The 520329-nt window shown below is 40.6% G+C and overlaps 25 protein-coding genes and 5 long non-coding RNA genes across 48 annotated transcripts; 12 read left to right on the forward strand and 18 right to left on the reverse strand.

Moving 5' to 3' along the window:
• Positions 1–75: 75 nt before the first annotated feature.
• Positions 76–19447, reverse strand: nkx2.1 (NK2 homeobox 1). Of its 2 annotated transcripts, XM_077731747.1 has the most exons (5): positions 18982–19447; positions 11653–11708; positions 4129–4249; positions 2424–3314; positions 76–911 (listed from the first exon to the last, which is right to left on the reverse strand). In XM_077731747.1, exons 4-5 carry the CDS (start codon positions 2860–2862, stop codon positions 85–87), a joined length of 1266 nt encoding a protein of 421 aa, XP_077587873.1. In that variant the 5' UTR covers positions 2863–3314; positions 4129–4249; positions 11653–11708; positions 18982–19447; the 3' UTR covers positions 76–84. The 2 variants fall into 2 exon arrangements, with proteins under 2 accessions (XP_077587873.1, XP_077587874.1); XM_077731748.1 differs by lacking the exon at positions 11653–11708.
• Positions 7044–8672, reverse strand: nkx2.9 (NK2 transcription factor related, locus 9 (Drosophila)). The gene is made up of 2 exons (XM_077731750.1): positions 8501–8672; positions 7044–7886 (listed from the first exon to the last, which is right to left on the reverse strand). The coding sequence occupies exons 1-2, from the start codon at positions 8670–8672 to the stop codon at positions 7333–7335; spliced, it is 726 nt and encodes a 241-aa protein (XP_077587876.1). The 3' UTR covers positions 7044–7332.
• Positions 14191–19991, forward strand: pax9 (paired box 9). Its single transcript, XM_077731749.1, has 3 exons — positions 14191–14329; positions 15781–16425; positions 19072–19991. The coding sequence occupies exons 1-3, from the start codon at positions 14326–14328 to the stop codon at positions 19260–19262; spliced, it is 840 nt and encodes a 279-aa protein (XP_077587875.1). The 5' UTR covers positions 14191–14325; the 3' UTR covers positions 19263–19991.
• Positions 19992–21922: 1931 nt separating this feature from the next.
• slc25a21 (solute carrier family 25 member 21) lies at positions 21923–74669 on the reverse strand. Of its 2 annotated transcripts, XM_077732007.1 has the most exons (11): positions 74325–74669; positions 74090–74194; positions 40745–40793; positions 31532–31615; positions 28611–28677; positions 27984–28043; positions 25899–26006; positions 25659–25823; positions 23689–23870; positions 22776–22828; positions 21923–22710 (listed from the first exon to the last, which is right to left on the reverse strand). In XM_077732007.1, the coding sequence occupies exons 2-11, from the start codon at positions 74163–74165 to the stop codon at positions 22649–22651; spliced, it is 906 nt and encodes a 301-aa protein (XP_077588133.1). In that variant the 5' UTR covers positions 74166–74194; positions 74325–74669; the 3' UTR covers positions 21923–22648. The 2 variants fall into 2 exon arrangements, with proteins under 2 accessions (XP_077588133.1, XP_077588135.1); XM_077732009.1 differs by lacking the exon at positions 74325–74669 and having other exon boundaries at positions 74090–74290.
• Positions 74670–75357: 688 nt separating this feature from the next.
• On the reverse strand, positions 75358–90520 carry plekhh1 (pleckstrin homology domain containing, family H (with MyTH4 domain) member 1). Its single transcript, XM_077731195.1, has 30 exons — positions 90364–90520; positions 85862–86011; positions 84803–84865; positions 84577–84726; positions 84323–84406; positions 84171–84252; positions 83924–84100; positions 83138–83847; positions 82977–83055; positions 81433–81512; positions 81146–81296; positions 80949–81085; positions 80458–80568; positions 80297–80383; positions 80044–80205; positions 79879–79959; positions 79200–79382; positions 79026–79137; positions 78512–78624; positions 78272–78448; positions 78077–78174; positions 77838–78015; positions 77595–77750; positions 77310–77407; positions 76972–77113; positions 76741–76859; positions 76351–76480; positions 76193–76279; positions 75999–76127; positions 75358–75910 (listed from the first exon to the last, which is right to left on the reverse strand). The coding sequence occupies exons 2-30, from the start codon at positions 86006–86008 to the stop codon at positions 75758–75760; spliced, it is 4176 nt and encodes a 1391-aa protein (XP_077587321.1). The 5' UTR covers positions 86009–86011; positions 90364–90520; the 3' UTR covers positions 75358–75757.
• Positions 90521–124684: 34164 nt separating this feature from the next.
• On the forward strand, positions 124685–129460 carry zfp36l1a (zinc finger protein 36, C3H type-like 1a). Its single transcript, XM_077731508.1, has 2 exons — positions 124685–124904; positions 126948–129460. The coding sequence occupies exons 1-2, from the start codon at positions 124854–124856 to the stop codon at positions 127974–127976; spliced, it is 1080 nt and encodes a 359-aa protein (XP_077587634.1). The 5' UTR covers positions 124685–124853; the 3' UTR covers positions 127977–129460.
• A 1794-nt stretch (positions 129461–131254) lies between these two features.
• On the reverse strand, positions 131255–144436 carry LOC144206871 (uncharacterized). The gene is made up of 3 exons (XR_013328462.1): positions 144313–144436; positions 135785–135896; positions 131255–131505 (listed from the first exon to the last, which is right to left on the reverse strand). It is a non-coding gene; the product is annotated as an uncharacterized LOC144206871 (long non-coding RNA).
• Positions 144437–158661: 14225 nt separating this feature from the next.
• tmem229b (transmembrane protein 229B) lies at positions 158662–159877 on the reverse strand. 2 transcript variants are annotated; one of them, XM_077731408.1, is made up of 2 exons: positions 159712–159877; positions 158662–159368 (listed from the first exon to the last, which is right to left on the reverse strand). In XM_077731408.1, the coding sequence occupies exons 1-2, from the start codon at positions 159731–159733 to the stop codon at positions 158770–158772; spliced, it is 621 nt and encodes a 206-aa protein (XP_077587534.1). In that variant the 5' UTR covers positions 159734–159877; the 3' UTR covers positions 158662–158769. The 2 variants fall into 2 exon arrangements, with proteins under 2 accessions (XP_077587534.1, XP_077587533.1); XM_077731407.1 differs by having other exon boundaries at positions 159631–159792.
• Positions 159878–160595: 718 nt separating this feature from the next.
• Positions 160596–173757, reverse strand: mta1 (metastasis associated 1). Of its 2 annotated transcripts, none has more exons than XM_077731405.1 (18): positions 173581–173757; positions 170259–170326; positions 169188–169281; positions 166286–166412; positions 165779–165842; positions 165563–165680; positions 164760–164862; positions 164575–164674; positions 164312–164500; positions 164024–164098; positions 163762–163820; positions 163353–163507; positions 163108–163259; positions 162853–163042; positions 162663–162755; positions 162225–162380; positions 161278–161428; positions 160596–161203 (listed from the first exon to the last, which is right to left on the reverse strand). In XM_077731405.1, the coding sequence occupies exons 1-17, from the start codon at positions 173606–173608 to the stop codon at positions 161319–161321; spliced, it is 1881 nt and encodes a 626-aa protein (XP_077587531.1). In that variant the 5' UTR covers positions 173609–173757; the 3' UTR covers positions 160596–161203; positions 161278–161318. The 2 variants fall into 2 exon arrangements, with proteins under 2 accessions (XP_077587531.1, XP_077587532.1); XM_077731406.1 differs by having other exon boundaries at positions 161274–161428.
• Positions 173758–178509: 4752 nt separating this feature from the next.
• crip2 (cysteine-rich protein 2) lies at positions 178510–189785 on the forward strand. The gene is made up of 8 exons (XM_077731471.1): positions 178510–178679; positions 185565–185659; positions 187381–187438; positions 187512–187649; positions 188180–188248; positions 188326–188420; positions 188494–188551; positions 189036–189785. Exons 1-8 carry the CDS (start codon positions 178541–178543, stop codon positions 189083–189085), a joined length of 702 nt encoding a protein of 233 aa, XP_077587597.1. The 5' UTR covers positions 178510–178540; the 3' UTR covers positions 189086–189785.
• Positions 189786–192603: 2818 nt separating this feature from the next.
• crip1 (cysteine-rich protein 1) lies at positions 192604–194347 on the forward strand. Its single transcript, XM_077731232.1, has 4 exons — positions 192604–192772; positions 193712–193806; positions 193952–194009; positions 194110–194347. The coding sequence occupies exons 1-4, from the start codon at positions 192733–192735 to the stop codon at positions 194145–194147; spliced, it is 231 nt and encodes a 76-aa protein (XP_077587358.1). The 5' UTR covers positions 192604–192732; the 3' UTR covers positions 194148–194347.
• A 1044-nt stretch (positions 194348–195391) lies between these two features.
• On the reverse strand, positions 195392–210068 carry mideasb (mitotic deacetylase associated SANT domain protein b). Of its 3 annotated transcripts, XM_077731259.1 has the most exons (14): positions 209710–210068; positions 208329–208520; positions 203251–204657; positions 202038–202313; positions 200369–200681; positions 200079–200145; positions 199205–199347; positions 199020–199123; positions 198107–198182; positions 197925–198013; positions 197499–197642; positions 197312–197422; positions 196473–196615; positions 195392–196364 (listed from the first exon to the last, which is right to left on the reverse strand). In XM_077731259.1, exons 3-14 carry the CDS (start codon positions 204511–204513, stop codon positions 196148–196150), a joined length of 2946 nt encoding a protein of 981 aa, XP_077587385.1. In that variant the 5' UTR covers positions 204514–204657; positions 208329–208520; positions 209710–210068; the 3' UTR covers positions 195392–196147. The 3 variants fall into 3 exon arrangements, with proteins under 3 accessions (XP_077587385.1, XP_077587386.1, XP_077587384.1); XM_077731260.1 differs by lacking the exon at positions 208329–208520; XM_077731258.1 differs by lacking the exon at positions 209710–210068 and having other exon boundaries at positions 208329–208670.
• Positions 208748–212743, forward strand: ptgr2 (prostaglandin reductase 2). Of its 2 annotated transcripts, none has more exons than XM_077731261.1 (9): positions 208748–208953; positions 210318–210370; positions 210440–210558; positions 210761–210952; positions 211208–211404; positions 211618–211801; positions 211907–212116; positions 212333–212372; positions 212645–212743. In XM_077731261.1, exons 2-9 carry the CDS (start codon positions 210334–210336, stop codon positions 212707–212709), a joined length of 1044 nt encoding a protein of 347 aa, XP_077587387.1. In that variant the 5' UTR covers positions 208748–208953; positions 210318–210333; the 3' UTR covers positions 212710–212743. The 2 variants fall into 2 exon arrangements, with proteins under 2 accessions (XP_077587387.1, XP_077587389.1); XM_077731263.1 differs by lacking the exon at positions 208748–208953 and adding an exon at positions 209648–209912.
• Positions 212744–214704: 1961 nt separating this feature from the next.
• Positions 214705–221299, reverse strand: tmem62 (transmembrane protein 62). Its single transcript, XM_077731794.1, has 13 exons — positions 220414–221299; positions 219682–219793; positions 219480–219617; positions 218605–218650; positions 218345–218486; positions 217877–218001; positions 217684–217806; positions 217443–217598; positions 217213–217372; positions 216625–216829; positions 216452–216550; positions 215967–216085; positions 214705–215882 (listed from the first exon to the last, which is right to left on the reverse strand). Exons 1-13 carry the CDS (start codon positions 220603–220605, stop codon positions 215544–215546), a joined length of 1956 nt encoding a protein of 651 aa, XP_077587920.1. The 5' UTR covers positions 220606–221299; the 3' UTR covers positions 214705–215543.
• Positions 216079–219629, forward strand: LOC144206692 (uncharacterized). The gene is made up of 6 exons (XR_013328413.1): positions 216079–217552; positions 217653–217790; positions 218869–218990; positions 219082–219189; positions 219309–219374; positions 219468–219629. It is a non-coding gene; the product is annotated as an uncharacterized LOC144206692 (long non-coding RNA).
• Positions 221300–221809: 510 nt separating the features above from the next.
• ttbk2a (tau tubulin kinase 2a) lies at positions 221810–237351 on the forward strand. Of its 2 annotated transcripts, XM_077731227.1 has the most exons (17): positions 221810–222127; positions 223669–223844; positions 225140–225287; positions 226428–226501; positions 226613–226753; positions 226912–227016; positions 227101–227166; positions 227333–227425; positions 227512–227637; positions 227708–227865; positions 228046–228256; positions 228368–228570; positions 228663–229206; positions 230291–230614; positions 232709–233400; positions 233670–234061; positions 236709–237351. In XM_077731227.1, exons 2-17 carry the CDS (start codon positions 223776–223778, stop codon positions 236741–236743), a joined length of 3381 nt encoding a protein of 1126 aa, XP_077587353.1. In that variant the 5' UTR covers positions 221810–222127; positions 223669–223775; the 3' UTR covers positions 236744–237351. The 2 variants fall into 2 exon arrangements, with proteins under 2 accessions (XP_077587353.1, XP_077587355.1); XM_077731229.1 differs by lacking the exon at positions 230291–230614 and having other exon boundaries at positions 221811–222127.
• A 190-nt stretch (positions 237352–237541) lies between these two features.
• On the forward strand, positions 237542–245818 carry cdan1 (codanin 1). Of its 2 annotated transcripts, XM_077731907.1 has the most exons (27): positions 237542–237675; positions 238363–238964; positions 239029–239238; positions 239547–239740; positions 239825–239944; positions 240181–240259; positions 240465–240585; positions 240671–240780; positions 240939–241028; positions 241158–241233; positions 241302–241507; positions 241892–242039; positions 242108–242251; positions 242318–242484; positions 242627–242708; positions 242871–242960; positions 243048–243102; positions 243168–243411; positions 243488–243637; positions 243716–243779; positions 244045–244123; positions 244193–244380; positions 244446–244553; positions 244622–244685; positions 245088–245266; positions 245330–245437; positions 245506–245818. In XM_077731907.1, exons 1-27 carry the CDS (start codon positions 237598–237600, stop codon positions 245602–245604), a joined length of 3855 nt encoding a protein of 1284 aa, XP_077588033.1. In that variant the 5' UTR covers positions 237542–237597; the 3' UTR covers positions 245605–245818. The 2 variants fall into 2 exon arrangements, with proteins under 2 accessions (XP_077588033.1, XP_077588034.1); XM_077731908.1 differs by lacking the exons at positions 245330–245437; positions 245506–245818 and having other exon boundaries at positions 245018–245159.
• Positions 245819–245987: 169 nt separating this feature from the next.
• On the forward strand, positions 245988–267270 carry stard9 (StAR-related lipid transfer (START) domain containing 9). Its single transcript, XM_077731583.1, has 32 exons — positions 245988–246238; positions 246777–246846; positions 248605–248721; positions 253332–253448; positions 253585–253617; positions 253712–253773; positions 254080–254192; positions 254972–255114; positions 255192–255259; positions 255449–255546; positions 255642–255851; positions 255931–256028; positions 256500–256577; positions 256654–256731; positions 256798–256977; positions 257593–257644; positions 257793–257909; positions 257996–258078; positions 258156–258205; positions 258273–258463; positions 258539–258962; positions 259048–264009; positions 264199–264345; positions 264418–264601; positions 264690–264833; positions 265003–265063; positions 265140–265291; positions 265379–265443; positions 265513–265715; positions 265793–265872; positions 265962–266126; positions 266238–267270. Exons 1-32 carry the CDS (start codon positions 246192–246194, stop codon positions 266376–266378), a joined length of 8733 nt encoding a protein of 2910 aa, XP_077587709.1. The 5' UTR covers positions 245988–246191; the 3' UTR covers positions 266379–267270.
• Positions 267271–267424: 154 nt separating this feature from the next.
• sptb (spectrin, beta, erythrocytic) lies at positions 267425–290951 on the forward strand. Of its 3 annotated transcripts, none has more exons than XM_077732011.1 (36): positions 267425–267642; positions 269848–270112; positions 275535–275686; positions 276203–276376; positions 276819–276916; positions 277005–277085; positions 277253–277669; positions 277746–277863; positions 278340–278498; positions 278576–278878; positions 278953–279103; positions 279214–279503; positions 279827–280407; positions 280536–280673; positions 281111–281870; positions 282044–282246; positions 282695–282785; positions 282853–282999; positions 283108–283386; positions 283806–284057; positions 284135–284224; positions 284486–284767; positions 285235–285365; positions 285448–285652; positions 286057–286280; positions 286348–286498; positions 287078–287322; positions 287387–287525; positions 287600–287684; positions 288098–288294; positions 288371–288453; positions 288568–288628; positions 288723–288949; positions 289015–289188; positions 289281–289323; positions 289521–290951. In XM_077732011.1, the coding sequence occupies exons 2-36, from the start codon at positions 269965–269967 to the stop codon at positions 289704–289706; spliced, it is 7065 nt and encodes a 2354-aa protein (XP_077588137.1). In that variant the 5' UTR covers positions 267425–267642; positions 269848–269964; the 3' UTR covers positions 289707–290951. The 3 variants fall into 3 exon arrangements, with proteins under 3 accessions (XP_077588137.1, XP_077588136.1, XP_077588138.1); XM_077732010.1 differs by lacking the exon at positions 267425–267642 and adding an exon at positions 267838–267980; XM_077732012.1 differs by lacking the exons at positions 267425–267642; positions 269848–270112 and adding an exon at positions 272001–272507.
• On the reverse strand, positions 288049–288685 carry LOC144206833 (uncharacterized). The gene is made up of 2 exons (XR_013328446.1): positions 288543–288685; positions 288049–288329 (listed from the first exon to the last, which is right to left on the reverse strand). It is a non-coding gene; the product is annotated as an uncharacterized LOC144206833 (long non-coding RNA).
• Positions 290952–291124: 173 nt separating the features above from the next.
• On the reverse strand, positions 291125–294835 carry snap23.1 (synaptosome associated protein 23.1). 3 transcript variants are annotated; one of them, XM_077732015.1, is made up of 8 exons: positions 294671–294835; positions 292780–292894; positions 292535–292576; positions 292319–292367; positions 292008–292125; positions 291760–291936; positions 291545–291689; positions 291125–291468 (listed from the first exon to the last, which is right to left on the reverse strand). In XM_077732015.1, the coding sequence occupies exons 2-8, from the start codon at positions 292834–292836 to the stop codon at positions 291406–291408; spliced, it is 651 nt and encodes a 216-aa protein (XP_077588141.1). In that variant the 5' UTR covers positions 292837–292894; positions 294671–294835; the 3' UTR covers positions 291125–291405. The 3 variants fall into 3 exon arrangements, with proteins under 3 accessions (XP_077588141.1, XP_077588140.1, XP_077588139.1); XM_077732014.1 differs by lacking the exon at positions 294671–294835 and adding an exon at positions 294488–294652; XM_077732013.1 differs by lacking the exon at positions 294671–294835 and having other exon boundaries at positions 292780–292905.
• Positions 294170–298208, forward strand: LOC144206832 (uncharacterized). 2 transcript variants are annotated; one of them, XR_013328445.1, is made up of 6 exons: positions 294170–294725; positions 295853–296283; positions 297588–297670; positions 297731–297811; positions 297876–297963; positions 298136–298208. It is a non-coding gene; the product is annotated as an uncharacterized LOC144206832 (long non-coding RNA). The 2 variants fall into 2 exon arrangements; XR_013328444.1 differs by having other exon boundaries at positions 294171–294725; positions 298040–298208.
• A 4658-nt stretch (positions 298209–302866) lies between these two features.
• efna2a (ephrin-A2a) lies at positions 302867–348906 on the reverse strand. 3 transcript variants are annotated; one of them, XM_077731485.1, is made up of 6 exons: positions 348770–348906; positions 348268–348682; positions 347949–348190; positions 310727–311019; positions 307040–307105; positions 302867–305706 (listed from the first exon to the last, which is right to left on the reverse strand). In XM_077731485.1, exons 3-6 carry the CDS (start codon positions 348074–348076, stop codon positions 305507–305509), a joined length of 687 nt encoding a protein of 228 aa, XP_077587611.1. In that variant the 5' UTR covers positions 348077–348190; positions 348268–348682; positions 348770–348906; the 3' UTR covers positions 302867–305506. The 3 variants fall into 3 exon arrangements, with proteins under 3 accessions (XP_077587611.1, XP_077587612.1, XP_077587613.1); XM_077731486.1 differs by having other exon boundaries at positions 302867–304807; positions 348770–348901; XM_077731487.1 differs by having other exon boundaries at positions 302867–304802; positions 307038–307105; positions 348770–348901.
• Positions 348907–353398: 4492 nt separating this feature from the next.
• On the reverse strand, positions 353399–364985 carry ptbp1a (polypyrimidine tract binding protein 1a). 2 transcript variants are annotated; one of them, XM_077731071.1, is made up of 16 exons: positions 364901–364985; positions 364051–364104; positions 363927–363957; positions 361081–361141; positions 360721–360893; positions 360438–360584; positions 360162–360335; positions 359803–359910; positions 359294–359474; positions 358912–358986; positions 358669–358826; positions 357468–357501; positions 356351–356443; positions 356016–356232; positions 355804–355881; positions 353399–355724 (listed from the first exon to the last, which is right to left on the reverse strand). In XM_077731071.1, exons 1-16 carry the CDS (start codon positions 364906–364908, stop codon positions 355592–355594), a joined length of 1725 nt encoding a protein of 574 aa, XP_077587197.1. In that variant the 5' UTR covers positions 364909–364985; the 3' UTR covers positions 353399–355591. The 2 variants fall into 2 exon arrangements, with proteins under 2 accessions (XP_077587197.1, XP_077587198.1); XM_077731072.1 differs by lacking the exons at positions 353399–355724; positions 364901–364985 and adding an exon at positions 364382–364531 and having other exon boundaries at positions 355800–355881.
• Positions 364986–366317: 1332 nt separating this feature from the next.
• palm1b (paralemmin 1b) lies at positions 366318–380908 on the reverse strand. Its single transcript, XM_077731075.1, has 8 exons — positions 380800–380908; positions 380572–380615; positions 379695–380214; positions 373239–373281; positions 372696–372776; positions 369162–369277; positions 368851–368921; positions 366318–368420 (listed from the first exon to the last, which is right to left on the reverse strand). Exons 4-8 carry the CDS (start codon positions 373278–373280, stop codon positions 368071–368073), a joined length of 660 nt encoding a protein of 219 aa, XP_077587201.1. The 5' UTR covers position 373281; positions 379695–380214; positions 380572–380615; positions 380800–380908; the 3' UTR covers positions 366318–368070.
• A 3777-nt stretch (positions 380909–384685) lies between these two features.
• plppr3a (phospholipid phosphatase related 3a) lies at positions 384686–395625 on the reverse strand. Its single transcript, XM_077731855.1, has 9 exons — positions 395180–395625; positions 393038–393141; positions 392644–392829; positions 392185–392314; positions 391120–391315; positions 390219–390276; positions 389576–389749; positions 388149–388970; positions 384686–387904 (listed from the first exon to the last, which is right to left on the reverse strand). The coding sequence occupies exons 2-9, from the start codon at positions 393116–393118 to the stop codon at positions 387170–387172; spliced, it is 2382 nt and encodes a 793-aa protein (XP_077587981.1). The 5' UTR covers positions 393119–393141; positions 395180–395625; the 3' UTR covers positions 384686–387169.
• Positions 395626–398710: 3085 nt separating this feature from the next.
• Positions 398711–467507, reverse strand: grin3ba (glutamate receptor, ionotropic, N-methyl-D-aspartate 3Ba). Its single transcript, XM_077731795.1, has 12 exons — positions 466430–467507; positions 424234–424919; positions 419635–420131; positions 419038–419309; positions 417761–417997; positions 414297–414443; positions 413742–413887; positions 410047–410162; positions 404511–404662; positions 403385–403549; positions 401353–401420; positions 398711–401208 (listed from the first exon to the last, which is right to left on the reverse strand). Exons 1-12 carry the CDS (start codon positions 467000–467002, stop codon positions 400284–400286), a joined length of 3984 nt encoding a protein of 1327 aa, XP_077587921.1. The 5' UTR covers positions 467003–467507; the 3' UTR covers positions 398711–400283.
• Positions 467508–490266: 22759 nt separating this feature from the next.
• LOC144206581 (uncharacterized) lies at positions 490267–496607 on the reverse strand. Its single transcript, XR_013328388.1, has 3 exons — positions 496457–496607; positions 494681–494792; positions 490267–490882 (listed from the first exon to the last, which is right to left on the reverse strand). It is a non-coding gene; the product is annotated as an uncharacterized LOC144206581 (long non-coding RNA).
• Positions 496608–499171: 2564 nt separating this feature from the next.
• Positions 499172–501320, forward strand: cldn11a (claudin 11a). The gene is made up of 3 exons (XM_077730973.1): positions 499172–499474; positions 500172–500336; positions 500427–501320. The coding sequence occupies exons 1-3, from the start codon at positions 499249–499251 to the stop codon at positions 500681–500683; spliced, it is 648 nt and encodes a 215-aa protein (XP_077587099.1). The 5' UTR covers positions 499172–499248; the 3' UTR covers positions 500684–501320.
• slc7a14a (solute carrier family 7 member 14a) lies at positions 501246–513541 on the reverse strand. 2 transcript variants are annotated; one of them, XM_077730971.1, is made up of 11 exons: positions 513353–513541; positions 513120–513257; positions 509826–510248; positions 509101–509337; positions 508566–508783; positions 507923–508069; positions 507425–507633; positions 507204–507351; positions 506132–506618; positions 505828–506064; positions 501246–505617 (listed from the first exon to the last, which is right to left on the reverse strand). In XM_077730971.1, the coding sequence occupies exons 3-11, from the start codon at positions 510130–510132 to the stop codon at positions 505358–505360; spliced, it is 2250 nt and encodes a 749-aa protein (XP_077587097.1). In that variant the 5' UTR covers positions 510133–510248; positions 513120–513257; positions 513353–513541; the 3' UTR covers positions 501246–505357. The 2 variants fall into 2 exon arrangements, with proteins under 2 accessions (XP_077587097.1, XP_077587098.1); XM_077730972.1 differs by lacking the exon at positions 513353–513541 and having other exon boundaries at positions 513120–513346.
• Between the last annotated feature and the right edge of the window lie 6788 nt (positions 513542–520329).

A 520329-nucleotide genomic window follows, 5' to 3' on the forward strand; every position in this document is an offset into this window, starting at 1 on the left:
CATAAATAAATCCCACAAATTGTGGTATATAAAAAAAAAATCAGTCCTAAAATGTTAAAAATGTCTTCTTTCGAATGCTTTCGGTCACCACGTCCTGCCGTACAAGAGCGCCGAGCACTGCAGCGCCGATCCGTACTCGGCTGCGGGGGAGTTGAGGTGGGAGAGGCCGCCCACTTGGCCGTGGAGGGCCGGTGGGCTGGCGGAGAGCGGAGCTCCGGCCGAAGCCGAAGCCGCCGCAGCCGAAGCCGCCACCACCGCCGCCGCCAGGTCCGGAGAGTGACCGGCACTTCCCACTTGCTGTTGGCCGGACATAAGCATCACGTTGGCGGCTTGCTGAGTGTGCTGGTGCGCCTGCGCGTGCTGCTGTTGATGGTGGTGGTGATGGTGATGGTGGTGTAGGTGCTGTTGTTGTTGTTGTTGCTGTTGTTGTTGTTGCTGCTGTTGTTGCTGCTGCTGGGTCGGGCCACTACCCTGACACGGCTTCCCGTCTTTAACCAGAACCGGAACCGCGACCCTGCGTGGGGACTGCTGAGATTGTTGTTGCTGGGACTGTTGCTGGCAGGACGAGGCGGTGCTCCCCCCGTCTTGGTGAATGTGCTGCTGCGACACTTTATCCTTGGCTTGCCTCTTCATCTTATAGCGGTGGTTCTGGAACCATATCTTCACCTGGGTGGGCGTCAGGTGGATCATGCTGGCCAGGTGTTCGCGCTCGGGGGCCGACAGGTACTTTTGCTGCTTGAAGCGGCGCTCCAGCTCGTAAACTTGCGCTTGCGAGAAGAGGACTCGCCGCTTGCGACGCGGGGCCGAGCCCAGGGAGCCGTGCATGCCCTTGGCGTGGGCCTCCGCCAGGGAACCCAGGCCCCCCATGGCGCCCATGTTCATGCCGGGTGACGAACCCATAAAGCGGGAGACTGGGTGGGGGTCACACAAACACGCACCCTGGTTAAAAATCGGCCAACTTTAACTACTTTGTAGCTTCAACTGAGCTAAATACTAAATAGTTTACATGCGTTTTTTGACGGGCTAATGTGTGATTACTTCATCTAAAAACACATTTTCGAACCTAAGATAGAATGGACTTCCAAAATTAAAAGTTAGGACAGGAAATTATGCACTATTTTATTCATTAATGGTCTTTTTGTGGGCCATATAGAGGAAGTATGGTGAAAATTTAGGAAAAGAATGCACCAAAAAAAGATTTTTTTAAATTTCACCTGTAAATCAAAATTCATTATTTTTTATCAAAATTACAATGTCCCCCTCCCAAATAAGGGCAAATCCAGCCATTTATTACTAGCATTTATGAGTCTTTATCTGCTAATTATTGTTATCTCTATGGTCGTAAACGCAGAATATAAAAATAATAAATAACATAAATTGCAAATGAATTGGTTAACTTTACGATTCTTCTTTATATTATGAACTTGTACAACTAATTTAGTTGACAGCCAATTTTAATTATTTGGAAATTAAGGAATTTCTGGTTGGGGTAGTATTACAAGGTTAAAATAAAATAAGTAGTGTGAAAAATGCAAATGTTAAAAGCTTTGTGGTATTTGTCGGTAAAACATTCTGGTCCTTGGTGGTCAAATTAGAAAAGAGAAGCTGTAATTTTGTTTATGTTTTAATTTTTTGGGAGGGGTTGAGGTCAACTAATATGAACTGTTTAACTAACTCAAATAATGATTGCACTGGATGTTGATTGCCGTCAATTGAACATCATGCACTGCACGTTAGTAAATTTTAAACGCATAAAATGTATACAAAAAGTAGAGTAACAAAAATGGGTTTTCAATTTTATTTAAAGTATGCATTTCTAATATCCAATTGCAGTATCGTTTATTTTCCAAATGACTCTTATTTAAGAAGACTACTAATTTTGTATTAAACGACGATTAGTTCACTTTCTGTATTAAACCTACAAATACTTTTTGGGGGTAAGAATGCAGTTTGTAACAGGATTTATAGCCATTTGAAAAAGAAAAATAATCCCTTCAATATAAAATACGGTCTTATTTTAGTCGGATTCATTTAACTAGAAAATATTGCTAGTTTAATTAGTAAGGATTTCCTAAAATGCAATTGAGAACACCTATTGTGAAATTAGCTCTAATTAATCCATTATGCATTATAATCTTTAGACATGCATGGCTACTTTTTCAAGTCGAGGTTTAGCTCATAATTAGATATTATGTTAGTTTTCAAATTTCTTCTTACCCCATGTCCCCTTTTACAAAACATCTCTTCTTTGCATGCTGTCAAAATTGAAATGTCTAATTTGGGAAGACACTTCTGTGCATGAATAATTTCCACATTCATAAAACCATCCAATTTGTTCAAATACGCACAATTAGATATGGCCGAAGGGCTGCATTCTCCCCATTTTTGTGTCAGGTCCACGAAAATGTGTGCGCAAAACTCACTGGTGGAGAAGCGGGGGTCCGCAGCGGTGTTGGCTCCGTACCATCCGGCGGCAGCAGCCGCCGCGGCGGCCCTGACGCCATCCTGGTAGGGCGCCAGCTCCCCGGCCACATTGCCGTTGCAGTACGCGGCGGCCGCGTGGGACAGTTGTGGCACTCCACTCATGTGGTACGCGGCACCAGCGGCGCCCGCGCCTCCGCTACCGGCGTTGGGGCCCATGTGGTGGTGGTGATGGTTGTGGTGGTGGTGTGGAGGATGCTGATGCTGTTGCTGTTGCATGGGCGCTTGGGACCCCTGCAGCTGGCGGTATCCCCCCAGGTTGCTGGCCGCCGCCCCTCCGCCGACCTCCAAAGCGGCGGCCGCCTTCTTGTAGCTCTCCTCCAGCGGACTCAGGATGTCGGACACGGAAAAGGGGGTCGTATGCTTGGGGCTCATCGACATTATTTGTCCTGGGACGTCTCTCTCCTCTCCTCTTCTTCTTCTTTTTTTTTTTTTTTTAAAGACCCCCTCTTCTTCCAAGTCCTTCTTCTTGTTGTTAATTGGATGGAGTGGGAGCTCACCGATGTTGGCTCGGGGGGTCCACGCAGCACACGTTTAAGGCGGAAGAGAGGGGCGGGGGCTCCGTTGACGTCAGACGGCAGTGCGCTTTATTAACTGCGCTGACTGAGGGCCTCTTGATGAACATCACGAGATGAAGAAGAAGAAAAGGGATGCTGCGTGTGGACTTTCTTGCAAGAGGAAAAGCCACTCATGCACTGGCTCTCATGCACGGCTCTCATATATACGCGCTGGTTTGAATAGCACCTCCCCTTGTACCTGATTGCACTTGTTGGAGGTTCCCTCGGAACCTCACTGTTTGTTTGTCGATGGACACTAGTGTGTCAAAGGGTCCACTGAAGGGTTTCGTGAAAAGAACGACCAAAATCGGCATATTTTTCATTTCGACTCGAGAAAATTGATGATCGCAATGGAGTGGTTTCAACTTTCAAAATGTGGCATTTTCTATCGTCAAACTGATTATTTTGGCATCCTTTTGGCATTTTGTATGACTATTTTTTTATATGGCAACATCACTTGGGGTATTAGACTTTGAACATAAACATGTATTTTTTAAGAGAGAAAATGTTCTGTTTATATATCTTTTTTTACTCTTTGTTTAAAAATGTCTCACACTGCATTATTATCAAATGAAAAAAAGTTTTAGTTCAAACAACAGCATAGATAATATTCACATCAAAATGTCTTGATTACTTTTCAATGGCATCATGTTCTATTTGATATATGAATTAGAAAAACATATGTCTTAGAATTCAAAAGGTTAAGGACAGTGAAACGATTTTTAAACCTGCATTTAAATTGATTCTATTCATTTTTTTGGTTTGAATGTTTTACAGATGAGATTTTGAAAGAAATGTGTACTCATCAAAATCATTGAACTTTGTAGTAACTAGTACTTTGTAAAAACTTCTATCCTTCCCTGTTCAAACATTTGACAACTACCTCCATTTTTGGTAGGTAAGGAGTTAATCCATACAATGTTATGATAAGATCAATGTCAAAAAATACTAAATGAATAAATGCTAAAATTGGATGACTACATTCTTTTCTCATTCTAAGCTGCAAGACTGAACTGAATTGTATTCATAACACAATAAGTATATCTCAGTTAAATCGTTTTTTAACCAATGATGTCAGATGTTACCTTACCGGAGGATGTAGGCTGAAGTTGTGGGCACCTTGCGTCCCTTGGTGGACTAAAGCATCACTGCAAGTCCTTCGTGTTGAGAAAAGGACTCATTGGCATTGGGTATCAGTATGAGGGTGCTCTCTAGAGGACAAAAAAGAGCAACAGGCGAACTCATTACAAACATTCAGTTAGGACTCTTTTAAAATGAGCATTAATGATTTGTATTTGATGTATCAGTATATTTTTACAACTAAAACATTTGACATTCATGAATTTGAAAATAAATCAATACATTTGATTTTTGTATTAACATTTTCCTCATGATAAACCAATAAACATGATATTACTTTTTTTAGGGCTTAAAATGAATTCATTCATTTATAAGCGTTGCGGGTTCTGTAGCCTATCCCAGCTGACTCTGAGGGAAGGGCGGATTACACCCTAGACTGGTCGCCAGTCAACCGTAGGGAACACAGAGACCGACAGATATTTCTACAATCTATCGACCGTCACAAAAGCTGTCAATTCATTCATTCAACAGTCAATGTGGCAGAGATAATGTCTCCCTCTGAGACCAGAAGTATAACATGACCGGCGACAATCCCCCAAAAATGCTGTAGTCCTTTCAGGCTTAGTGAAATCAGATCAAGTATTAGCGACTTACAATAAAATTTAACATGAACTTTAGTCATATATGGAAAATAGGTACAGTAATCCCTCGAATATTGCAGCTTCAACTTTCGTGGATTCCCTACATGATAGATTTTTTTCCGCTTTGTTGTGTTTGGCCTAAATTGAAAATTTTGAGATCGATGCCATGACTTCATTTCTTTCAAGGTTTTTCCACCAAAATATGAATGTTCAAGAGAAGGTAGGTTGACTGAAATGTCAAATTCTGTCAGAACTGTCTAATAATTCACCCATCTTAGATGGATTGTGTATTGTGGTCGATAAGTTAGGGTTGGTTGACTAATTGTGATTACATTTAGATGCAGTTTGCATCTGTCGTCATTGTACGGACATCCACAAGCTCCTCCTGTGGCCCACCAGTTAACTACTGCAAAACCAGGGGCGGGGGGGCCAGTAAAAAGCACTATCGGATGAGCCGTCTGATACGAGCCCCAGACAATTCCTGGGGGCAACTTAAAGACACCAATGGCAACCCCTCAAAGGCGGTCTTTGTCCGCCCCCTGCGCCCCCGTCAGCTGGACGACGCCATTGTGGCCTCAAAGCTCATAAATTTGCCGATTAAACATCTCGCGATTGAAACACTAAACATTTTGCCTCGCTCCCTTGCGGACCCTGAAAAAGTGTTGGGGGGCACAATGGTCTATTCAGAGATGGGGTGGACAAGCCGCGTGCCCCCCCCCCCCTATTCCCTTCCATATGGGACGCAAGGTGGCCACAAAGGACCAGGTGACAGCGTCGACTGGCTGCGGGGTCACAGGACGAGCAAACAACATTATTGGGGGCGGGAAAACACGAGACCACCCGGCCCCCCCTTGCCGCCGATACATCCCATGTGATGTGAAAAGGCGGGCATGCATAAAGAGGCTCTCCTGTTGATGAAAAATACACTTTCTGCATTCATACATCCAAAGCGTGGACAAAAATAGATTTCCAATCTATTCAAACAGATAGACCCTTGCACTATAAATAGATCGGACGTCTATAGTAAAGGATATCGTGCCTGAATGGGGCTCTCGCGTCAGAAAGATGGAAAATGCATTTGTATTGAAATCTAGTCAGATACATTTATAGCATATACATTGGGACTGGGTAATATCGAGATTGAGATTGTTTGATCGTGGAACAATATAAGGGTGTTCTTAGTGGTTTAAGTCAAGTTATATATGGGGAGTGAATGGGGGGGGGTGTATGTATGTATGTGATCTTGGATACCTACATAAAAAAAGAACCAAGTTGTAAGACACTTTCATTTCTTGCATTGCACAGTTAAGCTTATAGTTTTCTATGGTCTATGTATTACTGACATGGCTATATAATGTGGGATTTGCAGGCTATGCTGGGTTTTAAAGTTCTACTGTCATATTTGGTTAGTTAGAAAATGAACAAGTGAAACAAAAACCCAAATTATTCGCCCAAACTCCATTTTAAAATATCTATAGTGGGGACTGAGCTTGGAAATAGAACTTTTTATGGCATGTCAATCTAGACAACTGCAAGCACAGTGATAGAAAATCAATGTATGTATTAAAATCAAGTGCATGTCTTTTACAACGACAGAGTATATGTTGGAGCAATTTACCACACAGCATTTGTGAACAGATAAACTACAGTATGTATCATTGTAATTTTTATGGGCCAGATGGCACAGGCCGAGGTTTAATATTTAGTCCTTCAGTTCTTGGTAAATAGCTTTGTTGTGTTTGGCCTAGAATGAGTTACATAGCTAAAGAAGAGCAACATTTTGGACATACTTAAAAGCTATGGCAATTCTTTTCATGCATAAGAAGGGTTTTCAGCATGCCTGTCTCTCAAGTAAGGGTGAGATGATGTTTGCTGACCATTCTCATGCTGAAACCAAGCTAAGGCCCCCCTTTTATTCCTTAAAAAACAGTGTTTGCACAGCTTTTAAGCTGCATAATTAGTTTTTAACATCAGAAAGGCCCCTCGAGCGCGGCTACATCACAATTTGGAAGAATACAATGAAAAGCTTGAATCATCTTAATGGGGAGTGGGTTATGGAGACAGAAAAAAAACATGGTTTTCAAATATTTGTGGTGTTAAGCAATACAGGCAATATTTTCATATCATTTTTTTTCATTTCTTGAGCTATTGGTATTTCTGTGGAGAGATTTTAAATATATTTTGATGCTAAATGTAGTAAAGTCGACACTTTGATGGTTTGGGAAATCATGGGGCAGTTTTAAGACTTTGATATTGAAATATATTTATTGGTGTTTCTTTCCAAAAGAGACAATCAAAATGGAACAATGTGGTCCTCAAATACAATTAAACATGGCATCTAATAATAATTAAAGGATACATTTACAGCAAATAATGAACTCCAAAAAATAAATGTTAACATCATTACTGACAATAATATTTCAATTGGACGGTCCCTGCTGTCAGTAGTATACAATTACATTTTTCCAAAAGGGCAGAAATATGCAAAAATAAAAATGTGCAAAGTTCCCTTATTTTCTTGTAAGTTGCGTGGAGTGGGGAATTCAGAGTTTTTTGCTTGGCCTCGAAAGACGTCACTTGAAGGGTGCAAAGTGGACCGAGTCGCTCCAAAAGTCTGTCCAAGCCAACCCGGATGGGTGCGGACTTTGAAAGTGCTGCTGGAGGGGCGGCAGAGCACCCGGGAGGGCCGGAAGGGCCCGGACGGCTGGGGGCAAACGGAGCGTCCGCGGGTGCCCGCTCAAAGTGCCCCCTGCCCCCGAGCCGTCCAGCAAAAAGGGCTTCCCGTCCCCCAGCAACACCGGCACCAACACCCTGCGTAACAAGGGAGGAGGGAGCAACGTCGGCTCGTCTGCCATTCCCCGGCCCTTCTTCATCTTGTAGCGGTGGTTCTGGAACCAGATCTTCACCTGGGTGGGCGTGAGGCTGAGGGCCCGGGCTAACTGTTCGCGCTCCGGGCCGGACAGGTAGCGTTGCTGCCGGAAACGGCGCTCCAGCTCTAGGGTCTGAGCCTTGGAGAATAGCACGCGGCGTTTTTTGTTCTTCTTCTTGTCGGGCTCCGCCGGAGTTTCTTCGGCGTCCGGTTTGGTGGAGTCTGGGGAGGCCTCCGGGCTGCTGCCTTCATCCCACGCTGAGGAAGAACATCATCATTTCCGTTAATACAATAATGCCAGTTTTTTGTTGTTGTATTTTTTAAAGTATATTTGACAGTGATGCAAAATACTCATCCAATGTTTTATCACATGCACAAACTTGACTCTTTGAAACAAATGTCCCAAATACAGTATTTACTAAAAATATTTATGTTTAGATACTATAAATCAAATATAGCTGCAAAAGTATGGCATCTAAAACCCACATAAAAGCATTCAGAGGTTTTTTTTCCATGCACGTATTTAAAATTGAAGCAAAAATCTTATATATAATCAATCATTAATCTTGAATTAATTAAGACAAATACTATTTTCTAGCAATTCTACATAGAAGAATGTGGTCATTTTGTTGTTACACAAGTCCATTAATAAAACATATAGTCAAACAAGGCAGAAGCTATTGAATTTGCCTTGCAGTTTTCAAAACTTTATGGAATGAATTGAATGAATTTATGGTCTGTTGAGTCTAATCAAACTTAACTTGATATTAGACTTTAAACGATCATCAGGCAAGAATCGAGCATTTTCTATAACGGGCATGCATATAGCCATAAAATATAAAGAGGAAATAAAGATTGTTTTTTGTACTCACATATGCACGAGCTTCTGTCGGAGTCCAGCACCCACGGAGGGCCGAGGGGGGCGAGCGGCGACCGAACTGATGCCGAAATTGGTGGCGATGACGCGGGCAAATTCTTCGGGTGACGCTCCGGCAATTCCAGGATGCTCCGGACGGAAAAACTCAAACTGGTGGGCGCCGTCATTTCAACAAAAAACGGGGACGCACCCGTGGAAAAAAAAAACCCCAATAATATCCAATAATCCACTTCCAACACGTGTTTGCTCGGCCCAAATAAATAATTAAAGGGGGTTAGAGAAAAAAAGTAAACACTTGAGGTCCACTTGACGCGCTGATTCAACAGTATGTGTACACAAACACATCCACCTTTTTATATATATACACGATACCCCTTCCCCTCCACCTGAATGGTATTGTCGCCTCAATGAATCACCGTCTTGGGTGGCGAGTGACAAGAACCCCCCTCCAAAAAAAAACATCTCCCATGCCCCCCCCCCCCCCCCCCGCATCCAAACAACGTGTCCAACATTTGCATGCCAAGTGAACAATTAGCCCCGAGTTGGTTTATCTAATATGGACATCACGTGATGGCGAAAAATGAATAGATTGTGGACAACTTTTGGTTAGAATGACATTGACTTGCAAGGATGACGACAGGGTTGCAATTCATTTGGACGTCTATGGACGTCGTTTTTAACAATTGCATGACAAAACAACTTAATGCATGATCAATATTTCTATTTAGACTCAAATTAAGTAGAAACTTGATATTTCTAGCTGAATACAAATTTGTGACATTTTATTGCAGAAACATTTCAGGCATTTAAAAGAAATGCATCTTAATCTCATTAGCTCATTGCATACCTAATTAATTTAGATCCAGGCATCCTTATGACCCATTAGGATAATATTTATTATTTTGGAATCCAATGGTATTTGAATCCTTTTTTTTTTTGTTTATTGTGGGTCAATAAATAGTTTTATCATTTTGTTTTCATTCTAACGCACCTGTTTATTTTCATAACCTACGACGCCTGCCGTAAAAAAATATAGCGACATAACTAAAAATGAGTAGTATCAAGCATTTGTGCGAAACCCTCCATTAAAAAATTCAAATCTTAAATATTTGGTCAATCTAATGTAATTTAAGTTGATTGATATACATTGCATATGCAATAACTAAGTCGGTACCCCAAAATTGCAATCATGCATAAACTATGATTATTGAAATGTTTCACCGATTACAACTTTCAAACAAATACAATAGCAAACTGAACTGGGCATTTTGCATACTATACTTGTATATAAAAAGGTACATTGTCAAAGCAACTAGTTAAAGATATGTGATATGAAATGAGAAAATAAAAAAATAGGTGGTTGAAGAAAACATTTCAAAATCCACTTCCCAAAAACATTTTGAAATCACCAATTGAAAAATAAAACCACAACAAACTGACTAAAATCTTAATGGGAAGCACTAGTGAATGCTTTCCTGTCATGTGGACATAAACATATCCCTCTTGTCAATTTTGAAATCCAAACACGGTCCTTGTGTGCCCCAAAATTGAATTTGACCCAAAATATGACATGGAATCAAGGGAATTGAACATAATCTCGTGTTTAACATGGTGTGAAGGTGGTGTGGTGGCGGGGTGGTGGGCTGTGTGAGCTCGGTGTATCGGTGGGCTCCCATTGAGAGCCATGACAACACGGAACAAGCTGGGATTTATCCTGCCAACGTCAATCAGGACAACAAATGCGGCGACATCTTCCTTCTTTGTAACACCCTCAGCCGCCCCGCCGCCCCGCCGGCCCCCCTCCCCGCCTGGGACGACCACCCAGGAGGACTTGGGTGGCCGGGTCCGCGTGCGCTCACGTGCACACGCCCGTATCGATAGAAACGTGAAGCGAAATGGATGACCCCCGGCGTGTATTTCAACCGAAATATTTAGTGCGGTGTGCTAAAAAAATTTCCCCAGAGTTTTAGATCAAGTGGACATTTTGTTCTTTTAACGACAAAACCATATTTTCCAATCAAAAATATCATTAAGGGGCTTTCCTGTCTCTTTTTATCTATTTCAAGCTTGAAAGGGGATGTAAAGTGCATTTTATGTTTTGATATGTGTAGATGTGTTAAGGTAGTTTTTTGTTTAAAGTTTCACACTGCCTCTGACAATAAAGTGGGTCTTATGGTGTCTTGCGCCCCCGAGTGAGTGACAAACCATTGCACACGATTTAAGGGGACAACTCTGTGCATATGTAACGTCTCTATGTAAAAATCCCAAATTACCATAGAAACATTAGTTTTATAGTCAGCTGTGGCCTGTGTGGAGTTTTCCCTACATTTTGTGAGACTCTGGTAGCATAACTTAATGTCAGGTATGATCCATAGTCTAGAAATTTTGGTATTTGAAGGCAGGGGGTTACTATCAGTGACCTCAACTAATAGGTACGACTGTTTTTGTGAAAATGTAAATGACAGTTTTTCTGAAAATGAGCATGAAATGTACCATTCTATACTGAGTGTATCATATAATGTCAACCATAACAAGACAAAATGTATCACAACAAATCAAACTTCATCACAAATTGGTCAAATTTGCACACCAAAAATCTAAATCTATGAGATCTAAGAGCAAAATGTATCACATCACAATGCCACATGGATAACATTTCAACATCTAAATTAAGCCATCAAGTAAACTTCACCGTCATCAAAAGCCACCAATCGAAGCTTGTACTTGGGATTGTGATACTTGTATTCATTACTGTTTACCCAGGCCACTTCATTGGAGAGTGTCAACACACACTAGTGGACTGGCATGCCCGGCCATTTTGGCTCCACAATAAACCTCTTTATCTATTAAGAGGGACTCTCCTCGGTGCACACCGCCAACAACTATTTGCTCTCGTCTGGGAGGACTCGCAATGAATGGTCAAGTTTCGGTGACACCGATGGCGATAGCCGTCCAATCCATTGGGATGGAGAGGGCTGGCCGTGATCCAAAAGGATTGGACGTCTAACAGCATCAATGGTTACTATGGAGTAAAATAATACCATTTAATTGTCTCATAACAAGCTCACTCTGAGTTATTGAGTCTAAATGTACAGCATTGCTGTCCTCTACAGGCCAGAGACTATCACATCACACCAACTTTCTAACCTAGTACTTGGGTCGGCCAGAAGGAGGCATCAAATCATTTTTAGTGGGTCTGGTACCTAGAAAAAACCCATAAAAGACATATCAGCTGACGTCATTGTTACAGTTTATTCATAACACTGGCGGACAGCTACGAGGGTTGTAATAACTTTATCACTGGGTCATATTTTTACACCCCAAAACAGGCAATAACTTTTTGCAAGTGTCAATCGAAAGGTCTTATATTTTTAAAGTCATGGAGGGATTTGTTTTTGAGGGATTGAGCAAAAAAATATTCAAAAAAAAGAATCACCTATACTACAGAAAATTAAATATTGCTTAGGAATAAATAAAATCAATGCAAAAAGATCTCAGGAGATCAAGACGACTGACTGGAATATTTTCCCAAATAAATATAAACCAATCAAAATTTAAAGGAAAAAACTGGACAAATAATGCACATAAGACTCTAGAGGTCAACCCTAAAATGACAAATTTAAAAAAAATATTCTCACAATCAAAATAATGAATGCATAAACAAAAACAATATATTTCAATGAGTTGGAGTGATATTGAGCCAGGATAAACTCCTTTCAAGAATAATTTCCTTCTAATATTGTCAGCACAATCCAGCAATCGTTGCAACTTCATATTCCATTCATTTGAATCCTTATAGAACAAGCAATTCATCAAAACTAAAAAAAATAAATATTAAAGTATTTTTTACTATGCACATGCTCCTGTTTAAACACAATAAATGTTAATAAAAAAGTTTGTTACCATTTGAAATGCTCGAAGGGAAAATCATTTTAACAGCAATTATCTTGTATCCAATGTCATTTGACCTTCACTCATTGGCTCTCATTGACCACTACAGATTTTTTCACAAACCTCTCACCTCTCAGAAAAAAAATGAAAATAATGTCTATCACCGTCTCCACGACTGAAACATGATCATTCTCAGCTAGTCCTCCCAGTATAAATGTAGAGAACGACATTGACGTATATCTCAAGCCTCCATATCACTCCCCAAATCATTTGCTCATCCATCCATTTAAGTCCAAGGCGTGTGACGGCCGTGCAATAGGCGGAAAATCGGAGGTGCTGGAACGGCAACATGCAACTGCGTTCGCACACAGTGCAAAAAGACTCGCTGCCTTTTGGACCTCAGGAAATTATTTTTGCAACTAAAGTTCTTAAATGGTACTCTTTAAGTTTACATCGTTTTTACTTTGCATTTCAGCAAGACTCTTACTATATCTTGCAAATAATGTTATGTATTTGTTTTGCATAAAACACACACGCTCTCCATTGCCTCGTTTTGTTGCACACACAACTAAGGACAATGCAAAGAAAATGTTTAAAACTAAAATGCATGGAAAATATGAATAAAGGTTCAATGATACTGAAACTGAAAATAATATTTTAAAAGCAATCAAGCAAGGTGTTTCTTTTTTCCACATTTCACGTGTATTTTTTGACCATTTTGACAGTATAAATACTAAATTGTTTTCACTCAAAACACCTGAAAAACGAGTGCACAAAGTATAAAACTGTTAAAGTTAATGACAAAATATGACTGTGATTACATCCAAATATAATGTCATCAATATGAATCTCAGTGGGTATTAAATAAAGTTTCCATGTTTTAGGTGCAAATCAACATGTTAAAATTTCTCGACTCTATGCAATAATAATAATAATAAAAACAAAGGTGCCATTGTTTTCATTCAAAATATGCACGGTTTAAAGTTTTAGATGTATTAAAATTATTATCATATCTTCTTACGGATACTTTACGGATACCAAATTAAAGCAAAGACTGGACAAGCACATTTAATTGTCAACTCTTCATATTCTTGCTTCACGCTACATGCACGGCGAAGCGCACGTTTGACAAAAATGACAAATAACCCCAAAGAACCCACGCACATGGGTGTCAAATTCATGCATCCCTTAATTTTAGAATTAAAACATAAGTTACATTTTATGCAAATGTCAAAATCCTCAGTGAACCCCCAAAATAATGCACCAAATTTTTAATTTCACCACAAATATTGCAGGATTGCTTTTCCTAAATTCACTCACACCACTTGCATGGATGTGGACTTTTGAAGTGTGAATTCTTTTTCTTGTGTTGGGGGGTCTACACCCACGCAGAAGGTCTGTGACCACTAGTGTACTATCTATCTCAATAACAAACACATTGGCAGTGACATGCAGTCAAAATGATGGTTGAGGATGGTCAGGGGAAGATGGGGGGTGGTCAAGTGTCATGTCAAACTAGTGCCCCAATAGCTGTGCGTCTTCAAGGGCGTCAGCCAATCCGAGGTTGAGGGTGTGAGTTCAGTCCCACCCCCCAACAAGAGCTCGGAGGCTCCGGATGAGGAAAAAGCTCCAGCGAGAGAGGCGTCTGGAGCAAACGCAGCCGAGCTTCGCGTCCGAACGCCCGCCGCGTGCCACAGCCTCGCCCCTAGATCGTCTCCTCTCGGTGGTCGTCGGTTGGGTGGGTGGGTGCCGCAGCGGATTGTAGGGTGGTTGGTGGCGGTGGTGGTGGGCGGGGGTTGGTGTTTTGGCCTCGTTTTGGACACGCTGGACGAGGGGAAGGAGCCGTGCAGAGGCACCAGCAGCAGGGCGGAGACGGGCCCGCAGACGCAAGCGGACGCCGCCGTGTTTCTGCTTTGCGGCTTCAACGTCATGGGTGAGCCCACCAAAGTTTGCTTTGGCCGAATATTGTTCATTTTCCAGCATCGTGTAGAAAATGATGGGTACGTTCCATGTTTAGATGGGAGCAGTAAACGTGTTTCTCTTGCGAGGAAAATCATTGGTGTCCATAAATGATGGATTCAATGTAATGATAGTTTAAAAAATACTATATTAATATAAAAAATACAAAATAAAGGAATACAACTAGGTTGTGGTTCAAGTTTTATGTGATTACGATTCAGAAAGTTGTCATCTTTCTTACTTTTGGGCTATTGAACATTTCATAATCAGGTTTCAGCATGATTTATGGTTATTAGATAAATATACTTTGCACTCAAGTGCACACTCAAATATTTTGTGTTTAATAAGTCAAACAAATATGAGAAAGTCTCAGTATGCTCCATTTGCAATCAAAAATACATGCAAAATCTATGCATAAATTAAAACAAATACGACGTCTAAAGCATTAATTTCTATCTTGGTTGCAAAACGATTACGCTTGTTCACTCAAATCTCAGCATTGTGTATTCCCATGCCCCTATTAAAAATGAATCAAATGTATTTTGTACCTGCATGCCTTTTTTATAATTAAGATCAAGTGTCAACATTGAGCCTAATATTGGAGCCCACTTGAATCAGCATTATATAAAACACATTTCAGATTTAGATACAATATGGATTTATCTTTCCCCCCCCCTCTACAAACATGTCTCAGCCTGATGCATAAGGCGGCTTGGATCATATTGCAACAACTGTCAACATTACTGCAAAACCATATTTAAATGGTTGGCTACACAGGGAGTCACGTATACATACCAAGTCTTCCATTCATTCACTGGCAGACGCAAGTGAATAATTCCTGAATTTTGATTAATCACAGTGGATATTTTGTAAATGTTCCCAATCAAACAAAAACGTGTAATATTTACAAATAATAGCACTCGAGCCTGATGCACTGTACACAAACCATTCACAAATGCCTTAATTTTCTTTCCTGAATTTGAGTGTAAACATAAAAAAATGAAAATTGAGGCGTACAACTAATTAAAGTTGACTGCAGCGAACATGCATTCTGGACATTTTTATTCGTAGCATTACATTTTCTATGGTTTCAGCATTAAGTGGAGATAAAACAACAATTATTTTCCATAAGCACCAATGCTGACGGGACCAAAAACAATCCAACATATTACTAAACTTGTCCATTGGGACCACTTGACCCCTAGCACGAAATTACTTTGCAGCCTGATGCCAAAGGTTCAAGTGAACCCAAATGATGTGGAGTTACCAAGCTCAACTTTCAATGCAAGATAAACGCACATCCAAGACATATTTGTCAACGCATGTCAGATTCTCATCTAATGTACCTGGGTTGCAATGCGTCTAAACAGCGCCTGTCACTAACTTAGTAACCAACTAACGGCTGCCCTTCCCCTTGACTCCCAGAACCAGCCTTCGGCGAGGTGAACCAGCTGGGCGGCGTGTTCGTGAACGGCCGGCCGTTGCCGAACGCCATCCGGCTGCGCATCGTGGAGCTGGCGCAGCTGGGCATCCGCCCGTGCGACATCAGCCGCCAGTTGCGCGTCTCGCACGGCTGCGTGAGCAAGATACTGGCCCGCTACAACGAGACCGGCTCCATCCTGCCCGGTGCCATCGGCGGCAGCAAGCCACGCGTGACCACGCCCACGGTGGTCAAGCACATACGGACGTACAAGCAGCGAGACCCAGGCATTTTCGCCTGGGAGATCCGCGACCGGCTTCTCGCCGACGGCGTGTGTGACAAGTTCAACCTGCCGTCCGTCAGCTCCATCAGCCGAATCCTGCGCAACAAGATCGGCAACCTGGCCCAGCCGGGGCCCTACGAGGCCGGCAAGCAGCCGCCGCCGCACGCGCACGCACACCCGCACCCGGGGCCACCGCCTGCCTCCGCCGCAATTCCCTACAACCACTTGTACTCGTACTCGAGCTCCAAGGTGGCCACGCCGCCGGGCGTGCCGGGGCTCCCCGGACACATGGCCATGCATCGGATATGGCCCTCGTCGCATTCGGTCACGGATATTCTGGGGATCCGCTCCATTACCGAGCAACAAAGTAAGGCAGCTGCTATGCTTTGCTAAGCTATCCTATGCTACGTGTGTTTTCTCGCCACTGGGCTGCTGACATTGAACGCAGCACTAGTATTTTTTAGGTTAATATTTGTCTAAAAGTGCAAAAAACAACAATTTTTTTCTGGGAAGATTAAAAAAACGAGGGGGTGTAAATCCGTATTAATACTCCACGTCAATATGAGTTTTTTTTGCACGCTCTGGGAAGGGTGGGGGTCTTGTAAAGGATGCCGTGAAAAGGAGTGTTGTCCAGCCGCTGACAGGCTGCCTTTCTCGGCTTCGTTCGGAGTTGAACCCCGGGGGAGCCCCATGGAGTAATTCGTCATGGGCAAACGAGGAAACGTGTACTTTATTTTTTTAATGGAATACTTCAAACTTAATTTTACAGAGAGAGAAAGGGTTGGAATAAAAAAAAGATAATATTGAATCTTCGTTGACTAAAAATCGTATATTTAGATAGTTTGATAAGGTCATAAATATAAGCTTTCAACAACACTTTTGTCTTCTGCGTACATATTGTAATAAACCTTATTATTATTTTTTCCAATTACGCAAAGAATATAAAAATGGAACTGTTACGTGCAAATCAAAATTCAGCATACGGAATTGTGGAAACAACAGACAAGTCACTATTCGACTGAATATTTTTTAAAGACAGAAATATTGCATTTCATCTTAATACCCATTGGCCATCTACATGAACTACATGGAACGTTAAAATCTAGAAAATACTTATTCTAATTTGTTAAGCTTTATTTGACATGACACACAGATGTATGGGACTGATATATAAATAAATATTGGGGAGCATTGATTTCTATTAAAACTTAAGCTGAAATTTTAAAATAAAAGCTATACATGTCAAGTATACGTCAATGGACCAAACTTGTCAGTTAAATGCAATAAATGAGTATGTGGGGAATAGTTTGCTATTTTAATTCATAAAAATGACTAAAACTAAATGGTAGTGACCACAGGAAGAAAAAAAATTAAATCTTAATATAAATCGACCCCCAAAGCGTTTAAAAAATTAATATGAACATTTGTATGAAGCTGGCAAAGAATATTTTCTATATTGAGTAGCCAAACAAAACTAGATTAAATGGCGTTTGTACTTTGATTATAAAATTCTATTGGCCGACGTGCACCTTGATTTTCCTCAAATATTTGAAAACATAATTCATAATTCAGACATGATGTAGCCACTGGCGCTAATACTCAACATATCATTTGTCACAGCCACTTTAAATCAAATAGTAGAGTGTCAGTAAATCGTTTGTGGAGGTACGTGCATTCAATAAATAAATGATGCTGGGCATGTTTGAGACCACCCACCCAACCCACCTAACACACTCAGTGGGCCTCCTGCTCTCATCTCAACAAGTTTGCTCCTGCCTCGATGCCACACAACTCTTTCCTTCTTGATCATATTTCATACACCTATTCAAACCTAGTCACCCCTAATGACGAAAATAGACGTCGAATTCATTTTGACATTGTCATTGTAAGACCTGAACAAATATACACCTGCATCCTGATATTGAGATGCGACAACAAGTCTGTTTAAGAGCAATTTCTATGATTGACAATTTTTATATGAGCAAATATGGTCAACAAATATGGCATGCTCTTCAGTTAAATAGGTTCTTAACAATTCTGGTCAACTCACAAATGACAAAAAATGTAAGAAAAATAGTTCATTGAAGCAAAAAAAGTACTACCTTAAAATATGCAAAATGGATTTGAGGAAAAGTTTCAATAGTCACAATAGTATAAATTCCAACTACTACTACTATTTACTGCATAGTAAGTCCACGACAATCTATGCACCATCCAAACACTTAAAAAAACAATTTAAAATAAGATTGGTAACATCATTTGTCACTGCTCATTGTGGAATGAGGAGAAAATATGGGAAATACTTTTTGCGCAGTATTGCTTTAGTGTAGAACAATAATGCCAGCATTATAATTGAAACTGAACAGTTATTTTTGGTTTTCTATTGCTGAGTCAGTGACTTATCAATGCTTCTACTTTTACAAGAGTATTGCTTAACAAAGAAGTTTGAACACAATGAATAATATTGTCCATGTTTGATGTTCTACACAAATAAATGCAAAATAATCTAATAAAAATAGATAAAACATTTTTATATCATATATTGCCAGCACCTGAGCCTAGATCCAAAATGGCACCCTGTAGGATCGAACGGCAGGAAATAAAGCCCAACTTGACATTTATATCACCCTAAAACCTGCATCTTATATTTCGTGATTTAAGCTTCATGGCAAAAAATGAGGAGCAACCTATCGATATACTCACTGTGATGATAAATCGAGACAATAATAACAATAAAAATCGACATATTGTTCAGACTTGTCTCATTGCACGCATGCAAATGTTTTCTCGATTGCAGCCAAATCAGTCAGAAATCGAATCGCCACGTTGCAGTACAATAATGATCTTACAACCATTAATATTTATAGGCACAGTGAGACAGTATGCAAACGCACGTTTAAGAATGAAATCAAAATGACCTTACCTTGCAGTGCCGCCATGCTGTGTCATGTGGAGCGTTTCGTGGGCTATAACGGAGCTGTTTTGACGGGTTTGATCTTTGTCATCCGTTCAGATGCCGAATGGCTTGCCCACAGCGAGCAGTTGTGTCATAGCACGCAGCACCCCGGTCTCTCGGCGGCCCACCACCCGAGCGTCAGCCTTCACGGGGTACAGCGGCATCACGTCGGCCTCTGCGACCGCACACACATGGCCGCCGCTGCGGCCGCTGCTGCAGCCGCCGCAGCCGGCCAGTGGCAACTGTGACGGTGGCCCATCGGACACTCCAGATCGTGACTTCCGCGATGCCTTTTTAAAAAATGAAGGACTAAAGCGGGATTTTATTTTTGCTGTGGTTTGAAATTACCACAAGGACGCCATCAAGGCACGACCTGCGACAGGTGAAAAGAGCAATCATTCCACGGGCATGCACAAAGCTTCGCCGAATGGAAGGGGGAATCTGATGCATTCAGGGTGCTTCTAAATAATTGTTTTTTTTATACGCCTGTATGCTTTTGTTTATTATGGCAGTGATTCCCAACCTTTTGATCCAAGGCACTTTTTAGCTAACTAATGACTTTGTTATTTGCCTGGGTTTCCTACCTTGTTGCAAATGTTTGAAAAGTAGTTTAATTATTCATGAACCCCTGAGATCAATACTACATAATAGTACATTGTCATTTCCTTTTGGATTCAACTAATGGAAATTGGATTTCCCCATCACATTGGATGCAAATCAGTTTTCAATGTCTTTGTTTTTCCCATTTTGTTAGGGTAAAAAAAACAAACAAACCTAACAACAACAAAAAATAGATAACTGCAACCTCATTGCATTTCTTATTTATTAGATGAAAAGGTATGTTGAATGAAGTGCAATTACTTTAAAATTGGCGTGTGTACGAATGTTTGTTGTTTCTGCTCTTTGCATCAGCTACAATTGACACGTGATGTTGCACAATGAAATTGAATGTATCTTATTAAATGGTTTGGCTGGTACTTTGGAATTTGGCTGTTACTCTGGAATCTGGCAATTTATTGTGAAGGGAAATGGCAAAATTAGAGAGCTGGAAACATAATGATTCCATAAACTTTTTATACATGCTTTTTAATCAGAACCGAATTCTTATGAAGGTGGCTTTTGTTTCAAGATTATCATTCGAAAAATAACTATTTTGGTGCAAAAATGCTGCTTTAGTTTCTCTGAATAAATAGTGTTATTCCTATAGCTACAGATAGTTGTGCGAATAACTTTTTTTTGCAGTTCATTTAATGTATTCATGAGCAGAATTAGTACAAATGACGTTAGGACATTGTGTTAAACACAATTAAGAACAGAATACCACGGTTATCGGATTATGATCAATCTATATATTATTGTCTTCACTACAAATACAAGATATTTCACATTAACACTGCTAACCATAGTTTCAAAAAAAAATTCCTTCATTTAGAATTGTATGGGTCCATCATGTTTCAGAATAACCGGGATAAGGTCATGTTTACCACTGTTAAATTGCTCTGTCATCATATTGTATGGTCCCCATACGGCATCCATACACGCAATCATGCAACACCACGTCATGAAAGACGCTGACTTTTGCACTGCGTGCTGTTGACAAGATGGGTTGTCTTTAGTCCTCGAGTCCAAATGCCAGTTTTCCCCCAAATAACTTCAAATTGTGATTCATCTGACCAAACGAGACGAGTAGACTAAACTGTTTGACAAATTTCTCTCACACACATTCACTACGTGGTGAACCTTACCACATCTATGGCTTGTGAATAACTGTACAGTTCAGGGAAGCGCTTTTTATAGCCAGTCATGGCCCCCACCTGTTCCCATTTAGTCTGTTTTCACCTGTGGGATGTTCAAAACCCCAAATAAACAAAACAACTTTCCATCTTGAGCAGGTTCTAACCTCACATTGCATTGTAGGTCATAAAAAAATGTCAGGCTGTTCATATGTCAAAAAGTTCAAACCCTAAAGATGCAAAAACACTTTGGAGGACACTTGAAGTGTCAAGTATCATAAATAATTCGACAAGGCATGTTGGAACTGGAGGTGTTTTTTTTTCTTCTTAGGGGTGGATATTAAGGACAGAAAAAAAAGATGCTCACCTGGTGAGGCGGGTCGAGAGCTTTGGGTTGCGGCCTAAACAGTCGGGTGGTGGGTGCCGCAGTGTCAACACTCTCATTTGACTTGGAAAGCGTTCTTACCCGCATGCGGCGGTCACGGACCGTTGCTCCAGGAGAAGGGAGAGTGGGGATGATGTGTGTGTGTGTGTGTGTGTGTGTTTGTGAGGAGGACGTGGGGGGTGGGGGGTCCTTGTCATGTTTCTTTTGACCGTACATGAACCACAAAACAGTGTACGTGACCATGGCACATGTGGGTGCCATGAAAAAGTGTATTTTCCTAAAAGGGGGTGGGGAAAACAATCATCAATGCCGAAAAGTGTAGTGTTAAAGAATATCTAAATAAGGTTGCCTTGTTCTTTTACAATTTAGTTCACTTTCCTGCTTAAAAAGGAGAAAGTTGTGCAGCTGTTTTATAGAATTCTGGGCATAAAATCCAAAGCAACCACTTTTGGAATTTTCATGGAGCAATTTTCTGCATATTTGCCTAACTAAGCCACACACGTGAACAATATTAATGGTTAAAATGGCGCGTGTCAGAGGCTGTCAACACACACCAGTGAAATATTACAGGGCTGGCGGATGAGGCGTGGAGAAAGGAAGATGCAAGATTTACAGGGGTGGAACGAAGGTGCGTTGGGAATTCGGCCTAAAAGAGAAAAAATAAAGACGTCGTAAATGTCCGTGGAGTCATTCGCACCGTTGACAGCGATGGAGGTCCAACCTGTTTCGTCATGAGAGATGACAAAGTGTATTTTCGTCACTTTAAATTGCAGCCAATGAGTCCTTGAAATAAAGTTTCATAATTAGTGAGCTTTATTTAAAATATGCAATTATCACAATGAATCAAATTTGTACCTGGAAGGTAAATATGTGAAGAAAATGGAGGATTACATTTGGTTTTTCCCTTTTTCACCACCATGAATGCAGACAGAAATGTGCTCAAAAAGTGAAAAATAACATAAGTGTGAAGAAGTGCACCAAAAACACCCAAGTGAGAGAAACAAGTGACTTATTTTTAATTCTGTAGCAAAAGATACGCATACAGTTAAAAAAATGAAATTAAGTCATATTTGGCCATAATAATTAAAAAAAGTCATGCAACATTTAATATACAAATACTGGTGCTACCCATCTAGAGTATATTTCTGTTTATATAAATTTAAAAATGGACTAGATTGGTTACCAAGACAGCTAAACAAGCTTATTTTTTGGGTCCCGACATTCATTGTATATGAATCACAGTGCAAATATTTAGTGTTTCCATATTATGGCTATTAAGAAGTGATCATTAAGGCTTATCTCCTTAAATATGGCCGAATATTTAAAAATAATCATTCTTTAAAAATACTGAAAGGTGTTTCACAAGTATTGGTTCAAGTAACAAAAATGGCAAGTGGACCTGAAAAACTGCATTTGGATTCATATTGAATATACTTCATAAGAAGAAAGAGGACTTTGTGCTATAAGCTATACATCCCAAAAGGCACTTGGTTTGTTTTGGTAGTCTCTTTTTTTTTTACCAGTTTTTCTGGAGCCACCCGGATACGTACTCGTAGACCAGCAACATTACGGCGCCACCTGTGGTGAAAACAAGGAGGATATCGGCAAAGGTATTCGAGGAAAAACGAAAAGGAAAACATTACCTGGCCCGAGTCTCATGATCTTTGGCACCAAACCCTTGTAGAGTGCCAAGTACCTACAGAAAAGCATTAAAAAAAATGTCATTCATTACACCAACATCTTAGACATTTAATACTATATTTAAAAGATACCATTTTGTACCAAGCACCCACCAAGAGAGCCACATGTGGCTCCCGAGCCATAGGTTCCCTACCCCTGATTTAGATGGAGGCGCGGCATCTTTTTGGTTGATTAAAGGGGGTGCGTCTTTCACACTGTCAGTCCCTTGGCCGTGACGTTTAATACGTTCAAGGTGAGAGGGCGCACCCCTTCCCGGCGTTGCACGACAGCTTTAATAAGACTGGAGCTACTTCCTCCCTTGGCCCCGCGTCTGATTAGATTGACCCGAGGAACGCCTCGTTAGGGTGCGCTTAACGACGTCCCCCACTGGGAGCACTAATTAGCAGGCACTGTGTTGTGTTTCTGGATGGGGTGACGTGAACAGGCAGCGGCGCGAGCAAGGCAAAAGGGGCAGGATTGTGCGATTGGGGGTCAACGTTTTGACACGCGACTCCGATGTGATGGTCAATATTAATCCATGTGTTGACTTTTTTGTAGACACGTATTTGTATTAATTTGATGATGATCATCGTCAACTTTTCAGTCTAAGACTCCTTTGTCATTTTTAATATTGACAAAAGGTCCATCTCTATATGTCATCACCTGTCATTTTTCTTCAGTCCGGTATTTCCCCGTCATAGGGATTGTTGACTCTAGGTCCACAATGATGGCAAATGAAACCGAATTTCAACCCACGTACGTGAATATGTTTTACTGCGTTATCAAAATAGGGTGTATGTCACCAACGCAAATATTTGGGCAGCAAGACTGACAAAATAGACAGATAGAGGAAAATGAAGGAGAAGTTGGACATACCCTTCTTCACGGTAAACCAGTGCCATGGTCTGAAAGCAGGTGCGGTACTTGATCTGGCCAGGTACGGGCTGTGGGCCTTGGATGCGACTCTTGGCCACGTCCCACGGGATGTTGACACAGGACGAAATGGTTCCTGACACCAGGCCGATGGTGAATTTCCTCAGAAACTCGAGGGTGGGGTCCTAGTAAACAAAAAAAAACTATATATCATATCAAAAAAATCGATTGATTCTGCAGTTTAAGTGGTTTTATATCATAAAAATGTCCAGTTGAAAAATAATTTAGAATACCAATACCCTACAAGATATTGCTGTCATAGATTAACATACATTAATATTGTTTTTGTCAGAATTATTTGCATTACGACTTATGCAAAGTGCAAAACAAAAACTTGATATTCTCCACCTCTTTTAGTTTCTATGTTCAAAAATGACCAATGAACCAATGTTGGTTTTAACTGATGAACATTTTGTCAATAAAAATGACCAAAACAGCTGTAAATATCCCTCAAGCCAAATATTGAACACCCAGGATGTACGTTGATTGCAACATGGCGGCGGCGAAAGGGCATATGATTGCAAAGCTGGCATGAAAGCCGCCATCAATTTATGGTATCGACGGAAAGTGCGGGTACAGGGGGGCTAAATGAGGCCTTCCTGATTGGCTGAGCAGAAGCACATGTTTTTGGCGAGGATTTCAAAACGGGATTCATGCAGGCGGACCCGGGGAGGCATATGGGGACAATTTGCCTAATTGGGCTGCGACTCGGCACACAGGCACATTACTGTACCCCAGCGCCCCCCAACAAAAAGGGGCCAGACTCAAGAGAGCGCTGACAGCTAATTGGCCAGGGGATTTTTTTTTCACAAATGACAGCAAAGCACCCCCCACCCCAGGGTAAGGCTGAAACAGATAATCCCCGACATCTTCCCATAAGAGTTCACAAACTTTAGACACAACCCCATCTAAGAAGTAGAAAAATATTATTGTCAAAAATACTCTTTCCAAAACATTGCAGGACTTTGACCAAGACAGCTGTACTGTGAATTTGAAGGTTAAGAAAAGGTTAGTTCGCTGGCTGTTATTGATGGAAATAGATGTCCGGTCCATTTGATGGATTGGCCATCAATTGCCAGGAGGATTGCTTGGATGGGCCAATTCTTACTGTAAAGTGAAAAGAAGTGCCGTTGTCTGCTTCCAATTAGCCCGTCCGAGTTAATCCGACGTGGTGCTTCGGGTTCACATGGCGCACGACTATGGCTATTTCCGTTACACAAAACCAACATTTGTTTGGAGCCATCGAAGCCCGCCGGATGCACCATGGGAAACTTTGGAGGATGTTATGGAGAGCAAACAGATGCGGTATTAGCAGGGTTGGGACCACCACAGCACAACTTTGATTGTCTGTCAAGATCACAGGTGTCGAATTCGTGGCCCGGGGGCCACATCTCACAACCCCCAATTATTATTATTATAATTACTACTACTACTACTACTACTACAGCTCCATCTAGTGAATGTATAACACAATCCTCTTCTACCACTACCAATACTACCGCTACGCCTGCTACTACTACCACCATCATTGCTTCTACTACTACTATTACCACCATTGCTTCTACTACTACTACTACAACTACTACTACCACTATTACTATTACTATTGCAACCATTGCTTCTACTACTACTGCTACTACTATTACCACCATTGCTTCTACTACTACTACTATTACGACAACTACTACTACCACTACTAATAATACTACTACAACTACTATTACCACCATTGCTTCTACTAAACTACTACTTCTGCTACTACGACTACTACTTCTACTACTATTGCTACTACTACTAGATATGCGATTCATTGAAAGTGCGCCTTATAGTGCAGAAAATATGGCAGTTTGTAATGCTCATGATGCATGTATATTCAATAATGCCTCTGTAAGAGTTTCGGAAAGGCCCATTACCGGGTTGGCAGGAATAGCGTCCTTGACATTAAAGTAGAAGCCAAAGTAGATCATGTTGAAGATTCCGTGCCGTCCCAGTGTGGATGTCAATCCTTTGTTCAGACCCTTCAGTCCAAAGCCATCCGTATTGATGATGCGTCTGGCTTGAGAGAACGAGGACGGTTGCTGCGGGACACAAAAAACAAAAATCTATCCAAAATGGATAGCAGGTGGGGACAACTTGTATTGGATTCCACTGACCTCTTTGAAGGCATCCCTGTTGGCCTGCAGACTGACTTTGACCACCTCGAAGGGGTTGACCACAACAGCCTCGGTCAAGCCCGCGCCCAGTCCTGCCGCCGAAAGCGCCTGGAAGACGATGTGGTCCATTTAAAATAGGTGACAAAAATGGCAGATGAAATAACATGGAAGCAGTTAGAACAGTAGGAACGTTGTTGATCCGTGTTCTTACTTTTAGTGTTCAGGCTAATTTGTCAAAGTTACTGCATGGTCACTGTAGACAAACTCTGGTTCATTAATCACGTTCCACGGCAGCCAATGCGTTGAGTCACCTCTGCTATTCCCCAAAAAATGTTACGGAATCAACACCCCTCTCTCCCCATCGCCGCCTATGTGTAATTCCCCCAATGGTGTAAATACAAAATAAATCAAGTCCAAAATTGACATCTAAATCATATCTGGGCTATTAAAAGTCCTCATTATTTCTGGTTACACAACATCCTCCCTGCAAGCGCGAGACGTGAAATTAACAGATGTCGCAAGACTGCGTGTATTTGCACGAAGACGGCGCGGCGCGTGTGTGCGCGCACTGGCGTAATGGGAACATGTCAAGAACGTGTCTCCAGCTCATTACTCTTCCTGCCCTCTTTATCCCGCTGTCAGAGCCCCGGGAGCCATCCTCCTCAGACATGCCCCCGCCGTATTTACACAGGCCGCCGCCAACGCCACCTTTTGCATTTTTTATTTGTCTTATTGCCCCGTTGAGTCCCCCTTAATCACGGTGAAGGAATTCAGCTGCACGCTGACGCAGTCTTTCTACAAATCAGAAAACTTTCAATTCAAAGCCTTTCAATTTAAAAGTGCAATTAAAAAAAGAGACGGCTATGATGTCAACAAAAATAATTATGTTATTTAGGTTCTGGATTTGGAAATGTGCATGTCATTATGCCACCTAATATTTTTTTTTAAATACCTAGGTCCTAAATTAACATATTCAGTTGACAAATAAATGAAAGCACATACTGATTCATTCCTGATTATTTGTTGCTGTTCCCCTTTTCTAATACTTAACTGTAAAAATTATAATATAGATAATATGTAAACTTGCAAATAGTTAATAGTACTTTATTTAATTGTGATAACTTGGATACTAGAATATTTGTATTTATTTAAAAGCTAGTACACACACTAGTATATACTTTCATTGGCAAGTATAAAATATTCAATATTAGGTTAATATATACATTTGAAACAAGGAATTTGATACTTTTAAAATCATTTCAACTCAATGCAAAAGACAGCCAATTTTCTTGAAATAAATAAAAATAAATATTGCATTAGATTTGATATTAGGCTACTTTAGGGGTTTCTGTGATCAATAAATGGTAACTTTGTAAATATTCAATATTAGGTTTCTATACATTTAAAACAAGACATCTTATTACTACTTGTTACTTTCAAAATAATTTACACTCAATGTAAAAGACAAGCCATTTACTTGAAATAATTAAAATAATTTAGTGCATGAAATTTGATATTAGGCTGCCATAATGGTTTGTGTGATCAAAAAATGGGAAATTAATCTAGCGTTATTTTATTATTATTATTTTTAAATAAGGATAGTGCACACACTCACACAAACACGAACACACACACACACACACACACACACACAAAAACACACAGGGCAAGGGATATATGAGGTGCTGGCGTGGACTCTGAAGCTACAGTTTCTCTATCCATCAAAGCAGAATAGCTGCATCTCTTCTTTAAAAAGTCTGCTTAAAAATCTCATTCCAAGACATTTTCTATTTTCTCTCCGTTGGCAACCATTTGTGCAATTTAACAGCAAAGCAGCTGCCCGTCAGTAATAAATGCTGCGTAAAATGTGACGCGTTTAAGTAAGAAACCGCGAAGACTAACCACTTATGCATTCGACGTGGTGCCAATTTTTCTTGGCGTCCGTCAGCAGGTGAGACGAAACACTGACACTGCTTACAATGTTCTTCCTGTTCCTGGTGTGTTCATGTGTGTGTGTGTGCGCATGTGTGTGTGTTTATCTTTCCAGCAAAAGTGTACTCAGGTGCGTGTTATGTTCGCACTCACCAAGCCTGGAGACAAAGGGGTCAAATTCAGGAGCTTCTTGTATTGCTCGAAGGTGAAAAACTGCAAATGGGAGGAAAAAGACGGATTAAGACAAACGACTGTTGACTACTTCATTATTTTTGGGTTGACGTGGTGAACAGAAAAGTAGGAAAAGTAGTGAAAAACCTCCTAGCATAATATTCAGACTGAAAATATACTTTTTTTTTTGTAAATGGCGTGTGCATTTGAACTAGTTCACTCACTATTTTGTCTCCCAGAAGAATAGTTAACAAAGATAACGCCAGTTAACATAAAATTCAGTTTTTGCTACCGTGTCAACAAAATTGGATGCCTATAACAAGTAATAAGTCGCAGTACTGGGTGTCTATCTCCTTGTGCCCTGCGATTGGCTGGCCACCAATTCAGGGTGTCCCCCCGCCTGGCTTCAGCACCCCCCACAACCCTTGAGGAAATGAATGAATGAAAGTAGCAGTCCAGCCAGCCAGCCAGCGTGGTGATGGCTGTCCACTTTGTTGTTACAAGATGGAGCTGCTAACTGGTTGTAAGTCAATATTTGGGTAACAGAACAAACAGCTTGATACTTTGATGGACAAGATGGCGGTTGGTCGTCGTGCCAAATCCACTCACCTTGACTGCCCTCTTGGGTGTCTCGGCAACGATGGGGGGCAAAATTCCCTTGTAGAAGCCGAAAATTCTGCAAGGAGAGACGAAATCATGAAGAGCAGATGGGAAAAAATATAATTTGACATAGCAGTGTTTTGAGTTTGCTTTGTAACTATGGTTGCAACAAATAATCGATAATTAAATTTTGTCCCAATGGATTTGACGATGGATTATTGATGGGGAATATTTGCGGGTGTATTCTAGCTACTCTGGGAGGAAGTCGAAGTGTGGGAATGGGTGGTCACACTCTGGTACAGGAGGTGGCAGTATGCACCTCATTGTTGCTTCTAATCTGCCATTCATCAAAATGTGGAGATGCTAAATATCATCTTTTTGAATAAACGTTGAATTTGTCATTATGTAGCCTAATGACGCCTGTTGACTTCATCCCGTTGCAATCAAGTTGTTGTAAGTGCATTAGTTGTAATGTGTAAAGTTGAGGACCAGTGTCTACATAATGCACTTTTTTCATATTGAGATTAGATATGTTTTTTATTTTTATTTTATTATTGGAGCTAAATTCTTGGTCTGAAGAAAAACAGGTACATTTTTTTTTAAGAATAAAAACATGTATCGACAATTTATAATAGAACTTTGCTTACAGAGAAAAACTGTCAAGCAGTGGCAAGTTATTTTTTTGCAAATTGAATTAAAATGATTTTACCTGTCTCATACTCAGTTCTGTTATTTAACTAAACATGTTTTATGTACTTTGGACAGTACAGTTGTAATAAAATCTTATTTTTGAAGAAAGTAGTTATTCATTTCGGCTTCATTTTTGGTTAAAACATCCCTAAAACAACTCATTGATTGTTTATTATTGTTGACTACGATTATTAAATTGTGGAGGTGATAGCAAGAATAACAGCCGATAAGGTAAATTATGGTTAGTTGAAGCTCTACTCGTAACGGCTATTACAATCACCCAAGACCTTTGCGGTTCCACTTGAGTTGACAGTGAGGACAAGAAGACCGGCATGTGGATAGCATGGTGTGTTGTGGCAACAGCCGCTACAAGTCAAGAGAGATGATGGCGGACGAATGGCGACAAGGGTAAATATTTGTCGTTCCACTCTAAACGAGCGGGTTGCGTCGCAGGGGTCACCGAAAACGACGACCCGAGTCACAAATAAGGAAAAAACATCTTACATTCATTTGGCGACTTTAAAAAGTCAAAAGATGGACATCACAGCAAATATTTATTTTTCAAATATTCCTAGTCCATCATTCAGATGATTGTATTAAAGCAGTTTGAGAACATTGACAGATGATTTGTGGAAATCTGTAAACTAGATCCCCGGGCCCCCATGCAAAAGGTCAGCCGCAGATTTCCCGGGTGCGGTCAGGCCACCGGGTGAAAATTTGCTACAGGACAAACATGGCCTCCACATTTGACTGCTCATTTCCATTCGATTGTCAAGTACACACTTTTTGGCTTGCCTCACGCAAATGACACAAAGCGAAAGGGGCCCAGGCTCGCCCCGCTTCCGCTTTGAATAGAGCTTTCCTTAATGTTAACAGCCCGTGTCGGTCACAAGAACAACAAGCTCGTCGTCGGATCCTAAAGATGCTCGGCGGGGGGAAGGGGGAATTGGGGGGGGGGGGGGGGGGGTTCCCAGCCGCCGCCCCCCGAGGGAAACATTTCACGTGGAGATAAGCTGGTATGCTTCATCTGCAAAAATGTTCACTTTCCCACTGCCACACAGGATGAGGATGTTTACCACTTGGTTTGATGTTTTTGCATTTACGGTAGCAACATCATTTCTTTGGACATTGTTTAGCATTTTAACCTTTAATACGGCACCCATTTATTAAGTCATTTGGGAGTCTTTCTAATTGAAATGAATTGGATGCTTACTATTATCGATTGCAAATTAACAGTGTTATTGGGGCTCTAACCACAGTATATTTTTCCAATTTTTGGGTGTTTTTATTAATTTCAAAATTGTATTTATTCAGAAATAAACAAAAATGTATTAAAACAAGGCAACAATGATCAATAATCATTTAAAGAAGTAATGGGAAAATATTAGGAGACAAAATTGTTGACCTAATGACACTAAAAAAGTGATTATTATATATTTTTCAATGACCAAAATGGTCATTTGTCTTATTGGGAACATAGGTAAATATTTCCAAAATTGTCATTTGATAAGCTGCATTTGAGCATAGCAGAGCTCGGATTTACCCGCGTGGCTATGTTTATTTTCTAACAATCCTGCGACAATGTTTGTACAAATCCCCACTTAGCAATTTGGCCCGGAGCGTGCCAAAAAGACAACTAAAGTGACTCTTCAGTCTTTGGGGACGCATTCCAACACATGGGAGTTAAGATGGGATTGTGGGATTTCCGAGCTGTCACCAGATGGCCTCTGGCCACCTGACGCACGTTTTATATCTGCTGTAAAGCTGTCGTCTCGCTGTTAACGCGACAAGTGGCCGCCACTTTCGCCGACGCCTGTGCTATCTCACAGAGCTGTCACCACAATGGTAGGAAAAGGAAGAAGACGAAGAAGAAGAATAAGAAGAATAAGGTAGCGTGCCTTTTTGTATGTGGTTGGTAATGCTTTCCAATGAATTAGTAGGGACTAGCAACTAAATAAATGACATAAATAATTAAAACAAATGCTATATACAATTTAAAATTCACCATTTAAAATTTACCCGACAACCTTTAACTATGGGAAATATACAACTTTAGGATCCGATGACTAAATGCAATGATTTACACCTAAGAAAGAATTTATTTCCTTACAATCATTAAGCGAAAATATCGAAAAAGATTGTTGTGCTGTTTTGGCAGATGATTTTAATTGTTTTAATAAAAGAGCTTTACCAGTCCGCGGTGAGAAAAAGGTTGAGAATGACTGGCAAATAGGACTTACCCTTCATTGCGGAATATGGTGCGGAAGCAGTCGCCCAGGCTCTTGTAGCTGTTAGGATCACCTGTTCCCCTCTGGATCTGGAATCTGCAGGGACACAGTTTTCTTGGTGTTATTTAAAATTGCTCAAAATTACAAAGTGAAAAGCATAGTCATTTTGGCAAGGGGTGCTGGAGCCTGTCCCAGCCAACTAACCCTTTAAAGCCCAACCTGCTAAATAGCTGACAACAAATTAAAAATTTTAAAGCTTGAGCCTATATCGTTGGGGAAATATAGGTACATTTCAATTATAATTTGTAATAAATAAGATTTTTTTCAAAAAATCACATTGCACAAAATGCATGTATCAAATATGATATGTTCAAATTGAATTGAATGTTTGTATTGTCATTACACAAGTATAATGAGATTCAATTTTTGGCCCTATAGGGTATATGTCATAGAGGAAAAAAAAATCCTAATTATAGTACTACATATATATTTTTTCATGCCAGTCAGTCAAAATGTATACATCCTTCCTGAATTAGGATGACAGGCAGCATGGTACATGGTCAGAGGAGACTCCTCCTCTCCAGGCATGAGTAGCTTGAGGGAGGGTGAGAAGTCAAACATTTATTTAACCCAACCGATCCAATTAGGCAGCCGACTTCCAAGTGACCAGGCCCATTTGCAGCAAAGCTAACACGCTAGTAAGCCTGGCCTAAGTGTAAACGTTTCATGTGACGGACTAACTTTTTTTTTAAGGGGGGTAGGGTTGTGTGGCAAACACACACTTTTGCAGTAAAAGGCCGCAGAGCAGTGTTGATTTTTTTTTTCTTTTTGCATGAGGCACCAGCCAGGGGCCACAGAATGAATTAAAGGCACCCGTTAAGAGATGAAGGTTAGGCCGTTTTGAGGTGATAAGACCTCGTTAAACGGAGCTGCGCTGCTTTGACCCGAAAGCCTGGACCGTAAACCTGAAAACAAAACCCTTTCTGGACCATTAATGAACACAATCATTAAAAGGCCCTGCTTTACAATATTTACACAGAAGTTGATAAATCTTGAAGTAGGAAAACTAAGGTGACAAGAGAAAAGAATCCCACATCATATGGTTTCAACTGCGAGGTCAATGGGGTGAGCAGTAAGTCGTCCACGCGGGTGCCTGATGGCCCCATAAAGAGCCCCCAGGTTCCACTAAAGGGGAGAAAGGGGGGAGTTCTGATCATATAGATCAGGGGTGCCCAGATTGTTATTCCAAGAAGAACATACCAACAAAAAAATAAACATTTTATCATTTCAAAATGAGTGCATATTTCTGATATTCCGAAAAATGTGGGAGGAAACCGGAGTACCCGGAAATACCACTGCGTGTATTTTTCCACCAATTTCCACTAGAACCCACACGTCATCTTGGCAGTCAAACGTGCTGACTGCCGAGCTAGTGCAAGCAGGTGCTATGTATCTTAGTTTATGTAAACAGTAGATTTCTAAAAACCACTGCTTACTGTATTTTACTATAAATGTAAAACATTTTCCACATTTATTGATTTGTTTAGATACGGGGTATCTGGCAGTTACCCAAAGGTCACAAAAAATAAACTACAACAAAAACACTGTGGGCTTCCACTGCCCATTTTTCAGGCGCCGCCTTTCTCAACGAATACTTGGTGGATAACCTACAAGCTCTCTATAGACCTTTCTGACAAAGTATTAAAGAGAACTAAGGTTATGAGGGAGTGGACAGCGGAATGAGGGAAGAGGGGGGCCCAGCTAGGGGCGTTGGGGAAAGGGGGTCTGAAAGATTTAAGACTACAAGTGGCTTGTAAAGAAATTCAAATCGGGCTTAATTAAAGGCACATGATCCTGGGGGTCAATCTCCCAGCATTTCATTCGCTTTGGCCAAAAGTGGTGGTGAGCCCACGATCCGGGTTTCAGTCCCCCGACCCCACAGCTGACCCCGGGGTCGCCTCATTTCCGCGTGGCCCTCTGCTACCCTGCCATAAAAAGCTAGGGAGCAAACTGCGAGTCTTAGGCCGGGGAGATAATAGGGTGCGCAAAAAGAACTTGTGGTAGCCCTGACGAGGGGGGGGGGGGGGGGGGGGGGGGGGGTTGACCGTCCAGCCATTCTGGCAAGGAAGCAACCATGTCAGATTTCACAGCTACCAAGTGTGGAAGTCAGGACTTGAAACGCTTGATTAGAGTGAAAAGACGCAGATGGCAATCAGTAGTTAGATGCCAACATGATAGTGGTGGAGATAGGCAAGGCACAATGATATGTCCTAAGTGTTCTTACTATTTGTTGAAGAATGTTGAGCAAGAGTGTAACTGTCTCTTGCTTTTCACTGGCAGTTTGTGACACCTTCACATAGCCTGCAGACAGGAACACACACTGGTGTTCCTCCACAAAGACAAAATAAACAGAAACTGATTTTTCTTGTTGATAGCAGAGCTGCCAAACGTTAAAAATCACTCAATTCAAAGACACAATGTGACATCCTGGCTATGTCGCGTCATGTGACACGGCGATCCAAAAAATTGTGTAGTCTGGGGAAGGCTTTGAAAGCAGCGTATGTTGACTAAGAAAGTGAAGCGTAAGGTGGAAAGATGACATAATCGCAAAAGTTCCATTCTAATTTGTCCATTGTTCGTGAAGTGAGGTCTGACTCGATTCGCTTTGGCTCAATAAAGGTTGGGAAACATTGGACTAGGTTGGAACATTAAACAGTCTAGGTGCTTCTGGCAGATTCATTTGGCTTCCGAGTCAGCCGTGCCGATCGTAAAACTCAGCAGAAAGAAGACCCCAAAAGCCCCAAACCCCTCTCTCAAGGGGGCTACTTTGGAAACCCCCAGCGACTCATTCAATCATCGACTAGCTAAGCGAGCAGAGATACAGTACACGCAGAGGTGATGATATCTGAGAGTTCATCAAGAACAACACCCCCCCCCCCCCCGCCTCTTCTTTCCCACATCCTACTTTCCCCGTTTGCTTGTTTGTCTTTTACAGGCCCAGAGCTGCCCGGATGAGGGTGAAGGCGAGGACAGGTTGGTGCCAAGAACAAGACGAGAAGACGCAAGCAAGGAAAAGACCCCATCCGACGAATGAGTCAAGGTCTTCGCAAAGATCTCCGAAATGAGTTAGAGTTTAAGGTTGAGGCAAGGTCATGTCCATTACCAAAACCAAGAGGTAATTGGCTGTCGTTCAAGATAAGATCTTAAGGAGAAGTGATAAAACTATCTCCGGGAGGTTGGGGGGTATTTTGGACTTAACCATTCTGTCACTTGGCGGATTGATAGGTTGGACTTTAGAAAGGTTAGGACCAGGTTAGGACAATTTTATGGATCCCGGGAGGAGATTCTGGGAAGATGATCATTTTAAGTGATCATCAGAGAAGCAGCTCCCTCACAAAAAAAATGGTGGATCCAATATAAATTGGAGATATTTTTAACTAATCCAGCGAGGCAAGAGAACTTGAAAAACATTTATTGATTCTTTAAGCAATGTACCATGAATGCAAGAAAACCCATATACGCAGAATATAGAATCTTCAAGTGTACAATATTAAATGTAAACATGTTTTCCTTTACTGTTATTTAAATGAAAAACATTGACAATACTAAAGAAAACAGAATAAATAAATTAAAGACTTAAACGTATTTTGTTTGTGCTAATGTTTTTGTTTAAAGTTATTGTTATTTGGATTTTTTTGGTCAACAATGCCTTCGATCAATTTACTATTAAAAAAAAGCTAATCATTCACATTCATTGTCGATTAGGAGAAAGGAAACCATAACTATGCTGCGGTCCACGACAAAGATCATTTTGACACCTGTGGTTTAAGTGAAGGCCGAACTGGTGACAATCTGCCCATGTGCTCTAACAGGCACGTTTTTCTTTTATTCATTTTTTAACAGTTAGATAGTAACTTTTAATGGGCAAGATCATAAAAGATGGTAAAAAAGCCCATTGCGCCGTTCCGCCAAGGTTAAGACCACTTGCTTGAGATGAAAGATCTGAGGCGTCTAGAGTCAGACTCCGGACATTCAATCATTGGAGCGGGGAAAGACCACTGACGCCGCTTTGAGGATGAGAGGCGCTTGTTTACTCGGAGACTAAAACATTCCTTTGAATCATTGGCTGCCATAGACTGTGATACTTGTCCAATCCGTAGAATTCAGTAGAATAAAAAGGGCCACAAATATTGTATGGCACTATAACACTTCATACTAAAAAAAAATAGTTTTTTGTATCTCATAGTCTATATTTACCACACATAAAAATAAACACTGACACCTGCACCCCCATTTAATACCAGATTCTCATTAAAAAAATAGTTCTAAATTAATCTATCCTCAGTCTATCAAAAAATATGCAAAATTTGATAGTCTTAATTGGTTTCACACGTACAGTAGAGTTTTATACATGGAACTTTTACAGTTGTACTCAATAAAGACACAAATTTGAAAAATTGGCAGTTTCTTGGAAAAAAAAAATCATAGTTTGATTTCAATTCCATTAAAAAGTAATGCCAGCACAGGCCTACCAGTCCAGATGGTTTCTAGTATAGTACCGTGAAACAACACACTCACACACACACAGACACACAAACTTCCCCATGATAGACAAGGAAAAGATGCTCCGAGAAAGCCAGAGACTTAGAGTCCAAAACTGACACCCAAAAAAAGTACTTAAAACCTGGTCAGCTGCTTGCCTAGAAAAGGTCTTTGGAAAAATGTAGCAGTTTTTACTCACATCTCCATTCACAAATGCATTGGAGGACAAATACTTCTTCAGTGTTAAAATAGGGTATTTTAGATCTGGGCCAAATACTGTTAACTCAAATGATGTGCTAATGTTCTAGCAATAACTTTAAATAGTACCCCGTGTCAAAAAAAGGAACAAGAGAATAGAACAGACTCACATTTTCTGCACAGGAAGTATAGATTCAATTTTACAGCTGAATAAAAATGGTTAAAAAAAACGGAACTAAAAAGTAGGTTAAAATAACAAAGATGGCCACAATGGACGTTTGAGCGCATTACACACAACCTACGCATAACATGCAAATAGTTCTGTTCTTGGTGTTTTTAAGGAGGGACTGAGGACTAGATGGTTCAGATTTAATTATTACATCTTTTCTGTCACTTATTTTGATGGATTTGAGAGAAAGATATGGTTTGTCATCCTTTTAAAGGTCATTTCTATAGTATTTCATGGCATCTTTAATGTTCCTAGTCTCATCTCCCAAAAGGTAATGGGGCTTGCGTATTGTGGTCTTTTCAGCTGAACAATAGGTTGTGGGTTTTTGGATTGCTACTTAAAATGATAATGACGCATGATCATGTCAAAAAACAAGATGGACTGTTGGGATTTATTCTAGTGGGCCCCCTCCAAAATAGGTTTAATGAAAGGTAAACAAATACCGAGCGGACCCCTTGAGAGAAACGGAATTGTGGCATCACAGTCTGGCTCGTCCAAAATCAAAGGCCACTAGTCTGTAATTAGTCGAGTGGAATGTGCAGACTGATAATGATTATAGATGGTGCTGGAGCAAACATGGTCATGCACATTGGCTATTTGCAACTCAAATTGACATCTGAGAAATACATGGTGCGACTTGTAGACCAAAAAATACGGTCATCGCTTTGAACATTTTGGATAAATTCTACTTCAGTTTGGTATTTTGAAGTAAACTGGACTTCAGTTTGAGAATTATAATAATTGCTCCAAGTGGAAAGTCATTGGCGGATTCCATTCCATTTCAACTGTGACAGGCTGGCTGTAAATGAGGCAACAACCGCCCAAAAATGTGATCCTCGAGCAGAAAAATGTCTCCATTTCCAATCTAGTGGAAAGATACCGTGCAAAACAACTCAATTTAACTTGTAGGAAGCTCTGACGTGATCGCACCACTCCCCTTGTAGTATTTAATTGTGTAGGGGGGAGGGGTTAGGCTTGATGACCGCTGACCTGCCTTCTACTTTACAAGGTAAGACTAGCGATCAGACTGCAGCCGCTGCTTTGTGGCCTGCTGGGTTGGGTGGTGTCAGGGATTCCTCCAGGAGTGAGTCGGGGTTCACCAAGCAGTCGGGGGGCAAGATGATGCGAGGGGACGGCTCGGAGGCGGGGGTGGGAAGAGAGGCAGGACGTTATCCGTCAAAGCCCTCGTGAAAGATCACTTACAAGAACACACTTTAAAGCGTGCTGTGAGCAAACGGAGGTCAGGTTGTCGTGGTTACCAACGCGCGCTAAAGGGGCTCAGATTCTTTTAATCAATTTGGAAACAGGCTACTTACTAAGTCTCCGTTGACTGGTGTGTTTATATTTTTTTGGTCCAGGTCTCTAATCCACAATCATGTGCTCAAATTGGGGTGTGCCAGGATTCAGTTCTGTATTAGTCAGCTGTTATAGTATATTATTATTAATCCATGAAAAGGAACTTGGACCCTTGGCAGTGGTACAAGCCCACCGCAATGATGTTCAGAAGCATTTCTGATGTTATTTATCTTCCAACCATTAATTTTAGTGCTCGGTTTAAGTAATTAAAAAATTGGGTTATTTGCAAGGTGAAACAGGAATGAAATAACAAAACTCCAAATGTTTTACTAAAAAAATATTCAGTCTTTTTGAATCAGGGCGTTTTAAGCTAAACGTTACTTGTCAAATACAGAAAGGATGAGGGTCATTAATCTCCACATATTTCGGTTTTCTCAACACCTAATATATTTGAGTCAGTTTTTAGTTTTATCACTGAAAAAAAATGTTTCTTCAATTGTAGTTCTTGTCATTTGTTGATGTTGGGTTGGGTTGTAATTGAAATGACACTTTGTTGTTCTGTACTTGTTACATGAAGCTCTTGTGCTCTGTAAAGTAAAAGGTATTTGGCACTAATATTGAGAGAATAGCAAATAATTAGTCTGATTTAATCGCCCAGTGATTGGAGAGTGGCTAGTTTAAATGTTGGGCCCAAAAAGAAAGTTTTGTTTTTTTTTAAATTGCATTTCCTAGTAAAGTCACAATAGTCCTTTCAAGGAAAGCGGAAGTTGAGGTACTGGCAGTGAAGTGTAGTTGTGGCTGCTCTCGTATTGTGGGCGGCACTCCGTGTAACCGGATCTCCAAAAGGAGAAGGGAACTGGCGTGAGGAGTTTCTCCCTAATGAGCGGGGCCCACCTGATCAGAGTCAGATGGCGGCGCCCCCGCCGCACTGCGGCCCCCTGCGGAAAGTGCCGCCCGACACCCTTTGTTACCTCCAAGTGAGCTGAGACCAGCCCATGAACCATGTAACTAGGTGCTTTCCAGGTTAATGAAAAGCTGTAACTGGTCTCAATGTCTTTCTTGGGTTAACTGACCCACACCACCTCCACCCTTGCATCAACCTGACACCGCAACCCCTTAAGAGTACCCCAACATTTCTGCAAGGCCAGAGCCAATTAGGGGTTTAGCTTGTGTGAACTATGCTACATTGACATTTGAGGCTGATTATTATCCGGACGGAAGCTCAAAGAGAATGCTGAACTCTTTACCAATTCAGAACATTCTCGATATCGACCTTATTTAACTCATTGGTTGCCAATGACTGAATTATTAGTCTGAGAAGTGAGAATCTCAGTCAGTGAAAAAGGCCAATGTTAAAGATGACAAAACAGGAATTCAGGCAAGTTTTCAAACTTGTTTTGCGCCCGCGTTGTCATTTTAAAACTAATGATCAGACTTATCACCACAATCTGTCCGGTACTACTACTATTGCCTGTCGTCGTTCGCGCAAAAAGAATAACACTGGAACACAATGGCTGTCAACCCAGAGGGTGAATCCTTATTTGTTTAAGGACGCGAGTTGTCAAACGGCCTAGTCATATTTCTTTTAATTTCTGTTTCACAGCTTCAGAAATGAAATTGAAAATCCAATTTGAATAGGGGGAGTTGTAAAGTTATGGAAAAACTATTAAAATTAAGGCAGTATTTTCCAAAAACTCAAAATAATAAAGCTGTAAACATATAAGGTTTCTGAAAATGTGAGGTAAGTTCAGTCAACACAAAGTAAAAATCTTTCAAACAGGAGCTGCTAGGTGAGAACATAATTTGTCACTTTTGCCTCGCCAGACGAAAAAAAAAAAAATCCTTTGATATTGTGTTGTTGGAGGGCTTTAAATTCCCTCCAGTTGGGGATCCATTCGGCCAACTGGACATTAAAGCAAAGACCGGAGGAGCCTAATAGGAGCCATGCCCACCCGAGCCCAATTAGGTACTACCGAGACTTGGGTCTAAATACATACACAAGCGCGGGCGGGGTTTGGTGGGTAAATTCCCATTGTTAAAAAAGTATTTCAAAATTAATTACTTGCGTGATTGGCATTTTTAGTAAATAAAATTCTGAAAAAAAATTGCAAGAACCATTATTCCATTTAAAAAAAAAGTATAGTATTATTTAAAATATGAAAAGAAATTTATTTAATTTATATCAAATTAGTTTTCTGACTAACTAGAATAAGTGATAATATAATAAGAAAATGAGAGATAAGTCGAATATCTAATTAAAAAAAAAGGTGAAATATCTGAATCGTTATGTATTAGTTGTCTTATAAAAATAAAGGTGACCAGATTGTGTGTCCGCACTGTCAAAATATGAGAAAAGACAAAAAGTATTTCTTCCAGTAGAAATATTACTGCATGAATCAAATTGTTACAGAAATTAAAGTCCAAAAAATCAAGCTCAACATTTTTTTGGGATGTTCCCTAGCTTTCTACGTGGCAAAAGGTGGCGAGACAAACAGATAAAGCTGTCGCGTTTTTGCTCCCCTCGACCCGGCGCGAGGACAAATGGGCCCAGCGCCCGACACTTACCTGTAATAAACCCTCATACTTTTCGACCTGGTGACCATAAATCACGCCTCCCCCCCTTCAGAGGATCAAGTATCGGCCGTTAGCTTTTACTCACGCGGTGGCGCTGCCTTTAAAGTGCAAGCGTCTTCGCTTATTTCTTCATCTTTTTTTAAAGGCGCGCTGAGCAATTTATCCACGGAGAGAAAGTGCGGCCGTAAATGACACAAGGCGGCTGTAGGATTTACAGACTGGCAGCCAAGGGGGCAGGGGGCCTAAGAAGTGAAGCCAGAGGTCTCGGCGAGGCCTATGAAAGACTATAAAGCTTTAGTATTGGCCCACGACCTGTTTATGACACTGGCCTCTGCGCACTTGGGGGTGGGGGGCTAGGGGGGGGGCAACAAATAATGAGCGCTTACCTCGTCTTCACTACGTCCAGAGGGTGCATCAAGCAGATCTCCACCAGGCCTGAAACAAGAGATTTTTGCCATTTTTAAATCAATTTCACTTTTTATCTGCTACATACAATTCACAATGTTGCAAAAAATTTGGATTTAACTTTTTGACTTTTTAAGGTACATTTTGGCAAAAATTAAAACAATCTCAGGAGAGGTTTAAATAGCAAGAATGCACCGGATGCCTATAAAAGTTTTGAAGGTAGCACCATGCTACTCACTACACCCCGTAGAAAGCAAAAATAATGTTAAGAATGTTTTAGGGGCCGCCCTCTCTCTTGCCAGCTTGAAGGAAAACTCAGCCATTCAAATGTAAACAAAAGACGAATGCGGACGAACATTTTACACGACTTTTATCAAAAAGTATTCATTTTTTAAAGATTTTTTTTTAATAATAAATATATGAAGTATCTCAGAAGGCTAATATGAGTACATTTGGATAGGAAATGGTCTCCACAGTATCAGAAAATTATGCAAAAGATGGAAAGACCTTTCATATATTATAAGTAAAATCAGCATCAGGCATCTAAAGGGTTAAGGGACCCAATATTTAAAAAAACATACATTGTTACAGACAAAGCTACCATAACTTGAGGTCATGTAATAATTGTACCACTAGGTTAACAAAAATACAGAAAAACAAAAGGTAGTAATTGTGAACTTTGCATAATGTCCAATTTTATACCATCATCATCATCTACTAGAAATAAGCTGTGTTGCTTTTCAAAACAATATGAGACATCTGTGTATTTGAATTTAAATTTCAAGTTCCAACAGGTCATTGCAGGTGAGATGAACCCATTTGTTGTTTTAAACTGTGCAAACTTTCCAAGTAATTTTATCGAGTCCATCTTTGTTTCAAATGCCAACCGTCGCTGTCACGGTTGCTCTTTTGTCATCGTTGCAAGAGGCATGAAAACGCTTTCCAAAAATGTCACAGTCACCAGCTGTCAATGAAGCATGCAAATATTGAACACACTTTAAAAAAAAATATATATATATATATATATATATATATATATATATAGTATATTATAATAAAAAGCCATGATAATATTATATTATTGTTTAAGGTTGAAATACACAGAAAAATTTAGTGTGATAAAATAATAATAATAATACGTTTTTTAAAGTTGAGCAAGTAAACTGTATTATTAAAAAAGAAGGTGATGATTAAACTTGTTTGGTAAGCAATAAAAAAACTATCTTTAAATTCCTAATATTGCAAGGGGGAAAAAAAAATCAAGCTACTTGAAAAGTTTGTTATATTTGGACAAAATTATTTTACTGGAGGAAAAAAAAAATGTAAGAACATTATTAATTTTATTTATTATTTTTAAATCAGGCGACCCGAATCCCGATATGACCTTGGATACGTATCGCACAGGTGCCGCTCCATCAACGAAGACGAGACGCCGTTTGGACGTGCTACAACTTGCTGTCAGCCATGTTTTTAAGAAAGATTTTTTTCTCAGCTTTGTTTATTTGGACGAAAAAAGCAATATTTTTCTTGGCTGCCAATAAGCCAGAGTGCAAAACAAACAAGCTAGCGACGAGCCACCTTGTTCAAACAATGCAAAGAAACCCAGAAAAAAAGGCCTAGATGAATGAGACTCTCAAGATACAAAGCTCCTACACAATTCCCTCAAATTTATTTTAATACACTAACTGCCATTGACAGGGACAGGCGTCCAATCCATTTTGACAAAGAGGTGAACATTGGATTTCCACTTTTAAAATAAGCTATGCAATAAGTGAATTAATTGCACAGTAAATAAAAACTAGTAATTTTACAGGCCGTGATTTATAATATTTCACATTCGCAACAATGTTTGAGCTTAGATATTGCCCTCTAAACTTTATCGCAAAAGGCCCATTGTCAGGATAACAAGATAACAATAGTTAATATATATTAAAGTACCATTAAAATGATGATAGAGTTGGAACATGGCAGAAATATATTTGTTACAGAAATATTATGCGTGGAAAAAAGGAGCAAACGTTGTGAAAATTGATGACCTGCTGATTGGTTCTCAATTTCTCACTTTTTGAAAAAAAAAAGGATTGTCTACTTCATATAGAGGGTCACTTTGAAACACCACCTGGTCGATTTCGCTTGCTTGAGTGACAGACGGTCGTGGGGAATTCCATCATTTCAAGCTTCTTTTGTTTGTGTGGCACAATGGCACTGACAGGGCTTGTCATCTCGCGTCTTGCAAACGCATACAAGCTGAGACAAAGACGATAATAGCGCAGAGCGTCTGCGTCGCAACCGTTAGGACGCATTTCCAATCTATTGGAACTGGGAAGGATGCCGAGACGACTAATAGGCCAAAATGGATTACTATGTAATGCTATTTATAGTCAAGTAGCATGTGTGATCAATGAAACTTGGGTTTATTAGCATCCTCTATTCCCCATGTCTGTTCTGACAATCTAATCTGCCATTTTTCTGTCTAAACAGCTGGACAGGCTTGACAAAAAAAAGCAACTTGTTTTGACGGATGGCTTCGACACCAAGTCAACTGATAACTCGTCTTCCAAATATGAATACATGCATCACTGCAGATGATTATCGGGATTTAGTGTTGGCTTGGGAACATGCACACATACAAAGTTTGCTCCCACGGTAAAAAAAATAGATACATTAAAAAGTGCAAAAACAATAGACAAAGGCACACAGGACAAACACGTACAAACTCATCCTGAAGAAATGGGCGACAAAGTTAACAAAAATGTTAAAGTCAGGTCATCCGTAAAGTCATGGGTAAAAGGAAATCATTTAGCATCCTCCCACTGGTGGGTTTTTCCCCTTTGTGATGGGCCCCACAGGTGCGACTTGCATTATTAATATATCTTGAGAAAAATGGCTGTGTCGGGAATGCCATACAAGATTGGAAAAGCTATTCACTCATGCCGCAATTTGTCATTTGTGGCATGGCTGTATCCATCACCAGATGCGCTATTCAGATCTTAAGGAAAGATAAAGAAGATTGGCCTCGGCTTTACAATGATGGGCATTTGGATTTGGATTTAAACCCAGGTCCCCCACTGTGAGGTCGACTTGGTAACCACTCATCTGCCGGTAAATGTGTATTAAATTAATCTAAAGCCCTAAAATCGAATGCATCGGATCAGTGTCCTAACAATCAATATTGTATTATGAAAGTGATGATTTCGACCCCCAAGTCAACTATTACGGTCTCCCCTAAACCCATAAACAAGCGCCAATTCCCAAACTGGTGCTGAAACTCAAATAGTACTTTTCCACCGCCAGTGATAAATTGAGTCGTCTTCATCGGACGCGTGTTTGTCTCTGGCGTTTTGATTTATCGTTACGAGTCACGGTCCATTTGTGGCCGGCGGCTACGTGCTAAGACAGCTCGGGTATGTCCCCCCCGTCTGTCAAACTGCAGATGAACCCTGATTACCGAGGAAAAGGTGTGCAGTGTGTACGTGTGCAGAAAGTGGGCGTGTGCGAGGCGCTCCTGACCGACCGGGTCAGCCTGACACACTAAGGACGCGTCAACGACAGATTGACAGGCAGCCCGTACCTCCTCCCATTAACGTCAATGTTATCTTAACACCTGTGGTCACATTTTTGGACGCAGCGTGCAAATGACAGTCGAGTGGCGGAAGTGCTGACAGAGGAGGGAGGCCGAGGGGACAAAATGGATGCAAAACATGGCGCAACTGGTGTTTGGGAGGAAGTACAGCGTGTCAGTTTCCTTTCAACAAGATTGACTTGTAAACAAATTGATTCTAACCCCCACCGGACACCTGCTACACCGACATGAGTAAAAGTCAGACTGATTATCAAATGCCCAAAAGGGATAATATTGAAAGTATTGAAAGGAGGGGGGGGGACAATTATTTGTACTACAATAACAATCCCATTAATGTGACTTAATGAATGAGCTATTTCCCACTGTCTTCATCCCATATTTAAATTAAACTTGAACGCTGAATACATTGACAAAAAAACAGTTAAAAAATGAATTGAAGAAAAAATACAAACAAAAAATAAAATAATTTGAATTTTTTCTATGGCGAATTCAATACGTATTACATACTAATGAACAAAATAGTGTACGGAAAATATACGTCTATATATAACTATGGAAGATTAAGTACTATAATTGCATAGAAGGGAAAACATTTCTCTGGAGTATAATTTTTTGGTAGCTCACTAAACTGATTGATTGCCATTGGATGCTGTTCACTTGTTTTCTAGTAGTTTGTGTACTTTCACAAACGTTTCAAAATATGGAGACCACTGTGCTATTGTTTGTTGAAATGATTGTTTTTCTTATTCTGGGCTCCAAATGCCATTTAGAAACCATGTCTAAAGATATTTGGATTCCCTAAAACACAAGCACACATAAAACCAAAACTGCGTGCAGAAATGGTTCAATTGGAACCATTTCAGAAGCAGTTTGCCTTGCCTTTTTATCCAATTTCCTAGTAAATAGCATCCAAGTTAGGGTTGCCTCCTCCAGGGTGGACTTGGCTGAAGACGACAAACTCCGAGTCGTTCGTGTGGGTCATGTTGCAGTGATGTGGTCACGCGGCGGTAAATGTAATGACGGAGGAAGCTCCGTTTTTTTTTTTTAAGGGTTCATCACTACGCCGCGCAGACGGGCATATAATGACTTTAAGATGACACTTGTTTTGTAGCGGAAAATCAAAAGTGTGTTATTATTGTAGCCTTTAGAGTCTGTGGGTTCCTTTTCAACTGGGTTGGACTCGCATGTGGTGGTTTGATGGAAGGGTGATGACGGCTCAAAGTACGCGCAGATTTTGACGGCGCGGTCCCCCATTTATACACATTTGCTTTACTTGCCAGATCATTTGCATATTTGGATTTGAAAGCAGATAAAAATTGAAATCCTGTTTTGTGCTGGCCATTTAACACTGAGCATTTTGTTAACTGTTGGGTTTTGGGTGAATGTCGCATCACGTTTAATTTTTTTAGTGGCTATTTAAGATGTTTTAAGAAAAAAAAGAAGGTTTTAGACTTAACTTTTTAGGAACTTATGGCCATACATATACATATCTATATTCCTGATGCCAGCTTGACCCAATATAATGCAGGTAGAAGTAATCATGCTTGGACTGGTGATGGCGCTGCTTCCCATATAAAATTTTACTACAAATCTACTACAGTTTGAAAGTTATTTTCATAAATGAATTAATTGCAATATAATAGTCTGTCGTTGAGGGCGATAGCCATCAATGGGGTTCATCAAAAATAACCATAAATAGGATCTTTATATCAAAATAGTTGACTTTCAATTCTAATACACGTCAATCAATCATTACAATATTTCATATGACGTTGCTTACGAGCCACTACACACTTGCTAATCACTTCTAAAAAAAAAAAAACTAGAATTTTGTTAGGTACGTTGACGCCCCCCACCACAAGGCATTGGGGTCTTTTAGCACCACGGCTGACCATAAAAGCGGATATTTAGAGGCCATAATGGCGAGGCTACGGCAATAATTGTTTTAGTGAGGCTGTAAATTGTTTAATTAGTTGTTAACGCCTTCTGTTTTAAAAAGATTCTTAAGCAGGCCGGCCAGACGGAGGTTTTTGGAGTAGCTGGAGTCGGACGAGGTTCTGTCTTGTGATGTCGAGACACGTCATGGTCGGGACGTCACCCAAGCGCGCGCAAAAAAGATCAATGTAAATGAAAATAACAGCGGGGCCCAATTTTGGAGTGACGCATCTCCCATTCCGACATGGTGGTCCGGCCTTGTTGTGGGAGTTGACGAAGCGGTGGCCCTAGCAGAAAGGGAACGTGGGGTGTTTTTATTTTATTTTTTGCAAGGCGTGAACCCATGAGGAGCACAAGCGTGAATGCGCTCCGCACGCTTGAAATACGGTCAACCACTTGAATATATGCTTGAATAAACGGAAGGCAGGGCGGCTGCTTTTAGGGGGGTCCACTGCAGACAGACACTCTTCCATATGTGACGGGCCTTGCAGTTGAAAAGAATTAACTCATGAGTTAGCAGGGGTTGAAAAATGGCAACTAAACCAAACTAGAATCTGAGCAGGGCTAGATTTGGTCCCCGAGCCTCGAGTTTGACATCTTTACTCAAAAACAAACATTGAAAAAAACGTGTCTGATGCGGGTCATTATCACCACCCTTTTGGAGTGCTAAGTCAACGTTTGCGGCCATTAAAAAGACTTTAGCTGGATCTGCTTGACTGGAAATGAATGACAGCTCAACTTTCAAGAACAGAGGTGACGAGCGAGAGGTCGCACAAAACAATCCCGGACTTGGCAAGGCTGGGATTCACTGCCAGTCGGGAAGCAAATCCGTTTTCAGTCTTTCGGTTGGCGTGGGATTATGGCTTCTCTAGTTTCTGTTTTTTGTGGCGTTTTTGCCTTAAAAAGACGACGGCGAGCGCGTTTTCGGCGGCATAGCGTGTGAAGCCTTTAATGGAATTCAGCGGCACGGAAAAGAAATGGCTCGCTGGTCCTGTAATTAAGGGGTCGCAATGACCGCGTTGGCCAAACTCCAAGTGAACTCCACGCGGTCGCTTTGATCTCGGTGTTACATTACCAAAAAGCTGAAATAACTTGTGACGGATGGCCAGTTTGAATGATAAAACATAAAAAGGCCTCTGGCCCGCGTTGACTTCATCTGGGCACTTCCTAAAAAGTATTTAGTTGAGCCTCTACTGTAAAAGCATTTTGCCCAAAGTGGCCCGCCGGGTTGTTCAGGCTATTCAAACTATACGTACAGAATTAAATGCTTTCTTTTTTTGACAAAGGCATCGCAAAACCAGAAGTTTACGAGTTGTGTGATCAAGTGTGTGCACTATTACATTTTGCTCAATTTCTTATCCGCAATCACATTTGTTAATTCGCCCCTGGCCGTCAAAACAAGGCATTTTATGAATTTGACACCCCTTTTGCAAAGCTATTGATGAGGACAGAAGACCAAGCAAGATGGACTGAAAGGTTCTGGCAGGGATAATTAATTATCAGTATAGGACTTATCTCAGAAGGCAAATATTGGTATATTTGGATGGAAAATGGTCTCTACAACATCAGAAAATCATGCAAAAGAAGGGAATCGACCTTTCATGTATTATTAAGTAAATCAGCATCCAAAGAGTAAAGGGACCCAATATTTAAAAAAAAATATATATATCTTTACAGACAAAGCTACCATAACTCAAGGTCATGTAATAATTGTACCACTAGGTTAACAAAAATATGGCAGCCAGGCCTTAAATAGTAGGGTGGGGTTTATTATAGTATGTCTCCCTATTCACCATGTTTTTTCTTGCTGTCTTCAAAACTGAGTTAAACCCAACATTTTTCATACAGCATTTGGCACTCCAAAAAAGGCACCAATGACAACCCATTGGCATTTCTCCACCATGTGTGAGGCCCTCTCACACCAGACAGCCTCAGGATGGGTCAGGACGTGTCGTAAGAATTTTTTACACACACACACACACACACACAAAAACAACTCACTACGTGCCCGAGTAGCTGCGTGGCACGTACTGTACTCATACTGTACTCTGAGAATCCCGAGCCAACTTTCGGCCATTTTTTCTCTTTGCTATTACAGATGCCGACGTTGAACTCTTGACACCGACCCGACCGGTTTATGTTCAACATGTGTGTCTGCATTACTGTCTTTCCACAAGGCCGTGGACCCGGAGATGAGAGGATCTGTGGCGATCTGGGAGGTTGGACGTAATGACACACTGGGGACAGATTAGCTGGACGTCCATCAGGGAAGACTCTGATTTACAGCCGCGTTGACCAGCCCGTTGCCCTCCACCCAAAGCAAACACTCACGCACACGTGCAGAGGAGGAAAACACGGCCTTCACTGTGCACCCAGCGCACACATGTTGGCTTCCGTGATCGTTTTTTGGAATGGACACCACCGTCTAACGATCCCGGCTTCTGTGTTTTTTTCTGTCTTTAAATCTCAGTAACATCGACGGAACGGATGGGTACGCAGATACGTAATAAGGGGACGGGCTAAGACACTCCTTTCCCAACCGTAAGAGAGCAGCGAGATAGACAGATACGTTAAACAAGATGTCAAGATCGCCAAACACAACAATGATTAATCACGTGCTGCAAATTATAAGCACCTGTATGAATGAACACGCCCATCAGTAGACTGAATGCATGCTTTCCCTCTATTAGACAAGCAGCCCACCCTACAAAAAAGAAAAGAAAAGACCTTTGGGCCCCCTGGGGTGAAATGAGAGTGGACTGGTCTCCTTTACATTTATTTAAGGAAGTTGTAGATGATAATGCCATATACACGCCTCACGGATTGAAGTAGCCATGAAAATATCGGTATATTATTGGACTTTATCGTGCTGTTTGTCAGAAAAGGGGCTTTTGTTAGAAAATGTCTATGATATTTATTTACTGTCTAGTTTTTAGTCCTTAACTGTACCAGTGTTAATGACAGGAACAATTCAACTTCCAAAGACGACATTTATAGTATCAACTACCGAAATTAAATGTGATAGTTGATGCTATATACTGCATGACTAGATCTAGCATTACAACTTAATTTGTCATCTAGTTTGCATTTCTGAACTATTATTAAGACAATTTTCAACTGCATACCATCGTCAAGTTTATTTAATCAATGCTGACGAATCCTTTGACATCGACTTTGCGTATTTTATACCACCAGAAAAAGTCAAACATAAAATAACGACTACTTCTTCTCACTACTCTTGCTCTCACTCACAAGAAACTTTCTTCCGGCACCCCCACTTGCATTCATTATAACAACAAGGTAGCCTGGCTGATAGCCTCGGCAAGGAAATGCGCCTTTGATTAATGCGTACAAACTTAAGCGGCGCAGACAGCGGGCTCCCTGACTTAAACGAGTCGCCTCCCATCAGCCTCAAAGGGCTCTCCGGCCCCCGTCCGGCACACCCCCGACACAAAGAGTCTGTGGCAAATGAAAACCATATTAGCAATGGTTAACACAACCAGGGAAAAGTCTTTTTTCGTGTACAGTAATCCCTTGTTTATTGTAACTTTTAAATTAGGGACCCGAGGGAAAATCATACTTAAAACAAACACTACATACGACAGGAAGCATAAAATAGATGCAAAAATGGACCATTGACCAGAAAATTATTTTCTACAGAGGGCCAAGACTGTATTTACAGGGCCGAGCTGGTTTTTGTCGAGTTATTTCAAAGGATCCAGAGCAGGCAGGAAAAAAAATGAGCGCTCCATCTCACGGCGCAATATGTCAAGAGCTCAAACTGCCGGACCACACGAATCACGGATCCATGTGGCGGAGGAGGGGGTGGGTTATCGGGCCCCCAGCTACCTGCCTGTACAGTCGCCTCTCCGCAAATGTTTACTTTGGAGCAGACTGCCGGCCAACTGGTTGCAATTGACCCCGTAGCAGGACGAGTTAGAGTGGGAACATGAGCCCCTTTTCCATTTCCCGAGAGAAGGACGGAGAAAAGCCACACACGTACACAACCTGGCTAACACTGAACCCACATTAAACTAATTTGCAGGATGCCGAAAGACAACAGTGCATGTCTATAGCCTTGAAAAAAAAAAGAAAATAGAATGATACAGGTGCTCTTAAAAATGGACAAATTGTATTTCTGTTGGTTGCCATTGACAACACTGGACACTCAATTTAGGGTTTGCAATCACTGCAAATGGATTGGACGTCTATTGCCGCCAATGGCACTAAAACCTGGGCCAATCCAGATGTGGAGGACCTTTAGGCAGCAAAATTCTTTAAAAATAAGGATTTGATTTACAGCTACTCTGCTCATGAAACAGTTAAACTAACAAAACCTTGATTATCTTGTTACAACGATACATATTCTGTGACATAATTCTCTTAATATTTATAATAGTATAATCACGGTGACAGGGTTGCAAATCTACACAAAATATGGATGGAAATAATTATTTTTAAACATATGTATTATTTTTTTAGTTATATGGATTCAGAAAATGCACAATTTACTATTGAGTAAGCAGATCATTTCAAATGTAAAAAGTGCGATGTTAAATGACCCCTAATTCTGGAATAACCGCACGCTCATTTACCCAAGCCAGCACAAGTGGACCACCATGCCCGCCTCCTCTGTTGCCCGCCTGTACTGACTGCTATGACAGCTCCCAGCGCTGACTTGATTTTGCCAAGGCAGGACGCACACATCCGTTCTTCTAATTCACTAATTGCTGTTTGTGCATTGGGTGACAATTGTGACAAATGAGCGGCCCGGAGTGAAACGCCAAAGCGCCCCCCCACCCCGTCCCCGCCACCCGCCTCCCTTGTTTCCTGCTGGGGTCGGCCTACTAACTCAGGTGTGTGTCGTAACGAGAGGTTCGCGTGCCAAATGAGCTGACGGGGGGGACAAATGTTTGTTTAAACTTAGATTTTTATGGATGGAGGGTTGATGCGATCATCAAGCGAGCGGCGGGTCGGCTTACAAAGTCGTACGTGATAGGTCGGGTCTGTCCGGACGATTAGTCATTTGAAGCGTATTCTGTCATCAATATACGTGTATAGAAGCCAGGCACACCCTGTGCTAATTTAAATTCAGAGAACAAATTCAACTCAACTTGCCTTTAAACGACAGATAAAAAACAGGCTGAATAAAATTCAATTCAATTTGCCCAATTCCAGGTTCACTAAAAAACAATCCAACGCCTGAGTAAGCAAAATGATATTTTGACACAATGATCACATTACACATGACTTACTGCCTAAAAAGTTGGTCATCACCCTGCAAAACAACACCAAAACCAATTGAAACCATTTAGAAGCAAGATCTGAAAGTATTGGCTAGAAAGCTAAAAAGGCACCACCACTATCAGATACTTAAAAAACACAATTCTGTTAAATATACAGATGCCACCTTAGTTTACAAAAGTTTCCAACACAAAACTCCTCCTCCACTGGAAATTTTGTAGGAAAAAAAAGTCAACACATCAACATAGATATGTTCATTAATGTGCTGTCCAATAATTAAATAAGTCAAACCCAAATGATGGTAGGGCAGATTTAACTGTCTGCCAAGCGAGTTCAAGAATATGTGAGCCGTACTACTGAAATCTCTGTCATAGTTCAAATGGAATGGAGGTCCATGGCTGTCAATGGCAGCGAAGGAGTTAAATATGGCTGCAATTGCAAGCAATGCTTTCTCTTCCTTCCTTAATCCCGGCTGCCGGTGTGGGCTGACAGTTGCATGACAAGGAATGTTTCCCTTTCTAAGAGCCTACTTCCTCCTCGCGCACTTGGAGCCCTAATTGAAATGTTTCCTATTGAGCTCAATCAAGGGGGGGCAATTACCTAATTATTCGCTTATGCCGAAGAACCAGAGCCGGCGAGAGACGGCGAGAGACGGCGGCGCTGCCGAGGCACGGAAAGACGAGCAGGCGGAGGAGGGGAAAGCAAACAGAGGAAATGATTACGGCAAATAGACTCAAATCATTTCCCTGGTACCCCAGGGAAGTCATTGGGAGAAGTACATGTGAGGGTTAAAACTCATCAGAAGATGATGTTTTCTTTTTTGGAAAGATTTGCTTGAAATATTTCTTTATTTGTAAGATGTGTTATTAGCGTCTTGACAATTTAATACTGAAATTTTCAGATTATGAAATACCTTAAACCATTTGAGTCGTTTTTGTAAAGTCATGTGAAGAATTGTGAACTTATATATAGTTTTGGCTCCTTTTTTTTCATTCCATAAGATGAAATTAAAAGAAATGTGATAAAAAGTTATGAACAGAATGGGACTCATTTTAATTTAATCCATGCAACTTTCTAAAAACTGCTTAACTAGTTTTTGAAGGCTACCAATTAAATTTTTTGCCATTGTTTTCCTTCCATTGGAACCTACTAACGTCATGTAAAAAGCATTAAAAAAAATCACCAGAACTTTACAAAACAAAAAAGGTGAGGTTTGTAATTTTACTGATTAAAAACAAAACGCTGGTAAGGCAATGGTGTGCTCAAAAGATTTTAAAAAAGACGAGAGGGAGGCATCAAAAGAGGAGTTGGAATGTTGTGCGCCGGCTGGGTCGGGCCTGCAGCGCCTTTTAATAATGAGACAGGTAATAAAACACGCTGGCACTCGAACCCCTCGCGCAGACGCACGCCGTCCCGACTCCTTCATTTTCAGAAAGCCACACAAAAAAAAAAAACATGTCGCTGGTGATGATAATAAACAACATTTCATAGCTCATTTGAAAAAGGGAACATGTTAAAATGTAATCAGTGCATCGTTAAAGGCGTCCATCTCACGCCCGGCTTTTGAATGATTCATTTCGGGCCTCGACGGGACGTCCGGTGGAGATATGAATCGTGTCCCTTCTTTAAGCAACCCCCCCTTCGACAAAGTGTTGGCCGTCCGGCTCCTAAATCAATCATTGAAATATATGGATAAATCAGCGAGTCCCTTCTGAAGCACACACACACAGACACATGTCGTGGCTTAATTCACCCGAGCGAGGCGGCCATATTTCAGCCAACATGTGCGCCACTGTTGTCTAAACAAGCGCCGCCAAAGCCAGGCGGGACGCCGAGGAGGGTCCTGGCCGGGGGTCATGGAAAACAGTCATAATGCGCGCACACAAATGTATATAAGACACACACATGTACACACCGGTGGAGTGAAGGTACTGCTTTGAGGTCATGGAAAGAAGTTAGAAAGCAGTCTTTCAACAAGAAAAGTCGGGAGAACAGACCGTGGACGGTTAACTGGAATTTACAGATTTCAGAGAAATTACGAGAGTTATGAAAATGTGTGTGTGTGTGGTCACAAAATGCTGTGAAAACTGATGCTCAAGAGTTATGAAAAGTTGCAAAGGCATTCAAAAGTTCTTATTGGGCTCCCTAAAAACAAATGGATCATCTTCAAGGGTTTTGAAGTATTCCCATTGCAGTTCTTTTTTTCTAAACGTAAATAAGAGGAGAATTCCGAACTTGATGGTTTGGAAATCTAAGATTTTGAATCCATTTGGATCAGCAACAGCTAGTTATGTGCCCTTATAACATTGCAACATGATCATTCACCTCTATTCCATTGTTTCATCCTTAAAGCCTCAACCTAATATTTTTGCGGCCAACCACCTTGTTTGATTGCTAAAATGGTGGCGAACAGTTGACTTATCCAATGAGGAAAGCTCTGTTTTTATCCATTTTGTTGAGCATGCGCAGGAGGAACAGCAGAAGCAAACATGACAGGACCTCCACAGCGCACAGAGAAGACAAATGGAAGCCCACGCTGAACACAGGCTGGCTGGGTGGGCCGCTTCAGCTGGACAGGGAATTCTGCTTAAACGCTTTGCAACTCACCCGGAAACGCACACGTTCTTCTCACAACAAGGCCAATTGTGGAGAAAGTTTTATGCCGCGTTTTGAAAAAAGGGACAGAAACAGTCACAATAGGCCCAGGTGGTCCTTAAACCGCCGAACTAGCCCCTCACCCCCTGCCTCTTCGTGAGTACGCCAGTTTGCCGTGAGGGGGCAGAACCTGAAACCGTGCAAATGTGATCACAAGAGCCGGCCTTGATTGGGATGGCCGCATATGATTAAAGATAATTGCCAAGGACCGCTTTCCAAATGCTCCGGCGGTTTTCGGAGGAGATGGGGGAAGGGGGGGTATGCAACGGAAGGATTTGAAAACGATTCCCAAGGTTGTTTTTCCCCCCTTGAAGAACAAGAGGGAGAAACCGATGAACGGGGAGGAGGAAGAGGCTAGGATATTTTGGAATATCGGAATTGGACTGTGTACACTGCATGAAAAAATACAAATCAGATATTGGAATTAGAAATGAGCTGCAGTGTGAATGGACCGCAAGTTGCACTGGTGGGTAAGTCACATTTTTAGGGAGAGGTACAAACTAGTTGTGCTGTTGTTCCGGACTAGGACTTACTGAGACTGAGAAACTTTTGGGATCAAGTCCAAGACCAGATCAAGACCTTAAAAATATATCTGGAAAGCTGGCCTCAAGTCTACAATACAACTACTGCATCAAAAATGTATTCTATTATTAATTGGTCCAGATTACCATGACGACAACTGAAACTGCAATACGAAACCATATTTCAACGTTTTTTTTCTCAAACGTTTTCTAGAAATTGGCAAGCTAATTCACAGTAACAACCAACGATCTTGTCCATCCATCAATCAGCATCTGGAATCAAGTTTCTAACTCCATACAATAGAAGGCTTAAAAAGCAATTCAAAGAAGAAACAAAAGTCAATCAAAAATGAACACAACAGTCAATCAAAAATGAACACAACAGTCCAAACTATCCCTACTTCCTGTTTGATAAAGTACTATATTGAGCGGGGGTGTAAGGGTGGAGCAGGGGTGACCCGAGCCGTCACAGTAGGATGATTGATGGCTCAGTCCCGGCGCTTAAATCAACAAAGCAGGAGCACGCCTCGAACCCTCCACTCAGCACCTATTTAAAAAAAAAATGGGTCAACTTCACCTGCGACTTTTCTTCAATTATCCTATCAAGACTAAGAGAAGCAAACCAGAAAAAGCTGTCAGAGAACCAAAAAACAAGATTTTTGAGACAAGTGCCGCGGAATAAAAGAAGAAATCTGTCTTCTTGTGCTCGTTCTTTAAAAAGGGAGGATAGGAAAGGTTCTGGGTGATTTGCTTCCAGGGACAGGTAATCCGGTGGGGGCGTGGGGGTCGGATCTGCTTCAACACCTTTGGACTGAATTCTCCACCTTTCTTCCACTCAATCATGTCATAAAAGAATTCCAGAAAATGACAAGACTTTTATAGCATCTTGGGGAGGATGACTACTTTTTTTCTGCAGGACTTTAAAGTTATTGCGCTAAAATTGGCAGCAGAACCACTCACTTGTTCTGCCAATTAAATCAACAAGTCATTCATTCATTTTCTGAACTGCTTTATCCTCACGAGGGTCATGGGGGTGCTGGCGCTACGTTGGATAAGATGAATCTATTATAATTATATTATAATTCGAAGAAAGTGCCTACAGGGCTCCGTCTCGCTTAGTCTTGGTTCATACTCGAATTCGGCGAGTGAGCACGTCTTGGCCAATCCTCGCGGGGGACTCGGCAACCAAATCAGACAATGAACAAAACGGCTGATGACGACAGATATGCCGGTAGCATGTCTTGATCGTCCTTCCTGAGCGTCAATTTAGCCAATCACCCTGCCTCGCTTGCTCAGCGCTGTCCGACGGTGGATTGGGTGCCTACCAGCTGCATTCAGGCCCATGCTGATTGCGCCTGATTTGGGTTAAGTGATTATTGCCTCTCTGCGGTTTAGGCAGGGATGAACCCATGAGCTGGAAAATGGGCGAGTGTGGAGACATCTTGAAAGCACATACATGTACATCTCTCTTTTACTAAAAACTAAAACAAGATTATTTTACCTTCAGAAGCTACAAATAATAGTACGGACAAGGTTTTAAAAGTCCAAATAATATGAAATAGACAGCATAAAAACACTGTCTCTACAATGTGATCATTAACCTATTTCGGCATGACTTGGAACATATTACCCGCGATAAACGAGGTATTACTGCACTCCCCAAAGGAACATTAATGCTCACGAATCCACAGAAATTCTTAAAATAGTGACACAGGGCTGGCCAAACAGATTGGGCAACCATCCTTGCGGGGCATCAGATGTCGTAATCAACTCAGCATCTGACGTACGGGCGTCTATTTCTTACCTCAGCTTTCCTCTCCTAAAAATAACATTAAAACGAGACTGGAAGGAACACACGCGCATCACATCATAGTGCTTCGGTGCCAAAAAATACATCATAACCTCAAACATGGCGACCTTGTTATAAAAAAAGGATCAACGTAGCCCAGCGCACACCTGCCGCCACGACTCATTCCACATGGGAGGGATTATTGCACAAGTGCGATCATGAATTCTAATCATGTGGCAAAGCCACCAAAAACAGAAGAGGCGAGAATTGGGGAGGGCTTGAGAGCAGATGGCGCGATTACAACAAAGATCAAAACGTGAAGTGAGTGTAAACCATACCGTTAGCTTCCTGCTACCGTGCTTCCCCACATTGTGCTACCCTAATTGTGATATATGTATTAAACATCTGCAAAAAAGATCATACAAACAGGCCATGGAGCCTTAAATCTATTCTGTGACTCAAAACAGGCCATGGAGCCTTAAATCCATTCTATGACTCAAAACACATGTACGCCAAATCAACGTTCCATACTGAAATGAAAGGAAAGGCAATAAATCTATTTCAGCAGCCCAAGAATCACCTTTAAAAATGGAAAAAAACAACAACACTAAAATTCAGTATGCTGTATGCGTTCAAAACACAGTAAGAAGTAAATAAATAAACTGCATTTAAAAAGAAAAGAATGCATACATTAGAACATCCCCATACCAACCACATGATCATATAATTATAATGTTGCAAAATCTTTTCAAATTCTCCTTAATACATTTCCTCGGCATCGAAAAATTATTAAAATAAGGAACTGGTACTCTAATGTAAAAAAATAAGTGTTTTTCAATTCGTAAATTCAAACACAAATTGAACAAACTGAAATACAATCCAACAAATATCTTTGGATGCCCTGAATAACTCTTTAAAATGATCTTTCTTTAATGACTATTCCTTTGAATGTAAATGAGTACTGCAGCACAATTTGCTGGCATAATGAGACTCACTTTCTCTCGTGATGACGCTCGTAAAACGCTCGTAAAGAATCATGAGGGTCCACCAAGAAAAATCTAACTGGCAGAAAAGATTTCTAAAAAGTTGTAAAAAGCCATTTCTCTAAGCGTAGACGTCAAAATGGCAGTCCTAGGGGTGTTTATGTAGCGGTAGGCTATCAACAAGACAAGATGCAGAAAAAAAGCATGTTGGATTCACCGGCCGCATCCGCGTCAAGGCTCTCTGTGCCCAATTATGCCGACCAAAAACATGGTGTGAACTTCTCAGGGATGCAAATTGGTCTGCTTTTAATTATGCAGCACGCCAGTTGGACAGTTCTCCTGGAATGCGGCGAGCGCAAAGATTTTTCGGTAGCAACCCATGGCAGATGTTCGCCATGCATGAAAAGCTTTAAAAAGTTGAAAATCAGTCATTTCCACCAGAGACGGATTTGGCGATTTTGACGTTCAGACTGGAATAGGTCATACCACAATTCCAAAATGAGCCTTCGCTTTTGTGGTTTTTGTACTACATAGGGACAAAGAACAGGTCATGGTCAAATGTTGGTATTTGTTTTAGGGGATTTGATATTTTAATTATTTGGCATAATCACATTGTAAGTGGTCATGTCTCAATTTGATGCTAGTTATCCGGATATGGTCCCAAGATTGGATCCAATCCAGTATTCACTTATTTTTAGAACCATGCTTTGGTTTTCTATAAATCAAACAACTCTTTATAAACTAATGATATGAAGAGAATACCGTGTAAATATGTTATTTCTTGAGGTTGTACCAGCAGGGATGAGTTTAATACTACAAATATGATTGCTTATGTTATCTTTTTGATTTTGAAGAAGAGAGAAAAATGTCCTTTTAGGTGACTTTAATAAATGTAGGTGGCTCTTTAAAAAAATATTTACTTTAAAGCATTCTTTCCACATATTATTTTTCATTTTAGAATTTGATATGCGTATTATTTCGAATGGGAATTGTCTTCCACTGCTGGTTGACGGCAGTGAAAAGGCAAGATACAGTGGGGGAGTGGCAAAGCAGAGACCACCAGGCTTCTCCTTCCCTCCGTTTGTGTTTGTCTAAACTTTCACGGTCTGGCTAGGGTCCTCCGGGACCATCGGTCACCCCGTGTTTTTCCTCCTTCGCGCCCAAAAGACAACATGTCGCGGAAGTGGTGGAAATAACGGGGGAAACTTAAGCGAGGTGGGAACAAGATTTGGGGCTTTGGAGGGGAAAAGGTTGGATTTTCGGGGAGTAGTTGAAGAATAAAAATAACAAATATGTACGTTGGGAAGTGTGGAAGGCAAACCAACATGAGAAACTAACATGGGGGAAGACGTGACCTTCAAGAGGTCCAAATGAATAGATAGTGAAAGCATATCAAAATGGACAGCAAAATGTCCTCAAAGCAAAATAAGTAAACCCAAATTGAACAGGATTTGACCTGGAAATGCCCCGAAATCCACTGTATGTCTCGCAAATGAAATCAGATACAAATTCTAATTTAAAACAACATTTGAAAATGTTTCAATCGCAAATGCATAGCCCTTTAAAGTGAAATACAACTGAACTGTGAATTAAAAAAAATTACTTTACAGAACCTCAAATAAATGAAAGGCCACTTAAAGGACAGACAATAGCTTGATCCTGTGCATCCCGACGGAAAGAATCTTGTTTAGGCCAATCATTCAAATTATTGGCTGCCATTCTTGCAACAACAACAAAAAAAAAAGGTTTTCATGCTTTGATTTCTCAGTGGATTGTCAAAAGTAGGGGGTGTCTATTTTTTTGTTCCTGGCTGTGGAAAACGGCGGTGAGTTTTACGGTCCATGCTCCCCGTCGTCCTGTAAAAATCACACGGCCGTCTTCCAGCATTACGCCATCGTCGGCCAATCACAACAATGGAGTGTGTGCCGAGGAATGAAAGCGCGCAAAGATGAAGAAAAAAAACAAAAAGGCCAACGGAAATACCTGCGGCTCTACTTTATACATATACATCATCCGAGGTACGAGCAATTCCCATGAGCCAGGAGGGGCAATCCAAACTGGCAATCTCCCAAACTTGTCCTCAGGCACTTTGTTGTGCGCCATGGAAGGGGGGGTTGTGGGCGAGGGCGGGGTTTGGATTTGCCCCAACAAAAGATGCATCGTTGCATGGGACCCACCGCACGCAAGTGGGCATCGTTTTGTAATTCCATATTATGGCAGGAAGGCGGTCTTTCTACTTAATTGAGATTGTCAACCTCTCTATTGGATTATGTTAAAAAGCAGGGGGGAGGAGGAGGGCAAAATGGGGGTGGTGGGCGCAATACAGGGATGAGAGCGGTGGTAAACGGCGGACTGGTTGATCCCGTGAGGTCCCGCGAAGACATTGTGCTTGCCAGATCGCATTAGAAGACAACAAGGGTTGAGCCGAGGCAGGACCATCGCTCGGCGTCTAAAATGAAAACCCGATGCGTCTTCGCGCCACTTGATTCCAGTCGGCCTCGACGCCATCGCACACACGTGCCAGCTAACGATAGAATGAGAATGACAAAATGGAGGCAATGCGCTTTTCTTCCTGTTGTTTTCAGAGCCATTGATGCCAATAGTAGTGAAGACCGTTTAAATAGAGAGTCTTCGTTTATGACATTTATAATAAATAATTTTATCAGGGGAATGCAAATTATAAATATTGGATTTTTCACTAAAACAAGGTGCAAAAGAAAAATCTTTTTTTCTCAGAGAATGATGTTCAAATATTGCAGTAAAAAAATCATGGTTTTATGAGGCAAAAACTACATTTTTATAATCATTTTTCTGTGTTTGCATGAGAAAAAAGAGCCACAAAAATGACTTAATAGGAAAAATATATTTTCCATGTATAAAAGCAGCTATATTTTTTGATTTACAAGAAAAATGCTGCAAGGGGGGGAAAAATGAATTTTAATAAGCTAAATTGTCAGAAAAAAACAAGCTATAATAAAAATCCTTCGCTTTAGAGATTTGAAAAGAAAAAAGCCACAGTTTGATGTGCCAAATACGAAAGAAAAAAAACAGACAACCCACCCAAAAATAAAAAGAATTACCAAAATAAAACAAGTTATGGAGAATCATATTAGCACATCTTCTATTTCACTGGCCTTAATGTCATGCAGATGTCATAAATTGCACTTATATTCAACACACTTTTTTTTTACCTCTCTCTTATTCATCTAAAGTCAGGGAGATGTTTACAAACTGCATCTGTTTATCGTGAATTGGAAGGAACCAAGTCACAAGATGCTTTGATCAGGACGCAGGCAGTTTACATCAAGACGAATTTGGACTGGTTTAGTAAACTGGGGAAAGCCCTGCGCTAATGGATAGAGAAAAGGTGCAAGATAAAGGCGTTAGATAGCAGGGGGCCGAGGTGGGGGTCTTGCCTTCTGGCTATTCTGAGCATGGAAAGCCGGTACAAAAATTGGCCCCGCATTTCACGGTTTTAATGCGGGCTTTATCTGCTCTTCTGATCAGACCCACAGCGGCGCTCCTCAAGTTCACGTCCATCCCAGGTACGGTCGAAGGTACGACGCCGACAACCCCCGCCTGCCGCCTCGCTAGGAGATGCTATCGTACCGATTACTCCGGCAGACTTTGGGATTTCTTGGGTGACTTCAAAGCGCGTTGGGTTAAGTGTTTAGAAGAATGTGATGGAAACAGGAAAATAATGTTCCGATTTCTGTAAACTTTACGACATCTGCTTTTGCTTAACGCCGGCGTGCAGACGGGGGGGATTCAGGTCTGGTGACATGTTTTCGATGTGTACAAAAACGATAGTCGATAGTCAGTAGATTGGGTTTTTAATTGCAGTCAATGGACGCTTAATCGACTTTGTTAAAATAGTAGGAAGGTTTTTGATCTGTTTTGTTGTTTTATGTGTTAATACGTTAAAAGTACTTTGTGGTCGATGTAAAATAAGTTCATTTTTAGGTTGCCAATGAGTTCACGAAATGTTGGTGTCGATTTTATTCACCTTGTCAGATTATTTATACGGACAAATCGGGCGGGAACGACCTCATTTCTGATGTTTGTGTAAACGTCATACGAGTAGGGGAAAAAAGTACGTTCCAAGAAATGTGACAAGTTTGTTTTGAAAAAATGTTAGTACGCTGTTTGTTTTAAGGTAGTAAAAATGTTTGGCAAAAAAAGTCATAATGTTTACGAAAAGACAGTGAACTTTCACTTAGGGTTACGCCAAAGGAGAAATAAGAGTAATTGATGTTATAAAAAAAAAAAAAAGACCCACTCATCAGGCAAATGTTATTTTAGGGCAATCTCTATTAGCAGATCTTTCAAATGTAATAATATTCATTCCTTTTCACAAGGCCAATCAACATACTGTGTTTTTGAGATGAGGGGAGGAAACCAGGCTACCCGGAGAAAACCCACACAGGAAGGTTTGAACCCTCGTTCTCAAAACTGGTTGTGTAAACCACTGGTCCACCATGCCGCATAATACGGTTTTGAAAATAAAAATAAAAATAAAAAAAAACAACCTACTGTATGGGTGGGATTTGGTTTAAGATTATGGGATGGAAAGGTGGGTGCTTAGGGAACGGATAAAGGAAGCGAGTTAGCCTCGGATGGGCGAGAGTGAAACCGGAGCATGATTGAGTTAAGAGACGGGAGCCCCTCGGGCCTGCCCTTCCAGTCGGATGGCCAATTTGTGTACATACGCCCGCCTCTTGTCACGCCGCCTTTTTGGGCGATGGAGTTATCTGAAAAGGCCATGTCATCTTGTTGTATACACAAGCGCAGCCAGCATTAGTCTGTGTGTATGCTTGCGCGGTGCCAGCGACATTACTCAGCGGCCTTTTGGGAGCTTTCCACCGCTTCCTTGTCGCTGGAAATGGACTCAATGCATCCTTCTAATTCTCCTCAACATCAAGGTTACACAAACATGCTTGCTAATGAGGCCTTGGCAGGCCCAGCTATCGGATTCAGCCCAACAAATAAAGGGGATACACTACCTAACAATTGACGTCCATAGATGTCCGGTCCTTTTTAAAGGGGAGGTCCTTGACTCATTGGTTCAAAACAATCCTAAGTCTACTTCTGTCACTGAATCACTTGAATTCTATGTTCATCTCCCAGCAATTACTCTACACAGAAAGCTATTTGTCCTCAAATTTTTAGTCCGAAATAGGGCATTTTGGGGAAAACAACACATTTTATGGCGGATTACTAAAGGACAGAACAAGGTAGAAAGTCGTTCTCCCACTATTAAGCACTTAATTGACAAGAAATGGATTATCAAATTAAGACTGCAATTTTGATTATTTTTTTTTAAAACATATTGGGGGCTTAAAAACGACTAAAAGTTATTTTTAATCATTCTTTATTTTTAATCTTTTAAAAAAAATTGAATAACAGAGGAAATTTCATTTTGTTATAATGAAGGTTTTTGAGATGATGAAAAGTTAAAAAAAATAAATGTTGATTACTAAAAAAAACTATTTAAATGATTAGAATACATATATATCAAATAAAAAGGCTAAGAATAAATAATCCTTTCATTTGTATCTTATCTTACTTAGATTTTTAACAAAATGAGAAAAAGCCTGTATTCTCAATTGTATGTGGATTGAAATGAATGACAATTTTTGAGAAATGACTGGCATTAAAAATGAATGAATGAGGTAGTTGATATTCAATCCCTCATGTACAAATAATTATGAAAACTGTTCAAACTTAATAATTGACAAAACATCAAAACTTCCCCTAAAACTTCAAAGTGCAAGACATGCAATTGCTTGCATTGTTTGAGACAGATTGACATGAGGCGAAAACATTGTGGAAGAAAGCAGTCCAAAGCCAACAAAGACACAAAAGTGGCTTTACAGACAGAAGCCCTAAACATTTAATCCTCCGTGAAAACAGCGAAAGGAAAAATCCACCCTAAATCATTTGGGGGCCGCAAAAATGAAAAACAAGCCTTGGCAACGCCACCTTTTCTCTCTCCGCTTCATTGTTTGGTTGTATATTTTCCCTGTGTTCCAGCGGCCCGGCCAAAATATCGCACAAGTCAGGTCCCGCTGAACATCTTCCATCCAGAGCCGCAATAAAAAACTAAAAAAAAACGTCTGCCAAGTTTACGAAAAAACCTTTTCAGCTATTTACGACGTCTGGAAGTGCAAAAAGCTGATGCGATCGGAATGGCTTGGTAACAGACCTGAACAGACCAAAAAAAAAAGGAGCACCCAAAAAAAATGAAACGACGGCTTTGCAAGAGTCTTGTCGAAAGTTTGAAGACGTTTGCACATTTGGAATATCATTGGGGTAATAAAACGTTCACTGAGCAATGGACCCTGAAACTAGCCTTGCCCTTTTCCCAGCTGGGAATCTTGGGTAGGATTCAAACTTTACATCGGCCGTTTTATGCAAAGGGAAATCATTCGGCGTGTTGAAAAATAAATACGAGGATAAAGTCTTCATTTATGAAAAAGCAGGAACGATACTGATGTAGATTAAATGCTTCAGGACCAGAGCCATGAGGACTAAAGGATTATTTTATGTAGAAAAATAAAAGTACTTTTTGGAGTATTTCGTTTTCCAAAGAACAAAAGGACTGAGGTGTCAAACTTTTTCCTACCTTATTTTACGCACCGATTTATAATACGCAGTAGTAGTACTAGTAGTAGTACTGGTGGTGGTAGTTGTTGTGGTAGTGTCACTTGTTTTTTTTTACTATTATTTTGATTTACAGAAGCCGAAAAACACAATGGTACTGAAAATACGCGACTACTGGATCGGTCCCCATCTCTAGATCAAATCCCAAATCTAGAGGTAGTGGATCATGACATCACGACTAAGGACACTTCAGGAAGTCCTGACACCTCGTCTCTTCAAAGGTTTTGTAAGAATTTGGCTACCAGGAGCAACTCTTTGCATGAAGAATCTATCGAAATAATAAATGTCCGCTAATGGTCATCCCGGAAGACAAGACAGGAATTTCACAGCCGTTGAAGCCATTCACCGAAAGCCCAAAATTAGTCAGTCCGACGATGGTACACATTGGAAACGTCGCGGCGCAGACCCTCGGCATTCTTTGCAACAATTTGCTCTAATTAGCATCAACTCCGGGCCCATCCATCATGCTCCTCAAGAAACATAAACAAAGTGTCAGCTCTAGCGTAACAAACAGGTCGGCCAGCTACTTAGTGCAAATTATTCTTACATAAAAACTCAAGCGAGTCCTCAAGCAAAACACAGAACATCAGCCCCCTCCCAAAAGAAGAAAAAGACCAAACCTCCCACCGAAACCTGGGGGAATGGGGCACAAATAAAATTGAAGACATATGTTGGAGTCTCCAGAGTATTACAATACACCGGCTGACAGTTTACCTTGGGATTTGCGGTGGCCATTCACAATTTCTCATTAAATATGAACCATTTTCCATTAATAATAATGATCCCCGATTAATTTACTGGCTCACATAGACAGCAATACACGTTCTATCCATCTTGACTGGATACAACCTGAATTGGTTGCATTTTATATGTGCACTGTACAGTACAATAGTGGATTTAAAAACCATAATATTAGAAAGTAGAGAGCAATAGCTATGAGAGTAGCTTCCAAGGTTTCCCACATGACTTTATGAGCGGGGTGGGTCGCCAGGTTCTTCTTTCCTATGACCGTCAGCCTTAAAGAGTGCTATACAAGAAAGTATAAAAATAAACACAAATAAATAAATACTGATTTTAACCATATATGTTTATAGGGTTGAAATCGCAATGTTGACTTGATTTAATTTGCATTTTCGTTTGTTTTGTTTTTGGGTCAAAACTCTATTTCAGGAATGTACTTTTTTGTAAGACTATGTTTAAATATTGTTGTTTTATGATAACTCATAATACTCAAAAGATCAACATTGAGGTCAACCTAACATTTTTTTTTTTACTGTATTCATTTTACAATAATTCAAAATAAGGTGGGCCAACATTGGGATTTTCTGCCGCCAGATTTCTGCGGGGAAACCCTGCCTTCTTTTTATATTTTGCAACTACGCATCATATACAACTTGTTCTGCCTTCACATGACTGCTATGTGGCCAGTAAAGTCCAGTAAATCACTCATTCTGCTGGCTGGAGGAGAAGAGAAAAAAAAGAAAGCGGTGGTCCTACTCATCTGGTGCAAAAAGTAAAGGGCCTCCCCCTTCTCGGTCCGCCCCCCGAGCACCCCTTCGGAACGAACCAGGATGTTTGGGTTGGAAAATGACTCTGCTTCTGCAAGTCCCTCGTCCCCCTTTCGCTAATTGGCCCAGGGGTAATTACCTTGTCTCCTCTCCACTTAAATACAAATCGGTGCGGCAATGTTATTGTATCGGCTGGACCAGAATTTTGCATGACTAATGTTCAGATACTAGTTATTAGACCTTAACAAGGAATTTGACAATACAATCAATCGGGAACGGAGACAATTCATATTTCGACTAAATGGTATTTTAGGAGAGCTATACTTGGAATTTACAAGTAAAAATACATGAAAATGGGCACATTTTGTGTCATTTCTACACAAAGTCTTTGTGTTACATTTAAAATCTGAAGTTTTTCATGACTTTATACCATGTATTACTTACTATACGTAGCATTAAAATAAGGTCCCATCTATCTACCACTGTGAATGGCAAGAATGTTGTATAAATGTGCTCTGACTATAATACTTTGAATAAATGAATTTCAAAAGGTATTTACGAGAAACCTGAATGAAAGCTTCTTGACTATGGATGCCGCTAGAAAAAAATACTCATGATTATCGTTGCCAATAGCAACCACTAAGTCAGTAGTGGGGGAGACTATTGCATGCATGCTTTCTGACTATAAGTAGCTTTGCAGATAGTCTCACTATTGCCGTGTATGGAAGCCATTGAGGTATGCTAGGTGTCATTTTTCATGTTTCGGAGAATCCGAAGCACAGACTTCTTCCCACTTTCCCCTAAGGTGGCGTACATCAAATCCAAACGTTTTCCGTATAGCATTACGAAAGCCACTAGAGGGTCCGGCAAAGACTAGAAAACCGACGCTGGCCCCCGCGTGGGTTTCGTCTTGTGTGGCGCTGAGCAAAGATGTCTCGAAAATGCCACGGGTTGTGTTTCAGGACGTCGCTATGGAAACAAGGCTACATTTTCTTATCGTAAAAGCCGGTGATTACAGAGCGCTTAGGGGTTAACCTTCCTCCGACCCGCTCGTGCTGGACCGCTATCAAAGGCCACGGAAGGAACCCGTGTGTGTGTGTGGTCTTGGTTTCGCTCGGCGTGAACGCTTGGTAGAAGACGCAGCGAGCGAGCGCCGGTTGAGTCACCCCTTGGACGGGGTTTTCAAGACACGGCGCGCTGGAAGCTTGGAAGCCTCTCAGAATAAATGTCTACAGCGGGGCTAATATTTATTCTTTTTTTCTTCGCATTTCCATTGACATTTGTGGCAAACAGATGTTGGAGAGGCTCCTCACATTTTCAACCAGTGTTGAAAGAAACAGTGCGTCGCATCAGTAAAGTCATCCATCTCCCAGTTACCCAAAAACCCAACATCATCATCATCATCATCATCATCATCATCATCATCGTCAAATCTACCGCTCGGAGCGCTACTGGGACCGGAGGAAACGCTTAGCACGATATATCACGACTCTAGTAATTATATTGGTGACATATTTGGATCCCATACGCCTCTAAGGGCAAAAAACATTTGAATCCTCGTTAAACAGCTATGCAGCAAATGGCTGCCAATATCGAGGGGGAAGGGAGGAAGAAAAACTTGCAGATGTTTTGAACCTCAAGGCGAAAAAATTAAAACCAAAATTATCATTTGAGCTGTACTTTATATTTAACATGTGGCAGAAAAAGCCATTTTTGGACATTCAATGCATATTTTTTTTAGAACCAAGACTGAATTTGAAAGGAATGTTTTTATACAAATAATGATCTCCTCTTGTAGTCACTTGGCACTATTTACAAACTCCAAATACCATCTTAAATTGCATGTTTTAATTTATTCTGTGAATGCGCTCAAAACCATTACTTGCCAAAATATTGTATGATTTTAGAGGGGGACAGGAATGACCAGGAATGAAAATGAATGAAGAAAATCTGCGCAGAACTGAAATATAAACCACTATTAAACCCGCAAAACAATTCAGCAACAAGAACCACTAAGCAGTTTCCCAGATCAGCCCTTCCAAAAACAAGATCAAATTATTAAAAAAAAAACCAAAAATTCAAAAACAAGCATTGATAAAGCACCATTAAGCAGTTTCCACACTGGTTTTGCACATATTTTCAGGTAGAAAAGCCTATAATTATGTTTCGGGTGAGAAAAAAAATTAATGAATAAAATTGTTAGGTTGACATGAATATCAAAATTGTATGTTATAATAAACCACTTACAAATAATAGTCTTACAACAAAGCACCATTTTAAATCTGGATTTTAAAAATAAATATAATAGATGTGGTTTATATATTTATATATTTTTCTACTCTTTTGTGACAGTTTATTTCAATTGGGCCTCCCCTCCCCTAAAAGTTGTTATTTGTTATTTAAAAGGAAAACTAAATATTGAAAAAGTGGGTTCTGAATCACCAATGTAAAGAGTGCCTGAAACTTGTTTTTGACAAGTTGTAACTGTATTTATACTTTTGGAATTTAAGGCTTAACTCAATCACTGCCATTGACTGGAATCGCCGTCCAATCCATTTGGACTCCCGGTTCAAACGGTGGCCGTCGATAGCGACAAACCAGTTAGTTTTCTTTCAAATAGTCGTGGCTATTGATCGATCGCACATCAAGACAAACGTTCCCCTAAGACGACCTTCCACAGAGTTTCTCACGGGCCGCTTTTCGGCCTCTGGTGAGCCGCCAGCGCCTTCTCCAGTTTGTCATCCACTTTACCGCGGGAGATCCGAAAAAATCCAAAGCGTCCATAAATTTGAGCCTCCCTAATTGAAGCCTTGAGCTCGGCCACCGGGCAGGAAAGAGGAAGGATCTTCTCGGAGACCACGCGAGACAAATGACTTTATGACGTTCATCTTGATAGAGTTATCCCCAAAATGGGCGGGCACGCTTCCAGAAATGGGCAAAAGTTTGTAAAGGGGGAAGCTTGTGTGTGTGTGGGAAGGACTACAGTACATTGTGTAGTGGCAGGACACACACATACACAGGAAAAGAGCCATGTCATTCTGGGGTTTTCACTTGTCCCTTCGCCTTATTGACACTACTCATTATATTTATTTATATGTTGGCGAGGAGCACGCGGCCTTTGTAATTAGCGTATCTGAACTTTTAGTTGCGTCTAACATTTCCTCCGACTGGAGCGTCGGGACGCGGCCTGGCTGCCGCGTGAGAGGCGCGGGGTTAACTGTCCAATTGGGGACTACTTTTCAACATACACGTCAGGGTTGGTGAGGAGCGAGTTGCTGGAAAAGAAGCAGGCGCCTCTTCTTTCACTTTCAAGCCGCAATGCAACAAATGGAAAAATTGTTGTTTTGTATGTATAGTATTCCCACTTAGACAAACGCATGTTAATTCATGAGGGAACTGAATTTTTTTGTTTTAAATATGACTGCTGTTTGTGAATCATTTTTGGAGGGTTTAATTGTGATCATGTATACTGCACGGGTGTCAAAGTGGTGGCCCGCCGCATCGTTTTGTGTGGCCCGGGAAAGTCAATCATGAGTGCCGACTTTATGTTTTAGGATCAAATTAAAATGAAAAGTATAGTTGTATATTATATTTCCTGATTTTCCTACTTTTAAACCCATAATTATAATCCATTTTTTCTGCATTTTTAGTTCAAAAATCATTTTGTAAAATCTAAAAATATATATATAAAGCTAAAATAAACATTGTTTTAAATCAATAAAAATATTTAATATTCAGGGCTTTTAATCCAATTCTTCCCATCCATTTATAAAAAAAAATCTAAATATTATATCCAAAATGAAAAATACATACGTTGTGGGGTTTAGATCTGGGTAATGACATGGCCTGTCTATTCTATTCTATTCCTAAAATCGCTCTCGGCCCTCCGTGTTCAAACAAATTGGACGTCCATCATCGTCAGTGGCACTGAAACATGATCATTTCACACCCTTCCGCTCTTGCTAAACTAAGATGTTTCCATCACCTTTGGCGTGACAAGCGAGAAGACCCAGTAGCGGCCCGTGTAATGTTATCGCAGTGAAAAGAAGCAGATGTTTCGATTTGCACCCCCGGAGCGACTCGCACGCAAACGGTCAACGTCCTGATCGGCCACAACGCTCGTAATTTACCATATTTTACCATCGCGGGATACGTCTGTAGCAGATTCACTATTAAAGCAAGCTGACCGAGAGAGAGAGGTGCATTTTCTGTCGGCGCGAAGACTCATTGGAGTTTGTCCATTTAAAAAAAAAGGGAAAAAGTATGTTTTCGATTTTTGCTCATACTAATCCGGTACGAATCAAGGGCATCATTACACGCTGTACTTTGAAGCGTACGAGCTCTGGTTTGACACCATGCCACTGAGACCAATTTCAAATCTCAAGTGGGAGCGCCAATGAACTTGTGGGAAGACCGCCAGAGGGCTCGCATATCTGCAATAGAAACGCGGTAGAAACATAGAGGTAGAAAAGTATTTGGAATGTCAAAAGTACAAGTAATGGTGGAACTCTCCCACGAGTGATTATTTTGAAAGTCCACTAACCGCTTCCTATAATATTCATGTTATTTTTTTGTGTTAAATTGCGAAAGGCTTTACGTGTTAGCTAAAAATGAGCATTGGACACCAAATATAGGAGCTGAAAAAAGTTGGTTTCTGGATATCATCATTGTTTAACAAAACGTCAAAGTTTGCTTTCAATAGGCTCAGGTTTTTTTTTTTTAAATCTGTTTTATGTTTAATTATAAGCATCTGTTTTCGAATCAAGAAAAATACAATATTCAATGATTTTCTTTTAGTTATATTTTACTAGATGCATGATTTTTTAAAATAATAAAGAAATATAAAACTAAATTCCAGCATTTTAAAATCAAATGAAAAATATTTAGTTGCAACAGGCTAAAAAGAGATTTTGGACTATTTAAGGTAAACAATGTCTTCATAGAATAAATTATCCAGTTAATTTTCCAATTCATTAATTGTTAATTAGTCAATTCATCTTGGCCGACCTATTGAACTCCAAATCTGAAGAAAAAGTCCTTATTTGAAATCAGCTTCACGCAGACAACTGAACAAACACTACAGAATTTCTCCTTTTTAGGATTCTCTTAATGAAGTGAACTTCTTTTGTTTAACATTCTTCACTAATTTTCCGGCGACGGCGAGTTGTAACGAGATGATAAATCTCGCGGTTTCGTTTTTACTGATGAAACGAAAGGCCCGCTTCAGTAATACGCGAGGCGGGCCTTCACAAAGACGTGCATCCGTCAAAAGATGGACGACATACCGAACGTACACATGCAGTCTTCCTCAACCTCGTGATGAAGGAAGGAGGAAGAGGAGGAAGAGGAGAAAGCACTCCAGCGTCCAGATCAAAAAATGAAAAGGGCTTCCAAGGTATGAGGTCATCAGTGTGCACATCTGTCTCAAACATGGCCGCCAGGAGTTCAATCACAGCCCGGCCAAACATGCACACTATTGTTTCTACAAATAAATATTGGGCCTAATTCTCCCTGTGATTGGCGCTGCCTTCTTCCTGTCTAGTGGCAGAAAACACACACACACACACTAATCAGTTGGGCCGGCTATTTTGCATTTGAGAGGAAGGTTGTTTTAACGTCGACTTTTTTCAAGGTTTTGTCATTTTTGTCTTTTTAACTTTGACAACGTTCATACTTTTTTTGCAGTGAGATGGCTATTTGCATCCTAACTGACTTTTAAAATGTTTTGCAAGATAATGCCAGTTTTGAGACGTCAGGGCTCTAAAATCTATTATTTTGGAATTATTCAGTAAATAATATAAAATTAAATATATATGTAAATGAACAGTATAAATACTTAGTTCTCAGTGATCGTATTAAATTGCGAATGATTGCTTTTGGGCCTCCCAGGTCGATTGGACATCTACCGCCCTCAATATCAGAATTTAAGCCGATTAAGCATATTTACATCCATTATACTAAAGTATTCATTTATATCAAAGTCAAAAAATAAATCTCAGAAATGTATTTTCCCTCTGGAAAAGGGTTAGTTGATTTGAGGGGAAGAAACTATACTGTTAAATTAAAGACAAGAATTAAAAAAAAGTTGCAGAAGAAATACAGGGTATACTGTGTGCAGCTACCGCCGTCTTGTGGACATTTTAGATATGACGTTAAGTAATTTTTGGGAAAGCCGGTTTACAAAGATACACATTCACTTAAAATAATAAGCAACAACAATAGACTATTCAATAGTGAAATACTTATGCTGAGGTATTGCAATACCATGATTTAGAATCAAAGTCAGAAACATTACAGGGTGAGTACCTATATATGAAAATTAGATGCAAACAACTCCTGAAGCACCCAAAAACAATGATTCACGCACCTGATCAGTACATAAACTGTTTTTTAAAACAACCTGGACACATTACCACTTACAACACCAAAAACTAGCAAAACAGATCAACAACCTTCCGATTATTATAATGCCTTTATTTACCAGATTAACTATTGGCTGCCATTGATGACCATCAATAATAGCACTTTTTCTTCCAAACCAGATTGTGAAATCTATCAATTATTCCACAAAAATGTGCACGTATTTTGATGATTTGAACAGTTGCATACTGGTATTCCCTGCTTTTTTCTTTGGAAAGAGTCAAGGTTTCTTATGCAAGTTGTGTATGTTTTTTGCTTCACTCTGTTTGTGAGCTTCCTTTGACAAAACACTGAGTATTTCAGTTCCCTCCCCCTCAAAACAATAAAACGGTCAAGGAGGAAAAACAGGCCTTTACAGATAAACGGCACATTATCTCTGCTCATACTCTGCCATGCCTAACCGCATACTTGCAACTATTTTCCAACATTCTCCACTTTCACATACAACGTAAACTTATCAACAGCAGTAAAAAGACCACAGTCGTATTTTGTCACCCAATTGTTCCAATGCACCAACAGCGGCATGCCAGAAAATACACAGAAAATAAAATAAAAAAATCAATCAACATTTGAGGGCCAATCTAAAATCCAAAATGGTGCTTTGCTGCCATCTACTGGGAGTTGTGCCTTATTAACATTGCTTGCAAGCTTTGAAATCTTGGCAGGGCAGCAATAGATTTGCACATACAAGATAGATATGTAGGCTTGTATTTGTCAAAAGCAAAAAAAATAAAAAAGGTCATTCAACTTGTTGACCTTTAGGACAGTGGAAAAGTGGTTGGAGTTTAGGAGCACGTGATCTAGGGTACACTTGCCAAGGTTTATGTCTCCGCTATGTTTGCTCTCGCTTAAAGCGAACACATGTTTTCAATGATCTGTCCGTGTTATGCAATACCATTTTGCAACAGGCCTTCTGGGAGGAATGGGGGGATTTTTTTTTTGGGTGGGAGGTTCAAAATGAGGGTGGAAAAAGAGCAATATGAGACGCTTGTGCTAAGTTCTTGTTTCGTTTGGCATGGAGAAGTTTAAGGGTGTCTTATTTGTTTTTGTTTTTTTAATAGCAATTTTGTGATGATGTCCTCAAACAATAGAATTGTGGAATTCTGGATTAATGATTAGGATAGTCAACATAGTTGCAAATATTAGATGAATAATATTAGTAAAGATTTTCAATTCCTACTTCGGTCTGAGTGACTCTAGTTTTGAAGGCCACATATTATACTATTATACTACATCTTTTCAGAAACTAATGACAGTAACAGATCATCATGTACTATCATAAATGGAGCATTTCTTGACGTTATCATTTACTGCTTACATTATATTGTATATTATATGGGCATCAATATTGGCACCGGATCGTTATCATAAAATATATTTTTAACAAACATTGGAGACGGGATCGGAAGTTGAAAGGTTGAGAAACATAAACTGAAGCCAGTTCAACATGTCTGAGCAGGTGTTGTGTTTGGCATCCAAAACACGCTTCGTTTATACACAAAAAACAAACTTGTTCTCTTTTGAAGTGAACAAGCGCGTGCTCAGTTCATTCAAACGTCACTTAGCACGTGTCAACGCTCAATTACGTCATCACTGTGGGACACACTTCAACTCCACTGTTACGTCTAGATGTCTCCATCCCTTACATTGGGCCTGAACATTTTATAATAAAGAACTCGTTAAAGTTGTTTGTCTTCTAAACTCTCATCAGAATTGTTTACAGTTTGACCTCTAGCAATACATTTTGACACGCATGCGCGGTGACGTAAAAAGTACAGTATCAGCACAGGGATGAAGGAGTCGGACTAGAATTTATCCGACTTTATACGCGTCGATTTCGGCATGACAACCCGGACAACCCCCGATCGGGACATAATGTACCCTATGACCCCTTTTTTTGCAAAAAGCTGATCACTTGATTCATGACAATAAACTCCAGACGCAACAGGTCACAAGCACAAGCAAAGCTATCCGAGAAGAATGACATAATAAAGATAAAATGTATTTTTTTCCAATGGTTCCTACCTGCGGATCCTCCTGCGATGATCTGATGGGTCGCTTCCCGGAGTAAACTTCGCGGTTTGGGGCTTGTCGTCGTCATCGTAGCCACTTTTCACAGCGCTGGTTGATCTGCCAATGCAAACACGAGATGATTTAGCAACGAGCTAACCAGCCAGGTTGAAGTTCCTCTCCTCCCCTCGATGTGACGTTGTAGGGATCGCTTTTCTTTTTTGAGGAGGGGGCTGTCAAAAGATCTGACCTGAATTGTGCCTAGGGTCGCCTCGCGTGGGTCTTCTCTTCGCTTAGATGGCTCTTGCGCACACACGGGAAGGGCGTAAAGCATGCAGTCTTGCGTGGCTTTGGGAGCAAACGCCCCTTGGGCTGTGGACGCCGACCTCCTTGCGCCTTTCAATTGTTATCGAACTCACTCCAGGTCGATCCATCCATTCCGGACAAATAAAATGACACTTTGATGCTTGCTCTTATTTTGCACATCGCCGATCTTTGCATAAATGTCAATCTTGTTTGGGAAACAGTATGGATCTGTCACGTTTTGTTGTGCATGCTGTCCGCGTGGATGTGTCCACCTGCTGTGTCTTTCCGGTGTCACCCAGATGTTTTGTAATTAATCCCCTGTCTATGTATCTAAACCCCGTGTTGTTGTTGCTTATTGCTTTACTGTTATGTCGTTTTATTGTTGGTGTGTGTTTCATTCCCATTAAGTTTGTCTCTTTGTTAATTTCAGCCAATCCTGACTTTGTAAGGATTTTCTGTAATTTATTTTTTATATTCAAATACTCATATAACAGGGTCATCCGTGTATTCCATGTAAACAGCCATAGGGAATGCATGTGACTTTAAATTTGCATTGAAATCAAGTGTTTAATTCATTCATTTTGCAAACCAATTATCCTCACGGGTTGCAGGGGGTGCTGTAGCCTAACCCAGCATGAATTGGTGGCCAACCATGCACACCCACATTCATATCTAGGGGGAATTTAGAGTGTTCAACCAGCCTACCATGCATGTTTTTGGAATGTGGGAGGAATCCAGAGTACCCGGAGAAAACCCATGCAAGCCCAGGGAGAACATGCAATCTCCACACAGTGAGGACCGACCTGGGGATAGAACCAACAACCCCAGAACTGTGAGGTCAACGTGCTTACCACTCCTTCGCTGGGCCACCTGTTGCAGTTAAAATAACCAAAAACACGAAATATGAGAATTAAGGTTTAATAAAAACAATTTGAAATGAAACGATTGAAGAAAATTCCTATAAATCTTGCACTTTATCATCATAGGACACAAAGATTTGTTAAATCACAAACTAGAACAAACACAATATCTTTATACTCATGAACTGGGAAACTGGGATCATTGGCTGCCAGCCTCTCCCAGTTCAGATGGATTTGGATTTTAATAAATTAACAGTGGTTCGATCAGATAGAAGATATTCAAGTTTTGTCCGCATGTAATAGTTTATGTAAAATTAGCAAAATGCTAGAAAAGAAACCGGGAGTACCCAAAGATAAGCTACACAATTCAGCATTTTAAAACGTAACATTTTTTATGTTAAAAGTTGAATTTTTCACGCTAAAAATTAATCGATCTGCCTACCTGATAACATATTTTCATTTGGTAAATCCCCAAATAAAATGCCATGTCAGATTCATCCCTCTTTTATAGCAGTCGTCAGAGCAACGTTGGGACTTTGGTGCTATAATTCATGGTGGGGAAGGTACATGCATCTGTGTCCCTTAGTGCCCGAAGCTGGCGCTGAGCTTCTGGAGGAGTTGCAGCACAGTGGTTCACATAGCTGGCCATGAGGAGTGTCAACTGTAGTATCTGGAGAAACCAAGTTTTGAATTACAAACCTGGCCTCATAAAAAAAACACATTAAATCTGTATCCCAAGATCCTAAGGTGGCACTTACCTTGGGTTTAGCCATAGCGAACAGTAGCTTCTCCACCCCTTTCTTTCCCCCGCCGGCGACCAACAAGAAATCGTCCCCGCAGCCACCGAAGGTGACCACCGAGCGGTAAGCGTACGTGGCCAACGTTTGCTACAAAACGACAACAATGGCAGCGTTAAAGGCTGTCACGCTCTACGGGGCATTGAATTTTTTACCATGGCATCGTCCAGCACGCACACTCCGTCCTCGTTCACCGCCAACCAGGCCGGACCCCCAGCTTCGGCAAGGGTAGGCGGCATTGCCTGTAAATTGCCCAGCCCAAAGAAAAAAAATCAATTCAGGCTTCAACGTAAAAACGTAAAATAGCTCACACCTTTACGGCAAAGAGTTTGGCACCAAACATGGGCCACCCGCGTGCCACTGTCAAGTAAATCCTTATGCACTCGGCCGCGCTGCAGCCGCGGAGCGCTGACCACTTGGTCGACAAACTTTCAACGACGTCTCTGGAAAATGACAGAAAATTGGGACTTGGTTATTGACACCTGCATTAACAAATTGGCTGCCACTGACGGCAATACACATTAATAATCCATTTATCGTATTTTCTGGACTATAAACTGCACTTTCTTTCATAGGAGAGAGATCCATGTACATATTATCATTCCGACTGCTCCTAATTGGAGCAAGTGTTTTTCAGTTGCGCTACAGGCAATTACGAGACTTCGAAGAACTTGCAATGAACGTATTTGAGTGCACATCTGACCTCAAGTGTTCGGCACTACAGTTGCACTTGTAACGTTTAGGGTAGAAACGCTCCAAAGCCTGCAGAAGCACTAGCTGAGACTTGGGCTGGCCCGTCCGCTCCAGATCACCGTGCTCCACCTTGGGAGGGAAAAAAAGGCTGTAAATATAGGCGGCTCTACCACAATCTACTCCATTACTTCTTTAGTCACGTCCTCAATGCCTCAAATAGTGTTCCAGGCGGGGCGGATACCTGTGCCATAAGAGCGGCCACCTCAAGCGCAAGCTCCTTGTTGACGGGGAAGTAACCCTGTTGCACGTTGTCATTCACCTGATGGGCCAGCAGGAGACGCTCACGCTCTGTTTCACCTTTGACCTGAGAGCGGAAGCAAAGCCTGCGGCCCGAAAGCACAAACATTCGAGACATCATTTTTAGGTTTTATGGAATTAGATTACATTTCCCATTATTTAGCCATTAGTTATTGATTCAATTACAGATCAATTAGCCTTTTTTGCTCAAACTTGACTTAAGTTCTCTCTGAGGAGAATAGAACTTTGAACATCATCATGTCTCTATTTCCGACGACCCACCTGTTCTTATAAGTCAATCGTACAATCCGTGTTCCCTCATTCTTGCCCGGGTGAATCTCCTTGAGAGCCTGCTCCCATTTGGAAATCACATCACAAATCTGCAGGAAAACAAAGTCACTTTTAAGAACATAATAACTTCACATTTAGTCATGATAAAGCTCCAGTTTTTTACCTAGGTCTACAATGTCTTCTGTGTCTGTGCTTGCTACTGTTTTTTTTCTACTGCTAGCAAGGGAATTTCCCAAATACTGGATGAAATAAAGTTCTAATCTAATCTTAACACACCTTGGCAGTGGGTAGCAAGCAGTGTTCTAGCTCTTTTCCAGATGGGTCGTCGGTAAAGAGCGCAAAGCCGGACAGCTGAGGATTGCGCATTCCAATCCTTTGGTTCAGCGTATCAAGGAACTCCTCTACAGTGGTGGAGCCGTCAAAACCCACCACCTGTGAGAGAAAGAATCAGCCATTAACGACCATAACTCAACCTAGTCCGAATGGATTGGACTTCTACAACCAAAATGAGTTCCTTACCTGATAGGTGTTGTTCATAAAGTGCACCGGGATGCTAAAGGGCAGCGAGTGTTGGTAGGGGTTCCTTAGCAAGATAGAGACGATTTCCATGCGCGACGGTTTGGCCTCGCGCTCGCCATTGCGCAGAGTCCGCTCTACCGAACGCTGGCAGTACACTGCATACTTGCCCACGTCACTACTGCAATCGGAAAGGTGGTTGGAAACGGTTGGCGTGAGCTGATTAGGAAGACATCACTTACCTGGGGTCACCGTTTCGGAGGAGGTGCTGCTTGAGGTACCAGAGGAAGTGCTGCTGGGGGAGGAAGAGTGCCACACACAACGATAACAGCTGCCAGCACTGCAAATAAATGAACCACATTCAAGTAATACTTGGTGGATCAACTATTGCGACTTGGAGCCGCCAAATATGGATGAAAAGTTTGTAGTGCAGGAACCTGGGTGAGTGAGTAGTTGCGTGGCGTGCGGCAATTGGTCTGCTTGATGAGCTGACAGTACATCTCGTTGTGTAGTTCCGGATGCGACAAGCACACCTGTAGAGCGTTCTGCGCCAGTGACGTGTGGTAGTCCACACACGGAGACTCCACCGGCACGTTGATGAACAGTTGACATGACTACACGGAACACACAAACGTTAATATGTTCAACATAAATAGTTAATTGCTGAAAAGACGGACCTTGAAGAGTTTAAGAGCTTCCGTCTGCAGCGCCTCCGAGGGGAGCGTGGTGAGTGGCGAGCGCAGACCGTCCTTGGAATAGCACAACGTGTCGCTTTGCCATAGGCTGCATTCTGAGAAAAAACAAACAACAACACAAAAAGATTGGCCGTTAAAACTCGGCAGCTGACACCAGAAAGCCATAAACACCGTCTGCCAGACGTCAAAATAACTTGGTGCTGACTAAATGTCTGTGTATTCATAGTTACAATGGAGATTTGTGTAATCAATCCAACTGCAAAAGTTACACCAAATGAAGAAAAGATATATATAGATAATATATGTATATCTCAATAAACAAAATAAAAATGGCAAAACATTATAAGATGAGGTTTTTTTTGTACCAGGCAGGATATAATAAAAATAGTTTTCTTGAAAGAAAGAAATAACGTATATTATATCTTTTTAAAATGTTGACAATTGTGTTTGTTTGTCTTAAACCTTAAAGACCAAAATCAAGCTGTCTGTCAGTCACCTGCGTCTCCGTCCCCATCCAGCAACCTGCCGATGAGCCGCTCGTACTCAGTGCCCGCCTTCAGGTCGGCGCCCCCTCCCGCCGCCACACACAAGTGATACAGCCATGCATCCTGTCCACCGAGTCGCGGTCAGCATCCGGGAAAAGCATGGGAGCTCATGGCGGTCGACTGACCTTTTCCTGTTTGGTGCTGACCAGAAGGTATGACGGACTCTGGTCGGCGGGCTTAACCACTAGGGTGCAGTGTGATGACAAGAAACCCCCGCGGATGCCCGCCTCGTAGTCCTCGTCTGAATCGCGAGAGCGGTCCACTTCGCGGATGGTTGCCGAGCGCAACTGCAGTTGTCCCAGGGGCAGCTGAGTGAGAAAAATAAGGACAATGTTGGCTCATAAGATATCAGTCATAATTATTTTTTTTTATGATTGACGGTAACAGACGTCCAATCTATTTGAATTAGGAAGGGATGGTGATGGTTCGATGGATTAGACGTCAATAACTGTCAATGATAACCAGTGTGTTCATTAAAGTTAACTACACTCAAGGACTAAAATTAAGGGTCGATTTAAGGCTGAAATGTTCATGTTTTTCCAATTTTTGAGTAACACAATAAAATGCAGAAAGCCTCATAAAATATGTAGATTTTACAAAGTATAACTAAATAATAAACTTCATTCTAAAATATCATCTTTTTCTATTTTTCCTATTTGTGCTGTCAGCCCCTAAACACAAAGTATGAGTTCCATCGTCCCAAAAAGTATTTATTGTCATATAATGTTTTAAGAAAATAATATAATTTCAAATGAAAATATTTCTACTTGTGTACCACTGCAAATAAATAGTGACTATATTTACTTTATCTTCCTGGTTACGGTAGTAGTAAAAGACATTTCCGACCAATCGACACCACACCATCTTGGAGTGTCCATGTTTGACCTATGGAGAAAGCAATAAGTTTGCACAATAGTCAAAAAATAATACATTTAAAAAAAAATGACCAGACAAATAATTACAAAAAACCTTAGTTAGCCAGCCTGTCACAGTGGGCTTAGCAGAAGTCAGCTCCACGCCAGAAGGGCTGCTGACTTGAACACTCAGTACGTTCTGCAAGACACGAATCCACTCTTCCAGGATGTTGGGTGAATCGGCCGCTAAATAGAAGGTTTTCTTCTCGGTGATCAACTGCAAAAAATACAAAATCTTAATATGAGGAAAATGTCATATGAATTGAACCAGTAAGAGGAAAAAAACCCTTTATTTTGGCAGTCCTTACTTGGAAGGTTTGCGCTCCATCTCCACGCACAATTCGGCAAGATGAGTTCAGTTGAATTTGACCTTCGGGTTTCCTGATGATGTCGCTCTGGAAGTTATACAGAAGAGGGTGATTTCCTTTGTTAATACATTGAGCGGACGCCAGATACCGAGTCGACTCACGGGAGATTTGTAGTAAAGGATTTCGTCGTTCCGCAGGATAAACCAGCGTCGCTTCCACGCCTTCACCTGACTGCTCATCTTGAGGAGGTAGCTGCTTTTCTCCAGCTGCTCCTGAATGCAACAAGCACAATTTGTGATGACTGCACTTTGCTCAATTTCCTATCTGCAATCACATTCGTTAATTTGCCATCTGCTGTCAAAACCTAAAATTAATCTGTATGCAATTTATAAGAAAGTTCTGAATACTAATGTATCAAATAAATATGATCCAAATGATTAATCATTTATTAATTTTGTAGTCTTTTTGTTCCGAGAAACTAATAAGGGCTCGGACTTTCAAGAAATACTTAGCTATCATTTATTTAGGGGGTTGGGCTTTAAAAGGCAAATTAATGTTATTCAATTAGTAAATCTATTTGAAATGTTTTCATATTTTAATTGAAATCATGTGGGACATATTTTCTATTTCTGTTGTTTCCTTGGTTACTTACAGGCCCAATGCTCTCACAGGAGTAAGACGAAGTCCTCTGGACTTTGTGTTCTGGTTCCGAGTAGTCGCTATCCAGGGAACAGGCATCGGGTGGGATGGCGTAGTCGCACTCCGAGCCGATGGATGACACCGACACGCCTGGAAGGAACATTCAATTAAACTCGTGCCTCAGCGTGATAACCCGACACTCCCTCTTACCGCGCTTGACGGCACGGGGGCTCCCGGGAACACCGCCCCGCTTATCCGGGCTGGACACGGAGTTACGCAGGCTGGCCAGGGAGCCGCTGTCGTCTTCTGAACCCGAGTCATCGTTATCCCGCAGAGGGGTTGCGCTAATCTGAGTGGCTTTCTAAACATGACAGAATAATTATTCATGTTTTATCAACTGGGTTGTCTAAGTTTGTCAATGGCAGTTCATGAGATAATATTCAAGCATCAAGATCACGTTATAATCATATTCTTGAAAACAAGAAGGAATGACTTACCCCTTTTATTGTGGTGTACACTGGAACGCAGATATTTTTGTAAATCGACTTGGCGGAAAGGTCCTGAGGCAAAATGGACCCTAAAAAAGCAAGACAATTTTGGTTAATGAAAGAGTAGGTAGAACTTCTTTGAACAAAAGGATGTTTTGATGAATTTTAAATAGTACTAAAATACACTGAGGGAATATACTGGGCGTGTTCTGGGGTCGAGGGCCCGATCCCAGGACGATCTTTACTGTGTGAGGATTACAGGTTTTTCCCGGGCATGTGTGGGTTTTCTCCGGGTGCTCCAATTTACGCCCACATCCCCAAAATAAGGCATGCTAGGCTGATTAGACACTCTAAGCCCACAGAGTACACGCAGCTCTCAAATCATCATAAAATCTATGGTCTATTTGATCATCCAAAATGAATTAATAATAAGCATCTGACATGGTGATGTAAACAGCTGCATATCAAAGAACCTAAAAGTGTCTTTGGGTTAAACGTGATGCAAGGCAGCTGACAGTTTTGCATTCAGCCACGCTATAAACACTCTTGACAGGGACGCTCTTGTCTGCTGCGTCTGGCACACAAAATAACTTTTAATCCAAACAGTTGACGCCACCTGTGCCTTTTATACAAATAACCTTGCCTTGGTGATTATTGCCTTCATTCTGTAACGTCACACATCCAAATGAAACAGTCGGACTTTGACAAAATGTATAAGACTTTAATTAAATATCCAGCTCTTGTGATTTGAAGCCCAAGTCGAGACAAAATTAAAAAGAGGAATACGCTGCGTCAGCATCTGCATAATCCGCAACAGCTCCTCGGCAACTGCGGCAAGCCTTGCGAGGGATGGCTCAACCCGCTAAATACAAGGACCGACGTCGTAACGAGGGCGTAATTACACCCAGGCCTTTTTGCTTTCATCACGGGTGATCATAAAGCAACCCTTTCACAAGAGAGCTTCTTTTTTTGAAGTGTGTACAGCCCGAGATGACCGATACAGGTGTGCCAGTCACCAGAAGTGACATTAAAAGTCATAACCTATCACATTTTCAGTAATCCACAGCCAGATGCATGTATAAGTCAATGTATACCTGTGACTAGACTTTAAAAAAAGAAGAGAGAAAAGGTCAGGTTGAAATCTGTTTTAAAATAAGTAAGGAGTACCGTATGTTCCGGACTATTACTTGCACTTTTATTCCTAGTTTTGCTTGGACTGCGATTTATTTATCTTTTATTTTTTTCACTTTGACTACCAACAGCTTGTTATGCTGTGTATTTTAGGCTATAGTTGTCCAAAAAAAAACTGATACATTTCATAAACGAATACATTACGTTAATTATTTACAATGCTCCTATTACTTTAATGAATAATGTTGTATAACATCTCCTTTCATTATTTATTGGCTAGTGCGATTTACAGTCTGAAAAATATGATACTCCCTCAGAGGGAAAACTACTTCACTGCTCCCACTGACATTCCAAATGTGAAAACATATATTTTTTAAAAAGTCAGAGAAAAAGTCAAGTGTTTGATCGGTAAGGGGACTCACCTCCACCGGGGCACCTTGATCCAGGAGGCACCTCCGAAACTCTTATTCCAGCCTTGGCAATGGCATAAATTCGACTTTCCTGCACGGAGTCATTCACTTTTAATCTCACACTACACACACAGGTTTCAAAATTCAGCTTTCTTTAGATGAACTTTGCATACCCAAGAAGGAAAACGATGTAGAGGAGGTGTGGGTGGTTTCAGACATTCAGGATCCAGGTTCTCTTGGTCCTCTTCGTAACCAACAATTGGTAATCTGTCTCGCTGAATGGGCTCCTGGGATCCGGGGCCCTGTAGAACAACGTCCATACTTTGCGGAAGTGTGACGTCAATGTCTGTCTCCTCTATGGGCTGGTAGAAGGGCGACGTGCTAGCGGTGAGGGTGGAGCAAGTGGACGAGGGCGTCATGATGTCGATGCTGACCAGCTGATGGAGTCGCTCTTGGCCGGGCTGGGGTTGGCTCTGGTGTTTCTTCACCAACTGGATGCTGTCCCTCGGGGACAGCGGAGTGCGGATCTTGGGTAAGGTCATGCTAACGCCTGACTGAGGGCCCGACGTTTGGGCGGAACTGGGAAAGGGATTGATGGTAGAGGGTGAACGTGGCACCAGTGGACATTTGGGAGTCAGTCTGAGAGGCGACTTTAGGACATTCTCGCAGGCTGAGGAGGAAGACGAAGACGAGGATGAGGAATGGAGGCATTGGGAGCGGAACTTGTTGTTCAGCTCGTCCGAAGAGGTATCTCTACTCTCAGAAGAGGACGCGGGTTCTAGTCTGGAATTCTCCCGACTCTGGCTATGGGAGTGACGGTTCTTGGTCGGATGGCCGTCTATGCAAATCTCTTTCAGCTTCAGCTCGGGAGATCTTTTCGAATCTGATAGCAAAGAGTAAACAGACTAGTTCAACAAATCAGGCATTTACAACTCATGAATGGGTAACAAACGATTCACCTATTGGTAAGTTATTGGCGGTTCCACAAGCAACTGCCATTCTGCTGTTATCCAATGAGGGAAGAGTAAAAGGGCGGTTTGAAGCAGATGGAGTACTGCCCTGTATCTGGTGAGTGTTCGCTCTGGGGGAATTACCAGGAGAGCCAGGTAGAAGGGAGTCTGTTTTCTCTACAAGAGCTGAGAAATAAAACTATTTTCATTAGTTTTGTAGTCAGTAATTGGTGAGAGATCATCTGGCTTTACTGACCTTGTAGTTTGTCCTGCAACATTGCAATCTGCTCTGTCTGGTTCAGGTTTGACAGTTTAAGATTTTGGTTCTCCTGCTCCAGCTTTAGATGGGCAAATTAGATTTAAGAACTGTCCTTATATCCTGAGTGGAATGCAACCATACATGCTTACCTCTTGGAGCTTTATAGTCACCCAGTCCTTAATTTTGGCAGATTTCTCTTCAATTATTTTAGCTTCCTGGGCTCTGACTAAGATCTGGAGTCAGAAGAAAATAGGACAACACGTGTCATCCAAACTGTTTTTCAATGGCAGGTGTTTTCAAACTTTTCGAGTGCAGTCATAATGCCATTTAACTTCAGTTATACATGCAACTTGACCTCCAGTTTGGGAACCCCTGTTAAGGGGAAAACTCCAACCTTTCCCACCTGTTTCTTTAACTGGATCTCTAAACTCTTGATAGTAGTATCTTTCTCCTGGACCCGAACGGTCAGGTCTTGGTACTTCCTGTACAATAAGTTCTCGGATTCGCTGCTTTGGATGTTTGCTGACTTGAGTTTTTCCTCCATGGTGTGGATCTGAAAAGCACACTTTAGTTACTACCGATAAATTTGCAAGACTAGCCAGGATCTGGACAAAAGCTGGCCTTTTCACCTGTTTCTCGGCGCTCTCGGCACGCCGGTCGGCCTCGATCACCCGCTGTTCCAACTCCTGCATCTGAGTCAACGAGACAAAAGAGACCAAGTCGCCATGGTTACGCGCGTCTGGGCTAAAAAGTCAGAAGGACTGCCCTCCGCCCTCTTCTTCTTTTCCGTGTGGGAAAGTTCAACAGGGCCAACGGACGTGAAAACCTGCTAATCAATAATTAATCACTCTTTCTCGACTGGCAGGGATCTTCTGCTATGTGACCACCACTGAACAAATACATTGTTACATATATACCGGGGACCCCACTTCACATTACGTACTGACATTCACCGTGCTCTAGCACGCCCACGATCTGACCTATCTTCCCTATTTTTATCATTTGGTTGCTGTATTATTGTCTAATAATCGTGACAGAGCTCATGCCATCAACAGATGGCGGAAATTGTCTATAAAGGGTTAAAGTCATTGCTTCCATATTACACCGCAGGACCAAATACACTCCTCACAAGACCTTTATCTGCACTCACTGCAGAGATAAACGTCATGTCACTCTTTTTTTCACTCTCGCTCTTAAGCCTGCTTTTTTTTTTCCACACCAAAGTGGGTCAATGTGTAAAACACTCCTAAATTGGCAAGAGAGAATAGGTGAAGCAGAATAGAAAGCAGCCCTCCCCAACACACTGCAAAACTGGACTTCACTTAAAACATCCATATAATGCCACTAATATAAGAATATGATGATGTTGTTATAATCATTATTATTGTGGGTTTGTGCTATAAATAGTTGCCACCCAATTTGATAATCCATGAGTTGATTATTCCATTAATCGTTGCCACTCTTAAACAATGATCAACAATTTAAGTCACGTGTCAAAGTGGGAATCATTATTTGGCACTAAAAAGTTTGCTGATGGAGAGGTTCTTTAGTGGTTTCCCTTAAACTCCCCAAAGCATGCCACAATGACTTAAATGTTGAATATTCAACACAAGCTGCCAATATATCCGGTGAGACAAGATGACTGGACCCCGTGTTTACAGTTCATTACATTGACTCATGAAATTTACCTTCTCGGCCAGAAGCTCCCGAATTTTTCCCGCTTGAAGTCGGAATCTGAGCAGCTGCATTTCCAAAGAGGCGCATCGCTTCTGCCAATCCACGTCGGGCGCCTCCACAACTCCAGGATTGGCGCTGCTTTCCAACACGTCAGCCATTTTCTGAGAGAAATTGGCAGATTTGTGTTCATTCATATACATTTACATTGTGTACTGTGAATAAATGGTTCTTGTCCAAGGTGTTGGTTTATGTGGCTTTTCTCTAGGTGAATGTACCGTCTGCTTTCATTTACAAGAAAACTAGCCACTTTCCTTCCGTGCTGGTGATTCAGCTTGCAAAAAGTGTGGCAGGCAAACTTGAAAAACTTCCTGCCGGTGACACACGGCGGAGTGGAGCGCAAACGAAGAAAACAGCTGGATCGAGTAAAGATTGAAACTTTCTTTCCGTTCCCTGGCGAAGAGGCGCACAAAACCTCGGTGGGGAGGTCGTTTGAGCGGGGGGAGCCGCGGGTTCATTGGCTCACAGGCCGGGCGGCCAAAGCAGGTCAGCTCTGCCTGCTAACCCCAAACCTCCTCCCTCCCATGCAATCCCTTCTTAATTACAAGGCAGGGTTGAAACTGGATGCTAGTCCGGTCTGGCACAATGCTATCTTTCTGCATGACGGTCCCATAAGAGGGGGTGGATGGGGGGAGTTCTTCAGCCCTCGCAGTCACAGAGAAAAGAGGCAAGAATGTGTGAGGATGAATGGACAAAGTGCTGAATGCTGTTTCCAACAGAGCCATTTTACCTGGAAATGTAGAGGAAACTGTTTGGGAGGCAAGTCCGGGAATTATTATGTTTCAGTGCCATAGATGGTGATACAGTAAATTGTGAAAAACTTCATTGCATTTGACTGAAAATTCAGTCTCATATACAAACATGGTATGAATTTTGGAGCCATCAGATGAATTTTTCAGGAGAATTTAGTTTGTGAAGTACCAATGAGTGTAAGATGGCAACTGGTCTTCTTGAGATTTTTTGTGCATCTTTTCAGGATGTAGTTACCAATGGTTATCTTGCCAAGAAAAAATGACTTTTGAGGCAGATTTCATTTCTTTTTAAACAATCTAAAGGACTCTCCATTCAGCCAAAATGGGTATTTTGAACCAAAACGGCTGATGTCTTCAAATATGCCTTCTTGAAATTTGTTTCATGATCAATATAACTAATAAGTTTAATCTTGGTAAGTCAGTTGTCCCTCTTCTGCTGATATCTGTTAGCATTTACTCATGGTAAACAAAACTGCCAAACTTTTATTGCTTAACCAAACTGGGCTTCAGCGTGCCACTGCCTCAATATAAAACAAAAGCATGTCAAAGTCCACCCGGGCCAAAACAAAAGTAAAGTCAAGCAATAACAGGCAGAGAAGAGACGCCTTCAGCAGAGCAGCAGACGAGACGTTCAAAGTCCACCCGCACTCCCTACAATTAGCTCGCTTATAAATATAGGCTTTGGCCATACAAACTACACAAGTCCTGCACAGGGAGGTTTTTGGACTGGGAATGACCACTTGGTGATCGACTGCCAGGCGGCTCTAACGTGAAGCTGTTCAGGAGAAATGGAAAACCAATCTTAATGATTCAAAAGTTTCTAGCGACCTGATTGGCTGCCACTGATTGGCGTTCAGTCCATTGTAAGTCAATCTGTATAATCCAAATAAAGCCCCATTTGTTGCCTTGTACCCTCTCAATAGCGGCTTGCTCATTCCCCCCCGGAAACAAAACTTCCAGGGTTTCCCAGCTGGAGCTCAATGCGACAAACTTTCTACCGAGCAGAAGTCAAACTGGGGTTTACTAAAGACCACCTTGGAAGTGGGGTGAGCAGAATATAGGGCACCTTTGCCTACTGTGTCTTGTATCAACAAACATTTGACACGTGGGAACAGTGCAAGTGGTGGACTCTTAAAGCTTTCAGGGATCTGGCTGCCTGTTGCTTTCCCATTAGGCCACCCAGAAAGGACGGGAGGATCCAGAGGGGAAGCTTACTTTCGATGACTGCACACAAACTCAATGAAATATAGGAAGCCTCTCTCAAAGAGAATGGAAAGAATGGTGCTCAGCTGCATAGGTACTCAGAGGAACCAAATGGAGTTTCGGAAGGGACGCCGAAATGGGAACCTGGAATTAAGTGCTAATTTTCTTGTTTTTGTGTGGCCATTTAGACCGCCATTACATCATTTTCACATCCAAAGTGACCCAGATGCTAAAACAGAAATATGAGTGCCTAGGTTTATCGCCTAGCACATAATTCAGCTCATATTGTAAAATACATACTCAAATGCTCCCCTTATTATTGATTACAATTCCCCTTATTAAGCAAAAAAAAAAACCATACACATATTTACTAACTTTGGACGCACTTAAAAGTGTAAAATATACCCTTTTGTATGCACTAAATTCAAGATCGCTGTATGACGCTGACAGCTTGACTCCCTGGTTACATTGCTTGCTGACGCGCTATATTTATATAGTAAAAAGGCTTGTACTGCTTCTAAACCTTTAAAAATCCTGTGCAAAAGTTGTCATACAGCGTACACAATTTGAAATGATCATTAAACAAATAAAATATGGGTAAAAAATTTAAATTGACAAGTATGAAAATGGCCATTAGCTCCACTGTCCTCTATTTTTTCTTCCGCACAAAGTGTGGGATTTTGCTTAAACATACTAAAAAAGAACTTCTTCTTCTAAAGATCCATAATGTTTGAAATTGTGTTTCTAAATCTTCTTTTTTCTTCTGTTTTTTTTTTTCTAAATAGAGTTGAAACTTGATCACATCACGGAAAGGTCAATGTCTCAACTTTTTGGTTGCAAAATACCTCCGCCAATGGTCGGTTTTAAAGCTATGTAAGTCCAAATAGAAAGTTGAAAGTGGGTTCAAAGAGGTATAAAAGTCCGGAAGAAGATGTTTCGAGACTAGTAATTTTACTGCTCGAATGGGGACTCTAATTGTACTGCTCATGCGGGCGGGCCAGATGGTCGTGGTCTTTCCTCACTAATACTATGGAAGTATATTAACTTGGCTAATAGAGCTCAAGCCCCAATAGAACATTGAATTGTAAATTATACATATTTACTCAAAGCCCCTGGCACCCAAACTACAGCAAACATCAAGATTTAAATATAAATAATTTTTGGGATGAAAATATAACAACACTGACACATCACTTTCTAACTGTCATTTTCTATTGCCATTCTTTCTTTAATGTATTGCTAATATCTATTTATTTATATATCAGAGTTTCAAGCCTACGGCGGTGGCGTGATTAAAAGGTAAACAGGTGCAATTCCATCTCTAAAAGTAACTCATCAAAGGTGAAAAGTTGTGCTTCATTATGCAGGGTTTTTTTGCACACAAGAACCAAGAAAAATCTTTATATACAGTTATTTAAAACAGACACACTTAGGTGCACACACACAAGCAACGACACGCTTCGGAGCAAGCAGCTGCCCTGATGTCAGTGATTAGTCACTGGAGGTGACATCATCCACAGCAGACGTTCCCACATCCCGCCTCGCTCGCGCCCATTCCGAAAGACGCCTCGAGGGCTCCAGATGTGGGTCAAGGCTATATACTACGCACGTGCCAAACTCCACCACCATATGACTGGGTTTTTTCCCCCGACTGTTCTTATTTTACACATTTAGCAACAAAAACGTATAAGTGTTGTTGTAGTTGGAAGAAATTTGTTATATGAACTCATGGGATGCCATTGAGGGCAATAGACATCCTATGTCTGTTTATGTCAATGGTCGTCAATGGCAGCCAATGAGTTAAAAGCTTGCTTGTGATGTGTAACCACACACCTCAGACTACCTTGTATGCGCTTTTTCTCTTAGCAGGAAGCTTTTATTGGGGTATGCCATGTAGAAAAAGAGCCTCATAAACACAAACTTTGTGGTTGTACGTCATCCAAAGCTGCATAAGGGAAGACACGCCATTTAATGCATAGAAGTTTTCTATGATTTCTATTCATCAATTGTCCTGCCAATTTTCAACTGGGACAAAAAGGGCTACCCAGTGTTATATGATCATTATTGTGGATATTTTTTAAGGGAAAAAATACTAGTGGTGACTAATACACTTGCTAACTTATTGATACTGAATGTTATGATGTTTTTCATACTAGAAAACATGGTTTTAGTAAAAATCATTTTTAAGAAGTTTTTTCCTTGTTGGTAATTCTAGATGAAATTATTTTTCATATGTATATGTTGGTAATATAATACACTTGTTTTTTTAAGTACTGCAAAAAGTAAACAGTACTTTCTTTCACATTAAAATTATTTCAAGTTTTACATTTTTAAACATATATAAAAGAAATTGTGATTTTTTCTCTCCCATCTCAAGAAAGAACAAAAAAAACATTGCATCTTTTTGGAAAAATGAAGTATAGTAGAAAAAGCATTGCACACGTGCATCGTAATTTATGCAAAGGTATATGCCACAAAAAATATGTTCTTACTTAAATTACCTTTTAAGTGTTCCTCTCCACTAACAGTCTCAGACTGGCACACTCCAAAAGGGTCGTCTACTCATTCATTCTTCTTCATGCTGCAGATGTAAAAGTTGGGCCAGCACTCTCACCCGGCCTCCCTCAGCTCACTGTGTGAGCTCGCCGCACGCATGGCCGCACTCTTCACTGCAAAGACACACACACAGGCACACACACATAAGTCACAGACTCACAAAGGCTCCACCCGGCCTTCTGAGTGGGCCATTTTCCTTTAAATGGCCCAAAGAGGGATCAGGTTTCTTGCAAGTAGTCACCCCTCACCCTCTACTTCTTCTTTTGGAACCTCCTATTCCATTTAAGAGTTATGGGTGGATATGAATGATCACGTATCCGTGCCATTGACGGAAAAAGGCATAGGAGGGGCTACCAGCAATCACTTGCATCTTAATGGAGGTCAACAAGTTGATATTTATTCATTTGTTCATTTTACCTACCGCGTATCCTCATATGGGTCGTGGGTGGTGCTGGAGCTTATCCCACCAGGGAGGGGACACCCCGATGTGGAGGCCAGCCAATCACAAGGCACTCGGAGATGGACAACCATTCCTGTTCACATTCATAATACTAAGGGCAATTTAGAGTGTTCAACCATCATTTTTTTATATGTGGGATGAAACTGGAGTACCCAAAGAAAACCCAGGCACACTTTATCCTACGTACTCTTTCGGCAATGGCGCACAGCATTTTTCTGAGTTAGCATCACATTTTGTTACTGTGATATTCTTATGTGTGCCTGCATTATGGCTCTTCCAATGATGGATGACTATTGTTTTACAGATCTATCATTCTATCTCTCGCATTCATTTTGTACACCACTAAATTGGACGTCTTTTGCTAAAAAAATAATTTGAGCCTTTACCTATGTGAACATTTAGAGTGCAGTACTTGCTTGGATCTCCAGAGTGTCACTTTCCACTTGTTTGCTGTCTAAAGAAGAGAAGAAGAGGAAGTTGCCCGACCTCGGCCGTGCGGCTCCTCGTCAAATCGGGCCACCCACAGAAGAAGCTGAAAGGGAAAGAGAAGCAAAAGGGGAGTTAACAAGTCTTGTTATTTCTTGGGGGCGGGGAGTTAGTTCTGTGGGGGTTATATAGGCAGGACTTTTTTCCAACACACACCATTCTGCCTGATCAAATGCCTTTCTCGATTGTGCTGCTACATTAAGTTTTTCTTCTACCATAGTTAAAAAAAGACACTAACCCTAACCCAATTCAATCTGGTATTCAATAGTCAAACAAATTATTTTTTAGGTAAATTACCAGGAGTGAATACTAATATATATCAGTCAGTTGGGATAGGCTCCAGCACCCCCCGGGCCAGCCAATCGCAGGGCACAAGGAGACAGACAACCCTGCACTCGCACACCCATACCCAGTGGCAATTCAGAGTGTCCAATCAGCCTACCATGCATGTTTTTGGAATGTGGGAGGAAAACGGAGTACCCGGGGGAAACCCATGTAGACCATGGGGAGAACATGCAAACTCCACACAGTGGAGTTCAATTTTTAAACAGTTGCATGTCGCTCTCTGCTGGACAAAGTAGGAAAGCTCTCATTCCTAACATGTCCTCCAGAGGCCACCTAAGGAGGAAAAATACTGAAGGCTGGGTTCAAATTCAGTTGTTCCATCTAATAGGCTTTACCAACTTTCTGGAAATAGATGTGATCTTTCTTCTTTTAGCTTTTTTATAGACATACATGGCCTATTATACACGATGGCATTGTATAAATATCTCTTCTGCCAGGTTATAGATTCAAATCAGACCAAGTTCTTTTAGAGCTTTTCCAAATTTTCTTTGATTAGGTGGATTGCATTAATATCAGAGAAAATACTTTAGTCACCTAAGCTTAAAAAAAGGCACTGCCATTTTAATGGAATGACTAGATCTTGTATTTAGAGGCACTTTTGAATTTATATAATTCTTCTAATATAAATGTTTTGGTCAGTTATAGTCATAGTGGGATTTTTCTAATGTATAAGTTATTCTGGCCCAATATAGGTCGCGGGGAGACTAGCAAACAAAACAATGGACTCAACCTGTGTAACAAATGTCCAGCCTGAGGAACTTTGATGGTTCACATTAAAAGGGGGAGGTGGCAGTTGAAAAATTGGATGGGGGTGGGGGGTTTCATGGGGCATCCCCTCCAACCACATCAACAACACAGGCGAAAGGTTGCAACCTTGCCGTCAGCTTCTCAGTGGGAGTTAAAACAGTAGAAACAATCCGCCACTCTCTCGGGCGTCACGAGCAACAAGGAACCCCGTCCGGACGCTTAACCTTGGACGCCACATCCCATTAAGCAACGGACGGCGTGATCAAACGGGGCCGTGCCCGACTCCTCCTCTGCCCGCTCAACCGGACTGAAGGATCGGAGGGCGTCCTGGTTCTCAAGACTGATTGAGAAACAATGGAGGCCCCCTGCGCTGTGTCACTTTTGTGCGTGTTGAAGCATCTTGGCCAACCCGCAGGAGCAGGTGGCAGATTGCATCCGCTTGGGCACAGTTTTTACTTGGCCAGCTGTGAACGAGGCGGGTCAACGGCAAGACGGTTCTCGTGAGAACTACGACCAGAAGCCGTGGCACCAAAAAGATGGCTATACCTTATTGGGTGTTTGCCGGTCAGGAATTAATTCTCAAGGCCAGGCAGGGGGTTGAACTTTTTGTCCACCGAGGGCCAGATACAGAAAAATGGAAGGACCAAAGTTCCTCTTTGTTTTAATAAACCCTCTAAAAAACTAATTTCAAAAATCAGAACCACAATTTGGGCAATACATAATCACTTGAAGACCAATAAACAAACAACAGATGAGCTGTGAATACTCTGTTTACATCTTAACACTAGTATTTAAGTATTTATTCATACAGTTACACTCCTGGACTACCATTGTATATTATTTTTAAAAAATCAGGTGATATAATCTTTTTATCTAGGTGCAGGTGCACGATCAATTCAGGTTCAAGTACTCTTGTTAGTCAAGTCCAGGCCCATATGTTGCTATTTGAACTTTTAATGTGCAAATAAATGGAAATACTTTTGGATACTGGAAGCTTTTTATCCATGTCCACACCTGTATTTTTCAATCAATGCTCTTCATTGTATCCTTTTATCCAGATGAGCCCATGTCGGATGGGGAAAAAAATGGCTCTGTTTACATTTAATGTTAAAAAAAATCTTATGCATGACGCATATGGGCAAAGAAATCACAAGTGACCCGCAGTTTGAATACAACCTGAAAGATTTAGGATGCTTGTCCAGGCTCATTCTTCTAGAACGAACGGCCCCTCCGCACTAGAGCGCAACACTTCTTGGGTTTTTTCCATCCCTCCACCTGATTTCGATCCCTCACATCTGGCTCGCGTTAGCAGCGGACATACCCGAACCCTCCTGCGGCCTAGCTAATGCCGAACCGGTCGTCGGAGGTAAACACATCCCATTGCGCGGGGCAGACGCAACTCGGGCTACCAATGGCGGCTATTCGGGGCTCGGCCCACATGTTCCGCAGACGGGAATGCAAAACATCCTGAGTAGAACCGAGGACATCTGGAGTACAGATGTCCCGTCACAATTTTTTTAAAGAAGAATAGCGCCTTATTTGATAAAAACATGGACATCCAGTGATCATAAACTAAAGGGTATCTGGCACTGACCATTCGCGTCTCAGTCTAAGTGAATTGGAGGATGGAATCCTGCCCTAAAAATATATAATTTTTCCATTTTCAAAGAAAACTTGATTGGTTTCACTGGATATTTATTGTCCACATCATGTGTATTAATTAAGTGGAGTCTTCATGGCGTGTCCAAAGTTGGCTGACCATAGACTTGACAATAAAGCCATTAGTTGCATGTTTTCTAAAGTTTTCTGCATTCCTTTTGGTTAATACACAAGATGAATATGGACATTCTTCCCAGAAGATATTATATACAGATTAAAATAAGTAGAATGACCTTAATAATAAATTCCTAGAACGTGTTTTTTTCTTCTTCCGTTTTTAAGAATGCACTCTTTTGTTAGTCAGTGCTTAACTTAATAGAACTTGTCAACCGGAACCGGAAAAATGATCCTTGTTCCTATACAGAACTTTTTTTTTTTTTTTAGCACAGGCATACAGTAAGTATACTGTATTAAATACTCACTTGTTATGTATTAAAAAGGATTTACACTTAAAAAGGGTCCTTTAAATATGATTGGGGACCGTAGTAAAAATAATATTAGGTATTACAGACTCCAACACAAGTCTGAGTTAATGACTTACACGATTTCAAACATATGTGTGGAAAATAAAAAATATGTTATGCACATTTAAAAAAAAAACTATCCCATATTATATGCTAAAATGATCAAATTCGAATGTCACGTGGCAGTGTAGTTATTCTTATCCCCACTAGAAGTCACTTGTGCTCTTTTTTAAAAGTTTTCAGGTGAGGGCCTCAAACTAAAACATGGAGACAAATATTTTGTTGCAGGTCATTCTAATAAAAAAAAGAACATAACGTCACAAAAAGGCATGTCAACCATTGAGGGACTCCTGTGGTGTGTGTGTGTGTGGCTAGTTTTGAAGAAAAAAAGTGAGTATACAGGTTGTAATTAAGAGTTAATGAATGTTTTCAACCCAACGTTTTCCGCCCAGGTTATATGTTTTCCGCAAGTAGACCCCCAATAATGACACCCTATTTGTGCCGTCAGTTCCGTTGCAACCTCCTTGTTTTGGGTAAGGAGATCCCCATGTTTTTATGGAGTTAGAAGCCCCCACAGGCTTTGATCTGCTCCTCCAATCAACTAGAATTTTTGTAAGAAGTGTCAAGAAGTGTATCTCAGCACTGCTTTTTTTCCATAGGTTTTATAGTCCAAACAATAGCGGAAAAAGAACACTGGAAATCTTGCCTATTTGTTTTATGTGTTTCAAAAAAATATGGCAGTAAATCAGCTTATGACAGCACGGTGCCCAAATACGTACGCCTCACAATGATAAAATCTAGGGTTGAATCCCTGAGAGACTCCGACTTTGTGGGAGCATCAATACTAATAATCAGGAATGATTATTAGTATTGATGCTCTTTAACTTTCTGGGCTTTTCAGGCGCGACTTGAGTTCTGCTTGCACTGTTTTTGTGCTCATTTCTTCAAGACAAGCAACTCCTCTCGTCAATAAGCATGTTACTGTAGTAACAGAGGCTCAGATTCAACTTCTGTTTCACTTAGGTTGAACTGGAAAAGTGGAAGTGAAAGTACATATTTTGCATTTTTTTTTGTGCTTGTGCATCTAAAAGAAGGAACTTTTTCCTCACTGCTGCTAGTCAAATTTCAACTGGGAGGAATAGCAGTAAGTTGAGAGGCACTCTTGCCGACCTTGAGGAGTCATATACCGTATTTTACGGACTATAAGACACTTTTTCACTTAATTTCCTTGTCCTTTCCTATTTTACTGTTATTTTAACGTATGAGATTTCGGATCAATTTTAAACACTTCATATATAATATTCCTTGTCATATTTTTTCCTTTCCTTTTGCATTTTTTTGGCTGGTGTGACTTTTAGCCCAACAATTAATTAATTATTGATTTTGAATGTGAAAACTGAGACTCATCTATCAAATTGGTAATGATAAGTAAGATTTAAAGTATTGCCTTTAAATGTATGTAAAAAGACAGTACATTTTTGGATAGAGGGAGGTTATATTTCATATCCATCCACGTGTAAAACATTTAACTGTTAACTAACAAAAACAACTGCATGTTGGATGTGTAAACCCAAGGTAAAAAGTGCCTCGGTCTAATTGCTGCCTGACCTCTCACCTTGGACCCTAAGGTTCCCCGAGCGGGCGTGTTGAGGGTACCGTGTCAGACTAGGCCGGTATCGTCATAAGCCGGACCCCCTCCCCTACTGCAGAGACCCAGGGTCTCTGACCTTGGTTTCAGTTAGGCAAGTTCACGGAGAGGTGAGTTGAAATGATGATTTGTGTTGTGAATTCTTGTACTGTGGATGTTGATTCAATTGATTTATTGTGAACTTTAAATCTGCTGTGTGCACTTTTGACTAAACTGCTGTAATACTAAAAATTCTCTCTTTGGATCCTTAGCTGATCATGATATATTGTGTCCTTTTAATTATCGGTTGATTAATAAATAATCAAATAACCATATTCACTTTTTAAAATACATTTTTTCTCAATGATTGGGTTAAAATTACATTAGAAAAAAGGGGAGGAAATTCATATATATTTTACAGGTTCATTAAACATTGTCATTTTTCCAATCAAATATTACTTTCTATTGATAGAATAAAAGGGATTAAAAAATGATACATTTCATAAAAACTTTACCACATTAAAAGTATTATTTTAAAAGAGCTCAGGTTGTTGTTGTTCTTGTGGACAACAAATTTGAAATCCTACTCCATTATCGTTTGTCAACAAATTGTCTATGGATTCTCGAGGCCTAATTTAAAAATGTTCATATCAGGACTGAATCATTGAAGGATTATTGCCTGAAAAAAGGCAGCTTGCATTAGGTTAGTTAATTACCATTTCATTGATAGTGCACTTTATGACCTGGTGTGCCTTATAGACCTAAGAGTACAAGAGAACAACATTAAAAAATGAAGTATTTGTTGTTAAAAAAAACAAGTGTAATTTTAATTCAATAAGGCCTCTGAGCACAAAAGCATTTCAGATGATTCCATTCCCACGGGTATATCTTTAAATCGCTTCATGCTCCAAAAATGTAAAAAACCAAAACTCCAGGAGTCACGTTTCTCTCAAACATTCTGACCACATCCGGTGTCACACGTTGCAGATGTTGACACCAGGTGAACTTTTTTTTCCAGATCTGATAAACCTATTCAAGTTCTGAGAATGAATAGACATCCAATCTAGTGGGACGGGCTAGCAGCAGCAGCAGCGACCATTCAACCAGTCAATGAGTTTAAATGTTCCAAAGAGAGAAGAAAAATAGATGGTACAGAAAAATGTTGTTATTATCAGTCCTAATGTGAAATGAATATTCCTTTTGTCCACACTCACTCTCTCTGAGGGCCGTTTATGGTCAGCCCCCTCCCATCCCTACGGCACTCAACTCCATGGCAGGATAGCATCCCATCTCAGACGTAAACACGGGTGACAAATGACCTGAGGTATCGGGTGTTGGGTTGGGTAATTTATCAGGCAGACAAATAATGGAAGAGGTGTGGGGAGTAAAAAGCTGAGAGTGCTTGTTCCTGCCTAGCTTTAGTTCCACTTTGAATCATTTCCAGTTAATTCCGCCCGGTTTTGTCATCCATGTGGTGCGGATTAGAAGGGTGGTGGTTTGGTGAGGAGGGGGGCTGGGGGGTGTTTTTTTGGTGGACTGATTGAAGACAGACGGCCACTAGCGGCTTTCTTATTATTATTCGTCCTTTCGAGTCATGGAATTGGCGTCAGACTTGCGCTAAAATGATATGTCCTTAATGGGAAATACTATGCAAAGGTGTGTTTTGAACACACAAATATGTGTTCGGGAAGTTTTCCAGCCCTGATCTGATATATATGCCTGATATGGCTATTTTTTTTACATTAAGTATTGGATTTGTTCAAGAGGTCAATCCAGTATTTGCATGTTTTATCACCATTGTGCTAAATAAAAAGTGTTATTGATTTTACTTATGATTGTTCCATGCATATTTGTTCTCTCTCACATCCCATTATACTTTTCTTCTACCTTAAATACACTAATGTTTGCAATTCATGACACAGCCAAAAAATGAGCACAAAAATCAACGACTGGTCACTCAGGACACAATTAAGACAAATAAAGAGTATGACTAAAGACAGAAATGGCTACAGAGTAACAAACTATGGATCGCATTCATTTAGAATTTGTTCTCCATCTTGACTCCTGATTGGTTAAGAATTCTGGCACACAAAAACAACAACAAAAACATATATGTCTCACTTGAGTATTAGTTGCAGGCCCAGGCAAACTATGAAAAAAAGACGGAAAAAGACGGAAAATAAGTGTAATAATCAACATATTGTTGTTAATCCCTCTATGGTAGTAATATTAAATGTCCCCGTGAGAAGATTGTCAAACAAGCCGTTCTGTGAGCGCGTGAGGTGGGTTCAGGGGTGCTTTGGTATGTGTGTTCTGTTCAGGTCAGAAGAATATGGCTCAGTGTGGCGGTTTTGGTAAAAGCCGGCGCTTCTCAAGTCCGGCCTTGTTGCTCCCTGGCCTGTTTGTTCAGCTGGCCCACCAGCAGGGACACCAGAGATGCCCCCCGCCCCGTCCGACCCCGCCCTCCATCACCCTCTCCACCTCAGACACCTCCTTCGCTGTGCCGCTCCCCCTTGGGGTCGTCGACCTCTTGACCCTTTCACCCGTGGTTTTGGGAGGGTTATTTGCTTCAAGGCCGTCGCTTAAGAACGGCGTTTTGTTCGAGCCTCATTTGGACCGCGGTCCCGGGCTCAGGCCCTTGTCATCATTACCATTGATCTACTCTAAATGAGCTGATTAGGGGGGGCCTGCAGTTTGTCCGGTTGCATGGGGGGGGGGGGGGGGGGGGGGGGCTTAGCTCGGGCAAAACGCAGTCGGGCATTCACCAGCGGAGGATGTGACATCAAATATATATTATATTGTATTATATGCTATTATATTGTACATTGTATTATCAGTTTGTTACTTGATTGCGGAATAAATGCATAAGGAAAATACTGTAAGAAGAGTAAAATTCCTCTTCAAAATTCATAACAAGAAATTAGTTGTATTATCAAAAGTAGAAGAGGCAAGATAGCAAGCAACTAGCTGTTAAGACACAGCAAGAAGAAACATGTGTTGCAGCTATTTATCTGTCAAGGGCTTTATAATTGCAGCCTGGGCGTAATCTAAGACTCCCCTGTATACATGGCAAGCCCCCCGCTTCTAGGTGAGGGATTAGGGAACTCAACGGACTGCAACTAACATGCAAGACATTGAATGCTTGTCGGGAAGCCATCAATAATATTACCCACATGGTAGTGGTAACAAAGAACCTTAGTACCATAAGCTAGATCAGTTTTGTGGTACCAGAAATATCATTCAAAGTAAATACAAGATGTGAGACAAAAGAAGCAATACGAGAATTGAAATGAAGTTGCAAATAAGACATTCAAAAAAAACAACAAGCCTGTAAACCATTGCTTACAATGGTCATCTTGCCTCATTCCTATACACAGTAATTTTAAAAAAAAGTAGACGACAAATACTAAACATAACAATATATTTTGTCATACAACCCAATGAAGTTAATGCCCACTTATGGCAACATGAACCCGAGTCCCACTTTTAGGGATTTCTTGACACAGTCCAGACTCACCTAAACTATATTCTCATTAATGTGGATTTGAGACCCCGTAGTATTTATCAGTCTATCAGTTTGATTTGGATTAGCCATACCACAAAGATCTGCTCTCAGTATGTCACTTAACTATGCGGCCAAACGGGCCAACATTTACAAACACATAACTTGATCCGGAGCAAGTATTTATTGCAGATCATAAAAGAGCGAGACTGACATTTGCCAAATTGCACGTTGATAAGCTACAAAGCTTCTGGGAGAATGTCCTATGGGCTGACAAGATTGTAAATCATAAAAGAACAAGACTGGAATTTGTCAAACCATTATGTTAATATATTACAAAGCTCTTAAGAGAATGTCCTATAGGCCTTTTGGCAAGGCACATCAACTAGAAGTATGTTCACGGATGCAAAAATGAGACAAAGTGAGGTTTGGTGATGATGCTACACCTAGCACATGTCTTGAATCTGTGCAGAGAGCGATCAAATCTCAAGACTACCAAGATATACTCCAGAGAAATCTGCCGCCTCCCAGATTGTTGCTCTTGAGATGTCCTGTCTAAAGTCAAAGGTCAAAGAGGGGGTTTAGCTTTAGAACACAGCGTCCTCACAGCAGTCTTCATTGGAAACGTCTGGAAATACTCAATGAGGGTCCATCCTCCTCCTTCTCTTATTTTTTGTCCAAACGTTCTGGCCATTTGTGTTAAACAGCCAGACCAGATCAGAGGCGAAGATTTAGCTATGTCAACACACGCTCACACTGACATCGTCCACCCGTCGGACTCGCCCTTTCCACTCTTTACGGCTCGGATTCATTGGTAGGCCAGTTCTTATTTTTTGCCCAACCATGACAACATGGCAGTAGGTCATGTTTTTAACGTCTTCAAATCGAAAAGAAGCTTTCTGCTTTGTGGATTAAGTCTACTAAAACCCAGAAAAGCTGAATGAGTCTCACAAGAATCATAACATGTGCGAGTGGCGACCGTTCCGCTCGCTTCCCACGCTGGCTGCGAATGACATCACCCGAGCGAGCATCGTTGAAGACATTACCGGCGTGGATTTTTAAAATCCGAAGAGTGACGGCTGGGAGATCGGCGAGAACAGGAGAGTGAACGAAAGAGTTGAGGTTTGGCTAAACTCGCACTGAACCCTGGACAGATTTATTTTCTCCAGGGCCCGCCGCTCGCTTGGAGGGGCCCGGATTTACACGCCTCAACCTGTGCAGCTGGGAAGCGGATATCATGAAGGGATCGTAGATATTTTTAAAAGGGTGGGGTATATTACTGCCATGATTATCACAAACTAATTAATAGTCGATGAATTATTCAAAGATGTTTCACCTAAGAATTCTCTAAATGTGATAATCACCAACATAACTACTTTTGAAATTGCAGTCTAAAATGTAAAAATAATATATAATTAGTTCACTGTCTAATTATCGTATAAGTCGTACCTGAGTATAAGTCGCACCTGAGTATAAGTCGTATGAGCCAAATAATGCACAATAAAAGGAAAAAAATAAGGCACACGGAAGTATATGTTACATTTTTGTGGGGCAAAAAAAACATGTGATAGGGAATAATAAACAAAATAGCAAAATGTAACATTAACCATTTGGCTATAGCCGATAAAACACAAAATAACTAGTTCATTAAATATATAAAGGCACATATAAGTCGCACCATAGTGTATGTCGCAGCTAAACTAGGAATGAAAGTGTGCCTTATAGTCCAAAAAATACGGCAACCGATTCTGGCAGGCCCTGTTTGATATACATTTTGTTTTCAGGAACCCACCAGTCCAAGGTTTTCTCATTCAAATTTGACTTACAATGTACAACAGGCTAAATGGAGATAGGGGAGGGGGGGGTAGCAGCAAAGTGGAGCCTAAGGGCAGCGAGGAAGGGCACTTTCCTATTGTATAGAACTGTATTGCCCAAAGAATGAAGCGTGTTTTGTTTGAATGCTTGTCACTCAGCTATAAACATAAATACCACAGGACAACATCGGTGATTCAGCAACACCCCCAATGCGAGTAAATACACGTAGGCGTGAGGAAGAAAAAAAAGAAGTGGGAGGGGGGCAATAGAATAGATGAAGTTGTGGTAAAGTTTGCTTACTGAGTTGTGGGCAAAGAGCCAGATTTCTAGACAATAGAAAGACTGCAAGGATCCAGACATGTATAGACAGACGCTCAATGGTGCATCGACCTATGGGGAAGAAGGTCTAGAAAGACTCAAAAGTAGGCTGGAGGGGGCCCAAAAGGCAAGATGGCATTGGTGATCAAACTCTAGAGAAAATATTGATCTGACAGATTCCATAACGGGATATAAAGGCTCCTTGCTGTCGTATTATTACCCAAGCTCATTGGTTCCTGTCATTTAAGGCCTATAATGATTTCACCAGTGGAGCTACACAATGCTGCTCCCACCTGCCACAAGTGGGAGTGAAACAATGTCAGAACAAAAAAAAAGAAATCTGCTTTATAGGAAATGAAGCTAATGCTAATTGTTAAATGAGGTATGCGTATATGAAAAATGGAGCACTGCTGTAAAATGGAGACATGAAACTATCATAGGAGGTTTGCTTGAAAAAAGTCTTAAAAATTTCTAAGGAGGATTTGATCTAAGATTAGACTGAGAGCAACAAGAAGAAGAAAAAACACAGTGATATTGAAACTATGCAAAAAAGGAAAACAGAGCATACATTCAAGATTGATTTACTTCTGATACAAAGATTAAATGCATCCAAGCTAAGCCCAAAGACAAATAAAATATAGTGCTGCAGCAATGTAGAAATTGTGAGGCGAGGGGGTGCTGGAGCCTGTCCCAGCTGACTTCAGGCACCAAAGAATCGGTAGCACAAGGAGACACATAACCAATCATATCTAGGGGCAGTTTTGAGTGTTCAAGTAGCCTATCCTGCAAGTTTTGGGGATGTGGGAGTACCCGGAGAAAACCCAGGCAAGCCTGGGATCGAACTCTTGACCACACCACTGTGAGGGCTAGGCACAAACAATGGCAGTGGATGAGTTAAGTTGCTGGGATCTATTCTAGTCCGGAGCACGCAATCTCAGCTCATCCTGGAGGCTTTTTAATAAGGAAACAAACATGACTAGGTTAGCCTGATGCTTTCATTTCCTGCTTTCACCCCTCACGGCCATGCTTTTAAAAAAGCAAAGAAATATGAGCAGGAAGAGCAGGCGCACCGCTCCCACATCAAAGTTCCCATTGTGAGGATGCTACAATAGACGTACGCACCCCAGCGGTCGGGGAGGACCCCCCGTGGGGCAACCGACGAGGGAGCAGGAAGGGGACACGGAGGAGGGGGTGCTCTGGAGGAATAAGTAAAGTAGTACTACATCCCAATAGAAAACTAAATGAATTCCGATTTGTTTTCCATTAACGGGACATTTCAAGTGTCGACTTTACTGCACAGCTTCTTCTGCCTTTTAAAAAGTGAACATGATTCAGGCTCTTAACTCATTAAAACTCATTAATACTGATTAAAATCCAATCCATTTGAACCGAAGCATCGCCAGAACTCTCTTTTCAAAGGAAAGTGTTCAATCTATACTAGAATAATCACATGGAAAATTAAATTTTCATTGGTTCATCTGTATTAAAGCAAAATTGCAATTTTATTTTTAGGTCATATCACCTGGTCTTTGGAGGGAGTGTACTCTTGCGGTAAACAGACAAACGGCACGTGTGTTGCAAGAGGAGTGGAAGTGAAACTTCAGTTTGCCAACTTTAAAATTATTACACAAGGTGGGAAGGCCAAATAACCACTTTTTTTAAAATTCCAAAACAGATTAAATTTCTTTAACGGAAATAGCTCATGTTTAATGATGCTAACAATCAAGAAAGTGGAGCTTTTGGGTTGCGATTTTGAGGTCGAGGCTGTTTCTCAAGCGCAGTGAGATGCCCAACCGTCAGTGCCCTGCAGGGGGGATTTTTGGGGACTTTTTCATGTTGCCGATGAGGCCTGACAGTGGCTTCTTGAAACGGTTGAAGACCTTTGTTGCTCAAGGGGGGTGCCCCTTCGCTCGCAGCATGCGTCTTTTTGTGTATTCAAGATGTTGCGCGTCTCTAAACTCCTCGGCTATGTAACGTGTCGATGATAAAGTTTCCATATGATATTAAAGCATCAGACTCTCCCTGTTGCAAAGTGTCAATGGCAATAATGGATTTCATTCACCACAATCATGTGGCATTTACAGAAGCCATCAATACTATCCAAAAGTGCAATACAACTGAATACATTTCCTGAATAGCCAAGTTATCCAATCCAATCCAACATGGAATTGTACAAATGAAGTTGAAATACTGACTTAAAGCCCTAATGTTAAATGCAAAATATGATGTTTACTTTCTTTTTTCCCAATTAAAGAACAGTTCGTTTTATGCTTATGTTTTTAACATTTGGCTAGTATAAAAGTCCAATATCCATTTGAACTAAGAAGGCAAATGAATGAGGTCGGGTGAGTCTCCATTGAAGGACCAGGTATGAAACGTACAGCCCACCAATGGAAACAACACAATGTCATTGGAATCAGGTGTCGCTATGATTACCGTCCTAGGCTCAAGTAGTTGTGCCTTCCTGGTCACGTTCCCCCTTGAGGGGCTTATCTTTAGGGATGAGGGAGAGAGGAGAATGGGGAAGACAGCCACTTCCATGGCTGACTTGGGAGCCATTAGTCCCCCACCCCATGAGCTAGGTGCCTGTTCTGGCTCCTCGGTGTATTAATCTGCAGTGACAGCTTTGCTGTTTACCAAATCCAGGCAGGATTCTGGCCACGGCTGCCCGGCGCCAGTCCACTCCATTAACCCTGTGACCTCTGCCTTAACGGCAGCCGGGTATAAGCAAAGTGACTGGTAGGACACCTGTTGAAAACTACACCTAAAACTTTGAAATGAGGACATTTTTGGGGCGGTGGAACATCTTTGCCAAACAAGAGAAGCTATTTTGAGCCATGAGGTGATTTAGTTTTGGATTTGGAAGGGTTAAGTGGCCGTGGTGATGTTACGACTCACTAGGGTGAATTGTTGCATGATCCACAAACATTCTAAATTCACGTGTGTAACAGAACGCATTTGTTGTGCATTGTCGGATGCACTTTTATCTTTATTTTTTTTGCGATAGCCTTCCCAAGGTTTTTTTGTAAGTTGATGTGTTATTTATTGTCAAAAGAAGACTCTTGGTGCCATTTTGGAAGAACGTTTTAAAGTTAAACATTGTCAGTTTGACTCATTTGTCGACAAAGCTTTAATACTAGCATACTACAAAATATGTTATGATGTAACCCAAAGAATTCAAGATTTTTTTTTAAAGTAAAGTAATGTGGTTTTTCCTGACTATAAACACAAGTGACACACTGTTTGGCTGGCATCTGAATGACGAGGAGGCATCATAAAAATTGAGAATGGCGTAATTAGCGTGTGAATGATGTTAATTTTGCCATCAAATACATTTTTCAGCAATGCAATCTTCCTGTGCAACTATTTATGTAAGTATCCCATTTAAAAGCATGGATCCTCATGGCTACAAGTCAGGTGCACTGTGTAATATTGGTAATATTCTGAAAAGCTGCATTAAGGCAACACAGGAGAATTGAGACTAGGCTTCATATATGCACATGGTCTTATCCCTATGCTCATAAACCATAGGTCAAGTCAGTTTGGCGGCCGATGTTGCGGCTAACCTACATACTTGCTGAATCTCTGTTTAACAGGAAGAGACGTATGACGCTTGTAAAAAAGCGCTTGTAAAAATGAAGGCAAGTTTATTCCAGGTCGCTGCTTGGGGACATGTGATGATGTGCTAAAATGTTGCGTCACATGCTCTTGCCAGTGACATTATCTAATCAAAAAGACAGATTCAACGATATCCTGTGTAACTTGCTGATAAATATATGTGCCATGGATACCCTCTTACATCACACTGATACAGTTTGATAAAAAAATAAAAGGTGATAGTAAATGACTCCATTCGAATCGTAATCGTCTTTCAGTACGTAATAATCACAACCGGCCTCCCCGGTTCGAACGGATCGAGTGTCCATCAACATCAATGGCGGTAAAACTGCCTAAAATGGTACTATTGTCTTTTATGAATGGCAGAGTCCCATAATTGTGCAAGTTTCTTCGTTGTCGTTCTAATTACAAATGACAAAGCGTCCACCAGCAGACGTCAGCTCATTCTCCAGCGCTGTGTTACTGTGCACACACGCACACAACAGACACAAAGTGTTCATGAGGAGTGACAAAGCATCACGTCCTCCCGTCAACAAGCTGTAGACGCCCTCCGCCTCCTGCTTTCAACCCTGACCTCGTTGACATCAGACTGTCAACACCCGGAGTCTTGGTGTCAATGTGGGATCACCTTTAGGACTTTTTTTTAATTTTTTTTTTACAAAGTACAGACTTGGAAGATTACATGATGGAGATCGTCAATCGAAAAAAAAAACTTTAGTTTAGTAGTGACAGTTATAATCCATCATTAAGTCCAATGGTGAGTTTTTATTACAGTCCAGTTGAGGAATTCTTCTTTTCTTTTCTTTTTTCTTGTGTGTTTTGAATAATATTGACAAAACCACCAACGATTTTCAAAGCCCGAACCAAGACCAATAATTTAAAGTATGAGTCAATGCTGTTTTTAAGCACATTTCATTTTGACGTCTCCCAATCTTTCCTAATGTAAAAAAACTATCTGCCCTATTCTTACCATCTTAGTGTCAGCCACTTTATATTTTGCATATTTGACAAAGTTTTGACCTCGTCCTTCACCACTTCCTTAGTCTTAAAGCTGTGTAGCCAATGAACGGTCTGATTGTGGTGTCCCATTTTGCTAATCCTCATAAGAATTTTGTACACTCCTGCTTAAAATCGTTTGTTTCGTCCTTTCACCCACTTCTTAGTCAGCCATCACGTTCTGCCATTCACCCTCTCGAGCCACCTGTGGCCACAGCCTGATTCTCTTATTCCCGTTTCTGCTGAATGTTGGGGAAAAAGTGGGCGCACAAGGGTAGACATGAAGAGAAACATACCCAGAAGCACCCCCGGCGTCAAACCGCCGCCGTTAAACCGCCGCCGTCGTCTATATTTAGCCACTCTCCGCAAGGGCAAAAAGTGCTATGCTCGACAAGAGAACTTGAGGAGACTCCTTAATGGGTAAAGATTATATCCTGCGACATGCCAAATAATGTTATAGTGTCAGCCGAAAAATGGCACTGTTGTTTGGAAGTGAAGGATGATGTTTTCGTGCCATTTACAGTGATAGACGTCAAATCTATTTTGACGTTATATGATGTATTAGAGTTCAATGGCCTTTGCTTGAGCCAGTGAGTTAACATAGTGACAAGAAAGTCATCATTTGAAATCGACGATTTCATTTTTTTTGCAGTTTTAAGTGTTTTAGTCATGCAAGGAGAGACTTTAGGGTGGAAAATGGCAACTAGAAAACATGTTTTAAATGATTGATGATGACTGGGTTAAAAAAAAAAAAGTATTTTGACCTCATAATGTTTTTACACTGATGATTTTACCCATTTTTGGAATCCAACCAAACTTTTAGAGCTCTAACAGACAATTTGTATTAAAAAGAAAAATCCTAAATATTTTAGTTTAATAATTAGGAGTTATTGGCTAACTTTGTTTAGCTTCTAGGCCTTTTCCAAATATTTCCCTCATTTTTTTTCCTCAAATATTTGTGTAGGAGTTTGTAACATAAAGTTTGGTAAATACATTTTGCTACATTTGTTTTTTTTTGGGAGCGCTGAGCTTTTGACATTGGAGAGGATTGAATTCAACAGTGCTGACAAATGAGGGCTCCGAATCTATTAGTGGGACAAGAAACTATTTGAGGAAATCTTTGAGGAAACAGGGTATTTAGATTCATAACTGTCTTTTGGGAGCACTTGCGTTCTTCACCTCTTCACCCCGTGTAGTCATTAAAGACACTGGACATCAGCCACGAATTCAACATTTCAACTTTATGGCTTTTTTTTGGCATTTTTTTCCATCAATTAAACAAATAAAGACGGAAAGAGCTAGTGATTGGATAGATATTGAGCAAGTTGAGGCTCGCTGCCAACCTCGCTGTAACTCCCCCCTCCTCCTCATCCCAGAGAACATCCAGCTGGAAGCCATTGAGACTGAGGGAGGGTTTAAGGTGGGGGCTGAGGAGGGGCCTTCTGAATAGCTACAAATCAAGACCAGCAGAGGGCAAGATCAAGTGTGTCATAGATTTTTTATGTATTTATTATTTTAACTTGTGAATCATTGACTATGTTTCCCGAAAGAAACCTAAAAATGGGAGTGAGGGTATCCTTACTTCAACCTGCATTGTGTTTTGCAAAGTAATTGATGATGGACTTCCATATGAAACATAAAATCGTTTGGGTGTTTATAATATTTGCAATTAATTCTTTTGGAAATTTTCAGGTGTCTGAGTGAGTGAGTCAGTCCGGTGGTGAGTCACCTCCTCGGTACTAAACACTTGACGGCCGTGAATTACGTGTTGCAGAGGAGAAAGTTAGAGGAAGTCGTTTTTGAGGCAAAACGGGTGTGTGCCGCAAAACTAAAATATGACCTCAACAGGTGATTAGTGCATTGACAAAAGTGCCACATCAGATGTGAGAAAAAGTGTCGTGCAAAGTGTTCTTAATCAAAGAATGAAATAATATGTTATTATGGTACATGGTAGGGGTATTGCCTCATATCTGGGGGTACAATTCGATTCATGATTCTATCCCAATTCATCCCTAACGCATAAACTTTAAGAAAACAATCCCAAAACTTAAAAGAAGTGTTGTCATGAAAGTGTATTAAGTGTCATTCAAATTATTTTTATGTCTATAACTTTCAATGGCACTTAGAAAAACAAAAATATTGTAATATTCATCAATTTTTTACAACTTGATGGAAGTTTGTATGTAACAAACTTCAAAGAAGAAAATAACAGTAAATGTTGTCTATTTCCCAAAAGCCTTAATGATTCATTTATGCAGTACATTTTTAAATATGTTTTTCGCAACAACAACATTATAATAATAAGTCACATGATTGAACTTTGTGGGCCAGACTAATAAAATACAGCCTTTGAGTTTGAGACATAATTTGGAATCTTCAGTACCCTAACAAAAAACACACAAGTACCTCCACAACAAAAAGCACACACACACAAAAATGACCAAACCTCAACCCTAGAGAGTTTGCATTTTCCCTTCAAAAACTACAACTTGAAGCAACTAACCCCTAAATGAAAGCTCCTAATCTTCCCACACAAACAATCCAGAATCGAAGGCTCTTCTCCTCAGATAATTCGTCCAAAGCTTTGAAAGAACAGAGCGTGTTTGCGATGAAATTGTAGCAGCGACTTGTTACTGAGGCCCCTTTGTGGTCCATTATTGCCGCTAGTTGGACACAGTCACACACTAGCGAGCGTGGCAAGAGGGCATTGTGTAACACTAACTAAACCCAAAGGAGAAGCAGTTACAACGCTAGGAAAATAACGCATCCTACAAGTGGGGATAATTTCCTGTATGGCGGCGCTTACAGGCTATTTCTGCTGTTTGTTTTTGAGGGGAGATGGCCGGGCAGGACGGGAGAGATTTGCGGACACATAATCCCCCCAGAAAGAAAAAAAAAGAAGAAGAAAAAAAAAGAAAGAAAGAAAGAAAAGTGATTTATTTATGAATTCCTGTGCAAAGCTCGCCTCCAGAGAGTCGAGCTGCCGGCCAGCCTGCCAAAAGTCATTGGCTGATGTTTACACGACTGGATTGGCCAATTCCCATGGTGCAGTGGGCCCGCTGTGCTATCTTATTTATACAAGGCCCCGATATGGGAGAACAGAGGGGGTTTATTTTGGGCTATTCCCCCGTGGAAGGATCCCATTTCTCTGAAGCGCACTCTTTTCCGCCATACGTGCGTCGATTCAGGTTCGAGCCTCTTTTTTTTTGCTTTTACCGATGGAGGAAGAAAAATGAAAGACTGTTTGGAAAAGTACACGTCGCCATTATTCATTCCTCAGAAGACCAGGTTGCTCAATTATTTATGATTAATAGGTAGATAAAATGTTAAATATATCGCTAATAATTTCAGTTGTAATATTTGCAATAAAGCACAGTGAAGAGTGGTTAGCAAATTAGTCTCACAGTTCTAAGATCGAGGGTTCAATCCCAGTTAGGTTCTGTCTGAGCTTTCTGCATTATTTGGGTGTTCTTGCCTGTGTGGGTTTTCTCCGGGTATTCTGGTTTCTTCCCACATTCCAAAATGTTAACTAAGTTGTTAATAATTTTAGTTGCGATATTTACAATAAAGCTGCACAGTGCAGAGTGGTACATTAGCCCCACAGTTCTAGGGTCGCGGGTTCTATCTCAGGTGGGTTCTGGCCTTCCTGTGGTTTGTGTGTCCCCACTGTGCATGTGTGGGTTTTCTCTTGGTATTCTGGTTTCCTCCCACATTCCAAAAACATGCATGGCAGGCTATTTTAACACTTTAAATTGTCACTCAGTATGAGAATGAGTGTAAATGATTGCACATTACATTGGTTGCAATAGCCTGCAGCACCCCCTGCGACCCTTGTGAGGAGGGTAAGCGGTACGAAATAGGTGTTGACAGAAGATATTTAAAGAAATTTGAATGAAAGAGTCTTTTAGAAAAAAGATAACTGCATGTCGACGAGAAGCCAGAAATTTTGAAAGGAGTTAAGTCGCTCTACTGTGAGCGAGCCAAATGGCGCTTGGAAATATTGTCCAAATAGTTGATTTTGAGCCCGTTGTTTCAATATTAGTATCATGTGGTAAACAAGTTTGATGGATGAGTCACGCTCCAATGAGGAGGCGCTTGGCTGGCTCACAGTTCGTTGCGATATACAACAACGTCTGCCTTTTACAAGAGGACAATAAAAACACTTTGCGTCATCCAGTCCAATTGACTTTAGCCCCTTTTCCCTAACCGCCACCCATGATTATTTTCTCACATCCAATAGGGATTTAGGGAGATTATACAAAAAGACACGAGTACGTTTTGGGAAAAAGCGAAGGCCCCCCCTGACGGCGTCGACGCCCGGCTCCAGATGTTTTGACGTCGTACTGGGCCAGAGTCCACGTCCGAATTAAGCGGTGGGAAGACATCCAACAAAATAACGTGATTTGAATTATTATTATTTTCTTCCTGCCTCATTTAAAATATATTGGAATTTCATCATATATCTTATTGGATTATTAAATATTTTATTTAAGTCGAAAAAAATGGGAATCGTGCAATTGGGCAAGTTTAAAAGATATATATTGTGCTTTTTTTTTCATTTTTTGAAAGGCAAACTCAATACAAGATGGATTTTTTTTGAATGGAGAACTTGTGTTAGAGTGGGCAGGGATGGGTTAAACACGCCAAGTGCAGAAGCGCGTTCTTCACCTCCTCCGCATATTCCATACAGTCTGTTGCACATACAGTACACGCGGAAAAAAATCTGCCGATGATGTGCTCGGTGGTACGAGTTCACCGAGTGTCGGAATGTGTGCAAAAAGTTTTTTGTTTGAAGTAAAACAAGTTGAAAAAGTGAAAAGAAGATCTTGGGGAAAGTCAAATGAAGCTTGCTCTTTCCACATCAAGAAGATAAGACAGGAAATGAGTTCACATCCTGCTTGCTGGTGAGCTTGACACAAAAATATACACAGAAAGCATTTATTCGTAACACATGATGTGGAGTGCCGCCAGCCCCCGGTCAAAATGGATTGGATGTCCATCACGGTGAATGGCAGCCAATGAGTTAGTTCATTTATGAAATAACATTGACATTACCATAAGAGTTGAAGTGGTTATTCATCGCAATGTCTGCATTATACGTGGTAAACAGTTAACTCTATTATAAGTGTGCTCTATTAAAGCAGATTGGTTCGTCTATCACAATCAATGGCAGTCAAGGAGTTAAGCTTGCCAAGCACCAAGATCACATTTATAAGTGACTCAATGAAGTCTAAATAAAGGCCGATCTGACCTTGGACCTCTAGAGAGTTGAGCAATATTGATTGTAAACTGACACCCAAACTAATTTGACTACAGAACTGAGTTCATGAGTTGACTAAACAACTGGTAAACCAGCCAGAAAGACACAGACAGAAAAATAAGCAAAACTCTTGCCTATACCAAGAAAGTTATTTTTTCTCCAAACCGTTCATAGCACTGAGAAATCGGCCTCTAACCTTTACCACATTGGTAAGAGGTCGGCGTGTTCATCAACGTTCCGATAACGCATAATCCTGGCTTATAGGCGACAAAAGTCGCCCATTTGAACGCGCTGTACTTTGGACTCGGCTGGAGTTCAAAGAGGTGACGGGCCACTGATGGACCAATCCGGGGGGGGAGGCGAGCATTTAAGATTTCATGGAAAGAGCAATGCCGCAATGACGCTCCATGTATTGGCCAATAAATATAGCTTATTTGTTCCATTCGCCATCCATAAAGTGTTATGGTTTACGGGCATGGGAGGGAATGATTATATTTCAGTCCCGTTGATGGCGATAGACATCTAATCCGCTCAGACTCAGTGGGAAGGCCCGATGGTTCACTTTTCTAAGAAGAAAAGCTATAGACGATACACATTACTGAGACAATAATGGCATATTTGCCGCAAATTGACCACTACAAGATATCACTATAAAAACTATGACTGATGTTTTGCATTTCCGTCAGTTTGATTGTATCATTGCTCAGCCAATCAATATTATCACTCTAGATCAATGTACAATTACACCCCCTAATTCTTATTACTATATAGTATAACTGTATGGACTAAGACTAATCAACAACTAATCAATTGATTCAATTCATCAGTAAATATACAATGATTTATTACCTCCATCTTGCAGTTAGATAGTCATCAAGCTTTCTCAATGTACAGATTTTTGTTTCAACGCACACTAAAAAAGGATTTAGAAAAAACTGCTAAAATGTTCAGCCTGGCAAAACTGTAAATAACGTGTATCATACATAAGCCAAATCCTGAGATGAATCAATGATTAGTCTATGGTGAAGAAAAATGTTTCTTGGCCATGCTAGCTCAAACTGTAAATGTTAAGTTTGTCTGCATGATTCATGTCCTGTTGCACGGCACCTCATCCTAAATAATATGTATGTCGTAAAATATTGCGCTCTAATTCTGGTGATACACTGACTCCTCAATTCCGTCATGACTTAAGTGGAAATAGACTTGACAGGCTGCACTGGAGTCGTATCAGACACCTGATTGAGTGTTAAATATTGACTTTTATTACTCCCCATTCAAGGGTCACGCTTGCTCAACACTATGTAATTCCCCGTGTGCATTCAAATACAAAAGAAAATGATGTATTTCTCCCAAAGCGGCAAGAAGCCAAAATCCAACGACAACCTTACTCGTCTGTCGGTGAGATTTATTCGTTCAAACGCTAAAGTTCCATAACTAGTGACACAAATTCGGTTCGAGCCACTTGGTCGTGGTGAGGTTAGGAGAGCGCGGAGCAGGGGGTCGTTGTGAAAACCAGAACTTTGACTTGGAAGAGGTCAAGTGCTTAGCGAGCTATGAATCACCCAAAAATCAACAACCATGGCCCACTCCCACCGGAGTCTTTTTCCATGATCCTAGTACGGGTGACATGGAGTGGCTCAGAAAATAGGTCATAAAACACACACTCCAGCTATATATAAACTTTTCTGCCAAGTAACAATGTTTTTAATGCTGCGTAGGCTATGAAAGGTGAAGTCCCGCGTCCTAACATTACCTTCAATGACTCCCAAAACTTAGCTTGTGCCTACGTGCACGGTGCGGGCAGACTAAACATAAACACATCTTAAGCTTACATTCGGAGCTCGGAGGAGTGTGAAAGCTGCTAGCGGCAACATTAACACGCTGGCAGATGTGCGGAAACGACAGCGTCAGTGAGAAAGTCTCTGCATTGTCATAAACGCTTTTAGTGTGCTGACTTTTAAAAGTTGAGAACAACAATGTACTTTTTTCTGCTTTATATGTAGGCCTCACTATAATACTGTGAACTGAGATTGGGTAGATTCTCATTATTGGGTGAAAAAATACTATGGAATCGTAACTAGTAAGTGATTCTATATCAATTTCCAATGTTTAAGGCACCGAAATGTGGCAGTCCTGCAAACGAATGGCCAAAGTAAGAATCACAATCGACACAATTCGAATGTTTTCAAGGGCTAAAAATGTTTTTCATCAAGACTACCTTCACAAGGGAGCACTCAACTACAGGCCAATCTTGACATCAGTCTAAGGCTCATTGGAAAGACAGGAAGCTACACCCTCCACGAACATCCTTCCTTGAACCTGCCTCGCATCATCTTTCTGATTATCACACATGAACAAATTCATGCCGTGTTTCTTACTGTGGACTTTTTGCATGGCGTCTGCGATACACATGCGACTCAACAAAATGAACGTCTCAAAAAGCCATTATTTGTCTTATCCAAGGCCAAACCCATGCGCCTTCATCCAGGCTTTGAAAAAGCCAGCATTCCCACTGCTCCCTCTTCCAATCCTTCATCCATACTCTTCCCCCACCAAAGCTCTGAAGGCCTTCATATTCCAGGGCCCACTCGCTGACAGCTGGCTCTGATTATGGCTGTGAAAAATGGGGCAGTCACGCCAACAATCCCCCCCACCGCCACCTCCACCCCCTTCCTACGCCGCCTCTTTCCAGCTCCACAACATTCCTGCTGCATGACTCCGCACTTTCTCCCGACTGGTGCGGCATCGGGCCGTCTCCGCCCCCTTCAACCCCCCCCGCCCTCACTCTGTCTTTCCTCAGCTGTCCTCGAAAACAAGCGCAGAAGTTTATACTTTGTCCACCAACCCATGAATGTTTTGGCAGGTTTTGTCGTAAGTAGTTACAAAGAACATGGTGTTGTTGTTTTCTTTTTTTTTTTAACACTTAGGACACTTTGCCAAACTTTCCATTCCGATCCCACGCTCGTGCCCCAGTGTTGTATTCTGGAAAAGTGGGTGAGCGAGCCCAGAAAACATAAATGAAACAAATGTTGCTGCCGTAAAAGTCATGTTGGAAGGAAACCTCTGCCTTTCATTAGCACCAGTGATCACAGGGGATAAATAAATAGAGCGCCTGAGAACTTCAAGTTAACAATAACATCCAGTTAAAATAAATGTACTGTGCATATAACATTTAACACCTTTGTCAGCAGTTTTTTTTAGCACCACTCAGGTAAGTTTGGGAGAACTAAAGCTCTGGCAAACTGTGCAAAATATGACTGGTTTGCCATGAATTTGTCAACAAATAGTACAAACCTTAGACTAGGGTTGTTTAAAAAAAAATCACTGTCCAGGGATAACTGACATTTTCCAGCACGCCATTCTATTCCTATTTAATACAGCCGGGCTAATCCCACAATCTAACACGGAGCGCAGGGCCAGCAGATGCCCGGTGTCGAGTTGCATAAACAAGATGGGAGCTTTTCAGCATCCATCAAGTTGACGAGCAGAACTCGATGTTACCTCAGCTTGGATGAGTCAGGTTTGAAATCCAACTGCGTATCTCCAACCAATGCGAGCATAATATTTCACTATTCTCGAAATCACTGCCCTTCATGTTTTTTTTTTCAGGATTACCTTCACCAAGGTAGGTTGGTGATTGACAACTTTGCGCCGTGAGCTATTTTCCCCTTTGTTTCCCATTGTATGCAAAACTTGTTGACATACATAAATACAATTCAAGTCTGTATTTAAATGAGCTGCCACGCATTGAGTCATGCGGCGTAAACGCTGCCCACGTTGGAAGCACCTAGACTAAAGTGCTTTGTCTCGTCCCGCTGTGTTACACGGTCACATCATAACAGTCGGAATGTTACTTGTGTTTATATATAGCACGCTATGAGATTGAAGCAGGTGAATTCCCAGTGGGCATGTAAAAGACCACAATGGGAGGCTACTTGACATTTGTTAAAAATAAAGTATTGCATGCACTATTAACCCGCACTGCGCTATTTTTAAGGGTTTAAGACCAATTGCATAGCAAGAATGTATACATAATGAACCACATATATATATAGTAAGCCTAACTTCATGCTTTATCTTTAGCTAAGCAATGGGGAACAAACTCCTTGACACATGATTTTCCAGTTCCAAGTATAGGAAGCATGTTGAAAAAATTCCACTTACCCTTTTCAATGGGCTTGCATGTTATCTCTTTTATATCCATTCATTTTCCTTTCCGCTTATCCTCACAAGGGTCGTTTGGGTGCTGGATCTGATTCCAGACCTGAATTGGTTTCCAGTTAACTCTGCAGGGTAAAATGAAAAAAACAATCAGTCACAGAAATATTCCAACAGCTCATAATTCTTCAGTACCCAGAGAAAACCCACACAGGCCCGGGTAGAATATGCAAAATCCACACAGGCTGGTGGAAACCCACCAAGGATGAAACCCTTAGAACTTTGATGTGCAAACCACTTCTCTACTGGGCCGCCAGTTAGGAAATAATTCGCTGTTAAACCTGCTAATTTTGGAAGGACACCAAGAAATGTTAAAATATTTTGTCACAAGAAGTAGGTGAACTCATTGGGAAAAGCTAATTGTCGACCACGGTTTCGCGCCGTGGCGTTGGGCGGGTAAGAATGCAGTTGTTTATAATCGGGAGGTGGGCTGAAGGGGCTGCAATAAAAAATCTGTCATTTCTGGGAAATCCACAGAATTTTTTAATGGCCTTTGTAGAACATATGAGGTAAAAAAAAATGGCATAAGAAGGATGAAGCCAAACCAGAGAGTGTTTTTAACAAGAGGAAAGAAGCGTTTCCATATTGTGGTGTTGCACGTAAAGCCATGTATTTGACCAATGTGTGTTATGCGACACGAGTACTGACTGGAAATGAACAGTGGCGCCCCTTTTTGAAGGACAAAATCATTAGAAAAGATATTTCCAAAGGTGGACTTTTCATAGCAGCTGAATAGCAAAAGATAAAAAAACAATTGAAACATAGTTCATCTATTTTTCAGCCCCCCTGACAAACTACAGAAAAGTTAACTAAAAGAACAGAACAATGCATATACTGTAAAAAAAATATGCACTCAGAATGATGCCATCTTTGTGTTAATCTGAGTGAGTAAAAATCCTGATATCATAAACAATGCCACCAACCGATGGAAATGTCTTGAATTTTGAACGTTTCTTTTGTTTTTGTCACAGCTGCCTCCATTAAAGCCTGCTGTTTTAACAGTACTGGGTTGTGGTCTTAATGTCATGTTAGCCTCAGAGGACATGGGGGGGTTGTAAGGGAGTGAATGCGGGTAAACGATCCAGCAGCGATTAATTGTCCATACGGGAGGCCACAGCATTGTTAGTGGTCAACCGCCGAGCGCTTTTGCCGACAGCGTTCCCACGAAGCTCTCCAAACTGGCCCGTCGCACCCCCCCCCCCTCTTGTTACCTTACTGGGTGGGCATTGGGACGCCACAAACGTTGGTTATGTCAGTGTTGTGTGAGTTGGGGAATTGGGGTCACATGACTTGACTCCAGTTGCTAAATTTAGGACTTGGGTACTGCTTGGTTAATACTCACAGTCTTGAACCAGACTCAATAATTATAGGCACTATCCGGAATCAATACAAAACGAATAAGGGTACAACAGTCTATTACTAGTTAGGCCAAGCCACTCTAAGCCAAAATGTAGGAGTATTTTACCAACCACTCCGACAATTTGCCGGTCCTCCCGTAGGGACCTGGCAAGACTGGAGCATGGGTCCAGGTGTCTGGACCATGCGGTGGACACTGAAACCAGATAGTTTCTGTCTCCACACAGGAGATAATCAATGGGCTTTGTGTGACATTGGAACAGTGGAGTGTATTCTTCCAGCCTTAAAAGTAATGCAGCTCTGTCCATCTGTTTCTGACTCTCACAAGGCCTCACAACCGGCCTTGTGTGGTCACTCTTGGATTTGAGTTACACGTAAATTATCACCACATCTTTTCGACAATGATGGATTGCACAAGTCATCAGCCATTCCAGCATGGGCTTTGCAAGTCCTGGATTTTCAATGGGCCTCCTTCCCATTCCTGCATTGACCGTAACCCACCTAGGAGGGTTGGAACTTGTCGGTCGGTATAGCTTGAGGGCCAAGTTATGATTGACAAAACTGCCTTTGCCTTGGAATATCCACTAACAGCACCTGGTCTTCATATAGATGGACTCCATTTCGGGAATACGAATAAATAAACAACTGAATCCCAAGCCGTATTCTCCACTGCAAAAAAAATGTGATACTCTTTGGGAATCCCTAGTTTAGCAACGTTCTCCACATTTTTTTTTACGCCATATCCCACTTCAAAATCAAACTAAGCTGCCTATTTTGCCTATTGAAATCCAATCCATTCGAATCAGCAGGATTGGTCACAAATGCTGTTCACTTATGTGGATGCACAAGGCAATGATTATTTGATCTCTACCAAATGATTGTGAACGTCAAACTGTCTTACAATTTAGTGTTTCATCGGTGGATTACTTCACTCCTGTGGCCAAATGTGTCAAATCAGCCTATTTGGTGTGGAGCACTCAGCTGCACTGCAGAGTATTTCAAAAGACAGGCTCTGCTGCTCGCTCACATGCTGGGAAAAGAGGAGGAAGTTATATAAACAACTTTTAATAGGAGATGAAGTAAGACTGAACGAATCCATCGCGAGCGGTTTGTTTGCGTGATGACAATGTTCCATCCATATCACCACATCGAATGCATCAAACGGGCCGTTAACCGCCAACTTCTACTTTATCTTCTGCGAGGTTGTATTTCTTCTATAAGACGCTCTTTAATGAGCCTGTGGTTTCCCTTAACGTAGGATTTGGTGCGGCGCACTTTGGAGATGACCGCGCCGCCAGTGTTTGTGTTTGCGGTTGATAAGTGTGTGTGTGCGTCACGTAGGGCCACTAATTTACTGGGTTGCCCTTACGCAAACAGTCAGAGAAACTTCGTCACTTTATGTCTAATCTCGGATACCCTTGGATATTTACAATGCTCTAAATGCTTCATATTTTTGTTTTGGTGAATTGGGGGTGGAATAAGTATCTTTTTTAATTTTCTTATGAGTAACTAATTTATGATTACTCTGAACAATACGTTTTTTTTTATTTAGGGTATAATAAGATACATTAAATTTATATTCTATATTTGACAAATTAATTAGAGAAATGTTAATGTAATAAGTTATAATTAGTGTTATGTTGTGTACCAAACAAGTGGCAAACAAAAAAAAAATAATACAGAAAAGTCAAAATGATTTTTATAATGCATGAGCATAATCAATTCAGATAAGAATTGTCCAAATCCTCCATACAAATCTTGTGGGAAAAAAATCATTAAAAGCATATTGATGATCTTTTTGTTTATTCTAAAGATTTGCAAATATCTTATTTACTTTAGAAAATAAATATTTTCTAACATCCATGGACCAAAACAGTTACAGAATCAAAATTCCTTCATGCTTTTACATTTTCTTCACTGTCAATTTGACATAATAACATTACTCTGGACTACAAAACACTGAAAATTTAATGTTTTTTATCCAACTAATCCAAAAAAAAATCTAATTTGCTCACCAGCTACCACGAGTCTTGGAATCAGAAGTTTTATATTGTTTTCCTTTTCAAAAAGTATATTTTTCCTTTTTAACCATTGGCCTCATGCCAAAGTTACCCAACCACAACAGTTTATCAGGCCTACAAACAACTTTACTACATTTCTAATGGCCTTAACACCATTTTTAAATAAAGTAACTCATTAATAGCAGTCACTTCTAATGATTACATTAATATTGTCAACAAGAAACACCCCAGAGGCAGAGATCTGCCCTTCATTGACCGTTAGGCGCAAGGACAGTCAGTTATTTCTCCTTCAGGCCCCCCCTGCAGTCCCCCCTCTATGGGCTTCTTTCATCTAATGCTCGAAAAGATAAAAACCCTGTCATTCCACTCCCATCATTTATCAACGGCGTGGAACCAAACCCTCCTCTCAAATTGCAGGAGATCGAATTGAAAGCAAGCGGTTACTGAGCCAGTGTTAGCTTGCTTCATCATGCAACAAACAACACAACACAATACAACATCCATGCTGCTTACTACAATGCAGCTTGGCTAAAAAAAATATGCAGCAAGAGCTGGTTTGAAATGTGAAGGGCAGCGAGTTCATCAAGTATCACGCTGTATAAAAAAAAGACAAATCTGGATGGCGAGAGTGAGTCCGATTAGCGTGTCAAATTGATGACATGCTCCAGAAAATCTTAAAGGCTATGAAAAATCACATTAATAATGTGTTTTAGCCTAACCCATGTTTAGTTTCATACATGGCAAGAAACATGTGTAGACCGTAAATGACTATTAAATATAAATACTTAAAAAAAATACAATAAGTTTAAAGATTTTCAATGAAGAATGAATGAATTCTACATGTACTAAGCATAAGATAAAATATTAATCTAAAGAATAGATAAATTAAAAGTGAAAGAAATATAGTATGGTGGACGGGTGATTAATGTGTCGGCCTCGCAGTTCTGCGGTCAAGGGTTTGATGCCAGATGGGTCCTCAATGTGTGGAGTTTGCATGTTCTCCCTGGGCTTGTGTGGGTTTTCTCTGGGTACTCCAGTTTCCTCCCACATTCCAAAAACATGCATGCTAGGCTGTTTGAATACTCGTAAACTATGTAAAATGTATAAATAAAGTTGTTTTCAAATAACAATTTTAAATTTGTTTAATTAGGACTTTTCTGACCACAATACTCATTTTATAACTGGTGCATATGCATAAAGAATCAACGTTTAGCAATTTCTTGTAAAATTCAGAATGCATGCATTCACAAGTTGATCGGTAAATATCAAATAATGTCTTTTCACAGTTTTAACACTCCTTTAGTCTAATTTGAAGGGAATTTTATTGTCAACTATCATCAATCCTAATAAGTTTTGCCTCCCGGCATCCCGCAGATCAATTTGCCACGGATTTGACGAATTTTGTTCAAGTCGAAACCTGCTGTGTGTTGTTGTGCGTCAACGGGGTATTGGAAGGGGGCCATCTTCACAAAGAGGAGGACATCTGACGCAATGGCTTAAGAGAGATGGCGGATCTTTTTCTTTTTAGTCAGGAAACAGGTGCCTCCTCCCAATCCTTGGGAGGGATTCAGGCATTATCGAGAAAATTCAACACGACACGGCGCAGTAAACAAGAACAAAAGGTCAAAAACTTGCAAAGGTTCGATTGCTGCTATGCTACTTTTCAACATAAACCTGTTGACCGTTGCAACGGGGTCCAAAGTTAGCTACAATTGAACATAATTACAATTATATCGCCTAAATATTCAGCCTTATGAATTTTGAAATAAATGTCTATATTCCCATAAAATTACGACTATTAATCCCGGTGACAAGACTTTATTTGTATGTGATATCAATATATTTTTTACACAAAATGTTTGGACACAACTAAGCTCAATAAAATACATATTGAGAATTCTTACGTCATAGCATAAAATGACAAAAGCAACTGAGACTTTTGACCCTTTTTTTCTTTTGTGGCGTATTGGGTGCGACAATAAGCCTAAGGGTAAACTTTAAACTTGTTGCTAGGTGAGAGGGGCGATAGACGTGACTCTGTTTTGGGTGCTCAGTAAAAAAAAGGGAGCCAATAGTGTGTGGCGCTGGTGTTGCAAATGGGCGGGACTCGGTCCTTTCAATGGGAAAAGGAGACTTTGAAGTGTAGACGTGATTGCCAGCGATTCTTTACGTCTGCAAAAACACTGCTAAAACCACTTCCTTTGTTAAACCTCACAACTTAGCCTTCTACTAAAAAGTCATACGATTTGGACAATTGCTTGTCTAACTACTTAGCACAAGGTTAAAGTTTATATTTGTAGAAAAGAAAATTATAAGACCACAAAATAAGGCCTAGAAGTAAAAATGTTCCTGACAACATGCCCTTTTAAAAGAGTTAAGTTGTTTTCATCCAATAGTCAAAGACATCGAAACGCGACGAGAATAAGTCATATTTTTGTTGCAAGAACAAGAATGTTATATAATTAAGAGGACATGTTATATGTTAGTTAAAATGATCCATCTCTGTAGGGGAGATGTGTCAATCCACCACTAACAATTCTGTCCTTTCATCCATTTTAAAGAGACTTGATGATTTTGCCTCCAACAAATAACAAAAAACAAAACCTCTTTTGGCTGTTAAGGCTGCTCCACTACCTTTCTACAAATGAAAAGAATATTAATGAGGGACGTTTCGGCCCTAACGACTCGGACAGAGGCCTCTCTGCAAGGCATCTTAACGACTGTCATTTTGCATTCCAAAAGAAGGATGCTATTCACGACTAGGGCGTGCATCAAACTTAACTGGCCGTGTAAATACAACAAAGTCTTTAAATTAACTACATTGTAATGTTGTAGATCGGGATTTATTGTCTTATTTATTGTCTCGTCTTATTTTACGTATGGAAGAAGTTTTTCCCATTTTACAACTGGATTAGTGCAGATTGAATTACCAAATTAAATAAAAATAAATAATAAATTATCTATTTTGCATGTACTCAATACACACAAAAACTTTAATAATCCCTTTTTTAGTGTCTCTACAAGACACAATACTGTGCAAAGTTCGTCTGTGGAAAAAATGGTTGTAATCCTGCTTTTGAATTTGGTCATCTCAGGAAAATGTAGGAATAATTTTATGGTAAACCAGCAAAATCCCACATAGCTTGCGGCTGATCAAGTGCATAGGCAAGGAAAGAGAATATTTTGCCCACCAGCGACACCCAACCTCTTGTTACTCACTTCCCCAAAGGCAGCACTGTGTACTCAGAGACCCCCCCCCTCCACCCTCTTAATCCATCCCCCATCCCTCCCACCACCACCGTGACATCCTTCCACCTCCTCCTCCTCCTCCTCCTCCTCCTCCTCTTCCCTCTATTTTTCTGTCCTGTAACCGAAACCTGACATTGACTGTGCACATGGCCGCCGGTTGCTTTGTCCCAGTTCAGTGGGGGAGTTAGATGACAGACCACAGTAGATTTGAGTAGGTTTCACCCACAACCTAACTATCTTCCAATAGAACTGTTCTCATGTGAATGTGGTTGAAAAAAAGGTGACCTCATTTATGTATCAGGTTCTCCTACCTGATGGAATGACGTCCACGTCACATCACGTGTCACCAGGTCTGCAAAATTCCTGCATGGAGAAAAAAAACATGTTATTCTGATACCAAGAGATTAAAAAAACTCTTGTAATAATGTAACGTTTACATAAAGAATGATAAGTTCAATGTCCATGCTTTTCTATGGAAAAAAATAGTACTATTGATTTGGAAAGTTTGGTAAGGTGAGAGAATGCAAAGTATAAATGTTGGGAAGGAGTTAATTGCAACTGGCTTGGCTGGAAAGTCCCCGCAGTGATGTTCGAGTCCAACAATTAAAAGTAAATTAATTACAGAGTATACCCTAGTTGGCTGATGGGGGAGGATAAGCAATGTGGCCGGCTCCCCACACAAGAGTCAACAACAAGTAAAGCCCACCATAAATTCTTTAATTTTTGCCGAGTATGGGGTTTGTATAAGAGACTTTAACAATTTGATAGTGCTCGTAGGATTACTTCACATCTGAAATGCGCAAAAAATGCGTGACTTGGCAAACGAGTTTGATCATGCAAAAACAAAAAAAGAAAACAGGAAATGGACCAAAAAAGGGAAACGCTATCGGCAGTACAGCAAGTCCATGTGGACAAACTATTCAGAAACACTATGGGTGTCATTTCTCATTTAAAAGGAATTTTATGGGTCAAATTAATGTTATTGATAAATAATAATGGTAGTAGTAGTAGTGGTAGTAATAGTGGTAGTAGTAACAGTGGTAGTAGTAGTAGTAGTAGTAGTGGTAGTAATAGTGGTAGTAGTAACAGTGGTAGTAGTAGTAGTAGTAGTGGTAGTACTAGTAGTTGTTGTTGTAGTAGTAGTGATAGTAGTCATAGTGGTAGTAATAGTAGTTGTTGTAGTAGTAGTAGTGAAAGTAGTCATAGTGGTAGTAATAGTAGTTGTTGTTGTAGTAGTAGTGATAGTAGTCATAGTGGTAGTAATAGTAGTAGTGGTATTATTACTATTATAATGATTTTGATTATAATAGGGTGGCCCAGTGGTTGAGTGGTGGGTTGAAATCCAGGTCAGTCCACCTGTGTGGAGTTTGCGTGTTCTCCCCAGGCCCGCGTGGGTTTTCTCCGGGTACCCTGGTTTGCTCCCACATTCCAAAGACATGCATGGTAGGCTGATTGGACACTCTAAATTACCCCTAGGTATGTGTGTGATTGTTTGTCTCCTTGTGCCCTGCAATTGGTTGGCCACCAATTCAGGCAGACCCAAGGCTCAAGCACCCCTGCGAACCTAGTGAGGGTAAAACAGTTCCGAAATTAAGATCAGATGAGATTGTTATTATTATCTTTACAAAAATATTGCCTGATAAATGAATACTACACATGCGATTTCAAAACATTGTTGTTGTACGCGTGCGCAGTGCGCAAAAACAGGAAACGGAACAGAGGGAGACGCGCTCCTATAAAAAGGAGGGAAACAAGCTGCTTCCCTGGCAACTCCTCTCGGACATCCCACCCATACTCTTTTGATTAAATTGCTCTTGAATATTTGATACCATATCTACATTTTCCTCTCAATGTGACACGTATATTTGATTGCAATGTTAACTCTGATGGTCTTAACAAAAGTGCCCAAAACATGTTTCCACTGCAAGCATGCGCTTTTTCGCCTGTGTTCAAATAAATGCATGTTGGAGGGAGGCGTAGTAAAGTAGGAAGTGAGGGAAGAGAGAAAAAGAGAAGAAAAAAAGGCAGATCAGTAGGGAGGGTTTAAAAACTTAAACAGAAAGTTGACGCCCCATCCCTAGGCTCCTCCTGCCATAGGATTATAAGGCAAATGTCGGAGAGAGCGCGGGCCACTGGGGAAGTTGTGCAGGGTCAATAAAGCGCACATACACGCACAAGTCACGCACACACGTTCACTCCGACAATAAGTCGTGTGCGCAACTTCCAAACCGCCTGGTTTGGTAGTTTTGATTCCCTTTTTTTGGGCAACTGTCTGGGAGGCGCTCGCTGCAAACATGAGCACAGCTGTGGTGTCGCCTTTCTTCGACTTCGAAGCAATCAATAAGGTAACTTTTTCTTTTTTTCTTTAACTTCTTCGTGTGGAGGAATGCGGAGTTCACCGCCCGCGTTGTGATTAGTTTCATCCAACTCGATTTTCCATCTTTCTAAAGTACTTCTATTTCGCTAGTGCGCTCCTTATAGTCTTAGTGCGCGTTTTTGCAACTTATAAAAGTGTGCGCATTTGTGCTAGTTAGAACAATCCGATCCCCAAATCGGCCACATGCTCACGTAATCATTCACCAGATTTGTCTGACGGGGATTAAAAGTGCTTAAAAACATGTGTCCGACAATTCAAGGAAAGAAAAAAAAGTCGAAATGTGTCTGGCCTCGTGTATGCATGTGTGTGTTGGAGATTTCCCTCCAAATTTCCCATTCAGCTGCTTTTTTTTCTTCTTCCACCCCATGTGTGTGTATTGAGAAGTGCAGCGGGGAGCCACTTTGTCATTCTAAAGCAATGCCGTGGTTCTTTTGTGGGCCTGCTGCTCATGTGCTCCATTCTACTGAGAGCAGCCACACATTCCCAACCAGGGCAACCAGCCAAACCAGCTGCTGTTCTTCTATACGGCCTTGCATCCGTTCTGCTTCATCCAAGCCAATACACATCACTAAAATCCTTCTTTTTCCCTTTCTAAAACCCCCTTTTCATTACTCCGATGGAGGCAAATGTGTTACTTTTCTGATCATTGGTGTTAGGCAATCTAGCACTTATAGACAAATGTTATTCCTTAAGAGCCATACTAAGAATTTCAAAGTAAAATGACATGGAAATGTGTGCCCTTTTTAGTCATTTGACCACTTTTAAAGTACAAAAATTCTCTGAATTACTTTCAAAATATGGTCACGTTGTTGTTAATCAATGAGTATCAATGGGGGTATGCATTCAGCGGAGTATAATGAAAAATACTACTAGGTTTAAATAGAAGGTAGAGTTGACGTGACGCCTTTAGCGGTTTCCATATTTTAACTCACTATAAGCACCCATCAAAAGAGCCACATATGGCTCCACAGCCATAGGTTCCCTACCACTAATTTACAGGCTAGAACGTGTTTTATAGCATGTACGAGCTTTTTGACTGCCATTGAGTGGATGTCTACGGCTGTTTAAGAGATAAGATAATTGATAAACTATCAAACAATGATTAAAAAAAACAAGTAAAATGCCTAACTACGGCCGCCAATGGAGCTGAAATGTGATCGATCATTCACTGTTTACAGAATTCCTTCTACAGTTTGAAGTGATACTCGAGAAAATGGATGAGTTCTGGTTTTACATAAAAATGAATAAAGACCTTGTGTGCCCACTCAATTAACAAAGTTAATCAACTTTGGATACGCTGTTAAATGGGTTTTCACCACAGCCATTCATTGAAGCATTTCACAGCTGAAGGGCAGAACTTTAAGCTCCCTGCTGCTTTCATAAAATGTGGAGCAAGTAGTCTGGTGCCAAAAAGTTAAATAGTAAAAGAAGTGTTAACAGTTCTAAACTAACATTAGTTTCTAAAAAAAAATTAACAAGTGTTATGTGATCAGCTTGCTATTAGTCAACACATAGCAGTGCATGTAAAGTCTGTAAATGATGGTTTTGCGTTGTTTTGGGGAGAGATGTAAAGTGGTTGACAATCTGGTTTGCTGCTTTGAGGTCTGAAGTTCGAATCCTTTGCATGTGAAATTTTTACTATTTAAAGACTTGCGTTGCTAGAATCGATATAGATCGAAATTGTCCTTAGTTGTAATGGATTTTGTATTTCCTAATGTTAAATTAAAATTCTTCTGAAAACTATGACACAAAACCTATTTGAACACCCAAAACATTTGAAATCGAGAATAAAACTGTCAATTGGCGCGCTTTAACTTCTTTGAATGTTTTAGTTTGAACTCACAACTCTACAGCGCCATTGTGGTGTAAGTACGCAATTGCAGATAAAAGCGGCCCCCAATTCCGTGTTAAGTGATAAATAATTGGTTGTTTTGAATGGAGACGACGAATGATGAATTTGCCCGTGCGGGAAAACCCTCGTTGACAAAAACATTCCGTTTTTGTGTTGTAGAACAAGAAGTTGCTGGGTTACAATGGCAACCTGGCCGCCCCACACACCAACATTTCCGGCACCCTGCTGGACAGGAAGGCTGTGGGCTCCCCCGGAGCGTACCAGCGACGACACTCAGTCAGCAGCGGCAGCGCAAAGTTCAACCAGAACCAGTTCCTCAACAGCCTTAAGGCGGCAGAGCATTCGCCGCTCATTTCGGGTCTGGGTGGCGGCAACAAGGAAAACCACCTGCGGCTTCGCGACCGTTCCTTCTCAGAGACGGGCGAGCGCCTCCTGCAAAAGTGCTTGGGCCCGGCCAGCCCCACCGGCGGCCAGGTGAACTCCAGTCGTTACAAGACGGAGCTGTGCCGACCCTTCGAGGAAAATGGCGCCTGCAAGTACGGAGACAAGTGCCAGTTTGCGCACGGCATCCACGAACTGCGCAGCCTCAGCCGCCACCCCAAGTACAAGACAGAGCTCTGCCGCACCTTCCACACCATCGGCTTCTGCCCCTACGGGCCCCGCTGCCATTTCATCCACAACGCCGAGGAACGGCGCGGACCCCCACTCAAATCCAGCAACGGCTCCAACCCGTCTCCCTCTGGGGAGATGGAACGACCCCGGCTGCATCACAGCTACAGCTTCGCCGGCTTCCCCAGCTCGGCTGGCCTCCGCGACAGCCCCACGTCCGTCACCCCGCCGCCCATGTTCTTCCCGGACGAAGTCCCGGATTGGCCCAGCAGCAACCCCTTCACCTACTCCAGCCAGGAGTTGGCCAACCTGTTTGGGCCCAGCCTGGGCGGCACCCCCTTGTGCCCCGAGCCCAACGGCGGCGCGCCACCATCCCCTACCAACGGGCCTTACTACTTCCGACCCATGCTGGAGTCTCCCCAGATGTTCGAGTCCCCGTCCAGCCCCCAAGACTCCCTCTCGGACCAAGAGGGCTACCAGAGCAGCTCCGGCAGCAGCTTGAGTGGCTCCGAGTCCCCCACGTTGGACACCACCCGACGACTCCCGATTTTCAGCCGCCTCTCCATCTCAGACGACTAGACGGCCTTTGCTTTTAGACACAAGGGGAACGGGGCCCGAGGCCTTGGGCGCCATCACCTTGGTGTCGCCAAAAGGACGTATTCAGTCAGAACAGAAACCCCCATCTCCACCTACCCCATCTGGATCACACATACAAAATTTGCCCCCTTACACACCGGTCATCTAAGCCATCTTTTCAGGCCTTGTTACTGGCTTGTTGTCTTGTGTGTAAGGTATGCAAGATGGGGGGGTTAGTTCAAGTTGCCCTAGGAATTTTGGAATTCACATGCGGAATACCGCTGGCCACGACATGGGATGTGAAGTTTAGCACCCTAGATTCACCGCCCAAAACTTTTTGACCATTTTACTATGACAATCTGCGACCCGGAAAAAAAATGCTCCCGGGTCTCAGTTTGGAAGAAAGTAACTGGCAAAGCATTTTCAAAACATGTCAATCAACCAAGTTTGGAATCCAACATAGGAGTCCAGCCAACCAGTTTTAAGCCCAAGAGACTCTCACCGATCTTGTGACTTGGGACCAGTTTCGGTTCCCTGCATTTTGGAAAAGCTAAAGAAGTGACAACTGTGCCTAAGTTTGTAAAACCTGGTAACCCACCAACTATCTACAGACACCTGTCCCCCAGCCTGTGACAAAGAACGACTCAAACCGTCAATTCTTAAACTATTACGGCATTTGTGGAACCAGGAAATCAAAAAAAAAAAGAAAGACTTTGACCCATTTGAGGACCAGTGCCCCCAAAAAGACATTTGCGAACTATTTCCAACACCTGCGCCTTGCTTTGGAAAATATAATTATTGACCCAATTTGGGACCCCGTGCCTCAGTTTGGTCATGCGTGTCACATTTCGAGGACTCTCCGCCTCCTTTGTGAAATTAGCCCACCCCAAAAAAAAGCGACTTTCAAATCGGTGCCTCCAAAAAAAGTGCTCGCCAAATCTTTCTGAGACCCGGCGTCTCAGTTTGTGAAGTCACGTACTCTGTGAATAATTTTTTGGGCCTTCTTGCCTCAGTTTGGGAACCCCACAAGTTTAGGGGACCTTCAGCAAATCATTTCATTCCTACTACCCGACACGCATCCAGTGAATTCCTAAAACACACAAAAAAGTGCCCTTCCATGTGCCAACGTTCCCAAAAAGCACCAGAAAGAATTCTCAAGCGAATATCGTGAGAATTGACTCTGATCTTTATTATTCTTGTTCCTGTTCTGCCAAGTTTTTTTCCACTCTTGATTGTGTAGCAGCACAAGTGGCCTTGGAAAACAAACCGGGGGACTGTATTGCACTAGCCGCCCCCTCCTTAAAGCCCCCCCAGTCCAGCGGAGCCCCAAAAACCTGAACAAACAAAAAAAAAAAAGACAGACGACGCTGAAAAGATATGAATAGTTGTGAACAAAAAAATAATTGTTAAATACCAAGAAAAAGTGCCTAAGGGACGGGCTTGTGTTTTGTTGAGTGGGGGTGAACGGACTACTGTGCTTATGTAATTGTGAGTCTGCAGGAAGGACTTTTGAACTGGAAGTTGGTCACCGCCCACCCCCCCCCCCCCTTATTGCCCCGCCCCGTTTTCCTCCCCCTCATCCTGTTGCTGGTCACTGGCTTTTTTTTTTTTAATTTTATTTTTTTTATCTTTATTAAGCTGATCATTATTGGCCACCTCACTTGACAAGATCTCCAAGCTCTCTTCTGTTCCTTTTGATAATTATTTTTTATTAATGTTATTATTACGGTTATTATTATTATTATTAATATTATTATTTGAGAACTTTCCAGACAGAATGTTGGGCTTTTTTTTTTTTGCTTGTCACTGCTTATTTAACTTATCAGAACATATTTATTGGTGATCATATGCGGTTTTTTTTCTCTTGTTTTTGTTGTTTAATTTTTGTATTTATCTGGATAATGAACAATAGAATATATTTTCTTTTATGTTAAATTATGATCTTCCATATTAATCTAAAGATTGTGAAGACAGTTTGTCGGTTTTCCTTTGTTGTTCTTTTGTTTCCTTCACAGTTTTAATATATTGTACTTCTGCAACTACACTTTTTTTTGTCAACGTTGGTTTAAATTGCGACAAGAAAAACTGCCGTTTTGGATTATTTATTTCACATCTTCCCTCGTAACTGCAATTCTATCGGAATAATCTTGATGATTTGGTTTTTTTTTCCCCCTCCCCACACACATGTTTCGAGTGCTTTCGAGAAGTAACTCGGGTGCTTTTAAGCCCCCTTTGTTTTTGTTTTTTTGGGGTAACGTTCCTCTTTTCACCCATTCTGCTGTGACCAAATAGCTTGAGAAAAAGTGTTCAGAGTTCAAGTGCCTCGTTTGCATACATTCCAGGTAGCTAAGGACAGCGGAGGACCTGTTTTTTTTTTTTTTGCCCCTTACAACCCCTGCGTTGCTTCACTCGTTTTGTAAAAAAAAAAGTTTTTTTTTTCAGTTTGGGACACAGAGAACGTAAATAACAAAAAAAAACTGTTGAATGTATTTTTTCCAGCCATGTTTGTCACTACAGTCCTGTGCTGCCACATGTTTCTTTTATTTTTTTGTAAAGTTGATTGCAGTTCAGTCAATAAACCCCGTATTTTTGGGAAAAAGTTGAAAAAAAGGTGTGTACGTGTCTTGTTGAAATGCTTAAAAAAAATAGATATTTTTGCCTTTTTTTTTTACCACGAATGAAGACTTTGGTCAAGAAATATTCGGAACTGCAAAGAGCAAACAAAATATGTCTATTCCAGTTTAAGACTAGTTGGAAAAAGATGAAAAAATATTCATTTTTGACAGTAGGAATAGCATTGACAACCCATAATAGTCTGTGGGGTGTTTCACATTGGCGGAGTTTGATTGGCGAGCCGTGTGCAGACAGTTGACTGACCCATCTGGCGATAAACTGTCGGCTCTAAACTGCACGTTCGCGCATTGATCGGCGATCAATGATCGCGAGGTTATCTTAATCTAACTGATGTATTCCCAGTAAGTGTAGAATAAGCAGACGTCCTATTGATTACCCAAACATTAACCATTGGACATTTCAACATAAGGGGTAGGCAAAGTATGGCCCGGGGGCGAAGTAAAACCAGCTATTTTCTGTAAAATTCCCCTCTTAGTCCTTACAATAGAATTAACAAAACATTAAAATGTTCTTACCCTGATATTGGATTAGAAAAAGACTATCCTAAACTGAGAATAGTAAAACTTTCTTTGAGTTATTAAAATAAATGAACTGGGACATTTTAAATGGTTTAAATGCATTGTTCATGATTAAATGACTTGATAAAACTTAATATTTTAAAGCATGCATGGTTTGCCTGCAGTAGTCAGGTGTATTTTGACTAAAGTGGGACAAACTACCTTTTTGCCCGAAGCCTGCGTTTTGGTTTCTCGCAGCTTTCCCATCCGCTGCCGTGTTTATCTTCTCTCGGATTGCGCCAAAGGAGCCGGAACAGGAACGCTCCCTTCCCCTCCGCACAATGGAGGGTGCTGACCCGTCACAGCTGACCCATGAAGGCCTCTCCTTGTTGCCTGCATGCCTGCTCCACACACACACACACACAAACACACATCCCATAATCAATGCTCTTCCCTGGGTATTCTCACCTCATCATGCCCCCTTCACGGAATTGACATAACAACATGTCTACAGTTTCCTTCTATTGTATGTCATGTCAAAGAAACACAAGCTCATATTTAGTGGAGAAAGAAAACAATTAATACATTTGAATGCAATAAAAATATGAATTCAAAAACTAGAAGATGCAATCTTTGAATTTTAGGGCACTTTCTTATTCATTTGAAGGTACTAATAGGACAGTTGCTGTAGTTTTGAGGGGAAAAACAAGCATGCTTTGGTCAAAATGTAAGAAATAATAATCATCTTGCCAAATATTTCAAAATGGTCGTGAGTAATGAAAATGATGTCACGTGAAAGATATTCGTATGTGGCTCATCGTGCAGGACATGAAGAGGGCTGCTTCCTGTTTGCACGCGGCACCTTGACACCAGGAAGTGACTTTTTGTCTGCATCACATTGCGATAAGTGTTAAAAAGCGCACACGTTTCCAAGACTTCTTCCTGTCACCTTCCAACACGGGGCTTTCAAAGAACACTACACGGCCTTCATTCCCAAATGACCCACTGCAACGACACTCTTTCAAAGTGCTCGCACGCTGGTGTCAAACCCCAGGCTTTGGGGTCAGGTCTGGCCCGCCAAGTTATTTTGTGTGGCCCGCAAACATAGATAATTTTTGCTAAAATGCAATTCACTGACTTTGTAGCTCATTTATACTCTACATACATAAGTAGATGCTTTCATTTTTTTCAACAAGGGCGCCACAAAACCAGAAGTTTGTGAATTGTGTGATCAAGGGCGTAAACTATCCTAACCTATCCGCAATTCCATTCGCAATTGGCCATTTGCAGTCAAAAGAGCGCCTTCAATGGCAGCCAATGAGTCTTTGAGAAACATGACTTTTGTTTTAGAAGTACGTAGTTGACTCAAAGCTTTTCTCAGCCCGCCCACCTTCCTTCTCCTCTTCTTCTTCATCTTTTTCCTGGTTCACACATGTCAGATGAGATAGTTGAAGAACTAGAAAAGCCGTCGGGCCTGCTGCCGCTGCTGCAACACGCTGCAGTCAGACCGCAAAAGAAAGAATTAGAGCGCACAAAAGGCCTTTGAGTCACGTCAGCGGGTTCATTAAATCAACAGCTCACCAAGCATTTGTGTGTGTGTGTTTGTGTGTGTGAGTGTGTGTGTGTGTATGTGTGTGTGTGTGTGTGAGTGTGTGTGTGTGTGCGTGCGTGTGGGCCGATTTGAAGCCAAAACCAAAAGATTGCAATGCTATGCAACATGACTTAATTGCTATTGTTATGTAAATGTGGTGGTGGTGTGGTTGTCACGGAAAAGCTCCCTTACGCACCCTTTCTTTTTTCTTAAATGAGGTAATTACAGCATCGTAGTACAACAAGTGGAAAAACATGATCTTTTTAATGAGTTCAAATGTATTCTTATAAAAATAAAATCACTACTTCTCTGTTGAAAGAACATTTCTTAACTTTTCAATAATATACTACTTTTTATGTTACTTTCATGAATTTCTCCATCTTTTCTCACGTGGATTACAGGGTGTAAACTTCCAATTAAAAAGAAACTAAAAAGAAAAACAACAAACTTCATCAATAGGTGTCAAATATATTTAAACTGGCAGTGGCAAGAAATGTGAAGCAAAATAATGACTACATCAAACTGCTTTTTATAGTCAATAACTACTACCACAAGCTTTAAACTCAACTTTAGCTAAATCCATGTCTCATTGGCTGCCATTGACAACAATAAAGGTCCAATCTTTCTGAGATTACACCAATCATTTGCCTCCAAATTAAACAGATCCAACGTCTATCCCCGTCCATGGCAGCAGACTAGTTAAAGTTGCAACAATGACTTTTATAGTTGTTGTTTTTCCTGTACAACATGCCACAAAATCTGGCACGTGCCGGTCCATATGCTTCTCAGCTTTGATTTAGCAGGCTCCTGAAATGAACACCTTGCCTAAACCTGTCGGCGTATAAAGTGTCATCGTTGGAGGCCTCCGAAACCGGCGGCCTCACGTCAGACGTCGCTTGCTCTTCTCGCTCATAAAGAAAATAGACGGGCTAGATAATAACAAATGTACATTAGCTGACAATTAGACACGAGAAGCAAAGTCGGACCAGATGGACCCCGAGGGGCCCTCTCAGCCCCCTCCGCCCCTTTCGCCATACTGTTTCAAGTCTTGCGTAACACCCCTCCACTCATAGTACCTTTCCAGAAAGTGGCCCAGAGCCAAAACAAACAGTGCTTTACTTCTTTTTTTTTACACTTGGATGACACTTAAAGTTCCTGTAAAGTGAGAATCAAAACATCTCGTTAACATGTCTAGTTTTCTTGTAAAATACGCTTTGAAAGGTTTGAATCAGCAAATGAGAAGAAGAAAAAAATGTAGTCATCACTGTTAACCTTTAAGTTAGTTTTCTTGGCTAAAAATAAATGTGAAACTAATCCTGAAACAGAATCACAGAGTGAGCGTCTATGATCGTTAACGTCTCGCCACGACAACAGTGCCGTCTGGCCCTCATTGTGGAAGAACTCAATTACATAACTTAAGACTTTCATTAGGCGCTGTGCTCCATTGAGCTCTATGGGAAAGCTCCAGATGTGGCTTCATGAAGGGGGCTCTCTGTGTACAATCAGTCGCCCCCCCCTCCCTCTCCAAACTCCATCCATGCAGCTGTAAGTACTCATGTGAGAGTGGATGGATTGGGGGGGGGGGGGTGAATTGGGAAAGCTGGGAGCTTTATTAAAACAAAATTTCAAAATCCCTCACTCTCCTCCTCCGAAACAGTTGCCGCCCAGAACCAGAGTGCCCCCCCCCCCCAACACCCCATCACCAACACTACCATAGCTCCGCCTCTCCCATAGGTCTCCTAAAGAGGGCCAATAAGTCTTTTGGCATGTGTCAAGCCGAGGTGGCCAACCAGACAGGCAGCAGGAAGCGGGAAGCGGCCCAGGAGACTCTCTCAGGGGTCCGCCCGAGTAAACAAGAACCCCCCCATCCTTAACTCGCCCATTTCAAAAAACAAAAACAAAGTTAGTTGGTGTGTCGCCTTGCTAAATAACGTTATGACCACATTGGGATGCTTTGTCTAGTCATGTAGCATCTACACCCCAAAAAACTATATTATGCAAACAAGTTCCATAAAAGTCTTCTTTTCCATTATGTTCTATTTTTTAACTTTAAAAACATTTCCCACCACCCCAAAAATTATGTTAACAGGCAACCTAAAGGCTATATTGTCAATCAAATTATAGTATATTGTGAATAGCATTCAAATACAGTATTTGTTACCTCAATAGTGCCAATGTTACGCGTAGGTAATTTCATTGTTAGGTCCACAAAAGTTAGCCTGACACAAAAATGTAAATATGTTAAGAAAAATGTGTTAAAAATCAGTGGGGAGAAAAATAGCCAATTCAGCAAATTATTTTGAGCTGTTAATCGATTCATTCATTTTCTGTAGCAAGGGTCGCGAGGGTTCTGGAGCCTATCCCATCAAACAATGCGGGGTACTCCCTGAATTGGTTGCCAGCCAATGTATACATTTTTTGGGAATCTGGGAGGAAAATGGAGTAGCTGGAAAAAAATGAAGTGAGGCGATCCACTCCAAATCTGTTACTTTGGTTCCCCTGGAAAGTGAGGCATAAAGTTTGGTAGCGCCATTAAAGTGAATCACGACTGTACAGCGGGTGGAAAGTGCTTTGGAAATACTGACTCATGGCGCTTCCAGCTGGCCCAAGACCTTAATTTCTAAAACATCTTCACTGTTACGGCACTGAACGCAGCAGGAGAAAAGAAACTCTCGCTCTGTCTGAAGAGGGAATAAATCTCACACGAACAAGAGCTGCACAATACCAGTTACTCTAATCCTAAAACTAATTCAAGTTTAAAATACTTTTTTCAAATTCTATGTCTTCCCGTTTATACACTATTTTTGTCCAACTTTTTCAAAGCCATTCATAAACATAATCATCAAATAGACTTAGCCATTTTACTTTGTTTTTCTGATGATTATTCAAGAATAGAGAAAGGTCAAATCTATTTTTTTTCCAGAGGTGAAAGGAAACACTGAATTCTGATATTTGGGTATAATGGTAGAACAGGGTATTTTTAAAAATGGGTCAAAATGCTGTGGCTATGTCATGTTGGCTGCTGTGAAAACAGCTGGCAGAGACCGAATGAAATACACTCTTTATCTGTATTTGGTACTGTAACTTACAAAGAGTAGGAGACGTTGAAGCATCTTCCACCTTTGCCAGGAACAATCTGCTCTTTTTTCTGCATCATCTTGAGCCGTTTACCACCCTGCGTTCTTCTGGCAAGAGCTAAAACTGTAAAGAAATATTCCGTCAAACTGTTGTAAAGTCAAATATATCATATTCAGTGCCAATTTTTTATGTATACATTATTTTTTTAACAAATACAACTCAAGGACCATATTTTTCTAACGCGAACCCACTTCCTATGACAAATACAATACACAATACAATAACTAAGTCACTATAAATATAAATATATATATATATATATATATATATATATATATATATATATATATATATATATATATATATATATATATATATATATATATATATATATATATATATATATATATATATATATATATATATATATATATATCTTTTATTAAATGTTGTACTTTTTTTCCCAAAGCACATACATCATAGATCGGATGTGTTTACTCCACGGTTATTGTTCTCACCTAAGATTAGTGACAGGAAGCGGTGTGCCAGGATGGAAACTGACAGTAGCGCTGCGGTGTGGCCGCATACAACTTTTGTTTGTAACACATGCGACAAACTACAAGAGCAGGAAGCCAAAAGGGGAGAAGTACATACGTACTGTTCTGGCAATGTGGGGGGTAAATAGGTCACATTATCTTCTTGAACAAGACCTGACTGTACACCTATAAATTTTGTCAAAACGAGAATGATTTTGGAGGGGAATTGAATCCTATTGATTATAGTTGAAGAAATCGGAGACATTTGCATTGTGTGTCATGAAGCGTTTTACAGCAACAAGTTTGTCTTTTACGCCTCCTACAACAGCACATACACGCCTTTTTTTTAACCAGTAGTCTTGTAGGTTTCGATCACTGATTCAAAAACAAGGCTTGTCGTGGCCTGCTTTGGCTGCAGGCGACGATGTAACGTGGCTCAAAACTGATTTTTTCTTTTTGGGTTGCAAGACAAGACAACTCTCACAAGTATTCATTGTACAAACAGAAAATTACTTAACTATTTCAAGCTTAACTTCAATTTTTTGGGGGAAAAATACATAAGTTACAATAACAAACTAAATTTTTTATCCAACAAAAAAAAAACAGCCAAAGCAGTATGTTTTTTTGTGAAGAAAAAGTATGAAATGTATACAAATGTCAAAAAAGTTCAAGGATATGACATTTTATTGTTTTTTAAGTTATACAAGTTTAAAGTTATCATTCACAATCGCCCAAATTGATAATCCAAAATCCTGATTTATTCCAATATTCAACGAAAACATCTCAGCTTTTGAGAATGAGGTCATATATTTTGACCGCCCAAAAAATGCACCTTAAAAACACAAAATTATAAAATATTGAGGATAATTTCCTTTCTACCAAAAAGTTATTTTGCGACAATAAAATCTTTTCGAATTTCAAACAAATTTGCCCTTTAAAAGGTAATTTTTTTGGGGCAGTAATTCATTGACCTCATGCCAAGACGCCTTTATCCTATTTATCAGGGCCGACGACGAAAACCCTTTGTATGTATAGCAATTGCTAAAATCACACTGCTGTGTAATTTGACATCCTCGGCTGGCAACCTTGTGACAAACCTGTCGAACCGGGGGCTGTCGTAAAAAAGCGACCTGTCAAAAACCTGACGAGGGGATTGTGAAAGCAAAGCATGTACTTGACAGCCATTCGGTGTCAAGGCTCTTCTCTAAACACGGGCCCAGCGTTGCTATTACCCAAGACCAAAAAGATAAGACTAAAAAAAAAGATTTAAGCCGAGATAACAGATTTTATTCGATCGTTTTGCAAGAATGTTAAGGCCTTTGTCAGATTAGAGGTAGCAGCGCAGAAAATTTGAGGGGGCTTTCCCACCAGCGTTTGTGGTCATAATGGACACAGAGGCAAAGTGTAAGTGAATTTCCTGTGGGGGGGCTGCTCCTAAAATAGAAACAAAGTGTCTAAATAGCAAAGGTGCTGACCTATTAATGAGATCTTGTTGTTTTGGCGGAAAACATATGAAAATCTCAGCAGAAGGGGGCCTTGAAATGTGTGATTTTTGGATGTTTCGCATTCTTTGCAATCGTGGATGTACTGCCTTCTACTTGCGACTATCTGGGGAAACTGCAAATGTATATCAACAAGGAAAAAAAGCATTATAAGATTAGCAGGCTTGTGCAAAAATATGTCAACTATGATGGCAGTTTTTTCATCAAATTAATTTACCACTAAAAAATATTTTAAAAAATTAAAACCACCACCATTATGACTTTAAATATGCTTAAAATGATTAACAATTTTTCCCAGGCAAAAATTCATTTTATACAAACAGTTGAAGTACTTCAATTAAAAAGTCAAACCATTTTTTTTAATGGTTACGAACGCTTCTGGGCCTGGATTGGACATGTTTGAGCGTCAATGGCACTGAAAGAGGATAATTCCCCGCCAAGCCTCCCAGTTGAGTCCTGGCTCACATAAAAGAAAGTGAATGAATGAAAGAGCCAAAGCAGAGAAAGAGAAAGAAGAAGAAGAAGAGGGGGTTGCCGGGGAGGAAGAGCGAGGGAGCATTTGCTTTTCAAGAGCGAAGGCCAGAACAAAAGGCCTCTTTGTGCGCAGCAGTGGCGAGTGCACTGAAGTGGAGCTGGCGCTTTGGGAGTGTTTAACAGTGTGCACCGACTGCATTCCTGCCGTGTGATTACAAGACGCTTTTAATTTCCACTCAGGAAACTCACTTAACTCTTTGCGCGCACCGCATTGTACTTTTTACGCTCATCTTGTGGCTCCTCAAACCAGGAAAAATACAAAGTCCTCCTTTCTTAATAGCCATAATACAACACGTTTGACCCACTGATAGATATATTTGAAAATAGGAAATACTTCCATACAATAAGTTGTGGTCACTTTTAGTTTAGCTTAGCAGTTTGTTGTTTAGGCATTGTTTTTATTTATCAACAAGGATAACTGAAGATACTTAGATGAATGACTACCAAAGGTAAAACACGGCAAAAAAAAAAACAAGGGCTTTAAAATACTATATATTCTACAAAAATGTGTCCACCTTAATGAAAAATTAATGGGAAGAAACTCCCCAGGACAAAAAAAGACACAATAAGATGATGCAGACGGAACAGAAACATTGTGGTTAAATATGTGTGTATGATATTGTAGTAGTAGATCAAAACACTTCTATTCATATTATGTCTTTTTTTAACTGTACTTGGCATGCTGTCATTTCCCTCTAAAATCATTATCGATTGTGTAACTAGGTTGGAAAACCAAGGAGTGAGAAATCCATGCCAAGGCCCAAACAAAAGCAAAACTATCGTAGAAAAACAACACGTTATGTGTTGACCCTGAACACACGGCACGATTGTCAATGCGTCATCTAATTTCGATAATAGCATTCAGAAGCTGGCATTCTCTTGACTGGCCTGCCAAAAGGCAAACAATGCAAAATAAAAAGGACAGAATGTTCTTATTTTTAGAGATAATGACTGTGATAAACGTCCAATCCATTAAAAGTAGGAGGGCTCGGCAGTGATAATTCTAATGGATTGGACGTCGACGTTGTTAAAGGCAACTCATGAGCTAAATGAAAGCAGTGTTTCACCAATTTATGAGCAGATTTTGCATTCATCATCGATCGAGTAATTTATATCATATATTGAGTGTATCAGGTAAAGTTATTTACAGTTAAACCTCAATTTAACGGCCTCGGTAATAGGAATATGCGAATATTAATGTACAACATTTGGCTTAAAAAGTAGTGGAAATCGGGATTTGCAAAAAAATGCATTGTAAGCTTTTCAGCAAAGTAAAAAGTTCTTAAATTTAAAGTATAACAAGCAATAAATGTATAATCCTGCCCTCGGTTAAATCAAGGTTAAATTATGCATTCTCATTTGAGTGACACCTATCATGTCATAACATATAACATAAGTGATACTATCATTTTCCATATTTTTTTCAGACTAAGAGAAAATAAAACATAAGTCACAACACTACCAAAAACTATTCTTAAAAATGCAATTTTGTCGTCTAGAAAATAGTGTAAGTAAATCAGATTCTAATTAGAACGTACAATTGTGTTTTATAGCAATATGAAGCTGTAATATAAGCTTGGTTTTGCTCTGAATTGAATGAAAATGTAGCCAAAAAAAAGATAACGAGTACTATCATAATTTTAGTGACTTGTTTCTTGCGGTTAGCAGAGTTAGTGGCTCGTGTCTTCAGATTTGAGTGTTAGGATGCAATAAAAGTGACAAATCCGTGGTATCGCCTGGGGAAGATCTTCACAAGGAGCGTGAACGCTATCTTTAGTCGCTGAACTTTCTCTGTTTTACAGCAGAGTAGTACTTCATTCCCGCCAACCACCCGCCCGCCCGCTGTATTCATGACTGCAGATAAAAGATAAAAGTGGCATTTGTCAATGCTCTAAATCCGTCCTGCTCGCTCCAGTAATGAGGCTTGGCATTGTCCCGCTCGCTCGTCCATCAAATGCAAAGAAGAAGAAAAAATCCAGGGTGGGCTGAGAAATAGGCATGAAAAGATTTATGCAGTTTGTCCCGCGCATTTTATGCTAAAGATTGAATCAGAGCACCTTCCCGCCTTTCTCCGGATTTTCATTCACTTTTTTGTCTTTCTCTTTTTTTGGGGAGACCACCTTGAGGCTGAGGTCTTTTTGTGCACGTGGGTTTTTGTCCCATTTTGTGTCAGTTTGGTGGTAAAAACGTGGGTAAAAGAACAACTAGGGTTAGTTAGGCGGGACAAAAATGGTCCTCTGAAAATGAAGTAAGGTGCTTTTTCAAAAAGAACTTCAAAGTGGCATACAAATGTTGAGTGCCTTTGACGACAATACATAATGAGTTGGAAGGTCTATTTTTTACTTTGATTTTTTTTGACATAAATGAAGCAGTATTTCTCTTTTGGGGGGGTGATTTGAGTTTATTTTTAAAATTAATTATGCAAATGCCAAATAAACTTAACTGACAAGAATTCAGATCCATTGGTTTGTTTACAGTTATTTTATATTTGTTTTTTTTACACTTTTGCAATTTAATAAATAATAATTTTCTTTAAATTGGACTTTATGGTTAATGCAAATGCAGTACTTTTCAATATACAAATAAACATTTTGATCATGTTTGAATTTGATTAATCTTGGGAAGCAAAACTGTATAAGATGGTGATTTTTTTAGTTTTTTTGTTTTAGTTTATTGTGTCACTTTCATGGGATTTGGGAGGGATGGAAATAATTTGCCCAAAAAGTTGAAAGATGTACTTGTATATTATTTAGAACTAAAAAGGTCAAGAAAATTAACAAAAATTCATATTCATATTTCTGTCCTTTTCACTTAATGGGACTTAAGTCATGACCAAAAAGAAGTGTATTTGAATGGCACCAAATCCCCTCCCTCCTCTTTTAAGTCTTCCTACCCGAGCCCCAGGGTCTGTTTTGTCCGTTGTGGAACGAACGAGCGTGGGGGTACGTTGCGAGAAGAAAGGGGATGAAAGGAAGGTGGGGGGATACAAGAGGTGCGGAAGGTGGGGGGGAGGTTCCCGGTTAAAGTCTGTATAACCCCCTCCACCCCACCCAAAACTCCAGTCCCACTTTTCCCTCCTCTCCACTTTAACATCAAAGCCCAGTCTGGCAATAGAATTGAATAGAGGCAATCTGCATTTCCATGGACCCCCGAAACCCCCAACCCCACCCCAACTAGGCCTCTTTGCCAGTCACTCACTCACTCACTCAGTCATCCCAGCAGTACATCCTTCCACGATGAACCCTGATTATAAGGGTCGACGATGAATTGCCTCGTCTCCCATGGTATTTAAAGTACACACCACAAGTTGAAGTTTCAGGGGTTGAGGTTTATTTATCAGTCGTTGAGAAAATATCAGTGTTTTAGAAGCTGTGAATAACTTAATGGAGGTAGAAATACAATATTAGCTTCTTTCACACTGTCCCTCTGTTCCTGTCAGTATTCATCCCCTCAAAAATACAGCCGCTTATAATAATCAAAATATACTTTCCGCACTATTCATATTCATGTGATACTTGTGTTAGCTTTTGACGGCGGACTATTTATTGTCCTTTGATTAAGCGGTTAGCGTGGGCGGCGTTCGACATTTCGCTGAACTGTCAAAATGTCTTCTTTGGGTTTTTGTGGGTTTTCTCGTCCAAAAAAATGCTTCCAATTTTTGGGGTTCAAACATTTCCTGGCCGTCGACTCACCCGCCAGTAACGCTAAGTGAATATGACAGCCACGCATATAATTTAATAGAGATCATCGTGTCATGTATCTCCTGCCAATAGAAATGGATCATTTGTGAGATGTCAGTGAAGAACATCTCTCTAAAAAAAAAATAATAATAAGAGGCTATTTCTGGTTTTGGTTGGGATTTTCGCAGTCTTTTTCCTTTAATTAAAAAAGAAGATTTCCTATGTCACCTTAGTTTTTTTAAAGGTAACTAATTATTATTTAGTTTTGTAATATTAGTCATTTACTTTTAAAAGGGTGAAAAAGAGGATTTTTGACCATTCAGAGGTTAAAAATATCTCTAAAACATTCAGTGATTATCAAAATTGTTGTTAATTCATCTAATCATTGATTGGTTGTCAATTAATTGTAGCTGCCAGATACCTAACTTCCCTAGAAATGAAAGCAAAACTGCCAAAATGAAAAATGAAAATAAAATGATGCTACTTTTGTTGGTCTTGATACCAAACTAATGCTCCTCAAGCCATTGGTCAAAAGGGGGTCAGTGCAGGTTCAAAGAACCAGCGGAATTCTCCCTTCATTGCGTCTTCCTGGGCCAACTTGGCCGTTAAATCCGTCTTGCTTCTTACCGATGACCCGTGAGCGATTGGGAGGCCAAATCCCAAAGTCCGGACGCTGGTTGAATCTAACTAGGCGAGGAGGAGCCTTTGTGTAATTCCTCTAATTGAGATTATTACTTCCTAAGTGGCTACTTTGAATTCATCAAACCTCCAAGAATCATTCCCAGGTGTCATCATAGCATACTGTAACATACTGTATATGGCCTCCTTGCCAACTAACGGATTACCATTGAGGCACCGCTTACATTCCTTCACGTTGCCCGGGAAGCTTTATTACCAATTAGGAATGAGCGACTTAACGGTGCGAAATGAGGATTTGCGGCATTAAAATGCTTGTTTTGTTTTCGAAGAAAAGGGCCTGGGCGGATTAGAGGAGGAAGCAGGAAATGACAAAGCCCAAAACTCCTCCAGCCACTGCTTCACTTCACAAGGGGGGGATGCTCGGGAAGCGGTCCGATCGATAATGTCGTCTAAACGCGGCGCGACTCGGCTTTTATTTGAACGTGGCGGGAAGTAGCCGCCTCTCAAAGGAGGCTTTGTGAGATTTAACGGCCAGAGGACGGACTGGGAATCCTAAACCAGAGCTCCAATACAAGACTCCTTACGAGCGGGTGGAAAAATACGCCTGTACAAAAACCACGCACTCACTGCCATTAACGGCCATAGACGTCCCGCTTGTACGATGTACTGGTCAAGGTATTAATTTACAGTGCCGGCAGGCTTCTCCCAGTTGACATGCGTGTCTATTAGCAGCATTAAAAGAGCATTTTTTTGCAACCTCATTGCTCCAATCACAAGTGGAACAAACCAAAGCTGGAAGCCTTCACTCGTAATTGTCACTACAGTAGACAGGAGTGACTGGACAGTATATAGACCTGGCGCAACTAAACAAAACAGACGCACGCACCCCCACCAAAACTTTTCCCCGCTGTGCTTTCACTTAAGCACCCCCGAACTCCACCCCCGACTTATCCCCCCACCTTTTTACGATGCCCCGTTTCCTCATAAACTTTTTGCGACGTTTGGAATCCATTAGGAGCAATATCCCACTTTTCAAAACATCCTGGATCTTTGCGGGAGGGGGCGCGAGGGGGGGAATTTCCATTTGTATTGAGGGCACAGCCAAAATGTCACAGGAACCAGGGAAAGAAGATGTCGTCGTAAATTCGTTTGGCAGCTGTCGACTGAAGAAACTTTTGTTTTTGTTCAAATCCCCAACTGGAAATTTCCCCTATACTGTACAAGCTAGGAATGCCAATACATATATACTTGATCATTATTTATAATATAAATACATCATGGTTATTTATTTCAATCTTATTTTTGTCCTCATTTCAACGGCCGGTTTTCTATTTCAATTTTTATGGTTCAGTTCATGCCCAATTTCATGCTGTAGTGAAATAAATAAAAAGGTAAAAAAAAAAAATTGGAGCTGTTTAAGGTAGTTAATGACTAAATGCAAAATTAAAAAAAATAACTATCACTTTAAAAAATAAATGAATATAGAAAGCAATAAATGAAAATGGGAAGAAATGTAAATCAAATTTCTGAATAAATATTCACATACTCTATAGCTATGAATACTAAACTAATGATGTATTCAATAATATATTTAATGATCTATTTACTAATTAAGAAACACCACCTAATGGTTTAGTGGTTTGCTTACCTGGCTTGGGTGCTGGCAGCGTAGGATCAATTACCACTCGGTGGCGGTTTGATTGGGAGTGTGAATGGTCGTCTGTCTCAGTGTGTGTCCTGTGTCTGGCTGGCGACCAGTCTGGGGTGTAGTCTGAGAGACAAACACAGAAAAGAAACAAGATTTACAAAAAAGGTGAGGAGACCACAAGCAACAACTGGACTGGGGCGGATCTGATTGGTTGACACACAAGGAGTAAGTCCTTCAACTGTTCAAACTGAAGGGCTATCGGACGAGAGGAAACCAGAACATGAATGGCAAAGAAACGAGTTAAAGGCCAAAAAATGGAAATCTAATGGTTTTTTTTCCTAAATTGGCGCCAAGATGAGTGTTTTTCTTTCCAAAGCTTATCATTTGAAAGGTAAAAAAAAATAGAGAACAACTAAAGGCTCTCGTCTTTTTCACACCCGGGTTTCTCCCCCTCCTTAGAATTTTTTTTAGGGTGGTCTGACTCTCCACTGGCTTTCCACCGTATCAGTTAGAAGAGTTTGTTATCAGGGGCCAAACAAACCTTTGATCCAATGCAGATAAGAAGCATTGGAGTGTCGCAAGCCATTGTTCTGAGCGCAGAAAACACAAGGTGCCGCCAGACAAACAACCTGTGGCGGCGCGCCAGCCGGGAACGGGAGGTTCGCCGGCTCGCCCGCCACGGGAGGCATAAACAACTTTGAACAATAGCGCCGCGCGGCCAGCGAGGCTCTTTCCTGCGTACGCGCCCCCTCGCGTGCGCCCTCGCATCCTGTGGACGGCCAGACATGTGCCTGAAGCATCAGCGCCTGACCAACATCCGCCCTCCACATCGCTCGGCCTCCAAACACATTTTTGAAAAGAGAACTTTCACTGTTGCAACTTCACTGGACGCCTATTGCTGTCAATGAAGGCAATGGGTTCAAACCAAAAGTTCATTCAAGAAAATGTCAAGGAAGGTGGAACGCTGTCCAACTTTTCATAGTTAGCGAAAACAATAATAATAATATTGAAATAAATTAACCTTCAACCTGCACAAGGGACTAAAGATGGAAACACATACAAGTGTATACATACATATATATGTTCAGTAAATATGAATATGTTCATTAATACGTGCTGTCCCTTATTAAATAAATCAAACTCAAACATAAATAAGTGGAATGCAGTATTAGTCAATAAATAATGACATTTTAAAAACCTTTCTGAAATTAAGTTTGAAATCAATAAATATATTTTGAAATAAGTTCACAATACAATGATTAAAAAATACATGTACACAAATACGATATTCAATAACGCATAATGTGATAAATACTTTTTAACCATAAATATCTTCATAGTATATTATGTATGTATATAATTTTATATGTACATATATCTATATCATTGATTGATCTGTTTGAATAATACTTAGTGTGTTTGTCGTGTCTGTCATCAATTAAACATAGTTTGAACATGTTTAGTAGGTCATTGTATTGTGTTTTGATTTGTTTAACCCGAGCACTTGATTTGAATTGGGGTTGTATAAATCTGCCACTCCTCTTCCTCCATTCACCCAACCTGCAAAAAGTCCCTTCACACACCCAAAGCAAAAAAAAGAAAAAGAAAAAAAAAAGGCCTGGCTCCACTTGTTAACTCAACTCGAACATCCCGACAGACGTGGCTCAGCCGCTCTCTCCCGGATGACTCCACATGATTGATACTATTCCCACGTCCAAGCCCAGAAACGAACGGAGGAGGGGGTTTCGAAGGCTCGTTAAAAAATGAAGAAAAGGAGGACACGGGGTTTGTGGGTAATTTGGGGGCGGCAGATGAGCGTCGGGGTGAGGGGCGTCCAGGCCAGATGTGAGAGGAATGTGCGGTCGGGGGAAGAGTATTCGAATTACGCAGCCCGCAAGTCGTTAAGTGATGTCCAAAATTTTCACTCGAAGATAAGATTGCCAAAGTTAACCCATTTTTAGCCCTTTCCCTACCATTGACGGATGTTGACGTCCAATGCGTTAGTTCGGATTGGGCGTCGATCACCGTCAATGGCGGTGAAGGAGTTAAGAGACCTCACAGCTGCCAGTATTCCAGACGAGTGCATCAACAATGAGGCCTTGAGCGCCATCACCTCGCCGTTCTGGATTTGATTGCATTTATTTGCTCAAAGTCACCTGAACGCTTGATAAATGGATTGCGGCCCGCGGACTTTGTTTACCGTTTTCGGGTTATGACAAGTCAGGAGTCTTTCTTCCCCTAAGACAAATATACCCGGCCAAAAAGGCAGTCCGCGTTTCACGTCTGATTGCCTTTAAGTCGAGAGGACTGTTTGTACAGCTGTGAGAGGAAAAAAAAAAAGAAGAGAAGAGGAAGAGGAGGAAATGAAGAGACGCCAAGACGTTTGTGTTTGTTCTGCCGAGTAAGACGAGAGCCAGGAAACGGCTGATTGACCGCTTCGGGCTCGCGCCTCCTTCGACCTGCAACCTGGAACCTGCAACCTGGACTCCCTCTGTGGCCCCGTCCCCTCCCGAAGCCTGATTCACAAGCAGCCAGAAATTTTTAGCTAGGTCAGCAAGATTCACAGGTCGTTGTTTCAGGTTGGAAATGAACTAGTTAAGAATTTCAAACAGGACGAATAGTTTGGAATTAAGGCTTGTGGACAGTTGGCTTTGAAATGTGGATTTTTTGGGGTTGCCAGACATGCGTCAGGGGGAGATATCAGGAATTCAAGACCTGGTTTTTGGTTTCGAGGTATAAAGATTAAAGTTCTATGACTTGGAATCAAGTAAGATTTGAGGCAGCTACAGACTTGACAAAATGTGAAAATATATGCAACTCAACTCCAACTTTTTAAGTACTACAGCACATTTTAAAGACTGAGATATGAAATTTAACTTCCAATAATAGATTATGTCAAAATTTTATGAAAAACTTCAGAAACATGTAGGGGCTTCCTATTTGGATTCTCAAGCAAGTTTAACAGCAATTTGGGGAGTTTGGACCTAGATTAGGGTTTGAAATCAGGATGCAAGAATGGATAGAGTTAGATTTTTTTTTTTTACAAAGTGGGTCAGGGTTACAAATGGGACTCCTAACATAACATGCATTAAATGAAATTTGTCTTTCAGAGGAAGTGAGAAGTGCTGATGAATCTCCGTTGGGGCGTTCTGATGCAACAGCAACAACAGGATGAAGCAAGGCGGCCCCCGACCTCCAATTTAACGGTGCTTCCACCCTCCCATGGATATTTGTGTGTCCCTTTTGTGACTGAGTAAGTCTGGGAACACCAATAAGACCCCCATTAAACCCATTCGCACCCACCTGCCTTTCATTTCATAGGCAAGAAATACGTTGTCTTTAAAAGCCGATTTAAAATTCTCCTTTGGAGCTAAGCCTAAGTCAAAATTGAACGTCTATCACCGTCAAAGGCAGCCAAGGTGCTAAAAGTAAGAACAGGAAGAAGGCCATACAAGGAGGCGTGATGCTTAACTGCTCTGCAGATGTTTGGTCTCCTGTATACTTTTTTTTTGGCTCCAAAAGGCCAATTAAGCGCTGGTCTTAATGAGGCTGGCAGACACCCCATAAAGTGTCTGCGTGACTGAAAGAGTCGCTCATTAGCCCCCCCACCGCCTCTGAAAAAAGCCGCCCACCTCCGCTGCGGCCATGCGGGACAGGAAGTGATGGATCAGACATTTGGTGAGTGGCTTTTTGACAGAGTGACTTTATGCCACTGCTGTGTGGCCGCCACGTCGCTTGAATGCTCGTCCTTGTGCGGTTCATGATGCAGATTTTCCAACGGCTAAGAAGCACCCAAACAACCTCCAGGGAGTCGGTGCGAACGTAAACTAATGCAAACACCATTGGAGTGAATGGCATCGCATCGTAATAGCAGTGAATGGCAATTGGATGGGAATTCAAATGAATCATATTGGAGTCCACTATAATTAATGATCCTTTATATCAGCATTGAAATGAATACAAATATTATAGTGTAAACAAAGTCTAGCTATATACAGTAATTGTAGTCAATTAGATTGAAATTGAAGCTAAGCATACTATACTATAGCATAAAATGAGTAAATTGTTTCATAATTGTCATCTATGTCATTGTATATTACTGAGGCCTCATAAAAATATTTGCCTAGACAGGAAACACATAAATAATAATAATAATACGTGACCTTTGTGAGGATAAGGTACCAAAAATGAATGAAAGACTGAATACGTTTTGTAAAAAAAAAAATAATAATAATACAAGAAAAAAATTGCCAATTACTTTTGGACAAAGACAGTCATAAATGAAGTTAAATGTATTTTTGGATCATAATTGGTGAAAATCAATATGCAAAAAGTATTTGGAGTCAATGGTTCTATCTTGTGTATTAAGAGGGACGTTTATATATCTGTTGATCTCTTATTTAGATTCATTATGTTATGTCTTATGAGTCAAAGCAGTACTTGTCATAGTTGAAAAACAACAACAACAACAGCAACAACAACTACGAACACTAGACAACTAACCAGCAAGGAACAAAAAACGAAAAAAATTAAAGTCAAAAAAGTGGTGAGCCTCTGGGGACACCTGGGAAATAAGTGGCCGAGGGAAGCTAATTGGCTGACGCAAGAGTAGGCCTGACAAACAGGTATACCAGAAATGATTCGACACAACACCTAGAAACACATAAAGAGATGAAAATGCCATGCAAATTTATTCTGGTTGTATAACATTAACTCTAACTAGCTGCCATTGACGTCAACATATCGATACTCATACCTTTTTGACTGGGAGAGTCGGCAACAATTATTTGCCAACAGCCGTGCCTAGTCAGAATGGGTTACATATCTTACGATGGTAGGGAATGAGTTAACAACATGACTTGGCTTGACAGAATCGGCGCACCCCTTAAACAAAAAAAAACTAAACAAAAAACTCTCTTGCCCCGCCTACAGCCTTTTTAAAATCCAAAAAAGGTGGTCCTAATGGAGCCCATGCTTGCGACTCCCACAGGGACTGACAGGAATGTGTTGTGTTATATCTTTAGCATAATAATCAGCGTCATAATTCCTGCAGATATAAGACACCTCTGGCAGCCTTTCATTCCAATAGCCTCCGCACCCCCGGTGCTCCCCCAAGGCTGCCCTAACTTATGCGGGACATCTGGCAGACAGACGCTGCAACTTGGAAGGATGTGGGGTGGAGGGGAGCTCAGTGGGGGTGCCGTAACGATTCAGACTGTTGATGGAAAACTTCACCTCTCGCTCTTTTAGGTGTGAGTTTATTCTGTTGATGCGCCCCCTTTCCACAGGAGCGTTATACAAAAATATACAAAAGCAGGCAAAAATGACAAGATCAGCTAAATTTTCAAGTGACGGACCCCCCCTTTAAAAACCCTGGAGAAGTGCTCCACCGTACAGGGGGGAAAGAGGGTCGTTTATCAGATGGATTTTTTGGTTTCAAAGTGTCCCCAAAAAGTTTGGCTTAAAAAGTCTAGCTGATTCGTACCCACTTTTCGGATTATTGGGGATACTATGCACATGTCCAAACCAAGAAATGTTTTGATCAAAAACAAAAATCAAAACCAGCTTGGTCTCTAGACTTTTCCAGTCGTGCATACGGAGACGGTTAGTCAGTTTGTATAAATGTACCTCCTTCCAAATCCCCTGAGAGATGGCACACCCAACCTGTAAATATCAATTTAGCCAAAGAATGTCAAAATCCCATTTTCCTAATCTACCCAAGCTAAGCACCCCCTATAAAAAATGTTCCACAGGAATGGCACCCTCCCACACCAACACTGAAGTTAGACCATTTCTGTAAATGAAAAGTACCAATAATGTATTTTTCCAAACCCTTGAAGCAACACACTTCCTTATCGAACCTTGTCTAGGGAATAGTACACAAACCTGGCATTCTAAAAATCACCGGTTTTATCAATACGCAAGCCAAATAGCATCAAAATCCAATTTTCCTAAACTTTCCCAACTACACGCCCACTTCAAATTCCCCACACCAACAATACCAAACAATATTACAATCCTATTTCCCTAATCTTTCCAAGTCACCCTCTTAACAATCTTTATAAGTATGTTCCATCTCCACACCAACGCTAAAGTCGGTCTACTAATGAAAATGCAGAAGAGGAAAAGGTTAAATCATAAGTAAGCCGCCCTCCCCCATGTAGCTGATGAGCATCCTTTGACTCTTAGAGATAAAATGGTATCGTGTTCCTTGAGCCAAAGAGAGCGTCCACTGTTACAGTCGTCTTTGTGCGGAGAACTTCCACAATGGGACGCCTGCGTCTCGATATCGCCAAGGCACCCCCCATCCGACGGAAAAATCAGAAGGACGGGCTCAGATTGATGATATCGGATTGTCGTAGTGCCGCCCTCCGTCGGATTCCCGTTTCAGGATCGACAATGGTGCGGTCTATCCCGCGCCACCGGCTAAATGTCAGTTAGTGTCCGACACCCTTGTGAAAAGGTGAGGAAAAGCCCCAGGGGCTGATGGGTAAGATCAGCCTCTGTCTACAAGCAGTACATGATGTACGACTAGATCGGGTTGCCTTTTCTTGGTTAGTGTTTACTTTCACACGATGTTGCAAATTATAGATTTTCCTTGAACTTTTCAAGTTCTGCTCAGGTGTTCTACGTTTCAATTTACAATCCTGTTATGTGTATATATTCCTGGATGAAACTACAAAATGGAAATTCCAAAAGAAGTGCGATTATCCGAAAAGGGGAAAAAAGGGGGCAGTGAAAGAGGAAGTGGCGAGCTAGCGACAGGAAACAGAAGCGGTGAAACATCTGCTACGGATCCTTTTTTGTTGTTTTTTTGGAAGCGTGTTTAGTGTGTTGTTCGCCATTTGCTCGGCCTTGACTTTGGCATGGAAGAGGAGAGCCAAGAGTGAACAAAAAGGAGGATAAAAGGGGGGCCTGATGAAAAGCTCTTTCTGACTCCCTGTGACCCACATTCATTTGCACAGCTTTTATTTTGTGAGGTTGCGGGGGGGTCGGTTCACTCTGTCTTGGCAACAGGCAGCCGCTGTGAAAGAATTCCAGTGCTGGCCAAAAACGCTGAAGGAGCGAGAGAAGGAGTGGACACTGCGTCCTCCTACCCTTCTTCTCCGTTGCCCCTGACGACGACACTCAATGAATACCAGCAAAAGCAGAAAATGTAAAAGACAAGGAACAAGAACTGTAGGAGAATCTGCTCCATTCTTCTTGTTTTCTTGTTGTCCACAATCTCCACTTTTGATGCACTACTCTTGATTCTATGATGGCCTTAATCTCATCTTGAGGCAATGTTCAATACAGCAATAAGTAGTTACCTTCAGTTTGAGCTTTCACTGCAAAGTTGCTAATTTTAGCTGCCCTCAGTCTCAATTTTGCAACAAAGGTCCATATTTAAAGCGCCGTTAGTATCATTAGGTATAGTCATTTCATTTTCAGACGGATCAATACTCAGTACTTGAATCTATAACTTGCCTCAGTCTCCACTTTGTATCATTGCTCCTCATTTTTGCCCATCTTTGGTTATCTCCTCATCTGCATCCACAAATATAGGGTACCAATAACACTTCAATTTCTGGCTATACTCAGTCTGGACTTTATTGCTTTTTATGTACTATCAGTGGTCCATTTAAAACAAAAATCTACTTTTTTTAAGGCTAAAAAGCATAAGTGAAAGTTTCTGAGGTGGGAGTTTATTTATAAATGACTTGGGAATCTTTAAAAAAAAAGGGATACAAAATACCCATCTGCTTTTACTGAAACACCCGTCATCTTCTCAATGTCCTAATTCCCGTCTTGGATATTTTATGACCTTTTCCCTTAAATTCAAGTGAGTCATATTTTGTTTTCATTTGACGACACACAAACCAAACCCAAGCCACTTTGTACCTAATCCTTTTTTGCGCTACTCCAGAGAGTAAAGAAAGACGTGGGCTTGGCCAATGCACGTCTCACAGCAGCTGCGTCTCAATCAACGAGCGACGTGAAAGGACGACCGCTGGACGGTTATTAATGGCCTGTTTGATTGGCGTCCAGACGCGCGGCCTCGCCACGGATGAATGCCGCGGTGACATCATCGGCGAGCCGTAGGTCAGCTCGTCGGGCAGCTGACTGCCACTGGCCCGGCGGGAGAAAGACTCCTTTGAGCCCCCCGGACCGGGGCTTCATTAGCAGTCGGGTCGACCCTCGACCCCACCCTCCGCCCCTCGACATGTATCAGCATGCGCAGACGCACAGGACATCGCAAAACAAGGCGGCTTTTTCTTTCGGCAGTCAGTCAATCAAGCTTTGTTCTTTTAATGCCTGGGAATTTTTTTTCTCCCCCCACCAAGCTCTGGTTAAACGAGGGTTGCAACTAGAAACGATAAAAGTCGGAGGCCAAAACATTTCTTTCTGGTTTTGGCCCCCTTTTTTTTTACACCGCTAATCATCGTTACAGTGGCCGCGCTTTTCCTGCCATTAAGACACGACGAAGGCCAAAACCGCAAATAACATGATAGTCGTGGAACCCAATGCGCCCGCAACTCGGCTACTCCACTTTGGAATGCATTTCTGCAGCGCAGCACTTTTCCACATCCATCCTGGAATGGACCCCACCCACTCACTTTGGAACCCCTAACCCAGTGTTTCTAGCCAATGTGTTTCATCTCTGTGGAAAAGCTGTTTATTTCCCTTTTAAATGATGCCTGAGTTGGCAGTTTTGCAACGTGTGGACAAACGCAAATGTACCGTGGTAAAAGCCAACAATCACAAAATTACAAATAGGTTATTAATGTGACATCAGGACAAACCAAACATTGCTTTGCCAACAGATCGACAATAACAAACATTGTTTTTTTTAAACAAAAGAAGCAGATTTACAGTCTATCACTATTTTCTCTAAACACGTAATAACACAGAGTTTATCGTGTTCTGTGCCGTTGATGGAAATAGGGGTCAAAAAGAGTTTGATTAAATATATGACTTGTTGGTTGGAACATACTACTTATTTTGGGGGGATATTTACTTTCTATTTTACTTGTAAATGTACTATTCTCAAAAATTAAAAACATCGGACCATTGAAATTTTCAACTATTCATATAATTGTAACTTTTATGGGACAAAAAAATAGTACTTAGTCCCCAGGTTTATAATTTTTCTTGAAAAAAAATCTGAAATGAGAACCCTAAAAATGACCATATGTTGTTGGGAGTGAAAAATATGACTTAAATAAATATGAAATGTGTTATTTTAATTTCCTAAAAGAAAATATAGCATGTTTCCTCAAATTTCAATCATTTTAATTTTAAGATTTCAAAAATTTGTGGTCAATAAATTCAATTTTTCCTGATTTACTCTTCTATAATCAGTCCCATAACTTTTAACAGTGGTCTTTTTTGTACAGGTTCAACTTTTTTTTCTACATGCAAGTCCCAAAAAAGTTTTGAGAGCACTCCCAGTCAAACTAGATTGAATTTAGATTGCCATCATGGGTAGCCAAAGGGTACAAACATTGTCTGGTGGTCCGAGTCAAGAAAAACAAGTGAAAGGAAGATGAGAGGAAACTGGGGAGCGAAAAGAGGAGGAAGCGGGGGAGATAACTAGAGTGTGACCTGCATCCTGACAGCCCACCCTTTTCCTCTCTTGCATTTACTCTCCCAGCGCACCCTGGCGGTGACCCCCAAGCCGCAACTCCATATTTGTTGATCACTCTGGGCCCGCGATGACTCACCGCGCGTTAAAAACAGCCGGCGGCCTTGACGACTCTCCACACCTTATTTAATTGTGAAGTAAGTTCAATCATGAATCAACATGTATTCATTCATTTATCAAACCTAGCTGACGATGTGAAAAAGGAAGACTACACCCAAGATTGGTCGCCAGTTAGCCATAGAGCACACGGACAGACCAAGGACCCTCCGCACTCACAATCATACCGTCACCAATATCTAAGTACTGTTTAATATCTAAGTACTGTTTAATATCTAAGTACTGTTTAATATCTAAGTACCGTTTAATATCTAAGTACCGTTTAATATCTAAGTACTGTTTAATATCTAAGTACTGTTTAATATCTAAGTACTGTTTAATATCTAGGTACTGTTTAATATCTAAGGACTGTTAAATAACTAAGTACTGTTTAATATCTAAGTACTGTTTAATATCCAAGTACATTTGACCGGCGACCAAAAGGGACCAAAAGACCGGCAACCAAACGCCCGGTCACGCCACGAAGCATCCAATCAGCACGGATTTATTTCATTAAATAACTGCCAATGAGGTGATAGGCAGAATTATGCATAATGAGGCTGGCGTCATATCTGGCCAGTTGACAAGGTGATACACGGCGAAAAAATTCCCCCCCGCGACTTTCGATTGGCAGAGTTTTGCTTCTTGTGTGGGATAAAAGTGCCGCGAGGCTTCTGTTTATCTTGGCCAACGGCAGGCGAGACTTTGATAGGACGCCACCGCGGTTTGACGGGAGTTTCTAGCAGAGCAGATGTGAAACGCTGAAGGCCTTCAAGGTGAAAACTTGTTTGGACAGATAAGGAAAGCTGAGAGGGAGATAGTTTACACCTGTCGGTCGATCCGTGCTTGTGTCCTTTCAAAGTGTGGAACTTTACCAACATCTACAGACGATGCCAATCAATAATGAAGCTTTATTTTTTTTTAGCTTTGTTGTACTGTGATTATTTGTTCAGGGCAATTCGCCACACCTACCTGGAAGGCAACAACAACAATAAAAAACTGACTTAAATGCTTATTAATTAACACACACACTCACACACGCCCAAATACTGAGTCAGCATAAGTCACCATTAAAAAAATTGAAGCTTTTCCAGAAACCTGTCGCACATGTTATGGCCTGCTAAAATTAGCAGAGTGTGTGGTTAGTTGGGGCAGGTAACATTAATGCTGCTCTGTTTAGTGTGGGAGGAGCAACATAATGCTCTCATTTATACAATGACAATCACACACAAAAAAAACAATTATAAACGTCATTGAACCACAAGAGGCAGTACTTTTCCGTTACATCTTAGTTGCACATAAATAACCTCACAAGTCATCTTACTCATATTTGGATAGTTTCAGCACTCAAGTTGTTGTTTTTACAATTGCGCAGACTCGCAATGATAAATACTTCAAAATCCACAACATCTTAAGTATATGACACATAGTCTCAAGTAAGCAACTTGTGAAGTACTACTATACATCTTTACAAATTTCCTTTCATACATGTACGCAATATTCAGGGAAAATGTGTACTATTACAAAATCCACGAAGGCACAAAAATAAAAATAATAAACCCCACCAGGGGGAAAAGGCCACAGATGGGTGATCCCCCTCCAGGATGACCACACTCATGAGAAACCAGTCTTACAAGAGTGCTTCCTAACAAGTACACATCTTTGCAAGTAGTCTTAAACACTTCTAAACAATGTCCAAATATTTCTCATTCAAAAAAGAACTTAGCATATTGTCCTCTCAAACATAACCCCCGCAAAAAAAGCAAACTAACAAATCCACTAGTCTGCCAGAACAGACCCCCCCCCCAACAAGAACTGAAATAAACAAGTTCATGAGTGGTTCCCCCTCCCCCCACTCACATATTCACACGCATACCAAGTCATCATTTTCCCCGAGTTATGAGGGGTCCAGATGGGCCGTGTAGCGGGGGGTGGCGTGGGTAGCATTCTTGCGCCAACTTAAACCTGCTCCGGCATTCGATCAGACACGGGTGGTCCGTCGACCTGACCGGAGAGGGCACGTTGGACCAACTGTCAGCAAGTGCACATCAAAAGCTAGCAGAAAGGTAACCCGCGTTCCAGTCTGCACCCCCCAAAACCGCCCGACACATTCTTAGCATCTCGAATCACCCGCGAGGGGAATTAGGGGGCACCAACTCCACCTTAATTCTTTAACTCATTCACTGCCATTGATAAACTGTAAGCGTCCAATCAATTCGGATGAGTGGGCTGACGGAGAGCGATCTGCAAATGAATGGACGACCAATCGCCGTCACTGACGACCAATGAAACAGGGAGAGAAGTTTTTTGTTTTTTTTTCAATGGGAGAAAGATGTCAGCAACAAGCTTACATTTCCAGTTGGCCTGTCAGTCATTGACGAGGCGAAACTGCGAAGGTAAAAAGGTCGAGGGCGTGTTTGTGATTGTTTGCCGACATGGATCAATCAATCACGCAGACACGAGACAAAAGCCAGGAAGGCCTGAGGTAGATTTCTAATCAGCGAACTTTCACACCCGTCTGGCCAGAGACTCGCAGCCAATCAGGATGGACTTATCAGTGTGATAGATGCCGATTAAATGCACTGTTGCCGTTTATGTTTATGTAAGGAGAAGTAATGGATCATTGGTGTTCTGTAAATGTTCTCGGGTACAGTTTAGCCATCTTAAGATAACTTTGTATTGAATTTTAAATGGGTTAGGAGGAATTGACAGGAATAAAGCCCTGGTTTAACTCACAAAAATACGTAAAATAAGTATTTTTTTAACCACAACTTTATATGGATATTTAAGATTACTATAGAATGTTGTTTTTTAATTGAAGTAACTCAGTAAAAAAAAAATTCAGAATACTTATATGGTATTAGATCTTAATTTTGTTTCTTTTCTTTTGGAAACATCGTTATTTTTGGACAAGATTTTTGTTATTTTCCGGCATTTCTTGTTTTTACCAAAACATCTTTTTTTAAAGTATTTATAAAATATTTTTATCAGTTATTATGGGTAATTATTTTTAATTATCTCTCATTTGTCATAAGAGTAATGCGGTAAATTAGATTGAAATGATATTTTAAGTGTTTTGGTAAGAATTACAGTAAATTTATCTTATCTCATTAGTAACCAACTCTCCCAGTTCAAGTGGGTTAGAAGTCTCTCAGCGATAATGGCAGTGAAAATGATGATGCTACTAAAGAAAGACCAGTAGAACATCAGTACTACACCGTTAGATTGTAATCTTGTTTGATGAGCGCCACTAAAACGACAGCTGCCCTCAGTGTCAACATCGACAGTTGTACATCGAAAAGTCCATATTTGAATAACGTGATGACATTGCAAACTGGCAGGGGCTGGAGTCATCAACAATCAGAAAAGAGAACAAGCTTATTATTAAAAAAATATATATCTAAATATTCATTTCAGTGAGACACCCGACCACTTGCCAGGCCAATTTGCAACACACAACGACATCATCATTTGCCTATGAAACGATTTCCTGAAAGGCATGCCTGCCGAAAGGCAGGATGTTTCACCATGGGGATTATTTACACGGCAAACACAATTTGGAATATGCAAAAATTTTCCAAGACAGTTGTACTTGAACGTGGCGTTTAAATAATAGACAAAATGCTCCATGCCAATCAAACAACATGGGTAAAAAAAATAATAAACACATGGTCAACACATCACTTGGTCAAAGCAATCTTAAGGAAAATATTCTGATTAAAATAATAATATAGACAATTTACCGGCTGCCCCGTTGCCTTGCATCTGTCCAATTTTGCAGTTCTTCAAACTGTCAGACAGAAAATAAAGACTTAGAAGAGTTCATGATGTTCCGATTTCTGCATGCTTTTGGGACATGGGAGGAAAATGGAGCATAGGAAATCACATGCAAACTCCACACAATGAGGACAAACCTGAGATTGAACCCTTGACCCCAGAACTGTGCAGCCCAGGCCACAACAAAACACTTATGAACTATTTTCTGAATCAAATTTTAGTAGAAAGTAATGCACTTTTATTTCAAACAGTGACCTTGGATTGAAGCGTTGTGCTTTATTTTACAAAGAAAAGGATCATAGTTCGTGGATCGGCGTGTCCTACCTATTGTATTCAGGAGCTTCTCACGTGATGGGTCGCAGAAATGTGTACCATACCAAACAATTTCCGGCCATAGTTGTAAATCGGCGTTAAATGACAAGAGAGAGGAAGCAGTCGCCATCGTGTGGTGAACTGGTGGCTTTTTTTTGTATTTTGCATTTTTAACCTTTTCACCTCATTGTCATTATTTCACAACTATATCCAGTTGCTTTTGTTGGCCATTTTTTTTGCTTATGAAACCTGAACATTCTTTCATAGAATTGTCAAAATTTAAATTGCATTTTTAGGGTTTTATTACTCCGGTTAACAATATTATGTCCACAATTTGTATTATTTTTCCTCATTGCATATATTAAAGATGTTTTGCATCTTAAATAATTTTATATAATCTATTATTGAAAAATTTAAAAAACAATTTAACTAAACTGGATTGCATGACTTATAATAGTAACTTTCTCTACCCACCTGCCTTCTGTTTTCATGCGTTTTATTCATGTTGTTTTTAATGTAATGACTTGTCAGACACTGAATGCTTTTTAATGTTTTTATTGTTTTCTCCCAGACATTTTTTGCATTTTCAAGTGATACATTTTGTGTTGAAGTAGGTTAATTTACACATTTAAATATAAACAGTTTCCTCAATCCCATTTAAACAAGCTACCAATCCCGGAATCCCGCAGCTTCTTCTCTCCTTTCCTAGCGGCCCTCATGGCCCCAGCCAGGGGGTCGGTCCAGCCGTCGTCTGAGCCTTCATGGTAGCGCAAACGAAGCGTATTCTGGATGACCAGCCTCTCCGCCAGGAAGGTGGCAAAGTACCACAGCACGGCGTACTCGGCTGCCACCAAACCCATGAAATTATACCGTAATTTGGAGTAGTTCCAGGGGCAGGCACCCAGGCGCCGCAGCAGCAAGCCAGTGCTCAGCTCCCACAAGTATATCCACAGAGTGTAGACCAGGCATCGAACCACCACATTGACACGGTCTCGCAGACGCAGGAAGATGCGCTCCATGGCCAGCATGCACGTTCCGTAGAGGACGAAGGCCCACAAACTGCTGGTGCCGGGGAACTTCCAGTTCCGGTGCACAACGAACTCCCAGCACGCCGTGAAGATCACCTCGCACACAAAGCCGTGGATGGCGTAAAGGTACCACCGGCACAGCGCTGAAAGCGGCGGCGGAGGCGCCAGGATGGACATGGTCGCCATTGCGACGCGGCTGGTAGACTCAGGGCCCAGGTCTAAAAAGAGAAACTAGTTAGTTGCACCTCACCAAAATTAGCATCGAATTGAAGATCGCTTAGAATCGGCCCTCCCATTATCTACCACTGTCAACATAGCCAATGAGTCAAAAAATTGCAGTTAAACTCTTAAACACCATTTAAAAAAAGAAAAAAAATGTCCTCCAGTTAAATGGCTCAGTGCTCCAGCACCCTCAGGCGTGTATATATGTGCCCATATTATATAATGTGATCAAGTTTCAAAATGTAAATGGTTTCTTACTTTTAAAACAAGTATTATGACTCTGCCCCATGCTCACACTTAATTGTGTTTGGGGATGGATTTCAGTTAATTCTCACCCACCGAAAACTCCAGCAGACTGCATGCTTGCTTATGTCAACTGACATGAATATTGCACACCTGAACGCACCACGGGCGGAGTCCCCGTTGCTTTGAAAGCAAACGCGAAAGAACGATTAAAACGACCTTCCTATGCGGCGATGTGATGGTGCCTTGAACGTCACACGCATTTAAAACCCCTTTAAAACGGGATAAGAGGCCACGCCATTGTTCATTCATGACGTTGAAAACGCCTGACGAAATTCGACAAATGTGACGCAAAAACAAATGAGTGACTCACCATCGCGTCACCGGACAAGCGGTGAGCCCACGGCCGGCGAAGGAGCATGATGGGCGGCTGCCTGCCTGGTGTTAGTCGGTCTCCGGTTAAAGTGTGCAACAGTCAAAGTTAAACGACATAACACAAGCACAATTACCAACCTACTATCACAAACAGATCCTATTTCATAATTATATTTTAATAGTTAATTTGGTAGCATTTATATTTATTTTGGCTGAACTGATTTGAAATTTTAGACAATATTTCAGCCTCTTTCCCCATGTTAACCGAAACTAATCACTAACGTAATGAAAAAATGTCAAATGATAAAAATAAGAATATTTGCTGTTTTTTCTTATTAATAAAACCTGCTTTAAATAGTATTATATTATAGTTGTCAAATTATTTGATAATCAATATGGCCATTTGAAGGGAACCAAAACTAAAATGCTTTCCACAACAAAAGTTGAGTTTGCTAGTCTACAAATATCAATTCATTAATTTACGCTGCCATAGAGATTCAATCAAATCTCCATCAACGGCACTGACACAAGATCCTTCACTGTCATCCTTCCCAGTTGAAAGTAACTGGACACCCATCACTAAAAAAAAAGGAATGATGTGCAAATCAATCTTCACTTTTTTAATGACATTATTGAAGCATAGATGCATTACTTGTGAAAAAGGTAGAAAAAACAGCGAGTCCTTCTCAATAAGTTAAACCTTTCTTGGCCCAAAGAATGATTCGGGCCCAACACGCCAAACTCAAGATTCTTGTAAAGCATTCTTTTTTTTCTTATTTTTTTTCTTTTTTTAAATTCAAAATGTCAACACTAACAGAACAAAACAAACAAACGAAAAAAAATGGAGTTAACTTTGATGAAACAAAAGTGCATGTCCTCACAAGGGAGTTTGGAATAATAAATTGTTAAAATAAGAAAAGAAAAAAATAACATACGACTTGCGAGTGGCTTATCTTACAGTCCTTCCACATTTTTTTTACAAGCATTCCTCATGAAACATTTGACCGCTAAAGAACAAGAAGCCTAATTATAGTCGGTAAAAATAATAAACAAACAATCTGACATTGTAATTATAACAACAAGAAGTGTGAGTAATAAACACAGTCCTGTACAAAGAGATGAACCGTCGGACAGCTGACGGAGAAAAAAAAAAAAGCACAATTGACTCCTTCTGCGATTGAGCCTTTTCGTGGAACGTGACTTGTTACGCCCTCTGAAAGAGAAAGAACACGACTCAACCCATTTCTTTTGAGTTAAATGAGTATTACAAAAGCAAAACTGACCTACCAAGTGAGGGCGGGCGGACGCTGGACGTCCCCGAAGAGCGTTCAGTCCAGTTGGTGCACCTCGTCACGAATGGTAGCCGAAGGCCGGCTGACGTCGCTTATGCGTTTGGCCATGATGTCCCACTGTGGGGTCAAAGCTTTGGATTTCATGCCTGTCAATGAACAAGAAAAGATGTCAAACATCTAGCAAACTTTTGGCTATAACCTTCAGCTAAAATATGACATGGCAATTAAAATAATCTATATCTACAAAATACATCTTTGTGAAAAATTTGGATTGAAACAGCAACTTCGTATATTTTCACCAAAATAAATGTTCCTGTTAAAATCCATATATACGCCAAAGCAAACAAAAAATTGCAAGTTTTAAAGTGTATACCCTGGAAGATGGAGAGCAATTATTATGCTATTCCTAATTCCTAACCAGTTTGCCAGGCCAAACCTCGGCAAGGACAGGACAGCAGCCTCCTCTTGTTCAAGCGCTGTTACCCTGGCAACATGGATGGGAGCCTCCAGCAAACGCCAGCAAGATTTGTCAGTCCGTCTTTTTTTCCCCCTCCACTAGTCCACTAGGGACTTACAAAGTAGGGCACAACTACTCGCAACGGCGTCCTTCTCCCCAAATTGGAAGGCTTTACTACTCTACACCACACTGGGTATTAAAATGATTGAAATCCTTTCATCACAAAGAAGAAAATGAAAAAAATTCAATCAACATGACTAGCAAAAAGTCGGAATGATACATGAAAACAAACGAAAAAAAATCTAATAGAATTACTTGTTCCTCGTGCTATTTAAAAAAAAAAAACACAACACCAGTCAAAATGGATGAAACGTCTTGTACTGTCAGTAGAAGTGAAAATGACCAAATTAAAGGTGATTACTTTCTCGGTGAGTGTAATGAAAAATGAGAACTGCTTGCAAACTGCTTATTTTCAAGAGCCTTACCATCAAGTCCATTGTGCTGTTCATAGCTGCGCTTTCCCAAGATGGTGGGGGAGCCATTGTTGAGGATGGGGGAGGACTTGATGGGCGTCAGGCTACCCGTGGAGATGGACACTCCCCGGGTGGGCACCTCCACTTTGGCTGGACGGGGGTGTGCTTCTATTTGACGACACCATCGGGACACAAAGATATTTTATTGTGTAATGTTAATTCAAAAACTATTTGAATATCATCACCCTATTAAAATGATCACCTTAGTCATTTTTTTAAGAAAACATTTGTCCAATATGATATTTACAAACAACCTTAATGAAAATGGTAGAATGTAAATCGTGAGCGGATGATTTAGACAAAAAAACATTTTGGGGAAAAAAATGACTTCAGCAATTATTTCAACAGGGTAATAATATATGTGATATGACTAGAGCAATTAAACTTTACCTAGATATCGAACCACGGACTCAAGAGGCTTCCGCTCTGTGGGTTTGAGCGGCGAAGGCTTCCCCGGGTCTTTATCTGGCAACCGCAATGCACCTATGGACACATTTAAGTCATTGGTTGGGCTTCCCAGTTCAAATGGATTGGTTTGTCTATCACCGTCAATGGCACAAAAACATAAACACGTCCTTACATTCAGCCTTGATGGCAGCCGTGTTGACGGGAATGTAGGGGTGGCGGCCCAGGTGGCGCGGCTTGATGATGTCCTGGCAAAGGCGGCGCGCCACCCGCGTGAGCGCGGTGGTCTGCAAGTAAAACGCCTGTCGCGTCTTGACGGCAAACTTTGGGCTGCCGCTGTGTCGCAGAGGCACGCCGTGGGGACTCTAAAAGCGACACGGAGTGTGTCATGTCTGATGCCTTGTGAAATTCAAAGCGTGCATGTGTGTACCAAGCTGCTGCGGTTGGGTCCAGGCCGCTCCCCGTCCAGCCGGGTGGGCATCTTTAATCCGCCATACTTTTTCCAGTAAGTCCAGCAGGAGGCGCAGAGGCGACATTGCATGTTGGGAGGCCCCCACGAGTACCACTGGTAAGAACTGTTGACTGCACAGAAAGCAGCAATTTGTTTTGGAGGAAACTATCCTTTAGATAATATATTTTATATTGGCAAAGACATATAACAAGTAATAGGCGTACTGTAGCAACTTTCGCAGGCTCGAGCGATTGGTGGAGGGTTTTGCCCTGGAACCGGCTGTCCCGGTTGTCCGGGGACGGGGGCTCCATTGGCCCCGTTAACAAGGGCCACCGGCTTTGGGTTGTTGCTGCTCAGCTGGTTGGGGTTTGGCTTGTTGCTATGATAAAAAGGCGGAAAAGGTGTATGGCCAAATGTCAATTCCTTCCAAATGCTTTATCCAGATTAGCATCAGTATGGGAATATAAATGCAGTTGTTTCGGATGACTAAAAAATGCTGACAGCTACAATGTTTACAATTGTAATGTGTGTGATGTGACTATTATTAGAAACCCTAATTCAGAACTCAACCAGCCAGATCACAGGATGAAGGGTTATTTTTCACTCTTTTTGTTCACAACATAGTCTACTTACTAGTTGGGGATGTACACCTGCTTTAACTTGCTTTCGGCTTCAGCTGCCTTTAATCTTTTCTGAAAGGCAAAAGGAAAAGAAAGAAAAACTCATTGGCTGCCATTGATGGCGACATAAAAAAATGAATTCTTCTCACATTAACTGTGTCATATCAACATTTATAACACTGGCAGTAAGGACACAGATTGACAACTTAGCTACTTATTTAAAAAAATAAGTGTACATTTTAAGTGCTGAAAGGACCTTTCTCCCAAAAAATTACCTGCTGCACATATCTGTCAGTCGTCTTCCACATGTAATAATACTCAATGATGCTGGTCAGGGACTTCCACGGTAACTGGAAGTAGAACAAAGAGGCCAAAACATAACAATTTAAAGAGAGTAGAACCAAAAGCAAACTAGAGACCACGCCCATAATGGCGGCTTGTTGTTTAACCAGAAGGCCAAGTATGGAAGCACGTTGAGCGGCGCCTGCAGCAAACCTCCACCAGATGTCAGAGTGATGCACATGAGAGAGAAAGCCAGAAAAAAAGGCACACCGTCCACTCACAAAATCTTGCTGGATGTCTGTGAAGTCCTTGCCGTATTTCTCCAAGGCCTCCTCGAACAGGTTGGCCTCCGAGGCGCTCCACTCCTCCATCTCGTCGCGGCACAGCACCGGGCCGCCCTGAGGCACCAGCGCCGCGATGGCCCGCGTGACATCGTAACCCGTGCCGTGCAGGGTGTCCATGGCGTGGAACTTAAAAGCCAAAGAAAACCATGTTCAATACAGGCGCCAATTTAACCATGGGGCCCACTTCTACATGCACTCACCAAAGTGATGTCTCTTGAAGCTGCGGCGGCGCTCATGTGCAGGCTGGGTTGCCGCACAGAGCTGCTGCAGTCCAACGCTCGGGCGAACGTGCCCACCGACCTAAGCAGAAAACACATTTTGGAGTCATTTTTAGAAAGTACAAGTGGAAGAAATGACAAATAATGAATTAACATGGAACACCTACCGAGCTACAACTAAAAACTGGTCAATCTGCTTCTCGGTCAGCGAGCTACTGGGCTCCCAGATCTTTTCCTCCAGTTTTTCCAGATCCCTGGCATCTTCCTCGCCTACATACACAAACAAGGTGATGACATTTCCCCCCTTTAGAGATTACCCTGATGTGTTTTGCGTAGTGTAGTGAAACTCGGGGGAAGAAACCTGTCCAACCTGAAAACTAAATGAAGGAAAATGTCATTAAAGGGGCTTTTGTTATTAAGCAGCTTGGCGTCTCTCGCCCATGGTGCGCCAATTGCAATCCCACCTGCTATGATCTCCATTTAGGTTTAATAGCCCATTGAACATGGGAGTTGTAGAGTGAAATACAAGTAAAATAGTAATAAATTCATGTTATAACGTGGATTTTTTTGAAGGAATTATCAGTTAAATTAATAATGAGGAGAGGGATGAAGTATAGATCAAATAAGTAGAAGAAAAGTTTTTAAAAGTGAAATATGACATTTGACAAAAGAAACTACTGCATATTTAATTATAATACAGAATAGTGAAAACACCTATTAGGTTTGGTCCATTATGTCTATATAAGTTATTAAAAAAATATTTTCCACAAGTTATGGCTATTCAATTCAGCCAAAATATACTGCACTTTTTAGAATATTATTACAAGGCCGAAATCATAGAAAGTCTAAACTCTTGTGCTTCTTCCACCCAAGGAATCTAATTCAGAAGTCCTATTCATCCTTCATTTGCGTACCAATTGTCTAGAAAATTGGTAAATTTGCAAAAATACTGCCAATAGTTAATTCCCACCTTCATTCAGTAGGTCGGTAATGTCGGCCTGGTACTTGTTGCCCACCCGAATCTCCCCTTTGTCGGCTAGCAGGGTCTTCTGCTGAGGGTCGTACACCAACGAGTAGAAGAAAGCGTCCTGGAAACATGCAAAGATATAAACTGAGTTGTCTGTCCTCTGGTAAACGGCAGCAGTCGAACTCTGTAAATATGCACGACTGGTTTAAATGAACACACCTCTCTTTCCAGGTAGGACTTTAGCGCTTCTGTCTCATTCAGCAGCGTCACACAGCATTTCCCCCTGGAGGTTAATGACATGAGAAGAGTAGCTGAGTTACTTCATTATAGGAGAAATGCCAAGGACAATGTGAGCGTGTAGCATTGGCTGCTATTGATGGCAATAGACACCCGACTGAACCTGAAATGTTTCCCCCCCAAAAAAACTGAAAATTGAAATTCAACTCACAAATAAGTTTCTATTGGCTCCCAATGACAGTGAATAGAACTCACAAATCTGTACCCATATACAGACATTCAATTGACAGAGATATATGTCAAATATAGTTGCACACACCCTGAAACTAAATATTCTCACAGTATTCAAATCAACAATTTATCTGTTTTTGAGGAGGAAATAATGCCCAAGTGATAAGGATCAGCAAAATAAATTGCTTGTGGCTTTCACAAATGGAATCCACTTAATATGGAGTGTCATGTTGTCATTGTGTCGATATTATGGTGTACCTTATGTGCGTGGCGGGGAGTGACTCCAGCTGCCGGGACAAAAAGAGCTCCCTGTGTCTGAGTTGATGTTTCTGCTTTTCAGGGAGGTCTGTCATCTCAGGATTCTCCATCTCCTCCTCCAACTCCCCTAAAGGATTAAAAAAAAGTGTTTTCTAAAAAAAAAAAAAGCAGGTTTGCAAATACCTCACATTTGATTATTTACAAAGAAAAGTCTGCTTCAAAATAAAAATATTAAAAAAAAAAAATACTGTTAAGAGGCTTGCAAAAGAGGATTTGGGCAGTTCTCTTTGTGTGCGTGTGAGGGAGGGTAGAAAGACCTCGGTGGTGAAAGATGGACGAGCAAAAAGCTAAAAGTATGCACTGCTGCTATGGTGGCCGGAACAGGAAGATGTGTGAATGCAGTGGTTTAGACGAAAAGAAGCAGGAAGAGGAATAGAGAAATCTGGCAGGAGAAGGAGAACAAAAAACAAGTGAGGGAGCGTAAGAAAGCAAGATTATGAATGCCAGCGAACACCAGCGAGTACGTGCTCCAATTTATTTGGACTTTCATTAGAGGCCAGACATAGCGAGCGAGTCGCACAAGCGAACAAAAGCAATCAAGGGATTTTCAACAGTGGAGCTGTGTGGCCAAAATCAATACACTCACACGCACACACACACACACACTTCAGTCAAGCTATCGTCTCACAGCTAATTATTAATGGAGCTTATTGAATCAAAATTTTCAATGGGAGAAATGAATCAAAGAGGAAGAGTTTATGATAAAGAGAGACAAGTAGTGGCGGGTAGAAGTATCTTTAACACGCCCAGAGGCACACACTGCCCTTCCATCTCACCTGTCCAAGCCTTTTATCATTTATTGACAAATGAGGTCGCCTTACGAGGCTAACGGGCCTGCCTTAACGAACTGACTTCACCTTTACAACACGGTGAGGAGAGATTTATTTTGGGTCCAATGTCGGCAGGAATTACTGAGGCCGCTCTATTTTTGTACCAAACTGGGGTTAATAAATATGCTTTTTCTATTCATTCCTTTCAATTAAAAATTGAAAGGTTAAACATTTGTCTTTGTTTTGATCAGTTTTCAAATTGTCTTCTTTTTTAAATTTATTTTTTTAAGAAAGAAAAGGGGAAAATGTAAATATAGACTAGCTATAATATTTACATTTAATTTTAGCATGAAGTCTAAGTATATAATTTACGAGACACAGAAAATGATGCCGTGGGCCGAATCTGGCCCCTGGGCCTTGAATTTGACACCTATGCTCCACAGGATTAAAAAAAAAAAATCATGTCATGGACACACATCATGTCAAAGGAACAAAATGAGTTGAAGAATTTGGTTATGGTAAAAGCAGTTGGTTTAGTGCCTGCAACACTTTGCTGAAGCACTTAAAGGACCCATGACTCCATGGGTGTGGAGCTACATCCTGTATGTGTCTCTCTGCAGCAAAGTGTGTACGTCTAACTGGATGGGTATTATATCGGTGTATGTGTGTGTGTGTTACACATGTTATGTATGCCTGGTAGTCCAGTCCCAGCAATGGCTTGTTAGTAGTTTTAAGTCAGTGTTGCTATGGCTCAGTGGAGAGTGGCGGCCAATTCTCAGTGCGTTAATGTGCGTGCGGTGTGAGTCATTGATCAAATATTTTACTTGCACAGATTCAGAACCCTCCCTTAACAGGGCCTCAAGAAGATCCGCCTCCATCTGTCAAGGCAGTCTTCTTACTGGTCAGCGCAGTATTTTAACCACCTGACTTTCAATACTTAAATTCATCGTGACTCAAACCTTTTTGGAGGAGCACATTAGACCCGGACAAGCAATTTTTCATAAAACTTTTTACTAATATAGTGGCATCACCTGCTTTAAGGTCAATTTTAAAATTTCCAGGCAAATTCTCATATATGTAATTTTTCGTTTATCATTTATTGAGCCAAAAGTAGCTGCCTCCAGATTTTATATCAAGGAAAAAAGCTAAGAGGTCAGAATTCAGTAATAAAGTGTAGGTCAGAATCTTTGTCAAGTAGATGGCATTAAGTGGTCCTAAAAAGTTTGATGATTACATGTAATACTTGTCATACTCCAACTTCTATCAAACGCTTTATACTTATACATCAAAACCACTCTTTGGTATGCTGGAACTAGTTTATGGGTGATTAAAGCTTTATTATCAAAGTCAGAGCTGTCTTTTTGGTGAAAAGCCACTTTCTAATAAAATTTTGTGATGCCTTCACACCCCAGAAGCAGCTGTCAGACCCACGCTTTAGATATCATGCATTTGAAGATCAACAGCTTGCGTTGCTTTATTAAACAACTTGGAAAAGCTGGAAGTTCTTGCAAAAAAGGAGAGCACGCCAGTCTCACACCACGATTGTCTTATCAATGTCTCCAGATTGTTTTCTTTTGTGACAATTTCTTTGAAAAATAGTCTGGCAATGTCTGGCTATATTAATTAACAATAAGGCAGTTACAGAATAGGACGGTTGTTGATCTGCTTCCTTATTTTTAGTGTCAATGGTAATGTATCACAATTACTACGTGTTCCAAACTCAAATCAGCTTGATCCATTTTGGACTTTTCTCATTAGCTCCTTCTTTTCAAAGTGTATTTTCTGAAGTTCTTCATCGGGGCTATCGTCCTTGTGTAGCAGCCAGGAAGCCATTCAAAAGAATGCCTGCACTTAGGAGTACCACGCCGACTCGGAGAAACACTTTCCGAGGACGCAATGAAAGGCAAACATGCACACGCCGAGTTATCCTTATATCGCGAGTGAGCTGCGTGTTGTGAGAGGCTGCGGTCTATTCTTACGTCAATACGGTGCGAAAAGATGCAGTGTGATGAAAAGCGTTGCGATGCTCGCTACACATTTTTTTGAAACACACGTTCCGCTCGGTCACTCACTGGCGTGCTTGTCTGCCAGGGCGATGAGCGTGCTGGAGATGTCCCTGCGTCGGTAAAAACACACCACTTTGGCCTCCACGTTCCCATTGGCCGTCTGCGGAGGAGAGACAATCGGCGTTACTATGGCAACAGGTGGTAGTGCCGCCGCACGCACAGACGATAGACGAAAGCCAATTGGGGGGGGGGGGGTGATTGCTCGTTCCCAAGTTTGCTGCAGACACGCTGCGAGGCAATTTCACGCTGTGAAAATCACAAGAACAATGATAGGGAATTTTAACATGTGATTCCCGCGCCGTTTTTGAGACTGGCGGAAGAAGCGGTAGGGAAAAACATTGTCATTCTGTGTTATGGAGCAAATGCTTAAGATGGCAGTATTGTATTGATTTTGGTAGAGGGGGTGCTGGTGGGTAAATAATTAAGTGTAAAAAGCAATAATGGTCAGTTAGACATTGATCTGTGGCCTTTAGTGCACTGCTAATCTAATGTAACGACAAAGACATTAACTCATTGGCTGCCATTGACGCCAATGGACGTTTAATAGGGGCAAGTTACAAAGAGCGGATCCGAACAAATCAACAGGAAATGTTCCATTTTAGATATGCATCTACAAGACTTGAGCTGGATATTTTTTAATCTCCCTTTGAACGATGCAGCAAGGCCACATGGATACAGTTTAGTATCCTTGCCAAGCAGCGATGGCAACACAATCGTCAATACACACTTTCACAACGACATCCTCTTCAGTTTAGGTCGTCGGTTCAGACAATTGACATTGTTTTTCAATACATCTAGCAGTGAAATGGTAACAGCCTCGGAGGCAGATCAGTCTTTTTTGGCTAAGGGTTGTATTTATATTTTACTTAAAAAAAAAAGATAATATTACAGTGCCATTGGCAGCAACAGAGGTCTAACCTCCCAGTCCAAATGGATTTTATATATATTGTCTTCAATGTTAACCACTGAATGTGAATGATTTAAAGACTTTCATACTAGACAGAGGCTGGATTTCAAATTACAGTATCAAAAACAATAACACTGAAAAGCCACAAACACACACATACACACACTCACCTTATTCAACTCCTCTATCCTCCTGATCAGCAGAGGGTTACTGGACGAGTTCTCAAAATAAACATAATCTGGAAGAGGCGGAGCAAAAAGGGTGTAAAATTGGGAAAGGAGGACAAGAAAAAAAAAACATTAGTCATCTTGATTAAACCATCCCTTATATATATATATGTATATATACATATACTCCTATATAGAGACAATATCCCTTTCGTAGCCACTAGTAGTTATCTCAAAACTCACACATGCAAATATTATTGTGTAGCTGTGCGTGTTTGTGTGGGTCCTGGCATGGGTCCAGACTCATGGGAGGCTTAACGCTCACCAGGATGTCCCCACCAGCCCCCGGGGCTTGGTGGGGCGCCCGGTTTTAGCCCGGCATGTTTCTTGGCCCACCACCATCAGATTATACCCCGCACACTTGGTCGGCTGCCTGGAGCTACCGTTCTACTCACGGGCCCCCCAAAAACGCACGTGTACACACACAAACACCCATCCCCCCCCAAAATCTATGACCCCCCTGGGGGACAAAGTCAGAACCAAATGCATGAAAGCCTCTTTTACACTGCTACCATGTTCTGAAAAAAAAAAAAAAGCAAAATCTGGGAAAACAACCAGTATTTTTTGACTTCATTATTTTTGTACTCAAAACGGCATTAAGACATGTTTAATAAGCTATCAGCTAATTGTCATGTAGCATTTTGCCATTCAGATTTGCGTCTCCTCGGCCTGCTTCGGATCAACTCGGCAGTCTTTTTGGGTAACACGCCTCCATTGGCTCGCGCAAACTTCAACGTCACCGGGCTCGGAAGGCCGTCGGTCGAACGACGCTGGAAGATTTGACGGCATAGGGGGAGGGGTAGCATTTATGGGTGATGATGGGAAACAGAGAGAGACGGAGTGATGTCGCTCAGCCTGCGGGCCTCTCACATGGCGGAAATTTTCAGCAGCCCCACTGCGCCACTCGATATCCATCGCTACTTCCGTAGCAACTTTCCTAGGAAAAACAAAGAGTGCACGCCAGCGTCTCTACCTTTTGGTGGCGAGAAACACTCATGTTGTGTCGCAACGTCATCTGGCTCGCCATTTAATTGCTCCCTCCGAGCAGCCGCGGGCAAACGTCCACAATTTCTTCGTCTTAGTGGTTTGAATTATAAGTGTCTGATCAGCAGACTCGTCCCCATGTTGTGATTTATGTTTTGAGCCATAGAAAAATAGGACTCTGTCATTTTTTTCTCACGGTTTGACCGTGATTGTCTAGCGCAGTTGAAATATTAACTCACGTCTTTCCATTGATGGCAACTGATGGGCATTTCAGTTATTTTTACCATATTTACTAATAATAAGATTCTTCCTGTTTTTTTTGTTTTTGTTTTAAAAACCTGGAGGTCCGCCAAGGTTTTCTTGGCCCTCCACTCCAGTTTAAAAGTGTGCTCCAAAAGAAATTGTAAAAAGTATCCACCTTTTGACCGCATTTTCAAACCAGCTAGTGATATGGTTGAAAGCTAAAGGTGACATCTTATGATTGATATGTGAAAAAACCTCTCTGCAATTGCCCTGAACATTTTTTGTAACATTTTCCAAGAGGTTTGAAACCGTGCAGCGGAAAGTGGGAACTGCGGCCCTCGCAGGGGATTGGGGGATGTATTAGGGTGTATGGGGGGAACAAAGACATCAAGTCCTGCCAAGACGGCTTTTGTCCCGGCTTGATTCACTCCGGAAAGTCATTGCTTCTCCCGAGATGGACGGACATTGTTTTACAAAACGTCCATCATCATTGAAACCGCTGTAAAAAGTGACCTAAAACACTCAAAGATTCCTTGTTGGCGGGATTATTATTTAAAAACGGGAATGCGCAAATAGCATGTTTCTCATACAATACGATTATGTGGACTTAACAGCAGATTTGTTTGTGCAGCGTTAGGCCTAATTGTGGCATTCAAATGCATCTCAGCTCGCGTGCTGCGATCCAAGGAGTTAAAACGAGAACGAAGGAGACAAATCCCATTAATCAGCCATTTATACTCCTCAGCAAACAAATTAGTTTCCAAAAGAAGCCACCTCAGACTCAAGAGCTAGAAATTCAACACAAGACGCGCTCTTGAGGCTGGACATATTTGTGAATCGGTGAAGTGTTAATTTACTAAGAACTCAGTGGTTGCTATTGACGACGGTGGACATCTAATGCATTTGAACTGCTTCACAGTTCAAATACGTACATGTATTGGAGGTCCATCATGGTCAATGCTATTGAAACATGATCATCTGTGATCAACCCTCTCAGTTCAAACAGGGACCCTAAACAACAAAACAAGGATTTTGGGGAGTAACATTCACTGGATTTGATTTGCATGATGGTTTATTGTTCTGTTTTTGCCTATTTGAAAACCTAGTCTTTTAGTTGCAATGGCTGCTGTATACAAGGTAATTCCAGATTCAAAAAAAAGTTTAAGTGTGAATAACTTTGCAGTACTTTCATGTAGTACCCCATCCAGGCAATATTCTGCAATGGCCCAGCTTATCCAAGACGTAACAATAGCCCACCTGTGTGATATTTGATATCTGACCTTGATTCCAAGTAGGTCTAGTACCTTCTTTTTTTTTAAACAGACACCAATAGAAGAAGTCAAGTTTAAGTTAGCTCAACACTCAACTTGCAAAGCAAATGTGATGATGGCATTTTTCTCAGCCTATCGTGGGAAGATGCACTCCTATCAGTATAAAACCAGAATAGCCACAACAACACCTAACACGGATGGGGAGTTTGAAAGGAAGCTGAAACACACCTTGTTTTGTCAAAAAACAATCGTCACTGTCCAAAGTTCTCAACAGACCTTCTGCATCACTGGATGACCACCCAACTCATCCTTTGGCATTTGTTTGAACGTGCAGGTGTCCCTAATGTTTTGTCTCAAGTAAACCTCGTTCTAAACGACATTCTCGCCATCGCACTATCTAAAAGAAATACTAGTTTAACATTAGTTTGACATCAATTTGGCGCGTTTTAACCTAAAACCAAAGTGGATCTTGATAACTTTAAAAGAGATGTTAGTAGAAATGTGACACTCCAATGAAGAAGGTAGTTGATCGTCATTAGAAGTTAGACAAAAACACAATTCAAAATCGCCACCTGTAATATAAAAAGGCTGTAATAGGAGTTCTAGGGAGTAGAAAAAAAAGACAAAAAAGAGGCGGATGGGAAGGAGGAAGAAGAAAAAAAAAGACAAATGCATCAGCACACAATTTACCATGGCGGTTCCAAGCAGGAGTGAGTCAAACCTCCCCGATGTCGCAAGCGCAGCCTCCATCCCACTTTTTGTCTTACCTCCGACCCGGTACATGTTGGCCGCCATGGCTGCCCCGCCGGTGCCGAGAAGAAGGAAGCCTCCTCTCTCTCCGATCGGCTTGCCGTCTCCTCGCTGCTTCCCCGCTTCTTCGGCTGTCGGTGGCCGTGTTGCTAGCTGTGCTGCCGCCGCGGTGTGTTGGAAAATGGTGGCCCGATCAATACGAAACAGACCAGCCTTGGAGACCTTAAAGAGACAGTACACCCAAAGCCCAGCAGAGTAGAGACAACCCGAGCTTTGAAGGGCAGTGAAACACTTTGACCTCTTCGAAAATAAGAAAAAAAAGTGACTGCTTTCCAGTTTATAATCCTTTACAGACAAGCCACTACTTTTTAGTAATAATCACACATATAGCTTAAAGCACTAATGCACACAGACAGAGATATGGGCCATGTTTACTAGACATACTAGTATATATTGTTTGGTATCATGCAAGTGAGGCCTTCTTGACTCAAAATGTGATGTCAAAATCAATATTTTTTAAATATAATTTCTTAATGAGGGCGTTAATGAGTGGCCAGTTCACCTGTGTGGAGTTTGCATGTTCTCCCCGGGCCTGCGTGGGTTTTCTCCGGGTACTGTGGTTTCCCCCACATTACAAAAACATGTATGCTGATTGGACACTCTAAATTGCCCCTAGGTCTGAGTGTGAATGCTTGTTTGTGTCCTTGTGCCCTGTGATTGGCTGGCCACCAATTCAGGATGTCCCCTGTTTTTATTTTGGGAAGCGAAACAAAGGATATTCTCTAATTGCAGTAGCAAAAACCATAAAGTTAATTATATTCATGGACCACACAAAATGATGTTGCAGACTTGCTCTAAATGCACCTTAATGATTTTTTTCTCTAAAATGTGCGGCTGAAAATATCCACTATTATTCTTGGAATGATCAGATTTTAAGACAATGAATTAATCTTCCACTTTATCCCAGCTGCAGCTTTTATGTAGCATACATATCAGACCCGTCCGTTCTTAAATCCCTCAGCTCGGTGGGTATCCACCACGACCATCGTCTAAACGCAAATGGCATCTTGGCGTGACATTTAGGGCCGTTTCTTTGAAAGCAGGAGCCCTCTCCTTGCCGTCGGAATGCTGCGGTCAGAGCTGCGTCTGATCTATACCATGTGTAAGCCTCAATTACTGGAGCTTGACACATGGGACTTGGGCCTTGTGGTCACGTGGCGTCAAAGAGCCAATGGCGTGCACCCCCTCCGGTCAAGTTGGCGCCATGCCTGCAGCTCTGAAGAGATGCTGGATGGTCGCTTTTGTGAAAATAAACGCAGGAAGACTGTTTTTTCCCCACTCATGTGGGCCGCCTAAGCCAAAATAACACTTCTGGATTTGCGGCTTTTCACGGAGATACACCAAAATAGTAGCATCAGACCTGAAACAAAAGATCTGGTGGCAATAGTATGTATTTTTTTTGTGTGAGAGACAACAAACTGTTTTCTTCCCAAAATATTTATAGTTTTCTTAAAAATATTCTCTTTTTCGGAACCCTGACTCTCACACTTTCTTCCCAACAAAAATAGACATCCAAAAATGATTCTTATAAAGGTCATTGTGCTCATTACATCATCTGATGTATTAATGATAACAAACTACAGAATTTCCTATTTATGTTTTTTTTCTTTCTTTTCCATCAAAACTGAATCAATGGGTCTCAATATAGTTACAAATTTTATTGGATTACTGCATTGATTCTTTAATTTACTGTGATGACCAATGTGAAACACTTGGTAGCACTGTTGGGCACATTTTCTGAATCTATTTGGTAGTTTTTTGAAAGGCTGCGATGCACACTTTGACCATCAGAGAGGAGTATAATACATACATTATACTATCCATACACATCACCTCATTCAATTTATAATGTGGAGACTCTCATCCACATTAGTAGACGTCCAATCCAAACAATATCCATTTACACATAATATATTGCAACATGGTCTTAACACCCAACTAACTCTTATATATAACAAAACAATAGCAGCACATGCCTCACTCTTACTTGAACCAAATTAAGTCAATATCAATGGTGGTGAATGAGGTAATAAGTTACAAAATCCATCAGTACTTTTTCAGAGCTAAATTTTGACTGGGCAGTTAATTATCAACCAATGGCTACTGTACACATACAATGTGTTCAAATTCCTAGTCCTTTTGTGGACTATGTTTATGTATGTTGCCTCTCCTCACTTGGGAATGTTACTATGTACTGGTATGGTATCGCATACCACCAGATGACAGCAGCATAGCAGGTGAGCTTCTGCACATGTGGTCCACGTCTCTTAGCAGTTGGTGTCTCAGCTCGGGGCGAGTTTGACCACACCGAAAGCAGGAATCACGGGAATGGCAAATGGCACCAGAAAATGTCAATCTTGAGTTGTCCCTTGGGCTAGGTTGGAAGGAGGAACCAGATCTTGACTGGTTGATTTCTTTTTCCAGTCATAGTAAGTTATATTAGACATTTTTAATGATCTTGTGAGTATACCATTTCCCTGGCAGGGTAAATAATGTTGTGGATACCAAAGCAAACAAAATCTGAAGTGATAATTGAAGGCATTTGGGACCACATTCCTAAAAATGGTCTCTGTTGGAATCCTAAGCCCTCCCACTGGTAACAACCTCCCAGAACAGCCATCGTCAGAGAAAATGTCACTGGCCCTTTTGCTTTCTGGAGAAATGTGGCGTCATGGAAGCCGCCAACAGGCATTTTGTTGTGTCTCCGCGGGTTTATCTGAGATCACAGCACACATGATAAAGCAGGTCATGAGGATGCAAACGAGAGTTGTTGTTATCGTAGTAACTGCCATTGACTGGCCTTCATTTTTGAGACTAGTATTTAGAGGAATTTCACCAGTCCTATGTGAGACTGAATGTAACATTTTTTTTAAACTCAAAGGAGTGGAAATCCATTGCCTCTATCTTCCATCTGTGTCTGAAACACAGAAATAGTTTCCCTGTTGTACACAGTCGCAGCCATCAGACAGAGACCCAAAAAAGAGGGATGAGAGACAAAGCAGAGCTCTTAAGTCTTATCTGCAAGATAATGTATCTGTCCATTTGAATCCCAATGAACACTCTAGTCTGTCCACTCGCGTTTTATCATCTTGCTGCCGTTGTCTCCTAAATAAGGCGGTGGTTTCTAAAATAATCCGACGTCCCGTGAGGTGGGCGTTGTGGGAACGTTTCAATAATTAATGGGGTTTTCAGTACTCAGTCCGCACACGTGACCCCAACACGTGCATTTTAGCGGTCACACCCAATAAAACAAAGTGGATGATCATCTTTGGTGATGACGGACGTTCAATCCAATCAAATTGGGTTTAAATCTAATGGCGCCAGTGGCTGCCAATGAAATTATATATTATGCAAATACATCCTTGATGTCCATTTGTATCTATAAACACTACCTGAAGTTTTGTAGTTCTTAAATGTGCCACATTAAGGATACAGTATGTAAAGCATTATTTCAATATTTGCATGTGAATTTGCTGTAGTTTAGTGCAGTACTATTTTTTGCATGACCGATCTATTTTACATTCCAGTGACTTCAGACACACTATGTGAGTGTGTTGTGTCAAGTGAGTTAATGTTTTCTTTAGAAATAAGGAATATCTAGGAAAATTTTGAAACACATTACCTTGTGCACAGGCGTGCATGGAACCCCACTTAAGTGGAATTGTAGAGTGAGTGAATGTTTGATTTTTGTACAATTGTGAAATAGGGACAAAGGTTCTTGATGTCAGCATTACTGCAAATGTCCATTGAAGCAAAGAGAAAGAACATTGCAGTGTCCTTGTCATTAAATCTCTCTGAGTTGCCCTGTGCTCATCATTTTTGTGGGGGCTAATACCCAATTTACTACTGTAAAAAATGTTTTTTCACTGACCATGACCTTACTCAAACTGTATACCGGGACAAACGGAAGGCAAATGAGTTGGTCAGTGGAAATGTTATCTCCAGGCTACCACTACTGTACTTAAATCTGCTCTTCCGCCACAGCCGGCGTCTGCTTTTCGTCTGCCTGCAGATGACGCTTACAGTACGTGTGAAAGCACATGACCTAAGTCCGGCTGCCCGAGAAGGTGATAAAAAAAATGTCTGACTCTCTCATTCTCGACGTATGCGACACTTGACGGTGTTTTTATTAGAACCGGAGGAGGAAAGGGTTCGCCCAAGGCGCTCTTCCATTGCCTGACGCATTCCTACGACTCAGTGGGTATCAAAGGGAGCATTGTCATGCTTGTGAAACTGGGCCCAGTTCTGTTGCTGTGGGAAAGGGGAAGTGCTTCAGTCAAGCGTAAAAGCTTCAAGGCCCGGGCTGATGAGCTCCTTTTTTACATATAGTACCTGTGCTGTGAAAGATGTGGCCTTTTAAGTCTGAATATTAACGTTAAAGCTTGAACTTATGTGCAGCCAATAACCTAATAGTCATTTGAATTCAAGGCAGAAGAGACAAATGATTGACATTGAGTTAAAGTGATCTCATTGTATATTAATGGATTTTTTTGTCCAATTTGAATCAAATGAAGCTTTAGTCTTATATTTTGTTTTAGTTTCACAATAAACTAAAATTTACAAAATGATATTATATAAACATTTTTTTTTACCAATAACTATTTTGGAGCATTTCAAATTATATTATATTATTATGGAAAGAAAATGACTCAGTTCATCCTTTTTTATTTATTTAGTCATTATATTTATTTTCACGGTTTTCCTGCTTCTTCCTTTTGAAAAAAAAACATAATAGTTTGAGATTCCATCTGTGAAATCTTTTAATATTTATGCTGCAGCTTCTCTCTCTCTTTTTTTTTTTAGATTTATTTATTTTTATTGTTGACGTAATGTTCTGTCCTCCGATGCACGTGAAGGCACCGCCAGCGCGAGGGGTGTGGCTTTGCAAATGAGCCACCGTTGACTGAGCCGCCTCTCATGCTGGCGTCGACGTCACGACACTTGCACTGTGGATGGAAAAGAAGACGCACATCGCCTCCATTCAACGTCAAAACATCCATTTTCTATCCAAAGATGGCTTCAAAATGTCCCAAGTGTGAAAAGACGGTCTATTTCGGTGAGTTTCCTTCCATTTGTCTGCTTTTTACAAATGGAAATTGATCCATTTTTGTGTGATCATCTAAAATATCGATTCTACTGGCCTTATTTTTTAAAGATCGTGTTATCTTGGCTTCACAAAATGAGCAATTTCTCATTTTTCGATCAAATATGGTCATGCATATTACATCTATATCTACACTGTTCCTTTTTGCTAAATGCATTCCTCTAATGGAAAGGGAGTAAAAGTGAAAACGTCAATGATTGACATAGGCAAACTTAAGAGGGAGAGAGCTCCAGAAAAGTAAATATTGCACAAATGTGTTACTCCAAACATTAAATATTTGGATACAGTCTTTAGACTAGCACCTGTGCACTTGTGACATTGTTTTCTTTCTAACAAAAGACAGATGTTTGATATTGGACTTACTTTTAATGTTGTTTCATTGTTCATGCAATACCTGCAAAAATTCTGCATCCCTTATTTGCAAAGGTGAAAGAAATTGAGATTGCACTTGCTAAAAACAGTTTTAAACCGTTACACCTGTCAAAATTGTTCATATACTGTGCATATTGTCCTTACAATATGTGTATTATTTCTAGGTAATGCATAAATCTGGTTTGTGAAATGATGCGTTTTTGGGAGGAAGAAAAAATGGCATCCCTTGACTCTTAATGCCATTGACGTCGATCGACGTCCAATACATTTGATATGGAAAAGAAGCTGTCAATCAATGTCTATGGCGATGGAGATCATTCAAAATCAGAACATCATTTCAAAAGAACAAGTTTTGATTAAAAACAAAGAAAAGAATCCATAGGCTTTCATGGTAATAGTATTTTTTTATCACCATAATAGCATTGCAATACTATCTTGGAATAATAATCGAGAGACAAAATTATACCAGGACAAAACTGTAAACATCATTGAGATCAGTGGAGAGAATTGTAAATACCAAGAGGAATAAAAAAAAAACATCTCTCAGTCCTTATTTAATTTCTCCAAGCTTAATTTGAATTTGTTGTTTTGGTCAACATGGCAGCTTGGCAGGCAATGTGGGAGTTGCTTTTGCCAAGTGTGCAATAACACCATATGCCCGCATGAGCAATGTGGGAGAAAACATGTACCGTCAACAGGCATCTTTATCTTTTCATCAAATAATTATGAGATGAAAGTACTGCTTCTTTTACCATTCATCCATGAAAAACAACAAAAGTAGGGTGCCTTTTCATTTCTGCCTTCTAAATCAATTACATAAGCGGCGTGACACAGCTGCTGCTTATCCCGCCAAAAAAAAAAAAAGACAGCGGCCCCCGGAATGATGCAGAAGATGCAAGTGGTCATGGGTGCAGCCTCCGTTTTATTTTATGTAATAGTATAGTTATTTCTGGAGGGGTGTGGCCCGACGTCAAGGGAAAACATGTTTACCCGCGTAACATTTGCTCCGTTATTAGGGTTCAGGAAAAGAAACCCACATGACAAGGCCGATGCGAAAAGGGAATGCACGCGGTGGAGTTTTGAGGTTTGTGGATGAGTTTGGATTTTGTAGATTCAGCATATTTTCTGATTTTTTTGGGAATGCGCGGGAAATTTTTAACCAAGGAGGTCAACAAGGCAATTTTGTAATAATTCATCCAGTTGCTGTAAAACTTTAGGTTGGAAGACTTCAAAGATGCATGGACATATGTTTATTCATACTCTTATTAAATAAGTCAAACTCAAACAATATATTTTGAGAGGCGGGATCAGTGATTGTCTTTAGTTTTTGTAAATATTGATTTGTGAAAAGCTAGTGCTGTGAAGCATATCTATTGCCAAACACAACTAAAGTTTCGTATGAATCGACATGAGTTTCTTTTATTGTCACCATTGCCACTGTTAATAAAATACATCATTTCTAAGATTAATATTATATATTACCTACTAGATTTCTGTTATCTTATCTTGTGAATATAGAATGAAACTTTTGCTTGGATGCTTTTTAGATCAATAATTTCTCTCCTCCTTTGACTCTCCAAATTGCTGTCAATATTTTGATAATCCATTACATACATAGTGTAAAATTGTTTCCCCCAGTTTCGTTGAAGTATTCAAGTTTAGTAAGCAACAAGCAAAAATAGCAAACTTCCAGCTGTCATCGCCATTTGTTGAATTACCTCAGGTGATAAGTCCAAACAAACACTTAACTTCCCTCTTTTAACTCCTTCAAGGGAAAAAAATAACACCCCAGTCTGGGTAGGAAATGCTTTTAAGAAGTTTGATTGGTTTCAAAGCTGTTTATCTTTCAAGTCGTAACTTTAGTTTGACGGTCAAACAAAGGCAAAGGATTTCCTTGCATTATAACAGCCAGGTTTTGCTATGATGTCGCTGTTTAGTGACTTTTAAGTTAAGCACATTTGCTGCCAGGCCCTCCCTCCCATTTCCAAATGAATTGGACATCTATTGCCGTGCGTAGCTACAAATGAGTATAAACTAAAATCATGTTTTGCTGATATCTCATGGCACACTGGCTCAGTGGTCTAAAATGGCTGGCTCTTATTTAAATAGGAGTGTCCCAAAGCGCCTCATGCATTATAATTAGAGACGACATTTCCATTCACACTGGGTTTTTTTTTCTCCTGGTGGAGTAGCTGAGTGAGTAGCTTCGTCCCCTCCGCGGGCCTTCGCCTGTGCTCTTTCCCACACCTAACACCACTTTGGCCACACAATATCCGTCTGCGTACCTTCTCCGGCTGTGTGAATGAATGCTCTTCATTAGTTACATAATGTCCATTTTCTTGAGTCGCTGCTTCCCGCGCTGTGCCATTGCATAACTGACTCTCAATGCCAGTCCTCTGCCTTTTTGGAGGCGTAGATAGCATCCCTTGATGGAAAGGATCCAAGAGTATATCAGTTTTTTGTCAATGCAAAGATGGTGAGATACTCACTTTGGTAACTAATCTGACAAATCTGACTCCATTCACATTTTCTCTTGCCATATTAAAGCAACCTTGTAAAAATGTGTCCAGTTGCTGTAAAACTCAAGGTCAGAAGACATCGACATTGCATGGACATATTGTTTCATCATTGACTTGAATTGAATGCTTTTATTGTCAAATATAATGAGATATAAAGATTTTACCATATAGTGGTAAAAGACATTTCAAGAAATTTAAAGAACTTTCTAATTTTAACTAGAATATGAGTTAGAATGACAGTACATGCCTGAAAAATATGCAAGTTTCCCTATGGCGTGGTAGCTGAGGAACCTCTCTTTAGTTGCTCAACTAAACTTCCATATAATTTCTCTTTTGAGTGTAATCGGGAGAAGCCAGTCACCGAGACAGGGCTGCAGTTTTGCCCGGCGTTTTTCCCTGACCCGCACAGACAGGATGCGAGTTAACTACAGCCCATTTACGTCAGAAGCAAGAATTCACGAGGTCGGCCTCTTTTTATCCGCAGAGGGAGGGGGGTTGGCCTGCCTGCCGAGGGAACCTCGCTTCGTCCCAGGCGACAGACGACCTCCGCAGCTGAATTTTGCCGCCAGGTTGCATCAGCCGCGGGGAGAGAGCCCTGTTTTTTTTTTTCCAAAAAGCACGCCGTGGCACAGTGCCCACTATACACACACGCTGACCCAGAAGAAATCGATTGCACCGTTTCACGCTGAGCCACTGCCTAAACCACGAAATGTTTGCTTGCTCCCATTTCCTCAAAATGTAGTAGCAGAAAATATCCACAACACTCGACTTGAGTCAAGTGGAACAAACTCAAACAAGGATTGAGCTGAACTAAAATACATAAAATGGCAAAAAATACAAAACATCGCCTACTGTTTAAAGCCTTACGGCTTCCATAAACAACTATTTGGTTAGTCGGTTAATCACTATAATTACTTTTGTAACTAGTTGATCAAGTCAATCCGTAGCTGTCAGACTTTGATGTCAACTCTGTTGGTGTCAAAACTCATTTCACTGGAAAATAACAATGCATTTTTGAAATGTTGCATAGTTTATCAGTATATTGGACACTGTCGGACCAATGACTTTGGTCAGTCAATAGTGTGGATTACCTATCATCTGACTCAAGTCAATACGATATTGATGTATAAGAAACCAATTTGGCCTCCAGTGGAACTTCACCCATATCACATTTTATCAACTGAGACTATTTTCTTAGGTGATTGATCCTCACTTTTTCTCTTGGGAATCTGGTCATTCCTCATCCAGAAAAAATCTCAGAGAAATTTCCAGCTGCCCCATTTTGGTATGAAGAAAATATGCCGCAGGGTTAAAGCCAGTCCGGTCAGTCACTGTTTGATCTAAAATATTCCCATTCCTAGTGTGGACTTCCTGCATCTGTCAAAGCTATTTAACATCCACCCTCGACACGCTCGATTTATAGATTGTCAGGACATTCCTGCCCAGCTGCATTCTGGGATATCCGCTGCGTATGAAAAATGAACACCCTAGGGACTTTCAAGAGGTAGGATGACCCTTTTCTCTGACTCGGTTCAGGCTGGACAAATCAACTGCATTTAAGTCATTGCAGTAAACAGCTATTTGTCCCCGCGTTCCCTCCAGTTCTTGGTAATCACCATTTTTTTCAATTGAATTTGGAGTTTGACGAGGGGTGAAATTGAATCAGTCTGGCTGTCGCTACTTCGCTTTTCCAAGAAGGGTTTTATAGGTTTGGGCAAACACCTACCCAAAACCCGAGTTTAAAATTGGTGCAAATGGATTCATCGTGAGTCTAGAAATATTACGCTTTGGATTGAATTGGAAACAGATGAAAATTGTGTTCACTCGCCATTCCAAACGTTGACCTTGAACTTAAGCGTTTCCCTTAAGCGGCTTATAGACTTCCAGGTATCATCTCAACTAATGAAAAAACTCTGCAATTCCCTCTTTTCGACCAAATTTTCTTGCCCCACCCAGCAAACTTGTTAATTGCAAGCCTTTCCTAACCTCAAAACCTCATATTTCAGCACCATCGTGTTACAAAGAGACCCTATAATTTAGACAAGTAAACATACAGAATATTAGGTTATAAACTTTCACTTTCTTAACCAATCAGTCTGACGTCATTGACTGCGGGGGTTGGTTTATGACAGAGTTTGTCACACATCACTGAGCAATTGCAACGCCTCAGTAAAGATGTAACTACAGTAAACAATCCTGTAAAAACACTCAAAGGTCATCATTACAAAACATTCCAATGAATAAAACAGTAAGTCCAACAGTAGCAGTAACCAAGGACCCTGTTAATGTGTTGTTACGGCAACTGTCCAGTTGAATCCTTGACATCCCATTCCTGCGGATAATGAGGATTGCAATCCGGCTTCACTGGGGGTGGCCGCTTACAAACATCAACTAGGCCACACACACTCATCCACCTCCCCCCACTCACAATTGAACATTGCACTACCAACAACAATAACAGTGAGCTCTTCAACTGAATGTTTTTTTTTAACAAAAATCCCTTTTGTTTTTACTGGATTGGCCAATCTAAATTCTTCTGTCCGTGATTATGATCTTAAATTATAGACAGAGAATCCCTGAGGGTTTTCTATAATACTCCCATTAATTATAGAGTAGCTTTTTACATTCCAAAGATACCAGCCTCTGATTGGTCTAATTTTATACACCAGTGCATCTTAGGATAGTGAGTTTATGAAAAGAAGTGACACTGAGAATTGACATTAGTTTAGTTTCTGCCACTCTTCACTTTCAGTCTGGTTGAGCTGGCTTAACTTGTTCACTGCCAATAAAGAAAAACCAGCAAATCTTATTGAACTGGGACTCTGGTTGCTTAAAATTCAGAGTCTTGTACTTTCCCCTTGTTTGCGTTAGTTACTTGCACGGAAATTGTTTCATGGAATCTGACGGGATATTTGTTGTTGAGGGGTTTTCGGGCTAGGAAGTCCGGTTTCCGGCTATTTGTGTCCAATTGTGATAAGAGACGGGCTTTCCTCTTTGGCCCCACTTGATTCCTTGGGGCACTATTGTGTTTGAGCAGATTTCTTATTGGAAGCGGTATTATTAGGACCCTTGGCGAAGGGGAGAGGTCTGTCTGATAGTTTAGGAAAGAAGATAATGATACAGAGGTTGCTATTTGATGGTCACAACTTCCAAGCTATGTTTTATTTGATTTTTTCTTGTTGTCAGCTAAAATCCCGAATTTCAGTGATTGATACATCGCTATTCAAATCAAAACTGGGTGTGGAGGGAGAACATTTAAGGTATTGTTTTGTCTAGCGACTCTAGCCAATACAATCTCAGCCTTTTTTTGAAAGCTTGAGTTGAAAACATCAATGTTGTTTTGGGGAGTCATATTAGTTTTGCTCTTAGTTTTTGACTTATGAATCCAAATATTTGTTAATTCATGAATATTTATTAATCTCTGCAGACCCCCTACTTCAAATAACTTGAACATCAATCACCACCAATGTCAGCCCAATACTTGACAATAATTTGTTCTTATATCATTTTAGTAATTTTAATATAAAGTAAATCAAATGAGCAATACAAAAATTGCTTGACATAGCCATTGCAATGTATTTGAAATGCATCTCCTGATGGATTGGACATCTGTTACCGTCAGTTAGTAATGAAACTGCCCTTTATAATATACAGTATAAGTCCTCTTAGGTTTCTTTGTTAAACAAAGGATTTGGGTTGAATGCGTGTAAAGGAGGGGCCACCGCCCATTTTCCAGCTGGACTGAGACCCCCATAAATGTTCATCTGTCCCTTGATGACATCATATTAGCATCCTGTCTAGTTCACAGACATTCCCAGCCGTCACTGGCTTGGCTTGATGACAAGCTCGAAGCACAAGTTGATGATTCTTCTGTCCGAAAACAAAGAAAGTCCCTTGTAAACTCACTAATGTGTCTCCCTGTTTGTGTCTTTGTTTGTGTGCACAGCCGAGAAAGTGTCATCGCTGGGCAAGGACTGGCACAAGTTGTGTCTAAAGTGTGACCGATGCAACAAGCTGCTCAATGCTGGGGGACACGCTGAGGTCAGTATGACGACATTTTAGGGATGGGTACTTGACGCCGTACAACACGAGACTTGTCACAAATGATGTGCTCAAGTGTTGCATGGATTTTAGTGTTGGCCAATCTGGCCATTTTCCTTATTATCAGTTGTAGTAATAATTTCAGGATTTTATTTTAATTTGCAATCAAAATAGAAGAAACAGTACTTCAAACTCTTAGTCAAACATATTCATATGAAATACCCATAACCTAAAACGACTCTAAAATTCCAAACTTACAAAGTCAAAACTGTATTCAACCTGTATTCTAGCCATTTTAGAACAGTTGTGTATGTCACAGCTGATAATAAACTTTTCAGCATCATATAATTACCCAGCCCTAGTGGCTTTTCCGCTTTGCCGCTATCAACCACATTGGAATGTGCCACTCGTGTGCAAAGAACCTGCCTTGCTGTACTATCACGTGTTAAGGACGACGTGATCTCACCGTCGAAAGCATTTCCCCTGACAGGCCTCAAACGGATGCCACTGTATAATCTCTACCTGATTACACTACAGTAGTCCCACCCCCAGTCCCTTGCCCCCAGCATCTATGAACATCATCCAAATGCAAAGACTCATAATGAGTGAAGTCAACAGCATAGTGGAGTCTTGTTTTGTCTCCTTATTTAATGGATTCCATGCAGTCAACAAAAATCCTGGCGATCAGTAAATTGATAGTCAAGCTATGCCGATCACAAGTTCTCGCTGGACCACAACTTAGATATCACGAGCCGCTCTTTGGTTCTCTTAAGTGATGGTCTGGATTTTTAATACCGCAGTGATGTCTTTCTCAGGAAACACACAGCCTCTTGTTATATATATCAGCAGCGCAACCCACTCGCTTCCAAGCAAATTCCCACACTGAATATTTCTACAGTTATTCTTCTTTATTGATGTCAGCCCTTGATCTAAAATGCAGGTGTAGTTAGAGTTTTTAATGCATCACTCTAGTTTAGCATCAATTCTAGCATTGGTCCCATTACCCATCTGGCATTAAAATGACACCATCAGTATTATGGAGTACTAAGAAAGAATGTAAAAAAAAAAAAACAGACTGTGTGCTAGACTTCATTCCTGAGATGATGCTGCATGCAATTTTAAGAATGACTCATTTTATTTCTAATGTGGCTAAGGCTATTTTAAGATGATCTAAAAAAAGTGACTTACAAATGAGTATTAAAAAATTAAAAGGCCATTTGAAATCTAGTCCTTACATTTAAAATGGATTGAACATCCATCACTGTGAATGGTAGTGGATGAGTTAATCCTATCCTAATTTAACCCATTACATCTATATAGTATAGACAGTATGAATGTAAAAGGCTCTGGATTTTTCATGTGCCAAATGCTTGGCAAGCCATAGTTAAAACATCATGAGTAAAGCCATGTGACCCTAGCACTGAGTATTGTGGGTAGCACTTGACAGTTCCGCCTCTTTGTCCTCATCTATGGTCATTGGACTCTGGACCAATGGCTGGGCCCCCTTTCACCCTTCTTCTTAGTATCCAACAGTTCTGCAAAGGTTCAAATGGAAACATGACCTGTTATGTTTTGGGTGGACCGACCGGCCGGGATTAGATGATTCACCGAAAAGAGGGGGCTGTTTTAGAGACACTCACTTTTAGGATTTGTGCACTTTTATGGTTCATGTGACAAATGTTCACTCGTCTCCCATTGCATCACTTTGTCTGGTTTCTCAGCATGACGGAAGGCCCTACTGCCACAAGCCATGCTACGCCGCCCTATTTGGACCTAAAGGTGCAGTATGCAAATCCTTTCTTTTGCTTTTTGCAACACAATATTTTAGTAAAGCTTTCGACATTTTTTTTAGGTGTGAACATCGGAGGCGCTGGCTCCTACGTGTACGATGCGCCGGCCAACAACAATAAAGTGACGCCCGCCGCCGGGGACAGCGCTCCGAAGCAGGTCGAGGAGAAGAAGACGTTCACCACCAAAGCGCCGTCTAAAGGTGAGAGCAATTCAGGTGGCACAGATGGAGAATTCTGCGGTCAGGGATTAGTCTCCTAGTTTATTGGTACCACCTGCAGGGTGGAGGGCAATACTGCAGCAAAAAAAAAAAATAGAATGTACTTGTGTGATTTTTTTAGATGATGACTAAATTGGAATGTAATGCAAATTATATGAATAAGTTTGTTAAATAGTGAATCATTGTTATATCAGAGCTTTTAAGACTGAATTTGCTATAAAACTATTTAATTAAATATTTTAAATGTCAACACATGGTTGGGACAGGCTCCAGGATCGCGTGACCATTTTAAGGATAATCAGTAAATAAATTAATGCATGATCTGACCAATTATTTAATAAAATAAGGACTTTCCAAAACCTGCTATCCATAATATCAATTCTCAGTATTATAACAAGATGCATTCATAACAATAATTGACTGCATTATGTATAACCAATCTTACTATACTTACATTAAAAACACATTTTAAAGACAGATGTTAACTGTATATTCTGAACTGTAATACACAGCTGGAGCCTTCACCACTTTTTCGGGCGAGGCCAACCTGTGTCCCCGATGTAACAAGAAGGTCTACTTTGGTGAGTAAGATTTGACGTCTCAACGCCACTTGCTTGAAATTTAGTGACCATAACACCTGGATTTTTTTCGCCCTTAGCCGAGAGGGTGACATCCCTGGGCAAAGACTGGCACCGGCCGTGCCTGCGCTGCAAGAGATGCAGCAAGACTCTGTCCGCCGGCGGCCATGCAGAGGTGATGACGTCATGCATCCATGATGAGATACGTGCAAATTTGTATTGAACTCATTTTTCTCATCATTTTCCAGCACGACGGCCAGCCTTACTGCCACAAGCCATGCTACGCCGTCCTTTTTGGGCCCGAAGGTAACCACTAGGGAGCGCTGCCCACATGCCAAACATCGGCTGATACATCGCAACCAGAATGTTATGCGCAATGCTCTCTTGCACTTGATGTGGAAAAGTCTTTTGAGCTCAAGAGCTTCAATTGGTTTTTAACATTTTAGATGGCATTGCGTGGAATGGGGTTATTCCTGGAAAGTGTCATTTTCCAAAAGGAATCTGGAATTGATAAGGACGTTTCTGCAAAATCAATCCGAGTCTGGAAACAAGTGGCTCTAAAACTACTGCGCAATAGCTTAATTGTAATTATAATCAATCTCCAGTGCATATCCATGTCTTATTTATGATTTAAGTTCTTGCACAAAATATTACGACCTTTTATTTAATTATTTGAAGTGATTTTCATGCAGATAGCTCTATTAGTAATGCGACAATTATGAGAATTCCTTCCGCCGTTATACAAATGAGCCTCCCCGACTCCTCCCCTTTTTGCTTCTTCCTCCTTTAGGCGTCAACACGGGCGGCGTGGGCAGCTACATCTACGAATCCGTCGAGTGACCCGGCTTTCCTCCCTCTCGCCCCGCTCCATGCCCCACCCACCCTACATCGGCACCTCCTCCTTCCAGTTTATTCCTCGTCCTGGCCTTTAAATTCCGACCCATTTTGAGTTCCAAGTTCAGGTTTGCGTACACGTGCACAAAGGATTCCGTTGGTTTTGGGCACGGGAAAAACGGGAGATTGTTACATCGTCAAGAAAGCTATCCTTCTTTTTTTGTTTGTTTTTACTATATTTAACTCATGAGAATGTTATGTTTTGCCTTTTCAACATATTAGATGAACCTTCCTGCCTTCCCTCTAAATTTCCGGTTAGTTCCTCTTTGCCTTTAAAATCCAACCCATTCCAATTCAGTTTTGCGTAGGTGGGCAAAAAGGAATTCTGGTGGTTTTGCGCATGCAAAAGGTTAAATTGCCAAGAAAAGTGTCATTTTTTTCTTCTGTTTTTGTGATATTTAACTCATGAGAATGTTACGTTTCGCCTTTTCAACACATTAGACGACAAAGTGTTCCATTTGTGTAGCCCGTAGAGACACTGCACTGCATTTCATTGCTGTTGTTAGTTTAGTATTTGACACTCGCGTACGGCAGAAAACATGTATTAGTATTATTAATATTCAGGGTAGTCTCAATCTGTTTGTATTTGACGCCGTTTATGACGTCGGTTGTTCATGAGATGCAATAAATCAACACTACATGGCCAGTGTGATGAGTGTTTTTTATTTATTTATCATAATTGCCATGTTCATTTCCTTAAACAATGCATGATTATTTAAGAATGCTGTTACAATATCTGCATAAAGCTTTTCCTTATTTAACGTTTTAGCTCATGTATTTTTTTCTTCCATTAAGTATTAGTGTAATTCTCTAATAGCAACACTAGATAGAGCAATTGCCTTCTAGAATTCTGTTGTCATCTGATAGGCTAGTGGTTCATTTGCCTGACTTTTGTGCAGGAGGCACCATAGGATCAATTACACTTCAGTGGTAGTGATTGTGAGTGTGAAAGGTTGTTTGTCTCTGTGACCAGTCTGGGGTGGAGTCTGCCTTTTGCCCAAAGTCAGCTAGGATAGGCTCCAGCACCCCGCAAACCTTGATTGATATAGACCGGTAGCTCTTTTCTCTATTCATTTCTACCTTGAACTTACAAATAAGCAAAACAGAGCTGGACTCCCATATTTCTCGTTGGTTGACATATTCCGTTTAACAATGTGTCAGTCCTGTTAAAGTGTCAATTATCCTCAGAAAGATAAGCGTAAATGAATTTTTACAACTGAAAAAATGCAACCAGTCTTCCTTGCACAGCTGACTTTTGACCTTTGAGATTCCAGAAGAAGGCCTCGCCCCTTTTTCTCTCATTTGGAAGCATTTAGCAACGGAATATTTTTGCAAAACTTGATACAGGAATGTCTATTTCTACTTTCAAGATAATGTTGCAAGATAATGTGGGAAAACCCCCCCAAAAAGTTTGCAAAGACTTGTTGAGTTGCAAATCATTCGGAATGCTGCCCGTCTGAGAAAAGGCAGGTTTCCATGGCAACCGCCTACAGAAAGAACAACAACAACACGACAAGCTTGCTTTTTCAGGAAATAGGCTCTTGAACGTGGGTCCCCGGGAGACCCCGCCACTGTGGGAACCGCCATGACATCATTGCGCTGGACTGGATAGTGACACTTTTAGGTTATTTTTATTCTGTGACCCCAGTGAGGACAAAGCGGTTCAGAAAATGAGATGAGATGAATTGTTTAGGTTAAAAAAAAACAGGTTCCAAAGGAATATCTTAAGACACCACACTTGTTTTTAGGCATATTTAAAAAGATGACGTCTGTCTTTCTTGGAGCCGCAGTTCAAGGCTTAAGTGCATGTTTGGCATTAAAAGAGTCGGTCGGGCGGCCACCAGACCAAGCCCATGTCGGGATTTGATCGCACAGATGAAGGGGGAAAAAAAAGCCACGGATATGAAGCAGATGTTAGTATTGCGTCCAATCGAAATAATGAGGATGATGATTACGCGAGCAGATATCCGGAGGAAGGAAGTGTTTTCACCGCATAATACCAACACTAGATGTTAAATATTTTTTGTACAAAATATATCAATATTATAAGTAAGTCGATTCAATAATGCGGCATTCATTCAAGTACTTTAGTAGCCGTAGTAGTTGGCTTGGTGTGCTTATGGCACAACACTAAACAGTTCAAATGACTTCCTTTCTGCAGCTACTTTTGTGCAAGTGGAAAATGTGTGTATGTGATATTTATATAGATATACATAGTATGTATTTTAACTCATTTACAGCATTAGAAATTCAAGTCCTTTGAACTGAGAACAACATAAAGTGATGTCACTTTTTCCTCTTGGTCTGATCGCTACTTGACAAGTTGATCTTTGGTGATATCATTATCAAGCGTAAAGCTCCACCCTCATTTCCTGTGTTGAGAAGCTTCCTGTCGTCATGACAATCGGCCTAACAAACAGCCATCTGTTGCCCGGGCGACCAATCTTTGCCAGTGGGTTTGGAAAAGCTTGACCACAGTTTTTGCCACCAATGCAATACTCATGAATTTTAAATCTTGAATCCCCAAATTCTTAATATGGACTATACTTTGTCCTCTTTCAATCCTGATCTGGTCTTTTACATGGATTCTTGACTCACAAAAGTCGTAAACTTTACTTGGGCTTGATCTCAGCCTTGGTTTTTTCCATCTTAATGTAATATCAATCTTGAGTTTGGCATCTAAAAGTCTTGTTCTTGAGTTGGTCTCGGTTGCAGTCTTTGAACTTGAGCTCCTTTCGGTCTTGACTTGCGATTGCAAATATTTGGTAGACCTTGTTTCTGGGTGGATTCCATTAATCAAACAATTGAGTGAATTATGGCATTCAGGTTGTGTTGATGATTGCATATCAGCATCTAGACTTTGCTCTTCAAACTATGGAAATTATATTGCTTAGAGTGGAATTTAGGAGACACCCACCCACCTACAACACAATAATGATTTTTGTTGTTGTTGTTTTTTTGCAGTGTATGATATATTCCCTTTCACACTAACTGCTGTATCGAAATATTTTCAAATCCTTTGAGATCTTATGTGCTTTTATAAATAGGATCCTATAATAATACTATGACTTTTTTTTTGTTTTTGTTTGAACCTGCCCTGTTCAGCTATTTAGATGCAGAGAATGGAAATATGAGAGTATCAACATAATGGTGCTATTGTGTTCTAATTATAGCTATTATAGTAGTATTTTAAATTGCTGTACTATTACAGGAATAATTTTGTTAGAATGACTTGTAATGGTCTTTTTATCTACTAAAATGACAATCACAATAAATGTTTAATTCTTTAAAAAAATACTGATAAAACTTCTTTTCTAAATGAATTGACTTCAAACCAGTGTAACTTTATTTAGATATCCGACCCATGTTAAATAAATCATAAGTCAACCATTGTAAACTAGGTAGTCTATCTCTTTAATAGGAGGAGGAAGTAATACAATGTGGTCTAAAGCCTCTCCCACAAAAGGAGAAAAAAAAACATGTAGAACATTATAAAGGTGCGAGTACGCACCCATGGTGGACATTTTTGTGGTAGTTTTGACACACACATCAATCCGTTTCTCATCATCAATCATCAGGAGACAAACAGCAACATGCCAAAGTGTCCCAGATGCAACAAGGAGGTTTACTTTGGTAAGAATTGCATTCTTTTACTTTGTCTTTTAAGATATATTCTGCAACTGGATGAGGAAATGGGGATACACTTACCCAAAGACACTATAGATTTATTTTTAAAATAGTTAACACAAACTTACCTTAGTGTGAAGATGCTAGGCTGAAAAATATTGTAGTTTTAGGAGAAGTAGGAACATTTTGAAATGAAGCTGGTGTTATACCTCACTTTAGAAAAGGATTCTTTGCTGTTATTTTTAGTTTAATTTGAAAAGAAATCTTTGTAAATGTTGGATAAGAAAAACAAAAATATTCCCTTCATTTTTTTGAGGTGGACCACCTAATATAATAAAATATATACAATAGTTCTGAATAGTTCTCAATAGTTCTCAATAGCACTGAATGATGTATCACTTCCTCATCTGCTGATGAAACCTAATACAAATAGTGAGCACAACATGGCAGTTGCAATGAAAACAAAATAACAAGTTCCTTGGGAGAATTTAAAAATTGGAGTTATGTGTACTTAAAATCCTAAATCAGCATGACTGCAAATGAGTAATTTCATTTTTTTAGAGTATAGGTCAGTGAGCCATGGGCGTAGTAGAGTTGACTAAAGTGCAATGAAACAAGAAGGCGGGGCAAAAGAGCAGCTGAAGTCAAAGAAGTTTCTTCTTCAGAAATACAAAAACAAAAAGTGTCAAAATACAACTACTAGGAATAAAGACAGAACAGAAACAAGGTGGAAATAATGAGTAAAACTGATATTAAAAACAGTTACAATAAAGGAATCCAAATTGTTCACCACATTTTGGCTCAATAAATCATTTGTCAAGATAATAAAAGCCTTTGAGCACATATTAAAAAATTCCAGAGCTACGCATAAACATTTTTTGCAAGTTCCTGTTCTGCTTTTTTCTTTTTCTTTTTTTTTAATAACTGTGTCATTTCAAATGACAGCGGAGAAGGTTTCATCCTTGGGCAAAGATTGGCACAGACCGTGTTTGAAATGCGAAAAGTGCAGCAAGGTGCTGTCGTCGGGATCGCACGCCGAGGTAACCATCTAGTATAATGAAGGCACTTTAAAAAAAAAAAAAAAAAAACCTCATTCCCTGCCATTGACGATGACAGACGTCACATCTATTTTGATGAGGGGCTGGTTTAATTTCCCTGGGGGTTATTGCGTTGCTTTCTTTTCAGCATGAAGGCAAGCCGTACTGCCACAAACCTTGCTACAGTGCTCTTTATGGTCCACGTGGTAAGTACATTTAAAAATAAAATAATAATACATTTTATTTTATTTTTTTTTAATTCCCATTTTTCTTTCTCTTTTGAAAATGTTTTTTTTTTCCTTTCAGGTTTTGGACATGGTGGAGCAGAGAGTCACAAATATTAAATGTGTAAAAAAAATTACCATTTGTCCAACTATATTGGAATGTTTTTAAATTTGACAATGAATAACATCAATGTGTTTTATATTTCATTTAATCCTTTAAACATGTACTTTTAGTAATGTACTGTTAGTAAATCAAACAATCAAAAATGCCTGATATTATAATGATTTCTATAAAATAAAGGGGATTTTTTTAAACCATACTGTATGTTTTGAAGGCTTCATTTGAAATCTCCAGTATGTTAATTTTTTATTTCATTATAAATTTATTAAAACAAAATTGGTGAGGATTCTAGTTAAGACTAGACCTTTCTTGGATTAACATTTTTTTTGGAAAGGATAATACAAACAGGCTACCTCTGTTTCTGGCTGTTATGAATTGGTCGCAGCAAGCTGCTCCGGTCTGCTGGTACGTCACCATGGCAACAGACACAAACAAGTCAGCAAACATTAACACGCGTGTCAGCTGTTACCCTACCCTGCTTAAATAACCAACCAGAGAGCCCCTTTATTATAAACTCAGGCAACCACTGACATAGACAGACGTCCAATCCATTTGCAAAAGGAGGGTTAGTACCCATCCTTTGATTGGACACCAATCACTTAAAATGCAGTATATGCCAATATGGCCATCTTTTAGTGTCTCTTGGCTGTAATGCACTAAAGTCTAAGATAAAAAATAAGACTGTAGGTTTAAATTTTGTGTTTAATAAACAGTGCTTCATAAATCATTCACCTTAAAAGGTGGTAGAAAACAATATTAAATAAATTACACAGCCTGTAAAACACTTGCCCAGATTCCATTTTTCCAACTTTTAGTGTGAAAATAATGTATAAAGTACATCAAGGTACACCTTTTTTATTCACATCTCCTTCACTAAATATTTTTTTACAACTTTTCCCCTATATGAATTTCAACACAAGAACCAAGATATAAAAGAAAAATATAAATTACACATAGCAAAAAAGAACAGTCTTCCATTAAATTTTGTATTCATCATAACACGCTTTCATACAGACTGTGCATAGACCCAAGTTCATTTCCGCGACATAATCTCAAGGTAGCGCTTACTCCTAAAAAAAAAAAATAACAAAAAAACAAAGTGGCAGTATTAGTACAGCAAAAGATTAGGGGGTGTTTCAAGTGTAAAAGTAGTAATATGTTGAAATAAATATCTGGACTTTGTATTTGAATGTTTATATAGGATTTTTAGTCAGAAACGAGGGGAGTCAATTGGGATTTTGTGGGGCCTAAGATTTTTTTTTTTGCTGCTTTGTGGCTTCAAGAATAATTATGTACCAATTTGTTAGAATTCCGGGAGGATTGGTAGGACAGATTTCAAAATAGGAAATGTATGAATTGGTCACAGAACAAACGTGGCTTGTTCTTAAATGTCAACAGAGATTTTTTAATGTCTTAATCAGCCAAAATGTGGATTGAGTGAACAATATTGATGTGTTAGCATGAGTGTGCCAATGGAATATCATTATTGTGAAATCATCATTGGGCAAGTCAAAATACAACCCTGTACTGCGTACCATTTTAAACATTTGGAGTTGTAACGGTGTGAACAATTCATGCAAATGTAAGTTAACATGGCAAATAAATACAAGACCTTTCCACATCTATTCCTTCATCTATTGCACGCCTGCCCTTTTTCTATTCTTCACAGTAACAAACAGGCAGCTCTCATATTGTTTGAAATTTAAAAAAAAAACAGATGATTGTAGATAGTAATAACTATGAATAAGAATAGAAACACAACAGGAAACATGAAGCAGCCTCACATGACAGAAGGAGTAACGATACCCTGTATATGTACAGCATTTAAGTATATATAGTTATTTTTTTGATTGTCAAAAAAAAGGCCCAAAAAGCGAGTGCAACAAGGTCGCCACCTGCCTGTAAAAAAAGGATCCTGCATGGTATGATGGCCTGGCATTGCTTTATGAACTTGAACGCACACTTACGCACGTCCTTGAATGCTTCAGTCAAGTGTGCGTCACTGCCAGTCGTCATCGTCCCCTTCGCTGACCGTGGCGTCGTCGTCCTCGCTGTCGCCGCCCGCTTGCCGAGTGCCGTTTTGTTGCCGGGCGGCGGTGAAAGCGGCGGCCCGGGCGCGGTCTTCGGCCTCTCTTTGGCGTTGGGCGGCGGCTTTTTTTTCTTGCTCTGCGTGGCTTTTCATGTGTGCGCTGCGGCTTTTCACTTTGTAGAACACCCTGGTGTGGAAAAGCGGGTCACAACGATAGTGTTACTGACGGTGTTGTTCTGGTCCGTGTGTCCTGTTTGGGTGTTGCTATGACACAGAGTTTTGTTGGATGACTGACCTGCCGCATTTCTTGCAAGGGAACTCGCCCTCGGGGGCGACGACGCGCTTTGTGCCTGTTGGGGGGGCGATCACGTGCGGTGGCGGAGGTCGCTCCCTGGTTAGGGTGTCTTCTTGGGCCCGCATGATTAGAACGGTGGCGGACTGTGGATTTTGAAGAGTTAATGTGAAAATGTGTCCATGGAAAGGAATTGTTTTCAAGCATGTTATGCAATATAATGGGCATAGTGCTTTTGGAATGTCCACCAGGTGGCAGCGAGTACACTATATTGCTGAAATATACAGATTTTTTTCCAGTGTTCGAGTTAAAACAAATCATTTTGTTCCATTAAATTTGAAATACGTCAAATGAATAACAAAAAGGAATAAAGTAATGTAATAATTTAAGTGTTTTGACATGTTTTTAAATTTATTTTATGTCATCTAGGTCAAACTAGGGAATTCTTTCAGATTGTTATGAAAAAATGAACCACTTGTTTAATTTACTACTGCTCTGGATTGTGATTCGTTTTTTCTTTTTTCTTTTTGATTGCAGGTTGGTGTGCAACTTGAAGGATTTCCAACACTTTGTGGAGATGCAATAAAAGAATAATTAAAGTAAGTTGTCAAAAGGATTATTAAGATTTTGAGAGGACGAATAACTCGAAATTTTTAACGAGCCATGTTTTACATCCTGCAAATGGTACCAAAGTGGCTTCATAATGTCATTTCTTGAAATCATACTAGTTCTCCTGAGGACATCCAAGTCAATATTACAACACTATGATGGAAAATGGAATAAGTTGTAAGCAACTGGTTTATCCAGCCCTTTTTTTCCAGCACTTTTCTCACTTGACTCACATTCTTAGCCGACGTCGGCACCGCGACGGGGGCGACGTCCTGTTTCTTGTCAGCTGAGCCTTCCCACTTTCTGCTGTCTTCCTCCCGTTGCTGTTGCAGTCTGTGAGAGGCCTGCATGGACATTAAAAATGAACAACCAATCTCTCCACACTCCTAATTCAATCATTGTTAATCAATCAGGCCCTACCTTTTGATTGGTCACCTCTTCGGTCGTCCCGCCACCCGGCGGTGGAGCCTCGCCGTAAATCAGCGTACCGTTGCGGCCCACCTTTGTGTGCTTCTTGTACGAGTAGTAAAACTCGACGCATTGTGCCACTGTCTTGGTGCCCACCTGCAGATAAAAACCCCAGCCATACATTTAGAAAGGCTAAGAACCCCTGGAAAATATCCCAAAGATGCCTGTTTTGATTAAAAATGGAAGAATTGTCTCCTCTTTTAGGCATGATATCTTGAAATTTCTGTCTAATTCCCCTATCAAGTTTTGGAGACTTTTTTCCTGTAGAAATCCATTCTACATTGTGTTTTAGGAAAAAAAAAAGAATGAATTGAATTTCTTACTGATACATTTGTGCTGCCTTGAATTGATTTGCCATCAGAGTAGACTTTTCTTTACCTGTTTCTGCACCATGAAAAAGTCCTTCTTGTACGTGGCCATGCCTTTGTTAAAGTGACATCGCTCCACCGCAGACCACCTGTCGGATCCTGCGACAGAAACCATTAAAATGTGTTTCAGCTCGGGAGAGTGAGTAACGTTTAGCGCCATCAATAGCAGCCAAATAGTTTTTATTATTTTACCTGAGTAGTGGTAGTTTGATAACAAATGGGACTTGGGTAACACAGGATCCCTGAGCATGAGCAGCGATAAAGCAGCCTGCAAAACAAAGAAAAAGAGGATATTTATTGGACACCGGACAATCGCTGACCGCTGGACGTGCCCGAGGGATTTCTAGCTCGATAACTTTTGCACGCGGCCGTCTTTTTGCGCCTAGCCGCTCTGCCGTTGCAGAGCGGAGTGGGCGTCTAAAAGGCCCAACACACACACACTTCTTGCTCTCCCGTCGTTTCCTTGACAACGCTGGAGCAGTGCTGGTCGCTAAGGCCTGGAATCTCAACCTGGCACTGTTGCAAAACATACCAAGATGCTCATGTTTTGCACACTTTTGTTGTCAGAATTGCTGATGCTAATGTTTCATGTTTAGGTTTTATGGTTTAAAAATGTAGAAGATGAACATTCATTTTAAAATTTCAAAGATTAGAGTTTCAGACAAAGGTTTGAAGGAACAGATTAAGGTTTAAATCAAGGTTTTAACACGCGCTTTTGGAATCACAGATGTGGGTTTAAATCCTGGATTAAGCACTTGAAAATAAGATTTGAGAAATAGATTAGTACTAGTTTTAAATAAGGGTCAGGTTTATAACATGCAAATTTCTTGCACTACTGGATCTGCTCCGGTCTTATAACCAAATCCGATACTGCCCGATATTTCAAAAATAGCCATAGCCATCGATTAATTCAAAGTAGAATTTGACTGAATCCTGCTTAGATTTCGAAAAAGATTGACTGTCAAGACTGCCTCTGAAGTTCCAATTGATACCTAACATTTTCTCAACAGGGTTACCTTTCATATAAATTTGGAAAAAAACAAAGCAAGTATTTAAAGGCATGTTTCAGAATTGTAAGCAGGTAGTGAGACCTGCAGATACTCACCATGATGTCACCATTACACTCGTGCAGACAATGGTGGGCCAGCTCCTGGTTGCTGCCTCCTCCGTATAAAGCGCTGGAACATGCCAGGTGCATCAGATCTTTCACTGAGAGACCAAAAATATGATTTGTTTATGGCTCTCTCAGGCCAAAAGGTTCACAAAGGGTGACGTTTTGAGGAGAACTACCTCTTTTGTGGTAGTCTGGCTTGTCGTCGAGCTCGGTCCGGGGAGCCCAAAGTAGATCTCCTCGATGTGTGTCGAGCTCCACCAACGTGCGTGGCCTCAGTTCCGGGATCTGCGCCTGGTAATGCGGCCCCAAATTGATCCGGCTGGAGAAGATGGAGATGGGATTAGTTTAGATTAGACCCATGATTTCACAATAGAAAAATGATTTATGACTAGTCACGGATGGTTTGGTATATTTTGAAACATAATAAAAGGATATCTACAGTTTGTTGATGCAAAAATGATATTCCAGCAGGGGATTTTATCTAGAAAGAATACTCAGTTTGATGCTCTTTGCCACTAATGAAAGAGCAATTAAGGACAATAGTGAATATTTTGACAGATTTCAAAAGAACAAATAACTGCACGGTGCAATGACGGAATGGCCATGCTAGCGCTGGAAGCTGTTAACACCATGGGGATTTTAAGAGTACTCAAACCACTCAAGGCTATGGAGTCAAGGTAAAGTGAATTCTATTATTTCTTCTGGGCAGTTGGAGTGACTTGCTTTTTGAACTCAAGTGTTTTTTTGGGCCACTTTGCACGACGATTAAAATAACCTAGTAATAAAACATTTCAATTGGGATAGTGATCTACAAATGACAACTCCTCTCTGCATAGATTCAACTGGTAATTCAATATATAGTGAGTTTATGGGTTATTTCTAGTTATTTTGTTAGTGCTGGGTCACAATTTCAACACATCTCACAACAGAACAGCTCATGATTCAGCTCAATGTTATGATCTGGATAATTGGCTGTGGAGCGTGCACTGTTTTGTGTTCGTGTGTGAGTGTGTGTGTGTGTAATAGCATAGAACGCAGCAAAGTACTCACGGCTCAATGCTGACTGGAGTGGGCTCACTCACTGCAGACAAAACCGGAGGAGTCATGTCGCTGCTACCTGAGCAAGCAGAAAACGGGGTTTCAAATGGACTTTCATGGCTTAATTAAGGATCCAAATAAGTTGAAGTTGAAGTTAGAACTGTAGGAAGATTTTTTTAACGCTTATCTGTTTTCTTAGTTTTAGCGTTCCAAGTGGTTTTAAGGTAACTTTTGTAGTTAATGCAAAAAAAGCAGATGTGTTTTGTTCATCATTGTCAATGCCAATCACTGAGTTCACATACTTGAGCAGAGCAGGCTACGCGTGGCCGACTTGGGCGTTGCGGACAGTGGGCCCCCGGCCGAAGCCGATAGAAAAGTGGAGAAGTAGAGGCCGGAACCCTCGCGCACTGGACTGAGGATGGGTGGCGGTGTGTAGGGCGGCATGGCAAGAGGGTTATCGGCCAGGCGGACGGGTGAGCGCAGATGGCTCTGGTAGGGTGTGATGGCAGAGTAGATGGCGGGCGGTGCCACAAAGACGCCAGGTTTTGGTGGCGGGATGAAGAGAGGTTCGGGGCGAGGGCGCCGCTTTAACTTTTTCATGTCGTCGTCGCCATTCTGCATAGGAGAGAGTAGGTGGTATTAATGCAAGTATAATAAAAATCACATTCAAGAGTTTAACTGAAGGATATTTTGGACGAGTGTTTTTTATTTTTTATTTCATTTGTTCTAGTTAACCTATTTTTCTTCCTTTTAATAATTACATTATTTTATTTGACCACAATTGATAGCTTTTACAGAATTTCCATCCTTATAATGGCATTATTATAATCTAATGTACTTATTGTTGAGGTTAGCCTTTCAGTATTATTTATATTAGTGAAACCAAGCTTGTAGTTAATGTCACGTCAAATATACTCCCTCCGAGAAAAAATGCATCAGACATCTATTGCCTTCAATAGCAGAGTTAAAAACACCCACTAATAGCAAAGGATATGCAATCTATTTTGACCAACAAATGTGATTCATATTTCTAACCTAATTACATCCTACAGGCAATGTCCTTTCCCTTATGCCAAAAATAAACAGATTCATGTTTAAAGGTTGGTAGTATGAAAGAGGGATGATTCCAAGGCAAAAGTGTAGTACGACCACATAGTCTTGACCTAAACACTGGATAAGATGTCTTATCTGGAACAGTAGAGACTCCCTTTTCCAATGAAATGGAAGAAACGTGAGGCGCACAGCAACAGGGGGGAAGGGGGACAGGCATATCGTGGGGGGATGGGAATGTCTGTATGTGTGTGTTGGGGGGGTTTTAAGGCCCTTTTGGCATAATTGCTGGAATTTACACAGAGGGGGAATGTGATGGAATACAGTGGATCTACTGTAGCCACATGACAGTGTTGGGATGGTGTTTCTGTTGTGCAAGGCTGGATGCTATCGTGAATACTTGGCCAAAGGACAGATAACATTCGTATGCATTTATCAAGATGACGTAAATGCGTGACCCGATGCCGTGCTAAGGCTTTTTTTTTTCTTCCTAAAGATAATCCCTTGTCAGTTTCTTTCTATTGTGAATGGTGGATGTTAGCCCAAGTCACAAGAGAAGTGATTGATTATAACAATTCATGCTTCATTTTCAGCCTTTGTTTTGGAGTTATTTGTACAGTGTGGTCCAAAGGTCACTCTGCAAGTTTGTTTTTTTCTACTTTTTTAGCAATCATTTGGACAGATGTTAACATAGAGGATTTGGAAGCTGAAGTTTGAAAGTTATTGTTGTGTATTACTCCTTTGCCAGTGTTGGAAAAATGTCATCTGGCAAGATTTTCTATTTCTGACAATAGATTTCAGAAGCGTTGATGGTAATGCAAGTTATGTCCTCAATGGCAATTTCTTGACAATTGTTCTTGGCAAACCAAAGATGAATTGGCCATTAAGATCAGAACTCCTCGTGGACAGAAACTTTCTTACCTGTTCCAAGCCTTCCGTTAGCGGGTTCCTCAGCGAGCGCCGCCGACTGACAATGACCGATGGCTTGCGCTCGCCGCTGTCCAGCAGATCGGAGGCTTTGGGCGGCAACGGCGGAGGGAACTTGGACACTGGTGGCACGTTGTCGGGACACGGTGCCAGGTCCTTGCGGCGCACAGGTACAGATACGGGGATGACGAGCGGGAGCAGCCCATCGTCACGCGGTGGCTTGGTGCTAAAAACACCAGGCTGGGGGGGAACCCAAGGTCTGTGCGCCTCCTGGTAAACAGGAGAGAGAGGATGTCAGGATTCAGGAATAAGTCGAGAGGGAGTCGCCATAAGGGGAGACAATATCCAAGACTGAATTGTCTTGTTGCAGGTCCTAAGAAAGAGTGACCGTGTCAAAAAATTCAAATGACTGCACTATTTTATTGGCAAAGACAAATGAGAAAGACTAATTAGGATCTACTTATAATACTGAGCCTTTTTTGTCACTGTTTTGGAGGATATTTGGCAAAAAAAAATATGGTTTGCCCGTATTTTAAAGTTACTTGTAGAAATGTTTAATAGGCAAGTTGCTGTTTTGGATGTTTTACTTTGAGTTTGTGAGAAAAAAAATATTTGGAGGTCCTGCATCTCTCCATCAGTCAAGTATAAAATGAAGCCAACCCGTGTTTCAAAATGTTAAGTGAAAGTTGAGCGCTGGTGGAAAACCCCCCAAAACGACACAAGAGTGAAGTTGAGTGGAGAGATATTTTGCTGAGTGTTGCATAAAATCAGAGTGTGAGTGTGTTTTTTGTGTGTTGTGGCCAAATGGGGGTGGGGGAAAGTGAGGCCAAGCTGAAGTTTCTCTACTTTGATGGATTGGGGTGGGGGCGGGCGGGCGGTGCTGCCATGTAACCAAACACACGGTTTGTACGAGATGTCAGCAAGCCAATGTAGGACACGCCGAGTTCCACTGACTCACTGTTGTTTAGCAACTTGTTGCACAATCACTGCGCGTGACTCTGCATGTAACAGGCCGAGATGGCTTCCGATCCCAGTTCAGTTATTTCAAACGTGGCCCTCAGAGGTCAATTTCAACACAATTTTGGCCTACTCAGAGTGACCTGAACTGAGACACAGACTTTTTTTTGGATGTAGTTTAGGATTGTTAGTAACTTTGAGATATTTTACGGTTCATATGTCCATTAGGAATATGTGCTTGAGGACTAACCTTGGCACCCTGAGACGGCAGGGTCTCCATCTCGGAGGCCTTTTGTGCAAGAGTTTCTAAGTTGACCTCCTGAGACACCCTGCGCTTTCGCTGCGACGTGCTCTGGATGACACCCGTCGAGGTAGCTTGGATGTCGGCGTCCTCGACACGCGTCCCGTTAAGAGGGATCTGCATCGCCGAGTCGCCGGGGAAGGGGATGTCGTCTGAAGGCGCGCCGCCTTCTTTCGAGAGGCGCCGCGACCTGCGCAGATTCTGCGCCTGAGACAAGCAATCTGGCAGCAGAGGCGGTTCTAACAATTCGGGTTCCGGAGTGATGTCCTGGATCAGTGGTTCCTGGATTTGGGGGGGAGCAGCCGCTAACGAGGGCTCCTGGGAGTGTACGAGTTGTGGGTGGGAGTGGGCGTTGGGGGGGTAGTAGTCGAGCACATGCTGGCTTTGTGATTGCAATTGCTGATGTTGCATTTGAAGCTGCTGCTGCTGGAGAATGATCTGCTGCTGCTGCTGCTGTTGAAGTTGTTGCTGGATGAGGTTCTGCTGTGGAGGTTTGGCTCGCACAGAGTAGTTGGGTGGGTTGGGCAACCTGGCGTTACCTTGGAAGCTTTGGTAGAAGACGGGCAGATTCTGCCGGGGCTGCCCAAAGGCTAACTGAAACGGCTGCAAGACCGAGCTTCCTGCTGGGTGCGACGTATTGTTTGATTGGGGGTTCAGCCCGCCAGCTTTCAGGGTGTCCTGAAAGGCCTGGGACTGTTGCTTCTGATGTTCCCACTCCAGGCCCCTCGCCTTGACATTACCTGGGTATACATCCGTGGTTGGTTCAGGCTTGTCTACAGCCTTATCTCCAGTGGCCTGTGTGGGTTTCACAAACGTTGTCTGGTTCCTGGAGTCGGTCAAGTAGTTGGCAAAGTTTTGTCCCCAGTTAGCAGCAGTGGTCCAGGCGGCGGTCTTCTGCTGCTGCTGCTGCTGCTGCTGCTGATCGGACTCCTGCTGGGCCCACTTCATAGGCACCGTCTGCTGATAGTGACTCCTATTCTGTTCACCCTTGTCAGGACTAAAGATGACCGAGTTGAGGAACACGCGATGGCCTTCCGGATTGGATGTCACGCTGGTCACTGCATCTGTTTTCGTGGGTTCAATATAGTAGGAACCTTCGGGATGCTGCATTGTTTCCTTCATGGCTTCAGTGGGCTCGGTGAAAAATGTGATGCGCTTGCCCGTTCGTTTTGCGCTAGGTTTCTGTTGGGCTGGTACGCTCATGGCGAGCATGTAAAGGCCGGTTTTGGGAAAACACGTTCAGTTACTCTAATTGTTCTTTCCCCCAAACACGTCTGAATAAGAGTCTACAACAACATTGACATAGCTTCTTCTTCCAAGTCTGTTGTTTGGTTTCCCTCATTTGTGGGTCACAATCTGCAAAAGAGAAAACATTGTCAGATCTTGTCATACCCTTTCTTATTAGTATTGTTACAATTTAATCATCTCCTTTATTCCCCCTCAACCAATTTGCCACTCATGTGTATCTAGGTCAATGTTAATGTATTTTGGAGAAATTGTAGGCTTTGAGTTGAGATTTTGGGGAGATTTCTAAATCATATTTCAAGGCCTGACATTTACTTGCCAAATGCTGAATCAAACTGGTACAAACCAATCTGACACCCTTGCATCCTATGTTTTTAGGATTGGGAGTCAGTTATCTGACATTTTCAAGCTTCAGCAACGATCAAATGACACGGCTCTATTATTTTTTCTTCTGAAATACTTGTTAAACTGTGCCTAAAGGTGTTCTCCTGACAGAACAGTCTCACTCACTCCCACTACTGCCTCGGTTGTGCAAAAACTCAGCATTTACTTTCTCAATAGACAAACAAAAGAACCTCAGCTGAAAGGTATTGTCGGGTATGCGAATATGGAAGAGAATGGGTGGGGGTGTGAGTCATTAGTCACATGACACCACACGGCACAATCCGGACCGAGTTCAACCTTATGTTATTGGAAGCTGGGGATTTTGAGGGTTGATGAGAACTTTCTGGAAATCTGTCGCCTCTTCAAAGATAGGTTCACGGGAGGATCCAGGTTAAAATTTCAACATCTCAGAGCTGTGAGACAGACAGACGTGCTCACTAGTGGGGAAAAAGTGCTGGCATTTGACCAGAACTATCAGGTTTCAATAATACCATCTTGTTTTCAGAACAAGTAGCACTGCTACAAAACAAATACGCATGTTGATTGTGACTGTAATGTATCCCATGTTCAAATCATGGGCAGACACTATTACAATGATTATATCTCATTAAACCATGAGTCAGAGAGAACATAAATAACAGATAACAAAATACTGTTTACAAAGACTCCAGAGATAACAACAAAGTTGCATTACTACAGTTATACCACTATTTATGGATTACTACAATTGTTATGAAAAGAATTTACCAGTACTCATTGTCTAAATGGTGCATTTAGTAAACACATAAAAGTACATGCTTCATAGGTTTAAATTAGGGGATTAACTTCTTGGCCCTGATGAATACCTTTGTTGTTTTTGTTTTGTTGTGCTGTTATCTCATTTTACCTTGCGTAAATAGTACTACAGATGAGAGAAAACAGCTCTTAAAGCACTGAGTGAGTCATTAGAGGAAGGGGGTGCGTGTTGGGGCTCGTGGCCTTTAAACCACTGACACCCACAAAGGAAGGCCAGATGAAAGTGAGCAAGTGAGAGTCATGAAAAACTACTGAATGAAGCCCATAATGTCCAATAGGCCACCCGGCAAGGACTTGGCAGCCTGCAATGATTCCATATCACCATGACAATATCTGTCTTGAATATGAAAAATGTTTTGGTGTCCAGGTTTCTGAGCAGACTTTGGCAATGGTGCCAACTTGTCAACATTTGTGGCAAGAAAAAAAAATGATAATAATGATGACTAAAACACCATCTGTACTAGTAAAGTCTGCCAGTGGTGGCAAAAAGGGAAATTGTGGCAATGCACAAAAGAAAACACAAGTATTTGTTCAATTTAATATAAAAACAATTAAACAGCATCAATCTTTAAGAGACAATACTGACTTAAGAATTGTCAATATCCTCTTATTTAGTATGTTATATACATATACATATATATTTATCTACATTATAAAGGACAATTTTAAAAATAGAATATTCTTATTTATTATATTAATTTGTTTTGTATTGTATATTGTTTAATGCACATTTTAAAATGACAAACTGTTTTTTTAAATAAAATTTTAAAAATGTGCATTCATTTTTTTCATTTTATATACTAGCAATCTGCTTTTAATTTAGAAAATGGTGCAGTCACAATCCATCTTGAACCAGATCAGTTTATATTCCAATCCACATTGAAGCTAAAATGTAATGACTACAGTAACATAACAGTAAATAGCATGCCATTTATCAATAAACCTGCCTAATCACTAAATGACTGGCGATTAATCTACTAGCTAAATAATCATTGCAGCATCCCTACTTTAAAAATGTCTTGCACAATATATTACAAATGTTGTTGTGGCCACTGTGGACTTAGCAAAAAAAGGCCACCCTCTGACAAATCTAGGATGTGCCTGGCAATTGTCACCCTTACCCCTACGAGGAGCTCCTTAAAATAGATGGGCTGCAGCTGTCGAGATCCTGCACGCTCGCTCAAGGGGCCGAAAGCGAGCTCGTACTCCCTCTGTACTCAGCCTCGTCGAGATACCTCGTGATGTTCCGATTCCCGCGAAACCTTCGCCAAGGCTGTACTGAAACGATTTGTGCTATCACTCTGATTCGTGTCCTATCTATTTTAGCTGGCAGGGCTGGCGGCTAGGTCATCACAAGGTTGATGAAGTTCAAGAAATCTCTTCTTACATATTAAGACTAGTCAATTCAATCAATCCCCAGGCCTAAATCCAAACGAGTATGTATTTTTCCTGTCAATGAGACATCTCAAGTATTTGATTAAGCATCTTTCAAAAACCATTTTATCATTTCAATCTGGATCAACGCAATATGAAATTGTCTTTCCATCTCTAGTTGCCATGACTCATGAGAGAGCCACATCCGAAATGTGCCACTCGAAGCGTGCAGTGTCAACGCAGCCTCCGTTCTGTGCACGCAAAGAGTAATGTTGCAATCTTGCACACATCAAAGGCTTTTAGCAGCAAAATATTCAACCGAAGGTGGCGAGGAAAGCAAAAGTGGAGGAGGTGGGGGGCGGACTACCTTGCACAAGCCTGCCAAATATCCATCCATTTTCTAATGCACTCCTTCTTCTTGGGTAACTGGAGGAGCTGTTTGGAGGCGCCTTTGGGTGAACAATAGATTGGTCGCTTATCACTTGCAGGGCACATACGACAAACCCAATTCATACATAGGAACTTTGTAAGTCTTCTGCACCACTCAAGTCATTATGTTATCCTGCAGTAAAGGGCCATGTTTCAGGTGATGGATGGATGTTTTTTCTGGGAATGTCAAAATGGATTGGACGATTATGACTGATCGGTTAGAAGATCCTCAAGGAAAAGAAGATTTTGAATTTGTCAAGTCAATCCCCAGATTTAAACCCTACAGTAAATGTTATTTTCATGTATGCCAATTGCTGGACACATCCAGACAAGCCTGAATCCTTTAAAATGCAGGTTTTGGCATTGTGACAGGCAGATGCAAAACTCTATACATAAGGCACAGATTCACACCCACAACCCCAATGTCAAGTGTGACGGAAATGTTGTGAACACTTGCCCCAACGTTTCAACTTAACAGATCCGATCCGAAAATAAACAACACAACCGTCCTATTCCTTGAACAGAAAGCATGACTTTGCACGGGTATGTTGCACAGACCATGCACGCAGGCGGGACCCCCTCGAAACCCCCAAACCCTGCGCTATTGTGCTAACAACAGCAAAAAAAAAGAAGAAAAAAAACAGGGTGGAGAGGGGATTATCTCGTTCCGAACGCCTGCAGCCCACCACAACAAGGAGATTGTCAACAAGGCACATGTGACATGTGCACAACTTCCAAGACAACAAGATGGACACCGCGCTTACATGTAAAGGAGAGAGCAAGCAACTCATCGTACTTACGTTCTTTTCCAAAGCGCAGTCTGTGGATGTTCGACGCGGACAGCCGGCACGTCCTCACCGTGCAGAACCGCACATACGAGGACTGCTGCGTTGCATTGCCCGAGGTTGACTCACGCTAGGCGGCTGCTGACCTCACACCGCCCCCCACCCCTCTCTGCACTTCCAAGAGGCGGAGTTCCGATCCGGTGGTAGCTAAACAACAACAATGAAAGCTAACCTGACATGCTATTGCACACGATTGCCTAGTCGATTGGTTGCACGAATCGGGACCATGTTAACAAAATAAAGCCATTTCTATTGCTGTCTTGTTGACTAGCTGCTTGTCTCGTGACAACAACCATCCAAACCACGCCTATTTATTTTCCGGTGCCCTTATTAGGGCATTTCCGATGTGACGAGCCATTTACCGGGCAAGCAAGCTCACAAAGGATTTACGGGAAATTCCAACGCACACATTATATATACAGGACTAAACTATATGGAATCAAGTCGATATACTTTAATTTTCGCTTTGTAATACCACCCTAGGGATATTTGAAAGCAATAGACAGGTTTATTATGATAGATTTTGATACAGAGGGCTTTGCATACATCCATAAAATTTATCCATCTACATTTTTGCAAGGTAACTTTCTCTGAAACTTCTAAAAACGTGGCAAAATTTGTTGAAATGTGTTTGTTTTTAATTGAATTGACAGTATTGGTAAAATAACAATAGTACATTTTAGAGCTGTGACTCCATTGCAGTGAATTGTGATATACATTCTTGATGTGTATATACTCAAACTTGTTTCCACATTGTCTGCGCCTGCCATTGCGGGCAATCTGCGCCCCTCCTATTTCCAATGCATTGGATGTTAGTTTCAGTCAAATTATGTAAAAACAACAACCAAATTCATCACGTCTGCAGTCAAATGACGAATAATGAAGTTTGAGGATTCTTATATATGTAAATACATTTCCCAGGATGATGCACAGACCTAGCAATTTGTTGAGCGAATCAACTTGAACTTCAACATTTTTAGTGCGCATTTATGTCACCGCGCATGCGCGTAAAATTGACGCTCAGGCCATATTTGGGCCGCTCAGTCGACGCTAACAGTTAGCCACTGATGAAGCATAAAATATCAAACAAAAACCATAATATATTAAGATACAAAACTATGCATACATCAGAAACATATGCGTTTAATTGCACAGCGGGCAAAAGTTGCTCAACTGTTATTTGTCGTGACAAATTCCTTCACAAGTCATGTTTTTGTGTTAGTGTGTCAGTGCGCGTGCGTAAAGAAGTTATTTGCGCAAGTTATTTCGCTTCTCTTCTCGTCGTCAGGACGCAACTCACCTAAACACTCAAAAATACAAAAGTAGCAGTACTCACACTTTATCTAGTTGGCTTCTTCTTCGCCATTTTGGCAACACTCTGCATCGTCCTAAAGTAGCAAAACTGTGATTTGTAACTTAATTCTTCTGCAAGGCATCACTCACTTCCCCGGTATAGTTATTGAGGCAGCTTTCCATCGTTCATATGCTCACTGCGCTGCGACCCTTGAAGTGATAAAAGTCACTCATTGCACCATCCTGGTAATTATTAAATGCACTCATTTGTGGCGTGTGGGTGTAAATTCATTAATATCGGTCAGGTGAAATGATCGACGTCCAACAAATATCGAAACTCAGAAACCCTTTTTATATGCTAATAGTGCGCTCTTATCCGTTACGCGTTGGGCTCGGGACGAGGCTTGCATGCAAAGATTAAATGATTGCAAGACAGTTGTAACCATCAGAGGGTGTACGTCGTATTTTGACAACCACAAACGCATAATAATTTACCAAAAAGGGCAAAGAAATTGCTTTTATGCGACCCTCCTTGCAGTTATACTACTTTTTGTTTGCTACAAATGTGTAACGCCGTTTAAAACACTATTTGTGCAGGCCGGCGAAACCGGATATTGGTAGGATATTAACATCTCGATGTGCTCTTTGCAGTAGTTAGTCATCAAGGATGCTAGTGAAGAAAGCTATTCTCAACTCTAGACCAGGTTCGTTTAACTTTACACTTGTATTCACAGTAATTCGGACTGATTTTTTCTTCGTTAACGTTTGTCAAGGGTCAAATGGGGTGCCAGATCCTGGAAATTTCCGCCTGGAGGAGACAACGCTTAACCCGGAATTGAGAGAGGAGGAAGTTCTGGTTAAAACTCTGTACCTCTCTGTTGATCCATACATGGTATTATTACACACACTCACAGCGTGTTAACTTGCAGCACAACATACGATTTCATGTTTTGCACTTGTAACCATGCATTTATACATTGCAAAGCAGTAATATTGCAACATGTGTAGTTTGGTTCTGGAGTGCATGTCACATCTCAATTTACAGGGAATATAGGCAATCGTGATTAATCGCTTTATTGTAATGTCAAATGCAGAGATGCAGGATGAATGAAGAGACCGGCTCGGATTACTTGACCCCGTGGAAGTTGTCGGAAAGCGCGGAGGGGGGCGGGGTCGGTGTGGTCCAATCCAGCCGTCATGATGCCTTGCAAGAGGGGGATGTGGTCACATCCTTCACGTGGCCCTGGCAGAGCCATGTTGTCATGAAAGGAGGCACTTTACAGAAGGTTGAAATTATGGATTATTTCTTTACATTTATTCAGTGCCATTGGTGATGATAAACAGCCAATCTGTTTGGGTTGAGACATTCCCTGCCAGGCCACCCAATCCAAATAGATTAGAGATGATAACTGAGAATAAGAATGAATAACAAAGTAAAGAAAAACTGATTGTGGACATCCCATACTTTCAAGTTCCCGATATTTACAAAAAACAAATGTACTGTATATTCTCTAAATTCTGAAATATTTTCCCTAATCCAGGTGAATCCTGAGTTGGTGGATGGCCACGTTTCCTACTTTCTGGGGGCGGTGGGCATGACGGGCCTCACGGCGTTACTGGGCATGCGAGAAAAGGGTCATGTGACCAAAGGAGCCAATCAGACACTGGTGGTCAGCGGTGCAGCTGGGGCTTGTGGTTCTCTGGCCGGACAGATTGGCCGGTTGGATGGTTGCTCCAGGTCTTTATCAAACATTATACTCCAGTTCTTGAAGAAATATATCATTCTTTTTAAACATGTTTCAATATTTATGATTCGTGATTCAAGACAATTCATTTATTTTTTTTGGAAAGTCAATATTTACAGAAGACAGAGAGGAAAATGTATGTCAAATTCTCACTAATTATATCAAGTTCATTGATTGCACAAAGTAACATTGACTGTCTTCTCCAGAGTCGTCGGAATTTGCGGTTCTGAAGACAAGTGCAAGACATTGGTGGAATTGTTAGGTTTTTCTGGTGCTATTGATTACCGACGGCAGGACGTTGCCATTGGCCTGCGGGAGAACTGCCCCGATGGCATCGACATCTACTTTGACAACGTGGGTGGAGAGCTCAGCGACACTGTCATTGCACAGGTACGACCTAAGCTTGCTCTTTTTTTTTTTACTGCAAAAAGTCAACACAAAAGTACTTCTATGGTAACTGACTGAACCACTGTCCCTTGTCTCACTCCCCTTAAGATGAACCAGGGCGGTCATGTGATCTTGTGCGGTCAAATCTCGCAGTACAACAAAGACGTCCCTTACCCGCCGCCCCTCAGCCAGGAAACGCAAGATAACTTGCAAAGGAAAAACATCACCAGAGAAAGGTTTTTGGTACTCGACTATATGAGCCAAGCCCAAAATGCCCTCTGTGAGCTCGGCGGCTTGGTCGCATCTGGGCAAATCAAGGTGAGTGGGATTCCAATCATCTTGCCACACCAAAACGGGGGCTTATTTTGATTTAAAAAGAGAAAAAAATAATTGCTAGGATTTTTTTTAATCTGCTATAATGGCCTGACCTTTTTAAAGCAAATTATTTTTTAGGAAAACACATTTGTACACTTCAAATACAGTTACTATGTTTTAAAACATCTCGCAGACATCTTTTTTTTAATTCTATTTCAGGTGCTGGAAACAATTGAAAACGGCATCGAAAATATGGGAGGTATGTTTTTTCGCTCATTTGTGATTAGTTGTAAATTCTTAATATTTTATTATATATTGGCTGTCATTGACAGAGATTGACATTCACTCTATTGGAATTGGGAGGGTGATGAAATGAAAAAAATGCATATTAACTAGAGTTTCATCTGAGGATTGAATTGACATATTCAAGTTATTCCAATTCTAACTTATTTTGGTAGCGAATGGACACCTTACTGTCGTCGATGGCAGCAAAATTGAATTCATCACATATTAATTTAGCCTTTTCCACAGTTGCCTTCTGCTCAATGATGAAAGGGGGAAACCTGGGCAAACAAATTGTCAAGATCTCCAACTGACTACTGAAATAAACGACATTTTGTGACACTTCAACTGCATTGATTCAACATTTTTAATTCACAGCACTATAACTCATCCATAAAAAAAAGTGGTTGCTCCCTTTTTCATTATTTACACCCTCCTCATTCATTTTGCGATTGTGTGACGTTTAGGATACAGTATACATCGCACATAGGCCGCATAATAATGATGTCATCGGTGGGTGCAGATCAATTCTTCATTTGACACACACACACACACACACACATGCTTATCAATGGGATCATAAAATACAGGAAGTGCAAGTTTGCGGAATTATGTCTCAATACTCATCATTAGGTATACCTGCATTCATCCAATTAGATATTCTCACATTGGATTTACTTCAATTGTCATTTCAGTGGTTTTATAAACTTCTTCAGGATACACGTGGACAAAAAAAACACAAAAAAATTAATAATCAAGCCTTTTAGCCAGTGCAGGATGCCGTAAAATGGGGTTCCCGATGAGAATCAAACTAATCATAAAATATATATTTATATTATTTTTTAATTGAGATTAAACTTTGTATTTTTATCCGGACCCAGTGAAAACACACAGTATCATCATAAATTAAGAAAAAAAAAACTGGCATTGAGTTGCATTTCACAGCTATATTAACATTCACATTTTCCCTACTCAAAGCCACCACACATTGATTTTTCTTTTCCTTTTAAAGCCATTGTTGGGGTGGGAGCAGAGCTTGAAATACTACTTGTGTTTTGATTGTGTCTAATGACTCATGTTCCTGAGTATCCAAACAGTTTTAAATGTTTAAATAATAGCAAAACCTAAGAGCGAGGGTCTTTTCTGAATGCCAGGGATAAACAACAATAGTGTATATCTGTTGATGCTAACAGTTTTTAAACAAATAGACCAAATGGACAGGAAAATATAATGCAACGATCATATAAATATTCTTATTAGTGTTTACAGTATACGTAATGTTATGTCTTTTTAATTTGAATGTGCTTTGGTAAGTACCATATTTTGGTTTTGTGTATTCTATTTTTTAGGGAATTAAGTCTTTGACAAAGCTACCTGACCGTTTTTTTTTCTAAAAAGAAATAAAGAAATATTAGAGATAATTTAGTCCTTAAGGAGATTTTTTTTTGGAACAATGTATCTCCAATAATACAATATTGAACACAATTTCTATTCCTGAACATTTTGGTAAAATTGAATGTTCTGTAATTAACTGGAGCCAATTAGTTTTAAAGTATTTGATGTAATTTTTACATATCAGCGAATAAGACGTGACCTTAGTATTTTCATACCATTGAATACAATTTTTTCTACAATAATTAAGTAGTCTATTTATTTTTTTAAGAACATTCCAAAATGTGTGTAAACCTATGTACATTTTTTTTGTAAACAATGCACATATGTGTACACATTTACTCAACCTAACCATTTAAAAAATGGTGCCATTAATGACATTTTTTGGCACAAATAATGAGAACTTAAAATTTGGATTGAAAACAGTCTTTGATTCAACTTGCAGTTTTCACCAAACTCTGAATTTTAAGTCCTATGACAAAAATGTTTTCACAATTATGAGTTCAACAGCGAAACAAAAATCAATATTTCACTGTACTTATCCTCGCTGATTTAGTGTTTTAAAAGTACAAAGGTTTAAAACAGTTGCAACATTTTCAGTCTACATATTCACTCGATTTTGTTGCTCTGGTGAGGTGGATGCATTTATAATTTGGTGTCATTTGGCAGTGGTGAAAAGAAGGCAACACTTATTAGACAACCAAAGTGCACAAGTAAACAAATCACAAAAACTGTGTGTGTGGCTCGTCAGCAGGGTTTCTCGTATTTTTTGGAGGGCCGTGTATGTGATTACTGACCTCCTCAAAATGCTTACCTAATAATTAAGTCAACTGTCTATTATTTTTCTTCTGTTATGCAATCACTGGCAGTTGAAGTTGTCATGGTGCCTTGAGATAAGAGTGATTTTGTTGGGACGATTGTTTTTTTTTTTTGACTTGCACGGTAGTAAACAAAGCCACTTCTAGTTCAGAATTATGCTCAAACTTCATTAAAACAAAGAGAATTAAATGAGAAAGGTCAGGTAATGAATTAAACTCCTCTCTCAAGGCACCACTTGAATTTTTACAGAGAATCTAACTATGACTCAGACACAGCCGAGGGTCCAAACGATCATAGTTTGAGAACTACTGCGGTACAAAAACATGAAGCTAAATTGTATGCCAAGTAACTTGACTTTTTGTACTAGCCAAAAATATTGTAATTGTTGTCGGAGAGGTAAACTTAGTGCAAAAGTTACATGTGGTCATCGCAATTGGATTTGGAGCAAAAGTAACTTGTAATTGTAAAAAATACAGTATTTTGTGGTGCAGTAGAATTACCTTGTTACTGCAGGAAGCAAAACTTACTATGTTGATAGATTTTTTGCACTTGTACATTAAGTACAAGAAAGTATTGAATCAAATGTTGCGCTTTTAGTTCTTCAATTAGAAGAGCTTCTTGGATGATTCAAAAACCTTCCTCATTAATTCATTTGAATGTGACAGTCCGCCAAGTACAATTTATATATTCTCCAGCTGGTAAGTTACATTTATCATTAAGTAAACAGTTCATTTTGCCAGAACTACACATTCTTTCTCCCATTTATCTTCAAGTGACCTTTGCCCTAACTGCAAAACATATTTTCTCCAACTACAAGTTACTTTTCCAACAGAAAGGACCTCCCTCCAGAAATGTGCTCACTGGTGCTTTGCAGTTAGAAACATGCATAATGCAGTGAATGATACGGAGGTGAACGCAGACATTTAGACATTTACTGTCAGGACGAAGGCGAGATCTTGCCATGGTCGCGGCCACCCGCCACCGAGCTCCAGGATGGTACAGGGCAGTTCCAGGCGCGGTAGATGAGTATCATGCCCAGTCCCAGCGCCCACATACGCACCGGCGACAGCAGGAAGGCCAAAATGCCGTACGTCTCCAGTAGGAAATAGCAAGAATGTGCCTGCCAGGCCAGGAGTAGCAGCATAAGCAGATGCACTGCCAGGCACCGCCAGCGGCAACCCGGGCGCAGCAGCAACGAGCGCAAGGTGTTGCCGCGGCAGCGTTGCTGGAGGCTCCAACACAGGTACAAAGTCAGCGGCATGTTGAAAAACAACAGCTGTGTGCATGGAGGGGAATTAGTAGGTGGAAGAAAAAAAAAAGAAGTAGAGCTTTGTGCTCCCTACTATGAATCCCAGCTCACCTGAGTCACGCCCACCACGTAAGTGAGGCTCCCCTCCAGGAAGTGGCCGTCGATAAAAACGCCGAAAGCAAAACAGGCACCTCTGTGGCCGTCAATCAGCTCGCCGATGAACCAAGGGCCTATCGGACAATGCAACAACAACAGTATTTTAGTTTAGTTTTCCTCCACGTTTTTGTTTTCCTTGGCTTGACTCGTAATCCACTTACCATAGTTTTAGTTAGCAAAATATTTTTAAAAATTAAGTTATTTAACTTTGTTTTTGATAACGATAAACTTCAAAATTATTTGGATTGGGAATCCTGGTATTAACCCTTAACCACACCCATTTCGGCGCCACTATCGATGTTTGCGACTTCTATGTATTGAGTCATGCTGTACTAGCCACTAGATGTCACTGTATCTTTTGATATGGCTGAAATCAAGACTGCAATAATCCACAAATATCCGAATAGATATCTTCAAAATTTGCAAGATCTTTGACTCACCCAAGGCTGTGCACATGTTGAAGAGCAGCAGGGAGTAGAAAAAGGAGTCCACCTTACTGAGCAGCCGCAGCGACAGGCAAGCTTGCGAGGACCACCCTCCTGATGGCGTACATTCATTAAAGCCCGTTTGCTGAGCACGTATGACCGAGTTGGTGGGGGTGGGGTTATCTCACCTCGGCTGACAGGGCCGTGACGCATGAACCTGAAGGACAGCAGCAAGCCCACGTTGAGTAGCGCGGTGAAGGCAAAGGCAGCCCGGCCCACCACGTAATGATCCGTCAGAAGGATGAAGGACTGCGCGAAGCCGAAGCTCGGGGTCACGGCGTTCTCGTCCAACGTGAAGTGATGCTCACGTGTGCTCTGCCGGCCCAACGAATCCTGGCTCAAGGGGAAATTAAAAAAAAAAAAAGAAAGAAGTGAATCAATTTGCCAATTCATGTTTTAACTCTAATATATGTGGTTTTCTTTCCATGTTTTTTTAAATGTAAAATCTTAATTTGTGCAGTAGCCCAAGTATATGAGAATTTGTTAATGTATTTCTCATGTACATTTTTGACTGACATTTGCAATTTTAACATTATTTGAATATTATGATTTGAGAATGTTGAGTATTGATGTCTTGTACTTATTTCTATCATTTTCTTTTACAGTTGAATCTTTTCATCAAGTATTGCAAGCACCCCATCAACCATTTTTGTGTATAGAATTGAATATTTTTCTAACTATTTTTTTTACTCTCATTGTCTACTAGGTTGACTGACCTCCACCAGAACTTTGATGACGTGCAGCCCAGTGATGTATCGTGACGGGTCCCAAGGTATCACATACAAGGGTCCTCCAGCTGTGCGGCATTGACCCAAAGCCTCACCATCAACAGTGACATGCACCGTCGTGATAGCCACGTTCGAAAAAGCCAGGATCCTACCAAAAAAGAAGGCATTACATTAGAGTTATCTGAGGTAAGCACACACAAAATCTCAGCAGACTCTACCTTATGTGCGTGGACCCTCGTATACGGCCCAAAGATTCCACGCCGGGATGCAGGTACTGCGCATCCTTGGGATTGGTGATGAGCACCGCCGGCCACTTTTCGAACTTCAGGTCAGAGAAACTCAGCAAATCGTGGTCAAAGGCCAGAACCCTGTACCTGCATGGGGGGTGTGGCGACTCAATTTGATATTCAGTATCATATATTTTGAAGGTAATTATCCATGAGAGTGGTGCTTACTCACCTGCGGTTGTCCATCCAGTCACCCAGCTCCAGTTCAAGGGTACCACGGGGGTGCCGGCTGTGCAGGATAGGCATGAGGCCACCCAGCGTATGCAAGTGACCACACAGGTAGGCAACGGCTGACCTTAATGTACAGGCAACCAAACCAAATGAGTGAAAGTGGAAAGATTATAGTCACGGAATGTTACACTTACCTCATAAGCTCCCGCACCCCCGGTGATGGCGACACAATGGTGGAGGTGGTGTAGTGGCCAAACCAGATGGACTGGTTGCTTTTGAGACTCTCTACTCTGAACGCGTCCAGCATGTCCATCTGAGTCTGCACAACAATAAATATTTTGTTGTTGTTTACTTTTTCCATTGGACCACATCACTCAAGCATGCCACAATTTTGTCATTTAACCCGCCTGTAAGCAAATAAGCCATATATAGTTGGATTTAAAATGTAAAAATGCTAAATGACTGGAATTGCAGGGAACCCAATGATTCATTGAGATGCCTATTGCCCTCAACATTCAATTTATTGTATGATATGTAATCTCAAGTCATTTAACCCATTAATATTAAACATAATGTGCGTAGATAAATGTTCATTTAAAAAAAAAGGTAACTAATACAGTAATGAGTAAAAAAAATTGATTGATTGTTGTGTTAGTGCCCACCTGATTGAGAATTCCGAAAAAATTGTACGGTCTCTTGGGTCCAGGCGTCAGTGTGGCGTCGGCACACACAAAGGAGTAATTTCCAAACGTTGTGGTGTGCACGTAATGGAAGGAGCCCATCTTCTGATTGGCTGAGTATTTCCTGGAATGCACAAAGAAGCCCACATGATATTTGACATGCTCACCATGTTTCTAAAAGAGATGCCAGAGTCTAAAAATAGTGTTGTTCTACTTTTGTGTGAAAAGACGCTAATACACACCGGTAATAGTTGTTAACGCTGTCCAGCGACATGATGTTAAAGGCATCTGAAAAGATATATTCACAAAATGTGAATACAGACCCAAAATATGCATCATAAAAGTGAACAGGTTTATTTTGTATTCAAGTGGAAGCTTGAATGGGTCAGGTTTGCAGAGTTTCTTTTTCATATTTTCCCACAATGTTCAAAATAACTAACAGGCAACCTCAAACATTGTTTTCCTTCATCAGTTTACTACTCACACACATACTATGTGTTTAATAGGGGATGGAGAAGAGATGTAAACAACAAGAAAACGGCAACTAAAGGGCAGTTGTCACAGATTTGCCTCAAGAGGATTGGATCAAAATTGAAGAGGTCGCTGTCGGGGAAAAAGCTTGTCTTTGGTGAAACCTTTTATTCCATCAAATGGGACAAGCTCACATTACAACATATCAATCAGGATAAAAGGACAGCATTTCACTTCCTCATTTGCAGTTGGAGATCTAGTTTCACTTTCAAGAGCTACTTATTCTGCTGAAGCATAAGAGAAAAAAAGAGGAACTCCATCCCTTCCTGTCTTGAGGCTTCTACCAATGTAACTTTGTAAGTCATTTAAGTTATTGTCCGTTTTTTTAATTACCTTTTTTTGAGAGGGTCAGGGGTAATCGTTAGGTGACTAGTAATGTCCATTCTACGCTTTTACATATGTGATTCTTCTTTAGGGATTCTACTTTTTGACATATTACCCACCCAGTCTGCTCACATGGTTCAATGTTGAAGGTAATTATGTAAGTGAGACTGATGATCTGATGACATCATCATTCTAATTTGAAATTAACATTTTGATCTCAAAATCATCATTTGTTCTGCATTTGTTGAAGGCGATGGGCTACCGTGATTTCCACGAATGTCGATCCACCGCGTGCGCTCCATCACGCCGGACCTCTTGAGGATGTTGTGGTAGGCCTGCCATTCCACCTCGTGCTGGAGGGAACCCACCTTGCTTTCCGTCTTGGCATCGGTCAGGTCCCCTGAAAGAACGTAAGTTGACTCCCATGGGTTCATTTTTTTTCAGTTTTGTATTATTTTGAATACCTGTCGCGAGCACCAATGACGGCTTAATCACGTCGATGGTGTCGGTGCAGAACTTTTCAAAGTCGGGGATCCGTTTTGGGTCGCGGAAGCGGCTGATGTGGATGTCGGACACCTGAAGAACAGTTAGGATGGAATTCACCTTTGAGTTTGAAAATAAACCATAGTGATTGTTTCGGATTTGCACTTTTCCAAAGGCATAAATACAGCATATAAAATATATTTTTGAAAGCATGGAAATAGAGAGCTTGATAGGACATTGCCTGACTTCATTCATTGCATTGATGGCGAATAACACTTTAATGTTGACAGATGTATGAAATAGCACTTATAATAAATATCATTTTTTTAAACCTTCATTTTAAATATATTTTTTAAACAAAAAAAACTACACAAATGTAAATCAATTAAATTATTTTGTATTAAGATATCTTTAAATCAAAGAAATAAGAAGATATATTTACTATTAACTCATTGCGTACCATGGACAGTTCCATTACGCTGTCAACCTTGAATGAATTGGACGGCTAGGACCCCCACTGGCAACCATGCAGAAACACTATTCTAATTTATTTTTTTAACATTCAATTATTTATTTTAATTAAAATATGTAGCTAGACTAAAACAAGATCAAAATTAGAGGATATAGGCCAGACCAATATGAAACGCAAACAGATAGATAGACATATACACACACACATACTAAATATACATAATATAATTGAAACATCTTACCTGTACAAACCAGAATATATTATTGAGCTGGTCCCCGGGAAACAGGAGAGACGTTCCCCCCTGATCGCTGTCGTCTCTATTCCGAACGCTCCGTTTGGGGTGCCAAGCCGTGTCGTAGCTGTCCAGCACCCAAGAGGTGAGGCACGCCAGAGCCAGTCCGACGAGAACCAGGACGCCGAACAGCTTCAGCATCCTCCAGCCGAGGCCAAAGAGTGGGGAGAGGACAAGCTGTCGCCTCCGTCCGCCCCGCTCACCAAAACCTCTGGCGATCGTCTTGTCACCCACCACTAAACTACACTAACACACGCAGATGGCAAGAGAATTACCACATAGTGACTGGCTGAGCGACTACTCGTTGGGCAACCATCCTCTCCCTCTCCGCAGGAGACGCTTCAAGTCACCGGACTCATTCACCAGCTGGCCCGAGTGCCTGCTGTCACAACCGGATGAGGCGAACTGGAGGTAGCTTCTACGGTTAGCTGACAGTCAGCTACCCCCATAGATATGACATATATTCATCGCTAGATGCTTTAAGATGGGAGTCGCTTGCGTGATTGATCCCAGGCCATTTTGTATCAGACGACGTCCAACGAATTTAAAGGGAATTATTTTCTCCAAAGGGGCGCGGTGTCGTCTCACAGTTCTGGGATCAAGGGTCCAATCCCCTGGTAGGTTCAGATCTTGTGCAACTAATTCAGGGTGTCCCCCTAGGTTTGGCTCCAGCACTCCCGCGACCTTTGTGAAGATACGCAGTACGGAAAATGAATCATGGACTACATTATTTTAAAGAAATATCAATTTGAGCAATTGTAGCTGTTTTTTTTCTCAAATACATTCGGAATTATCCAACGGTTCTGACGTAAAATGGCATCAAGTGTTCCTGTTGGCTCGCAGTTGTAGTCAGACATCTAGCTTTTATATAATGCTGTAATACACATAGCACGGACCAGGCTGGAAGAAATGACGTTGTCATCACTTGAGCAAAGATGAAGTAGTAGAAAATGAGGTCTCACTCTGCTACTTTTAATTTGAGTCAAAGATAAAGAGTTGGGGATTGATGAATCATTTATTTTTGACATATACAGACGACTAATTTTATGACTGTGGGATCCAATTCTCCTAGCTGGAGATGTGTCGACATTTTTGCTACGTTTAGTTGTCATTTATCTTTGCTAAAGTGGGTCATTTTATTAAAACAAACGAAATACAAACAAACATAACTCTTGTTATAAAATCGCCATTTTTGGCGTATACCAAACCACTGTCGTCATCGCAGCTGCATGTCGTTTGTGTCTTTTTACTATTGTCATCATATAATTGTCATCAAATGTTGCTTTATCGTGAGAAAAATGCACCCAGGAGTCGTTATGGGGACGTTGCGCGTGATTGGTTGAAGCGCGTGAGAGCGCTTCTCTCGCTCTCACGCGCGTTCCCGACCGTCTTGTTGCGAAGGTTTGAAGCCTCGGGAGCGCGCACGTAGGAAGTTCCGTCTCTCACGTCACCTCGCGTCACGGGTCCGCATCGACCGACACAAGAGATGCTGAGGTGACAGCCCGGAGAAGGAGAAACATATTCGGAAGCCTTTCGCCCTCCCTTTTCGCTCTCCGAGCAGGCCACGACGAGAATGAGCTCCTCGTCGCTGCAGGTCGTCTCCGTGGATGTAGCCGCTACTGCCTAACCACACCCGGGTTCGTCGATTTCGGGTCAAGGCGAGGTAAAAGGCAGCGCTTCACTTTGCATCCCCACGCCACGCCATTTTACCCCCGCGTTGCTGTTTACGTTGCCAAGATGAACAGCGTCCATTTCCACGCCAACATTCGTGTTGCAGCCTGCTTTGAGCATGAAATAGCCGAGTAACGGTTCGTTTTGTGCCCGCGCCACGATCACCACTGCGGTGGCGAACGTGCATCCCCGAAAACACGTCACGCCGCTGGGTTTCGTTGCGGTTGGCTCTTTGGAAATGCCTGCTGAGAAATCCAGCATATGTTCCTTTCTGTATCACCAAGATCAGTTGCCGAGAGGAAAAAAAGCATCCAGTGGAACCAGTTTATATTGGATTTCTTAGCACGAATGAATGTACTTAGTAGTGAGTAGTGATGTCCACTCGTGATTTGAACCATGGTCCGCCGACCTTAGGGTGTGGAGTGGCTAGACATGTGCTGCAAGCAAAACATTTATTCTCTTAATATGTATGTATGTTGGGACATGTTTAATAAGCGGATTATGCATTTTTTTGCACGTGTTTTTGGTAAAATATATTGTCAGCTCTATTTTCATGTACAGGCCTTGTATGTATAGCAAATGCTGCCAATAGTTGGACCGGGATAGGCTCCAGCACCCCTTCATCCCATGTTAGGATAAAGATTACGGAAAATGAATGAATGAAAAAGTGGATTTAATTCAGTTTATGATTGCTAACAAATTGAAATTACACGATCAGTGAACGTCTTTATCAAATCTTGCATGATGGAATGGGGTCTAAATGTAGATAATAATTCTACCTTGTCTCTATACTTTTACCACGTCATTAATATGGATGAAGAATTTGTGTGTTTATGATTTTGTCTGTCTTTTGCACATCATCACACTTTAAGAGCCACAATGGTACACGGCGGTTGCCTGGGAGACGATTGGAGAGGGTGGGAGTCATGGACGTGTGTGATTTATAGCAGTGTTGGAAGACACTGATGCTTTGGCAGCTTCCTCTATGTTGGTTGCATGTTTGTTTGTTTTTCGGGGGGAAGTTCAATCAGTCAAACATTGACAAAGATGAAGTCTCCCCTGATTTGTCAAAGTATCGTATGTTGCACACCAATTTTTTTCATCAACCGTCTGAGGTCGAGTTCCATTGGGACTCGGTTTTCCTTGACGGATTCCCTTCTTGATGGTCCAGATCACGGCTTTAAAAGCTAGCTTAGTGAATGTCTGTTATGTAACAATGCTGTGTGTGTGTGGTGTGATGAATGAAAGGTTTGTGGGAGTGTTACATGAAAGAATCTTCAACTACGGAGCTAAAGCTGTCACCAATCTGTTTGTTGTTGTGAAGTTCTTAGTTGGATGGCTGGATGAGGGCAAAGATGCAGACAGGTTAGGCTTTCAACTAAATCACTCCCCTTTTGTGGCTGTAGATGTCCAATCTATTTGGACAAGTGGAAGATAAGGAAGTACTATGGTCAATTCTCAGACTTAAACCCTACATAATGTACATGTTTGCTCTTATTTTTTATTTCATTTTGCATCAATTCTCATCCACAGGGTTGTTTAACAAGCCCCAGATGCTCGCCCTCGTCTGAGCCTGTCACTCGAGAGTGGTTGGTGGAGGCAGGGCGGGGTCAGATTAACAGTCGGGGTCTTCAGGCGGCATGAGCGGGGGAGCGGAGCAAGTGGACATCCTCAGCGTGCTCTCCCTGGTGAAGGAACGATGGAAAGTGGTGAGTCATGATCTCATCAAACTGCTAGTGAATGATTATGTTTGCCAGCCACATACAGTGATGCACCTCTTAACATTTTTCCACTAGGGCTACCACAAAAGCTTATTTTCATCATAGTCAACAAATCAACAATTATTAGCAGTTTTTGGACTAGATAGCCTCGGTACAAAAATGTGTAATTGCCTGTTCTCGTACTCTATTACATTTGAGCTAAAAAGGTAAAAGTTCAAAACAGAATAATCATTGATTTCCAAAACAAAAGCAGATATTTGCTTAAATGTTAATTTCATCACAAAGTGAATCATCTGCTATCATTGCGGAGGGCAGAAATCACACAATAGCTTTTTTTAAATTAATAGTATGTATCAAGATAGTAAAAATGACAACAAATTTGTACTTTGTTTTATTGTTTTTGCCTATTGTTAATGCATTCCTTCATTAATAAAATTTGAAAAATAAAAAATATCTAAATTAAAAAAAAAATACTATGAAATGTCCCAATAAAGCAGATATGGACCGTTTTTAGGTCTCTAAACATTAATGGACTATCAAAATAATCATGGATTACGACAGATGTGCAATTCATTTAAACTGCTGGTTAATTCTCATCTTTCAATGAATTGGACATCTAGCACAGTCATTGGCAACCAATGTCTCTAAACATTAATGGACTTCCAAAGTATTTATCAATTAAAATAGTCGTCCAATTCATTTAAACCAGGAATCCTGTTTCTTAATCTTTCAATAAATTGGACATCTTGCACTGTCAATGGCAGCCAATGAGTTAATGATCACTGCTGTGTCTCCCAGTTCAAATTGGACCTCCATCACCTTCCGTGACTGAGCTCGTGTATAAAAAAGTCCCCAAATCGCAACCGACATTTCCGGGGTCACATGTAGCATTGCGGCTTGGTGAGGTCTAAAAATAGCCAAGGAGTTGCTATTCCTGTCCACAATTGAGCTATAAAAGAGCAGAGAGCGACCGTGTCTGCTCCCCGCCGTGTTGCCGATTCCTCTCAGCTGAGGAGCCCACTTATGTAAGAATGCCGCAGTTAATCCTCGCGTGGAGGACAGCAAAGGGCACGCGGCGGCTAAGAGGGAAATGAAAGCTCTGCTCGGTGCTATAGAGGTGAGAGTGCAAATTAGGTGAGAATATGTGGACGCCAATTGATAGCCGTATGCTTTTTCATGGTGTCGTTAATTGAGGGCAGGTGTTTAGCGTGCAGACTGTCTGCCACAATTACTAAGTTGAATGTTGCACAATAGATTCAATATGGCATTTTTTCTAATTCCAGGCGAAGAAGATCGGGGGCGGCGGTTTCGGGGAGATTTACGAAGCGCTCGACCTACTGACCCGAGTCAGCGTGGCGCTCAAGGTGGAGTCGGCTCAGCAGCCCAAACAAGTCCTCAAGATGGAGGTGGCCGTGCTCAAGAAGCTGCAGGGTGCGTTTCCGTAGTCCCTAGTTTCATTTTCCACCCCACTGTATTGATTGCCGCGACCGACTGCGCTGACCTTTCGAGGTCGGACACCTGAGATGATGATTAGGATTCCTGCCAGGTCCTTAAAAAAAGTCTGTTGCAAAGACACAGGAAGTCTGTTTTTATTTTGAAGCAGCTATTTTCAGGTTACTTTAAGGTATTCCCAGCAATTATTGAGCATAACATTTTTTTACCATACTCTGGATCTCCCTCCAAATCACTATCAAATCCATTAAGGAAGAAAATATCATTGCAAAAATGCGAGTGATACTTTGTTTCTGTGTTCAATCCCCATTTCTGGGTCAAACTCACCATTAAGCAACTTTAATCAAGTCTTGGTTAAGTTCTGCATTATTATGCCATCACTGTAAAAAAAAATGTTGACACAATCTAGGTGAACAGCATTCGATCAGAGCTTTTCTTAAAGGGCCCATTTTATATAGCATACATGCATGTTACATTCAGATAGAACAACATGACAATATCACAGTCTTCCACATTCTGTTGAGTTTGCTCCATCTCTTAAACCTCATGCCCTTTGCAGTATGTTTTGCCTTCATCCGAGAAGAAAATCAATGGGCTTGGATCACGTTGGCCATCTAATGGCCAAGGCCTGGGCGCATCATGCTTGCGCAGCTTTCCTCACGGGAGAATCAACGTAACTCGAGATGAAACAGGACTCTTCAGCTCATAGTCGAAATCCTGTGCTGTTAAAAGAACACACTAAAGATGAAGTGAAATATTTCATTTAGCGCCCATTTCAGTCTTATATATTATTTCCACTCTACAACAAATTATCGCTGCCAAACCCACCAAGTGATCATTGATTGGATGCCTATCGGCATAAATGCAAGCCAATAAGTTAAGGAGTTCACCAGGGCTGAGAAGTAGAAGGTATCAGATATATCAAGTCAATATACAGATTTAAACCCAATAGAGTATGCATTTTTCCTGTATAGTTATGTTAACCAGAACGATCAGTCTTGGTTTTATCTGGTTCATGGCCATTAATAACAGCAGTTTGTTAATATTAATATTGGTGCCTGATGAACTAATCGGTACACCCGACAATGTCTGACATCACATGTCTTTGGTTCCACCCAGGGAAGGACCACGTGTGTCGCTTCGTGGGATGCGGCCGCAACGACCGGTTTAACTATGTGGTCATGGAGCTTCAGGTTGGTGATACATGATTTCTGTTTTTTTTTAATCTAATAGTTGAATCGTGTCATCATAATCCTGAGAACTGTTTGTAGAGTGGTCCACTAAAATACTACATGACTTGACAGGGTCGCAATCTGGCAGACCTGAGGAGGAGCATGAGCCGGGGAACGTTCAGCATCAGCACCACTTTGCGTTTGGGCCGCCAGATACTGGAAGCTATTGAGAGCATTCACTCAGTGGGCTTTCTGCATCGGGACATCAAACCTGTAAGCTTTTTCTCTTTTTTTACAATACAAAAGGGAAACAATGTCCTATTATTTTTATGATTAACTAACTGAAGTACTCATATAATGGCCGGTGGGTTAGATTAGACATCACAAATTTGCTGTTTCCAGTCTTAACTTCATGATTTTTTTTCTTTCAGTCCAATTTTGCCATGGGTCGCTTCCCCAGTACCTGCCGCACTTGTTACATGCTCGACTTTGGTCTAGCACGCCAGTTCACCAACTCGTGCCAAGAGGTCCGACCGGTAAGGGTGCCACCCCATCCGACAATATGGCTAGGGAACCAATTTTCTTTTTCAATAGCATATCTGCTTTTTTTCCCCCGTAAGCCTCGCCCAGTGGCAGGATTCCGGGGAACGGTGCGCTACGCATCTGTCAACGCACACAAAAATAAGGTAAACTTTTCTCTTTCATCGCCGGTAACTTCAACTAGCAATGGATGTATCTGTAAATAACTAATTAGCCCAAAAACGGAATGAATGCAATAGCAAGAATGATGCTAGTGGGCTCTTAAATTGTGTATATCATTTCTATGTCACAACCCTTGTTGTAATTGTGCAGGAGATGGGTCGCCATGATGATTTGTGGTCCCTCTTCTACATGCTGGTGGAGTTCCTTGTAGGCCAGTTGCCTTGGAGGAAGATCAAGGACAAAGTAGGCTAAAGCAATAACATGCATCTCGCAATGTGGAAGTGCCAATACAATTTCCATTGAATAAATGCGTGTTTGCATTGGTTCAGGAGCACGTGGGGAAACTGAAGGACACGTACGACCACCGTTTAATGCTCAAACAGCTGCCAGCGGAATTTGGTCTTTTCTTGGAGCACATCTCCAGTCTCGACTATTTTACCAAGCCTGACTATCAGGTATAATAGGTTTGGAAGTTTAAAGTTTCAATCCTACTGATGGAGACTAAAAGCTCTTTTTCTTTTGCAGCTGCTGATGTCGGTGTTTGACAATAGCATGAAGACGTACAATGTAGTGGAGAATGACCCGTACGACTGGGAGAGGACGGGCACGGATGGCACGCTAGTGATCAGTGCCAGTGCCACCACGCCGCAGCACCACACTCGCTTCACGCCCGCCCACATGGGGTATGTTTCATTTCAGATCACTACTTTCAATGACAGTGATAGATGTGAACTCCATTTGAACTGGGATTGCTGGCATTGAATCTTCATGTTTAAGTGCCATTCACGGGAATAGTCCCAAAAATAAACTGATCTTCTAAGGAAATGTCCAAATCGTTCACTTTTTGTCTTTTGACTCCTCAGCATGGCGAATGCCTCCCTTATTCCGGGTGACTTGTTGCGTGAGAACACTGAGGAAGTTCTGCAGGACGAGCAGCTCAGCGACGCCGACAACAACGTGGCCGCCCCCGACCGCGTGCCCGGTTCTCCCAGCCACCCGCCACGGACGCAGGAGGCCGACGTGTGGGAGGAGCTCGATCGCAACCGCAATCGGATACGCACAGGCTTGTGGAAGGTAAATCGTACGAGTTTCGTCCGAGTCGTTTGTGTGGAATCTTCAGTCAGTCTTTAAACACCTCATTGAAACGTAACCCAATGTCACTTGTGTACATTGTGATTTGACCAGGCCGCCACTGAGGAGGAGCAGGGCAACCCTCAAGCCCACCAAAGCACGTATGGAGCTCCAAACCTGGGCTCGCCTGTCAAAGTATCTTCGGAAGAACGTGAGGGTCCTCTGCTCAGGAAGCTGCGCAACATCCATAGCTTTGAGTTGGAGAAGAGACTTGGTCTGGAGTCCAAACCCAATGTTGAACGCTTACTAGAAGCCTGGTAAGTGACCAGGGTAGTTTCTAGTTTCAGTTTTTATTCGAGTTGTTGTCCACATATTGTAAATAAAGGCTATGTGCCTCTTTACCTGGTAGTCCCACAAAACAGACCCTCAGCAGCAGCCAGCAGCAGCGACACAAGAGCGAGAACGTGGCAGAGGGAGTCGCCGCCATCCCAGTAAACCAGGCTTTAGCACCTACTACTGGAGAGCGTCGCGAGCGGGTGTGGCACTACGACGAAGAATTCATTTCCAATGGCGGCGGGGGGTCACCCAAAGCACCCTCCCCCAACTCTCCGGAGCATGGCGAAGGGGCTGCTATCAGCGGGGGCTTCGTAGCCCTCAACCTTAGCTCGGGCCGGCAGGACGTGGTCTCCCCGGATTGGGTTTTGGTGGAGCGACCCGGTACCAAGGCCAGTTCCACCCCTTCGGAAGAGGAGGCCGTTGTGCTGCAGGAACCTGGGTGGGAACGGGGCGTGATGAGCCCTGCTTCTGGGAAAGCCAGGCCGGACAGCTTGGCGTCCTCCAAGGGCAGCGCCAAATCCGACAAGCTGGAGCTCAGTGTGGGACCCGCCGAGGCCCTGCCGCCTGTAACCCCCACCAGCCCTGCCGAAGTCCTAACAGAGGGGGTCCTCACCCAGGTAAGCGCTTTTGTGTCCAATTTTGTTTAAAAACTGCCAAGTTGGTGTTCCAGCTGTCAATGCTCATTTCTGGCAACTTTGCTGTGGTGACCAATGATGGGTTTAGATGTCTGTGTTTCCCAACCTTTATTAAGCTACGCCAAATATTGTCGCTTTTAGGTGAAATCCTCTATAACCATTGTTTCTCAAGGGAAAAAAAGACAATTTTAAAGATGTTCTTAGCATGTGTGTGCCATGACTTAGTCTCAATACACCTGTAATCCCAAATTTTGTGACACTGTCCTCCATCTGAATTGATGAAAAGTCTCAAACCCTTTGACAGTGGGTGTAGGCAGGCTTTTTTAATTTTTCACATGTCACTGGCAAAGTTAATGGATGCCATCAAACGATTGGTCGTCATTTGCTTTTATTGGTAATGTTTTAAAACGAGTTGTAAATGACATGAAAGTGTTTAGGAGGTCATAATTCCAGTGAAATTTAGGCTTTCATCAAAGTGCTTTCTGATACAAAGTGGTTGGGAATCACTGCTTTTTAAAATGACACTTGATCCCCTTTTTTTTCCCAATCTGTTGACAGCATGGCTAGCTTTTTGGCTTTGAGTTGCAAATATCATGCTTGATTTTATTTGCAAAGTCTGCTTATTTTAAATGCCAACATTCACTATTAGGGATGGACATTTATCAAATTTGCCTTGATGAAATATGATTTTTAAAAAGTACCAATTATATGTTGGAGTCTTACATTTTTGGCTTGTATCAGTCACTTCAAAAATAATCAATGCTAAATTACCACTAAGCCAATTACTATTCTATCATAAACCCCATCCCTAATCACAATACATTTCTAAATCCACTCAATCCCCCAATTGATCATTTACATAGTCCACGTCAATCAAAAAACTGCTGAGTCATTATATCTTCCACACTCCTATAGCAAAATCTTTCTGAAATTTTCCTCTTTTTCTTCCTATCATACAAGTTCAATGAAAAAAAAGTATCGTTTTTTTTTAGTCAACCAAAAGGGGCTCTGGGGCTTCCTCAGTTGTTTCACTGCCCCTCCTCTTTTGCCCTTCCCCTTTTCTTAGCACCCCACCTCTCTACCATCCCTGCCCAACGAAGCGGCCGCTCGGACATCCGGCCCCATCCCTCTTCGCTCCCCCAGCCCTCACACCCTCCTCAGCACCCTGTCGGACCCTCTCCACCAGCGCCATCCGCTGGCCATGAGGCGTAGCCAGTCTGCTGACCAGCACCGGGACCGCCCTCCTCTGTCTTCCTCCTCTTGCCACGCCTCCTTAACGCTTCCACCCAGACCCTCAGCCAGTCGCAGGAAACTACCTGCCATCCCAGCCGGCGCCGCCAATGCCAACTTCCCCTCTGTCATACGTATAACCAGGGCCCAGCTACAGCAGGTGACTGGCCCCTCGCAGCGGAACCTCAAAAGTCGTAATACAAGAAAACATTTTTGAGCCCTTTTGAAAGAAATGGCGCGAAAATCCAAACAAACATGAAGACTTAAAACTACATATCGTTTCACTTCAATAACACATGGACGTTAAAAGTAAACCAACTACACGATCATTTTGCCTTTTAAAGTTACAGATTCAACAGTAGGACATGAAAATTAGTAGTTTGGCAATTCCTACAAAAACCCTTTGGCATTTAGTAAGGGAAAAAAAATATAGCACAATTGAACACTCTAAATTATCCCTAAAAATGAGTGAGCATGTATATGGGTTTTTGCCTCCTTGTACCCTGCGATTGGCTGGCAACCAATTCAGGGTGTCCCAACAGTTGGCTAAGATAGGCTCCATCGCCCCCGTGATTTTTGTGAGGATAAGCAGAATGGAAAATGAATGCAAAATATTTTTATGCCATTTACAATATATTTGCAAAAGACAAGACTCCAGCCCAACAACTCCTCCCCGAATCTAATGTGGTAAGCGGCTCATCCCCCCAAGCATGCTAACACAAAGCAGCAATTGAATTCCAACTCACATATTCCCTCTTGTCATCTGTCGCGTTAACAGCGGAATGTCATTCACCTTTGGTGGTGGCGCCTTCAGCATGTCAGATGTTGAGGTAAAGCAGCACTTCCTAAGTGTTTAACCTGCATTCAGGTGCAGCTTCAAAGGGAGGATAAATACTAAGTGTCTTGGTTGAGGCTGTGAATTACACCGGATGAGTCATTTCGATCAAGGACTGTCCTGCATGAATCTGAATCTGGATGTATGGCCACCTTAATGACAATCTGCACTACTTTTACGCATTTTTAATAGAACAAAGCAAAACGTAAACATAAAGTCTTGAACTTTGGAGGTTCCGCTCTACAATGCTTTCCATTCAAACCCACCACTCACTGCGCACCTTTTATTTATATTGTTTTTCTTTTCACTGCTTCTTTTGGCTTCTTTGTTCTGGTTTACCGTGCTGAAACCTTGCCCACATGTGCACTGACTGCATGGCTTTCAGGTGTTCTTGCGACAAGTGCTTTGAACACAAGTGTGTGTTTGTGTGTATCTAACGTGTACGTGCAGCATGAGTGTACGTTTGGATTGTCGACTCATGACCACAGGTCGCATGGTCTCTTTTTGTTTTTCCAGATCGTCTTTGTGCTCTCCATCTTCCTCTTCCTCTCTCTCTCCCTGTATTTGTTCCTCACCCTCTCTTCACTGAAGCCCCCTGCCAAGTTGCGTGAAACCAAACCTTTTCCTGTCCGCCTGTCCCTGGCTTAGCACTCACAAGTTTGACTGACACCATGCTTCATAGCACGTGTTGTGTGTCTGATAATGGTAGCTATGGTACTGCATGCTGTCGTTGAACAACTAATGTCCATTTTGTTACCCCACCCACCCTTTTCTATGTACGGTACCCCACTATTCGCGGGGGAATAGCGAACGAGCGCTACCGCGAATAATGCAAAACTACCAGTGCTCGACGCCCCCTCAAAAATGCTTTATTAATTCCTATTGATGCCACAAAATAAGAGAATAAATCTGTATGGGTTCTAGCTTTAACACCTGACATTTAAGGTAAACCATCAATTTTGACTAATTGGAGGATATTAAAAGTTAGGACATTTAAAAGTCCAAATTCTGGAATGATCCAGCTCTTAATATATTGCTTGGTGCACCTTTGTGGCTTCTTGGTCTCCACAAACTATGTTGGAGGGATTGGAGGAGCTTCATTTAGGGAACAGAGTATATAATGAAAGTGCTTTGTTGCTATCTGTGGAATCTTTAGGCAATTACCAAAGCAAAATTTGAGGGGTGCCTCAAAAAATGTGGATTACCACTATTCGCGGAAGGGCTTTGTAATGATCCTACGCGAATAGCAGGGGTTCACTGTACTCCAAATTCTTCCTTCTGCATCAGGCTACTTGCTGGAGCACTACAGCCCAAATCCCTTGTATTCTACCAGCAACAAGTCTTGGACAAAATTTGCTGACATCCTCAGAGTTTAACACAGGATTAATTTTCTAAATGTTCTTCCTTTTGTCCCTCCAGTTGACGGCTCAGCGTCCGTCCGGGCTTTCCTCGGCGTCAGGGTCGGACAGCGCCCACCCGCCAGAAAGGCGGCAAGAAGCCGAAGCGGAGCCCACCGTAGACTCCCCGGGGACCGCCACAGAAGCGGCTCCGGTCAACAGGGACCCTCCGAGCCCGGTGCCTAGCCGCCGAAGCGACTCCCCACGTTCGCCCCGTAGTCCCGTTTCACCCCACGGACAGCCATCGCCCAGCCCACCCTGCACGGAGAAAGACAATCCAGCTCCAGAAAATGTGGTTGGCAAAGACTCCGCCCCTCGCCGTCGGCAGAGTCGCATCCCCGTGCTGGAAACGCCACCCGTGGGTTCGGCCAAAGAGAAGCTATTGCAGAAGAAAGCCAACACCTCGGCCCCGCTGCCATCGCCCTCCGCCTCGCCATCCCTCTCTGACCGCCGCGCCCTTGCCACCGTGGCCTCCTTGGCCAGGGACCCACTGTCAACCGCTTCGGACCGCTCCCAGGAGGAGGACTCGCTGGTGGGCTCCCGTTCAGATCGTCAGGGGGACGCCTCCCTTTCGTCCTCCTCAAGCCCGCTGTCCCGTCGGAGCAGGATCCCTCGGCCGGTGCACTTGACTTCATCCGCCGAGCAGCTGGCCGCACGGTTCATGCCACGCCCAACTCCTGGGAAGCCGCCATGCCGCAACTTGGTGGAGGGCAGGTACTTCAACATGTCTTTGAATTGTTTTATGTTATAATTTGGAGGGCGATTTTGACCAAGACACACCCAGATTTGTACATTTGATGCAAATGTGTTTTTGTTGTTGTTTTGGTTGTGCAGGTTATTTGATTTTAGGGACTTTTATGCTTGGTGGATTGACATTTTGATCATTAGAACTTTTGCCCAAGCACCAAGACCAAGATTCCTAGTTTTCTATTTGCAAATTTGTTTCCCTTGAAATGACCTTTCACCCTTTTGTCCCCATATAGGATCCGACGTTACCGCATCCGAGCAGGTAGCACCAGCGACTCCGACCTCCTGAATTGTCTGGCTCAGCTGGTGCATGGCGGTCGCGGGTCCCCCGCTCCCCTCCACTGCCTGTCGGCCCCTTACGCCGGCTCCAGGACGGCGGGCGTCAGCAGCCTGACCAGCTCGCCGCACCACGTCCGCAGTTCTAGTGGCTCGCCTCGCAGCTCGTCCTCACTGCAGCGCTCAGTCAGCTCCTCGCCATCGCGCCACGAAAACCGCGGCAGCTTCTCCGGATCGCCTCCCACGCGCCGCCTCTACCACCACCACCACCACCACCAGGAGACGTGCTGTGGCCGGCAGGCCCGCAGTACCGCCTTCCACCTCTCCAGGGGCAAAGGGTGCAGTCGGGAGGGTAAGTGCTCCAGCAAGTTGGCCAGATAGTCGCCCAAAAGTTGGACGGAGAACACTTTTCGGTACTATCTTCCTTTTCTCTCTGAATCTCAAGCCCTCCTCTTATCCTGTAACTTTTTTTTCTTTTTTCTAATAGTCATGTTATTCTTTTGGATAACAAAGTAGTGCAGCTGCATTTTATTTACCTGTCCAGGGTTAGTAGTTAATACTGTAGCACAGTGGTACCCAACCTTTATTGAGCTACATCTTATCTATTCAAAAAAATGCATTTAGGTTAGTTTTGATTGAGTTTTTAGGGACCAATCTATTTGGGCTAGGAGGGACTGGCAATGTTCAAAATGATTGCACATCTATCACCGTTAAAGGCATGAAATTAGTTTATTGAACAATCTATAATATTAATTCAAAGTAAAAGTATAAGAATAGTCTAAAAAATGCTCATCTGACCAAACAAACTAACAAAATACAGAAAATAATGTTAATAAAGCTATATTTTAAATTTAAACCAAGATTATAATGGTATTGGATTATTACTCTAGTCATCTTACTTATTACATCAGGTTAATTAGTTCTAAATTGTCAAAGAAAACTGTTTTAAATTGATTCCTTGATATTAGTCCATCAGTTAAGTTTTTGTAGTAAATAAATATTAGTCTGCGGACCACTTAGTCGAATTGGACATTTTATTGTGGCACTTTAATGGTTGGGAATCACTGCAGCGTAGTGTATGATGTTAGCCGCTTCCATGTTTCCCCATCTATCCTTCACAATGCAGTATATAGTCACTTATTTATCACTAGTATTAATGCACTGGGTTTGCGTACTGAAGAATCTTTCAGTATAGTCAGTCCGGTATTCATTAAGAGATTTTGCATTGCTTAAATAAGTCTTTTTTGCCCTCTGGTTTTTGGGCTTGCGCTTCAATTGAAAGCAATCGCAACGAATATACAATCACCTGTCGCGTACGTGAAAACACAAACCTTCTTGTGCCTACTCTAATCCCTTTTACGCAGTTTATCCGCCGTCTTGCGGTTAAGGGGTTGCACCAATATTCCACATTTGGAGGTAGTAACACAAGCTCCTTTCACCACCATTTGAAAGCTGGCTTTTTGGCCAGTGACTATTCTTTACAAGAGAATGGGCAGGCTGACATGGCCATTTGTGTGCTTTCAAAGGCCCTTTAAAAATGACTGACAATTTGGTAATAATCCTCTTTTAAATGTAGTTGCAGAAGCCCCGGTCATGTTCACTGTTTTTGCTGATACCTCCAAATTGGTTTAGTAACCAATTACATGACAATATTAGTTTATTTAAAACGATACGTTACTTGCTGATAATACTTTTTACCACAGTTTGATTAAATAGGGTCAAATTCACATAGATTTTATTTTAATACAGTATTATGCATACACATTTAACACTATTGAGTCAATTTGACCTACATAATGTATTAAAAAAAGCAAAACACTATTGATTTTATTTTTTTCTAGATGAAGTGGGATAAATATTTACTTGATTGGGATTCAATCACGAAAAAAAGTTATTTTTAGTAATTAGTAATCCTATTTAATGCATCAATGTCCCATTCCTAATGGACAATGACAGAAGTGTCAAAAGCAAAGGAGGATAAATTCAATTTTGTGTTTCGGTGTAACAGGATTGTGGTGTGAAAGGGGTTTGTGTTGCAAAGAAGTATGAACCGAATACATACTTTTATAAAAATGCTAATAACATTATTGACTATCATAGGCATCACCAAGAACATTGTTGGTTAACTGGTTAATTTTTTCTGGCTTTCAATTCAGCAACTCTGAAAGACAAAATGGGACAATATTGTTTTTAGGCGCTCGTTTCGAATTATAATCCAGATTATAAATACTTGAGTGGGAGGGGGGTAGGTGCCCTGCGGCATGTTTATGCAGAGGAGCAAAGGAAACTACTACTTTTAATTGTAGCGCTAAAGCTTGTTCTCCGCTTGTAAGATAAACAGCTTCTTCTCGCCCACCCTACAAATTACAATATAACTCCCGCATGCTGAATCCACTACTAAGTAATACACTTTCTTCTTTTTACCTCACTGTGACCAATACGTTCAGTTTTAACTTCTGTAATGTGCTGCTTTCACGGCCGATTTAGGAAAGATTCTTTTGTAGAAAAAACCTGATCATGCCTTGAATTATGGCAGAATTTGGTGGTTTGGTGGCAGAAATCCAATTTTTCTGGCTCAATTTCAGATGCACTGTAACAGCTGAGCTTTTGCACTACTGTGGAAAAATGGTAAATCCCAGCTCCATTCAATGCATCGCTCAGTAGGAACGTGATAACAAATAATGTGAATGAACAAAATGGACTCAGTGGTTGAATTAGTCATGTCATTACAATTATTATGTTTTTATTTATTTTATTTTTACTCATTCACTGCTATTAGGCGACAATAGGCATCTAATCCAATTAAACTCCCAGTTGAAATGGATTAGAAGGCCATTGTCCTCAATGGCAGTGAATGAGTTACAGATATAAAAAAGTGAGTACCATGCAATGGAAAGGGGGTCATTGTTTTTATTTTGGAACTGACTTTGAATGACTGTGATTTGTCTGTTTTTTTTTTTAACTCCACAACAAAACAATTAACATTTTTTTCCCCGCAGGTTTCATAAATGGATCACGTTGCCAAATATTTTGATACAATATGTACGCTCTAAACACGAAAAGCTGTCGTCAGCGTTCGGTCCACCGCCTTAACGCCTCTTCTCCGGGCCTTCTGAGATGCAAAAAGATCATTTTTCGCTCTGTAAATTAAGCTCCAATAGATTTTAAACCGGCGAAAGTGAGGTTGAAACAATAAGACTAAAAAATCAGTTGTTTTTTTCTGCTATTAGTGTAGAGAAGTGGCGTTCCGTGGTAACATTAGACCATTTTGTGTGTTGGAAAGATTCTCATACTTGACATTTTATTTATTCATGGTGATATTTTTGATGATTATGGCCATCTGTAACACATTTGAAATTGGTTTTATTTATTTTTATTTATACTTGTAATAAGAATTGTGTATGTACGTTTTATTCCGTAAACGTTTCCATGGGAAAGAATGTATCAAAATGTGTTTTTGTTTGTTTTGCATTGTATATAATTGTAATTATTTAAGTTGATGCTATCATTTGTATCATATCAATGCCTTGTACAGTGATTTGAATTCTTATTTAGTTGTGGTCGTTTTCTTTTGAAATTTTTTTGTATTTTATTTTTATAAACTGGTTATAAATAAAATACTCATTCCGCATGCATAATAAACGTATCAGTAGTGTTGTTTTTTCCCCTGAATCTGTATTTCTTGTAAAGTTAATTGATCAGATGCAGGCTCATACATTTTAGTACCAAACAAAGTATTCCTTAGTTTTGCGTCAAATATATGTGCCATAATATATCCTCATTATTATGTAATGAGGCAGATGTGGCGTCATTAATCTGACGTTCATGCGCATCCTAACCCCGCCTTCTTCCTGGTCAATTCATCTGCTGCGCAAGTGCCAGATCACAATGGCGGCTCTTTTGGAATCGCTACTGGCAAAGAAAGTGGACCTCATCAGGATCGTGGACTGGCTGAAGAAGAGAAAGGTGGGTCAGAAATACACTCAAATCCATCCGATGACATTTTCGGTTCGGTTAGATGCATGGGATTTTGTACAAGAAGAGTGAGTGGGCATATTTGGGACTGTAAAGCAAAGTTTTAGCTAAGTAGGTTAGCAAGGAGGCGGTAACTCGTCCAATGGTATTCTATTTGACATTTAGATCGTCAATATGCATATACAGTTTGGTGTTACAATAGAAACTACTATCTTATGTTTTTAGGTTAATGCGATCAGGCATACGTTAGCATGTGTGTTGTCAGCGTTGTCAAACGACCAGTTCACAGTTCAAATAATAAATAATACAATATCTATATTTTGCAGTCATCAAAAATGAAAAGTGGCATATTATCTCTAATAAATTCGCTAAAATTGCCTCTGACATCTATCAGAATGCAGTTTAACTCATATTTCTACTTTACAGGTTTCCCACCTAATTGGTAGTTCAAAATGTCTCTTCTATTCATGATTATGAATTATATGGTTATTTACAGTATAGTATATTCTCTTATACACCTGCATTTGAAATTAATTAAATCCACACATTTGTAATAGGCCTCAAAAGATCATTAAACATGTTTTTAAAGATAAACTAAGTCAACTAACTGCACAGGGATGGAACAACTGTCACAGATAACATCCATTTTTATTGTTAAAATAATTGTTCATCTTTTAGGAGGATAGTGACACGTTCACATTCGGTGATCCAGAGGTCCCAATCCACAAGCAAGAATTCATCCCATTTCTCCTCAACTTTCTTCGAGAGCAAAGCAGCCAGGCTCTTACCCATGGCCCCTCAACACCCGCCAAGACCCCCAACCGGCCCGGGCCCTCCGCCACATCACGGGGTCTCTCAGAAAAGCGGGCCTGCAGGTCAGCGGGTAGTAGCGCTCGCGGCACCACTCGTATACAACTGTTCTCCCCAACGCCGTCCCCGGGGAGCGAGTCGGGTCCAAGTCACGTCAGCAGCCCTTCCTTTACCACTTCATGGAGCCCGGCATCCAGGCCCTCGGGCTCGGACCGTAGACCGAGTCAGAGGATCAGTCTCGGGGACTTTGTGGTGTCCCCTCCGGAGCTCCAGAAGGGTCGCAGGAGAAGCGGGAACAACCCTGGTAGGCACGTGGGAGGAGGGCGAGCGGCACATCACGCTGACGACAACGAGAGGCGAAGCAACAAAGGAGTGAGCAATGAACAGGTTTCTCCTCCATCTATGGGTCAGCTCAATTTCAACGATTTGGATGATTTCCCACCAGTCGGATTGTCTCCTGTTACCCCCACGTGAGTCTTTTTGTAGCCTCCCACTCACATATTTAACATTAAAAGTCCCCTTTCTAATGTCCAGGGAAAGAAAACCATCCAGAAGAATTAACCCAACACCAGTAAGTGCCCAGCGTTTGCAGTCCAAGCCCAAGACATGCTTCACTTCCACGCCATTTTGCAAAACGCCAAGCCCGGGGGTGCCGGCAATGGGGCCGGAGAAGGCGGACGGGTGGGTGAATGCGGTTAGCCCACACAGCCTGATGGAGGAGAGAGAGCTTCTAAAGAGAGAAAAGTAGGTGCAGTCTCCACTTGTGGAAACATCTTGATTTTATTTATTTAGAATATTCATTCTTATCTTGATATTTTTTAACACTGCTATTTCTAAGTATTTTGAAAGTTTATTATTGCTAGTGTAGACATGGTGGTTAGGTGTGTTCACCAATCCATAATTTAAAAAAAACTGGAATTGAATGCTTATATTGTCATTATACAAATATGACAGCAGGCATACATTTTCCTATTAATAGTTATACAATACTGCATTGGGTCTTTGCATATTTTTGGTGAATTTAATATTTGTTTCTACATTTCTGTCTGTAGATGTAAACGAGCCCAACAAAGCTGCTCTCCTCCAGCAGCCTTAGAGGAGGTCTGCACACCCACCAAGTCTGGCACACGAGGGGCAGGAGGCAAGGTGACACCTGATCAGCAAACACTGTGTCCCGAACCGACCAAAGTCACCTTGGCTTCTGACCTGGACATGCTGGCGGAACTTTACTGTACATGCATTTCAGGTGAGTGTGAACCTAGAGAGTTGCTTAGTAAAAATAAGGGATAAAAACAATATATATTTATATAATCTTGAAACATTTTTTCAGAAAATTTGGTGCCAAACGTTTTTTTGGAGCTCTTCTTTGTGATGCAGCTGCTCACTTCTCGATCTCCTCAAACTTCGGAAAGCGATGATGAGGAAAAAAGCGAGTGCACGTTCAACTCGGGTAATAAAAATGATGTTTTTTCATTTCAAATGGTAAAAAAAAGGATTTTTCCTCTTTTATCTGAAAAACATTTAACAAAAGCAAAATCATAAAATAATATGTGAATAAGCCGTAACATTTTGAATGCAAATAAATAAAACCAATTCATGTTCTTTACATTTAAGAGGCCCAAAAGAGGATAATTTTCTGGTCAATTGCTGGAGCAAATACATTTTGCTCTAATTGTTTTTTTGTAGATGTACTGGAGCGACGCTATCTGAGACAAGTGCACAATTGTGTGTATTTTGCAGTCAAAGTGCTGGAGAATCAATATCAGTGAGTTCATTTATTAATCATCAGTAAGTGGCAATGATATCATGTTAGTGTAAAAGTTTCATTTTTTAAGCAACTTCAGTTCCATGTATCAAAGTCAATGGAGTTTAGTGATTTGATTTATCAACGTGCCTGAACTTGCAGTATTTATCTATTTTATATTTGTATTGTATTGTATTTTTTGTTAATGCCTCATTTTGTTTTGAAGGTTATTGGCTCATCTGGACAAGTGCACATTGCGTCTCTTGGCCGAGAATGAAAGAATGGCATTGTTCTCGCCGCGCCTCAGGGATCGTTTGAGTCAGGCCCAGGACAGAAGTACAGCCAAGGTAGCGAACTGATTTAGTGTCCGACATAAACCATGGAATTATTGAAATGGCGAGAGATACATTTTGAATTTGCAATCCCTGACAGCTCTCGCCCACCGTTTCCGCGTTCATTCACTCGGTACCTTTCCAGCCTGCCACCGACAATCGATCGAACTTCAGCTGCGACAAAGCTTTCCACACCTTTAAAAAGCAGAGGTATTTGAGCTTGTGAATGGAAAAAGAAACACAATGGCAAAATCTTGAGTTAAAAAAAGAATGGTATCGAACTGAAATGGATAAAAAGTATCATTTAGAGTATAAATCTATAACTGAAACAGCAATATTTCCTCACATAACTATATCTTTTCTGTCAGGGACATTTTTTACGAGGTGCTGCGTGAATGGGAGGACTACCACAAGGATCCCGGATGGAATTTTGACGTTGCCCTCGGAAGTCGCATCAGGCAAGTCTTTTATTCGCTAGTTCCCATTGACGTCCAATCCATTTTGAATGACATCAAGGTACCAATCTTTCACTGCCAATCCTCCCAGTTATAATTTTTTATTTTTTTATGTCGGTGACCGTGTTTCAGAGGAATGATGAGTCATCTGACCGCCGCTGGAAACCACTCGCACTTTGCCCGTCTCTTCTTGAAACAGCTGGTTCAGGTAGGTCCAAACATTCCACTTATTGCCGTGACATGAATCCACTCCAAAGTTTGTACTCCTGCATTTAGATGTGCAAAGGGGATCGTATGAACAGCTCAAACGGCGACACCCCCGACGCCGACCTGCTCGGCATGCTGGGAGCGGATGGCCTAGGCCGCCTGAAGCGCCTGGAGGAACGTCTCATTCGACCCCATGGTGTCAGCGGACCTTGCCCGCCGCCGTCCTTTCCTGGCAACCAGGAGTTCTTCCAGAACTTTCTGCAGACGGCCAGTTGGTAATGTTATGTTTCTATGCTTTGTGGGAATCTCTAACATTCAAAGTATATTTTACTTTACCAACATTAGGTGGAATTTTAAAATACTTATGTAGGGTGTTAGTATTCTGAAATGTCCAGAAAAAAAGGCTTTTTTTATATTACATATTTTTTTAAAGCTAATATATTTATTTATGTACATATTATTTAATGTTTGGGAAAAAAGCCCTTCTACATTATTAACTCTGATTATTTTGTCATGTTGACAACTAAAATTGTACGTTATAAAGTCAGTGTATCCCACATATTCCATTTAAACACAACATGCAAAAGGCCCTGCCATAATCTTTAATAACTTTCAAAGGCAGCCAATAGGTCATTCCTAAACATCTCTCTTGTTGACAGCTGTCAGCTGAACCAGCACCTGCAGGACAGTTTATGCCAACAGATCCTTCAACTAGACGAAGTCTCCATCCTGGGTCCTCCCGCTTCCATCCCAGAACAAGAGGAAGTGGGCGATGAGGCGTCAGGCGACGGGGACATGGAGCAGCAGGTACACGTCGTGGGTCGTTGCCCTCAACTCGAAACACCCCAAATTGAGCCTCCATGTCATTCCGACAGGACGAAAAACAACGCTTTGCTTCAGTCATCCTCCTTGCGCGTCTCCTGGCCAAGTTCTTGGGCTTCATCTCTTTCCTGCCATACCAGATGTCCGAAAAGCCGTCAAAGGAGATTCAAGAGGCGGCGGTCGCCCTGAGGGGCAAGGTAAAATCAGAGCACACAACCAGACGGGCTCCAATACATACTTGTGTTCCGCTTTTTTATAAATAGAGTGTGCCAGTGTTGGATGTGTGCGCGGTACTCAAGAAGAGTGTGGGGCGCAGGCGCGCCATCTTGACTGTGCCCTGGTTGGTGGAATTTCTTTCCATGCTGGACTACACCGGGCCACTGCTGTTCTGCTACAGGGTGGTTCTTGGCACACTTTGTCTTCTCTACAGGTATTTTATTCTTTTGCAATACACCATGGACTTTGTGTCATTCTACATGTCAATATTAGGTTTTTGTTTTTTTAATACTATTTTTGGTCTAATTCATTCAAATTTTCTGATACATTATTCTGTTGTTTGACTTCTATTGAAGGAAAATGCTTCTGGGGAAGTGTGGAGAGATGCCTTATCTTAACAAACTGCTGATTGTGTCTGTACTGGGATGGCTCTTCCAAGTAGGCATGACTTTGAATACATTTGACTCATAGGCGGACGTAATACCCGTCAAATCCATTTTCTATTATCCAAATAAACTGGACATCTTTTGCTTTCAATTGCAGCCAATGTCTTCATCACCAACAACATTAACACACAATATAATTTCTTGTATTTTACAGATCCCAGTCATTCCTGAAGAGGTGTTCTTTACCAATGACTTCACTGAGGTTGCTGCACTGGAAGAGAGCAATGCCGATGCATCAGGACTTGTAAGAAGGAGGATAAAATCCACTTTTTTGTGATTATGATGATTTTTTTTTTTTTGCAGACAGAATTTTAAAGCTTTCTCTTTTCAGGACTGCATCCCTCTGGTGGACCAGCAGCTCCTCTACACATGCTGCCCATTTCTCGGTTTGTACTACTTATCTAATCACCTGGTTTGTACATGAGCGAGCATTTCTTTCGGTCTTCGACAGGCGAGTTCCGTAAGCTCCTCGCCGCCTTTGTGTCGGGAAGTAGCGGCAAGAGCGGCGGCGTGCTCCGAAAGATCACGCCGACGTCGGCCGAGCCACGAGACGCAAATGGTGGCCGAAAACTTTCGCAGCTGAAGCTACAAGCCGACCTGGAGCAGGCTTTCTTCCACAACCAGCCGCCATCTCTGCGCCGCACGGTGGAGTTTGTGGCCGAGCGGATTGGCTCCAATGCTGTCAAGCACATGAAGTTGGTATCAGTGTGTTCGAGAGTCACCTTTTACACATTTCTGGTGTTTTGTTGTCTTAACCTTGTTTGTTCACAGGGCGACGTTTGTAAGCGAGTTGGTGGAAAAAGGGGAGAAGATGCTCAAAGAAGGATTGGACTCACCCAAAGCCAATGTGTCCAAACTAAACGAGTCCATCTGCGCTCAGCTTTGTGAGGCAGGACCGGATGCCCTGGTTAAAGCAACCAGGTACTACACTTTTTTTTTTTCAGTTTAAAAAAGAAAAAAAAGTGCATTGTTTGTTGATATCCCCTTTAAAATCTGCAGGTTTTGCTGTGAAAAAAGTCCAGAAGCCATACGCATTTTGCTCCCTCTTGAGACTTCCCCTGCTGTAAGTCATTTTTAAAACATTGGTGCTCAATGGCAAAAAAATACCAGAACAAAAACAAATTGAACACATTACATTATAGGACTGAGGATACATTGATTTATATATTATATATATTTTTTACTTTAACACTTAAAATATTCAATTGTCCTACATTAAAGATTTTGGACTACTATTAACTTTTACTTTAGTGACTCATCAGTCCTAATGCTGTGCTTTTGAATATATAACCTGGCTAGAATAGCAACTTTAAAGTCTTTTTCTTTAGGTTCTTGCCACTTCAGAAAACATCACCATCCACCTGGCCACAGAAAAAGCTTGCTCCTGGCTCAGAACAAACATTACATGTAAGCCCTCCTCCCCTATTGCCATGCATGTCTCTGCAGGTCTGACAATGTTGAACTTTTTCCATTCAGCGCTCATCCGGCGAGAATGGAAGAGCACGTACGACCGCGTGACTAAGACCTTGACCGCCGACTCCACAGACGAGCTTGCTACACCACTCACACCCAAGAGGAAGCAAGGGGGTACCAGATTGATGTCCTGTCCGCCCTGCTGCACCCACAGTGCCTCTCTGCCCTCCGATGTCCTTATTGACATTAAGGTACGATAGCAATGACTTCGATTTAGAAGCGAATTGGCCGATTTAAGCCACCATGTGATTAAAAGGACTTGCTGAGTGTGGCCGCCGGACCCAGGACGGACGACGAGCTGCCCACCGGTTCTCAGTTACAAACACTGTTCCGTAGAGTGGGCGACACACTGGACTGCAAAAAGGTATACATATATACACACTACCATGCTTGGAGGTGCTATGTTTTTTTAATTCAAATTGTTATTTTTAGTTCTTGACAGCTGTCTCGGAGCAGATGCTGATCAATGCTACTGTTTTGCTGGCATGCAAGCTGGGTAAGATGTAATTTTTTTTATATGATTGTAAATAAATACATATTTTAGTATTTCCACATTGTTATTTTTAGCTTTTTGCAAAAAGTTTATTTTGATGGGTATTTTTTTTCATAAGTCATGATAGAATAAAAGCAAAAACAAACAATTATATTTGTTTAAATTTTACATCAATATGTATTTTGAAAAAGAAATTACACCACAATGGCGATTTTGATTTAAAATGCTAGTTATTTTTAGTCATTTAATTCGACAAACCTTTGATTTTTACCAAAACAACCCCCTATCCATCTACAATTTACATTCACACTTGTTTTTATTTTCTTCTCTCCTAGAAGAATGATTTTTCAAAACAGAAAATCTTGTCAAAGAAGGTGCACGCTTACTCTTGTGGTGTGTGTTCAGCATCCACAGAGCTGCCTCTAGCCTCTCAATCGGGTGATGAGGAGTCCGAACCATCCGTCAAAGCACTTCTGGAGCAACTGAGCGAGCTTTGGGAGCGTGACAATATTTGCCCTGCCCCCCTCCACCTTCTCTTTACCCCGCTAACCGTCACTGCCGTGCTCAAAGGCGGAGAGAGCGAGGTAATGTCCATCCACGCACACAGATTGTGACACTCGATACAAAGCTGATTTGTTATTATTTAGCGTAATAACTACCTGCATCTGATGGAGAGGCTGGCGGACCGAGGGCTTTTGTCCCAAGAGGAGCTCGTATCGCGCTGGACCAAATTGACAAAGCAGACGGTTCCAACGGTGAGTGTTTTTCACCCGTTTCCACAACTACGCACTCTATCCACTCGAATGTATTTCTGCACTTGCAGGAGCTGATGGAAAAGTTTGGACACAACAAAGTTTCCTCACTTCCCAGTCAAATGGACCTGCTGCAACTTTCTAAACGGACTCTTGAGGGCGCTACGTGACTAAAAGCTTTTACTCTCCATTTTCTGGTCAGAAAACAGACATCTATATTTATACATATGAAAATAATTTTATTGTGGCACTTTCAGATGTGTTCTTAGGTAAATATGACAAAGAGCTCTTTACTGATCCTGTTTTTAATATTGCAAATTTCAAAGAATATTTTGACATTATAATCAATTTGTTATAATAATAAAGAAACAAAATGCTGGTTCAGGTTTTAGTCCACTTTTATTGCATATTTGTAAGAGAAAGGATGTTTTATGTTTCCTTTTTGCCTTTTAAAAATAGCGAAAACAGTTTAGGGATCCGCCCCCCTGTCCCGCCCACTCATGACTTTCGAATCCGAGCAGGAAGTTTTGCAGCTGGGCTTCTCTGCTCACAATTGTCGGTCCGTAGGAAGCCACACGGCGACCCGAGTCGGGGACGTAATGTCTCGACGATCGGTTGGATAAAAAGACACTACCAACCAAGGATCTTGGAGGGAAAAAAACATGTCCAACGTCCTGCTCTGGCGACATCCTTTTGAGTCCACCAACGGCTACTTTTGTGAGTTCTTGAATCGGAGAAGAGACGCATTACTGGCGGCATGGCCAACGTCAAAGTGGCCGTTCGAGTTCGTCCGCTCAACGCAAGGTAAAACTAGTCTACTGCTCTGGGGGATGATTGTTACTAAATCTTGTGTTGTCTTTCCATGTCCTAAAATTAGTTTATGGTCTCAACAATGTTGCTTTCACACATGCTTCCTGCTCACTTGTTGTCATCTGTCATGCAAATTAGATATACTGTAGTCCTTTTAATGAATGCATTGGAACCTGTTTTTCACACAGAATGCACGTGTTCAAAGCTAGAAATTTGACCCTTTTCTGATGTACTTTATTGTAATTTTTTATCAGTTGTTTGGAACAGAGAAACTAACAAAGTCACAAGATTGCATTCAAGTGAATGTTCTTGCAGAACAGGTGAAAACTAAAAGACAAAAAGGAGAGAGGGATGATGTGAAAATGTAATTTGAAGGTAAAATGTGGGAACACTGATCAGAAAATACTAGATGAAAAAATATTGGGATCTAATCACAGTGTTTACCAAATGTCATGTGCCAATCACCACATACAGTATGCATGACAAAAGTCTTTATAATTGCATCTAAATCTATTTTGTCACCCCACAACAGAGAACGTGCAGATGGAGGAAAGCTGGCAGTCCAAGTGGACGATAAGTTTGTGAGGATCCAAAATGTTAAGGTTGGTATTTATGTATTTCTTATTTATTGAAGTTGCGTGATATAATACACTAAAATTACACAAGAAAAAAAGATGAATGTTTTGGGAAAACATGTTCAAGATACTTTTTCTAAACTGTTAAGCTAAATGGATCAAAACTTGGGGAAAAGTATACAATAAGAAAATGCATTTGTGGAAAAAAATTCAAAACTAAAAGTAATGTTGGCATAAACGAGGAAGAATATTAACTAAAACTTAACAGTAACTAAATAATCAGATAAAAGTACGTTGGAAAACATTTAAAAAGTAATCTTAAAAAGAATAGGTAGGAAGCAGAAATCACCCAAAACATTTATCAAATGTATCTTTTATAATCTAGAAACATAAAAATAGCAGATACACAGGGCAACATTTTATAAAGTATTGCTAAAAATGTGGAAATTATAGGAAGATAATTAATTTAAAAAAAGAACAATGTCATACTTATGGAAACAACCAAAATATTGGACAGGAAAAAAAATGAATAGAAAAATCAACCACATAATGGATTCTCTGAATTTTCACTGTGCTGAAATCTTGGCAGATGTGCACGAATCACTACCGAGTTTTAGTGTCATCTTACATTGTAAGCATTTTTAAACAGGACATCAATGATTAGCATCTCAATCAAAACAACTCCTGTATTAATGTTCCTCTTTTTGTCAGACTTGACACAAAATAGATAGGAATTCCCATTAAATGTAAACTCTGAGCCTATTCTTATCCCGACTGCTCGTTTCCATTCTCTCTCGGCATGTGGGATTAATTACATGTCGTCAACATCGCCTTGTAACATGACACCGACCGACCCTCCACGTCCCGCTGTCCCGTCGGTCCCGTCGGTCCCGACGTATTTACGTTCATATGTTGAAGCCTTTGTTTATATTTTGAGGAAAAGTTTTGCGGTCAGTTGGGGGGAGGAGATGTGTTCCAAAAGTGACGGGGCTGAGATAAACCACATCAGGCCTCCTCTGGCTCCTCTAGCTCCTCCTCCGACTCTCCTGGGAACCATTACTTGTGGAAAGTGGGACAACTTGAGAAACCTCCTCCTCACATTACTAGGATGGCAAAATGATCACGATCATTAACATATTGCTCAAGGGACTAGTTTGGGGAATTTACACTCGTTGACCCCTTTCAGTTGAAATGGATTGGACGTCTACTGCGGCCAATGGCAGAATTTAGTTCAATTAGTTAGCATTACAAAGTAATCACTGTCTCTTGTAGTCGATAATTTTATGGCAAAAGGCGGAAATATACAAATTCGAGCAGCCAAACATCAACAATCATATTTCATTTTTCTTATTGGGGTTTACCAGCAACACGCACAAAAAATATTGTAAAATAAAATGAACATTGTTTATATGTCTATAAAAAAAAACAGAATATTCAGGAATTTTAATCCAGTTCTTTTAATCCATTTATACCAAAAAAAATCGTGTTGGCGTTAACACGGCCCACGATCCAACAGGAGTTTGACACCCTTGCTTTATACAAAACAAAACAAAACACTTGAGGCGCACTCAGTATTATGTTTGCTGCATTAACTGGTAGCTGACACGCCATGTTATCTTTCCTTTGCTCCTAATTATTCCCTGACAGTAAGCAAAAAGGTGTGTGGTGAACTCAGGCAGATGGAGCTGCATGCAGCGCTAATGAATGGAAACAGCTTGCTCCCATTTTTCCACCTCAAACAAAAGCCTTACTATCTTTTTTTTTATTGTGACTTTTGCACCTCAGTTGGACCCTCGCGCCGACCACGCCGTTGATTCCAGGGAGAAGCTCTTGGAGTTCGGCTTTGACTACTGCTACTGGTCGGCGGACCCCGAGGACCCCCACTGTGCGTCGCAGGAGGAGGTCAGTGCCATAATTGGTTAGGGGTTGTTGCCCTGAGTGGGTTTTTTTCATTAGAAAAAAAACCTGAAAACAAAACAGTAGACACGCTTTTGGACATTGACCCATGGTGGGCGAAAAGGACCCTGTGGGTCAATGGTGGGAATGTGTCGGTTTGTCAAAGAGTCCGTTATCTTGAAAGCTCTCGTTTTGTTGATGACGCAAAAGTCGGACAAAGAGGACGTTGTGTATCGAGCAAGTGGCAAACAAAAAGAAATATCAAATTTAAATGATAAGATCATTTTTTTCTCCTTAGTACCACATTTTAAACAGATTTCAAAATACTGAAATGAAGGGAAATGGATATAGGAGGCATATTTAAGAATTATTAATAAAAATTGTCTGAAAAATTATGAATTAAACAAAATGAAAGATATATACTAAATAATACTACGCAATTCAGATGGATAAACATAAATCATCTAGTAGGCATTTGTACAAATGGCGTTCATTGAATGAAGTACATGTTTTCCCATATGTTCTAGCTCTCTGGTGTAGCTTTTGTGGTTGATCCTTCATTTTGTTGCCATCTCAAAAATAGTCTCAAGCATAAGGAAGAGTCAAATCAGAAAACTTTGTAGACCCCTTGAGATCAACAAAATAGGAGAGGGGGAGGTTGTGCTTGTTAAGTGAGACAAACTGGATCGGAACCGGTGCTTTTTCAGTCCCTGCAAGCGTATCCTACCACGCCCGGCGACCCCTCGGGATAGCCCGCCGCGGCCTCCCACCGCCGAACCGCGTGGGCGTGGCCGGCCCAATCTGGCACATTAAACTGTACTTAAGGGTGCAGATGTGGTCACTGAGGGGAGAAGAAAAAAATCAAGTCTTTTCTCTCATGCGACTCGGATGTTTTTTGCAGAGAAAGCAGAAACTGCTACTCAGGGAAAGGAGCGCTATCCTTGATGGCAGACATGTTTTGTGCTCTGAAGCTAAAAAAAAAAAGTTGACTATAATCCCAAATGTGTGGTTTCACCGTTGTATCATGGGAAAAAAATTACATGGAAGCATGGAAATATCATAAAGATACCAACCCCATTTGAAGTGGGACAGTGGTGGGCAGTGATCTTTCAAAATAAAACTATGCTGTTTTTTCAGACTATAAGTCACAGTTTGACTGGGCCAGCAACTAATACTAAACTAGTAATCGTATATGTATTTTTACATGATGATAAATGAGATGTTTTGACTACAAAATGTATCCCAATTTAAAGCATGGCCATATTTCTGACCTTTTTGACCTTTTCTCTTGACACACATATCCCATCAATTATTCCCATATGTAAACAATTACTTAAATTTTGGCACCCCACAATAAAACACGTTTTGTCCAATGACACCTGTTAAATCCTGCATGCTCCAAGATGCTAAAGATGACGACTTTGGACTGGCTGGAAATACGTCATCCATTGTGGCTCAAAGCTCACAATGTGCTTCTCCTTTTTTGTCTGCTCCCTCCTCCTTGGATTTGATTCTCACAGTTTGTAGGTCTGTGTGTCAGCGGAAGAATAGTCTCTCTGTTTACAGGAAGAATCCAACTCACACACACACGGCAAAGAAGGGAGATATGTAGGCCACTCGCTTGATTTGCGTAGAATTCCACTCGAGGAATTTACAAGCGACCACTATTGCTATTGACGGCAAGAAATGACCAATGTCCGCCATGTCTAAAGTGGATTGGATGTCTACGACAGCCAGTAAGTTAGTAAAAAAAACGGCGAAGGCATCACCCTACTGTCTGTCTACCCTCCCCTGCACCGACCGCCATGTTAATTTGACCTACAACAGTGACAGACGAGCGCATTGTTCAAGTGGATGTCCACATATTTCTACCTCTTTAAATCCCTCACACGAACAAATGCATGCGTTTTCTTTTACATTTTGGTTCAGTGGAGGCAGCTGTTGCGTTTGGGGAAAGCACTTGCAGAGACAGACTTTTTTTCCTCCTCCTTGCAGCTGTTCACTTGTTTGTGAGAAAACTGCTTCTCAGTAGTACTACACACGCTTAAAGGGAAACTACAACTACTAGGTCTGTTGTATTTTAAAGGTAGACCAGATCTGGGCCCTGGGCCTTAAGTTTGACACCTGGAATTTTAATTACGTTTTTTTAAAAATCACTAATCTTATGATATTACCAGTTGTTTGGACAATGGTACTATATTCAACAATATTACAAAGTCTGTCATGATTCAATTTGATTTAAGGCTGTCAATCAAATTGAGACAATATTACAGTTATGTACAAATTCAATTGACAGGTCAATTTAATCAGTAAAAAAATACATACAAAGCAGTTTTGAGGTTTTTGAAAATGTTGCTGGAATATTTCAGATATTTGAATGTATACTATTCTATGAGGCAATGCAACCAATTTGGATCATTACTGTTCCAGAGCTACATTCCTTTTTTTTTTTTTTTTTTTTTTTACCGCTCTACAGAGGTCTGGTCATAATGTTGGCAAAACAGCATTTTATTAGATTAGGTGCTGCCATGTGTTTTCTCGTGTGGACTCTAATGAGGTTATCCTTCCTGACTGACCTGCACCAGAAGGAAATCCATTGCGTGTTTTTTTTTCTGCATCATTGTTTTCTCAAAGGAAAAGTCTTTGTTTTGAGCACAACACGAGTGCTTTCCTGTCCAAGTCAATGTTTCGTGACCCTAACCACAGAGGCTTGTTTTAGACTCCCATGTCTCCACTTAGAATATCTCAGGCTTTTTTGATCCTTGGACCTTAAATCCCCCCCTTTTTTAATAATAAATTCTTAACTTAATTCATTGAAAACTTGTACTACTTCTACCATTTTTGGGGGAAATATTTTATTAGATTTAAAAAATTATAATTCTGATGCTATTGACTACAGATATCAGAGAATATTATGTATTATAATGCTGTTGGGAGAGGATTTGTATCCCCTTTGGCCCAAAGTATCTATATTTAAGTGTTTTCAGTTTGGTTTGTTTGGCCAAGCAAGTGAGCTCCCCAATTCTTTGGGACCACCAACCCTGTGATGGCCCCCTGGGAGGGATTTTAAAAGGGTCAACTTTAACAAGGCCCCACATTGGTTCTTAACATAATGAGCCGAACAAAAGAAAGGATGAAAACATGACTAGGGGAGCTCTTTTTTTAGTTTGTCATTGCATTCAAGTGTCCTTTTGAGCTGAGAGGCAGCGAGTGGGCAACCTTTGTTGGCCCTGAGCAGGAGTTATGTCACAAAAAGATTGTTTCTAACGCAAAATCAATTAACCTTTGCGTGCAATCTCTAGTGCCATTGATTCATCAAGTGTGAATGATTGTAGCAAATCCTCAGTTCAAATGAATTACATTTATATTGAATTGATTCCATTCAATATATCACTGTCAATGGCAGACAATAGCTGTAGGCAGCCATAGACAATGCTAGAAGTCCAATCCATTTGAAACGGGAGGGTTTATAGCATATGAATGAATGTTCATTCGCTGCTACCCGCTCAATGCCTTGGACGTCTACTAGTGATTCTCATTTTAATTCAGTGCAGTAGAATGAAAAGAAACACATGATTGGACCCCTATCGCAATCACTCATTTATTTAATAGAACTATTAGAAGGTGATTCATCTGTTTTCTATGTTTCTGTGTCTGGTCAATGTCGAAGCTGTTCATTTTTAGAACAGATCTGGTTAGTGAGAGCATATGAAATAATGTATAGATATTTGGTTTAAGTCTACATGGGTTAAATAAACGTAGTAATTAATAAATTGACCAAAAAGAATGCTATCAATTTGTCTAGATGGTCCAATTTCTCACAATTCAACACTACCGGTACATTTTTTTATTGAGCTGAGAATGTGGCTATCAAAATTCTGGGGTTTTCCCACCTCTGTTTTCTTTTGTGCTAGATCCCCCCCAAAAACAAGATAAGTTATTGATGTGATCTTTTGGCAATACAAGTGATCCATCCAAAGGTAACACATGTTAAGAGGTTGAGAGGAGACTTTAAGCAACCTGATCCAGAGCAGGCTGCAAAGCATAACACAGTGAGGGGTCTCCTCCAAGTCTCTACGGCACCCCAGCCGGGCGAGAGCGCAAAGTCTCGGTGGGCAAATACACATTGGAGAAAGCGGAGAGGAATTTTCCCAACGTTGCTCCAAAAGATCAAGGAGTAGAGATACTTTCAACATACCTCCCCATGTGTGAGTCTGAATCGGGCCAGTCCGAGTTTGTTCCAACGTGGAGCTTACGAAACGGCGGGGATTGGTTTAGGTTGGATTGGCTTAAAAGGCCTTGCGAAAGCCCCTTTCTTGAGCAACGGCTTTTGGGTGCTTTTAGGAGCGTGTGAATTGCCGGCTTCGTACTCAACGGTGGAGTTACGTGACATAAAACATGCGAGGCACTGACTGAGCAGTTTTCCAGTCATATATGCCTATTTTGCAAAAACTTTTATCCTAAAAAAGGGGTACTAAAAGGAGAAAAAATGTGTCACTGGGGAATAAAAGTTGATTTTTTTCAGAGTTCAGATCAGAGACTAGAATAATAATTGTTCTATGTAATAGTTCAGAACAACAGATTGGCTCATTTTTAATGATTTTTATATTGGTCAGGTGTTCCAAGACTTGGGTGTATCGGTGCTGACTGGAGCTTCCGAGGGCTACAACATCTGTCTCTTTGCTTATGGCCAAACGGGATCTGGGAAGACGTACACCATGATGGGCACGCCGGTGAGATAGACCCAGCACTAAAAATTGAAACATTTGCATAAATAACAGTGATGACTGAAGTTTTGGGGTTCTGTTGAAGGTTTTGTAATGATTGCATGACTTATTCTAAGGCGTTATTCTGTTTTTATGTAACCAGGACTGCATTGGTTTGACGCCTCGCATCTGCCAGGTATGCTAGGAGATTCAAATTTCTCCAAAAATCTCCATTATTTTTGATGTTGTGTCATCATTTGGACTAAATGGCCCCCCACTTGTCTTCGCAGGGCCTGTTCCGCTCTCAAGATTCGCTTCCCGATGAGCAGAACTCGAGCAGAGTGGAGATTAGGTAACGCTTTATTGGCCACTTCTCGTTTGACTTGAAATCCTATCACAGTTGTTTGCTTACAAAGCTTAAGGGCAAACAATCTTTCATGAACTTGTTTTTCCCGTTTCTGAATTGGGATGCACACCACGTCATGACATGGGCCTTAACGTATTTATAAAGATATATCGTTGCAATTGACTCATTGGCTGACATTGATGTCAATAGATTGATTTTTGACTGGGAGAGTTGACAGTATTCATTCACAAACTATGCCATTTTTGGTGTACCAATGAATATGTGGACCAGAATTTTGCTTTGTCTCTACAGTTTTCTGGAAATCTACAATGAGCGAGTGCGAGATCTGCTGGCCAGCAGCGAGCAGAAAAAGAGAACTTCACTAAGAGTCAGGGAGCACCCAGAAAAAGGGCCCTATGTGCAAGGTGAGACCACACCCTCTCTACTGCTCATGTAGAAATGTTAAAATATTCTTTCTTTTTTTGTGAAATTTCACATGCAACAATAGGATTCCTGAAATAGCAGGTTTAAAAAAAAACAAAAAAACAGTAATTCCGACTTCTTTTGCCATTACTCATTTTTTTGCCCCATCCACATCCTCAGAGAAATCCCATTTGACCACAAAAAGTGAGGTCATTTCCTAACAGCAGTGTTAACAAAGGTTTAAGGAATGGCAATTTCTAGAATGCGATTCGTATTACGTTTAGTCATTACGTCTCATCTGTTGCACACGTGTGCTTAAGCCTCATTCCAACTAAAAAAAAAAAAAACTACCAAGTACAATGTATAGATGCCCTTCCACCAATATACATGTGTACTAAATGCTCACTGACATCCCCATACTGTTGTGTGTGTCCATCATATGCTGATTTATATTTAATTATATGTTTGTCATGTTCTTGAGATTTTTCCTGAACTTTAAAGGCGAAGTACTAGTATACTCAATTTTCCTTCATCTCTGTGGGCCATCATTTTGTCTTACACTGACCTCTGCTGTCAACCTAAATGAATTTTAAAATGGCCACTGCACAAAGATATGAATGTCACATGACCAGACATGTTGAAAAAAAGAATTTAGTCTGTTATCTGTTACAAGCAGAAGTATTTTTTAACCATATGCGGTCACAATGATAGCTGCGGGTGGTGTTGGGCAAGATGGCGCCCCCCTGACATGCCACATAAATAATACCCCATTCTCCTCCAGATCTTTCCCAGCATGTTGTGTCAGACTACCAGCAGGCAGTGGACCTTCTCGAGGCAGGCATCGCCAATCGCATCACAGCGGCGACGCACAACCATGATGCCAGCAGCCGCTCTCACGCCATCTTCACCATCCAATACACGCAGGTATGGCTGCCACCGTTAACAACACCCGCATGGCCTTTCATTGCTGACAATCTTACTGTCAAACTTTTTACTCACAGGCCATACTTGAGAACCAGCGTCCTTCTGAAACGATCAGCAAGATTAATCTGGTCGACCTGGCTGGCAGGTGAGACCGGGTTATTGACAAACTGCCCCATTAATGGCATCCTATCCTATCTTTAGTTTTGAGTATGTGAGTTAAACCTTTTGTGTGATCAATATCATTTTCTAAGCAGATCTAGTTCATCTATTGACATCAATGGCATCCAATGAGTAAACGTTATAATAAATAAAATCTTTGGTTGTTTCCCTATAGTGAGCGAGCTGATCCCAACTACTGCAGAGATCGACTAACGGAGGGCTCCAACATCAACAAGTCACTGGTCACACTGGGCATCGTCATATCCGCGTTGGGTGAGAAACCGTCCCCTTGATGGCTTCATGTCCACTCCTTTTAAACTGGGAGGGCTGGCAGCATTCATGTTAATGACACGCCGTTTCATCCACAGCCCAAAACTCCCAGATGACCAGTAGCTGCCAAAGCATCAACAGCGTGGCCTCGGAAGGCGACGGCAGTACAGTGGGAAGTCACAGTAGCTTCCTGTCTGGTGGAGGAAGTGCGGGGAGACGACATTGCTTCGTCCCCTACAGGGATTCAGTCCTCACTTGGCTGCTGAAGGACAGCCTGGGTGGCAACTCCAAGACGATTATGATCGCAAGTATGTCTCACTTCATACGGAAACGGCAATGGTGGAATAGCCAATGTACTATAATCTTTCCATTTGTTTTTCTCGGCAGCTGTCTCACCCTCCGCCAGTAGCTATAACGAAACCCTCAGCACCCTGCGCTACGCCGCACATGCTCGAAATATTGTCAACAAGCCCCGTGTGAATGAGGTAATGGTTCTTCTCATTTATAAGAATGTTTTGATAGGTCTTTAACCACCAGATTTTTGGGAAATAGTTGACTAATTGGCCCATTCATTGTATCATTTTTTGAAATGCTTATTCTTACAATTTATAGTAGTATTATAGTACAGTACTATTTAAAAAGCTTTCTGGCCTTTACCTTTCAGCTAGAAATTTGCATTGCAATTACAGCAATCATATTGTTTCCTTTTACAAAATATATATATTTTAAAAAGAACTTCCACACACAAAATATTTGTAGGTTTGTATTAATGTAAATTTAATTTCTTATTTTTTTATTTAATAATGTATTATTTAGTAGTTTAACTGAAAACATTATATTTGTGGGTCTTCAATAACTTCACTATAGAAATAAATAACTGTCAATTATTTGGATGACCGCTTAATGAGAAACCTCATTGTACGCAATAGAATTAAAAAGTCATCCTTTGGTTGCAGGACGCTAATGTACGCCTGATCCGAGAGCTGAGAGAGGAGATTGACAGGCTGAAAAACATGCTCCTCAACTGTGAAATGGTGAGGAAAAAATATCTGCTTATACATTCCAATGTAGTTGCCTTGTGTGTGAATTGTCTCTTTTGCCACCTGACAGCAGCGCGATCCCAGTCCTTCCCTGAGTGACGAGAAAGACGGGACGTTGTCAGACATGGTACTGCAAAACGAGTTGGAGGTAGGTAGCACTTGGATTGTGGAGAAATATACACATCAGGGCACTTACAAGTCATGGGATACTTAGGTGGAGCAGCTGACCAAGGACTGGTCGGAGAGTTGGCGGGACAAGCGGCAACTACTGGAGCAGTACAGCGTGGACATCAACCGGGACCGTGCCGGCGTCCTCATTAACTCCATGCGGCCGCACCTCATCGCCCTGGATGGAGATGTCCTCAGCACTGGCGTGGTCATCTATCACCTTGTGGTATGGATGGCTCAATGTATATTTAGGGACTAGTAATATTGTGTTTTTCTCAAGAAATTGCTATTTTTTTCACAACAAAAATCACTTTTCCCCTCTGTAACATTAAACATTTTCTCTTCTCATTATGACTTTATTCCTCTGAATTTCTTTCAAGCTGAAAGCATATTTAATAGTAACATTGCGTATTTTGTTTTCAAGAAATGCAGCATCAGTCTGCCTTTCGCTTTTATTTTTAAGTAAGTAATGAGTTTGTGTGTTTTGTCAGTCATTTCAGTTCTCTTTTTCTACATTTTACTCAGCTGTCCTGACTAATTACGCTTATTTGTCTTTACTAGATTCTTGCTCATTTCTCTCTTTCTATGTCTTCTTTCTGCTCCAATTAGAAAAGGTGATTTCCTTCTCTTTCCTTTTCCATCACCCATTCAAAAAGAGGTTTGTGCTCTGAATTTGACATTGACAAGTGCACATCTCAGGCCTGACATTCACTTCTGTGGCCACTTGGAACGCACGTGCTCCTGACAACCTTGTCTTTTACTTCCCCCAAGAAAAAAAAACTTCACATATTAAACAGTTCTCGAATTTAACGCCATGTCTTTGCACCCATTTTGATTATAGGAAGGAGTTACCCTCATTGGACCACGAGACCAGTTGGGAGAATTGCAAAAAGGTAAGAATTCAGTAGAAAAACACTTCACCCGTATTTCCATAGCTCCCCATTTATGTTCAAATCAATTACACTGCTTATCTCCCAGGAACAATTTGCCTCTTTATTTGAATCATATTGGTCTGTTTACTAAAATGTTCAATTCTTGCAGGTTTGACCAACTGTGAGATCCAAAATGACGGTGGTGTGGTCACTCTCAGGCCACTGCCCGGTTGTTCCTGCCTACTAAATGACAGGGAAGTCACTGAACCCTGCAGACTTGCCCAAGGTTGGTCTTTGCTAATATAGAGCCCCCCCCTTTTTGTGATTACTGATAAAACAGACAGCAATGTTTGTTTACTGTACTCTCTCCAGGAATGGTGATCACTTTGGGAGGCCTTTATAAATTCCGTTTTAACCACCCATCAGAGGCAGCCGTCCTTCGGGAGCGCCGGCGGGTAAGTGCAGCTCAGCTGAAACAATTGACATCTTTATTGGTTCTTTGTGTGCAATATTGTTCAATCTCGGTTCTCAGGCAAGCGAAGGGACCGACATTGATCTTGGCTACACGACTCCTGACCAAAGGTAAATGCAGACCACCTGAAATTTGATCCGATAATGTTCTGGATCAAATTTTTTTCTTGTGCCTCAGTCCTAGTGGAAAGGAAGAAGGGCTGCCTGCAGGGTTTTTGTCCCCTGTTGAGGAGTCTAATGCCAAAAGGCGTGTGGAAGAGCAGCAGTGCTATGTGGAAAGTTTACGCCACGAGATGCGTTCTGAGCAGAGACGGGCCGAGAAGGAGCTGGAGGTGGATCAGGCATACCTTCGACACCAGCACAACGAGAGTAAGCTAAATAGTACATTAACATCATAAACCAACTCCTGACTCTTTTTTTTCGATGTAAATCTTAAATCAACAGTCCAACAGTGGATCGTGCAGGAGAAGCGGAACCTCACCATTCAGACAGACTCCCAACCGGAATCCCTCCTGGAACGCCTTACAAGATATGTGTCAGATGATCTGGACAGTCAGATTGGGGATTGTCTGTCCATTGTTGACAGGGTCAGAAAGAAAGTGGTCCAGGAGGAGCTAGTGAAACAGCACGCCCTATGCCGTGCCGAGTGCCGCTTCCGCCGGAAAAAGCTGCAGTTCCAGTTGGAGAGAATCGCACGCAAGAGGCATCTTTTGGAAGCAAAAAAAGAATTGCAGTGTCTGGAAAAAAGCCTGCCCCAAAATGCGGAGAGCCCCGAAGAAGGGTCTCCACCAAAGACTTTTTCTCGGAGACCTTCTTTGTCTGCTGATCTTGTGTCCCGACTATACCCGCAGCACACCCCAATCTTCAGGTAAACACGTGTGAGCTTTAAAAAAACATTTCCTTAGCTCGCAAATATGTGATAACTTTGCTGAAATGTTCTTTTCCCTCAACAGACACTTCCTCAAAAGAAATAAATCCATAGAACTGAATTCAAACTCCATATTTCCAGTGTGCTTTAGCACCAGGAAATGGCTATCAGACGAGTGCCTTCCCCGGGAGAGGACTAAGAGTTGTTCTGGTTCAGTCCCCTCAGGACTAAACCAGTCCTTCCAAGGAAGAGGTAGATCCAAGCCAGTGAAAAATTCCCAAGAACGACCACACAGACAATGCGCTGAACGAAAACCTCTGCTGCCTCAAAGGCAACTGTCCTTTAAGAACAGATCGGACCACAACACAGCTGTTACACCAAAATTGCCCGTTTGTGTAACGGTAAAACCTCTTGGCAAAGAAAATACGGCACGTAGAATAGACATGCCAACAATTCCTTGCGTGGATGTAAAAATACAAACCCATTGTGATGATAATGGGAAAGCCTTGCACAGTTCAGCGGGAGGCAAATCATTAGGACATCCACCAACTGACGTTTCGAGCAACCCCAGAGTTGATGAGAAGATAGCAATTCGGTTTCCCAGAAGCAATGGAGATGTTGGAGTGATGAGGGAAAGTACAATTAAAACCGGCACATCTTTTGAAGAGCTTGAGCAAAGGCTTCCCATAGAGAGTCTGAGACGATGGCACAGCACGGAGGCTCTGATGAACAAGACAAGTCATTGGCTTGAGAGACAACAAAGATGGAAGTACAAATGTGAATGGAAAGCAGAAGATGAACAGCATGAAGAGGTCTCTGACTCTGAGAGCCTCTCTTCCCTTGATTCTTTGTCCTCGCTCTATGCAACAGCTCTGGCGCAGAGGCTGAAAGATGAAATGGACCAGAGTGAAGCAGATAGCGAAGACAGTAAGATGTCAAAAGACTCGTTAGCTTTGGCAAAGTATTCGTCTGGAAAGCACTCTTGCAGAAAAGTGGCTACGACATACTCTTTGGTGCGAGATTTTCCATGCAGTAATAGTAGAGTGGAGGTTGGTCAAGATAGTTGCATTGGTCAACCTGAAGTTAACCCTGCACAGATACACTCTAAAGAGCAGGTATCCCAAAAATTTGCATTAGGAAATGTAGCAAGGTCGACAGACGATAAAATCGGTGAAACGATTCCCCCTGCTTTTAACGTTGCAAGGTTGTCCGACAACTTGGAACTGCTTGTGGACGACCATTCCACCTGTGAGGTGGCAAACTACTCCCATATCTATAGAGATTCTTCGTCCTCCCAAAAAGACAGTAGTAGTAAACAGTCCCTCCCAGCCGTTACGAACCTCTCAGGTGGTTTAAGTCCATCTCAAGGGCATAACTTAAGAGACTGTGATTTGATGTCACAGAATGAAAAGGAAGAGTCTGATCGTGTGACCGAGTGCATGATTGTAGAGCCTTTACCCATCAAGTTTGAAGATGATTTTGCTACTAACCTGCATACTTCAGGTTGTCAAACAATATTTGTTGGCCACGGGCAAGCATTTACCCAAGATTTTTCAGGTTCCTTCCCAGCTTCCCAAGTTAAACTAGATGTTACACTTCAACAGTCTGATGTGTCAGGCCATGGGATTACCAAACATCATTCCCTCACAAAGGCAGAAATTTCAAAAGAAACTGACACCAAAGATGTCGATGCTGCTTACGTAACTGTACAGCATCAATCAGTTTGTAAATATTCAAGAAAGAGAAACAAAGAACAGCAGGAGGCTTGTTTGGAGAGCTTGAAGTTTCCAAAACGAAGTCCTTCACCCCCTGAAATCCAGGAGGAAATTGGGTCTGGAAGTAATAGCTCATCTATTTCGAAAATAGAACACTATGATCTAGAAATATCCAACTTTGGAATCATATCAACTCGTGTTTCGGACCCTTTGCAAAAAACACTTGAGAAATCAAGTCACTCCCCTGTTGAAGAAAGAAAAGCTAATTTAGTAAAAAAGGTAAATTCTAATATAACGGAAATATCTTCTCAAATTGCTAATTCCGGAAAAAGGCATTGTTGCCAATCTGAAGCAATTTGTAGCGCCATTGACTTGAGAATTTCAGAAGTGGTCCAAGAGCATTTAAAAAGAGCATTTCTTGGCAACAGTAGCAATCAAAATAGCCTCAGTCAAAGAGTAGTCTCTGATTGTGAAGACCAGAGATTAAAACAAATAAATGCCCTAATGCTAGATAACCCAAGTGACCGGGTGCTGGATCTGGCCAATAATGGCGAAGCAGCTCAAAAGAAACTGGGGCCTTCAGAACTAAAAACTCTTCCTACATTGCCAAAACTTGAGAGCGAACCAACTGACCATGGAATGTCAGGCTGCTGCACCAATGCCAACGCTGACAAAAATACACCAGACAGATTTGAGGATCATCTGTCAAAGAATGATCGTGCCAAAATAGTAGAGCGCCAATGTTGTTTACATCCTGCTGTGCCCTTGCCTTGCCAAAGAGTCATCCCCGAAGCGCCCTATCACATGGAAACCATGTCCAGTGTTAACTGCAGTCCCTCATGCAACCCACAATTACAAAAGGAAGCTGTGTACCCAGTAAAGTTGCCCTCTGATGGAGGTCTTTTTCCTCATGCCACAAAGGAAAATAAACCATCTGTCAAAGTGCAAGATCAGCACAGCAGTCCATGCTTGAATGACCATTGTCACGCCTGTGTGGACAATGGCGATTACGACACCACCAACAAATCCCAAGGTTGTCAGCACAAGGGTGACCAAGCTCAAGTCAAACATAAAGGGCCTTGTTTGAAAAATCAATCCGAAGAGAGCTTTGAGGTGTTAAATGATGAAAAAAGAAAAAATACAAGTAATTGTAGATCTGAAATGATCCATGTTGGCACACAGTGTCATTCAAATCTTTTGCTTAAAATGAATAAGTACAAAAGATTCAGGCGAACAAAAATAGTCTCTCCTTCCTCTTCCTCTCCTACATCATCATCAGAGGAAGATCAAACTTCTAGCAAACGGTCTTCTACTCAAGTGAAACCTGACACCCAAAGTGAAACCCCTATCAGAAGGTCTAATGCAGAGAGTTCCAAAGTGAACACTAAAGTGGAACTGATAAACGAGGTTAGACTTTTCAGGAAAAGACTCTCATTGCCTTCACATGCAATATCACCAAAGCCAAATAACTGCCAGAATGAAGTCAAATCTCAGGAATCCCAAATGAATTTTGTCTCTAGTGATATCAATCCATTCATGCATCAGTGGCAAGACAACTACCAGTCATGCTGCAAGAAAGCCTTCGGCAGTGCTACCGACTTGTCCCTCGACTTGTCTCCGCTTTTGAATGTCACTGAAAAACGTATTACTAGGTGCCACAGTGTCGAAAATGGCTTAAACAGGCAGAACTCTCCTTTCAATTCTCATTTGAGCACCTACGCTGCACACAAGGAGCTCTCCAGTACGCTTAGCAGCATCGAACAGGCAGTCAACACCACCTCGTCCAGTGGATTTGTTAACTCATCTGATCCAGAGTTGGCCCACTCTGTGGTGCAGAGAACCACAAATGAACATGGCATTCAAACCGAGCTAGTTCATCCAACCAATCCACAGATAAGGGAAAACCACAAAAGGATCCACACTGATGTCCCCAAGTGCCAGGTTCCAGTAAACGAGTCTCTGACGTGGGCCAGCATGGAAAACATGTCAGTGCACCTTTCAAAGCTTATCCACAGCACATCGGATCTGCTGGAAGATGTTCAAGTGTTGAGGATGGGTCACAATAGCAAGTTGAGTTCTCGATCGATCTCAAATATCAGCCTCGACTGCCCGAGTCAAACCGCCTTGGATGTCGGGGTCCAGACAGAAAGACTTCGGACGCCTGGAAACATGGAAGATCTTCAAAGGTCGAAATCCCACGAAGTCAATGTGACATTGAGAGTGATTGGTGCTGAAGTGGTTTCATCTGACAAGGACTCTCTCAGTTTGGTGAGAACTAAGACCGCTGATAAGGAAGACAGACCATTAAATTTCTTCCAAACCGGGACTGCTTACTTAAATCCACTGCCTGTTGTTCATCAAAAGCAGTTGAGATCACCTTTAATAAAGAAAACCTTGCCAGAGAAATTGCATCAGCATAACGACACTCCAGATAACTGGTGGATGCCAAACAGATGCCAAGAAAGCCAAACCCCTTTGGCCAGCAGTCCTCCAAAGCCTGCGACTACGTTCACAGATCGAGCATCGTCCCCAATTATCACTGTAGCTGTAAACCAAAGGTTGACGTTTGAACAAAGCGATCAGACTGGGCGCAACGGAGGCAAAAGCTTCCCTGAGTCCTCTTATAAGTCGGCAAAACTGAATCGTGACTTGTACTCTGGTAAGTCACTGGAGAACATGAGTGGAATCCGTGGTTTAGGACTGAAAGAGACTGGGAACTACTTGAAAACTTCATCAATGGAAAGAATCAGTGCTCCTCAAAATGGCAATGCCCATCCTCTGCCCAAAGGGCAAAGGAAAGCAGACAGTCAAGTCACCAAATTCAAAGGCATACCATCAACACACCCAGCCCAGCAAAGATCTCAAATGCAACCGTTCAGTAGCAACAGCGTCAGTACGTCCCCAGCGACATCTCTGACACCCAGTGAATGCAGCACCGATGTTTTGGTGAATTGTAAACCAATCGTCAGCATGGACACTGACAAACTCCCCGAGGATCTACCCTTGCATAATAAGTTCACCAACTGGTCCGGCATCAACGCGAGACTGTCTAGACATTCTACTTGTTCTGATGTGGCTGAGATGTCTACTTCCAACTCTGACACAAGATTAAGAGAAATCCAACATCTACGTCAGGAGAGGGAACAAGTGATGGCTTCTATCGGCCTTTGCGCCAACTCCACGCCGCTGAGCGTGGAGCTCACAGAGGCCAAACTGCACTATGGCCTGGGAGAAACGGACGCTCAACTCAAGATGCTGTCTCTAAGATTTACAGAGAGCCCCAAGGTGAACGCTTCAACTAGGACTCTTGGAAAACCACAACTCCAAGAGAGGTAAGCATTCTGCAATGCTTTGGCTAGCCTAGATCTGATGGAACTGTGCCAGCTTTTAGTTATTTTCTAGTTCCTCTCATGAACTTTTTTACATTTGGATGAGCAGAATTAGCTAGAAAATCAAACTAACAGTCAAAATGACCATCCGGCTGAATGTCACATTGATTTTCCTTTTCTTTTTTTTTTTAGTCACCATTTGAGTTTTGAGGGTTTCCGTGAAAGTTCCATTGAGCGTCCTCAGACGAGCCGCCGAGCCCGCAGCCTGAGCCCCAGCAGACGTCACTCCGGTAGCCCTCCGGCCACGCCCGACCGACAGTCCAAACCAGATTTCACTAAGTACGATATTGATGACTCGGTCGATCATTAAAAAAAGCATATGTCCTACACTGATTTATTTCTTAATGCTAGAACGCGAGTCCCCATGGGTAGCGATGGGACGTACCCATTGGACATCGAGCATATGCTGCGCGATTACGGCCGTGCTCGGGAGGAAGCCATGGGCGAGATCGCCAAAGCCAGGGAACGACTCCGCGAGAGGACTGAGCAGGAGAAGAGGAGGCTTCAGCAGCAGGCTTTATCTCCTGAGTCCAAGGTAAAGAAGTTCGAAACCAGGTTTAGACAAAATATACCTTAAGGCGACATTCTCTAATCATGTGTAATACCCTTTCTTTTTTCCCCAGGTTGACCCGAGGCATGGAACCAGGATCAGCAACAGCACCTTGTGCACTGGATCCAGTTTGAGCCTGTCATCCGGACCCACATCAGGGTACAACAGCAGCAATACTTTACAGCTGCAACATGGCCACAAACTAAAACATGGAGATGTGAGTGAAACACAATTTGTCCATCAAAGGCAATTTCTCAACATTACAAAACTGTCAAGTGTTACAACGTGAAATGTTGGATATTAAGTTCAAGTCATTTTTAGATGAGGGACAATGTCTTATTTTCCAAGATAAGTATGACTGAAATTTGGATCATGTTGTGTTCCAGACCACAGCATTTCTGGAGGACAGTGAGAAAGTTGCGTCAAGAAGCTTTTTTTCAGCGAAAGGTAAGTGATAACCGATAATGTACAGCAAATATATTCCCATAAAAAACAGGGTTGAATGCGTCCATTTGCATCTTAGACATCCATATTGAGCCCCTGATGACGTCGTCACCGTCATCGCCCCCATCTTGTACTCGACGTCGCGCAGCTTCCTTTGGCTCCTCCTGCTCCTCGTTACCAACGAGCTATCAGGATGTCACTGCCGTGCTGATCAGCCGAGCTTTGGCTGAGGTAAACAAAAATCAAAGCACAATTTCATTAAAAATTATACGCCAAGAGTACCTGACCAAATCAATGCCGGTCATTTGGATTCCAAAGGTCCGACTGGCCTCTTTTGGTGATTTGGGAAACCTGGTGAAGGGGAAAGCGTCTGCAGGCTGGAGGTGACCTCATCAATTTGGTTTCTTATAATCCGGGCACAGACTGATGAGTGTTTTTTTATTGATTGTTAGACACCAGGCAGAAGAGCGTGGCATCCAAGCCTACTACAGGGCGTCATCCAGCCCTTCCGCGCACGCCTTCTTAGTGGCTGCCGAGCTGGACGGACCCCCGGAACACCTGTGGGCCGTCCTTCGCCGACCCGGCAACGTTCAGTACTATCACCCATCCGTCCGTACGGCCCGCACGCGTCCACTAGATGACAGCACTCACTTGGGTGAGCCATTGATATCGTTCGGATTATAGATACTGCATGACGGTGTATTCTAAAGCCTTATATGAAACTGTGTCCAGTCTACATTTTAACCGACCCGTCCAACTGCCACCTCAACCGGTCACGAGACTTCTGCTGCATCAGCACAGAGTTGAAACAGGTTTGTGTGCTGTTGGTACTCATTCACATGCTAGCCTTTCCCAGTGTAATTGTATGTTTATTAAAAAAAAATGATATTTATGATCCCAGGGAGACGACCACGTGCTGGCCATGCAGTCCGTTCTGGACGAGTCCCTCCCCCCTCCAAGCCCAGAGTCTGTCCGAGGTCATGTGATGCCCAGCTGTTGGCTCCTGCGGTCAATCAGATGCGGCAGTAGCCAGCGCGAGGTAACACGGGTGGTCTTCCTGCTGCAGGTATGTACCGACGCTCCAATCTTGATGTTGAATTTCATGTCAATACTGCACCATATAAGGCTCAGTATGAAATAATGGCCTGTGATTACATTTCTTGGATTTGTGGTTCAGATTGACCTGGGCACGCCATCTTTCCTGCCACAAGAACTGGGAGATTTGGCCCGGAAGCAGGCGACCTTTGTGGCCGACCTCGCTAACGCAGTGGCCTTGTCATCAACTGTCCAGAATTGTGACTCTTCATTTTGCACCTGACTTTTTTCAAATTTTATTTTTCACAAAGAGGGCACTATTTACTTGTGAGCAGCTTTATTTTTATATGGTTGTTGTTTGTTTGTTTTTAGGCCTTCAACCATTTTAATGGCAGTTTACCAAAGATTTTTTGAATGTTTTGGGTATCACCACAGTAAAATAAGATAGAGGAATTAGATAAATAATAATCTGTGAGCGAGGAAAAATAGCACCACCAAGACACTGCTAAAAAGTGAAACTTTTATAATTGTATGCGCCAAAGTTTTTTGTTTGTTTGTTTGTACTATGCAAGTTCTCTCTGTAAACCAAAAAAGCAAAGAGAAGAAAATATGAAGGCACAATGACAAAAAGCAGTTGACATCCATTTGTTTTTTATTTTTTTTGTATTTTTATTACACAGTTGTATTTTCATTTTTGTTGTGATGGACGTATTTATATTTTGAATTGTAAATGTATTTTTATACATCGAATTCATAAACGTTGTGCATTTTTGCTGGTTTGTTTCATTTTTTTTTATTTTATTGCTAAAATGTCATTAGGATATGATTGAATTTCTGTTTTCTCTGTTTTCAGCAGATTTCCCAACAACTATGAGGTCAGTGGTCATTTCCTTCCACTTGCAGTTCAAATGGATTGGATGTCTATTTTGATTCATATTTTTTACCCAATAATGCATTAATGTTTTTATTTCACCTTTTGGAAAGCACCCATTTGACTTAATGTCTACTGTTGCAAATGGATTTTTATATTATATATTTTTGTATAAAAAAAATTCGACTTCATTTGCCAACTACCACAGCACATATCACCAGGCAGTGTACCCAAATTTACAATTTCACTGTATTCTACTGTTTGTATGTGACTGTATAATAAAACGCAGCTAGTTCTTCTGTTATTATCATCTTTGACATTTTGGGTGCGCTTTTTCCAGTGTCATTGATGGTGGGTGGAGTCCAAATACACGCAACTCAAGACACGCCACTTTGAGAATGTTTGGTCCCCCCACTCACCCTTGACAGTATGGGCCCACTCTTTATTTTTAACCCCACTGGGCGGGTCGGTAGGCCGGCTGCCATTCGGGAATGAACGTGGAGTACAATCCTCCACTACCCTCCCTCTCTTTTTACCGACCCCCACCCCCTTTTCCCGGTACCCTACAGGCAGGATCACCCCCGAGTTCCGAGCGGAATCCCGATGCGTCTAAGGGACCGTAAAGTAACCATCGGCTGGGACGAGCAAGGGCATTGGACGGATTGCATCTCAAAAAGTAAGTGCAAACTTATAAACGTGATGTTTTTAAGGGCTTTCGTGAAGTGATTGTCGTTTGGCTCTAAAAAGCACCTGTTGTGACGATAAACACTTTTCTTACAAGATTTAAGCTAAAAAGGATGGGTGTTTTTGATCATCTGTATGCGGTCGTAACCTGACGTCATTGAATTTGTCGTTTGGCGCACGTGTTGAGGTTTGCGCAAAATGACGCGTGAAAGGACGACGCGACCTCGCACATGAAAGTCTTTTCTTAGTCACACAAAGTCATCGTAAGCTTGTTGATCATGTTCCAAATGTACGGATCGGGCAGTTTTAGTGGACAAAAGGTTGTCAAATGTGAGTATCAATGTTAAGATTACAGTTCATCCAATTTCACCTGGACATTTTGTCTAAATGTACTCGATCAGGAAGTGCGCGTCTATATAAAGCATGTTTTTTAGATCCAACTATACAATGAGGATCCATTTGAACTCTTCATGGTAGATCCGTTTTTATTTAAGCGTATTATAATCTCTTTCGGTCCAAGAAAAAGCCAAATGTTTGCATATTAATAGATCCAAAAACAACACATGAATACAAAGCAGAGGGAGACAAGAAATAACATTCTCTTGTTATTCCCCTTAAAAGGACTCGTGTCTGAACAAGGCTGGATTTACTCATGTAAACACGATCTGGCCAAAAAAAAAAAGAAATAATGAAGTGATTTCTGCTTTCTTTAATGTAAACTGAAGTTTTCCTCTGTAATTTGCTATTGAAGGTAGAAGCAAATGGAAGATGCTGTATAATAATGTTATGTGTAGACTAGTGTCCTCTTTAAACGTCCAGTTGCTGAAGTTGGATTTGCAGAATGCAGCCGGTCACACATGTCGGCCTGTCTCTTATTTCATTCAGTGCACACTTGCTACTAGAATGCTCACTAATCTGGTTTTGTGTCCATTGTTTCATCACAAGGTGTTTCCGTGAAATAGTTGCAGATATTGAATGGCCTCTTTGACGGCTTTGATGACTCAAAGACATTTGCCACATTGCCACCCATTTTTGTATATTAAAATGTATTTTTGTTAGTTTTTTTCCCTTATGGAATAATATTTCTGGGTAAATATAGATCTTCTAGAGGTTTTGTTGAAGGATACTTTTTGATGTACATAGACAGCCCGCTTTATGTGTGTGTGTAGCTGATAAGCACCTCCCCCTGACCTCCACTACCCAGGGGCTTGATAAGGTTATTCTGCAAAAGTACGATAGCAGGTGGTAAACTGAGGGAAACCTTCCAGTCACATCATTCAAGCATCATTAGTGACACTTTCCATACTTTACAAACTGCAATCCTCCAAAATGTAAAATCACTCAAATGTATGTACTGCTTATTGGAAGAAGGAAAGACTTTCAGCAAGTAATCGCAGCCATGTTCCCCAACTAAAACAGATTGGCGGAAATGATTGTAAAATGTGCGCCACATTTGTTTTGCATGCTAAGCTTCTTTAAACAGTTGCTAAGTTGACACCATTGGTTGTGTTGGAGTGTGTGAGGACAACACCGCCACTCCCCTCAACACACATGATAAGGGAGCCATGCCTTAGTCTGATAAACTGACATTCCGCACTAAGAATGAACATGCTGTCACTGGAAGTGGGGTGTGGGTGTTTGTCTGAAGGTTTGGTTCACCAAATTGATCTAGAGAGAGGACACATCATACATTTATTGTCAGTGGCCCTTTTTAAACTAGACTTCTACCAAACTGTTTAAACTGGCCTAAAAGAAAGTGTATTATAATTTGCCCAATTTAAAGTGTACACATAATTCTCAACTTTTTTTTTTTTTTTTTTTTTTTTTAGGAGTGGGGTCAAATGAAGGATACAAAAAGGATCAATAATCCATTGACATATATTGATTAAACCGTTTTTTTTAATTACAAGGTCTATTTACTGATCAAATGTTTACTTAGTTTATTCCTAGTTTTATTCCTTACTACTAAAGTATAGTAAGGTGAAAATGCTCACCAATCCTTGCACTGGCATAAAGCTGGCAGTAAACATGGAGAATTGGTAACTCGTAAAATTTTGCTACTACAATGGATGACTGCTGCGTGTCAATATGTCGATTAAGTAACAAACTAACCAAGTGTCAAAATGCAAATTATAGCATGGCATGCATCACTGTGATAGAAACAAATGAATACTATTGTCTTCTCCCTCTTTTTCAGAAAACTACCAGGAATAAAATCTGCATAAACGTTTTGTTTTGACCTATTGACCAAACGGCGTGTAGGACGTTGCGACGTCCAGCCACCAGCCTCTCCAATCATCTCTAAAGCCCCACCATGACTTCCACCACTGACTTTGACAATGCGGAGATCTCGCAACAATACAGTCGCGTCAACACTCGCTTCGACGTCCCCGACGAGGAGCTGGACAACGACAACAGCTCGGCGAGACTCTTCGAACGATCGCGCATCAAAGCCCTCGCAGGTGCGTACAATTCTAGGGTCCAACACTTGTTTTATGGTCTTTAGCTGGCGGGGGGTCTTAAAATGGGCGACTCGAGTCGGGTCAAGTCACGTGACGGCAATCCTTTACCTCTCCCACTCGCATTCATGGAATGACTCCCATTTTGACGGACACGCACAGCTGCAGGTTTGCCGGCTCACGGCTTGTCGGAATTTTCTGCTTTAAGCCGAGCCCGCCGCGAAGCACCTGTCTAACCGTTAGTTGGGGTTTCCACAAGATTGTGTACTCTAGTTTTTCTCCAACTTTTCCAACAACAAAAAATAATTGACAAAAGGAGATAGTTTTCTGCCATAATTCATTTCAAATACATTCATTCAGACAATTACCAATCTTTAAGAATCATGTTTTGTTTCCCCAGAAGTCCCAAATACCTAGTTTATAAAATAGATCATTGTTATGACTCCCCCTGGGGTAAGATATACCAGGGAGTCGCAACTACCAAGGCAAACAGGTTTGGTCAAGGATGAGTCCAGACAAACAATGCAAGTATCCTTCAGTGATATTTTATTTACAACAAAGTCCACAAAAACTTAGACATCGGGATAACATAGGGGATGCACAAGATATTAAAATGGCACCCTCAAATAAACACGGTAAAAAACACCCTCCCAAACAGGTGTCCAAATGAACACCCACAAAATACAGGAAATAAGGCCGAAGGGTGCTACTGTCAGAACTGATGTAATCAAAGGCTAGACAGGGGAATGACTACGTGTTTAAATGCACAAACTATATGTATACCCTGGGGTGTCTCAACTTATCTCAATTCCATCTATGCCACCCAAAATCTTTAACTTTGCCAACATAAATACCAAATAAAACAAGGAGTGACGTACTCACATTACCAGGTGAAGCTGGGACAATCAAACTTTGCACTAAACCACGTGCTCTCTCAGGAAAGAAAGGACTCCACTGTCACAATCACAGGCAGCCAAGGCAGTCAAAGTCAGGAATCAAGGGAAATCAAGTCAGCAAGTCTGAACTGACAAATAAAAAGGGTTTAAATAAGGACAGGAAGTGAATCTTGATTGGAGGAGGAATAATGGGAAAGTGGTCACAGTTGTGTTGGCCTGGGAAGGGCTTCGTCACAGGGGTGGAGCCACCGCTCAATTTACCTGTAGAGAAAAAGAAACCACACCCCCTCCTACATAGTGTGTGCCCAGGCTGCCAGCCGTAACAATCATGATCATAGAAAATGGTGATTCTCAAAAAAAAAGATTGTTGACAAACTTGCTTTTCTACTTGCAGAAACATAACGAGATGCATTTTAGTAGTTGCTATTTAAGAAAACAATAGTGAGTTGCTTTCAGCTCTAAAAATAAGTAATAAGCACTAATGAGTGATACAGTAGTGATCCTTCACCATTTGGACTACACTACTTAGCCATTTTTTTAATAGACTCCCCACTCATAGTTTAGGATTAAAAAAACTAAATTGTTCAATCATTTATTAGCTGTAAGCCTTTCCATTTAATAGGATTAGAAGTCTATCACTGTCAATTGCAGCAAGTAAATTATTTACTGTCTTTGGCATGAGATACAAGCCTTTAGATAGAACAATGATTGAAGAGCAGCAAAACAGCAGAAAAAGTACAAGGATAGTACACTATCCTCACATTTTCCCTGTATATTTTATTACTGGCCTACTTGTGAATTATACAGAATAGGTGTAGTTTCTTGCTATGTCAAAGGAGGGGGAAAAGGGTGGATGAGGGTTGACGGCTGGCTGTGGTCTCTAGTGAGGTAGCATGACAGGTGAAGATAAAGATGAAGATGAGGAACAGGCAGAGGAGGCGGAAGAGAGGAGGGGAGGGATGGAGGGAGGGAGGAGTCGGCAGTCGGAAACGAGGACGGAGTCGGAAGACGGAGGAGAGGAGAGACTGCTCCAGCCTTCGTGGGTGGCCGGGCGTCAGGGCTGAAGATGAGCAGCCCGTGCCTGGTACGGGCGGCCCCCACCGTCGGCCAGCCCCGATTACGCGACGTGAGGATCAGTCTTAAGGTCCAGGACGCCAGAGAGACTCGACGCCACCCGCCGGTAGTCAACGAAGCCCCCGTGCGTAGTCGGAGTACCCCGCCCGCGCACCGGCCCCTCAGGAAGGCGCCCGGGGTCGGTCGGGCCAAGCGGCGCGAGCACCACCCGGAGAGGAACGGCTCCGTCTTCCCGCAGGTGCCGCTCAGCCTGCCGGGGCTGGTCCCCGTCATCTCGCCGACGCCCTCCAGCCGCACGCTGTCCCCCTCCTCGTCCTCGTCGTCTTTGTCAGCCCCCCGCGGGGGTAAACGGGCACGCTGGCTCAGCTCCAGCGCCTCCAATATTTACTTCAACTCCATCCTGGATGGACGCTTCAGGCAGTTGCAAGGTACCAATGGGGGTCACCTGGACAGCTTAGGGTCACTTCCCTTTGAATCTATTAAGCTGTAAGTTAGGGAGAAAAACCTAAATGTAGGCACTATCATGCAATTTAATTTTTTTTTGCTGCCATTGACGGTGATTGCCATCAAATCCTAGTGGGCTGGCTGATAAGTTTTGCTGCCACCCCTCCCTGTCAAAATTGATTTTTACTTATACAAAGTTATCAGTAGGTACATGAGCAAGGTTTTGTAATTTAGGGCTGCGATGAATCATTCTTGTGTACCAAAAAAAATGATTTTGTGCAGGAAAACCATTTTTTTTAAGTAGTTGAGTACACTGTACTATGTTGTGTAGTCATGTAGTTCCCCCCTTACAAACTTACCAAAGTATTTAAGAAGATACAGGGAAAGTCTACTTGAGCACATTATAAACATTTATTTTAATTTAATTAACAGAATTTGAAAAGAATATATTAGGTATGAAAATACTTCAATAGAAATGCATGATAATCTTTGTACTTGCTTACAGAGTAGAAATGTTTTGTCTCCATAACTGATAAGATTTTTTTTTTTGATACCCTACTTAGGTACTCTTAATACTTTATATTTTTCTAACGTGCTAAGTTTTTTTCTTTTGTACTAAAAGTTTATTTGCTGAAAAAATCTTACGAAAGTTTTTGGAGTTCTGTGCTGAAACTGCAATATTTACTTGAGTACAGTTGCAAGGTATTTGTACTTGACTTTTTTGGGGGTGAATCTACTTAAGTATTTAATATAGAATTTTATTTAATTTAATGATTAACCCTATCTGTCCTTAGAAATCCTGTTCATTAAATTAAATGCCTCTTTCTACACAATCATATGTACTTACACTCAAGTGTAAGTACTTTTGCCACCTCCAGTATTAGGTAGTAATTTATTTATCTGAAGGCTGCTGTGGCTTTGCCCCACTTGTTCAGTGACTTCAATAATTCATAAGAGCAACTTCTAAAAAGGTTTAGGATGTTTTTTTCTCCCTCTCTGCTCGCGTCCAAAGTCATAATTAACGCTTAAGCGTATTTGGCTTTTCTTATTAATGTTGCTTCTGGGTCTATTTCCTTCATTTCAACCTTGTAATGGCAGAGTGTTAGAGAAAACAGGATAAAATGGCCTTGAATGGCAAATTACTCGTGTAATAGTTAGGTGTAATTAAAAAAGAAAACATATTGGTCACATTTTGCACAATTTTGACTTATAGTACAATACGAAAGCATAGATGGGATTTGCCTGGCAGTTATGAGGTTGTTTTGGACTTCACAATATGTGAGTCTAGGATTAGAGCAATTAACGGGTGGGCAATCCAAATTCAGGGGAGAAGGAATGAGTTTGGGAAAATGGTCGCCGTATGTATATTCCAGCTGAGTACAAGCTTGTACAGCGAAATTCCATCAGCATAAATAAGTCATATGACTTTTCAGTAGCACGCTGAACGAAGGACCGAAAGCCTTGTCAAACAGACCGCTCTTTAGTCCCTCTTTCACTGATACTGTGAGAAAATGTTTATAATTGAGCATATTATCATCAATCGTAGCTAATGTGTTGGGTATTGGCATTTTTAATTTTAAATGTATGATAAACCACTTTGGTGCCACTTACATACTTGTGACCACTTATGTTGACTACTTATCTATGTTGACTAATACTTATTATGTTGACTACTACTTATTATGTTGACTACTACTTATTATGTTGACTACTACTTATTATGTTGACTACTACTTATCTATGTTGACTACTACTTATTATGTTGACTCCTTATTTATTAGTATTGATTATTTATCTGTTCATTTGTTGTTATTTATGCACTTTGTGGTGAAGATTTAAATCTCATTATACTTGGATGTTGATAATACAATTATTCTATTCAATATACAAACAAACACCTGGGTAAAATTTGAATTGATGTCAATCAAGTGTGCTATAATTTTTCTTAGCAAAATTTTAATAATGCAACAATATGCGGCGTAATTAATTAGTCAACATGTTAAAGTGACATCCTTCGTTTTAATAATGAATTTACTTGTCGGTGGTCTCGACTCAGGAGGGAGTGGATGTAGAATTAATTCTCATTTTTCCTATAGACGTCCAATTCATTTTTCTGGCAATGTTCATTTGACTTAATGCAATTTCAATTTGATATTGAAATCGCATTAAGTTGCACTCTGGCAATACATAAGTGCAGCGAGCCTTGCGACATTGCGACTATAAATTATTTACATGTTGGGAGTTTGTTGCAATGTTATGAAAAAAAAAATAAGGAAAAGGCAAAAGCTAAATAACAAACAAATGACACGCAGGCATGGACGTGACGTGTAGAGAAAACGGTGCATACAATGACGGTACAATAAGTAGACTGACTAAATAAATAAAGCCTTCTCGTTGCACGCACGGCAAGTAGACCGTGAAACTGTCACCACGATTAAAACATGCAAATATGCCTTGGTAGTCGCCATATTTGCCGTTTGGACGCTGCTTTGCGACCGCTTGGGACCTAAAGTAGGCAACGAAAAGAGGGATTTCTAATTTCTTTGCGATCCAGAGTAAGCAAAATTAGGATTATTCTTAAATGGTTGTAGAAAAGAGATTTTATAGATATTGATGTTAAAGTGTAGTGGAAAACACACCACACTTTAAACCTGTGCAGACAAAATCAATTACAAGGATGCAATTTGTGATTTCCAGAAGTGGTCGTGCTTTGTTCATATGGCAACGTCAGCAAGAACGGACGTCTAATGCGCGCCACGTCAGCAAATGCGCTCTTCGACCGACTCTAAATGTCCACTTAACAACAACTTTGTTTTTCCGGGCTTTGGCTTGAGCCAGCGTTGAACTTTTTCCGATTTAAATATTCATGAAGCATCGCTTGGAAGGAAATTTCTTAATCTTTTTCTTAAATGATTGCTTTTGAACCCCAAATCAGTGCTTTTTTGTATGAAATGACTTGAATTAGTTGGTAATTTAAATAAAAAGCAAAATCCTGCTTTTTTATTTTGCAGATGAGCGCGAGGCGGTCCAGAAAAAGACGTTTACCAAATGGGTCAATTCCATTCTGGCTCGGTTGAGCTGCCGGATTACTGACCTCTACTTGGACCTCCGTGATGGGCGCATGCTCATCAAACTTTTGGAAATCTTGTCTGGGGAACGACTCGTAAGTTGGTTACTAGCCGCCCACTTTTTGTTTAGTTTTGACTGGAATCTGAGAATTTGTGTTCAGTATCTATACAATAAATCGTTTATCATGGAAAAATATTACACTATTACTGAAGTAATGGTAGCTCCACAATTAATACATAATTTATTCATCTATTTTTATCTATAAAAAAACGGCTAATAGTTTTTTCTCCATGTCATCGTGAGAACATTTTTGTGATGATTAAATAATGAGTTGCATACAAATACTATTTGTTCTAAAATTACATTTCACTTAACTCTAGACTTTTATTTTTAAAACCACAATTTTCTCATATGGGTTTATTGTTGTAAACGTTATCTTACAAACCTTTTTACCATGTTTGATTCATTAGTTTGCCTTTTTCATTCACAGATAAACAATTATTTTGAACCACTGCGCATCTATTAGAAAAACATTTCATACTCATGATATTTCTTTGTGTGCAGAATCTTAATTTTCAATGCTACATTTGTCCCTCTCTTCCACCTTTAGCCAAAGCCCACCAAGGGACGGATGCGCATCCATTGCCTGGAAAATGTTGACAAGGCGCTGCAGTTCCTCAAGGAGCAACGCGTCCACCTGGAGAATATGGGTTCGCACGACATAGTGGATGGGAACCACCGACTCATCCTGGGCCTCATTTGGACCATCATCCTCCGTTTCCAGGTTTGGTCATATATCAGCTTTAATTGATATTTTGTCAGCAGCCGCCATTGTTAAACATCACAAGACTTTTTGTACCTCTCAGAAAGACAGGCTATTTTTAATCTGACGGCGACACTGTTATTTTTAGTTCAAACAATATGGCCTTCTACATTATTCAGTCCTTGGTGAAAAGATCTCCAAAAAGCCAGCCGCTTAATTTTTTTTTAAAGCTAAATTTAGTCGCCTCTGAAGGTTTAGCTGTCATGGGACTTCTCTGATTTGTGGCTTTAATGTTTTTTTTGGGGGAATGAGTCCATTTGAGTGTGTCTTGGGTGGAATTACATATAGTAATGACTATACTACATCCACTGTCATCGTTTTTTGAGACTTTCTCATCCCACTGAATGGTAAAGTGTCTCAAAACTGCGTTGGATATTTCTTCACGTTTTTGTTTTCTGATTAGATCCAGGACATTATCGTGGAAACGGGTCAAGCCGACCAGAAGGAGACGCGCTCGGCCAAGGATGCTCTTCTTTTGTGGTGTCAGATGAAGACAGCGGGGTCAGTACTTAAGTGTAGCTTGTTATTTGCCGAAACTGGAATGTCTTTCACTTTTTTGAATTTATTTTTATTAATTTTTTTACCACAGTTACGCTAGTGTCAACATCACCAACTTCACCACAAGTTGGAAAGACGGCATGGCCTTCAACGCTCTCATACACAAACATCGGTAAGACCTCAAGCTCCTCTGCAAGAAAGCAATATTCACTGTAAAATTTTTTTTAAAAAAAACTATATTCTTGAGCCAATGCACCACCTGATTGGCTGTTGTATTCGACTTGTAGACATCACATTTTTTATCCCGATGAACTAAAAGGACCTTACATTGCATTCTAGACCTGATCTGGTAGACTTCAACCGTCTGAAGCGTTCCAACCCGACGCACAACCTCCAAAACGCCTTCAACGTGGCCGAGAGGCAGTTGGGCGTCACCAAGCTTCTGGATCCGGAAGACGTGTTCACGGAGAACCCGGACGAGAAGTCCATCATCACCTACGTGGTGGCCTTCTACCACTACTTCTCCAAGATGAAGCAGCTGGCAGTGGAAGGCAAGAGGGTGGGCAAAGTCCTGGACCACGCCATCGCCACGGGCAAGATGGTCAACAAATATGAGAGCCTGGTGTCCAACCTTCTGGCTTGGATCGAGAAGACCATCCAAGTGCTTGACAACCGTAAACTGGCCAACTCGCTGTCGGGCGTCCAGCAGCAGCTGCAGGCCTTCAACACTTATAGGACGGTGGAGAAGCCCCCCAAGTCAGTTTTAGTGAAAAATTTGTCTACTTTGGTTTTTGAGTAAATCACAAATGCCAACTGCTGTCCATGACTACAGGTTCCAGGAGAAAGGCAACTTAGAAGTTCTGCTTTTTACCATCCAAAGTCGCATGAGGGCCAACAACCAGAGGCCTTACACACCAAAAGAAGGGGCACTGGTCGCCGACATCAATAAGGTGCGAGCTGGTTACTAAACAAATGCGACTGATTTTAAGCCAATGGTGACAGACAACTGGATTTTTTTGTGGGCCGGACCATTTTAGATATAATATTTAGATTTTTTTAAAGTTTTGTATCATTGGATTAAAAGAACTGGATTCATTTCCCTGAATATTCATTTTTTATAGATCTAAAACAATGTTTATTTTGGCATTTTTTAGATTTTACAAAATGATTTTTGAACTAAAAGCAAAGAAAAATTGTATTACAAAAAATACAATTATTGATTTAAAAGGGGGAAAATCAGGAAATTTAATATACATCTATACACTTCATTTTAATTTGATCCTAACACAGAAAGTTGGCACTCATGATTTACTTTCCCAGGCCACAGAAAATGATGCGGCAGGCCAGACTTGGCCCCCGGGCCGCCACTTTGACACATGTGATCTAAGCAGTCCGCATGAATGATTCATGTTTATGGGATCCACAGGCCTGGAAGCTCCTGGAGCACGCCGAGCACGAGCGTGAGCGGGTTCTGAGAGACGAGCTCATTCGCCAAGAGAAGCTGGAGCAGATGGCCCGACGATTTGACCGCAAGGCCGCCATGAGGGAGACGTGGCTCCTGGAGAACCAGCGCTTGGTAGCTCAGGTCAGCCAGAGTCCGGAAAAGCCAGCGTCAAGGATCTTAAAGGGCTTCCAAACATAGTCGTTTCCCATTCTTCTCAGGACAACTTTGGCTACGACTTGCCGGCGGTGGAGGCGGCGCAGAAGAAGCACGATGCCATCGAAACGGACATCGCCGCCTACCAGGAACGCGTCCAGGCCTTGGTGGACATCTCGGGAGAGCTGGAGGCCGAGCGCTATCACGACGCCAAGCGGGTGGATGCCCGCAAGGACAATGTCTTGCGTCTGTGGGATTACCTTCAGGAGTTGCTCAGAGCTCGTCGCTCACGTCTGGAAAAGAACCTGATGCTGCAGAAGATCTTCCAGGAGATGCTCCACATTATCAGCTGGATGGATGACATGAAGGTAAGTGGTGTTGCCTTCAAGTGTCGCTTCAGTAAATGGGTGTGTTGACATTGTTTTTTTTTTGTTGTTGTCAGGTTCGACTGTTGTCTCCTGACATTGGGAAACATTTGTTGGAAGTAGAAGACTTGTTGCAGAAACACATTTTGCTGGAGAATGACGTTTCCCTACAAGCGGACCGAGTACACAACGCCAGTGCGGCCGCTCTCAAGTTTGCTAATGGAGAGAGTAAGTCTATTGTCTTGTGTTCATTAAAACCAAAGTATGTACCAAAACATGCACTGAAACCTTGAGTGCCCATCTGTAACCATTTTCCTTCTCTTTTTCAAATCTGCCAGCTTACAAGCCGTGCGATCCCCAAGTGATCCGCGATCGGGTGGAGCACTTGGAGCTCTGTTACCAGGAGCTCCGCAACCTGGCGGCTCAGCGGCGGGCCAAGCTGACGCAGTCTCGCCGCTTCTGGAGCTTCTTGTGGGAGGCGGTGGAGGTGGAGAGCTGGATCAAGGAGAAGGAGAATATCTTCTCCTCATTGGACTACGGCAAAGACCTGACCACCGTCTTGGTTCTCCAGAGCAAGCACAGCGCCTTTGAAGACGAGCTGGCCGCCCGCCAAGCCAACCTGAAAAGGGTATTGACTAATGATGACGACTTTTTGATCGATTACCAGGATCATTCCAGAAATGAAGCACACTTGAATCCCACTTCAAATTTTAATTCAGAGTTTGAACATCAAGAATTAGACCCCCCCCCCCCCCAAAAAAAAAAAAAAAAAATCAACCTTATTTATGCTCTTGTATCAATTTTTCTTCTTTTAAATGAAAACAGCATTGTTTGAATAACCTATCTCATGCAAACATGTTTGGAATGAGCCATTATCCCTTTCAAACATAAATACATATATTAAAATAAATATTTTGGGACTATTAAACCGGCTTTTTTCTTCTACACCAGGTTCTAACCCAGGGAAACGAGATGCTCCGGGACAACCATTTCGGTTCACCGCAGATCCAGGAGCGCACGGAAAACGTAGAAAGGCAGTGGCGGCAGCTGGAGGAACTGGCTGCCTTCCGCAAACAGAACCTGCAGGACACACAGAGGTTCTTCCAATTCCAAGGGGATGCCGACGAACTCACAGCCTGGCTGCTGGACGCCAAGAAGGTTATGAGCAGTGGCGACGTAGGCCAGGACGAGTACACCACGCAGCGGCTATTGCGACGCCACGACGACCTGCGCAACGAGGCCACCAAGTCAGCCTCCACTGTGGACGCCCTGTCCAAACAGGCCAACGGGTTACCCGAAGAGTTACTGAACACTCCTGACATCCAGCGCCGTCTCAAAGACATCAAGGACCTCTTCATGGAGCTCATGTCTCTAGCCGACGTCAGGCAGAAAAAGCTGGACGACGCCATGGCGCTCTATACTATCTTCAATGAAACTGACGCCTGTGAGCTCTGGATGGGACAGAAGGAGACTTGGCTTGTAGATTTGGAGGTGCCTGAAAAGCTGGATGACGTAGAATTGGTGCAAAATAGGTATGTGCTGTATTATTAGGAAAATCCCCATGGCTATGAATTGGATTTGATGTATGTGTGGGTCCCAGCTGGAGAATCGTTTGGTCTTTTTTTTTGTCTTTCTAAACATGTTTTTGTTTCGCCTCTAGGTTGAGCATGTTGGCTCAGGATATGGCAAACGTTCAGGTCAGAGTGGATGATGTCAACAATGCAGTGAAACAGCTGGAGGATAGCAGACACCCTCGCACTAAAGAGGTCAAGCCATGCCAGATGAGACTTAACAAAAGGTGATTTTCCACCTCTTTCTTGTGCTTTGGGTAAAATAAAATGGAAAAAAAATCAATATACTTTGAGATTTCTGCCCCTGCAGTTGCATACTTTGAACAAAAAAAACAAACAAAAGAACCCACTTCATATTCATGGTTGAAATATCACTACAACTGTTCACTGTCCTGATAACAAATACTCACTATAGGCATAAGGACTATATTTGAACTGTTATTTTCATAAAGAACATAAAACATGCACATATACATAAAACAAGTGCCAATCAAATTGGCTGCACATAGGAACATCTCTATAGGGTTGAAGTCAAAATTTTTGTCAAAATACTTTAGCAGCATTACACTTTTTTTATGCAAACATACTGCAGATTGCGTTCCAAATTATTAAATGCAACCATTTAAGTAAGTTTTTTTTTTTAATTCAATATTGTTTCTTTCAGGTGGGATGCTTTTAAGGCCTTGGTGGAGGACAAGAAGAGGATGATAGATTCAGCAGTAAGCTTGCACAACTACGGAGTGGATTGTGACGAGACCGCGGCGTGGATCCGTGACAAGACCCGCATCATCGAGTCCACTCAAGACCTGGGCAACGACTTGGCCGCCGTCATGACCATCCAGAGGAAGCTGAATGGCTTGGAGCGCGACTTGGCCGCCATCGAGTCCAAGCTCGACCTCCTGCGGATGGACGCCGAGCGCTTGGCCACCGAGCACCCCCAGGAGGCGCTGGACATCCTGGCCCGTCGCGCCGAGCTGGACGATCCTTGGAACGAACTGAAAAACACCCTCAAGGATCGCGAGGAATCGTTGGGTGAAGTCAGCAAGCTGCAGAAGTTCCTCCAGGACCTGGACGACTTTCAGTCCTGGCTCTTCAGATCTCAAAAGGCCGTGGCTTCGGAGGAGATGCCCGCCTCGTTGCCCGAGGCCGAGGAGCAGCTGAGCCTTCACGACGCTCTGCTCGACGAAATCGACAACCAAGAAGAAGTCTATCGCAGCATCAGGGATACCGGCATTCGGGTTACGCTAGGCCAGGAAGATGACCCCCAGTACAGGGAGCTGGAGCGGACGTTGGATGGTCTGGACCAAGGCTGGCATGAACTCCAGACCATGTGGGACCGACGCAAGAATTTCCTGGACCAGGGCTTGGGTTTCCAGCTGTTTCTAAGGGATGGCAAGGCGGTTGAAGCCATCCTTAACAACCAGGTGAAAAAATACTGCTTAATATCAATATTAGAAAAAAGGGGGGGCCATCTATTCAACTTTGTCATAAGCCAAATCATTCTGATAGTTATTTTCGGAAGGCTATTATTTCTGTCAACTAGGACTGCTTTATTATAGGAAATTGGCAATATTTTGATTGATGATTGTTTCTGCAGGAGTACACTCTGGCCCACATAGACCAGCCCGACACTCTGGCCGGGGCAGAAAAGGCCTTAAAGAAGCACGAGGACTTTTTGACCACCATGGAGGCCAACGAAGACAAGATTGACAGCACGCTCCTTGGAGGCAGACAACTTGTTGATGGCAACAACTTGTATGCTGGGAAAGTGCAAGAGAAAATGGACTCCATTAGTGACAGGTAGGTTTTTATGCTTTACATTAACATTCATTTAAGTATTTTCTGTCTTCAATTGGAGATGCTTCCCAAAAGAAATTTGGACATGGGAAACCAAAGACTCTCAATTTGAATTTGGGGAAATATAGATTGGATGTTTTCGTTAAGAATGGAATTGACAATGAATTTATGTCCAAAGTAAAAGAAAAAGAAACTCCAGTTTCTGTTATCAACTAGAATTTAGTATTTGAAATACATGCTATATTGCACATCAAGTGTAGCTCACCAAAGTCCACAAGATGCTTTCCCCACATTGCGTGTTACATCACTAATGGATATTGATTCCCACAAAAGTGAGAGCATTGACTTTACAGTACACTCTGATGGCTGTAGAGGTCAGGTGTTTTTTTTTTGTAAAAAAAGAGCCTTCCTCAGCAGGTGCTTCTTTTTTTTAACATTTTTCTCTATCTAGGAACAACAAAAACCAAGATCGAGCGCGGGAGGTGTCGGAGAAGCTACGAGACAACCGAGACCTCCAGCACTTTTTACAGAACACCCAAGATGTAAGTTGAGCATTTGTTGGATGTGTTCATAGGATTCACGTCTTTTCATGTCTCTGTCAAATCCCAGTTGACCGTGTGGATCAATGAGAAGATGCTGACCGCACAGGACACCTCGTACGACGAGGCCAGGAACCTGCACAGCAAGTGGTTGAAGCACCAGGCTTTCATGGCAGAGTTGGCCTCCAACAAGGACTGGCTGGACAAACTGGACCAGGTACAATAATCCCTCAAATATCCCCCTTAATATAGACCAGACATGGCTATGATAATGAAAAAAAATCATGGAGTAGGGACGCCCTTATTAAAATTGTAAATAAAACAGGAGGGCCATGAGCTGATTGCCTCCAAACCCGAATTGGAGCCAGTGGTGCGAGAGCACCTGGCCGCTCTCCACCAACTGTGGGCCATGCTGGAGTCCACCACGCAGGAGAAGGCTCGGCTGCTGTTTGACGCCAACCGCTCGGAGTTGTTCGACCAGAGCCAGGCCGATATCAGGAAGTGGCTGGGCGAACTGCGGCAGCAGCTGCAGAGCACGGCCGGCGACGACGGTGAAGATGTCAGAGATCTCACCAATGCCAATATCCAGCTCAAGAAGCACCAGGTAGGAGGAAACTTTTTTTTTAACCCAAATAAGGCACTTTGATAGAATTTGTGTTTTCAAATTTGGATTTTGAAGTTTACATTTCATATTCCCCTAATGATTAAGTCCCAGAAAATGACATTTAGTTGGTATTAACTTATTTTTGTATTTTTCTGGCATTTATATTTTTGATTTTTTCAATTAATTTTCAGCTCATATTGAGCATTATGTACATTTAAGTCATCTAGAAATCACTCAAAGATCTTAACAAGCTTCATAGATAAACACCTGTCATTGAAATATGTCAAAATGAACAGCAAATGAAAGAAAATGACCTTCACGCATGTTCATCATCTTTTTTTGAGTGTTTCCACTCAAACGTGCTTCTTAAAGTTGTTGACATTTTTTTTCCCTCACTTATTTTTTCCCCCCTCAACTAGATAATGGAAAACCAAGTCCAGGATCGTGCCCGTGAGCTGGAGGAACTCCAAGAGGCGCTGAGGACGCACGGTGGCAGCGACGTCAGCGGGCGTGACGACCAACAACAACCCGGACAACCTGACCTGGAAGCAGAACAGCAGATTCTTCAGGCCCAGTTTCAGCAGCTGAGTGCTCCACTGGCCCAGCGCCGGGAAAAGCTGGAGGCCGCCCGAGCTGTTCATCAGTTTTACAGAGACCTGGCTGATGAGCTGGTAAGCCTAATCATTGATATTTTTTTTGCATTTTAGGATTTGTTTGGAGATTTATCTTCTTTATTTCCCCCTCCCAGCTTTGGATTGAAGAAAGGATGCCACTGGCACTGTCGCAAGATCACGGCAATGATTTGCAAACTGTGCAGATGCTGCTAAAGAGGAACCAGGTATGTTTTATAGTTTTTTTTTACCTAGGTCTACAATGTCTTATGTGTCTTATGTCACCATGAAATTTCCCGAATAGTAACCTAATTTGACGTCAAGTATCATTAATGTGAAAAGAGATGATCAGTTCACGGTTAGAAAAATTGCCAATACGCAAATGTGACCCAACTTGAAGTTGCATTTGTTTAAGTGATGGAACTCAAAGCAAATGGTTATAAGATGTTACCGGAAAGCTAAAATGATGGAAATGTTTGCTGGTACAGACTCTGCAGAGGGAGATCGAGGGCCACCAGCCACGTGCGGACGAGGTGCTGGAGCGCGGTCGCCGGATGGAGGCGGCGGCGGACACACCCGAAGTCGGGCGCCTGGCCGAGCAGCTTCGTGTGCTGGAAGAGGCGTGGCCGCAGCTCCGGGACCAGATGACTCTACGCAAGGAGAGGCTAGCCGCATCGCACGCGGCGCAGCAGTTCTACAACGACGCCGACGAGGCACAAGCGTGGATTGGAGAGCAGGAGCTCTACATGATTGCTGAGGAAAAACCCAAGGTGCGCTCAAAACCCCCCTGCATTTGGAAACCTTTATCAAAAGTAATGCAATTTATAGTCCGGAAAATACGGTTCTAGAGTTACATTACAGTTAGAGGTTACATTGATTTTATTATTATTAAAAGTAAAAATATTTAAAATGATACAAAATGAGCAATACAATCTCACTTATAATTTCCCCCAAAAAATTGCAGGAATATTACAAAGTGATTGCAAATATTACCAAGCCCACACAGAAATGTGGAAAAATACTGTTTCAGACAAATTACAAAACATAGAACGACTCAAACTGAAGAATGATACAAAATATTAAGCAAAACTGCACAAACACTAGCAAATCTTAATATATAAAACAACAACTTTAGAATGATGAAACTATTGTGTAAGGCCCACTTTTTGATATAGTGTGGAAAAAAACCCTCAAATGATCAGAGGGAGAAAAAAATGACTTGTTTGTGTATGTGCAGGACGAGCAGAGTGCCATGCTGAGCCTCAAGCGGCACAACATCGTCAAGCAGGCTGTGGACGACTACGCCGACTCCATTCGGAATCTGTCCCAGCGCGCTCGCGACATGATGGCCGCCGACCACCCCGACAGGTCTGGCTAACTACTACTCTTTGCAAATTCGACTTAAAACCCTTGGAATTCCGTTTTTGAGTCTTTGAAATGGCACCAACAGCGAGATCATCGGACGGCGCCAGGCCCAGACGGACAAGGAGTACGCCGGACTGAGCGAGCTGGCCGAGGACCGACACAAGAAGCTGGAGCACGCCTACCATCACTTCCTACTCGGACGCGAGGTGGAGGAGCTGGAGCAGTGGATCTCCGAGCGTGACGTGGCGGCGTCCTCGCAGGAGATGGGACAGGACCTGGACCACGTCACGGTACGCTCGCCTTTAAATAAATGGGCTAAAAAGATACTATGTTTAATATTGTAAACCAAGTGCTTGGCAAAAATTAAGGAAATATTTCCTAGAAAGAGGACAGTATACATATAAAACTAAGCAGAAAATTTACAATACTTATCACCATAAAGTATATGTTTTATTTAGTCATTAGTGATTGAAGTTGTGTTACTTTATTAGACACAAGGTTAAAGTAACCCTAGTTGAAATTAAAAAAAAAAGTGGTCAGAAAGGATAAAAAAAAAGTATGAAAAATGTGCGGCTTATAGTTCAGAGAATGCGGCAAGCGTCAAATCGAAAAATCAACATACAAAGCAGCAAACTTAAAATCATGCACTTTGGAGTTGTTTGACTTTATCATTCTTGTCCTCTCTTCATGGCAGCTTCTGAGGGACAAGTTCCGCGAGTTTGCCCGCGACACGGGCGCTCAGGGTCAAGAGCGCGTGGACGCCGTCAATCGCACCATCGACGAACTAATCCGGGCGGGCCACAGCGAGTCGGTGGCCATGGCCGAGTGGAAGGACGCCATCAATGAGAGCTGGGCCGACCTCTTGGAGCTCATCGACACGCGAGCTCAACTGCTTAGCGCCTCCTACGAATTGCTCAAGTAAGGAAACGGGAGGAAATAAATAGTAGCCAAACGACTCTGGCTTATTTTCCAATGTGACCTTCAGGTACTTTGAGGACAGCAAGGAGGTGGTGAACCAGATCCACGATAAGCAGAAGGAGCTTCCCCAAGACGTGGGCGAGGACTTCACCAAAGCCGAGTCCTTCCACAGGATGCACGCCGCCTTTGAACGAGACATCACTTCGCTGGGAAAGCAGGTGATGAAATTGATATGAATATGCCTCCCTTTTGGATCAACAATTTCACTTCCGGCCACATTTCCCCAATATGATATATTTCTTTCTTACCTGATAACATTACTACTATAGGCGTTCTTGAACATGTGCACAAAGTAAATGTTGATAAAATAATGTAATGAAGCAGCCATGTAGGGCATAGGATACCCTTCCTATTTTGTACATTTTGATGTTAAATTGGATGTCAATAATGTAAGAAATCACAACATCTTGCAATTTTTGTATGTTTACTGTATTGAAAACACACAGAAACATAACCTCTGCCCTCTGAAAATAATGCAATTTAATGTCCTAAGACCCAAACTCTTCCAAGTCATGCATATATATATATTTTTTTTATTTAGGCCAATTGGGACCAAAAACAAAGAATTATCTTTGTATGAAGTAAACAAATGTAATATAATACCAAGATTTACAATTTAAGCATGTGAAATAATAGTTATAAATGCTACTTTGAGGAATGACCACCATTTGCCTGTTTTCCCCTCTTCAGTCTATAGTGAAAAAAGTTGTATTAAAGTATGACATTGTGCTTTGAAGGTGGAGCAGCTGCAGGAGACGGCAGCCAGGCTTCGCGCTCAGTACGCCGGCGAGCGAGCCGACGCCATCCAGGCGCAGGAGCGTGAGGCGCTGGAGGCTTGGAAGGCCCTGCTGGATGCATGCGAAGGGCGCCGCAAGCAACTGCTGGACACGGCCCAAAAGTTCCGCTTTTTCACCATGGTGCGCGACCTCACCGCCTGGATGGAGAACATCATCCAGCAGATTGACACCCAGGAGAAACCACGGTCAGTTTCCTCCTTTGTTGTACGCCAATTTGATTTCCCTTTTTAACAATGGTTTGGACAACAGCGACGTGTCATCGGTGGAGCTCCTTCAAAAATACCACCAGGGAATCCGCTCTGAAATTGAGGCGCGGGCGCTGAAGTTCTTAGAATGCATTGATTTGGGCAAAGCCCTGTTGGCGCAAAACCACCGAGATTCCGCCGAGGTAAGACCACCGTCTTTTTGCCGTCTCCCTTTGCACAATTTGAACCATTGACGTATATCCACATCGTGGTAAAGATCCAGGAGAAGATGACGCAGCTGGTCGAGATACGGCAGGAGATGATGCTCAAGTGGGACGACCGCTGGGACTGGCTACGACACTGTAAGTTTCACATTTTTATATATTTTTAATTCGTAGCAGAAACACTTTAAGCAAGATAGCATCAAATAATTTAGAAATGGAGCGCATGTTTTATACAAATGTAAGCTGTTCTAGCCCAAAGTAGATGTTTTCTGACATTTTGAAATTATTTACAACAAAGTTTGCACCTACATTTTTACCTCGTGGTCGTTTTGGAGTATTGTTATTAACTTAAACTTAATGACTACCATTAACAGTGATGCTTTTATTCTAATTTTACAAGTTTGCCAAAGTTTTTTTAATTTTTTTTAGCTATCTTGATGTTTGACAATTTAAATTGGCAAAATAACTTGATAGTTGCATTGACACAGCACACAAGACGAGATGCGAACGTATCTAACAGTTTATTCATTGTTACATATGGGTTTCTGTAGTGTTGGAGGTGTGCCAGTTTGCACGCGACGCGTCAGTGGCCGAGGCCTGGCTGGTGGCTCAGGAGCCCCACGTGAGCAGCAAGGACTTGGGCCAGTCGGTGGACGATGTGGAGAAGCTGCTGAAGCGACACGAGGCCTTCGAGAAATCCACGGCCGCCTGGGAGGAACGCTTCTCGGCGCTGGAACGTCTCACCACCGTAAGTGCCGGCGGGGCCGCTGGGAATTGAGTTCTCTGATGGGGACAATGACCAAATGTTACGTTGCGTTCTTCAGTTGGAGTTGTTGGAGCTGAGAAAGCGGCAGTTAGAGATTGAAGAGTTTGTGCAAGAACAACAGCGCTTTGACCAAGAGAGTCGGTAATACATGTTATTTCGGTTGCCAAAATTCTATTAGAATATAACGTGTTTTTACCACAATCACAAGATATTATTTAAATGTAACTCACTTCTCGGCGCATTTGTTCGTATCAGGAAAGAAGACACGGGTTTCGCCGAATCATCGCAACTCTTCACACTGGAGGAAGAAACTTTGGTAAGTTGACGTAGAAATGTACTTAAGGCAATTTCCTCTGCTACCTAGCCAATTACCTTTTTATTCACACGTGGTATACATTTATTCCCTTCAGTCCGGTGCGGCCGAACCCAGCTCCGGCTTTCGCGAGGGGGCGGTGGCGTCCGAGAGGAGGGAAAGTGGCTCTCTGGAGTTGGAGGCGTCAGTATCATTGGCGGCCGAGGGGCAGCAACGGGCCGCCACCTTGCCCGGCGAGGCGCACCGAGCTCAGACGGTACTGCTGGAAGGCATTGTAGGACGCAAGCAAGATGTAGCGGGCTATGGCAAAAAGTCGTCCAACAGGCAAGTCAACTTACAGGGTCTGTACGCTGTCGACGGGGTGGTGAGTGAGATTGTCTCTTGTGCAGGTCGTGGAACAACTTGTACTGCGTTCTGAGGCCCGGTCAGCTGTCGGCCTACAAAGATCCTAAAAGCTTCAGTCAGGGCACCACCTTTCACGGGGAGGAGCCGCTGCAGTTGGTCAATGCCACTTGGGAGCCGCTGGACAACTACAAGAAAAAGAAGCACGTGGCCAAATTACGGTGGGACATTTTGTCGTCTTTGGCAACAGTTGTAAAATTGTTCATCGTTAGTTAAACTTGCTCTTCTCTCTCTCTCTCTCTCTCTCTCTCAGGCTGGTTGATGGAAGTGAATATTTGTTCAACTTCAAAGACGAGGTAAGATACTTCGTTTGTATTAAATAATGTATCACTTAGTGTTTTATAGAAAAAATGATGTACTTCTCACAAGCTTCACTTTAACCCATAATAGAGCAATCTGAACTATTAGCTGTAATGTGACAATGTTAGACATCATCTCCCTTCCAATTCAAGTCTGAGCAACCCTCTTTCTGTACATTTTGTGCCAAATTCAGGAGGAGCTAAAGCGTTGGAGTAAGGCTGTCTTAAAGGCCCTTAAATCCCCCGTGGAGTCGGAAGAAGGGGCAGCAGGGTCTGTGGGGGCCAAAGCCCAGAGTCTCCCCCCGCCAGCCTCGTCCTCACCCCTAATTGGCAAGAAAGACAAGGAAAAGAAGTTTGGCCGCTTTGTCAAGAAGAAGTAAAAAGGCCATCTGGTTGGTGGGCGTCACCGTGGTAACCCAGTCAGTCAGGAGCATGCTTGACCGTCGTTTTGTATCATAGTAGTATTAACATTGGTTCCTCTGCTTGTTTTTACACGCTTTTTTCTCTCGTTGTCTCTTTGCCGCACAGGAACGCTCTTTACAATTCACACTCAACCAAAGAATTAAAGTATTTTTGCTTGAGGTGCACATTTTGGGACTTGCCATGTATGATGACATGTGTTATTCTATTCTTTAGGTGCCCTCACACAATGGTTGTGAACTGTAATGATACTGTGCAAATTCCAGTCGGTGTTGTGTGGAGTTTACCTTGCGATTGGTTGGCCACTGCTTCAGCGAGGACTCCCAGAATTGGTAAAACCGGAGGCGGGGGCGGGGGAACACCATGATTCTGGGTGTAGAAGGTCAGTCTGGTAAAGTCTAAAGTGGTGGGTAGGGCATCATGCGAAAGATGGTTGGTTTGAGCCTGGGCATCATCTAACTTGTCATTTGAGAAAAACAGAGTAGTAGTGTCAGTTTGTGGCATGTTAGAGAGGTGAGCACTTAGCTTACATGGGGGAGCGACCACTTACCATTGGACAGGTGGTTGGTTTGGGCTTTGGCGTCATTCAACTTGGCAGCTGAAAAAGTATAGAATAGTAGTGAGTCAGTTTTGTAGCATGTTAGACAGGTGGGGTGGGCACTCACTTAGCTTACCGTGCAAAAGGTGGTTGGTTCGAACTTCGGCATCATCCAACTTGTCAGCTGAAAAGGAATAGGATAGTAGTGGGTCAGTCCATGGCATGTTAGAGAGCTCAAATAGGAGAACGCTTGCTTACCATAGAAAAGTTAGTTGATTGGAAACCTGCAGTCATCTCTTGTCACCAACTCTTCTATTGACTAGTAGTGAGCCAGTACACCCAGAATCTTTGGCCCGCACATTAAGTGTTTCTATGACAATCTTACAGCTATTTAACTCAATCTTTCAAACTGTTTGTTTTCCCGAAATATACTTAGTTTTTGAATCCAATAATACAGTAATACAAAATATTGTAATCTAGGCAGAATAGTCCTATTTTGGGGGAAATAGTCATTGATTCGGCATCAAATTCTTGCTTTTTCCTCTGTTGGGATTTTCTACATTCTCTCAAAAGAGAACTTTATATGTGATTTTCTTTTATCTTATAGCTTTGGACTTACTTGTAAAGTTCATTTTCACAAAAATAAAAGTTCTTGCCTCCTTCCGAATGATGCACAATTAAATCGCATTACCCAGTGACCTAGAAGAAATGTATTACAGATTCTCAGTTTAAACTAACTACTAAGTGAACCGATTTACAGACCTAAATACTAGCATGCTGACAGCTGACATTTACATTGCATTCCGCTTTAATGGTCAATAATTAACATCGTTAGAAATGTAAAGGGGAGGGACGATTTTATTCACAGCTCTGCTTTGAAGAAAAATTAAATAAACGCATCGTTGAAAAAAAAATACACATACAATAATAATTACACATTGGCCAATAGGTTAAGGACACTTTCAAAGAGCCATTTTTAGGATTAAAACTATTATAATCCAATGGATTTTTGGTATTAGGCAATGGCCGTTTTGGAAAAAAAAAGTCTAAATGTTTTACTCGGTCCTGTAACTCTTCAAATTGGCGCTCTGATCGAATATGTGTGTGCACGTGTTGCTTTATCAGTTGATGAGCTTGGTGGCTCTTAGGTTGGCTTCATCGATGCGTACTTTGTTCATGTCCGCCTAGAAGAACAAAGGCTAATTAACATCACGCTGATCTACGTCTTATTTTTTATAACCCATCTTTAGTTGTTCCTACCTTGTCATTGATCCGATCAATCTGTTTGTTCTGCTTGTCGATCTCATCGCCCATGTCCATCGCCATGGATTTTAGATTTCCAATGATGCCGCCGACTACATTCAGATTATCTTCCATCTCGTCCTCGCGGGCGTCGTTGGTTATCCTGCAAAGTTGTTTAGTTTATTACTTTTCTGCTCTGTTTTTCCCCCTTCAGTTAATTTTTGAACTCTCACCTCTTAACGTAAGGTCCGCTTGATGGTGTTGCTTGAGCCTGACCGGGCTGACCGTTGCGAATGGCCCCCGGCTGCTTGGAGACAACTTTGGGAACACTATCATTGCCTTCACCGTCAAGCCCTGCCCCGATGCCCCACGTGCGCTTGTACCGCGATTCATTCTCGATGGATGACACCCTGCACAATGAAGATGATTCTCCGAATTAAGCATTTATCTTTTTCAGAAAACTTGAGTTTAAGGCGTGTACCTGTTACACGGGCAGACACACATTCCGCAGCATTTTGAGAGGTCTGTAAGGTTCTTCTCGGCCAGTCTCATGTCTTGGTTGATCTGCTCCATGCCGTCTTCCACGCGATTGAGTTGTTCTGAAACGACAACAGGCCACACCACGTGAGGCAATATCTTGGCTGACATTTGCCGACAGAAACAGCCACAAAGTGCTAAAGTAGCATAAAAAAGTATACCTAACTTGCTAAACATAATTCCCCACAGTACTTTAAAAATATGTACATATATCCACTTTTGTTTTTCCAAAGCAGACAGTTTTGGCATACACACCTCCTTGCTGGTCCAACATCACCATGGTTTTGATACCAGTTTCTTTGCTCTGCAAACAGCAGAAATAAGAGCATGGTAGAGGCATTTGTATAGCATAGGCTTTTTTTCTTTAAAAAACAACATAGTATAGTAAGGCCTCTTTTTCTTAAGAAACGGCATAGTATAGTAAGGCTTTTTTTTTCTTAAAAAACGAATGTAAAAGGATGCCCGTCTCACCTCTTCAGCCATTTGCAGCATTCTGCGAGTGCTTTCCAGTGACTGTGAACAAAAGAGGGTTTGACATTTTATTTTGGACACTATCTTTGCATAGACTCAAACGTCAACATGCTGTGCAAGGTTAGAATGGCACATCTTGACAGACAGCAGAGAACAGAGTATAAGGCAGAGAGAGACAGCAGAGAACAGAGTATAAGGCGAGCAACTACATGTTAGTACAACGGCATTGTTACGGACGGGATTACCTCATCTGTCACTTGGTTTGCCCTGGCGGCAATCTGCTCCACTGTCATGTCGTCCATATTGTCGCTGCCCAGTTTGGACGCTCCTCCCGTGGCACTTAGCTCGATAGTCTGCGGCCTGTGAGACATTCATTCAGCAGCGTGTTAGAAAGGAGCCTATAGATACTCTCAGCCTCTAATAGTACACTCATTGGCTGCCACTGACTGCCCCACACGTCTAATCCAGTTTGACTGGGAGGGGCGAATGAGCAAACTCTCTGTCAAAATGGATTGTTTAGTGACATCAATGGCCCAGAGAGATGAAAAATTCACAACCAGTTTTCTCAGTTTAAATGAACCAAATGGTCCAAATGGATTGGACTACCATCTCTGTCAATGGCAAGATAGGAGTTAAATAAGTAATCAGCAATGTTTCTTATTGGCAAGACTCCATGCATGTTATATCTATGCCTTTTGGCTTAGCGTTCCATGGCAAGTACTTACAAACTACAAGGAAATAGGTCAAACGCTTTTAAGTGATTTCACTTTTAAGTACTCGAGTGGATTGAAAAAGGGAACTTCAAACTTCCTCTCATGTGTCCACATTCTCTTCTTTCATGTTTATGTTATCACAAGACACCTTTGATGTTCTTCTGGTTTTGACTAGGAAAGATCATGATGCCATTAATAATGCATTCTCTGTGATCTCACTTCATTCTTTTATGAGTTCAATTGAACATTATACACATCGGGGGAGTTTAACGCGGCTCAGATGGAATCCACGTTGATTGTGACAGTTAAAGCCAGTTTGTGCACATCAAAAAGTCACCGGACGATATCAGCAAGCCCCGACTTGCTTTCCTCTGAGAATGCTCTAACGACAAAAACGTCAACCGGGGGAAACTATGAGTGAATTCCGCTTGCAATAAGATGCCTCCTCTTCCTTTGGAAACATTTTCCTGTGAGTCAAAGCTGCAGCATCAGCCCTTTGCATGGAAAAAGCAAAACATGCAAGTGTCTGCTCGTTGGAATGATTGAGGATTTGTTTGTTAAGAAACGTAAATCTTAAGATTTACTTTACCGGCCACACAAAATGATGCGGCAGGCCAGATTTGGCCCCCGGGCCGCCACTTTGACGCATGTGGTCTAAAGAGTTATATGATCGAAAATGTTATGGTTGATGTGAACATGTCTCAGCTTTCTGCCATGTCACAAAAAGTATGTATGTATATATGTATATTTTTTCTGTCTAATTATTAATCTTCCACATGACCCCGTTAAAAGAAGGTGATGTGGACGAGCAGACTCACGTCTTCCAAGATCTGGTTCTTCTAGCCAAACCGGTTCCTCCAGATCTCAAATTCTAAATGCACTGCACAATAACGTCATTGCGTATTCCTGCTTATGACGCGGTAGACATTCGCATTTTGACGCGCACTTCATCAAATTATCATTCATCGGAAATACATCTTTAACATCGTAATGTAAATGCAGATAAAGTGCTAAAAACACATCTATATTCATTACACAATACATTTGATTGCGGGTTTTCACCCCGATAGCCTTTTAATGAACTCGGGATCAAAAAAACGGCCACTTGCAACAGGTGTCACGTGATCACAAACGTGTAAGAAAGTTTGCCAGAAAAACAGACGTGATCAAATGAAAACCACATCAAATGGGAACTGGCGAAAGCAAGTAAGTCGTCCCGATCGAATAAAAAGTGACTTACATTGTGTGACTAAGGTGGACGGCAACGATCGGCTGGAACCGAGCGAAGTGGCCCCACGCAGGCAACCAGGACCAACGCGGCTAACGCTACTTCCGCTTTCCCCGGTCGTCGCCACCCAAACAAACAACGCCGACGGACACGGAAAGACGCAAATAAAGTAGTCCAAGGGCGGTCGGTACTTACCGTCAAACACTCCCCACTTCGAACCTTTAGATCAGTCGACTCCACCTCGAGTCAGGTATGTGTACTTTGGCGCATGGATTCCTTCACAAACTTTTTCCTTGTCGGTCACGAGCACGTACGCGTACGCGCGCGCGCACGTAGTAAAGGGTGGAGCTTTCAAGGACAGTCGGAAATTCTGTCTTTCAATTCCCGTCCATAGTACTTTTTTTCTTTGTGAAAACACTTCAATGTTCCAAAAAAATCCAATGATCCGAAAATGTCACTTGAAAAGTTTGTAAAAAGGAGTCACACCATTTCTTTTTGATTGTGAAACTAAGTTTACAGTGAGACATTTAATTCGGCCATTGTTTTGAGCCGTTTATCCCCACAATGGGGGTGCTGGAGCCTTACTCGTTGAAATGAGGCACGCACAGAATTGGTTTGCCAGAAAAATATATGCAATAGAAACTAACTATAAAACTAAATACCCTCACTCAATAAGAAGACTTAATTTAGTAGATATTCACTTTAAAATTGTGTGTCTAAACAGTTGATTGTTTCTTAAGCTGATTTGGAAAAACAAAGGGAGCAATGGTGATAAATGAAAAGCAGATCTGGAGACAAAAATGACAGTAGAAAGAAAGTGAAGTATAAGGCAGTCCAGTAAGATATAAAATAAGAAGAAAATGTAAACTTAAAAGAAAAAAGCCCTGGGGGATTTTTATTTTGTCGAGTAACTAAGTGTTCATTCTAGGATGGCCAAAAAATGTGAAAAACCTATCATTTGATTCCCCAGAGAGAAAGAAGCGTTGCTATTTCCACCCACATGAGTGCAGCATTTACCCTTCACCCACACTTCCTTTAGGCGACTCTTTTTGAACGATGAGCAGTAACCCAAAGTATCATTTAAATGTCTAGAAGTAAAAAACAAACGATTAAAGCCCAACTAAAAAGTATTTACAGCTTCCCCCACAGACGTTAGTATGACTGCAATGTATTTTTTTAAGTATGAAAGCCCAATCGACACGTATTTACAGCCCCACCCATTGACTAATGCATGTTATTATGAAAACCATGTATTTTTCTTTTAAGTATTACAGTCCAACCAAAAAGCATTTACAGCCCCTCCACACAAACATATACTGACTAATGCACGTTATTGTGAAAAAAAATATATTTTTTTTATGTGTCCTTTTTTAATAGGCGTGGCCGAGGCCAGAGTTCAAATAGCCGACGTCAAAAGCCGCAATGGCTGATAGACCCGGAAGGAGGACGGGCGTGCGTGCGTGCACTGTGCTGCACTGCAGAGCAGCTCAAAAGTGACGATTTGCCGACGAAATCCTGCCAAACTTCTCACGGACGATGCTGCACATTTGTTACGCTGTCGTTCGGGGATTTCGAAGCCCCAGTTCTCGTCCTAAGAGTGATTCGTTGACGTGATGCAGCCCCATGTGTGTGCAGACCGCAAAATGTTTGCAAACAAATTGGCTACATTGCGTTACCGATCGCTCTCTGTTTAAAACGAAATCATTCTTTTGTGTGTTTCAGTCCCTCAACGAGCACTGACTGCTGGGAAACAAGAAGAATGTGGCCAAAACGACCAGAAAGGAGCAGTTTGTCGACGCCATAACAAAGTGAGTCATTTTTAAATAGTTCCGATCTTCTCTATCCGTGTAATCTTTAAACGCCAGCCTTCAGTGTTCAGGGCTTTGCGCAATTGGCTCGATTTTCATTATGATACATTCATTTTTTTTAAATAACAAAAAACTGTGGACAATTCACCCACACAAATGCCATTAGTGGATGTCTAAGGAATATACGGTAATCCCTCAACTATCGCGGTTAATGATAAACTAAAGTAGGCTCATCCCTATTGAAGTAAATTTGAAAAAATAAATACTGTAGTGGCAAGTGAAGGAGTAACTATCGCTTGTGAGTTTCTATGTGGCTTTTCACATCTTTTTGAATTTAAATAAATTATAAACTTTGAGCCCCTTAACTTTTTTTAAAGACCTCTGGGCTTGGACCTTTTTTCATATTAGTTTTAAATGTAGTTTTGACAAAACAGACTTATTTAACAATACTGCAGGTGTAATTTTTGACTCATTTAAACAAAGAGAAAAACAAACTCTTGGTATATTTAATTTTTTAAGAATGAATGGATTTGAAATAATTGACTGAAAACTTGAGGCAGAAGTAGGATTTACATTAACCTTGTAGGCCCCTGTCCAGTGTTTTCAAATTTTCCACCACATTATATATTTTTGTGGAGGAAAACAGACAGATTGTTTTTTAGTCTCTAAAGCAGACTGTCTAATATGGCATTTTGATGTTTCATAGGATAAAGCTAAATGTAGCCTATCTCGACATAGGCAGGAAACCTGAAAAACAAAAAAACATTTCCAAGGTCTTGCTTTTTATTTTGAAAAAAACTCATAGATTTGTTCTGCCTGAGCATACCTATGAGTATTTTTCAAAATTAAAGGTAAGACCTTGTGAATGTTTTTTTTTACTTTTCAGAATTCCACCCAAGGGGGAAATTCTGGAGAAGAAAAAAACATTTCCAAGGTCTTGCCTTTTATTTTGAAAAAAACTCATACATTTGTTCTGCCTGAGCATACCTATGAGTATTTTTCAAAATTAAAGGTAAGACCTTGTGAATGTTTCTTTTACTTTTCAGAATTCCACCCAAGGGGGAAATTCTGGAAAAAAAAACATTTCCAAGGTCTTGCCTTTTATTTTGAAAAAAAAAACTCATAGATTTGTTCTGCCAGAGCATATCTATGAGGTTTTTTTTTTCAAAATAAAAGGTAAGACCTTGTGATTGTTTTTATTTTTCAGAATTCCACCCAAGGGGGACTAGGTTTCATGCCTTTCAAAATAAAATGTGAGCTCTTCATTTAACTCTGTGTACTGACTACTTTTTATTGTTTTCCAGAATCCACCACAGGGGACCTGGTTTCTGCATATGAACAGATAGCCTCAGGAGCCCCTAATCTATGAAGTTTTTCAAAATAAAAGGTGAGCCTTTCTCTGTTTTTTTATTTCACTCTGTGCTGAGTAATTTTTATTGTTTTCCAGAATCCACCATGGGACCTGGTTTCTGCATATGAACAGATAGCCTCAGGAGCCCCCAATCTATGAAGTTTTTCAAAATAAAAGGTAAGCCCTTCTCAATGGTTTTTTATTTAACTCTGTGTACTAACCCCCTTTTTTTGTTTTCCAGAATTCCACCAGGGGGTGGAGAAGATTTCATTTTTTACGATGCTGGACCAACAATGGGAACCAGTCTATGAAGTTTTTCAAAATAAAAGGTGAGCCCTCCTCATTGCTTTTTGAACTAACTGTGTACTAACCCCCCTTTTTCAATTTTCGAATCTTCTCCACCAGAGGGTGGAGAAGATTCGATTTTTTACGATGCTGGAGCACCAACGGGAACCAATCTACAAACTTTTTCAAAATAAAAGCTGATTTCCTGTTTTCCAGATTTCCTGCTGGTGACTAGAGGAATTACTTCATTTTATTTAAGTTTTTCAAAATAAAAGCTTTGAAATGTAAACATGTGTTGGTCTTTATCAAACAAAAAATGCAAGTCACAATCAATGTTCAAAAAATTTATTTACAAGAAAACATTTGTAGATTAAAAAAACTGCTAAACACTTAGAAAATAAATCTTAAAAAAAGAAAGGATAAACACTTAGAAAAAAAACTAACGAAAAAAAAGAAAGGATAAACACTTAGAAAAAAAACTAACGAAAAAAAAGGGGGGATAAACACTTAGAAAAAAAGGGGGATAAACACTTAGAAAAAAAACTAACGAAAAAAAAGGGGGATAAACACTTAGAAAAAAAATGACAAAAAAAGGGGGGATAAACACTTAGAAAAAAAGGGGGATAAACACTTAGAAAAAAAAATGACAAAAAAAAGGGGGGATAAACACTTAGAAAAAAAAATGACAGAAAAAAGGGGGGATAAACACTTAGAAAAAAAACTAACGAAAAAAAAGGGGGGATAAACACTTAGAAAAAAAATGACAGAAAAAAAAGGGGGGATAAACACTTGGAAAAAAAATGACAGAAAAAAAAGGGGGGATAAACACTTAGAAAATAAATTGACAAAAAGCAGGGGGAACATTTGGAAGATGAAAAGGGTGGATAAATACAGAATCTAAATCAATAAAAGGGGGATAAATTTTTGAAAAAAGCAGGGGAGATAAATACTTCGAAAAATTGACAAAAAACAGGGAGAACACTTAGAAAATAAAATTTGAAAAAAGAAGTGGGGATAAATATAGAAACTAAATCATTAAAAGGGGGATAAACACTTAGAAGATAAATCTTTGAAAAAAGCAGGGGGATGAACACTTAGAAAATATATCTTTAGGAGGGGGATAAATACTTAGAAAATAACATTTGAATAAAGCAGGGGGGATAAATCTTTGAGAAAATTGGGTGGGGATAAACACTTGGAAAATAAAATTTAGAAGAAAAAAACTGGGGGGGGATTAACATGAATATAATAAGGAAAAACACTTAGAATTTTTGCTCCAACATTAAATGACAACCTTCTTACCTTAAAGATCTAGTCAAAAAGCTGTGGAAATGAATGGCCAGTGAAATGTTGTCATGATTTAGGCTTTTATTGAATTTTCAGAAATACAGAGACACCATATGATGCAAGAGAGACATCTTCAAGGGGGCATCCAAGATACCTCAGGCCTGTTGCATGCAAGAAAAATAGCAAAAGTTAGAATATATAGAGATTGGAGATTCAACTTTTTTTTGTGGGGCTAAGTTTTACCTTGATCAGTCCCTGTCTCCCCTTCTGTAACCTCAAGAGTCATCTTGGTGCTAAACAGAGAAAAATTGCACACAAAAAAGCACAAGTTAGCATATATATATACAGCCTGGAGATTCAACAGGTAGGCTTAGTTGTTTATTTTTTTTTTTTAATGGTTTTTAAGTTTTTAAGTCGTTTTTATCTTGATAAACAGTGAAAACTTCATTTAACCAAGGCATTTGGGGGTTGCCAACCAATTATAGCATAGAGAAATCTTACAAGAATTTTGGTAAAGAATAAAAATAAGTTAGCGAGTCCTATTTCCCCTTTTCCAGACAAGGCGATTCAATATACAGACTGAGGTTAACAGCTAGGACAAGTGTGTCAAACTCGGGTTGGTTCACTGGCCGCAATAAGGTCAACTTGATTTCATGCGAGCTGTACTATTTTTGAAACATTTAGATATTTTTTTCCATTTAAATTGGATTAAAAAAACTGCATCGAAACCCCTAAATATTCAGGTTTTTTTTGTAGATCTAAAACAAATGTTTGAGCTTTTTTTTTTTTCATGAGGGAAAATATCTTGCAATAATTTGTTTTTCATTTCAAAAGGAAACAATATTTTGGGGGAAATGTTCAACATTGACGTGGAAAACAATTTTTAAAATAAATTAATTTTTAGATTTTACAATATGCATTCTTAAACTTAAAACAAAAAGTAAAAAATTGATTAAAAATACAATTATTGAATTAAAAAAGGGGAAGGTGAGGTAATATAATATACATGTATAATCTTCATTTAAATTGTGATATAAGTGAAATAATGATTTACTTTCTCGGACCGCACAAAATGACACGGTGGGCCAGATTTGGCCCCCGGACCGCTGCTTTGACACCAGTGAGCTAGGTGAAAGTTGGCTTAAATTTTATATACATGATTTTTTTGGGGAAAAACAGAACAATTACAAATCGGGAACGGGTGTTAAGCACTCAGGATGAAAACGATTACTTACAAAACAACAGGAACTAAGTCGTGTCCCTGGATGTCATTCTAGAGTGAACACTTACCCAGGAAACTGTCGGTTGATGTCTTGCGTTGTTTGATTAAATTTAAAGTCTTGCTACACGACTCAATAACGGAGAGAAACCGGAGATCATGCTTTTTAAGTCAAATCGTGACGCCAACACTAATGCCGACTAGACACGTGGCACAAAGCCGGTCGAGAAAAGAAGCCCATACTTAAATTATCGACGGTGTGTTAAACCTGGATTTAAACTAAGAGATTTGTTGGCGTTTTGGGCTTAATTATTTGCTGAAAAATCTCCCGATCGCGTGATAAAAACGCAATTAGAACAGTGAATTGCTCGATTCCTTACCTTGTCGGCGTGCACAGGAAAAGCGTTCCAAAAGGAATAGTTACTGCGCATGCGCTCAATAAATCCGTCAGGTCGTCATAATGGGCGTAACCACGCCTAACCACGCCCATATTGTCCCGTCACATTGAAAGTGGAAAAGATGCGTTGCTTACCGCGCTCCTAAGAGGTGATTTGTCCTCCCAACCCGTCTATGTTTAGAAGATGACGAAGAATAGCCGTGAGTTGTGTGGTCTTGATGCTATAAAACACTAAGATGGCCAAGGAAAATGTGAAAAGCCTATCATTTGATTCCCCAGAGAGAAAGAAGCGTTGCTGTTTCCACCCACATGAGTGCAGCATTTACCCTTCACCCACACTCCCTCTAGGCGACTCTTTTTGAAGGATGAGCAGTAACACAAAACCTCGAGTGGAATTCTGAGTAATACAGTTAATATCTCATTTTCCCTTTCATTTCTGACGCTTTCAAACAGTAAAACACCATCAACACCAAATGAATCCATAAAAAATGAGTTTACTGGTATTAAAAAAAGAGCAAACATGTTAAATATAGGAAATTACTCAGTTAATTAGATTTTTTGACATATATGGATGATGAAATGTGTCACTATGGTCAAACATACTAATAAGAATATGAGTACAACAGTTAATGAACCACACAATTTCCTTTATAAATCATTGGTATGTTTTTAGCATGAATTTTCATCTCATAATTGTGTGTTTTTGCACCTTTATATGCATTCTGTGTAAAAAAATGCACAGCTCTGCCTTCCAATGTATCATTTATAGAGTCTACATAACATGCATTATTCAGCCATAACACATGGCCCCATCTGGACCCATGTGTGCATGTTTTTGCTCAACTTTTCCCTGACATGTTATCATTTCACATCATATCCTACAGCCCTTGCATTGTAAATATTCCCCTCTAAGGTATACTATGTAAGTATGCATGTGTGTGTGAATAACACTGAGTGCAGATGGCACTTTCAAGATCAAACTCTTTCATCACACTCTTGCTCATTAACAAGGACCGTAGCGTTGCCCTAATTCTAGTATAAATATAAAAAAAATGAGAGAAGTGGAGGAAGAAGGGATTAGTTGATTGTCTGCAAACAAGAGTGAGAGTAAAACAGTTAAAAAAGAAAAAAAAAAGAACAGAGAATGCGTTGCCATCTGTATTTCCTGGCGGTTTTTGCTTGGCTGCCACCCAAGCCGCCATCTAACAGGCCAAAAATCCCCTCCTGCCAATTATTGTTCCACATGCAGAGCCAATTTCAAAAGGCAGGGGGCTAAAATAATGAAATGATGCATTGGATGTTGAAAGCTACAGTGTTTACCTTATGGATGATAATAATAAATGATGAGTTTTCCCTACCGTAGCTGGAAGTACATCTATTTATTCAAGGGCCTACTTCCTGCTGTAATGCAGCCATCTTTGCTCCTCACATGGGGTAAAATCTATTATTATAATAGCGTGTTTTGATTGACCTGACAAGGAGGGCTGGCTGTGAATCATCATGTCATTAATGATCAAATCAAATCTCCCAGTAGAAATAGATTGGATGTCTCCATATGCACATATATCAAAATCCATATATTATATGTGTATAAACATACTTATTCAATTGAAACCAAAACTTGCTGTACTACCAGTAAAAAAAAAATCAGAAGAAATAGCAAAATAGCTGAGTTTATTTAGAAAATCATGCTGTATACCTGATGAGAGAAAGAAGATAAGGCCACCAATGTCATCATTGGTTGTTGCTAGCTGTCACGTCGCTGTGTGAAGAACACATGAGTGATTTCATCGGAATAATTTCACGCTTAGACGCTGGCTGTCCCAGAACAGCCACGTTGCGGGTCAAATGCAACCATCAGATTGCATGGAGAGGGCTGTGGTCAAAGGGGGAACAAAATCTCAGCACTATTACATTTGGAACTTGACGTAAAACACTCATCTTCATTTGTTTTGCCGCCTCTGTCTTTTTCCTGGGATTAGGAGGCTAAAATAAAACTCGAAAAAGGAAGAATAGCATGGGATCAGTGAGAAAAAAAGACACATTTTTTGTTTGTTTGTTTGTTTAATCTTCCACAGGCTACACTCACTCTTGCCCACCTATCACTGCATCCCACACAGGAGTCTTGAACAGTGAATTTTTTTTTAAATGCTACAAAAATAAGAGGAAACAGGGAAGGAGTTGCTTCCCCTTGTTTGTGTGTATGTCCTGTATTGTGTGTATTTCTACAATGTATGATCTGCAAATCTCAAGAATTTAGTAGGAATTGTACCAGAAACCTGATGTTAGAACTGAAAGGTTGCTTTATGTTGTCACAGTCCACTAAAATGGCCAACATGAGTACTATTTTCCAGAAGAAAAAAACAAACCCACACTTACAGCAACTTGTAAAAGTGTCAGTTTTATGTTAATCATGTTCTTTTCTGTGTAATCCTACTAAATTTTTGTGAGAACAGGCTGATGTGTGTATTTGCTTGCTTACAGTGCTTCGCTCTTAAATGTTCACTTCCTGGCAATAAACTTGAGTTTTTTTTTCACCTTTTGAACTCAGTCTTTGAGGCGTACCACCAAAAGAGACTGCATGTGTATGAATGAATGTATGCATGTAAGTTGTGTGTTCATATGCGTGTGTTTTGATGGTTTTACCACAAGTTATAGTCCACACGCTTCCTTTAAGACTGATTGGAAGAACCAAAACCAGTTTCAGTCAGCGTTAATGTCCATTGTGGTCCTGTTGAGTTTCTTGTATGGTCCGCCTTTCTGGACCCCTCGGATGACCTCACTGGGCGAGACTGCGTGAAGAGAGAAAAATGCCCTTTCGGCCGTCTGGAAAAGTTTTGAAAAGACCAAAAAAAGTGGCGGCAGGGTGGTTCTGGTTACCCCCATGAAAAAATAGATCATCAATACAAACAAGGTTGTTCTGAGGGTTTCACAGTGGTCATGCAACTGGAGTGTCACCACCTCTTCTCTCTGTCCCTGATCCGGTGTGGCACAAACCCCACCACCCCGGTCCCGAAAACCCGCCTTCCCCTGAAAGCGCCACCCAGAACCCGCCGCTCACTGGTCCGAGTGAAGTGACCACAGTCGTAACAATACACAAACACAAAGAGGTGGGTGACCAGTGGTACATTCATACAGGAGTAATGTCATGGTTCCAGAAGTCACCCGACCCATTGGACTAAGACAAGTGCAGACTGCGCCTTTGCTGAGAAGCAGGCGGTGATAAATGCTTTTGTTTAGAAACAACAAACAAGACAAGAACACATCCCACCTGAAAATATACACCTTGCCAGACCCGCCCTCTAACCCTTCCGTAGGCCATGGTTAAAGTTGTCATCGTCTGCTTCTGTTTAGTCTACAGCGAAAATTCGATTAGGTTGTACAAAAAAAAAAAAAAAATGTAGGCATGGCTACTTGCGCTTCAGGCTTTGGGAGTACAAAAACTGTTTTGTGCATCCAGGCCGACCTTCTGGGTGGATGACAAGTTTAATCATATACATGGCTACAACTACCTCATCACTGGCCAAGAGTCTTTAGTCACATCCAAAGAAGATCTTGATGCGAGTGAAAGGACATTTCCCAGAGTGCTTTGTTTCCAGTAGACCTCACACACTTGCCAAGCCTGGGAAGAGTGTCCCCTAGCTGGGCCATGGAGGGGGAGGGGGGGAGTGGAGGGCTGGCAGTGGTGGCGGCTGGTGGTCGCATTGAAAAAAATGTGGGGTGGGAGGAAAGGTGGACGGGGTGGGTCAAAGGGCTTCCCTGAGGGGGGTGGTGATGTCGATAGGGACAGCCAGCCCAGCCCGGCCTGGCCCAGCCTGGCATCCTGGGGCCGGAGCTCCAGGAAGGGGGGAGTGAGGGGGTCACAGCCATGAAAATAGTCCCAGAAAGAGCCACGCTAGAGTGGCTACTGGGGCCAGGGAGACGGGCCTCCAGCTCGGACCTCCGTCGGTCAGGAAGGGCTCTGGAGAATCGTATCCCGAACCATCTGAAACGCAGAAAGGAGAAGCAACAAAATATCCGTTCTGGCAAAAGATTGAAAGACGAAATGAATGGTTCTGCCATTATTTGTGTTTACAAAAAAATATCACAATCCCCCTCAAAATCATTAGGATGTGTCCCATAAATAAATTCACCCAAAAGTGACCTGGAAATGCCCAAAATCAATCGCAAGTGCGGAAAATATAAATACTAATACCAATATGTCCACATACATTATGTGGGAGCCATTTCCTGAGGTAAGTTATAATAATATAAATTTCAATTTTTTAAATTGCCTAAAATAATGGCTTTCCCTCTAATAAAGGTTAAAATAAAGGTTAAAAATTGGAATTTGGGATCTGCATAATCATGAGAAGTTTACCATACTCTGTGGGGTCGAAATGAGCTAGATTCACTTGCTTTTTTTGCATAAACTGCTTAAACATAGCAGATTAGTATTAAAACCAGTTCTAAATTGAATTGAAAGGAAGCGTTTGGTGAAAACGCAACTCTGCCTTCACTCTATCCGAGGCAAAGCAGAGCGAGACGACGACCGAGGTGGGAGGAGGCGACAGCAGCTCAGCTCTGCAGGGGGTTTAACCAACCTAATTACTGTTTAATCACAGAGACTCGCCGAATCTGGAGCAGAGAACCGACATATACCCACACACACACAACCCACTTGTTAATGCACCATGTCAGCACTTCACATGTGAGACGGGTAGCAATGACGGACAGATTTCACTCCAGAATTAAAGCAATGGTGGCTCAGTAATTTAGGAGGAAAGCCAACCATTCCCAAGCCTGAAAAGCTGTCATTCATTCCTCCCACCTGACATCTTGAAAGTGTGTCACCATCAAGGAGGCAAGTGAGCAGGCAGGTTGGATGCTGCATTTCAAATTCACCTAAAAAAAAATAAAAATCCGCCTCACTGGTAGACTTGAAAAATAAGAGTTGCATAACAGCTTCCTGCCATCTGACCTACATTCGCCACATTCTTTCATTGGGGTTATTTTTTTTCCCTGCACTGCATAAAACACAATCAAAGACAGCACTTGAGACACAAGGGAGAGGTCCAAGGGATTCTAGGACCTTTTTTTTGTGTCTTCTGTTGAACATATCAAACACTTTCTCAAGTTAACTCATTTGCTGTCATTGATTGCAACAGATGTCAAATTCCTTTGAACTAAGCAGATTGGAAACCATTGCAGTGGTTTCTGCTGCAAAAATGCATTAAAAAAAGTTTGCTTTCAAGTCAAATGTGATATTGTTTTGGGGTGCCAAATCATTTTAGAATGATGAATGGGGTTTGAGAGAATGAGAATCATTATGAGGAACGCATAAGGAATTGATTTTTCAATTTCAACCACTCCAGGGAACATTAAAAAAAATATATGGCTAATAACCCTTTCAATATCATTTTTTTTGGGCAGGGGCCTGGTTACGGAAGGTCATATAAAATACATTGAAAACATGAAGATGCTCATATTCTCTCTTGAAAACTTAATGAATGAGGCTGATTTCAAGTTTCTTAGGTGAATATTTGGCCACGTTACATATATTTTGTAACATGACAATGCTCTACTCGCACTATGCCCATCTTAAAATGTTGTTTTATGTTCAAACTGACCATTGTGTCCCCAAAAATTTAAGTTTGCATGCCCCAAACAATTTCCATTTCATGTCAAGTAAGAAACAAGTACAGGCATAACTTTAATCACGCAATTTTAACATTCTTTTCTCCCAATAATACTTTAATTTCCTAATATTACATCGAAGTTAGCTTTGTGTTGACATGACAACAAAAGTCTGAGCCCGTGAAACCAAACAACCTCCAGGTCAGCTAATGTAAAAGTAAGCAAAGACTTTAAGATCGGAATATTATGATTCTATCATGGAATATTGTGATTTGCTGCTGCCTACAATTAGGTGGGATAAGCTTTAGCACTCCTGTGAGTCAAGTGGCTATCAAAAATGAATAAATAAATGCTTCCTAAAAACATATCATAGATTAATCAACTTGACTATCTTCTCTTAGTCTGAATGCACTTTTAGCAAAGAATCTTCCTCTTTTGAGTGTAGGAAGGAATTGATACTGTCAAGTACATGGCGAAAACAACAAAAATATTTGAGTGAAGAGAAAATGTTGTTGCCAGTGCACTCAGTTGAAACCTCCCAGTCAAAATGTCACTTACACTTCAGTCACGTGTGTGCAAGTTAGTATGTAAGACAGCTTACCAGGAGGTCTGACATACACCTTCAGCTTTAGACACGATCGGCCCACGTGGTTCGGATGGGGAGACGCTGGAAAGAGATGGAAAGCAGTGATCAACAATCAGATAGCACCAAAATTGAAATATAACATCCGCTCATTTCCCAACAATATCCAAATCTTCACCAAAGTCTGATAAGATAATTAAAAGCCACGACTACGCTGTTTGAAACGCTGCCTCATTAATTTAGAGCATACGCAAAAAGAGTAAATCACCACTCGCTCGTTTGTCTTAATTGAACTCTTGCGCGGCAGTTAATACGACTTTAATGATGACGCTCATGAAGATTAAACACATCGAGATCTTAACGAGAATAATGCTCTATCGTCGGTTCTGTCTGAGGTGATTCGATTGGAGAATAAAGACAGATCTGATCATTTTTTGAACAAAACAATGGTAGAAAAAAGTCTCCAAAATGAATGGAAAGTTGAGAAATAACAGCCAGTCAGACTTCAAAGGTGAAACCAAATGGAAACGCCATCATTAGTCCCACCTGACTTGATTTGAAATGTGTTGTCGCCAGCACTTTGGACAAAAAGGGAAGTGCAAAATCATATTAGAAAAGGATGAGTTTCTCGGGGAAGGGAGCGGGATGCGGCAATACTTTGCAGAGAAATTGAAGAGACGAGAGGAATGACTGCATTGTTTTTTTCCTTTAAAAAGAAGACGATCTGGACGTGCTGTGCATTTTTCTCTCGTTCTTTCCGTTGTATAAGTTTTTCCAAAAGATTTACTGTTCACATAAAGACTTTTGCATTTGTTTGAGTGGTGTGTCTCTTAAAAAGGAGAAAAGCTATTGAGGATTTTCCAAAAAGAAAAGATTGCAGCTATACAGTTGAAAATGTTAAGTTTGCACACATCTACATAATTCACTTTAGTAAAACTAAGAATATGTATTGTAAACTTTCCTAAACAAACATTTAAAAGCTGATTCCAAAAACGAAGAAACTGTTGATTCATTCAACTATAATAAAGAGCACGTTTACATTATTTTTCTCCTTTAAGCAAATGAACTGATTCTTGCCATTTCTCAAAAGAAAATATTGATGTTGAAAATGTCACTGCACTTGTTGACATTCTTTCTAAAATACTAAGCTCATGTTAGACTTCTATAACCACAAATAAAAATCATTTTGATTTGTTTTTACTTGCCATTTTTCTCATCTACCTTTCTCACAAAACAATGTTAATCACACAACTTTCCCTCCCAATATAAGCTAATGGTACCATCTAACTAACCCCTGTGCCAAATTCCACTTTTGTTGTGTTTGGACCATTTCTTTTCTCAAGTCTTATCTTCCTGCTGCTGCTTCACTTTCCCAGCACATCCACAATCGCGACGTGTTCTGAAAGCCCATTGAGAGTCACTCAGCCTCATCAGAGGGCAGTCGGAGGAGGGGTGGCAAGGGGCCGTATCCAACCTGTCAACATGTCAGCCACATGATGAACACGCACACACGTGCACGCGCAGTATCGAAACACCTGGTCATGAACCGCAGGCAAAAATCAATGGGTTTTTATCATAAACATACAACACACACACATGCACTGAAAATGCTGCTGTCGGAGGTAAGTATCCACCAGACCTGTGCGTGTGCCGATCTACATATCAGAGTCAGAGAGCAAAGTGCATGTCTGCTTGTCAAGATGATGGACACGGCCTTTCACGCACTCACAATCGCTTGAGGACTGACCCCGTAAATCCCCCACTAGTCCGCCACACTCCTGCCTTTTTTTCTTCTTTCTTTTTTGAATACGCCCGAAGCCCTCAGGGAGCTGGGTAATACAATACCAAAGCCAGCGACTATACAACTCCAGGGGGCCAACCAGGCCAAATGAAAACAAAAGAGTGTGTATGTGAAATGAGAAAAGTGCCACTAAGGCCATCAGGTGGTTGCCATCTTTTGGATTTATTGTTATATGGAACAAATGAGACTTTGGAATGGCACATTGTTAGCATTTACTTGGATTTGGCCATCTACCATTTTTCTATATTACTTGAGATTTTTGAGAAATTTAACGATCATTATTTTATTAAATAAATTTGATTTAAAAATGTACTTTTGGCATTCTTTTCATTGATTGGCAAGTTACTTGTTGTACACAAACTATATTTCTACTTTTTATTGGATGATATTATACTTTGCTGTGACAATTATCAGTATTATTATCATTATTATTATCAGTATTATTATCATTCTAATTATTATATTATTATTAGGATGAGGGAGGAAAGCGAGTACCCAGGGAAAAGCCATACAAGCCCAGGGAGAACATGCACACTCCACACATGAAGGTCTAAGACCTCAGATCGAACCCTCAATATTCTATAAGTATACATTTAATGGACAATCTCACAAGTGTTGAAATCCCTCTCTAAGCATACGTTTAAAAGTCATCCCTATTATTGTTTTTTTTTCTCATCCACATTGACAGTGTGAGTGACGCGAGGGGGTGACGTGACCCCCATCTGTGACACAAGCACCCCTGCTGTTAAAGCACATCAACACGTAGAATAAGAAAATGATTACAAATGGAGTTGACTCAGGAAAAGCAGGGAGAAAGACCGAAGGCAGCCGTGTTTACGTCCTGTGAGTGCAGAGTAGCTCATGTTGATTGCATATTTACATAATGTTTACAAATGCATGCGGCGCTCCAGTGTGTGCACACATGCAAGCCTTTTTTTCTAGTGGGGAGCCGGAAAAAAATGTGCAGGTAAGGGAGAAGAACACCGCAATTCATTGGTTATATTACATGGCCATTAACAGCGATAGACTCCTAAGGCAATTGAAGTAGAAGCGTATGAGTTGCTAAATAAAACTGAAAAAAAAACTCGAATCGTGTTTTTTCATAATTATTAAACCTGTCATGGTTTGGCAGTAGATCATTAGCAAAATGAACTGTCTTCATTTTGGACAGCTGCTTGATATGATTTTTTTTTAACTGTATAGGAGCGTGTCAACTAATGAGAGAAGGTGTGACTGATGAGGTGTCAATCATTTTGCAGTATAGTGACACTTTAAAATGTCAGGTCAGAAAACATCTTACTTTGATTTTTTTTTCTTTTGAAACCAAGTGCTGCACTCATGAGGATCGTACTATTCCATTTCTATGCACGCCAATGAGTAATTTATGGAATAGCCTATTGAATGAGATATGAATAATTCACAAAGCCCTAAGTGCTGAAAGTGTTAGGTCCTGACAGTTAATATGTGAGTGAAGTTATGTACATATAGGTCTATTGAAGCAAAATAAGTTATATACAGTCGAGGTCAAGGTTACCGTTAGTGAACAACAACATGAAACCTAGAATTACAAATTGCGAATGACTAAATAACTAATAAAATGTTTTCAAATCCTTTGCCTGCCAACAAGCCCAACATAGAAAAAAAATTAACTAATGGAATGAATAAAAATCTAAAAATAATCAGAGATAAACTAAAACTTCTTAAAAAACAAATGACACCAACCTGAATTAGAAGAAATAACAAAACAATCAGAACCAGATGAAAGTAAACTACCCTTAGTAATGCTGAACTATCATAACTGTGGTAGTAGGTTAACTTTTTTCAATTTTTTTTCTCAATTTTCTCAATAGCTAACACTATAAAGACAGACACAAACACACACATACACACACTTATTGACTTACAGATGTAGTAGTATTCGTGGCCAGGCCTGAACTCAAATCCGAGCGAGAAGGGCGTGAAGAGCTGGAACTTCTCGGAAAATCTGAGCGGTCCGTCGGCTCCGCTGGGCCGGTTGCACTCCCAACGCTTGAAGCCACGCAGCCGATGCTGACAAGAAGTGTAGCCCTCGAGGTTGACCATGAACAGGATGTAACGCTCCATGCGCCCATGGTTGGGCGGCCCCTCATAGTACGGGCAGTAGATGTCCAGGTAGTCGTTGATGTTCACCGCCACCCGGTATTCGCCAGGCCAAAACCTGGAGTGGAAATTGGAAAACCGATGATCTAACCAATCAATATACATATTTTCCCAAAGTGTCAGTATTTATGCAACTTATTGCATTTCACCAAGCAGTGACTCATCTAATTTTAATACAAATATATAAATATATATATACACGTATATATCGTATTTTCAGCTTGGACTTTTTTTTTTTACATTTTTCTAATAAATAGAATCCATTAAAAAACTTATAGACAAATAAAATTAAAATCTACTTTGTTTATGGCCCCCAATGACACACTAAATAATAGATGTTTTTCTACTTTTTATATGACTTAACCATTGCCTGCCATAGACAATCCCGGACATCAAATGTATGTAAACTGTGAATCTTTCAGTGGCATACATAGCCGTCCAATCTGTTTTGACTGGGAGGGTAGGCAACAATCATTTGCTGGCAGCCTTGCCAAGTCAAGCGGTGTTTATAGCAGGCAATGATTTAAAAGAAACTTAAACTTCTTGTATTTGTGCATGGTTTTCTCTGAGCATTAATAATTTGACACCTTCCCAAGCTTTACACTTTGAATGCAGCTGGCAGATCCAGGTTGCGTCAATAAACACATTCAAACAAACAACAAGCAGAAAAACCTCATAGCAGCCATAAAAAACTGGTGGAGTCTTTTGATTAAAAGGCCTAAAAACAAATCAATGAGTATCCCTGGAGGCGAAAGTTTGCACAGCTCTGGAGTAATAACGCAACGCTTCATTGGAGATAATTCCCATGTCCAATCCAAACAGGTGGACATGAAGAATAGGATGGACATGAAATACTGGAATCCAAATAATTCACTACAAGACAGTTTTGTATACAGAATTAAGATCCAATATGGCTGCTATTAACAATGGTAGACACCCAATAAACGATAATTAAAACGTTTTTTAATTAGATTTTTGAAACTGAAATTTCTGTCAAAATGGATTTCAATTGAAATGGCAACTGATGAAACAAGTATACACCTGCAAAGGTTCGTTTTGAAAATAACGTCAACCCCCCCCCCCCCCCCCCCCCCAACTATACTTGACATCCATCGATCAGTCAGAAGAGAGACATTTAGAGTCTGGTTATTCAGCGTTCAGACAAATTATCCTTCGAAAGAAACGGCGTTGGCGTTTCTCTCGGGGCAAATGGTGGAAATGAGTTGGATGCCAAATAAGTGCCTTCACGCCTCACCGGGCGAGTGAACGTGCCGACGGATCATTGGGAGGGAGGCATTGATCCGGCCGCCGGGAGCCCAGCTCAATTCTCTCGCCTCTCCCAATCAAATGCTATTAAATGCACTTTGGGGGGAAATCTGGGAGGAAGAAGAAGGAGCGGGACAATAGAAGGTAATGAGATTGCGTGGAATGGGAGAAGGAAGCCTAGTGTGCGGCCGGGTATCGTTTTCCTCTCTCGTTTATTTCAATTTGTGTTCGTTTCAGTGAATTTTTCATTGTGATGGGTGGAAAAACGGGGCCACTTAAGTCACGCAGAGCAGTTTTTTTTAGGGGGGATGAAGACTTGCCTGCGTTCAAGTCAGATTAAATATGTTTAACTGAGATGTCAGAACAAGAATCGAAATCCTTTCACCATTTCTTTCTAAATATAGAAGATATTTTTGAAGTCCTAAAAAATTGGAAGGGCCCTCAGGCCATCAGTAACTATTTGGCACAACTAATAAACAAGAAATTACAGTACTAAAGATTAACAAAAATTATATTTATGAAAACAATTTAAAGAAACTAATGAGATGCTGGAATAATAATCAGAAGAACAATTAAAGCCAAAGAATAAAAGATGATTTAAATGCAAGAATATTATTAAATCTTTCATTGCCATTGACTGTTTTTATATTACTTAATCTATCTCCAGTGATATGAGCCAATGATTAAAAAATGAAAATACTCCTGTGGCGAATGAGTTGTTTGTGCGTGTCATCATCCTTGCTGCTCAGCATGACTGTGATCAAGCCTTCTCACTTGAACATGTGGATGGATGATTATCACACCTGCCTGCCTGCACGCCCCCCCCCTACCCCGTCGTCTCCCTTTTTTTTCAGCTGCCACCTCATATAACCTCCAACTGGGAAGAGCGATGAAAACAGGAGAAAATATTGCAGCGTGAACGAACGCTCTTTATTCACATGGGTTAGAAGCGCAAGAGGAATGCATCACTTTCCATAAAAGCGCTCTTAAATTATCAAATTGCTGTCCTGGATTGATGCAAAGTAAACTTCAAAATAAACGCCTAACATATAATCCATCAAAATAAATCCTAAAAGGCATTGAAGTTTAGGGTTTACATAACACTGTGGTGACTGGTGTCAACTTGTCATCAAGATCAATTGCGGCATCCTGAACTCAAGTTCAATCGAAAATGAATGATGAAAAGCATTCGGAATTTTATCATAATGCCTAACAGGTAAGATTAATCCTTTGATGGTGGGACTCTGACCCAGTTGCAGTTGTGAATATTCCATTTTTCACAAACATTATTTACAGAAATGTGGTTTAAACATGACCATAGCCAATTATCAGCCCTACTGTGATCTTTAATCATTGGCCACATTAATAAACACATCCAATATCTGCTGTGTTAAGGTCAATACATCTGTTCTTCTTTTTTAAAATTCACATTTAGCTACCTCATTACATACCAGAAAAGATGATGACACAAACTATGCCATTTAACCTCAACTACTCCCTCTACTCAAAACAGAAAAACCTCTTGTGAACAGAGATTGTACAAATTGCTTTACATCACTGAATATTCCATTTAGAAAAGGGTTAACTGGGTTTAATTAAAAACCGGAATTATATCTGTACCAATGAAATTCTATCACACGCAAACCTGATACTGCATTAAAATGCTGACATCGGCGAGCTCTAACAAATATGCCAATCCCATTTACCAAGATTAGCCTTTACTAGCCTTACTTCTTTAAGATGGAGCCACTGGGAAACGTTCTTGTGCACAATAAAATGATAAAACCAGTCACCAAAAGTCTGTCCCCCTGAAAAGAACAAATTTAAAGAAAAACATGCCAATGGGTGATTGCACATCCCATACCAAACATATACTATACTCTACTATACTTCATCTATTCTCACAATTATAAAAAATGAAAGATAAGGTTATTTAAATTCCTTAATGAACACTTTGACATCTAACAACAGGTATGTACAATAAAACAGAAAGAAAAGAAAGAAGTATACATGAAACAAGTACGCCATGGCACCCAATGCTTCATAGGGGTACTAACTTCATTTAAGATGTTGGTCTTCTGCTTACAGAGTAGTACAAAAAGTACAGTTAGTCACCTTCCGGGATACTGCACAAAACTTTCCAGTTCAAAAATTTCAAAGTTTACTTTTCGAGCCATTGAAAAACAGAGTAAAACTTTCTAAAACTGGTGAGACCTACTTTAGATTTCGGAACTTCTCCGGCTGACAGTAAAAAAAATATGTTTCACTTGGACATTTGAGGTATAGTTCTGCAGGCACAAAATTCCTGCCGGGAGCGGCGTTGGTGACACTGACACTAATGAGCATCACTCTCTATGAAACATCGTCACTACCAGTCCGGCATCGGAACAGGCAAATGTTTCCATCTTGTTGAAAAAAAAAAAAATGCAAAATCTGATGTTGTCAGAGTATTTTTGGTAAGAAGTAGAGAGGCTGCAGGCTATTTTTTTTCCAATGTGTGTTAGTGTTACATTGCCATGAGCGCCTGTCACTCTCTGTGTCAATTAACTACACTCTTTTATCTTGTCTTCCATCGCTCCTCCACATCATTTAGTAGCTAATGGTCTTTCTTCTTACTTGCTGTACTCCCGCATAGCAGCATGGTCTTTTCGTGCCGTCGCTTTTTCTCGGTGACTCACCGCTTCGCCACTCATCTTAACCCTCAGGCCTTGTTCGATTTTTCTACCGGTTAGTTATGTTTCATTGCCGTTGACGCCGATCGAGGTTCGTTCCATTTTGACTGAGACGGCTAGCAGCAATCGTTGGATCTCAGCCAGCTTTCTCAGTTAAAATGGATTTTATATCTACCGCCAATGGCATCAAAAAACGACTGCTGGCTGACACTCAGAGTTCAAATGAGTTTGACGCTTATTGTTATCGATGGCAGCCTATGAGTGAAGGAGTTCATCAAGACCACGAAGTGAAAGATATTAAACAAGTCAAGTAAATTGCCAGACTTGAACCCTGCCCAGTATACCATTTTGGAATTTCTCCACAAACGTTCTCTAAAAAAAAACATGATCAATCACTGCCAGTCTTCCAAATTCCAAGGATTGGATCTCAATTGCTTTTAATGGCAGCCAAATGCTTACTTCTTAAGGCCCAAGAGGTGAAAGGTAGTAAACAGATCAACTCAATCCTCTGGTCTAAATCCTAAAAAACATGCATTTTTATTTTTTACGCTTTTATACTGGCTCCTACACCTGTTGACATGATTGAACTCAAACTTTTACTGCCAACTTAAAAATGCAAATTGTATAACCCAACTCAAGAACAATAGCATACGGTAGATTTGATATCTGAGGCATAATTATGCTGCATGCTTTGAATTTGGAAAAAGTAGCAGCAGATGGTGGCCAATAACAAAAATCAAGTCATCCAAATGGAAATTTGACCAAATTATAGTCTACTGAGGGCCATTTTAGTTAGTCATCAGCATCAAAGTAACATTAATGGCTTCCCTTCCATGCGGTTGAATTGCCGCTAGTCAAACACACCCTCCCAATCAGACATCAGACCCTCAACACAAGGGCGGAATTAACATAACAAAGCAAGTCATGGACATTCTCTACTCAGAGCAGCTGTCATCCAATGGCTGTAGGGAATATGGTGGCTAAACTCCACCCTGGCAGGTAGACACTTAAAGAGTAACCGGACAGCAAAAACGAGAGCGGAGCAGACAGCAGACGACTGTGGGAGTTTTCGTCACACTTAAAGATGAGCGAGCACTGTGATCTCTATCGACAAGGTTGAGCTGATGGCGGTGTTCCATGATGGGAATTTCTCAAAAAAGCATCACCGTCAGTCGCCCCGCAGACATGTCATGTTTCCACCGAGTCGATGTTAGACAAAATGGTTTAACTTTCTATCCTGGCAGCTTGTGTGTATATATATATATATATATATATATATATATATATATATATATATATATATATATATATATATATATATATATATATATATATATATATATATATATATATATATATATATATATATATATATATATATATATATATATATATATATATATATATATATATATATATATATATATATATATATATATATATTGTTTATGAAAATATCTTTCTAGCTGCCAGACAACATGCTACAGCCATTGGTTAATGGAGACTGTACATGCTTTAAATATGATTTATAATAGTTTCTGCTCAGATGGACTAAGATTTTGTTAGATTCTATCAAATATATTATTTAATATCTAGCAGTGCTATTTTTGATAAACTCAAGCAACCATGAAGGGAACAAACAGGATGGAAAATAAATGAATGCCGTGTATAGAATCAATGTCATCATGATCCTCCATCTTGGCTGCCATTGTTGATCGTGAATGGCAACTGATGAAAAGCGTAACATCTCTAATGATTCATTAAAAACACAAATGAAATCCAATTAGCATTCCGTGTCAGTAATCACGTGGGGACACGAATATGTTTAGGGAATCATGCACTCAGATCGCAATTTGAAGGTCAGGGGCATTTGTCATGTTTCCTATCTGCGCCCCCTGACTGTCAAATCAATATGAGATGCAGGAAGAAGTGAAAATTTCCTGTCAACAAGCTTGTGAGCGGAAGGTAAAAATGAAAGTTTTGCCAATGCATGTTCCCAGGAAATGAGATTATAGGATGAGTGACTCTCTGAAGCGCTTTAAAGCCTCTTCTATTTTGTCTTACTTATGGAAAATGGGAAAAGCTGTTTTGGTTCCCCTCCAAAAAAGCATCTATATTGAGATACCAATCCTCAAGTACCTGTAGGTTTCTTTTCAATCACATCGTCTTGGTTTAGCTCAGATATCATTCTGCTGGAAACCGAGAAGCCCATATTGCATAAAATATATCAGCTCAAATCACACACGGCCATAAAAAAACTACAACAATGGATGGATATGAATGCATTGATCCAAAAGGGGACTGTGACCTGCCTAAAGCTGGCTATGAGGAAGTAAATACATGTGCATCTACTTTTAAGTCAGTATTTCTTTGAAGGAGGAAAGAAGAATAAAAGGTGTAAAAATATCAAATAAAACCAGGAAATTCAGTTTAAAGAATATTGCAGAGCATCCAGAGCAAGTGTATGTTAACAAAAACAACAATGGAGGCTATTTCAGCTCTCCCTAACGAGAGAACACTTTTATCCATGAGGAGATTAAGGGCACAAAAAAAGAGAGTGCCTTTGTTGAGTGGAGATTGTAGTGCATCAAAGCAAGACTATACACTAGAGACCACTCTCACTAGAAACCAATATTACCCATAGAGAGACTATGGGCAGGCAAAAAAACAGTGCTTTTTGCAAAGTAGAGATGGCAGAGCAGCACGTGCAAGAAAAGGTTAACAAACACCAACAATGGAGGAGAAGTTGCTCCTTTATGACCAGAGAACAATTTTATCAGTGAGACTAAGCGCAGTCAGAAAATGAATGGCACAGTGCAATAAAGAAGGGATTTACACAACAACAATGGATGTGAAGGGGATTCTTTCTGGCTAATAACAGATGTTTTCTAAAATGAAGGTCAACTATAACTCTATCCAAGGCTATACCATTTTGGAAAAGTTCCTTTTAACCCTTAACATGCTTTTTGAAAAATATGGAAACAAAATGTCTCCTTCTCTCGTCCCCCATCTTCTGTGCTGAGTTTGCCACATCTTGAAGTAATCCAAGTGCACCCAAATCCTCTTCACTCACCCCCCTTCCCACTGATATGCCTAAATTCTACCCCCCCCCCTGTCTCCCTCCCCTCTCACACTACCCCAAATCCTCTCTCCTCTGAATACATTACACCCTTTATAAAGCTACCCACCAAAATTTGCCTTTTTGTTACTTTCCATCCAATTCAATTGATACAATTCTGCTTTTCCTTTTTCAAATTTCTAATGCAACCTACCTAAGATGACTTCAAGACTTGCTATACACCAACAAAAAACAAGAGTTTGTCATGAGCTAGAATTGAACTTCAATTATTAAAACCAAACCCTATAAAGTATGAATTTTACATGTTAAAGAATTTGAAGATCATTAGGGTAGAAAACATTTTTACGACTAACAAAGAGTAAACGGCCAATTTATACCATTTGAAGATTTATGCCACAATGATTAAAATTTAATCGTAGCAGCTTCATGTACATATATGTATGATGTTTGTATACACTCTACACAAGTGCAGCTAAAATTGTCCTGTGTGAACTGTTGTTCAGGGACATTTTTTTCTTCTTCATGCAAACTAAGTGTGAGTGTGTCCGTGTGCCATGAAAGGAAGGGCTAGAGGCTGCGTCTATGTGTGTGTTCTTTTCTTCTCGTGGCTCCCGAGTGCAGGCCTATTTGTAGATGAGCTGCAGGGTCAAGGTTTGGCCACCGGTGGGGGGAAAAAGCTGTGTTCCCCTTTGAAAGGAGATAAAAAATGTAAAAAAATACAAAAGAAAACACTTTTCCGCATTAACCCGCACTCTGCCATGCAGCTGAAATGTGCATTAATACTAGGAAAGGCATGGCGTACGTTTACAGGCAGAAAATATTCTGTTACTTTTTTTAAAGAAAAAGTAATCACACATGAAACTTAATGACACAACTGGAGTCATTTCTGAATTATATATTGAAAAATATATATCGATGGTATATATTTTAGATATATATATGCACCATTATATATTAGTGTTTTGGAAATTGCCTTTACATGTGTAGTTGCCAAAAAGTTGTTTGGCCAGCGTGGAAGTAATCGATCATTTCATAAGTGTATATAAAAGTATTAGATTGACACCAACTGTAAGAGTGGAGCGTGTTTTCAGGGCATTATAGTATACATTTGGCACGTTGAGTAGGTTTGGACTTTGTCAGGCCTTAAATCCATGACCTGTAATGGTGTCAAAATGTCTCATTTCACTTGTCTGCTTAGTGGGGGGGATCAAGCTCAACTGTCATCTGGAGTTGAGTAAGCAGAAAGCATCACAGAGAATGATAAAGCTATTTTTACACGAAGAATTTTAAACTTAGTTTCAAAATTAAGTGGTTGGCCTATTGAATTTTTTCTTTCTTTTTTTTTTATCACTGTCATTGATCGCTGCCAGGCCCTCCCAGTTCCAATGAATTGGATCTATATCACCGTTAATCACAATGAATAAAGATACAATGTTAATTTTTATATATTCCATATCTCAACCTAATCTGTCAAAGACGGCATACTGAGTGCACCTCATCTCTGAATACAAATGTGAGGATGACAAATCAGATTTCAGTGCAATTCATCATCACTGGCTGTTTCACAATTGTCATATTTTTCATTTGAATTACATGTTCAAATGGTAAGCATGCTACCAGAAAAAAAAAACGGCTCCGAAATATCAATGACAGATGACGTCTGACTCTCAATGGTGGTTTACTGCGAAACATGCGAAGTAATTGGCCATAAATTCTCTTTGAAGCATCATCTATTTGACACCTTTTTACAAAATGGACAAAATGCTCCATCTTCGGACCCGTAGGTGGGGCTTGTACGCTGGTTAAAAAGGTCTTTTGCGGGCCGAACGAGAGAGGACAGAGTGGATCTGAATCCTTCTCATCTCAGCGACTTTTCCTATTAAAGTGAGAAGCACCTCCTCCAAGACCATTAATTGGAATTGGCGCGGGCGCCTTAATTTGAAAGCGCGGCCCGTAACTGCGGTCAACGCTGAGACTAATGGCCGTTCCACTCAGAGGAGTGAGGACAGCCCCGAAGGCCGACATACTCGCTCGCGCTTGTTTGCCTACAATTCCCTCGGCAGCAAAGCGGCCTAGTGCAAACTAAAACGGGGCCACTAAATGGGGGTCACGGGGCAGTGATGGTGGGGAGTGAGGATGATGATGATGGTGCCTAATAGATGAGTGTGTGTGTGTGTGAGGGTACGCTGATGAATTGTTTAAATTATTCACTCTAGCCAAACTGTTGCTTGGGGTTTCATTCATTTTTAATGTTGTCTTTTGATGTTGATTAATTAAGCACTGCTTACTTGGCTATTTCACGCTCTCAAATGCACACGCGTACGTTCAAATTACTCTGCCATACCATAATCATTGTATATGTATACAGGATGTCCTTGCAGAAATTTGACAGATAGAGAAAGGCAATTCACTGCCAAAGAAAATTCAGTGTAGTTTGCAAAAACGATGTCAAAAATAGGAAAATCTAGACTAGTAGCAAATAGATCCCAATCAATTAGGTACCGATTACAAAAGGTTGAAAGAGAAATGTGAAATCAGTCACAAAATACTTGAATCTCTCTTTTAAATTTGAATATATAATGTGGATCATATTAAACTGAAAATGCTAAATTTGATTCAATTTTGTGGCCATCATTCCCTTCAAGCCTTTATCGGTTCAAGTCGATTGGCACTAATGATAGGCACCGAGTAAATAAACGGGGAATGTTTGGGTCCTTTCTTAAAAAAACAAGAAATGCAAGAGCACGCAGGCATCCAGACACACACATCCTTAAATCCCCCCTTCAAACACACTCACAAGAAAAGTGTTATGATCATTTAAAAGTGTAATTTTGAGGTTTTTTTGGGTTGCTGATGAGCAGGGAGTAGACTAGGGAGGGAGCGGAATGCCTCTGAGCAAGCACATAGCGGATTAGTAGGTGTGGATGTGTGTGTGTGTGTGTCTGAAAATGACAACTGTATTGTTAGAAGCGGCACTGTACGATACAGCTCGCGGGGGAATGGGGGATGCTAATTAGGTGTGTGTGTGTGTCGGGATAGTCACTTTCATGTCCTCTCAGCCAATGGCGAGCCAGGAGAAGACTTTAGCAACGTCCAATCGGTACGCGTGAGGTTTATAAATAGAGTTTGAGCCACTTTTCTCGTGAAATGGAAGCCGCGTACGAGGACCGGCACTTTTTACATAGATGAAAAATTCAAAAAAGGTGTTGTTCCATTAAGGAACAGCGAGAATTTTTACGTGTGGGTACTTGTTCGTCATTTTCAGTGCGCTAGCACCCTTGACGTCCCACCTTTATTGTGTTTAAGGGAAGACAAAGGCTTTTATTTTAGGAATCTATAAATATCTGCTCCAAAAGCTTCCCTGTGTCATGTCGCATTGATCCGAGCATGACGCTTTGAGAATTCATGGTTTCCATTGGGAGGGTTTAACGGTCACGGAGAACTGGCGGAAAATAGGAAACATACGCAATTTATGCAGTCAATTCGTGGCTAGTTCAAGAAACACTATTTTACTTTTTCTTTGCTAGAATTCTAATTTGACAGACAGTATTTGGAATTTGCTTTTTCACTTTCTCTTCATCAATTCTGGATTGTAGATTTTGGGTCACTTTCTGTTGATTATGGGGCATTGCTACCTATTGGTTGACTACCTGTTGGCTTGGGGTCCGTTTTTGGTAACTTTTTGCTGATTTGGGGCATTTCAGGATGATTTCTAATTCATTTGGGTCACTTCTTTTAGATTTATTTTGTAATAAATAATGGTCAACATTAGAGGGATTTGTTCCTGGGTTCACTAGTTTTTTTGAAGGCCCGAGTAGAAAATCTAGAAAACCCCAATCTTGTGGGTGTTAATCAATGAAATTTGAGTTTTACGAGCAATATCAATTTGAATGTGCTGTTACGAATGTCATTTGCCGCCAGCCTCTCCCATTCAAAACGAATTGGACATCTTTTGCCGTCAGTGGCAGCCGATAAGTTAAATATAGCCAGGAATTGAATAGAATCAGAGCACCTATTTCTTGCTGTTGGTTTTGTACTTGTACAAAAAAAAAAGCGCTGTAAGCAGTTTGGGCGGGGTTTGATGTCTAATACTCGACACACCATGCGGCATCCCTCCCGATGTGGAAAAACACATTTTTACTGCCTTCTTTTTTTATCACTTGGCTCTTATTTTTGAACCTCCACTATCACAGAGAGGGTCCTCATTATTATGAGTCTTCACAGAAATGAGAAAGTGGAAGTGCGACACCTTGCAAACTTCCAAAATGCCATCACAACCACTTAAAGTGGAACTAATTATGAATTTGCGTCCAATGAATATGCATAATGACAATAACCTACTTGCACCCAGGAATGGAAAAAGCTTGGAGAACGATGTGTGTGTGTGTGTATGTTCTGCTTTGCTTTAATCTCCATATCGGGGCAGTGGTGGGAATCTTGCACACCATGCTAAATCGATGCACTCCCCCTACGACATTAGTATGCGTGCGTGTATGTACGTGTGTGTGTGTGTGTGTGTGTGTGCTGTTGGATTACAAAAAAAGAAGGTTGCATAAGAATGAAGGAGGACATTCTAAAGTGTTTTTGGCCTTGGAGCATACTCTAAGGACCCCCTAACAAAGACGATGGACTAAATAAATAAACTTGGTTTCAACATGTAGCTTTCTGCTATGCGTTCATACAGATGAGAATCCACCAAAAGACAAGCAAAGGGGGTGGTTGTGTGGGAATATTTCAAACCCCTGCTCCTCTATCCATCCCCCCACGAACTCCATTTCCATCTTTTTTCCATTTTCTCCTGCCAATCTTGCCGCTAACCTCCTTTGTTCCTAAGTGTGGCCTGCATTGCTCCGCTCACGCCTCCCCAATCCAGTCCGTCGGTCCCAATCCAGCCCTTCTCCGCCTTCATCTCGTATTCCCTTCCGCCTCGCTCCTTCGCTTCAGCCTCATCTCTGATTCCGAGTGACCGCCGCACCCCCCTTGGGCGGTGTCAGACTTCCATCGGACCCCCCCCCCACTCCACGCTAAAACACACACCATCGCCTTTCCTTAGCGAGTTCTGCTTCTGTTGCTGGCGGCATGACATTGCGTTCCCAGGGCATGGCCTTGTGTAAACAGCACCCAGGACAGCTCCATGTTGATTCAAGTAACACAACAGTAACTAAAGCATCTCCCACTTATGTTTTACTGATATTAATGCATAAAGGACAACATATGGAAACAAAACTTGACTGTTTTAGGTTTGACAGATGTTTTAAACAAACGTAGGGGAGTGAAAAGCAAATTGGTCTCACTTATTGGTCACGTTAAGTTTTTGAATAGGATCACTGTTCTTTTGACTATGGAACTCTAAATTTGGCTGATATTAACCCACAAATGTATTGTGTTACAGCTGTCTGATTGCATTGGGCTTTATGTGGCTTCTCGTTAAAAATGACCTAATTTTCGAAGAATTTTCCTGCCTTTATAGAAGAGCTGCATGGTAGTTATTTATGCAATATTTTAAATTGAGTCATTAAAGAAAATACAAATTGGCTGGCAGGGTTGTACTTTTATATAATTTGATGAAAATCTTTCTATGTATTATAGCCAGGATATAATAATGGTTGAAATGTACTCTACATATGCCGGTCTGTTATTCATTTAAAAAAAAAAAAAAACATCATGCAAATCATCAACTGATCAGCCATCTTTCGCTGGTAAGCAGATAGTGAAATTCAAATTTGAAGACTGGAAATTGAAGGCGTATCTAACATACCAAGATGACAAACTATTTAAGTCTACATGACACTATTCAGCTTGCTTCATTTCCTTCAACTAGGAATACATGGAACTTCACAATTGTTCAATTTGTAGAGCTAGAATGATTAATACCATCCCTGAAGGTGAAAGCTGACCGAAAAAAAACTGAACAAAACAGGAAAGCAGGTCATGCTTTTCGCCCATAGCCGCCTCACGGGAGAGCGAAATGTGCCGACTGTCTTTCTTCTTCTATCGTGTCCACCGTAGATGACACGCTTCCTGGCGTTTGATTGGCCGACAAAGCGGGGCCTTTGATCGGCGCTCCCCCCGGGCCCGTCCCCGCCGCGCTCCAGGACGACCTTCAGGAGAAAAGTTTACCGAACTTGGCTTTGATTCTGATTCCCCTCCCTCCCGCCTCTTCCTTCTTCCTCTCCGTTCTCTCCACGATAATGACTGCAGCTGACATAGCGCACCAGGAAATCAAACGGCGGCTATGCTGCCCTTTTATTACAATTTGGTCTCAATCAAGAGCAATCAAATGCGAGGTGAGCGATAGGGTACGCCTCGTCCTTCCTAACCGCAGGCCGCTAAGCCATAATGATCGGCGGACAATTCCACTGGCTCCCCTTAGTTTGGAGCTCAAGGCAACAGTAGTCACAACCAAGATCCACCAAAGAACAGAACTCACCGAGAGCAAGACGAGACCAAGAATTTGGGGAATGGAGACGAAAACAAGACCAGGACTGTCAAAATGTTGTCTCAAGACCAAGACCCGTCTTGATGGTGGCAATACTACTGCCCCATCACAAAATGTCGGTCTAAAAAAATGCTAGTCATTGTAAACAATACACAACAGACTTAAAGGTAAGTCTAAAAGCTTAAATATTATCAGACAATGCGACTAATTCATTGAAACTTGCAAGGACTTCATTTAAATAATTCAAAGCATTTTATACTATAAATTGCATAGACTGCATTATTTCAATTAATAGGACTTTAAAAAAATATAGGTACACAACTGTGCCAACCTCCAAGCCTTATTTTAATTTAATATACATTATTCATGAAGTATTACCAATGTTGACATTTATTCTCTAAAATACCACTCATAATACTCTCTACTACTCTAATACTCTATAATACTCTAAAATTTTGTGTTAGGCATATGAATACACTCAAAAATAATACAACTTTAAACATTAGATTCAGAATCATAGACCTCATCCCTAATGTTTTGTTTGTGTTTGTGTATATGTGAATATGTGTATATGTGAATAAGTGTATATGTAAATATGTGTATACATGTGTATGTGCATATGTGCATATGTGTATGTGTATGTGTATATATATACAAATCAAAAGAATAAAGTTTAATTTGATGAAGTGATTGGTTGCCATTGATGTCCAGTGCATTGGAATTCTCCAACTTCAAACGGTAACGACGTCGATCGCCGTCAATGCCAGTGATAATTTAAGTATCACATGCAAATCCAAGTGATCTTTGAGGCCCTGCTGCTTTCCGCGACACGAGCCCCCCGCCACTCATTAACCTCAGCCCCTTATTAGCAGCCTTCATAGAGGCTAATAGCCGACTTCCCTCCGCTGTGTTCAATGTCAAAATGCTCTAACCTCAGGGAAATTGGAGTCTGCGCTGCCATGCGTGCGTGTCCTTTTTTGTGTTCCTGTGTGCATCAATTACCCATCTGTGAGCAATTTTAAACGCAGGTGTAGCTTTGTGTGTTTGTGTGTGCGAGTGTGTTGTGCCCAAGTGAAGCGTGAGGTTACACACGGTCGTCGTATCTTTTTGTGCGGGTGCTGACATGCATCACAGCGTTGCTGAATACCCGGGTGCATAAATAAGTGCTGCTAACTGTTAGTATCTGCGTTTTTTTTTTTTTGTGTGAGTGCGTCTCATCTTTTTCAAATTGTTTTGCATATGACAAGAAGCCTGGTAGAAAGCAATCACCGAGCCAATGGTGCTGAACGCTGCTCAAAACATGGGATTCGTTTATATTGAGCAAAAAATAGTGATTTAGTCGTTATTTGCTGAGACTGCCTTTCTTCACCTTCACCAATAAAAGACAACTGGTCAAATAAGCAATAAAAAATGCCAGAGGGAAAAACAGACAAACATAGAAATAAAATGCTGTCCAAAATGGAATGTTGGTTGTAGTAATATGCTGTCAACTCATAAAGCCTTGTTTGCTAAGCGAAAAAATAAATAAGAACATTAAAAACTTGGATGGAACAAAATTTTAAAACTTCCGAGCAACAATTTTGAACTGCCAAAGATTTAAACATTTGAAGTCACAAACAACAACAACAAAAACTTTAAATGTGCAATGACACCATTCAGATCACTAACCATAGTTTAGTCCCCCCCCCCCTGAAATAAATGCTTTTAAACAAAGAAAGCTTTGACTATTGAAAACCTTGAAACTCATAAAATGTACAACTATTCTGTTACCTGCTGCATCAATATGATATTATTACAATACTGGAAGACAGTTTGGAGAGAAATCCCCCTAAAAATCTTAAATTATCAACATCAACCGACTTTATCATAAAATATAACAATAACAACTGACAAGATGGTCAACTTTCAATCTCATTACAATTCAACTGCTGTTTTAGATCCAAGAAAACATGTCGATACAGTCTTTTTCATTCTATACATAAACCGATAAACATATACAACCATAAGATTCTAAATACCAAAGCAAATCCTTGGCAATAACACCACCACTTCAACTCACTCTGGAGTTTGAAAGCATAGAATGACTGTCATGTTGTCATATTGGGATTACTGAGCAAAACAAAGAAAATGCTGTTATGCTATGCATTGACTTGATAGACAAAGCAAATCCCTGAAGACAGCTATCTGGAAATGAGAACCATCCTGTTTTGTCCTCCTCACTGACTGACGAGCCCTGTGCGCATCCTCGAGGTGCAAGCGATACGCTTTTCTTCCCCTAAATACTTGGACCAAAACCACCAGTCGCCCCCCATATCTGGCAAGGTCTCGGTGGCGGCAATTGTGAATGTAATGGAGGCGGCCAAAAGGGAGGAATAATTCAATAACGCATACACACATACTGGATTGTCAACTGGGATATTCTATCTCAGATATCCTCTTCTGTCTGTGAGCATTTTCCCTTCTTTTTTTTTCCTTGCCTTGCAAAGCTGACCTACATGGCTTTGGAGATGAGAGGCCATTTGTGAGCGTCATTATAGGAGACGTCCAATCAAAGAACTGGAGTGATGCAAACAAAAGAAGAAGAAAGCTTGTTGGCCCAAAGATGAAATGATGTAATTTTAAACAAGGGAGAAAAAGACTGACAGATTTTTGAAAGTAGACTTGGACAAAAATGGGGGCGAGAAAGATAAATATGATTCTGATTACAGTTGCTTTTTTTGGAAACTTATTGGCTAAGGAAGATAATAAAAAATTAAATTTAGTTAGTTGATTATGATTGATTGCTTGTAGAGGGGGCTTAAAATAAGAGGTGAAAAATAGGTGAGAATGAAGTTAAAAAAAAAAGTAGAATAAATTAGATACACGGTCACTAATAATGCAGTGGAAGAGTTGCGTAAGGATTAAGGTCCTGTGATTGGGAGTGTGGGTGGGGGATAATGGGTGGCATGGGGGTAGGAGGTGTGTGTGGGGGGGAGAAAATTAGACAAACAAAGGACCTTACAGAAGGAGGAGTGCTGTTGGGCATCCTCAGAGGATAAACAGCACACAGAGGAAGCTTCATGGACATGTGCATTAGCTGCTTTCTTTTTCTTTTTTTGGATTTGGATTAGTCCAGTCTCTACATCCCGCCGCACCTTCTCAATCATCCGCAGTACCTTTCTCTTATCTGTTGACTGCATCTCGCCATGGTTTATTTATCTCAGGCGCACAAGGTACCGGAATAGAAACGCACACATACACTAGTTACACAAGCACATGAGCACACAAGCAGCGTTTTCTCTGGTGGGCTTTCCAAAGACGGCTTCCTCGGCGTATCCCTAGGTACTCAGATCCACTTCAAAACACATTCCTGACTCATTCATCTTTTCTGTGCTTTTATTTGTTTATTTATTAAAACGTCTTTGTCTGGCGAACCCAAAAAAAGAAATTCCGCAGACATTAAAAACACGGACCTTACTTTTTAGAAGATTATTTTCAATTTTGCAGGAGATGCTCGTAGATAATAGTCTAGTGTTCAATTTAGTATTGTGATGAGAGAAGAACAAGATTTTTGGGTTGATTCAAGTGTCTCCACTGTCATTCTCTTGTTTTTTGAAGCAATCTCTAACTGAGAATTCATTCAATAATATTAACGTTATCATTTCATACACTAATCTTAAAAATATAGACCCGTGTTGGTCTAAATCCAAGCATCCATCAAATATTTCATTAATGATTTAAAGAAAGTCCGTTTCTCTTTGGCGCAGGAGTGTTATACTGAAGAATATAAAAAAGTACTGCATCTAATGATGGACTGGCCTTTTTGTCAAAACTGGAACTAGATGTCAATTTCAGAAAAATTAAAGTTGTTAGACTTTGGTATTAAAGCAAAAAAAGGCAAGTTAATCTAATAATATTCATATTGGTATTATATAGTACAATAGTATAGTATTATGCAGAGTATACTCAGAGAACAGCAGTCCAAGTCTAATCTTTTGTTGAATATATATCAGTATTTTATGCTTGATATCAAGAACGCTCATTACTCTTGGACATGGGAGTTGGCCCAGTTTGCACTTAAAAAGAAAATGGAAATAAACGTTCATTTCCAAATTAGACAAGTGCCTCCAGATACACGAAAAACTTTCGTAAGGGCCCAAAACATGTACCTCAACCCCTCCAAGACTGGTCCCACTGCCGTACTCTTTTTTACCATTCTGATGGCCAATCAGATTAGGCGTGGAGAGGAAATTGGAGAGGCTCGTCGGACCTGCTCTCCCGCTTTCATGTTCTTCTTTCACCGATGCCGAGAGAAACAAACATGGCTGACAAGAAAGGGTTGCCGTGGGAGATGGAGACCCGAGTGAAAGAAGGATGCTGGCAGCGAGAAGGGTCCCTGACCCATCTTTTGGCGGGGAGGGAAGGGGGTCTCTCAGCCGCCCTCTGTTGCATAAAAGAAGCAGTCGGGCTATACGGGGCAAAGCATGCTGGGTGATCTCAGGACCCCTGCACGTGCCACGCGGGGGAAAAAAAGATGGCTGTGCATGTGATGCCGTCTGTACCGTGGGATCTCTTATCCTACCTTCAAAATTGGATTTGTAATCGTGTCTGATGATCATTTCAGACAAACACTAGGTTCTCCCTAGGTCTTGACTAACTACCTATAAAATACTGTATTTATACTATATACAAATACATTGACCTTGCTTAGCTCTCGTCAAAAAGGTACACATAGTATGACACAGATATATATATATATATTTTTTATAGATGTAAAATCTGGACAAAAGATCTATAGAGGCCACATCTTTGCAACAATCTTACTGCATAAAGACACGGAATATCCTTATAATGTGATGACATGCAGTAATTTGCTTGCTATGCTACAGTTCCATCGCAGTAATGCGTAACTTATTGGCTGCCTTTGATGGCAATTGGACTTTTTGCCTTTTCCAGTTCAAATTGTTTAAATCGCTATAGTTCCTAAGTCGAATGTGACTCTAAGGTTTGTGCAATGACCAAAAAAAACACACACTTCCTCTTAGGGTTAAAGATTTGTCAAGTGAGAACTCAATAAATGGAACTCAAATGTTCTGGTGGATCGATTGAGCATCTTTTTCAAGGACTAAAAATATCACCAATGACTTGGGTGTAACCTGACACACCGTTTCTCTGAGAGAGTTTGTGTACTGAACGACACCACTGAGACCTTCTCAAAGACTTCAACATTTGTCAGCCAAGAAATCATTAAGTTTGTTACTGGTATATTCTTGTGGATCAATAGAGCGTATTTGTTCATAACTCAAAACGACAATTTTGGCCATTAACCTAACACATGGTGACCTTAAGCAAGTTAGTACTGAACAATAACACCTAGACCTCTGCCAAGGGTTAAACATTTGTCAACTGGGAAATCAATAAGTGTGTTACTAATGTGTTCTTGGGGGTGCTTAGAAAGTCTTCACTTATGACTCAAAATGACATTATAATTTGTTAAGAAACCCCCTTTTTTACCTTAAGCAAGTTTGTGGTTAGGAAAACAACACTCAGACTGCCCTCAAGGCTTAAATATGTCAACAGCATATTTTACTGCAATTCTGGTATTGTAAGTCAGCTGTGAATGATCATTTTTCAAAGTTTTTGTATATTAAGAAAAAAAGAACATAAACTGGAAGGGTATCGCAATGACTGATCATGTTTCAGTGGAGGATAGTGGAGGGGTGACTACATACCATGTTAAGTTTGAGTCTGGGGATTGACATTTTTTTTCTATTTTATACATTTCAACCAAATACAAGGTTGCAAGCTACATCTCCCCACCCACTTGCATAATTGTCTCCAAAGTTTTGAACTGTTCAGAGGTCATTACTGTTCACCATATGTGGGCATCAGCTGGAACAGTTTGGACCCACACCAATCACTCCCACCTAGGAGACCTTCTTTTTCTTACCAGTCTACAAAATAATGGACATGCAACACTAAATGCCTCTGCGCCACGCTCGAATAATAACGCACTCAGGGACCATTTGGTGTGGAGGGAGAGAAGGGGGGGACCTGCCATTAGCGCTTGAGACGCAGATGGCAAATGACTGTGTTGCTTACCAACTTGAGCAACATTTATCTTGCTTGCGCGCGTGTGGCTGCGATGTTGCAAACACAACGTTTTTTTGCGTCCAAGCTGATGCAATATCGACATACGGCGACGCACGCTTGATCTTGACTCTGATGGATTGTGTGCTAGTGCAATTAGAAGCCATTGATTTTCACGCAGCAGTGAGCCACATTAAATTAAAGCCTAAAAGCCGGCCAAAGTCCTTCTTTAAAAAGACTCAGTGCAGAATATTATTATGCTGCTGCGAGAGGACATTCGAGGACTTGCTTAGAGTCAGGCCGCCTTCTCTATTTGGAAAAGTCATTTGTCATTTATTTGGTTTTACCAACTTTTCAGTCCACCTGGCATATTTAACCCTTTTACAGCTCATTGATTTAAGTCATGGCCTGCAATTATTTGCTGACAGCCTCTCCCAGTCCAAATGGATTGGATGTCAAATGTGGGTTAAAGGCGTTAAACATAAGGATTCACAGCCAGTTTAAATGTACTGGATGTCTAATGTTGTTAATAAAATAAGTGAATGGTGGGATGATGCTATTTAAATGGAATGTAAATGATTAAACTCTATTCACAAAGCAATGTTCACTAATTTCTGCATGCACACTAATTCGAAAAAGTGTCTGAATGATGGCTAGTTACTGCAAAAACTCAATTTTACACCGCCACACACCGGTTATTTATTCCCCAAATAACCCTTTTTTCAAACCACCCGCAAGGCGAGTCAAAATTGCAAGAATTTATAAATAAAATGGTGAAGATGAAGAAAGAGGATGAAGAAGGTGTTGGGGGTGAATGGCTTTCTTCCCGCTCTAAGACTCTCATTAGCCGTATTGATTTAAGGCTTTCCAGCTCTTTAGCAGTCAAGCGGTGCTGGCGCATTGCAATACACACTCACAAACACACACCTATGGGCGCACATACACACAGTGCTTCCAAACAAGCATGTCTTGCATAACTTTTTTGTGCACCATAAATAACTCCCTGGTGGTAGCGTATACATTTTTTTTTATGGCTCGCATTAGTCGTCAATGTGGATCAATGGGCTTTAGATCTTTTACATACAATCTGCTTAGTAATTACAGCACATTTATTATGAATGAGACTTTCCTGAGTATTTATGCTGCAAACATGTATGGATGCAATCCTTTATAGGAGAATTGACTTGGAGTCATTCTTTATGTTTGATTTAAGGTTTTGTTGGTGTAGAAGAAGTAAAATAAAGTTGACAGGACTTATTTTTCAGTGGGTTTTAAAAACTAAAGTGTTAAAAATGTCAGTATGGTCAGTATGGCTTACAGACAGAATTTCACAATTTTTTTTTTTTTTTTTTTAATAAAAATGGTTGAAAGTGCTGGGGGAAAAAACCCAATATTGATGGTATAGTCTATTTTATGCTAGTGGATGTGTATTTTGATTTTAAATGCAAAGAATGTCTCGCTTTCTTTGTTATGCGTGATTGGTGTCAGTTAACCTCAAATAGTGCACACAATTAGAAATGTCAATGTGTTTTTGCCCTGCCTTAATGAGAGGCACCTAGATTTGTCAATTCATCCTGAACCATAACTCATTGGCTGCCGTACACACACACGCACACACCAATTGCTAATGTAAAACACTATATCGACAAATAAGCAACAGCACTGGTTAGCTGCACCACATCCTCATTATATGCTTTTCTCATTCCCTCAAGCAAAAAAAAAACATGAATACACACACAACTTCTAAACAGCTCCATCTTCTGAAAGAATTGGACACTGCCGAAGACTGATTCCTCTAGCTGCCTTGGCTGTGTGTGTTTGTGTGTCTGTGTATACGTGTGTATGGCGTATTGATTTAGTTTAAAGCGTGTCTAATGAGGCTCAAAGTGACAGCCAAGCAAAACGCACACACCCAATCTTTTGGCGCAGCTTTCCATTCAGCTTTTACTTAAAAAGAGCATTTGAAGGAATGACCTCCTTTTCTAAACAGACATTCCCCCTCAAGCATTTTAATAGCTGAACATTTTAAAATGAAATTATCATAATTACAATGAAGTTAATAAATATGACTGGAGGAATAGAAACTGGAGGGTTGATAAGAATTTAAATGAAAAATCAGTTTTTTTCTCTCTGAGGAGGCTTTTCTAAAAACAAAAACAAAAAAACACCATTAGCCAATCATGGTGATAGATGCTTAATCAATTTGAATTGGGAGAGGCTGAAGTTCAAACCGATTGGACGGTTATCACGGTTAATGGTGGACAATGATTTAACCTCATCTACAAAGTTGGTATTCTCAGTGATCTTTCACAATTAATCAAATAATAAAAAATAATCAACAGTTTGACATTAAAAAAAGACTATTTACTATTTTTATTGATTTGTTTTTCCAAATCAATTAATTATTTTTAATCAGTCACTAAATCTGTGCAATAGACCTCTAATCGACTAGACTGGAAGAGTTTGGCAGGTCTATTCAATTATTTGGTTTGAATAATTTCACAGCAATGACGGCCTCTTCTCTAATGAAACAAAGTGGTAGGCACTATAGAACAAAATATGTAGTGCTCAAATAAAGTGCCAGTTCCGTCTGGGGTGGGCCTGGGGGTCTTAAAGTGGTTGACAGCTGTTCTGGCAGAAGATTCCGACTCAAAGGTCTTGAGGAACACAAGCGATCTCTCGGTGGAGCGAACCATGGCTTGCCTCACCCCCCCATCCCCCTCTCTCGCCGCCTCCCCTCCAATCATCTGTGAGCACATCGCCACCCCGAATCAACAGTCCTTCCCCTCCCGGCGAGGGGTTTGATGGAGAGCCGTCGACAGGAGAGCTCTCATGCAGACTTGACAGGATGGGGCTGCGTGGGGGTTTGCGCCGGCTAACCTTGCTGCATTGCGGATAAGCGTCGACACTTTCCCAAAATATCAAATAGGGAGCAAATACATCCAAGGTGAGCTGCTACTCGGTTTGTCTACATGGAGTCCACGCATGTCCCACAATGCATCTGAGCTCTACAATTGTCTCAAGGATGAGTGGCAGGTTCGCCATACTCGAGAGGAGTTGTGTTTGGAGCTTCGCCTAGTACGAAGCAGATTTTCTGGAGCAATATGGGAGCTTCAATCCTTTCTAGTTTGACTTTTGTTTCTGAGAAAGCAAACTTCAATATTTTCTCTGAAGGAAAGTCTTATTTCAATTATTTCTCCACTTTTTGTGCAATGAAGCATTTACACAAAGGCAATATTTTAGGAAAGTGCAATATTGTGGACATTAGCTGCACAGAAAAGGTCAGGGTAACATTAGGTGTCTTCTTTTGGGGAAAATGGCAATACAAAGCCCATCAACAGAGATTTTTTGAAACATTTTCCAGACCAGGAGTCGTACTTTTTCCATAATACGGCTAGGCCTGCAACTAATAGACTGAAAACTATGTACTATCTAAGTGAAAAGACAAACATAGACAGCAACAACAATAGTTTTCATCTCTTTGGGAAACAATGAGAGAAAGTAAGCCCAACCAACAGCCTAAAAATATGTTCATGTTTGAAAAGTACAACAGAAATAATCTGTCTTCATCTTGAAATGATTAGCAACATAGACAAGGCAACTCATCTTTTTGTCTCGGAAAAGTCAATATCACGACATAATACATGACAGTTTGTCATCTTTTAGAGAACCAACTACTGCACATAGGGCAACACTAAGAGCCTGAACACATAAATTCGACATCTCCAAACATTCTCCTTTTCACAAAGTGAGACCGATAATTACTCTACGTCAATCCCCAAATTGAGCAGACATGCTGTACCAGCACACTAAAGCAAGGCGTTGTGTTTGTTTACAAAGTGCTGCAGTTTTGTTTCCTTCCCCATCCCGAATATGTCCCTAGGACCTAGTTGGAAATTGCTCCGCCTTTGTGCTCTAAATCATAGTAATGCATTTCTACCACCAGCGTTGCTTAGAAGTAGCCCACCTGCTGATAGGCTCTGTCTATTAAAAAACAGCAGCAAGTCCAACCAAGGATTCCTTTTTAAAATTAAAACCAACATTCAGTCAGCTGACTCACGGCTAGAACCACATTGAAGGATGAAAAATGGGGTGAGTGGATAAAGTGCAGCATTACATGCTGCACTCACCCCCTGACGTGGACTCACATGAACTGACTGCTCTTGATGTTCACTCATCCATTAGTAGCAAAGAGAGCCTGGCACACCCGCCCTGCCTCAGCAACCCCCCCTTCATCCTTTTGTCCCTGCATGTTCTCTTCTCCGCTCGTGCCTTTAGCCTTTCCCGCCTGCTAGCGTCCTTCTTAAGACAAGCGCTGGCCTGCTTTTAGCACCATTTGTCATTTGTTATAGCCTTACACTGCCTTTGCATTAAATCGCTCTGTGCACATATGACTAGCATTTCGCATTAGGTGGACATGCCGCCGCTGTTAAAAAAGCATCACGCCAGAACAGCGTTGGGTCTTCAGTGATGGATGAGTTGCGTTCATCTTTTCAGGTGTTCAACTCGCTCGCTGCAATTGACAGGGATATATGTCCATTCATTTTCAACTGGAGGGGAAAACCAACATTTAATCACTGTCTGTGTTCCCATTCCAAATGGATTGGATGATATTTGGTGTTTGTGTCTATCATTAGAAGACTATGCCCAAAAAAATACAAATCTGTCATTGAATGCTAATTTTGACTCTACCTAGACAGGAATGCCAAGATCCAGCTCATATAAATATTTCACTGTCATTCACTGCACGATGTACACAAAAAAATCTTCTATTTTGCTTTGAGGCAGACAGTCTTTGGTCATTTTGACATTTTTGCAAAATGTAAACAGTGTCACCTAGCAATTTGACATTTGGTAGAGTAGTCTCAATTTGACATGCCTTAAAAAATAGACTTTTTATGCTAATTTTGACCAGGGAGCTCCCCGATTGCAAGATTATTAAAAAAGAGAAAAGATCACACAATATTTTTACAATCAGGTGAAAGAGATCGGGTTCGGATAGGCTCCAGCTCCCCAATGACTCTTGTGAAGATAAGTGCCTCGGAAAAATAAAGAATGACCTTTCAACTGTTTGTGGCAGCCCTCAATTGTCTAATAAGTTATATTCTCTCCTCCCCACGGGTTATGGTAACCAATTTCCACTCCCTGCTCTCTGGTTACTCTCACACTTTTCCTGTGGTACACCGCCATGGCAGAAGACAGACAGAAAACAACCAAAACAAAATCAATCTGGGCAGCCTTTAAAGTTTTGTAATTTGGGGGCGCGCACGTACGCGTTTGAGTCATTCAAGGTGATGAAATAAACCAAGCACGCGCACTCAAATCTAGTGTTTTTGCCCACGCCAAATGCAACGTCATCAAAGGTATAAGAGGAGTATTCCCACGCCTTCACATGAGTCATGCGCATAGAGATGCACGCGCACACACACAGAAAGACGACCTGTTCTTTCCGCTTCGCTACTCTTACCGAGGTTTGTCTCTCTGGCCCGACGATGGGCCGCAGCACACACATACACACACAAACACACACACACGTACACACACACGGATCTGCACATAGCACACTGGCAGAGGGGTCCATGAATTATACATCCTCTCTGTCTCTCTGCATTAGTCGAGGAGAAGAGGCGATGGGCGCGAAGAAGCTCAGAGGAGGAGGAGGAGGAAGAGCATCAGATAATGCAACCCTGACACGTCACATGGTATTGCAACCAGGAGGAAAAGCGAGTGATGAGCTGCCCGTCATCTCGACACCGACACTTTTTTGGCTGAACCAACCAAACTTTGCTTTGGGACTAAGAGAAAACTGCAAAAGTTCAAAGTCAAAGTGCGACACGGTAGCAGGAAAGGAAGTACGAAAAAGGTTTGTTTACGCTGGAAAAAAGGAAGGAATTCCTGTCTGTCACTGTCATCTGAAACAACCTGCTTGTCACTTCACAGTGAAGTCTTCAAGGTGGAACACAATTTATTCCCTTGAGATGCACGTCCAACACATTTGTTATAGATTTCAGGCAAACAAAAACAACAGGAAATATTATTTCCGTTTTTTGCGTCATATTCTTTTTATATGTATATATCAAATAATTTATATACGGTACATGTGAAACTGACAATTTTTGTGGTAGGTCATAGGTCAAACTGAGAAAATATATGAACTGCTCCTGGGTTAACTTTCTTCCTGCCTCCATAAAAAGTCAAAGAAAAACCACAAAAAATTGTAAAAGTACCCCATGAAGGCTTAGAGATTTTATCCCTTCAAAGACGAAGGGGGCGTTTATCATTTTCTGCCATCTGGGCTGACAAAAGGAATCGTTTCCTACTTTGCTGGAGTGTTTCATCAGTTCCTTGAAATCGACTACTCAACACATAAAAGACACTTTGGGAGACAAACAGCACTTCAAAATCAATGGCCATAACGGACACACACATAGTGCCAAGTATCAATTGTAAATTCAACCCACAATAATTGTTTCACTTCTGGACATAAAATTAGGTAGGCATGTCTCCGACTAGATCTACAACAAAGTCTGAAATATCAATGACAAAAACAAACAGCAATTCTGGTACATTTCAAATGGACCTACTAGTTCACCATAATTAGGCTTCATTCCAAAATTCCACTCAAGCCGTCCCACTAAGGGACAAGACATTTTGTACAAACTTTTTCTGCAACAATTGTGAAAAGCCCATGACAAAAGACCACACAAGCTCTGTAACTTTGTATCAAAATGACAATTTCAGCATAATTGCTGCTATTTCCGGAGCACCAACAACAGCTTTATTCTAAAATATAGCCCCCAAAGGCCATTTCACAAGACAATTATGGGTAAACCTAAAAATAAGGAGCTCTACCTTTTTTTACTGGGTACCAACATTTTAAGGTTTATGTATTCTTGGGAAAATCTAACAATGGAAGTTAGTTTCACATGAGTCAACTCAACCAGGCATAGAGAAAATATCTCAAACTTACAGCCAAAATGAACCAGAAAGTTTCTCATTTGCTTGCAAGCAGTTCTTTTAGTCACATAAACTATCCGTGATTTAATGAGACATTTCTTCAAACCGATTAAACAATGTTACGCTGAAGCAGCATTATTTAAAGTGAAGTATACTCTCTCTCTTTTTTTAAAGATCAATGAAAGATATGAATGAGAATAAAATCAGCAGAGAGTAAAAATAAGAGGGTGAATTTGCCAAGATAAAACAAAATGGCAGTAAAGCAGAAAACTCTTCTCTTTGCTCCCAATAATTTATACACACAAACACACACACACACACAAACAAATGTCTTCTGAAGACAGCTTTACCCCATAAGTGTGGCCAAGGGGTAAGCGAGAAGGCCGTAGTCCCATGACGGATTTCATCCACGGTGCATGTTACCCCTGGCTATTAGAATTTGTTTATTCCAGAACTTTCCTGGTTGGTGGAAATATATGAGAATTGTTATTTCCCCAGGCAAATCATTGGGATCACTCCTCACAAGCTTTTTATGTGGACAGTGGTCTTTATGGAGACTTTGTGGATAGCCTAGTAAAGAGGTGTCAAACTTATTTTCCATATGGTTTCCCTAATCCAAAAACAAGTGAGGTTCAGAACATTCACTTTAGGCGTTTAAATATGACCCTCAGGACTTGAATTTCAAACCTATGGTGCAGCAAGTTCAATGGAAAAAGCTTTTTTTTTAATCTCAACTACTCGATAGACAAACAAAAAACAGGTCGGTGAGTTTGTTTTGACGTTCTTGTTACATCAGAGGTGATTCTCCGCTCCAGTATTCTTACTTTTTTCCCCCTACTCACACATCATAAGCACTTTGATCACACACACAGATTATCCGCGTCCACCACGGTGACACACGCAGCCTTAATTCACCTTCACGCGACGGAAGGAGCCGGGAAATTAAAGCGTTCGTCGTCTGGAATGCCATGAGCAGGCTGCAGGGGTGGAAAGAGTTGGATTGGATATTTTTCCCCCCTTTTTCTTTTTGCTTCTCAATTCCATCGTTCCCGGCGACTCGTCTGCGTTCATGGAATTAATGAGCTCTCTCTGGAGCTGCAGATCTTCAAGGCCAACAAGTGAAGACCACATCAAAACCCCAATAAAAAAGAAAAAAAAGATAAGAAGGGAAGGGGTAAAAAAATGAAAAGATGACGACAATGGTGAGGATGATGATGAACAGGGACGTGAAGTTATATTCACGGTTGAACTGCTCCATGGCCTCGCAGGACTTGTATTCAATGAACGCAGTAATGTAAAGTGCTGGGCAGCATCCATCCACTTTGTTAGGATTCCCTCTATAAAAGCATCTCATAAATAATAAATACCGATATCACATAATGAAAATTAAATAAATACCACAAGAAAGTAAATACAGTTCTTAACTTACATATATCTACTAGGCGCAATGTTAAAAAAAAATCTTGTGAACAAACAACTGCCTCAGATAGACTAACATTTGTTTTGGTTAGATAACTTCAATGCGGAAAAAGTAGGATAGTCGTATTGAGCCTCTTAACAGTCAACACAATTCACTCCAGATCTCAATGCGCAGAACAGACCAGTTGCTTGTTTGCATTTGACCCATTTTACACTGACAAAAAGGATCCGTAATGCTTTTGTCAGCAAAGCCACAAAAACACATGAGCACCCACACAAGCAAGCCAGAAACGCTCCTCTACCGATTTGGCGAAAGGAGGAAGGAGTGCGGTCCTGTTTGAAGTCGATCAAACGGCGAGTATGCAGGCCGTCTCAAACTGAAATCACCCTCAGAAGCCAACCTACCCGATTCTGCCGCCATCTCATCATGGCGGGCTCACTGATGAGTCTCGCAGCGCTATCTTTCTCAACTGGTAAATTTGGAACAAGCAAAAGAGTTTGCTGGCCAAATAGAACTATCTACTGATTGCATAATCAAAAAAATAAAAAAGCAAACGTTCCTTTTCTGAAACTGAGATTCAAGACAGCTGGTCCACCCACAGTTGTTGCTGAAACCACCTGTATAGCAGCGACATGTTTCAAACATCAACATGAAAAAAGCCAGAATTCAACAAAAGCCTCCCATGGGTATCTCGCTAATAACGATGAACGACAGCCTGTTCAACTTGCGACTATACAAGAAGCACATTCGCTATTTTATTTTTAACTGATGATGAACAAGGACAAAGAAGCAGTACTGCACTGAAAAGGTTGCATAATAAAATCAGCTCTCTACTTCATGATTGAATACAAAACAGAATGAAAGTTTTTGCTTCACTTCAATGGACATTGTTCAACTTCTTCTGCTGCTGTGACAATAGTGACGACCTGTTGGCAGCACAATACAGATATTCAAATAGATCTAAGCATTTTACAGATCCGAGTGAACATTTTTAAGTCAATTTAATTGATCAGCCTTGAGCGTACTTCCTCGATCAAACGTGCAGTAAACATGCGTGGCAATTAGTCTAGTCAAGATATTCCTCCACCACCTCCACTCTAAGAACATTAAAAAAAAAAACCTGACCAATGTGCAGCTCAGCACGCCTCTAAAAACTCGCAATTAGGCCCTAAAATTACCTATCATTAAAAGGAAATGTGGTGGTCGATAACAGCCTTGATATTTTATGTTGTTTTTTATTGTGCACTCTAGTTTTGTTCAGTACAGATTATATAAAACTACACGTTTCTATAAAATATAATAAGCCAGTTTATAAAAAAGTGCTATCGTGAACAAGATTGGAAGACATTAAAAACATTACTTTTTAAAGCTAAAATCAATGTCAGTTCTTTCTCCACAAAAGATGAGGAATATATGGTTTGCACGAGGCTAAAAACACCTGCATTAAAATTTGACCAATTCTATATTTTTCATAAATGAACACTATTGCTCAAGCCTCAAGTTATTAAATCTGCCAGAGATTTTGCATCACCTGCCAGCCATGATGATCATCAATTTCAGTGCCAATGACAACGAATAAGTGAAGAAAATTCCAAAAAGATAAAAAGTGCAGAAAACGTATTGAAAGTAGACATTGTGGTGTGGTCCATCTACAATATAATAGTAAGGTGACGAATCAAAAGACCAGGGCGATCTCATTAGCAAAGAAGCTCATTTTCTATTTCCATTGGAAGCTGCCAAAAAACTAATAATGTTCTCACATCTTCACTCTTAGCCTTTGCCACAGGGAGGTAGTGAGGCAGGAAAATTCTTAATGGAGTGCCCCCCCCCCCCCCCCCTCGAACCCTGTCCTCCTGGCCTTTTCAATCATGTGGAAATGTGTAATCCGATTGTCTTTAATATCATTTGACTGTAGCTATAAAAGCTGTCATCTATCACAATGGACATATCTTCAAAGTACAATGAGATGTACACTGTAAAACGCTATACAGGAAAATACCACCCACTGAGGAAATCAGTTGAACTATCCCCTAAAATACAGCATCACTGATGAAAACACTTCCACTTCATAACAAATCACACTTTTGGGGAGATAGTTGAATTAATTTGTGAACTATTGACAAAAATTCCCAACCCAGTGGTTCCATATATAAGCTAATGTTTGACTATGAATAATGTCATGGCATCCCACGCCAACTTGTTGCCGATGTGATCGGCAAGCATCATAAGTGTCACACTGTTTCACTCATCACCATTATAATCAGCGCCATTAAGCCATGCTCTGTTTTCATTATGCGTATCAGCATCATCTCCGTAAACATCGGCGGGATCATTACAGCTCGGTCCAACAATTGTGTTATGAGAAAGGATTAGAATGCGTGAGAGCGAGCAAGGAGAGAAAGAACGGCGAGTCAGTACGGAAAGTTAACCTCGATATTCATCAAAGGGAATGTGCGAGGCGTCAGGGGAGGAAGGACACAGGGGAATACCGGTGAAGTTCTGAGAGAGCTTGGCCTTACATGAGTCTTAAACACCACCACGATGTCCCGTACCTCAGGAAGATGTCATCTATTATTCAATTCACTCCTATTTATATAATGCATTAAATCACAACAGCAAGTCAAAGATGAGTTTAAGTTTGACCTATGAGAATTACATGTGGGCTAATACAAAAAACAAAAAAAAGTCCAGTTTGGGTTTATGTGTTGTGCCATAACATAGGCACAGGGAATCTTATGTTTTTGATCAAATCAGCACAAAAAAGACACAAAACTATATTGACCAGCAAGCTTTGTATGCACATTGGCTCTGATTCAAGTGCTGTTTGGTCTGTAACTTCTGTTAAATCTGTTTTTTTACGTATCAGGAACTAATGGCAGATTTTTTTTGTCAACAATGGCAGCCAATGAGTTAAAAATGATACTCATGTCGGTTAATACGGCCTGCATCCCTACTATAATTTCCATTTCCTTAATCACTAAAGTGGAGCGCTTATTCAAAATTCAAAAACAGTTTTGCAAGCTTAGCTCTGAAATGAAAATCCAGACATGGTTCATTTTACACCTGTTCAGACATGACTTTCTAGAAAATCTTAGTGAATTGGCAGCATAAAATGATGATATCTTTCATTTCATTTCATAACCAATTGATCATTGCACCGCTAGCCCAACTCTTAAATTGCTTTGCAATTAGCACGGTACCAAACATTCTGTTCGGGAGTTATGACTTCTTGATTAAAAGACGAAAAAATAATCAACAAATGAATTCATTCGCTTTGACGATTGCACCATTGTGTACAACAAGCCAGCATTTGAAAATAAACCCAACACCAACTTTATGGACTACACATTGTGCTGTCAAATATGATATACACATGTAATAACTTCACTAACAATAAGATAATTGCTGTGATGATGGATAGCGCTTAAAAAGCCTCCTCGCAGTGTTTCGATTAAGCCTGGGATTTAAAACAGAGGTTGGGATTAATTTGAAGGCCGGAGGGGAGAAAATACATAATTACACAAGCAGCCAACCAGTAGGTTGCCTACTGTACATATGGACACCTCGGAGAGTGATAAGACTCAACATATGTTGATCCCGCCTCATTATCCTCATTAGCATAACATAAAATGAGCTTCATCGTGGCCCCGTTCTGGATCAGACTGAGGTAGCGGGGCGTCGCTATGACTGGCGTCGAGTCAGACACTTCCCGCCTGCTCCATCTGATAGATTACAAGGCAAATGGTTCACGCGCTTGCTTTCTTTTGTTTAATTCCCAACTGTTTGGGGGTGAAAACCCCCCCGCCAGGATTCCGCTGGAGGCAGAAAAGAAACGAATGACACATGTGCCGCCTTTGCTGGGCGCCCGCCGATGCGAGCCAGGAGTCAGGGAAATGACATTTCAGGGCTAGTTCACTTGCCAAATTGTGTGAACAATTGTTGATTAAGCGAATGAAAATTAGAGGAAGGACCCACGATATGCTATCGACCATATGCCATTTTTAACATTTTATAACACCCTCATTGTCTGCCAATGACGCCAATTTCCGTTAGGATGGGAGATGCTTAGTAGTAAATAATCTTTGCTGAACCTCCCAGCCAAAATGGACATCTGGCATTGTGAATTGCACTGAAACACAGGCCACTTCTCGCAGTTTGAATGAATTCATACGTCTATTGTTGTAATTAGATGAGTTAAATAAAATATTTAACCATCACATAGACTAAAATCCAAAATTAATCCAACTAACAAGGAGAGTTCGGTAGCCTCAAGTTATTCAACATTGCAACCACAAATGTGATGTCCACATGTGGAAATCAGATCATACGAGGTTAATTTCTGTTAACTGTTTTAATTAGGATCATTTTTTTGTAACTAAGTGCAGTACAATATAAAATTAGTAATATTTTTCATGGCATTATGCAACCCTGACACTAAGGAAATAACAGTCCTTGCGGATTTGCTTTAGATTAGCGCAGCACTCAACATAAAACAGGGCCAAACACCGTAAAGACATTAGCCAATGATCATTCATGCAAAAACACTATTTTTTCTGCGTGACCAATTCCACCAAGCTTGCGGCTAACTGCTATCAAACTTTTGACTCCCTCAATTGCTGATTCCAGACCAAGAAGTGGCAGAAGGCATGTCGTTCACCATTCTTTCCAGCCTAATACCTGGCCTTGGACGCACCCCCGCTGGGACCGTCCGACCGTGCGCTTTTTAAGCACTTTCTCCGCGGCGTAATCTTCCCTTGGTTTCCACCAATTTCCGCTTGATTTGGCATCCACTGCACACCCCTCCAACTTGTGCCTTTCATATGATCGCTGCTAATCCTGTGAGTCTATCTCGCATTTGTCTTGTGCTCTCTAGAGAGACTGAGGCAGACAGTTGCATGTGTGTTATTATCTTGCAGCGGTCCCATTAGACCTCAAACCGGGGTCCCCACAACCCCAGGGGAGTCGGCAAAGAGACTTGCAATCATGTATTATGTTGTATCATTTAACTCGTTCACTACCAATGGTGGAGATAGACATCCAAGTGCATCTGCACTGATTGGTGCCAGATACTCGCAAGTTCAAATTTGGACATCGTTTGCTGCCAGTAACACTGAAACATGATCATTCAGTGCCACCTATCCTAGTTTACAACAACTGGATGTTTATCGCTGTTGCCACGCAGCAGCTATGATTTTTAACCATGACATTAAAAGAAATTACATTGACTACTATAGGCCACTTTATGAATTTTCCATCCACTTATCCTCACCGGGTTCACAGGATTGCCTTAGCCTATCCCAGCTAACTATAGACAGTAGGCGGGTCAACAGTGAGACAAACAAACAAATCATCATACTAACAGATCATTTGGAGCATTAAATTAATCCAACATACATGATTTTGAGATGTGGGAGGAAACCAGACTACCCAAAGAAAAGCCAAACACCAAATTGGTGAAACAGAATTGAATCCTTCATCTCAGAACTATGAGGTGAATTTACTAATCATTTTTTCCACCTTCCAAATGTTAAAAATGATATTAAATCATTATTAAATGAACACCTTTTAAAATTCCTATGGCCTTTAGAACTGACCTACATTCGCTACCAGAAGCTCCCATTTCAAATGGATTTGACGTCTGTCTCCGCACTTGAGTACTAACAACGAGTATCTTCAGTCGCGTCCTAAAAAGAATAAAAAAAACGGTGATGGAATGCCAACGGCAAGGGCACCGTCTGAAATATTCATGCATCCTTCTCCACGCTTTGTTTTCTCAATTTAAATAATCGTGTCAACTCATTAGTTGGCACTGCGGCATCTTTCACCCACCACCATTAATAATCACGTTTTTTTTTTAAGGGGGAGAAGTGTTGGAGGGTTAGGGGTCCACGTGTTTAAATAAACATTTCACATCGCATTACAGATAGCTGCCCACATACTAAATAGACTATTTCAGCCTTGTGGGCACATTTGATGATGATGGCATTTCTTAGCCTGTGCACTACTCTCTCTAGGGAAGTACAAAAATCTGATGAGGGTGATGACGGATGTTTCCCTGCAGACTAAAAAAGTTGAGTGACCTTGGAAAAAGTTGATTTGATTGAGAATTGGTAACCCTGGGTATACAATTGAGTGCCATTCTGAGGGAGCTGACGGAAAACCCAAATCCCATATTTACATTATTAACATTAATTACTAAATCTAAGAAATGTTTTAATAAATAATACTCATATTTAGCACATTCTTCAACATTTTATGACTAATTCAGTTTGTTCAGGATATCTCGAAAATTAGTTACCAAATATTCCTTAATGTCACCATTTAATCACCATATTTAAAAAAAATCTAAACATTTCCAAATGTATTCCATTGCCTGCCGTGGACAACTACAGACTTGGAACAAGGAAAAGAAAAAGGAAAAACATGCTCATTTGATATATTACTTATTGTTCAAAATGTTCAGATATTGTAAAAAAAAATGTAGAATTTCCTTGAATGGAATCATGAGACTTTGTAATGTCGACAAATATCAAAATGTCTAATTCCCAGTCAAAAATGCTAGTAAATGATTGAAAGTCATTAGCTTTAATAAACAACTGCTACTCTATGCCATTGAGTTAATAAACTGCCCAGGATGTGATAGATGGGTGACAAGCTACCATTGTAAGTGTGCACGCGCATCTCCACCACGGTTCCTCAAAGATAGTCCAGATGAAGCACAAGCGGTGGAACAAAGCCGAATTGGGCGGGGGTGATGCCTTTTTGAAGGCGAAAGCGTGGGATTAGTTGAGATGCTCCTTCTGGACCAATGAGCCAGCACACGCATGAATGTGTGTGTGTGGAAATGAAGCCATTTCTGTGCACACATTAGCTCCTCAGGCAGAACAAAGCCCCATAACTTGTAAGCTTCTTCTATCTTTCTCTCTTTCTCTCTTTTTTTTTAAAGAAATGTATCATTGTGTACATATTTAGTACTCGAGTAGTGCAACTATGTATGCGTATGTGCCAGTGAGAAAATGGAAGCTGAATGGAAAAGTGTGACTCTGCTTGTGTAGAGTTGTGTTTGTGTGAATGTGTGACCTACATCTAGCAGCCTTGTGTGTATGTGTTTCACTCCTACATCTTTTAATATGGCTCTGTTGGGGTGTTGTGCTACATTGTAATCACCATGATGATGTGGTGTATGGCGAAACCCCCCACCCCTCCCACCCCTCCCACCCCGCCCTTTATATGACATCACAACAGTGAAATACTTGGATGGAATGATGTGAATGGCCAAAAAGGATCCCAAGTGCTTTGAATTGGATTAGCTGGAGCATTTTGCTATTATCTGTGCAGACCTTGAAATGAAATGGAGACCCCCACTTTCCTCTTCTATTATACTCACTATAATGGACTAGCCCGATTGGGAGCATCCATGTGCAAATAGAAATATATTTGTTTACTTCTCTATGTTGGTTGTCTATCCCAAGGGATGGCGATATGACTTTAAATTCAAATCAGGCCTTTTTCACTGAGGTCAGATTTCTGACTTAAATAGATATTTTTTCTACCTCTGCTTGGAAAAATCCACATTATTCTTTTGGGATTCACCTCGTTCCTTTCCCAATCCCAAACAAGCGTTGCAACATGAAAATGGGAGTAACATAAATAATGTTGAAACGAGATAGAGTATGTGTGTGTGTGTCTATATAGCTATGCTAGAATGTATAAATAGCTCTTTATGCTTAATGCTTGGGGATGAATATCCTCATTAAACTCAGAACAGGTCCAAACAAGGGGAAGCAAGTTCACCAGCATCACAGCCCCGATTCATCGCAATGCATTTTTGATATGCCCTCCACCCGCGCCTCTCCTACCTTAACGCACATACAAATCCTCACTTTCTGCCTTGACTTCCCCTCCCCATTCCCGACGCCATTCCCTGACGGAATCAGATCGCCGCCGGCAACTGTGCATATAGCCCAAACATTACCGCTAATGTTTGCGTTATGTGCGCGCGTGTTATGGAAAAAAAAGAGAGTGAAAGTGGAAAGAGAGAGGGGAAAAAAGGGGGAGAGAGAGCAAAAAAAAAAGGAAGAAAATTTCCCCCCTCGCCTGTTAAATATTTGAAATGGCTTCAGTGGAGAAGTGATGTAGTCACAGATGCAACAGCAAGCTCACTCTGCGTTTGTGGGTCACTTTCGGTCAGGCTTGTTTTTATATCTAAAAATGTCCATCACTTTGCATTGACTACGCAATGCCGACCCACCCTAGTCCAAGATCAAATGGATTGTACATCTATCGCAGTCTTTTATAGCCAACCGTTAAAATTCAAGGTAGATTAGTATAAGACTCTGGCAAAAATATGAATTAAAAAATGAATCTTTTACAAGCAGGGGAAAGCAAGCAAACAACAACAAGAAAAGCAGAATAAACAAGCTAAAATAGTTAAACACTTGAGATGTTTTTCAAACCAACTGTTTAAAAAAAGCACTAGATGTGGAAACTAGCAATTGGTCCATAAATATTATGTCCATTCTGATCATAACATCAACTAAGTGATAAATAATAAATGATCAAATTACATGGCAACCTTATTTATAGTTGAGGTATTCTTCACTTAAATATTCTTTGGTTTTGGCTCATTTACACAAAGATATTTCGTTAAAAACTGCACTTTTGATTTCAAATTAAATTCATTAAGAGCAAAAAAATATAAATATTCCCTGATTTCAGTCATCTTTGCAGAACACATCTTTGTAAACATCTGCATTTGCAAATAATCAGCAATTAATTAACTCTGGAAATCATCGTTTATGGCAAACTTAGATAATACTAAGAATTTTTGAATGTCATTTTTTTCCATGCTAATTGTATTTTGACACTATATGACAGACCCCCAAAATACTGCACCACAGCAAACACAATGGCCCCAATGCTGCTGGTTGGACACCAATGAATAGAATACCCAATTGTTGAGCTTCATATTAAGCAGTATAATAATCAATCATTGGGGGAAAATGTATCATCTATTCTTCCCTAATATTCATAAGAGTACACTTTGTAAAATTAGTGTTAATTAAACACGCGCATGCGCTCTTACTTGGGATTGGAGCTGTTCCAGTAGACGGAGTGCCTGTCAAAGATGATTTTCTCCTCGCCCCAAACGCACATCCAGGAGAGCGCGGTGAGGATCAGCACCTCCATCGCTCCGCACTTGATTGCCATCATAGAGGTTGGATTTCTCTTCTTGAGGGTCTGGGCCTTTCCTTTTCTCTCCTTTTTTTCCCCCCACTTTCGTCTTGGCTGATCCTTGGTTCCTCAGCAACGACTCCTCAAGTCATCCTGGAAAGTTGAGACGGTCTGGCTGAAAAAAAAGCGCAACTGGACGGAGAAGTGCGCGGTGTTGATGGGATACTCACACGGGGGTCTTTTGCCGGTCCTGTCGAGGGGGGATTCTTCTACGTCTCCTCCCAAACTTTTCTCCCAGCATCACGTGCAAAATCAGAAGAGGGGTGATGTTTATTATTATATTTTTGAGGTTTTTTTTTTAAATCAAGCTCCACAGCAACAAAGCTGATGTGTTCAGGTGCACGCTGGAAAAAGCATGCTGTGATACATCCAGCGAACGTGCGTCCAAACTCCAAGCATCCTGCCCGCGCACGTACAATCCACGACGTCCAAATGCGCTCCTCGCAGCACGCAGTCTTCCAGCTCTCCCTCTCTGAGGCTGTGTGAGATTCTCTCCCTCCACCCCCACATCGCCATGCCCCTGTTTGTCTGCGAATGAGGCGGGTGGGGGGCTGCGTCACGCCCCCTCACGGCTGCCTAGCTTCACTACACGAGGGAGAGAGGCACATATGAGATTGAGGTTATCGCAATCTAAACAGGGCCTTGACCTTTGGTAAGGCGGCGCTCATTTACCTTTGGGTTGTATTGACGGCACCACATGCCCAGTAGCTTGCCAGTCTATCTTAAACCAAAAGGTGTGGACGTCTTGTTCGGTCAATTGTTAGTGAAGGATGAACATTCAAAACCACTCCTCCCAGTTCAGATGACTTGGATGTCCGTCATTGTCATTGGTAGGCAATAAGACCTATGAGAGGAAAAAGAAACAGCATTACTTTAATTTTTAATAGCATTTTTTGGAAATGTATTCAGAATAATAAATAACATAGTATATATATAGTTTTTTTTAAATCACACTCTTCAAAATCCTTTGCACTGATGCCAGCTCTTCATGCATAATTCTTGGCTGCGGAATCCTAATTTGACTTTAAATTCTAGTTGTTTTCAAAATGACAAGATCTAGCCTGTTTACAATGCAAAATGATTATAGATATTTTAAAAGAAATCAGTTACATAGCTGGCACTTGGGCTCAAGAGAAAGGAAAATGTCCTCAATATTGTCTAGAGAGCAAAATGTAGCCGTCTTACGTTCCGGCGCCACTCCCCATCGCTGAAGGCGTTTTTAAGACGCACTTAAAGCTCCCCGTAAAGTTCAGCCCATTTGAAAGCAACGGCAAAGATAGATGGCAAGGGAGAGCGGTGGCGCCTGACGCATGGATGGAGCGCGCCCTCCGTGGTCCAACTAGGGGCCCAAAAAGGGCGGTGCATGCAACCGGGTGTAAAGACACGGGGCACCATAAAAGCAGCAGACACTGAAAAAGCCAAAAAAAAAAAAGAGAAAAGGGGGGCATTGGGGGCTCACCAAAACACCTCGTCGCCAGTGAGGTGATATACGGCCCTGCTAAAAGCTTTCTGTCACTTTTATGGTTCATTCCACAATCGGACGACAATTTAGGCAGCAACATATTTAAAAACTGAACAATTGATTCATTTGCTTAATATTTTGAAAATACATGCCATTTCTGAAATAGCACATTTTAGGTATACTAAAAGTTGCCCAAAGAAAAGATCAGATGCAAAATAGTGTTGGTATTTTGCCTACTTTGTGCCCTACTTCTTCAAAAGTAGCCTTGGATTTTTGGATAAAAGACGCACACACCGCAAAAAGCGTAACCCAAATACAGACGCATGTCGTCCGCCCGCAGGAATGAATTATTCAACATGTCTGAGAGGCCTGCATATGTAAACAGGTGGACAGTCTCCTGGTTGGCTGCTCAGCTTTTTGTGTTGTTAAGAAAGGGGTGGGCAACCTTTTTTCACCCAAAGAGGGACAATTTCAGCCCTCAAGGACATGTAGGTGTCTATGAGTAGAGGTGTAAAAAAAGTAGTTACAAGAAACTGCAATTGTGATTCAGAGGAGCCATTTGCTGGTCTTTGGCTATTATCAAGAGACCAACGTGTCTTCACATCCTGCAGGTTTGTCTGAAAGTATAAGTAAACTCATAAAAGAGCATGTTTTGGTCAAATAATTAATGTTCTTTTTTGTTCAAAGAAACCATGCGAGGAATGACAAAAATTCCGTGCTAAAAATGAGCCAATTTCACTCAGCATCGATACATATATTTTTAGATTCTGCTGCAGAAGCCAGAGTCATCTATCAATTTGATAAATCATGCCTAGAAGCCAATGTTTTTTCGAACATTCCCATTCATAGAAGTCATTTCAGGATGAATTTGGTCATTTTGGGGGGTCTGACGCCTGTTTCACCTACACCTAACAACATGAAATTTGATGGCCATGTATCCCAATTGGTGCACCAGAACATTCTCAAGATGTCAGTACTATAAGACAGAATTCAACTCCCGTTTGGAAGTAACCATTTCCATGGTTCCTTTAAAAGTGAATTCTTACATATCTTAAAATGTATAACCATGTATAGTCAGAAATCCTAACATTTTGTACACTCAAAGCCGACTCCTAATAGCACAAATGCATACATTCAATCATTCCACTGTGCCTGTGGCCCGTGGTCCTTGCATTAAGTGGTACCACACGCAGGCGCCATGAAGCAAAAAAAAGACAGTTTGCTTCTTTGCCGTCACGCTGACATTGAGTCTAAATCACATAAGCTGCACAGCCTAAACAGCATTTGAGAGGATTCAGAAGTAGAGGGATGACTGCTTAAACGTAGGGCCATAGAGCAACTGTCTTTCTAGAAAAAAAAGGGGACTCAGGGAATACAAAGTACTTTCTTCCATCAGTGCAGTGTTGGGGAACAATAGGTATGACATTAACAAATGGAAAAACATTGATTTTGTAGCCTTTTCTCTAGTGCCTTGTGCAGGTAATAGACAATTGACAAAGCATCTATTCAAGTGCATGCGACAACAGACATGCCCCCCTTTTCAAAAGTTGAAAAGCCTTTTCCTGGAATTCATCAGGTTACAAATTGTAATAAGGGGGAAGTCGCTATTGGAAACAGGGCCGAGTCGAGAGCCGACACGAGCATGTGTGGCCGTTTGTATTTGGCTGATTAGAGACCGCCGCGTGGATGTCAATAAGTGATGCCAGATGTAAAGACATCCACATGCTTTTCATTTGAAAAGCACAGAATCAGGAATGCCCACTAAAAAGGGCTTTCGTACTGTGTGTAATTATCTCAGAAAGCAAAAGTTTCAGAATTGAAAAATAAACTTAAGTTTTGATCGTTGTGCACTAGAACATCTTTGCTATTAGAATTTAGCTTGAAAAGCAAAGCTGCGTTTTGGATGATCTGGCTTTGAAATATCACTTCAGTCCAATTATGTAATCTCTTTGCATTTCAACTTACTCCAGAGGATTTTGTAGTCTTTGCTTGGAAAGGACTGCTGCTGCAGAGCGAAATGCTAAGACAGCACATGTAAACAAGGGTCATTGGAGGACATGGATTCAAAAAAAAAAAAAGTCAACAAGGCAGTCAAAACAGTTCATTTTTAGAAAATATCTGGTTGATCTATCATTACCAATGGAAGCTAATGAGTGAGAAGTTGCCTAATAAACAAAAAAAATATAATAATTTTCAATGTGGGAGGATTGCCTGAATGTTTGCTTTGCAGCAACAAGTTGTCAAAGAATAGTCATGTGGAAAGATATTTCCAGGTAAGGCATTCTACATTTTCAGCTGAGAGAAAAAGTGTGATTGCACTACTTCTGGAGAAATTAGAGTGCAAAAATAGAGGTGGATTGGATCTTTAAACTCCACTACTGCTGCAAGTTTTGCTGCAACCTAGTAGAAAAATAAAGCATGGAAAACTGTTCAGATGGTGTTGGGGAACATTATTCACATTCCATTTTGGTATGGTTTTGTCTATTCCGCAAAATTACATAAAAATTCGAATTCTTTGCATTAGATGTACATTAATATATATTTTTTTGCTGCACTCATTCTTATTTCAAAATAATTGTTCTTGGGAGGATACGCATCTCTTAATTGCCCAAAGCTATGGAGTTTGCCACTCTGCAACCTTCAAAGACTGCAGTCTAATTCATCCAAGGTAAGTAAGTATGTATCAAAGAAATTATGGACCACACACACCCAGTTTGTCACATCACAGTCTCCATTTCACATTTGTCCTCATCCACCAAGACAACTAAGAGCTGAGGTTAATCCCCGTTGCTGCTCTGTCAGGGAGTCAGGACAAAAAATAAGGTAGAGGGGCCTAATGTCACAAAGCCAGGTAAGATTATGTCACACACTTGACATTGTGAGTGTTGAAAGTATAAGTCACCCTTGTGGGGCCAAAAGAGACCAACACTTACCCCTTGCGGACAACAAGGTAATTGAGATTCTTCAGAATACATAGTAAGATAGGCCATGACTTTGACACATAGACTGACAGAATGACTGTCTTTGGGGAACTATCAGAATTAGTACATCTGCACCTCTGAAAACTGCTCAATTAAAATCAAAGTGGTGTGAAAAGTTGTCCAATCCATTATAAGTGCCATGCATGGCACCATCAATGGTACAGCCCAATTAAAAATAAAGGCCCCAAGCACTTGTCAAACTCAAGTCCATGGGTCCGGGTTCCAGCCAATGAAGTCACTTTGTGGGGCGTGAAAAAAAATGCTGTGCATTATTTGTTTGCTAAAAATCAATATTTTTTTGTCCTAAAAGATCAAGAGAAGAAACCAGAATATGTTTGAGTTTTTCCAGGGGAGTATTGTACTTTTCATTACAAAAATCTGCAATAATGGAAAAAAACCCCTCTCATTTTGGTCATAAAAAAATGTAAATTTGAAAATGGCAAGTGTAATAAAGAAGGATTTGGGCAATTTGGAAAAAGTCTTAAAACATCAAAATAGATGTTGATCCAGCCCAAACTGCCACATTGACTCCGAACAAGAACAACTACAAGGCCCAAGACTAAAGAGGTTGACATAACTGCCTGATATGATTAGAATTGTAATGGCAGACCAATCAGAAAAATCTGAACAACTTCCAAACAGGGCAACATAGAGCACAGGCTGGTGCTAGACACTTACAATTGGAGCGTCAACTGATCCTAAGGAGGCAAAATTAAGTCCACATTAAAAAAATGAAGTTGGAAATGTAGCAAGATTTAAAAATAAAGTTAAAAATGGTGGAAAATATTACAAGATGTGAACCAGGCAGGCATTCACTCCACAGGAAAGGAAGGAGACAAGAAACCAAATGAGGCCAGATGACAGAAGGAACAAACTTAAGATTTATTGAAGGCAGCAACAGATGTGAAAAGACAAGAACAAGATGGCAGAAGGAAAGCAAAGGGGAGTATATAGAGAAACACTTCTGTTCTTACCAGTTTTAATGTCTTTGTTACAAACAGTCTGGTCTTTACCGCTCTCGGATGAGGGCGTAGACATTTCTTTGAATAAGTCTTGTATTGTCTTATCAAAATATACATGTTTTGAAACGTAAAGTCAATTGTGTGGTACAAAAACATGAATATATACAACCCAGCCCAGCGTCATGTAATAACCCCAACAGCCCCGTATAAAAAGGAGGAACGTAAAAGCTTTCAACACAAAGGCGTGATCATATCTACACCATTCTAAAGCCATCTTGGTGGAGGGGGAATAAAAAAAGTGTACAAGGTACAGTATTGATTTCTATTTAACACATTGTGCATCTAAGGCATATCAAAGGGAAGGCAACTGAGGAAGAGGCAACAGAGGCCTTTGTTTTGAGTCGAGTCGAAGGGGCTTCACTAACTTACATGGAATAGAAAGGGTGGGAGTGGCTTCTCTGCATGCAATAGCGCCAGATTAAATTGCATGGATTTTGAAGGGAAACGAATCATGTGAAATAAGATTGGAACTAAACTAAAGCGCCAACACACAACAAAAAAAAAGCAGTGGGGCTAAAGGTAACTTTGGTCCTCAACAAGTACAAGAACAACAACCGTTTGTAGCTACATTTGCAAAACCATGCATAAATCTTGTACAAAAATAGACGAAACACACACAAAAACACGGTGGGTGAGTGTGTGCGTGCACATCTGGTTCGGGACTATACAGTGGTCAGAGGCTTATGAGAGCCTGTGCTTGAGGCACTCAGGGAATGTGACAACTTTTAAGACTTTTAGATTGTGTGCAACGGGCACAAAAAGTGCACTATATTAGCCCGACTCTAGAGCAGGTTAACTTGCCAAAGAGGAACTAGGGGGGAAAACGACACCTCAAAGCACTCCTCTCGCAGGTACCATTACCTGAGTTTGGTGGTCAAACTGAATGTTAGCGGTCGGATAAGCAAACGGGACAAACACCAAAATTAAAATAAAGAAGAATAACAAAGTAAACTACAGTAACATAAAAGGAAAATAAGACAAGACTAGAAAACTGTTACAGTTACGAGACATAAATGATAAAACATGAAAAGTATAGATAAATGTATATGTATAGGTGACCATTTAAATGAATTCAATGTAAGAATAAATGATCCTGTGAAAGAATTAAGAGCTACATGGCCTGGCATCAACTATTTGGACTTACATTCATACTTACTACAGATATATTCACACAAATATTTAGTATGTAAACATTTGTGTTTTTTTTTTAATCATACGAGCCGCGACTTTCCCCTGAAGGTGGAATGATGCTTTTAAGGCGGCCGGCTCGGAATCGTTGGGCGATAAAGAGGGAATAAGGCACAAAAGACTGTAGTCGGCAGATAGCTTTGCTTTTAGATAAACAAATGATATATTATTATTGAAAATGGGTGTGGATAGATGCCTCGAGCAAATAGTAGAAAAAAAAAGATTGTATTATGACGATGTTTGATTTTCCTTTGGCCCAACTGGTATAATGGTTGGGCGTGAAAGGCACAGAATGCCTCTGAAGGAATGTTTTAACTTGTCTGGATTAGTTGGCAGAAGCCATTTTAACTCATCATTTAGTCCTAAGTGACGCCTCACTTGTTACTTTGACTTTTAGCATTAAGATGTTTTTGTTGCGGTTTCATTGCAGACTGCTGCTAGATTTGAGCACCAAAGGCGACACCGGATCGGAGTCTACCTCTTGTTTTAATCCAAATGATTTTGTGCTTTTATCAGCAAAGTATAACTTCATTATTGCAAGGGCTCTTTAAAAGCAAAAGGGTTAAAATGTTGTTCTATAAGGAAGCTGTTCCCTGAATTACAAACTTAGTTTGAAACTTAAGCACCTTTTTTGGGATGTGTTTCTCAGATTAACAATGTTCTATAAAATTAGGGACCCTTAAAAGTAAAATAAACAAAGAAAAAAAAACAAGAAAAGGAAAAAGGCTCAATAATTTGTAAGGTGAAGCAACTTTCTGCAAAGAAACGGCTACGAAACCTGTGATTTCCACTGAGCACAATCAAGATGATAAATCAGCAGTGGGAAGGGATGTGAAGGCACTCAGATGGTGGACTTTGAGAAGGACACTCTGAGGTGATGGTTCTCTCCCAAGTCATTGTTGTGGAACTCAATCAGGCACTCAATGGCCTCTTCGACCGAGCCCATTTGGATCAAGGCCATTTTGCGGTCATTTCTGTACAAGAGAAGAAAAAGACTTTATGATGGGCCTCTGAATACAGACAAAATAAGGTAGTGGGTTAAGAAAAACTTACTGAAAGAATTTGAAGGCTTTAACTGTAGCTCCTGAGCTGGCAAAAAGTCTCTTGAGGTCTTCCTCCACCACAGCAGGTCTAAATGTGGGGTATGGAGGAGACATGTTAAGACATCAAGCAAAAATAGCATCTTGTGTTTTGTTTACTATGTGATTATATATAAGCAAATAAAAAAATAAAAAAAACAGTAGAAATTTTAAAAAAATTCTCACGGTATGTTGGACAGATGGAGTGTGGCCGAAGGTGGAAAGATGTTAGAGTAGTTCTTGGAGCCGGGCTTCTTAAAGCGGTGCAGTGTTGAGTTGCTGAAGTCCTTGGTCAGGCCTTGGTCCTCTTGACCCTCTCGCGGTAACTGCACTGTGGTGTGCTTGGACACAGTAACGCGAATGGCCCTGCCATGCAGCCGCTGACCATTCAAGTGGTTGATAGCTGAAACAAAGTTCAGATTAAGCAAGATCAGTAAAGCTTCAAGAAAAGAAAGCTTTAAGTCATGATAAAATAGGTTCAATGGGAGTCCTGAAAAGGTTAACTGAGAATCGGGAAATACCTAGCTGAGCCTGAGTGCCATCTGCCATCTGAATCAATGCATTCTCCTTTTTATTGAACAGGATCTTGACTCTCATCACATCACCGTAGACACCTGAGAATTAGGAACACAATGTCATTTGGACAATCAGGGTGATGGAACTAGTTGCAATTGTCAAAGAGTCACACAGCCAATCACAGCAGTCAACACGATAAAAATAAAAAAATAAATACAATACTATGCAATCTTCTAGTAAATGAATGACCCTGGGCTGATTGAGGCTGAGCTAAAGTCAAGCCAGTATGGAATCAGACTAACCCTAAATAAGAGTCTTGTTAAGAAAGGACAGTTGCAGAATAAAAATAAAGTTATGCCTTGGGGGTAGCTTTAAAGAGAAAAAGGGGAAATAACAGTATTAAATTTAAGGGGTGTGATTACTTGAGCGTGACTAGTTGATTCTTGTACAAACTGGGGAACTAGTTAAAGTCATGCAGAAGTTATACTACACATGCATCGACCAACACTAAAGGACATCATCCCAGGAGTCTCTCATACCAGTTTATGCTGTATTTACTGAAAGCTGCAGCATTTCATTTTTTTCTGTTGGTATGAAAAAAGTTTTTTTTTTTTACTCATACCAACATTTGTTTTTCAAATGTGTTTGTTTGGGTGTCAGATAATGAACATCCAATTCATATGAACAAGGTAGACCACAGTAGCAAATAATTGCTGCTGGCCCTCTCGATTCAAATGGATTGGACATTTAACACCATCATTGGCAACCAATGATTCAAGAAAAAGGTGCTGTACAGATTTCCACCGTGGTTGCTGCAAATATGAAGATTGAAGTGACAATAGTCGTTCAAAAATTAAATGCTGCAGATCTGAGCCGCATCTCAGCTGCCATGTCTCTCAAAACCCACGTCAACACCCTGCTTCCCCACCATACACACACACACACACAAATGAACCCACCCCAAAAGAAAACTATCCACACCCTCAGCTGATGAAGACATCAGTCTGTATTTTTTTAAAAAGAAACTTAAAGCCAAAATAATGAGACGAGACATGCCCACCTTGCCAGGTAACAGTAGTAATAATTAAAAAAAAAAAAAAAGATGAAAGGATGATAACGTACCGAAAAGAATAAAGAGGCAGTGTGGCGTAACGCTCTTTAGAGACAGCAGGGGGAGCAGCAGGGCCAAAAGGGTGGGAGAGGGGGTAGGGAACAGGGTACAGGGGAAAAAAGGCGAGGAGTGGAGGACAGTGGAGTGGAGTCGGGACATGTCCGCAGGCCACAGGCAGCGAGGTCCACAGGAAGGCCACAGTACCATGGTGGAAGGAGAGAATGGAGAGAGGACAAGGAGAACAAGGAGGAGGGCAGGGGAGGTGATGAGACGCACGAGGGGTGAATGTCAACATTGGGGGCAAAAATGTGTGTGCGCGTGTGTGTATTTAACGGTGTTTGGGTTACCAATAGTGTTTATTTGGTGTGTGGTGTTCAAATTTTAAGGGGTGGGTGTAGCAAAGGTGGAGGAAAAAAGGGATGACAGAGGCAATAATTGGTCATGGGGCGTGCGGTGAGTGGCAAAAGTACAGGTGGGGTGGGATTGGTCAGGGGTGGGTTAAACAAAAAAGGAGGGGGATGTAGAGAGGAGAAAGAGTGAGAGAGAGAAAAAGGAAGTAAAAAAACAAGGTCAGTATACACAAAGAAAATGTAGTGCTTCAGACAGTAGAACTGGCTAAATTAAAATGCACTGTCACTATGGGGACACTAGGAGAAAAGAAGAGAAAAAGATTAACAATGAAATACAGAAAAAGGCAGAGACAATATGTACTTTTAAATAACACTTTAAGATGACTTGAAATTACACGGCAAATTTAGCTGTGAGCTCAACTAAAATATTCTTAATCGTGGTTTTATCCTTATGCAAACACAAACGGCTGGCTAACACATGCTAGATAAAAGACTTCATAAACGTATGCTTAACTTGTAAAAAGTAATATTGTCTCTCCAAACAACTCAAGAATGATTTCAAATTATGGACAAAAAAATGAAGATATGGAATGGTAAGGTTTTTTTTTTACCAAAACAAGAAGTTAGTGTAATTGAATAAACTTAAAATTCACAGTGAGCAAAGTGGCAAGTCAGAAATGCAGCAGGCTTGGTCAAACAAACAAGAGAACCTGAAAGAGAATGCCTTTCTTGTAAAATATTTAAATTCTTTTTCAACGTCAAGGCTATTGTTACATCCAAGTAGGGCGGCGAGGCGACAGCTGCGATATTAAAGCTTCATGGCCTCCCGCACTCTTAGAAAGCCTAGCGAGCATGTACTGACCTCCGGGTTTAGATTGCTGACCAATAGGACGTTGTGTCCGCCGGCAGCGGCAAGTCCGGCCAAGCTAAGGCGACTGGCGGCCGCCGCTGCTACCGCCATGCCACCGTGCCCGACGCCCAGAGACGCCAAGGCGCTGGGGATGCCGGGCATTGCAAGACCTGGGGATGGAGCCAACGGCCCGTCCATTAGTAAGGAATGCTTTTAAATTGACAATAGGAAAAGTAAATTATATGCTCCACTGACCTGCTTGCTGTATGGCAAAGGCTGGTGGGAAATGAGCACTTCCATATGGAGAGGCAGATATGAGACCTGGTGCAGCTGTTGGGAAAACAAAGTTTTTGATTAAACCTTCTATTGGTGCTCGATTCTTTCTAAATGTAGTAGTCGTGGCTATGCGTAATAACTACCTTATATTATCTAGATTAAATTAAGCCCTTCATTGCTACTGACAGCAATAGATCAACAATTCATTTAAACTGGGAGGGACTGGCCATGATCATGCCCTCCCAATTCATGGACTGGATGTATATTGCCATTAATACCTCAGAAACATGATCAATTGCTATGCACTAGCAAGAAATATAGAATAATAATCTCAGTCTGTCCAAACACATTTGATTATTACCAAAAGCTGCCGCGGCCATTGCCTGGTGGTCCAGGGCGGCCTGCGAATCAGCGGTGGGGAGATCCAGGCGAGTGTAGTCTCTGCTCTTGTCGTTGTTATATTTGACATTCAGGTTGGTGAGCTTGGAGAAGCTGATTCTTAAGGTGCAGCAGGCATTGTAGATGTTCTGGCCATCAAGACACTGGGACAAAAATAAAAAAAATAATTGTGAAGTTTAGAAGATTTGTCCCAACATCTAGTGAACTGAGTATTGTCAGGATCCCACAAAGTCAGAGTTACAAAGGACAACCTTTTGTAAAGAGCAAAGTAACACAGACAAGATGACATCCTAATGAAGTCAAATTGAGTGGGCAGACCTTAATTCTAAAATTAGAAAAGTTATGCAATAACAATTTCTCACAACAGACTTGACAATCATTCACAGTTATAAGGTTTTAACTCAATGAAGCAAATCACTAATTTAAGTATAGAGTTACAGCTTTCCATCCTGGTTTTGTCCCAAGTCTTACTTTTGCGTTTTGGGCCATCAAGGCGTCAGCATACTGGATGAGAGCCTGGAACTGGTTGTTCTTTGTAAATGTGATGATCTTCAGTACTGTGCCGAATTTGGAAAATATCTGGAGGGTGTAAGAATGAAAAGCATTTAAACGCCATTAACTGACAATCCAAGTATTATATGTAAAGTATGTGGCATAGCTGATTAACACAAAAAAAGACAATTTATTATTTTAAAAAATGCATTGACGACCATAAAGATCCAATCCATTTTGAGTAGCAAAGGCTGGCAGGTCAGCCCTCTTAATCAAAACAGACTAGACCTCTATTGCATGTCAAAAGTTATAAGAAGGTGGTGACATAATCCGTGTACCTGGTGCAGTACATCAAGGGTGACCGGATAAAAGAGGTTCTCCACAATGACTCTCAGAACAGGACTTTGAGCGATCCCGCCTGCGAGGCCACTCGTGTCTGCTGCAATTGCCATGCCGGTGAGGCCGCCACCGCCGTGCAGAGCATTGACCGCCTGCAGGGCAGCCTGAGCACGCTGGAAACAGGGAAGAGAAAAAAAAATAATGAAATTTTAAATGACAAATTTTGTCATGAATTTAAAAATGTGAAGGCCTTAAAGATTTCTTATGTTCCTCACCACTTGGTTGGGGGAGTTGTCTGTTTTCAGCTCTTTGTGGGTGGAGTACTGCATGTAAATGGGGTGGTTTCTGATGACAGGGGTCACAGACAAGTAGTAGCTCACCATGGTCTGAGCACACTCTTCACTGTTCAGCTCAAGGAAGGCCTATGGGCAACAACACAGAAGCAAATTTGAATATAGTGTACAAGCGATCTGGAAAATGTGTTTTTATTATAACACCAATCAAGCCCAGAAAAGAAACCAGAAATGACAGGTAAAGTCAAATCATAAGAGTCCATACCTGGTTTTTTCCTTTCAGCATGAGTAGATTGGTAACTTTTCCAAAGGGCAAACCGAGCCCAATAACCTCGGCCTCGTTTATGTCGCTGGGCAACTTGCGTAGATGAACCACACGTGACGGAACACCAGGACTGCGAACGTCACCCTTGAATTTTTTGCTGTCGTTGCCATTGGCTGCAAGCGGGGAGAGGGGAAATAAGGGAGATACAATCAGGGGAGTGAAAAGGCGTCTCTCGGCTTTCGTGAATAATGGATTGGTCGCCGTGGTAACGGATGCAACACAGACAAGTGCTTAAATGAGCGCAGACAAGGGGGGGAGTGGGGGGTTGCGGCAAACCACGCTTTAACAGCAAGCCCATACCTGAGTTCATGATATAGGGGCCGTTGGATATGCAGGAAGAAAAGAGTTCGTCGGATCCTCTCTGTCGGTGCACAAAACAAAAGGCTCACTTTAATCTGACAGCCAATGGGTTCAGAGCGGCAGGTGGCAAAATGTCTAGCACAGTTCTAGTGTTACTCAACCATTGTGTGCTCAGGTGGGACGAAACCAGAGTCTTAAAAACACCCTTTAGAAAGAAACACTAACCCACACTGGTTGGTAACTGTGAGACGAGTTGGCTTGTAATTAGATACTATAAGCCTGAGTACATCTTTTGAATGCAAGTGCACGGACTGAAGATCTTTTTTATTTTTTTAAGGATGATTACCCAACTCAGACAACTGACACAAGGATGCTCAGTGAGAAATTAATAAAATGCCGATGCTATTTAGGTGCCCCGGAAAAAAAAACACTACTATAGTTGGTCTGTGGGAGTAAATGAATGATTGTATTCAACGCCATTGACGGCAACTGTTCTCTATTTATCAAGTAATTTTTTTTTGGTTCTTTTGGTTTAAGAGTGTGGATGTGTTCCTGACACATCTACGATTGTATATTATTGTTTAATCCCAGTACCTTCTGTCTTTCCCTTGTTTGTAGACAACTACGTTTGTGCCTTCTAAAGTCAACAATTACACCCCCACAAAAATACTACCTGGCACCTAAAACCAGGTAGAAAATGAATAGAACCATGCTGACGCCATCTGGACTGGAAGGATAGTGGACACCACCCCCAGCCCCCTACTACTCCCACCACTACTCAGTGTTGTTCACATGGCCTGCCGATAATGAAGTACAGCAGTCACAAGAAGTGGCTCAGTGGACTAAGCCCCACAACGGGGGCCTACAATGAATGAAGGTCCTGTTCCGGATGAGACTGGGGGTATTGTTACGTGGCAGAGCATAAACATATGGAACCCCTTAGGACTATCTGGGATTTGGAGAGGCCTTGAAGTTGTTTTTGCAAAAGGGAACCGGTCGTGCAAGTTTGCAAGCATTCTTTTCAAGACTCGTGAAACCGACCAAGCCTTCACATTTCACAAGATGGGAGGTTTCCTTGACATTCGATACCACTGCAAATCCCAAACAATGCTATGACTGACATGGGTCAAATTGTACCCTTCTCTCATGCTGTGCACCTTGACTTCATTAAGCGAAATTGATAACAAAATAGAATGTAAATATCTATGATTACAAAGTTACTTCCACATGAGTTGAGTTTGAACTATTTTAAAGTAGATAGGGTTACAATACCCAAGTTCATCTGTCTGAAAGTACAGTGCAAAATGGGCCAATAAATATTTGATATATTTTCCCTCGGTCAAACAGACCCAGAAATATCAGTTTCTAATCACACAACATCGGTCAGATAGATCCACCTATTTTGAAAGCAGCATTGAACATAATAATGGAAATGACTGCAGCATTGGGAAGTTGTGATACAACTACTGTGCCCTGGTCATGGGAAAAGGGACATGGCTCCAATCTTATTAGTTGAGGGGAGATGACGTCACCGACATTGGAGGGAAGAGGAAAAAAAACTGCAAAGGAAGTACAAGGCATGACTGCTGGCTTTTTTTTAGTTAACCATCCGATTCGAACTTGATGTTATACTTCCCTTCTGCTCCTCCTCTAACTCCTCATTCTTTTCTATTTACTGAGTTCAGATGCTAAAGTGTGGCCAGTTTTAAGACTATTTTATACTGTCCTGAATGAGCGCATACTTGTTTGCATTGTTCATCTCACCACGTCTTCAGTTAATGGCGACATATAGGACTGACTCACTTCCTGAAAAAGTTATGTGTAATCTCTCAAAATAGAAGAAACGGAGTGCATGGTAAAAATTGCACCCGGTTAGTGTTGGGTATTTAAAAAACATTTTAGATTCAAATAGTAAAACAAGGGCACACAGGTATGGATACGTTTTTCCTGATCTCCCATTGGAGTGGGAGGGGGAGGGTGTCTCACTAGGGGGCTAGGAGGGGCGGGGGTTTGGAATGTGACCGCGGAATTCCAGAGGCTCTACTCCAGACAAATAATTACAAGACTCCAGCATGGCACTGTAACTGTGCACTTACAGATTCTTACTGCGACTTGCATTTCTGTTCTATCTTAAAATGTAACAACAAGTGGAGTATCGGCCATCAGCGGGGATATGTTGAAAAACAGGCTCGGTTGGAACGAAAGAGGGTGTGGTTTGTCGGTCGAGGACGCGTACTCGGCAAACTGTTCAAACAGACGCTTAGACCTTTGGCCTGCCATACAATGGCCGCTAGATTGCCTGGAATCAGGCCACCACCTTCATGTTTTGATCTCTCCGGTGCAGTCAGTTGAGTAAGAAGTTAGATAAGAAATCGCATCAAAGTCAACAAAGCTCACTAACAACTTTGATGGGAGGAGGCAAAAAAAAATCCTCAGGAATATGCAGGATAAACAGGAAACTTTTTTCCAAGCGCCGCGCATGCGTCAGGGTTAAGTAATTCAAGATGATTGCTGCGTTTGAGACTTGTCTTTGTAATTATAGGGGGTGATCAAGTTAACTGGCAAGTATTTGCCAGAGTAAGGAACCTCATACTCCCTAACTCTCAAGAAAACGTACAAACTGACTTCATTTTCTTTGATAAGGCAGGCACATCTGCACAGCTTTTGTGTACTTTAAAGCAACCCACTTCACTAAACAGGAAATGGAAAAAAATCCCCTTCCACCCTTTAGAAAAATCTGACCCCTAACTCCCACACAGCCTCTTTTCCAGTGAGTAAACTCTCAGTCTGAGTCCCAAAATACGCCCAGGAAACATTTGTATAGTGAACAAAAACTGATCTTTTACCTTCGTGCCAACTGATATGTCATGGACACTCCTGTAGAAAGACAAACACAGTTAAAACGGACCAAAAAAACATCAGATCAATTAAAACATTATTACACAGGAAAAAGAGAAGAAAAATTCTTACTCAATTTCAGGGACGTAGCCGGATCCCAGAGGGTACAAGTCAGCGTCTAAACGGCTGTGAAGTGGAAAGATGAAAAGAAAAAAGCAGAGGATGTTACCTTTAGATTAGAATGCAAACGAATCGTGAAATCGCACAACGAAGATGAGTCAAAACCGCGCATTTTGGGTACAATTAACATGCAGCAACACACGGAAATCGTCCCAACCAACTGTCGACTTCAGGTGATCGAAATAAGGGAACCGCCGAACACACAAAAAGAAATCTAGATGATGCGACGGGTAGCTTAGAAGTGTCTGGCGACGCAAATCGCCACGCCATAAAGTTTCCTTACTGTGCTTTGATATCGTTTCCCCCCCGGCAGTTGAAAAAGTCTGATTCAACTGAGGCGAAATGTTGGGATTGAAGACATCGGTCGCTTCCAACATGGCCCTGATTCCTCGCACAAAACATGAATGCGGAAATGAGACACGTTGCTTTCGATCGACCTGCCCAAGTTACCTCGCTCGTGGAAAAAAGGGGCGACGCTACAACATCAGCGCGCCCCGATCTCAGCTTTATCCTTTGACATGATGAAAAAGTCTTTTCTACATGATAGAAACGTGCCGATTTTACAACTTGACGACGCTAATCGAAGGCTAGGCTAACGAGCTAACTGTTGCATGTTTGAGTGGCCGTCCGCGGAGGAGGGGTGGCGCAAGAAGGGGGCAAAAAAGTAATTTTAAGTCACAACTTTCGAAATCCAAACAGAAAAAAAGGATCTGGAGAATACAACGGCATGCCCGTATAAGAGATCGTGCGGGTAATTCGATCGTACAAAAGACATACGGAAAGTGTTTGCTTTTTGACTTACCCGTCCATTGCACAAGAAAAAAACTGCAGGTCTGAGGCGAAGGTAGGGCGGCAGACTTGCTTGATTTTCTTACAAAATGGCTGAACGCGCCGAGGCGAACGCTGATTAGTCCGCTCGTTCACAAGAGCCCAGAGAAGGCGGGGATTAAGATAAACTTGGCCTGTCATTGGTCAAGACGCCCATCAGTATTATTGAAAGGGGCGTGACGGCGCCAAAAAAAACAAGGCCGCGGCAAATTTCCACCCATCAACCAAAATATTAGGTATATCTTAGTTTATAATCTAAACTAAGATGTACATAATATAAACCTAAACTTTGATTGAAGTGGAAAAAACTTATTTTCATACCGATTAAAGTAAAAACCTGTATGAAAAAAGTTATATAAAAGGAAAAACATGTCTATGCAATGTTTATAAGAGCACCAAAGTGGACAGCAATCGGTGCTGAAATATGCGAATTTCCAAAGTAGTACCAAGTCCAAGTTGTTTTCAATGTGTATGCAATACTAGGTACTTCCAAAACTGTTCGCTTACTCCCTTTAGTGGCGTATTAGGAAAACTGCACTTTGTAAAACTATGATTCTGAGTTGCTCTATTAAGTAGTAATTGGACAGATGATCAACAAACAGTACTACACTTACCTGCAAATCTTAACTGTTAGACAAATTGAAGACAGAAAAACAAATATCAGTGCTTACTTCAGTTTTTAGTGGTCTTCTACAGGCGAGGAACTGAAGAAGCAAGTGCAGTCAAGTTTTATGAGCCACATCTTGTTACTAGTAGGGGGAGTATGCAGTAAATTAAAGCACACTGGTACTTCCTGGGCCTCTGGAAATTAGAAGTTGCATACATACATCATTTTGGTCCATTCACAAGGATCTGATCTATGAAAAATAGGGCACAAGTCCATTTCCAGCTGTAAAAGTGACAACAAAAGCAGAGGATTATTTTCCCCCAACAATGGTCAAGGCAGTCCTTCGCAAATAAGTTAGGCCACACTTGACGGAAATGTGGTGCAAGTGACCCCACTTGTACTAGAATAACATAGAAGCACATTTCACTAAACTAGATGGCAGTCATAGTGTCATTGTCAAATTATGAATGGATCATTACCTCTGTGTTGTTGTTCTTCTGAGCAGGTGAACGTGACAGAGCAGAAGATGCAAAGTGCAGTGAATGAACCCTCAAGAAATTAAAAAATATTTAACACAGACAAGAAGACAGAGAAAGAGATGAGAAAAATACTAGGAATAAGAGCCAGGAATATAACAAAGTGTATATAACTAGCACTTTGCTTCAAAGTGAATACAATGACAGATGAATATAATGACAGCAGCATAATACCAATGGATAAAGGCATGTACTTGTAAAAAGACACTTTTGAAATGTAGCAGGTTATCAACCAATCAACTGAGGCATTTTTATAGTAGCAACAGTTTTTATTTGGTTCATAAAGACACAGAAAGCATTAAGCGTGAGCTGCACAAAGACTGACTCTTATTCTCATTTACGGGCCGACGAATCTCGATGGAACCCCTGCTTGCTTCTACATTTGCGTGATTAGGTGATAGCACACACATCAAAAAGAGACTGAACAGTGACGAGACGGTCAAACAATTGCAAGGCTTCATGCAGTGCTACAAGTCTACTGCCGGGGGACCAAAGACCACACTGACTTCCATTCCCCGACAGTTGTGCAACTCACTTGTTCATAACGGTTGAAATAATACAAAAAGGTGAGACTTTCATGTACATATATATACTATATTTATATATATTCTTAAATGTATCACATATAGCACTGACAGAAAGCGTTTATGGTGGATTGATTTATGCTGCATGTTTCAAGTAAAGACAATTGTGTCAAGCAAAATTTCTTTAACTGCTCTAAAATAGTAACATTTAAATTTCAGTGATGTCATTTTGATGCAATTAATAGCGAGGAGGGAGCTGGGAGTCCAAGTCAAAATGGATGGGGGTAATCATTGCCATCAATGGCACTAAATAAACAATCAAATGGGGGGAAAGCTTGATAGTAACAAGATTTAAGAAATATTACCTGTCACTGGCTTCGTCTGTTGCCTCTAGTTTGATTAAAAACAACAAAAACGTGAGAAAACACCAAATCAGTGCTAAGTTTTAGTCTATTTTACTCTCAAAATGAATGGCTGACAACTTTGGATACATGCCTTGCGTAGGTTGTTGTGGTTCAGGGAATTGTTTTTATAAAAAAGCCAACTTACTTGCTCATGGAATTTGTCTATCAGGAAGTCAGCAGATTCCTGTTTTCCTCTGATGTAAACGCACCCATTTAAACAAAGGAAAATATCCATGATATTGGCCACTTGGACCTGCAGCGTAAATCGTGCCTGAATTAGTCAAAGAATGTGTTGGTTAAATGACACAAAGCTTACATGCAAGTTAATGGTTGGTGGCGGCGATGTATGTATGTATTACACACAGAATCGCAAAATAACAAATAAATACACTGTATAAAACATAGTTTCATATCAATATATTAAAATACTATTCAAAATAATATCTTGGACAATATTGCAATATGAAATTGGCTGATAAATAGTTAACTAGGCCTACACAGAGATATATATTTTGAAGCATCTGTGTCTTGCTTGGACTATGAATGACTTCTTTTTTTTTTTACTATGTTTTTTAGGTTGTTTTTTTTAGATTTCCAGGATTTTTTCCCCTTGTTGAGGGCTGTACTGTACAATGCAGAGAGCGAACAACTACTTCCTCCCTTTCCAACAAGAACAACATACAGTACAGTACACAGTCCCGTAATCATAATAATAACAAAGATACGCGGGATACAACAGACAGAAAAATAGAAAAATATCAATAGAAATCAAAAGTCAAATACAAGAGTAAATAAAGTAGGCGGAGTACTTAGGAGTCTCTGTGGTTATTTTCTGCTGTTGTTTGTTGGAGCTGGAGCTTTTTGTTTTGGCTCTTGGTGGTAAATCGGCATTGTACAATCCTGACACGCACCCAACCACACACGCACACACACACACACACACACACAGACACACACACACACAGCCACACACACACATCATTCACTCTGGGCACACCCACAAAACTAAGGTACACAAACAGGCATGCATTGGTGCACAAGCCTGCACATACACTTGCAGCCACACACACAGCTCACATGACCACGCAGCACTTGCAGCTCTGTTTCTTCTCCTTCTCCTCTTCGACCTTCTCTTTTTCAGCCATGCTTCCATTGGGCGGAGCCGGGTCGGCCGTGGCCGCGTCTCCCGAAGCCAGCTTGGCCTCCCCGTCCTCGATCATCACAAACTCGGCCTTCACGTTGCCATCCGCCCCGTCGGTCCCAGTGACCGGGCGTCCTTCCTTCTCGTCCTCCACTGTCTTGTAGCCCATGAAGACCAGAGTGACGGGGTTGTCGGCACTGGCCTGCTCGGGACTGGGGCCCAGTAGCTTGGCCTCGATGCCAGCCACCTCCCGTTTGGGGGTCTGGCAAACACCGTTTTCTCCTTAGGGGTTAGAGGTAGAGAGTCAGAGTGGTAGGATTGAAGTACCATTTACCATTTTCAAATTGAAACATTAAAATACCCAATAAATTGACATTTTAAATGTAAATAATGAAAGATTAGCTTTGGAGGGGCTGTAAAAGGGGGTTGGATTTTAATTACTTTTAGGTAAAACAATGTAATAGATTGTTGATTCATTTGATGAGCAATTATAGTCGTCCATTAGTCAATGAATAGTGGCAGTTTGCACACAAGTATTTTTACGTTTAGTCCACTCATTCATTGCGATTGACGACAATGTCCAAGTGGGAGAGTATTGATTTATATGCCGCTTCCACCAGTCTTTATTAGCTCTCTCACTCGGTGTTAGGGGCCACATGGGAAAGTTGCTATGGTATCGGCAATTGCGTGTCGCCTTGGCAACCCAACATACCTCCATTTTCTTTGGCCATGCCCTTATTGGCTGGCACACCTGTCTCCAGTTCTTCAATCTCCTCCTCCAGTCTGCCTCGAGAAACAGACGTCACAGACAGACAAGCGTATATATTTTTTAAACCACTATGCGGTAATATGTTGATTTATTGTGGTCACATTCAGTCAGTTTAGCAATTCAACTCCAAATGACCTTGCTGGTGTAGTTTGTTTTTACGAATTCAACTGAAATGTGTTGTTATATAATCCAATACAATGATGTTGAATTCAAACCAAGAAAAATCTTGGAACATCTTTTTTTCCAACACTGACCTAAAAATGACCTGCTCCAGGACTTTGGTCTTCACCTCCTCCTCCTGCAGGCGCTTTTGTGTCTCCTCCTCGGCTGGAGCGCCATCCAACAACCAGCGCTCTCTCAGTGCCTTAGACTTCAGGGACAAAAGGAACCATTTTTTAATCACACAATTTCTATCACACCATAATAAAAACATATTAAGCAGTAAATGTTATAACATTAACAAGAGGAGTGGGAAATTAAGTATTGGTGCCCAATACAGTACTAGAACATAATTTATGAATAAAATCTCACCTAAGAAACTGTAACTTCATGTTTTGGATACTATAATTTTGTGCTCAGAGTGTATTTGTTATCAAAAACATCACAAGCATAGACAAAATGACAAAAAAAAATCTAAGTTGCTAAAGGATCTTTTACCATATTGCAAAGCTGCTACATGTGACACCCAGGGTGACAGTGTGATGGCGTCAGTTTTCCATTAATGGTGCAAATAAATGTTTCAATACTTTAAGGCAAACATGAATGTTTTTTTCAGGCCATTTTCTCAGATCCTGATTTTCAAATTTGAAGGCAAAATTCACCAATTACTTAAATCATCTCTTTTTATTATTCTTATTTATATTCAACTCTATAAAGATAGTGATCCTGCTATTGAGAATAGAATCGGTAAATGAGACGATTTGGCTACTTTAGTCAGTCAGTAACCAGAATAAGCAAGAGTTGATAATTATCCGGTTTATTATAGACAAAGTGTGGGAACACACACTATGCCCACATTTAACTTTGTATGACTTTAACAGGAGCAGTTTAACACCTGTTGTTATCATTACATCTCCAAATTAGTTTTCCCAATTACAGATCGCCATCCGTGACAAGATTAAAAAAAACAAGTTGTCCTCATTTAAACATCTTCCTCCCATTCATCCATTCCTAAATGTTATCATGTTGTTATCTTAATCTGCTGTGCAATTGTGGCCCTCGAACAAATACTGAAACATAACCAAAAGATATTAAAAATATAAACCATGTAGGTTCTCTTTCATTTACAGATGTTGCAATAGGAAGTGACATGCATAGACCTCTACAGGCCTTACACAAAAACAGCCGGGAATGGTTTCAAAGCCCTTTGGGACGAAAAATCTAGATTTGAGAATTCCTTAGGCATGATGCAATTATTACTTTGACAGCCCCTGTTTCTTTTCCCCTTTCTCTCTTTCCTGTTCTCTCCATGCAATAGGTAGTTTGTGAACTTTTTATGAAGGAGTAGAGCACTAAACTAAGCTATAAATGTCAGTGTGGATCCCCGCAGTTTCTTGTCCGGAGATTTTTAATCTGTGGAAGTGCTTTTCTTTCAACGACTCCTGGGAAAAGTAGTGATGTACACACACACGGTCATAAAGCATAAAAGACAACTGAAAGGAACTCATACGTGCTAGTGAACAGGTGAAAGGCTCTTAGAAACAACAACAAAAATACTCCAATACTACGTTGCTTTAGTTTTGAGTGTGTGTAAGAAGTAATCCTGACTCATGCCAAAGATTGTAATTCAACACTTCCTACGCCAGATCTGCACTGAATCTAAAAAAGGTTGCTTTTCTCTGCTGTCTCAATTCTGCCACACCCAAAAACCCACCAGCGGATGACATCATGTAATGTACTCACACAAACACGGCGGGGTTGTAAAGTTATGTCTCTATTGTTCCACGGGGTGAAAAAGCTGCTAACGTAGCAGACAAAAGACGGAACTGTGACGCACACAGACACACACACACGTCTCTGGAGACTTTACAGACTCACTGCCATGCATAGTTATTAATACATTCACTGTAATTGAGGGTGACCTATCTATTTTGACATGAAGGGCTGGCAGTGATTGTTTGCTGCCAACCTCTCCCAATGGAAACGAAACGACATCCATCATCATCAATGACGGACAATGAGTTTAACAGGTTTTAGTTTTTACTTCTTTGGTGTGTTTTTTTTGGGGGGGGGGACAAAGCATAGTTTCCTCTGCCAAAGCCATCTGCATTGTCTGAGGCTTGTGTGTCCCCTCGCTGAAGTACACAATGACACACGTACAAACACACGTGATAAGAGAGGAGTTCTGAAAATAGATGAACTTGTGGCAGGCATATTTTCATCGCCATCTTTGCGCTCTTATCATTAATGCTGGGAAATGTAAAGCCTAATGTGCAATATTATTGGATGTTGGGGGAAAAACAATCCCAAAGTTTTAGGGACCAAGATTGCTTATACAATAATAGTTTTTTATTGTAGGTAGTACCGTCTGAAAGATCGCATTGCATCTTATGTACACAAAAAACTCCCCAGATTATTAGATTTAAACATGTTAAATTTAAGTTCCTTTTTATTGTACATTGTTCCCTAAGCAGTTCAGAAAATGAATATATGAATGCATGAATATTTTAGTGCTTAACGGTACTTTAACCTAATATTTTGTTGCTGAAAGTTTAGAGATTAATGGCTATCATTTAGAGAAAAATTGCACCGTTAAAAATTGCACACTGACTACATTATGTTTCAGTAAAGGATCACGTCTTCAGTGTTGAGCGGTGCAAAGATCTAAGAAAATGGTGGCAAAAAGGTGGATAAACTACATTATTATCCTTCTCTTTTGTAATTGTTTCCTTTGAAAAGTAGAGTAACGGTGGCAAAATGTATTGAACGTCTGAGTGCCGTCATTGGAGTAAAATGGAGTGCTTTATAAAAGGTTAAGTAAAGAGCACTAGTACTTTAGCCAACTCTGCTTATCGTCAAGCTTGCCCGGCACTCCTGATATCGTTGGAGCAGGCACTGACAAAAACCTTGCCCTTTGACACGACAAGTGCCAGAAGACTACACATCGTGTTTGTGTGTTTAAACGGCATGAGGGAGAGTTCCTGGTGTTATCTGCCATTCATTTGGAACATTCCGTAATAACAGTCGGGGAGGATCGCACGAGGGTAGAAGAAGGAATTGCTGAGGCCGACCGAGGGTGAAAAGAGGAATCTCAGAGAGAGGGCGCCGTAGCTTGGGAGGCCTGCAGTGAGCTGGCAGCGATTGCTTATCATCAACTTGGATTTAGGCGTTTTAAAGGTTCAGAGCTCGGCAGGACTTTTATTCCTATTTTCCAGTGAAAGAGAGCCACAATGGAGAAAGGACTGTCAAAATAAATAAAGGGAGCTGTTGTTGGAATGTACTAATTCTGGTGGGTGGGATTTGGAAGTTCAGTTCGAGATTTGCTACAGAATTTAGTTGTTGGAAACAATTGTTTGACCAATTTGTTACGTATTAGATCCTAATTTTTAGATTCAGTTCTTGCTGCAAATCAGCAAATACGGAAAATGGTGTGGCGTTGACATGCCAGTTGTTATACAGGGAAATGAAAGACAATTTTCAAACTCAACCAAATGGAATTTCATTGGTATACATTGTACTCTTGTTTTTCTTTTGGTTTAAGATATCATTTAAAAGAGGAAAAAGGGAATTATTCTGGGGTTTTTTATATTACAAACAATGAAATATGTTTTCTTTTAGTGTCAGTGTACCTTGAGATGTTGCAGTTGTCGTCTATCATCGTCCAGCTGTCTCCTCTTGTTCTCAATCTCTGTCTGCTTCTTCCTTTTCTCCTACAAGCATTAGTAATAGTGTTTGTACATTGCCATACAGTATTATTTTCATGCAGATTCTGTCATACCAAGAATAAAATATATATTTTTTTCATTTTCAAGGTCTTTTGGCAGCAGTACAATTATAAGATATTTGAATTATGGAGCAAAAAGTCGCATCCATCACATCACAATGTGATTTAGCATTAAATACAAATGTATGACAAAATATTAATTATTCTTCGATAGAGAGCTCTGAACATTGAATTGAATTCAATGTTTTTATTAGGGTTACAGATATACAGTGTGTGCATGTCTTCTATCAAATCCAAGACTTTTCTCTTCCCATTAAGTGTATGTAATCAAAGAAATAGCACGAGGGTCCTGGAGTGCATTATTATTTGATATCCCCTAGTGGTGACGGAGACAGCATGTAAAAGGTTTTGAGTTCATCATTAGCAAGAGTTACGATTTACTACTCACCGCGATAACGAGGAGCCTCTCCTCTTGCGTCACCTCTTCCATCCTAGAGGGGGAGAACAAGAGAGCGTCAGTGTGAGACACGCAAACAATCAGCGACCTTGACACTTGCTTGTCGGACGCCCACGACAAACAAAGTGTCAACAAGTCCAATACTCATTCCTTGGCTTTGCTTTGGACTCCTTCCAGCCAATGAGAGCCCAAGGAGGTATTCTAATGTGTCAGCAGGTGATTCCAGCCTTGTTTCAAATATGTTCCAGACAAGTGTTGTAAGAGCAAGTGGAATTCATAATGTAAACATTGAACTTTTTCTATCACATTACTTGCCGTTGACAGTGATCGATACTTATTTTCGTCAATGAAGCAAACACAGTACCAGTTAAAATATTTCGTTTTAGGTAAAGTGTTAAGTAACGTGGTAATTTTCCTGTTCGAAAGAATCCAGGATTGCTCGATTATGGGACTTCCTGCTGATTTCATTGCCTTTCCTGGCAATCAAAACAGTCTAACAGTAATTTAACAATGATTAACATATTTTGTTCTTTTTTAATTTTAGGCAATGACCAATTCAGGCAAGTGCAAAAGTAAAAAAATAAATAAATAAGGGTCATAACCACAACTGGCTCATTTACACACAACAACACAAACATTCACTTCCATTGGTATTGGTTAATTCAACGTTTGTTAGTCCCCAAAAAGATAACATGCTAGTCGCCAGTTAATAGTGTTGTAGGGAGCTTCCCTTCAATTTAACATCAAAACAGATACAGAGACACTAGACTGCCTTCTGCTGCCTGCCAACGAACCACATCACCGCGTGTCACATGGATACGACCGCAATCATCTGATCGAACGCCGCCCTTGCAACAGTGCAAACTCACTCTGTCTCAATGTATGTCTATATACTGCATTACTTAAAGGCTCCTAGTCCGGGAAAAGCACTATGGATCAATTTTTCCTGACCTTTACAACCAAAGCACCTATTTTACATGATAAAAGTCTATTTTCACGAATACAAACAAAATTGTCACAAAAGGAAACGTATTTAGTGTAAAATAGAGGTAGTTATTTGAATGCAACGATATTATTAATTCGTTGGCTGATAACCGTCCAAGCAATTTTGACTAGGAGGGTTAGTAGTGATTATTCGTCAGTGAAACGTAAATATTCACTTTTCATTTTACCACAGAAGATATATATTGTATCTAATTTGTTTACATAAAAACAGTGGCGAGGAGACTGTGTTTAGGTTTTCCGGGTGTGGCTTGGGGAAAAAAAACATTGAATCCTGGAAACAGTCCAGCAATGAAAGAACGTTTAGAATATTCAACAGATTAAGTTAATATAAACACTGACCAACATCATCTTAGGAAATGGCCCTGAACAAGTAAAGCTATATTTTGTCAAGGCAGGTATATTGCAGGAGCATACCTGTCAACTGGTACGTTCTCGCCGTAATTGGTACAACTGAAAGCCCATTTTTATATTGGTACGCTGTACACATGAAAATGGTACGCTAAACGGTGATTTTGAGAAAAAAAAATAAATTAAGGCACTTTCTAGCCATTTTTCACCATCCGCCATTGTTTCTTCCCGGAAACGCATGTCTGCCAAGTGATATATGTACCGGCGCCTCTGATTGGCTAAAAAAAAAAGATCATGATAAACATTTCGTTTTGTAACACTTTCACCATGTGATTTCCGTTTCCTGTTCCCTTGTTTATGTTTACTTTCATTTGCAAAAAATTACAAAAAAGTAAAGTGGTAAGATTTTCCATGTATTTATACATATATGTAAGGGCGAAAACAAAATTTGGTAAGATCACAAATGGTTCGAGGTTGACAGGTATGCAGGAGAGCTGACTAATGACTGGGCCAATTCCCTTGATGGGGGGGAGCCGATGCACTTGTAGCATTTCCAGGAAGAAACACATTAAGGGCCAACATAGAGCCCCACCAGCTCACTGCTAAAAGCACCATTCCTCAAGGCTTTGCTCTTGACTGTACACAAGACTGATGTACAAAGACCTCAAATCTAGAGCAAAATGTGAATATATTATAAAATATTAAAAATAAAAGCAACCAAAAAGAAGTTATTTATCCACTTTTTGCATGATTTTCAATTGACAGCTTTACATTTGAGACTAATATTCCAAATTTTGTCACGATGTAGGTTGCCTATCACTAATTTAGTACCCAACAGTGTAGTTATTTGTTCTTGTCTGATTAAGAAAGAACAGAAAAGTTATATTTAACAGGTACACCACATGCACCCCATATTAGCAGCCGGTGATCCACCTACACGCTGAGGCAGCGAGTAAACACTTTCACGCCCAGGCTGTGAAATACTGCAGCAACCATTTACGACGTTTTTTTTCCCTTCCATCGGAAAAACAAACCAATAAAGGACACAATTAAATTCAATCAAGTGGAACAATCACTTGTGACGCATTACAAAATGGCAAAAACCACAGTAGCCTATTTGACTTTTTAATTGGAAACCTGCATACGAGAGAGTGGTGTCAAAGTCTCAATGGGCTCAAATTGCAGTTTTGACTTCCTTCAGATGGATTTTTTTTTTTACTTAGAAAAAAAAATAAAAAGTGGGCCGTACAAAATGACATGGTCTGCATTTGACCCGGGGACTTGACTTTGACACCGGTGAGTTGACAAAACTCAGTGTATCGGATTCCAAACTCATACATGGTCTCCTACCGCTTTACAGGGCAGCAAAAATTGGCAAGCAATGAATGGATTACCCAATATTAACACATAGAAGTGTCTGGCAAGGGAAAAATCAAACCATTTCCACTCCATGCAATGAATGATGAGAGTGAAATGCCTCTTGACCCTCATCCTACAGTTAAAGAGAAAGGAAACTCATCTCCATCCCCCATTGCAGGACGAGCACTTAGCTCTCGAATCTCTGCTCCAGACTTCCACGACTTCCTTCCTCCCAGCCCCGACATCATGAAGAGAACAATACGCTGCTAGCAAGGATATTCGCATTGTTGCCACGGGCACATCAAAAATGCAGGCCACTGCATCCGACTGTCTTAAGCAAAACTCGAGGAAGCCCGCGAGGTCTAATGTTAGCTGTTGAAGGGGTCAGAGGAGGCCCCCTCAGAGATGGACAGACATGAATAATGTCTGTAGTAGTTGTACACAATGTAGTCAAGTCATGTCAGTAGCCTTTTGACATAATACAGCCAACATTAAAAGTGTATGTCATCTTAGGTCAAACCATATTTTAGTCCGGAACACAATTATCTGAATTTTATCTCAAACAGGACCAACTAAAGTACCTTAAAAAAAGGCATTTCTGGCATTTTCATTACAATGTCTCAAGTTTTTAAAAGTAATGCAAGGTCACATTAAATAACTTCAAGTGGATGATCACATATTGCATTACAGACAGTGCCATGTCTTGTAATAAACTGAATAAATGTAACTGCAAAAACATTTTTACCTGCACATTTCCAAAAAAAATGATCATAAACGTGGCAGCATATGAATTAATCTAAAAGTTTTTTTGCATGTATTTGTTGTACCTTCATTAATGTTCTTTCCAGGGCAGAAACTGACAACTATCCACCAAAGTGCAACTAAAACAAGTATACTTCATTTTTTTAGCCAATCAGCAATATGAAGAAGCCCAATGCATTACCAAGACAAGCCCCTCCGACATTAAGACAGGAAGCATTAAAGTATAGGTGCCTTCTATTGGCACCGTCTCAAGAAGAGGCTCTGTTGAGGCCCGGTAATTGTTTATGTTGTTGCGCCTTTCACTGGGAATCGTGAATGTTTTTGTGTGCTCAACTCGGGTTACGTTCAGTTCAAAATCCCCCCTTGGCTTTGTATCAATGGGCCTTTTGACAGTGGCCACTGGTGATCATGAGTGAATGTGAGAGGGTGGGGGGGTTGACCGGAGAATATCAAACGACACTATCCAGGAGAGAAGCAATATCTGGTAATGGCGGCTCCCTCCTTAACTGTCATGACCAAGCAATTGTTGTAATGTGCAATGTGACAAAATGGCAGAAAAATTAACGAATAGAAGCATCTTGCAAGTAGGAAGGTGGGCCGTGTTGCATTATTTAACCATATCTCACAGCTGGATACCGTTCCCCTTAAGATGCAATTAGAAAAATGAAAATTTCTAATCATTTGCCTACCAATTCAAATGAATTGGGACATATATTGCCGTCAATAGCAGTAGTATAATAGCTTTCCCTAGACTGCTTCTGGATTTCTTCCGTTATGCTGCTGTTTGCCATCCTGCTAGTTGGCTATCAGCCAAGGCTGGCTGGCTGGCTCTGAGCAAAAAAATATGAGAATAGATACAAATATACATATCATTTGTGCATTTTTCAGTAAATGGCATGTCCTATTAAAAAGAATGACGGGACAACCAGCTTCTATTTCCTTCTCTATAACAGATCGAATAGCTAGTAACGGCCTTCATGGTTTCTTAATGACAATGAGGGTCATTTTAATATGAATATATATCACAGTGGGTCGAGGAGATAGCCAATGCCCTCTAATGCTTAAAATAGCTTACGCACTTGGTCACAGTAGCCTGAAGTGGTGTTTTGGACTTATCAGCAGATGTTCTGATACAGGCTATAGTCCATTTTTGTTGTGTTTACCTTTAGAAACAATTTTAAAGTGAGTTAATTTTGTTACGACTACAAATTGTTGCACTAAATACACAACTAGAATCACAAGTAAACTACAACGGTGACATCACAAAATTACTTCATTCAGAAAGGCCACCTATAAGAGACAATTTGGGAATTAGGCAGCTCACTTTCACACTTTTTTGTCAGGCAGGCGACTATTTGTACACAAATATTAAAAAGTCAATAGTCTGCTTGACTCTTGGAAGCCGTTACTACAAAGTCAACTAAGTCAACTAGTGGAAACAGATGCATGCCAGAGCTCACCAGCTCATTGTATCACACGCACGCACAAAAGTTGGCTGGCGATAGGGTGCCGGTCAGGCCCAAAGCGAATTGCTGACAAGACACAAAGCAGACACGAGCTGCATGGGAGGAGACATCACCCCCTTTATCGCAACTTAAAACAAATCACAAACGATTTTAGCTTGACCACACAGTAATATGGGCCCATGACCACTCCTAAAACTGTAACTAAGAAAACATATCAAACATTGGCACCCCAACCTCACAAATTTTCTGCCAGTGAGCTCAACAACCTTCTGACTGTTAAATTTAACAAACTGCGATTGACATTCAATCCGCTCTCACCTCACAAGATTTGGACATCAAACAAAAACGTGTGCAGAGACAATGCACAAAAATAAGCCATTTTATCCCACCTGCTGAGTGCTACAAAGCAACACCAATCTGATAAAACAAACTACTACCAGAGGCAAAATGGCCTGCACATAAAGTATGCCAAAATGATTTAAATGACTATGAAAAGCAATTATTTTACCACAAAAAAACATTCTTCATGTGGTATAAGGGTTCACTGAAGAAACAGCAGTCAAAGACACAGCTGTACAGAAAATTCATTCAATCTCCTTGCTGCTTATCCTTATTAGGGTCGTGGGGGGTGCCGGTGCCCATCCCAGCCGACTTTGTGCATTAGGCGGGGGACCCTCTGAATTGGTTGGCAGCCAATCAGAGCAGACTATACATCTTGACACAAAATCATTTTAGTTTTTTACCTCCAAATTAACAAGTCGGTTGAAAATAAATAACAAATAAAGGCCCTCCTGCCAAGTACTGCGATATGACAGTGTGCTAATCACATTTTTTTTTACACACAATGCTCTGTGAACCATAAAAGATGACTCGCAATGCTTGAAAAGGGCTGGGCCTGGATGCTCAAATCACCCAGCATTCCAATTTCTGTAGCTTTTGCAAACCCGGCCTCTTGTATGTATATCCATTTTGAGGGATGCTATCAACGGCATGGCTTTAATGGAAACTGCAAGCATTCTGCTGTTTGTACTGTACGTATCAACGCGAGCACAGCAGCCAGGGACACACACACACGTGCACACACACAGGGATTCCAGACAGGGCTATGTCATGGCCATTGCCGTGCGCCATGTTGGAGCAGCAGACTGCTCACATCACATACACACGCCAGTGAAAGCCAGTCAGCATCGTGACAGGATTAAACTCCAAATCAAAAATAAGGGAGGGATGATGACGATGATGATGGCGGTGCTGATGCTGACACATAAAGACGCACACCCACATACTCTCCCCCTCTCTCTCTCTTATGTTCCTTAAGCAGCACAACAGATCGATATGACATGATGAAGCACTGGCGTAAACATGTCCGGTTACACCTGTCGGATGCAAAATTGAAAGACAATGGATGGAAAGGCGAGAAATACAAAAATATGTATTTTTCCTTCATATTCCTTTCATTTTCTCTCTTTGCACCATATAGCAAAAATAAGCAAAATAGATGACTTACTCGGCCGCGGAGGTCGATCACTTCTCTTCTTTCCACTCACAGCCACCCCCCCAACCCCCCCAAAAAAAGAAAAAGAAAAGAAAACACGCGTGGTGTTTAATTCTCCCTCTCCTTCCTTAACACTCCTTCTTCCGAGCCACCCTCCTCCTCCTCCTCCGCCTCCTCTTTCTCTCTCTCTCTCCCTCCCTCTTTCCACTCGGAGGTGATGCTGCTTGTCCCGGTACGGGTGCGCTTCTCAAGCCGACTGTGGTGGCGACACGCCCGCGGCTCAGCGCCTCGACGCACTCGGCAGAGCTCCGAGCATGGGCGTCGGTTTAGGGGCAGGTTGTAATGTCGTTAGGAGCGAGGGAGGGGATGTGAAATGGAGATGGGAGAAGAAGAGGGGGAGGAGATTGAAAAAAAATGGGGGGAGGGGGGATGTCCTGATGGTGGGGACTCTTGGAATATCAAGGCGTTTCTTATAATGCCGATGCTCCTGTCGTGTTCATCCAAATGAAGCTTTTTTTTGGATTAACTGGAGCTGTTAAGAAAGCAAACAAGGGAGGAGACATTTAGTCAACATAGGATTTGTCGCCCTCTAGCGAATAAAACATCGAATACGCGTGTCATTGGCACAAACATATCCGCAATGCTATATTTCCCATGGGGTTCATTTCTAGATGCAAAGCTTTTCATTTTTTCCCCTCTGTTATGGTTCTACTGTACTAGAGAGAGGAGGATATGTTGCACCAATAGCAAATAGACAGCAGAGGGAACCAGAGTTAATCAGATTTCTATCTAGGTCACTTGAGAATTTTCCTCAATGCTTTTGTTGGAGATATAAATTGAATTAATCCGTTAGCATTCATTTAAAAGTGATAGGTAATTTCACGCTGACCTGAATGTGTGCACACCCATAGTCTCTCTTTTCTTCAACCAAACCTGAAAAAGAAAAGTTGAAACAGTTGAATGGTTAGGAGAAGCTGGGATGTGTAGACTTTTTAAATCTTAACAATCATGCAGGTCAAAATTTTGAGTTTTGATTGTTTATTGGCTATCTACTGTGAAAAGAGGGACTTTAATCCTCATAATTCATACTATGTGTGTGTGTTTTTATGTGACATACCTCAAAGGTTGAAAATTGCATGGCTGGTCTCAGACAGGTAACTTCTGAAAGCTTTTGTTTTTGTTTTATTTTAAAAGCTACAATGTATTGAACCTTTTGTTCCTTGTCAGCCTATAAAAGATGAGTTCACTTACATCATTTAGGATAAAGAGTGATGTGGCCATGACACCACAGCATCATTACAAAGCCTTTAATCGGCCAATCACTTTACTTCATGTATTTGGACATTGAAGAAAATGGAGTGAATCTGAAAGACAGTTGTGTATTCAATGAAAATCTCTTCCACACAATCTTCTTAACCAAACATCAATTTGGAACAATTTATAAAAATGCACCCCTAAATAATCAGCATTTAAGAGATCTACTTCAACCAAATGAACATTGCTAAACATAAGTACAAGCCCAACCATTGATAATATGGCAAAAATATGTATAAAATACTCTATATTCATATTTCTGTTGGAAATATTAATTCTTAAGAACAATTTAGTCCTCACTGAAACAAAAATTGTCATTTTTTTAGGCCATTTTGCTTTACATAACCTACTTTCAGACATATGAACTACAGTAATGTACTGATCTTAACCCAGTCGCATGTGTAAATGCTATTTGGCAGCTTGACTAACGTGGAAAATACGAGGCGTACAACAAGCGAATGTAGCAATCTGCTTCCCACTGTTCCACCGTGTCGCATTAAATTAACATTATTGTCTCACAGCTCTCTTCAAATGTAAAACAAAGACTTGAAACTTTGGCCTTTACAAATTTGAATATTTGGCTCCTGAAAGGAATTTTTGGGGGTTTCAGGAGCTAAGTGAGGTGGCGGAGAAGGTTGCTATGCATTGTGCAGAGAAATTTAGGCATAATACGTTGGAGACGTTAGTCTCCGTGCATCATCACAAGCCCTACAGCCATTTTGAGAATCCTTGCATGAGCCACGACTGAGAATTTTTTCCACCCAACGAACACGACAAACATTGTTGACAGATGAGGGTCAGACGTTTTTTTTCTTTTTTCTTTTTTAGCAAACGGCCAGTTTTGATGATGAAAAGGTACATATTCACTTCTATTTCAAATGCGGCAGCCCTCAGGCCTAACTCAGGACTCTTGGGGTTCTTATCTCTCGCTCAGAAGCTTTGGGGAAAATGAATAAACATTAAGAAAAATGATAGAATCCAAGGAAAATAGCTGAGAGAAAATTAATGAGGGGATGGTGGAATGAGATAGGAGGACCTAGAAAAATGTTAAAATGCCTCAGAGATAAATTTGTTTGGTGACCTCTTTTTACATATCAAATTTCACCATTTATAGGATGTCGATGTCATATCATCAAGTGAGTGATCGCTGACAGTTCAACATGGACGTCTACTGCCAACAAAGGCAGCCAATCAGTTCATTCATAGGCACTCCCTCTGATGGCTTGGCCAACAGTGGGCAGTATAATTCAACCATAAACGAATAAAGATGAGTCTCGACTTAGTAAAATAAGGAAATCTTTGTCGCCATTTACTTAAATGGGACATAAACAAAGCAACTGAGAAGTTATTTCACTCCCAAACCATAAAAACTATTGAAAAAATATATATGCACACATGTATACGATACACATGCATATACACACACGCAGCGGGATGGAAACAATCACTTTCCTATGGATAGTATTACTTTTTTTCTTCTTTACAATTGCAATGGGTTAACTCATTCCATCACTGACTGCTACCATCCATCCATCCATCCATCCATCCATCCATCCATCCATCCATCGTGACTGAGAAAGTGGGTCAAAATGGCTTGGATGTCTGTTGCTGTAAATGGTAGCTTAGTAAAAATCTAATCAAAACAACAAACAAATATGAATATTTGTCTGACTCTGGGTCAAATTTGGGGCTGATTTTTCCTGATCAATACTCATGTGAATCAGCTAAAACCTTCCTGTGCTTTTCAGGGTTTGAGTCATCAAGGGCTTGCCTACCAAACTTCATATTGCTAACCGAAAAAGCCTTTGGAAACTGAATCTTTTAAAGTTCCAGTGTGGTACTCAATCCACTGTAAAGTGAATAGGTGAGGCGGGTAAGCAGTGCATGAAAGAGGTCATAAGCATAACACACACAGACACACACACGCACACACGTAAACGCAAAAATTGGAACCAATTAGTTTGCTCTGATAACTGTGGCACTGTATTACTAGGCATTGTAAAGCCTCGAGGGTATTGAAGTCAAGCAATGTAGTACAGTCTTACTCATGCATGTGAAGGCTACAATTTCATTAGACAAATCAGGAGGAAGTGGTATACAACCCTTCTCCTTATAAATGTATGAGCCAGCTTTATAAAAACAGGCTATATCACATATGAGATGCGACAGAGGATAATAACATTGGTGAGACCAACTTTCTCATTAAGTCTGCTCAGTAGGAACGTATCACTAATAGCTGGCTCGTTATGATGGCCAATGGACAAAGTAGATTCCTGGAAAACCAGCATTAGGTTTTCCCTGCCCATTGTTGGCTGTGAAAGGCCATATATAAATGATGTTCCCTCAACAAAATAAGGCAACACAAACAGAATTTTGGGAATATAATTGGTAATGTGTAGCTTAACCATTGTATCCTCGAAAATACTATTTTCCCATTTCAACTTTGCTTTTGCCTTAGTAGTACATAGAAACTGATGTGTGTTTTGTTTTTCTCTAAAGAAAGAAGTATAAAATTCAGCATTGTGGTTTTAAATGGCCTGTTTGACTCCATCCATAAGCAAGCCTGATTTGGTAACTAAAAAATACCCTGCCAACACTTTTGGTGTGGTGTAAATCTACACGGTTTGAAATGAAACTCCTTTAAAGGGCAAGGTACCTTACGAGACGAAGAGTGGGTCATAAAAGTCTCCCAAATGGGTCATAATGGCCAAGGACATTTATCACCTGCACTCTTGTAGCACGCAAGAGCGAGCAGCCTTTTTATTTGGAGGGTAAAAGTGCATGGCAATGTTCTACGCTATTGTTGGGAACATTGCAGACAAGCAAAAAAATGTGATCTGAATTTCAAGAATAGCTTCAATTCATAACAGTCATGCAAGACTTTTAAGAAAACTATTTATACTAATAACAATGACTTCAGGGATGAAAAATAAAAGTAAAAGATTTATCATTGCCTGGATAAAACAACTTGAAAAGAAATGATAAAAGAAAACTCTGATATGTAATCTATATAAGAAATTTGCACGTCTATGTTCTCTGTGCTAAAAATATACAATAAATAAATAGATAAAAGGAAAAACGATTCGTTGCATTGATTGGAGGGACGGTAAGAAAGACAGAGGCAGTGATATACTTTGTATCACGTTTCCTCACTAGGGATGGAAAAGCGGGAAATATAGCAAGATGTGGTTAAAATGCCAATCTTCTATTCAAGAGTATGATCGTGACAAAATCCCCCCTCCAAAAACGTTTTTTTTCTTCTATAAACCTGAAATGTTAGTCAACACACACCCCCAGACACACATACACCCCACACATCCATGTATGAGTCATAGAGAGGCTCTCCGACCTCATCCTCAGGGCTCCGTCCTGCACACCATCTGCACTGTTGGCTCTTTGCTTCCCAGTCCTGTGCACACACTGTTTTTACACACCCACAAACAAGTGCGTGTAAATCCAAGCATAAAACAATGAGTGAAATCAGTATGCATGAGTGGCAAAAAATCCACCTGACTGATTGATGTCATGAGCCAAACAATGACACACACATCCTAGTGGACACAGATGGACTGCAAACAACATGGATGATTGGCTAAATAGAGATTTGGAAGTATTGTGTAACTCATTTTTGGTCCTGCAAATGTATTTTAAATATAATTTAAATCGCAAAGAAATAGTTGAGCCCGATAAAAGAAGTCGTTCCGTTTTATTCAACAAGATTATTACTGTCACACATCAACACCGATAGAAAACGTGCCCTGTAAAAAAAAGGGCTGAAGCAATCAATGACAATTGTTGTAATGTTAAGAAAGTATTTCTTTTTACATTGAAAAACGGGATGTATAATGTTTAAATCACTACAAAAACGCAGCAATGGCTCGTTTAAATAAGGTAAGGGTGAAGACCTGAAGAAAAACAAACACACACGCAGCGTAGTTTGTTAGAATAAAGTAGGAAATTGGATAAAATGTTAAAAATTCATTTTCTGCCATTCAAACGATTAGATGTGTTTCGCCACCATTGGCAGAGAATGAATTAAACTTGTAATTTTTTGCACCAAATCCTACTAAATAAATCCCAGCGAAAAGAGCCTCACATGTAACGCCATACAAAATGTTTGCCATTCATACTTACATGTACAAAATGGCTTTTGGGGATACTTAAAAAATGGTTCCACTGTTTATGAAAATATCAAAAATTAAAGCACTTGGCGACAGATGTTGGATGAAAAAACTTTTGCGAAAGAGTTGACTTTGTACAAGGATGTTGAAACCCAAAGAGAGGTTGCTTAGTCAATTAATCATTATTTTCTAGATATGTAATGCATTAGCACACTATACAGGCAAAATTCTGTTTTTAAAATCAAATAATATTGATGTTTTAAATATTTGGCTTTACAGTAAAGTTCACAAATAAAGAATCTTTCTTTGATAGGTTTGTCTGGATGAAGTGTGAAAGTCTAAAATCCAAGTACACATTGAAATGGATTCATCCAGATTTTAAATGAGTAGACTTGCAGTAATTCATAAATGGCACAAATACATTTAAATGCCATTTTAGTAGTTGGTATTTCGATCTCCAAGTCCAGCGACTGGAATTATGCTTTGTAATAAATATGTTGAAAAATATTGTGCTCAGATTTTTTGTTTAGTAGTCAGGTCTGGGGTTCAGGTTTACATCTTGGATTGAGGGTTTAGGGTTAGATTTCAAAGGATTAGGGAAAGAAGAAAAGTAGGGCTGAGGTTATGGAGTTGTAATTGTGTTAAGATTTAGGTATAAAAATTAGGGGCAGGGGGGAAAAGGGTTACGGACAGGCTTTTGGGGTTATTGTTGTGAGTTTCAGATTTACAAATAGGGTTTGGTTAGGGTATAGGATTTTGGGAGATATGGCTAGAAGGTTGTGCTGAAGACTTCGACTGAGACATTTGCCCATAAGAAAAATTCACCTAGACCAAGACAAGGTCAAGACTTGTGGGAGTTAAGACCAACACAGAGACCTTCACCGAGAGCAAGACTTAATTTTTCTGGAGATGAGTTTGAAACCATAACAAACCCTTCCAAAAAGTGTCATGAATTTAGACCAGCGTTTAAGTTGTCAGGATTTTAGAGTAGTCCCTGTGGTTAGAGTTTAAGGGGTTGAGTAATGTTTTCCCTCCTCAATTCAGGTGACAGCATTCACACTTGAACAAGGAAACTGCACAATCAGAAGAATCATATCAGAATTGAATCCAACCAAAGCCAGTTCCTCGTTCTCATATTAGAAGGGCTCAGCTTCAGTGTTTGAGTAGCATGACTCCTCTGAAGGATGTAGGCCAGCAAATTTAGGATCCTTTTGGGGCTCCATGAAACACAACAAAACCTCGAGACGGGAGCAAACAAAAGCTGGCAGCCAAATAGCAGCTGCAGTTGTCTTTAGGAGTTTCGGCATTGCCTACGGTTGTTTTGTTTTCCATGTCCTTCTTCGCCCTCAGAGGGGGAACAGATTGAACAAATCTGAGGCCTTTCTGAGTGGTATCTCCTCCTTCAGCTGCAGAGGCTTTTCTCTCCCTGCCGGCAACTAGGCGGGAATGTTTATTTTCCCCTTTCCCCCCCCCCTTTGTGTTTGATCTCCTTTCTTTTCTTCTGTCAGTTGACAGAGAAAAACACCAAACCGCTTTAACTGAAGTGTTCCCATGGATTTTGATCGAAGATGCTATCCTGGTTTGCAAGTCCTTCAAGAAAAAAAATCAATGCCCTACACAAATTGCTCTGGCTATTTCTTCAAAGTCCAAGGAATGTGAGCTGTCCAATATAGCAGCAGTCCCTGATCCCCTGTCTACTGGCCAATTGGTACTGCCGGGGTCCTTTGACTCTGCCCATATCATCGCCTTGACATGTAATAGCAAGCCAAATGAATGAAATAGAATCGTCTCCTATAGACAAGTGGAAAAAAGCCAAATGAGCCTAAAACTTTCCGAAAAACGAATGTGGCATTCAGTCACAGATGATTACCACGAACCACGATGCAACAATACCGCCCACAAATTTGAGAGCAGCTTGCTTCCATTTACAACTTCCCATCTTGGTAAAGTATGATTTTCTTCAATGCTGGTCTACGTAACAGAATTACAGAGTAAACTGGACAATAAATACGTTTAGGTGTCATTATCTCCAAAGGTTTTAGGAGCATTGAACTATAGCATCCTCTCGTTTTGGAGCGCCTTGTAGTAGTGCTCTTGCTCAGCATGGCTTCGAGCCGACACGGAAGGCCGACGGGGTAGCGTGGACGAGCGGGACAGCATCTGATCGTCCATCAGCATGTCGGGATGAGGTGGAGGGGGGAGTACGGCTGAGCACGAGGGATGGGGAGGGGGAGGCGGTGGCATATTGGAGTTTGGCAATGGAGGAGGGGGCAAGGGGGAAGGTTGCGGGGACACGTGAGAAGGTGGGTGAGACAGGAGAGATGTGTGAGGGGGTGGTGGTGGGAGATGAGGTGACAGCTGGGGTGGCGGAGGGAGGGGTGAGCATGAGGTGGGGTGTGATGGAAGCTCTGGAGTTTCACCACCTTGCAAATCCTTTTTCATTGGGAGCGTTCGGTAGTCGCGGTACAACGAAGCACTGTCCTGCCCCCTCAGAACACCGCGGTGCTTTTCCAAGGTTTCGCTGCTCATCAGGTTGCCACTGATGGTATTCCTCCACTCCCACGGCTTCCCGTTGGAGGCCGTCACTCGCACCACCGGGTGGTGGGGGGCGTGGGCGTCAATGGTGACGATACTACCGCTGCCAGCGATGCTGCCCGGGTTGCTGCCCGTGCAGCTGTCACGGTCGGAGGGGATACGAAAGTATGGCGACTCGGAACAGTTGGAGCCGCCGCCTGAAGAGGAGCCGCCGCCCTCTTGGTGGCTCTGTTGCTTAGACATTGCCATCACCTGCAAGGTGCCAAGAAATGTCAGAGAGAAGACTTTCACATTGTCTTGGCATAATCTGCTGACAACAAGCGTCATATTTGCACTTCTTGCCAATTTCAGATCTATATTTGGAGAAAACACCCACTAGCAAAAAAACACAACAATTGCTGTAACCAATTGCTGAGCAGTTCATCCTCTGCTGAGATAAATTGAAGCTTACCCCCAAGGAAAACAGATAGATGTTTATATCAAAACCAGACCTCACCTGAGTTACTCTTGGCTGAGCGGGTGGCTGAACTGGGTGCGTACTGGGAACCCTGGGAGTGGACACAGCAATGGGCCCAACACTGGGCTCCTTTTGGATACTCGCTTCGGTCAGCATCAACCACTTTGCGCGGGTCTTTGCACTCTTGGGAGACACAGGTGGTGGTCGGGAGGCCTCCTCTGGAATGTGGACAAGCGGGGGTGACACTACCATCCGAGTCCCAGGTGGTGTTGCCGTCCCCTTGTTAGCTTGCACTTTTGGATAGAGGGAGGACGGCACCCCTTGGTCACCTGCCTCTTCTCCTGTGTCTGGTGCCTCCGCCCCTCCTTCGACCTCATCCTCATCTCGAGAGCTTTGACTCCTCAGCTCCAGAGAGCGCTGCTTCCACTCTGTTACCAGCTGTCGGGATCTTTGTGGGTCAAGGGGGACGTGGAACGTCATGTGGCGCTGTGAGGTGGGAAGCTCATCGGATGGCGAAATGGGGCTGTTGCCATTGGCCACTCGGGGTAGAGTATTGCTAAATGTCACCATCGTCTCCTTGCCCATGGGCCCACGTGTGGCGAGGAGCTCCACATCAGCACTGGCTCGTTTAAGGGAAGCCAAGGAGGCTTTTTCGCGCCGCACCTTGCTGCGTGTACCTGATCCCATGGCCACAGCCAGTTCTTCGCGGCTTTCCGACACCCGGGGTGTTTTGCGGTAGAGAGAATCATGACTGCGTTGACTCAACACCCGCAGGGTGTCCTTGTGCTGCATTGACGACATTTTGGGATGAGGCAATGCATCTTCTTCGGATGCCTTGAAGTTGGCGACAGCATACACGGCCTGTAGGGAGACAGCTTCCAATGGATACTAAATATTTGCTTCTATTTCAATACGGAGTAGTAATTCCATATCTGCTTTTTTTTCTAACTGCCCACCATGCAATCCTTCCTAGCAACATGAAAAATCACTAAACGGCAACTTGTCTTCATTTGTTAGTCTTAATTTTTCAAAGCTTTTGATACATTTAATTAAAAAAATCTGAAAACGTCATCTGCCTCAAAACGTGACAGATAATAGGGAAAATCTGCAACTCCAATCCCTTTTTTACTCCGCCCTAAACTCAAGTGTGAAATTGCTGCGGCAAATTCTTATCCGATTACCGTTTCTCTCTTTCTCTCTCGCAATAAGGATTGCTAAATATAGCTCACCGAGAGTGAAAAATAAAGGGTTGAAGAACAAAAGAGTGTGTTGGCGCACACATTAGGACAAATACAACCAAAAGCGCTTTAGGATTTCAATAGACGCCATCCTTTTTAAAAGCTGCCAAATTTTGGCTCTCAGTTTACTCCAAACTCTTGGTAATCTCGCCTTGAGATACGCATACTGATTTAGCAAAATACTTTTTTCCATTGTAGCTTAACGGGCCAACAGGTTAGGTTACTGACCAGGTAGACGCCGATGCCTGCTCCAATCAGGTAGCCCACATAGACGTCAATGGGATGGCTCCGATGCTGTGTGATCTGTGTTAAGCCCGCCAGGCCCGCTGCCATGCAGAAGCCGAACACAAGCAGTGGCTTCAACAACTTGGTAGAGGCACCAATGCTTGCATTGAAGTACATCTGTGGGCAAAGCGAGACATCCAAGGCACCAGATATGGGAAATGTTATGTGAGATGGTGTTGCTACAATGTAAAAGAAACTATGCATTCATCTTGAGTTTTTAAAATGAATTTAAATTCAAACCAATCAAATTAACTTTAAAATGTTAAAAATGCAATAGAATAAAAATGAGAATTGAGATAAAAAGTGTACACAAAATGACAAATTGAAATAACTGGATTTCACAAAATAACTAATTTAGTAAAACCAAGAGAATAGTTTTGCATCAATATCATACTGCGCCTCAAATAAATCATATGAATCACATTTAAATGTAATAAATCTATACTAAAATGCAAATGGTTACTGATTGAAAGGATGCCAACTTGGCATAAACTTGAAGATGTTTATTCAGCAGTTATGCATGGCAGAAGAGAATTCATGTGGTGTTCTGGGGGAAAAAAATAACAAATAAAAGTACTATACTTACAGAAATGTAGACGGCAGCAAAGCCAGAGAGTGTTGCATGCTGAGACGGGAATGTTTTCCTGGAAACAAGGACAAAAAGAAAGCTTAACAACAATAAATCAAAACTCAGGTTGTACAAAACAAGTAGAAGGTGTCATTAGTATTGTTGTAGGCACGGGAATATCATTTCAAGCAGGATTAGGCTGTTATCCGCTGCATTAGCAGTAAGCTCCATTCTTGAAATAAACCTATGCTTTTCCGTCCTCTTACAATGTAGATTTTGCACTAATGCGTACTGTAAATATTATTCTAACATGTAGAGATTCGACTATTAAAGGGATTTACTTGGATAGTCTATAGATATTACACAAATATGTACTGTGGGGTTATTGTTGGGTTAGCTGGTAAGTTGTTTTTGTCTTACTTATGTCGTCTGTAAACATTTTGGTGATAAAATGAAACAGTGGTACAAGTAGAGGATATGGAAAACTATATTTTTCCATGGCACTATACCATCAGTGTGAAATTTAAAACCTGTGGGACAGATGTATAAAAAAATCATGAAGACAGAACAAAAATAATACTGTTTTCCCTCAATTTTTAATGAAAAAAAAGTCAAAAATACATAAATACAAATTTAAAAATGAAATATTTCAAAATGTATCATTTGCAAATGTTTTTCCTCACAAAAATATGTATATAAAAATGTAATATATGAAAAAACAAGACAGGATTTGGACATTTATTAGGTCAATGATGTCTCTAATATCAAAACAGCTATCAATAAGGATAGGATGCTTAGTTATGGATTAGACCATTATTAGTGGCACCTGGCAAATATAATATTCCTCTAAAGGAAAGCACATTTACAATCTAGCTGGTAAGAAAGATGAATTTGACAGGAACAGAAATTGTGATCTTACCTTGCTGACAGGATAGCATACTGATCTTTGCCCGCGCAGATGTCTTGCGTGACATAGGCGTTGCTGTCGCACGCCACACCCGGTGCCGTGTAATTGGGCTGGCAGACGGTGAGGAAGAAAGGGGCGTGGTAGCCCGTGGCCAGCTGGATGACATCCGTCACCAGTGCCGTTGCTAGGAGACCAAACACGTGAACACCTAGGCGCAATAAATGAAACGGAGGGAGAGCCAAGTCAAGGTCACATCTGACTTTAGGGCCAATTTCAACCAATGGAAAGGTAGATAATAAAATAAACAAAGAAGTTATGTTATTGTGCCACCTGAGCACACAAATAAAAACAAATTAATGAAGGCATTCAATTTCCAGTCCAAAGCGTGAAAGTGGGCCTCCAGATATTTACTACTATCAGATCATGCCTCTTTAGCACTTGGTCACCCTTCATTTAACACGTGTAATTAGTTCATTATGACTATACCGAAAAGTGGGTTAGGTGAGCCTCCATTAACCCCAAAGATTTCTCCAGGCATAGATAAATATAAATATATATAAATATATACACTCATTCATTCAATCATACATTCAACAGAATAAAAAGTATTTTACTAAAATGTGTTCATATATCATTCATGAGAATGCTGTATTTTGTATATATTAAATATGTAGATATACAGTGATTTTAAAGTTAAGCCTTCAACTTTATAAATTAATTGAAAGTTCAAAGATGCACTTGCAACTAAAATCATTCTAAAAAATGAATGCACAACTAAAACGTGTTTTGGGCACTTTACCGTTTACTATAGAGAACTGGTTTAAATACTATGAAACAGTTTTGAACGTTTAATTAATTTATCAATGTATTCATTTCTAAATATGTATATTTTCATATAACAAGAATGATTATTAATTCAATAAATGATATTAAACTTAGTAGTTGCCATCCAGTTAAAATAAGGAAATAAAATCATAACCGTGACTAAATAATTACAATGACTAAATCAAGGTAGTCTTTCTTCCACTTGATAAACAGTATTGATAAAATATAAAACTACAAAATGAATGTACTCACCCACAAAGCGTACTGTCCTGCGCAAGAATGAGTTGAAGTTGCACCCTCCGGCATTGATGCTTCCCTCCGCCTTGGGGCAGCTTTTGAGTTTGGACTGCATGCAATACATGAGTCCTTCTCCCATCATGATCTGTGGACAAAGGCCAGGTAACAAATAAAAAAACAGAAAAGAAAAGGCTAACATCCATTTAATGTGAATCTCAAATGATTTGTGAAGGAGAGCGGCGGCTAAAATGCTATTGATGTCGGCGATCGCTTCCAATCGAGCTGATAGATGACTTTGCTGCTTCTTTCCATACGGTTGATGGATTAACATTGTGTGTGTGTATTGACTGTGGAGGGCCGCAATGTGTGTCTAAGTAGAACAAGTGCGATGCCACCTATTGATTGTGTATTGTGGTTAAAAGCGAAATGAAATGGGTCGATTTTTGCGCCGGTTCTACCGGGTTGAGGGCTTACCGATGCAGCAGGTCCGGCGAAGGCCAAGCTGAGCAGCATGAGCAAAGGTATGAGTTCATCGCCCGTCTCTACGTAAGGCATGGAGAGGTCGCGGTCGTAGCAGCGGAAGCCCACCACAGCCGGGGACAGGACGTCAGTCAGCTCCAGGAAGTAGAGTGACACTAGAGATGACAGCACGATGGGAAGCTATGTGGACCAGAGGGACCAAAGAGAAAGACAGAAAGAATGAACAAGAAATAGAGACATTAAATTACCACTTAATGAATATGCCACCCAACTATAAGTAGCCTTGCAGGTAGGTAAACCTAAATACTAATGCATACAGCTATATCTACATTTTATGGCTTCAGCAAATACTACGTACAAAGCTATATGTACAAGCACTTGAACGCACCTCCACAAAGTAAAAACATGGAAGCAGCGTCATGCTATCTTTAGGGGGCTTCTTCTTGGTACGGCTTTTGGGGGACGTCATCTTGGAGTGGGCCCACTCGCAACCTACGGGCAAAGAGGGACATTGTTAAGGATGCATTTCAATCAAATGTGTGGAAAATCAGGTAAAAAATGTGAAATTCTACGTGTGGAGTACACATGTTCTCAGATGTGGGCTTTCTCCGGGTAAACCGGTTTCCTCCCATATGCCAAAAACATGCATGTTAGGCTGGTTGAACACTCTAAATTGGCCCTAACTATGACTGTGATTGGTTGTCTTCTTCTGCCCTGCGATTGGCTGGCCACCATTTCAGGGTGTCCCACGCTTGGTGGACGTAGTTAGCTGGGTTTGGCTCCAGCACCCCTGGAATCCTTGAATGGATAAGTGGAATGGAAAACAAATTCCTATTATTTTTTATGAATGATACATGAAATGGATTGGATGTACATTATGACCAATGGCAGCCACTGAGCTGAATAAGTGCCCTTTTCAGGGTTACACACTAATCTTTTTTTGCTCCTTAAAAAAACTGTGCCCACTGAGGAGCAGATCATCCAGAAAAAAAATGCCAGGATGGATGGTCTCTATTGTGGCGGAAAAGCATCTTAGAAGGAACCAAGCCCCCTCCCTAGCCTGATTTCAGTGAACTGCCCCACTCACATAGACTTAAACCTCCCCCACACCCACCTACCCAATGTGCCTCCCGGAGAAAAGCGGCATCTTGTTTATCTCCAAAAACAGCGTTTGTTACTCTGAGGCTCTTTGCATGAGCGTGACAGCAGAATGTTGGTTGGGTGTGAATAATTTTGTTAAGGTTTGAACTTTCTGTTGGTGTGTGTGTGTGTGTGTCTGTGTGTGTATGGCAGACAAAATCACAGTATGTCAATTTGCCAGACAACCCCGAAAGACGACTGACATTTATTTTAGAGACTGTCATGAAAAAGAAGGAAAAAAAAGAAAAAAACGCCCATGCAGCAATGCACTACTGAATCCCACAGTGGCATGGAAACGGTAGCTCGCAATATTTGCATGAAGTAAATAGCCATTCAAAATGTAACAACTCAACTCAACTGAAGAACTGTCAAAATATGTATAATACTCACATTGTAAAGCTGATGAACAAACCAAAACAAAGATATCTGACCAGTGTTTGTTTTCATGTCATTAATATGAATTACTTTTTTTTTTAGAATGAATTATACATGATAAGGTCAGCTCAAATTTTAAGAAAGTTGAATAAAAACGTACAGTGACACTCCTTAATTAAGATTTTAATAGACCACTCAGAGGGAGGGCTCCAGATCTCATCTCTGTTATTGTTGATGAGGACTCTAACTAAAATGTATACTCCTCTGCTATTCACTGATGGATAAGAATGAAAATTGAAAAGTATATTTTGGGAATTTTTAAGCACTGATCCTCAGACCCCAAGTCTTTACATTTAGTCTGAAAAAATGATTAGCGGCCTTATTGTTGCCTCTATGTTCTGAATTAGCCAGTAGAGGGCTCATGTGATTTTCGGGTGTGCTCATAACGGCTCAATGCTGATGACACATCAGGAGCCGGGTGATTGTAGTTCAATTTAAACTTGTAAAGCTACCAACGATCCTTGCAGGTCTGTTAAACAGGTTGCATGTTGTCCATTGCAAATGATATCAGGACTACACCTATGCAGACTGTATTCACGAGTCAATGTGAAGCAATATATGTTTAATATATAACTCAAATATCATTCTCCTTAAAATATCTAGCCTTCAAGGACTAATATATCTATAAAAGGCTAATAATATTAGGTTCAATATCCATTTTGCATATAAGAAATGGTTCCGAGTTAATTTGCCTTGCCTGAAAAAGATCACCACACCCTAAAAATGATAAAAAATGTGAATTTCCTTTTTGGGTTAAAATAATGACAGATTTTCTCATTTTAATGGGGCCAATTTGACATGATTTATTACCCTGGAGTGTTTTTTAATGACATATGGAGTAAATTGCAATCACATTGGCCTCACTGATGGTTTGCTAATGAAAGACATCATGCAAGTTACCAATGAGACGATCAATTATGGAAATTTACACACACACACACATACGAAAGCTCACCTCTATCTCGGGGGCTCCGTGAATTCACCGAGTCCCGTCGCCCCCTTCCCCCCCGGCGTGCTCTAGCGTGCTGCTCCAGTTTGGCGGCTCTCTCTGCCCGTCTGTCCCTTTATTCCATTGCCATGTCCCCCCCCTAAAAAACAAAAACAAAAAACAAAAAAAAATCCTTTTTGGAGGTGGTTTTCTATCAACGCCAGCTGGGATGTGAGGATGCCGTAAAAAGGATGCTGATGTCCCCAAAATGTGGAGTCAAATCTTCACGTGCTTCCACTGTAGTGGTGCAGCCTGGGAGGGGAGGGGGGGTCCGGATCCTCCTCCTCTTCTTCTATTATCATTCAGCTTAATTCCTGGGAAATTAAATCAAGAAAGAAGAAGGTAGAATCTTCATTTGAGCAATTTTTTTTCCAGGCGAGCATCCCGGTGTCAGATAAATTCGGGTATGCAGTCACAAAGGCAAGCACAAGATGGGGGGTGCAAGGGGGAGGAGAGAGTGGTGTGCCGATGGTGGGGGGAGGAGACAGTCTGCTCCACACTTCTTTTTCCATGAGACAAAGGGGGGGATTGGCGGAGAGAGGCATGGGAAGAAATAGAGGGGGGGTTCAAGCGCTCATCAATGAAAAAGCAATGCACAGTGTATGAGCGTGCCTTTGTGAACCTGGGAAGGGCGTGTCCATGTGCTACATGGTGGAGCACGTGGACCCCTTGTCCAGCAAGTCATCAGGAATGCTGATGTTAACTCATTGACTGCTTGAGATGACGGTAAACGTTGCAATCCATTTGAACTGGGGGGGGGCTGATTTCTCTCTGCACAAATTGGATTGGTCGATTGCTGGCAATGGGGAATATCAGTCAGTTTTTTTCGCAGGGGATAAAGATTACATGCCTGTGATCATTGGGTATTTATGATATAGGTCATTGATGTTTATGATTATGTTGTCATTAAGATAGCAAGGATATTTTTTTAAGCAATATTTTTGGAATGGGTGAAAAATATTCTTTTAGTCTATCATGTCAATCCTATTTTTGTGATGTTTTTGAGAAGAGTCGGGAATACATGATTGGTCCTGATGCAACATGACAAGCCCTAAAACAGATGGATAGCAATAAAAGGTTAATTATTATTCCACAATATAACAACACAACACAATACATACAATGATTGGATTAAAAAGACAACACAAAGCACAGAGTTTGTTGCAGCAACAACAAAACATAATTGATGTGTTTTGAAATATTTCCTAGTTTTGTTGCTAAGGAGAATTCAAAAGTGCCAACACATAACGGCCAATTGGCTCATGGCAAAACTGTCATAAGATGTGTTTGTCTTTTCCCCCAATTTGGACCACTATATGAACACAACCACATTAGGATGAACATGGCCAAAGTGTGCATTATCACGTGTTGCTACGGAGAATTGATGGATATGAATCATGACTTCCCTATTGGCCAATGAAAAATAGAAAAAAATAAATAAAAATCAGCTAATGTCAAAGCAGTCTAAGAAAATCCAAATGCAACATCACTGTGAAATGTCAATTTTGTCACTGTGTGTATTAAACTAACCTAGTTATATATAATATTCATTAAAAAAATACATCGGAAACCATCCACATGGTTGATTTACTGTCCATCAATGTTACAACTGGAGTGTGCGATGTTCACACACATTCCCAGACGGGATGCTAATATCTGCACATTCCCAAGTCCCTCAACACACCCCTCACACCCCCCCCCCCCAAAAAAGAAAAATCTCCCACACCATGAATGGGGGCGCCACATTTATACAGCCTGTTTGGTTGCCAAGGAGTTTCTCTGGAAAGGAGAAGCGAGGGGGGTCTCTCTGGGCTCATCCACACCTCGTACCCCCTACTCCAAGACATCCAATAAGATCTATGCTTGGTTGGAGCAAATACACCTATAATTCAATGCATTCCTCCTGTTTGCTGAGCAGCCAAAGCAAATTAAAGACGGAGGTATGAAAGATGGAGGTGGTATCAAATGTCAATCAAAATCAGCGGTACTAATTTTCGTCAAGGCAGTCGTTTGGAATTGGGGGTCATGAGAAGGTGTCCTGGGAGGGTATTTTCAGACCTGAAGTCTTTTCCTTTGAGCACATTTGAAAAGTAATTGGTTAGCTTCTTAGTGGATGTGTGTTTAGGGGAGGTGGGCGCACATTGGGGGATTCATCATTTTGATTAAGATGATTCTCCACTGTGGCTCACACATGTGAGACAATTACCTTGAGGAAGCATTCACCTTTCATAGGAAAGTAATTCTAGAAATTTCACCATAAAAAACATACAAATATGCACACAATATACAGAAATCCCCCTGTAATAATTATAATCTGATTTGTGGAGTGCTAAAACAGAAGAACACAATATTTATGCAATAGCATCCATTCATAGTAAAGTACCTGGTTTCATATTTTCATATTTCCTCTAAAGTGTGATGATGCAAGAGCACACTTAAAGTCTCAATTTATCGCATCATCACTGCACCATTGTCATGATTATTGGGTGAATAGAAAAATTCTAGGGTGGGTGGACATGTTGACACTCTGTGGTAAGAATCTGTTATTACAACTGAATTCTAACCTCAGAATCATTTGATTTTTGGCTTATTATTATTTTAAATAAACAAAAAATGCTTTATAATGGGAGAAATATCAAGCTACAAAAACCAAAATACAAGCATTTCATAAATACAATAAAAAAATGCAGTTCACCATGTAAAAAAAGGGGGTCAAAATGAATGATTCACATCCCAACACTAAAATCGGCTGTCATTATGCCTCTGTGTAAACAAGTTTCTGTCCAAGTATAAGAAAATATATTAAAATATGTACCGTTAGAACAGTGCCAACATTGGTATCATTTGCATTCCCCAACCAGCAATATGAGCCCTTGTCTTAGATACTTTTTAACAAGCCTCATAATGACACAATAGACATTGCATTCATTTGAAGGACCGTGTGATTTTGGGTCTACATCTCTTAAATGTGCATACAAACACATCCTTTCAAACATTACAATACAAAAGCATGTATACACCTTTCAGATTTGTGGTCCCCAGACTGCAAAAGCTTCAAATAATGTAAACCGATAAGAATAAAAATGCATATACTCACCCAAGTGATGAATTCCTGTCAACACAGATGATCCAAAGGACAACCTTTTGCTCCTGCAATCATATTATAAATCACCTTATTTGGAGTCACCAATTTTTGTCCCCTTTGATACGATTCTGTAAATCAATTTCTTAAATCCCCACATGACATCAAATACCAAAATGCATTATGTATTTCATCTCTCGGGGTCTACTGCTTAGTGGTCTCCAGATTCCAATAATATACAAAAACATGGAGGTCATTTGTGGTTACCGACAGTAAACATTTCATCTTCCTGAAACTAGGAATTTGATTTCATATCTGTCAGATGTATGTAATAAAGTTTACAGCTAAAAAGTCAGATGTCATGCAAATCTTGTATGTATATAAATGTTTATTTCAAAAGATGGAATGGTCCATTTCATAAAATCTCCATAAATGTGGTTACAATTTGTCTAATAATTAGATGGATGAAAAGTATTTTATGTCAACATTTTAGTATTACGCGCATTTGTCCTTGAATGTAAAATATGTTGTCATCCTTTTCTTTTGTGAGATTCACAGTTTTTTTTCTCTCCATTTTTAAGCATTTTCCATTCAGATCCAAATATAGAAGTGATAGTACTGAAGAAGTATTGGACATAATCAGTTTAAAATGTACTGAAATGCTGGAAGGAATCCACAAAGGCGTTTAGATATCTCACTTGTTTTTTTTTCTTTAAAAAATAGATTGCTTCATCTTCTTCTGTCATTTTGTAGGAAGTCCATAGCCGCGGGAAGAAGGCCAGGGGCACCATCTTCTGCTCAAATAGAGAATTGAATGACAATGTGGTACTGAATTACATATAGCTGATGATGATGATCATAATACATTCCATTTTTGTTCTTAATACAAAAAAATTATCCAAAACATACTATTGGACATCTATGGCCTCTTGGAACATTTTACAAGATGAGAATAACACATACAATATATCTAAGTATTTTTAATAGAATAAAAAAAAAACATGTAATAGTATTTTAGACTAAAAAATTACTTTTTATCCATTATAAATCATAAATATTCTTTAAATTCATCAACCTTTTACCCTAAAATATAAGAATAAATCTCTAATAAAGTATTAAATAAATACAGAATTCAAGATAGGCCCTGCCTAAATGTATATTTTTCATGCATGGCAATCTTAAAAATTGTTTTTTGGCAGTTTTACTTAATATTTCAAAACCTTACATGAGAAAGTAAATTTAATTTGCCTACCAAATTAAATTTGGTGTTAATTCTGAAAAGTTGATGTGAAGATGAAATGGTATTTTTTGAATATAAAAATAAATAAACATTGTATGTTTGTATATTTGGGCAAGAAATGTTATATGAGTTGGAAACAATTAAAATAAAATGCATTGGTGGTTATAAATGTACAATTTGAGTTTTTGTAATGCAAATTAAAAAATGAGCTTACCATTTTTAGTCTGAAAGATGATAGTGATGAACTTTTTTGATGGTGGTCTCATAGGAAATGAACAGATCAGTTTGGGGTATGAAATGATAGAATGTGGACATTTTCCCAAAGGGGAAAAATAATAGTCAAGGTAGTGTGATTTTTTTGTAGAACGGTAAAAATTGGATGAGATTGTGGAAGTGCTTCCAGCTTTCACACATTTCTATAACCGTTCCAATTATTCAATCATTAAAATTGAGGGATGAATAAGAATGAATATCAAATTCAAGTCATTGGGTTTGAAATGGAACTTATTCTCACTTATAATCACCAAAAAGGGATTATTAATCTGATTTTAGTACTTCAAGTGTGCTCTTGCTGATGTGCTTCTCAAAGCCACTGGAAAAAAATGGGGTGTATCATATTAAGATTTTTTTTCTTTCTCTATGATGAATACAATGAGCGTGTTGTATTTTTTTCTCAAGAATATTGATGTCTTCCCGCGGCTAAGCACTCTTTTTTTTTTTTTCTTGGCCTGAAATGAAGTCAAACGAAGTCAAGTCCCGCTCCCTGCATCCGATTGGCTGGCTCTTGTCCTCTCCAAAGTGCTGAGAACACGTGCCAGGCTTGCTTTCTGTCGATCAAGACTCAGCGTGTTCCGAGCTGATTGGTTGGCGCCGGCCTGGCCGAGCCGACTCCTGTCCAAGCTGGCGGAGGTAGCGGCACGCGACTGGTTGCCCCATTCTTCCGTCGCGGTGGGGACCGTACGTAATTGTGGGGCTCGACCTCTCTCCACGCTTTCCACCGTGTTCACTTGACCACTTCTTCCCAAGGAGATGTTCCCAGGAACTGCCTGGTGAGGCTGGTTGTTGAGGGTTTGGCTGGTTCTTTCCGGCTGAGCGCCGCTGCTCTTTTCGGTGTTGATAGTTTGGACCTGCAGCCGGTCCCGTTCCCTGTCTAGACTGGTGTCTCGGCGCACCGCCCCGCTACGCTCCCTCTGCAGACTTGTCTGGATCTCAGCCCTCCTGGCAAGAGCCTCTCTTAACTGATTCCTGAAGATTTCAATCTTTTCCTGGAGCTCTTGGAGCTCCCCTTCCCAAAGGCCGGTCTGGCCTCCCCTGGTCCCAAGAGGGGAGAGCACCAAACCCGAAGACGCAAGCGTAGAAGCAGGCCCTCCGTTGGCTTGGAAGCTCAAATGCCCAAGGTTGGGGAGACCCAAGCCGCTGAGGCCCAAGCCGGGGCGGCCCACCATGCCGGGGCGGCCTCGCACTGAGGCCGTGTGGGTGCGAAGCCGGTAGCTGTGGAGGGTGTCCAGGTCGAAGTGGACCCTCTTCTCTTTCGGCTCGTGAGATGGAGATGAGGAGCTACCGCTGTTTGCCGCCGAGCCGGAGGTGGGGAGGGATTTGGTGGGGGATGGCGGGGGAGGTTGCTGATGCTGCTTCCTGTGAAGGCTGCAGTTCTCCGAGATGCAAGAAGAGGCGCTAGCAGACAACAGGAGGCGAGGGAGTTAGTTTCACAACATATTTTCCAATCAGGAACGTACGTGGTCCTTACTGTGAGACAAGGACTAGGGCAAAGATGACAAATGCCTGAAACCTTTCAAATTAAGTCTGGTATTTTCTTACTTTTGTTCAAGGCCAGTTAGTTCTTTGTCTTCATCCTCATACGCCGTGTGGAGAGCTCGATGAATTTTCTGGGAAATTATGAAACAACAGGACGCAGTATTAAAGCCAGTCTGACCTTGTGGAGACGACTGATTGGTTGATTTATAGCATCTGCCACAGCACGCTCACATGCAATGACAACATCTTCAAATCTTGGCAGTGGTCATTTGGCTTGTAAACGTGCTGAAATTTGGTGATGATCAAATTCTTCAGGACAAGTTCGCCTTGTAGAAAGTAGAAGTAGCCTCTATAAAGAAAAAGGACTTTATTCCTCCCACATGAGAGGCTTGTTTGATGCCTTTTGATGTTTTTTTTTTTTCGTAGAGAAGGGAATGAATTTCACTTTTGTAAACATGTTAATTTTCACGTTTATAAACTTTTTCCACCTTATATTTTTAAATGCTCTGATTAGACCCTCTTATTGACGTCTATTGTCGTTAATGGTATACTTGGAGAGTAGATTTTTCCCAGGATAAACAGTTTAGGCAGAATGTGTTGTTTTCATAGGTATGAAAACCCCCCAGAAAGTCCATTTGATATTTTATTTGAATAGCAATTTCAAAAAGGGCTTAAAAGTATTCATTTCATCAGCGGCGAGATAAATGGAGACATGAATAAATGAATTGTGGAGCGTCATTATTCTCATCACACAGCCTTAAATGTGACGGCTCACAAAACCTGCATTCTATTTGAATCAAATTATCTGGTCAGACAATTTCATTTCTTTCCTTTTTTTTAACTCATAGACCACAATTGACAGTACTAGACAAACCATACCTCCTATAAAATGAATAATTTTTTCATTGACCACACAGTAACTGTCATTTTACTACTTGACACACTGAGATGGACACAGACCAACAACTGTCTGTTTCTGGCAATATTTTTAATCATAAATTAACTCAAATCAAATTCAAAATGGATTAGATGGCAGTCAAATGTTCATCATGTAATTCACAGTTGCAGCAGAAAACCATTCCTTGATATACTTGTCCAACACAGGAATGACAAGATTTCACTTGAGACATCAAATGTCGTGCTTTGATATTGAAGCAGATTTTGGGTGGGATGTATGCTGCAGGCTGCTCTGGAAGGGTTGCCCTTTTTTTCCAGGTGGAAGGATGCCAAAGCCTTGATGTTCTTGTCACAACGAAATCTCTATTAATAACTCAGAGCTAAAGGCATCGCATTAAACAGCAGGGCATGCCTGACATTTATAACCTCCATTTTTTGGACTTTTTTGGGGATGTCACACACAATCAGTGTGGAGCATTTTCTTGGTGATAGCCTAAAAAGCTGCGATAAAAGCTGGGACTTAGACAATTAGGTAACTTGTCACATTTTTTTGGTTGTCCTCTATCTTAAAGCTATATCAGACACAAGTTAACAAGAAAATATGCATGACTGTGATCTAGTAGTCTGCAGTGACGCAGCATTTATGACGGAATATTCACGAACATATATATTGACCGGAATCAAACCAAATTTGCTGTCCTTGAGCTTTTTACAAGCACACTGTTACAAGACATGTGCACAATGTTGTGCATATCTTTCTCAAAATCTTTGAGATGACGAGACACGGATGTCTACCTAATTTATATACATTTTGAACACTCTTAAATTTAGCAACCTTGAATGTTAGTGAGAAAAAAAAAACTAGTGACTATTGGCCGCATTATTTAACAGTTATTTTATTGTTCTTACACCTTATTTAAAAAATATTAAACAGTAAATTATCCTATTATTAATTTGCCCAAGTAATCCTAAGGATCTATTGCAATAATATATTATATGGTCATTGTAACAATTTAATAGCAATTCTAAAAGAGCTATTAACCCAATTTAAAAATCTTAAAATGGTAGTGAAGTTATTACTTTTACATACTGCAAAAAATATTCTGCACTAAGAGGTTTGTGGCAGTAGAGGGCGTTTGTTACCCTCAAGAAAAAAATTCCAGAAGCTGAAATACATGCAGTATGTCTGTATACTAACCTGACTGGTATGCAGCCAGTACTGGAACGTGTGTCTGCGGCGAAGACGTGGGATAACCAGGTGGTAGAAGGTGTGCTCGCCCGCCAAGGTCAGCAAGGCGCCACCAACTCCCATGCACAGCAGGACAAACAGGCCCGAGAAATGCTGGATGCCCATCTGGAGTGTCTGGAGCGAGTGGAGCAAAGAGGGGGTTCAGTTTGCGCAGAGTTAAATTCACATCTAAATAAGAGTAAATCAAGCGTATCATCTTTGAAAGAAAGATATGAGTCTCAACCTTATGTTTATCTGGACTGATTCCGAACCTACTTAGGCTCTAGTCTTAATTGGTTTAGTCGACGAAGTGCCCTAATGCTGTCAAATTGACTAGACCTTTGACACTTTGACATAGCCAGAGTCTCAATGGTAACACCTGTATTGGTCTTATTCTGTAGTTCGTCTTGGCAGAATACTTGACTTGATCTCAAGCGGCCTTGCCTTGGTGCCCAATCAGGTACCTGCCCGCCTTGTGTGACACCTTTATGGTTTGGTGAAGGGGAGGCAGCATTTTCCAAAGTGCTCTCATCAGGTTCCCGTCACTGAGCTAATAATAATAATATGTGCCACGCCTGTGTGATGCTGGCGGTGCAATTAGCTGTGCACTGACTCGACGATTTTGTCAGCCAGGTGCTTAACGCTTTCTCCATTAGGAGGGCAAGATGGTACTAAATCCTAAATAATTCCAGTATTAACTCAAACAACAACCTTAACTCTCAAAGGAAGGCAAGAGTGAGTTTCTTTTCAAGGTTCAATTTTCAAAGTCAAGTGTACTACCTGAGCATTTCTAATGAATGAATGAAATGAGACGTTTCTTATTCTGAGTGATTTCATAAAGTAAGGTAATAAAGTGAATACACAGACAATCTAATGCAGCGTTGAGTGGTTAAGCAAAACTTTGTAGAACTTTGTGACCCCGACATTGTGTTTGTCTTGCGGGGATCTTGGTGTGTCCATGTAATTATGCGTGACAGTTAGCGGGCAGGCTCTGTCCCATAGAGGACATTATTTCTAGAAGCGTCACCTCCTACCGGAACATACGCTGGCTAAAGTCCACTAAAACCCCTTTGCACGCCGTCATTCTGTCACTTACCTCGGTCACAGCGAAGACGCGCTTCCCACAGGGAACCACCTTGTACCATTTGTCGTGCAGCATGTCCATGAAGCCATCTGACTTGTAGCGGCTCACAAACTCGGACACGTTGCGGGTCAGCGGGGAGCCTGGGGGCAGGCCAATGCCGTAACCTGGACGAATGAATAACAAGCTTGGTAATCAGAACGGAAGGATGGATTTTTCCTGGATAAGCAGTCAAGGGGTGAATATGCCTGCCGGTGAACCAGGAAGGAATGTCCCGTAATTAATGATCAATGAAAAGGTCATATTTTCCTCAACAAACATGTATCTTAGTTATGGTAGTTGCTATGGTTTTGTATAGAAAAAAGAACAGTAAACCTGGGGAATTGATTCTGCCAAATATTGTGCAAGGTTCCCCAACACTATACTTTAATGGCAAGTAACAACTTTTAGACTTTGGTTTCCAAGCCTTGGTCTTGCCTCTGGCCTTGACATTGTCTTAACAAATATAAGTCTTAGACTGGGCTGCGTCTTGCCTTTTTAAAGATTTGTTCAGGATTTGGTATTCAAACTTTTCATGATTTGATGTCAATCCTCAAAGGTTTGATCTGGACTGGGTCCCAAATCCATTCAATCCCCCAAACCCACTTAAATTCTTGTTCTTTCCTCCTTCTCGTTTCCCTATTGTGTCAGTTCCAAGCCCCCAAATACCTGATTTTGCCTTAAAACCTTGGGCTTTGACTCCATCACGTCTTTGTCTGCCCCTCTCTCTGGGCATGTCACAACATTTTCAACTTATACAGTTCAACCTTCTACTACTAGACTTAAATAATAAAGCTTTTGCACTATAGAAGGTGACAATTTTTCAGTCCTGCTTGAGGTTAATTGTGCGTGGGTCCAGCCATGCCCTCTAGTTCTTTCCTCGTAGCGTGTGACAGACAGCGGCGGTAACTGTATTGAAGCAATTGCGGCCCGCTGTGGTAGTTCCTGTGTTGCAAAACCAGTCAGTCGGTCGGCCTCAATTAGCTAAAGGCCAGATGCTTGGTGAAATAAGATTTATTGGCTTACGGTGCTTCAGCTGGAATCCAAATCAAGCACTTTGTAACCTACTGCGGTGAGCACGCGTTCACATCCACGCATGCATGCACACATCCCTCAGACCTAACACACCCACGTGTACTCGTACTCAAACTCAAAGTGCTGCTGCAACATGGTGGATTTTTCCATAAGCATGCTAAGCAAAGGCAACAACCAACAGTATTCCTTGAAACAGAATATAAAGTAGTCCCTAGCTTTAATGCAGAATATTACGATTGTCTATTAAAGACATCTTGTGTGCTTTTCACTTGGTGTAAACTTGCCATACTTGTAATTTTGACCAAACAGTTGAAGCACCAGTGTCCAAATTGGTCCTCAAGGACTGTAGTGGGGGACAGTTTTAATTACAACTGAAGAAGCGTGTTTACAAGTCGGTCTGACTAATTTATCATCTTGGTCTTTTATTTGGTGTAAATTTTCTTTAACTCAGTCATAACCCGGGTCTAAAATTCCCTGAACTTGATTTTCCAACTGATTCCCAACCCTTAAACTCTTGGCTAAGTAGTCCTGTGGAATAGTACAACACTAGTTCTTATGTGAAAAACAACAATACCACAGTGGAAGGCAAGTCTTTTTCACTGAGTCAAACAAGAGCAGGATGACCTTTTAGTAATGATGAATGACTATACAGGTACTACACATCTGGCATGGATGTCAACATGTGTGAGCTGCGAAAAAGAGAGAAATAAATAATAAGCAGATGTTCAGTTCTTCTCGTCTGCTGGATCGAAACACTTTTTGGCAGCTTGCTGTAATAGCGCCTTAAAGCCAGTGTGCCGTGTCGTCCTCCACAATTACTGCTTGTATCTTCCCCATTTTAGTCTATTGTTTATCTCCATCATTTCTCTGCTATTTTATCCTCACTCTCTTATCCCCTGCTTGCTTTGTCTCATCCCGACTCCTCCGACTACGTCGTCCCAGCAGGCAGATGTCGAATCGACGTCAGCCTCGGTTCACCCATTTATTGAAGAAATGATGGAATGCGAGCAGGCCGACACTTATCATTCCTTATGGACTATATAAGCTACACAAATCTCCCCTTCAGTACACACAAGTTTCAACCAGCTAGTCTTCCTAGTGGTCTCACGACAGGGAAAGAACATTAAACATGCATGCATGATCAATTAAAAGTGGTCAGATTTGATTGCCAATATTGGTAGAGTTATTAGTTTGACCCCTCATGTTATACAATAGGGGGGAACTATACTACAAGACAAAGGATATTTGTGTATCGGATTCTCCTTGAAGCATTCCAATGCAAAAACAGATGCCTTCAATTTTGGCAAGAACAATGGCTTCCAGTTTGAAATAATGATTTTTATATAGCTTTCCTCATTTCTGCTGTTAATGACAAAAGATGTTGAATCCATTTTTAGTGGAAGGCTATGATCACTCCCAAATCAAATGGATTGGACATCTTTCACCGTCAAGGGCAGATCATGGGAAGCAGGTAACCTGTAGAGCCTCATTAATAGAGTATTAATATTTGTCAATCTACACAGCAGATAATATAATAGGTAAACTAAATATTATACGTTTTACAATTAAAAATCCTGATTAAAATTTAACTCTATGAAAAATCCCCCAAGTCAGATGAATTGGACATATGGGGGAAAATATTGACACATATGCTGTATGTTAGCCTGTGGACTATTTGGAAAAGTTTGCTTATTTTGAAATCATCTGAGTTGAGTTCACTAACAATAAATAGAACTTGTATTTGAATTTTTTGTTGCGCCTTGTATTGGAGGAAATACGATTCTCTAATCTCTTTAACGCTGTTGATATTCACCGGTTTGGAAAGATGCTGTCTTATCCAACATTTTTTTAATCAAAAGTGAGAGTTATTATTCCTTTCAAGGCGGATTGATGGGTGCACTGAGTGCATTGGCTCCCATCAGATTATCCCTAATGAAGTGTTTTGCAGCATCTGGCAAAGATTGCGTATATAAACATGCAAGCCCACCGGGATGAGCCGTTGTTCTTCCCCTCACGTCGTCGCCATCTTATCGACGACAAATCGTCAGAAAGCACTTAAAAGGGAGACGCTGACGGCACCATCCATTTCACCTTATTTTTTTAATCTCTGTGCAAGGCGTGGTGATGATGTATTGCAACCATCAACTTGTACTGCCTTTGTCTTCTTATACAGGTTTTGGATATGCAGACCACATCAGTTCACATCTGCTTTGACGGATGGTTCCGACCTTCCAGTTAGAAGTTTTTGCATGTTGTCCCTGGGGGTTGTGTGGCTTTTTCCTGAGTATTCTGCTTTTCTAATCACATCCCAAAACATGCATGGTAGTATAAGTGGGGGCATGTATGGTTGTACGTGTTCTTGTGTCCTGTGATTGGCTGGCGACCAATTCAAGGTGTTTCCAGCCTGGTGCTCATAGTTGGCTTGCATAGGCTCCAGCACCCCAGCGACTCGTATGAAGATAAGCAGTATGGAAAAGGAATCAATGAATATTGTCAAAATCTGAACCTTAATCTAGCAATGGCCCGTGTGTGCCTTTCATGATAAAACGTGGCCTTGAGTACCAAAGTTTAAATCCAAGTTCCTCAAGTCGTTACCAAGCGAGTAGATTACATTTTAGTCAACTTTTCCCATTAAAAGTCGTCAGCAGATAAGACGTGAGTGGCCTGATCAACAGCGGCATGTGTCGGAAAGCCGGCCCCCAAAAACAAACAAAAAAAGGCAACGATGGTCTGCTTGTTGTGATATAATTAATGGCCCTGTTGCTGGCTCGGTCTCCCCCTTGCGTCTCTTCTGCGGGGGACTGGAGAAGCTATTGTCCACCGTCTTTCCGCAACACAAATCATTGCATTAATTCTGGCCGTGTCTTCACCCCCGGCTCGTCCCCTGTTCCCGCTCGGGGTGAAGGTTTGTCTTGATTAGGCGACTCCGTCGGTCGCCTCTTTTATCACTGAAATGAAAGCCGGCCGGTCGGTATCTCCGTTGCCTTTCCTCCCGTTTGCTCTTTATTGTTCTTGAGCTGGTGTTTACGGAATAATCTTGGCTCCTTGGCTTGTGCGCTTCTTCCCATCTCGTCCTCGTCTGCCTTTTTAAGCGCTTAATCAAGCCGTCGCCTGGCAAATGGTGCTCGCTCGGAAAGCCGGACGCCTCTCGAGGCTGCTGGGATTTGGGGTCTTTCCGAGTCCACGCTTTGATTGAACAAGTTGGTGGGGTAGCATGGGCTAGTCTAGATGAGGATGATTCTCATTTTAAATAACCTTCATCTATTTACACTTCAACATTGAGGAATAGAAAAATATAAATAAATGGATGCTACTTTCCGTGTTTTTGTTGGATTTTCACGATTGGTTATGGATTTTTTAATATTCTTTCTTCCATTAATCTTAGTTTAATTGGATTATTAAAAAAAAATCCCAATTTTTCATGTCCCCATGCACAAACTACGGCAAGACACTGAAAAAATTGCCATCGAGTCCCTTACAGTAAGTAGCCTTTTTGTCGGAAAACTGACTATATCTCTGCAAAGATTACTTGGAAACTCTTCCATTATTTACTGAATGTTTCAACAAAACAAATCTGCCCTAGATTAAACATTAATGTCAAGCGCAAAAAAATAATCTCCAGCACGTTGATAAAACATAAAGAATCGCATTCCTCTATCCAAAACAAAAACATTTGTCCATGTCCAAATAAATCGATTTCACGTCTCGTTACTCAACCTATAGTAGTGAATATGGTGTTGATGGTTGACCCCTAAAAAAAGGTTATTTTCTATTTTGTGCGTGTGTTTGTGCATTTGCTACTCATTTGTGAATGCTCGGGATTATGTTGATGAATAATACATATGCTTGTGTACGTTTAGCCCGGAGAGCAAGTTCATGCGGCGAATCACTGCTGTCACTCATGGAGATAACATAGAGTCCTTTCGCCATGGGCGCGCATACGTGTGCATGTGCACACCTTAAGGTGTGTGTTGCATGACCAGGACAGCCTGTGGTCATGCGTGCTGATGAAAAATGTGCAGTGCCGTCGACTGTACTAGCATATTACTTGATACTTATCTCATGCTGGTGTGCGCAGTGTGACTGTGATCCACATAATAGCGAACGTGTTGGCCAGTCGACGGTAAATTATCCCATATAATTTAATACGCTGACTGCATAGACTAATAGGTCTTTGGACTTTGCATTTGAAATATTCTCGTGGTGATCTTCCACACACTGTTGGAGGTTAAGCTAGTCTTATCAAATATGACTTTAAATTAAATATACTGTATTCAATTATTAAAAGAAAACGTGTTCAAGATGAATGCCAAATGTATTTGAATAACTTCAACTGTATTCTATCCACCTGTACTAAAAAAAATCTACTGCAAATGAACAGTACTAGATTGCAAAATGGTATATATGTATTCATATATTAATGCTTTTTCTATGTAATAGTGTTGCTTTTGTTGCAAATGTTTGTATTGGAGTGTACCTTCAATGGCGAACGGCTTGCCCACAGTGAGCAGCTTACACTCCGCATCGATGGACACTTCGAAGTCCAACAGGGCTTTGTCCATGATGAAAGCATCCAGAGTAGGAGGATCTGTCCTTCACCACCAACACACACACATGCACACACACAAATACACACATATGCGTTAGTGAATTAGAATTTATCCCTCAAAATATTCTTAAATTTCAATTTTTTATCAGATATATTCCCAAATTTCGAAATAAGAATTGAAATAAAGCCCCACCCACCAAAAAAAGCAACCTAATACATTTCAGTCCATGTCGAAGGAGTCTCTTTCTTCACTAAGACACACACAAACCCAGACAAAGCCTCATGATATGAGTTTGACAGAGCATATCAAAACACAGCTGCACTAAAGCGTGAATAGAAAGTGGTTGGCGCCATTCAGTGCATCCTAGTGTAAACACATATATCATTTAGCTAAGCCGACAGCCACTGTGGCAGGCCGATAAGACGTTGGACACACTTGCCAAAGACTCTTCTTCTTCTTCCGTGGCGCTATTGATCCGCATGAACCTAATTGACCTCTAATTACAGAGTGCTCCTCTTAGTTGCCGAACAACGGCCAGCTTCAGATAAGTGCCGGCGCAACAAAATAGATTTCAAGCGTCTAAAGGCATTGGAGACGCCAGTTACGAAAAAACAATTTTCGGAAAGTATAACAACATGGAAGCCACGTTTACTTTTCATATAAACCCATTAGTAATCACTTTTTGTGTGTCTGCGGGATTACGGCAAGTCTACAAAATCCGTTTCAGAACCATAAAATACGTGAGCGGAAAAAAAACAAACATGACTTAAAGAGAAAATCACATCGTTATATTCATAACTGCTCAAGCATATCTAACATCTCACCTCTAATGTATTCCTCTCCATATAACTACTTTTTTTAATCTAATATATAGTGTCGAAGAATATTAATGGTAATGGACTTTAGTCCTTCTTGTTTACAATGAATCCCCGTTCCTCGCCTGTACTTTTGTTGAAGAATACATCCCAAGAGAGATATGCAAGTAAGAAAAGAGAATTAGCTTGAAAAAAAAGAACTGAATTGAACCACAGATTGGAACAATGCCCTTACACTGATTATTATGGAGATAGTGAGGCGACACACCAATGAATAAACTAATGGCTGTTTGAAAGCTAAAAAAATGTTTCTCTCAACATTCCTCTTTTAACTTTTTCCAAAAGCAGAACATTAAAAACTATGATTTGGTTGACATCTCATTTTCCTTGTGGTCTGCTGGATTCAAGTTTAGTTCACTCAAGAATTCAAGTATTGCTCACTTGGTGGGAGAGAGTGCCACTATAGGTGGTCTGATTCCTGTCAAAATGTCTCAACCCAATGACAGCACTTTGCATGGCAGCCATCTATTGGTGCATGAAGGTTACATCAAAGTTTTCTCTTTTTAAAATCATAGCTTGTCTAAATGGGAAGTTTTTATTTGAGTTTTTTTTTTTACAATGTACTAAAAATCTACAGATGAGGGATGAAATATCACTTGAACACTTAAGTGAGAACTATCACAAATTATTCTCCTACTTCTAGATAAACACAGAGAAAGAAGACAGGAGGAAGAATAAAGAAAAAAAAGGATATATTGGCAATTCAAAAAGCGCAACCAGTCATTTCTATCACCGTTGAAGTTTGGCAATGTTTACTGCCTGACAAAGGGTGACTTTCCAGAGTTGTTTTGGGGATTTTTTTGCTGTGTGAGCAGTGGAGGAGGTTTTTATTGTTTAGAGGGCTGTCAGCCACTAAGAAACATAGGGTGTGGTTTAGTGGGGGGCTTCTTCAGGGACATAAACATAGTGAAGATTCCCCCTACGCCACCTGGGTGGTGTGTACGCTTGACTGGAGGAAGGAAGCCTTTGTGTGTTGTTTTTTTCTGAGCGTACACGAGCGTGTTTGATGGGAGTGTTAAGGTCCCGGAACTTGCTGCCCAGAAAGATCTGCTGGGCTGTCACACTATTGTCTTTTTTGATCTTTTTCATCTCAGTTTTCCACTCACGTGCCATGAGATGGCTCGGCTAACTCTTTGATTTTTCTTGCCTGGGCGACGCTTTTGATTGAGTTGGTTGAAGCTGGCACTTATTTATTGCTATTGACGGTAGTAGACATCTATTTGAAGTGATAAAAAAAAAAATTGCAGATGAAATGAGCTCAGATGAAGATAACCTGATTTATATTGCATCTAAGATGATTAGTCAAATCAAAATAATTGTTTGTTGAGTTATGGAATGGCAGAAATTTCTTTTGCCTGTAATCTTTCCTTTGTGATGACATTTTCAGCAAAAAATAAATACATACAAAAATTAACTCATCATCTTCCAAGAAATAAGGTAATTTGTACAAGTAGGAATTATTGGTGGTTTTACTACACTGGGGAAAAAGATGTGTGATAAGAGTAAAGTAAAACAAATTAATGTTTTTCTAATCCCAAAAAGTCCAGACTTTTTGCAGCTAAGAGTCTTTGTAGGGTTAGCTTTCTCAAGTTAACCTTTAGTTAATTGCTTTTGTTTTTTCTTTCCTACCACTCTGTCTCCAGGTCTGTTATCATTCCTGAACGGGCCTCCCAATTAATGCAGTAAACCTCAAATAATTTAATTTAACCATTTCAGTGAACTGTGCGATAACCTTTTTTTTTTGCTTGAGTAAAAGTAAAAGCTTCTAAGTTTATTATTTGTCACACACACACTAAGCTCATCCTGTCATGACAAATCCGATCGTCGTGTCCTTCTCCCACATCAAGGTTATTTGTGTTTGCCACTTTTTCTTCTTCTATTTGAAGCAATCAGAGGGCTAATCTCTACGCAACCTTGTTATTGTGTGTGTGTGTGTGTTTTCATTTTGAATAGAGGGCAAACTTTGTACAAGGTTTGTATGCGTTCCGTTTTTGAAAGAAAAGATTTCCATTAAGGATGTCTGACATTGTCTGCTTTAAGATTCGTTTGTTTACAGGCTTTAAAAAAAGGGAAAGAATATTGAATAGTTATGCATAAGAAAAATGATCTGACAACTTCATACTCATAAATCTTCACAACAGCCCAATTTAGGAATGAATTGACAGGTGAGAGTTATTGGTCATGCTAGTCAAACTAACTAGTATGATTAACTAGTTAGTATGATTCACCTCTTTTTGTATTATACTTTGTAAACAAGTTTGTGTTGATCTTGAGTTAATATATACTTATAAAAAAGGGATTTTCAGGTCTGGTGCACTTAACAAGCTCAAGACTATGTTTGTTTTAGTACCATTTTAACATGTAAAAGTTTATTGGTCTGTCTATAAAAGAGGTTGAAAATGTGGTTAGTCTTGAATAATAAAATGCCATTAAGCTTAAATCCTTTACTAGGTCCCCCTATAAATCTAATTAAAAGAATCTTAAAAAAGGTTTGAGTAAAGTTTGTTTAAAACAAGCAAAAGAGGAAAACAACACCTGAAATCTGAATCAATTTAACACTAATAGATTTAAGTTATTGTTCAATCCAATACACTTGCTTTATTGGTCTGCTCAAATACTTTTTTGTTGGCCTAATTGACAGGTTTAAAATATACGTCAATAGAAGCAAGCGACTTTATAAAAAAAAAGCGTCCATTTATTGGCCAGCCTAAATCAAACACATTATAAATGGAATAATGAAATCTTACTTTAGCATGTGCACACCATCAGGAGTGGTGGGCTGGTTGAAGCGTCGCATGTAGTCATGCATCTCAGGGAAGCTCTTCTTCATATAATCCTCGGCACTGCTCTCTCGTACCGTGCCAAATCGGAAGCCAAGCGAGGGATGGTGCAGCTGCATGAGACAAAAAACATTGGTCAGAAAAAAGGAGGTGGAAGTGGGCAAAGAAAGTTGTTATACACAGCACATTATTTTTGTTGCATTCGGGCTTAATACTTACAATTGAATCACAGGTCAGTTGTCAATGAGGCAATTTTTTTTTTTTTTTATTGGTCCATTTAATACAGTCACAAGCTGGTTTGTGTTTTTGGTCAGTCTAATTCATTTTTACTTGTTATGGTTGAATATTTGGTTGATTAAAAAAAAATTAACATGTTTGAGTACTAGACGTGTACAATCCGACAAACCCGTTCAAGTTATTAGTTGGTCCAATACACTTATGAACTAGTTGAAGTTTTTGGTTGATTTGATAAATGTACAAACAAGTTTAAAATGTGTCTTGCCCCAAAACATTAAGCCATACCTTGTCGTCATGGATTCCCGACACCTGCTCAAATGTCTTTTCGCCGACCATAACGGCGGCCAGGTTCGCCGTGTAGCTAGAGAGCACCAGGAGGCAAAAAATGGCCCATAGGTTCATCAGGAAGCGACCTGTCCAGCATTTCGGGGTCTGAAATGGACAGACAGCAAAAAAAAAACCTGTGATTTTTGTTAGAATAACAAGTCAAAGTTAGTCATTGGATACCAAAAAATATACTTTCAGATTGTATGAAGTGTCCAGAAAGAAAGTCAGGAGAATGTTTTTCTTGGCCACTACTTTGGAGTCAAAGAACATTTATGTAAATCCGGCAGCCTTCCAGGTATTGACACAAAAAATCAGTTCCATACTTAAACCTCTCTATCCTTTGTACAAATCCCACATTATGAGCCAATTAAGTTAATTGAAAAAAGATGGCCTAGAGTATAAAAGAAAATCCAACAAAGGGGAACTGTTTGGAAGGCACCTCTGAAAAACATCTCTCCATGAAATTGTCTGCCTGGAGGATGGAACCTCCTTTCCGCCCCACTCCAACCTCGTGAAATCCAATAATTTATTCCAACAATTAAAACCCTCCCACCCCCGCGTAAGGGAAGCTGGGACAACTTGCTCTCTCGTTGTAAAGGCTGCACACCTCACCGTAAACCTGGGTCGTAACCACTTATTACAAGGTGAAATGGTATGAAATGACTTTGAACAGCACAATATCCTCAAAAGGTCGCCTTATTGTGGTCATGTAACAACAAAAGTCACCTTATCTTAAAGTAGACATGTTTGTTTTTTTGTGTTTCTTAGGCTACCTTTCAGCAAAAGCCATCCAGTGTATTTTATTTTTGTACTTCTGTTTATATCTAACGTGTAAAGTTCTCATGAATAAATGGAGAGAGAAGCTTTTTGCAAGATTTACTTGACACCAACCTTTGATATCAAATGACTCGATTACCAAACAAATAAAAAAAATAAGTGTACTAAAAACATCACGAAAGGTGATAAAATAGCTAAAGATGTGATGAAAAATCCATAGCAACCACCGCAAATAGTCATCATCACTCTCAATGCGCAGTTATATCTGAATCATTGTGACAAGATACTCCAAAATATATCTTTAAATTGTGTTCTCAATGTTTCCCATGGGTCCGTCTGCGAAAAGCTGCTCAAACAAAACCTGAGGATGGAAACCTTCAAGTACTTGTACTCTACAGTAAATTACAACAGTCATTAATTGGAGGTAAAAACATGCCCGGCTCCTTTTTCAATGATGTTGTCAGCTTAGAGAGTGATTATTTTGCTTTGACGTAGCGTGAAAGATGCTCCCGCAAGGTCATTTTCACGGTTGGCAAGATTACTAAGGAGGCAAATCTGTTTAACCACAAAGATCAAAGTTGCAACCTTTCAATTAGGCGAAGGTCTTCTTAATAACTTGCCCTCTGTTCTCACTTATCCCCGATTCATTGGCAAGGCTCTCTCTTGGGGCCGTGAGTGGGGAAAGTGGGGGGTGGATGGTGTCTTTATTTGTTGATGGCCTGCCAACTCATGGCGAGATGTACAAGGGAATGACATTGATGTTGCATATTTGGATTTGTGAACATGTGTGTATATTGGCTGGCGTATGCTTTCAAATCAGATGTAAAGTGGAGAGAGGATCAAAATGACCTTGTGCTACTGGAGGTTCAACAATAAAGCTGGCAGGAAGAGACTGTCAAGATTTGAAAACAAATTATCTGGTTATCCGGCTATTTTCCAGGTCTTACCCTCCTCGGCTCCTTTGGGAAAGAGGTCTCGGGAGGATATTGAAGGGTTTTAAGAAGAGACTGCTAGGTTGACATGATTAATATTGACAAAATTGAAAGTAGGTGAGAGGTGTTACAATACAGAACAACTGAGATTTCCCTCCAGAGCACCGTAGGCTAGAGTGTCAATGTCTTCTTTTGCCGTGGGCCACATTGTGTTTAGGGTTTCCTTCACAGTGACATTTTGTTAGCCAATCCATATAAATCCAGCACTGACTAATAATCTAATTTTCCAATAACTTTTTAAATAGCAAAAATGGGAGAGTGTAAATGTATTCTATTTTCAGAATGTTTTAAAAATTATTATATAAATGTTCTTAATTTATTTTTTCATAACTATTCATTTCCATCTCTTATTTATTTATATTTTTTATTTAAAAAGAAAAGGAGGTGGCAATAATTCCCTTTGTATTTCTAATCTGTTTTATAATTATAAAGTGAAATATTTTTGTAGCTCTTGATCTTCCAATTGAAGACTACAGAAATGTTATTATAATAGAAAATACAGGACTTTTCTTTGCCCAACTTTACTTGTTGGATAGAATTTAAAATGGCAGGAAACTATATTACGCTATGAACTTAAATAATGCATTTTATTTGCCTCCACTTCTATACAGGGGAAGAAGTTTTGAGTGGATCTTGAGACTGACAGACTCAATCTCTTTGGTGAGTTTTCCACCAGTTGCAAACTCCCAAAACATTTAACCATGGAAGTGACCTTTCTCAAAACAACCTTTCTAGCTCAAAGGGTGGTAGCAGGGCATCAGCTACAAATTGGACACACCATGAATACCTCAGGCAAAATTTTGTTTTCAACAACTGGTGTGGCTGTGAATGTATTACAATCGGTAAATCAACACAGCACCAAGTCCAAGTGTGCCTGAAGATCTTCTTCTTTTTTCAGATTCCCTGAGGAATTTCTGACACAAGACTTGGCCACTTCATAAAAGGCAGTCACATTTGATAGTCAGCCCTAGGCCAATCGACCTTTGACGGAATGAAGTATATAAAATTTTTACTTTTTCCACCTTGCACATAAGCACATCGTTTAAGGAACTGCATTGTTTAAATCACTTCAGTCTCAAATCTGTCAGGAAAAATAAAAAGGATACGATTTCTGAAGACATGACGGTAAGAGAAAATCGCTCCGGTCACAAGACCATGACCACTAAAACCTTGGTCAAAGGTTTTAAGGCACTCCACTATTAGGTCGGTTGAGAATGTTTCTCAAAACTGTGAGATTAGGTCAGTTTTGTTTGATATCTTAAAGACACTCCCTTCTGAAGCTTATTCCATTGACCGGTGTCAAACTTTTTGCAACTCACAGAGGACCGACCTCCACTATGTTACCCCCTTCAACTTTATCCATCCCAATCATGTCGGTCATAACTCTTCTAATCTCAGTTGAGACACTTACCCTTGTATTATCCTCCCCATGGCTCCCTATTTCATCACTGCCTACCTTCTAACCTTGCCCTCAATCAATCTTCTCTGCTTCCCAGTTATATTTTGTGTTTTTTTTCACTGCACTGGAAAACCCTCCTAAATCTTCTTCTGAATTACCTTAACTGATTTTATCCTATTACCTTTCCCCCCACACTTTATCCCACCTGTTCTAAACAAAATGCCCATCAGACAAGGAAATAATTGCAATGTTACCTTGGTGGCGACGGTGCGTCCAAACAAGATGGCGTAGCAGAGGTTGAGGGCAGAGGAATAGGAGAACACTCGCACTCTGTTTCGGCCATGGGGAGTCATCCCAAAGGGGCTATTCCACTCGTACAAGGTGAGGAAGAGTGCGGTGAGGTGAAGCGTGACGAAGATTCCCACCCACATGGACCAGTGCAGGGGCCACATGAATGCGCCGATGGGGGCAGCAGTGTCTCGGCTGCGAACCTGGGAGAGTGCCATATTTGTCAAAATAGAAATGGGTCAGACCAAAAAAAACTAAGCAATTTAGTGTTACCCATCTGCTTAGGATACCACTTGGCGCTCATTCGGGTTAATTATTCCAGAGTTTGCAGTGGTTTGTTGTATTTTAGTTTAGGTTATAAAACTTTAAGCGCGCCTGTTATGTCTTGGTGTCAACATATTGTGAAGAATCCCCATAACTTTTTATCATTATGTTTTCCCTCATTCTTTTGAATAAGTCCTTTCTAGCTGAGCCTTTGAGAGTCCTAGAGGTTATCAGTCTGCTGGAATAAAAAAAAATCCAGTTAACGGTGTACCATTTCCTTTCAAAATCCTTAAGGGAGTCATCTTGATATCTTTCTGCATTTTTACCACCAGTCTGAGGTGTCCTTTCGGTGAACACACTAAGCCATAATTAGATTGTAAAAACTGTACACACTTCCTTTTGCAACTTTTGTCTTGCACAGAAGGGTAAGCATAGCTTCCCCCTCTAGCCCCTTCTTTTTTTTTCTTACAGACAGATGAGCTTTTATTCTAAAATGAGCCCCTACTGTCTGATCGTATTATACATCGAAGCGTGTCTGGCGCACAGGGAGATGTTAACAAATCAAACGAACAAAGGCGGTGTGTCTCAGGGCTGTGCTCAGATGTCTTCCTACCGTGTGACTCTTGGAGTCGCAACAGCATTTTAGATACCTGCTGGTTTTTGGAATTTCCATAATTAATAGGCCTGTTATAGAGTGAAAACAATCATTCACGTGCTAGAATAAAACTCTTGTTGCAGGATGAGAGGGGCCAAAAGGTGTAATCAAGGTGTGTGTGTGTTAGTGGACCGTATTCACAGAAATACTAGTACATATATAGAAGTACGGATACTAACTTCGAGCCACTGGGTGAGTGAGAACAAGACAAAAAGCTGACTGAATATGTTAGCTCATTGTCAGGACATGCCCTACATTCCCTGCCATCATTAGGACGACCGAAATAGCACAAATTGAACTAATTATGACCAAGAGCCATTGTACCAGGATGCCAAGACTGGTGGAGTAGAAGGGTGAAGTGAAGTCAATGACTCTGCTCCTGGCTGAGTTGATGGAAAAGGAGGTGACCGCCATGTCGGCCGTGCCGGTCCTCAGGTCACCCACCAGGCCGGTCCAGCGGTCGCCGCCGCTCATTGTCCCGTACTTTCCATCCCCGACGATGTAAAGGTCAAAAGTAAAGCCCATATCCTCAGCCAGCTTTTCCAGTAGGTCAATGCAGTAGCCGTAGCAACACTTGCGCAGGTCTTCTGGAAGGTCTGCAAAGGGAAAACGGTGATGTGAACGGAATTGTGATGAACCTTGGACAGGTAGATTAATGCTGACTCTTGAGTAACACCCTTCTCATACCGAGTCGGTGCCGGTTCAGAGCTGGAGCCAAAATGAGATTTTGATTTGTTGCCATGCTTGCAGCTTGCAAAAATGATCTTTGACAACTTCTATTTTATTGACAGGCAAGAGGGAATGCTCCCATTAGGTCAGTTTTTTCTTTATAGGATAAAGCCAAGGGTTAGTTCATTATCTTTCTAGCATATCAATTTATAATCAATAAAGTCTAATGAACTGAACAGAAAAACAATTTACCGTTGGCTTCCCAGTCTGCCACCGATGCGTTAGGGTTATGCAGTTGGTTGAAGAGTCCTTGTATTACATCCGTCCTGTTGGTCCTAGGGTCCAAGCAGAGCTGTCCTGCTGGACACAGTCCATCTTCGTCCACCTCGCGAGTAAAAACAAAAGGGTGCTCTACTAGTGTCACCACCCGCAGACGGTGGCCTTCTACTGAGAGTCCAGGCCTCCAGCGTCCCCCGGCGTTAAAGTCTCCTTGGTTTCCACCTCCCCTCACCCCAGCACCGAGACCTTGACCCTGGCTGCTGCTGAAGCCTCCTACCAGGCCGTGGACGCTTCCCTCCAACTCCAGTCTGCCTCGGGACCACTGGCCCACTGTAACCCAAGCGGGCTGGCCCAGAGCACCCTTTTTGAGGCTCCAAATGTGAAAGAGTTGTGAGGAAAGCACTCTTGAAAGGCCGGCGTCCACCTGAATTAGTCCTGTGGCACCGGTGAAGGAGGTATTGGGGAAAAACCTGCATGGATAGATAAAAAGTCATATTGTATTTAGTCATGGAAATGCTCAGATTAGCCAAAAATCTGTTATAGTCTTTTATATTCAAAATATTAGCTAGATAAAATGTATTTGGAACACTGGGAATAATAGATGAAATAAGAATTTGAGTTACTAAATCCAACTTAAATATTTACATAGTATATCTAATAGGTTATATTTTTTTGTAGTATAGAGGGGAATATTTAAACAGCTTGATTTTCTTTTGCATTCTGAAAGAGATTCCAGAAAAAAAAAGGAATAAGGATTGGTAAAATGTTTTGGAATAGGAGAGCAGGAGGTGCAAAGTCACAAACACAATATCCACAATTTCCATACTTTTCTGTCATCTTTTTTTAACATGCATATTTATTTTTGCAATCTGCAAAGAATCCAAAATCCTACACAGGAAATACAGTACTTGTTCACTGTCCTGCCAGGAGAATAAACAGCCCGACTTTAACCAAATGATAGGAATGGGAACTGGGAAAGAGGCAATCAAAAGGTTAAAAAGGATATTGCGGAAGGCCACGCTCTGATAGTGGAGCTTCAGCGAGTCATCTCGGTCAGGGGAATTGCATCTTCCGGAAAGTCATAATTAAAAGTTAATGTGGAGCAGTGTGGGGTCGTCTCCGAATTGGAAAATTCGGCTCTAACAAGCCATTGCTATGCGCATCACTCACACGATGCCTTTCACGTGGGTCTCTTTTCCGAGAAAAACATTAAGGACAAGAAATCCGGATATCTTGAAGCATAATGTTAGCTCATGTCTTAGCATTTGACTTGAAGCAGGGTTCCCCTGTGAACCCGACATCCCGATGTTTGATCGGACCTTGATTCATGTTGGGTAACTAAAAACGAACCCGCGGGAAGTTTAAATGTAAGAAAAAAAGCCAGGTTCAGCACCTTGGATAGCTACTCGTGGATTGTCAATGATCTAGGAAGAGAGATTACCTCATCTTTCCTTGTTTTAGACTCTCGCGTCATGGTTTCAACATGGGAATCATTTTGAAGAGAATGTAATCCCTTCCCCATTAAGCATGAGATATGCTTTGTAAAATAAATAAAATGGATTGATCACATGGGTCATTAACTTAGGTTTCCAATCTTTCTCTTTACAAATTCCGCCGGTTCTTTTCTTGCTCTCTGGCATCATTTCTTACATCAACGGTCTAATAATCAATTTATATAATATGACTCTGGCAAAAGCCTTTTTCCAAATGCACCTGATGCCACCCCCATTGCCTACTGCTTATGTTTCCTCATCAGCTGCGTTGACAATAAAAGCGCAAGTGCTTCCCCGGCCTGGGATGCTGAAATCACTCATGGTAATAGCACGGCTGAATCATCATATAACAAAAGGACAGATGATTCATTAAGGCGGCCCACCCGCGGGTCTTGTCTTCGACAACAACAACAACAAAAAAAATTAAATCTCACATTTCTTCAAAGTCCCTTTTCCTCTACTTTATTAAATAGGGCTTTTGATTTGCCCCAGAAGACACCATTCATTGTTGTTATCGTATCATTTAGTAGTCTTTGGAGAATTTTTTTAAAACTTAGTTTTTATGTCGTTTTGAATTAAGTCACAGCTGTCAAACTCAAGGCCTGAGGGCATCAAATGAAAATTCAATAAAATATCTGTTGTTGTGCTCAATGAAAGAGCAGAAACTACAGGAATCTTTAATTTTTCTTGCATATTTTGTTTTTTATCTCATCTCATTTTCTCGCTTTATCCTCATAAGGGTCGCGGGGAGTGCTGGAGCCTATCCCAGTTGACTTTGGGCCAGTGGCAGGGGATACCCTGAATAGTTGGCCATCGAATTGCAGGGCACAAGGAGACAAACAACCATTTGATAACCATTCTGAAAATGTAATAATTGTCGACTAGTTGTGGCAGCTGTTATTGGCAGACAACAAAATCTCAAAAATCGGCGAGCTTTAGTATCTGTTGATACAATATAAAGCCCACCACCCTTTTTTACAAGCCGAACACTAATCACACTTAATCTTAAACTTGCATTTCTTACCACTTTTTGAGATTTAAGCATCATGATGGACGTGCAATCCTTTTTACCCCCCTCTAGTAAGTTTGTGTGCCAAACCTAGAGGCCACATCTGATAGATGAGTGCAAGTGTCAGGGCATGTTGATGAGTTTCCCTGGAGGCATCAGAGAGGGATGGCTTGGTGTCAATAACACCTGGCGAGCCCGTTGCCACGTTCAAGACTGAATGTCAACAAAGCGGTCTTGGTAAGTAATGACTCTATAAAAGAGTCTCCGGAATTCTTCACCCCCCTGGCTCCCCCGCCTCCCCTCCTCTTATCGCTCCATCTTCCTCCGCAGGGAAAGTTTACTCCCCTCAGGGATGATCTCTGACTAAGATTGTTTTGGGGGCTTTTAATCTCTCTTGCGGCAATGTAACCAGTGTCCGGCAAGATGGCAGTGATTTCAGATTTTTCCCAGGGCTGTTTTTACTTCATTGCTACTTCATTTGTGTTTTTTTCTTCCTCCCTCTCCTTCCAGCTTCCTCTGTCCTCGTGTGTGTATTTTCTCTTTAACGCTCTCCCGGGAATAAGCAACAGGGTACTTTATGATTATTGCAGGCAGCTGGAATAGAAAGGCAGCCAAACTTTCTCCTCTTTTTTGTAAGGCTATAAGTTTATTCATCCTATTCTACCATTGCCTTCTTATCAAACTTTTACTTACCTTTCTAAATGCTTGCTGTCATTTACATAGGATCAAAATGGGATGCCAAGAAATAGATACTTTCATTTGAGAAAATATAAATCATGTACATTTTATACCAAACTCTGCACCAGTTTTAATGGATTGGCGTCTATTGCTTTTAATGGGAGTGATTGAGTAAAGAAACATCGAATACAGCTGATTCAGCAAAAGGATGGCTTCAAGAAAAAAGGTGAATTAGCAAATATTTAAGAGGTACTTGACTGTTTAACCTTCCATTGTTATTCAAACTCCAAGGTCTGAAAAAAGTTGAATTATGAGATATCATTTTTTGACATCAGCAACTTCTCCCAGATCTAACAACAGTCATGATCCCATATTGCTTTGCAACCCTTAACACCCTCTTGACTCATTCTAGCCCATAGATTCCAACTCTAAATCGTTCTGGCACGATCCGCTCTGGCTTTAACTGCTGACGACGAGGACTCTCTGATTAGCGATTAAGTTGTCGATGATGGTGCCTAGCTAGTGTTCGACGTCACTTTCAAGGCAAATCCTCCACCCGAAAAAAAAGGGGATAAGATACGTGGTTTCATCACAGTGCATTCTTGAAAATAACCTCCATGGTGACTGTTAGTGCAGAGATAGTCCAGACCGTGCCACATTGATGTTTGTGTGCATCACTCACATTACCAAGCACTGTGTAAACATGACGGGTTTGCAGCTTTGTTCGGCTTCAAGTGGAAAATGTTAATGGCTCATGGCTTAATGTGCAGCTCAAAATGTGTGTGCGTGGATGTGTGTGGGGGGAAAAAAAGCCACGCTGACAGAAGCCCTTGGAAGCTGTCAGAGACTCCCTTAAATCTTCAGAAAGTGAAGAAGGAGCAGCAAAAGAAGTGACAATGGCAACCGCCATCCCCCTTACATACAAAAATTGAGCACATGCTGCTGTGAAAAATCAGGCCTAGGAAATGGAGCCAACATCGACCTGTCATAAAAAAATGTCACTCAAAAGGTTGCGAGGCCACCACCCAAGTTATACTCCTTACTTACATTTTTTTAACCATAAGTTGAGAGCATTTATCCATTGGAAAGGATATTAAAACATTGTGAAATTCATCATTAGTGGTGTCCTGTTTTTTTTAAAGAGTTAGATCTGATACCTGTATTTTAAGACCAGTAAAGATAATGTGAAAAATGACAAATCATAATTTTTGTATATAACAGTCAGATACTCCAATAAAATAGCCAAACTAGGCGCTGCTACAATTCAAAATAATCAGAAAGTTTCACTTATTTTTTTGTTGTTCTTCTTCTGTGTGTGTTTTAATAATGTCATATAATACATATTCTGAATTGTTTTGTTGTGTAAGTGCATACGTGTATGTTTACACATACCTTGTCAGGTAATCCCCCGAAGAAGGCGGTACTCGTCGCGTCGGTTTGTCATAACAATTGAGCACGTTCTGGATGAGCGCCAAATCGGGCCGCGCCATGGCCGCCACGGTGACGGTTCGACCAATCAGCTGCAAGGCGTCCCGAATGTAGAAACTGATGGGCTTCCGTCCGACCTCCCCGTACGCCAGCAGGCCGAGCGGACCCCCCAAAGTATGCAGGGAGTCCGGCGACAGGGGGTATCCCATGATCCACTGCAAGGCCGGCAGCGATGTGGCGAGTCTCTGGGCGGCCCGCAGCACCGAGGAGAGGCACTCTGGATCCGAGCCCAGCAGGAGAACGCTGGAGACGGGCGAGGTGGCTCTCAGCAAGCGCGCCGAGAGGATCCGCATGACCTCTTCTTCTCTCTGGTCCTCCCTTCTCTCTTCGCTAGCCTCGCCTCGTCCGCTCGACACCCGGGTCAGATTGACCACATCCCACAGGTGGCGAGAGGTCCCACTGTGGGTCTGGAGGTGGGAGAGGAGCCCATCACTGCCTTCCTCCCAGCCTGGGCATAGAACGGCCGTGGCGGCCCAGAAGCCTTCTTCTGTATCGCCCCGGTTCCCGTTGCCCCCCTGCAGGACAGCCAGCAGCAGAGCACCCAGGGAGGACGGTGGCACGCGGGCTGACATTTGCAGGTGGAATGCATTCTGTTGGAGAAGAAAACGGACAGTTTAATGAATAAATCAAGTACCTCATAGGATAAAATATCCATGCAGTTGCATGAGGAAAAAGATAAACACAACTAATGAATACAAATAAGCATAACCTAACATAATATTGGAAAATGACTCTTTCCCAACCTAAAGGTTGTGGGAACAATACTTCTGATGGTGTGTCATGATGATATAGTGTCAAAGTGCTTTGAGTGTCATGAAGCTAGAAAGGCACTATGACTATAACTCCATTTACCCAAAATACCTAAAGATTGCATTATAATTAGATTTAAAAGGGTTATGTCTCATTTTAATGAAATGTATATTCATTATGTTTAAGAAAATTGCCTGTGTAGCAGGCAGAGAATATCCTAAAATGTATTTCTATGAAAAACACCCCTACATCAAATCAGGCTGCTCTAAAAATGCTGACATCATGACAACGGTTATTATTAGACTAGCGTTGCATGACATGGGTGGCAAAATAAAAAGGAATAATCCAAATAAAATGATCTTAAATAAGCATTTTACTCTAACGTTGCAGGTAGAGGCCTCAGTAAAAGGTACAATTGTGAAGAAAAGTGCTCATGGATGTTTTATTGGTCAATTTTATGACATAAAAGTTGTAGATGGACAAAAATTTCAGCTGCTCTGAAACCTCTGATTTCATGAAATCTGACATACATTTCAGGTCAAAATACACTTAAACCTTCAAAGTTGTATCAAGCAATGATCATCATTTGCAAAGCAGAAGCCCGCACTGGAAAATGTCCAAGAGCAACTTGAGTGGAAGAAAATAAGCAGGTTCCAAAGAGAAGAGCATTTGATTGAAGAGAAAGAACAGAGGCCCAAAAGAGAGACAGAATAATAGATAAGCAAGCAGAGAGATTGTGATTTGAATGACATCTAATCACATTAACTGTTCCGTTTGTGAGCGCGGGTGAGAAAATGAAGCAAACAAATGGGCACTTGCCGCAGTTGATCGTTATGAGGTCTGGCACAATCAACTTAAGCGAGGAGTCAGCGACATACATATAGATAGATCATTGTTCGAAAATGACTTCTGGCTTCTGAGTGGATAAACTGGCCTTCACAATTGTAATAGTAGTTGAAATGTGTTTGACTGAAATTGGACATTTTGTACTTTAAATGTCGGTGATTTAACTGTTTTTCCATCAAAAAAGGACAAAGGAAATCATTTTTTTAAGAGAACTCACTCAACAGAATACTTTTTTAGAGACACCCAACAATTGAGGTTTTCCTTTTTTGATAGCAAAATGCTCAAATTCATCCCAATCAGCACATGTGTGTATACAACTTAATCCGCCAAATCGCTTTGGATTTGGCAGGGTGACAGTCGTGTCCACAGTTCTACACCCCAGCGTAAACAGTAGCTCGTTTCATACGCTTCCAAACTGGATAACACTGTTGTCCTTGAACGCAGCACACAGATGGAAGTCTTCGCCCATTTCCGACAACGCCTTCCTTTGGGGATACTGACAATATTTCATCCTATCAGTGCTCCAGGCAAGGTTGATCTTTCATCAGAAAAAAAGTCCAAAACTCATGACTGGATTAGTATGCGCTGAATACACAACAACAAACACATTTATCTATAAGCATCCATGCAAGAGGCATGATTAAATGACTTTTACAAAGATTTGGCCCATAAAAAAAAACACGAGAATATACACAGGCATACTCGTATGTCACCTCAGAGTCTTTAAAACGGAAATATTCACACTAAAGTGCAGATTGGACACATTCATTCAAATGGAAATGCCCCACCCGGGAGTAAACAAAAGCAGCCCGCCGCCGAGTCTCTTAAGAGGGGAAAAAAAAGTGACTGAAGTGTGCCGAGACACGCTTGATTTAAAGCAGAGGTAGGCATTGTGTAAAAGAAGATGGGATGATGCAAGATGGATGTTTTTGAACTCAGTTAAGCCCCAGTGCTTCCAGTTTTTCCAGTAATCAAGATCAGACGATGTCATAATCAAACAAATGTATATGTGCCGCATCTCATATAGCATTTATGGCTGGCAGTTTGATTTATGGAGCTGAAAGAAATGATCACAAACAGGCCGGAACCGCAAAGCTGTCATGTAAAAAGTTATGCCTTTTACCCATATGTATACGATGTTAAAATGAATGGGGCAGGTAGATGTGAGATGAGATTTCTTGACAAAGACATAAAACACTTGAAGATGACCTACCATAAACATTGGAAATGATAAAATGCTTAACAATAAACGGCAAAGCCTTTGCCAAGGTCAACAAATTCAATGCAAAAATCCAAAAGCCCTCATTTTTTTTGTCTTTTTAATAGAACTGGATTGTCTCTAGAACAATGAGCCTGAAATTGTATTTACAACTAAATTCCTCCAATTTATAGCTTCTATTTTTTGGGGATGAACAAGGTTTAAAAAAAATCCAGATCTTCAAACTAAGATCTACCCACCAAATTTTATTCAAAAAAAAGATACACCCAACCTCTAAAATTCATGGCTAATAGGACACAAATGACATAAAAAAACTACGTAATCTGGCTAAGTCTAATATGCATTTTCATCAGAAGACCTTCGCACATTGTGAGTTTGATTTGTTCTCATTCAAGGGGTAAATCGATAAACCTCTATAGTATGAACGCATAGTCTATACATATTTCTGCATGAATGCAATCATACATCAAGTGGAATTTGTCACCACTGTTTGACAAAAAAAGCAGACACAAATTAAGAAAAAAAATACCACAAATAACCGAAAGAAGGAATCTGTTACATGTCTTGTAATATTCACCATGCTTTACATAACAGAGACCTCAGTACTACAGCAAAATCTAAAAGATCATTTAGCTAGCGGTCTCTGTCTAAGAATGGCAAATGTCCGTGACCTCTGCATATCGGTATGCATGATGCCCCCTTTCCCCTCACCTTTTTTTTTGCCGTTCTCAGGTAAAAGTTCCTAAGGCTCCAAAGGAAGAATGCATGATTAGCCTGTGAGGGTAAACGTCAGCATTATTCTGATGTAAAACCAAGTCAAACAGCCTTTCTCACGCAAAATCAGCAGCCTTGGATGCAACCCTTTTTCTGATGAGCTGCACTTGATGCCAGGGGCTACAACACATGAGAGAAGACGCAACTTTGCAGTACAAGCAGTGATCACAATGATGTCCTTTGAAAACAATACTTTTGTCAACTTAAGTTTGACACTTTTTAGGACAGGTAATTCGTAATTTTCTGAATTTGATTGGAGCTGGCCTTTGTGCTGAAAAAGTCCATTATGAATTATTGCTCCAACTGTTACTGTAGTTCTTGTTGTGTCATTAACATACAAATGTGTCTTTTTAATTGTAGTGTAAACACAGATTTGCTCATTTGCGAAAATGCATTTATTGGAGAATTTACCACAAACAGTTTGTATTTTTCTTTCTTTTCAATGTTGGTTATTTTTTTTTTCAGGTTTGGTTTACAGTAACTGAATTTGCATTGTACAGCTTTAAATTCCTAAACCTAAAATTACCCAATGTGAACCTGAGGATGTAAATACTTGTATTAAAAAAAACTAAAATTACTGCAAAAAGTCTTTAGACCTTTTTATGACTTTTTGCTTCAAGATGAAAATATACATAAAGACTATAGAAACAGTATTTTTATATTTCTACAACACTATCTACCTTGCTTGCTTCTATACAATTCTACAGAATGGAAACTTCAAAAACTTGATGCATTCCAAACAACAAATTTTAACATCGTTTTACAACCCAAGCACGAAAGTCTCCTACCTAAGCCCCCCAAGTGTGAGCACAATAAACCCGCAAGGATCTTTGGGCTACATGGCGTGCGCACATTAAAACAGGTGTGCGGGATCACAACGCGAGGGAGCAGCACACGGTTACTAAGCTCATTCCTTATTTAGGCGTCGGTGCATAAAGCTTTGACCCGATGCTTGGGCCCCCACACACACAAAAACATAGATTTCTGAAGACGGGCCCACAAAGACACCCGCAGCAACTGCAGTTTGAGAGCTTATTAAAGATGTGAAGTGGAAGCTTAGCCGTAAGAGCTGGCAGGTGGATGCAGAGGGAAAAGGCGGGCCTCAGGTACGTGTCAAGCTAGGGATCACTTTTAAGACGCTGACCACTGATCCCAAGTGGACGTATTTCACTATATCCTGCTACACAGCCCACAGGCGGCAAATGACTCACTATACTTTTAGAACATAAGTCAACTGAAAACTGTAACATTGAAGTATGCAAACAAGGAATTTCTTGCACTGCTGTAAATGGAAAATATCATTAACACAAAAACTGAAATGATTATTAATGACAACCTTTTCACAATTGGCTTACCTGGGCAAACCAAGACATGAATAAATGTTAATATCGAGGGTGGATGCAAAAGAAACTGGCAGGATTCTGTGCCAAAGATATATATACCGCAAAAAAAATGAAAACAGAACATAATGCCAACAGAGTAGAAAGATAAAAATGAATAAATAACTGTGGCGTTTTTGTAAGTGGCTGCCAAGTCAAAAGTGAGAAGTTTCTTCCATTTGATCCAAGAAATTGCACTTATTTTCCTTTACATTACTCATTGGTTGCCATGGATACAAAAAGATGTCCAGTAGATATGAACTATGATGGCTGTCAATAGCATTGAATGAGTCATTCAAATGTTATTAATAATTACACACAAGAGAAATTGGCAGTCTCACACTAACTTCATTACAGAAAATAAAGTAAAAATCCTACAAGGAATAAAAAGTACTAATTTTGTACAAGAAAAAAAATCTAATATCTGTTTACAATGCCCTCAAGCTATGACCTTTTGACGCCACTACCTCATCCTACATTTGTTCCCCTGCACCAGTGTTTCTGCTTAGTAGTGCTACACTGTGCTATGGATGGTTCTTGGACTTTTTCCCTCTCCTTTTTAAAAAAATAATTGCCCCAAAGAGGAAAGCTGAGTCTTCCAGCTTTGCTGGTCCAGCCAAAAAGAAAGCGATTACTACTATGAAAAAGTAGCTTCACATCATCAAAAGATCCCAGACTTCAGTCGTTTGACCGCAGCAACCATTATCAAGGACAAACACTGTATTTTCACACACCTGAACTGTTTTACCACTAAGAGATTTATAATGTATAGCAATATTATGGAATCTTGGAGAAATAGGGGAAGATTTTCAACCAGACGGACATATGCCAGTACTTCATCAGCATCGAGAAGCCAGTAGAACCTGCCAATGCTACTTCAGCAATAGCTTTCTTCTCTTCTCCATCCATACGTCAGCAGTATTGGTAAATATTCATTGATTCTGTTTCAACAATGGTTATCCTTGTCAGCGCCGTAGGGTGCTGGAGCTCAGCTGACTTCTGGCAAAATGAAAGTACAAGTAATGTTTTTTTTTCCATGCAAATATTTTGACATGAATATATACATTAATTTAGACTCATCGGAATTATGCAGAAATTTGGATTACATTGCCATTGTAGGAACAGAACTGATTCGTAACTCAACTGACAACTGACTATTTCTACTTTGTTAGTGGCACACAAGCACAAATACACACAAACACATTGCTGGCACCTAGACTGTGGATGGCTGCCCGACTCTGTCTGAATAGCTGTTTTGCGTCCTCTTCGGACCACAAACAAAGCTCGTGATGAGGAACGTTGAGGGGTGTTGGGATTGAAAAGGGGTGGTGGGCGGCATTCCAAGACAACACTCCAGCGGACACATTAATATTTCAGCAGGTGTACATGTGGCGGGACACAAAAGATAGCAGCTGTAAATATATGTTGGAGATGAGAAGCGGCCACAGAAGACTGATATGTGGACTTTAATATCCGGACTTGTGAAAGGGACTGATACTTTGCAGCTTGAATGAAAAAGAGAGTTGTTGCGCATCTCCGTGTTTTCACAGCAGGGAACAAAATTTGATTTCATACACCATAAACTCAACATGATGCAACACAAGATGTCCAGACACTGCTACATTTTTTTCATTGAATCATTTTCGGAACAGTTTATCCTCACAATAGTCATGGAGGGTGCTGGATCCTATCCCAGCTAACTACGGTTACCCTGAATAAAAAAGTAGCCATATCTATCACTATTAATGATACTGAAACGTGATCATTCACTGTCATGTGGTCATTTATCAAAATGAGCACATGCCAAAGCCTCTGTTCCGCAAAGGAATCAGTATTCAACTCAAGATGCTAAGGAGATGTTTAGTAATTAACAACAACATTGTTATTCGCACGCAATTACACAAGACAACTCTCTGGCCAACTGAGACGTCCTCCACAATGCGGCTTCATTAACCAAGCTAACACCTGAAATTGTGCTTAATCATCCCCATTTGTTTGGATGGTGGCAAAACAATGCAAATCATCAACCATTTTTTATTCCATAAATTCGAAGCTGATTGCTTTGTCAAATGTCCTTAGTTAATATATTTACTATTAAAAAAGTGCTTGAAAGCAAAATGGAGACTTTATACATAAAATGAGCATACATATAAAGTTGAATTATTACATAATGTGCCACCAAACCACACAGCAAATCACAAACAAGCGTTATTTGCAATAAATGGCACAAATGGCCAACCAAACCCCCCTGAAATTATACAAAAAAACATCCTTGCATTGACGAGACATTGAAAAAATGAGTCGCAAATTGAGCCGTCTGTTGTATGTGAGGTGGCCCTGAGAGGATGGAAAACAGCAGGCGGAGAGCGTTAACGTGTGGTCTGAATTACATTTGATTGGACCGAATGTACGCCCGAGCTGGCCGAGACAATTTGGCCGCGGCTGGCGGGTACGAGTGCGTGGAGTCCATTAAAGGTAAGGAATCTGTATGGTTGGAGGAACGCGCCAATGCATTGTAAAAAAACAAAAAACAAAATAAATAAACACCTACACACACAAACACACACACAGTGCTCTTGAGTGATGGCGGGTAAAGCCGTAAAATCAAGATGGTTTCTCGTTTTCCCCTGAAAGCTCATATTTTACGCTGAAGGACTCAGAACTGTGAAAAAAAAAAGGCTGGAATAGTGCTCACAATCCAGTTGCACTGTGAAGAAACTACTGAATAAATGCAATCAAGACACCTACTAAATCAGAAAGTGTTTGAAGTAGTTCTGTTTCAAATTAATCAGATCATATCTAATCACCAGAAAATGCAATTTGTGGAGTAATATGGAAAATAAGGCGTTTCATATGATGCAGACAGTCGTCGATAAGAGCTCGAGGTCCTGGAAAAAAAGGGAGTAAATAGATAGCTCTTTTCACTTTTGTTTCCAAATTTAAAATAACATATTGCTAGTAAAATAATAGTTAAAAAATGAAATATGGAGAAAAAAACACCAAAGAATGAAAGAAATATAATGTATAATCAAATAAATGAAATCTTTGCTATTGATTGGCTGAAAAAGGACATTTTGATGAAAGGACATGATGTCTGTAAATGATGAATCATCTATTAAAATAATTGTCAATTATTCGATCCATTGTTGCGGTTCTTGTTGGCAGACATAACATAATTTGTTTTTGTGAAACAAAGATCACATTTTTGACGTGTGAGAAGCCAGCGATCTCGGAAAAAAAATGTCTCTTTTTATTAAGAGCACCATTTGATCATACTCTTACAAACAAGAGCCAGCATCTTAAAAAAAAATCAATCTTAATGGATTTGTGTCAACAAACAGCCTCTGACAGGAATATTTATGCTCATAATAGATCCTCTTATTTATTCAATTAGGACGTGTCCTTGTAAACAGCTTTCCCATTAGCAAAAGTGGAAAGTGTAGTCAAACATTGTACTTAACCCTTTGACTACTTTGATAAAGATGAAGCATTTGAACTAAGGCGGCTTCCACAATTCATCAATTATACAATTAATCCTCTTAAGTCCTGCAATAGTTGAGTCATCATTTGAAAATATTGTTGACCTAAAAACATACAATTTCATCAGATAAGATTTTATAAGAGCTGATTAGTTGTCCAATACAAAAAAGATCTGATCCGATACCTAAAAAGCGTGATCCTTTTAATTTTAAACCAAATATCAAACATTCAAGCATAGAAAACCTATTATTATTCAATACCTGTACTAAAAAAAATCTGAAAAGTAAATGCTTATCCTCTACAAATTTTGAAATCCAAACATTTTTGGATGACCCAAATACTAAAAGAGCAGTACACTTGCAGAAAAAAAATGTACCTTATTTCTTTTCACTACCACAATTAGAACATTAGGAGAAGCTGAATGATTGATTCTGGTGTACATAAGAAGGCTAATCTGACTTATGATTGCCACCCGTTAATCGCATTTTCGTTCCCGATTCATCCAAGCGCCGCACGGCTATGTCGTCCGATTACATCGCACATCTGTCAATAACAGCCACCGCACGGTCGACGTCGTCAAGTCCCTCCGTCGCCGCAATTTTCCACATCATAACTCCCAGCTCGCACCAAAGATGAGCTTCTAGCAGTGGCAGTAATCAGAATGCCATCGTGTTAAGGGGGGGCTCGAAAAAAATAAGCTGTTTGGGGTGTTTCCGAGCTGCTGCTGCTGCTGCTGGGATTGTCAGTGTGGAAAATAGCCTCTTGCTGGCTTGGTACGGCAAAGACCAGCCAGATGACAACATGATTTAGTTTAGCGTGGAGGAGGATACAGAGCTTGGATGCAAAGTGACGCTGTGTCAAGAGCAGTCAGCCTACAGGGAATGCAAAGGGAAGACACCTCATGCTTGTAATGGGATGTTGAGAGCTAAGGGATGCCTTGGTTCTTGCATTTCCAACCCAGTTTTAAGCTCAAGGTTGGCTAACAGTGGGAATCTGATGATCTTATTTGTTCAACTCATTGTCAACCATTGACATTATTGAACTTCCACTTAATTTAGACTGGGTAAGGGTCTTCTGATAGTCCTTCTGCATCAAAATGGAATGGACGTCTATGGCCATAAATGGTACTGAAGCATGAGCATTTACTGCCAATCATTCCAATTTAAATTGAATGACTATTGTTTTCAACGGCAGCAGATGAGTCAAATACTATGACATTAAAAGAATATTTGATCATTAAACATCATTGTAGGTGGAATAGCTTGTGTGTGTGTGTGTGTGTGTGTGTGTGTGTGTGTGTGTGTGTGTGTGTGTGTGTGTGTGTGTGTGTGTGGTCTGGGCTTTCTATTAACTGCCTTACATGTGAATTGTGTCAAATTAATTGCTCCTCTCGAGGAGCAGAATTACTGCACGAGCAAAGTAACGCCTAACAGCGCCTCAACTGCAGGTTATTCTCATTTTTTTCAAGCTTGGCTGGTTCCCTCTTGTTTTTGCATTTGCAGTTTAGTGTTGACGACTGAGAATGTCAAAATGCTTTTTCAAAAAGGTAAGTAGTTTTATTTGGGTCTTACTACACGGCTGGTAAACCTTTACAATTGTGTGCCAGTTAGGAGTGTTAAAAGGTTAATTTAATATTTTCTGTACATCTGAAAGGCTTTTATGGCAACAGTTAATGCTGTTTTTTTATTTACATTTTGTTGACTGGCACTCAAGAGTTCACTGTCACTCACCTATGAGAACACAGTAAATAAAAAAGCCCTACTAAGTATAAATATTTGGCACGCATATTTTAAGTGGGGCAAGGTGTTCTTATTTTCTAGGCCAAAGTATGTTTCTAAATGCCAGCACACTCAAAGAGAGTTTTTTTTTCTAGTCCAACGCTGTCTCTCAAGCAGCTTTCATCCCCATCTACTTATATGTGACAATATTCCTCTTCCAGTTCATTCGAATAAAACCACACTGAAGAGCGCAGTACAGTTGAGTGACTACAGAGTGGAAGGGATAATATGGCACGCTCTTGGTTTAAGAGCCTCGCAGCCCTGGAATGGACTCAGACCAGTGAAATAAGACAAGCGAGGGATGGAAGTCATTTAGGGCCGTTGTGTTCGCGCCGAGTCGAGGGTGATTGCGGAGCGAGGCTACGACCCAGGATGGATGATCCGGCCGTGACTAAACGACCCGATGCCTAGATATTCACGACCCTCACACTCTCCACTGAAGCAGCCCTTCATCTATCTCCATGAGCCCGTCCGATGACCAAGAAATGGAGTGGCTGCTAGTCAACGGAGAAGAGCGAACGATTTCATGTACAAAGCAGAGCATAAAAACGAGATAATTAGGGACGCGGCGGGGAAAAATTGGGAGCAAGAGTGACAGAGATGGGAAAAAAAAAGTCTATTAGTCGCTAATCTGAATGCAAGACGTAAGACGTTTGACAAATGGCAGCCTGTTAGTGCCAGAATTGTCTGGATAATGTGAGGGCTAGTTCAGTCAGTGGAAGGGGCCATCCGGGGTGAATTTATCTGCCATTACAGACACAGGCAAACGGCTTATCTTCAATGTTAAATAACCATGATGATTAGGATTAGGACAGGTTTGTTTTAAACTGGAATATATTACATAGTTTTAACTAACAAGTTGTTGGGTGGAAACATTTGATTACTCTGGTTTTTGTGCAACTTATTCAATCATGTCAATTGATGGGCATATACAAAAAGATACTTTAAACAAGTAATTTGCAGGTAAAACAGACTGTCACAGATATTATGTTTTTAGTATGTATTACTACAGTAGAAAAAAGAAAAGGAAATATTGTCACTAGATTTGCTGGAGGGAAAGAGAGAGGCAGGTTGACCCATGTAAATGTAGAAATGTTTTTCAAAAGTATATGTAAGAATAAACAAGGTACAAAATGAAAAATTAAATTTGAGCAAGAAGTTAGAAGTAACATTGAAACTATGGAAATTAAATCTCGAAAGAAAACAGGGTACGTGGCACGTTGCAAACCACAGCGCTTCGAGCAAAACTAAGAAATAAGTCAAGAAGAAACACCAAGACGAGACGAGTTAGGGGAAGCTAATTGAGTGAACACGAAGAACAGCGTTTAGGAGAACAAGGTAGAGATAATGAAAGAATGTTTTTTTTTCATTTGATCTCTTCTCACTATTCCTTTCTCAGTTTAGCAGTTCAACGTTCTACATTTTCTAGAATATATAACAAAGTCACTGGTGTAAAACCTGTGGCTCAGAGACTAGATTAGCCCCTCAGATTATTTTCCATGTCCCCAGATAGAAAATCCTGTCTCCAATATTCAAAAATGCCATTAATGGCCACATTAGATGTCCAAGCATTTGAACTAGTAGGGCATAGAGGGCTGGCATAGACTGAAGAATAAAACAGTTTGAATTTATCAGATCAGCCTCTAAAAATATGTTTAATCTTCCTTTAATCTAAATTGAAGATTACATGTGTGAATCATTGGCGCTTGATAAGCAAATTGCAAGCCTCTGGTTAAGATACGACATGATAGCCTTGCTGCAAAAGTAGCCATTGACAAAGTGGAATTCCATCAGTACATTTGAGAAATATCCCTATCCTGGGAAAACTGTTCTGTATGCGCATAAAAAAAACATGTAAACAAATAAATACCAGCATGTAAATGCCCTTGAGGTCTGCTAAAGTATGTTTCTGTCTTTTTTTTCTCTCAGCAAACCAATCTGTTCCCACCAAAGTTCTCATTTGTTATCGACACCAAGGTTCTTTTTTTTCAGTGTAAGGAGAAAATGGAGTCGACAAGGTGATTTAAAACAGATGCGGGTAAAAGAAAAGCAAAAATAAATAAAAATGTAAATCTTTCTGGTAAAAGACACATTTAAATGGGAAACTCATTTGTCATTGGAACGACCGCTGACGTTGTGGTGTTAGCAAAAGCCTATCGAGGCAAGAAACAACAAAAACAGATCATCAGCTACAAATAAATCTCAACAATGCATAATTGATGACAACCTGTCCTAATTGTATTTTTACATCTAACCCCCTTGTTTAGGCCCAGTGTGCCCATTAAATCACAGCATCTGCAAAACAACGTCAAAACAGATGAGGAGACAAAACACCGGGGAGGTGGAGAAGATGTTATGGGCCAAAACAACAGTCAGACCCTTCTGGCAGATGTTAAGATTTGCAAAAAAAAAAAACCTACTAACACAACACCTGCTTCCACAGCTGTGGCTCACCATGCTGATGGTAGACACTGTGGAAAAAGATACCCACATATAGGATGCAAAAGAAGACGAATCATGGAAAACCTTAACCAATCGAGATTTTTTTCAGGTAAAAAACGATCAAAAAAGAATAAATGAACAAACCTTCAAGAAAAAACATGAATATACATACTTAAAAGGGGTAGAAAGTAAAGTGGAGGGAGAGAGAGATTAAGAAATGAGAAAATGTCATGAAATGTAATACTAGGAAGTATGACAACACATGTGGCTGCAATCTGAGTATGGTGGGAGAAAGTTAAAAAGCAGAGTGTCTTCAAATAGGAATGGTTACAAAATATTTCCCACTTCCTAGACGAGGAGAAAATAATTCAGCACCGACTTAGACAGAGTCTTTGCATGTATCAAACGTTGAAAATCCCCATTTTTTTCCTCACTAAGCAGAATTCTCAAGAGAAACGACTCATTAATATATTTCTTAGTATGTATTGGTCAAATGACTATGTTGGTTCCATTATGGGTGCAAAACAAATGAGTGAATTTACAAATAACAAAGATGCTTTTGTTAATTCATCAAAGTTGTGCATTTGCCGGCTAACCCCCCGGAGAGCACAAAAATGAGGCAAACATCCGTCTGGTGGACCTGCCATTAGCCGTAGTCCATTATTAAACTGCGAATAAACTAAGCTAATGTTCCAATGATTAACTTTCAGTGTGGGATTACTCCCAGGGACAGTCTGGGCACAAATTAAAACTGGTTGAGTTTCTGCAACAGCCAGTGTTATAAAACAACAGCAAAAAAACAACAATAAAGGATAAATATACAGTTTATTTATCCAGAAGTGATTTGCGGAGAGTGTGTTTTTCCCCCCCAATGCAACACGTAGCCTGACATTTAAACATTCACAAATATTTCAAGTAGCTGCTGGGTTTACTGTGCTGTGCGTCAAACCAGTGACCTTCACGTCACACTGTGCTTTTCATCACAGCTGCGTACAAAGTAAAGTTGCATGCTAATAACCAGTCAGTGGTAAATATCTCTCGGGTGGCTAATGTTTTGCCCTCTATTCCCGGATAAAATAACAGCCATCTTTTTCACAGGTGGTGTAAAATCTCCTCGCAAACGTCCTTATTCATTTTCCTAGGTGCGAGTATGGAAGTAAACAAGCATTACTGTCAAATTTTCCACCCACCAGTTTGATTGTCCTGATAAAGCTGCTGTTTTTCCCCCTCTAAAAAAAAAAAAAACAAGATTTGCTCGTGTATAAATGCTTGGGATAATAAGCAGTAGCTTGACTCACTTAACGAATCCATTAAAGAAACAATTCTTGTGTGAGTTAAAGTGCCATACTTACCATACTCGTGGGGAATTAACCAGATGCAGAAAAAAAAGTATGATTACTCCCCCCAGTAAAAAAGCACTTATCATTGCAAGTGATCCTGTGTGTCATTTTGAAGGTGTTGTTAATCATTCTGATGTCTCATCTCACTCACTCACAGAGGTCTAATCGAATTGTTTACATCGCTTTCAGCACCATGGAAAGCACCATTTTTTACAATAAGGTAAAAATGCACTATTGTTTTATTAGTGTATGCATAATTGAAATTGAAAACAAGAAGCCAGAGGGATTTATTCAACTTCTTGTAACGGATTGGTACATTTTTTTAAAAATTACAACAATGTATATTGATGTTCCCGTATCTACTAAGTTAATAATGCCATTTGGCAGTCATGAGAATTACTATAAATACTTTACTTGATATTGCAATCATTATATTGAATCAAAATGGATTAAAAACTAAAGTATCGTTCAATATTGCCTCTTTTAAAAAAATGGCTTTCATTCAAATGTTTGAAATGCTTTGCAGTCTAAAAAAAATCTAAATTGTATCAATAGAAAATAGAGTTACATCCTTACTTCAGGGTTGTATTGATATAATCCTTCAATTCCATATTACAAATGATATCCTTTTTTTCCATTGATATGAATGAAAAGCCAGTCTTTTTTAATATGGGAAAAAACATCATTTCAATGACATTTGATTATGCTCAAACTTTTCATCGTCATGTATTTGCAGTTTGCGGAAGCATTGAAAAAAATCTCTTATCTTGTATATCCTTGTATGCCTCGATTTCTTTTACACTCAAATATTAGTCATGTCTTTATTTGAGTTGTCATGGTAACAAAATTCCACACGCCATTACCTCACCCAGCAATTTAGGCTATAGTCGCTCCCTTGCACAACACAGATTGCCCTTAAAATGAGCAATTTTTGGCAATGGGGAGAAAAACGAGGAAAAATGATGCCTATTTTTCGCAGCCTCCAGTCTATTTTGAGAAGTGCGTGCCACAGACATTAAGACAACTGGAGTAATGCATGAAAACCTAGGATTTGCAGATACGAGACATAAAGCTGAAACTGCTCAATTGATAACAGCATCGCCTCTGCTTTGGAATGAAATATTTGTCAAATCTTGTTTTGGTCCGCCAGGTGTGAAACTTGGATGACCCCAACGGAAGATAAATTAAGATTGGCTGACAGGCACAAGACCCCCTCCATTTCTGTAGAAATGTAATCACAATACCATCATTGGCCATTTCCCAGCCTCCTTTGGGATACGGGTAAAATTAAGTCTCTAATCTGGCTTTTTGGTACCTCGGCTTCCGTATTAATTGCGGCATCAAGTAAATGGGGCAAATCTCTGCATTAGGTCCTAATCACTTATCTGCTATTAAAGGCTTCTAGCCAGAGGGTATAATTGGAGGACTTCATCGTGGTGGGAAATAACTTGGCGTTATCATCAACAAAGGCGCAAAGGGTGGCCCATATAAAGCGGGTAGGAGACGATTGCCATTTCCAAACTAAATAAAAGGATTAGATAGAAGCTAATAAGCTGCTGGATGTTGACTAAATGCGACTTTGCTTGTAAACCTGCACTGCGCGTGCGTCCATAGATGTGGTACCAAAATAGGTATGTTATCTAAAATGAGGGCGGTTGATTTTATTTCAAATATATTAATGTGGTGGTGGATTCAATTCCTGCTCCCAGAATTGATCAACTCCTTGAAATTGCAAATATTTATCACATATTTAACTTACTATCTATTTTGCCCTCCAACTAACTCAAGGGTAACTGAAAAGTCACTTTCAGTTCAACTGCTTTTACAATTATGGATGCACAGGATTTCTTAAATAGCTATTTTCATGTCATTTGTAATGAGTGTTAACTGTAAATTTGATAAAAATATGTTATTTGTGGTTGCTCGTGGTAACTATAGTTGTATATTAACTTAAAAAAAGTTAGTTTACTTAAAATGTTAACATAGGTTCAGTTTACTTAAAAGGTTGAGCTCAAACTCCCTAAAATATTGAGTTCAATTTAAATAACTGAAGTCTAATCAAAAATCACATTTTAAAATATTTACATTCTGCTCATTTCTACATATTTGTACTTTCTACAGTCTACACCCATATTCTTTATCACTAAAATAAACTGTTGAATTTTTCAAAGATGTGTATTGGCTGCCACTGACAATGTCATAATAGTAGCAATCATTCAAAATGTAGTAGCGGAGTAAAAACACTTATTAGGACTCAGAAAAGTGACATTTGGCCCTGCAATCTTTTGAAAGAATGAAGAGCAATCTATAAACGAAGCCCACCCCTGCTGCGTCTTCATCTCCCCCTCTTGCATTTTTCACTGGCAATCAAAAATGAAGAGCTACCATTGTGAACGGTGATTGATGCTGATGGAAACATGTAAAGGGCATCAAAGAGCGGCCAGCGATGGCTTGTCAGCAAATGCAAATTGGCTTCGCAGCATGTGAGCGTCCTTTCAGCTAAGTCGGATCACATCACTCACAAAATATAGATAATCACGTCCAGATTAACGACCCCGTTGTGATTAACGCGGGCTGTTTAATTAACTCTACATTAGGTCACTGGGGGGAGCGGTTGGAGGGCCCCCCCCGTGCATAGCAAAGTAAAAGCAGGTGCATCATGGGAGATGGTCCAAAAAGGAAGTGGGTTACATTTCCTTTTAATCTCTTGGGATGGTATTTGCAAGCTTCCAGAATGAATTAATTATTAATAATATACCCGCCCCAAAATGAAGAGTATCAAAAATAATAAATAGGGGGTTGTGCAACCTAGTGTGTACAACACAAGTGTGTGTGTGTGTGTCAGTGTAAGCAGTTGACGAAGCAGCGGCAGATTATGCCAACACTGCTTATAATATGCATGAGCACGCATGAGCTTGTATTATGTTAGCGATTATACGCTCCTCTTGCTATCATGTGGCGCTTCTTTTGAAGCTTACGTTTTTGTGTTTTTTTTTTTTTTTTTTTTGGAGTGATATAATTGGACGATGCAACAATTTGGATCTGGGTTTTTTTTTACTAACGTACAATGTGAAAAAAATACTGAAGTATGTCATTTTTTCTTGGGAAAATGGTGAGGGAAACTCACATTAGGGCCATTAGTTTGTGTTCTGTTCAATACATCAATGGTTAAGAAATAATCCAACCAAATCGATCACAATACTAAAAAAGATCTTTAAAAAGGTTTTCATTCAAATATCTGAAATATTTCAGCAACAAAACAACATCAAAATTGCTTATTGCTTTGGGTCCTTTATATTATATCGATCCAATGACCTTGAATCAAACTGAACTGCGGCAACGTTGTAATGTTGGCGAATATCATAATGTTGTTTGGAGAAGCATCATGAAAATGGTGATTGAAACCTCAAGTGGTAATTTTAAAACCTCTGCTTGAAGATGCTGTTATTCACACACAGACAGACATTAAACAACTCAGTTGTTAACTGAAGTATTCTTCAATGGGTGCCATTCACAGTTGGATATTGCTTTGTGTGGAGATAGCGTCTTTAATGTGGTTTAGTATTGCAGTATGTGCTGCTCTGTTTAGTCAACAATATTGTGCACAACAGGTATTAATATTATGATAATGTCAATATTTTTCCCTAGTCACAAAAATACACCAGCAACAGGTAAAACAAAATCAGCATTACTATACCAATATGAATTATTTCTCTGATATATAATCACACTAAAACTTTAACCTTTAAACATTTTGGTCATGTATTTTTCCCTTGCAAAAATTCTGCAAAAGAGGTTATTCATGTTGTTCCTGATTTTATGGTAGAGGACTCTTATGGGAAGGTCCTGATTTGTTTCCTGGCAGTTTGCCCCATTAAGTACATCATCGAAACATAAAGATGGCACAACTTGTTATGATATAGTAGAACCATTTGCTCCTGTCATTCCCATTCTCTGGAGACTGACAAGATAAGACCTTCCTTCCAACTGCAGTTGTTTGAATTATACTAAATCCTTATTCTACACCAACAGCCGCCATTCCTCTTACTGTCTCCCGACCGCTACCGCAGCTGACATTTGTAAAGAGGCAGCTCAAAGGAGGGGGGCAAGATGAGGCTGGGGAAGACGCTTTGGGTCATCCGTCAGGTTTGGAGAGAGAGTGGGAGAAATCAATGTCTTTGGCGAACGTGTCCTCTTGTTTAAAAAGCTGAAGTGGAAAAGACTAGGGGGATATTACTCGCTGGCGGAGATGTGTTTGTGAGGTGAAACTGAAGATAAGAAGCATTTGGAAGCATGCTTAAAATCAAATTAGGCATCTGCGCCAAGAGGGTGTCTGGAAAAATGACACTCCCTAAAGACGTGCGTAGCCAGGATGCAATTGTAAAAGATGGCCTGGAGATAAAATGACATTTACGGATCAAGACATCACATCTTTCATTCCTGAACATAAGGTGGTCGATGCCTAGCTGCTTCGGTCCTGACCTGTTTGCTCAGCCAGGTGGTGCATTTATGACAGTACACATTGCAGAAAAAGGAACTGCTATGGCTGATAATTGTCATGTTAGTCTTGTAATCCTTAACCCAAACCAAAAATCTCTCAATTTAAATAGTATCCCTAAACCTGACCAAAACTAGAACACCAAACTTTGTGAATAACCTAACCAAAATCACTTATCTTGAACCAATGACTAAATCCAACCAATAACATAATCCAAATTAAAACCTTTACTCAAAATCTTGCACCCTCCATAATCCTGAATTTTCAAACCAAACCAGGACACTAATCCAGATTAAGAAATACCTTTTTAAAATCAAATCTGGTTTAAAAGATACATATCTTCCTGTGCGTACACATCCACACTTTCCACTTTTGCAGATGACACCATTGCACAGCACCTTGTACACAGTAGCAAAAAGAATTTCCCTAACGCCTCATTGAACAAGATAAAGTCAATAAAATAATCATAAAAAACACAATAGAAGCAGCAGCAAACAGACCCTGCGCTCAGGGGGGGGAAAAATGATCGAATCTAACAACAGAAATTCCCTCCTCGTGTATGTTTGGTGGTCAGCTAGAAAATGGCCTAAAAATAATCCCACAGCACGGCATTACATATGCTAAGCAGAACAGCTAAAAGAGAACAAAAGAGAATCACGTGAATGGCTGTGAACAGTGATTTCCATTTCCCTTCTTGTCATGGTGTAGCCACATTACTCCGGGAAAAGAGGCAGTGTCACTGGCGACCGGCCCTCCGCGGGCTCTCAGCAGCCATCCCATGAAGGTGGGGAAATGAGCAGCAGTGAAGCGATAATAGGAAACGAGAAAGGGGCGAGCAGGAAAACCCACCATCCCACCAAAAAAAAAAAAAATTGAATAGCAGGCGGGCAAAGAGAGAGCAAGAGCGCGAATAAAATGGAGCAACAACAAAGGAGATGCCGAATAAAAGAGGAAGCAGAGGACATGGCTTGATAAGGAAGGAAAATAGATGGGAACGAGTCGGGAAACTGTCTCACTGAGCTCGGCCAACAAATCGAAAACGATGATATCCCTCACCTTCAAAGTCATACTTAAACTTTTGAAGAACTCACTATCAAGATGTTTTGTGTTTTTTTTTGTTTTTGTTTTGTAATGCACTAAATACCTCGTACTTAGCCATCTTGACTGAGTAAATATATTGAAGATTCGACCAGAGATCAGCAGGGAAAGAATGTGGATAAAGTTCTTGGGTGATGTAGAAAAGGGTTTTGAATTGCTTGGGCATTGATGCAATTTTACTGCTAATCAGTTGTGAATTGCTTATACCCAGGGCTCTGCGATATACGAGACCAAGATTTGCCCAATAGCCTGTAAACAAAATGTTGCTCATCTTCTGGCTAATGCGCATCATGGATTGGCAATAGTCTTAAAGTGGGATTCAAATTTCATTCTTTTTAATCTTCTGTTATTCTCTTGGACATCATTTTAGCAGGTTTCCACAGCAAAAGCAAAAGTGACCAGAATACAATTTCTTAAATCTATATTTATTAGTCCTTTTCTTGGCACTTAAAAAATGTTGTTTCTACATAATATGCACCCACTTCTACTTCGACTTTGACTTTGGTTCTAAAATGTTCCTTCTAACTAAAATATTCACTCACTTGATAACAACACACTACATGGTGCAATGAGGCGAGAGGTCACATTGTAGACATCCAGAGGCAACGCACAAAAGATAGGGGGGAGAAAAGAAAGTCGATCAAAACTAGAAGAGAAGGCTCCTGCCGGCAAACAAGCTGAGAGAAAAGTGCTTTAACAGCTGCAGGGTTGGATGTAGGTCGTAGAAAAATATGGGAATAAAGATGGAAACTGGCCATGTGACCAAAGTATTGTACTAAATCACAGCAAATCGATTTACGTATATAATGCTTCATTTATATACTTATTTAGAAGCATGAAGTTAGAATGATTTAACTTGCATATGTGATTGCAATCAAATGAAATAAATAACACAGGACGCACACTTCAACTAGTCACCTGACCTATCTTGTGCATGAAAGTGTTAAAAATACCGTAAAATTAATGCAGTGAGTTAAGCACAAAATTGTGACTACGGTTATTGTCCATAACATAGCCACAACAATTTCCTTTATCATCATAGCTAAATTACTGACATTGGGAGAATAAACAAACATTTCTCACATCAAGTGGGGGATGGCATGCTAAATTCTAGGCTAACTTAAATGCACCAAAGCGAATCAAGAGAAAATGAGATCTTGCGTGATACACATTATTGGGTGTCTGGCTGCAAATCTTGTTACAACCGGGTATAAATGCAATATTAGAATGCAGGTAGCCTTGGCATTGCTCCATTGGCTGCCGTTGACAATCCCATTCCTTATTTAATGGTCTGTGCTCCTCTAATGAACCACATTTAGTCCTGACTTTATGGTCTACGCTTTTTGCTGTAGTTTTGATGGCCCCATCCGCACTATATTACTTGTGCTGTTTAAACATTTCCGATCTAAAAGAAGACTTGCTAAAGTCAAATTTGGAGGACGTGCACTTACAGCAACTTCCCCTTCCTGCAGAAGTAAAAAAAACATCCTGACTATTCCATATACAATTCAACAACAAGTCAGCATGCCATCTCTTTCAGACTTGACCAATCACTCTGTCATCCATGCCCTAATCACGTCCCTTGAAGACTGCAATGGAATCTGTAACACGCTTGAAGGACAAACCCCAGTATGTGGACAAATACGTTTTGCAGAGTTCTCACATCACTCTGATTTCCGTACCTCTTTACTTCCTGCCCATAAAGATTGAGATAAAACGCCTGTTGAGTTATAAATCTCTCCAACTGTCGTCTTCCTCCATCCATCACCAACTTATAGTCCAGCCCTACACCTCGGCCCTGATATGACACTGGCTGCTCTGCAACACCAAAATCTGGACTGATGGTACCTCAGTGGCGTCGATGTAATCAAGTGAAAAACGGTGTCATCATTGACTAAAACAAACTACCTTGAACTGACAAAATCTCAAGGTTTAAAGAATGTCTTTCCATCTTGGGAACAAAACAACAAATATATTTTTCTACTTTTCTATTGGTATTTTGATACTTTCAAATCACCATTTTGGATTTGTATTGCTTTTGATTTATGCCATACAAATCAACTTGGCTCCAGGGTCGCATCATTGTATTCCAAAGATATGCATTTCAATGGGCTTTTACATTACTCTCTAATGATACGTATTCAAATGTTGCAAATAGTCTCACCACCAGCAGTCTGAGAATGTGTCTTCGTGGAATTTAATTTTTCCTCCAAGGCCTTCTTGTTGTATCGAGAGTAATTAGAATTTTAACTCGGAGCCTACACACAGATAGCAAGCAGTCTTAGTAGTATGACAGGCTTCTCTTTATTTGCTATTTTATTATTCCCCTCGTACAAAAGACCAGTGATTTAACCCCCCGCGTTGACAAATCCATTGCAATTTTATGGGTAAAAACGTCATTTTGGAGGGAGGGGGATCTATTTGACATGCAAAATATATTCATCTTTTAGATATTTTCAAATGCGTCTTTGTTGATATGAAGCACTGTCAAGACAATTTCGACAATAATGGAATACTCTGCTGGAGTTGGTCAAATGTCATTCAGAGATTCAATTTTTCTTTTTGTTTCGTTTGGCAGGAAAAAGCTGAAACTGTTAGAAAAAGAAAAATTCAAATTACAGCTCAGACTTGGACAAATGATAGATGCATCAGGTCAACAGAGATGAAGTGAAGCATATTCAGGGGTGACAACACTGAGGCTTTGCATGACCAACGATGAATGCAGTTCAACAATTAACGGATATAATCATTAGGACTAATGAATTGACCGCTGTGCTGCCTATTTTAATAATGAAAGGGAAAAATATTGAATTAAAAAACACACTAACCTTACTTGATAATCACAACTTTCACTCATCAGTAGCTCTAAATTGTGTCTAAAAAAATGAAAAAAAAAAAACCAGACCATAATGTCTTTTTTCGATTTATCAGATCACCAGTAAGCATCAGACCTCACATAACTAAAAATGCATTTTACAGTATCAACACAGACAGATATCCAAACACTTGCAATGCACTAAAGTGAGTTTCCAAAACAAAAAGTAAAAGAGACACAAAAAACGTTATAGATGGATGAGATTTGAAAGATACCAATGTACAAATGGTACACCGTGTGCAAGTGGAAGAAAAAGGCGAAAGAAAAAGCAAGGTTTGTTTATTTGCTTTCCACGGTTCCTCTGAGGACGCGGCAATCACAATAGGACCGCCGACCAAAACAACCGTAGCGTGACTTTGTTAAAGAGGTGGTCTCGACTAGTGGGTAAACAAAGAGAGAGAATGTTATCTTTGGTATCTCTAATGATACAGAACCACCATAACCTATTTTTTTTTTAAAAACACACATCACAGTTGGATTCATACTATAGTTTTACATTTATGATCGGATTGTCATCGGGTAAAATGATCAAGTTCTAAATCTTGCCGATTTGAAAATACCTGACAATAATGTCAACAAACAGTAAATATACTATGCAAAACATACACAACTGACTAATAATATTTATCTAAAATATATTAGTTCTCCAGTTTCTAATTTGTTTCCTCTAAAAAGCTGAAAAGTACTGATGATGTCACATGTTAGTGTTAAATTTGTCTGCATTTTACAAAAGGAAAACAAACCATGCCTTACTTTTCTATTTAAAAAAAAAAGTATTTCATAAGAGGGAAACCAAAATCTTGCTTTTTAAAGACAGTATAAATCTCATTACATATGAATTTGACAATTACAATAGTTAAACTAGTATGACTTATACTACCCAAAAATACAGTATGTGGCATTATAAAGGTCATCAAATGTGTTCCAGTTGATGCTTTGTTATTTTACTCTATTAAAAATCATACCGTTACACCAACATGATCCATCTTCAGTAATAGACACAGTAAAAACAGCTGGTCCAAAGCACAACCGATGAACAATAATACCTGGTAGAAAACCCCTCAAGAATTTATTTAAACGCTTGGAGAATAAATAAAAAACGTTTTGGGGCTATAAATGACTAAGCACCATGATGTGTGTGTTTGTAGCCCTAGAGCTGTGCGGGGACGGACCACAACTTGTAAACAGACACAGGCACTGGGCTACTGCTGTTAAAAGTCTAACAGAACAGAGAGGATGGAGAGGTGGAAACACCACGAGACGCTTAAAAGGTATCACAGCCTTCCCCTGTAGAATAAAAGTGGATGATGAGAGTAAACTCAGTATTCAAGGACACTTGATGGGAGTCATTAAAATGAAAGATGACGTGTTGGAACAGTTTCACTGCGGAATGTCTCCGTCAACTTCTAATCCCCACCCTTCCCCCTTCGCTATGGTTTTCCCTACCGTCATCCCTGCCAAAAAGCCTCACAGGTAGAGGAAGGGAAAATTGAAAAGTTGTCACACTGCTACTTAAGGAGGAGTTGACAGGAGATTTCTGGCTTTGGCCAAAAAATGAAAGATGACTGTGTGGGCGATCGAAACATGGAGGCTGTGTCTGCCGCACAAGCGCCAATATTTTTTAAAGTGCGCAGTGATCCCAAGTTGCCTGGCGACCAGTCAACCCAAAATCAGATCAAATAGGCTCTAGAAACACAAAGATGAAGGAGCACCAAGGTCTATTTGTTTTTCTTTTAAAGTTTACAGAACTTTTCTTATCTTTTTCTACTAAGCCAAGCCTCCGTTTACTCAACTCATTCATTGCAATTGACGGGGATACACATGGCTTGCATTTAATGATTAATTTTCAGTGCCATGGGCAATCAATCACAAATCCAGCTACTAAACGCAAGATTGGTTGAGCTTAAAATGTTTATATTTTGAAATAATTGCATGACAAAAGGATATTTGAAGATGATTTTGTGATCTGGGTTCTGGTAAAGGAGGACAAGCTGAAAGTATAGTATTAGGAAAACACATTGGCTGCCATTCACAATCAAGATACTGAGTGCAAGAGTGAGATATCTCAATTGTTGTCAGTTTTGTAACTAAATTGGTAACCTTGGATGGTGACAGATGACCATTTAGGCTGGGAGGTCTAGATCTGTGTTTAACACCCTCAAGGGCGTTAAATGAGTCAACATTGCAGAGATTTTAATCTTAGTCGGACACAATAAACAGCCAGTCTATGTGTATGAACTGGAGAGCAGAGGGATGTTGAAAGCCTTATCTGCTTTAGCCATCTCTGTTGTCCACTGGCTTGTGGTTTAATACCCACTTATGCAAATGCTTTCAATGCTCCCTTGATACACAATTCAGCCACAACACTTTGGCTAAATGTGTTTTCCCTTTGTTGGGGTTGTCCCCATACGTACATTTTGCGGACGTTTTGCTGTGCCAAGTCAAGTAGGGGGAATCACTGTCAATAGAGCCAAATTTGAGTGCTTTTTTCTCCCTTGTGGGCACTGTCAGTAAAGTCACGATTCTTGGAGATCTCCAAAAAAAGATGATCCTCTGGTGTGTTAAGAGTGATTTGTAATCCCGGATCTATTGCAAAAAGCTCAAGAGCTGACAAATGGAAATGTTAAACCTGTCAGATTTAATGAATGGATTTTGAAATACCGCTGATTCGAGATGAAGATCTGTTTATATTCCATTAAGGGATGTTTTGTGTTTTGAATTGAACCCTCTGGATGTTTGCAGCATTCCAAAGTGAACATCTTAATGGCAAAGATGTGACTGTTATCATAGTTTATTAAAGATGCACACCTGAAAGGGTTTATTGTTGGCAAATAAGGCTTTTAACCACTTTGTGAGAAACTGCGACTGGAAAGCAAACAAATAATATGTCTGAGCCATCTCGAAAAGCTTCGGATCAATCTGAGCCACTCGGCTGACTTTGTTAGTGAGCGGCTGTTTTGTATGTGTGGGGTGTTTTTTACGTGCGTGTGTGTGTGTTACGGCAAGAAGCCATGCCCTCGAGGGGCACCACCACCCTCGTAATTAAATAGCCAGAGGACTCAATGCCTGGAAACTTCCGTGTACCCCTCCCCTGCCATTCGTTGATAATAAGCCTCCATGTGAGTTGCGTGCATGGCAGCAAAACTAATCACTTAGGCACATTCAATCTCAGACATGCAATCATAAGAAAAATGTGCAGCAGCAGCCTTGTATTTATAAAGAAAACTACCACTGTGCACATTGCTGGGAAGAAAGTGAATACAAATACAAGATTACAACCCGGTATAAAATTGTAATTGAGGTTTTGATTAATTCAAATCATGAATAAATGTTTCAGATGGTTTTGTTTTAGTAAATCCAATTTGTAAGAACACACGTGTCAATCAAGCCTTTTTTCTACCATGTTCACAGCTTATCAGTCTTTTTTGACATGTATATCTGTAGTTATCCAACATTTTTCTTTTCAAAAATGCTTACCTCCCTAGAAGAGGGAAGGAAAGTGCAGTGTGCCTATTAAGACTCACCAGAAACAGACAGAAACTGGTCTCAGGGCCCTGTCCATCTCAAAGTGATTTACACAAAGCGGGAAAATAAGTTGTCTAAGCAGGGATCAATATTTCATCCATTAAAGTGCCAGCAAGGGAATTACAACTGACCAGTGCGCAGCTCGCACTGTATGACCTCGAACTTGCAGATGTTGGTGACCCAATCAAGTATGTTGTTTTTTTTTTTTAAGGGAGAGTTGGTTAAAAGACACATTGGGATCAATTAAATTATCTTAGAAGTTATTTCGGATGGCCTCACAACACTGAGCTTTTGGGGTATATTAAGTTTATTGATTCAAGATTGCAGAGTAGTCGTCGACCTCACTGCCGAGCAGCATCAGGTCTGTTTTCACAGAAAATAATAAAAAAACAGCATTATTGAATAAAACTGGGTAAATGTCCTTTTTGGGACAAAAACCACTGAGTAAAACCACAGTGCTTCTGCCTACGATCAAACCAACAATTATTGTTGTAACTTTACAAAATATATACTACATGTTTCATAATCACAGCATTATCCTTTTGGATAAATTCACTTATATATATATATATGAAATTAAATAGTAATGGTTTGCACATATCTAAAAGATAGCCTATTCGGGCAGCAGACATTTTCAAAGATAATTATTAATAATAAATTAATTATTGATCAACTTCTGATGCATTTCTATTTTTATTCATATTAATTGAATTAATTTAGTTTTATTTCACTCATGTAATTTTATTTATACATGAAAGTAATCAATATAATGAAATGACTTGAGCCAAGTGGTGTCTCTAGTAGACAAATCGTTGCCAGTATTTTGCGTTGTACTTTGTGAACATGCAGTCCACTTTGGTAAATCAAAATAAATAAATTCAGCATTTTCAAATCAGGATGTATTGACAATAAAACATACATTGCGATTGCAAACAGCAAGTCCTGGCAGAGCTTCAGGCAATGCTGGGAAAAACCTTTGGCGGACGACCAGCTGGTCATGACTACTCAGGTCAAGAGCTTCTAATCGAGTATGACAAAAAGAGAGCTGGGAAGGCCAGTATCTTTTAACCCAGAATTCTGCCTAATGGGAGCTATTTTGAACTTTTATAATAAAAGAACGACAAAAATTGTCACCCACTGAAAACTGTAGGGAAAAACTAACATTGCATTTCCCCTAAAAGTATTAATATGTTGAAATGTAGAAGAAAATCAGTTTCAGAACATAGTGAACTGAAACTAAGAGCAACATTTGAAGTCCATAAAGCCATGTGATGTACAACATGCTCCCGGTCACCAGTTGATGTAGCAACGAACACGTGCACCCAACACACTCAAGGGCAAGTTAATTAGGCTTTGTTGTATTTTTTGGACTCTCTAATTGGCTGTTTGATTGGGGTTAAGGTCATCTCCAAGCAATTCTCCATGGACAAATATCTCGCTTTAACAGTCACAAAGAACTGATGATGGTCGCATTAATAAATCTGGTGGCACAACATTTAGTCTCCCCAAGAGTCTTGTTTTTTTTTGGGACTTCTGTTACACCTGTCTGGAGTTTATATTTAATCTGGGTCTTCTGGTAGTTGTAGTGTTTTTTTTTTTAGGTTTTAGTTGAGTGAAAACTATACATTGCTTCCACTTTTCCGGTATGACTTTTTCCAATACTTTTCACTCTTTTTCATCACTGTCAGCTGGTAGGTATTCTTCAGGGGACATGATAAGAAAACAAACACTTCCTCGAATGTTTCTCCGAAAAGTTGTACTTCCCTTTAAATCGGTCAAAAGTTGGCACCACATTCATTTGGTCTTCTCTAGCATTGTCACCCCAGAGTTTTTATTTATTTTTGGCCTTAATTCATCCTTCCGTCGCAGAGTTTAAAGTTTTGCTTTCACTACCTGGAATGTCATTAGTAGATTCCACTCTTCCATGACAACATTGGGTATAATTTCCCAGTCTGGCTACCAGAACCTGTTCCAATCATATTTGATGATTTATTGAAATAATGTATTACCAACACGTAGATGCATTTTCCCTCACAAATTCAAATTTATACTTGGTCTTTTCCATGTGCAATTCTACTCTCATAAATCAGTGATTGATACGGGTATAAGGTCGAGGCTCAACAGTCTTTACAAGCATCCCAAGAATCTGAAAAAATGGACTTCTGACAAATGGAAGTGCATAAATGCCCAACATGCAAGAAAATGTTCTTTTATGTGCCACACATTCATTCATTCATTCATAATGTATTTCTGTCAGCTCCACTGCTAAATGCTTGTGAATATTCTCAATCATCCGTGCCATTCTATTCTCAGGGTATTGAATCAATTGCAAGCCGACTTTTCTGGTTATCTGACCTCACTGAAAGCTTACAGATGCAGAACAAAAGCTTGCGATGAAAGGTAGGTTACGAACTCAAAGCCAATTCACATATTTGGCTTTTGGATTTAATCATGTTTATGCTAATGAGGGTGGCAGATGATCTGGAGCTCCTCCAAGATGATTTTGGATTAGAGATGGGGCACACTTTGAAGTCAATACAGGGACAAAAGACAATTGTTATGAAAAAAATTCAACTCTAAAAGGACAATTTGAACTTCAGTTGATCCAGAAGTTCAATTTTAGCACATAATAAGAAATCCACTAACAAACATGAGGAGAAAATACTAACTGAAATCTAAAAAGTATTATATTAACAGAAGACTATTTGCATTTTCCTACTGTTACTTTTGCGCATGTTTACTCTTGGTTTCTGATAGTCACAACAATGTGACATTGATTCTAGAGCAACTAATCTGTTTTTTCCCCCCTCTTCATTGTGTACACAGTCGATATACATACTTCTGTAAAACTGGTATTTACCGATAAAATGAAAAATCCATTTTGTTGCGTTTCAGAAGGGGATTAAGAAGCCTAGCTCTAGTCCCAATTGATCAATTCAGTGATTAAGAAGAGCATTTCAGTGCCGTTGCTCATATCTTTTGAATGTATTCTATTCCTGACCACTGTCTTCAATACCACCAAAGTGCATTATTACATAAGAACTCTCATTGAATTTTTCTGTTACGCTTCTAATCTTGCAACCTTTCGTTGAAGCACTCCCCTTTTTCTTTCATCAGCCTTGATAATTATCATCACTTGCTTGGCAATACTATCTGGATGAAAGATATAAAATGCTTTCGTGGAACACTTGAAGAACATTTGAACCAAAAAAAAAAAACCGCAACCAGAAAAAAAGGTGGCCTTAAGAAAGCGACCTTCCGAGGTAATGTGATGGTACAGAATGGAAATGAGGCTTTTGGAGGACAGCATACTTTTTTAAAAGTGCTTGCATTCATTAGAGTGTCGGATAAATGGAGCCCATCACAGCCGACTGACGACATACGGCAGGGCATGCCCTCGACTGGTCGTCAGTCAATCGTAGGGCAGATGGGATTTGCTCTCCTCTGTGAGTGACTAACTGTGATGTTACGTTGGATTTTATAACTGTTTCCAAGCATTTCAAGTGACATATCCCATAAAATATTAACTACTCCATATCATTGCGTTTGAGTGGGCTTATTATAATGCTCCCCCCATTGAAATGAAAGGAAACTTCTCATTATTTCATAGTCCTCGGGTTAAGAGAAGGGTGGATACAGAAGCAGCCTTTCACTGGTTTCCCATGTTTGTGTCTAAAAAGTCAGACATCTGACAAAGTGTTTCTATAATGGAACTGCAGCCAAGCATCTCCCCATAGGACCATTCCAGATCGATGCCCCCTAACCCAGCACACCCTCATGTCACCACCTGATTCAGAACACAGCTTTCTGCTAGTTAAAATGCAACCTGACTTCCCCTTACCATGCTATAAAAGAAAAAAAATCTCAGCATAGTCGTCTGTGGTGAAATATTAAATCATTGTTGCTTTTATTATGCATAAAAAAATTGCCGCTTGGGTGTAAAGTACTTAATAAGTGATTGATTTTCCATCTGTTTAGCTGAAGACTCCTTGTTGATTTTTGTATTCTATCCCTGAGCTAAGAAAGTCAAATAAATCTTATTGTCTGATGCATTAAAGTAATTCATGCAGGTTATAAGATCTTCTTTTTTGCCTGTCTAAAAGGAAGATTTTAATAGAAAGACAAACATGGTAGAGTTCACTTGAGTTTAAGGTGAATTATTAAGTGTGATGGGTTTTAATGCTACCTGGAGGTCAGTTTGTCCTCGGCCATGAAGGGTAATAAAGACAAGAGACGTATGCGGTTTCTTATTTGACTTTAAGTTTTAGCACTTTGTTCTTATTTATCATCAATACCATGATTTTGCCCTTTCCTTCTTGGTCAGTAACACAAATAAGGGAGGACACACAAAGATTCTCCAACTGGAATTCCTGGATTTCCAGCAATCCACCAGCTATGGGCTAGATGATAATGCCATATCATTACATGAAGGGACTTACTTGAGCTCAATTTATGTAACCTACTGAACCAGTGGTTCTCAATTGTATATCGCCTCCAAAAAATACCAGCAACATGAAATATAGTCATGTATTATGCTATAATGATGATAAATATGACAATTCCTATCAAATTCTGACTAACCTGGACCCAATATGAAAAATAGAAATGATCTTTGCCAACTCCCCCTTTCAGTTGGAAACAAACAACTTGTTTTTCATAATGCATATTTCAAACTTTCATTTGAAAATGTGTACAAACTTTTTTTTTTCTTTAAAGGCAACTTTTAAATTCTTATGTCATTTAAGGATACACACACCACGTTCGATTTAATTGGTGTTTGGACGATGAGGCGATCCTTTGAAACATGTCCCCCCTGGATTCAAAATGTTTGCGAACCCCTGGCGTCGTTTTCATCCTTCACTGACGTTAGGAGTCGTGATTTAAGCGCACTTGAAACAAACACGTGGACTCCAAAGTTAGCCCAGCGGCACTATATTAGTTTATTCCATGCTAGATACTTAAGGCTGGCGCCTTTAAATTTGCACCTGTCTTAATGAGCCCTGCCGAGCTCATTGCAAGGCTCAGCGAAGGTCGAATGAAATCAACTCTTGTTGAATGGGATAGGGTGGCCTTTATTATTATTCGATTTTCTTAATACCCATTAAATCTAAGGTACACCATGGCCCATTTCATTACATTTTGACTAGTGGCTGACTTAATTTGAAGTGGTAAACATTTTGGTGTATCTTGAACAAGTACGGAACACAATAGGAACATGATGTATTAAAATGTATTTACATGATGTATTAAAATGTATTAACATGATGGTATTAATATTGATTTTGAGGCAACAACAAAATATTGTTAATTCATTTCAAGGGCTTTTGGTTAATTTAATACAAAATACTTTACAAGATTAGCACTAGCAGTTAACATTTTGTAATCAACAGAAAAAACATGGTGAGTATTTCCTATTTAACATTGCCCAGTAATTGATTTTGCTTTGTCCAAATTGAATATTTATTTTCTCTTATGTTTTTTAGTCAATAATGACGATAAAATTGATGATAGATCTGCCATGCAATGAGAGTGACTTAAATCATGTCTCTATTACTGTTCAAAAAGGCACTGTAGATAGTTTCTAGGATTTATGCATATTCATTCCGCCATGCTGACCAGGCCCAAAGCAAGTGTCAAACCAGTCAAGTTATTCCAATTACCTGAATTTCATTTTGGAACATTTGATTTAACCCCTGCAAAAAAACCAAAGGTCAAATTTCACCCAGATTCTCTTGGGATGATGTTTTCTTGAAATAAGAGGTGACCCTTAGGCCTCGTTGGGTGAGTGGGGTGAGTATTAATTGGTAGAAATGTAAAAAAAAAAAAAAAAAAGTATGTATTAGGGTTTTGAGATTGATTGGAACAGCATGGCCTTTCTCGTCAATCCCAGTGTGTTGCACAACTGACAGTTACAGTCTAAAACCCCAAAAACATCTGCCAAAGCCACAGATGTCAGTGACGCACTTCCCCGTAGTCTGGTAGTCCTTTCATCTCCAATAACACGTCGGACATACATATGTCCCCTTGATGTGAGAGGAGGGGATTCGGCTGTGGTCGAGCGTTCATGTGTTGTGATACACGTGTGTAACGGCGAGATAGACTGCACAATATCTACAGTATTTGTTTATTTTAAGGTTTATATGTTGAAATTCATGACAATGCCTAAATTTGCATGGTTGTCTGATGAAATATGGCCAATAGATGGTAGCCAAAGGTCCAAAAGAAAAGTGGGGGGCTATGAAAAAATGGTGCAAGAGCGTAAATCTGACACCTACTAAGCTCAATCAAATGCTTTGGGGTGGCAGATCTGCTAACTAAAGCATCACCAAAGAATTATACGAGATGGTGTATAGATTCAGATTTAGAAGAGATGACTCAATCGACTCCAAGTATTGTTGTTGTTTTTTTTAAATGGCTTTGGCTGGCACTGAAAGTTTGATTCAACCCAACATTGGGGTTAGTGCCATCTTTCTGTTGTATTTCTTGAGCACAGCTTGCTTTCTGGATCTCTACCCCACTTTCTCGCTTTCCCCCTCGGGCTAACCCGTCAATTTCGGCATTTGTGGGATGGCGTGCCAGCCGCCATCTGCCGGTATCTGTTTAATTCCAGTCGCCACATCGCTCCGTCACCTGCCCTGCCTTCCCGTCTGCTCGTGTCTGACCTGTGACCTCCGGGAGTCGTGGATGCGTGGCGCACTTATCGCGCCACAGCAGCTGGCCTCGGCTGTTCGTGTTGCGGCGGTTTGTCGCACACGTGGCTGTGGCGCAAAGTCAGGAAGGCGAGGGAATTGTGGCGGGATGCGAGGATGAGGAAGTAGAGCACAAAGTCCACATGCATGTGTGCATTCTGGAAGTCTAGATAGTGGCCAGGTTATCAGCTGTTAATCCTTTAAATGGCGCGTTTTTTGATGAAACTCCTCGTTGGAAGAGAAACCTCAAAACATTGCTAGCACTTCCCAAAATTCTTGAGATAATTTTCAGCCATCCCTCAACGTCTTTTCGGGATAATGGGAAAATCCCTACAGAGCCTTCATCCTGATTCCTTCCGCTACTGCCACACCAGGACAAGGAAGTATCTGGGAAATTGCTTCTCTTTTTAATCCTGTATTGGGCAAGTCATTATTTATATCAATTAAAATAAAATAAAAATTTAAATCTGTCAAGACCTGGTGTCCACATACACGGGCTTCACATTTCTGTTATGTTTTCTTGCATATTAAGTGTCATTTATAGCACCATTTTGTCGAACTATTGCAGGTTTTTGCATTTCTGTTGATTTTGGGAACGATTGAAAAAAAATAGATCTTGGTAGTAAGAAGTGGTCGGTGTTTGCCATTCTTTTCTTGTTTTGTTTTGATTGTGTTGTCCTTCATTTCCCGTCCATCTCATTCCACGTCATTTAATCCTATTCCGCCATTTCCCCTTCAACTCTCCTTCCCATTTTTCTGCACAGTTATTCCATTTTTTAATCAACGTGACATCCTGTGACAACATTTTCCGATGCTTACGGAAAGAAAAAAAACTGCGGAACAGTGAACATGACCAAAAGAATTCTCACGCTTTTAAATTGATTAATTTCTGTGTTTCCGTTTAATCGCTAAGTAAGGATGCTTTAAGTAAAATTTCCATTTGCTTAACTCTATAGTTGCCATTGACGGCCATTGGCATTGCTTGTTTTTAAGAAATATTACTAAAAACCAGAGATTATGTTATGACATTGTGTCTACTTTCCCTTAATTTAAATAAAATGGAGGTCAAATGTGTTTATTTGATTAAAGGATGGTTGCTATGTTTTATCTTTGGCCATTTTCACAGATCTTCAATTTCCTCAAAGTTGTTGTAGAAAAATAAAAATCACGTGAACAAATGTATCTGAACATTCAATTTCAAAAATATTTGCAATAAAAGAATATCAAAAGCAAATTGAAAACACCCAGAAATCTGGAATAAAGCTAAACTTACTATGAATATGATACATTGTTTCTAGACAGACAAATAGCATTTCACCAAACTCTACACAATGAAAATCCAGTAGACATCTAAAAGTGCCATTTCTATGCCAAATCTCATCTCCTAACTGAAACAGACCAAATCTCAATTCATTTTCACAACTTCCTCGATCTTCCATCCCCCCCATTTATGTTAACTTCCTTCAACCAGACATCCCATTGAGTGTGGAAGAAGAATAACAAAACAACAAGAGCGAGGACTGTTTCAATTAAGAGAAAGAACATTCCCCCAAAAAGTCACCCTAGTGTGGAATGACTTCAGACATGCACCACGGACCAAAACCCCCCATGAATAAACACAAGAAAATTGAACTAAGGCGTTCCGACAAGCCCACAATGCGCTGTCTGCCGTCCACGCGCCATGCCATTAAGGGCGACGAGACACGGCCGAACTGTCACAGCGCCGCTAATAAAGAAGACGACGAGAGGGTGAGAAAACAACGCGTGCCTTGCGATGTTTCGCAGTTAAGTGGCGACTTTGGAGCAAACTGTCAATTGCCTCTGGCTTAGGCCTTGGGTATTGGGGTAACCCCCCCGCCCCTTCCATCCGGCCTTACCATCCACCTCCTCGGCGCTTACTGGGCTGTGGAGCAAATCCCCTCATCATTTGAAAGAAAATGTGAAAGGCAGCAGGCTTGTAAAGCCTCATTAGGCTTAGTAACTCATAGCAGTGCACAGCACTGTGTGTGCTACATGAAGATATGCAACAGTGTGCGACTTGTGCACGTGTGTGTGTCTACCTCGGAGGCTCAATGAGTCTTTTTCTGCAGGAGTGCATGGATTAAAATGTCATTTCTTAAGGGATTTTTTTTCTCCACCCAATATTTTCATTTGGCTAGTGAAGGCATGTCATTAAAAAGTCTATAATAATAATAAAATAATGCTTGAATAGAACGAAGGACATGCATAAGTGGGAAAGTAGCTCCCAGATAATAATAAAAGTCCTAATTATGACATCCAAATAAATTACAGTGGTATGAAAGGTGTCTGGTTAAATTACAGTGGGGGACCCATTTCAGTTTTTATCACAATTGTTACAAATTTGTGGGTCAGGAGACTAGCATGACCATGTCAAAGTTTGGAAATGACAGTTTTTGAGGGTTTATTTTCACTTTAACTACACTCCAAGGACCTTTTTGGGTGTTTTGTAATATTGAAAAGATGAAGCCACTAATGACTGATTACATTTCATGCATTTAGATGTCGTCTTGACAGTTGTATTGTATTGGCTCCTTGTGAACTTGAGATGTTACTTAATCATTACATTTTAAATAACTTAGCAGCTTTTGAGCTTGCTGACTTAATGGTACCTTGTGTACACTTGCTATTTGATTATCTTTTGGTCAAAATGGGACAGGGACATAAACTTTGGCAATTTTTCCTGATATAAACCTATGAACTTTATTACTTTCAAGCGCACTATAGAAAAACTTTTGCATTTATGTAACCCAAGTTTAGAGAAGGTATGAATTTTTCCTTCTTTATTTTATACACCAGTTTCACAGATTGACATGAAACTTGGCCAAGAGTTCAATCATAGCAAAATACATGGAAAATAGCCACTTTGAATTCCAATTGCTCCTACTTTGACACACTTTGAATAAGGAATACACTCCAAAAATATCCGATTTGAATCAGGTAAACAAGACAAACGGTAAATTCCAATAATAATTCTAAAGTTTGTCATAAAAAAATAACACTAACCGACTCTACAAGGCAAACCGGCTCCTCAATTACCCACCTTTAGTTCATATCATAAAACAACAGCCTGAATTATTAATAAGATCTCCGCAGAAAGGGTATTTACCACATTAAGCACAAACAAGCCACCAAGGCAAATAATACACCCGGTATATAGTGAATTAAGACTGTGAAATAAAGCCTTGTGAATAATTCCAAGGGTCTATTTCAATAGTATTAAGTGTGTGGTGTGAGGAGAGTGTAAGAAACACATCCTTGGCAATAAAATAATGAATTCTTACCGCAGCGGCCTCTTGGCTTAATCACATTCAACAAATCAGGATGCCTTTTTTTGGCCATCCCGACTTACCACAGAAATGATTTGAGTGATAATATCAACCAGTCAAAAAGGTGTTCGCTGAGGCCAAGCAAGAAAGCGGTAAGATTGCAAAGATATTCCCTTTTTTCATTTTAAGCGGCACACGCACGCCGTTTACAAACCGACAGGGAAGGTCGATTCGGAACACGGTTTCATTCACTGGAGGGATTTAGTAGAGGTTGCTCTATCTTAAACATCAAATATCATCACATTGCTCAAATGGGAATTTAGAAGGCCTTTTTCTCTTTTCTCCAGCTCCCCCTCCTCACGTTTTAACACTCACCCATCCTCTGTGTCAAAAGATAGACAGAAGAGATTTACAGTTAGGGGTCACACACTGTTTCTAATTAGCTTAAGTAGAAAGGGAGGGATAAAGCGATTCCAATGCATCGTACCACAGACTGAGAAGAAACAAGTATCTTTTTGTTCTCTCCGTCCTTTGCTGCCTCTGTGTTGGCTGCCTTGACATTAACGAGAAGTTCCAGTGTCAGATTCCCGATAACGGCTCGAAAAGTTACCGTGGAACAAAACAGCATAAATAACTCCAAATGTGAAATGAGTCTTCTGTTCAGATTTCTATTTCTCATTAAATCCAGCCTTGGAATGTTTTAAAAATTTCACACACAAAACCAAATAAGCTGTTTCAGATTCATATTTATAACCGATAACTTTGTACTAATACGCAGCAGAGGCAAAATAAAAATCCATAATCAAGAGAAAAAAAATGCTCCTGCTGTTATTTTTTTTCCAAGACTAGATAACTGTAAAAGACTTTTCTCAAGTACTAATCATAAATCACTCTCTCTTGCCTTGAGGTGCTTGCTGAGAAATTAAACACACTTCATTTGTAGTATCGTGACTTGAGCTTTTAGAATTGATTTGAGTTTTTAAGTCATCAATGCACTAAGCTACACCATTGTATTATTCAGCCTTTAGACAAAAATCTTACTATAACAAAGAAAGTTTGCATCAATTGTAACAAATTATGGCAGACGTTGGAGTATCATACAATATTCCCCCCCCCAAAAAATCAAGTTAAAATGTAATCTATTAGCTGCCGTTGACAGTGATAGATGTCCAATCTATTTTGACATAGAAACCTATCAGTTTTATTGACAGTGAGTTTTAAACTAATTTATGCAGAAGATAAGTCTAAATAGGGAGCATGACCTGGTTCAAATGTGTATTATGTATTTCTTTTGATTGTATTAAGTACATTAATATTTGCAAGTTGAATCGCCCTGCAAATGGTAGCTTTCAAAATAGATCATAGATACATATACATATAAAAATATATATACACCCCCATAATGCAAGTTTAATTGCTCTGCAAATGGTAGATTTCAAAATTGATCATACATATATATATACATACATATAGAAATATATATATATATACCCCCACACAACTTTAGTACCTTGAATAACTTAAATGTGCCCAATGTTGTGGTAGTAATGCATAAACAAAGACTCCACAAATATAATTGCGTATTATATATTTTCGAGGATTCTGGTGGAGAGGGAGTTTGGAGCAGGAAGCAAAACAATTCAGTCTGCCAAAAATCTGTTTGGTCACTGAGGCATCCAGAAAACAGAAGACGGTCGTGTTTATTGCTGGATCTCTCAGGAATTATGGAGATTTTTTTTTCCTGTGTGTATGTGTGTTGCTGAGTATAGTGCCCATGTTTTTTGGATTAAAGTTTCCCAGAGCGCTCAACTTGGAGGCTGGTTAAACTTGGACTTGTTGAGAATATTGACTCACATGTTCATATGGTAATGAATTTGGAGTCCAAGCAAAAGAAACCAGGAGCAACTGTGCCTTTCATTTCAATATTGGAGCAAAACTTCTGTTGATTTTCAGCCATACTCGAATCATCAACAGTGTCAGAACATGTTCTTCATCCCACATTTTTTGAAAAACACATTTTTGTTTGTGTTGAAGCTAGAACTCCGGCTAAGTCAAGTGAAGAGAAGAAAAGTGGCAAGCAAGAACTAACAAATACACAGAGCTTATATGGGCAGACATGGTTTTCAGGAGACAATTCAAAACAAATCGGTGACCCGAAATGCAGCAAACAGGAGAAACTATGAGTGAAAACTCAATGAGCAATCACAAGGGGGAAAAAAAGCCAAGAGCACAAATGTAAACAAACCCCCCACAAGCTAAAAACCTAACAGCTACTGTGCAAAAAAATACATACAAACATATCAATTTTAAGGCAAGATTGAAACATTTCTACTTGCTGCTCTAACCATTCAAAGATCTGCAGCTCAAAAACAATATTCTACAACCCATATTCTTATTTTTGTTTGCATGTGCAATAAACAGCAAAACATTTTAAAATAAATGCATTAGAAATATATTCTGTTTTGTTACTCACATAGTAAGACGTGCAGGCCTCTTTCCGGTGCGTTGTATTTAATACTCACGTAAAGCCAGAACTGTAATTCCATGGTGTTCATTCAATCTGGATGTGTGTGTTACAATCCATGTTGATTGACTGTATGATGATCCAAGTTGGCATATAAATTCAAGTTTAAAGTGCAACATGTGTCTGATGTCTAAACTTATGCAATTTATGAATATGCATGTGCAGAGTGATCACCTGCAAAATATATGTGTGCATATTAATCTTGTGAAACATGAGCCCAAACAAAATAATTGTTTGAAACATGAACAGCCAACTCCCACATGCAGCCCAGCCAAGGGTGTTATTAATTAACTGACATGTGACAGTGCTAAAGCCAAAAGCACATTCCTTTGCCCCGCAACAATAACAACAAGACAAATAGTGGTCAGATTATTGCCTAAAATAAATTCATTTTAATTTATTTCAAATAAAAAAATAAAGGAAAAGTAAGAGTAAACCTCAATAAAAGTAGATCATTATTTATTTATTAAAATTGGATGATTACTGATATATTTTACTTTGGAAAACAATAGCACACTACAAAAGCATTCATTGATTCTTTTTCTGAATTGCTTATCCTCACAAGGGTTATGAGGGGTGCTGGATCCTATGCCACCTATGCTCAAATCAACAAATCCATAAGCAAAAGCACATTTGCAGCTAAAATCTCAAGCCAAAAAAAATAAAATAAAATTTAACATGTAGTTTATAAATGAGATAACCAAATGAGTCAACTAATTGTAAAAAAAAATAGCGATTAATCAACTATTAAAATAACTTTTTGGCAGGCATACTATGCAGTAGCATCCCCAAAAACTGGCGATGGAAATAATTTTAAATAACCACACCACATTCAGCAACCATTTATGCATAAATTAGTATAAAATGACCACCAGTTGCATTAATTGATTCAATTTGAAACAGTTTCCATAATGAAATTGCTGCAATGTTCTCATAAAAAAAAATCCAACTGTGTTCTCAAACAAGGTAGACGTGCTGTGATACACACACACAAAAAAAGACACCAAAAGGTAAGCCTATAAAAAAGCTGAGGCCTACAAAAAGTGAAAGAGTGATGGCGGTTTCTTTTGCCCTGTGGCTGTATGCCAGCATCCCGTAGAGCTCAAAGTCCTCCTTGCAGCTGGAGAAAGCTCTCAGCTGTGTCCTGGCTCACCCTTTGCAGCCTTTTACAGCTTCTCTAACCATTTCTCTCGTTGACATCCTCGCTCAGTGACCTCATCGTTGCGTGCTGGTGACTGTTTTTGCAATCAGATATGACTAAAGTTCATCTTGGGACTTTCTCATTCCTCTAGCTGTCATCTCATGTTACCTCTTCCTTGTTATGTATATTTGTGTGCTGTCAAACTTAGCTGGTGTAACAGTAGGAGATGATTTAAATGCAATGGAGAAAAATCCAAAAGGTGCATGTTCTGCATTTTCTTTGAGCAATCTTTGTTATGCTCACTGCATTTTCAAGTCATAAAAAATATTCATTAGACTAATAGCCTTTGAAAATATTAGCAGTAACATTTTTCCCCGGCTATCATTATGAATTGTAAATACATTTAGTATATTAGCATATTTGAATGTAATTCATTTTCTGAATTGGTTAATCCTCACAAGGGTCGCAGGGGGTGCTGTTGCCTATCCTACCCAACTATAGACACCAGGTGACCAACACACTGAATCAGTTGCCAGCCTAGTACCCAAAGAAAACTCACACAAGCCAGGGGAGAACATGAAAACTCCACACAGTGAAGATCAATCTGGGATGGAACCCTTGGCCCCAGAACTGCAAGGCCGTTGCTCCAACCACTCGCCCAACGGACCAAACTTTATTAAGTTTTTCTAAATATGGTGCCATACATTTCTAGATACAGTAGTTGAAAAGTGCTTGCACAAGTCAGAGGCAAATTTTGATCAAAAAATGAGATCTCTATTGCACAAAAGTACGTAATGGTTAGAATTAGATCTTTAAACTTCTCATAATTTCGAAATGACTATCACTAGTAGGACACAGGCTCGCTCTAGTGGTTTATGAAAGTAACACTGAATTAAATGTTGAACTGTACTTAGCCTGGACATTAAAATTGCTGGAACTTTTTCTAAAAAAATCGAGAATAGTGTCTGTCAATGACGTTGATCGATGAACCAGATCTGCCCAACAAATGAACAGGTTATAAACTCATCAAATTACTGTGGCATATTTCCATTTAAAGCATTGGAATGAACATTTTTACTGCTTTTACTGCTAATAAATTAGTTTAGTTTTATTTTACTTTAGAACTAATATTTTTGAGTGGTAGTATTTGGTAGTTACATTTTTTTTCTATTAAAAAACATTCATCTAAATGCCCTGAGCTGAAGCCTTTCAATGTTTGGCATGTGTACGACGCTTGACCTTCAAATTTTCAATAACTGCTGAAAAAATCCAGAAATTTCCACTTGAACTGTACATATTTGGAGGCACTGTCAATGTACCTAACACAAAAAGTGTGTACGTGTATCTTTGTGCATCTGTGTCCACAAAAAAAACAAAATTTCGGTGCACGTACTCCGAAAGGAAGCGGCGCCGCACGACTTGCCAGCGTCAATCTATCTGCAACTCAACTGTTGCAGTGATTCACTCGGAAAGGAAACTAAACACCTCAGCTTGCTGTGCACACACACACAGTCACACTTTGTAGCTGGAGCTTGAAGGAAAAAAAATAAGAATACGGTAAATAAAAAGCTTTCTGCTGGAAAAGCTTGACAGTTCAATCCAAAGTGAAGGTATTAAACATGCATGTGAAGAGGCCCGCAGGCAGTACTGAAAAGGACATCGTGGTTGGGCTCGTAAAGTTTAAAACAGGATATGATGAGCTTCTCTTTAAGTGAACTTGGCGTGAAATTGTGGTGTCTTTAATTAAACTCAAAAGTTATTTGTCTGTCGCATCAATGACGATATAAACAAAGTGGGTAATTGTACCGTCTGCCATCTAGTGGAAGAGTATTTTATTGTCCGATCCAGCAATAAATACGTCCTTGGCATAGAAAGATGAACCGTTATTTGGCGTAAATGTTAATTTCCAGAAATTCAATCATTTAGACATCGCTTATCCTTGTTAGGGTCACGGGGTGCCGGAGCCAAACCCATCAGACTTTGGGCGAAAGGTAGAGTACAGCCTAGACTGGTTTCCAGTCAATTAGGAGGCAAAATGAAACAGACAGCCACTCACGTTTCTGACCACTCTTCCACCAGCGATTGGGACTCGAGCCCACGCTGCCCGGACCACAGTCAGGGAAAAGAAACACTGCACCACCAAATGGCTAATTTCTGGAATACTTAAGAGAAATTGTACTATGATGGCACATGGCATTACTTTTCAAACACAATTATTATTGATCTTAGGCTGCATTCAGCATGCTTATTTACGTTGTAATTTCCTATAACACTCCAGCGTATTGATTTCACTGACATTTAATGCACTTTCTGAGATAACCGACATTATTATTGCTTTTTTGTTAATGGGAACTTAGATCACAGGTTCAATAACAAGCAATAGGGGAGCAATAACGTTAATTGCAGATGTTCACTTGTCCGATGAGACACACAACGCAAAGGTGATTGCACCTACCTTAGTAACAAGGGGCTCTGTGTCCTCCAGGATGGAGACAAACGGGGTCTCCAGAAAAGCAGAGAGGAACTCCATCTGGACGAGCTCCTCTGTGGAGCGCGGAAAGGCGAGCACGGCAGATACCCCGCGCACCACCAGCTCCTGGCAGGCGCTCCTGGACAGCGACGCCGGGTCCCATCCTGATGGGGACCGGGCCAGCACCTCCAGGCTGAGGTTGTAGGGCAGTAGCGGGACCCCCCGGGACAGATTGCCACCGCTGCCAGGGGTGGTGGAGGTCGTGGTCCCGGCAAACGAGTCTGAGCTGGAGGTGGAGGTGGTGGCGGTGCTCTGGTGCCGGAGGCTAGCTAGGGCGCGGTTGAGTGCGTTCTGTATCCGGGCTGGCTGGCGGGCAGGCAGCAAAGCGCCCAGACGCACCGTGTGTCCAATCCGGGTGAGGATGTGACACGATGATGGAGGCAGCAGGCACGGCTCCGGCGAGGAGAGACCACCGGCCAACACGAGGAGCAGGAGTAGCAGCGGGGGTCTTCTCCCGGGGGCGAGACGGTAGCTCCAGGGTCCGGAGAGGGGCACCATGCTGCAGCTCCGACACGCGTGGACGACGCAGGAGGACTGGGCTCCACTCGGCGAGAGATGGCATAGCTCCCCCTTGGCTCCCGGCTCCACAGCTTTCCCGGGACTTGGTGCTGATGCTTTTTAGTCCTCTTTCTCTCTTTTGTCAGTTGTTTTTCCTCACATTAACTATGCAGCGTCTTGGTTTGGAAAAGTTCTTGGAATGGACAGCCCAAAAAGACGCGTGGATCGCAGCTCGCTCGGAGATGCTCCGCTCCTTTTCTGCTGTCTGCTGGAGTCAGGCGCACCGGCTGCCGCGTGCTCGTGTCCGCTTGTGTGTGAGCGTGCGCGCGTCGGGGTGGTGTGCACACGTGTGTGTGTGTCCTCCCTCTCGCCAATAATGTAACCTCTCACGGAGACTGCCTCTTGTTGAATTTTAATGGCAAATTCGGCGGATAACAGAGCGGTTTTGTTCATTCACAGCCACACGCAGCCGCTTCTTATATGTAAATCTTAACACGCTTTAAATTGAAAGAAGAAAGTTAATCAGATCTTCACTTCAGCGAGTAATAGATGTTGAACGACGAGACATTTTGTTTTGTATTTTGCATTGTATTTCTTGTTAGTGATTTTTTTTATACCTGTCCTCTTGCTTAAACATGAAGATTGAAAATCTGAGTGTCTAAATAGGGTGAAGGGTTTTAATTTTAACATGTGTAAATGGTTGTGTGCCTTTAAGCAACCATTTCGAGATGTACCTTTTGTAGATAGGTTGCCTTGATAGACAAATGTGCCCCCTTGACCTTTGTGATGAATGAAAAATGGAACAATGTGCCACATGGGAGTTTAGTCTACTTGCAATGTGGTTGTTCATATTGGATTGCTTATTCATGGAAGGAAGCTGGACAGAAAGAACACAGAGGAAAAGAAATACAGTCAGAAGAAGAAAAAAAATCATTACATTTATATGCTACCTTAAACAAGTAGTATTTCCATCTACTCTTACCAAGAAGATGATTAGGAACTGAAAGAAAGATGTGCAGTGCACAATTAGCAATGTTAATAATCAGTAATGGAGAACCCAGTGTTAGAACAAATCACCTGTGGTTATTAAACGGCTAACATCCTTCAATGTGTTCATTAGTTAAGCGGAGGGTATGACTACTGGTGTTTGCTAAATCCACCACGGCATTGTTATGATTACTTTGACTCCATCTACTGCTGTTACCTTGACTCTGTTAATAAAAGACAAAAGAAAAAGGGGATCAAAAGCAAGGCTATCATTAATGGCAACAGCTACGTATAATGGATGATTGGGAGAAGACTGGAAGAAAGAAATTCAACAATTTTTTTTAATGTTATTTTACGAAACATTGTACAACAGTGGAAAAAGGCCAAAAGTTGCCAATGTGTCGTTTACATACTATATAATATATGGATGCCATATGTCAGAAATTGATTTTATTTCTTAAATTAGCAATAGTGTGCAGCCTTGTACTAATTTTTGCCTTCTAGACCTTCTGTGAATGTTGTAATGTTGCTTAAAACATTGGCCTGTAAAGATGACTTCAATTTTTTATTATATCCTCTGGGAAAAAATGCTTTTTACCTGTCTTGGAACCAACAAAAAACAACTCTCTCTCAATTTCTCAACCACTTTATCGTTACTAGGGTCACAGGGGGTGCTGGAGCCTATCCCAGCTGACTTTACCCGGAGGAAACCCACACAGGCCCGAGGAGATCATACAAACTCCACACAGATACTCATGCATAACTAACTAACTCAGTCTTCAACTGTCATTATTCGGTGTTTTTCCATATAAATCATATTCTTAAGTCGCTAACTACCACAACACAAACACTGTGAATACTAGCTGTATAGTTTGCTCACAACTCAAGAGGAAAATCATCTGAGCAACAGCTCGTATCTCCCAGAAAGTCGACCATACTTGTATTTTATTTACTACCATTCCACCTACTCTAAACCCACATGGTGTAAAAAAAGCATCCAAAACAAAAGCCTCTTCCTCAAGAGTTAAAGGCTTTATTTTCCCTGATAAAATGAACTGTGTGTTTTAACTGGCCCGTCTCCTTTTCGAGTTAACAGCCAGCGAGCATTTAAGCACTTGCACACAGCACTGCCAGGCTTGCCGCTGTAACGCTGATGGCCGTCTCGCATGCCAAAATATTTTGCTGAGATTTATATTCCCACTTCCCTACAGGGCGTCTTTTTTCTTTTCAGCACCGTGGACAGCGCCAGTTTGCAATAAAACTCAGCTAGTGTGTGTGCATGCTAATTTGAGCCATGGACAGCGGTGGCTGTGTTCGGGTGTTCATCCTATTTGAATCAAGAAAGTGGAACGTCAAGTCTGCATACATCTACTAAGGATTTTTGGGAGGTCCAAATAAGATTGTCAAGCTTTTGTACATGCCAGTTTCTTCATGCATGGCTTCCTCCCATTTATAGATTATCATATATATTAACCTGGATTGCTTTTCTTTTTTTTTTAAATGCATTTTTAGCATCTTGTTGGATTAGTTTAGCAACAAGCAGCAAGAAAACAAACATTTTTGATTAATCTTCTTTCCAAAAACCTATTAACGGTAAATAATGCATGTTCTGAAACAAGAAGAAACGTCATTGCCTTAGCATTTAGGTATTATTAATGCAATATAAATACTTTGGGGGCAAAACTATCTGATACTTTGATGCAAAAGTATCTAAGTTTTACAGTGTGCAATGTAATGTATCCCATTTTATCTGTAACTAATGGAAGACTACAGATACATTTGACCTTCCTTCTTGCTATCAAGATATTGTACTGGAGGTGTTTGCTTACTGATTTGTCAGTTGATAAATTTGAGCCCTGGCAGAGGTCTTGTGTGCACACCTAATCGGTTGGGCTTGACACTTGCAGTGACGTTTCCAATACTACTGCTCATCTCCTCTTGTGGCCTGGGACAAACGCAATTATACGCACCCTCCTACACACAAATGCGTATTGACACACTCACATACAATGAGAGACACAACCATAGACACACACACACACAAGGTATTTCAAACACGCAGTCACACACCTTTCTAGGAAGTCATTTCACAGGCTGCTGGGCGACCCGGCATGTGTGATAGCGAGCCACTATTGTGACAAATATAAGACAGTTGTGGCAAAATGTGTTTTTTTTTTTTTGCTCCCTGTGCAGGAAAAAGGTGAAAAACTAACACAAGGGTTTTGTGCATGGGGAGCAAAACTAGCAACATTAATCTTGAATGCCTACGTGCTAACACACACACACACACACACACAAGTACATGAGCACACCCAAGCACACTAAACTTCCTGAAGCAAGGTAATATAGCCGTATAAAATTATAAATGTAGCTTCTGTACTGCGTGGTGAAATATTATAGGATATATAGACTTTATTATAAGATGTGTCGGAGTGTAGTGTTCAGCTGTTGTGGCACAAAATGTCAAATGTGCTGTTCAAAAGGTTTGTGTGAAAGATTCAAAATGTCAGAACACCTTTAGAGCTTGTAAAATTCAGAGTAGGAGCAAAAACACCAGCTGTCAGCAAACCTCATTCAACTTGCTTTCAGATGGTTTCAAACCATTAACGACGGATGCATGCGTTTTCTATTGACTGTTTGAGAGGGACATACCTGTTAAGGGTTCCCACTAGTACTGCTACTATAACACATAATTTAATCGTTTTGTTATCATGCCACAAGCATTGGACGGGTCGACTAACCCATTAGACCGGTCAAGGAAAAAAAAAAAGTTAAATTGACGCAAGCATTTTGGGATACTCAATTTAAAATCTGACTTCTGCTTTGTTTCCTTTTTTTCTTTAGCAATGACCAACCAAAAATTCTATGTAATCAGTTTAAAAAATCATCAAATCAAAAATATTAAATTAGACGGAAGGGACAAAATGATAATTTAATCGTCCATTACAGTCAAAATCATTTTTAACCTTTTTGATGGACAGTACACTTTAATTAGGATATACTTAGTCCAATTTTATGCATTACATTTTAATTTTCCTTTCCTTTTGTCCAATTTCCCTTGCTGGTGTAATGCTGAAAAACTGCCAACTTCAGCTCCTTTGCCTTGAGACTTTTTTTCCCCTTTTTTTAACGGTCAGTGCGGTGCAAATTAAGACCCAAGACCAGAAACAATGCTGAGCACCATTAAATGCACTAGGTTAAATGATACCTGCAGTTTTAGAGGTGATTCTGCATTAGAAAGCTCACAACCAGTACACTATAATGAACATTTTAGGGGAAAATATATCTTAATCCAAAACATTGTTTTCACAATATTTGAATTAAAGTCAAATTTGGGGACTTTTTCTTCGATATCGGGTATATATTATTTCCGCAGTAGTTTGTAATTTTAGCAAACATTAGACGTGAGTTGCTATTAATGATATTCAATAAGAACAGAAAATCTCAGTCTACTTGTCAGATAAATTAATTTTGTTGAAATAATTCATTTGGGAGGACAAAACTACCTGAAATTACATTTTGTCCGCTTTGGCATATTTTAATGATAATCACTAGCTTTTATTTCAATTTTCTTTGACATGGCACCATTTCGGTTTAGTCTGCAAATTACCTTGACAGGACTTTTGTTTGTCTTTTCAGGAGAAAACCAGAATCCAATAATTGAATGCATAAAGAGGTGTAAATTAACAAGGCGTAGCACGCCTGGCTGTGAAACTGACATTGAATAACACCAGAACGAGAGAGAGAAAACAATAATTGCGGTTATCTTCTATTCTTTTTTTTTTCCCTTAGGCAAGGCCAGTTGACTACATTTAGTTCCCTTTTGCATAGATATTAAAGCTTATTGTGCGCAATGATGAATGACCACCTTTTTCACATTTCTCTACTTTAATTTTTATTTGATTATTTTGCTTCTGAAGCCATCAAGTTTTCATTCCATCTTTGTCAGGTCAAGGTTAACTTACATGAAAAGAACCCTCTCAAAAATCAAAGAAAAAGGTAAAAAAAATGTATTTAAATACTTGATTCTCATTCTACTTTGAAGAAAGTGGATCACTTACATACAACATACCAAGGACATCTAAAAATGGAAGAAAATAGATATTCTGTGTATATAGAAAACAGTCACTATTCTACATTTGATGACAAAAAAAATACTTGCATTCTAATACATTCCCTTTTATTGAAAAACTAAAAAAAAAAGGTCTTGAAGTGTACTTTTGAGGGTCGTCATTGGAAAAGCTACAGTATTGAATTCAGTAGCACATGGCTGTCAAGGAGGTCGCTTATTACCACTCTCAAGTGTGATTAGTCGCACCGCCTGTGGGACACGTCGGCCTTGGATTGTCCGGGAACGAAGCTTTTAGTTTTTACAGGTGCCTGGTCCCTTCTTCTCAGATCTATAGCAAGTTTCCACTCTCATGTGTACTTGTTTGAATTGTGTACTAGGATTAATATGAAGAATAGGATTAAACTTGCATTAGGAAGGCAATTGAAGAAGCACTTGACCTGCATTAGACGGATCACTGTTGCACTTGTGTGGCTGAGTCTTAGTCCTTCTATTGTTCATGAATCATTTGTGTCCTGTCATGTTAGTCTTACTATTCAAGCATTAGATTTATAAGAGAAACTGCAGGTTTTCTGAAGAACTATTCATTCTACGTTTAACATGAAATATGACTTGAATGCATTTCATTTCATCTTTTAAATTGCTAAACTTCCTCAATGAAGCACATCAACAACAGTAAGATCTAAACTTGAAACATTATAGTATCTGGCATTGATTTGACCATAATCAGCATCATTTTTAAAATGATAGCCAGAACTATTGTCATTCTGGCTCCTCCCACTTGCTGCCCTCACACAAAAGTGAACAAAAGTTCAGTCCACTGCCATGTTTTAATGGCCTCATCCAAATTACAAATGGACAGCCAAGGTCTTTTTTTTTTTTTGCTATGGGCAATGTGTGCGACCGCACAAGGTGCAATTTATATCAGGGTGCACAAAATCCTTTTGTCAAGTATATTACCAGTTATCTAGACTATTTTCCCCTCATTTTCACATCAATTGAGCGGCATAGAATGTCTGTTCTGCAGAGGGATCATGACCTCATCCCCCTTAGGAACAGTAAAGTGTCACTGTATGCATTTGAAAATAGTGCAATAAAAGGTTTTCCTTGCTGTGACAAATTCCTTATGATGATAGAGTTGATGATTTCGTCATAAAAAGAAGTGCTTATGGATTCAGCTGGCCAAACATTTTTGCCTTTTTTTGTCGTAATCTCTCTCTATGCGACATTCAACTCATTTTGCTATGCCAGGTCACCTCTTTATGATTTCCTCGACCTGAACTCTCACTCACCTGGCTCCCTACACATAAAAAAACATGCAATCTTGCAATTTAAAGAACACAAAGTTCCACCTGCGGGGCGCCTCGACAACATTTTCTCAGTCAATATGTGCCTGTGTCAATGTAATCCTCAATAATCTGTCAGTACAGACCTTGATGGCAAAAAAAAGCCACTTTTATCACATTAAACTAAAAAAGACAGTAGAAGAGAAGGAAGACTAGATGACGGTGCAAGGTAGAGGGCAGTAGTTAAGGGTTATAGGCAGGTGAGAGCCGATTTACAAAGGGGCGAAGAGGCGGGAGTGTTTTTTCATGGGCGGAGGGGTGGGCAGGATTTTCCCTGGCGCTTGCTCTCTTTAGTGTTGAGACAAATTAACAACATGAGTTCACTTGCCGCTATTTCTTTCATCCTTTGCTCACACTGATGTACAAAGACACTGGTCTATAGAGGGAGACTTATCTGGAAGCAGCAGCAACGCCTACTGTGCAAGCGTGTGCATGTGGATGGCGTGACTATGGTTCCCGTACAGGTCTATGTGACACTTGTCTAATAGCTAAGAGGTTTGTAAGGATTGCTTGGCAAGGATTTAGTAGGACGTTGTCCTGTACAGTGGATAAAATACATTTAAATGCTTTGAAAGTGACAAATAATATCATGTGTGGCTTTAAAAATTCTACTGAGACTCAGAAGGATGTCAATGAACCTCTGCTCAGTTTGCCGAGTATCAATTATCAAGCCTTGGTGATTGGTCGATTGTTAAAAATGTAGCCCATAAATGTCATTAGCCTATATGTGAACAGCAAATTCAGTCACATAATACCTGTATGTTGATTACTCATATTTGTCTCAGGTTTGAATTGTTTCAGCAATAAAGTCTATTTTAAAAAGAAGAAAAATGTAGACAACAGATATATACGTTAATTTAATAGTTCTATTTGCAGGAAAATCGAGCTTTTTTTTTTAAACTGCTGATTTTTTTGTAGAAAGCAAAATATGCTGCTTTAACATTCATTACAATTTAGTAGTTTGGAAAGAAACAGGTGATGTTTAGTGTTGTTGAACAATAAAAGAAGATTAATTGCAATGTTAAAGGTGAAGTCTGTTGTTTATGAAGAAAATCAAGGGGAAAAAGCCAAAATGGCAGATGAGGTTTTTAAGATTTCAGTCATCTGTGATCAGCCAGAAAATTACAATCGGTGCTACCCAAAGTACAAGTGATAGTAACGATAACCATAAAACCTGAATGCTCTGTTTATTGTATTAGTTGAAAAGACTTACCTGCATGGAACAGAAAAATAAGTACACGAATCCACTGTTGGCAGTAAAAACTTTTAGATTTTCACAAGAAGACATTACGCTTTATTAACTTTATTAATAAGCCCATAACATAAGACGCCATTTTTAAAATCAGCACATCTGTTGAGGTTTTAAAGCATTGTTGGAATGTGCGTTGGTAATAAAATGCTACATTTTCGGTCTTGTAGTCTTTATAGAAAATTATTTAGTCTGTTGCATACTGCATTATTTACATTAGAGATGGTCTACTTCTTTCCAAATAATACATTACTGCAAGCTATTCAAATGAGAGCTTGCACAATCTAAACCGACTCTGATTATCACGACAAAGAAATGCTTTTTAGTAGTGAATTATTTCACAAAAAAAGTCATTTTAACATTGGAATACTGAGATGAATTATTAAAAATTCAGCGAAATCATGTTAAGGCTAGCTTGCATCTTAGTTTTTCATAATGTATTTTTAAAATTTGATGTCTGTATTTGTTTCAATTGTGTGCAATACAAGGATGCATGAGCCCTCACATTCCTGCTATTTTGCGTTACTTTTGCCTGGTTGTGATGAGTGAGTTGGAGGGTCCGTAATATTTGTAAGAAACCTTGAGATGGAAGATGTGGGTGTCAAATTCAAGGTGAAATTTAAACTTAGTAGCCAGATTAGTGGCAGTGGACAGAAATAGTAATGCTTGTGATGGAGGAGAACTAAGTTTGAACTGTGTTTGATAAAATTTGTTTTGAAACGAAATGACGAGAACTTAAATTGGGATAGTTTTGTTCTCATTTAAAAAAAATTTTTAATGCTTTTCTTTTTCCTTGATACGTTACCAGATATTTGTATCTATAACACCTCCAAAAATTGGATACCCTAAATTTTAACTGTGTATTACTTTTTGCTCCTCAAACATTGGAAACCCCTTCAAACTAAAATAACAATAAAAGGCACCTTTCCTCGAGTCCTAACAGTAAAAGTCTATTTTTACAGTTTCTCGCGGACATCTGTCCTCACTCTAAACCTTCCGCAAAAGTGTCATCCATGCAATGATGTTCATCACATGAAGAGCAGCACCACACCTCATTATCATGTCATTTGCATATTAAACCCACTGCAGGGGGGGGAAAAAACGTTACCATTTTCATGATTGAGTTCACAAAACCATTAGTGCTGTCAAGGTGATCTTTGAAGAAACTGCTGTTTCTTCGGAATTCAGCAAGCGAGGCGTGATGGCATGTGAGAAAATAGCTCCATTGATTAGTACCAATAGTCTTTGGAGGTTCTTGAGTGTCTAATCACGTTTAAAACATTTGTAAAATTGCAGCTGATTTTTTTTAAAGACATTTTTACTTAATTAGAGAACAGGAACATGTACAACGCTATGTCCTCTCACTCACCTCCCGAGGAGACAAGTAGGGTGGATGTGGATGAAGTTCTGATCACGTCTGGCTATCTAATGACAAGCATAGCCTGCAGCTAACAGCCAAGAGGGTCTTTACTGTGTATTCAAATGACTATGCAATGCCATAAATATCATTTATATAGCACATTTTCATAAATATTACTGGAGGCTATTTTTGGGAAGGGGCCTATATTTTTATGGGGTTTAAATATTATTAAAAATATCAATAAGTGGGCTAAATTAGTGATTTTTATAGTTTGGGATATTTTTTTGCTACTAAATCTTTCAAGAAATATTTTTTTAATAAGAAAAAAACAAGCTAATGGAAGAAAATAAGACTCTTCAAACTGTTTGCCATTTTTGATTGTAATCATTTTGAAGTTTTGCGGTGAAAGGGCGGTGCAAGGGGCGCCGTTATTCACTTCTTGCAACTTTAATTCTTTTTTTTTTTTCTTTTTTGACGTGGCAAGAAAAGTAGATGAAAAAGCAAAACGTTCACAAGCCGTGGATCAAAGGGAGCTTTGTGTCATGCTCGGAAAACTAAGCTCCTTGTCGACTCGGCGATTTGTTTGTGCGCAAAAACTGACATCAATGCTGTTGACATTTACTTAAATTCAGCCTCACTTTGGCACAAACTCAATTTTATTGGCTGGCGGAAATCCCCCCGGTGGTTCCCGATGTTGACACTGACGAAACGCTTTATTATTCATGACACATGGCAGGTGGATGGGATGAATTATTCACCCTAGAGAAAACAAACAAAAATGCAAATGCAGGAAGCGATGACTGCAAGAGTAACTAAACAGTTCATTTTCCAGTATTTGAAACTGTCCACCCCATTTCTAGCGGGCATCATCAGGAATTCACCGCAGAAAATGACACCGGCTCATAACAATTGTGACTAGCTAGTGAACCTGGCGGCACATTTGGGCCATTAAAGAAGTGCGTTAATTTCTTCTAAAAGAGCAGGTGGAGCCCAAAAGTAAATGATGCTATAAAAATGGAGGATTATCATTTTCTGGATTGCCCTTCTCCTTTGTTCCGCAAACAGTCACGTTTAGCAAGCAAAGAGATCGAAAGTGCTGACAGAGACTAAAAAAAAAATAATTACAAGCGTAGAGGATTATTACCTTGACATAAATAGATGATGCGATCAAAAAAAGAACGTCAATTATTGAAAGACAAATTAAAAAGTAAATAGACAATGTCGATTTTTGTAAAGTAAGATACATACAAAGTAGGAGGTCAAAATTAAAGTTGCATCAATCGATCAATAAAGCCTGGTTGATTCCTAAAAATATGATTTATCTTGTCCACCATTTGTAGTATCAGTTATCTTTGTAAGCTGACTCGCATTTGTTTGTAGATGTTACATTTGTTAAGTATTTTTATACTTTTACAACCCCAACATAATGTTTGCAAATGTGACATCTGCCGTTCTTTGTTACGTTTAAGTGGGAAAGAGTGGAATTTGGATTGGCGTTCCATATAATCACCATGTGCTTGTTGTTTTGTGGTCACCCGCTGGTTTGAATACCCTTTATTTTTGCTTTATGAGTGAATTTAGTAAGATTATAGAATAGATGATAATAGCTGTGGTTTAGCGAATGCTCACATTTGTCTTACAGTCTAACTGTTGAGGAAATAAAAGCTATTAAGATCTGAAAAAAAATATTATAAAGACTCAATATACTTTAGTAGTTCTTTTCTCCAGAAAATTAATTAATCAACCCCTCCTAAACCTTGTGATTGTCTTTTAATGAGGCAGAATACATTTGTGGTGAATTAAGATATCATTTTCTTAACTTCTCAATTATATTTTTTCGAGAAGACTGGAAGAAAAACTGTCTTTTAAAAACAAGGGCCACTGAAACCCCTTCTTGCTATGAACAAACTGGCTAACACGGACAATAATAAGCCCCCAGCTACTTCCCATTGAAATGATTTGGACCTCTATTGCCTTCAATGATGCTGAAACATGATCCTCTTCTCCCAGCCCTCCCATTTCAAAATGAATTGTCCATTGGAGTAGTTGCCATTTAATGCGTTAAGGTCAAATAACTATATGCTGTGGTTTTATCACTGGCAGAGAGACTTAAATGAATTATTGCTGCGATAACTGGGTTGAAAATTCCCCAAGTTGAAGTTGAGCTGACTTGGTTTTCTTGCTTTCCCGTTCTCAAGCAGCTTCATTTCATGTCATCCTCGTCTTGTTTCATCACACCCGCCTTTGATCAGCAATATTTGCCCTTTCCACATTTTTTTTTTTTTGCTCCCTGACTGGTGCTAAAAGTTACACTCTGGCAGGAAGAGATTTTAATCAATACGATATGTAAAAATTGGGGAAAAAGTAAAAACATGTGCTTGAGTGTGTTTTAATTTCATGCCTTGCGGGTGTGCAGGTTATTAACATTTATCAGTGATTCGCAAGGCAAAAATGATTAGCGCCAAACAGATGCATGCTCTGGATACGCAAAATAGCCATCGAGCAATAATGCTGATGTATTGTGAAAGATTCCCACATACAGACATTTCTGCTTTGCTACGGAACATCTACACGAGAAAATCCACGGGTTAATGTGTCCCTGGTTAAATGAGAGCCGTGACGATCGGTCGCCACAGCAGCCGTAACCGCCATTGTCATGAGCGAGGCTGCACTGTGCTGACTTTGCAGAGCTATATGTCGGGGATTAACATATCTAATATACAGTATATCACATGGAAACCACTATGGCCTGTCCGCAGGGTCTAGAACAGGGGTGGGCAAACTTTTCAGTCCGGGGGCCACATTGACTTTAAAAATTTAACAGATGGGCCGGGTCAGCACAAGATACGATACATATAAAAAAGTGCGTCCGTTAACAGTACATATGAAACATAAAGAGAAAAAAAAGGACTAAAGTATTAACATACTCATCACTCATCATTAAAGTAAAAAGGATAAAGTACAAAGTAAAGTAAAAAGGAATGTACTAAGAAATATTAAAATGTAATTTTAAAAAAGATAGAGGGGCTGTAAAACACAAAAAACAAATGAGAGGGACACAGCTACTGCTACTGGCTTCCGCGTGACGGCGCCATCTTGGGGAAAAAAAAACATTTGGACAACGTTGGCGGGCCGGATTAAAAGTTCTTACGGACCGGATGCGGCCCGCGAGCCGTAGTTTGCCCATTTGTGGTCTAGAAGAGCAACGGCAGCAAAAGTACACCCCAAATCTGAGAATGGGCCAGCTGGCATGTAATGAGCACTTCTCTAAGAGGCTAATGGAAGCTCATCTTTGTCTTCTTTGATATATTCAAATCTAATCAGCCGCTTTCCCCTTGCGGGACATTTATCAGTGCATTAATATGGGATTGGCTAATAATGCTGGTGACAGCCAAACTTCCAGATGAAGACTCAAACTCTAGTCGAGTTTCTTGTGTCCTGCTTTCCTTCATTTTGAAACAGACCTTTTTTTTAACTGACAGAATATTTTATTCTTGGGAGGATGAGTCACACTTTGTCTATATAAGTACCATATAGTAATTTGTGTTTTCTATCATCCAATATATTTAAAAGTCTAATAATCACCCTTTGCTGCTGCAATTTTATATCCTCTGCTGGTTCTGGAGGGCTGTAAATCTATTAAATGATGGTGATCCACAGTGGCGAGGGAAATTGAAAAGTTACTTTTATGTATTCGCAGATGTTAAGACGAATAGACGTGGCACATACGATACACGAATCTAGCGCTATGATGCGCAAAGGAGCCCTTTGGCTTTTCCCATGGTGTGACTTGGGTAAGTTCACCGTGGTGTCATGGTCACTTTTCTCATTTTGACTGTTTGCCAGGAAAGAAAAGGGCATATGTGAGAAAGACTGTGATGGATAGCGTGATAACATAATAGTTTGCAATTGATAATAGATTGTGACAGAATTGGGTGATAGGGGGCTCTTTATGACAGTATATACTACATGATACATGGTGATATTGTCTCTCACCTAGGGTCAGGGATTTATGTGCTATGCTATTTTTTTTCCTAATTGCACACTGTGCTCCCCCCCACCCATGGGATTTGTTTTTTTTCTCCTCTTCCACCATTTTGATGTCCTTTTTCTATACTAAGGAATTTTCTTTCAGCCTTTTTCTTTGCCTGTTAATATTCCATAGCAAATTGAAATTGATCAATGTACTTGTGTTTCTACACATAAACCTGGCCAAAACAATGAGTCTCATACTCATCAATATGTTGAAAAAATGATTCATACAGTTCAACCCTAAATGGAAGCTGCTTTGTTTCTAATTTTCTATAAACAGTATCACCCAAAAACAAGTTTGCAGGTCTGAGATTTGGGGGAAACTTTTTTTCATTGCCACTACATGATATCATCAACATTTAATTCCATTGTGAGAATATCTTTTTTTTAGTTACTTAGCCGTTTCATTTAACACTATTATATTAACTTCTGGATAATCCATACTGAATCATGAATTAACTAAAGAAAACAAAAATGAACAAGAAAAAACCTAAACAAAATGACAACTTAGGGACTTTAATTCCTCATTGATTTCTAAGCCATGTAGCTTATACACAGCTGTATTTCTCCGATGAATATCTGTCTTTCCGAAGTACACTCTTGGTTTTCATCCCGAAAAGGCAATATTAGTTCTAAAAATTCCATACAACGCACAATGTGTATTGTCTGACAATGTTCTTAATGAGTTTGTGTTTCTTGACATAATGACCAAGTATTGTCTTGATATTTCACTGTAACTATTCAGAAAACAAGAAGAAAATATGAGATAAAATCGCTTATTACCACTTCAAGGCCTGAATATCACTAAAAAGTCAAATGACTCCATCGGACGATCACCAAAAGGTTTTTCCCTGATATCTATTTTACTTTCTCCTTCAAAGTGTAACATTTCTCCCCGCCGCCTAAGTCGGCATCCCGGCGGAGAGGGGAACATTCCCGACAAGACACATTCCCACCGCAAATCTATATTGCCGGCTCAGCCTTTGTCTGGCTTAATCACCAGCTTACTCCGACATTACTCAATGTCTTTTGTCCTTTCGCACCCAAATTCACATTTGAACTTCTTCTCTTCATTTTCACTTCGAATTTGCCCTGGCTCCCCCCTCCTCCTGTCTTCCTTCCAGCCAGGCTTCCTTACGAAATTACATTAATTTGCTGCACTTAGTCTAACCGTCCTCCTGACCCGGCTTCTCGTCTTTTCGCGCTTACTTGCTCTCCGTTGCCTTACTCATCCTTTTTTCATCCTCATCCTTCTGCTCATTTCATCCATCCTTGTCACTTGGCTTTCTATTCAACTTATTTGCCTCAAAGGCTCTCGTCGGCATTTCACAGCGCTCTACCTTTGTGATACACTTCTTCCCGCTTTATTGCCAATGGTACGCTCCCGCGCTTCCTTACACCTACACTTCACATCCATTATTCCACCCTCTCCCCTCCCATCTGTTTGCTACAATCCCCTTTTCTCCTGCTGTGCATTCCTCAGTGTCTTTCCATCCATTCTGAGTGATGGCTCTATTGATCCAGTCTGCGATGATATTGCCCAAGGACAACCACAGGGCAAAAAGCCTTTAAAAATATAAAAAATAGAAAAAAATACCCCACCCAGTTCATACGTGATCTGCTTGTGTGTATTGATTTTCTTTCTACATCTCGCATTTTTTCGGACTATGAGTCACACTGGAGTATAAGTGGCATTTTTGGGAGGGAAAACAAAAAAAACATATTTCCAAGTAAAAATAGTAGAATGGAGAACAGGTTTAAGAAGCATCTTTTTTTAATGTGTTTTTCAGATAGCCTAAAAGAAAAAAAACGTTTTTAGTGGTCAGTGACAAAAAAAAAATACAAATCTAAGTCATAAGGGTGTAAGATGAATAAAAAATTGCGACTTATAGTCCGGAAAATACAGTAAGTCTATGTCTGGTGCCTTCCGGATGTTTTTTGCAAGATGAAATGTCTGAGGGAATTGGTAAGGATCTAGAGACACCTCGGGGGGGTTGGTTTACAGTCATAGCTCTACCTAGAGAATGGAGTATGAGCAGTTTCCCCAGTTTTGCTGCAGAATACGTCCCATTTCCGATGGCGTCCTATCCTCTCTAAGCGTCAAGTAGACATTATTGAGATTTTAGACTGGCTGCATGAAAGCCAACTAGGTGAATCATTGCATTATTGATGATATCTTTTACTGCAGAATCCATAGAGCCGTCGTCTTGTGATTTTTTTTTTTTAAGTGGCCACGGATGCACTTTTTGAAGGAAGTCACCATGACAGCTTTGCACGCCTCCAAAAACCAGATCAAAATAACATCAGAAAATACAAGATTCCAAACCTGACAACCTGGAAGATCCATTTTTAGCTGATCAAAGTTGGCAAAAAGAAAGAAGATATAAATGGATAATATGTTGGAAGTGAAAGCCATGGCTGCTTTTCAACTTTAATAGCTGCATTGAACCAAACTGAACTCATTATTATTAAGCACTTGAGGGGAACTATAGAATATATCGAATACAACACAAGAGATACAGAGTATATCCGACTGTAGCAAACTGAACAGAATTAATATTTCCTTTCCAGACATTTTCTTCCCCAAGGTAAGTACTACACTAAAACTTTCAATGTAGGCTATCACTTCCAGACAAAATTGGATTGGAGGCTTATCAGTGTCAATGGTAGAGTAACTCATGCGGTAATATTTAAAAAGGTTGGATTTCCAAAAAGACTTCATTATAAATTCATCACCAATGTATTATTGACGTATTGTTCTTACTAACTTGGTGAATCACTACTTTATTTAGGCCACTACAGCAAATAGAGATTTTAGTGCATCGAGTGACTATGATGTAAGTACTTTTTGGTTTGTTATTGACTTAAATAAAGCTATAGGAAGTCTTGGATAAGTAGAAAAACATTTTTTTCCCCAAATTTAAAGATTTTATTTGTTTTTCTTAATTTACACCTCATTCATTTCATGGTATTATTGAATTGTGGGGATTCTGCACAGTATAAGAACTATTTCATGTTTTTTGGGTGCTGTTTATCAGGTGAAATAAAAAAATGACAAAAAGGAAAGTCCCCTTTACTTGGTGTCCTCATTTTCATATGGAATAGAGGCTTTAAAAAAATGCTAATAGCCCATCTCTCCCCTCTGGTCTTGCGTCTGTGGCCACATACTTAATCTTCCACTGTCCTCATGGCTAGACATCAGAAGCCATCAGTCTGTGCTAGTGATAATTCCTAGCTCCTCTTCTTACCAAGCTCTTGGAATGGTTTCTATACTGCTGGGGACAAATGGCGGCAGAGATGCAGATGTTACCCTGTGAAGCCAGACTGCAAGCTCAGCTTTCTCACAGTTTGCCTCATCTATCATACACAACAACCAAGGCAAATAAGACCTCATAGAAAGATGGGACAAGGAAAAACTACAGGAATGGGTCTTATGTTGCTTTTTCAATGAATATTTATGTCCTTGGCAATGTGAGCTGCAAAGCCATTGGTTAAAATGACTGAAAATAAGCTTGGAACAACGACAGTTACTGAGAAAGCAGTAATTTGACACAAGGTAGCCAAGAGGAGGCAAGCAATTTGGTCATAGTATTTTCTATAAGCCTTAATGTCTCCATTGGTGCACATGGCCTCCATTTAATTCATTTTAATGCAATGTGGAGCAGTGACATAACCAACCGTGGACTCGCTTTAAGATTCCACGAACAAAAACCCAGGATGAATCCAAATGAGCTCCAGTCTTAACCCTCATATAAACACACTCATTTCACTCATTAGCCACCATTGACAGTGCTAAACTTTTTGACTAGGAGCAAATCATCGCTGCCAGGCCTCCCAGTCAAAATGGATAAGACCTCTTAGTACCACCAATGGCACTGCAAGATAATAATTCATTCCTGACCATTCAGGAAAGGCCATTTCATATCGCCCCAGGTGCATTTTCAGTGATAATGAATTGTGAAATATCGCAGCACTTGAGCTGCAGAGATATGATGACCTCAAATGTTATGGGAAACATTACAAAAGACATATTCAGACCAAGAGTAGCACAATAGTGCCAAATTCCTGAGTATTTAGTGGGAAACCTATAAAAGTGTAATAGAAAAAGAGAAGGGGAAACCCTTCCATCTTCACCTTCAAACCCAGAGAGGCGTACAAATGCCGCACACAAATAAGCTTGGCTAAAACAATAACATAAAGTGAGAGCGCGCATAAATTCTTGTCATTGGTCCTGGCTTGTCCTGTGAAGGTCAATAGGCTGCCTGCTTGCTATCTGCATGAGCACACGGCACACTTGGTCCTCATTCTTCCTCCATTTCCTCCAGTCCATTTTGGCGCAATGCCATCAAATATATTGTGAGCCTTTGAGTAGCCTATACATTTCTACAAAGCCATCTTCAACTCCTTTTATTTTCTCGCTATTTTTTTTTCTTTCTTCACAAGCCCTGGCCGGAGGCAGTAAGGTTTAGTAAAGCCAGCTTTATCTGTACGGATGAAACTGATAAAACAGACAGCAGAAGGTCTCTGCTTGATGTCCCCCTTGGTTGGTACACTTGTCATAACATTAGGCGTACCCTGGCTGCATCGTGCAGACATACCCCGCCCTGACAAAATCACCTTCGTGCTGAATGAGGTTGCTCAAAGAAAACATGACCTTCATGGAAAATGATAGCTGCTCAAAAGAATCTAAATATACGTCTTGGTTAACACTGAAAATAATGTGCAAATGCAAAAAAACGCATAGCCAATGCATGACAAAAATGACGTGGATGATATAATATTAGCTGGTGTGCATGGTCAAATATTAAATGTATATGAGTTACTACTTTTGTGTGAACAAACTAACTATTTTTTCCTTCATGTCATGTCTGCAGCTCTGCAAAAAATATGAAGCCCAGAGGAATATAACATTAAATAATATGAAGCAATTATTGTCAACTCATTACCAAATAATCAGTGCTAAGTCAACATTCAAATACATAATAATAATAATAATCATTTGTGGCAGTTCTACACCCAAAGATAAATATCTTGCAATGATATGATGTACACAGCATCATTTTGGAGCATTTATATGAATGAAAACATTGTCCTAAAATAATCACCAAACCTCAAATTCAGGCTTTGTATTTGCCAAAAAGAAAAAAGGTCCGCTTTTAAGTAATACTATTATAAAATAGTATTTTTCTTTGTAAAAGGCCATTCTGCAATTTTGTGCTGATATGCAGCCACTAAGCAAAGTACTCATAAAGTTGACCCTGTTTGTCTCATTACCGTTGCACATGCTGTGGAAGAGAGACAACTGCGGAATATAAATAAATTACAGGAAAATAAAATCCCCTAGCTGTAAACCTTCTGTTTGCACAGCACATGGGCCAAAATGCCCCCCCACTCTCTCTCTCTTCCAAACCCTAAACGGCAAAACACTTCTATTACATTTGTGACCAATAAGTAGCTTTTAAATCCTCTGGTTTTGCAGTGCCTGTTTATACAGCATAGTTTGTGTGTCTGTCATTAGGTCTTAGCGCAGTACTGCCTTACTCCAGAGAGCTATGGCCTGAGAAAAATAAATGTTCCATCCTTTTTTTTAACTTGGGGGCTGGTTTTCTCCTCCCACTAGTGTCAATAACCACAAACACACACACAAACTCACACTCAGATCCAATAAGACCCTTCCAATGCCGCCTTGACCAATGCCCAAGGGAAGCCCTCATGGTGACTGATGGAAGAGGTGGAGGTAGAAGCCAAACAGTCAGTGTTCAGTTGAAAAATGTGCCCATTCAATCAACACAAGAACATGAAAAGCCAATGAATCAAAAAAAATGAAGGCACATTGTAGGTGGTAGAAATGAGAAAAAATACAACTATTTAGGATGCCTTCATTGAACTGACAGAACATGGTGGTGTGCATTACTTCCAACATGAGCATTGGAATTATTAAAAGTGTTTGGTGGGGACTACTGGAAATATAAAAAGGGGCAGGTTGACTGTTGGTCTATTTGAAGTTAGTGTGTTTTTTCCTTCTACAAACCACTGAGATTTGAATAATCTTCCCAAAGTAAACTCAGCTGGAATGCATGATCAGGTTTGGGCTACACTTTGCACAGACTATGCATTTTTTCAGCTTGATTTTAATACTCTGCACACTAATCACACACAAAAAAATGCAAAACTCTTGGTAAAAAAAATGGTATAAATCATGATAACAATACAACTCAATATCAATGCTTTGAAAAATTATACAATAGTTATCAGTAATAATATTATAGCATATCGTAAATTATCAATTGTTTAAAAAAGGGTATTACAATGTGTCCAAAATAGAATTTAAGCATGAATTTTGGGATTGTTTTGTTGCCAAAAAAGAACTCTAGCAATGATTTATTAAAGAAAACATAACCATAACTCTAAATTCTATCTGGAATTTGAAAATAATCACATTTTATTTTACACTACAGTAGGACTCAGTGAATGCGCTTAGAAAAAACGGTGTGGTTCGGTAGCTTCCACAAGGTTAAAAAACACTGTGCTAGATACTGATTTTAAGGTTAATTTTTATTTTGGCAAGTGTTACTTTACCTGTTTGCATCTCAAAGTATCTCCATTGAAAACATGGCCTTGCCTTTGTGATACATTGTGATGCAAACCTTCTCAATAGCGTGTACAGTGTGCTAAATCTAATTCAAGCTGCAGAAAAGTCCAGCTTTTTCCACAATACTCCAAATTCATTTACTTATGCCACACGGCCGCATCACCCAAGGGCCTCACTCCATCTTGTGTTTAAGACAATTGAGATCATTGATTAGCCGTCAGTCAAAATGCAGCGGGAAATGCACCGCGGGGCCCAAAGACCTTCAAAAAAACAGCAATTCATTCTACTAGATCATTAACTCCAAAAAGAATAATATAATTTATCTCTTAAACCAACAACTAATTTATATTGATCGTAAAGTAAGGACGTTTTATTCTCAAATCGATAATGTTTGAACTGGTCTCATATACTATTTTTCTACTGAGGCAAGGTCAGAAAAAAACGACCAAAAAAAAAATAGAATGGACACACTTCATTTGAGGCTCAACACAGCAAAAAGCAACTGAGGGGTATCAATGAAGTTACGGTCCGGTTTGGGCCAGATGGATTATGTTTATGAGGTCTTTTAACCACTGTGCCGAGACACCACAACACTTTTTTTGAGGTTGTTTGTGTCACCAAGATCTTTTTTTTTTTCTTCAGCCCATAGAATAAATGATAAACAAAGGGATAATTATTACCCAACCTATCTTTTGCCTACAATAAATGCCATTAACTCAACATGCTTATGTTAAACAAACCCAACAAAAAAAATCCATGACAATGCTTCAATGATTATTTATTATAGCGATCAGATTTAAAAAATTCTGGTGAAAGTCAAAGTATTGAGTTCTTTTATTCAGGTTATTAATGCATTTTTTTCTTTTCAACTTCAATTATGTTGCAGGACTGTATTAGAACCTTTTAATAAGTCATCAGTATTGGATAAAAATCTATTGATACCCCACCTTTACATGCATAATATGCAGTATATCACTACACAAATCCCAAATTACACAAAATACCCACTTTAGATTCTGAAGGTCTGAACCCAGTGGACGCCATAAACACAAGCATGAAGTCTACAACACTTATTAATTCATGAAATACTTTCAAAACCCACAAAACTCATAATTATGACATCTAAAAAACACATTAAATTGTGAAAAGGAAAAATCCATCCATTTTTTTCCACTTAAACAGGAGGTGAAACTACTTGGGGAAAAAGTTCCATTATTCATCCATTCATATCTCTACCTCAGCCCCCCGGTTTTCCGCCGTGGAGTTAACGAGAATCAATAATCTGGCCGCGGAATATCTTGGCATCAAAAGGAGGAATTTCTGCCACTGTAAAGAATATCAAGTAGAAGTACTTTTTTTTTTTTATTGCCGCATTCAAGTTAATTGCTGCAGATTCAGAGCGAGCCCATCCACGTCCATTTTATTAAAGGCACAAATGTAGGCATTAGCAACATTCATATTTGATGAATCATTCCATAAACTTATGAAGGGCCGCAAATGTTAATTTAGCCGCTATAATAACATGAATTATTCCCTGAGGATGAGCAAACTTTGGAGTTTTTAATGAATCTGAATGGAAAATAAACGAGATTTACAAGTGTTTGGCAAGCAGACAAGTGATTGTCCTCAAGCAGCATAAAAGGAAGGAAAACTTCAAATCAACTAAAAGTAATATAATGTGCTTACTGGCATCATGGTTTGAAAAAGGAGCTGACCCTTTCATCTTGACCATTTTCTTAAGTATTGTTGCTCTTTACTTTGCGCTTTGTTGCCTCAAGTACATTCTAGAAAAAGGGGAATTTCATTCGGAAAATGGCTTAAAGTCCAAACACACTTTTATTTCTTCCTCTATTTAAACAGATTTATTTAAAAAGTTCCATTTTCTCAGCCTGAGTATAACCCTGCATCTTTATTTATATGAATTATTGTAAAAATCATGTATATATTGTACATATTAACACATAGAATCCTCTCCTTTAAAAATAATGACTATACAATCCATTTTTTGTTCAATATTGCAGCTGGAAGTAATTTATACATGCCTTTTTTTCTAATATCAATATTTCCTGTCCACACTAGGGTCTCAGCTTTAAAAGAAAATTTATATGCTGACACATGCATGCATATCAGGGTGCATGGATGCTCTTGACTGTCATCAAACATACACAAGGCGTGTAAAAATGCAATTGCAGGCATGCATGAATCAGCACGCACACGCACGTGTATAGCGGCTAAGCAGCTGGTGGCCCCGGGCTCGCCCTTCTTTATCAGCCTAAGCCGCTGGCTACCGACTTAAGCAGAGGCGAGAGAGAAAACCACTGAAACTGACACTTTTCATCGATTGTAATGAAATTCTGCCAGTCATAAAATATTAACACTACTGCTTCGCATTCTGTGCACTACATTCAAACTTTCTCAGTCAAAGTCTATCCCCTGACTCATACACGTGCATCAAAAACTTCACCAAGGCTTTTTTTTTTATTATTTAAATGACGACAGGTGGCAGAAAGTTACTTTTTAGGCCAGGTCTTAAAAACGTTGATTGCATTTGTGTATTAAATATGATGTTGGATTGAATTAGTTTGGACTTTTATTTTAAAAACTGCTTGGAATCTACTATAGCAGCACAATTTGCAAATCCACTTTTTCTTTACTGCTTCCCGGCCGATTAGGCCTGCAGGATAGCGAGAAATGATGGTGGCAGAGCTGAGAATTTATGTAAATGGACGGATTTAACTTTTTAAAAAAGGATATATTATGAAAAATGATGTTTTCAATTCATTGCAGGCTATAGATGTCCCATATATTTGGGTCAAATGGATGGATCGACCATTATTGGCAGTGATTCCTTCCTTTTTTTATTTATTTATTTTTTGGTGCCAGCTGCTTGGTTGCGGATAAGCAAGCAAAGTTATCAAGCTAGAATTGATGAGACAATTATTGAGCCGTCGTTTTCAACTTTATTGTTAAACGAAAACAAACAGCAACACTTTGTAAGAACAATGGTAGGCCAGTTGTTTGCGTTGTGGAGTCACAATGGGACATCTTTGTAGCCAGCTGTGTGCTTTACTACTGTTCATTAATGAAAGAGAGAACTGTTACACTTGGTTCAATACGTATTTGAACACTTTGCATAAATTGACTGTAACAGAGGAACATCTGTTTAATATCTAGAATTATCACTATTATTTTGTTGGACTCCTCTGTAATACCCACAATATTTGTCATAATCATCTCCCCCACCTTTCAAAACGTTACTACTTTAAATATTGCCTTTGGAAACATAAATAAATCAATATATAAAAAATAATCCAAGATGTACGCTATGGTTTTACCATAGTGACCACTGAGGGGATTCAGAAGTGCACCACTGCCACTCATATAAATAAGAATATAACTTTTTATCTTTTGGTTTCAGGTGCTTGCATACTTCAAGATATGAAGCAATATTTGTATATATTTTCAAATGTTCCTTGTGTAAAAGTGCTGGACTTTTGGTTCACCCTTCAGGAGTGAAAGCCAATGTGGAAGAAAAAAAAAGATTTGAATACTAACAAAAAAATGTTATAATTGGCTGACTGCAAATGTATTAAGAAATACAACTTCAAAAAAGACAAATTAAAGCCAAATTAGTCCTGTTTTTTTTATTTAATTAAGTCACGTACCATTAGAGGAAGCCTTCATACTAACAATTCTTACATTCAAACCATATTTTTGCAAAATCATTGACAGAAGTGATGCAATTTTTCCTTTTTTTTGCAGAAAAAAGATAAATACAGCAGCTTAAACATTGATGTTCCCCCCAGCCCAAACTGGAACAAAAACATCCCCATAATAATCACGCCTGCTATTTTTGGGGGTGGCTGATCTCCAATTGTGTCACCTTTCGTTGCTCCGTATCAAAAAGCAATCCATCTCCTCTTCCCCCTTCCAAATTCCTCATTTTCCCATCTCACTTCAGTTCATCTCAGTTCAACAGCTCTCTGCCTGCCCCTCAGCCTCTCAGAGAAAAACTCCCTGCAGGCCGGGATCAAACGGTGAATCACACAAAAAAAAGTCCTTGAGAAAGCCTGGACTCAGGCGGCGGTTCCGTGTCAGCGCCGTGGCTCCCTCGCGTCGTTTTGTCATCCCTTCCCGTCCATCTATGATTTCCTCTTCAGCCCCCCTACTAGCTTTACCTGACCCAGCTTTTCACGTCCAAAAATCTACTTTGTGGTGCCAAAGGCGAAAGGGATAAAAACACGCCTGTGTGAACACAAAAGCCCTGAAGTCACATTATAAAAGCTTGGCTATAAGAAATATAAGGACACCCATCTCTCCCTGTTCCAAAGAATTGCTCAATTTGCATTAACATATGATAAAATAATCCTATTATCACATAATATGCCATTCAAGCGAAATAGAGACACCATAACGTCGTTGTGTAGTGCACGAAAAGCAAAATACTTGAGATAGTGGAACTATGTAGCTGTCTTTTTCTGATTGGCGGCCATTGATGGCAATCAGTGTCAGTGTCCAATCTATTTTGACAGGGAGGTCTGACAGTTATCATTCACTACAACTTCCCCAGTTAAAATGGAATGGATGACTGTCATGGAGGATGTCAGCTAATCAGATTCAAGACATTGTTCAATCTGAATATGCTGTCACAACACTGAAAATTCACACTCATTTATCATCAGAAGTCCTGTCTTTTAGTCAGAAAAAGTCTTAGTCAAAACAGGAAGTTCACAATGATGCAACCAAACAAACCAAAACAAAGACTTCCTGACGCAGATAGAAAAAAAAAGAATTAATTTAGCATTTGCCTGCAGCTTGTGTGTCTAATCTCCAGTTGGCTCAGCAGTAAAATTCCCAAACACTTTCCTTTTCATAACAGTTATGCTGTCACCTGCTTAATTACTACACGGGGAGTACTACCCCTTGCTCGCCTCTGGGCATCTTTAAACGAACGCAGAGCCCCCCTCCCCTCTCCCGCCCCTCTCATTTTGTAATGTTATTGTCTTTTGAAAACATTTTTACTTACAATGTAAAAGATTGTTTTAATTTAATAGGTTTAAATGAGGTTTCATGCAGTTAGTATAGTTGCCTTAATGGGATAGTTTTGTACCTGAGAATGTGTGTAAATTGTGACATGTGTTGAATTGAAGAGAATATATGTGTGAGACCATACCTGTCACACTGTGTGTTTTTGTGAGACTATAGATGACAATATGGGTGAGAATTTGTTCAAATGTCTGTGTGTGTGTAGGTGAGATAGTGAGAGAGAATGAGGGTGCATGTGTTTGTTTGAAAGAGTGAATGTGTGAGAGTTGCTTTAAGTGAGAAAAGTGTCAGTAAGAATTTTTGGTCACAATGAGTTTATGTGAGAGCATTTAAAAAAGAGTTTATTTGTGTGGAAGTTTGTGTTTGAGTACATTTGAATAGGTAAGCATGTGATTTAGTGAGTAATGTGTGAGAGTTTTAGGAGCTTGTTTCTATATATATTGGAGAATATATATGAGAATTTGTTAGTGTGTTGTGATGTGAGAGAATGAGAGAAAATAAGTATGTATGTGATTGTTTTAAAGAGTGAATAACTATGTTTGAAAGTTACTGTAAGGGAGACAAGTGTCAGTAAGAATTTTTAGTCACAATGAGTTTTTGGGAGAGCATTTAAAATCATGTTTATTTGTGTGGAAGTTTGTGTTTGAGTACATTTGAGTAGGTAAGCGTGTGATTTAGTGAGTAATGTGTAAGAGTTTTAGGAACTTGTCTAAGCGTGTCTGCAAATGTATGACTCAATCAGCTTGTTTCAGTGTTAATAACTCTCGGGGAGTGCGTGTGCATAGGACGACGGTTCCTGCGAGAGTAAATGTGTGCCCGTGTATAAAGGCAAAGCTCAATCAAATGCTCATCATGTTTTCCCTGGAGAGGCTTGACTGTTTGGAGCCCGAGTTAAATAAAAGCGACATGATGGAAGAGAGCAACTCATGTACACATTAACAGTATACACACACACACACACGCTTTGGCCTCCACACAGGGCGCGTCACACGTCGGCCCCCGCCGCAGCTGACTGGCTCGCTGACTGGCAAGGTCACGCGGCATTTCGGATGTGCCGAAAGGAGGAAAAGGAGAATGCGCACGCTCGCACATATACGCACGCCGCTGGGAATATTGCTCACACAAACACTTTTGCACGCACTGGGAAAGGAGTTACGGATACAATGTGATTACTTTGAGGGGCCAAATCATGCCATGGACTTTTTATTGTTGGTCACAGAGTGATTTGCGCCCTTGCGCTAAGCTTTTGAGTTTCAGGGATCAAACTCTCTTGTTTCTTTGTGTTGCAATTAGCTGGCGACCAGTCAGTTGATCACATCTTTTGCCCAAGATAAGTTGGATTTTATGGGGTTACTTCATCAGAATATTGAGGCTAGTTTTTATTGAATTTTTGAGGAATACAATTTAACAACTAACTGCTATACTTATTTTTCTAACTAGGGTACTTTTTACTCCACTCAAGTATTAGTAGTAGTAGTTCTTGTGGACACTAAATGTGAAGTCCTATTCTTCCATCATTCAAGTACCGAGTTATTTAAAACTTAATAGTTCTGTAGTATGGGACACTACAGAGCAATCCTCAGAGCCGTTTTAATTTTTTAACTTATTGTCATTTTTCATAACATCCTTCATCCTATAGTATACTGTGGTACACCTGGACTTAATCCCTAATATTTCAGATATTTCTTTTGCTGTTTAAATGCAGATTTATTGATGTTTCCAACGTCCTAATTTGTAATTTTGGAGGATATTTGTCAGTCTTCTCCAGGCATTATTTTGGGGATATTTTTTAATGTACACACAACAATAAATATAAGAACTAAGAGTCGAGTAGGCATGTCATTCAAACAGATATGTTTGACAAAGCGTGCCCTATGCCTCTGTTTGACAGCATTAGTAGAAACAATGGCGCACTCAATCTCGTCCACGCTTCACGGACTTGCGGCAACTGGGGTTTGACCTATTAAAAAAAAAACAAGTGAGGCTTTTGTCTCCGTTTCCGGGCACGGGCCCTCTGTCAGGCACCCTAATTGAGAAATAGCGAGGCGAGGCGCATGAGTAATGATTGTCCCGGGTCGTTAAATAACTCCCCCCACCAAGGTAGTCCATTAGCACTAATCTTATCTAGGAAATTTGGAAGAAAGAAAAAAATACAAGAGGAGATGGTACTATTTGGATCAGGCACGGTTGACAGGCCTCGAGCCTAAGCAGTCAAAGAAGTCGATTGCCTTCATATAAAAAAAAAAAAAAGTGCCGCAGACCAATAGAGCTTCAAAATCTGTCAGCCTGATCAAGTGCATGTGCAGTGTGTGTGTGTGTGTGTGTGTGTGTGTGTGTGTGTGTGTGTGTGTGTTTGTTTGTTTCCGTAAGCGTAAACAAAATTGATATCATATCATCGTCCACAATCGAAGAATTGTAGCCTGAGTGAAAGCCTTGGTGTCTGAATATTATGGATTAACAACCAGGACTAGAGTACTGTAGATTTTATAGGTCATATTTATATTTTTCAGTGTTATGAGACATGTGTTAGAGCTAATATTTCAAATTTTAAGTGATTTTATAAACATTTTCAGGTCTATTTTTTTCCCAACTTTTGAAGCTCTGAATATATGGGCATATGTATTTGTCAGATTATTAAAACGGAACTTTCTATTTGAACTTTAATATATTTTTCCCCTAACTGTTAAGGCATGTTTCTATTACTTATGGGAAATATTTTTGAAAGAAAGTATTTGAACTTTGGAGGTCGTTTATAGAAACTTGTAAGATTTAATTTTGCAATTCTTAAATATTTTAACTCAAAACATCCAGACATTTACATGTTTTACAAGGCAAATACATTAAAAAATGTCAATTTTGAAATATGTTTTTATTCCAGAATAAGCCTGGTTTGATTTAAATCAAACAATTTTAGAGCATATTTCTCCTCCATCTAACTTAGACATACCATTGAATCCTTTTATAATTGATTTCTGTTAACTTTTTTTATCCATTCACCTGTAATGCATTTTCCCAAGGATAAAGTTGTAAATGAGGGCAGTCCTTACATCTTGGCTTTCTCGTCAAGGCTTTGGGTTACCACGGCGACGCTGGTGGTAGTTGTCAAACGCTGTGTGTAAACAATAGAAATGTTTGGGGCCATTAATGAAGCTTTAATGAGTTGACTCCATAAAGTGCATAATGCGTGAAATGCAATTAAAAATAACACATTGCTTTGCATTGTGCCACATTTCCAGCAAACACAAATTTTATAAATGCATCAATTGTGCAGATATTGAAATGCGCATTGTGTTGCCTTGCGTCCCAAAGGCTGCGTTGCAATTTGGGCCTGTGAAGGAAACATCTGTCTGCATTGGTGCAAAAGAACACTTTTTAATATTCTTATGCGTCGTTAGCTCTTCAACAAGCTTGGAATGCAAATATGGAAAGTACATCTGGATGGTCAATATTAAATTATTGTAGCACGTTCTATCTAACTTGAAGTATGATTTTTCCTAGTTTGTCCTGATCACACCTTTTTCGATGCCAATCCAAGTCTGAGTCACATGATATTGATATTTTGCCAATAAATAGCCTTGGGATGGTATTAACTGCATACAGTTCTGGCAAATATTTCATGCATCATATTTTTCGGATTATTTTCTCACATTTTCTGCATATGTTGTTATTTTCAAAATGTTTTATCTGTGTTTTTTTCAGATAAAATTCTTTAATCAATCAAATTTTCAGAAATGGCAAAAAAAACTCCTATTTATGTAGCATTGTGTCTCAGTTTTATTAAACAAAGGGTTTTTTAAGGCAATATTAATAACATTTTATAGCATATGTTTTTCTAATTTGTAAAGACACATTTTCAACATGCTGCTTTTTAATGGAAAACATGTCATTTTTAATGTTTTTGAGTTGTTGCTTTTTGTTTTTTTTAGCACCCTTCTGTTAAACCCACAGTGATCACCATAACATATTCACTGTGAAACATGTACAAGGCTCTATTTGGCCACATTTTTGGAAACAGAGAGCGAGCAATATTTGCCACTGCTAATTGATACTAATGGCCAACTCGGCTGGAGAGAGGCAAACGCTGGCTGCCATTCCTACACACACACACACACGCACCAACACACACACTTGGGCCACAAATCAAGAGGACAACTTGGCTAGCACCGCCGCAATATGCAACCACACACGCGTGCAGTAAAGTCACACTTAGGATGCTCGTTACTTCAAATGTACATTTTTACGGGAGCTTTTTCTCAAAGTGTCAGCAAAAATACGTGCCAAATGACTATAAAATAACTCTTCCCTCTTAGATTTTGTCTTGCTTTTTGCCTTTCTGCTTAGACATCTGCTCATCCAAATGTTTTGGGGGAAAAGGAGCGTATCTAATCGTCAGACAACCCGGGGAAAAAGAGAAAGAGTTAAATGAAAGTCATTTGGATGAGTGCTGCTTGATATTTGTTGGCTGGAGGGACCGTCTGCGAGTGGCTATTTTGCAATAAGATATAGAAGGGATGGCGTGAGTGGGCCCTCACGGCGCCCTGCGGAGCTCATTCAATCTCTGGCTCGTAAATAATTCCTGGCGGTGGCCACGCGTGCGTCAGGCGTATATATTACGGCACGTCATTGCGGCAGGTTCTGCTTTTGATGGACAAGTTGATGACGATTCTGTAGAATATTTCACTAGGCCAGGCAACAACAATCTTACCACATTAACACGTCATTTTAAAACTGAAGGAATCATTAAAAACAAGTCAACCAATATGGTTATCTTACCTGACTAGAGAGTGGATAGGGTGGGTTGGATTCCAACTTGTTGACAGTGCATATTGTAGTTATTGTTGTCTCTATATGTGCCCTGCAACTGACTAGTGACCAGTCCAGAGTGGGAGTGGCCAAAACACCTGTATCCAATTAGGAGCATCATTATCAGGTTTCTGGACAGCATGGTGAAGAGTTGATCATTTTTTTCAAGTGAGTTTGAGGAGGGACTCCACATGGAAAACATACTGGATAGGTGACCTCAAGAGTCAGAGTTGGTGACCCCTTTGGTTTAGATTCTAGGTCCGCTGGGATAGTCTCCAGCACCCCACAACCCTGAAAAAAGATAAGCAGTGTTAAAAATGACTGAATAACTAATAATATGCATTCAAATTGAAAATGAAAAATAAAACAGACTTCAATCTCTCCAAATTGCTGCCCATAGTCTCCTTTCGGATAATATATAGGCCCCCTTTTAAATCCTTACAAGGCAATTTTAGCTTAATCCTAGTTTCATCTGGATTTCAGAGACAAACTAAACATAACCAGACCAGTGCCCTATACTAATTGCTTGGAATAGTGCTATACTCCACAGTCCCCACTTTCCTGCAGGTGCCCTTAGTCTCCTCTAAGATAAAATGCACCAACCAGTTCATCGTCAAAATAATGGTAATGCACATATCAATGTTTTTGGTATGTGGCGGTCATAAAAATCACTGCTCCACAATCTCCACTTTGCTGCAGCTTGGCCTCCCAAAAATTATTTTCCTTACCCAATCGGGAATACGTTTTGCGTATTGGAAAAAAAGCACATTCCAACATACCAATTTCCCCCAAAAAGAAGCAATGAGTTCACACTAATCACTTAATACTTGAACTGCTTTGAAGTCACGTTAGCGACATTAGCTTTTAAGCCGTCCCACAGAGGCACGCTGACATTGCAGCTGGGTTGATTTGATCTCCTAGCGGGCTTTTATGTAAATACATAACTGTTGCACATGCGTATGTGTTATAGATCAACGGGCTAGACGAGGCATGGCGCTCAGCCGTGTAAATACACTCTCTCTCACACTTTACCTCTTTGGCCAGCCCCTCGCACGTCTCGACAAACACGGAATGGGGAATAAGTTGGGCGCAAGTAAGCGGGTCATATCCCACTATGATCCCCACCGCAGTTTGTCTGATTCGGGCGCAGTGAGGCGGCAAGGGAATGGGAATATTATGCAAATCAGGCCTGGCTTGGAAGCATGGTGATGACATGGAAGGAAATGGGAGGTGGGGGGCTTTTAAGACCCCATGGGGAGAAAAAAGCACCAGGGAAGTTTAACGCTTTCCCTCATTTTGACTACTGTGAACATTCCATCAAATTCAAAGTAGAATAAGGAGGAAGAAAAGATTTGGAGAAATTGAAGCAAATCAGGCAGAAGGATGAAAATAAGTTTATGTATGGAAGAAGGAATTGAGAAAAGAAAGGAATAAAAATATGAAGACATTTTGGTAGTAGGAAAGCTTTCAGTCAATAGAAATAGTTAAGTTAAAGGACCCCAAAAATGTGAAGTAAGACGGTACTCGTCAGCATCATTTAGACATCACGACACGTTGGGCAATGTATTCTGTTATCTTCGACTATAGAAGTGAAGTGAATTATGAGTGGATTGTGGGGTGTGTACGGGGGGGGGGGGGGGGGGGGGTTATGGTGAAGATTGAGTGAAGGCAAAGGGGAAGACAGCCTAGGTGATTGATTGGCAGCCACACGGGATGAGTCACCACCCGCCCTGTGGGGATGACAGCTACTTTGTCCAAATGCTCACAATCGCTAATGAACAAAGAGGAAGGAGGGGAGCAGTGAAAACAAAAAGAGGAAATCAATCTCCTCGTTAGGGAAATGAACAACCAACATGTACAATCATCACTCTCATGCATGTTGTTGTTGTTTTTTTAACATCAGTTTAGTCTTTGATCAACCTTGCATTGGTTTCCTTTTCACTGACCTTTATGCAATTTGTAAAAGTCTTCTAAGACGTAAACATAAATAAATCAAATTTTAAATTCATCAAATGAGTTAAGTGTTTTATATAATTAGAGCATGTCTCTCTTAACTGAGCAGTATAGGGGAATAAAGGACTATACTCTTTCGCCCCCTGCCGTTAGCTTTGAATTGTGCAGTGCATTTCATGTTCAAATATGATTAATATACTATAACGAGCAAAAAGTATGACATCAAAAGTCTTGGGCGAGCACTCAAATTTTTTAATTCTGTAGCACAAACTTATCACAATCATAAAACTATAAGTGTTATTCAAAATATCAACAAAAGGGTATTCCATGACACTAAAAGAAATTAATACAAAAATTGTGTCAGTAAATATTATTTTTCAGGTCAACCACAAGGAGGAAAAATATGGAAAGAAAAATAATATGGAATCATGGCGGGGGGGGGGGGGGGGGGGAATCTAAGAAAAAAAAACATCTTAACATATAACTAGTATTAGTTCCATCTAGACATTTAAATGTAATACTAGAAAAGAAAATGAAATGCAGTTGAGTTATTTTGCAAAGTGATACGTATATAATGGGCATCAAATTGCCAGCAGGGGGAAGCATATGTTTTGATGGGTGAAAGAAGGCGTGGCTAGCAAACAGACGGATAATCCTGTGATTGGCTGAAAAGTTAGAGGAGCGTCTGTTGAGTTCACTGACTGAATTGACCACTATAAAGCAGCACAGAGACACGAAATGCTCACCCAAAAGCTTCAAGTTCGACGAGACGGTGGAGGAGAGCTGCCTTCTCTGGATTTTTTGGCATTATGGCAAATTCTTGTATGCAGTTGTGTGGATTCGTGCTCAGCTGCCTGGGATGGATCGGTACAGTGATCGCCACGACTACCAACGACTGGGTTTTCCTCTGCAAGTACAGTCTGGTCATCTGTAGGAAGATGGAGGAGCTGGGCATCAAGGGGCCGTGGTCCGAGTGCTTCTTCTCCAGTGGCGTCTACCATTGTACCCCTTTCTCTCAGATCCTCGAACTTCCCGGTAATTTCTAATTTATTTTCCTTTTTTTTTAAATTGTGATTCATTGATAGGACTTGTACAGTATTTAGTCTGAAATAGTCATGTTTTTTGTAATCATAAAATATTTTTTTATTATCTGAGCCACTGTTAATTTTCATTGCAATTTCACAATTTATGAAGCATGTGCTGTTTCTATCACGTTTGTTTTATTGATTTTGTTATTTTGATAGTATTTATGTAAGTTTATTGTTTACATTTTTATTTTGTGAGTTAATATTATTATTGTTTTGTAGCTTTAATCTATATTAAATTAAGATTTTATTAATATGTTACATGTATTCACTCAGTTTTGAGGAGGATTTCATTTTTTTATTTGTACTTAGGTTAAAACTATTTACTATATATAGTTTCTTTTATTTTGCCTTGTGCAAGCTAAGTAAGCAAAATAAATATTAATATGTTTAGATTACACAATAAATATTCCTTACAATATATATTCCTGGCGATTGGTTGGCCACCAATTCAGGGTGTCCCTTACCTGGTCAGCTGGGGTAGGCTCCAGCACCCCCACAATCCTTGTGAAGATAAGCAGTACAGAAAAGGAACAAATTAATATATTTATTTTTCTAAACATAACTCCAATTGTTTAGTATTCTCTAAATGATATGAGCACAGTAAACTATCTTGTACTAATATGAGCTCTACTCACGTCACACAGTGTACATCCAGATGACTCGCGCTCTGATGGTCACGGGTTCGATCCTGGGCCTGCTTGCCGTTGGGGTGCTCCTTATGTCCATGCCTTGCATCCGCCTGGATAATGAAGATACAGCTTCAAAGAACAAGCGGGCAGCCATCGGCGGCATTGTCGTCTTCATCGTTGGTGAGCACTTTTGTTGCATTTTTTTGGCGTCTCCATTAAATAGCAGCCAGTCGGTGTAAAACTAAAGTTTTTGCCGCTGCTTATTTCCAGGCGTGTGCGTTTCGGTGGCCACCGTGTGGTTCCCCATCGGCGTGCTTCCCAGCGAAAGCCTGATGTCTTTCGGCTTCTCGTTGTACGCCGGATGGGCTGGCGCGGTTCTTTCGCTGTTGGGCGGAGCCCTCCTGATGTGCTGTTCTTCCTCGCCATCCCGACAGTACGGGGATGGCAAACCCATGTACTACACCAAGCCGGGCATGGAAGCCGCCAAACCCACCTCGTCCACCCATGCCAAGAGCGCCCATGTCTGAGCGGGTCACATGAGGACTGACACGAGGTTTTGTTAATCAACACATTTCAGTTGTTTTTTTAAACTTTTTTTTTAAACTACGAATCGCACAAATATGGAGAGCCGCGGTGATTTTTGCATATATGGAAGGATACTGCACATGTATATAATAATACCATATCTACTGGACTATGTCACACTTTTTTTTTTCATAATTTGCCAGGGCCTGTGACTGCAACCTTACTCTACGACTACTCTATTTTCTGAAAAAAAGTGTTAACATTTTGTATTTCTGGAGTTTTATAAGATTCAATTTTCGGTTTTTAAGAATATTCATTCCAATCCATCCCTGTTTAATATGTTATTTTATGTTGTACTCCTTTTTATTGTTGTTCCTATATTGTTGGTCTTTAAGAGAATAAAATTACCCCCAAAAATGCCACTTATACTTAACAAGGGCATTCTACAGTGCATTTTTGGCTAATGTGACTTTAAAAAGTCCATAAATGATGGTAGATTGCAATTTTCTTTTACTATGATACGCTGTTTTATTTGTTATTAGGTCAGTTGGCTCAAACACCAAATCAGTATTCCGAGACTGGCTATTTATTGTTCGTATGTACTCTTCGGATTTTCTACAATAAACACATTCGCAAAGACGTTCTTTTTCTCTCTTTTGTTCTTGATTCAAAATGCAACTTTGTTTACACAGTGACACTTCTTGTCCGGAAATGTTAGTCAGAGACCTTGACTTTGAGAAGAAAACAGGCGCCTTGTCTGATAGTGGGAAGAGTGAACAATCTGTGACACATTGTCTTGACGGACTCACCAAAAGCTTACTTTACAACATTAAAACAATGTAACAGAGGTGGCTCCTTCAAAATTCCGACTCAAAACTCTGTACAAATCAATTAATACTTGCCTAGGCTAAAGGCCTACCAAATTTCAAGACAATCATATTATTAAAAATGGGGGAGTTCAATATTCGATTCCACAAAAATAACAATTCTCATTCTAGTATTTTTTAATCCAGGCGGTCAAGATAGTAAGAAAGAACAAGACCATAGTTTTTTTTCCCTTTCTTTTGTATTTGCAATAAATCATGTTGATTGTGGCATAAAAACAACAACAGTACAACTCAGCAGAAAAAAAGTGCCCCCAAGAGCAAGTGAACAACTTATACACACACACATACATACACACACACACACACATGCAGAATGAAGAAGAATCATTTTAAAAACACAGACATTGTACAAAAACAACAAAGTAGAGAAAACGGAATATCGAGTAGTTGCTGCGAAAGAAGCCAAATAATACACGAGCACAGGAAGAACATGTGCGGTGGGTGGGATGAATCCTGCGTTATTATGTGTCGTTGAATGATATTAAAATATTCTCTGCATGTCTGTCCTGCTTGTCATCTACTTTCTATTCTATCTAGATAGTTTTTCTCCTATATGAATGAGCTTAATTATTCTAATGTTGTCAAAAATAGACTTTTAGTCCTCATTATGGTAGCAGCCGTAGAAAAATACTTGCTATGTGCTTTTTATTTTGTTTTGGTTTATTTGAAAGTTTGAAAATTCCTATCTTAGTAACATGTTGTCGCTAAAGGGAACATAAACATGGATAACTTTGGCTCAGCATGGGAAACAGAAGGCTGGCAGGTCTTTTTTTATGACAGTAAAATTGTTAAATATATTAGATTCATATTTTAAATACTGTATTTGTTTCTTATATATATTAGGGCTTTAATTTTCTTTCTATTCCGTTAAGATTCCAATGTAGAGCATCACTTTTTCATTTTATTCAAATGTAAGGGGATTATTACAGAGTGGGCAAATCATTATAGGCTCATTTCTGCCTCCCAATTCAGATGGGTTGGACATACAACCCTGTCAATGGTACTGAATCATTCAAATAGCAGCTATCCCAGTTCAATTGCATTTCTTTAAGCCTCATGCAAATACTAACTGACGCAGCACAAAAGACTATAACAGTATTATAAACTTACTAATAAATTGGACTTGCAACAAAATATTTGCTTAATTAACTCATTAACCGCCATTCCCAGTGATAGACGCCCAATCATTTGAACAAGGAGGAGTGTCAGTATATAGTCAGTGCCACACACACACACACACACACACACACAGACTCACACACACGTTAACACAAAAATACTATTTTAGTACAATCCATTATTTAATGCTGGGCGGCACCTGACTCTGTGATGGTGATTTTGGCTGAGCTGTAACTGCCTTTGGCTGACATGAGAGGTGAATAAGGTACAAAAGTAGGGCAAGTTACTGTCCATTTCCAAGCCTTTTATACTCGTGAAATGAAAAAAAGGGGGGCTTTGAATTCATGTGACATGAGCAGAGGTAGGGTAGGGGTCAGCGTGGCATCCTTAGATTTAGTGCATTAGATAAATAAGGCTTCACCTTTAACAAGGGAACAATGCAGCAAAGTGGGGCACACGGGGAAGAGGTGCGGGGACCACTAACCTCACCCACCACCCTCCCTCCAAAACGCAAAATCTCCAACTTTGGGTTGGTACATTCTTCACCTTTATGAACTCAGAAATTGGCAGCGTAAACTTTGGTGATGGTTGAAGGTTGGATCACAACAATCCGATTTGGTAGTGGTCAGACTTTCATATTCAAATGGATTGGATGTCCTTTGCTATTTAAGCTGGTGAATGTGTTAAACATTTCTTGGGTCGCACGTTTTGCATCTTTTAATTCATGGGCTGCGATTGACAGCAATAGACGTCCAAACCATTTGAATTGGGATAGCTGGCAGAGTATTGGACATGACTTAATAATAATAATAATAATAATTTCTTAAAGGACATGACAAATCAGCTATTTTGTTGTGAAGCATCCATTTTGGACCATTTTTTTGTCCAGTCAGTACAAAATTGAAACCTTTATAGGGCAAGTGACTATATGTGATCATTTGAAAAATAAACTTAATCCTATGGACACCTGGCATTAAAATACTACATTTTGAGTCATGTAGACAACAATATAAATATTTACTATGCAGGTGTGGCCTACATGACCCAAAATGTCATATGTATACATATATAGTATATATCAATATATTTTACTTTCTATATTTTAATAAATACATACAATTATAAATCTATAAATTATCATAAAAAGAAAAAAAACAAGACTTTTTTTAAAATCATATTTAAGTCACTACCTTCCATTGACAACACCAATTCATTTAAACTAGGAGGACTGCCAGCCAATTATTAGATTTCAAGTCAAAAATGGGAAGGGTGGGTGTCTAGCTTCATCAATGGCAGCCACTGAGTAAAATGTATATCCTAAAAGAATCAAACTCCTCTAAGAAAGCAAAGTATTGTAATGGTATCAGCATGGTGGTGATGCAAAAATGCAACCAGGTAACAGTGAGAAGTGCACAGATACTTTGAAAAGGCATGCACACAGAAGACCATTACCAGAAGAAACTGTTAAGCAATGGCGTCTACTTTTTCCAATAAAAAAAGGGTCTTCTTTTTCTTCCAACATGCAGAATGGAACAAACACAGATAGACAGTTTGAACCCAACATAAACGGCAAGCAAAAGGAGAACAAAACAGAACATGAAGGCACTAATCATCATCACAAGCAAAGCCTTAGGACAAAGTGTGAGAACGTCAAGGCCTGCTGATTTAGCTTTTTGCCCGTTTAAGATAACAAAAAAAAAAAAAAAACACAGGGAAGGGCAATCTGGACCACTCAAGATTCATTTTATATCATATACATATTTGAATTGCTTCTAATGTCTTGCCAAAATGACTAGTATTGGTCATTTAAAAGATACTTTAACATTCCCCATTTTTGTATTGATCAAAATTATATTTTTAAAAGATACTTTAACATTTGAATTACTTCTAATGCCAAAATGACTAGTATTGATCATTTAAAAGATACTTTAAAACTCCCAATTTTTGTATTAATGCAAAATTATATTTTTAAAAGATACTTTAACATTCCTAATTCTTTTATTGATCAAATTATATTTTTAAAAGATACATTACATTCCCATTTTTTTTTTATTAATCTTTATTTGTGTACATATCTTTTATTACTAAAAAAAACTTTAGACCATGTCAATAATAACATTGGAAACAACTGCATCATTAAAATTAATTCAAATATTAATACACTCTGGTTCCATTTAACTTTTCAACTGCCATCGCAGGCAATATATGTCCAATTCAATAATGTATTTCTTCCTACATCATCTGCAAATGAATAAATTTTGTCAAATGTGGCCTTTAACCAACAGTTTGCCCAACTCTGGTATAAACCTTTTCCCCCCATGTTACAAAACATGTTCCCTCCAATCAGAAGCCGAACTGACTTTTTGGTCCTGGCTGCCAAGCATCAGCGCAACTGCTCCGATCAGCCATGTGGTATCACGTCCCGTGAGACGCTTATCTCTCACGACGTCTGCACTTTGCTATCAGTGGTTCGAGAGGTGGGAGAAGAATCTTTTTCAGTGGTGAAAACCCGGCGAAGGTCATAGCAAAGGAGAAGGGAGGGGACACTCTAGCCCACGGAATCCACACACACAAACAGCAATCCACCTACATGCTGGCATGCACGCTTGGACAGACCGCTCACCTGCCCCGCCGCCGGTGGCGCTACATTCCAGAAAAATGTCCGCACCTTCAAAAGTCCACGGGGTCTTCCTCTTTCACGGCGGCGCCCGGCCGCCGAACGGGTGTGCCGTCGCTCTCCGGCTGGGCCTGCGGCGCTCGACCCGGCGTGACCTCCGGCGGCGGCGGGTAGAAGTCGTCGTCAAAGCCGCAGAAGCCCTCGTCCACGCCTTGGTCGTAGCGTTGGTAGGTGGAGGCGTGTGCTTCGTTCTCTCGAGCCCTGATCTCCAAAGTGCTGTTCCACATGCCGTAGCCAAAGTAGATGAGCACACCTTAATAGAAGAGGCGTTTATACTGGGTTAAAATCACCAATTCCATGACAAGATTACAAAATCAGCCAAAATTGGCCTAGTTTAAAATGACTTTATGTACACAGGACAATCAGCCAATAAAAAAATTAACAACTAACCAGTCAACTGTCATTAATAGGTCACATTGAACCGCTACCAGACAGAGTTAGATGAGGAAGTCAGAAGACTTACCCACAAGACACCAAATGGAGAATCGTATCCAGGTGATAGCAGACAGTTTAAGCATGAGGTAGATGTTAACCAACATGGCTGAAGCGGGCACAAAGGGTACACAAGGTGCCATGTAGGGAAGCCTCTTGGGGTTCTCTGGCTGCTGCAGGATGATGACCACCAGCAAGGTGAGAACCACCACCAACAAAATCAGGAGGAGTACTGCCCACCAGCGACCCGCCTCGATAGCGCTCGCTCCTGGGAAATTTGGGAATTTCAGAATTGGACACTTTTCTAGTCAGGATTATGACGTACAACTTCTTACCAAATATGACAAAAGAGCAGAAGGCAAACATGAAGATGAAGAGAAGCAGCACACACACGGTGACAGTCTTCCCCGTGGCAACGGTGGGTCGGTCCATCTTCCCAGGGAGACCTAGTCGAATCCTTAAGGTGTAGTATCGAGGCCCAAGCAGTTTCTTGAGACGACGTGAGACGCCGCTTTCCGACTCCTCGGCTTCGATACCGCTGCCCATCTCCACGGTGCCGTAGTTGGGGTGCCCAGCGGCGTAGGCATTCTTGTCCGGCTTGCCAATGAGCATCTCGTTGTCATCCAGTGATGGCAGGTTCTTGGCGCCGCAGGTGTTGGTGGTGTCGTCGGCATCGTCACGGGCTGGGGAGCGGGCATCCTTCTCGCACTCGGCGATGACGCCTTCTTTTCTTTTAGCTTTCTGCTCCTCGGACAGGAAGTTGACAAAGCCGTGGATGTCGCCCTCGGGTTGGTACCGCAGTAGTAGTACGCAGAGGCTCACCTGCACAAGTAGAAATTACAAATTTGCATCAACGAATGTTGTTCGTTTGTGTTTTTTGGATAGTAAAACATTTTGTTCTTCTCTCTTGCCAAACCATGCAGCTTTATTTACAGTATATATGTGTGTATTTGTGGGATTATGGGATTTATGGGATTAATTTGTTGTGGTGTGAATTGTATTCTGAGTCGCGGTTGAGCAAGGCAGTGCAGATATCCCTAATGTTCTGTCTTCTTCGCCCATGAGTGTTAGCATTGTGTAATAATAGAAGCATGTGTCTGTTTTCCATTTCTCACATGTGCGCTAACCACTTGACATGACACAGACATGTTTGCGGGCCATGATGACAAGTCTGAATTCTGTTCTCACGAGCTCTGCCAGATGCTGGATAACTCCAAAAAATTGGAAATATACATTATGATGACCTTATTATTATAAATGGACCTGTATCTCAGTTTGCTACATTCAAGCAAATACCCTTTTGAACTTTGTTTTGTTTCTTTGTTGCTATTGGGAGGGGTATATCTACTAAAAAAATTCCAAAATGTCCAAATTTTTGGCTGTTCTTATCGTTTGTGTTCTGCTTACCAGAGTGTAGGCCAACAGTGTGCCGATGGACATCATCTCAATAAGGTCTCTGAGGCTAACGAGTAAAGACAAAAGCGCAGCCAGAAAGCCAGACACCACACACGCCACAGCGGGGGTTTCCGTGTAAGAAGACACGTGGGCCAGGAACCTGTGTGCGTTTATGAAAAAAATGTCATTGGCAGCAAGTTAGATAAAACTTTGAGCGTGTATAGGGGACTAACTTGAAAAGCAGGCCGTCACCGGCCATGGCATAGATGACCCTGGGCATGGGGAAGAGTGAGCCCAGCAGTGACACGGTCAGGCCGGCTATGGAGCCCACCGCCACGATGTACTTGGCGAACATGCAGCCGTGCATGGCGAACATCTCCATCAGGGGGGCGTCGGCGTCGATCTCATCGTAAGGGACCATCAGGGTCAGGATAACCGACACCTGCAGGGATATAATAACAATAATTCAGTTCACTTTTCGGGGGTGCCGTTAACTAACTAGCCACAGCTAAAATGGCCTGCAGTATCAGCCAGTACTGAATTCAACAAGAGTTACGCGTACGCGTGGGTATATGGATTGTGCCTCAAAGCAATGCCGTAGTCTTTCTCAAAGATGGAGGTTGCCCCTGGCAACCGGCTACCGACGTGCCAAATAAGCAAGCTAAGCATCTAAGGATGCTAAAAACTGCAATGTGGCGCAAGGGAGTTGTACGGTTGCCACAGCAACCTACCGACACGTACGCCGTGAGGCACGTCACCAGTGAGGCGGTGATGGCGTACGGGATGGACGTGTTGGGACTTTTGGCTTCCTCGCCTGTCGTGGCGATGATGTCGAAGCCGATGAAGGCGTAGAAGCATGTGGCTGCACCTTGCATGACCTGTGGCACAGAGAAATGCAAGGTTGAAGATAAAGCGACAAATGCGATAAACTTGTTTGATATATATATATATATACATAATATATTTATTTTGTTGATGTTTTGTTTAAGTTGCATAGAGAAACGTGATAATGATTCTGATTATTTCCTTTATATGTGTGGTGGATGATAAGTGAACGCTGTCAAAATAAATCAGCAAAAAAAGCACTTGCTTAGACTTCTTGAAATAAAATCACTAAACAAATATTAAAAAAACAACAAACACAACAACAAAATTCTCCTTAGCCTTGACTGTAGAAATGTAGTTGTGACTTCTGTATCACACATGTCAAAATTAAGAGGTGTCTTTTTATGCATTTTGAGTGACTTATAAAAGGAATTTATGAGAGGGGGCCTAGTTTTTAGTGGAAAACTGCAGATTCAAAATATAATGAGTTTGATGCTCCCATATCCAAACTAAAGTTAAAGTCCATATAATATCTTTTTCTTTGCTTACCCCTGACCAACCAAAGGGCAGGAATCTTCCGTCATCCCAGTTGCTCCCATTAATGAAAAACAGCGCAGCCACCATCATGAAGACCCACACAAGCAGGTTGATGACGTTGAGCACATTGTTGAAACCCACTGAGTTTTTAACCCCCAGCGCCACGATCACCGTCACCACCAGAGCGATAAGTAGAGCAAGCAGGTCTGGATAGGACTGTTCTCCTTTCCCTAATGAGAACAAACCAAATAATCAACTTTCGCTTTCGACAGACGCCGCCATAATTTACATGCAATGTTTGCTGCTGATGCAACACTGTGAGCAAACAACACAACGAGCAATGGGAAGCGAGCCGAGCTCGGGTGATGCGATACGCGTGTTGCCAAGCGACCGAACCACCACATGACAGCACATCCATCAGTTTTCTAATGGAAAAAACATCCACTGCTTTCCTGACCAACCCAACAAATGATTTGCATGTTTGCTACATCATATTCTACTGTATTTTTTATCTTTTGAACATAGTATTTCTTTTAAAATAACTAACCAAAGCCGTTAAGTGTTCCGATGTGCGAAGTCATAAAGCTGCTGATGCTGTGATTAGCCAGCGAGTCGGCCATGCTGCTGAGGGCCGAAGCGCCCGCCGCTGTGCCGATCAGGTACTCCAGGATCAAGTTCCAGCCGATGAAAAAGGCCACACATTCGCCCACCGTCACGTAGCTGTACGTGTAGGCCGAGCCGGTGGTCTTTGGCACGCGCACGCCAAACTCGGCATAACACACTCCTGACACAAGAAATGAAGGATTAAACAGACTCTTCAACACCTGAGTATTGTTGCAGTATAGTTATAGTTGAAGTAAAAAATACAAGTTGAACACAGTTGAAAAAAGGTAAAATTCACAGGTAAATTCATTCCCATGTTGGACTATTTAAGGCAGGGATAGGGAACCTATGAATTGGGAGCCATATGTGGCTCTTTTGATGGGTGTATATGGCTCTCCGCATTTTTAAATCATATTTTTTCTTCATCAGACTCTTCTGCATGCATACTTTCATTGATATTCATTGATTAGAGACAGTGAAAAAATGTTCTTAAAGGAATTCAGACTTTGTTTTTACTTTCAAAGTGGTGAAATGAATAATAAATGCTCACATTTTCATGTATTTTTACTTTTAAATTCTGAATACGGCTCTGAAGGAATAATGTTTGAAAATATGAATTGTTTATGGCTCTTAAAAATGATCCCAACCCCTGATTTAAGGCATTCTTACCTGACAAAATGGAGGCCACAGCGGCGATAATGAAGGACACGATAACGCCGGGGCCGGCCATTTCTTTGGCCACCAGGCCCGAAACCACGTACATTCCTGTGCCCACGCAACTGCCCACTCCCAGCGACACCAGGTCCACAGTAGAGAGCACACGGGCTAGCCGGGTGCCATGCGGTCCCGTGCCAGACATGGCCGAGTCCAGCATGGACTCTACAGGCTTGGTTCTCAGGACGCGGGATGTAAAAGTGTGCCACATGGCTCCCCACTGGACCCGACGAGGGTCCAGCTTGCCAGCCAGGCCACTCATGGCCACACTTTGAGTCCAATAAGATCTTTCTTTAGGGTTTGTATTATTCGGAAGATGAGATGGCCACGTTGTCTGGGGTTCACTTAATCTTTGGTCTCCACATGGTCAGAAAGTTCCTACAAATCACACACAAAGCAAACAGACTCATCTTATTTCCATTCAGTCCAAAAACATTACATTCCTCTTCAATTTCGGGCCCTCCAGACTTTTTTGTGTCATTTTATGATTGGCGGTGGTTGAAAGTGGTGTCACGGACTGTTTTTTTTCTGTCCACCTGATGCTCGGTGTTGAGAAAAGAGGGCCATTACTGGTTCGAATAGCTGTGTGCTCTGCTCTCTTTACTCAACATTAACCTGCACTCATCCAGTTTAGCGAGCAAACACTCAGCCACGAGCCGCACGCCCACGTCGACGCTCGGCTGTAATATCAGCCACTCCGCCCATGATTGCCATTAGTGTTTGAACACATATGACTGATAACATGTGCGTATTTGCTTTGCAGCTTTAAAGCTGATTTGTTTTTTTTTTAAACAGTCAAACACAGTATTTTCTGAGTTTTCTATGAGTTTATGCTAATAAAAAACATTTTATGATTAAAAAAAGAGGAGTACATATTTAAAGATAATAATAATAATGATAATCACAATGAAAATAATAATGATAAATCATTTTACTAAAGACAAATGGATTTTCTTTCTGTGTTGTGTGTATGATTGATAGATGTGTTGAAAATATGTTTGTTTTTGGAACTTTTTCTTTTTACAAAACTGATTAAAAAGAAAAGTATATTTTGTTTAAGAATAAAACTAATTAAATGTTCTTCTTTTGCTTCCAAATTGACATGCGTGGTTGTATGTTGATGTGTTTGTGATGTTGTTTTACACATGAAAAGAGAGACAAATATGTTCACATTGTGTGTCTGTGAGTGGATAGGCATACTCGGTGTGTGTGTGTGTGTTTGCACAATCATACGTGGCGCAAACAAGAGGACACAAAGCGTCGTAGGCGGGCGGGCAGGCCGGCAGCAGGTGTTCTTTGCGCTTCACGCTTTGCCAACAGCAACCAGATAAAGCTTGTCCTTGTATTTAGTAGAAAAGGGGGGAGGATTATCTCTAAAATGCAAACACAGCCAATTACATGGAAGGGAGAAAGCCTAAGATGCTATTATCCGTCATCTATTTGAGAGGATCGTGTTATTGATCTATGTCTCAAAGACCTTTACACATTGAGGACAAGGAATTGAAGATTGTTATGAAAGTGACTAACAGCAATTGGTTGGCGACCAGTCTAAGGTGTGGTGGACCCTGTGTCTAGGCACAACGACTGACATTTATTTGAGGGACAATAAAAGGGCCCAAATATCCCAAAATTGGAAGTCATCTCGAATTTCATCTCCATTCCAGCGACCTATCAGGATGTCCATCATGTCATCTATCTGAATTAGTGTCAGAATAACCTGATTAGGACATAATCTGTGGAACAGTCAGCCAAAGTTGTTTACATTTAGACTGGGGGACAAGTAGCAATAACTTGCTGCCAACCTCTCAGAGGCAAATTGATTGGACATCTCTCGGCATTGAAACATGATCGTTGTGCCTGCACTACCACTTTCAATCTCACTTATCACTTTGTAATGGACAATATCTATCCCATCACACATTTCAATGCACTTATAGTCGATTTGAAAATGTGAATAATAGCTAGACTGTATATAAACAAGGATGCTAATGCTTAGGCCCCATAAAGCAAAGAATTGACAACCTTTCAGCTTGAGGTCCTATACATGGACATAAAAGTGTTGGTTGTTTCTCACCAACACACTGAAGACATAATTCAAAGGCCAGATTGCCTGGCGACCAATGTTTCCGGCAGAAATGTTTCCACCAGAGCATGGAAGTATGGCTGGAAGCCAATATGACTCTAAAATATGAATGGGGAGACAATTATATGATGATCAGACCTTAAATGCTGATTTTGAAACTGTAATTTTTCCTGCTATTCTATATTCTATATATAAATGTGTATGTGTGTGTATTTAAATAGTCCAAATACATAGGCTGTTCATGTATGTGATGTCCTCACACTCCCAGTTCAAATAAATTGGACTCTATCAGTGTCAATGGCAGCCAGTGATTAAAGGTCAGTGCAACCATTTGAAGAGATAAGCGCACTGCAACACCAGCTAAGATACACCAATATGTGCACACTGATGTGAGGATGTCTTTGGGGAAAGTGTGTGTGCAATCTGCTGTTACTAAATTGGTCTGTTACATAATCCTTGACTTCGACTGTCATGTTTTTTAGTTTTCGGTCTTTTTAGTCAAGAAATGTGATGCCTGGCTGACAGGTGGATTTTTTGGGTTGAGTTTCATGCTCACTAATAAATATATAATATAACATGGCTGCTATTGAGAGTGATTGACATCCCAGGCTGAAACAGCTTGGATGTCTATCACTTTCATTGGCAATGAAACAAGATGATTCAATGCCTTCCATCAGTTCAAATGCTTTTGACATCTACTGGTGGCAGTGTAATAGCAAATTTTCTTTTCCTGCCATGAACTGAAAGCTAAATTTTCTTCTTAAAAATGACTGAATAATCACATTTCAGTGCCATTGAGAACGATAGACGACCAATCCACTTGAACTAGGAGGGTTGGGGACCCTCCCAATTCACATGGATTAACAGTCTATCGCCTTCAATGCCTGTGAATATGTCAACCGATATTTATTCATCATTTTGAATTATCGTGGACCCTAAACTGGTCGCTAGTCAATCACTGTGCAAATATTGACTATTTTTCAAGCACGTGTGGCGTGCTGGTGGGGGCTACACACGTCTACTTACTAGCATGAGAGATAGAAAAATAGACAGAAATAGAGAGAGAGCAGAGTCATAAGGGATTAACCCACTTCTGCCTTGTGGCACATTATGTCATAGACCAGAGTGCTTGAAATATACAGTATAGATATATAGATTCAACTGACCCGCATGCAAAAAAAGCTTCCACCCCCGTCTTGATGCCCCTGTCCGGTCAAGGTGAGGCGCGTGTCCCCCGGCGGCTCTGGTGCTGGCGGTTGAGAAGACAACAACACGCCAGCTGCTGCATCACCTTTAGCCGATTGCTGACGTGTAGTGTGAAACAAAAGCGCAACAGTGAGGGCAGGGTTAAACATAAAGAAAATGTGAAGAGATGACGGCAGGAGAGGAGGAGACTCACTGCGGCACGGCCGGATGAAACGATGCCCGCATCAGCAGCAGTAGCATCTCCGGGCTGGGGAAGAGGAGGGAGAAAGGGGAGGAAGAGGAGGAGTGCTGCTTGGGAGGATGGGAGGAGGGAGGGGACAGTGATGCAAAAAGCTTTAAATCATTCACGATCAGCTGTGTAGTTGCGTGTGTATGCGCACACAGTGATTTTTTTTCTTCTCCAATGCACTGCAGTACATTCTGAAGCCATTCGCCGTCTGATGATGATCGTGTTGTTGTTTGATGGCAAAAGGCTCTGCTTTAGATGCCGATCTTTGCCCGGTAAGGAGAATGAAACTAAAGGATGACTTGGATGGATGAGGAGTAAGTTGGCGCAAGGGATGGGCCAGAAATAGACCAATGGCGGTGCGGATTAGGGTGTGCCATGTTATGCTTTGTGAATGAAAGGAACATCGAAGAAGAATGGAACTTAAATTGGTGTAGTGGTTCATTCGCCTGACTGGTAGCAAATGGCACTGATCAATAAGTTACAACAAGTAGCCATGGCAACAAAGAAATTGAAAGGCTACAAGTGGGGGTGCCTGCTGACATTTTGGCTGCGAGGGCATTTGGGGTAAGCAGGGATGGGCACACCGGCCTATTTGATGTTTAATGGCATCAAGGGGAGAAAATACGTTTAGTGACGAAGGCAGCATGCAGGCTTTTCTCCTCAAATATTCATCATATGACTGCACTGTGATCAGAAAGGCAGGCATATAGTACACATCACATAAAGTGGGAAATGTCAATACAAAATAGGAGTAAGAAATCATAAAAATCATCATTTATATAAAGATGTTTGCCTTTATTCAGTACTTTTGGTACCAAATAATCCTACAATTTTGATTTACAAAGTAAAATGCAGTTAGTATTTCAAACATAGTAATTATTACCAATAAAGTAGTTTCAAATCAAAAAATACCTCTCAGATAAATTCCTATCCCAAAATACCATTTAAAAATGAATACAAATCCTAAATCCCAGTATTGTAAATTTCCAATGCAAATTAGGTCCTAGCTTGTCAACAAGGCAAAATGTCATGTGACACTTTGAACATTGTGCCTTTGGCGGAAAAACAGATGAGTCCAACTACCCATAATGCACCTATGTCTGACGCGGGCATTGCGCCACGGGGTTCAGCTGACCCTTCTCAGAAGGATGAACACAACATCTAATAGTATCATCCTTGCTTCTGCGCTTTGCGTCTGGTTTTTCACAATGGAAATGCATTGAACAATTAAGCAGTGATAGCATTGCAATTATTGCATGTGGCGCGAGCAGGAAAAACCCGAGAGACATTTGAGTGCGGCTCCTCTTTTTAAGTGGAAGCAATTAAAAGCTCACCTATAATAGATGAGGCTGACATTTACACCTCCGGCAAATGAGAAGAAGGAGAAACGGACACACACACACTTGCACATAATCACCATAGTGATGGACAATGGAGCTTAGCCTTGTGAAGGCCGGACAGTGTATGTTGTCTTCTATAATTTTAAAAATAGGGTTAATATTCTTCAAAGGTTCTTATTTGTGGTCCCTCGTGGTGTAGATGTTTACTTGTCTGACTCTGGTGGACATTTGTCTCTCAAATAATAAATTTTTACAGATAGAAAAGTTATTTTCTAAAATAGAATATTAAAAGGATTTAGGGCTTTACTATTTAATTACTATTCATCCCATAAGTGTCTGATTGTCATTGAACTTAAAATACAATTACATTAAATAGGAAAATTAATAATTCTTTAAATGTGTTTTACAATTGCACAAAAACACCATGTTTATATTAAAAAAATATATAAATATACATATTGTGTCCTCTGAGCTTCAAGTTTTATTGTCAGTTTGCATTTCCAGCCTCCATCTATTCAGGATTTAACCAGAGTAGCTGTCCGGGAAATCCACCCAAGGTCAGACGTGACTCATCCCACACGCACACTAAACACCCAGCAATGGTCAGCGTGATTCATTGATATGCAAAGCTCCTGAAGAGTGTCACCTCCTTCTTCCTTTTTTGGCTTCTCAGCGTCAAGAAAGGACACCAAAACAACACGAAACATTAATGGAGTTCAATTCACTCAGCTAACAAGAATGTCAACAAATAATATTGCAAACACATTGCGGGGATTGCTGGAGCATAACCCAACTGTCTTCAAAAGGTAAACCACACCCTAAACTAGTCACATGTCACTCATTGGGCACACGGAGAAACAGACAATCAATCATACTGCTATCAAATGGGAATTGAACCCAGGATGGCTGCACCATAGTCAGGCAGAAGACCCACTGCACCTCTAGGTGGCTTGCACAAATCTGAAAACCATAATTAAGCTATAAAATGATAGATGCATATTTAGCTAAAAGATCAACAATAAAACTGACTATGACATAATATTCCCAACAGCGTATTTTAATGAAATTACAGTTAAATTGTATGATAACTTGTCTTAAAAGTAGAGCGCATTGAATACTCGCTAGACATTTACTGTATTGTCTGGGGCACATGTTCTCTAAGGACCCACTTAACACCCGCTGTTCAAATATATGCTTGTATGGGTGACTCAGTTCGCATGAGGATTCTAACACCATCTTGACAGACATATGGGTTTATTACGTTGACGGCCTCGTGCTGGGATAATAATGGCGAAGAAAGACGCAGTCATTGGAATTGAATTACAACATTTCCATGTATTTTGATGAGGAAAGTTGATTTCAAATAGAGGCATTTTTGAATTATAAGAGCAAAACTCCTATCTCAAGTCACCACTGCAGGCCGCCTAATCCGTCCCTCGTCAACAAGGGCTACCGTGTCCAATTCGTCCCCCCCGTGAATGCAAAGCGAGAACTCAGGCTTGTAAAAATGTTTAGTGACATTTTGACATGGCTTTTGTAGATGAAAAAAGGCCAGTATAAAAGGACTCTCAAGCCGGGGGAGGTCAAAAGGTCACACTAGAAACAGATTATTTTAATGGGGTGAAACTTGAAAAACAAGAAAAAGAAAGACAATTTAAATGATACCACATGTTTTGAAAACTGTAGTTGAACTTTGATTTGAGATACAAGCCAATAGGAGGTAGTAAACAAAGTTTAAGGTAGAAAGTAATGCTTTTTTTTCCAATTAAAGAGTAGGCAGCCAATGAGTTAATACAAATACACATTAAAACAAACTCCCCTTGTCCAACTATTGGCTTCTTTTTCTAAAATTATGCTGCATAAATGGACATTTTTAGATGTCTTGTAAACTCAAAACGGCTGTGAAAAGTTTAACATTCCCAACTTTGTCCAAAAAAATCAGGTGTAGGATAACCTTTGGATAAGCGAATGGAAATCTAGTCGTGTTTTCACAGATCTAATAAAGACTTGCAGTCCAAGCGATTGATTGAATTACGCGGCAGGAAGCGGTGAACATGTCCGAACATGGTCTAGGGTGGCCGGAGACGACAGGATGTATCTGATTGGTCACCAGCATGCGCCGACTCAGTCATTTGGGCCTCGATGGGGGGGGACCCAAGATTAAATCAACGGGTCCAAACTGGAGCCAGATGAAGGGGGTCGCGTTACATTAGCAAAGTCGAGGCGCACACTTCACATAATCTACTGCGCACATTTCAACATCCACATCATCATAATGTTATTTTAACACTTGGTCTATATGCTTAGTTTTTTATATATATATTACTAATAATACTGTACTGAATTTTTACTATGAATTCCAAGTTTGAAGACATTCATTCATTCATCTTCTATACCACCAAACCCCAGCTGCCGTCGGGCAAAAAGCTATCTACACCCTAGACTGGTCGCCAGTCAGTCGGGGGGTACAAAAAGAGACAAACAACCACCTGCATTCCCAATCATACAGCCACCATCGGGAATCAAACCCACGCCTGCCCACACCAAAGTCATTCACGTTAAACCTCTACAAGACGATGTAGCTCAGCTTTAAGACAATGTATTCATTTTTGACTGTAAAATATGCCAATGTCATTCAATATTAATGCACAAAATTCCCCTTATATCAGGTATTTGAGGTAAAGGTCTTTTCCTTTGAAGCAACTCCATGTGGTTCAATTCAAGCCAACTACCTCTCTAGGTCAACAATTAGAAAGAAACCCAGAACGTCCCCCGAGATCTGACTTGACCTGGAAACTTTGGCTACTAATATTACACCCATGTGTGTGTGTGTGCATGTTTTGTTAAACTAACAGTTCTATTTCAGAATTTCTGAAAAGCAAAATGAGCAGTTGCCCGGCGTGTACATGTAGTGAAAGGACCAAAATAAATAACGATTATGCAAATGTTGCCAGTGAAAGCCAAATTCTGGAATGAAAGGATTGCCGCATCAAGGGAGGTACAAAATGTTTTTTTCCAATCTCTGTGAGTTCAAGTCACCATCTATCAGACACTTTTCGTCCACATATTGTGGCCCTTATACTTAGAGAAGTAACATTTTCGGAAAGCTTCAAAGAATAGAGTTCTTCAAACGCGTGTTGAAAAGAAGTCCATGAAGTAGGTGTGTTTTTTAGCCTTTGATCACCCCAAAGAGACATGCAGTTAGGACTGAAGGATGGAGAGAGGATAACAAAAACGTTGAGCCAAGAAAAGCAAATCTGCTGTTGTGCGTATGTGTGTGTGTGCGATCTGTGCTGCATACTTTCTTTTTATTTTCACATAAACACACACAGTAGTGGAAAACATGTTTTCAATTGCTATGTTGTTCAAACTGGGAGATAACGACGCACAACTGCTTTGCCTGAGCATGACAGAAATCAGGATAGTCACTGTTTTTCTGCTTTAAAATAGAAAAAAAAATGATTAACTAATAAAAGTTGTGTGTAGTCAAATTAAGAATATTGTTTATTGTATATACATTCTATTTAGTTCTTTTCAGGTGAAAAAATAATTTTAAATCCTTTGTTTTTAATTAAAAATGAAGAAATACTGAATATTGAAAATAATCTGATGGAAATTTAATGTCAAAGGAGACATTTTATTTCAAATCTAGATATGAATAGGGAGTAGTTTTGCATTTTCCTTGTTAAATCATTGGTTGCCAAATGACCAATCCATACCAGCACATTCTCCCTCCCAGTTCCAATGGCCTGCACGTCTACTCGTGATGAACACCATTAACGATTTTTCATTTAGTCTTCAAAATACACATGATCTGGGCTATCATCATCAATGGGGATCATTCACTGTCCGCCTGGGTCAATATTTGGACTTCATAAAAAGGGCTAGCGGGAGGTCAGAGTTTTGCGAGGAGACAAATGGATATCTCGGCGTGACAGTTGCTTCCCAGATGTGAAAACCTGGTCATTTTGTCTGAGGTTTTAAAAGCAAAAAAAAAAGCCAAAAGGGATTTTTTGGGTAGACACAAACAAGCAAACATCGTAGTGTCCGTTTTTGCCCACGTGCTCACTGTTCATAAGGCGGCAAAATGATGGCCGCTTTTCTGGGGGTCGGCGTCTGGTTTGCGCGCTCCCCCGTGGCGAGTCCAGCCGATCCCATAACCCCTCTAGGCATACCCTGGCCCACGCTGTTTTCATAGCCGCTCCCAGTCCTCCTGCGTCCACAAACACACTGCAGAACATATGCACCGCATTACATCCGCCCACACACACACACACAACACACTAAAAACCTCCTTCATTTTAACCCATCGTCTGCCATTGAAAGAACAATTAATTCAAACTAGGATTATGAACAGTGAATAACGTCAATATCTGTAATAATGTTGTCAAATATTAGTTTGAAGGCCAAAAAAGTCCAAATAAAATGCATTTATTACCAATCTGATGTCAAAAATGGGAACGTGTACTGGCCAACTTTTACCTACGCAATCAATATTCTCCCTTAAGAGCTAAAATTAACATCTTTTTACTTCCTTTTTACATGTTATGTCTAAAAAAAGGCCAGGAGAGGAGGTTTTCAAGCTTCCTTTCTCAACTTCCCTCTCTGCACTTGTCAATCATCATTCTCAAAGGTCTATTTAATATTTTGAATGGTATATTTGCAAACAATGAATTTCGCTCTTGACCAGTGAAAGTCAGTTCTTAGCGTCTTCCGGTGTCCGCAAAAGGCCAAATAGGGAACTTGGAATGTGTCCAATTCAGCAAATTGTCTGGATCAAATTGTCCTTGACATTTTTTTCCTTTGAAGAAGTGTTAAGCAATCTTTCCCTTGGATGACATCACATTTCCCAAGAATGACTGGCAACTTGGATTGTTATATTTCCAGAAGATGACTGTGTCAAAATGTACAACTGTGATGGAAAGTGTGGGAGGGGAGCTGACAAGACACCTGTTAGTAAGATAAATACAGCATTGTTTCAGTACTCCCCTATTCACTTTTTTCTTTTGTTCTCTTTTGTCTTTCATTGGACAGCACACATTATTAAGTCAACTTAAAGCCATTTTAAACAAATTACAAAGTTATTGTGTAAATATTAAGACCATTCATCTTACAAACACTATCTAATCCTATAGAAAAACAGCTTCAATGTAAAAACATTGACCAGAAGATAAGAGCACTTAACTAATTGGCTGCCATTGACGGAAGTATATGCCTAATCCATTTCCCCCAACGATCCAATAGATGCTTGTTTATTGCTGCCAATGGCATGGCAGCCAATTCATTGAAATCAATGCCAGTACAAAGAACATCGTGAAGGAGAGTCTTCTTCCCTAAAACCCTGCCCATCTGTTTCAAATAAAAATTCAGCCAAACCACCATCTATTCACTCTTCTCTCTTTCTGACAACCACCCTCTGGCCCGAGCCAACACCATTTTCGGACATTCCAACCATCGCCGGTCTACTAATGGATGTGAAAAAATGCACATATGCAAAGGTTCAAGGTTCTGCCATAGGGGGAACAGGTGGCCAGTTAAGTAAGTTTATCCGAGGCAATCTCTCCATTTGCACAATTTCCTACAAACAAGACTAACTACCGA

This window comes from Stigmatopora nigra, chromosome 13 (genome assembly GCF_051989575.1).
Source record: "Stigmatopora nigra isolate UIUO_SnigA chromosome 13, RoL_Snig_1.1, whole genome shotgun sequence".
NCBI lineage: Eukaryota > Metazoa > Chordata > Actinopteri > Syngnathiformes > Syngnathidae > Stigmatopora > Stigmatopora nigra.

Excerpts from the sequence above, each read along its gene's own strand:
- slc25a21 (XM_077732007.1), bottom strand. The coding sequence starts at position 74,165 with ATGACGACGACAAGCCCCAAACCGCGAAGTTTACTCCGGGAAGCGACC. Across the intron at positions 31,616-40,744 it reads CTGGACGTAGTGAAGACGAG|ATTCCAGATCCAGAGGGGAA; the intron begins GTAAGCGCTCAT and ends GTGTCCCTGCAG. Across the intron at positions 28,678-31,531 it reads ACCATATTCCGCAATGAAGG|AATTTTCGGCTTCTACAAGG; the intron begins GTAAGTCCTATT and ends CTCTCCTTGCAG.
- efna2a (XM_077731485.1), bottom strand. The coding sequence starts at position 348,076 with ATGATGGCAATCAAGTGCGGAGCGATGGAGGTGCTGATCCTCACCGCG. Across the intron at positions 311,020-347,948 it reads TGGAACAGCTCCAATCCCAA|GTTTTGGCCTGGCGAATACC; the intron begins GTAAGAGCGCAT and ends TTTCCACTCCAG. Across the intron at positions 305,707-307,039 it reads GGTGTATGTCAGACCTCCTG|GTGAATTTGAAATGCAGCAT; the intron begins GTAAGCTGTCTT and ends ATTTTTTTTTAG.
- tmem62 (XM_077731794.1), bottom strand. The coding sequence starts at position 220,605 with ATGCTGAAGCTGTTCGGCGTCCTGGTTCTCGTCGGACTGGCTCTGGCG. Across the intron at positions 216,551-216,624 it reads TCACGGCCCTGTCAGCCGAG|GAGGGTGGTCCTCGCAAGCT; the intron begins GTGAGATAACCC and ends GTACGCCATCAG. Across the intron at positions 216,086-216,451 it reads CAACATGTGCACAGCCTTGG|GCCCTTGGTTCATCGGCGAG; the intron begins GTGAGTCAAAGA and ends ATTGTCCGATAG.
- sptb (XM_077732012.1), top strand. The coding sequence starts at position 272,072 with ATGAGCAGCCCGTGCCTGGTACGGGCGGCCCCCACCGTCGGCCAGCCC. Across the intron at positions 279,104-279,213 it reads CAAGTTTGCTAATGGAGAGA|CTTACAAGCCGTGCGATCCC; the intron begins GTAAGTCTATTG and ends CAAATCTGCCAG. Across the intron at positions 287,526-287,599 it reads ACCACCGAGATTCCGCCGAG|ATCCAGGAGAAGATGACGCA; the intron begins GTAAGACCACCG and ends ATCGTGGTAAAG.
- zfp36l1a (XM_077731508.1), top strand. The coding sequence starts at position 124,854 with ATGAGCACAGCTGTGGTGTCGCCTTTCTTCGACTTCGAAGCAATCAAT. Across the intron at positions 124,905-126,947 it reads ACTTCGAAGCAATCAATAAG|AACAAGAAGTTGCTGGGTTA; the intron begins GTAACTTTTTCT and ends TTTGTGTTGTAG.
- plekhh1 (XM_077731195.1), bottom strand. The coding sequence starts at position 86,008 with ATGGCTGACGTGTTGGAAAGCAGCGCCAATCCTGGAGTTGTGGAGGCG. Across the intron at positions 78,449-78,511 it reads AAGCTCTTAAACTCTTCAAG|TCATGTCAACTGTTCATCAA; the intron begins GTCCGTCTTTTC and ends TGTTCCGTGTAG. Across the intron at positions 78,175-78,271 it reads GCAACTACTCACTCACCCAG|TGCTGGCAGCTGTTATCGTT; the intron begins GTTCCTGCACTA and ends ATTTATTTGCAG.
- plppr3a (XM_077731855.1), bottom strand. The coding sequence starts at position 393,118 with ATGACGTCCCCCAAAAGCCGTACCAAGAAGAAGCCCCCTAAAGATAGC. Across the intron at positions 392,830-393,037 it reads CATGTTTTTACTTTGTGGAG|CTTCCCATCGTGCTGTCATC; the intron begins GTGCGTTCAAGT and ends TGGTCCACATAG. Across the intron at positions 392,315-392,643 it reads TCGCCGGACCTGCTGCATCG|ATCATGATGGGAGAAGGACT; the intron begins GTAAGCCCTCAA and ends CTTTGTCCACAG.
- ptbp1a (XM_077731071.1), bottom strand. Across the intron at positions 357,502-358,668 it reads TCAGCAATCTAAACCCGGAG|AGCGTTACGCCACACTGCCT; the intron begins GTCAGTACATGC and ends CTGTCTCTAAAG. Across the intron at positions 355,882-356,015 it reads CTCCATCTGTCCAACATACC|ACCTGCTGTGGTGGAGGAAG; the intron begins GTGAGAATTTTT and ends CCCCACATTTAG.
- tmem229b (XM_077731407.1), bottom strand. The coding sequence starts at position 159,661 with ATGGGGCAGAGTCATAATACTTGTTTTAAAA. Across the intron at positions 159,369-159,630 it reads TCATAATACTTGTTTTAAAA|ACCTGGGCCCTGAGTCTACC; the intron begins GTAAGAAACCAT and ends TTCTCTTTTTAG.
- ptgr2 (XM_077731261.1), top strand. The coding sequence starts at position 210,334 with ATGCTAGTGAAGAAAGCTATTCTCAACTCTAGACCAG. Across the intron at positions 210,559-210,760 it reads TCTCTGTTGATCCATACATG|AGATGCAGGATGAATGAAGA; the intron begins GTATTATTACAC and ends TGTCAAATGCAG. Across the intron at positions 211,802-211,906 it reads GCGACACTGTCATTGCACAG|ATGAACCAGGGCGGTCATGT; the intron begins GTACGACCTAAG and ends ACTCCCCTTAAG.
- palm1b (XM_077731075.1), bottom strand. The coding sequence starts at position 373,280 with ATGGAAGAGGTGACGCAAGAGGAGAGGCTCCTCGTTATCGCG. Across the intron at positions 372,777-373,238 it reads AGAGGCTCCTCGTTATCGCG|GAGAAAAGGAAGAAGCAGAC; the intron begins GTGAGTAGTAAA and ends TAATGCTTGTAG. Across the intron at positions 368,922-369,161 it reads CTGGAGCAGGTCATTTTTAG|ACTGGAGGAGGAGATTGAAG; the intron begins GTCAGTGTTGGA and ends TTCTCGAGGCAG.
- nkx2.1 (XM_077731748.1), bottom strand. The coding sequence starts at position 2,862 with ATGTCGATGAGCCCCAAGCATACGACCCCCTTTTCCGTGTCCGACATC. Across the intron at positions 912-2,423 it reads GGACCCCCGCTTCTCCACCA|TCTCCCGCTTTATGGGTTCG; the intron begins GTGAGTTTTGCG and ends ACCCCCACCCAG.
- grin3ba (XM_077731795.1), bottom strand. The coding sequence starts at position 467,002 with ATGGTGCCCCTCTCCGGACCCTGGAGCTACCGTCTCGCCCCCGGGAGA. Across the intron at positions 424,920-466,429 it reads CAGAGCCCCTTGTTACTAAG|AATGCATTCCACCTGCAAAT; the intron begins GTAGGTGCAATC and ends CTTCTCCAACAG. Across the intron at positions 414,444-417,760 it reads GACGCACCGTCGCCACCAAG|ACCCCGAAATGCTGGACAGG; the intron begins GTAACATTGCAA and ends TGTCCATTTCAG.
- ttbk2a (XM_077731227.1), top strand. The coding sequence starts at position 223,776 with ATGAGCGGGGGAGCGGAGCAAGTGGACATCCTCAGCGTGCTCTCCCTG. Across the intron at positions 223,845-225,139 it reads TGAAGGAACGATGGAAAGTG|GCGAAGAAGATCGGGGGCGG; the intron begins GTGAGTCATGAT and ends TTCTAATTCCAG. Across the intron at positions 234,062-236,708 it reads CAAAGGGTGCAGTCGGGAGG|GTTTCATAAATGGATCACGT; the intron begins GTAAGTGCTCCA and ends TTTTCCCCGCAG.
- stard9 (XM_077731583.1), top strand. The coding sequence starts at position 246,192 with ATGGCCAACGTCAAAGTGGCCGTTCGAGTTCGTCCGCTCAACGCAAG. Across the intron at positions 255,260-255,448 it reads CTGGTCGACCTGGCTGGCAG|TGAGCGAGCTGATCCCAACT; the intron begins GTGAGACCGGGT and ends GTTTCCCTATAG. Across the intron at positions 255,547-255,641 it reads CATCGTCATATCCGCGTTGG|CCCAAAACTCCCAGATGACC; the intron begins GTGAGAAACCGT and ends TTTCATCCACAG.
- pax9 (XM_077731749.1), top strand. Across the intron at positions 16,426-19,071 it reads CTCCATTACCGAGCAACAAA|ATGCCGAATGGCTTGCCCAC; the intron begins GTAAGGCAGCTG and ends TCATCCGTTCAG.
- mideasb (XM_077731260.1), bottom strand. The coding sequence starts at position 204,513 with ATGCTCGCCATGAGCGTACCAGCCCAACAGAAACCTAGCGCAAAACGA. Across the intron at positions 199,348-200,078 it reads ACTCCAGTCAGCATTGAGCC|CCGGATCAATTTGGGGCCGC; the intron begins GTGAGTACTTTG and ends CATCTTCTCCAG. Across the intron at positions 199,124-199,204 it reads GCCAGACTACCACAAAAGAG|TGAAAGATCTGATGCACCTG; the intron begins GTAGTTCTCCTC and ends TTGGTCTCTCAG.
- nkx2.9 (XM_077731750.1), bottom strand. The coding sequence starts at position 8,672 with ATGACGGCGCCCACCAGTTTGAGTTTTTCCGTCCGGAGCATCCTGGAA. Across the intron at positions 7,887-8,500 it reads CGACAGAAGCTCGTGCATAT|CGTGGGATGAAGGCAGCAGC; the intron begins GTGAGTACAAAA and ends GTTCTTCCTCAG.
- cdan1 (XM_077731907.1), top strand. The coding sequence starts at position 237,598 with ATGGCGGCTCTTTTGGAATCGCTACTGGCAAAGAAAGTGGACCTCATC. Across the intron at positions 238,965-239,028 it reads TTGTCTCCTGTTACCCCCAC|GGAAAGAAAACCATCCAGAA; the intron begins GTGAGTCTTTTT and ends TCTAATGTCCAG. Across the intron at positions 244,686-245,087 it reads TTTGCTGGCATGCAAGCTGG|CATCCACAGAGCTGCCTCTA; the intron begins GTAAGATGTAAT and ends GTGTGTGTTCAG.
- snap23.1 (XM_077732013.1), bottom strand. The coding sequence starts at position 292,905 with ATGTCTCACAGGCCGCAGACTATCGAGCTAAGTGCCACGGGAGGAGCG. Across the intron at positions 292,368-292,534 it reads TGCTGCAAATGGCTGAAGAG|AGCAAAGAAACTGGTATCAA; the intron begins GTGAGACGGGCA and ends TGCTGTTTGCAG. Across the intron at positions 292,126-292,318 it reads GATGTTGGACCAGCAAGGAG|AACAACTCAATCGCGTGGAA; the intron begins GTGTGTATGCCA and ends TTGTCGTTTCAG.
- cldn11a (XM_077730973.1), top strand. The coding sequence starts at position 499,249 with ATGGCAAATTCTTGTATGCAGTTGTGTGGATTCGTGCTCAGCTGCCTG. Across the intron at positions 499,475-500,171 it reads TCAGATCCTCGAACTTCCCG|TGTACATCCAGATGACTCGC; the intron begins GTAATTTCTAAT and ends CACGTCACACAG. Across the intron at positions 500,337-500,426 it reads CATTGTCGTCTTCATCGTTG|GCGTGTGCGTTTCGGTGGCC; the intron begins GTGAGCACTTTT and ends GCTTATTTCCAG.
- crip1 (XM_077731232.1), top strand. The coding sequence starts at position 192,733 with ATGCCAAAGTGTCCCAGATGCAACAAGGAGGTTTACTTTG. Across the intron at positions 192,773-193,711 it reads CAACAAGGAGGTTTACTTTG|CGGAGAAGGTTTCATCCTTG; the intron begins GTAAGAATTGCA and ends TTCAAATGACAG. Across the intron at positions 194,010-194,109 it reads TGCTCTTTATGGTCCACGTG|GTTTTGGACATGGTGGAGCA; the intron begins GTAAGTACATTT and ends TTTTCCTTTCAG.
- slc7a14a (XM_077730971.1), bottom strand. The coding sequence starts at position 510,132 with ATGAGTGGCCTGGCTGGCAAGCTGGACCCTCGTCGGGTCCAGTGGGGA. Across the intron at positions 509,338-509,825 it reads TGTGGCCTCCATTTTGTCAG|GAGTGTGTTATGCCGAGTTT; the intron begins GTAAGAATGCCT and ends TTCTTGTGTCAG. Across the intron at positions 507,634-507,922 it reads GCCTCACGGCGTACGTGTCG|GTGTCGGTTATCCTGACCCT; the intron begins GTAGGTTGCTGT and ends ATATCCCTGCAG.
- crip2 (XM_077731471.1), top strand. The coding sequence starts at position 178,541 with ATGCTGGCGTCGACGTCACGACACTTGCACTGTGGATGGAAAAGAAGA. Across the intron at positions 187,439-187,511 it reads CGCCCTATTTGGACCTAAAG|GTGTGAACATCGGAGGCGCT; the intron begins GTGCAGTATGCA and ends CATTTTTTTTAG. Across the intron at positions 188,421-188,493 it reads CCGCCGGCGGCCATGCAGAG|CACGACGGCCAGCCTTACTG; the intron begins GTGATGACGTCA and ends ATCATTTTCCAG.
- mta1 (XM_077731405.1), bottom strand. The coding sequence starts at position 173,608 with ATGGCGGCCAACATGTACCGGGTCGGAG. Across the intron at positions 165,843-166,285 it reads CTCCCCGCCACGCACATAAG|GGGGAAATGCTGTGTGACGC; the intron begins GTACACCATAAT and ends ATTAACCTCCAG. Across the intron at positions 163,821-164,023 it reads CTGACAGATATGTGCAGCAG|AAAAGATTAAAGGCAGCTGA; the intron begins GTAATTTTTTGG and ends TTTGCCTTTCAG.